The 576,716-nt window shown below is 38.9% G+C and overlaps 5 protein-coding genes across 5 annotated transcripts; all 5 read left to right on the top strand.

The window, feature by feature from the left end:
* The first annotated feature begins 31,292 nt into the window (after nucleotides 1–31,292).
* On the top strand, nucleotides 31,293–31,865 carry LOC149139985 (uncharacterized). The gene has a single exon (XM_089450868.1). The coding sequence runs from the start codon at nucleotides 31,293–31,295 to the stop codon at nucleotides 31,863–31,865; it is 573 nt and encodes a 190-aa protein (XP_089306994.1).
* Nucleotides 31,866–39,262: 7,397 nt separating this feature from the next.
* Nucleotides 39,263–40,069, top strand: LOC149139984 (uncharacterized). The gene has a single exon (XM_089450867.1). The coding sequence runs from the start codon at nucleotides 39,263–39,265 to the stop codon at nucleotides 40,067–40,069; it is 807 nt and encodes a 268-aa protein (XP_089306993.1).
* Nucleotides 40,070–40,590: 521 nt separating this feature from the next.
* LOC149139983 (uncharacterized) lies at nucleotides 40,591–41,364 on the top strand. The gene has a single exon (XM_089450866.1). It carries the CDS (start codon nucleotides 40,591–40,593, stop codon nucleotides 41,362–41,364), a length of 774 nt encoding a protein of 257 aa, XP_089306992.1.
* A 62,996-nt stretch (nucleotides 41,365–104,360) lies between these two features.
* On the top strand, nucleotides 104,361–457,581 carry LOC149139982 (protein MRG1-like). The gene is made up of 12 exons (XM_089448612.1): nucleotides 104,361–104,702; nucleotides 158,354–158,407; nucleotides 158,815–158,828; nucleotides 159,475–159,617; nucleotides 198,450–198,485; nucleotides 237,504–237,544; nucleotides 287,482–287,586; nucleotides 287,917–287,996; nucleotides 363,379–363,554; nucleotides 417,700–417,784; nucleotides 418,626–418,680; nucleotides 457,241–457,581. Exons 1-12 carry the CDS (start codon nucleotides 104,514–104,516, stop codon nucleotides 457,277–457,279), a joined length of 1,017 nt encoding a protein of 338 aa, XP_089304738.1. The 5' UTR covers nucleotides 104,361–104,513; the 3' UTR covers nucleotides 457,280–457,581.
* A 98,315-nt stretch (nucleotides 457,582–555,896) lies between these two features.
* LOC149139981 (uncharacterized) lies at nucleotides 555,897–556,442 on the top strand. Its single transcript, XM_089450865.1, has one exon. It carries the CDS (start codon nucleotides 555,897–555,899, stop codon nucleotides 556,440–556,442), a length of 546 nt encoding a protein of 181 aa, XP_089306991.1.
* Nucleotides 556,443–576,716: the final 20,274 nt, after the last annotated feature.

Genomic DNA, 576,716 nt, shown 5'->3' with positions numbered 1-576,716 from the left:
AAGGAAAAGGAATTATTAGCTTAGAACAAGATACATTTAGATGGGAAATGTATTCTATGCTTAGGTCTATTCTCTAGAGTTAGCAATTTCTCGTGGCCCAAGTTCCAACTAAATATATTTACTTTTGGAAGTTGATTTGGATACTATATTTGTGCCCAAACAACATATTTCAGGGGAGTCCCTTCCAGATACAACCGTGCGTCATAACCCTGCCTAACTAAATAACCGACACACCCATAGCCACAAGAGTCTTCATCATTTATGTGACTCAGGGCGCAACCCAAAAATTCAACAAACAGGAGTCGAGGAAGATCATGAAAATGAGATGGGATTGGGCCAATGTTCCACCCTATCCAATCACCAATTGATGACTAGAAAGGGATCTCAAATAGGGATATTTTCTAGCTCTTCCAAGCCATACTTGAAGAGGAAGTAGTGCTTGAGTGGAGGCCTACCCATAATCATATCTTCCTAGATATTGATCAGCATGGCATTTTGAGGGACCCATGTTAGGTAAGATTTGATCAGAGGTACAACTACTAATAAAATCATCCAACTTTGGGACCCATCCTTGACTGCGAAGTTATGTTCCATATACATTCTTCTTTCTTCTTAAAGATATTTGTTGAGGATAGCATGCTTCCACCATTCATATTAATTGGTTAAAAGACTCTGAAGATGTTGGAAACTAAGGTTACGATTTTTCAGTCAGTCAGATGATTGACTAATCATCAACAGTTAATCAAGTTGTCGACTAGTGAAGCATTAGACTGAGTGGTCGTCGTGTCGGTTGAATAACCAACTAGTTAACATATGAAAGTTGGAGTAATGAATTGAACAATTGAGCCAACTAGGATAGTTTATGAGATGATGAAGAATGAGTCCACTAGAACAATTGAATAGCTGATGAGACAATAAAAATTTCCTAGAAACTGTTGGAATGAATGATGCTTGTTTATGGACCAAATTTCCTGCAATTCAAGGAAGTTGGTTATATTTCGGTACTATAAAAAATGGACCCTATAGGTCAAATATATATGGACAAAAATTGAGTTGTATTGATTCATTTTCATGCATTGTGATGTTTCAATCTAATGTACTATGCTTAAGTGTTGTAATGGTGTCTTTAGACACCACCAATCATCTTGGAGTATTATTTTTCTTTTATTTATTTTCTTTTAGATTCTAATATTTTCCTCACTCCCCAACATGGTATTAGAGCAGATGATTTAATACCTAGCCTTGTTATTAGAAATCATACTAAATTGGATCTTATAGTGATTAACTATGAGTTGTTTGATTTTCCGAGTAGAATTGAGCTTGAGATAGATAAGTGTTAGGATATTCTGACACATAGGAAATAGTTAAGTACAACTTGGTCTAGTATAGAGTTAGGTATAGAGTTAGGTAAAGTGTGTTTCTTTACCGTTGTACATTTTGTAACTTACAATCCGACGGTCACGATATGTAGTGATCCGACGGTTCATTCTCTCCTCGATATTACCGACACTTGATCTGTGGCTTGACACCCGATTGGTCCATGAATTCTATTTAAAGCGCATGGAGGGTCATTTGTAGGGTAATCCGTGCATGAGAGAAGCTTATGTAAATTTTCATTCTTTGATTAATAAATTGCCTGAAGTGGCCGCGTTGGCTCAGGCCGTGGACTGTTTCCCTCTTTGAGGGTTTTAACCACGTCAAAAATACTAGTGTATTGATCTGTGATCTGGTTGTGAGCGGTGTCCTTTTGGTGTTCTTTCTGAGGAACTTACCCTGTAAATTCCTACATGGTATCAGAGCTATTTGAGGGCCGCGTCCGTTGGTGATCCAAATCTGAAGCCGGTAGAACTGCATCCGACTGCCGTTTCCTAGATCTGTTGTTTCTGACTGCTTTCGGGCCGAGAGGACTGCTCTGTTGTCTTCGGAGCATCTGTTCCAGTGAGGAACCCCTTTCGTTTCACGCGAAAAGGTTTCTGGTAGACCTAGCTGCGCCATTTTTAAGATTTGGAGGTATACAGTGTTTATTTGCAGTTTACTGTTATTTTCTCTCTGTTTATTTCGGTTTCGGTTTATTTAGCCTTTTTATTACCGGATCTATACCTTTCATTTCTGCGTATGCTCTTTTCCCTGTGACTCTGTGCGATCTGGGCAAATCAGAAACAGAAAGGAAGGATTTTTCTCCTGCGTATGCTCTTTTCCCTGCGCCTTAGGGTGATCTCGGAAAATCAGAAACATTGAGGAAAATATTTAGTTTCCGGCCAAAGCTAACTTTGAGCCGCAAGGTTCATTTTTGAAAATATTTAGTTTTTCAGCTAAAGCTAACTTCGAGCCATAAGGTTCGTTTTCTTTGCATGTCCGTGTTGGGTTTTGTGTTTTTTGTTTTGTAGGGAAAAAGAGCTTTCTCAAAGCAAACACGCAACCCAAAGCCACCCCCCCCCTCTCTCTCTCTCTCAAATTTTTTGTATAGATCAATTGGTTCAAAGCTATTTTAAGAGAGTAGAGGTCTTGGGTTCAAGTCTCCATTTTGTGGGGGCGGACTTTTTCATTTCCGCACATTCCCGCACTTCGTCGGCAACTTCAACAACTTTTTTTCAAAAAGCCATAACTTCTTCATCCGGAAGCCTTTTTCAGAGCCGTTTTTTTTAAACCAGCCTAATTTTTCGAGATCTATCCATTGGAACACTTACTTTCAGCATATTCAGCTTCAGTTTTTGTTGAAATGGAAAGTCAATACCAAGTTACCCTTGACAGCACCAACTACTTCCAATGGTTGTCCTACATTGAGGATTTACTTAGAAGTAAAGGTCTCTACAGAATAGCCACAGGCCAAGAGAAGAAACCGAAGGATGAAGATAAGGTTGCTAAATGGGAAAATAGACAAGATCAAGCACATGGTTTGATAGGGATGTCTATCTCTCCTTATCTTAGATTCCATATTGCAGAACTTGATACTCCTAATGAAGCATTGGAACAAATCACTAAAGTTTTGGGATTAAAAATGAAATTAGAGCCCATCAACTTGAAAATGAGTTGCTTACATTGGACCCTAATAATTTTTCTTGCATTGAAGATTTCTTGTCCAAGTTCAAGACCCTTAGATATCTCTTGGAAAGTGTTAAGGTTAAGAAAGAAGATAGTAACCTTATTTATTCCATCCTTACTAAGTTGGGACCAGCCTACTCTGTATTTGTTTCCACCTTCCATTCTACAAGAGAAGCCTTAATTTCTCAAGGAAAAGACTACAAGCCCCCTTCCTTTGACACTTTTTGTGATTCTTTAATAAGAGAACAAGAAAAACTCTTACACCTTGGTCTTCTTAATCTTGGAAACTCTTCCAAGAAAGCGTTAGCCGCCCAGCAGCAACCAAATTCAAAGAATCCTAAGAAGTCATATCCTAAAAAGAATGGTCCTAAACCAAACAAGGGTCCTAAGCAATTTCAGCCCCAAAATGAAAAATCATTTCAACAAAATGATAAGACAAATAAAAACAAAGGGAATAGGATTGATAGACATTGCAATTTTTGTAATCGAGATGGCCACTTAGAATCAAAATGCTTTAAAAAGATGGAAGCCTTGGAAGCAGCAATGAAGAAGCATAACATCCATTTGGGGCAATCTTCAACTTCAACTTCATCTTCAGGAATGGCACTTTCTGCATGTGGTTGTCAAGCATCTCGGTCTGGCTATGCATTAAATGTATCTTCTTCTTCTCATTCTCATGAGTGGCTCATTGATTCTGGAGCTTCTTATCACATGGCCAAAAACAAAGCCATGTTTTCTTCTTTAAATGATTGTAACACCAAAAATATATATGTTGGTGATGATAGATCTCTTAATGTTGTAGGGACTGGAACTGTTCATCTAGACAATGGTCAGTTTAATGATGTATTATGTGTTCCAACCTTATCCTGCAACCTTCTATCTGTATATCAGATAACTCATTCAGGTGAAGGTAAAATCGTTGAATTTTCACCTCATGATGTTGTAATCAAGGACTTAAGAGATCCTAAACAGATTTTGGCTACTGGCATTGCTGATGATTCTACAAGGTTGTATAAGTTTCACAACTTTGGGTCATCAACTCTTCCCTCAGTATTTGTTGCTCATAACAATGAAGTGAGAAAACCTTGGCATGAGCGATTTGGTCACTTAAACTATCGCTCCCTTCAGCATCTATGTAAAGAAAATATGGTGACAGGTCTTCCTATGGTATCTTGCAGAGATGGTATTTGTTCCGGATGTGTACTCGGAAAACATCATCGGGACAGTTTTGAAAAACGTGCCTCTTGGCACGCCTCAACCCCTTTACAGCTTGTGCATAGTGATTTATGTGGTCCACTTCCTGTTGTGTCATTCTCTGGCTGCAAGTATTTCTTAACTTTCATTGATGATTTCTCCAGACGCACTTGGGTATACTTCTTAAAACTCAAGAGTGAAGTATTTAACACTTTTTTGGCCTACAAGGCCTTTGTTGAAAAACAATCTGGACATCAAATTCTTAAGTTAAGATATGATAATGGCGAAGAATATGTTAAAAACACATTCATCAACTATTGCACTGAGAATGGAATTCAAATGCAACATACTGTTCCATATACTCCACAACAAAATGGTGTAGCTGAAAGGAAGAATCGCACCTTAAAGGAAATGGCTAATTGTATGCTACAATCTAAAGGACTTGGTCTTAGTTTTTGGGCAGAAGCAATTAACTGTGCAAATTACATAATAAATCGCACTCCTACTAAGGCTTTAAAGAATATCACTCCAGAAGAAGCATGGAGCTCAATCAAACCAGATGTAAGTCACTTTCGTGTTTTTGGAAGTGAAGCGTGGGCCCATATTCCAGATGAAAAGCATAAAGCTTTAGAACCTAAGAGTGAAAAATGTACTTTTGTTGGATATTCTGAAGATGTCAAAGGCTATAGACTTATTCCATTTAAGTCCAAAAATGTTATCATTAGAAGAGATGTAAAATTTGATGAAAATATATCGGCCTACGAGCCTAGTCCGGCGGATGTGCCACCTCTCTCTATCTCTTCTACCTTTGAAAACATTTCTTCTTCAGATGATGAAAGTGAGGATGACAATCGTCCCCCACCATCTCAGGATCCTCCTTCAGCTCCTGAGCTTCCAAAATGGGTTCGTGCCACTCGAGATGCAGCAAGTGATCTTGCCGGTGATCCTACAGATCAGCGACGCACACGTTCTCAGTTCGAGAGAGCCTCTTCTTTACTGGCTTAAGCTCCAGTAAATTATGATCCAGACACCTTTGCAGAAGCTTCAGGCCATCCAGATTGGGAAGCAGCTATGAATGAAGAATATCATTCATTGTTGGCAAATGATACATGGGATCTTGTTCCTCTACCAAAGGGACGAAAACTTGTTAGATGCAAATGGGTTTACAGAACCAAGTATGGACCAGATGGGAAAGTTGATAAACATAAAGCTCGTCTTGTTGCTAAGGGTTTTTCACAGGTTGAAGGCATTGACTACACTGAAACCTTCTCCCCTGTTTCCAAAATGAACTCTATCCGCCTTGTTCTTTCCCTTGCTGCCTCTTTCAAACGGGAAGTCCATCAGATGGATGTCAAATCTGCCTTCTTGCATGGGGACTTGCATGAAGAAATCTATATGGAACAACCCATTGGCTTCATACAAACAGACTCTAGCCTTGTATGTCGACTTAAGAAATCCCTTTATGGTCTCAAGCAAGCTCCTCGGGCTTGGTATGCCAAAATGGATAGCTTTCTTTTAGAATCTGTCTTTTCTAGGTGTCATTCTGACAATACTGTCTACACCAAGAAAGTGGGCAACTCTCTTATCATCCTTGTTCTTTATGTTGATGATCTTATCCTTACTGGTAGTGATCCAAACCTTATAAACCATGTGAAGTCTAGCCTTAAAAGGAAATTTGAAATGACAGACTTAGGACACTTACACTACTTTCTCGGTCTTCAAGTCTTGCAATCCAAGGAGGGTATTTCCCTTTCCCAGTCCAAGTATGCTTGTGATATTCTACGCCATTTTCACATGGAAGACTGTAAGCCAGCCCCTTCTCCCTTTCAGTCTGGATTCAAACTTTCAGTCACTTGTACTTCTCCTAAAGTTGATGCTACCTTATACCGTCAACTTGTAGGAAAACTTTTGTATCTAACCCATACTCGTCCTGACCTTTCCTTTGTTGTTGGCCTTGTTGCTCAGTTCATGCAAAACCCCCGTGAAAGTCATTGGAAAGCAGCTAAAAGAATACTTCGTTATGTTCGAGGTACAGTTCAGTTTGGGATTCATTACAGTGCCAAAGCATCTCCTCTATTGGTTGGTTTCACTGATTCCGATTGGGCTGGTGACCCTGATGATCGGAAGTCTACTGCTGGTTATGTGTTCACTCTTGGTTCAGGACCTATTACATGGGCTTGTAAGAAACAAGCTGCCATTTCTCTTTCATCAGCAGAAGCAGAGTATCGTGGTGTCGTAGAAGCTCGTAAGGAAGCCTTGTGGTTTCGTCAGATCCTGTCAGAATTTGGCTTTCAGCAGCAGCATCCGACTACACTTTGGTGTGATAATCAAAGTGCCATTCAGCTATGCAAAGATCCAGTTCAACATCAGCGCAGCAAACACATTGAACTTCACATGCACTTCATCAAAAAGCTCATTCACGACCATGTTCTTGAAGTGCAATATTGTTCAACAGGTGATCAAGTTGCAGACATCTTCACAAAGGCTCTCACAGAGGCGAAGTTCACTAAACTTCGATTTATGGTTGGAGTTCAGGAAGTTGTCACTAAGGGGGGATAGGCTCTAGTGCCTCCTTCCTTCTCCTATTGTGTCATATTTGTAAATCCTTCAATCCTATCCCAAGTTGTTCTTAAGGGGGGATGTTAGGATATTCCGACACATAGGAAATAGTTAAGTACAACTTGGTCTAGTATAGAGTTAGGTATAGAGTTAGGTAAAGTGTGTTTCTTTACCGTTGTACATTTTAAAACTTACAATCTGACGGTCACGATATGTAGTGATCCGACGGTTCATTCTCTCCTCGATATTACCGACACTTGATCCGTGGCTTGAAACCCGATTGGTCCATGAATTCTATTTAAAGCGCATGGAGGGTCATTTGTAGGGTAATCCGTGCATGAGAGAACCTTATGTAAATTTTCATTCTTTGATTAATAAATTGCCTGAAGTGGCCGCGTTGGCTCAGGCTGTGGACTGTTTCCCTCTTTGAGGGTTTTAACCACGTCAAAAATACTGGTGTATTGATCTGTGATCTGGTTGTGAGCGGTGTCCTTTTGGTGTTCTTTCTGAGGAACTTACCCTGTAAATTCCTACAATAAGATATATCAAAACTTTGAAGATGGTTTCGAAGATAGATTTTGTCATTCTAAATGGAAAATATTTTGTTGTTTGGGCACTAGACCTAGAAACCATTCTAAATAGAAAAAGGCTCTCGCAATATATGAAGAAGGTCATTCCAAATATGAAGGATTATTAAATGAAGTTTGTTATTAAAGGAAGAAAGGTTGATCCTATCAAGGTCCTTGCGATTGATATTGCTTGAAAAATTCATTTTTGTAGAGGGGGAATTATTGTCCTCGTGAGGTATGGAAGACACTACGATCATTGTTTGACAAAGTTGATGAAATCCAAGCCATGTAGTTAGAGAAAGAGTATATCTCTCTTTATTCCCATTCCTTTGAAAGGAATGAGGATTGTATAGCTTGAATTAAAGATCTGCAAATGAAATCAGGTATTTGTAGGAAGAAGTATCTAAAGAAGGATGGACATCTTAATGAACTAGTCTTCATAAATCTAAGAACACTTTATGCTGTATTATTTTTCTCATTTTCTACCAATTGGATATTTCTCAAGGAAGATGGGAAGGAATACACCTTTGATAACTTCTATGGTTGATTGATCAATGAATAAAAGGGATTGCTTGATGAAATAATCTTGATGGTAAAAAATAGGATCATTTACTCAGGGGAAACGACAAGTTAATGTAGAAGGAAAGTTGAAATTTACAGGAGTGTCTCAACCAAAAATCTCAAGGAACTTTTGACGAGTATAAATTGACAAAGAAGAATCAAAATAAGAAGACATTTTGTTATTGTGGGAAGGCATGACATGTGGAGAAAACCTGTTGGAAGAAGAGTAGCGAGTTGGAGTGAAAAGATTAGTTGCTTAAAGGAAATGTGTTAGCTCAAAGACTGGCTAGTCGGCGGACTAACAATTTCACCTTTTCAGTCAAAACTGTTGAAAATAGCAACAAGAAATGTTAAAAATAGCATCTAGAAATTCTAATTTAATTTGTCCTTGAATTAAATTGTAATTATATTCTCATAGCAACTTGTAATAGTTAACTAAGCTAAATTGACTTAGTTAACTTGGGAATTTCGAGTTGGAAGTATATTTGGAGTCATGTAAGTATGATCCATAAGTTTTAGGGCTCCAGATTGAGTTTATTGGAGTTGTAATTAGATAACTCAGTTCAACTGAGTTATAGTCAGTTAAACTAGTTCTAACTGTTGGAGGAACTAGTAGAGCTCTAGTAGTTAGTTGGTGCACCAGTGCATCCTCAGTGCCACACCAGCGATCTGCAGATTCACTCAAGAATAACTCATGCATGTAAGTTCAAAGGGAGACCCAGTTGAGACTAGAGTGCGGAGACAGTGTACTATCAATTGTATAATTTTTTGAGTTGTACAGATGGTGCATGAAATCAGTTGAGGACCTATGTTTGGATTGCACAGTTATGGAGTGGGAATTCCCATATTAATAGAGCCTAATTCTCTCAGGAATAGTGCAAGCAAGTAGGAGCTTGGAAGGCTAGGAATTTGGCTAAGTATTGGCCAAAGGTAGTCAGTCAGGCAGAGGATAAAAATACTTGTGCAAGTTGAGCTCAAGGTTGAGCAGAGCATATTGTATTCATCTAAGGCTTGCTTGTGAGCGCAAAGAATTAGGGGCTTGGTAGACAACAAAATTGGCTAAGTGTTGGCTAGAGTGGTTTTGTGAGGCAGAGAGTTAGATCACCCTTGTGCAGGAATTGTTCTATTATGAAAAAGCCTTGTATTTTTTTCTCAGATCTTTTGGTTAATGCAATATAGATAGTTAGGGTTTTGAGCAGTGGCTTTCCCCAGAGAAATATTGTGTTATGCGCAATCGATATTCTTCCTCTTTCTGCTTATTGTTGTAATCGATCATTTTTGGTTTCCATTGAGAAGAGTAGAGTAGATTATTGTCTTATGTTTTAGTATATCACATGAGTTGTTGAATATACAAGTAAAAATCTACATGGTATCAAAGCTAGATTTGTAGAAATTTTCTACACGGTATCGGAACCGAAGATAGTATAGAAGACGAGATTTCGAGTTTGTTGTGCAAGTGAAAATAGAATTTGCAGTTCATACCTCAGAGTCGTCAATATGGCTTTCTACGGTTTGAGACTTGAGTATGACTTGGAGGGCACCTCAAATTACATAGCTTGGAAGGACATGATGGAGGTAGTGCTAGAAGACAATGGCCTCAAAAAATTCATAGATCATGGCATTCCTAAGCCTCCAGCATCGGATGCTAAAATCTGGCTAAATGGAGAAAGTGTGTGGAAAAAGCAAGAAGAATTATCCTGGAAGGATTTCGAGACCACATTGTCTCGAGTCTCCATGGAAAGGATACTCCATACTCAATGTGGAAGGCATGACAAACCTATTTCAAAATAGTAGTGACCATAGGCATTGACACATTTGTAACAGGGTGCTGCTACACAATTTTGCACGATTTTGGCTAAGAAAGAGAACTCAACATTTTTGACTTAGGGACTTCGGAGGCAATTCGACTTAATTTGGTTGCTAGTGGAATGTGGGGGCCACCCACATGGGAATTCGAATTGGCCCATTCAAATAGCTTGGAGGGAAAGTCGAGTAGGTGGATGGAGGGGCCCACATGATGCAAGGGAGGCCCAAGGAGTTATAAGGAGGGAGCAACTCTCATTTTGGGATTCATTCATACATATTTTGACATTTGCAAACAAACACACATATGCTCACTTTGTTGTTTAGCGAATCTACTGGATGTTTAGCCACGAGTCTCTCACACGTGAGATTCAACCTCTACTTTGGGGGACCATCCATGCCCGCCCTAGGGAGGTTGTTCTACAAGATTTTTCAGGAGTTCCAAGGCAGTGATACACATCAGCAACCAACGCAAAGCAAGGAGTGCGCATTTCTAGGCATCCAGAAATCACACAGAGGGAGTTTTGGACCAGCAGGGATCACAAAGCTTTTCGGGAGGTCAGGGAGCTGAGGTAGCAGCATTGGACAGGAATTTTCACTTAAGCTTTCAGCCAGCTGAACCAACATTTCAGCAATTCGAATTGCTAAGCTGAGGGATAGCGTAGAGGCCACACAACAGATTTTCATGGTACTTGGGAGCAGCTAAGTTGGGCAAAGAGATCACCTGGGAAGTCAGGGATTGGGTAGCACAAGTGAACTCGGCATTTTAGAGGAGTTTTCAGGTGGATTTACAGGCAGTCTCTATCAAGTCAAAATTGGCAGCTAGAGCTGAGGTGAGGCTCCAAGGGGGTTGAAAATCAGAAGTCCAAACCAGCTAAAATTCCTTTTGGGTTTTTTTGGGTTTTGGCCAAGGAGTCCAAGGTTAAAAGCATATAAATTTCTAGGTAGTTTTAGTGCACCTTCTAGCCATTCGAACTTCAGTATAGCATTAGTATTCTAGGCAGCGCAGTGCATATTGGTGCAGCAGCTGGGAAGCCTTCAACTCAGCCATTTTCCCACCTGGGTTTGGTCCTGCTTGTCCTTTGAGACAAGCCCAAGTGCACCATTCCATCATCTATTGTATTTGACTCGCAAAAATATAATAAAATGGCTCAGAAGTTCTCCATTTGCAGCTTTTATATGGGTGTTTGCCGAATATTTCGTTTTTGTAATTTGTTGCATGTATTATTTGCTTGTTATCACTTTTATTCCTATTTAGGATCATTACACCTCCAAATATTTTGGAGACGGTTAGATATAGGATCAACAAACCATCAACAATTAGTCAAGTTGTCAACTAGTGGAGTAATGAACTATGCAGTCAATTAAGTGGTCGTCAGGTTAGTCGAATAATTAACTAACGAACATTTAGTGATCAAAGTAGTTGATTGAATGATGCGGTTGAATAGGATAGTTAACTAGTCAATGAAGAACGAGTTGGTTAGAACAATTGACTAGCTGAAACGGAAATCCAAATTTCTTGGAAATAGTTGGAATGGATGGTGCTTGTTTATAGCCCAAACTGCCCAAAATTCAAGGAAGTTGGTTAGATCTAGACACTCTAAATAATTGACCTTATGGGTCAATTATGTATGGATATAAATTAAATTGTATTGATCCATTATCATGCATTGTGATGTTTTAATCCCAATGTAAAGTTATTAAGTTTTGTAACACTGTCTTCAGACACCACTAATCATCTTTGAGTATTGTTTCTTATGTTTATTTTCTTTTAGATTTTTTTATATATTATTTGTTCTCGGATTCTCCTCACTACCCAAAAAACAATCTTGGCTCCCAGAGATATATTCATAAGAGTAGGGCCCTTTACACTTATATCCCATGACTCTTGGGAGTCCTATCCACATACCATTTCACCAAGTGGAACATCTTGAAATTAATTTTCCCATCTTGCCAAACAACTTTCTGAGCTCATGAGCAATGGCTAATCTGGTACTAGATAGATCTAATAATGTAGAGAATTGAAAGATATGCAAAGTAAAAAGATCAATTCTTTAAGTACCAGATGACAAGTAGGATTCAACCTTGGGCTCCCCAATGGGAGAACTTAGTTTTAATTGTGGAAATAATGGGTTACCAAGAGGGATGTGGAAATGGTTTAAGGTAGAGAGTGATGTCCAAGTACCTAAAGGAGGACCATCATCCTATATTGGGAAATTAAGGGCACATAATAGAGATGCTTGAGTGGAACAACTGACATTCCAAGAAAATAGATGACTTTTCTCCATGTTAATCAATCCCCTAAAGGCATTTACAAAATTGTGCAACACTGAGTTGAAGAGGGAAGAAACAATTACTAAGGCACCACTCATTAACAACATGTCATAAACCAATTAAGCATGATTTAAATTTGTAATTCCTCGTACGATTCGATTTCCTAGAAGATGTTTAATTCTTCTTGCAAAATCTAGTTTGACTTAAGAATTCTTCTATGATGATATATACGAGGGTGATAAAGGCATCCATGATGTGAGCCTCTTGATTGTTTAAAAAATCTCGTAGATCATCCATTAACCAAAGGGGAAATCCACAAACTATCTATACAAGTAGAAATCTAATTTATAAAAACAAAAAGGAAATTTCCCCTAACACAGTCAAAAGCATTGGCCATGTCCAACTGGCTCTCTTTGAGTGTATAACCTCTTGAACAAGAATGACATTATCCATTATTTTCCTCCTCCCAACAAAACCTTCATGATTTTTAGAGATCAACTTGGGGAAAACAGGCTTTAAATCATTTGTTATTAACTTAGAAATAATTATATAGGAGACATTGCATAAAGAAATAGGTTGAAATCTAGAAGTTGTGGAAGGATTTAACTCTTCCAGAACTAGCATAAGAAAGGAAAAGTTGATTGCTCCTCCCATGTGCAAAAAGTGATGAACATATTTTATCATTATAATCAGGTCAAATTTAATGATGTGCCAACAACTTCAGTAGAAGTGAGCAATGAAGCCATTTTGTCTCACAACCTTTTCATTTACAAAGGAGAGAATCACTTCCCTTATTTCTCCCTTTGTGATTTGTTGTATTACCCTGTCATTCCCATTAGTAGAAACCATAGTGGGAATATGTTTTAGCATAATATCACCATCCTTAGCACTAATGTCCTTTCTTTTAATAAATATTATCAAAATGGAGAGGGATGCTTCCTTAATATTGTCATAGGAATTGAGGGTTTCCTCATTTGTTGTGGTGGTGGATTTAAGATTGTTGCACCAAAGGAACATTTTGGCCTATTTGTGGAAGTATTGGGCATTATAATCCATTGCATGCAACCAAAAACTTCTGGACTTCAATCTTCATCGTTCCTCTTTTGCTCCAAGAGTCATTTGAAACTAAATAAACACCTATTTTTCCTCCTGTTAGTGTCGGTCATGATGCCCTCCATCAGTGATCAAAAAACTCTTTGCATATGCATAAGTAGGTGTCTCATCAATGTCAGTTTTGCATCCCATTAGGCATGCCATAAAACTGATGGAGGAGCTGGTCCTTGTTCCCTTCTTGGCTTTGCTGGATCAGGTCATATCAGTTAATGAGCTTGTGTCACACTTGTTTTGTTTTGTCTTGAAGTCCAAAGTCTTAGGTCTAGGGTTTCAGTCAAATGTCATTGCAAGATCATGAGTCAAAGGTCCATGAGTCCCCAGCAAGCCAAAAGGAGGTATGTAAATATGTTTCATTGATATTTTTCGCCATGTACAGCTTATTTATACCTTGGATTTAAAAACCCTGTTTTTAAACCCAAGGTCATGTCAATTTTGTAAAACAATAAGGAAATTTCAAAAATTCTTCAAAATGTCAGCAATAACCCTGGTCTCCTCGCCAGAGTCCATCAGATGGTCTACCTGCAAAAAGAACGGAGCTAAAGCACCCAAAAAGTCAAATTCATAACAAAAGAAAACTCAAAACAGTGTTAAAAGAAAGTGTCAAGGCAAAACATTAGAAAGTGGGTTTGGTAAGTAAATTTTTTCAAATTGAGCTTATAAAGAGTCAAATTCCCTATCAATACCCTCATTGTGCATCCAAAGAGCTTGCAAGAAGAAGTGATAGGGCGAAGAGGCGAAAGGAGGCAAAGTGCAGAGAAATTGAACCAGTTTCAGGTGCGCGACCCGTCAGAGGTTGTGCGCGACCCGTCAGGCGCCTCCCAGCAGCGTTAATTTGTAACGGGCGCGACCCGTCGGGCTGTGCGCGACCCGTTGGGTGCCCTGCGCGACCCGTCAGGCTGTTGACACCAAAACCGCCCCAAATTTTGTCCAATCGCCCTCTAAGTTGTAAAATCGACCGAGCATACAACTCAACATTTTTGCAGGCAAGGGCAGCAGTTTACTTTGTCTATTTTCTCCACTTTGCTCAAAAGCACCATGTCAACCACCGAGACCTATGAGCAAGGTGATGGCCAGTCTTCTTCTACAGAGGTTGAGGTACAGCGGAGGCCTCGTAGGGGGGGCAAAGGTGGTCATCATAAGGGAGAGGAGCCCACCTCATTGGTAGAATTGCAGGCCTGTCCTTTGGAAGTGAATTGCTTTCGGTATATGTCATGTTTTCAGTTTTGCGAGAGGCTTGCTCAGATCCAGCACCACAGGGAGTTGGCCCGCTTATTCGTTTTGCACCTTCATGATGGGCAGGTCACTCTGGCAGGAGTGAACTTTGTGTTGTCTCCGGAAGTGATTTCAGAGGCTATCGGGATACCAAATGTGGGTGAGGTGTGGCCCAAGCGCAAAGTGTTGGATTTTGTTCATTTTGAGCCATATGTCATGCCAGCCTTCATGAGACACTTGTCGGGGGTCTTTCCTTTCAGATTTCTCCGGAGGGAGTATGCTCCGATCTTGAAACTCATCATGCATTACTTTACATGTGAGGGCAGGTTTTCACAGGTGTACTCTTATCACATCCGCCTGTTGATGCACTTTACCCGAGTGAGGATGATGAACATCCCGGTTTTCTTCTTCCAGAATATTCAGAGGATGGTGCCCATGTTACAGAGGAAGACCCCAGCCCAGCAGTTTAGGAGTTTATGTCACTATGGTCTCATCCAGCTCATTGTTTCCCATCAGTTGAGTCAGCAGGGCATTCCATGGGAAGAGTTCATCTCCCATGAGTTCTTCACAGCGCCACCACAGCCACAGCCGGAGCCAGAGGTCATTTATGAGGAGGGAGGTCCATCTCACCAGCCCGAGATCATTGTTCCGAGACATGTTGCTTCCTCACCTCAGGTCACCTACCAGAGAGGCCACAGGGCCTTGTTTGCAGCAGCTCGACGAGTACTTTCTCCACAGCAGGTGGAAGGGGTCTCGTCATCATCTTCAGGGCAGCGAGTGTTATCTCCACACCAGGTGGAAGGGGCCTCGCATTCTTCATCAGCAGAGGCAGTGCGGGAGGGCAAGCAGCCCATGGTTGAGGATGAGAGAGTCGGTGATACACATGATGATTTCATTGACCTTGATGCCCGCTCTCCTTCTTCAGATTTTTATGAGATTATCAGACAGAGAGAGGAGGAGAACCTCGTGTTGCAGCAAAAGCTCCAAATGGCTCAATGGACCATCACTTATCTGGAGCAGCGCAACAAACAATTAGAAGAGGAAAAAGAACTTGATGAGCTATGGAGGATCCGCAGTGATCGAACTTTGAACCGTAGGAGGCCCGGTGACCCATTGCCTGCTGACCGGGAGTCTTTGCTCATTCAGGAGAATGCTCGCTTGGAGAGGCTATTGGAGAAGGCCAACCAGGACAAGAGGCTGCTAAGGAACATGAAGAATCATTATTGGGCGAGGATGCATGTTTGCAAGGCGAAGATGAAAATGTTCCAAAGAAGGTTGTCCGAGGCCCGCAAGAGGAAGAAGAAGACCAACCCACTCCGTATCTTGGCCGAGGCTTCTCTCACTCACCATGATACTCATTAGCCTCTTCCTAGCAGCTAGCACAAGAAATTTTGAAAGTTTTGAGGCATTTTTGGCATTTTTGGGACATTGACAGGTTTTGGCCTTTTAACGGGTCTCACCCCGCGCGCGACCCTACATGGGGGCAACTCAGAACGGGGAAAACTCAGCATTTTTGGAATTTTCATGCAAAGTTACACCTACCTGTGGATGGACTTCAGTTTTTATGGAGATTTGGGCCTCCAAAAGGTCAAAACACATGCAAATTTTGACTTTCTGCCCCTATTTTGAGTTGCAGAAAGCTATCTTGGGAGAATTGAGTTTTGAGGGGTCAAATCAACTCCAAATTCAACAATTCCGATGGGGTTGGAAAGTAGACTCGCAGACCTTTCCAATGAGATATCTTGCACCTGATTTGGACACCGGGAAGGCCCCCAAACAGGCCTCTCAATTTGCGCGACCCGTCAGGGAATTTTGCCTGTTTTGACCAGTTCGGCCAGAAAAACACTGTTTTCACTTGGTTTAATGTTTTGGGCATGTAAATGATGGATTTTTGTGTAATTTTCATGGCTCTATGATGTTTTTACTCTCCTTGATCACTTCTAGAAGATTCTTGAATGTAAATGGTAAAAATTTAATGCATGGATAGGTTTCCTAAGTTTTAGAGGCAAGTTGTTTTGACTGCCTATTATCTAGTGCTCAGTTTAGAATTAGTTGAAACAGCTCCTAGGAAGCTGAGCTCGACCCCTAGAGGTGGGGAAAGGAGTTAGATCATCTATATTATGCCTTCTCTTGCTCATTTTCATGGTTGGACTCTTGAGGGAGGAACTATCATTGTATTATTGACTTGTATCTCTGCAATTTTTGGCTAAGGAAGACCAGGGTTTTGCAGTCATCATTGGGATTCTTGTGGACTCATTGTGTTGATGGTGTGTCTCTTCATGTTATTGTAAGCTTTGTTATGTGATTCATTTCCTTTCTATACTGCTGCATATTAAACAAATGAAGTGATAAAGTTAGAATTCATGCTTGCCATGCTCTGCTTTCAAATTTGTTTAATTTCTATGTTTTCTACTGTCTAAAGAGAATTCAAATCCATTGTTTGCTCTCTTTAGCCTTCTTATCTCTCTTCCTGATCATCCATTTCAGCTAAAGACATCTACACAAGCTCCTACCTTGCCCCAAAGATCCCCCTGCAGAAACTGTGTCAAATCCCCGCACCCTAAATTGCAGCTCCTCAATTTGCCACCAAAAACCCCAAAAAACCCCAAATCAACCTTTTTAATCAGTTTACTAGCCTAATATCAGTGTTACTTTTGTTGGTCATCTCATCTCATTGAAAATTTGCCGAGATAGACCGGAGAGAGCCTTCTCATACCCCGTAGGGCTAGCTACGAGGTGAAATGGTTTGATGTAGCTTTGAGATTTGCCTTCTCAGCCTGAGGTGAAATTTCAAACGCTAACACCTCCAACAATGATTCCAAGGAGATCAAGGCTTGTTCAAGTTGACTTTGGAATTCCCCTAGTTATAATTTAAAGGAAAGGGTTTCCCTATCCCTAACATGATAATGCTCCTTGGCCCATGCTTTAAGGCCAATTTGGTGGCTTTGAGATTTTATTTCCATGTACAGATTAACAATCTCTTGATATGAGTGCACCATGCATTAGATATCATGCCTAAAAATAACCATCAATAACCCATTGTGGATTAAATGAAAGGAAAGGGAGTTGTAATCTGCATGTCGCTTCAGGGAAAGAGCAATAGGGTGATTGTTAGTGATACTCCAAGCTAGGATTTGAGAGAAGAAGGATAAGATCTCCTCCAAAAATATGTTATGGACCAGGAAAATATGTTATGGACCAGGAAACAGTTAAGAAAAGTAGCAATATGCTATGGCCAAAGCCTGCGATTGTCCAAGCGTACATACCCTTCACTAGTTTTATGTCAATTAGATCTAAATAAGATAAAAAAATATTCCATTCTTTTATGGAAGGGGTCTCTAATAGGGAGCCCTCCTTTCTTTTTCCAAGAGTGCAGGGTGGTTGTTATCACCTAAAAAATGATCACCTAGCCATTTCTAACTAGGTGGATCGAAATAAACTATGTAGGATTAATTTTACCATAGTAAAATCACTTTCACCATAGGAAATAGGAAATAATTCAGTAAACCATTTTTATTAAATTATTTCTATTTAAAAACAAAAAAAAAAAAAACAACTCCGTGAGAATAATTGAATAAATCATTATTTATTTAATTTTCTCTAGAAATAATTATTAAATCATTATTTGATAATTATTTCCTAACACCTTTGACTTAGTCACCTTGGAATAATTAAATAAATCACTATTTATGTATTATTCCTTATTTTTGTTTTTGTAATAATTGCTAAACCATTATTTAATAATTATCTCAAATTCACACTTTTCTTAATTCTCACAAAGTGACTAATAAATCATTTTATTTGTTAACCACTTCAACCATTTTCTAAATAAAGATATTTGACCATTTTGAATATCTTTTCTCTCTCCAAAAAATATAATAAAGTATTCCTAATAGCTAGATTTTGATTTGGTCAATAATATTTTATTATTTTCTATTTCTTATTTTAGCTCACTAATTTGTTATAAATAGGAGGTTTTTTATTCATTCTTCATCATAATCATTGTCATTGTCACCATTATCATCTCACAACATTTGAGCTTCCACTTGAGTTCCATCTTGCTTTTGGGTTTTCTGCATATTTGAGAGAGAATAACAAGATCGATGAAGTGCAAGGACATCAAATGCACCCATCCCACGAAAGGGATCTACAAACCATGTTGTAAACCTTTATCACCAGGTGTTTTAATAAAATCAAAATTAATTTAAAGTCTTTTATTGGGTAATTTCACTTTTATTTATTGTTGTTATATGTTTTGGTGTTGCGTCAAATATTTTCTTGCAGGGTTTAATCACTTTTTCTTCCATATCTAAAGCATAAAAGCATCCACATTTTGTTGTTAGGGTCACTCATCACCAACAAATTAAGTGAAGCGTTTTTTGTACACTTTTCTGAAATATTTACACTAACAATGGTGATAAAATATCTAGTGGAAATACAATTAGCGCCTATATTTGTCCCCTTCAAGTTATTGAGAGAGTTCCAACAAACTACATTTTCTTGATATGCTAATGGAATGTAGACATTGATAATATTACATATATTACTAGAGGAAGTGTGAAGAAAACTAATTGCTAACTAATGTTAGGATCTTTTTACTTGAACTAGTGAGAACAAGGATGGGGAGTAGAGGACACATGGACCCCCAGAAGCCCCTTTGGAACTCATTGCTTTTGTAGCACAACCACACCATATGGAGTTGCATGTTTGGAGCACTTCATGCCCCTCCATTTTTATCTCTTAGAGTAAGATAATTTGGGGGTTTTCCACTTTAATTAAATCTTAGACTACTATGATTTTCACATCATTGCCTAAATCCTTGCAGTTTTGTTTCATGTAAACTATTATATTTTCATTATTAATATTGTTTTTCTTAAGAAGTATTGCAGAAATAACTTCTTCAGTGGCCTCAATATAAATAATAAAATATTTTCAAAATATTGGTTTCACCAAAACATGTGTAGGCCAAATTGTGTTCTTAATGTATACAAAAGTTATTTCAATAGTATTATTCCAAAGAAATGCTTGGTTTTGTTTTAACAAATTATGCATGGGCTTAACCATTCTAGCAAAATTAGGTATGAATCTCCTCACAAAAATTATATTCCCCATGAACTATTAGATTTCTTTCTTTGAAGTTAGAGATGGAAGATTTTGAAGGGCAATATCTCATTCTAGACGAGTGTTGATGCCAGAATCAGATACAATATGTTTAAGCAATTTGCTCGCAATAACACTGAAAAATATATTTTTTAGGGTTAAGTGATGTGCATTAAATTTTCTACAATGAAGGAAAACTTGATTAAGATTATCAACCTGATATTGTCATATTCTAGAATATATAGTTAGGTCATTAAGATAAATTCGAATGATTTTACTCATAAGATCATTAAAATCTATTTGCATATCACTCCAAAGTGTAGCACCTACATGAGCTAAGTCGAAAGGCATTCGTTCATAAGCAAAGGTGCCCTAGGGAGTAGTGAAGGTTCTTATATGTTTATCACATCACTTCACACTTATTTGATTATATCTAGGAAAACTATCAAGGAGTGACAACCTATGGGATCCTACCACTTACTACAAAATTTGTTCAATGTTAGGAAGTGGAAAATTATATTTTACACTTGCCCCTTTAAGGCATCAAAATAAACACATAGTCTAATGCCTCCATTCTTTTTCCATACCAAAGTAAGGTTTTGCTACTCATTCTGAATATTTGATAGGAAATATTATATAAGCATCCAAAACTTATCAACTTCCCTCTTTATTTTTGTCTCAACTATAGGATTGATAGGTATTTGACTTTGTCTCATTGGCCTCACATCTTCTTTGATAAGTATCACATGTCAAATAACACTTGGGTCAAATCCATGTAAATATTTACAAAACCATGCAAAGACATATTGAAATTCATGGAAAAGATCCCTGAACTTTTATTTTTCTTGTTCTAAATGTTGGGATCCAATTTTCAAAACATTTGGAACCTCTGACTCCCAATATTCACAAGAATCCTCTTACTTGTTTTCCTCTTAGAATCCTCCTCGATACATTTATTTTGATTGTGTGCATCACTTGATGTGAATGATTTTTCCAAAGGAGTTAATCCTTTAAGATATCTATTATTTCCTGTAGAAATTAAAAAAAAAACAAAACAAAACAAAACAAAACAAAACAAAAAAACAAAAAAAAACCAAGGGGTTTATTCTACAGGAAAGTGCATATGTTTTCATCATCTAAAAAAACTTTCCAAGATTGAACATTATAAAGGAAATGAGGATGATATAGAGACTTGAAAGTGCAGTAAGGTCTTTTAGGGAGTAATTTCCTTGTAGGAATAGGTGCAAAAACATCAAGCCTATCTACCTTCAAATTCAACTTCTTACAAATGTGAGTATTGTTACAAGGCAATTGATTAGATATTGAATCCCAAACTAATTGGGTATACCTTTTTAGAAGTTTGTCGGATGGGGTGTAATCTTTTTTTACCAAATTAACGATAAGTTGAGAATCCCTAAATACATAAATATGATAACAATATAACTCAAAGGTGTTTTATGTTCCAAGCGTAAGAGCTTCAAATTCTATGACATTTTTAGTATAATCAAAACTCAAACCTTTACAAAAAATAGTATATTTTACCCAAAGGTAAGTAAATTACTATGTTGGTCCCATTTCCTTCAGTATAACCTGCACCATCAAAATGCATATTCTATATATCATCATCTAGGCCAATAGGGAGTGTAACAAGCTATTATCTTCTAAAAATATGAAGTATACATTGATATATTCTTTGAGATGACTTACATGTGTTTCATACACACTTACAGCATATGGTGAAATTTTCCCACCATGCAATACAATAGTATATTTTTTCACTTTCAAAAGAAACATGTGGGTCCCATTGATATACATATATTCACTAGTTAATTATGCTTGTCAATCTCTTCCCAAAATGATGGAATAATTACTTATCGACATATCTATGAATTAAATGTTGTAGGTAGTCTTGATGTCAAGATGTGCACATAATACTAATTTCTCATCTTTAATATCACCAATAGTGGTTGTTTGCTTATTGTTATATGTTAACATACATTTAGAATTTTCCTTGGTGCAAGAAAGACCTAGTTCTTCCATAATGATGTTTGACATTATAGTGGGCTTAAACCCAACATCAATTAGACAACAATGTGAGATTTTATCCATGTTTTTTTTTTCTTTTAAATAAACGAGTAGAGATTTTATATTATAAAGGAAGTATGGTTTTCGGTCCAAAACCCTCACAGAATTCATTATGTTCCATAATGACACTATTTTCGCCAGTCCAAAAAATAGAGATCCTATGTCTATGACATTTTTACCAGTTATCTAAAATAAGTGTCTACCATAATACCTATAAAAAAACTCTTAATACCAACTTATATTTGCAAAAAATTACAAAATTTCAAGACAGAACAATTATTTGGTATTTGACGTCCCTGCCTCAGCAGCTTATGCATGTTGTCTAACATCATTGTCTTCGACCCTTTGCTCCTGATCCAATGCTTTTTTGTCATTTTATTTGCTAGATCCTCAATGGTATCTAACTCTGCCAAACTATCCTTTACTCCAATGTTAATATTTCCCTCCACCTTTGCTAGTTTTATTTCCATGGCAGTTAACTCTTTTTGAAGTTCTAATTGCATTTTTTTTAAATTCCTCTGAGACAGTTCATATTTATTTTCCAATAATACTAGGTGTGCTAGCATCTCCTTTGGGATTTTTTTGGGTTTCCCAAACCCCTTGTATTCCATGATATTACTTTCATTTGTTTTTTGGAGGATTAGATTTTTTACCTCCACCTACTTTTTGTTGCTCCTGCTTCGAAATTATTATTAGCTTTAGAACCTCAGTAATTTGGAGCTGAATTCCAAGTTCTTTTATTTTGTTTTGTTTATGCTTCTCTAGTTTCCTTTTTAGAGAGTCTCACTTGCCCTTTCTTGTTACTCTCGGTTTCTTGATTGTTGTATTCATCTCCTATCTCATTTTTTTCTTCACTTTTATTGACATTGTCTTTCCATATTCTAACCCCTTAGCCTTGAATTATGTGGGTGATCCTTCATTATGCTAAATTTTTGGGGGGTTATCATCAAATTTGAGTACTAGAGGGTTTTGATTAGCCTCCTAGGTCACTTGGTCTTTTTTATCTTGATGCTTTCCTTCTTCTTTCTCCAACTCACAGATTTCTCCCTCCTCTTTTGGTTCTTCCTCTTCCTCCTTGGGGTCTTCTTCTCTCTCATTGTTATGTGGTGCTTCTTGTGAATATTCCTCTTGAGTTTGTAGGATCTCAAAATGGTTTGTAGATGATGAGGTATCATTGTTGTTGTGGTCTGGTTGGATTTTGTTTACTGTCGCCCTTTTTTTGTTTCCCCCCTTTTTCTGAGTTTGCCACTACTTTTCTAGATTTGCAAGAGTGCCTTCTCCATTCCATATTTCCCCTTCTTGCAATCTCTTGCGAAATAGCCATACTTGTGACAAACCATACACTTAAAAGGAAAATTCTCATAGTCCAATACCTAGCATTGGCTCCATTCACCTTGTGTAAGGTTGATTTCCGAAGACAATCCTTTCTCCAAATCAACCTCTACATAGATATTTGCACAAGCAAATTGATAACCCTAGGGTTCATCTTGATCAAGGTATCTACCCATCACATTTCCAATCACCCTTAGGTAATCATCGCTCCAACAAGATAACGATTGCCTTATTAGTTATACCCATACCAGCACCATAGTGGGTATGTCATCATATGGATTGCAATCTAAATACCACGTATTCAAATACATTCCTCTTACCCCAAAAACATATGACCCATTCCATAATATTACATATCTATCTTCTTTGAACTAAAACAAAAAAGGTAAAAAAATCCATTGCCATAAGCATTCAGGCCAATGTTACCTTTCATAATGGGTTTCCATGTCTTGTCTAACCACTGCTCCATAGATTCGGGAGATGGCCACATACCAATAAATATTCCTACTAAAGCTTGATTTGTGAATGTCAAGGAGGTGCAACAAAATCTAGGGGGAAGTGCCACTGAAGCTCTATTCTCTATCGTTTTAACGAAACAGGACTGGGATTCTTTCGTCTATGATTTCTTCTTAAGAGATGCTCCTCAATCTTGAAAATTCACAATGTCATCTTGAGGAGGGGGATATTACCCCTCCAAGCCGGTTGTCATATGGGCTCAACAAGAAAATCGCCAGAAGTTGCAAGGAAGCTAGGGTTTCTCCAAAGCTCAAGCTATCCAATTCCCATCAACTTGATTTTATCCATGATTTTCATAGAAACATAAAAAGGAGGATTTTTTACCATATTTACGGAATTATATACACCTAACTTTTTACGATATTATGGAATTATATCCATATCTTCTTCATATGGATCTTTAGTTAAATTGGCAATATTGGAGGTTTTGCCTTCCATGAAATTCTTAAGATGCTTTTATTGTTCTAGAATAGTGTTGGCATGCCAACCTACTCCCTTGATTTTTTTATAGAAAAATAAAGGGCCCCTCCTTGAAATTCTTACTATTTCTTCCAATTGATTGGATTTCACTAAAATGAGCTTAATGGACAGGTATTTATTGGTGGGATTATGGACTTCAAAGTATTTCAGGGACTTGCTTTTATTAGTTGCGTCATTATTACACTTTTTGCCTCTTCCAAGTTTTGGTCATGTCTTGTTGTCATGCTTCAATCATTAGTGGTTGACCTTGGACGTTTGGTTTTAAAAGTTTTCCACATGGTGGTTTGTTCACTTTTCTTGATGGATGGAATTTTATTTGATGGCTCTAACTTGTCTTTTTGATCATTTTCATTGTAAATATGTGTATATTAACTTATACTGGTGAAATATATATGTGTGTGTGTGTGTGTAATATAGTTTGTATTAAAAACATATATGTATTGTATGTTAAATAAATAAATAATAATAAGAATAATAATAAAGGAATAAAAATAACTAACAAAATGTTATTTCAATTAATTGTATATTTATTAAACAATTTACATATAATAGTATTTATCAAACAATTTAGGGTTTAGGGGTTTACTAGACAACACTAAGGATATCATCAGACAAGACTCTGCATTTTTCCTTAGAAATGAAAAGCCCCCTAAGAGCAACATTAGCAAGCTTGAATTCAATTCCCTCAAATCTTTGAATAATAACAAGGAAATTGTTATTCTCAAAGCAGACAAGGGTGGAGTCGTGGTCATCTTAGATAAGGAAGATTACCGGAGAAAAATGTTGGACCACCTTTGTAATAGTGGAAGCTACAAAAAACTCAATAAGAACCCCTTAAAGAAGATCTCTAAAAAAGTGGCTCTAGCTATAAAATCTAGTAGCATTTTTAGCTCCTTGAACCATAAACTCATTGAGAGTAACCCTATCACTCCTAGGATCTATCGTCTTCCCAAAATCCATAATTAAGGGGCTCCTCTGAGACCCGATGTCAATATTATAAGAGGGTCAACCTATCTTTTGGAAAAGTATTTAGCCCAAAAGTTGAAATCCCTTGTTGGCCTTACAGAGTCCTTTGTCAAAGACTCTTCATCATTTGTCAATAAGTTAAAAGGTATAAGGTTTTAGCCTGGCGATTTTCTTTTGAGTTTCGACGTGGTCTCCCTTTACACTAATATCCCCATCAATGAGGTCATTGAGGTCATCAAATGTATCACGGATCCTAATACTGCTAAATTGGTTGAGATTTGTCTTACGTCTACTTTCTTCAACTTTGAAGGGGAATTTTATGATCAAACGTGTGGTGTTGCCATGGGCTCGCTCCTTTCCCCTGTTGTAGCTAATATGTTGATGGAGGACTTTGAATCCAAATCTTTGTCTTCAACTCAATACAAACCAAAGCTTTGGAAGAGATTTGTGGATGACACAAGCGTCATATTGCCTCATGGTGAGGATGAGTTGGATCTCCTTCTCCATCATATTAATACTCAGTCTAGCTCCATAAAGTTTACTATGGAATGTGAAATCAATGGGAGCCTACTTTTTCTTGACATCCTTATTTCAAAGAAGAACAATGAATCATTCTCACACCAAGTCTTTCGGAAGAAAACTCACACAGAGCAATATCTTCACGCTAAGTCTCATCATTTCCCTGCTCAAAAGTTGGGTGTTCTCAACACTTTAGCCACTTGTGTGTTTAGAGTTTCTGATGAAAGTCATCTTGAAGATGAGAAAACCCATCTCCTCAAGGTTTTAAAAAATAATGGTTATAATAAGCTCCAATGTCTTAGGGATTTCCTTAAAGCTGGCAAGGGTTCCAAGATTAAAAAAGAACCCAATGATCGGTTTTATGGGGTACACCTTCCTTTTATACAAGGGACCACTGACAAGATTGCAAGGATCCTAAGAAAGCACAAGGTTCCCTCAACCTTTAGGCCCCTTAACACTATTCAAAGTTCCCTAAGATCTGTAAAAGACCCGGTGGACCCTAAGAATATGAAAGGTGTTTATGTAATCCCTTGTTCATGTGGAACACCCTATGTTGGTGAAACTAGTCGCTCAATAAATCAGAGGATTCAGGAACATGCAACAAACATCAAACATGGGAGGACCTGCTCCTTAGCATTAACAGAACATGCGAAAAAGGCAAAACACCACATCTGCAATGAAGACACCCGAGTCATTGCTAAGTTAGATCATTTCCATCATTGTAAGTTTGGGGAAGCTATAGAAATTGAAAAGAGATCAAAGCAATCTGAATAGAAACGTTGGCTGGAAAATTCGCAGTTGTTGGATCCCTACCATTCTTCTTAAGTTTATATATATATAGTTGTTTATAGTGCGACTTTTTGAAGTTTCCGGTGCCGAAATCCGTTGGAAAAAATTGAGGTGAAATCTTGATTTGTGTTATTTAAACTAGTTTTTTGACTATATATATGGATTCAGCACCATGAAAAACCCCTAGGGCACTTCTATTGTGTAGGGTTTACCCATCAATCTTGTGATTTCAATGAATTCCTGCTGGATTTTAGAGAAATTAAACCAGAAAAATCCACCAAAAAAACTTCCAAAAAGTCGCACTAAAGACAACTCCTATGTATATTCTTAATTTTTATTATTTATTTGTATTTTTATCTTGGATTAATTATTTTTCATTATTGATTTATTTATTTAATTAATTAATTAATTTATTTATTATTATTATTATTATTATTTAATTTTTTTTACCATTTATTATTTTTAAGGTTTTAGAATTTATTGTTTCGATTTTTTAAGTTTGACCATTTATTATTTCTATTTATTTTTAAATTTTTAGAATTAATTGTTTTGATTATTTAAGTTTGACCCAAATATTATTTTTATTCTATTATATTATTACATTGATTTTATTAATTGTTTTATTGTTTTGATTATTTATGTTTGGCCTAAATGTTATTTTTATTGTTACATATTCATTTCATTCAAAATTTCATTCTGATTAATTATTTTCCTTCATTCAAAATTAACAATTATTTCTCTATAATAAAATATTATTTATTTAGTCAAATCTAATCGTTTTCTTTATATGAAAATTATTATTTATTAATAATATTATTTATTTAGTCAAATCTAATCATTATATTATAACTACTAAAAAATATTCTCTATCATCTATTTAACTTGGTGCCAAGATCTTATTCTTCATCTTGTCAGTTCAATCAACTAGATGGTTGGCCACAAAACTTTCATGATGTGATTTCTACCCAATTTTTTTTATTTTTTTTTTTATTTTTTTTTTTTTTTTTTTTTTTCCAGGAAGAAAAAAGCATGATTTATATTATATTGATCCTGAATTATAAATTACATATATCATGATCCAGGGGAGAAGCTTCTGTGCAGATACTACAAAAACTCAAATAAGAAAAATAAGGCTTATGCAAAAACATTTCTAGCATCCCGCTGGGAGTTATGTTGGTTCGAAAAGCCTCGACGAATGAAATTTCTTATGATTTACGCCAAAGAAACTCTCTTATACTTGATATGAATCACAGAAGCCTCAATTTAACAAACAATTTACACATAGTAGTATTATATTAAATTAATTATATATTTATTAAACAAATTATTAAATAGACCATTTACAATTTACACATAATAGTATTTATTAAACAATTCAAACATAATAGTATTATAATAATAATATTTATTAAACAATTTACACATAATAGTATATTTATTAAATAATTTACACATAATAAATTTATCATAATAATATTTATTAAACAATTAACAACTTACTTATAATACTATTTATTAAACAATTTACATATAATTGTAAATTTATTATAATAGTATTTATTAACAATTTACACAAATAGTAAATTTATTACTAAACAATTTACATATAATAGTAAATTTATTATAATAATATTTATTAACAATTTACGCATCATAGTAAATTTATTATTTATTAAACAATTTGCATATAATAGTAAATTTATTATAATAGTATTTATTTTTAATATTATAATAATATTTATTAAACAATTTACACATAACAGTATTTATTAAATGTTTAAATTTACATATAATAATAGTATTTATTAAACAATTTATAGAGTTGATCATTGATCATTCCATAGTTGATCATTGCATAACTTTAAGGCACATCATTGAAAAAGTTTGGGAGAAAAAGGAAGAAGTCTTTTGTTGCTTTGTTGATTTCAGAAAAGTGTTTGACTCGATTCCTAGGGATAAACTTTGGCAAAGAATGGAGGAACTTGGGGTTCCTAGAGAGCAGTTGTGCATAGGCTGTATGAAGAGGTGAAAGTCAAAATCAAAACTTTAGCAGGCATTTCTGAAAGTTTTAGAAGCGATATCGGGGTCAAGCAAGGTTGCCCACTGTCTCCTACCCTTTTTGGTTTATATATCGATAAGCTTGAGGAGTGGTTAAATTCGCAAGGGGGTGATGGTATCTATTTGTGCAAGTCTGTTATAAGGCTTCTTTTGTATGCAGATGACCTTATTCTGATTGCTAAATCGGCTCTTGGTTTGCAAGAGCACTTACTATCCCTTGAGCATTTTTGTAGAAATGTGGGGATGCAAGTCAATATCAGCAAAAAGAAAGTAGTGGTCTTCTCTAAGAAAAGAAAACATAACCAACATAAGTTCTACTTTGAAGGCAACATTCTGGAAGAAGTTGCGGATTACAAATACCTCGAAATTGACTTCAACAAAAATCTAAGCTGGAATGGTTGTAGAAAGAAAAGAACTTTGGGGGTTGGAAAACATTTTATGCTTTTCAAAATAGGTGTAGAGAGGCAGAGTTATGGGACTCGAAGACCACTCAAACTCTTTTTGGGCTTCTAGTGATTCCGATGATTCTCTATGGTTGTGAATTGTGGGCTAGCAGTACCTCCGACATGCAGTGGAGACAAATTGAGAAAATTCAGAAGCGTTTGATTACAAACAAATTTAAGATTAAAAGTGCAGTTCCTTATGATATCTTGTTAAGTGAAACAAGGACTGCTCCTTTTGAAGTAATTGCTATGGTGCGAGTCATAAAGTATTTAAAAAAAATTGACCAAATGGAAGAGGGTAGATGGCCTAAGGTTGTCTTTAATGATAGATTGTGCAAGAGCAAAAAAACTTGGATGCAGCAAAATAACAAATGGTTTAGTAAATGGGGTATTTGCTTGAGCACGTGTCCCATAAACAGCGAAGAGATAAATGCTTTTGTTATGGAAAAGTTCCACAAACGTACTTGGATAAGGAGCTAGGAAGAAAGAAAAATTACTATATTGAAGTGTTTAATCCCACTCATAATCATCAACCAAAAGCATACATAGAGGCCAATATCTCTTGGAGAGCCAAAATTCTTATTACTCAATTAAGGACTAATTCTCATCAACTCCGTTGTGAAACAGGGCGCTGGAAAAGGCCAAAGGAAGTGTGGGAAGAAAGGGTATGCATTTTTTGTTCTTCTGGAAAAGTGGAAACAGAAAAACATTTCATTTTAGAATGTGAGGCCTTCAAAGACAACAGGGAAAGTTATGCAAATACGCTGGCAACTAGCTCTTGGGATAATCTATTTAACGAGGGGTTTGTCGAGAAGATGGGAGCATTTATTGTGAAGCTTCACAAAAAAAGGGCCGAATACATCAAGCAGATGAAGAAGCAATCTGTCCCATAAGCTATCTTTAGCCTCGTGGATGTTAAAATAATTTCTTTCTTTCTTCTTACATTTTTTTTCTCTATTCAAGCTTCTGTGATCCATAATGAATTAAACAAAATATTTCCATAAAAATCACATGAGAAATTTTTTTGGTGAACCCTTTTGGAACCAACAAGTGTAATTCATCATGAAAACGAGAACATTGTTTAATAAATACTATTATAATAATAAAATACTATTATTTAATAATATACCGTAAATTGCCCCCGGATCCGGGTGGCGATACGCAGCATATCGATCTTCATGCGTGAATTAATTACCCAGTACTGCCAGCTGTAGAGCAGCGTGGACTTTCGGGCTATTACCTCACGCGAGCTGCTCCTGCGCATTAAAACAGTCCTGGGTGAAGGATGGGCAATCAATGTCTGCATTGATCAGCGCATCAGGTCTCTCGTTATAATCATGCAGATCCAAGGTTTATTCTCCATGCTTGGTGTTCTGCAGTATGGTGACAGAACCTGGCCTGCGGAAGCTGCGGTTGATGGTGTCGTTTTGGCGCATTGCGGCAAGCTTGAGCCTTTAATTCCTCAGGGTAATCTCCTTCCTGCTCTGGTCTCGCATTCTCTGTTTGTGTTTAATAATTCCGTTGCTGGGTTTAAGTTCTGTCATCCGGCGGTCTTGGTTGATATCTCCAGTGGGCAAACCTCTGGCTTCTCCCAATTCGGTCCTGTTGTTTTCTTAGCCCACTCCCCCTCTGAGTTTGTCTGTCTTTATCTCACCATGGTGCGTTCTGGAAAGCGCCATCACTCTGGGGAGCGTAGGGAAACCAGTCGACACCTTCCAGTCGCTCTGGCTGTGGAAACTGCGCCTTCCCCTGTTCATGAAACTGGCCCCTCTGTTGGTTCTGCCTCGAAGCCTAAACCTAATAGTGCGATTCAAACCATGCACTTTAAGTTCTAGAGTAATTTGCATAGACCCCTGATTACTACCCACATCACCCTCATTATCTCAGAAGAGGAAAACGTGGTCTCCCCCTTAGCCTGTATAGTCCCTGACCCGTCTCCTGGCAATGAGAATTCCTCAGATGATGACAGCATGGGAAATCGGGAAAAAGGAAAAGAGGAACAGGAAGCAATGCTCATAATTCCTCCTCCTACTGTTGATCCAGCGCCTATTGATGAGAACAGGAATCCCGAAGCAGAAGAACATGTTATTGTTATCCAGGACAATAATACTAGTGGCAGTGACAGTCGGAAGAGAGAAGATGTTGTTCAGCCTGAGAAGAAGGAGAATGACCCAACCATGGAGAAGTAACGCCTCTGAGGATCATTCTTTTTTGCTTTTGTTCAGGTCTCGGGATTCTGGTCAGGCTTCTATGAAATTTTCCTACAGTTTTTGTTTAGCTCTCAGGCGGTTTCTGATGAATGTTCTCATCCTGAGATGGAAAATTTTTGATATGTTTGTCAAGGCTTGGGCCATCTTCTGGGCAACGAATGGCTATCTACATGTTCAGTGTCTGTTCTTTGTCTATTGTCTATTCTTATGCTCGGTCTGTAATGGAGTTGTTTAATGTCTGTTCTCATGCTTAGTCTGTAATGGAGCAGTGTGTTGATGACAAAGGTTGTTCAGCCTCTTCCTTATGTAAAAATATTTTGATTTACAGTTAATAGAATTAGTATTTGCACAGAAAAAAAAATTTATACCGTAAATTGCTTAATAAATATTATTATAAAAATATTTATTAAATAAAAATAAAATATTTATCAGACCAAGCAGTCCATGAACCTGGGAACCCAAGAGAAATGGAATGGATGAGCAAATTCAGCTATGAAGCAAGGATTCAAAAAACTGTAAGCACAAGAAAGAAAAAAACTGATTGGAAGTTGAGAGGAACCAAAGAGGAAATAAGAGAATGGATTCAAAATCAAAAAAGGCCTTCCCTTCAATTCGACGGGGCCTCAAAAAATAATCCGGGTCAAGCAGGCGTAGGAGGCGTCATCAAAGACCCTCAAGGGAAAACCATCGTGACATACGAGTGGGGATTGGGCTCAATGTCCAACAACAAGGCTGAGGCATATAGCCTCCTCCTGGGAACCTCCATAGTGAGGAAACTCGGCCTTCAGAACCTGCTAATAATAGGCGACTCAGCTATCATCATAGCTGCTATGGTCTCAGGAAGGGATTTCAAACAAATGGCCTTAAACAACATCAAATCCAGGATTATGGACAACATCAGAGCAATAAATGGGGCCACCCTCAAACATGTCCTAAGGAGTAGCAACACAGAAGCAGATGAGCAGGCCAACAAGGCAACTAGTAGACAGACAGGTCAAGTGAGAGAAAATGATTCAGTTTATGACAAAGCCATCCCATAACCAATCCCATCCCAACCTCTCTACTCAGAATTCGAGTCACCTCAGGCATCACTCTCCTTGAAATTTGCCCACAATCGAATCCCCTTTCCCTCTGCATTATCTCCTCGACTGCGCAAATATGTACATCTCTGATCAAATTCGCTTCCCTGCAGTGGATCACACTTCCTATCCCTGCCCCGACATGGATCTTCAATCATTCCCTACAGCCATTCACTGGCTCTGCGCATCGGACCATCACCTCCGTATCCTCACCGCTCGCTGCAAGATCCTTTCTTGGGATCACAGTCATTTCAAGAGTCGACCCTTCCAACACTGGTGCATGCACCCAAGAAACCTCCTCTCTCTTATAAATCGCAGATCGGGCCTCATCGTTTCTTCATCTATCAGTGTTGCAAGAGCTCTGGACGGCGACTTCTCCAAGCATAGGCTTTTTCTTGAAGCAGCACTCAGCCATCGGAAGCTCGGCCCTCGCTCTACGACTGTGGTAACATCAAAACTCCTTATAATTTTTTCAAAGGTTTTGCTAACTGGCGGCTTCACTGGCTGTAGCAGCGTGTCCCCTCACTTCTCCCTGCTCCACTGTCATCCTACCCCTCCCTGTACTGCTCCGCTCCCCCCCTCTCTGTGCTTTCTTCTCCCTTATATCGCCCTCCCCCCTGGAATTTGTCCTCACCCGCTTCCTCAGCTCGTCGACATCCTCCACCAGACCAGTAAAATGGCGGATCAGCAGGACCAGCAAGGGGCTCAGGCGCAGGCCACCAATCCTTTTGAAAGGATCATCACCAACACCGACTGCTCACTGTGTCAAGCACACACGTTCATGATCAACAGATTCGTCAAGCATTTCAATGAACTCAAGGAGGATTATCAAGCAGATAGCAGATCGAAAAGGAAGAAGCTAGAGAAGCAAAAAGCAGAAATAGAGGCTTTGAAGAGCAGGTGCACTCATCTTGAGGAAGCCTTAGAGCACATCAGAACTCTCACTCAAAGCATGCAGGCGGAGGCTTCAACTAGAGCCAGTGCAAGGAAGGATCCCCTCCCCGATGACTCTGTCATTCAGAAACTTCCCTAGGAACCATGGACTGTAAATTTTGTTGGCTTGGAGGCTCTTTTATTCGGCAATATAGCCGTTACCTATTTAATTTCAGTTATCGTTTATGTTGTAATGAGGAACAAGGGTCTGCGAACCCGCTTTTGATCCTCACCGCCATGATCTATCGTATCTATGTACTAGGACTCAGTGCCTGAAGTTTTTATAATATACAAGTAACCGATTCTGTTAAAATATATATATATATATATATATATATATATATATATATATATTTATTTATTTATTAAATAAAAACAACTTACCATTAATGGTATTATATTCTATATTAAGGACTAATTCTCATCAACTCCGTTGTGAAACAGGGCGCTGGAAAAGGCCAAAGGAAGTGTGGGAGGAAAGGGTATGCATTTTTTGTTCTTCCGGAAAAGTGGAAACAGAAAAACATTTCATTTTAGAATGTGAGGCCTTCAAAGACAACAGGAAAGTTATGCAGATACGCTGGCAGCTAGCTCTTGGGATAATCTATTTAACAAGGGGTTTGTCGAGAAGACGGGAGCATTTATTGTGAAGCTTCACAAAAAAAGCGCTGAATACATCAAGCAGATGAAAAAGCAATCTGTCCCATAAGCTATCTTTAGCCTCGTGGACGTTAAAATAATTTCTTTCTTTCTTTCTATATCACGCCACAAAGCCAAAACCATTGCCTTCTTTCTATATCACGCCACAAAGCCAAAACCATTGCCCTAAGTCACTGACCATCAAATCAAACACCAAGCCACGAAGGAGTACAAAATGAACCATGGGCTATACACCAAATTTGATGTAAACAATCTGCATGTATTAATTCACAAATTGTTTCTGCCTACTCGCATGTGGGATTTATCCCCAAACCTGCGAATAAAAAAATAATTAAACGAATTAAAAAATGGCAGTCGAATTTTCAGCGGATTGAGGGTGAACTTCACAGATCTAAAACATGGGTTTTTCTCCCAACATCTCTAATTAGGTTCACCTGTGAGTTTTAAGCGGATTGTTGGGGGCAATGGAGAGAAAATCCCAGTTTTTCTTGACGCCCGCATAACGCCAAAACCCCATTTTTATCAGTTTCTGATTGATTCGATCCACCATTTTCTGGATGATGAGATTGGTAGAGGTTTACAGAGGATTTTGTTTCTGATCATGAGCCTTTGGTATTGTCTAATCGACCATGAATTTCCAGAAATGCCATTAAACGTGTAGTTACCAGAATAGGGAAAATATGGTTATTTTCCATAATTTTTCTGCCTTTCAATTTATTTATTTATTCAATTTCATGATCATCAGTAACAATTTTCCTTTCTCATTGTTGCAGGTACGATATTTGACTGAATTTTTGGCAAGCAACAGAAAAACGAATTGGGACGAAGTTTCAAAAAGTGACCATTTTCCAGAATGAAACTCCAAAATATGGAACATGGGTTTTTTCGGCAACGTGCCCAATTAGTTTCCACGCGAAAATTTTCACGATCCGATGGGCCGATTAGGATATCCCCTTGGTTCTTTGGCAGCCATTTTTTGGACATGCACGACCTATTATAGAATTTCAGTTTAATTGTTTCAAAAATAAAATATTTTTATTTAATAGTTTTGGTACAGTTATAATAAAACATTTTGTTTGTTTTGTAAGTTCGTTATTGCTAACCTTGTTTGTTACGTTTAGTTTTAGATTAAAATAATTCAATGCATATTTAGTTTTAAATTAAAATAATTTTAATGCATATTTAGTTTATTTTTAATATAGTTTAATTTTGAATTTTAATTTTAATCTTTACTTTAGATTTATATTAATTTTAGGATTATATTTTAGTTTTGTAATTTGTTATTTTATTCGATGCGGATTACTTTTTAAGCTTGATTTTCGATTTTCAAAAGATCTTGTAAATATTTTTTTAGTTTAATAATATTTTGTGGTTTTAATGGTAGGTGAAAAATAAAATATTTGGATCCTAAGAAGATGAAGGAAAATCAAACCCAAAAGGAGGAAGATAATTTTTTTATCTTTGTAAAAAGATTAGTGATGTAAAATAAAAAAGGAGGCTCTTGGTCAAGCAGGGAGTGACTTTGATTCCTCTCTACATTCTTATTTTTCTTTGTAAACTTAGTTTTTCAAAGAGGAATAAGAATAGGGATGGTGTCAACAATTGATTGATAGATCAACATTTGTAATGAGATTGTGATGAGTGAACTTTGAGGACTCGCTTCAAGTTTGTATGAATTTTCTCTATAAAGAATAAAAGTCATTTTCAGATTTGCTCACTATGTTTTTTTTGTAAGTTTTATGGAAGTTTGTAACTTTGCTTCAATACTTCTTTAAAACTATATGATGAGAGCCTTGTGCAATTGCTTTGTTAAAATTTTCATTACTTTTAATCTGATCTATTTGTTGTAAGTTGATTTAGCTTATGCAGGTTTTAAAAGTGTTTTGCAATGATCATGATTAACTCTTATCCATATGCAGAAGCTTGGATGGTTTTGATATATGATTAATTCTATATTCTTATCATTCACATACATAGATAAGCTCAACCAAATAAGATCATTTTACTCCTGCTGAATAGGTCTTTCATTTTATTTTTGTGATTCGGTAGCTATTTGTTCATGGTTATTGGATCACACTTAGATTAGTCTTAGTTAAGTTTCTTTTGTATTTAGAGTTTAATCTTCCTAAAGACTCAAATGAGCCATAAACAAAACCTCCTTTCAAGGAGTGAAATCATTCTTTTTCAGTAGCACCAGTTACATCAATTTCTGGTCATCATAATCTTTTTGTATATATGTACAATTCTATAGATTAAATAATAGTTGCATTCTCATTGTATATATGGCATTGTACGCATTTAGGATAATTGTAGGATTCCCTTGTTTTTTTCCTTTTCGTGAGAGGAAGAGGCATAAGGCCAACGAAGCCTTAAAACCCATCGAGAATGACCATCCCAAACATCTGGGACTATATGAAGAGCCTTGGTCTAGGTCACTTCTCCGTTGTTGACATAGGTGTGTCAATGCCTGTGTCAACAAATAGTAGCCATCTCAAGTAATGAAACAACAACTTTAATGATAGCCATTTATTTCAATATATTATACTTTGAAAAAGATGAAGAAGAAGGAGTAGGGTTTACCTAAAGTTGTTGAGCACCCCTATCAACTTCATTACTTGAATTTGAAACATTTCGAGAATTAAATGATTCAGAAGATGACTTCTAAGAAAATTTGGTTTTTTTAGAATCACCCTTGTTTTTGTCCTAATAAGACTTGTTTCTTGTATCAACTAACATTATATCATGTTCAACTACCTAATATAAAGTGACAAATGTGGAATTTGATGTCTTTCCAAAAATATGTTGTGTATCATTCTTTCTCAGTTCAGAAGTGTTTTCATCACGGTTATCTTTGCATAAATTGCGCCATGATCTTGAAAGTATGGTTCTAGGCTGAAAATTTTGATTTTGATTTCTCGAAAAAGCTTCCATAGAGGTCTTTGTAGAGGTTGAAACGATACCCTTTATTTCAAAGCTATATGTTACTCATACATTGCACAAGCTACAAAACTATTGATGTGTTATTTAGCTTGTTTAAATCTCTATCAGGAAGACCATTTCTTGTCAATTGTTCTTCATATTCCAATGAGGTTTGCAGAGATGCACCTAAACTAGTAGCATTCTTCTCTTTTAATCTATGCCTATAGGAAGAAGGTAATGCATTATAATATTGTCTCGAGGTAGCTTGAATTTTAGGTCTAATAACCTCAAGAATTTGATTGTATAATTTAGTGAAATGTAAATTAAAGGACTTGAATGTTTTGTTTTTTGTAAGATTAAAAGGATTATATTAGTTCAAAAAGGACAAAATTACAATATAGATGTTGTCTATAGGTCTACCACTAGGATGGCTAGACCAGTAACATAGACATCAAACTTTTAAGTTTCCTTTGTTGTTCTTGATTTGTTGATCGGAATAATTAAACCATAGACATGTTGTATTCGCTCATGCATAACATGACCTTCGTGGATACACACCCGTCGTGGGGAAAATGACTTGAATGTTTCACCCTTGTTGTAAACAAGATTATTGTATTCCCTTAACAAATATGCTAGACTTTGTGGTTCTCTAAGAGTTGATTTAAACTAATAACACAATTCTTCCCAAGTTGATAAAAGTTTACGTGGTAATTCAAAAAAATTAGCAACAACTTTCCCTTCCAAATAATTAACAAACAATTTCATGCATGTATAATTATCATTTGCCCCAATATTATTACATGCATTTGAAAACACAACTAAATGTTCATTAACATAAATAGTTGCAATACCCAAAACTTTAGGGAAATGATTTTTAAACTTACGAAGGGGTTTTACCATTTGAGCTAAATTGAGAAGAGAAGGTACATGCCATGGGGTGGCATATGTATCTCTTTCAAATTGGAATAAACCATATTTTCCAATTACTTTATCAAGATTTGTTGTTGACTGAACATGATTAAAGTAGTTACACATGCTTCTAATTAGAGAAGAAGAGGAAACTTGGGAAGTAGAGATTCTACTTGAACTAGCAGAAAAAGTCATGATGACCTTTTTAGGTAGAAGAATTATTGATATACTTGTGACTTTAGTTTTTTAATTGGAATGAGATTGTTTGAGCTTTCTTTGCAAGTTTTCTAAAATTATTTTTCATCTCGCAATTTGAACCAAAGGGTCAACTTCAGGTGACTTGCCTCTCACCCTTTTTGAAGTATCAGGTTGACTAGACATAAGAAAATCTATCAATGAACATGATGATTATGAGATTTCCTTTCAAGGGCTTCTCTTCGTTCTTGAATTTCAATTTCATGAGTAATAATGTCTCAAGAAATTTCTAGTTGTTAATGAGACACAATAATTTCAAGAATAAAGTCAAATAAGTTGGATGTAATACTTTGTTGATTCATAAAGTTAAAATCCTATATCAAACTATTGTTGGTCAAGTAGAGTCATCAAAATATTAAAAAATTAAGTACAACAAAAAAGAGTTTGGGAGTATGATTACTCCACAATGTGGTTGCCAAAATAGTGTTGATGCGAGAAGTTTTCCTCTTTCTCAAAAAGACGCTTTTCAATATTGTTAGTTTAAGCGAGATAGTGGGGATCACTACCATGAGTTTATAACCCTATAATTGTACAACATATTTCAAGAATAAATCTTTGAAATCTGAAATCCCTATTTTTTCTTTGTAAAAAAATATATTTTCATAATTATATCATATCAACCAATGAAAAACCAAAGAATGGAAAAATACTTTATGAACTTGCAAATAAGAAAATCTTGAAAAAATATATTGGAAATAATTTAAAAGAATAATATCACAACAGGAGAATCCAATGCTTTAATAGGGCAAAAAATTAAGAAAGTGACTAGTAAAGAATTATATTAAAGACCAATCTAAGTTATAACATAAATATGTCCCTATAAATACCTACAAGGATCCTTAGCAGCCAGAGATGTAAACAAAATCATGCAATGGCAACTATGTGTGGAAAGAAAGAGATAGAATCACAAAATTTGTACTAGATCACATCAAATAATGTAAAATCATCATTAAACTTTGCAAAAATCAAACTAATTAGCATTAAACTAAAACAAAACTTCTCACAGTATGAGCATATTTCAAACCAAATGATTAACCTCGAATAAGACCACAAAAAATGTCTCTCAAACTTTCTTTGCCATCTTTCAAGATATCCCTACTATTAATAAGATGATTTAGTTCTATAGAAACTCAGAAAAAGAAATGAATGGGAATGATAAACTTACTTTGAAAGCTTGGACATACCTTCACATATATTTTCTTTTCTCCCTTCCATTCATGACTTCTCTTCCTCTTATCTTTGAAGAAAATAGTTGGGTAGTTCAACTACCTGTTTATTAGTTTAATTAATGTTTTGAGAGAGAGAGAGAGAGTAAATATTTTTAAGAAAAAAATCACACATGTACTAAATGATAATTAACTAAACGTAGGTGGGGTCCCACTAGACTCTCTTAGAACTTTACCAATTTATGCATTTCAACCTTGTAACTCCTGTAATCATGATCAATAATATAGATGGAAGAAATAGGATAATAAGAATAATCACTTTGGGATCGACGCGACCAAGGAGCTCTGCAACTGCGAGCCTCAGCTCCTCCACGAGATCCGCTCTTTGCGGGCTCTGAAGCCTGCGGTTCTCCCCGCTCTCAACGACTTCTCCTCCTTGCGGGCTTGCCTGTATTAGTCTTGATTTGGATCTGAGATTGTCAGTCGACTCTCTGGCTAGGGTTTAGCCGTTATTGCATGGCTTCCCTTGTGGCGGCCGGCACCAAGCCAGACCATATGGAGACACAGGTCCAAGATCCGCCCTCTGATCCTGCCGTTGATGCTTTTAATCAGCTTCTGGCCGACTTGCCTCCGAAAAAAAGAAGTGATGCCTCAAAATTTGTTAAGAAACTCGATGAAATACTTGAGATCTCTTTGCCTCCAGAGACCCCCATGCAAGTAGCTTTGTCTCTGGCGGATCGTGGACTTATTGGCCAATTCACGGGACTTTGGCCCTCTCCGAAAACTACAGAGCAATGGGTTAACAGGAATTGGGCGCCTCTAATCAGCCAAAGTGTTACCTCATACTTTCTGGGGCGAGGGTATTTTCTTTTCGAATTTACCTCCAAAGAAGACAAAGATTTGATCTTTCGAAATGGGTTGTATTTCATGGGTCCTCAGGGTCTCTACCTGAACAAATGGACCACGGATTTTGACCCGGCGATCGATGTTCCCAAGGTTGTTCCGGTATGGGTTTGTCTCCCAAATCTGCCAGTTCACTGTTGGAACTGGGACTCCTTGAAACACATTGGCAACTCCCTCGGGAAATTCATAGATCGAGCAAGCAACAAGGATCAGTACGATTGTGCTAGGATCTGTGTAGAGGTAGATCTAGAGGTGGGTCTACTAGAGGCAATAAAAATCAAAGTCGGTAGCTGGTCCCATGTCCAGATCTTGGATTATGAACAGCTACCATTCAAATGCAAGAAATGCCACGTTTATGGGCATTTTGCCAAAAACTGTCCGACCAATGCAGAGTCAGAGAAAGGGAATGAAGAGGGCTAGAATCAAGTCAAGCGAGCAAGAGCTCATCACAAGGGACAGAAACAGGGTGGACCCTCCGGCAAAGGAAATCTCCAGGCTAATGCCCAAAGGCCCCCTCCCAAAAAGGCGCAAGAAAACAAGTTTGACCCCCTAAGCCAGCCGACAGAAGACACACCAGAGGTAGAAATCCAAAAACCAGCCTCTTCAAGAAAAGGCACTCCTCCAGCTTCCCCCAAAGAAGTTGAAAACCCCAAAGGCATGGCCCTAGAGGATGAGGAAGAAGAGCAGGAAACCGATGAGTCAGAAGAAGAAGGAGAAATAGGAGAGTCCCATACCTCGGTAAGAAGATCTACAAGAGGCCGTAAAACATACAAAGAAAAAAGAGAGCAGCAGACCTACAAGGACAAGTTACAGGGCAACCAACCAACTTTGGAAAAACTGCTAGCCTCAAAGCCCAAGATGGTGAAAAATCAGCCCCAAGGCTCCAAGGGAGCCCACCAGAAACACAAATAATGAAGGTCATCTCCTGGAATTGCAGAGGTATGGGGAGCAAAGTTAAGGAAGAAGCCATAAGAAATCTAATAAGAACAGAAGCTCTAGACATACTTCTCGTTCAGGAGACCAAGCTGGAAGACAAAGTCTTCCTGCAAGCAAGAAAAAATCTGTGGCCCAAAAGTGAAGCAAGAGCAATCTCAGCCAGGGGTGCCTCGGGAGGGATTGGTACACTATGGAACTCCAATAAATATGCACTCATCTTTGAAGCAAGCAACACTCATTGGTTGCTGCTAAAAATGCAGGATCTTGACACAAATGAAATTTTCAGCCTCTTCAATGTATACTCTCCAATTAATATCCGGGAGAAAAAGGATTGTTGGGACACTATAAGACGACAGGCAGACTTGACAAATCTGGAAAATACAATCATTGCTGGAGACCTCAATCTCACTCTTCACTCCACTGAAAAAAGGGGAGGAAGTGCAGTCCGAGATCCGGCAAGAGAATGGGCGGAGGATCTTCTGCAAGATTGGGACTTGCTGGACATCAAGCCCTCATCTGGTAAGTTCTCTTGGTCTAACAAAAGAGTAGGTCCTGGACACATTGCTGCCAGGCTAGATAGATTTTTCATTCAAAGCTCTTTCCTGTTACTTGGTCTAGAACCCAGAATGCACATTCTTGCTAGCAGCGTCTCGGATCATAAGCCTGTAAAGCTAGAGCTTCTTGCCCATCTAGATCTGGGCCCTATCCCCTTTCGATTTAGTCCCCTTTGGGTAAAGGAGCCTCTTTTCATGCAAACAGTCAGAGATTGTTGGAGCTAGCCTGTCAAAGGTTCACCCTTCTTCATTTGGGAGGAAAAGCTCAGAAGAGTCAAAGGAGTCCTGAAACGCTGGGCCAAAACCCTGTCCAATCCTGCAATAGAAAGGAAAGCCATCAAAGCCACTCTTGCCACTCATCAAATCCACATGGAGAGCACTACAGTCACAGAGGAGATGATAGATCAAGAAACTCAGCTGCAACAGAGCTATCATAAGACCTGCTTAGCTGAAGAAGAATACTGGAGATTAAAGTCTTGGAATCTTTGGCTTAAAGCAGGGGACAGGAACACGGGTTTCTTCCATAAGCAAGCCCAGGCCAGGAAATGCTTTAACACTATCTCTGAGATCAAGGAAGATAATGACACGCACAAGGAATTTGTAGACATTAAGAAAGCAGCCTTCTCTCATTTCCAAAACTTGTATAGCGATGAGCAGGAGCCGCTCCAACACCAAGAGCTGCTAGACATCATCCCTGAAGCAATCTCTCCTCATATGAATAGGATTCTTGAGGCCAAAATCACTAAAGAGGAAGTTAAAAAGGCCCTCTTTGACATGGATCCGGACAAGGCCCCGGGGCCAGATGGCTTCTCCGCCAGGTTTCTTCAAGTCTGTTGGCCAATTGTTGAAAAGGACCTACTCAAAATGATACAAAAGTCTCAAAATTCTCAAAAAATAGGAGGCAGCACAAACTCCGCTTTCTTAGCTCTCATACCAAAGGAAAAAGGCGCCAACAACTTTAGCAGATTCCGCCCGATCTCATTATGCAACACTGGGTACAAATTAATCACCAAGGTCATTGCAAATAGACTGAAGCCCATCCTACCTAGAATCATCCCGGAAAATCAAGGAGGCTTCATCCAGGGAAGGCAGATCGTGGACAACTTCACTCTTGTTCAAGAGGAAATACATTCAAGTCTTCTCCGAAAGGAACAAGGTATGGTGATCAAACTCAATTTAGCAAATGCCTTTGATCGAGTAAATCATAGATTTCTTTTAAAATTCATGTGCAAATTTGGTTTTGGAGCAAACTTCATAAAATGGATCCGAGCATGTATCTCAGAGCCATGGATTGCCCCTCTTGTAAATGGAAGAGCCACTGAATTTTTCAAAGCCTCGAGAGGACTTAGGCAGGGATGCCCCCTTTCCCCTCTGCTTTTTGTCATCCAAGCCTCTGTCTTCAGCTATCTGTTAGATAAAAAGATGCAAGATCAATAAATCAATGGTTTGTGTATTGCTAGAGGGGTCAAAAGCATAAACAATGCCTTATTTGCGGATGACACCCTGCTATTAGGCAACGCCACCCTCTCCTCTGCCTCTAAATTTAAAGCTGCCCTGGATGACTTCAGTAAGGCCTCAGGCAGCGTTCTTAACAAGAATAAATGTCACATCTACAGCTGGAACACCTCGCCCAGGATTCTCTCTGCTATATCTAGATGTCTGGGCTTTGCAGTCTCTCCCTCCTGGACCTCATTCAAATACTTGGGTCTCCCTGTTTTTCATAAGAGACTCTTAATCAAAGACTGGCACCCTCAGCTTGAAAAATTCAAGTCTAGAATCCAAACCTGGGGCTACCGCTGGCTCAACGCTGCTGGCAAGTCTGTCTTTATAAAATATGTGCTCTCCAGCCTCCCACTATTCCATTTTGCTGGACTTCTCGCCCCGGTAACCATTCTAAATAAAATGGATGAGTTCATGTGCAGGTTTTTTTGGAAGGGCGGAAAACAGAATGAAAAGAAAATTCCTCTCATCAGCTGGGAAACTATTTCCAAGCCGCAGTGGGAAGGTGGACTGAATTTCAAAAATATATATCAACAGAATGTGGCTATGGCAGCAAAAACCATTTGGAGGATCATCGCGCCCAAACCTAGATGGGCCCAGCTGGATCTATGGAAAAAATATTTTAGAGGACCTCGTTTAAGCTGTCTAGAGAATGTGATCCAATTGCAGAACTCGTCTTTTCTCAAGCTGTATGCAAAAGCAGGCCCTTTAATCAAAACACACTCCTTCTGGATCCATGGAAACGGCAGAAAGATTAACATCTGGACTGACAGAATAATGAATATGGATTCTATCGAAGATAGAACATCCATCATAGAACTGCGCTCCTGGATGGACAGAGAGGGGCTGCACACACTATAGGACATATCTCTTTGGCGTGATTCGGTTTGGGCAGGTTGGAAATGTGTTGAAGTGCCGGACCAACTGCGCAGTGAATGGTCCACGCTGCTAGAACACCTTCACGGCCTGGCACCCACGCAAATGAGGAAAAAGGATGTGAAAGGATGGGGATCGACTGACAGAGGTTACACTGTCTCCACGGGTTACATTAAGCTAAACGAGAGACCTTACGTTTCCCCTGATCCATCACCTTGGCAAGGAGTCTGGCGCATTCCCTCATGGCCCAAGATCGATTTTTTTTCCTGGCAACTGTCATGGACGGATTCTAAGTATGACATTTTACAAAGGAAAGGATTTCACGGGTCATCCATATGGTCGTTGTGCAAAGAAAATTCTGAAACAGCTGCTCATTTAATCCTTGAATGCAAGTTCTCCAAGCAAATCTGGCTCTCCTTCATTCAGAAACTGAACCCCAATTTCTTGATGCCTTGTTCCACTGTGGAGTTGTTCTCCAATTGGGAAGTCAGATACCCAGGTCCACCTCCTAAAAACCAGGTAATTAAAACAGCATGGGCCATTCTTCCAAAGATTATTAGCTGGCAGATTTGGCTTGAACGCAATAGAAGAATTTTCAGAAGCACCAAACAGAACAACAAGGCTTTAAAAATCAAAATTAAATGCCAAATGAAGGAAAGCTTAACTGATATTAAAGACGATACTAATCTCAGTCAACAGGACATTGCTTGGGGTTCCCTCCTCGACTTGCAATTTCAACCAGCAGTCAGAATCGCCCTCCCTATCAAAAACTGGCAAATAAGAAAATCTGAAGATGACTTTCAAGATTGGCTCAAATCGCACTCAAGGCACTCTCTCTTCTTTGATGGGGCAGCAAAGGGAAATCCGGGCAAAGCTGGTGCAGGAGGTGTTATTGTGAATCCATATGGGGAAAAATTCCATTCCTTCGCTTGGGGGATTGGACATACAACCAGCATTCAAGTTGAGGCTCTGGCCCTCTTTCAAGGCCTCAAGCTCCTCAAAGATTTAAATATTGAAGAAGTTAATGTAATCGGTGACTCCCAAATCATTATAAATGAAATGATATCTAATTCCCCGGTGTTGGACCTCAAGCTAGCAAGACTGATATCTAGAATCAAGGGCCTTTCAGAAGCTAAACTACTTCCATGTGCTGAGATCCCTCAATAAAGAGGCGGACAATGAGGCCAATAAAGTTGTTCTCCTCTCAACAGGGATCAAACAGAAAGACGAAGAAGAATCATGGGACCCCATCCCTTAACCTAATTGCTGCCATGTTTTACTGTTTGCTCTTAAAGCAATTTGTTTGTATCTCCAAGTGGGGGGAAATTTCAGAAATCGAAAATATAGACCCTATATCAAGGAAGAAGTCTACAAGTTTTAGAGGCTTGCTCACCCACAAAAGTGAGTTGCAATAGGACACAAAAATCCACTATGTAATCAGTTTTTTGGCATTCAGGCCAAGAGGAATATAAATACCCCATATCCGTTTCTGTCAAAAAAAAAAATATAGATGGAAGAAATAAAGATAATCATATGCATCAATGTCATAAACTTTTACCACACTTATGCTCCTTGTGTGTGTGTGTGTGTGTGTGAGTTATAAAAAATAAACATTATGTGTCACTGTAACCCAAAAAATGTGCTTGAATTATTCATAGAGTAAACATCATAAAAATTAAAATATCTCAAGATGAATGTCTTTGAAAGATATCTCCCTCTAGCCTTTATTCTTTGTTTCAATTGGAGTTCTTATCGACTATGCAAATGTTGAATCAGAAAAGTTAGAAATTTGATCCTCCAAAGGCTTCTTCCCTTTCTCTTCTTGGAAAACAAGGAGGGGCTATTTGTCAGGTTTAGGAGGACAGGGGGAAAGGAAGCAACAAAAGGGATAGTATGATGAGGGGCTAGTACAAAGGGGGTATTTCTAGGACCGGTGGGTCAATGAACAATGTCAAAAGCAGGATGTATAGGGTTGTTATCCCACCCATCCTCCTGCATGGGTTGCAAAGGAGGCTCAATAATATCCATGATACTAGGATGAAACAATAATTGATTGTCATATTGAACAAAGGGAGGAGGAACCACAAGTTTTCCTCCAAGGTCAATGTGGCCAATTTGTAAAATATAGTTGAACTTTTCAGAATTGGTATTAAAGTTAATGGATAACCTCATTCTTTTGTGTTTTCCATCTTGCCAAACCACGATTGGCCTTCTACCTCTACCACTCCTATTTCCCTTATTGCCTCTGCTGAGAAAGCTCATATATGCATCCATACAAAGAATCAATATGCTAAATTATAATACTAAATGCGGTAGACATATTACTAGTTTTTTAAAATATATTAAACATGGCCCAAATCATAATATAAAATATCAAGCATTAAAGGGATATGTTAAGGGAAAAAATCATGAATAAATGAAACAACTCACATAATTTTGTTCAAATCTATATTCTCCTTGTATCTCCACACATCAACAAATACCGAACAACAATATCCAATCTATGTATTCATCTCAGATTCATCTTTCAAATAGTAGTACCAATAGTCTTTTATAACAATTTGAGTAACAAATATAATAATTTTGGAAAAAATGAAAGTGAAAGTATGAAGCAATTACTTATGATTTACTTATGATTTATTTGTAATATGAATTAGCTTTTGGTTTAGCTTTATATTACTTTACCCAAACTAAAAATAGATTTATATTTCATAAAATCTATGTTGGGGGGCACAATAGTATAGCCTTTACAAGTATTTCATGCTGGTCCAGAGTAATCAACACTATAGTAAGAAACAAATTCGAAACTATGATCCAAAACTACGCCCTGGAGTAGGCACAAGGGGCATTACAATGTTCAAAAAATGTTATTTTGTAGATCCTCCAGAAAATACCAACTAAAAACTAACACTTACAAAACATGTTTTGTGAAAAGGTTTAAGGAACTGGGATTAAGCTTAGAACCAAATCCACTTTAAGGTTTCATTTTGCTATATGGGCCCCCTCATTTGCGTGGAGGCTTGCCTTCATGTTGTTGTGCCTATGGACATGAATAAATGATTTGGAGTGAAAACTTCCTAACATATGATAGATATTTTTTACAATAGCTTAGAGTTTGATGTTAGACAAAAGAGATCCATTAATGAGGTGGCACAAAAGAATGGCAAAGTAACCAATGATAATGAGATCTTGAATGTTTATCTTCATAGCTAGAGAGCAACCTTGGAGGAGTGTGTAGGCTTCCGCTTGGTTGTTTGTGGTGATTCCTATACCCCAGGAGAAGGCGTATTCCCATTGATCCTCGGGGTGATAGATCACCCCCCTTATCGACACTTGTCACCCTTTTTGATATAACATTATATGACTCAAAAGTCTTTACACCATATTATTTCCTTTTGGAAATAAAAATGTAAAGTGATAGTATGAGGTGGAGTGTGAATTCAAAATAAGGGGTTCAATATGATTTAATTATTCACTAATATACCAAGGCCGCTACAAAGTTGGAATTTCCATATTGTTTTCCTCATAAGAAATAATATAACATGTGATGACTATGTATAACAATATAGGTTTAGAAAATATCATACCCTGACATCTTATTATTATTCATCAATATCCACACACCAATCTCACTGCTTTATTCTATCTTTTATTATGCAGTGAAGGGGTATAATGTTTACAAAAATAATAATAATAAATACCCAAATATAAACTAGTTTCAAACCCAACACATTTTTCAACTTTAGAAATCATGTATCATAGCATCAAGTTCCCTATGCTCAAGTTAGGGATTTATTTTGTCTTGATGTAGTGCTTCTCCTTCATCATAAAGAATTAGGGTTTCACATATAATTTATTTTGGCCATTAAAACTTGAGTGAGCCTAATGGAAAACAACATGTGTTTCCTCATAAGAGGTTACAATTTCGAGTCCCGAAGGGGGTAGAGTATGTACACATCCATAGACTTTAGCAGTCAAATCGTTACACAGAAGCAGGTCCCTTGTCCCACAAACAAGTGGGTCTCATACACTAATTTGGTTTCTATCTTGGCCATGACCTTAAAGAAAAAGAAACAATGATAACTTGTTGCCTTAACTGGGCTTGATTTAAAACCTAGTATAATCTCTTAAAAATTTACTATCCAACCCTTCAAAACATCGCATGTAACTTGACTTATAACACCCATATCCTAATTTAAAATAGGGTCTTTTTAACTTACAAATTCCTTTCATTCTAATTGTTATTCTTAAAAATCTTGTCCTTTGAACCTAGTATGATATATATTTCACCAAATGGAATGAATTGAGCTTAGGAAACAATATTTACATGGAGAGCAAAATATAAATTTATGCAAAAAAAACTCAGAGCACAAAAAATTGTCAACAAACTTTGATTTTGACCAAGGTTATAAACCATGTTTGAAATCAGACCATTCTTTAATGTTTTCTAACATCAATTTTGATGTAGGTGCATTAGGATGAGCACATAAAAATGATAAGTTATTAAAGTCAAACCAAGAGCCTAGCAATGTGATGGATTAATCACATGTCAAGGCTATAACATTTTAAAGTTTATTTGAGAAAAAGTTTTTGATATTCAGTTAAAATTAGTTAGGAATGTCTAATTAAAAGAAATGATTTAATAGCTAGTAGGTAGTTAGGGCTAAGGAAAATTAGTTCACATCCATGAACTCATTTCTTGGACAGTTGCTTTTAGTTTGGAAGGAGAGAGGAGGAACATTTTGTGGTGCTGAAAGTTTTGGTGTGATACTGAAGTTAATTGAACAACATTTCTTAGACCAGTGGTTTTTTGTACCAGCAAATCAAATCTGTAAGTGTGTGTGAGACAGTTATTTGCATATGTGTTTGTGAAGTTTGTGAAAAAAAATAAAAAAAAATTCAACTATTGAAGAAGAAGATCACTGAGAAGCTGGTGTTGAAGTTTCCAGACTTCAATCAGCCCTTTCAAGTGAGATGTGATGCTAGTGGGACAGCCATTGGAGCTGTACTGAGCCAAGAAGATAAGCTTGTTGCATATTTCAGCGAGAAGTTAAATGAGTCAAAACATAAATACTCTTCCTACGACAAAGAATTTTATGCGGTGGTTCAAGCTTTGAAGCATTGGAGGCATTACTTGATGCCTAACGAGTTTGTTCTATACATGGATAATTCTGCCTTACAATACATTATGCAACAACATAAGTTAAATCATAAACATGCAAAGTGGGTGGAGTTCTTCAAAATTTCACTTTTGTTTTGAAGCACATTAGTGGGAAGGCAAATAAGGTTGTCGATGCCTTGAGTAGGAGATGCTTAATCATGCAAGAAAGTCAAATACAAATTTTAGGCTTTGATTATTTGAAGGACTTATATGACATTGATGTTGATTTTAAAGAAGCTTTTGCAGCGTGTAAAAATCCAGTCAATAGGGACAACAGTCCATGGAAAGAGTTTATGTTGCAGGATGGGCTATTGTTCAAGAACAATCAGCTATGTATTCCCACTTGCTCAATGTGGGAAAATTTGGTCCAAGAAATGCATAATGGCGGGTTGGCTGGATGCTTTGGTGTTGAGAAAACACTTGGGCAGCTGAGTCACTTCTATTTTTGGCCTAAGATGAAGGCAGATGTACAAAGGTACATGAGTAAGTGCAGGGTATGTCAACATGCGAAAGGGAGAAGTCAGAATGTTGGACTATACATACCATTACCCATTCCCAACATACCTTGGGATTCGGTGCGTATGGACTTTGTTCTGGGTTTACCGAGAACTCAGCAAGGTAATGATTCAATCTTTGTAGTTGTGGATACATTTACTAAGATGGATGTTTCAAAACTAGTGATGTTACCCATGTGGTAATTTGTCTTTTGATGAGATTGTTTTGTTGCATGGTTTACCAAAAAGTATAATCTCTAACAAGGACACAAGATTCACGAACATTTATGGAGAACCTTGTGGAATAAACTTGGCCCTAAGCTAAATTTTAGCTCAGCCTATCATCCACAGTCTGATGGGCAAACAGAGGTTGTAAATAGGAGTTTGGGTAATTTGTTGAGGAGTTTAGTAGGTGACCGACCAAAGCAGTGGGATCATGTGCTAGCCCAGGTTGAGTTTGCATATAATGACTCAACAAATAGGAGCATAGGGAAAAGTCCATTTCAAATCTTGTACGACATGCATCCGAGGGGAATTGTGAGCTAAGAGACTTAGGAAATCTTGAGCATAGAATTGTTGATTGAGAGGAATTTGCAACAGCCATGAGTGAGTTTCACGAGCAAGTAAAACAAATATTACAAGATACAAGCAACAACTACAAGCAATGAGAAAATGTACACATGAAAGAGGTAAACTTTGAAGTGGGAGATATGGTCCTAACTCACCTAAGAAAGGAGAGATTTCCAAGGGGAGAATATAACAAATTGGAAATTAAGAAGATAGGACCTTGTAAGGTCCTCTACAAGTTTTCAGCGAATGCTTATGAGTTGGAGTTACCTCTAGGAATTGGCATTTCACCCATTTTTAATGTAGAAGATTTGTATCCCTACACAGTTGGTGATGTGGATCAAGCTTTTGGGAATCTTGACTAGGATGAAGGAAAGGAACAACAATGGCTGAAGCAAATGCCTATGGCAAAGAGTTTAGAGGTTGAACAGATTTTGGATACATGTGTTGCCAAGAAGACCAGAAGGAAATAATACTTGGAATAGCTTGTGAAGTGGAAAGACCGTCCGATGGAGGATTCTACTTTGGTGAATGAAGCAACACTACAGAAACCAAATCATTCTATAGAAGATCTTATGAGCAGGAGCTCATAAAATTTTCTTTCTTGGGGAGTCTGATGCAGGTGCATTAGGTCGAGCACATAAAAATGATAAGTTATTAAAGCCAGACCAAGAGCCTAGCAATGTGATGGATTGATCACATGTCAAGGCTACAACATTTTAAAGTTTATTTGTGAATTTTTTTTTGATATTCAGTTAAGATTAGTTATGATTTAATAGCTAGTAGGTAGTTAGGGCTGAGGAAAATTGGTTCACATCCATGAACTCATTTCTTGGACAGTTGATTTTAGTTTGGAAGGAGAAAGGAGGAACATTTTGTGGTGCTCGAAGTTTTGGTGTGAGATTGAAGTTAACTGAACAACATTTCTTAGACCAATGGTTTTTTGTATCAACAAATCGAATCTGTAAGTGTGTGTGAGACAGTTATTTTCATATGTGTTTGTGAGGTTTGTGAACCGTAATATTAATATCTGGAGATTTACATTGATTTGGTCTTTAAATTGTTGTGATGAACGAGGAATTCTTGCACTGTATTTTCTCTGTTATTTACATTTAAATGAGAACCTGAAGAATCATAATTCAGTTAATCTTATAATCCAATACTTTTGCATCCAATATTGTGTATTGGAAAGAGTCATTTTACATTATAGATTCGAGAATACAGTGCACTCTGTATCAAGCAAACAGAAGAAAGAAAATTCATAAAGGAAAATCGTCATCGTTTTTGCGGGTGAATTTATGGTCAAAGGAAGAAGAAATTTGAAATTTTGGCATCCAGGTTTTGTGCAGAGTAGGGTCTATTCGGTAATCACGAGCAATTTCCCCAAAAGATTATTGGTTGGGGATTTAAGTAGGGATCTTTAAATTGTGTTTTTACAGACTGCATGGTTGAACAAAACAAAACAAAACAAAACAAAACAAAAAAAAAAACAAAAACAAAAACAAAACAAAAAAACAAAAACAAAAACAAAACAAAAAACAATTTGTTCTTCCTCCTGTAACAGCATTGTAGTTTGCTGAGAGAGCTTGTAACAACACTGTAGTCTGCTGAGAGAGCCTGTAATAGCACTGTAGTTTGCTGAGAGAACCTGTAACAGGACTGTAGTTTGTTGTGATAGCAAGGATTTGTTGTTCCTCCTATAACAACATTGTAGTTTGCTGAGAGAGTCTGTAACAACACTGTAGTTTGTTGAGAGAGCCTATAACATCACTGTAGTTTGCTGCAAGAGCAAGGATTTGATGTTCCTCATGTAACAACAATGTAGTTTGTTGAGAGAGTCTGTAACAACATTGTAGTTTGCTGAGAAAGCCTGTAACAACATTATGGTTTGTAGAGATAGCATCCATCAACTTTAAGTTATAGGACCCATAATATTAGGTTTCAATATGTATAGAATTAGGGTTTCACCCAATTCTTGAACTTTTAACATAAGTCTTTTATAAAACATCAAATGTTTACATCATAAATACGACATAAAAAATTGTATTCAAATTTGGGTTTAAATTTTTCACTATATAATGTTTTAAACAGAGTTTGAATAATCCTTAAAATATTCACATTTTAAATTACAATAGACGAATACCACCCATACTCATCCATTTCACATCCATTTTGATCTTTCAACACATAGTTCTATATGAACGAGGGTTTGTATTTACTATTCAACTTTCAACTGAGGCAAACAAACTTTTGATTGAGCCAAGAGGCTCATTATACAACCAAGGGGATGTGTAAGCTTGTCCATCCATCCATGCCTCTTTAAAATAAAAATAAAAATCTATGTTCTAAATAGAAAAATAATGTTGGCTATAATTAAAAAATAATAATATGTTGTAAAGTAATTAGAAGTAAAAGAAATGTGTGAATGAGATGTTTAAATCTTATACTTTTCAAAAATATTTGAACAAGAAATTTAAATAAACTATTGAAGATCTATGTTAACTAATTTATGTCGATATCAACTTCATATATATCTAAAATATATATATATATGGTTAAAAAAATTATTTGGTCCTATATATAAGCTATTTAGCATTCAAAAATACAATTTAAACAATGAAAAGTAGCATATTGTTTTTTGCAAATCTAAAAAAAAAAAGTTTTCAAGAAATTTGATCCCTCTCGGCTCATGTTAGATCCGTACTTAAAATGGATCTATGCCGGTATACATTGAGTTGAGGGGTAAAGACTTATGGAAAATGAGAATATAAAAACATACAAAGAAAAATAAATATATTAATTTTGTTTTATCAAGAGCAAAGAGAATCCATTGTAACAACGTCAATCTTTCCAAAACACATAATTTATTTTTGGAACGAGAAAAAAAGAAGCAAGGAATCATTCATATTATGTCTATGCCCAATTTTAACATGCAATAAAAAAATAGTATTGGAGTGCAATACCATGGAAGTGGTAACCATTTAAGCGAAAAGTACCAAGGGTTGAGATTATAAGCCCTTGTAACTAACTAAGCAACTACCAGTTACAAGACAATTCCAAAATCTTCTCAAGTAGAATGTTTGAATGGCGAAGCTTTTGGGATAGCCTAGAAACAATAGAGCTTTTGTTTCGAAATACCAAATAACTAACTCCAAGACAAGCCAACTACAAAGCTGACGATACATAAATGCAAACTCATCAAAATCACTATTGACCCTAATTGTTATGCTATATTTCAAATCACGTTAACACATATAAGATTTGTCGCCTATCATCTCGGGTAAGCTTCTAACCATATAATTTATGTGATGTTAAGACCACAATATTTGTATGGCAGTGCATGATGGTATAATGTTTTATCACTTGGATCTAAACCATAGAATATCTTGAGAATATTGATTCTATCCTTTGCCAATTTCAAACCAAACATATATACCTTTTAATATTCAAACAACATTTCTTTGTGAGATGTAGACTTATGTGCCATGTTTTAGTATATACTTCATATCAGGTAATCACACTTCCTTAATGAAATCCTTGGCATTATAGCAAGGTGCATTCAAGTTACACTTGCCTTAAATCTAATAATACGTTAAAACCATATGATATTTGATTAGATACAAAAATAGATGTATGTTGTAGAAGAGCTACCATGAACTTTTGAAACATTAGAACTTGCTTATGAATACCATAGCTCATATGTCAAATAACTACGTGTTTCTTCTTTCAATATCATGTACAACTATGCATATTAAACTAAATGTGTTCAAAACATAAGGGCATTAATTAACAAATGAGAATGTATTTCAGATTAATCCCATCATCGGGATTTGACCAAATCCTGATGATGTGATTAATCTAAAAGACATTCTTATTTGCAATATGGATCACAAAAGTCTTATATCTAGCATTAATCAACATAAACATGTGATGCATCAATGGAAATAATAAACCATTATGTCATGCCTAATGTAAGTTCCATGGCGTATTAAAAAATTAATTGATTTTCCTAGGGGACACCACCTACTTTAGTTTATATTTACATAGGGATATGGGATTTGCAACACTTTGCAAGACTTAGAGAAAATAGGCGATATATTAGTCAAAAATACATCTACTATGCATGCCTTCTATACTAAGTTCGATCCCAAGTTCCTTGTAGTCATCAAGTACTTGCTCTTCTCAGCAATATAAATAAGCTTTTTTCTATTTTATTGATCAATATATTAACCACTGGCAACTAATCCAATTCTCCTTCTAACCTATCATTTTCCAAACCCGAACCAAAAAAATGGGACCCTATGAAAGTGATAGCTTTGGTGGGGGATTGACAGACTTCTTCCTTTGGATTTGGGTAATTTGGAGCATTTGTATGGTAAGACCATGCTTTAATGGGGACATTTCCAGATGTTTCCACAAACTTTCACCATCTACCACATGTTAATCAAAGATTAGATGTATTTCCATATTTTCCATATGTGTTAATGTCTCAATTTGATTTCCTTGTGGTTTCTTCTCACTAATCTTCCTATTGGAGTGGGATTGTGCTCATGAGGTGTGCTTTGAGGAGGATGGGTATTAAGGTGCTAGGAATTTTGGATTGGGGTTTAAGGGGAAGATTCTTGCCTTGAGGTGGCCCTTTTCCTTTTGGATTGTTTCCATTCTTCCCCTTGGCCTACTTATCTAGAAGTTGATTTTGCTTTAAGGGAATTCTTAACAAAGTCACCATACAAATGGAAGACTTTGAATTTGAACTTGATTTGGTTGTAATCCGTTTGTTGGACAAAACTCCAATTATTTAGGGAAAACTTGATAGCTTCTAGTAGGTGCTTCTCAAGGTCCACTTGAGCACAAATATAGGCATATACAAACATCCCATCTCATGGCCCATTGCTTGACCCAAACTAGAATTGTTGATGGTATACCATTTTATAGATTGAAATTAGGATTCCATTTATTGAGATATAAACCATGTGAACCAAGGAACACTCTTAAATAACATAACACAATCTTCCTTTTATTCAAATAAAAATGAATAAAAATCCCAATTCAGGGACCACCAATTCTTGTCTACCCAATATTTCAAGGTCTATGGAGAAGGATAAACACTTGAAAACCAACCAATCAAGCCCTAATCTGCAAGAAACATAGTCATATTTCTTAATTGAGTCACATGGACATGCATCTTTAGGATTCTTCTATCCTTTTGATGAACCTTAGGGCCAAGTATTGAAAGAATGTGATATATATGATATAATATTATTAAATATAACAATGTCGGGAGGAGGAGAGGGATGATGGCAGAAGTGTCCTCAGACACACAAATTATATTAATAAATGAAAGAAATTTATGCCAATAGTGCAAGAGCTTACCATCTCAACATTACTCTCTTATGAGATGATATAATCTTAAATAAGCTCATCATACTAATTTCATAAAATAATTTTGTTATCGAAATATTATTACATAATCATATGAGTATGACAATAACACTTTTTTAGATGTATTATCTATTCTAACAATTTTCAATCCAGAAAAGCCCAAGTACAATAATAATAAACTACATACTTTTAAGATCATAATGTTTAACATCCCCCCCCCCTCCCCAAGAAAAAAAAAATACCAAGCTCCTCTTTGAGCTTATTAATTTTGATCTTGTTAATGGGTTTTGTTAGCGCTTGGAATTCACCTAGGCTGAGATAGACAAACTCTCAAGGCCACATCAAACCATTTCACCTCGTAGCTAGCCCTACGAGGTATGAAAAGGCTCTCTCGGGTCAGATTCGATAGATCTTTCAATATGATTAGGCTGACCAATTAATAATAAAGATTTTAGGCTAGTAAATTGATAAGGGGGGTTGATTTAATGATTTTTGGGGTTTTTGGTGGCAATTGGTGGAAGTGCAATTCAGGGTGCGGGGATTGAGCACAGTTTTTGCAGGGGGATCTTTGGGGCAAGGTAGGAGTGAGCGCTGATGCCTTAATCTGAGATGGATGATCAGGGATGATAGAGGAGGAGCTAAAGAGGGCAAACAACCATTTTGAGTCCTCTCTAGACAGTAGAAAACATAAATATTGAGCAAACTAAAAAGCTGAGCATGTCAAAGCATGAATTCAAACTTTACCACTTCATCTGTCCAATTAGAAGCAAAAGAGAGATGTGGAATACATAAAAAAACTTACAAGAACATGTAGAGAACACACCATCAACACATCAATCCACAAGAATCCACAATGATGTCTGCAAAACCCTGGCCTTCCTTTTCCTTAAATTGCAGAGATAGATGTACAATATACAATGAAAGCTTTCTTCCACAAGAGTCCAACCATGAAAATGAGAAGGAGAGAGCATAATATAGACCATCTAAACCATCTAACTCCTTTCCCCACCTCTAGGGGTCGATCTCAGCTTCCTAGGAGCAGTTTGAACTAATTCTAAACTAAGAACTAGAAAATAGGCAGCCAAACAACTTGCCTCTATTACTTAGCTAACTCATCCATGCATTAATTTTTCACTTTTTACATCATGGAAGCTTCTAGAAGGGTAAAGATAGATAAAATCTATCAAAGTGCCATGAAAATAATACATTTATCCATCATCTACAAGTAAAAATGGTCAACCATAGTCAAAACAGTGTTTTTTGACAAAAAAAAGTCAATTCTGGTAAAGCTGGCTCGAATGGTCGCGCCCCCTGTTCAAATGGTCGCGCCCCTTTGTAGCTACTTTTGAGTGGGTTCCACTGATCCAAATCAGGTGCAAGATGGCTCATTGGAAAGCTTGGTCTGTCTACTTTCCATCCCAAGTGGAATTTCTAAATTTGGAGTTGTTTTGCCCCCTCAAAAACCATTTCTCCCAAGGTCACTTTCTGCAACTCAAAAAGTGGGCAGAAAGTCATTTTTTGATGTATTTTGAGCTTTTGGAGGCTCAAATCTCAAAATCAGGCTTCTCCCAAGTATTGGTAATTTTTCTCTTTGCATGCCCTTTCCAAAAATGCCAAGTTTTCAAAATTCCGAGCAGTCCTCCAAAATGGTCTCACCCGGGGTGAGACCATTCCAATGACCAAAACCTGTAAATTGCACAAAAAATTCACAAATGACAAAATTTTCTCCAAATTTCTTGAAATTTGGGCTGGGAGTCCCCAATCAAGTACCATGCTCAGTCAAAGAGGCTTTGACCAAAATTTGGAGTGGATCGGGCGTTTTCCTTCGTTTTTGTGCTTTGGCCAACCGTCCTTGGAGCACCTTTGTTCTCGCCGATATTTTTGACATTTCTCTCAAACCATGACACTTGTGTAAAAAGTGAAAGAGGCTTTTCTTCCTTGGCATGTTGTGGACAAAAACCTCTCTCAGTTTTGCAAAATTCATCTTTGATTGCTCTGGAACATCATTTGAGTGCGACTTGTCCCGATGTGTGAAGCAAGGAATTTTGTCGAAATGGAGCGAGATGAAGGGGATAGGGGGCTTCTAAATTCTTGGGGAAATTTTTGGGAGTGGGGAAGGATGTTAGGAAACAGGGGAAAGTGGAATCTCAGTGATTGAGTGAGGGGAAGGGGTCGAAAAGGGCAAAACACAGGCCAAACCTAGAAAATTGCCAGATTGTAGCTAGAAACTAGGGTTTGTGCAAAAATGAGGAATTTGGCGGATCTAAGGGATGGGAAGTGTTTGATAAGGTACTTTAAGGATAGGGGAAGGTGTATGAACATCAGGAAACAAGTTTTGCCGGTGATTTGACCATCCAAGAGAAATTGGCTTCAAAACCCTAGGAGAGGGAAATGACCTTGCCTGGGTGGAAACTGAAGCATGGACCAGGTGTAAAATGACTCATTAGACACTGATATGATAATGACAACCATATGAATGATGATAGACTCAGCTGAATAGTGACATGGACTGACATTTAGGCAAACCCTAGACCTAATGCCTAGTGACCAAATTTTGCTTGAAGACTCACTGAAATGACAAAATTTGACCTTGACACTTCAAAATCACTTTGTAAGAGCACATTTGATCACTGGAGGAAGGCTGGAAAGACTGACACTAACATTGGCTCCAATGGGGATGGTAGCTCCTTGGAGGTGCCAAGAACCTTAGACATCTGGGAGAGCAGACCAGTGCTTGCAACCATTGGGCGATGGAGTCATTATTTACACCTTTGACACAAAACTTTGACACATTTATTGAATGAAAACTTGACTGAAACTTAACTGAAGCTTGACTCAAACCGACTCGATGGCAAACTGAAATAACTTGAAAAAAACTCACTCAATAGACCAAACACAAATGACTCATGACTTGACTTAAAACAAAACTTACAAAGCTTATGAAGGGCAGCAGTCCATCAAGATTTGAAATCATGATGACAACCACCTGTGTTTCTTACAAGCCAAAATACCATCAAACTATATCAAAATGCCAATGCAACCAATCAAGCAGATGCCTTCTTGATTGATTCTTCCTATCAGATCTTCTGGTCAACATTACAAACCTATCCCTGGGCATCCAAAAACATAGCTGACCGTGATCTCCTTCATCACTGAACACTGCAATAAACACTATCACTGCTGGCTGCAACAAACTTGCTAGAGGATCGTGAAAAACATGAAGATTTGCCACTGCCACCTCCTGCTGAAAGATCAAGGTGTCCTTTGCTTCAAACTCTGATCTTCCTTCATCATGTGCTTCGATAAAAGTATGCTCATGGGCTTCAAAAAATTCTGAACAAGTGGATGAGCAGATCTCTTCTTGGAAAAACATTTCAACACATGAAACATATGAAGAATCTGAAAGGTAATCCTGTATGCTATAATCTTCGGTGGACAGACAATATGGTAGGTGATCTTCATATGATATGACAGCCGGATTCTCATTACATTTTTCAATCATAAGGAAAGAAACTTCAGCTGATTCTTGAGGTGCAAAAATGACAGTTCTATCATCTACCATAAATTCATCCAAAGGAACTGTTTCACTTACTTGAATGAAGATCTCATCTTGATTTTCATGAGCTGACTGAATTACCTCCTCATGCAGGCTTTGCATGCTGTCTTCTTCTGTGGGCAGATCTGAAATGAGCTCTTCTCTTTCACCATCTTCAGCCATATAACAAATTTTAACCTGCTGATCTATAAAGCTGCTTACAAGGTTGTCATCCTTTTCAGAAGAGGAAGAAGGTCCACCATCATCTTCTTGACCATGTGTGCACTGCAAATCTGCGTTAACTTGAGCTGGAGCAAGACCTCTCAAGAGCTGATCTATCTCCTCTTCGGACAAAGGAGATAATGCCTTTTGTTTTCTTCTGCTCAAACGGTGATTGTCTTCATTGATTTCAAGTGAAGGAGTACACAGATTTTCCTCATACTGCTGATCCATTTCATGCAATTTCTGTTGATTGTCAAGAGGCGAAATTTTTTCATTTTCCACCCTACTAAGATCTTGGTCCTGCTGCAAATTTTCATGATCGTCTCTATGGGAATCCTCTAGGTTCTCTTCATGTTGCTGAAATGGATTCTCATACAAAGCCTCCATGATCTCAACATCCATAAAATTATCATCCTCATAAAACTTCTCAAGGCTTTCAATAAAACTATAAGCATGCTTGCAACAGTCATGAACCAAATTTAATGATGGATAAGAGTCCTTATATCTTTCAATGAACATAGCATGAAAATCCTTTAAACAATAAATACAAGCAGGCGGCAAACTTTCATACCATGATTGGGCTTTACCTTCCAGAGTGGCCAAGAATATCTTCATCAAGCAATCTTCAGGAAAATCAACCTTCAACTTGCGAATATGCATGTGAAATCTAACTAGATGAAGAGCAGCATCCTTCTTACCATCATCTTTAAATATAGGCAGATTCCTTGACCAATCTACCTTCGGAATTTTATTCGGAAAACCGGGGATGTGATCTCGGCTCAAGGGAGCATATCTTCTTGCAATCAGATCCATCTTGAAAACCTCAAAGCTATTAATCCTCCTGCAGTGAAGTCGCCATGAAGTATGAAGCACGGATTGCTAGATTCTTCAGTGAAAGGAGTCGCCAAGTGAATGATTTCAGCCTTGTCAGTGTCTGATCGTTGTCCACTATCAACAATCAGATCTGAACTTGATATATGTACTGGGGTAAAATGAAAATGAAGTGGTCGTATTCACAAGCTCACGGAGATTGACTGAAGCAGCGTTTATCTACTAACGATGATGTAAAACAAGAGCGTTTTCGAAGGCTCCTGGCGTAACTTCAGGCTCCGTCTAAGACTTATGAAACAACACACTCAATGAGCAAAGATTTAGATGTTCTCCCCAGTATGGTCGCCAATATGTTAGCGCTTGGAATTCACCTAGGCTGAGATAGACAAACTCTCAAGGCCATATCAAACCATTTCACCTCGTAGCTAGCCCTACGAGGTATGAGAAGGCTCTCTCGGGTCAGATTCGATAGATCTTTCAATATGATTAGGCTGACCAATTAATAATAAAGATTTTAGGCTAGTAAATTGATAAGGGGGGTTGATTTAATGATTTTTGGGGTTTTTGGTGGCAATTGGTGGAAGTGCAATTCAGGGTGCGGGGATTGAGCACAGTTTTTGCAGGGGGATCTTTGGGGCAAGGTAGGAGTGAGCGCTGATGCCTTAATCTGAGATGGATGATCAGGGATGATAGAGGAGGAGCTAAAGAGGGCAAACAACCATTTTGAGTCCTCTCTAGACAGTAGAAAACATAAATATTGAACAAACTAAAAAGCTGAGCATGTCAAAGCATGAATTCAAACTTTACCACTTCATCTGTCCAATTAGAAGCAAAAGAGAGATGTGGAATACATAAACAAACTTACAAGAACATGTAGAGAACACACCATCAACACATCAATCCACAAGAATCCACAATGATGTCTGCAAAACCCTGGCCTTCCTTTTCCTTAAATTGCAGAGATAGATGTACAATATACAATGAAAGCTTTCTTCCACAAGAGTCCAACCATGAAAATGAGAAGGAGAGAGCATAATATAGACCATCTAGACCATCTAACTCCTTTCCCCACCTCTAGGGGTCGAGCTCAGCTTCCTAGGAGCAGTTTGAACTAATTCTAAACTAAGAACTAGAAAATAGGCAGCCAAACAACTTGCCTCTATTACTTAGCTAACTCATCCATGCATTAATTTTTCACTTTTTACATCATGGAAGCTTCTAGAAGGGTAAAGATAGATAAAATCTATCAAAGTGCCATGAAAATAATACATTTATCCATCATCTACAAGTAAAAATGGTCAACCATAGTCAAAACAGTGTTTTTTGACAAAAAAAAGTCAATTCTGGTAAAGCTGGCTCGAATGGTCGCGCCCCCTGTTCAAATGGTCGCGCCCCTTTGCAGCTACTTTTGAGTGGGTTCCACTGATCCAAATCAGGTGCAAGATGGCTCATTGGAAAGCTTGGTCTGTCTACTTTCTATCCCAAGTGGAATTTCTGAATTTGGAGTTGTTTTGCCCCCTCAAAAACCATTTCTCCCAAGGTCACTTTCTGCAACTCAAAAAGTGGGCAGAAAGTCATTTTTTTTGATGTATTTTGAGCTTTTGGAGGCTCAAATCTCAAAATCAGGCTTCTCCCAAGTATTGGTAATTTTTCTTTTTGCATGCCCTTTCCAAAAATGCCAAGTTTTCAAAATTCCGAGCAGTCCTCCAAAATGGTCTCACCCGGGGTGAGACCATTCCAATGACCAAAACCTGTAAATTGCACAAAAAATTCACAAATGACAAAATTTTCTCCAAATTTCTTGAAATTTGGGCTGGGAGTCCCCAATCAAGTACCATGCTCAGTCAAAGAGGCTTTGACCAAAATTTGGAGTGGATCGGGCGTTTTCCTTCGTTTTTGTGCTTTGGCCAACCGTCCTTGGAGCACCTTTGTTCTCGCCGGTATTTTTGACATTTCTCTCAAACCATGACACCTGTGTAAAAAGTGAAAGAGGCTTTTCTTCCTTGGAATGTTGTGGACAAAAACCTCTCTCAGTTTTGCAAAATTCATCTTTGATTGCTCTGGAACATCATTTGAGTGCGACTTGTCCCGATGTGTGAAGCAAGGAATTTTGTCGAAATGGAGCAAGATGAAGGGGATAGGGGGCTTCTAAATTCTTGGGGAAATTTTTGGGAGTGGGGAAGGATGTTAGGAAACAGGGGAAAGTGGAATCTCAGTGATTGAGTGAGGGGAAGGGGTCGAAAAGGGCAAAACACAGGCCAAACCTAGAAAATTGCCAGATTGTAGCTAGAAACTAGGGTTTGTGCAAAAATGAGGAATTTGGCGGATCTAAGGGATGGGAAGTGTTTGATAAGGTACTTTAAGGATAGGGGAAGGTGTATGAACATCAGGAAACAAGTTTTGCCGGTGATTTGACCATCCAAGAGAAATTGGCTTCAAAACCCTAGGAGAGGGAAATGACCTTGCCTGGGTGGCAACTGAAGCATGGACCAGGTGTAAAATGACTCATTAGACACTGATATGATAATGACAACCATATGAATGATGATAGACTCAGCTGAATAGTGACATGGACTGACATTTAGGCAAACCCTAGACCTAATGCCTAGTGACCAAATTTTGCTTGAAGACTCACTGAAATGACAAAATTTGACCTTGACACTTCAAAATCACTTTGTAAGAGCACATTTGATCACTGGAGGAAGCCTGGAAAGACTGACACTAACAGGTTTCATGAAGATATTTGAGATATGATCTTTGAAAGGATAATATTTTGGTTTGATGATTTCTTTTGTGTAACCACCCCTCCCACATTTACCGAGTTTCATTGGCATGCTAGGTTAAACATGAGACATAGATCTACTAAGACATGATCTGACCTCCTAGATCCAATTAAGGAAATGGGGCCAACAACTAGAACTTACCAACCACAAACTAACATCCTACAGGGTTCACAGGACACCTAGAGGCAGAACAACCACTCCCAGTGCCAAACCCTGAGCTAGATTTCCTTTTTAGTAACTTGGGCCCACAGTTGCATGAATAACAAGGCATCCATGCGGCTATAGGCCTCCAACCGCATGCATAAGCCTATAAGGGTGCGACTGTGGCCCAAAACTACTAGTTCAAAGGGTGTGGTACTGGATTCTAAGCCACCATTTCAGGCTAGCCTCCAGACCACTGCCCAAAACTCAGTGAGACTTTCCAGAATGATAAATAACATCAGGACAAATCCATTCATATAAAACTTGATCAAGGAATTGACCTAACCAGACCTAACCATAACAGTCATTTCATCAAACATATGGTGAACAATTAATCTACATGTCATGAATGCATATTTGAACATAGGGGTTTAGAACATATTTGAGTATCACCAAGAAGGTCTAATGCCCTCTCATAATAGTTGCAATAACATTTGTGAGCTCATGCATTCATTAAACATTCATCAACTAATCAAAATCTATCAAGAGCCATAAATAGAACATATTATGGAACCATGCTTATAACCAACATAATAACCATGATAGAACAACCATAAAATCGACATAAGATCAAATACAAGTATTCATAAAATACAATAGGAGAAGAGCTCTTATTATCATATGCAAAATCCAACCAAGTTAGGGACTTCCACATACCACCCGACCATAGATTCGGCTGAACCAAATATCTCTTTCAGCCAATCACCCCTACATCATATTCCAAGCATCGATGTGGGATCTCATGGATTAAAACAAGTAAAACCAAACCAGGGCTTCCAGAGGCCAAACTACCTCAACCCTCAACTAGTGATTCCACCTCACGGTCGCACATCACCAACACCAACAAGATTAGTATCTACCCAAGTTGTCCAGGACTCCAGGAACTAGTAACTCAACCTACAACCTTCTAGGGCTCTAGAGCGTTTTTCCAACCTGGCTCTAGGGATTAGTAACTCAACATACCAAGGGCCTATAATGTTTGTCCCAACCTAGGCTCCAGGACTAATAACTCAACCCAAGTTGTTCCATGGCTTCGAGAGTGTTTGTTCCAACCCACGTCCATAAGGAATTATGAGCACCAAATAGAAAACAATCAAGTGGAAAAGCCCACAACATTGTGGTTATCCAGGAAATGGAAAGGCAAGGCTAAAACCACTGTTAATCCATACAATCCCTCGTGCCAATGACAAATCATAACCAAATAATCACATACATATACCATGCATCCATAAATCAACAAGGATATCATTTATGCAACTTGTTACCTACAAGGCAATCCGGTTGTAGTTGTTGGTCCACCTGTTCCCTTGTGCTTTCTTGCTTTCCCTTGCCTTCTTTCTCCAAATCCAATGTATGTCAAAGTGCTCCAAGAATACTCTAAGTGTGCAAGAGTATGAAAAAGTGAGATAATAGAAGAGAGCTCCAAGCTAAAAGTGACAAAAGGTTGTCAACTGATCCTCAAAAGCCTTTTAATCATTGAGGCCTCTATTTTCTTCATTTTCTTTCAATTTTGCTCATATGAAAATTTCTGACCTTTCATCTCCCTTTTCTTCTATTTTTCTTTATTTCATAAATAAAATGTCAATTAATGCCACTTCGCCTTTTCCAATGCCATTGCCAATTTCCATAATCATTAATTAGTTACTAGTGATACCCCATCACTATGTTTTACCCAACATTCAGCTCGGAATATGTGTCCCATGGCCTTGGTATTATTTTTATTTAAATAAAAAGCAACCAGTGTAAAGCCCTCTCTTTTGAAATTTAACCAAAGAAATTAAAAAATTCTACAATTAACATTTTAATGCCCTAATTTAACCAACCAAAATAAAATTTAAACCATTCAATTTTCTTTTGCGAGTACTTACCTGGAACTTTCCTTTGAAGGTGTTTTTGGTTTGTTGTCCCTCCTGCTCCTACTACCAAACTGACCCTTTTCCTCCCAACCTATCTTGGATCAACCTATACGGTTCCCAGATCCATAAGACTTCAAAATTGATGTCTTTTGGCCACCATGCCCAAAACTCCAAGAACAACTAAGGCTCAATCGTCCTCTCTGTATGTGAAATTATCGGTATTCCTCCTCTTTCTGTGAAATACAAAAATAAGAATTCTTCTTCCAAAAGAATCCCCCCCTCCTCATGCTCCCCTCTGCCTCTCTATATTCACTCCTTAATGGTCACTTCTTCATTACCAGCTTAATCTGTCGCTACCTAATGAAGGGATACCCCCACTTACACCCACAGTATGCATGTAAAATGCATAATCACATTTGTCCCAGGAATTTTAACTCTCTAAGGAGTCAAAATCTTCAACCATCACTAGTTAAAGCCCCCTTAATAACTCAATGAAACCATTCATTACAATAGCCCAGTCTTTCATTTCCTTCTATCGGAACTCAATCACCCCTTATAAACCTTAATTTAAGCCTTATCCGCACTTTAGGCCTTCATAGCATTGTTGTCGCATATATATAACAAACCCCTCTTTAACCTTTGGTTAATGCAGACTTAACCATAAACTTTCTATAGGCGCTTTATTTCTATTATAACCTCTTTATCCTTTATAATGGTGGACTTATATATGAAACTTCACATATTCGCGCTTAATCCTTTATAACTCATTTACAAAGGAAATATATGCAAAACATACCTTTCCGCCTTGGTACGGCCTCTGCACAGTTCTCGAGGTTTCCCCTTTATCGTTGATCGCAATCGGGTATTGGCTCCTCCGCAGGTTTTCGTTAACACTGGCTCTATCGCATCCGATATGCAATAACGCACTACCGGATCTCAAATATTATTAATCGTGCCTCAATACTTTATCGGGTCTGCCTTTTCCATATGCCTTATCACATTTCCTCCGAACTCCACATTACACAGGAAATACACGGAACGTTGCTCCAAAGCTTAAGGCCGGAACTCAAATGGAATTGAGTCTGCCTCTATAAGCTTTCGGGTCCACGCCTTTCAACCATTTCCGAAGCGCTCCTCCTTCCTTCCGCCGATCTCCGATTAAATCAAGACCGTAGATCTGGCTTCCGATCCGATGGTTGCGATTAAATCACTATCACTATTGCCATATTTAAAAGGGTCGTTCCAACCTCATTCCAATAGCTCCGATTAAATCTTGACTGTTGATCTGGCGATCGATCCAACGGTTGAGATCCTTCCCCGTTCCAAAAGTCGCTTGATGGTCTTTCATCGTTGATCTACACTTAGTAGATCCAACGGTCCACGATGACTTCGGATAGACAACAGGCACGAAGAATAACCACCCGAAAAAGCAGTTTTCCCTCCCTCCTTCGCTGCTACGTGTCGCAATATGTATGGAATCGGGTGACTAGCCTTCAATACCACTTATGGTTTTGAGGCTGCCCGAAATACCACTTCTACTGTTTAAAACCGTTGATGCGATATCAATTCCTCTGTCTTCGCGATATGATCCTGTCCATTGATCGTAACGATCCAATGGCTCTTGTGTACTGATGCCTCGCTTCTCCGTTTGTCCCTTTTCTTATGTTTTACACTATCTCTTCAATGTTTTCTCTGTGGTTCAGGTTCTTCAAAAGGTTCTAGGTCTTCTGTTATTTCACTGTGCACTCTTCCTCCTGGGCTTAACTTCGCATGCTCCTTTGATCAATGTCACTTCAGAGCATTTATTGATCCTTCAAGTGGATTCAATGATCCATTACAATTCCTCCGAATCATTCTTCTCCTCTGCGTAGTTCTTTATAACTTTGCCTGCAACCTTTGTTACAGAACCTACGAATTCACGCATAAATCAATCATTACATACTTATTTCACACATTACACAGTTCCCAAATGAACCTCTGTATATATATAAATATGAACAAGTAATTACATGTCGAGACTCTGTCTCTCAGGCCTGCTCTTCGATATCAGTGGCCTCTCCTTTCACTCTGCCCGTAGGCTTACATTTATACCAAAAAGGTTTTGTTAAACTAATTCTGGTTCAAATCCTAGATCTACTGAACTGACTCCTAAATGTCCTCTATGTCCACTTCTAACTTCAATTAATTCCTAAGAACTCTCTCTAGTTCCTCGAATCATGAAACTACCTTTAGAGTTATAATTGACTTCTAACTCTTTTGTCATTATTAACCACTCATGTTCTCCTTAATTTGAGAGCACTTACAACATCCTCACATTATCTAATTAATCCTTATCCTACTCACTCAAAAGCCTAAATGTTACATTAATTCATCACTTAGGAATCCAACTTCCTTAAATCACATGACCCCCTATGTCTACTAAAATACAATGATTTTCTCTTGGGTTGAATGCTCCTGCATCAGACTCCCAAAGTAGAACATATTCATGATCTCCTGATCATGTGTTCTCACGTGTTGATAAAAAACCTCCAGGGTCCCAAACTTTAGTTTGTAATTGCCCAAATGTCTTGCACCTTTGTTGTTGTTGTATTTCTACTGTCTTTTGTTTCATCTTCCTTTCCTTGTCAATCAGGTTCAAGTTCTGATTGATCATCCTTCCTGTTGCTATCATTTTCCTCCATATGGACTGCTTCATCATTAACTGCCATAACTCTTCAATCTCCATCTCTAGCATATCTTTGGGTTGGTCCATATTTTGCCATTCACTGTTACCTCTTTCTCTCTGCTTCAGGTTGTTGTTGTTGTCTACTAACTCTTCAAATTGTTGTTTATTTTCTTCTACTTTTGCTCTTGCTACCATTGTAGACATTGCCTCCACCCAAACTTCCTGTATATCTTTAAGGATATCTCCCTCTGCAACATCTAATTTCTGCATTGAACTCTGACTTTCCAGCATTCTCTCCAGCAATTGAACATTTCTATTCCATGGATTAAATTCTTCCACAGAATCTTCTTCTTTCATCTTTATTTGGTTGCTCATCTGTGTCAAATTTTCTCCAGCATCTGCAACTAAACCTGCATTCACAAAACATTTGTTAAAATGAAAAACATAAGGCTTCTGTGCCTCATTTTCCTTTGGCAACAATTCAGTTTGTTGCTCTATTTTCTCCTCCTCTGTCAACATATCACTCTGCTGATTTGAATTCTCAAAAGAATTCATGAGACCGTCAATTAGCCTCTCCTCCACATCATCTGTTTCAATGATGCCTCCCTGCTTTTGTTCACAGTAGTGAGCTTCTTTTTCCTTAGCCTGCTATTGGTTAACTCTTCTTTGAAATTGTTTGATTCTTACTACCTCCCTTTCATCCTTACCCTCTTGTTCTTTAAGAACCTCCATATCATCTTTAAACAATCTATGTCCTTCCCTAATGACATTCATTGAATCATTTCTTTGGGACAACATTTATTCAGTGTTCATTGGAATAATATTGCCATCTTTCTCCTCTATGACAGTTCTAACATTCTGCTGCCTCCTCCTAGGTGGCTCTTCTGTCTCCTTCTGGTTCTAAGATCTTGCCATCTCAATCTTGATTTGAACAGATTTCAGATTCTGCTCCTTCTCTCTGACAAACTCTAAAGTTTTTTCATTCTCATGTGATGTACCTGCAATCATCTACAAATTATTAATTTTAAAATCATAAGACCTGGTGGTCTTACTCGCCTCTTCAATCATCACATTTCCTTGTTGCTCGGAATCTTCTACATGATTCAGCTCCTCAGGCTCAACTTCATCTCCTTCCTTCACAAGGAATGGTTCTTGTCTTGTAAGAGCTCCAATTATTAATTTTTCAATGAGTTCTTTCTGCTGTAACAACTCAATACTTTCTTCCTTTGAGAGGTCTTCTTCATCATACTCTGCTCTAGAGTAACTTTTATCCCCTAAAACACATTGCTCTTTATACTTCAATTCAAGAGCTCTATTCAAGTTCACTTCAGAGTATTCATCTTCTGTAAGATACTCCTCCATGCTTTCGACAACTTCACAAGATTTTCCATCCTCTCCTATGCATCCTGCAAGCACACCAAAACTATTAGGTTCAAAAACACAAGGCTTGATGGCCTTATACATCAGCTCTTCATCTTTAGTCAGCATCTCCTCATGTTGTTTTGAACTATCCCAATAGTCCATGAGATATTCACTTGATCTCCATTCTTTAGCTTCAGTGTAGTCTTCACTTTCTCCCAGAATTTCTCCCTGTTCTGGTTCACAAATGTACTCTTCCATTTCCAACTCAACTTCCTTGAGTTTTTCCCTCAGCCACTTTACTTGCTTTTGTTGTAGCCTTCTCTGCATCTCATGCCACTCCACTAGCTTCTTCCTTAATACCCAACCTTGTCTCTGGTTTTCTTCTAGCTGCATTGTTAACACATCAAGTTCTTTTCTTATCTCAGCTAACTCCTTGTCAATCTCCTCTTGACTCAGTCTCTTGCCATCTGCTTTGGCATTCTTCTTCTCATATCTTCTGTTGTGGCTTCTCTCTGAACCTCTGCTATGACTATCAGTAGTCATCTTCTTCTCCTCTTTCTTCATGAGCTCCTCACTCATCTGCAACAAGCCTCTGCAACAGCTAGTCCTCCTCGCTACAATCTTACCTCACTAAGCTCTCCTCACTTAGTCTTTTGGTAAGCATGGTTCCTTTCTCTAGAACATCCTCTTGAGCAACACCTTTGCTTCTTCTAGACTTCTGCAATCTTTCACTCTCTCTTGAGAACACTTCAGTTGTCCTCTCTCTGTCCAACCTCTTGTTGGATTCTTCAGGTTCACTGCCACTTCTCCTTCAGTGTTTTCCTTACTCTGCCTTCAAGAACACATCTGGTTCTCCTCTCACAGCTTCTCTTGCTGTCCTTTGCTGAGATGCTTCATCTGCAACCACAATCTTCAATTTCAATTTGAAACAAAACACATTATCTTACCTCCAAGATCTATGTATGATCTTATTCTCCCATTCTTCTGCACTTTGAATGGATTGTCCTCTATTTGGTCTCCAAGTCCTCTTTCCTTTAGAACTTGTACTAAGCAATCTTGCTCTCACTTTTCTTCAAGGAATCCTCTGTTCCTGTCTACTCCAAGCCTCCGCTGGAACTGATACAATCTCCCAAGAACTTCAAAAGTTCCCCTACAATCTTCTGTTGTAGCCTCTATCATTCATCAATTAATTTATGCACATTAACTTCTTCTGTGTGCAAACTCCTTTTCATAGGAAATCTTTCCCCGCTCTAATTACAATTCTGCACTGACTAGCCTTCAATACCACTTATGGTTTTGAGGCCACCCAAAATACCACTTCTATTGTTTAAAACCTTCGATGCAATATCAATTCCTCTGTCTTCTCGATATGATCATGTCCATTGATTGTAACGATCCAACAGCTCCTGTGCAGTGACGCCTCGCTTCTCCGTTTGTCCCTTTTCTCATGTTTTACGCTATCTCTTCATCGTTTTCTTTGTGGTTCAGTTTCTTCAAAAGGTTCTAGGTCTTCTGCTATTTCACTGCGCACTCTTCCTCCTAGGCTTAACTTCGCATGCTCCTTTGATCGATGTCACTTCAGAGCATTTCTTGATCCTTCAAGTGGATTCAATGATCCATTACGATTCCTCCTAAGTGTTCTTCTCCTCTGTGTAGTTCTTCAAAACTCTGCCTGCAACCTTTGTTACAGAACCTACGAATTCACGCATAAATCAATCATAACATACTTATTTTACACATTACACAGTTCCCGAATGAACCTCTCTCTCTCTCTCTCTCTCTCTCTCTCTCTCTCTCTATATATATATATATATATATATATATATATATATATGAACAACTGATTACATGTCGAGATTCTCTGTCTCTTAGGTCTGCTCTTCGATATCAGTGGCCTCTCCTTTCACTCCGCCCATAGGCTTACATTTATATCAGAAAGGTTCTGTTGAACTAATTCTGGTTCAAATCCTAGATCTACTGAACGGACTCCTAAATGTCCTCTATGTCCACTTCTAACTTCAATTAATTCCTAAGAACTCTCGGAACTCTCTCTAGTTCCTCGAATCATGAAACTACCTTTAGAGTTATAATTGACTTCTAACTCTTTTGTCATTATTAACCACTTATGTTCTCCTTAATTCGAGAGCACTTACAACATCCTCACATTATCTAATTAATCCTTATCCTACTCACTCAAAAGCATAAATGTTACATTAATTCATCACTTAGGAATCCAACTTCCTTAAAACACATGACCCCCAATGTCTACTAAAATACAATGATTTTCTCTTGGGTTGAATGCTCCTGCATCACTACCCTATACGGTGACACCTCAAATCCTTTTGTTAATGTGTTATGACACTTGCTTATGTATTGGTATGTTGACATGTGTGTTAGATTTATTTTTAGATTCAACATTTAATTATATATAAATGCCCTTGCTTATGTATTGGTATGTTGACATGTGTGTTAGATTTATCTTTAGATTCAACATTTAATTATATATAAATGCCCTTGTCTAATACTATGTATTACATGTTAGTTTAATTTGTTATTTAACATAATTTATTAATATAATTTATATTGTTATATTTTTATAATATATTTATAACCACCTGCCTAATTGAATTTAAATTTTACATATATATTTATAACCTAATTTACTTTATAGTTTAAACTTATATCATTGAGATTATTTAGAGTATTGCTTATCAACTATGATGCAATGAGCAATATGTGTGATGACAGGTAAGGGTGTAACTTCTATCTGAAGGAGTATCATGTTATTTAATATTTATAGTCAATTTAGAATGTATACTAGTGTAGGGCATATAATGCATGCATATGTAGCTACCATATACATGTCACGTACACATGCTAATATTTCGTTCCGTGTAATTCAATGGATCATTACAACCAGGGGTTGTTACATTTTGTAATGAGCATTCTAATGTAATGATATTTGGAGTCAACATGCTTTCTTTTCGCATGAAAAACAATATTTTTGGTAAGTTTAATGGCCAACTGACTGTCATTCAACAATGAAGTTATTTAAGCTTGAAGAATTCCCAGATCATATGTTACTATGACTATCTAGACAATCTCACATGTTGCTTCCCATGTGGATATATATTTTGCTTATGTTGAATAATTTACCACTGTAACCTGCTTCTCACAACTCCAATAAAATTTTTCTAATCCCATATTCATAAAATAGTTTGATGTTGATGCCCCATCATCAACATTTCTAGTCAAATATGCATTTGAATATTCAACAAGTAAAAAAATCGTGTTCTTTTTGTATAGAATTTCATAATGTTTTGTATATTGGATAAATCAAAGAACCATTTATGCTCCATTCTAGTGCTTTTCCTTTGGTTCCTACATAAATCTCGTGAGAATATTGACTAAAAATGGTAAATATGGATGAGTAGTTGTCAAATAGAAAAAGTTTCCAATCAATTACCTGTAACTTATACTATTTACCAATTCCCCCTCTTCAAAAATTCGAAAGTTTTAAGTTTTGTTCCATTAGGGTGTGAATGGAATCGGTAATTTGTCACGCCATTTTTTTTCAATAGTTCAATTGATTGCTTGCATTGACTATTTAAAATGTTATTTGAATGTTGAAATAATTCATCTATGAGATAGTAGTGAAGTAATTCTAGATCTAGCATCTTGAATCCATCCTGTAATTCTCGCTTCGCATGTAAATTATGATCATTATTATTCCCAATAATGATCAAGTCATCCACATACCTTGCTCATATCATTAGATTTTTACCCTATAGACACACATACAAAGTATCATTTGATTCACTTCGTTGAAAATGTACTTTGTCAAGATAATCATGAATTTTAGCATACCAAGCTCTAGGAGCTTGTTTCAACCAATATAATGCTTTGATTAATTTACAAACTTTATGTTCTTGTCCTTTGAGCTCAAAACCAAGAGGTTGAGTCATATATAATTCTCCCTATAAATGTCCATTTAGGAAGGCACTTTTGACACCCATCTAATGTAATTTTCATCCTTTTTAAGTCGATATAACAATTACCATTTTGATTGTGTTCCACTTCGCTATAAGTGCAAAAAATGCTTCATAGTCAATCCCTTATTACCATGCAAAATCCTTGGTTACAAGTCTCACCTTATATTTTTAAATTATTCTATAAACCCATTTACATTCAATGGACTTTACATTAAGAGGACAATCGACAAGTTTCCAAGTACCATTTTCCATGATTGATTTGTTTTCACTGATTTATTTTTTTCATGTTTTATAGCCTCTTTAGAAGGATAAATGTTCTTCTATAATGGTTGAGCTTCTTGTACCTATTTTTTTTTGTTTACAGGGATGAAAATCTTTCAAAAGTTGTTGGGACCACTTTGGCCATTGATGTTGACTAGATTGTGGATTTGAATTATCACCATTAATATCAAAACGAGGATTGATATGAACAAAAACTCTCCTTTCCTCTAAAATATATGAATTATTACTATTAAAAACTTCTAAAGTTTCATTATCAAAATAATCAAGAGAAATTTTTTATGAAGAACCATCATAGATGTCCTTTTCTAGTGAAGTCCAATTGATTTCAAAACAAGTTGGTTTATTTTGCATCTTGATTTTCTTCTTATCCACTTGTTGTTGTTTTTTTTTTTCCAAAAGAATTTCAAAACCATTTGTTTTGTTCATTGGGACGAAAATCTTTCAAAATTTATTGGGCCCACTTTGGTCGTTGATGTTGACTAAATTGTGGATGTTGACTAAAATGAGGATTAATATGATCATAAACTCTTCTTTCATCTAAAGTGTTTGAATTATTACCATTAGAATATTTTGAAGTTTCATTATCAAAATAACCTTAAGAACATTTTGATGAAGAACTAGCACAAGTGTCCTTTTCTAGTGAACTACAATCAATTTCAAGCAAATTTGGTTTATTTTGCACTTGATTTTCTCCTTATCCACTTGTTTTCCATTTTTTCTAGAAGAATTTCAATATTTGTAGCACTTTTTCTCTTTGTTTTGTCTAAGATGGTATCTTGACTTGCAATAAATTTTCCATTAAATAAAAGATGATATACCTTTTTCTCATTGAAATATTCAGTCATCATATATTTAACACTTCCTCATTCTAGATGGGTTCTATTTTCCTAAGGAACTAAAGCATAACACACAAATCCAAAGACTCGAAGATGTTTGATTCTTGGTTTGAAACCATACCATGCTTTGTACGGTGTGATGCCATCCAAAGAAATAGTGGAAGATCTGTTTCTTAAGTCAATTGTAGTATGCAATGCTTCAGTCCAACAGGAGGAACTTAAGCCTTTGAAAATTAACATTAATCCGATTATTCCTATAGTTCTCAATTATAAACCATATTGAAGCACAAGGCCACAAAGATCATATAACAGACATTAAGCAATCATGCATGTAGGCAATCTCAAGATATTCAAGTGCTAAATCTTTTTGAACAACAGGTTACTTATCTATCTAGTCATCCAAAACAATGGACTTGCCTTCCTCGAGATTGTTTTAACATTGATTTTATAGCAGTGCATGGTTGCTTCTAAATTTAGTGCATTCTATATCGGCTTTAACATAATTATTTTTGAGTAATTTCAATTTTTGTCATTAAAGATTGATGTTTCATACTGATCCGATTGGATCATTATATTGTTTGTCATCCATCTTGATGCATTTGGAGTGGAAAAAGTGGATGAATCAGCTCATGGGACCGTTTCTACCGGCGGGACCTACTTTGGCGAAACAAGGTCTGAAACCTTCTGGGAGGTTTTTGAGGCATCAAACAACATTTTTTGGGGGCAAAAAATTGTCGCTTTTGAGTAATGAATTTCTATTCTATTCTACACACAAAGACCTTTCCACGGCGCAAGAAGCATGTCAATCGGAGTCAGTATGCAAAAGTTATGCCACTCAGAAGTTGACCTTCATGTTTTAACACCTATAGTTCGGGAGGATGTCGCGTCAGCGCCCATTATTCATGGAAAGGGGAAAGCCACGTGTTTGTGATGTAAAAGACTCTAGAAGAGTCTATTTTGTAACTCTATTTAAGAGTTGATGTAGTCAAACTTAACCACTAGTAGGCTATCGGGTTGTGTTATAACTGGGCCACTAAGAGGAAGAGACATTCCATTCTTTCAAGAGGATTTTGTTCCATAGCTGAGCAAAGATAGCCAGGAGAGATAGGAGGTAGAGCACACACAAAGGATCTGTGCACTGGAGAAACCCACGGGCCACAGGCATTACTTCTTTATACCTGCAGCCATATTTCCAGACAAAGAAAGAGAGCGAAGCGACCTCACCTTCCAGCTGGGTTTTCACTCAAAAGCGTTTCCTAGATAACATATCTTGTGTCTTATGTGTGTGCGAGATTATTTTGTCATTCCCTACTTTTTTATATAATTTCAATTCGCATGCATGCACTAATTACAGTAAAACATACAAATCTAGAAATTCAATAAAACTGTAATAGTGTAAAATTTGAATATTTGAATATATTATTATCCAATTTGTTGTGATGAACTATCCAGTGGAATATCCACGACAGTTTACAAATCATTTGGTATCAAAGCAGGTTTCTTATTTGGTATCAAAGCAGGTTTCTTTGGGTATTTGTGGATATTTTCAAGGGATCCATGTCGGCAGGGTCGAAAATCATAAAACCCTAATCATGGCCGATGAATCTCTAAATGAACCTCGTGATCCTACAAAGGTGAGGTTTTCACAGCTTGAACAACAAGTCACAGATATAAACCGCAATGTAACGCTCCTCATGGTGGCCCTAAGCAATAATCTGGGGATATTTGGAGAAGACAGGGGTTCGAATGCAGAGGAAAAATTAGAAGTGGGATCAGGAGATCAAGAAGACATGGAGAACCAACCGAAGAAAGAACCTGGAAAAGATCAACCCAATTCGAGTGCCATGAATAAATCCCTGTTCAAAATGGAAGCAAAAGTCGATACCAATCCATACCATGGTGAGATAGACGCTCTGAAGTTGAACCACTAGTTGCAGCAACTGGAAGTCTATTTCAATGTCCATCATATCAAGGAAGGGCAAAAGATATCCATCATGTTGCTGAATTTAGAGGGTCATGCACTGACTTGGTGGGAGAGCCACATGGAAACCCTAAGGTTGGAGGGAGAACCTCCAGTGACTAAGTGGGAGGATTTCAAAACCCTCATTAAGTCAGAGTTTTATCCCATTGGGTATGTGGAGGACCAGTGGATCCAATGGCATTACTTCAGGAAAAAGCTAGGCCAAAGCGTGCATGAGTACACCATAGAATTGGGAAATATGGCTATAATGTTGGGTATCTCTCCAAAGAACCCAGATGCACTCCTTAAGTATTTGGGGAGTTTGCATTGCCATCTGTGTGAGCAAGTGATGTTTTTCAAGTCCAAATCAGTGGACGAGGCTTGTGTAGAGGCACAACCCTAGAGAACATAGGCTTGAAAATAACACAATCAAGTGGATCGAAGCATAAGAAGCAACATGAAGCTTCTACGGAGGGGAAGAAGAAGCAAAAAGGGGGAATAGATAAAAATATGGCAACCACATCACACCAGTGTAAATATCCTAGCAACCACTGCAACATTGATGGCCATACAGAGGAGAAGTGTTAGAAGTTGCGTCCAGAGCTAAACCCGAAGAGAAAGAAGAAAGACAATAAGAAGAAGAAACTCATTGCCACTTATTTGAGAAACCAAGTTGAAAGTAGCTCGAACATGGATGAGAAGATCATATGCACATCAGTGTAGAAGGAGGTGAATCTAAGTAGCATTCAACAACATGAAGAGAAATAAATGACCAAACTCTTCCATATAAAGATACAGGTCGAGAAGACAAAGATTGATGCTCTGTTTGACTCGGGATCGCAGGCGAATCTCATTGCAGCAGAGATGGTCAAGAACTTTGGGATGGAAGTTCATGATCATCCAAACCCATATCCACTGGGATGGGTAAATAAGGATGCAGAGTTGAAGGTAACAAAAAAATGAAAAATTAGATTTGTTATCAATGTTGAATTTATTGATGAAGTAGATCTGGATGTGGTTCCCCTTTATGTATGTGGCATCATGTTTGGGAATCCATACATGTACATGCGTGATGCAATATTCATGAGGAGAGCTAACTAGTACCGGCCCATTAAGGACAGGAAACCATTCATCATCAACGCGCACAAAGGCAAGTCAAATTTTTCACTGCTAAGTGCCAACCAAGCCAAGAAATTAATCAATTCCAACAAGAAGTATGTTTTATTGTTTTTAAGAGAAAGTCAATATGAAGAGGATTCCATAAGAGGCAAGGCATCCCTCGAGGGGTGTACTAAGAAACAAAAACAATAATTGGAGGAGTTGTTATAGGCATACAAGGATGTGTTCCGAGAGCCTAAATGGTTACCACCTAAGAGAGAAGTGAAGCACGAGATCCAACTATTGATAGACTCCCCATTGCCAAATATTAGGTTGTATAGGAAGTTTGTTATAAAAGCAAGTGAGGTGAAGAAACAGTAGCAACAACTGCTAGAACATGGTGTCATTCGATCGATTTTGTCACCATCTGTGTCACCCATCATCATTGTGCCAAAGAAGGATGGGACTTGGCGGATGTGTATAGATTATAAGGCGTTGAATAAAATAACGCTTAAGAGCAAATACCCCCTACACAGGATAAAGGATTTGCTAGATCAGTTGCAACAAGCAAAGTATTTCACCAAGCTGAACTTGAAGTCTGGATATCACCAAGCTCGAGTCAAAGAAGAAGATACATGGAAGACCGCCTTCAAAACAAGGCAAGGTTTGTATAAGTGGTTAGTTATGCCATTTGGCCTGTGTAATGCACCAACTACATTTATGAGATTAATGAATGATTTATTGTGCCCTTTTATAGATTCATTTGTTATTGTCTATTTGGATGATATACTGGTATATAGTGCTAACTGGGAGGAGAATATTTCACATTTGATGCATGTGTTGGAGACATTGAAGAAGAACCAATTGCCAGCAAATCTGAAGAAGTGTGAGTTTTTGCAGAGCCCTTGGTGTATTTGGGGTATGTGATCGATGGAGGAGAGTTGAAGATAGATCCTTCCAAGATGGAGGCCATCATGAAATTATCGATGCCTACTAATGTTTCTAAGGTCATGGGTTTCATTGGGGCAACACAATACCTGAGGAAATTCATAGCCTCGTTTTCAGCGTTAACAGCGCCACTCCATGCCATAACGACAAGTGGCAAGAGTTTCTAGTGGAGAAAATGTCAGCAGGGGGCTTTCAAGGAGTTAAAGAAGAAGATCAGTCAAGCACCAATTTTGGCATTACCAAAATTGCAGCAACCTTTCGAAGTGGAGACAGATGCGAGTGGGTATGTTATGGGAGTTGTCTTGATGCAGGCAGGAAGGCATGTATGTTACCATTCTGAAGTTTTTCATGAGGCATTTCCTAACTACCCTACCTACGATAAGGAGCTTTATACCATGGTGCAAGCTGTGAAGAAGTGGAAGCACATTCTAATGGGAAAGGAGACAGTAATCCACACAGATCACCAATCGTTACAGTACTTGCAGGCCCAGAGTAAGTTACAGCAGACCAGGAATTACAAGTGGATTACACAAACAAGTCAGTCAATATGCTTTCAAGGCCACCCACATCAAAGATTACAACTTTGGGGACTCTTATGCACATGGATCCATTCACCCATGATGCATACAAAGAGATATATTCATAAGATGAGGACTTCAAGGAGTTGTATCGACAGTTGCATAGTCAAAGTCATGTGCACGATGGTGACAACACCATTGAATACCATCTCCGGGATGGGTTATTCCACAGGCTGGATAATCTATGTGTTCCTAAATTTGAGCATTTGCAGCTGATTAGAGAGGCTCACACCTCCAAGGTTGCATGCCACTTTGGTGTAGAGAAGATCAAGGCTAACCTACAGAGGTATGTGTATTGGCCCAAGATGCAAGAAGGTAGCTAGGTTCATAATAGGACGCATGCTTTGTTGTAGCAGAAAACCTAGCAACATGAAACAAGCTCTGTATCATCCCTTACCTGTACCTACTCATCCTTGGGAAAGAATTTCCATGGACTTTGTGGGAGGTTTACAGGCAACCAAGATTGGACATGACTACTTGTTCATGGTAGTTGATGCATTCAGTAAGATGTGTGTTTTGATGCCCTATAAAAAGACCATCAACAGACAAGAAGCAACAAACTTGTTCTTTGGATAGGTCTAGGTACACTTTGGGATACCAGGGAGCATCATTTCAAATAGGGACACAAGATTTCTCAGTGCATTGTGGACTACATTGTGGGAGAAGATTGACATAAAGTTGAACAGATCTACAATATTCCATACACAGATAGATGGGCAGACAAAAGTAGTCAACACTACTTTCGAGCAGCTTCTGAGGGGATACAACCAGAAGCATCCAATGACCTGGATGAAAATCTGGTATATATACAACATTCGAGCAGCTTCTGAGGGGATACAACCAGAAGCATCCAATGACCTGGGATGAAAATCTGGTATATATACAACATTCTTATAATAGAGCAATCCACACTTCTACTAGAAAGTCCCCATTTGAGACTTGTTTTGGATATTTGCCACCTTCACCTTTGGATATTGCATATCGATAGCAAGGAGGTGTGAGGGAGGATCTTATAGTAGATGCTTTGAGGGTTGAAAAAATTATAGAGAATATCAGGCAGATCCATATATAGGTATAAGAAACATTGTAGAAGTCATAGGAGAAGCATAAGGCCAGGCATGATCAACAAAGAATAAAGAATTCATTCAAGGTGGGAGACAGAGTATGGCTATAGTTGAACAAGGAGAGGTTGTAAGGGCCTGGTAAGAAAATCAAGGCTCTAAGGTATGGTCCCTTTGAGATACTGGAAAAGGTGGGTGATAATGCATATCGACTTAGTTTACCACCATATGTGCACATTTACTCAGTTATGAATGTAGAGAATTTGAAACTCTATGAGCCTTCCATGCTAGATAGGGAAGAGGAACATGTCCTACCTTCTATGGAGGATTTGGCACCAGACGCTTAGGTAGAGTTAACATAAGATACAGTTTTGCAGAAGAGGTCTAGAACTACAAGGCAAAGTCAACATGACCTTTGACAGATTGGGTTGAAGGGACAACTTCCAAGAAAAGTTAAATGGTACACCAGAGCGAAGGTGGAGGAAAAATTCCCTCGACTCATTTAGTAAAAGATTTTTGGGACCAAAAACCTCCCAAAATGGGGAGGTGTGATCCGATTTGGATCATCATATTGTTTTTCATCCATCTCAATGCATTTGGAGTGGAAAAAGTGGAGGAATCAAGTCACAATACCGTTTTTATCGGCCGGACCTAGTTTGGCGAAACGGGGTTTGAAACCTTTTGGGGGCGTTTTGAGGCATAAAATGATTTTTTTTGAGGTAAAACTTTGATGCTTTAGTGCAACACTTTTGCGTGATATTCTACACTCAAAGATATTTCCAACAACACAACAAGCGTGTCAATCAGAGTCTATATGCAAAAGTTATGCCACTCAGAAGTTGACCTTCCTATTTTCACACATATAGTTCATGAGGATGTCACATCAGTCCCCATTATCCATGGAAAAGGGCTAGCCACTTGTTTGTGATGTAAAAGACTCTAGAAGAGTTTATTTTGTAACTCTAGTTAAGAGTTGATGTAGTCAAACTTAACCACTAGTAGGCTATCGGACTATGATCTGAATGGGAAAGTTAATTTTGTTGTGTTTAAATCCAATTCAGAATATAAACAAAGTGCTTGAGGGTTTACGAGATAAATTGCAAGTTAACCATGAGTTTTTATGTGAATTTCATGCGCAAATTAACATAAATAAAACATTGAACAACAACATGTAACAGACATAAAATCACCATAAACAGTAACACATCAGCACATGATGAAGGAGTTCACCCCTCCTAGGCTACATCTCCTAGTCCAGCTTCCAATGGCTTGGCCCTCTTTCATTATGCTCAAATTTGTGAATACATCCATTTACAGTGCTCAAATAGCTCTAAAACATGTTCCAATTGCTTCAGAAGCCTAGGAAATGTTTGTCTAGACTCTTCCTACTCCCAAATTGGTCAAAACTGTATAATTATGCTTCTCCCAAGTTTTGGAACTAACCACACCACAAATTCCCCAAACCTGGCACCTAACCCACAATTTTGCCTTTAATTTCGTTAACCGAGCACCAAATTTGTGGGAATCCAGCCAAAATTATCGGACAATCAATTTAGCCACTAAGGCCTTAATGCTAAAATTGTGGTCACGTGGGGGGGGCCATGTGCCTAGGGCTGGCCCCTAGGGTTGGCCCCCCCTCCTAACCGTGCGGAAAAAGGTTAAACATGACGCATTCACATTGAAAGTTTGGGGACCACTGGGCGGTTAGCCCCACCCGCGGCGTTCACATGAAAATGTTTGGGGACCGTCGAGTGGAGGCCTAACGGTTAGCCCCACCCGTGGCCCCATAACTCCATAAATAAAACCTTTATGCTATGTTTTAATAAGAACTAACGCAGTGGTAGGCGATATTGTTGGTTGGGCGAAGGTTTGGTGTTCGACCCCCGTCCAGCCCCCTCGGCCCCTTAACCAATTTTTGGTGGCCCCTGGGCTGCCACATGGCGACCTCTGGTTGGGCCACGTGGTAGTCTGTGGTTGGCCACCAACCCAACAACCAAAAACTGACACATAAGCGCCAATGAACCAAACATCATCTTGACACTTGGTGCCACTTAATTGGCCAAAGGACACCAGTCATATGCACAATCACCCTAACATGTATGCATGTCCAATTAGCACCACGTCAGTAGCACAAACTGCTCAATGGGCTGACTGCATATTTTTTTTTTTAATTCGCCTATTTGGAAAAGCGAACAGAACATGTTTCTGGGAGCATACGAAGTTCATTTTGTGCAAACGAGTTGCGTCGGATTCAAGACAATGAGCACTACGTGGTTGTTCAGGTTCCTCATCGATCTAACAACTTTGAATTTTGAGCAAATTTTTGAGCACCTGATCACTCCTCCCCACTGAAAGCTTTTGGACCCCAAAAGATCACTTTCAGTTGTTCAACAGATGAGGGTACAGTTCCCTCACCTTTCCAATCTCGATCCATTTGGCCTTGGAAGGATTTGTTCCTTTGAGCCCCACTCGAAGGTAGTCCACACTCCCTCGTTTTGAAGACCTTGTTCTTCTGTCAAGAATGGTGTCTTGTTGTAGTTCATCAAGGTATTCAAGAGAAAATTCGTCAATGGAAGGAATTTGAACATTCTCTCCTTGCTATTCAATCAAAGGAGGCCCATACAACCTTAAATTCTCAACATTAACAACATCATAAATTTTCATATATGAAGGCAAATCCAACCTAAAGGCATTATCACCAATCTTTTCTAGAATTCTAAATGGACCATATCGAATTGGTTTCTTCTTTTTACCTTCTCCTTGGAGCCTTTCTTTGATAATGTGAAGCCAAACTTCATCACCAACTTGGAAATTGTGATCTACACGATGCTTGTCGTGACTTATCTTGTACTTGACTTGGCTCTTTTCCAGTTGTTCTTGGACTCTTTGATGTACCAATTGGAATGAAATTTTTTGCTTTGTCTATGTCATTATGACCATCAATAGCAACATCCTTTCCAAAAATGAAATCTAAAGGAGACTTAGGCAAGTATCCCAAACATGCTTCAAATGGCGATGTTTGAGTTGAAGAGTGGTTGGTCTGATTGTAAGCATGCTAAATGTAGTGAAAATGTTCATCCCACAACTTAGGATGCTTGCTGCAATACCCACGAAGAAGATGTATCATGGTCATGTTCACCACCTCTATTTGACTATTCTTTTTCAAATTGGTGTCCATGAATCTGTTATGGAACCAGCTCAAGAAAAGATAGAAAAGATAGATCAACGCCTTAGAATTCAGCCTCTTCAAGGGGGCAACCTCCTTTACATTACATAAATGAACAATTCTTGGATGGATACAAATGACAAAACCTCCTTTCTATATATAGGAGTCTAGGGAGTCACCATATAATCCAGCCGACCTAACAATAATAATATAAAGCCACAAAAATAACAATAGAGGGATTCTATGGGGCACAAAAATAACAATATGGGGGTAATAGGGGCACAACAATATAAATAAGGGGTATAACTACAATAGTAATGGGGTAATCACTAGTATTATAGGGACCCAAGATGCCCCTCTCCTTCAAAAAAGTGTTGTCCTCAACGCTTGAGTAGTTCTGGATACTTTTGCATAAAATTCTCATCCTCCCATGTGGAATCTTCAGCGGATAAGTTCTTCCACTTGATAAGATACTCTGAAATTGATCGATTTCGTAGTTGTCGAGTTCTTATTTCTGTGACTGCTTCCGGTTCCAATATAATTTTTCCTTCCTCGTCAAGTTCTGGCAATATTGTTTGAATTGGGAGCTTGTCACCTATAACCTTCTTTAAACATGAAACATGGAAAACTGGGTGCAATCGAGAAGCTGCAGGAAGCTCCAATTTGTATGCCATAGTACCAATATTTTGCAACACCTTGTACGGACCATAATACTTTGGTGATAATTTATTATCCTTCTTAGCTTGCTTTAGGGACATTTTCTTATATGGTTGTAGCCATAGGAATACCCAATCACCTACATCAAAACTTCTTTCACTGCGATGTTGATCTGCCTGTTGTTTCATTCTATTTTGTGCCAACATGAGGTTATCCTTTAAGAGTTGGAGGACTTGTTGTTGATGTTCGATGTGATGTTCCACTGCCTGAACCTTAGAATTTTCTCTTAAATATGATGTGATGGATGGTGGTTGATACCCATAAAGTGCCATAAATGGGGTCATTTTTGTTGTTGTATGGAAGGAAGTGTTATACCACCATTTAGCCAGAGGCAACCATTTGACCCATTGTGTCTGTTTATCAGATACAAAGCAACGAAGATATCCTTCCAAACATTTGTTTACTATCTCAGTTTGCCCATCAGATTGAGGATGATAAGATGAGCTATGAGCTAACTGAGTACCAAGACAAGAAAATAATTCTGTCCAAAAATTTCCAGTGAAAATGGGATCTCTGTCACTTACAATAATCTTTGGGTTTCCATGTAGCTTTGAACTGTTTCCATAAATGTAGTAGAAACTGTACTGGCTTTAAATGGATGTGATAATGCACAAAAGTGTGCATACTTGGTAAGTCTGTCAACTACCACCATGATGACACTCTTTCCCTCAGACTTGGGTAAACCTGTGATAAAATCCATTGAAACCTCCTCCCAACGTTGGCTTGGAATGGATAAAGGTTGTAATAGACCCGGTGTCTTAATTGTTTCAACTTTATTTTGTTGGCAAACCAAACATTCCGCCACAAACTTTTGAATATCTGATTTAAGGCCATCCCAAAAAAATTCCTTCTTAACCCTGTGGTAAGTTTTTAAAAATCCAGAGTGCCCTCCTAAGGGAGAAGTGTGCAATTCCATAAGAATCTTTTGTTTTAGCTGGGAATTCTTACAGAGGTATAAGCGATCTTTGTACCATAACAAATCATTTTTCCAGCTAAATGTATCAGAAGTACTGGAATCTTGTTGTAGCTTTCGAATAAGTGCCCACACTTCTTTGTCATTCTTCCATTCCTCCCTTGCTTCGTTTATCCAATCTGGTTGGATAATAGAAATGGCACACAACAATGCTTCCACATCCTCATCCTTTCTTGAGAGTGCATCTGCCACCACATTTTGCTTCCCTTTTTTGTAGATGATTTCAAAGTCATAACCCAACATCTTTGTGACCCACTTTTGTTGCTCTTCAGAGGATAATCTTTGTTCTAAAAAGTATTTAAGGCTATCATGATCCGTTTTTACCTTGAAGTGTCTTCCCATTAGGTAGGGTCGCCATTTCTTAAGTGCATGGAGTATTGCCAACATTTCCTTCTCATAAATAGCTTTGCTTAAAAACTTTCCCTTGATTGGACGACTTTCAAAAGCAATGGGTCTTTCATCTTGCATTAGAACAACACCAATTCCATTTCCTGAAGCATCACATTCCACAATAAAGGTTTTTGTGAAGTCTGGTGTAGCTAAGACAGGTGCTTGGCACATTGCCTCTTTAAGATGTTCAAAGGCCTTTGTTGCTTCTGGAGTCCATGAAAATGAATCTTTCTTCAATAATGTTGTTAGAGGTGTTGCTATTCTCCCATAATTCTTAACAAACTTGCGATAATACCCTGTCAACCCAAGAAATCCTCGCAGATGCTTTATGGATGTGGGGATTTTCCATTCCTTAATGGCTTTAATTTTGCTAGGGTCTACCTTAACTCCTTCATGAGATACAATATGACCCAAATATTCCACCTCCTGGACTCCAAAGAAACATTTGGATCTTTTTGCATATAATTGTTTCTCCTCCAACATGATCCTTCCAAGACTTGCTGTAGATTAGTATATCATCAAAAAATACTAACACAAATTTTCTAAGGAATGGTTTGAAAATTGAATTCATCAAACCTTGAAATGTTGAAGGTGCATTGGTAAGGCCAAAAGGCATGACCAAAAATTCATAATGACCCTCATGAGTTCTAAATGTCGTTTTCGGAATGTCTTCAATCTTCATTCTGATTTGATGATATCCCGAATGAAGATCCAACTTGGTGAAGTAAATTGATCCATGCAATTCATCCAGTAATTCATCAATAACAGGAATGGGGAACTTATCTTTAATAGTGAGCTTGTTGAGCTCCCTATAATCCGAACACATGCGCCATGATCCATCCTTCTTGTGCACCAATACTACTGGAGCTGAGAAAGAACTTTGACTCGGTTGAATTATACCAGCCTCTAGCATTTCTGCAACCATACGTTCAATTTCACTTTTTTGGACATAGGGATATCTGTACGGCCTGATGTTTGGAGGAACACTTCCTGGAATCAGATGAATAGCATGATCATGATCACGCATAGGTGGGAGACCCTTGGGAGTCTCAAATACCTTGGAATGATTGTCCAGGACTTTTTGGAGATCTGGAGAAATAGATGATTCCAATGTGGAAACATCTAGCGAGCATAATTGTGCAATTACACCTCTTTGCTCCTTTTTTAGAAGCTTTGTCATACCATGAGAGCTGATTATTTTTCCTGGTTTCCCTGCAATACCCCTTAATTCAACTTCCTTTCCTTCCGTAGAAAATTTGATGAAAAGTTCTTGAAAATTAAAAGCTATTGTACCCAAGGATTGTAGCCATTGGACTCCTAGTACAACATCCGCACCTCCCATTGGAATGGAAAGCATTGGGCTAGTCAATACATATTCTCCCATGGATAGCTTGATATTATGGCACTTTCCAGAGCAATTTATTGTTCCTCCATTTGCAATCATCACTTGACACTCTGGTGCTGGATATAGGAAGCAATTCAATTCTTTTGCTACCCTACAATGAATAAAATTGTGGGTGCTTCCTGAATCAATCAACACTATTACCTTTTTCTTCTTGATTTGTCCTTCTATCTTGATGGTTTGAGGAGTGGTAATTCCTGCCAATGCATTACAAGATATGGTCGGATTTATTTGTTCTTCATCTAGGCTTTGTTCCTGAAGTATATCTTCTTCTTTTGACCTTTCTTGCTCCTTTTCTTCTTCCTCTTCACAATCTATGTAGAATAATTTCTTCTCAGCACACTTATGACCTTTAGTGTATTTGCTATCACAACTGTAACAAAGCCCTTTTGCTCTTTTTTCTTCCAATTGTTGTGGTGTCAACCTTATAGGTTGTGGAAGACTAGGGGCAACAACACTTCCGTCTTTATAGTTGTGAGTGGTATGCTTCCTGGTTGCCATAATTTTGCTTTCCATTTTTCTTGCTAACCTGAATGCCTTCTCTAATGAATCAAGTTCCCAAAGGCGAACATCATGTTGGATATTATCCTTTAAAGACCCTATGAACACATCAATCCTATGCTCCTCTGGAATATCTTTTACCCTTATGTTCAATTTTTGGAACTCCTCAATGTGCTCCATTACTGAACTCTTTTGTTTGAGACTTATCAATTGGCTAAAAAAAGTATTGCTTTTTGTATCTTCATAATGTGCTATCAATTCTTCCGTAAAAATTGCCCAAGTGATAAATTTTTTACGAGAGCAAAGCCATTGATACCATACAAACTGATTTGGTTCCAAATATACAGTTGCCATACGTACCTTTTGTGCGTTTTGCACATTATTGAGATCGAAGAATTGCTCCATCTGTAATATCCATGTAGCAGGATCCTTGCCATCAAACTTCCTCATATCGATTTTTGGAATATGGTGATTCTTCAATCCAACATTAGCGTCTATGGAATCATGATTAACATTTCTTTTGTTCTCATCATGAGTTTCCTTTACTACCTTTTCACCATTAGTGACCCTTTCTTGTAGCAACTTCTTCAATTCTTCCATGTCTGTCTTCAAATCTATCTTCAAATCTGCCATGTCTCTCTTCAAATCTGTCTTCGAATCATCCATATTAGCTTCCATGCCCTTTATCTTAGATTCCACGCCACTTATCTTAGCTTCTGTTAGCTTTTGTGAGCGTGACATTTGTTGCACTTGTTCTTGTAATTTTGATATATCATGTAGCATTTCTTCCTCTTCTTCATGAGTCATGCTAGAGCTTTCAGGTTCCTTACTAGGTGTTTGCATTTTCTTTCCTCGGGGCATCAGTTACCGTTAATAATGCTTTACTATGCCCTTTGAATTCCGTTAAACCAATCTTATACAAAAATTTAAAAAAAAACTACACACCTTTTTTCACTTTATAGAAGCCTGATATTGAATCTGATGTATCTCTGTAATTTCGGATCATCCAGTTCTAAAATTGTTGCCTGTAGTAGCCTTCTGCATCCTCTTTCCAATGCCACAAGTCTAAGCCAAATTGGATTCTCCAAGGAAGAGTTATGTGAAATCTCCCATAGTGACTTGCTTTTAGACTGGTTCAGTAGAGCGAACTTGTACGACGTGCCACGAGTCACTGTTTCAACCTTTGAATCTGAAACACACACACAAGAAACTGCAGTCTGTCCTCTTTCTGTACCTTCTTACAAAATTTCAATCCGATCCCCAGAGAGAAAGTTATGACGATTTTCCCCAGGTCACCTGTTTTGAATGTAATTCAGGAGTCTGCAAAAAGACCAACTTCCTCAGATCATATCTCCACAAATATCGCGCAAAAAACTCTGAAATTTGGACCCAAGGTTCAGCGCGATTTCTTCTCAAATGGGTTTTTTTTGCGACTTCTGAAACGTCACAGAAAAAATGTTATAGCGAAAATGCCACGATGACCTGTTTGGAGCAGCGAAACCCTAGAATCCAAAGCTCTTATACCAAATGTTATTAAACCAGCTCAAGAAAAGATAGAAAAGATAGATCAACGCCTTAGAATTCAGCCTCTTCGAGGGGGCAAAACAATTCTTGGATGGATACAAATGACAAAACCTCATTTCTATATATAGGAGTCTAGGGAGTCACAATATAATCCAGCCAACCTAACAATAATAATATAAAGCCACAAAAATAACAATAGAGGGATTCTATGGGGCACAGAAATAACAATATGGGGGTAATAGGGGCACAACAATATAAATAAGGGGTATAACTACAATAGTAATGGGGTAATCACTAGTATTATAGGGACCCAACAGAATCCCCACAAACTTGACCAAAATTTCCCAACAAAGCGAGAATCTTGATCACTAACAATGGACGTGGGCAATCCAAATGCACCCATACATTCTGAAAGAATAGCTGAGCAATTTGTTCAGCTATAATTTTCTTTTTACATGGCATCAAAATACACATTTTTCTAAACCTATCCACAACTACATAAAGATAATCATGATTCATTTTTGACATAGGAAGACCTCCAACAAAATCCATAGAAACACTCTCCCATGGATGAGAAGGTACTGGAAGTGGTGTGTACAATCCTAACTTTCTATTGCTAGGCTTACTGACAACACATAATGAACATCCTTTAATAAAATGTGACATACTTTCAAACATTCGAGGCCAATAAAAATACCTTTGTAGTTATGCCACTGTCTTACCTACACCGAAATGACCAGCAATAAGAGAAGTATGTGCCTCTCTTATGATGTTGACTCTTTCACCCTGTGGAATACAAAGCTTACCAAGATGGTACAACAAGTTATCATGCAAATGATAATCCAATTCGTCTACTTGGTTACCTTGATTCAAGTTTACATAAACATCCTGAAAGTCATTGTCTAATACATACTGCTCAATATAACTTTCATGCAAAACATAATTATGCTTGAGTAAAGTAGTTGCACTAATAATAGGCCTAGAAGGCATATCAACAACCTTGTTATAGATACCTTTCTTATACCTTATTACCAAGTGGAATTGTTGAAGAAAACCCATCCATCAGAGGTGCCTTGATTGCTGCAACTTAGATTGAGATTGCAAGTACTGCAATGGTTGATGATCAATGTGAATGATTGTTTCCTTACCCATCAATTAGTGTTTCCACTTTTTCACACTTTGCACCAATGCATACAATTCCATGTCATATGTAGGATAATTAATCACTGCACCATTGAAAGTTTCTGAATGAAAACAGATAGGCTTACCATGTTGCTTGAGGACTGCACCCATGGAATAGTCACTAGCATTAGTTTGGATCTCAAATGATTGTCTCAAGTCTGGAAGTGAAAGTACTGGGGTTGAACTGATCTTTTCCTTCAAGGCATCAAAGGCCTTTTGTTGTTTGCTCCCCATTGAAAAACCTTTTTCGCACTAGTCAATGCATGCAAAGGAGCTGTTATAGAAGAAAAGTTAGCAAAGAATTTCCTCCAATATTGGGTTGCTCCCAAAAAAATTCTTACCTCAATAATTGCCTTGGGCCTTGGCCAATTCAAAATGACATCAACCTTGGAGGGATCTATTTTCAACTCACCTCCTCCAACAATATGACCCAAGTAAACTAAAGAAGTTTTTCCAAACTCACACTTTGACATCTTTAAATACCATTTTTCTTTCTTTAAGACATCAAGTACTTTTCTCACATGCATGACATGTTCATCACGAGATTTACAGAAAATTAATATGTCATCTAAGTAGACTATAACAAACTCATCAAGAAATGGCCTCGACACATCATTGATCAAATGCATGAAGGTAGCAGGAGCATGACATAAACCAAAATGCATAACTAGCCATTCAAACAAGCCTTGTTTTGTCTTGAATGTTGTCTTCCAAATGTCTCCTTCAGCAATTCTAATTTGATGGTAGCCACTCCTTAAGTCCAACTTAGTAAAATATTTTGCATCTTTCAATTGATCAAGTAAATCATCTATTCTAGGCAGTGAGTAATGGTTCTTTACCGTAATCTTGTTGCATGGAAGTCCACGCACATGCACCATTTTCCATCCTTCTTTGGTACCAAAACAATAGGTGACCCACATGGTGAAGAACTTGTCCTGATGATCCCTTTGTCCAACAGCTCTTGAATTTGATTTTTAATTTCTGCACCTTCCATCACTGACATCGTGTACATGCCAATGTTAGGAAGAGGACAATCTTGTTGCAATTGTATTTCATGTTGGATTCCTCTCTTGGGAGGCAATCCTTTCGATTCCTAAAACATCTAATCATATTGGTTAACAACATCAACCAATTCGGATTTCAATCTTGAGTCACAATCTTGAAAAGCTTCATTATCAACATGATTCTCGGGTTTGAACATTAGAAGCACAAAATTCTTGTTAGAATTCACTAGTCTTTTCATCTACCCCGCATTTACAAGTGAAAGATTTAGTTTCTTGCTATGGGATCTTACAAGTTATTCTGCTCCATCTTTGAACAAATGGTATTTGTTTTCTTGTCTATGGAAGATATCTTTTATGTCACAGAGATATGGGTTGCCGAAAACTATACCACATATGTCTAATGGCACAACATCAAGTTCCACTTCATCTATGAAATTTACAGTAATGGCGAATTTCAGTCTACACTTTCTAGTTACTTGCAATTGTGCATTGTCACACACCCATCCTAATGGATATGGCTTATGATGTGGAATGGTTTCCAAGTTTAAACTTTTGACAGTGTTTTTAGAGATGAGATTGTCTTGAGAGCCAATATAAAAAAGAATATCAATTTTACTATGTTTTGAGATTACCCTTATGTGGAAAAGTTCTATCCTCTTCTTTTCATTTGGAGTTTCATTGTGTAAATTTGAAGTACTAGTGCTAGCAATGGAGTCCTTACCTTTTATCCCCATGGCTATGATTTTAGTTTCATCACCTGAATCAGATCCCAAATCCCGTTGAATGGTTGCAGTTGTGTTTTGCTTTCCCTTGTTGTTGAGTTTCTTTGGTTTCATCTCAGGATGAAGCTTCCAACAATCAACTTCATCGTAACCCTCCTTGGAAAAATTCTTGCATGTTAGTTTCTCTCCTTCCTTCTTAATGACTGCATTTTTCTTTCCTTTCCCTTTAAAAATATTTCCTTTGTCTCCACTTTTGAAAGGCTTCTTGCTTCCCTCTTGTGGAATGTTTTTCCCTCTTGATTCAAGATGTGTGGCCTGCACACAAACCTCATCTAAACTGGTAGGATTAAACATAAGGATAGTATGCCTCAAATAGTTGTGTAAACCCTCAATATACTTCAACAAAGTGTCATGTGACTGCAAATCTACACCTAATATCAAAGACATTCTTCTAAACTCTTGGGTGTAACTTTGCACACTTTAACCCTTTAGTTGTCTAAAATTTTGTCAGTCCATTATGGCTTTTTGCATATATGCAAGAGGTTAAAATTGTCTTTTAATTGCAGCAATAAAATCAGACCAAGAGATTGAAATCTTACCATTTTTTTTCATCTCATCTGTCTTGGATTCCCACCATATTCATGTTGTACCCTCTAGTCTCAAGGAAGCTAGCTGAATCTTTGTGTCATCATCTTGAATGTTTTGAATCATGCATTAGACCTCAAGTTGACCACCCCAATTGTCAAGATTTTATGCATTCAGTTCACCATTATACATTGGCAATTCAAATTTTACATCTAGTTTCAATAAGGGAGTTTTACCATGTCCCTTTGAGGTATGTGCATGAGTTTGAGTAAGGGTTGTAGTAGTGGAAGAGGATGAAGATGAAGGTGAATATGGTGGTGAGGATGATGGTGGAGAAGATGGTGGTTTATCACCATTCCCATTACCTCCTCCTCCTAGAGAACCCTCTCCTCTTGGAGGCCTGGAGCTTTCACCCTGCAACCTTGTATTCCTCTCTTCATAGAGGACTTTCACCATTTTTGTCATGTCAAAGAAAGCCTTCCTAAAATCCTTCTCATCCTCTGTCATGTTATCAGTTCCTCCTTCATGAGCCATGCTTACTGAAGCCTCAGGTACAATAGGAGGTGAAACTTGTGGTGGAGATTGTGGCAATTGTGCCCTCCTTCTCCTTGCTCCAATTTGAGAACCTGCACCCACAAGCTTGCCTTCTCCTCTCTTGAGCTTCAACCTTGTAAGCATTTAAACACTTGCAAAATAATTAAATCCTCCTTGCACAAGTAAACCAATAGCTCTAATACCAAACTTGATATGAATGGGAAAGTTAAGTTTGTTGTGCTTAAATCCAATTCAAAATATAAGCAAAGTGTTTGAGGATTTATGAGATAACTTTCAAGTTAACCATGAGTTTTTATGTGTTTTCATGTGAATTTCATGAGCAAAATAACATAAATAAAACACTAAACAACAACATGTAATAGACATAAACATCACCATAAACAATAACACATCAACACATGATGAAGGAGTTCACCCCTCCTGGGCTACATCTCCTAGTCCAACTTCCAATGGCTTGGTCATCCTTCATTATGCTCAAATTTGTGAATACATCCATTGATAATCTTCAAATAGCTCTAAAACCTGTCCAATGGCTTCAGAAGCCTAAAAATGCCTGTCTAGCCTCTTCCTGCTCCCAAATTGTGTTGGGTGTGGAGCCTGATTATCTTCTTTATTCAGAGGTATCGCCGCATTGGACCCCAGTTCGTAATGGGGCGACAACACCCCCCATTTATGCACCCCGCTAGGGGGGTCCAGGGGGGGCAATGACGATTCTTTAGAGCTCCCCCTTGATGGGGGATCGAGGGCAACGCCCCCAAAGCTGAAAATAGATGTAAAGTTGTCTAATAAAATGTTGTAATTTCGTAGTCAATCTGGGCCGTTCATTAGGCGAAAAGATGACGGTAGAAGTTATGTTTAATTTAGGGCCTTTTTCCCTAGAAGGAAACCCCTCGCTATATATGAGGGAATTGTATTGCAGCTATGTAGATGTGTATTCTGAGTGAGAAAGAGAGAGGTGATTGTGTGAGAGAAAAGAGGGAATTACAATGGATCTACTGTAGGTTATATCTCTTCATTTTGTTGGATAAGATAAAAGGAAGGACTGACCGTTTCTCCATGGACGTAGCCCAAATTGGGTGAACCACATATATCTGTGTCTCTCTTGTTTTATGCATTTTTTGTGTTTATATTTCTGAAATATTTTATGTGTTCCATTGCTCTGTAATATCTCATTTTCTAACAAATTGGTCAAAATTTGCATAATTTGTGCTTTTCCCAAGATTTGGCACTAACCACACCACAAATTCCCCAAAACCCGACACCTAACCCACAATTTTGCCTCTAATTCTGCTAACCGAGCGCCAAATTTGCAGGAACCCAGCCGAAATTGTCGGACCGCCAATTTAGCCACTAAGGCCTTAGTGCCAAAATTGTGGTCACATGGGGGGCCATGTGCCCAGGGTTGCCCCCCCTCCTAACCACATGACAAAAGGTTAAACACGACGTGTTCACATTGAAAGTTTGGGGACCGACGGTTTGGAGACAACTTGGCGGTTAGCCCCACCCGCGAAATTCACATGAAACTGTTTGGGGACCATTGGGCGGAGGCCTGGCGGCTAGCCCCACCCGCGACATTCACATGCAACTATTTGGGGATCGTCGGGTGGAGGCCTGGTGGTTAGCCCCACCCGCGGCCCCATAACTCCATAAATAAAACATTTATGCTATGTTTTAATAAGAACCAATCATATTGCAATGGTAGACAATATTATTTGTTGGGTGGAGGTCTGGTGTTTGACCCCTTCCTGGTCTGCTCGGACCCTTAACCAATTTTTGGTGGCCCCCAGGATACCACGTTGCGACCTCTGGTTGGGCCACGTGGCAGCCTGTGGTTGGCCACCAACCCACCAACCAGAAACTGACACATCAACGCCAATGAACCAAACAACATCCTGACACTTGGCGCCACTTGATTGGTTGAAGGACCCCAATCATATGCACAGTCACCCTGCCATGTAGGCATGCCTAGTCAACGCCATGTCAGCAGTATGGACTGCTGACTAGGCTGACTGCATATATATATATATATATATATATATATATATATATATATATATATATATATATATATATATATATATATTTTTTTTAAATTCGCTTATTTGGAAAAGCGAACAGAACATTTTCTAGGAGCATACAGAGTCCGTTTCACGCGAAATGAGTTGCGCTAGATTTAGGACAACGGGCACTACGTGATTGTTCAGGTTCCACACAGATCCGACAACTTTGAATTTTGAACAAATTTTTGAGCACCTGATCAGGTTATGTTAGAACTGGGCCATTAGGAGGAAGAGGCATTCCATTGTTTCGAGAGAATTTTTTATCTATAGATGAGAAAAGATAGACAAGAGAGATAGGAGATAGAGCACGCACAAAGGATCTGTGCACTGTAGCAACCCACGAGCCACGCACATTACTTCTTTGTACTTGCAACCATATTTCTAGAGAGAGAAAGGGAGCGAAGCGACCTCACCTTCCAGCTGGGTTTTCTCCCGAAAGGGTTTCCCAGAGAGCATATCTTGTGTCTTATGTGTGTGTGAACTTATTTTTTTGTTCTCTACTTTCTGTATAATTTCAATTCGCATGCATGAATTAATTACAGTAAAATCTATAGATCTAGAAATTAAATAAAACTATAATACTGTAAAATTTGAATTTATTATTATCAGATTTATTGTGATGAAATGTCTAGTGTAATATCCATGGTAATTTACAGATCATTTCGTATCAGAGTAGGTTTCCTTGGGTATTTGTGGATATTTGCAAGGGATCTAGGTTGATAGGGACAAAAATCATAAAACCCTGATCATGGCCGACGAATTTGTAAATGAACCTCGTGATCCTACAGAGGTGAGGTTTTTGCGACTTGAATAATAAGTCGCAGATATAAATCGCAATGTCAACCTCCTCATGGCGGCCTTAAGAAATAAGCTAGATATTTGGAGAAGATAGGATTTCGAGTGCATAGGACAAATCGAAAGGGGGGATGGAGAGATCAGGACATGGAGAACCAGCTGAAGAAAGAACCCGGAAAAGATCAACCCAGTTTGAGTGTCGTGAATCAATCCATATTCAAAATGGAAGCAAAAGTCGATATCAAGTTGTACCACGATGAGATTGACATGCTGAAGCTAAACCAGTGGTTGCAGCGACTGGAAGTTTATTTTAGCGTCCATCAGATCAAGGAAGGGCAAAAGATCTCATTCATGCTACTCAAATTAGAGGGTCATGCACTGACTTGGTGGGAGAGCCACATAGAAACCTTGAGGTTGGAGGGAGAACCTCTAATGACTAAGTGGGAGGATTTAAAAACCCTCATTAAGCCACAATTTTATCCCATTGGGTATGGGGAGGACCAATGGCATTACTTCACGCAAAAGTTGGGCCAAAGCATGCATGAGTACACCACAAAATTAAGAAAGATGGTTATAATGTTGGGTATCTCTCCAAAGAACACATATGTACTCCTCAAGTATTTGGGGGGTCTGCACCGCCATTTGCATGAGCAAGTGATGTTGTTTTTCAAGTCCAAATCAATGGACAAGGCTTGTGTACAGGTATAGTACCTGGAGAACGTAGGCCTGAAAAGAACACAATCAAGTGGATCGAAGCAAAAGGGGGAAAGATAAAAAGACAATAGCCACATCACACCAGTGCAAAGATCCTAGCAACCACTGCAACATTGATGGCCATACAAAGGTGAAGTGTTGGAAGTTTCATCCAAAGCTAAACCCGAAGAACAAGAAGAAAGATAATAAGAAGAAGAATCTCATGGCCACTGATTCGAGCTACCAAGTTGAAAGCAACTCGAACGTGGATGAGAAGATCATATGTACATCATTGCAGAAGGAGGTGAATCTGAGTAGCCTTCAGCAACAGGAAGAGAAAGAAATGACCAAACTCTTGCATATAAAGATATAGGTTAAGAAGACAAAGATTAATGCTTTGTTTGACTCAAGATCGCAGACAAATCTCATTGTAGTAGAGTTGGTCAATAAGTTGGGGCTGGAAGTTCGTGATCATCCAAACCCATATCCACTGGGATGGGTAAATAAGGAGGCAGAGCTGAAGGTAACAAAACAATGAAAAAATAGATTTGTTATCAGTGTTGATTTTATTGATGAAGTAGATCTAGATGTGGTTCCCCTTGGTGAATGTGGATTCATGTTTGGGAGTCCATACATGTACATGCGTGATGCAATATTCACGAGGAGAGCTAACCAGTACCGGCTCATTAAGGACTAAAAATCATTCATCATCAACGCGTACAAAGGCAAGTCAAAATTTTCACTGGTAAGTGCCAACCAAGCCAAGAAATTGATCAGTTCTAACAAGAAGTATGTTTTATTGTTTTAAGAGAAAGTCAGTTTGAAGAGGAGTCAATAAGTGTTAAAGCATCCCTGGAGGGGTGTACTAAGAAACAGAAACAACAATTCGAGGAGTTGTTACATACATACAAGGATGTGTTCTGAGAGCCTAAAGGGTTACCACCTAGGGGAGAAGTGGAGCACGAGATCCAACTATTTCCAGACTCCCCATTTCCAAATATTTGGTTGTACATGCAGTCTGTTATAGGAACAAGTAAGGTGAAGAAACAGTTGCAGCAGCTGCTGGAACATGGTGTCATTCGATCGAGTACATCACCATGTGGGTCACCCATCATCATTGTGGTAAAGAAGGATGGTACTTGGCAAATGTGTATAGATTACAAGGCATTGAGTAGAATCACGCTCAAGAACAAATAGCCCCTACGCAGGATAAACGATTTGCTAGATCAGTTGGAGTAAGAAAAGTATTTCACTAAGTTGGACTTGAAGTCTTGATATCACTAGGTTTGAGTCAAAGATGAAGATACATGGAAGACCGCCTTCAAAACCATACAAGGTTTGTTTGAGTGGTTAGTTATGCCATTTGGAATATGTAATGCACCAACTACATTTATGAGATTAATGAATGATGTACTCCGGCCTTTTATAGATTCATTAGTTATTGTCTATTTGGATGATATACTGGTATATGGTGCTCTCTCGGAGGAGCATATTTCACATTTGACACAGGTGTTGGAGACATTGAAGAAGCACCAGCTGCTGGAAAATCTCAAGAAATGCGAGTTTTCGCAGCAGTCCTTGGTGTATTTGGGGTATGTGATCAGTGGAGGAGAGCTGAAGATAGATCCTTCCAAGATGGATACCATCATGACATGGTCGATGCCTACTAACGTTTCTGAGGTCAAGAGTTTCATTGGGGAAAGACAGTACCTGAGGAAATTCATAGCCTCATTTTCAGCGGTAGCAACACCACTCCACGCCATAACAACAAGTGGCAAGAGTTTCTAGTGGGGAAAAGGTCAGCAAAGGGATTTCAAGGAGTTAAAGAAGAAGATCAGTCAAGCACTAGTTCTGGCATTACCAAACTTGCAGTGACCTTTCGAAGTGGAGACAGATGCGAGTGGGTATGTTATGGGAGTTGTCTTGATGCAGGGAGGAAGGCATGTATGTTACCATTCTAAAGTTTTTCATGGGGCAGTTCTTAACTACCCTACCTACGATAAGGAGCTCTATTCCATGGTGCAAGCTATGAAGAAGTGGAAGAACTATCTGATAGGAAAGGAGACACTAATCCACATAGATCACCGGCCATTATAGTACTTGCAGGCCCAAAGTAAGCTACAGGAGACCAATCATTACAAGTGGATGGGGTTTTTACAACAATTTCATTTTGTGATCAAGTATAAGAAGGAAACACAAACAAGTTGGTCAATATGCTTTCAAGTCCACCCACATCAAATATTACAACTTTGGGGACTCTTGTGCACATGGATCCATTCACCCATGACGCATACAAAGAGGTATATTCAAAAGATGAGGACTTCAAGGAGGTGTATCAACAGTTGTAGAGTCAGAGTCATGTGCATGATGGTGACAACACCATTGACTACCATCTCCAGGATGGGTTACTCTACAGGTTGGATAAGCTATGTGTTCCTAAAGGTGAGTGTTTGTAGTTGATTAAAGAGGCTCACACCTCCAAGGTTGCAGGGCACTTTGGTGTAGGGAAGACCGTGGCTAACTTGCAGAGGTATGTGTATTGGCCCAAGATGCAAGAGCAGGTAGCTAGGTTCATAAGAGGATACATGCTTTGTTGTACTAGCAATCCTAACAACACGAAACAAGGTATGTATCATCCCTTACCTGTACCTACTCGTCATTGGGAAAGAATTTCCATGGACTTTGTGGGAGGTTTTCCAACAACCAGGAAGGGACATGACTACCTGTTCATGGTAGTTGACACGTTCAGTAAGAGGTGTGTTCTGATGCGCTGTAAAAAGACCATCAATGGACAAGAAGCATCAAAATTATTCTTTGGACAGGTCTGGGTGCACTTTGGGATACCAAGGAGCATCATTTCAAACTGGGACACAAGATTTCTCGGTGCATTATGGACTACGTTGTGGGAGAATATGGACACAAAGTTTAAGAGATCTACAACATTCCATCCACAGACAGATAGGCAGACATAAGTAGTCAACAAGACTTCGGTACAGCTTTTGAAGGGATACAACCAGAAGCATCGGAAGACCTGGGATGAAAATCTGGTATAAATACAACATTCTTATAACAGAGCAGTCCACGCTCCTACAGAAAAGTCCTCATTTGAGACTTGTTTTGGATATTTGCCACCTTCACCTTTGGATATTGCATATGGGCATCAAGGAGGAGTGAGGGAAGATCTTACAGGAGATGCTTTGAGGGCTGAAATTTTTTTATAGAAGATAAGGCAGATCCATCTACAGGTACAAGAAATGTTGTAGAAGTCGCAGGAGAAGTATAAGGCCATGCATGATTAACACAAAACAAAGAAATCATTCAAGGTGGGAGACATAGTATGGCGACAATTGAATAAGGAGAGGCTGCAGGGGCTTGGTAAGAAAATCAAGGAGCTAAGATATGGTCCCTTTAAGATACTAGAAAAGGTGGGTGATATTTCCTATCGACTCAGTTTACCACCATATATGCGCATTTACTCAGTTGTGAATGTAGAGAATTTGAAACTCTATGAGCCTTCCATGCTAGATCAGGAAGAGGAACAAGTCCTAACTTCTGTGGAGGATTTGGTACTAAACGTTTAGGTAGATTTGGCATAAGATAGAATTTTGCAGAAGAGGTCCATAACTACAAGACAGAGGCAACATGACCTTTGGAAAATTGGGTTGAAGGGACAACTTCCAAGCAAAGCTAAATGGTACACTAGAGAGAAGGTGGAGGAAAAATTCTCTCACCCCATTCAGTAAAAGATTTTGGGGACCAAAATCCTCCAAAAATGGGGAGGTGTGATCCGAATTGGATCATTATATTGTTTTTCATCCATCTCGATGCATTTCGAGTGGAAAAAGTGGAGGGATCAACTCACGTGACCTAGTTTGGCGAAACATGGTCTAAAACCTTCCGGGAGCGTTTTGAGGCATCAAGCGACATTTTTTGGGGGGTAAACTTTGAAGATTTGCCGCAACAACTTTTCACGCTATTCTACACACAAATACCTTTCCAATGACGCAAGAAGCGCGTCAATGAGAAGCGGTATGCAAAAGTTATGCCCTCAGAAGTTGACCTTCTTGTTTTCACACCTATAGTTTAGGAGGATGTTGTGTCAACCCCCATTATTCATGGAAAATGATCCGGACTTATGCAAGAACTCAACAAAATACAAAAATACCCATATACACAGAGATGCAACAGAAATAAAACTTCATTTCATTAATATCAAAGAACTAAAATATGCTTACATGTAGAAACAAAAAGAAACTAATTAAGGCGATGATAACTTATCTCTGAGAAGAGATGTGGCGGCTACATGCCTCTAAACTGTGTTACAACGAGGCTCAAAGGCCTATTTATTATTGAGAGAAGACAAAAAACCATAAACATCAAAAAACCTAACCCTAGGAGATGAAGCACCAAAATTGTGGGCTGCATTTGTGTAAATTGGTACATCAACTTCTCAGGGTTGTAACTTTGGCATACGATCTCCATTTGGCTATCATAATACCTCGTTTTGAAGATATCAAAGAGGATGTCGAAAAGAAACTATTCATTAGGATTGGGACTTATCTGGTCTCTTCGTTTTCCCTAAAAACATCTTTTAGTCCCTCAAAACGACTCCAGAAGTTTAATACCTAAAAAATTGTCAAAAATAGTAAGTTGTGCTACAATTAGGGAAACTGAAAAGAAACAACGGTGGGGGTCCAAGAGGGATAGGCGGGTGGCCACCAATATTCACCTGGATCAGAAAAGGGGCTAGCCACGTGTTTGTGATGTAAAAGACTTTAGAAGAGTCTATTTTGTAACTATAGTTAAGAGTTGATGTAGTCAAAATTAACCACTAGTAGCCTATCGGGTTATGTTAAAACTCGGCCACTAGGAGGAAGAGGCATTCCATTCTTTCGAGAGGATTTTGTTCCATAACTGAGCAAAGATAGCCAGGAGAGATAGGAGGTAGAGCACACAGAGAGGATTTGTACACTGTAGCACCCCACGGGCCACAAGCATTACTTCTTTGTACCTGCAGCCATATTTCCAGACAAAGAAAGAGAGTGAAGTGACCTCACCTCCCATATGGATTTTCTCCCGAAAGGGTTTCCAAAAGAGCATATCTTGTGTCTTATGTGTGTGTGAGCTTATTTTTTTTCGTTCTCTACTTTTCTATATAATTTCTATTTGCATGCATGCAATAATTACAGTAAAATCTACTGATATAGAAATTAAATAAAATTGTAATAGTGTAAAATTTGAATATTTGAATATATTATTATCAGATCTGTTGTGACGAACTGTCTAGTGGAATATCCACGACAGTTTACGGATCACATACCTTGATACTCACTTTATGTTATCATATTTTGTTTTCTCATATTTTATGTTTCCTTGCTTTAGTTTCATGGAAATTTGTTTTGGGAATTAGTTTGCTTTTGGATTTCCTTGCATATTAACGTGATTTTCTAGGTGAATTTGTTTTGGTTTCTTAGCTTTATGAGAAATTTCCGGACTTGGCTTAGGTTTTTCTCCTTCTTAAAGTTAGTGTAATTTACATTTTCATTCATTCTTTGTGTTCAGGCATGATGATTTTTTGGCACAACTAAGTGAAGTCAACACGATCTTATAAACTATTCATTATAAAAGGAGAGGTTTAGAAACAAACAATCAAATATTTCTAATACTAATAGAATCAAATGATAAATAATATTAAGAACATTAAATAATCAATGTTTAGTTTTTAGTTTTTTAGTTTTTTTGTTTTGTTTTTGTTCACAATAAATACATGAGACATTATAGAGCCAATTCATAAAAATTTTCCAATTGTTCTCTCCTTTCTAATAGGAATGCATGATTTTCTCGAAGAGAAAATATCTAAGCAACAAAATGAAGGGTTTTGTAAATGAATATCTTACAAAACTGCGCCAACAAAAGACAAAATTTACCACACATAATGCTACGACAAAATCTTTTTATTAATAGACTTCATCTGCTATTAGGGAGTTATAGCAGGTCTGATTTGGCCATTAACCTTTAATTCATCTATCTTCAATTTATAACCCTCCTTAGCATACTTATATGCTTCTTTGTTGAAGTCTCTTAGGACATGAAAATAAGCTTTCGATGAGATATGTTCCACAATTTCCCTAATTCTTTTCATGATGTTTTCCATAGATTTCTCCTTTGGGAGGGGGGATTTGACCAAATGATGCAGGATTAAGAGATAATCTACCATAATTGTAAGTGTGTCCACCTCATGTTGTTTTGCTAACAAAAGTCCTTGGTAGAGAACATATATATTTGCTTGATTATTTGTCATATGACAAAGACCCCATGCGTGCTTGAACACTTGTCCTCCTCGAGGACATAAATTATCCCCCTCTTCATGATGTTTTCCATATATTTCTCCTTTGGGAGGGGGCTTTGACCAAATGATGCAGGATTAAGAGAGAATCTACCATAAATGTAAGTGTGTCCACTTGATGTTATTTTGCTAACAAAAGTCCTTGGCAAAGACTATATACCTTTACTTGATTATTTACCATATGACCAAGATCCCGTAAGTACTTGAACACTATATCCACACCACACCTAATTAATTACTTAATTTTTAACATAAATACAAATACAAACTAATACGAAATAAATTAAAAAACATAATAAATATTAAAATTTATAAAATAAATATTATATTACATATAATTAAGTAAAATATAAACCAACATAACCATGAAAAACAAAATTGAAATCTTTTACAAATATATAAAATACTATTATAAACATTAATAATTGTAAATAAACCTTTTGAATCTAGAATATAAAATTAGAAGTTAAAATCCATTTTAATAAATCTCAATTTATAATAAAATTAAAATGAATTAATAAATTAATAATTAAGATAGATTTAGTTTAGGATTTATTATATAAAATATAAATAAAACTTTACGAATGTATAAAAAATAAAACTACTAAAATATTTTTGTTTCTAAAACTTATAAAGTTTTCAATATGTAGAGTAAAATTTATAAAATATTGATTAAAATTAGTATTTTTTTATTTAAATATTTTATAAATTGTTTTTCTTGCTTCTCTGGTATATTATGCACACTCTATTTCTTTTTATAATTTGACAATTATGAATGATGAGATATAACTTTGAAGTTTAAGTAATAAGTATTTATTGTTTTTAAGATGGTAAGAGTATGTATAATAAAAATTGGGATTTAAATTAATTGAGTGAGTATAACAATTTTTGTTTTAATCATTCAAATTGTATTTAATTAATATGTATTTAGTTTATTTAGTTAGGTATGGATGTCTTGCATTAAAAAGTGTTTGTTCACCAATATTGGCTCTCTTTAGATTTGAAATCAACATGGTGTGTTGTTATAGCACCAGGTTTAAAATCAACTTACTTGGTGTCTTGCTATAGCACTAGGTTTAAAAGTATAAAAGTAATCCCTTAACTCAACCTCAAGCCTCCTTGATGAAAGAGGCTTGATGAAAGGTGGTTGGTCTATTGATTTTCCTAATAAAAAGATACATATGCATATAAGTATATATACTACCCATGAAAAATGTCAAAATGAACAAAAATATTCAATTTGTAAAAATATATTGACTATAATAACAAGATTATATAAATTATGAAATTAGTATCTAAATGTAAAGCTTTCACACCTTTCAAGATTAAAAAATAAGAGATTTATAGAAATAATGATACTTCCACACATTTCAAGAATTCAAAGTACGAGGTTTATGAGAATCATGATGTTAGTATGTATGACAAGCTTTGAACTTCTGATATTAATATTAAAATAAAAAGTTTTACACGTTTCCAAAATTCAAAGTAACAAAACTTCTCAATATTAATGTTCACATAACAAGTGTCAAAAAGTTACTGAAATTAAACAAGTGTCAAAATGTCATGAAAATTACAATATTATATTAAAGTAAAAATTTCAAAATATATTTTAAATTATAATATTAATATTATTGTTAACAAATATTTGTATGGGTTTTAAAATTTTAATATTAAAAATTAAAATATAAATATATATTTTATTTTTTATATAATTTACATTATTTTTTTCCAAAATTACATATAAAAAAATTAATAAAATAAAAATAAAAATATAATATTAAAATAATACAAAATTTGAAAATTCAAAATGTAAAGTACTTCCCATGATTAAAAACTTAAAGTATAAAGTACCTTCATGTTTATAAAATTTTAAATATAAAGTTGAATTAACAAATTCATATCATATGAAATTGATGATAATTTTAGATTTTCAATATTATAATATTAGTGTTAAACAACTGATTTTAAAATAATTTAAAAAAATTCAAACTATTAAGACCCTATTATAAAATTAGGGTTAAACAACTAATTTTAAAATAATTTAAAAAAATTCAAAATATAAAATTTTTGAAATAATTTAAAAAAATTCAAAATATAAAGCCCCCATTATGATGTTTACCATGAATTAACAAATTCTTACTTTATGTAATTTTAAATATTTTTAAATCTTTACTATTATAATTTTTAAATCTTGACACAGAGTCATTCTACTGCCTAATATAAATATGTCGATTTTCTAACTAAAAACCCAATATAAACTATAATAATTTTTTTAATAAAACCTGAAACATTAAAAATTATATTCAAAATAATTTTAAGAATATCTTATATACCACTTCCATTTTAAATTATTCTCAGGACACCAGATTTAAACGAGACTGTTGTGCGTCCCTTGGTTTCCCATTCAACTCCTTCGAAAAATTATATAATTTTTTTTATCAAAAACATAAAAGCTGGGGCCTCTTGGATCCGAGCGCATTGTAGCTATAAATATTTCGAGTAGAGGAAATAGTCGGCCGTCCTAATCTCAACTTGAAGGCCCATTTCCCTCCCTCCTAGTTCCTCTGAGATGGGAAGCTCAACCACCGGCGCCAAAGAGGACCAGCAACCTCCCGAAGCACCTGGAGCAGACGACCACAACAATAGTAAAGTTAAAGAGAACATGGACGACGAGGAGGCCATAAAGCAGCCGAGTTCACATTTCAAAGAGGGTGAAAAGGTTCTTGCCTACCACGGCCCCCTCATCTACGAGGCCAAGGTATTAGTTATTTCATTCCTTGAAATGCTGTCCCCAATTGCCTTTAAATTCCGTTCCTCCGACCCGCCATTATCACTTGAAAGCATTGCATGATCTTGTTCTTGGGAAGTTTTTTTTTTTCTGAAAGTGACTGTGTTTTGTTCTCAGGGTAGCATGTAAATGGGTTTTTAAATCATATTATATTATATAATATTATTACACGATATCATTTGAATTTTCACATGTACCCTTAATTTTCATCCCAGTGGTCCTCTATTACCACTGGTAAGCCTTGCATGGTTTTGCTTGTTTGGTTTTTACAAGCATGCCCTGTAATTTGCCCTTTTATGTGTGGAACATTTTTTTGGGTTTTTATGCTAGTCATGTCTTTTCATGCCTAGTATGAAAAGCAGAGCAAATGTCTCTGTTCAATGGACAACAATTACATTGTTTGTGACAGGCAGAGAAGCTGTGAGTGGAAGTATTTAACGATAAGACTGACGCGTGGAAGCGTTTTGTTTGAATGTTTGAGCATTTTGAATCCATTATTTCTGGCAATGTTAAAAAAAAACTCCGCTTCGTTAACAACTCAATGAGGTTGTAATGTAAGAGTTGAACTTGGACTTGGAATGAGGGCTTATCTTTTTCTTTTTGGCATTTATTTTTGATTTGAAGCCAGGCGAGTTTTTCAATCCGCCCACGAATTGGACTCGTAGGGCAGCGAATAACACACGAGTTACTAGTGGGAAGGTCTGACCCAGGATTACCTAGAGTCTGACCGGGCAGAGTTTAACTTGGGAGTACTCGGGCAATTGGATGATTTTTTCATCTTTGACACTAGTTTGGCATTCATTATTGAATTGATTTTCAACTATTATGTTCTGTTTGGCGTTTTCTCATTACAACTTTGTTCTGGAGGTTCAGCTCTTCGTTAAAAATCCAGTTGATACGATCATGTTGCCGTTGTTTGCTTGGGGAACAGGTGGAATAGCATTGGATTTGTCTACGCGGCTGTGGAATAGCATTGGATTTGCCTACACGGCTGTGGAATAGCATTGGATTTGCCTACACGGCTGTGGAATAGCATTGGATTTGCCTACACGGCTGTGGAATAGCATTGGATTTGCCTACACGGCTGTGGGATTCATTTGTAATATGCTTCTGGTTGCCTTGATTCTCCATTGTTTGATGACTTGAATGCTTACAGTTTGGGACCACGCTTAGCATGGATTCTGATGCCTCATGTTATGTTAGTTTGGCTCTTTCTTTTTCTTTTTGAAAATGGTAATTTTGTTACCTAGGAATTATTAAAAACATGCCAGGAAAGGAAATTTATTACGTAGGCTCACAAGAGTCAAACACCAATCATCATGAAAAAGCACAGAGGGCAATGGGACCTCATAACACAAAATGGACCTCAAGCCATCATTTTCATTAGTATATACACCTAGATCCATGTTAACCGTGGATCTATCAAGCTTCTAGAGGATTAAATCCCCTGAGGTCCAAACCTCTCCACAAGTTTTTGCATTCTAAAAAAGGTCTACAAAATGGATTCCAAGCCATCATTTTCACTATTATATACACCTAGATCTATCTTAACCTTGGATCTATGAAGCTGTGAAAAGAATCGGATCCTTCAATGGAGGGATTCGATATAGGTTGGTTGTAATTTTCAAACCTTTCCTCATTTAAAAAAGGTTGGAACTGGAGGGATTTGATATAGGCTGGTTGTAATTTTTTATTTGAGTCGACATCCTCTAATGTGACACATCTACCTAGGTTGTAGAAAGCACCTCTCTGTGCAACTATATTTGATCAATATATTGGAAAAAACATAACTTCAATGCCGCAATCCCCTTTAAAGAACCAAGCATAAGAACCAACATATTGATCATTACATTATTTACCCCTACTTCTGTAATAGAATTTGGGTTTGTGTCTTCAACTAGAATCAAATTCACTACCTATATCTTAAACAATGTCACTATTGTCAACTCTTTTAAGTTTTTGTTAGTGCTTATCATTTTGGATTTAGGCTTAAAAGATGGATTGTTGTTATGCACACTGGCCCTTTTTCTCTGCCCATCGTTTCTAGATTTGGAGTAAGATTTAAAACAAGATTCTACCAAGTGTGTTGAATTCTAGTGGTTTATGAGTTGGATTAGGACTGTTAAAATTTACATCTCATGACATGGCTTTGCACTTATTAAGATTCAGCCCAAGAGCTGAATCTGAAACCTTTTGAACCATCTATTAAAGCTTTAGATTTGCAAACACCAAAACAATCAGGAATGTTCAAGAATGTAGATATTGCATATTAAAAGATTAGCTGATTTCGACAACAACTAGATACTCCATCTAATATATCGAAGTATGCAAATTAAATCCATAAATTAAATTAGTTTAGCACCAGCCCAACCTTAAATCCACATTCATCTATATCAAGAATTGCATATCTTTCTATTACTCAGTGTTAACTCCTGTACTTGTACTTAAAGTGGTAAAGTCATAAAACACAGTGCATCCTAGGATAACTTAAGAAAATTTACCATTGTCACTGTTACCCCAAAATCTAGTAGGCCTGATGCAAAACTAAACTAGGAAAACAATGTTAAATTTTTTAGGGCTTGATTGTTCTCTGCTATAGATAATTGCATTTTCAAATCTTTCATCATTTACACATTACATTCACCCCATTACATCTTGTCATTAGCAATTATGTAGAGAGAAGAATAATCATCAACAATGCAGCGGAACAATAAAGAACAACAGAAGAAAAGCATGCACAAATAGAGACACCATGATTTAGGTCAGAGACTAGGGTGAAATCCTGCAAGGGGGAAAACAAAACTAGATTCTTCTCGTATTAGATATTCATCAAATGTTCAACTGAGATACAAATTTCATCCATGATGAGATACATGAATCACATCAAGCCTCCTAGGGCCAATCCAAGTCAGTTCACAAATTCGTTTGTAAACTAAACGATCTAGAGAGTTGTTGCCATATCAGCCATATCACTGCGAGAAAAAATATCCATGTAATAGAGATAAGTGTCATCATCGTCACAGGAGTAAGATCACTGCCCAAGGTCATTGCTATCATATGAGAGCAAGGTCACTGCCACATGAATCATATCATGATCACTGTCACATGTATCATAGAAGACCTCTATCATATGTACTGTAGAAGATCACTGTCAAATGTGCCATAGAAGATCACTGTCATGTGTATCAAGATATCTTGTCGCATGTAATATAAACAGGGCCACTGTATCTTATGTAGTATAATCAAGATCATTGTATTGCATAAACAAGTCACTACCATCATGCATTACATATGTAGGTTACTATCTCAAGTCACATGTTTCTAATGGACAGATTCATTGTGGCCATCATACATCAAGGGTTAAGTATCATCATGTTTCTCTGTTTTCAAGAGATTAAGGTCACGTGTAGGATACGAGCATGAAACCTGTCATGTACGCACTGTCATATAGGGTTATGGTCAAACATCAAGGTCATCAATGACAAAGTCATTGCATATAACCAAATCATTGTTACGTATATACATAAGGTTATTCTATCATACTGTCGACATTTCTATAGATGTAGAATGTCCAACATCACTGAGTCATATACCATTGTCTCACTGTATTGTAGATCAAAGGGGCACTGTCAATAGAGTAGAATGCGAGCTTATGCCATATACACATTACACATTATTGATGCGAGGCATACCTTAGAGTTACATGATGGACACAAAATATTCAGAACCACAATGCCATTAAACAAAGTATCTCCAACCATGATACCATTGTGCGTATATGTTGATTTTTGTCACGTGTGTTACGAACCATAGTCCATAGTATGCAATCCTTTTAGAAAATGTGTCACTGTAATTAGCGATTCCATGAACCACGCTGCTATTGCAAACGAACCATGATGCCATTGTAACTACAATTATTGTGATGTTGCAGAGTCACAATAATTTTATGCAATGCCAAATGATGATGCTAATCTTGTGTTAGTTTTTGTAGCATCGGATGGTGTTCTAGTCTCGAGACTTTGTGGAGCGGCTAAAGCATAGGGGTTCTCCAAAACCCATAAATCATATTTGGAAATTCCACCTAGAGATAACTTAATTAAATTAATTGACATCATTTAAATTATTTTTAAGTCTAACATAGGAAAACTGGTTAATTAATAATAATTAATTGAGAGAGGTGAGAATCCTCTTTGAACTCACACGAATTGAATTGGAGACGATCTTAGCCATCGATTAAGTTTTAATCTTGGCCGTTGGAGTCTCAAGTGGAGATTATAAGAAGAGGTTGATGGGTAGATGGAGAAAGACACATCACAGTGAATGAGAGCTAGCAGTGCAAGTTCCTTAGATAGTTCGAGCTAGCCAGCAGCAGAGTTTGAGCAAAAGAGAGGACGCAGGGTTGGAGAGGGGCAGAGGCAGTGATCTGGAGGATGATTTTCCAGTGCTGGAGAGGCAAGAGAGGAGGCCAAATTATTTCTCCAGGATGTTGCGCAGGGACTGTGCTGTGCCTCAAGAAGGTAGTTCGATTTAACTGGAGAGGAGGTCATTTCAGTTTCCAGAGGTCGGGAAGATTTTCCAGTAGGCAAGAGAGACACTTCCCCAGTCAGCAATAAGCAGGACAACTTGATTAGCATCAGTTCTGGGTTGAGTGTGTGGTAGGCTGCTAGAGGTGACGCAGATCTTGCCTATAGGGTTTGGACGACTTGCTTTTCAGTTGTCAGTTTGAGCCGGGATTGCTTGGAGATGAGTATAAAATCCCTCTTGCCAATGTTTCTCTCAAGTTGGATAGCCAGTTGGGCATCCAAATTTATTGTACTCAAAATTCACTGTTGCGTAATAATAAAACCCTCATATGTCGCACCGGTTTTCCCACATTGGTTTTTTCCGGGGACAATTGTCCAAAAATAATTGTGTCATTTTTATGTGTGTGTGTGCTAGCATTTCTTAGTTCTTATTTCTTGCTTCCGCAATATTTTTAATTGGTGAAGAAATTGCAGTTTGAATAATTTGTTATTTTGCCGTAAACAAAATAAACTGCATAATTAATTTTTTCAGTTAGAAGAATTATTTCTAGTTGTTGCATTTCAAGGAATTTTCACATCTTGTGATGCCAAATCCCTACAATGCCAAATGATGCATTGTCAATCCTGCAATGCCAAACAAAGTCATTGTGTATAGAGTAAGCCATTGTAAAATGTCACAATGCATAGAGCGAGCCACTAAGCGATGATACGAGCCACTGTGCAATGTTATAAGCCACTGTGCGAGTCTTATAAACAACGCGATCCATGTTTAATATTAAAACCAAACATATATACCAAATTTAAACCAAACATATATACCAAATTCAAACCAAACATATATACCATGATGATGCCTATCTTATGTTAGCTTTTGTAGCATCGGATGGTGTTCTAGTCTTGAGACTTTGTGGAGAGGCTAAAGCACAGGAATTCTCCAAAACCCAAAAATCGTTTCTGGAAATTCCACCTAGAGATAGCTCAGTTAAATTAACTGACCATCATTTAAATTTTTTCCTAAGTCTAACTTAGGAAAACCAGTTAATTAATAGTAATTAATTGAGAAATGTGAAAATTTTCTAGAAACTCACACGGATCGAATTGGAGATGATCTCAACCATCGATTAAGTTTTAATCTTGGTCGTTGGAGTTCCAACTGGAGATTATAAGAAGAGGTTGATGGGTAGATGGAGAAAGACACATCACAGTGAGTGAGAGCTAGTAGTGCAAGTTCCTTGGGCAAGTTCGAGCTGACCAACAACAGAGTTCGAGCTAGAGAGAAGACGCAGGGTTAGAGAGGGGCATAGGAAGTGATCTAGAGGAAGATTTTCCAGTTCTGGAGAGGCAAGAGAGGAGGCCGAATTATTTCTCTAGGAGGCTGCGCAAGGACTGTATAGTGCCTCAAGAAGGCAGTTCAATTTAGCTGGAGAGGAAGTTGTTTCATTTTCTAGAGGTTGGGGGGATTTTCTAGTAGGCAGGAGAGACACTTCCCCAGTCAGCAACAAGCAGGCCAACTTGATTGGATAAGCAGTTCGGCATCCAAATTTATTGTACTCAGAATTCACTGCTACATAATAATAAAATCCTCGGCTATTGCAGTGGTTTTCCCACATTGGGTTTTTCTGAGGACAACTGTCCAAAAATAATTGTGTCATTTTTATATGTGTGTGCCACCATTTCTTAGTTCTTATTTCTTGCTTCCGCAATATTTTTAATTGGTGAAGAAATTGCAGTGTGAATAATTTGTTATTTTGCCGTAAACAAAATAAACAACATAGTTAATTTTTCAGGTAGAAGAATTATTTCCAGTTGCTGTATTTCAAGGTTTTTTCACATCTTGCGATGCCAATCCCTGCAATGCCAACCGATGATGCCAATCCTGCGATGACAATCCTTGCAATGTCAAATGATGCATTGCTAATCCTGCAGTGCCAAATGAAGTCATTGTGTATAGAGTAAGCCACTGTGGAATGTCACAATGCATAGAGTGAGCCAAGAAGCAATGATACGAGCCACTGTGCAATGTTATAAGCCACTGTGCGAGTCTTATAAACAACACGATCCACAAAATATAATCAAATATAATATGCGTGTCACAAATACAAAATATAATATGCGTGTCACTGATAGTCAACAGATCAACGATATTATGCGAGTCACCGGGATGATTTGTACGAATCACAAAAGTATAATGTGTGCAACTTGGGATGATGCAAACCCTCTTTATATAGATTCTCCCTAGACCAAATGGCTATGACCTTTATTGGAGTCGACTTGAGATAATTCTTTACAAATTATTATTTGCCATATAATCATTTGACTTGGATTCATGAAGGGTTGACTTGAGGATTGCTTGTGTGCTATTAAATTAATAAGATCTCTTTTATTTAATTTAACTTTTTCTTTGGGGCTTTTGTTGGAGCAGATGTGTTTCCTTTAGGGAAATTCATCCAGAAGCTGCCCAAATTTCAACAAACAAGATATTAGCCACCACTATCACCTTAATGGCTTCTCTCTAGCTATTTAGTGGTGGATGTTGTCCCAAAGAAATCACCCAACAAGATCTTCAACAAATAAGGGCCTAAGGGTGTTATAAGGTCTAATGGTTATGGAGGAAGGTATTGGCAAGGCCTTGATGGTGTTGATTTTTCAAGTACAATGTAGACTAGTACTTATTTCTGAACATTGATAATTACTTCTGATGATTATGTCTTCTTTTAGCATTTACAACTTCTTCATCAAGCAATTATACTTTAGAAATTCAACCAATAACAATAGAAGAAAAGAAGAGATCACAATGCACAAGAACAAGACAAAATTTACCTTGGGAAAACCCACTTGGGGTAAAAACCCAACAATTCTTTCCTTAGAGAACCAATTCAACAAGAGATATCAAAGTTAAAGCTATGGACAAACTAACCAACAAGATCATCCACCAAGTGTCCAAGTTAGCCCCCTTCCTCAATCTGATTATAATCACATAGATAACAAGGAAGATTTTGGTTTCCTTCTTCACATAGATGTATCTCAAAACTTCGGCCCTCTATCACAGATGCGAACCACAGAACTTCGACCCTCTGTCACAGATGCGAATCACAGAACTTCGACCCTTCTTGCATAGATATAATCACAGTGGTTCGACCTCCTTGATCCACAGAGATTTGGTTTCTTTCACAAAATTGTTTCGGCCTCTTTGCATAGGAAAAGTTCACAGATGTTTGGTCTCCTTATTCCATTGAAGTTTGACTTCTTTACACAAAGGTATACCATAAAAAAGCTTGTCCCTTCCAACAGATATGTCACAGAAAATTCGGCCTTCCAAGAGACTTATATACCTTTGATTTGCTCCTTGACTTGCTTTGTATGTGTAGAGATATATTGCTTATGTTTAGAATGAATTGTTGTTGGAGAGGAGGATGAATGACTTCAATTTACAGCCAATTATGAGGTCGAATGGGTGCCAAAGGAGACTGAGGCAACTTGAGGAGTAGAAGGCCAACTTGGACACTTGGGGCTCCAAATAAAATTTAAATTTTACTTTTAATAAATAATTTGATTTTACAAATGAGCTTGAAGATCATGCTTTACAAGTACATCATTGATAAATATATTAATATGAAGACCGACCATAGCTACAAACTACAACACTCCCTCTTAGCTATTGAGTTATTCATAATGACTATTAAGATAATCTCATGTTGACAAATTCTCTAAGGAAAGATCAAGATTAAGATAAGCATCATCATCAATATTAGAATCACCAACATCAACATAATCACGATTCACCATCAAACAACTATAAACATAGTTTAGGTGAAACACCAGAGGGCTCATGAATGATAAACAAGTTCTCTCTAGAAAGAGATTCGAGTGGCCTCTAGGACTATTCTCCAACCAAGATCTACCAAACACAAGGAGAATATCCTTTGTCAGACCATTCTTCAAACCAAGGTCAAAGTGACACAGGGAGAATGTCTTATATTAGACCATTCTCTCACCAATGTTAAAGTGACACAAGAAGAATGTCAGTTTGCCGGACCATTCTTCAACCAGGGTCTATGTACTTGACACAGGGATAACCCCCCTAATCAGGTCAAAGTACATGACACAGGAAGAATGTCGGTGCATGATGCTATCTAATCTGTCAAACCATTATCCAACCAAGGTCATAATGACATAGGGAGAACTTCTCCAACCAAGGTCATGATGACACGGAGAGAATATCGGACCACTCTCCAACCAAGGTCATGAAGACACGGGGAGAATGTCCATTCATAATGAAGTCTCATCAACTTTCCCTCTCAATGAGAGAGGCAATCTCCACAAGCCCAAGCTTGTCCCAGAAGTACATAAACTTCCCTCTAGAAAGAGGCATCATAAGAATATCAACTATCTGCTTATCAATGGAGATGTACTGGAGCTTCACAACTCCCTTCAACACCATGTCTTGAATGAAGTGATATCTGCTTCGACCTGTCATCATGGGCATCACTAGCACTTGATAAACAATAATCCAACAAATAGCCTCAGAAGTCATATTGCTTCTCAACTTGCCAATCCAACTGCAATATACTTGACCTCTACCATACTGGGTGCAACAGATAATTGCTTCATGCTTATAACGGGGCCCAAAATGAAGCAACAAATTCTTTTTGTCTTTAGCACTCTTTGCCCAAACTAAGTCTGCAGTTGTACTTCTCATCCATGACCAACTGTACCATGTTGGTAACACATGTTGAGCAACACATCTTGGCTCAACCAAAAACTATTATGTTCCCTTCATTATGTTGAGAATTCTAGGGCATTGCAATTAGGTGATTTCTCTTGTAATGATAATTGCTTGTGAATACTTTTGTGTTTCTTTAGATTAGGTTCTTCTCTTTGCTTAGATTATTATAGTGTTCTTCATCGAACAACTACCAAAGCATAAACAATAAGGAGACAAGAGACACAGAATATAGGTGATCAGTCAGGGCCAAAGCCTCTCCAACTTGAGAGGAAAACCCAAAACAAATTTTTCTTCTTATAGAGACTTCAATTGACGAATACCAAAACAAAGACCCTTGACAACCTCTCCAAGACCAAGTCACAAGCCTTCTTGATTCAACTCCTTCCTTGAGTCAACGATGGTCAAACTTCTTCCTTCTCCCACTAGCTTGGCTGTCCTTCAAATTTTGGTCCCTTGGATCAGATCTGCGACTCTCGACCCTACTTCAGAAACCCTAGCACATGTGGTTGACTAACTTTTGTGTCTTGTTTTTCCTTCACTTGGATGGTATGAATTCCTACTACAATTCGGCTTGTAGACTTGTTTAGTTTTCCTCCTTGATTGGGCCTCTTGGACAACAGTGATATCTTCGACCTTTTCTGCAGTAGGTGGCACTTCTTTCCTTTGCACGTGTGGAGGTATTTAGCCTTAAACAAATCCAAAAACAACTCGGCTTTTTTTTCTTCTTGCTTTGTTGGATGAGATAGCTCTTCTTGTGATTTTCACTTTCTTTTTCTATTCTTCTTGTGCTTGATCAAATGAGTCTTCAAATGGAGGCTGAGTCCTCTTTATATATAGTGGAATATCACTCAAAATAAGCCGACTTTTCCTTGCACATAGGTTGACATGCTTGTCTAGAAACATCTTCATCCTTTTATAAGGCCAACATGAGTAATAGCTTGTGACAAGGTCTTGGAGGGTTATTAACACAATCAAAATTACTTTTTACAATATGTAACATGTCTTCAATACATGACATTGACTTCCTAGACTTTATGACTTGATGACCAACCCTAAAGGCTCACAATGGGAGCCTTAACTATAAAATAAAATTCCTTGAGCATGAAACCCATGACTCAAGCATTACAACATAATTTTTTTTTTTCTTCTTTTCATCAATTACATGAAATCATGATTACACATGTCATTATGAAGACCGGACCTAGTTACATTTTTCAACACATTAGATCACAAATGCTTTTCGGACGCCCAAACTAGGTGCTCCCTCTCAGACATAGACATGTCCTTCTGTGGTAGTTCAGGCTGCTCCTTCGGCCATCGTCGTCCTTCAGTGTATCAGCGATCAATGATAATCCATCATCTCGAACTCAGATGTCAACTCCCTTTGAAGTCTTCAGTGAGCTTTTCTACTCACAAGCTCAGAGGTCAACTCCCTTTGAAGTCTTCAATGAGCTTTTCTACTCACAAGCTTGAGGTAGCTCTTATGTACACTTCTTCCTCAATTATTGAGGAAAGCAGTTTCTACATCAACTTGGTGTGATCTTCAACAAAAATGATAATAGAAGTGTACCTCACATCAGGGACAAATGTCTTGTCGTGATACTCTCCCTTTTACTGGGAGAACCTTCTATTGCTAGTCCTTGTAGACACCATGATTAAGGCATACTTCAAGCTTGTTGATCTAATCACTCCTTCTGAGTTCATATCTCATCTTGTACAATAAGTCATGATTCTGGGAAAGTCCTCTTTCGTTGCTTTGCTCTTGCACTTCTTCAACCGACCTGTTAAAGCCGTGGCAACCTTTACTATGTACCTGTAATCCTCATTAGGAGGCCATGGAAGAACAATTACAACCAAGCAAAGATCTCAAAGACAAGAGACTAACTAATAGTAAAATGACAACAATAGTAATAAATTAATAATCAAACAAGAGAGATATAAGATACTTATCTAAAAAAAATATTAGCTTCCTCTTGATCTAATCCTTCGTGCAAATGACATCATTCCTTCCGTTCACAAGCTAGGGTTACATCATTCAACGAAAATATGGAACCAGGTCTAACTCTAGGGTTTTATCCACAAACCCTAGAGCTTTCTTATCAAGAATTCTAAATTTCTAGGGTTTACTAAATAGTTCTGAGAAAGGCTCTATATTTTATGTGGGGAACCCCATTAGCTCCCTCTTACTCCTAGCCTGCTTGCAGTAATTCTAGTAAAAAAAGTCCTTATCACTAGCTACTAAATCTTTTGAAGAATCATTCTTGGATTTCTTCTGATGAGGATGCTCATCATCATCATCATCATCGTTGTTGTTTCTCTTCTTATTGTTTGATGCTTCAGGACAATTATTTCTATAATGTCCAAATTTGCGACATCCAAAACATTGGACTTTTGACAAGTCTCTCTTTCCTTGTGAATTGGATCTTCTACCTGCATTTTTATTTTGAGTGCCAAACTTCTTCTTTCCATTATTCCTTCTAGATCTCGCAGCAAAAGCTTGAGATTCTCCTTCATTAAGACTATGTATCTTTGTTAATTTTAGTTAACAGTGGTATGTTCTAGCTTGTAACAATTACTTCAATGTCCTTTTAGCAACCCAATGACAATTTCCAATTTAGTTTCCAGTAGCAATCACATTAACCATTCACATTGATAGTAAATGTAGATAGAACATAAATAATAAATGTAGACGACAATCCAAGACAAGAGAACACTAGATTTGGCGAATGCCAGGGAAAAACCCTTTGATCAATTCTTCTTATTATAAAGATCAAGTGTTCAGCAGAGAGAGTACAATAAAGTCAAAATAGATGTCCAAAACAACCCTGTCAAAATATGCAATTCTGCTCTCAGTCAACAACAGTCAAATCAGCCCTAACCAATCAATGGTGCAACAACAAATAGTCCACAAAAGAGCTTGGTCAAACTTGGTCAAATGTGGTTTGATCAGCTGGTCAAGATGCTTTGAAAACAATCCCAAAATTGCTCATTAAACTCAGTTAAAGTCAAAGCCAAATTTGCTGCAGAAACCCTAGTTGCAGGTCTAAAGTCAACACAGTCAAAGTCAATAGAAATCCTCAGATTTTGTGCCAATAAATGCGGTTTGCTGAGATAGAGATCCTCCCAAAAAATCGAAGTCAAAAGGTGCCCAGAAAGTCAAAGTAAACGTTGGTCAATCCTTGGTCGAATTGCAGAAAATTTCAGAAATTTTGGCTCTAATTTTGTTGTCCTTTCTGCCACACGTGTGAAGAAATCAGCTACCCAATGAGGTGTACGAACCAATTGGAGGAGGAGAGAGAAGAATGTGTGAGTTGTGATGATGCCAAATGAGGGAGGAGGTCTCTCTTGTTTATACAAGTTGTTGGGGGGTCAAGAGACATGTCCATTGGGCTCCATGAGCCTACATGATGATGTGGCCGACCTTGACAATTTGCACATGTGTGAGCTTGACCTCAAAAACATATTTTTCCTTATCCAAATTTGATGATCTTTAGGTCGATTTTGGTCCTCTCTAAAAGAAGAATTCAATGCAATAATCATTTCCATCAAATGAGTTGTCTAAAGTGGAATTTGGCCCTAGTTGCCAATTTTAACAATCTTTCTTTTAGCTATAAGCCTAGATTCCTCTTGAGTGCAAGAGGCCCATAATTCCTGGAAGCTTGGAGTATCCTTTCTAGCACAAATGCCGTCTGCAAATGAATCTCATAACTTTGGTAGGCCATTGATTGCTGTAGTAATTATTTCAGATTCAGAAATAACTTCGCTAATGCTTTATAGCTGATCTCTTATGTGAGCAATTCTCGTGAAGTAGGAAGCCACAGGTTCATCCATTGACATTTTTGTATCACAAAGTTGATTCCTCAAAGATATCTTTTGACCAATGTTGTTGATTGAATACAAATAAACAAGAGCATCATAAACTTCCTTTGAAGTAGCCAATTCTAAATCAAATGGAATTAGATGTTCCTTAAGAGATTCGAATAGAATTCTTAAAGCTTTAACCTCTCCCTTCCTAAACTTTGCTTTCAAATCATCATCATCATCTTCATTTGGTTGAGGTACTTTCCCTTGGATATATTGCAGAAGTTCATGTTCTTCTAAGACAAGATCAATCCTCTTCTTCCATGCTTTGAAGTTAGAGGCTCCTTCAAGTTTGTTGACTTCCTTGCAAGTGGGAGCCATTTGCTTAGAAGTCTTGGACATAGAGATAAGAGACTTATTCCTTGAGAGAGAGATATATTCAACGGGATGTGATCTTCAACTTTCTTCATTCACCAAAGCTCTGATACCATGTTGATTTTTCAAGTACAATGTAGACAAGTACTTGTTTCTGAACACTAATAATTACTTATGATGATTATATGTCTTCTTTTAGCATTTACAACTTCTTCAGGTACAATGTTCAACAATTCTTTCCTTAGAGAACCAATTCAACAAGGGATATGAAAGTCAAAGCTATGGACATACTAACCAAGAAGAGCTTCCACCAAGTGTCCAAGTCAACCCTCCTCAATCTGATTATAATCACAGAGATAACAAGGAAGATTTTGGCTCCCTTATTCATAGATGCGAACCACAAAACTTCTGCCCTCTGTCATAGATGCGAACCAAAAAATTTTGACCCTCTGTCACATATATGAATCACAGAACTTTGACCCTTCTTGCATAGATATAATCACAATGGTTTGGCCTCCTTGATCCACAAAGTTTGGTCTCTTTCACAAGACTATTTTGGCCTCTTCGCACAGGAAAAAGTCACAAATTTTTGGTCTCCTTATTCCATTGAAGTTCGGCTTCTTTGCAAAAAATGTATACCATAGAAAAGCTCGACCCTTCCAAGAGATATGTCACAGAGAAAATTCAGCCTTCCAAGAGACTTCTATACCTTCGATTTGCTCCTTGACTCGCTTCGTATGTCTAGAGATATTGCTTATGTTCAAAATGAATTGTTGTTGGAGAGGAGGACAAATGACTTCAATTAATAGCCAATTATGAGGTCGAATGGGTGCTAATGGAGACAGAGTTGCCTTGAGGAGTAGAAGGCTAACTTGGACACTTGGGGCTCCAAATAAAATTTAAATTTGACTTTTAATAAATAATTTTATTTTACAAATGAGCTTGAAGATCATGCTTTACAAGTACATCAATGATAAATATATTAATATGAAGACCGACCGTAGCTATAAACTTCAACAAATGGTTGTGATAAGAGACATAAGCAATCAAGCTCACTTTCCATCAACCCTAATGGACTAGAAGAGAGCTGCTATAAACTATGGTTTTATTAATATGTATGTTTATAGCATGCAAAAGCATGTAACAACCAAGAAATATCCTCGAAGGGATAGATTCAATAAATTATCAAAGGCTATCAAGAAATAAGACAAAGAAAAGGAAACTTTTGTAGTTTTTAATGATTTAATATGCGTAAAGCAACAATAAAAGCCTGGACCTCAATATTAATTTGGAGACAAAAATGCAATCAATGCTAGATTTGGCCTTTTCAATTCATTAAATGTAATCTTTATCAATAGAATAATGACATATAGATGCAAAATTACTAGAACATGCAAATTAAAACCAAACCTAACCCTAACTACCAAGAAATTAGGAAAAGAAGTAGAAATTTAAGATGATCACCACAACTAGACTAGTGCTTTCTTTTAATTGGGCAATGGAATCAAGTAGGGCAAGCTCTATGATAGGGGGCCTTCGATGAAGAGGTTGGAACTAAATTTCTTCTCTTAGCAACCCCAACAACTTCTTTACATAGGAGATTTAAGGTTAAGGTATGCATGAACCAAGTTTCTTTGATGTATCCTTGCAAGATTTTTTTACCATAAATAATCAAGATTTCAAGAAAGTCATTGCCTTTTTTATTATGGCACAAATAGAAACCCTAATTTTAGAAATATGGCATGCAAAATGGAAGATAATAGCAATAAAGTTACACAAATTCAACAAGAATCACTTCATCATTTGCAAACTAGTCTCTTCTTGCAAAAATCTCCCTCCCAAGACAAATGACACCATTAGATGTCCATTGTGTCCAAGAGAACTAGTGCACACTCGTTAAGACAAAGAGAGGAGTGAGTGAAAATGTGATGATGCTAAATGAAAGTAACTTCCCTTTATTTATATGAGGGAAAGGAAGTCACTTTTCATATTTTTACAATAAAGCCTTAAAAGTTTGCTTAGAGCATTCAACTAAGCCTAAAAGGTCACAAGCTAACCTTAAGATAGCTTTAAAACCTAAGTCACCTGACACGGGGACACAGGACATGCAGGACACGGAAATTCGAGTGTCCGACACGGGCATGTAGACCCCCCGGAACAAGACACTTAGGACACATTATATATTATTTTATTAAAAAATATATAAATATATTAAAAATTAATACTAAATAGATATTTCTTACACAAATTTTCATTCACGATACAAATTTAGACATAGATCTGGATTCTACATTGTAAATTTAAAATTTGTAAGTTGTACATTGTAACATTATGCATACAAATACAATTTTGACATTCTTTAATGATCCAATATGAGAGACAAGAAACTGCACTTTTCTCATTAAGTCATCAAAATCAAAATGTGTTACATAGGTAGACCGTAGTAGCATGCCAATGGCAAATAGAAATAGAAAATTCAAAACAACCACAAGGTAGTAGGTAGCTCATGAGTCATCAATCATTATCATCATCAAAATCAACATCACTATCATGGTCACCAATGCTCTTCTCTGCTGCATCCTCCTCCACTATATCCAATGTAATCTTTGCATCTGCTAGTGTGGAGGATGACCCCTCAAGAGTATCACCATCATCAAAAGTGACAGGCTCTAGCACTAGGTCATTAAGATCCAAGTTGGCCAATGCCAACTCAACACTGTTGTCCAAACAAATATCATCAGGAAAGACATCCCACATCTTTGTCTTTCTCTTTAACCACTCATCCCTCTGCCTGTAAATAAGATGAAGGTTGGTGTGCACATACATCATTGTCTCTGCCCTGGACTGCTCAAGCTTGCTCTTCCTGACACTATACAAATTCCCATATGTGCAACAATTCCTCTCGCAACATGAGGATGAAGTCACCTGAGAGAGGAGCCTCATGGCTAACTGCGGTAGAGGAGGGCTTGTTGCCCCATGAGTTGCCCACCCAAAATAGGGCTTCTTAGCCCCCTTGTCACTAATCACATCATAGCTTGCAAATCGCCCAGTGCCATTGGAAAACTCTGCAAAGGCATCCTCCACCTCATCAAGGGATGTTCTATCCTGAAATATCCGCCTCAATGCATCCTTCCTCCCTTATAAATTTCACCATCCATGTGAGGAGGGAATATGCGCGAAGGTCCACCATTCAGCCACTCGTGGTTGTAGTATTTTGGGTTCAATAAGTGAGCCAAACAATGCAAAGGTGTGCAATTCTTGTCCCATCTCTTAACAAGAATATCCTGTATGGTGGTGAAGAAGGTCTCTAATGATGTCTCATACTAAGGGCACTCACCCTGTAAAATAATGGTCCTCACAGACTCAATCATGGAATCCCATCCCTCATAAACCTCTCCTAGGTTAGGTTGGTCTATATCTGCAGATCGTAGCAAAGCAATGATAGGGTCCATGATCTTAATAGTGAGGTCTACCCTCTCCCACCAAGCATCATCTAACACTGTTTCCTTGACTCTTTTTTAGGCTACGTGATCTGTCTTTTTCCAAAAAGACCAAAACTCTGAAATAACCATGGCCCCAAGATTGGTCTTGACCTCCCTCAACTGTGTTAACACGATGAATGAAGAGGCAAATCATGTATCTGCAATATTCAACAATGATAGATGTGTGTACTCTAGGACACACTCCAGGACACATTGGACATGAGAATCCCACGTTCCAAGACACGTTGGACACGAGAATTAGACACGTGTCCTAGAGAATCGTGTCCGATTCGTGGGATTCGAGACACGAGGGGGGGAGGATGAATCTGGTTTCTTAGTTTAAAACATAAGAAATACATCAAAAAATCCAATATGTGTGGGAATAAATGCTGTCCAACATGATGCCATCCTCCTAGAGTGGACATCTCCATTAAGCAAGTGAGACAATGGGTCTATGAGTGCTCGTCACTCCGGTACATCATCAAAGTGGATGGGTACATATCTAAGTAACATCTCTTCCACCATGAGGGCATCATCAATGAGGCTCACATCATCCTTTTAGGGCATGTAGGGATGATATGGCTACCTTAGGGGTAAGCATTGGCATCTAGGCATGGTGTGCTAGCCCTCGCGAATCATTTTTGTGATCTCCATCATTATCTAGGCTCTGGAACAAGGCAACGTAAATCAAATGGGATCAAGGCCATCTTGGGGGCGTCTTGGCTCCATCCGGGCACATCATCAAAGAAGCCAACCCCTTGGCTTCCTACCTCAATGTTTCAACATCTTGAGACATAGCAAGGGGCATACAACCATGTGGAGGCTTCTCAAAGCCCAAAGTTCATTTTAGGAGGGTAATGTTGGGGATACAAGGGAGGTCCAACATCTCTAAGTACTATATAATGAGAAGAGGGGGTAATTGTGGAGGCATGAGCCCCTTTCTTGGGTCTTCTTTATCCACCCATTTGGTGCACCTTTTACTTTAATGATTTATCTTTCTTTCTTGCATAGCTTAAGAAACCTAGTTTGCTTTATGCTTTTCCAATACCCCTTAAAGATGTAGTAGTTGCTCGCTCGTTGAGGTTGGGACATTTAAGAGTTCCTCGTAGATAGAGCATAAGATGCTAAGGGACTAGGTGATGGTAATGGCTAATGGTGTTATCCTAGTTCGTGATGACTGGTGTATTGCTTGCCCCCCCTGCCAACCGATTTTCTTTTGTCTTTGGCTTATGGTGTACATTACTAGAAACAAAGTCTTTATGTTCCCCATTGGCATATCTAAGAGGGCAAGTTTGTTTTAAATGGGACTACCCCCTTAAACCATGTTGAGAGCATATATGCAAATTGTTGATTTTTCAAGTGCAATAGATACAAGCAGACATTTATGAAATATTGATAATTACTTCTAATGATGTAGATATTGTTTTAACTTTTAACACTTCTAGTTTATCATTAAGCAATTACACTTAAAAAATTCAACCATAATGCACAAGGACAATAGAGATCACAATGCATAAAGACAACATAATATTTACCCTGGGAAAACCTACTTGGGGGAAAACCCAACAACCTTTTCCTTAGACAAATTCTTCAGCTCAACAAGAGATACACCTAATTCTGCTAGTCAACTATGATGGTTAAATTGACCAACCATGCTATGGTCAAACTTGCTTGAACAACCCTCTTGTCAAGTCAATATTTTTCCCAACAAATTCTGTCCTCTTTGATCTGCCTAGGCTGAATTTTTAGCCTCCTAGAATATGCCCATAAACTTGTCCCTACAACCTAGAATATGCTGCCCAGAAATTACAGCCCAGAAGTTTGACCTGCTGCCTAGAATATACCTAGAAAGCCACACGTGCGAAGTAGAGAGAGAGATATGCTTGAGATGAATTCATCCTTCTTCTTTGCTAGGATGCCCAGAATATGTCTTCTTGTGTGTGAGATCGAATGGTTCCTTGTGGAGGAGGTCGAATGCTCTATATATAGTGTTCTACTTGTCCAAATGGGTGTATCTTCACTGGGGTCGACTTGACAAGTTTGGAGCCAAAAATTTAAAATTTAAAATTCAAAATTTTCTCTTTTGATACAGACCTGAAGAACATGTCTTACATTCTCATTGTATATTTCAAGGGCTAAAATATAAATTATGAAGACCGACCATAGCTACAAAAATTCAACACTTCCCTTAGCTAGGGAGGTATTCATAATGACTATCTAGATGTTCTCATGTTGATAAATTTCTCCAAGAAAAGGTAGGTTATAACAAATCATCAATATCGACATCATCCAATTACCATAATTTGGTCAACAACTGACACATAGTAAAAGAATAGCATCAACAAGTTACCATAATCTAATCAGTACCTTTGACCTATGGTGTATCCTCGCCATAATCCTGGTCGATACTTTTTACACATGGTACATCTTTAGCATCAACTAGTCACCATGATTCTGGTCGACGTCTTTGACCCATGGTGTTGAAAAATCAAGTGCAACTAGATTAGGGTGATTTCTCTTACTTTGATAACTGCTTGTAATGTCTTTTACTTGATGTACTTTGTAGTTAACTTCTTCTTTACTTGATTATTAGTAGTGTTCTTATCCTCAAACAACCACCAAACTATGAAGATCAATGAGATAAGAGGACCCAAAATGTAGGCTGCAAGCTAGGGCCAAAACCTCTCCTCTTGAGAGGAAAATCAACAAGAATTCTTCTCTTTTTATAGAATCTTCAAATGACGAATTCCAAGACCTAAGACCCTTGAGTCAAACCTATTCTTGATGAACTTGTTTCTCACAAAGTCTACCCCAAGTCATCTTGCTTCCGAACTTCAGATTTCGGCTTCACTTTAGATTCTCGACTTCTGTTTCAGGTTTGCACTTTTCGACCCTCCTGTAATCTCTATAGCTTCGCACGTGTGATTGATTTTAGGGTAGATTTGAGACCTTCTCTCCTTCACTTGTATAGGTTTCCTTTCCTTGAGTTTTCGGCCTGCAAACTTGATTGGGATGACACCAAATTTCGTCTTCCAATGTTGACTGCAATGATTCCCTAACTCTTTGCACATGTGGGAGATGTAGCCCTAAAATAGTGCCTGAAATTCCAGTCTTTCTCCTTTTATGTTGTCCTCTTCTTCACTGACTATAAGGCTTCCTTTTTCCCCTGTGATTGAACTTATTTCTTGCTTCCATGCACTTCTTGGATACTCTCTTGATGAGGTCGAGTGCTCTTTACATATAGGCTTCTTTATGAGGCTCGAACAACCCTAATGAGCCCAACTTCACTGCTTGAAGGCCGACTTGTTTCTTATAGGCAGACTTGGTCTTGGAGGGAATCCTTTGACTCTCTTTGACTTACAAGAATTCCCTTTACATGATACAAAGTGCTCAATGTGGTCTTTCATATATCACAATGACTCAATTGACTTCTTGACCCTATGACAAACCCTAAAAGCACTCAATGGGTGCTTGACCTACAAATAAAATGACCTTGAGCATGAAACCCATGCTCAAAAATAATAATGACTTACCTATTTCAACACTCCCTCTTAACTAGGGAGGTATTCATAATACATACAAGGTACTTGGACATTCTCATACTGAAGAATTCTCATAAGAAGAGTTGGATTGGTAAGCCATCTCATAAGCTATTTATTCAGCTTATAGCAAAATGCATCTCATCATATTAACCAACATTGTCATATGGCAAGGCCTTGACTAACAACTCTATCTCTCCACTAGATTAGAGCACAATGCTGGGGAGACAATGACTAATAGACGCCATCATCATTGTCTCTGAAGGCACATACCACACCCGAATGTTCATAAGGTATGCCCTTCTAGGACCATTCCCATCTTGGATTTACACATCCTCATGGAATTTTCTCTTTGATTACTCTTACTTATTGGATGCCCTACCTCATCCTTAAAGGGTATCAGTATCAGTCTTAGATGCTTACCTAATCCTCCATTCTTTCTTCATAAAGAAGACAAGAATGATGTGTCTATCTCTCCCTCTCAACTAGGGAGGACTTACTCATTCCTACAAAGGGAATATACCCAAGCTCCCTCTTAACTAGGGACTTGTTACCAACAACAACTATTTGCTCTTTAGTGGAGATCATGGTATTATCAACTGCTTGTAGGGCTTCTCCTTTCGGCATCATGTCATGAACTTCAACTTCTTCATCATGGAGCCTTCTTCTTCTTCTAGAACTTCTTCATAGGGCATCGACTATCTTCTCCATCACTTCCCTTCAACGAAACATTTTGTTGAACCAATAGTCATGTCATCCTTTTCTTCATCAGGAAGTTATCTTCTAGTCCATGTTTGGCTATTTTTCCTTTCAAGATCTTCCATCCAATCTCATGAATACTAGTTGTAGGTGACTTTCTACAACCCTTCTTTCGGTAGGCTTGTTTCAACCCAACCAGATGCTTTCTCAAAAATCAAAATGAACATTAAATCAAAGTTACCTCTTTATGGTGGCCTTTTGTCACGACATCAACTTTTTGCAACATCAACATCTTGCACATGTATGAATCTATCTCCAAGACATACAATACCAAGGTTCTTCTTTTTCCAGCATACACGTCGTGGTCTTCATACCTTTTCCATGGAGATGTGATAGCTAATCCTTCTAGTTATCAAATGTTGATCACTTATCTTATCTTAGGTGACTATAGATACATCTTTCACAAACTCTTCTTTCACCTTTCTTTGCATATTGCTTCCTCAAGATCTTTTATACATAGTTCCTTTATCATAGGAACCATGATTTCCAACCACCTCATGTTTCTTTATGAAGTCATATTATGTTGATTTCATCTTGTCAATATATAGAAGAGTTCAACGCACATTATCTACATGCCTTCATGCATCATTCTAATGGAAGAGTTTCTTCTTGTTTCATCATGCTCATGAAATAAATCATTTTATCTATAACCATATGATGACTTTATCTATTTATTACCAAATATATACATACCTCTTCCTTCATGTGGTCATCTAGACTTCCTTTTGCAACTTCCTTTTCTTGCTTGAAAATGAAAAATGTTTCAATCAACTTGACATGTTGCACTCTTCTATCACCATATCTTCATCCTTCTAACCAATGGATCCCACACAAGGTGGAATGTAGACTATCAGCGAGACACTTGCTTCTTCTAAGTAGAGGTGAATCTTCTAACAAAGATTCCAATGGAGGATCTTGATGATCCTTATTCTGCAAATGCTTCTTCCTAATGATGATGATGTATGATGATCTATCTTTTGTCTTTGCTAGATGACTTCAATTATATAAACTGCTGCTTCGATTATCCTTTTATGCTTCTAATGAAGATGCTATGAGCTACTTCCTTTCTATCATGTACTATGACTACTTCAACCATATAGACTTCTACTTTGGCTAACCTTCCATACCTCTATGATGATGTCATCTCAATCTCTGCTGTAATGCATCCTATCATACTTGTGATGCTTTCTCTCATAACAACTATCTTCTACAAATTGAAAGAACTAAGTATATGATGTTATCATAGTCATAGCAGTGTTTTTAAAACCGGAACCATTGACCGGACCGGTCCACCTAATGCACTGGTTTACCAACCGGAACCGGTCTAACCGGGACTGGTTTGGTCTAAACGAACCGGTTTTAGAAAAATACATTAAATAATTATTTTGTAATGAAACAAAACTATTTTTAAGATTTAAAACCATGATTCCAAGCCAATAGAGACAAAATATGCAAAGTTTGCTCATTTATATACCATGTAAAGGTGAATATATCGAAATGGCATCGAGTGCAATGCATATCATCGACAAAATAGCAAAATACATAAGAAATGAGCCTCGAAATGGCCTATAAAGTCCAAAAACGATGTTGCAAGTTATGAGGCCATTGGCCTACTACAAGTCTACAGTGTACACATGATCAAACATAAAGTTCATCACCACTACTAGCCACAGGATCATCATCAGGAGCTACATAGACATCATCTGGTTCAGAGTTTGAGGATGCCTTAGCATGATCTGCAACCTCAGTAGCAATGCCACCAATAACAATAGTAGTGGACCTAATGGAAGCACGAGTTTTTCGACCTGCACGACTAGTGCCTTCCATTGGTTCTTTGCCTTTCGTTGATGCCGCTACTGATCCTAGTTCTGATGCCGCCACAAAATCTGCTTCAGCTCCCGCTAAAGCCATGTCGATATCAAAATTAGCCTCAAACACAGGATCTTCAGTCTCCTCCACCCATTCTGATGTTGGATCAATATCATCCAACACAATGGGATTTAGATCAAGTGCTTTGTTCATCAGTTGGTTCCTCCTCAGTCGAAGGTTGTATTGCACGAATGTTGAAAACGAGATCATTTAATCGTTTTTGTTCCTTAAAGGCTTGGAGAGGGCGTTTTTGGAGGGAAAGCACCCTTAATTTCCCTCTAAAACCCCTAAAATACCTTGGAAAAGCATCACTGTGGGTCCTCGGTGGGCATGGTAGGTAACCGACCGGTTTAGGACCAGTTAGGACCGGTTAGGACATGTTAGGTCAAATTTTTCGCCACACAGCCTATTAAACCCGGTTTTTTCACCGGTTCCAACCGGTGGGCCTACTAACCGGCCGGTTAGACCGGTAACCGGTTAGCTAGGCCGGTTTTTAATACTATGGGTCATAATAGAGGTCTCTCACCTCTTCCTTCTTTGTCTTCTTCTTTTCAAGTTCTATTTCTTTGGTGACATGGGCTTCATTTCTTTCCTTTCTCTTCTTGTTGTCCTTTTTGAGTTTAGGACAATTCCTTTTGAAATTCCCATATTCATTACATTCATAGCTTTAGATTTTAGACATAACAATTTTCTTTTCAAACTTTTTTTGAGGCTCAAATTTTCCAAATTTCCCTTTCTTCCTTGCCTTTGCTGCATATGCTTGTGTTTATTCATTTGATCCAACATTGTTCTTCACCTTTAATCTAGTTTCTTCAATCATGCATAATGACCACAGATCATTGAATGGAGTGGTTTCCTTCTTGACACAAAGTTGCCCAATTCATCTGGTAGTGCATTGAGCACAATGGTGGTCATCTCTCGATCATACATTACTTCTCCTAGCTCTTATAGTAGGTCTTTTATTTGAAATACCTTCATGAAATATAAAGCTACCCCTTCTTCCCTTGAGACTTTCATCTTGTATAGTTCGGTTCTTAACGATATAATTTCGCCTGCAGTGCTTACAAAGAACAATTCCACCAATTTTTCATAGATGTCATTCGATGTCTTCAACTTTGCCACATAGGGAATGAGGGAATCCTTGATTGACTCAATAAGGATTCTTTGAGCTCTTACTTCTTCTTTCATATATTTTGATAGTGCTTGAGATTGCTCTTGAGAACGTTTGGTGATAGAGCCTTTGACATATTCACTAACTTCATTTTATATCAGGATCAAATCCATTCTCATCTTCTTCCATGCAAGGTAATTCGATGACCCAACAAGTTTGTTGTTCTCCTTGCAGAAAGAAGTCATTGTAGATTGAGACATAAAATATAGAATACTTACTTGTCAATTGAAGATGATATCTTCAACTTGATGCCTTCTTGATGATGTTGGCTTCCACTACTCCTATGTTGTTTACCATTGAAGATGCCTCTTTGATGATGATTGCCTTCTTGATGAATTTCTTTCGTCAAAATGTGAGGGAGATCACTTTGATTTCTTTGTTGATGATAAGGTGCTCTTTCTTGCTTCCTTTGGTTGATGATTGTAGAATGTGTAAGCTTCCCAAGAAAATTAAGTGTAGAGTCATTTGAATGGGGGTAGGATATTTGAGATCTTCTTCCTTTCTTCAAGTGTTCATTCCTTCAAGATGATGTGTAGGCTAGTCTTTCTTGATGCTCTTTAGTTCTCCTTGATGATTGTGCTCGACCCTTGTGTATCCTTCTCCTATAGGATGATCTTCAAGTTGCCTTTCCTCGTAGTTGTTATCTTAGCTTTGATACCATGTTGAGAAATCAAGGGCAGCTATATTAGGGTGATTTCTCCTACTTTGATAATTGGTTGTGATAATCTTTTACTTGATGTACTTTGTAGTTAGCTTCTTCTTTACTTTATTATTATTAGTGTTCTTATCATCAAATGACTACCAAACTATGAAGATCAATGAGACAAGAGGACACAAAATGTTCTCTGCAAGCCAGGGCCAAAACCTCTCCTCTTGAGAGGAAAACCCACAAGAATTCTTCTCTTATAAAATCTTCAAATGACGAATTCCAAGACCTAAGAGGCTTGACAAAGACTCCTCCAAGGCCAAGTCAAACCTCTTCTTGATGAACTTTATTCTCACAAAGTCAACCCCAAGTTAACCTGCTTCAGAACTTCAGATTTCGGCTTTACTTTAGATTCTCGACTTCTGCTTCAAGTTTGCACTTTTCGACCCTCCTATAATCTTTGTATCTTCGCACGTGTGACTGATTTTAGGGCAGATTTGAGTCCTCTCCTTTGCGCCTTTAGGTTTCCTTTCTTTAAGTTTTCGGCTTGCAAACTTGATTGGGATGACACCAAATTTTGTTTTCCAAAGTTGACTACAATGATGCCCTAACTCTTCGCACATGTGGGAGATGGAGCCCTAATTTAGTGCGAAAATTTCAACTCTATTACAACGATTGGAAATTATTCTTCTAACTGTAAATTAATTAACAATTTATTTGCCCACTCAAATAATGAATAACTCACAACTGCAATTTTCACCAAATTAAATTCTACGGAAGATAAACTGGAAACTAAGAAAACACTGGCACACACACAAAATTATGACATGATTATTTTTGGACAAAAGTCCCTGGAAAAACCCAACTTGGGAAAACTGGTGCAACAATTGAGGGTTTTTATTATTAAGTAGCAGTGAGAAATTCTGAGTACAATAAATATTGCGAATCTGGTGAATCTATCCAAGAGAAATAGTGGTAAAAATTCTTTGAGCGAAATTACCCTCTCTTCAAGCAATCCCAACACTTGACTACCACTGAAAAGCTAGTCGTCCAACTAGCTGTGCACAGACCCTGCGTCACCCTAGCGCAATCCCTCAAACGCTTTGCCTAAAGCTGCCAATCTAGTTATCTTGCCTCTTGCGAACTGGGAAAATGCTTCTCTAGCCCTCTGGAAAATCTTCCCGACCTCTGGAACTGAAAATGTCTTCCCCTTCAGCTGGATTGAACTGCTCTTCTGAAGCACCTGCGCAGTCCTTGTGTTGCTTCCTAGAGAAAATCTCGACCTCTTCTCTCTCAATTCACGGAACTGGAAAAATTCCTCTGGACTCACTGTCTTTGCCCCTCTGCTTCCTTCTCCTGCTCAAACTCTTTTGGCAATTGATTCTGCTCTTTTGAGAATCAAACTGCCCAAGGAAATCAATCTATATGTGTATCAAGTGTATATTCTCCATCTACCCATTGACCTCCTCTTATAGTCTCGAGTTAGGACTCCAACGATCAAGATTAAAACTTAATCAATGGTTGGGATTATTTCCTAGTTGATCCGTGTGAGTTTCTAGATAATTCTCACCTTTCTCAATTAATACTGATTAATTAACTCCTTTTCCTAAGTTTAGACTTAGGAAATATTTAAAAAGAGGATGATAATCTAATTGCGACACTTCTAGGTGGAATTTCCAGAAACGATTTCTAGGTTATGGAGAACTCCTGTGTTTTAGCCTCTCCACAAAGTTTCGAGACTAAAACACCTTTGATGCTACAAAAACTAACACTCCCTCTTAGCAAGGAAGGTGTTCTAGTGCTGCATTGCCGCTACAACACCCTGTCTCTGTATCACCCTTTTCACGCTGCTGATGTCTAGCCACTGTGACTACCTACCACTACCCACCAACCACTACGCAACTCTGATGCTGTTGACATTGCTAAATTGTTGCCAACTCTCCATTTGTACTACAACTCCCTCTCATTTGTTGCTGTTGCAACTGCAACTGCAACGACTATAATTGAGAAGCATCCTAAACATTGAATCATTTGTGTCTTTGTTGCATTTGTCTCCTAAGTCTTGACTGCTACTAGTCTCTGCACTGTCCACTGAAGAATCTGCGTTGTTTCTAACTCTGCTACTGAGCATCCTGCCTTGCTGTCAACATTGCATTGCGCTCCTCAGCACATGACTGCAACTGTCAATTTGGATCCTAACTGCATCACTCAAAATGATCCATCATGCTACTGAATACTGTGGGACCTTGTAGCAAGGTAATGATCCACGAGGACGACACCTCAATGGACCTTGCTCGTCCTCTGCAACTTTGGGACTATAACTCCATATCGCACCACCTCACTCCTAGAGGTATAGCTGCACACATGGCAAAATCTTCCTCCAGCCTGGAGGACAACTTGTCTGTCTCTATAGACGCTGCTGCATGGTCATACTTCTCCTGCTTATCCTTCTTCCTAAAAGGGCACTGCATACCGTAGTGGCTAAGCTCACCACACCTAAAGCACTTGACCTTAGATAGGTTCCTTTTCTTCTTCTTCGCCCTTGGTCCCTAACTGGGACCCTTTGATGCTAGGGCCACATTCTCCTCCTCCTTCTCACCCTTGACACCCTTGATGTTGCTCCTGTTGATGGTGCTTTTCAGTAGAGCTCGCCTCAACTCCTCTTGCTATAGGTCTGACCACATCCTGTCCCATCTAGGCAATGCGTCTTTGCCCGAGATATTTTGGACAAACACTTACCACTCCTTTGAGACACTGTTCAGTGCCAACCGTACAAGCTCTGTTGGTTGAGGTGCCTCCCCAACGACTGCAAGTTGATCTTGGACCTCCTCAATCCTAGTGAGGAAGGAATCTATTCCTTCACCCTTCTGCATCTTGATGCTCCTGAGCTTTTCCTGCAGGAACATCTTCTGCCGCTCGAAAACGTTATGATATAGCTAGACGGGAGCATCCCACATCTCTTTGGCAATACCTTTGCCTGATATATGTGAAGCAACATGGTCTTAGACTCCATCCAGGATCAACCTCTTCTCCTTCGTCATTTCCTTCCTGGACTCCTTCAGCTGATCTGTATCCTAAGGAACTGCTACTACATTATCCACATAGGCTTTTAGGCCATATTCATCCAACAGGAAGGACATCCTAGCCTTCTAGATGACAAAGTTGGAGGCTCCCTCCAACCTATCTCGATCTCTAAGCCCAGCTGTGGCCATCTCTAAATATGGTTGAAAATCGCCCTCTTTCTCGTTGCTCAGCTGCTGAGTCTGCTACACGCACTCCCTTATGGAGTGAGAAACTCTGCTCACAGCTTTTGCGAATCTGTAACTGAAAAATCAAATTTTTAGAACTCGAAATCCCTTGAGAGAAATTTCCCTCTGTGTGTGCCTTTCTCTTCCACCCAACGCTGATTTTGCTACTGCAAATTGCTGCGAAACCCTTTTGCGACCAAATAAGGAATCTGCTCAGCGAAAATTACTACGCTGTTGCTCTTTCTGCCTGCTGGAATCATTGAATCTGGCAAGCGAAATTTTTCTGCCAACCTGCACTGAAAAAATCGATCTGCCCAAGCAACTCGCATTGCCCGGCTTAGGCTTTGCGCAACCTTCAAAAATTCGTCCTTCTGCTCCCTCAGAACATCGAATTTCTGCTTCTGCTTCGGAGCTTCCCCATTTGATAAAAAATGCTCTGATACCATGTGAAAATTTCATATCTATTGCAACATTTAGAAATTATTTTTCTAACTGTAAATTAATTAATATTTTATTTGCCCACTCAAATAACGAATAATTCATGACTGCAATTTTCACCAAATTAAATTCTATGGAAGATAAACTGGAAACTGAGAAAATACTGGCACACACACAAAATTATGACACAATTATTTTGGGACAAAAGTTCTTGGGAAAACCCAACTTGGGAAAACCAGTGCAGTAGCTGAGGGTTTTTATTATTAAGCAATAGTGAAAAATTTCGAGTATAATAAATATCGCCAATCTGGCGAATCTATCAAAGAGAAATACTGGCAAAAATTCTTTTGACGGAAATTACCCTCTCCGAGCAATCTCGACACTTGACTGCCACTGCTGCTGCTCTCTCGAGAATCAAACTGCCCAAGGAAATCAATCTTTGTGTGTATCAAGTGTATGTTCTCCGTCTACCCATTGACCTCCTCTTATAATCCTCAGTTGGGACTCCAATGACCAAGATTAAAACTTAATCAATGGCTGAGATTATTTCCTAGTCGGTCACTGTGAGTTTCTAAATAATTCTCACCTTTCTCAATTAATACCGATTAATTAATCCCTTTTCATAAGTTTAGCTTAGGAAATATTTAAAAATAGGCTAATAATCTAATTGAGACACTTCTAGGTGGAATTTCCAAAAACAATTTATGGGTTATGAAGAACCCCTGTGTTTTTTAGCCTCTGCACAAAGGTTCGAGACTAGAACACCTCCGATGTTAAAAAACTAACAAATAGTCCCTGAAATTTCGGTCTTTCTCCGTTTATGTTGTCCTCTTCTTCTTTGGCTATAAGGCTTCTTCTTTCCCTTGTGATCGAACTTATTTCTTGCTTCCATGAACTTCTTGGATACGCACTTGATGAGGCCGAGTTCTCTTTATATATAAGCTTCTTTATGAGGCTCAAACAACCCTAATGAGGCCGACTTCACTACTTGAAGGCCAACTTGTGTCTTGTCGGCCGACTTGGTATTGGAGGGAATCTTTTGACTTTTTTTGACTTATGAAAATTCTCTTTACCTGATTCAAAGTGCCCAATGGGGTCTTTCATATATGAAAATAACTCAATTGACTTCTTGACCTTATCACAAACCCTAGAAGCACTCAATGGGTGCTTGACTTATAAATAAAATGACCTTGAGCATGAAAACCATGCTACAAAAATAATAATAATAATTTTTCTTTTCTTTTTACAATACACAAGAATCAAGAGTACATTTCTTATTTATGAAGACCGAACCTAGTTACCTATTTCAACACATGGTATACTGACTAGTCCTGGTTCACCATCATCCTGGTCAATCTCTTTGACTCGTGGTGAAACCCTAGGGACACACTCAATTCATTTGAGTAATCTAGTCCCAAATCCAAAGGCCTCATTCTAGGCCATGATGCTAAAGGAGCTCACTTTACCTATCTAGAGAGTAATCTGAGCTTGATGTTGAAAGGCGCACTCAACTGAGTGATCCTGGGCCTCTAGTACCATTCTTCCTAATTTGGTCAACATACTTGACACGGGAAGAATGATTGTCCTCTATTGGACCATTCTCCCTAATCTGGTCATATTTGACACAGGGACAATGTCTCTCATCTGATGCTATCTCATCAACACTCCCTCTCATTGAGGGAAGAATTCTCAACAAGCCAAAGCTTGTCCTTGAAGTATACATACTTCGCTTTGGACAAAGGCTTTGTAAGAATATCAACGATCTGCTCATCATTACAGATGTATTGGAGCTTCACTGCTCCCTTCTGCACCATGACATGGACCAGTGGTACTTAATATTGATGTGCTTCGACCGGCCATGGAGAACTGGGTTTTCTGTAAGCTTCACATAATTTTGATTATCACAATATTCACTTTCCGACATGGACTAGTGGTACTTAATATTGATGTGCTTCGACTGGTCATGGAGAACTAGGTTTTCTGTAAGGTTCACATAATTTTGATTATCACAATATATCACTTTCCGATCCAACACCTAATCAAATAGTCCAATCGGTAACTTCCAAAGCCACACTGCTTCACAGCTCACTAAACTGGCTGCAATATACTCTGCCTTGGTAGTGCTGAGTGGAACAAATGTCTGCTTCCTGCTCATCCACAAAATCATAGTGGAGCCTATTACCCACTACCTATGGGTAGTATGTATAGGAGGAAATTTTACTCCTAGATGGCCCTCAGCCTGTAGCCAACAGCCCCTTGTAGCCACCAGATAACTTGATGTGCCATTATCTTCACCCCCTGAGCCAACCATGTGGTCTCTCGCCCACTTGTTATGATTGTATGTTTGAAGGTGGGCTTCCCGACCTCGAAGGTATGGCTTTTTAGAGGCAGCGCAAATAACTTCGGAGGGAGATCAATTTTGCTGAAGGGAAGAGAAATTTAGTTGCAGTTGGTCCGAAAATTTTCCAGGAGGCCAAGCGGGTTTCTCCTAGAGGCAGAGTCAGCCAGAACGTCATTTTTCCAACAGTTCCAGAGCTTAGTGAGTTGGTGTCTGCGCAAACACTACACAAAGGCTCATGCAGAGGTTGTACGACTAGCTAATTTTGCCAATTGTTGGAGCAGGATCAGGCGTGGTGTTGAGGTATTTGCGTCACATATATTTTGTCTAGTTTATTCTGCTGATTGAATTGCCAGTTGGGCATCCATAGATTGTACTTGAAATTTTTCACTGTTGCTTAATAATAAAACACTTAGCGGCGACACCGATTTTCCCAAGTTGGGTTTTCCCGAACACTTTTGTCCAAAAATAACTGTCATATTTTTGTGTGAGTGCGCCAATATTTTCTTAGTTTCCGGTTTATCTTCTGCAATATTTTTATTTGTGACGATTGTAGTGTGATTAATTCGTTGTTGCCATAGCAATAAACTGCTAATCTAATTAACAATTAGAAGAATTAATTCCATTTGCTAGCAAAAAATTGAGTAGTGAAATTTTCACAAGTAACCTGGTTGCTGCTAAGGCCATGCGAAGTTGCTGTGGAACTCCTTGGTTGGGAATAAGCATCTCTAAACATTGATTTCATTAGACTCCATTCTCCCAATAGGCTAGGCACTGGTCTAGTCTTAGGTGATCATTGAAAGAAAATTCTTTTTCACCTCTTCTCCTTTTCTAAGGTCTAACCCTAGTAGGTCTCCTAAGGCATCACATAAAATTCTTAATAGCCATAAAAAATGCTTGAAAATTGGTTAAGAACTTGAAAATTGGTCAAGAACTGTGCTGGGGTCTTCTTGGAAGGTCCTCCAAATTTGAGACCAATTCGACGGTGGAATCTCAAGATATTGCAAACCCTATCTCAAAGACTATTTTCTCCCCATGTTTCCTTGGGTTAGTGCCTTCATTAGGGTCATTGCTTTCGAATCTCAAGAAAGATCTAATTCCTTTGATCCTCTTCTCCACCCCAACTTGGTCAAGTCCACCAATTTGTTGATCAACCCCAAAACCTTGACGTCGTTTGGGTCCACTAGGGCTTCTTTGTGGTCCTGCAACCTTGACACACCAATTTCACAAGGATTGCTTGGAAACCCTTTTCTTCTAGGATCCTTTGTTTTAAGGCACCTCTTGTCGAGACATACTCCTCAACCCTAGGCCTAGGTATCCTCTTAGCCCTTCTCAGATAGCCATACATCTTGTTTCTAAAGCAAGTAAGCTTGTCATCTGAGCCTCTCTTGTGAATAGGCCTTGGAATCCCATCATTGATCTATCTTTTCTAGTGATTCTTTTCATATCGGGACTCCTACCATCGGTGAATGTTCGCAAAGAGCAGGGAGCTTTAGCTGAGGTGACAATGGGCTATTGCTCCATTGTTGCCACTTGACCTAGTAGTCACTCTATAGGATCCCCTCCTAGGATCCCTGCTGGTTTGAGTGATAACATTATTGGCATCGTTGCCTGGAACAAGAAACATGTGTCTTGTTCCCTTACGACATCATTGATATATCTTTGGGCGACTCCATTGGAAGAACGAAGCCCTAGTTCTTCTTTGAACTTCAAAGTTAATGCTTGTAGGGTGAAGCAAGCATCTATCGAGGTATTTTGATTTACCTTAGCAACAACATTTTCATCCCAATATGCAAAATCATGAAAAATGGCTTGTTGTGAAAAAGAGATCCCTCTTCGCTTTCCTTTCAATAAACTTAGTCATGAAGACCTTGAAAATCTACAGGAAAGCATAGACCAATGTGCTGAGCATTATGAATATTTGATAAAGCATAAGGATAGGGATTTCATGTCTAGATATTGTAAGTGGAAGAGAAATGAGATATACAATGCGCAGTGTGCCTATGAGTGGCATCTTGATCGTCTCTTTTAGCTTGCTTAACATACTTGTACCTTTGATATCCTAATTGATCTTGTCAACAAAAAATATTATAATCAACCACAAAGCCCCATAGAATGTAATCAATTGGATGATCAGGGTAATGCTGAAAGAAATTTGAATATGAGGGACCCTCATGAGGATGAGGGATATAGAGAAGGATGGGATGATCTTAAGGGAGACCATGATCCCATGGACTTTCGGATTGAAAGCTTGAGGATTGGGAATGAGCATGGCATAAATGAAAGCCCCATTGAAGTCTCTAAGGATGAATGTAATGAAGTAGGGTCTCTCATCCTAGAAAGGGCTCTTGAAGGGATGACAATCATATCTACTTGGGAGGATGGCATTTCTGATTTCATGCGCATTAATGAGGGAAAATGGGATATGGACAACTATCATTTTGACGGTGAACCTATTTATGATACTAACAACGAAATGGAAAGTGATTTTCCCTTCCTTCAGGATACTACTCACAATGATATACTTATTCACACCCCTGAGAAAGAGGATCATTGTTTTCCCATAGATGAAGAGGGTTGGTTGGAGGTAGTTGATCCCATCTATGATACCAATGATGACATTGACATAAGCCTTACTTTCCCTTGCCCTCTTCAAAATCCCGATGACATAGCTATACTATCCATTAGCCCTCACCTCGCCCTTTCTCATAAGCCCTTTCCCCTTCTTGAGCTTGATGTTGGGAAAGAACCGCTCATTGAATGTATCCCCTTTTCCCAAACATACCCTCAGGATTATGAGCACACAATCATTGCCTCTACCCCTCATGACTATCACATCAAGCAACCTGTTTGTTGTGCCCTTCCATCTCCTCAGTCCTCTTTCCCTTCCCATCATGACCTTGTGACATCTGCAACGCATAATAATGATTGTGATAGGGGGTTCTTGGATTTGATCATTCAATCTTCCATCTCGTGCTTAGAAGAAAGGCTCCGCACCTCTATATTGACTTAATTTTCCTCATCTAGGACTCCTTTCTACATTGTATGGATATCATATTTTCCCGTCTCACACCTCCATCATCATCCTTCAGATTGTTTCTATATTGGCTTTTGGATCTATTGCATGAGTAATCATATAGGCAAGCATGTTTATATTGATCTAATGATATGTTGGTTGCACTGGCTCTATGATTACACTTAGTATTTGTGCCTGAAATGTTATGCACGTTAGGGTAGGATGCATCACATGCTAATTTTTCTCATTAGAACTAACATCATGTGATATTATCATGCTAGAATAACTGCATTAGGATTAAATTGCGTTTAAAGTAGAACTTTATTTCTTGTTGATTTTATGGCCTAATATGAAGCATGGGTGATCACAAGACACCAAAAAAACACGCTGCCCCATGTGCTTGGTCTTTGATATGTGTAGGTAACAAGTCTGCAGTCCTAAGAGATTGCTGGTGTTCTCATGACCTCCCCGTTCGAGTACGTTTGTGCACTCTTCTGCGAGATAATGTTCCAGTTGGAGCCAAATGTTACCCACCACCTGTGGGTAGTATCCATAGGAGAAATTTTTTCTCCTAGATGGTTCTTAATCGGCAACCAACAACCCCTTACAACCACCAGATAGCTTGATGTGTCATTATCTCCGCCACCTGAGCCGACCATATGTTACCTCGCCTATTTGTTATGATCATATGTTTGAAGGTGGACCTTCCAACCTCGAAGGTATGGCTTTTCATTGTGTAGTTGGGTATTTTGTTTACTTATCATGGACACTTTTGGGCATGGATTAGTGGGGGGATTTGGCGGAAAGAGTGGGCTTGGTTTGTACTCTTGTCTCCTCTATCCAATTTGATGGTTAACCTTGTATCCTCGTCTTGTGGGGTCTCCTTTATTAGCTGCTAGATTTAAGGGTGGCATTACATGGGAAACCTCGAGTTTGGTTGCGTGGTCCTGCTTCCCGACACGATATACATCACTCCCTTTTGCTCATTATAGCCCCATTCACTATATTTCCCATCCAGGTCCACATTTGTCCATTGGGTCCATAAGGAGTTAGTCTCCCCCTCCCCTTGCCCACACCTTGGGTCGGGCCTAAAATGATACCCTGGAGGTTGATGCAGGTAACGAAAAAGAAAAAGCATAATTTGGCCACTCAACAGGACATGTACCATAAAATGCAAAAGATGGTTGGGACATACAAATTTAGCATGTGGGAAAAAGCCAAACATGAGCTCTAACCTTTTCATCATGGCCATCACCCTCGTTCTTAGGGCCCCTCACATTGGCCCCTTACATCATTTAGGAACCCATGATTGTCCCAACCTTTGGTGAGCGATGAACTGCCCCACCTTAAGGGGGTATTCAGTGCTATATCCTACACATCATGCTCTCGTCCCTTGGAGCCCCGAGCATTGACAAAAGAAAAAGCAATAAAAGGCAAAAGGCATATGAAGAAGGGTGGAAAAACAAAGTCCGGGGTAACTCATGTACCACAATTGCTCCCTCCTACATTCATACACCCAAGTGTGGGTTTCCCTTATTATAGCTAACCTTGCACTGTGGCATGTGGCTTGGAGCCTTCTCCTGATGCCCCATTCCGTTCCACCATTATATCACATGCCACCTACCATTTGATGGATGTACCATGAACATGTCACCCCCTTGGAGGGTGAAACCACCTAATAAGGTCCTTGGTTAGCCTTCTTCTTGAATTTGGAGACACTTGTACGTTCTAAAGCCCTCTATGGAAGGGCATGCCACCATGAAGTGTCCACTTGGTTCCATGATTTGTAAGCTTATTTACTCAATTGCACTAATGATTTGTTGTATTGGAAGGTGAGGAGACGCATTGGATCTTATACAAGATTGTAGGTGGGTCTTTGTCTTGGGCTTGGTCTCCCTATAGTATATACTGGGTCCAAGCCTTTCAGAGGGTCATATTGGCATTTGTTGGGTGAGCGCTGAGAGCCACGAGTCTCCACCATAGCTCAGAGCAGATTGCCACTTCATGGGATCCTTCAGTTCCACCTATTGCTTGTTCATGTTCTACCTTTTGGATGATGATGATGCACTTGGACCACCTTGCCCAACCGACTCCACTCTTGCACCACACACTTGGCAGCTGATCCAGGGCCCAGATGAGGATGTGTCTCACTGCGAGAGACAATGGGAGGGCCTGCACCACTCTTCTAGCCCTTATAGATGGGATATAGGCTTGTTCAATCCATTTGGAGACCATAAGGATGTTTTGTACCCCATTAGGGATACCACAAGTTGTTTGCTTGGATATTAAGGGGCCAACCCCTTGATCACTATGTTTGGAACTCATTTATTCATCTTGACACAAATTGGATTCCATTAGGCCTCTTCACTGGCCCGTCGACCTATTGTGTCTATTATTTTGCCCTCTTGGGAGGCTTATTGTTGTATTATGGAGCTATCTTGGTGGGCTTGTCACCAAGGGATGTTATTTTTGCACATTATTTTATTAGTAGGGGCATTATTAGGCAAATCGAACCCCTTAGGGAGGATATATATTAATGTGATGATCATTTCATTTGATCATCACTTGGATTTGGATCATTTGTTTCTTTTGGGAATTTTGCTAGCCTTGTTGATGGATGAATTGGTTCCTTAATGGATTATAATGTTTGGAAGAGCTTAATTCTTGTCTTGGAGCTTTGATTTTCTTGCACTTTGATGATTGGAATAATTTCGCTATACTTGTGAGTACTCTTTTTCATGTTTGATTCATACTTTGTCTCATGTAATGATCTATGTAATATTTCCGTTCATGAAGCTAGTATAACTGCCTTAATGCTAAAGCGAAGTCGCTAATCTTGTCTTTGTGAGGGACTTTTCATATGATTATTGTGAAGCATGGTGAATTATTGTCCTAGGGGTACACGATTGTTCATGATTTGCCTTAAAAAGTCATCAATTTGCAACATAAAGAAGTATAAATTTCCCTAAGTAACCTAGTTGCTGCTAAGGCCATGCGAAGTTGCTGGGGAACTATAAGCATCTCTAAAATTTGATTTCATTAGACTCCATTCTTCCAATAGGCTAGGTAGGCTAGGCACTCGTCTAGTCCTCGGTGATCATTGTGAAAATTCCTACACTAGAATCCTATTGCAGCAATTGATTTTTCATATGATTATTGTGAAGCATGGTGAATTATTGTCCTTGTGGTACATGATTGTTCATGATTTGCCTTGATAAGTCATCAGTTTGCAGCATAAAGAAGTATAAATTTCCGTAAGTAACCTAGTTGTTGTTAAGGCCATGCGAAGTCGCTGGCGAACTCCTTGGTTGGGAATAAGCATATCTAAACATTGATTTCATTTGACTCCATTCTCCCAATAGGCTAGGCACTCGTCTAGTTTTCGATGATCATTGGGAAAATTCCTACACTGGAATCCTATTGCAGCGATTGATATTTTGTCCAACAATTTGTCGAAAACTTCCTCTTTCCTTTTAGCTCAGCGGTTGCTATGCTATTCGCACTCTCTTCTGGAGTGAGAAGATTTGCTCACAACGACCGCTGATCTGCAAGGAAAAATTGAACTTCTTGAGACTAGAAGTTCCCTAAGGAAAATTTTCCCTTTGTGTGTGCTCTTCTCTCCTCCACCTGACACTGGCTCTGCTCTAGCATATTGTTGCAAAACCACTGCGTCCAGTTAGAGATCTGCTCAACGAAAAAATCTGAGCTGCCCCCTTTGCCTCTTGAATCACTCAATTTGGTAGGATCTAAGTTGCAGGAAACGTAGGGTAAGGGGGAGTTTCCATACGGAAACGAGTACGAAACGCTGAAACGTGTTTCAAGCCGTACTGCCACGTTTCACGAAACTGAAACGTGGCCAGTACGGCCTGAAACGCGTTTCAGGGCCGTACGACTCACGTTTTAGCTTTTTATTTGTTTTTTTGTTTAATTTATTTTTAGGTTATCCTAGTGACTTCTAGTTGCTTCTAGATGCCTGTCTAAAGTTATAAAAGTGAACTTTTGCCCTAGTGTTCATATGCAATTCATCAGGAAGTTTGAGGCATATGCATTTCATGGTAATGTTAAATTCTTGAAGTAAAAGTGATATTCTCCTTTATTTTTCATTTTCATCCTTTTACTTAAATTTTTAACATTACCATGAAATGACTCAAGATGTTTGAGAGTGGTTTCGCCCTCATTGGATTTCATATGGAAAAAGTAGAATTTTAGATCTCACTCAAAATCCAACAGACTTATCTGTTTTTTAGGATTTCAGGATTGGGGGGATTGCAATATTTCCATTGGATTTTATCATGTACTAGGGTATGGAACTTGTATTTAATCAAGAGAACCAAGCCCTCTATGCAGGGGAGACTCCCAATAATCAAGAACATGTAGGGTACTAGGGTATGAAACTTGTATTTAATCAAGAGCACTAAGGTCGTTCGATTATGTAGGAGGAGACTCCCAATCAAGCACGAGACAAGAAATTAAAAATTTCTCGTGGCTGATTTTGGATATTTCTATTTTCATTATGTGATCATTCATGAGTAAATGTGATGTAAATTTAGAGACTTACAGTTTATGCATTGACAATTGACAATTTTATCATAATGTAATAAATTAGAATGTATCATATATGCTTTATGATTGCACATATTTCTTAAATGTCCTAATATATATATATATATATATATATATATATATATATATATATATTCGCATTTCCCCGTTTCCAAAATTTGGGGAGGTCGCGTTTCGTATCGGTTCCCGTTTCAGAAACTCGTACCCGTTTCGTGCAACCTAGGGTAGGATCAAATTTTTCTGCCCCACTCAGAAAACCGAACCTCCACAAGTAACTCAGCCTCCTGGCAGAATGACTGTGCTGCCCTTGGGAATTGCGGCTTGCTGCCCACAATGAGTAGTGAAATTCCTTCTCTTTTCGCCTTTGAGCTCTCTCGCTGATCAACTGCGCTTTGATACCATGTGAAAATTCCTACACTGGAATCCTATTGCAACAACTAATATTATTTCTCCTAATTGTTAATTTATTTGCTACGACAACTATCCAAATAAAGACATTGCAACCTTCACAAATAAAACTGTGGAAAAATAAACGTTGGAAGAAATGCTAGCACACATAAAATATGACACAATTATTTTTGGACAAAAGTCCCCGAAAAAACCCAACTTGGGAAAACCGGTGCAGCAACTAAGGGTTTTATTATTAAGCAACAATGAGAAATTATGAGTACAACTGGATCTCGAAATTTGGCAGTCTTACAGAGAAAAAATATTGGCAAAGACCTAGTGAGGAATTTTCCTCACCCCACAAGCAAACTCCCAACAGGACTTGCCTTTAGGAATTTGGCTCTCTGATCCTCTGCGTCAGCGTCTGCGCTGCTCTGCGCAACCTGTTGGACGTTTAGCCTCTGATTGGTCTTTGATGAAGTCGTTCTGCCTTCTGCCGACTGGAAAGATGCTTCTTTGGCACTTTGGGACTCCTTCTTGGCCTCTGGAACTGAAAACATCTCTCCCTCTCAGCAAATCGATCTTGCCTCTAGCGCTGCCCCTGTGTCAACCTCTCTGCAAATGCACTCGCTAGATCTGGAATGGCTCCTTCAGCCTCACTGTCTCTGCCCCTCTCACTGCTTCGATCTCTAGCTTTCTCTCCGGCAACTAACTGCTGCTACTCTGGAAATCGATCTGCCAAGAAATCGCATTGCTGAAGTGTTATCTCCATCACCACATCGATCTCCTCTTATAATCCTTTGTTGGAGCACCAACGACCAAGATTAAATCATAATCGATGGCTAGGATCATCTCTGGATTGATCCGTGTGAGTGTCTAGATGATTCTCGCCTTGACTTAATTAATATTGATTAATTAACCATATTCCCTAAGTTTAGACTCAGGAAATATTTAAAAACTAGTTAATAATCTAATTAAGTCATTTCTAGGCATAATTTCCAGAAACGATTTCTGGGTTTTGAAGATCTCATGCATTCTAGCCTTTCCACCAAATTTCGTGGCTAGAAAACATCCGATGCTACAAAAAAGAACAATCATTGAAAGAAAATTCTTTTTTCACCTCTTTTCCTTTTCTAAGTCCTAACCCTAGTAGGTCTCCTAGGGCATCACATAAATTCTTTCTAGCCATAAAAGATCCTTGAAAATTGGGCAAGAACTGCGCTGGGGTCTTCTTGAGAGGTCCTCCAAATTTGAGACCAATCCGACGATGTAATCTCAAGATATAGCAAGCCCTATCTCAAAGATCGTTTTCTCCCTAGGGTTCCTTGGGTTAGTGCCTTCATTAGGGTCATTGCATTCAAATCTCAAGAAAGATCTAATTCCTTTGATCCTCTTCTCCACCCCAACTTGGTCAAGTCCATCGATCTGTTGATCAACCCCAAAACCTTGACCTCGTTTGAGCCCACTAGGGCTTCTTTGTGGTCCTGCAACCTTGACACTCCAATTTCACAAGGATTGCTTGGAAGCCCTATTCTTCTAGGATCCTTTGGTTTAGGGCACCTCTTGTCAAGACATACTCCTCAACCCTAGGCGCAGGTATCCTCTTAGCCCTTCTTAGAGAGCCATACATCTTGCTTCTAAAGCAAGTAAGCTTGTCATCTGAGCTTCTCTTGTGAATAGGCTTCATAATCACTTTACATCCCAGCATTGATCTATCTTTCCTAGTGATTCTTCTCATATCAGGACTTGTCCCATCGGTGAAAGGTCATAAAGAGCAGGGAGCTTTAGCTGAGGTGACAGTGGGCTATTGCTCCATTGTTGCCACTTGATCTAGTAGTCGCTCTATAGGATCCCCTCCTAGGACCCCTGCTAGTTTGAGTGGTAACATATCGCATACATGAGAATGAACTAGATCCAAGATTTACTTGGATCTATTTTCGCTGCTTGGAAAAGGCTTCTTGACATCCTTTCCAAGCGCACACTCTTTACATACTCCTTCATGTTCTATCTGCAATTTTGGAACACCTGAAACCATTTGTTTTAAAGCTATCAAAGCTCTATAGTGAAGGTGAGCATATCTTCTATGCCATAGTTGACATGGATTGATGTCATTATGCATTAATGCTTGAGCAGGTTGTTTCAAGAGTCTATATAACCTTCCTTGACGGATTCTAATTACTTTAGCAGATTCTATACTTAAGCCCTTGGGCCATACAAGATCTTTGCCATCAACAAATGCTACTCTATCTCCTTTATCTTCCAAACATGAAATAGAAACCAATTTTTTTTCAAACCTGATACATATAGTATGTTGCTAAGATGAACATTTTCACCTGATTTCAGCTCAATTGATGTTTTCCCAATGCCTTTGACTGCACAACTAGAGCTATCTGTGAGCTCTACTTTTTGAGATATTTTTCTTTCCATCAGACTTGTGAGATTGTTATGATCTCCTGTCATGTGTCTTGAGGCACCACTATCTACTAGCCACAAATCATCGCTATATTCAAAAGAACTTGTAAGAGCAAAAAAATATAAGAAATCTTTGTCACCTGAATCTTCATTCTTGGGTTTCTTTGGATGTTCATCGATGTCTGCTATGGTAGCATGTTGCTCTCCCTTTCTCTTTTTATCATTCGATCCTTTAGGACATTGATTTTTGAAATGACCATATTTGTTAAAACGATAGCACTGAACCTTCGACATATCTTTCTTTCTGTAGGAGTAGGTCTTCTACCTTCATTTCTTCTTTGGAAGCCAAACTTCTTTTTCCTCCCAGCCTTCTTGGAACGTGCAACAAATGCTTGAGAGTCACTTTCTTCAGATCTTTGAATCCTTCCTTTTGATATAAGTCTAGACTCTTCTTGAGTACATGAGATCCATAGTTCTTCAATGCTTGGAATCTCGTTCCTACCATAGATACTAGATGCAAACGAATCCAATGAGTCAGGAAAACCATTAATTGCTGTAGTCACATGTTCTTTATTGGAAATGATCTCATCAATTGCTTGAAGTTGATCTGATGTCAAACTTTGTCAATTCGACCCTCTCTGATTTCCCTTGGCTGAATTTTGGGCTCCCAGAATATACCCAGAAACTCGAGCCTACTGCCTAGAATAAGCTGCCCAGAATTTCAGCCCTGCTGCTGAGAAACTGTTGCCCAAAAGTTCGACCTATTGCCCAAAATATGCCTAGAAATCCACATGTGTGAAGTAGAGAGAGAGAAAGAGAGAGAGAGATGCCCAGAAACTCGACCCTACTGCCTAGAATAAGCTGCCCAGAATTTCAGCCCTGCTGCCAAGAAACTGTTTCCCAAAATTTCGACCTGTTGCCCCAAATATGCCTAGAAATCCACATGTGCGAAGTGGAGAGAGAGAGAGATGCTTGAGATGAATTCGTCCTTCTTTGTCCTTCTTCTTATTCACTAGGATGCCTAGAATATGTCTTTTTGTGTGTGAGATGGAATGGTGCCTTGTGGAGGAGGTCGAGTGCTCTATATATAGTGTTCTGCATGTTTGAATAGGTGTCTCTTCATTGGGGCCGACTTGATAAGTTTGGAGCCAAAAATTTAAAGAGTCAAAATTCAAAATTTTCTCTTTTGATATCGACATGAAGAACATGTCTTATATTAATTATTCAATGGCTAAACAATAAAAATGACATGAAGAACATGTCTTATATTAATTATTCAATGGCTAAACAATAAAAATGACATGAAGAACATGTCTTACATTCTCATTATATATTTCAACGGCTACAATATAAATTATGAAGATTGACCATAGCTACAAAAATTGAACAGTAAGTGACAGCATAATCTAAGAAAGGGGCGAAGTTAAAATATTTTAATAAAAGGGCCTCCCTCTTTAACCCTATTGAAGGCATAAACATGTTAAGATAAAATAAAGATTGTATTATTTTAATAAAGGGGCCACTTCTTTAGCTTGTATGATTTAAGAGGAGTGATGTCATATTCCATTACATTTGAAGAATCCTCCATTTGACTTGATCGATCCCAAGCTCATGTTGAATGGAGTTGTTTTTACCCAAGCACATTAGAATTTGTTCATGAAGATAATGTACTGCTTGGTGAGATCATCAATGATTTATCAGTTAAAATATGTCATGTGGGATCAGGTTGCTGTCCTATTTTAAGGCATTTTATCTATGTAATGTTAAGCATACAGAGCCACCATATTTAGAAGTTGAATTTGCTTTGATTGATAACAATTCCATGTCTAATTTATAGTTGCTATCATATATATGAAGCCATGGCACATTCCATTGAACAAAAGATGTAAATATGCCATCATACAAGGGTATGGGCTGCCCCCTTTCTTATATGTACAATGGTCGGGTTATCATTTGCATGTGGCATGACATATTGGATTTGTTTTTGTTAGGTTTTGAAGTTGGTGCTTTGGTGAGTGAATGTGGAATATGATGCTTTTTCTCCTTGGGCACACATATTAATATTTTGAATTTTCCACAAGAGGATTTGTTGTGGAGCCATTTTTAGAAGCCAATGGAGCTATACAAGATGCCACTGTTATTCCTCATGCGTGAATTAAAAATTGTCATTCATGGATCAATTTTCTTATGATTTGATGCGTGGACATTTTGGAGGTCAAAATCAAATGACCACAATGAGAAAGTTGTTAGCTTTTTGGCAATTTGGGAAGTTGTTACTTAAAGTAACTCATTAGTTTTTAATTGTTAAAATTTATGTGAGAACATAATATGTTGTTTTCCTTGTGGAATATGATTATTTTATTGTAACCTCTTGGAGGAAATTGTGGATCTCAGCAACTCATTTGATTGTTATTCCTCAGAGGACTAATGGATCTAGGAGAACGAATACTTGTTCATTGTAAAAGGAGATAGAGTTGAAACTTCTACGAGAGTTTGCTATTTCCATTTGTAAGGTGTGAGTTCAAAGAGCGCCGAAGCTTTGGAATAAAATTGCCCTATCTTTGTCTAAGCTTTGTGGAATGTATATACAACCTTGTTGAAACGGGGCATTATGTTTTTGGTGCAACTGCATATTATAGGTTGTTTGTTGTAGGTTTAGATGTCAAAGTTGATTTGGCCACCATGGGGGGGTAATGTGCTACATTGGAGTAGGTAAACCCTATTTGTTACATTGTTTTAAAGAGAGAGAATCTTGCCCTATAATTCCTTGAGAACAAAAGTGTAGTTTGATCTCTTAAGGTAAATAACACCCATTGATTTGTAAGTGGTGTAATACTTGAAGACCCCTCCTTTTGTAACATTTGTGGGATTTAGCTTTGCTAAATCTAGGGCCTTTAGGTCTTCATGTTGCATCCAAATTTCCCTTTAGATCTTTTGAAAAATTTCTTCCTAAGGTTACATGCATGATCTCATAACCTAACCCAAACAAAGCAAGGCACTAATCTTCTCTTTCATCCACCACCCAATTTTTTTTCAAAAGATTATGTTTGTTTTCTAAGCTTTCTCTTGCTTCCACTCTACACTGCCTTTCCAACCTAGACTAGAGTTCATCTAGTCTAATGAGAGAATGACAAGGCAATTTGTTAAGTTATGGTATGTTCTATGCTTAGAGTAGTTTACTTCTTTTTATTATTATTATCCACAGATTAGCAATCACATGTACATTAAGTAAAGTGTAGATAGAACATTAAACAATTGACAGAAAACAAGCCATGACAAGAGACACAAGATGTGGCGGCTAGCGAGGGACAAACCACAATATGGGGAAACCCTTTGATCAAATCTTCTTTTATCTTCAATAATTCAGTAGAGAGAAATAGTACATAAATCTGAATTACATCAGTAGCGAACAACCCTAGATCAGCCCTAAATTAGGGTAGACAATATCTTGCAAACCGATCGTCGGATTGGCTTGATTCCTTCACCAAAAAATGCGGCCTTTTGAGGAGAGTCAGTTCCACCTACAACGCAGTTCTGAGAGAGTCTGATGGTCAACGCTGGTCAAACTTTCGATCTGTAGTTGCAACCCTAAATTTTGCGTCCTTCCTTCCACACGTGTGAGAGAAAAGTCCCTTTCTGCGCAGTAGGAGAAGAGCCTCTTTTCTGCGCAGGAGAGAGAGAGAGATGTGATGAGAGTGTGTGTCCAAATGAGGAAAAGACCTTCTTTATTTATATACAAATGTTGATGATGAATAGTTGCGTCTGTTGGGCTTCTGAGCCTACATGAGTTGCTGGTCGGCTTGATAATTATTCCATAATCAAAATAAATTCATATCTTCATAAATACTTATCGGAATCGGATGATCTTTAGATCAATCTTACACCTCTCAACGAGAGGAATCTAATAAAAATATTATCAGCGATGAATAAGATGACCCACATGGAGTTTGGCCCTAGTTGCCAATTTTAACACTCCCTCTCAACTAGGGAGAACTTCATCAGCAATTCGTCTGTCTGTTGCTATTATTCATCCATCAAATGCACTGCCCTGTACAACTTGACCCCTGCTCTGTTCTACCTTTTGCTGATCTGCTCTACTCTGCTCTATTATGCTCTGCTTGAATTATGAAGAAGAAGAAGTGATCGAGGATGTATCATACCATCCTCCACTGACTCAAAGTTAGTCTCAGAGTGTGTACCACTGGTCCCAGACCAGTGCTCAACCGACCCGAAGTCAATGTCATAGTGGGTACAACTCCTACCATTGGTCCCAGACCAGTATCATTGATCCTAGATCAATGAAGGTCATCCTAGTATAGGGAGTATGGTAGATATAGCGATGCGTCCATCGGTACTACTATGGTCCCTATCCTCATTTCCCCGCTTATTGATCAGATGAGAGGTACTTCCCATGAGTCCCAGACTGCATGGGTAGGATGCCTCGACAGGAGAGCTAATCATCCTGTCCACAAGAGAGCGAATCATCCTGTCCAGTGGATGCCACGTAGAACTAATCATCTTGGCCCACAGGAGAGCGAATCATCTTGTTCCACAATCGCCATGGAGAACACATCATCCAAGCCTCACAGGAGAACTAATCATCCTGCTACACAATCGTCATGGAGAACACATCATCCAGACTTCACAAGAGAACTAATCATCTTGCTACATAATCGTCATGGAGAACACATCATCCAGACCTCACAGGAGAACTAATCATCCTACTACATAATCGTCATGGAGAACACATCATCCAGACCTCACAGGAGAACTAATCATCCTGTTACATAGTCGCCACAGGGTGTCACAGGGAAAGTTTTGATTCTTTTACCCTGTACATGTACACCACCAGGGGATGGTGAGTCACCCTGTGGTCATATGTCGCTCCAAGAAGTACCCCGCGCCCCCTCGGAGCTCCCAGAGCTCAATACATCATACAGGACCCTCATCAGAGGGTCTTTGAATGACACCAAGTCGTTCTCGGAAAGTCAGGAATTTGACCTTCCCTAGGGGCTTTGTCAGAATGTCAGTGACCTGTTCATCTGTACCGATATGTTGGAGCCTTATTGCTCCTCGCTGCACCATATCTCGAATATAGTGGTACCTGATATCGATATGCTTGGAGCGATCATGAAATACAGGATTCTCTGACAAACGAATCCCACTCTGGTTGTCACATAGGATCACGGTGGTATCCAATGTAAATCCAAATAGCTCACTGAAGAGCTTTCGCAACCAGACTATCTCACAGGAGGCCATGTTAGCAACAATATACTCTGCCTCGGCGGTGCTCAAAGCCACCGACTTCTGCTTCTTGCTCATTTAGGATATCGAAGCAGATCCCAAGGAGAAACAGCACTCGAAAGTGTTCTTATGATCCGCCACAGTGCTTGCCCAATCAACATCAGTGTATCCAAGTAGTCTCACATATCTGACAGTGTATCTTAACCCATATGTAATTGTGCCACGAAGATATCTTAACAGATTCTTGGCACCAATCCAATATATATGGTGAGGTTCAACCATATGTTGACTTAATGTGTTGACTGCAAAGCATATATCTGGACGGGAGTTCACTAAGAACATTAATGCTCGGACGAGTTGCCGATACTCGGTAGCATTTCGTAAAACAGATCCAGCAACACTACCGCTTAACTTCTTGAAGTCAAGCTCCATCGGGGTAGTTACAGGGTTGCAGTCTACCATACCGAATCTTTCCAATATCTTCACCACATATTTTCCTTGAGATAGGAAAATTTCCCTTGGCTTCTGCTAGACTTCAAGTCCTAGGAAATAGTGCATTAGTCCTAGGTCCTTCATTTCAAATTCAGAAGCCATCTCCCTCTTACATTTGTGAATGAGAGGGTCTGCACCTGTTAGAAAGAGGTCATCCACATACAACACTCGTATGAGAGGTTTGTCATCTTCAACCTTAAAGTAAAGGTTAGGATCAGCTTCATTCCTAGTGAATCCCAGCTTCATCAAGTAGCTATCGATCTTCTCATACCATGCTCGGGGTGCTTGCTTTAGCCCATAGAGAGCCTTCTTCAACCTGCATACATGAGATTTTCGATCATAAATCTCAAATCCTGCGGGTTGCTCCACGTAGACCTCTTCTTTGATCGAACCATGCAAGAACGCGGTCTTGACATCCATCTGATGTAGGTTCCATCCTTGTGAAGCTGCAAGGGCTATGATCAAGCAGATGGTGGTATATCTGGCAACAGGTGCAAATATCTCGTCATAGTCTATACCTTCCTTTTGGGAGAAGCCATGAGCGACAAAACGAGCCTTATACTTTTCCGTACCTCCATCTGCCGCATGCTTTATCTGGTAAAGCCATTTAGAAGTGACAATTGTCTTGTCCTGGGGTCTGGTAACTACGTCCCAAACATCATTCTTCATAATAGACTCATATTCTTTGGTCATAGCATCCTTCCATACTTGATGCTTGATGGCATCTGAGAATGATGAAGGCTCATTTTGTATGATCGTGCTCATGATGGTCAGGTATCCCTGATACCTGTTAGGTTTCTTACTTTCACGGAAGGTTCCTCGGGGTGCAGTGTGTCCTTCAGCATCATCGAGTAGCCCCCTAAGCCAAGAGGGCCTCTTCCTAGAAGAGGAAGGCTCAGGTGGATCAATAGGATCCATGGGTTCATCCACATCGGGCATTGTTACATCATCTTTTTCTTTTGGTTCCTTGGTGTCAGCTTCTTGAGAGCTCCTTAAAGTAGGAAGATTGTTCACCTTGCTGAGAGCCATATCTTCGTCAAAGGTGACATCATGACTAATCATGACTTCCCTTTGACCGGCTACATAGATTCTATAGCCCTTAGTATTTTCACCATAGCCCATGAAGATTCCTTTCTTTCCAGATGCACCCAATTTATTCATTTTCTCTTTCGGCACATGAAAATATACAGGGCTTCCAAAAATTCTAAAAGGAGATACATCAGGTTTCTTACCGGTGAACATTTCTTCAGGAGTCTTGGAACCCAATTCTTGATGAGGGCGTCGGTTTTGTACATATACGGCGGTGTTTGCAGCTTCGGCCCATAGAAACTTCGGAAGTCTTTGATCATGGAGCATGGCACGGACAACGTCCACAATCGTACGGTTTTTCCTTTCCGCCACACCATTTTGTTCAGGAGTATATGGTGTAGTAGTCTCCCTCTTTATGCTAACCTCTTTACGAAAGTCATGAAACTCATTAGATTCATATTCAGTCCCATTATCTGTCCTTAAGATCTTGATCTTTTTTCGGTTTGATTCTCGATCAAGGATTTGAAGTGTCGAAACCAAGAGAACACTTCATCCTTCTTTTAAAAGAAGTATATCCAAGTCTTTCGAGAATAGTCATCTGTAAAAGTAAGGTAATATGAATATCCTCCCAAGGAGTTCACAGGCATCATACCGGATATGTCTGAGTGAACCAACTGTAATATATCAGAGGTCTTGCTTTGGCTTGAGGGGAATGGTCCCCTTTTGAGCTTTCCTTCGGCACATCCTAGACATACACCTTCTTTCTCTACTCGGAATTCAGGCATCCCTGTCACCATTTGTCTTACATCGGGTAGAGCTTTATAATGAAGGTGGGCAAACCTTCGATGCCAAAGTTCAGACTGAAGAGATGTGTCACAAGACATGACACCTAGCGGACTTCCACCGACCTGATATAATGAATTAACTCGAAACCCAAGAGTAAAGGCATCTTTAACATTGTTTTTCCATACACGTACCTTGCTGAGATGGACACCAGGTTCTTTTTGAGGTCAGGTACATATAATACATCCTGTAAGTGGATTGTATTACCTTGATTCAATTTAAGAGAGACATTGCCTACACCTTTCACGGGATATTTCATATTATCTCCAAGGACACTTTCGAGGTTAGTTTCTTTCTCTATCAGATTATGGAGAACTTCTTTGTAACCAGTGAAGTTCCTTGAGGCACCACTGTCAATAAGCCAAATTCCCAGTGAGTCCGAAGGAGCAGAGGTAGATAGAGCAACTGGTAGATAATATTCATCCTGCTTATTGTCAACGGTGTTGGATTCATACCTGGAATTTCTAGCCTTCTTGAATGATTGTCCTCTTCCTTGATTTCCAACACTCCTTTTACCTCTGCTATTAGATTTGCCATTCCTTTGATTGCCATGAGAGTGATTTTGATCATCGTCTCGGTGTGAGTCCCTTCTATCAGGGCATTCTCTTGCATAGTGACCTGCTTTATCGCAAATGTAACATTGTCCTTTTCTTCCATCCTTACGTCCAACCTTTCTTTTTGATTTAGTCTCGGAATTATTTCTTTTCTTAGCATGAGAAGAAAAGGCAGCAGGAGGACCTTTAGGCATGGGCATTTCTTGCTCTTCTATCCTTGTTTCTTCTTGAATGCATCTTGCCATTAATTCCTTGAAACCAAGAATTACGTTATTGTTGAGAAGAGTAGTCCTGAACATGTACCATTCGGATGGTAATCCTCCAAGAGTCGTGAGTGCCATTTCCCTATCAGTAATAATCTCCTCAATAGATAGGAGATCATTCTTGATCTCGGTGATTCTTAAGAAGTATGCTTGCATACTCTCATCTTTGCCTTTTTTAATTTCCTTTAGCTTATTTCTAAGAAACAAGACTTGATTTGCATCATTAACTTTAAATAAACTCACCAGTCTATCGTAGATTTCCTTGGAGGTGTTCAGGTCGGAGATGTAGGCCACCAAGCGCTTGTCGATAGAGTCCCGGATGATCTTCTTTGTTTTGACTTCACCGGTTTTCCATTTGTTCCTGGCAACAACAGGTGCATTTGATGGAGGCTCAACAATATTGCCTCTCACATGGTCCAACACTCCTTGATCTTCTAAGGTTAGATCGAGAGACATCTTCCATCCGTGATAGTCAGACTTCTCACGAAGCTTGTCTTCAGTAGGGAAGTGTGTTGAGGACCCCATGAATTCATTTTGGATAGCCTACCAATCTTCTCTTTGTGATTGCTCTTGCTCTTGCTCTTGCTTGGGCTTTGTCTTCACCTCAGCTCTAATACCATGTTAAGTTATGGTATGTTCTATGGTTAGAGCAGTTTACTTCTTTTTATTATTATTATCCATAGATTAGCAATCACATGTACATTAAGTAAAGTGCAGATAGAACATTAAACGATCGAAAGAAAACAAGCCAAGACAAGAGACACAAGATGTGGCGGCTAGCGAGGGACAAACCCCAATATGGGGAAACCCTTTGATCAAATCTTCTTTTATCTTCAATAATTTAGCATAGAGAAATAGTACATAAATCTGATTTACATCAGCAGCAACAAACCCTAGATCAACCCTAAACTAGGGTAGACTATCTTGCAAACTGACCGTCGGATTGGCTTGTTCCTTCACCAAAAAATGCGGCCTTCTGAGGAGAGTCAGTTCCACCTACAATGCAGTTTTGAGAGAGAGTCTGATGGTCAACGCTGGTCAAACTTCCGATTTGCAGTTTCCGCCCTAAATTCTGTGTCATTCCTTCCAAACGTGTGAGAGAAGAGTCCCTTTCTGCACAGTAGGAGAAGAGCTTCTTTTCTGTGTAGGAGAGAGAGAGAGAGAGAGAGAGAGAGAGAGAGATGTGATGAGAGTGTGTGTCCAAATGAGAAAAAGACCTCCTGTATTTATATACAGATGTTGATGATGAATAGATGCCTCTGTTGGGCTTCTAAGTTCTGAGCCTACATGAGTTGCTGGTCAGCTTGATAATTATTCCATAATCAAAATAAATTCATATCTCCATAAATACTTATCGGAATCGGATGATCTTTAGACCAATCCTACACCTCTCGACGAGAGGAATGTAATAAAAATATTATCAGCCATGAATAAGATGACCCACATGGAGTTTGGCCTTAGTTGCTAATTTTAACACAATTTAGGTGATAGTGGGTAGTTTTCCTAAGATTTATTGGGGTCTTACAAGTTGTGCTTAGGGACTTTTACACCAAGCAAGGAGTTGGGAGGTAAAAATGTGACCATCCCTTATTCCTTGAGAACATATTTAGGGTTGTCTTCTTTTGTCATAGGATATGCGAAGGGGGTGCCCCTAGGAGTGTGCTTTGGACCTTTTGGGCATGCTTCCTCCCAATCTCAGAGTGTGGCCCTCTTAAGGACGCTCTCAAAGCTTGGAGTTGTGCTCCCTCCTTGCTCCGACGATGTTCCTTGTGCATTCGCTAATGGTAATGCTAAATTGTTAAAAGGGAAGTTGACATTTCCTTTATCTTTCCTTTTATCCTTTTACTTAAATTTTTAACATTATCATTAATTGTTTCAGAATGTCTGGGAGTGGTACGAACCACATCATACTTCGTACAAAGAAAGTAGAATTTCATATCCCATCCAAAATTCAGTAGACTTTACAGTTTTCAGGATTTTAGGATAGATGGGATTGTGACATTTTCGTTGGATTTTATATCATATATGAGCTAAGTCGCTTGACACGGGGATTCGGGATTCGTGGTGTTGGATTCGTACATGTTGACTCCCCTGAACAGGACACGTAGGATTCGGGATTCGTGGTGTCGGATTCGTACATGTTGACCCCCCTGAACAGGACACATAGGATTCGTTATATATTATTTTATTAATATATATATATATATATATATATATATATAGATAGATATATATATTAAAAATTAGATATTTTACAGTTAACGAAGCGTGTCACTGTTTATTTACTCAACTCTTGGAGCCCAAATTTACTGTGATTCTATTATAAAATCAATGTGATGCGAGCCACTACAGTCACCACGATGTTCATAGAATTTTATTGTAAAAGCGAGGGCTATCAAGCTTTTTAATCATAAGAGCGAACCATCGAATTTTACATCAGAACAGGATCAGATTGTTTTATTAGTGTTTCCACAAAGTATTTGCCAAGCCACCATGTAATATAGTCATGATTTGTATGGAATCACAGTGCTACAGACAGAGAGTGAACAGGCTGCAAGAGAATGCGATCATGAGCCCATAAATTTGAATCTTGGACACAAGAGATGTGTTGGTCTCAGATCTATAATCAGTCACGGAGCCCTTAAAACTTAAGTGCAGTTATGTCTCATGATGTTATCCACTATAAAATATTTTACAGTTAACGAAGCGTGTCACTGTTTATTTACAGGCTGACGTTAGTAGTCAAAAATTGTGACACGCTGGTGAAAATCGTGACACGCTTGGGATTCGACGTGTCATAATAGGATTCGTCGTGTCATGTTTTTTGGACACGATTTTTGGGCGAATCGTGTCCGACATGGCGGATTTGGATTCGTGGATCCTATATAACGAATCCGGTTATATGATGGGCATTTAATCAAGAGCACCAAGTCTACTGAATTTTGGATGGGATATGAAATTCTACTTTCTTTGTATGAAGTATGATGTGGTTGGTACCACTCCCAGACATTCTGAAACAATTAATGATAATTTTAAAAATTTAAGGTAGAGGATAAAAGGAAAGATAAAGGAAATGTCAACTTCCCTTTTAACCATTTAGCATTACCATTAGGCTCTCTATGTATGAGAGGTGATCACATACAAGTGATGAAGCTTACAGGAATTATGAAGTCTTAGTTCCCCCAGGTTGATTGTTGATCACTTCCTTCTTCCAGCCCATCCCAGTGACTGGAGGCATTAAGCAGCAGGTAGATACTCCAGTTATGGATGCTTCGTACATTAGTTCAGTGAGACAGCACATCCTCTGGTTTTGTTGAGAGAGAACCCACTTAAATGAGGCCAGAGAAATGGGAGACATTGCCCAACGCAGATGGAGCAGTTACATGCCCATTGCTAGATTCTTGTCTTAAGCCTCTATGATGCCCAATAATTGATGAATGCCATGTTGTTGTTGGTGACTATTATTGATATATTTTGATGGAGAATTAATTTGTAATTTACTGTTCCATTAATGTTTTATTCTGCTGTCCAATGATTAGTCCACCAGCTTTGATTTACATTGAGAAATTTATGGAATCTATTTTAGATTGTTTATTAATTTCTCAATGTTTGATTATTACAGGCTTTTGTTTAATGTTTTTTTTTTTCTTATTACACAGTTTGTTCTGCTTGAATAATTTATCTTTTGTCCACCAGGTTGTTGCATTTTTTTAATGTGTAAAGCATCTGGTGTCTAGTCATCAATCTTCACTTCTCTGAATTATCAAAATATTGATGATCTGGTAGTAAGGTGGAAGTTGAGGGTTCGTTATAAGATGGAGTGAAGAGGAATTTGATGACATGCTTTTTTAGATTGAAAATGATAAAGTAGTAATACCTAATAAATTTGGTTTCGTCATGCAGGTCCAGAGAGCAGAGTTTCGGAAGAAAGAATGGAAATATTATGTCCACTATTTGGTAAGTGTTGCGTAAGCACTTAACTTTTTCTATTATGGAAATTATAGATGGATTGGAAGATAAGTTTTCTAACCTTCACGGCATGGACATTACTCAGTAGCATATGCCTCTGTCTCGATATCATGTAAGCAGTACAGAAGTTTGAATTCCTGTCACATTCTGGCAACTAGTGGAAAACTTAAGAAACATATTTATTAATTCTGATACATTGGGTTGTCTCTCCTGTAGAGTACACTCGTAGGTTCTAATACATCTAGATGCCTCAATAAGTTATTATTGAAATATTTTAGGGTCGAGCAAAACTTTAGCTAATTGAATATTTGTGATTGCCATCATATTTAATTGATCCTTAACTTATAGAACTGTAACCTTTAGTTTCTGATAATTTGTGTGTGTCCCTTTTGCAGGGTTGGAGCAAAAAGTGAGTTCTCATTTGTTGGTTGTTCCATACGCCTTCAATTTTTTGACATACATTGTCATGTTCTATGTCTGCAAGAAAACTGAAATGATGCAGTATTTTAGTGTATCGTTCCATGCTCATACGGGAAAATTTTCAGTGAAAATGGGCTATCTTAATATATGTATTTATGCTTTTCTTTGATTCTTTCTGTTATGCCTTAGAAAGCTGTCTCCTGTTTGCCATAAAATTTGTGAGATGATTAATTACTGATTAACGAGGAAGAATCTATATAAATATTGATATATCTTTTGTTTTGCTTGTACTACTAAACGAGCAGAAAATACTGCTATACTGTGTAGAATCCATAACAGGTTTGAGAATGAAACTGTTGAAGGTTAATTCCTTATTGTGAAATTTGGAGGAATCTTAGTGTGACATGAGCTTATAACTTGTTGACTGGTTCTTATATGATGTGGCTATAAAATGTCGTTGATAAGTTATTCTAACTACATACGGATGAAAACCAAAATATAAGAATACTTGAAGATGGAAATGGAAGAAGTAAGATTAGGTTGGCTTATTGTTTTGTTTTTCTTTTTATTTTCACTGTTTATTGGGAGGGATTTATAGACTGATGATGATATTAGATGATTTCAATCATGGCTAGTTGGGACGAATGGGTTGGCGCAGACCGCCTTATGCAGTTCACTGACGAAAATGTTCAAAAGCAGCAGGAGCTGCTAAAAAACCAGGGTGGTGACAAGAATTTTAAGGCTCGCATAAGTCAGAGCAAGCCTAGAAGTTCTACTGGTTAGTTACTTCCCTTGCCTTCTTTACTTCTTTTGTTAAAAATTATGTCCAAATGTTTGGCCTATGTTTTATTTTATTTTATTCTGGTATCTTATAAAGCTTATACTTGCAAGTTGAACTATATCTAAAAAATAATATGCTTGCTTATTTGATAAATCGACAAAGATTCAATAATCTCTTGTTTATTAACTGAATTAAGAATGTCCTGGTTTGAGTTCTATATAAATAATACATACTTCTAGGACCCTTGGATTACTTCATACTTAGAGCATCTAGGACATTTTTAAATTTTTATGGTTTGAGTTGGCCACTTTTCTTTAAGTAATGGTTTGAGTGTTGGCCGTTTTGTAGACAATGCTTTACTTAATCATCAGATTCCTGTAGTTGCACAAGTAAGAATGCACTTTCAGTAAGAACTAAAGCTATTTTCTTCTCCTTTCTGTTGAGCATTTCAGGAGTACAAAACCAGTAGGCATGCACTTGCAGTAAGAACTAAAGTTATTTTCTTCTCCTTTCTGTTGAGCATTTCAGGAGTACAAAACCAGTAGGCACGCACTTGCAGGAAGAACTACGAACTATTTTTTCCTCCTTTCTGTTGAGAGTTTCAGGAGTACAAAGCCAAGCTTTAACATTGGTATGGGAGTTAGGTTCTTAGTTTGGTGCTTGGAAGAAATATTTAGTTAATGACCTTACTGTAAGATCAGGGATTTTGGAGTCTAGGTAAGTGCTGATAGTGGAATGTCATATTGATGTGTTTGACATATACATATTCCTTTGTTCAGACATCTATTCATGCTCATTTTACTTCTCAACTGATTTCCTCACTTGACCTCTTTGTTAGAATGCTTTGATGCTGTTACCGTTAGAAGTTCACTTGATGTACTATTACCCACCAGATAGTGGGTAACCAATAGGAGAATTTTTTTTGCTCCTTGGACAGCCAGCCAGCCAGCAGCCCTATATGATCAGTCCATAACATGATGCCAGGATCCTCCATTGCTTGCTCCGATCAGATTTCTCTCATTCCCTTCTGGCATTCCTTCTTGAAGAAAGGTGGGTCATCCATTGGCAGGTACTTTAACCATTTTGCAATCATGTGCTTTCACTTAATGTTATGGGCATACTAATATGGATCAAGGGGCAAACTAGATGATTGACCGATCTTGATTGTATTCTTGTTCCCTTACTTCACTTGGGAGGTTAGTCTTTGACTCTAGTCTAGTGGGACCTCCTTTGAGGCCTTAGGGTTTTAGGAAGGACACTACTAGGGAAGCTTTGATTGAAGTACCATGTCCATGATATTCCATATTTAGCACTTCCCATCTTTCCTTGTATTCATTTCCATTCTTTGAGCTGGTGGTCATTTATTGGTCCTTGATATTGGCACCCTTTCATCCTCATCCTTGAGTCTGGGCTAGAAAACTTTGCCTTGGAGGTTGATGTAGCCAAAATAAAGGTAAAAGCATAAGAAAGCCACACTGAAAGAAAGAGATAAAATGCAAAATATGGTTGGGAAATTTGATTGGCGCGTGGGCAAAAGCCTAACATGAGCTCTACCACCTTCATTAGCCATCACCCCAGCGACTCAAGCACATGATGCTTCATCTATAAAAGGAACTCTTGTATTGTCTCGACCCTGATGAGTGATAAACTGATCCTTAAGGGGTAACATTGAAAAATCTCATAAGCAAGCTTGGTCTTGAGCTATGCACCCAAATCAAAGCAAATCATAAAGAAGTAAAAGATGCACTAGAGGGGTAAAAAAAATAGGCCGAGTAAAGGGGTAACTCATGCCTTTACGATTGCTTCCTCCTTACTTCTATACACTTAGATCTTGGACCTCTGTTAGCTGGTGACATGGCTACGACACCTTGCCTTGAAGTCTTTCCCACTCCGCAACCACCGTTCTCACAGACAACTATGGATTGATGGGATAACTTGGGATAGGTCACTTCCCCTTGGGGGCTAGAAACACCTAATAGGGTTATCCATCTAACCATCCCTAACATAAAGAGGTAACCTATTTACAGGACTTGATTTAGTTAGGCATTTGAAGGTGAGCTTTATTTGAAGTATTATTATGCCCCTGTCATTAGGTAGGTCCACTATGACACATTTATGGTAATTGTCCCTAATGATTGGTGAATTCTTGATTTTGAGTAAGGTTTTGTTAGGTGGTATTGTCACAACAACAAAGGCCTTTGGACACATGATTATTCTCCATTTGACAACGTACCAGAGGATGTCTTAACCATTCTAGAGAGCAGATATGACATTGTTGATGCAGCGTTGTCCACCTAGAGTAGAGCGTTGGACTATTTGATGATTCCACATGGTACTTAACACTCCAAAGTATACCCATATGCTAAAATGCTGAGCCCATGAAGCTTGGTGTTGGATTTATAGATGATGTGCCCAGTGGACCCAAGACACCACCACACTGGCCTTGACACAGTTTCATGGGTGTTGCTTGTTTCAGATCTTGGATGATGATGATTATCCTTGAGATGACAAGGGAGGGATTGCACATCAATATTTTCCCCTAAAACCTGAGTAGATTGGTGCCATGTCACCCCTATTGCCCTTTAGAGGGTGATGTTGGGTATTTTGGTGATCATGTCTTTATATGGAAGCACATTGGAGGCATGCCCATGATCTTAGATGTACTTCTTGGAGTATGGAGCACTCATTTGCCCACTTGACAATTGCTTATGGCATTTAGAGCTCCTTTGGAGGATGGCATCATATTAGAGGAGGTTTTTCTTCCACACATGCAGGCATTTTTGGCATCTTTTGTTATATTTTTGAGCTAAGGTTGGTTTGTAACCTCACTCTTGTGGAACACTCTTGTGAACTGGTCATTAGGGGTTTTACTTGTCTTTTTGTAAAAATGAGAGAGTTAGGTTACATATAAATAGAGAGTTCCCCTCATTTCATTTCATCATCACACATTATTCACTCCTCTTCTAAGAGTGCGAATTAGTCTTTGTAGCTACATTGGGCAAGATGTGATTTCTTTTATAAATAAAATATATATAAAATAATACAAATAATGTAAATAACAATAAGACTGATTAATGATTAATTAACTAATAATTAGTAGTGAAGAGGCATGTCTCTAAGGACATGATTGTTTGTGAAGAGGTACCCACCTAGGGTATATAAGCAGGTCCTCACTCTCATTTGAAATCATCTCACTTGTATTCAAATATTCTTATATATATAATTTCTTGTCCTACAATGGGTGTTGTCTTCGAAGTATTCTGAAGACTATTACCGCGTATACGAACCTTGTTCGTTACATTGGTATCAGAGCATTCCTCTGAGTCTACGAACTTTGTTCATTACATTTGTATCAAAGCATTCCTATGAGTATACGAACTTTGTTCGTTACTTTGGTATCAGAGCATTCCTCTGATTATATGAACTTTGTTCGTTACATTGGTATCAGAGTTGTTCGATCCTTTGGCCACTCAACCACTGCATGGAACTAGTCTGATTCGGCCTTTGGCCATCAACCTTGCATCAACTTTATTGTCGTGAAATTGAAAGCATTTTGCAATAGAAGTTTTCGAGTTTCTCCATTCGCTGATTTCGTCAGAGGCCCTTGGCCATTTTTAAAGTATATATATATATATAAGAAGATTGAAAAAAAAAGTACATCTTAAAAAAAAATATTCAAAAAGAAACAAAAAAAAGAAAAAAAAAGTTATTAAAGAAAATCAAAAGTTAAAATAGATATATATATATATATATATATATATATATATATATATATATATATATATATATATATATATAAAAGTTAAAATAAAATTCATATATAAAAAAATAAAAAAAACTATAGAAATAAAAATAAACAACAACAAAAACAAAGAAATCACACTTACTGCTTGCCCGCTCAGTCGCCGACAACCATCGTTCGATAGACTCGACTCGGTAGTCCCAGACCGCTGTCCCTTGGATTCTCACGCCGCCACCCCGACACATCAACAACCACTGCAGCCTCCGCCAAATTCTTGTTCACTTTGCATCAAGCCAACACTTACACTGCGTCTCTCTGACAGTTTCATCATTTGCTACGACATCTAGCCTCATCCATTATCCAACGAGCTGAGCTGCACAACGATTGGTTCCACCATGGACATTCTTGCACCGTTGTCTCCACCCTACTGTCTTAACCATTCCACCAACAGTTTCCTCCAAGCCGTCTCACCTGCCGCTAGCGACCAACCACTGGTTAGATCCCATCCATTGCACCCATCACCGTCGCCGTTCCAGCCCCAACGTTCAAGCATAGTTGCCTCGTAGTCGCAGTGTACAAATTGCCATTTTACCACTTGACAGAAAATTTGAGATCGAAGTCATAAAATTTATGTATTAAGCGAAAAATCGGTCCTTGTTCAAACGGAATATTGTTCGTGAGGGGTCCTAAACGCAAAAATTAATTCCATTGCGAATGACGTGACCATTACAAACAACGATTGCTAATATTCTTGAAATTTGGATTAAGATTAACAATCAAAGTAAAAAAACCCTCAATTGATTTCGCTGAAAGAGAAGGGAACTAAAGTCTTCTCGTATATAGGCTATTAAATTTTAAATAAATAAATAAATAAAAGTCGAGGAGAATAGGCACACCAATTAAAAAAAGGGTTAGCCGAATGATTATATAAAGAAAGTTTTTATACAACATAAAGAAAAGAAATCAAAGTTAATTTTAGAAAAAAGATATTTGACATCTATTAAGGGTTTATATCAAGCTAGTTTGAATAAGGAGAAGGCCTATAAAGTCTATAAAAAAGAAGTGCTTGGCTAAAATAATATCATTGAAAAGATTAAAATTAAAAAGGAATATTTAAAAAAAAAATCAAGTCACAAAATAATTAAAAAGATATATAGAGTAAGCAAAAGTCATATATATTAGAGAAGTAGCTCTTCCATACTAAGAAAATAAATTCCTTAGTCAAAGTACCGTTGACGAAAAATTATCGACAAACAAAATGGAGTCTAATTCGAATATGATGGCGTAAGAAAAAAATGGAAAACCAACAATGAAAGATTTTTGAATTTAGACTTTTGTGATCCATATTAATTATAACAACATCTTGCTCTTATAATGAAAGATTTCCTAAAATTTCTATGATGTGTGTTAATGCACCATTTAAAATGAAAGGATCACTTGCAGGAAAAGACGTTATAATCTCTATTGATCCTACTCAAGATAATAATTATGTTAGTACTGAATGTGCTAACCAATTAGTGATCCCTGAATCAAACATAATTGAAATAATGGATTCGATGAATAATAAACAAAATAACATAAGCAATATACAACTAAACATTGAATAGAATAATTTTGTCTCACAATTCACTGGTAAAACCTTATTTTGCGAAAATAGTGATATAATTTTGGGTTCACCCTAGATGGAATCACTAGGGTCTTTTATCCTAAATACAAAAAAAAATTCCTAGTAAAAGAAAAAAATAACGCTACAAGATGTCATAGTGAAACCAAATTTAGTAACACTAGAAGACATACAAGGTATCTCAAAAGTAGTTTGTCAAGAAGGTAAAAAAATGATACAAAATATGCAAAGGGAAGTTGACAAAATCACCGCTAACAAAAATGAAGAAGTTACTCACCTTAAGGACCACAACGAGAAATTGTTGACGCAAATTAAGAAAGTTAAAAATGACAAGAAATCGTTGAAAAACAAAGTAGAGGAACTCAATACAAAAAACGTGTCAAAGTCTTTAGACGTAACTGCCCAAGTTGAAGAAAAAGGAACAATTATTGATCCAGTGAATATCACAACTCAAGAAGAAGACAAGCCGGTTGAAGAAAAAATTCTTAACTGTTGCAGTTCAGACAATGAAAATTCCAATTGAGGATTCTGTAACCAATTCAACAACATCAATATGTGGAGTAAATCAGAATATTGCCACACATATGATAAGGGAAAATCAAACCACAAAAACTCTTTATCGACATCCAAATCACAAGAGCAGACAACTTAATCAGTCTGCACATTTGTATCACTCAAAGCATAAACAACAAACTTATGTTCTGAAGAATATTGAAGTATGAACAATTCAATCTGATGATAACAATTCATTACAAATTTCTAGTGATCGGAAGATTCCATAGAAGATTAATCTAAGATGGTGAGATCCAATCTGAGTTCGACAATTTTGTTTATCACTCAGAGGATCATATTGTCTTGTATCAACAAAGTTGAAAGTTTTAAGACGAGAAGATGTTCGAAACAGGGAAAGAGATCAAGCCATTTCATCAGTGAACTTTGAGGACAAAGCTTTTTGAAGAGGTAGGCAATATATATATATATATATATATATATAAAGAGAGAGAGAGAGAGAGAGAGAGAGAGAGAGAGGAGGCATTTCTCTAAGGACATGATCGTTTGTGAAGAGGTACCTGCCTAGGGTATATAAGCAAGCCCTCATCCTCATTTGAAATCATCTCACTTGTATTCAAATATTCTTATATATATAATTACTTGTCCTACAATTGATGTTTTTTGTCTTCAAACTATTATGAAGATTATTGCTGCCTATAGGAACCTTGTTTGTTACATTGGGATCAGAGCATTCCCCTTAGTGTACGAACTTTGTTCGTTACATTTTCTATGGTGTAAATTTCTTGTGGAGATGATCTTTTGCAAGGAGATTTTTTTTGGGATTGAAAGAAGTGTTACTTTGGAGAATTTTGTAAGTTCACTGTTTTATCTTTGATATTTGCATATTTTATGTATGAAGTAGCATTTCTATTTATGCCATGACTAAATGTCAAATTTATTTTGAAATCTTGCTCCATTATTGCATGCAAATTTGTTTGGAATCCTATAAGGAAACGTTGATAGTGCATTCCTTATATTTAATTTCTCCTTTCTTCACAAACAACCTTCCTTACCTTCTTTGCCACTAATAACTCCTTGCTACCTATGGTTTAAGGGTCTTGCAATGGATCAAGGTGAAACCACTTGATGGTAGTGTTACTCTTTTTACTCGTCAATTTCACTTTAGAGTACCACATTTCTTTGGCAAATATGTTCCAACATATGATCAGATTTCATGCCTATCTTGAGATGATGTAAGAGCCTAGAGTTTTGTGATAATTTGTGCCATAATGATGATTTGTATTATGTATCATGATTAGGCAAACATGTGATCATTGTATCTATGTATTGTACTAAACAATGCTTAGAGATCTATGTAATGTGATCTCTCCATCTAGGCGGGTGCTCTAGACCTTTTGTGGTTTGTCATCGCCTATCCTCTTAGTTCCCATTTCAAGATAATATTTGCCCCTGTTGCTTGTACTAACCATCTCATGAAGATCATTTATGGCTAGGGTCGGTGCATGGGGGTCTTGGATTGGATCTATTAGGACACCTGACTTAGGGAACCCTTAGGTTTTTTCACTTTACCTTAATGTAGAAGTCTTACTTATGTATTGTAAAGGTTATGTATTTGTCTCACTATGACATAGATGATCATCTCCCTAGCACTTTGGGTACTTATGACATGTATTCAACACTTGAGAACCCTTAAAAATATTTTCATATGAAGAGACAATGCTACAAGCATTTATCACAAATCGCTAGACACTCTATGGCTATTTTTCATGCACATGGATCATTCGTGCCATGCCAGATCACATTTCATGGAGCACTCAGCCAAATCACCATTTATGGAGGCATGTGTCACCTTTGGAGGAGCCATCGACCTTGGCCATTTGAGCATCTACTTGGAACTTGTGGACCTTTTCGACCCTCATAGGCTTCTAGGAGGTGGTTAACATGATTTGGGGAGGAGATTACACATTGGAGACTTTAGTCATGACCATTGGGAGCTATTTTTCGTAAGATGTCCCCTCTTGGAGTCTTCCATATGCACATGTGTGGACTTTACCTCTCCTGTGCATAATAGTTGGACTTGTTACCGCTCAAACTAGTAAGGGTCTTAGGAGGGGATCCTACAGAGCAACTATTAGGAAATGTGGCAACAATGGAGCAATAACCCACTGTCACCTCAGCTAAAGATCCCTTCTCTTTATGTACTTTCACTGGTGGAAGGAGTCCCCGTACGAGAAGAATCACTAGAATAGATGATTCAATGATAGGATATGAAGTGATTCTTAAAGCCTATTAACAATAGAGGCTCAAATAATGGGCTTCCTTGCTGTAGAAGCAAGATAAATGGCTCTCTTAGTAGGGCTAGGGGATTACTAAAACCTAGGGTTGGAGAGTATTACTTGAAACGCGGTGCCCAAGATCAAGGAATCCTGAAGAATAGGGTTTCTGGGTGATCTTTGTGAAATTGAAGTTATAGGGTAGTGGGACCACAAAGAACCCCCAGTGGGCCTACAGAAGGTCAGGAGTTTGGATTGGAGCAACCAATAGATGACCCTGACCAAGTTACGGAGGAGAATAGGATCAAAGGAATTGAATTTCTCTTGGAATTTGAGTGCAATAATCCTAATGAAGCCATCAACCAAAGGGAACTTAGGGGAGAGAACGGTATTCAAGCTAGGGTTTTGGAATATCTTGAGATTCCACTGCGGGATCTACCTCAAATTTGGAGGACCTCTCAAGAAGACCCCAATGTAGTAGTGGACCTATTTTCACGTATTTTCAACAGTTAAAAGTGATTTTAAGACGATGCTCTAGGAAGCCTACTAGGCTGGGGCTTAGAAAGAGGAAGAGAGTGTGAGAAGAATATTCTTTTGTGATCACCTTATGACTAGACCAATGCCTAGCCAATTAGGAGAATGGAGTCAAATGAAATCATCGTTTAGATAGGTTTAATTCCAACCAAAGAGTTGCCCAACAACTTTGTATGGCCCAAACAACAACTAGGTTACAAAGGGAAATTTATACTGCAAATGATGACTTATCAAGGCAATTCATGAACATTTATGTACCTCTAGGACAATATTTTACCATACTTCAAAGGATCATATGAAAAATCTCTCACAAAATCAAGCCCAACAACTTTGCATAAGATAAAGAGAAGCTACACCAGCTTCATGAACGAAAATATTCCATTGACAATTGCATGAGAGAAAAATTACAAATAAGCATGAAAAGGTACTCACAAGAATAGCGAAATTATTCCAATAATCAAGATGCAAAGAAATCGAAGCTCCAAGACAAGAAATTAAGCTTTTCCAAACATCAAAATGGATTAGATCTCTAATTCATCCATCAAGAAGCTAGCCAAAATTCTCAAGAAGAGATCGTCCAATCCAAAAAGGTGATGAGAGAAATGAATGAGCCTCCAATGTATTTATACAATCCATGAGGGGGTTCTAATAGCCTACATGGCCTAATTAAGCCCCAAGTAATAAAATAATGTACAATAGTAACATGACTTGGTAACAAGCCCACCAAGATAGCACAATAATACAAAGATGAAGTCTCTCAAGAGAGCAAAATAGAAGATACAATGAGTCATTGGGCCATTGAGGAGGCCTAGTGGAGTCCAAAACTGTGCCATGTGAGAGAATGGGCTCTGTTACCACTCAAACTAGCAGGGGACCTAAAGGGGTTCCTAAGAGGGCAACTGCTATGTTAAGGGCAATGGTGGAGGCTTAGCCCACTGTCACCACAGCTAAGTCTCCCTGCTCTTTACGAACTTTCACCGATGGGAGAAGTCTCAGTAGTGTAGGGATCACTTGTAAAGGATATGCCAATGGATAGGTGAGAAGTGACCCTGAAAACCCTTTCCCAAGGACAAAGTAAAGAATGGAGCTTGCTTTCTCTTTAAGCAAGTGACTTGGTCCATCAGGGATAAGGGGCAAGGATTGGAGGGTTGAGGGAGAAAGCATAGGCTTATAAACAAGTTTCTTAATCCCTATAATCCTTGGGAAACTTGGATTCCCAAATGGTCCTTGACAAATAATCTTTATTGAGAAGTGGGACCACATGGGGCCAAGTGGACCCAACCCAGGTTGCGGGGATGGAATGTAACAACCAATGATGTTCCTATCCTGGACAAGGTGAGGGGAAAGGACTAAACAAGGATATTTATTACAAAAGGTTGAATTGATCCTATTGAGGTCTAGCTCGAAGGATTCCTAGGTACAATTCGATCCTAGAGCAAGGGCTTGGGATTCCCAGAGATTCCACCATTGGAATTGCCTCAAATTTGGAGGAGAGGGAGGGGACCCACCAATGCAGTAATCTATACGAGATCGAAGTTTTTCCTTGGGTCAATTCTTGGGAAATTGATGCCCTAGGTGACCTAATGGGGCTAGACTTGGGGAAAAAGGGGAAAATGGTAAAAAGAAGGTTAAAATGATCACCCTTTTTGAGGGATCAATGCTTGGTCCACTTGGGGATATGGAGTCAAGGATAATGATGAGTAAGAACTTGGTTTCTTGATCAAGGAGGCCCAAAAAGTCAACTTCATCCAATGTTGAGAGAGAAAATAAAAGTGACCTTCAAGCATTTATACTTCAAAGCAAATGATGCAAGCTTCTCGGGATAAATAAATCTATAGGACATTTCATTCAAATAACATTAGCCCATACATTAGATTAGCTAAAACATGCTCAATTCCACATTTCAATAATGCAACAGCTAGCCCTAGTTTTAGCAGTATGCGACAACAAGTTAAAATTTACTTACAACCTTATAGAGTATATCCAAATAGCATTTCGTTTGGTCAATAAAGCTCCAAGACAAGAGAAATAGACCAAATCCATACATCAAAATTAATCCATCTCCAAAAAATATCCACCAAGGAAAAAATGCGAAATTCTCTATGATTAGAGAGATCCCAAGTCAAGTGATGATACAAATGAATGTATCTAACATCAATATATAGCATCTTAAAGAGTTCGAATTAGCCTATGGGCCTACATTAGCCCCTAATGATAAAATAATGTGCAAATAAAACCCTTATTGGTGACAAGCCCACCAAATTAGCTCACAAATGTAAAAATAAGCCTCACAAGGGGCCAAATAATAATATATCCATGTTGTAGGGTCCTCTAAAGGCTCAATAATATCCTGCAGTGCCATATTGAGGAATAAATTCCTTGGAATATGAGAGACTTTGACCTGTGGTGCTCTCAGTGGGTTTGAGGGCACATCAATGACCTGATGAGTCTCCATATGAATCAGAGATGCTTGCAGATCCTTTCCAATGGTCCAAGTGGTGGAATGAAAACTGCCATGACATTGTACAAGCGCTGGGACACTTGCCAATAGTGTGGGGCTCCTATGGGGACCCGCTGGGCATAGTGTACCAAGCATATCACCATCATCCCAAAAGTGGTTCGCTAGTAATCTCTAAACATCCATGAAGATCTGTGGATTATTGTCTGCTGCTGTGGAGGTCCATGGATCTTTGTGCACACCCTACATGTGCCAATGTAGACCTCTGGGGGCTATGATCCCGTATAGGGAAACCAAACCCAAATGGAAACCACTTGTAATCCTACATAAGATCCAATGCGTCCCCTAGGCTTCCAGTACAACCAGTCATTGAAATAATCGGGTAAGAGAGCTTACAAATCATGGATAAGAGCGAGGGCGCTTTGTAATGGCATGCCCTTCCGTAGCGGGCTTTAGCATGTGCTAGTGTCTCCAAGCTCCAAAGGGGGTTAGCAAAGTACCTTATTAGGTGGTTTCAATCCTTAGAGGGGATAGTATGTCCAAGGTACAAATAAGTGAGATGGAATAGGGAATGAGAGGGACAACCCTGGGCCACATAGTGGGGCATAAGGGTAGCTAGATAAGGGGTAGCCCACACCTGGGTATGTAATGTATAAGAGGGAGCAGTCGTGTTACATGAGGTGCCCCGTCCTTGATTTTCCATCCTTCTTTATATGCCTTTTATGGATTTTATTTAATTAACTGCTCGAAGCTCAGAAGACAAGAGCATGATGTGTAAGATATAACAGTGATTACCCCCTTTAAGGCAGGGTGGTTCATTTCCCTCCAGGGGTTGGGACAATCATGGGTTTCGAATGATAAAGGAGGCTCATACAGGGCCCTATGGAACTAGGGTGATGGCCATTGATCGGGGTAGAGCTCATGTGTTGGCTTTTGCCCACGTGCTAATTATTTTTGTCCCGGCCATCTTTTGCATTTTGTGGTACAATTTTCTATTTAATGTGGCCAATTATGTTTTTTCTTCCTTTTTTAGTTGCTTCAACTTCCGTGACGTCATTCTAGGCCTGACCCTAGGTGGGGGCAAGGAGATAGGGAGGTTAGCCTTATGTGGACCCAGAATGGGAATGTGGACCCAGGTGGGAGAATGATGAATGGGTTATAATGAGTGGGAAGGGAGTAATATATGCGTGCGGGTAAAGGAGCGGGACCACGCACCCAAAGTTGGGGTTTCCCAACTAGTACCACCCTAGAACCAAATGGTCAACAAAGAAGATCCCACGAGACTAAGATTCAAAGGTAACGACCAAAAGAGATCAAGGAGACAAGAGTAGAAACTCAACCCACTCTTTCCGCCAAATCCCCCCATCAATCCATACCCAGAAGTATCCATGATAAGTAAACCCAATACTCAATTATCAAATGACAAGGCATACCTTTAGATTCGGGAGGCCCACCTTCAAACATATGATCAATACAGGTGGGTGAGGGACCACATGGATGGCGCAGGTGGCAGAGGAATGGCACAATACGCTAGTAGGAGGCATCAAGGGGCTGTCGGCTAAGGCTCATCATGGAGAATTTTTTTCTCTTGGGGATATCACCCACAAAGTGGTGGGTAATAGGGTCCAAGCATAGTGATCAAGGGGGTGGCCCCTTGATATCCAGTAAATCAATTGTGGTGTCCCCAAGTGGGTGCGGGGCACAATGACATTCTCATGGGTCTCCAAGTGGGTTGATAATGCCCATATACCATCTGTAAGGGCTAAAATGACGACATAAACCCTCCCTTTGTCTCCCGTGGAGAGACACATCCTCATATGGGCCCTAGAACATCTGTCAAGTGTGTGGTGCAAGTGTGAAGCCAACTGGGCATGGTGGTCTAGGTGCATCATCCTCATCCAAAACGATGGAACACAAGCAATCAATGAATGGTGTTGTGGGATCCATGAAGTGGTAATTTACTCTCTGCTATGGTGGAGGTCATGGCTCTCAACGCTCACCTTACAAGTGCCAATGTGACCCTCTCGAGGGGAGGGCTGGACGCCATATAGGGAGACCAAACCCCAAATGGAGACCCATCTTCAATCCTGTATAAGATCCAGTTCGTCTCCTTGCATTCAAGTACGACAAATTATTAGAGTAATTGAGTAAAAGAGCTTACAAATCATGGAATCAAGTGGACACTTCATATTGGCATGCCCTTCCATAGTGGGCTTTAACATGTACAAGTGTCTCCAAGCTCAATAAAAGGGGTTAACAAAGGACCCTATTAGGTGGTTTCAGTGTTTAAAGGGGTGACATGTCCATGGTACATCCATCAAGTGGTAGGTGGCAAGTGATATAATGATGGTACGAAGTGGGGATCCGGTGAAACCTCCAAGCCACATGCCATGGTACAAGGGTAGCTATAATGAGGGAAGCCCACACTTGGGTAGACGACTGTAGGAGGGAGCAAGTCGTGGTACATGAACTACCTCGACCTTTGTTTTTCCACCCTTCTTCATATGCCTTTTGCCTTTGTATGATTTTTCTTCATAATTGCTCAGGCTCCAGGGGATGAGAGCATGATGTGTAGGATATAGAAATAGATACCCCCTTTAAGGTGGGGAAGTTCACTTCCCACCAGGGGTTGGGACTATCATGGGTTCCTTAATGTAGAGGGGCCTCATCTAGGGCCCATAGGAACTAGGGTGATGGCCATAGATAAGGGGTAGACGTCATGTTTGGCGTTTGCCCATGTGCTAAATTTGTATGTCTCAACCATCTTTTGCATTTGGTGGTACATTTCTTGTTGAGATTGGCCAAATTATGCTTTTCCTTTTCTTTTTAGTTGCATCAACCTCCGTGGCATCGTTCCAGGCCGGACCCAAGGTGTGCACAAGGGGAGGGGAATGCTAACCCTACGTGGACTCGGATGGGAAAAGAAATGAATGAAGCTAAAATGAGCGGAGGGGAGTGTTGTATATGGTGTTGGGAAGCGAGACGACGCAACAAAAATCAAGATTTCCCATGTAGTGTCAACCCTAAAGCTAATAGCCAGTAAAGAAGATTCCACAGGACTAGGATATAAGGCTAACCACTAAATCGGGCAGAGGAGATAAGAGTACATACCTAGCCAACTCTTTCCGCCGAATTCCCCCACCAATCCATGCCCAAAAGTGTCCATGATAAGTAAGGAAAATTACTCAATTATACCAATGAAAAGTTATACCTTCGGGGTTGGAAGGCCCACCTTCAAATATACGATCATAATAGATAGGTGAGGGACCACATGGTTGGCTCAGGTGGTGGAGATAATGGCACATCGAGCTATATGGTGGTTGCAAGGGGCTGCTAGCTTCTGGTTGAGGACTTGTTACCACTCAAATTAGTAGGGGACCTATAGGGGATTCATAAAGTGCAAATGCTAGGCCAAGGGCAATAAATGGAGACTTAGGCCACTATCACCTCAACTAAGGCTCCCTTTTATTTATGGATTTTCACCGATGGGAGGAGACCCAGTATATTATGGAGTCACAGATGAAGGATAAATCAATGTATGGATATGAGTGACCCAATAATCCCTTTCCTGGAAGATCTTGAAGGGTGACGCTTGCTTGCTTTGTAAGCAAGGTACAATGTCTTCTATGGAAAGGAAGGGAGGATTTGATGGTTAGGTTTATGGGATATGACTTGTGAAGGAGTTTCCCAATCCCTAAAATCCTTGTTGAAAATGGTAACCTGAATGGTTCTTGAAAAATTGTCTTTTCAAAGGAACATGACCACATGGGACCAAGTGGACCCAGTCTAGGTTAGGAGGAAAGAGTATGGCAACCAATGATGTTTTTACCCTGGACAAGGTGGGGGAAAGGGTCAAAGAAAGAATTTTCACTTGAAGGTGTTGAATTGATCCTATAAGGTTCTAGCCTTGGGGATGCTAGGGCAAAGTTTGATCTTAGAGCTAGGGCTTGCCTTCTCACCGTCAGAATGGCTGCAAATTTTGAAGGAGGCCTTGAGGAGACACCAACGCAGGAGACCCTAGGAGATCAAACTTTTTGGAGGGATAGTTTGTCGGGAAAATGATGCCCTAGGTGACCCAACTTGGCTAGACCTAGGAAAAGGTGAAAAAGATGTGATTTTAGGTGACCACCTCTTGGTAGATTAGTGCCTTAGTCTTGGGAGAATGGAGTCTATGATGAATATGAGTGAGGGCCTTCGGTTCTTGGTTAAGGAGGCCTCAAGACTACTTCACTAGCCTCCTAGGTCAAAGAGAAGCAATCTTGCAACTTTTATACTTCAATGTGAAAAGGAGATGGCTTATCAAGGTCAATTCGTTGATAGAATTACTCCTAGGAGTTTTCGTTCACATTACATGGCCCATACATTGTGAGATGCTATAGTAGAGACAAAATTCCATAATTTAAAGCAGTAAATGCATGCAACAATTAGCCCTAAAAATAGCGAAAATCCCAGTCCAATATATATGACAAAGTAAAACAAGAATAACATTAAAAGCACGTACTTACATGTAACAAAATTTATCCAACCATCCACAATTGACAAAAGAGAAGCTCCAGTAGAAGATAGACCAATATCCACACATCAAAATTCATCCATAAAGCTCCAATTTATCCTCTAAAAAATGTGTGAAAATCTTAAGAGAGAGAAAATATCCAATCCAAAGTGATGATGAGAAATGAACTGATCTCACTTGTATTTATTCACAAATTAGGAGTTCGAATTAGCCTCCTTGGCCTACATAAGCCCCAAAAATAAAATAATGTTATAATAATTCAACTTTTAGTGACAAGCCCACCAAATTAGCTCTAAATGAAAAAGTAAGCCTCTCAAGAGATCAAATAATAATCTATGCATGTCGTAGGGCCCTCTAAGAGGCCTAATGAGGTCCATGGGCGCCACAATGAAGAATAGGACCCTCAAAAGCAGTCGACGAGGGGTTGGTCCCTTGTAATAACTTGTGGTGCTCCAAATGATATGTGGGGGCATACAAGTGTCCTCATGGGTCTCCAAACAAATTGAAGGTTCCTGTAGATCTCCTGCAAGGGCTAGGATGATGTTGTAGTTGATGCCACATCATCATGCGAGTCTTGGATCATCTGCCAAGTGTATGGTGTAGATTTGGAGCCAACTGGGCATGATGGATCAGGTGCATCCTCCTCGTCCAATAAGTCAACCACGAGCAATCTTTGAATGGCTGTGGGAATCCATGGAGTGCAATCTGTTGCTGTGGAGGCCCATGGCTCTCAACGCTCACCTTACACGTGCCAGTGTAGCCCTTTGGAGGGTTAGGACCCCGTATAGGGAGACCAAAACCCAAAATGGAAACCATTTGCAATCCTGCATAAGATCCAATGTGTCCCCTAGCCTTCCAGTACAACAAATCATTTGAAAGATCGAGTAAATGAGCTTACCTAATCATGGACCACAGGTGGGGACTTCTTAATGGCCTGCCCTTCCATATTGGGCTTTGGGATGTGCCATTGTCTCCTAAATTCCAAATGGGGCTAACCAAGTACCCTATTAGGTGGTTTCTACTTCTAAAGGGGATAATATTCAAGGTACATCCTTCAAAAGGTGGTGGCATGTGACAGATAGGTCAATGAAGTAGGGATGAGAAGGGGCAACCCTAGGTTACATGCTGGGGTGAAAGGGTAGCTAGTAAGAGGTAAGCCCACACTTGGGTTAATAATGTATAGGAAGGAGCAATCGTGGTACATGAGGTGCATCGGCCTTGATTTTTCCACCATTCTTTTATGCCTTTTGCCTTTTTATGATTTTATTTGATTCATTGCTCGAGGCTCAAGGGGTTAGAGCATGATGTATAAGATATAGTAGTGAAATCCCGCTTTTAAGGTGGGGTGGTTCATTGCCCACTAGGGGTTGGGACAATCATGGGTTCATATATGATGAAGAAAGGCTCATAGAACCTATAGGAACCAGGGTGATGGCCATGATGGTGGGGTAGAGCTCATGTATTTGCTTTTGCCCACGTGCTAAATGTTTTTGTCCTGGTCATCATTTGCATTTTGTGGTACTTTCCTTTTTGAATGTGGCCATATATGCTTTTAACTTTGTTTTTAGCTGCATCAACCTCCGGGCTTCATTCCAAGCCATGACGTAAGGTGTGGGCAAGGGGAAGGGGCGAGCTAACCTTATGTGGACCCGATGAAGGAATGTGGACCCAAGCGGGAAAAATGATGGATGGGGTAATAATGAATGGAAAGAGGGTATTATGAGCGGATAAGGGAGTGGCATCACGCAACCAAAATTAGGGTTTCTTGTGAAATATCATCCCTGGAACCATATGGTCAGTAAAAGAGATCCCACGGCACTAGAATCCATGGTAAATTCCTAAAATGGGCCTAGGGGACAGAGGCACAGACCTATCCCATTCTTTCTGCCGAATCCCCCCTTTAATCCATGCCTAAAAGTGTCCATGATTTCCAAATGACAAGGCATACCTTTAGATTCGGGAGGCCCACTTTCAAACATAAGATCATGGAAGATGGGTGAGGGACCACATGGCTGGCTCAGGTGGCGGAGAAAATGGCACAATGAGGTAGTTGGTGGCTGCCTGTTGAGGACCACCTTGGTGAAAAAAATTCTCCTAGTGATATTACCCACAAAATGGTGGGTAACATCTGGCTCCAACTGGGACGTGATCTCTCTCAAAGTGGGCGAAGTTACTCGAACGCGAGGTCATGAGAACTCCAACAATATCTTGGTTACGGTAGACCTATCACTTGCACATATAATAGATGGAAAAACACGGGGCAGCATACTTTCGCGACGTCTCATGATCACACTTGCTTATATGTTAGGCCATAAAATCAATAGAAAAAATAAAAATATGCAAATTTTAATCTAAGTGCAGCTAATCTACCATGAGAAAAATCATATGAGGTTAGTTCTAATGCGGAAAGTATCATGCAATCTATCCTACCGTAACATGGATATGATGAAGCTATTATTAAGTGTAATCATAAAGCCAGTGCAACCAACATATCATCAAGTCAATATAAATATGCCGACCTATATGATTACTTGTGTAGCAAATCCCAAACCGAATGCAAACCCAAACACATGGAGAATGTTCTAGGCAGGAGGTTTGGAAAATATGATGCCCACACATGAATGATTATGTGAAAAGACACAAGAAAAGGATGTACTGTAGTCTACGAGATCTTCTCTTGCAACCAAAATATAGAGATGTCAACGACCAAGCTCATAAACTTTTGATGGATGGAAATCTATGTTATATCACTTCCACCATTGCCCTTATTATTTATGTCATGGCTTATGGCCTTCATCGGGTTATGATTAGTAGGAAAGGGAGGCCGACGAGATGGAGAAACACAAGTAGGTTGCACATGATGATTACACTGGAGAGGGGAGACTATGGAGTGATCAAAACCCTGAGGGTGCGTCCAAGGAGGAAAAGTATAATCAATGAAGGGCTTTTCCTTGACACTATACTCGGGAGGGGGGAAGGGCTCACAGTTACTTGAGATCATATGACCAGGGGTGAGGGAATCACTTGATGAAGACCCAAGATGATGACCAATAGGAAAAAGGGAGAAAGAAGTATTGTATTCAACGGGTTTTGATTTCCCAAAATCATAATCCAAAGGCTCAAGTGATTTGGACATAGACTTACACTCAGGAGAAGTGGGAGCCTTAACAATTTCCTTAGTATCAAAGATTGGGCCTCTCCTAAAAGGAAAAATGATCACTTCCAACTACCCCTCTTTATGCAAAGGCAAATGAAGATTCTCCTTCCCAAGGTTATCAATGGGTATGTCATCATAAATAATGCCTGATGGGAAGGGAAGACCAATCTCATCCTCACCCTCGTTGTTAGTGTTGTAAATGGGAGCACAATCAAATTGAGGACCAACAATTTCCCATTTCTCCTTTTCAATGTGGAAATGATCTTCAACTTCATCTTCCAAGGGGCTAAATGAAATCATCTTTCTCAGGGTTTTCGAAGTACGATTCATCGGAAGTAATATCCTTGAGAAAGGTAAGGTTGGTCTCAATTTTACTTCCATAAACTCATCCTTCCCAACACGTGTCCTCAAATAATCATTTTCGTCATGTGGACCCAAGGAGGACTCGTCTTCTTGCTCATTACCTAGATTCTTAATGTCTTGATGATGGTCGATGAAGGCTTCCTCTTGGATGCTTAATGCGGGGTGTTCTTGAAAATGTTTAAGAAAGCCATCAACAAACTCTTCAATAGATGAGATGCTCCTAGGTTCATGATCATGTAGCCATGAGTTATGATCACCGAGAGAGCCCACGAATAATAACATAAGGACATCTTGGTGGACAACTTGTTGGAAAATCAAAGAAGTATATTAGGGTTTGATTCTCCTTTCTTGATAATTACTTGTGAGTGTGTTGGCTTCTTTTACTTCTTTATTATCTTATCTTTCTTCAAGCAATTACCATATTATGTGTGTATGAAGATCACAAAACAAGAGACACAAGATATAGGCACTATGTCACAGCAAAACCCCCTCGAGGGCAAAACCCAGTCAATATAATTCTTCCTTTCAATAGTATTCTTTGAGACTCTTCACCCTAGACCAAGACTAGACTTTCCCTGCACACCAAGTTAGCCTCCCAGATCTTCGATCCTTTCCAGCAACTTCGCCTAGGCAGCAACTTCCAAAAACAGATAGCTTTCGGCAACAACGAAACTTAGGAGACTTCGATCTCCTAATCCGGAACACGTAACAGAGAGAGAGAGAGGCACCAAAAGTTCAATTTTCTTCCTCTCCTTAGACTTCCCCAAACTCGCACTTCTTTCAGCTTCCCGGCAACAATCTTCGCACTTCTCCAGCTACTCTTGAGATATCGAACTAGCTTGATAGATGATGCTCCAAATGACTTCGACTAGCTTGTATTTATAGGCTTCTTGTGGGTCGAATTAGGGTTCGGCACTTGATCTATGTTAAGTCGACTTGGTGTGGAGGATACATAAATCATATTTGACTTAATACTAAAACTTTTTACACGATTCAAAAGCCCAAGAAGGGTCTCTTTGAATGTACAATGGCTCTATAAAGTTATAAACTCAATATTAATCCTAGGAGTCCACAATGGGGACTTTGACTAATATTATGATGACCCAATTATGAAACCCATGCTTTAATAAGTCATTGTTACAATAATAAAAAACCTTTTCTTTATTCTTTTGACATGTACATTTCATGATGACTCAATTACATTAATGAAGGCTGAACATATTTACATTTTCGAACACTCCCTCTTATCTAGGGAGGTATTCATAATGTACAAATACAATGGAAGATCTCAAACTATATGAACCATGAAGAACTTTAGGCACCACAATGCCATGGACTAGATTACTGACCAGGGCAATCTATCCATTGGTCACTCAACAATTTAGGCACCGCAATGCCACAGACTAGATTCTTGACCAGGGCAATCTATCCATGTGGGAATAAGGTGGACTCAAGCTTTCAACCCATGTAGGTACCATCATGCTTACTCGCTAACCACCAACCCAAAAATCCAAGTGTGTATCTAAAATAGAGCTCAATAACCAACACCACCTTTCCAACTTCGAGACCCAAACATCAACACAAAGTGCTGGCCAGATGTCTTCCATGTGAAAATTTCAAAATCTACACATCAGAAATCCTACTGCAATCACTGGTTTATCAACTCCTACTTGTTTTTACATTCAACAAGTTATTTAATTATTTAAACATTGATGAAAAACACTACTGCAGACTACACTGACATACAGATCATAAACTGAAATAGATATGAGACAAAAACACAAGGGACACCGTTATTTTTGGACAAACGTGCCCGGAAAAACCCAATGCGAGAAAACCGATGCAACAACTCTGAGGGTTTTCTAATATTAAGTAGTAGTTTTGAATACAACTCTGGATGCCCTCTTGGCTATCCAGTTATAGAGATAAAATATACTGACAGAAACCTAAGTGAGATTACCTCACTTCACCCGACAAAATCCCTTCGATCCGGCAACTGGACTGACTATCCCCATCTACCACTGCGCCGCTTCGCAGTAGTTGCGTGGGCCTGCGTGGAGCACTCTGAGACTCTGCGTCAGCTTTGCTTTGCCTACTCTGCCTCCTGGAGCTCTGACGTCAACCTTCTTGGCTAACCCTGTTGCTCCCCGACTGAATTCAAACTTCTGCAGGAGGGAAACTCTTTCCCCTGCGCTGGCACTACGTCAAGCAATGTGTGGGCCCTCCTGGCCTAGCGTCAACCTCCCTTGGTTTGCGCTGCCTCCTCTGGTGTATCTCTGCCTCTCTTTGCTGAGTATTCGGGGTCCCGAAGAAGATCCTCCAACTATCCCTGCCCCTCTACTACAACTCAGATCACCTGTTTGACTTTTTTAGCAAACCACGCCCCAGAAAAATCGAACTGAATGATCAATATAGTGTATCTCCAACTGACCCTCAAGCCTCGTCTTATACTTTTCTTTTTGATGAATCAACGGCCAAGATTAAGTCCCTAATCAACGACTAAGATTAAGACAGACTTGATCCTCATCACTTACAAGTTTCTCACCCATATTCTTATTAATACCCTTTAATATTTTTATTTTCCTAAGTTTAGACTTATGAACCCATTAAAAATATTAATTATTTTAATAACTCCTCATCTGGGTGGAATTTCTCCAAACGATTTCTGAGTCTTGGAGATCTCATGTGTTCTAGCCCCTCCACAAAATTTCGGAGCTAGACCACATCCAATGCTACACAAAATCAACACTCTCTCTTAGCAAGGAATGTGCTCGAGCAATACTTCTCAATAGAAGTATTACACTGATCCACTGCATCGGTCCTCTATGCTGCTGATGCTTGGCCTGCTGCCTTTCATCCACTACACTGTTGCATCCTGTACTGCTATCCATGACTCTGTCACCGTCACTGCTACATCTGTACTGCAACTCCCTCTCCAAATGCTGGATCATGCTACCCATAGCACTGCCACTGCTAACTGTTGCACTACAACTTAGTTGCTGAGAAGTAAGCAACTGAAAAGCCACCCAAAACTGACATGATGGTCAGTCTAGATACCCTGTGATGCTGAAGCTACCTTTGCTGCTAATATGTGTTGACCCTTTGCTGCTATTGCGCTGCTGCAATATGCTCTGTGCCTCTCGCACTGCTGCAACCTCCCCTGTGCTGCTTCAGACTTTGGCACTCTAGCTCTGCCATTGTTGCTCCATGACACCTCACACCAACCGACACCCGTTATTTTGCTACTATCGTTAAGGGCTCCCGTAGCTGTATGTGATCCAAGAGTTTAGGCACCTCAAGAATCCTGCTCCTGTGTAGTCCTCCAGACTACAACTTGATGTCGCCCCACCTCTTCTCCAAAGGTGCATGAGCAGTCATGGCACAATCCTCGTCATCATCCTCCTTGTCAGCTTTTGCTCGAGCAACCTTCGAGTGAGACTTCTCTTTTGTGCCCTTCTTCCGAGGGCACTGAGTGGCGAAATGTCCTAGTTCGCCACACCTAAAGCATCTGACCTTGGATATATCCTTTTTCTTCCTTTTCTGTTGCCCATGTTGTCTTGATGATGCAAGAGCTGCATCCTCCTCCTCCTCCTTGTCTCGAGCTCCTCTGTCGCTACGTCCTGCCTTGGTCAGCCTCTTGATCTCTTCCTATCGACGAGCTTCCCATATTTCCTCTCAACCGGGGAGAGAAGCTCTGCCCAAGATACTCTCAACAAATATCTCCCAGTCTTCAGTGATTGCATTCAGGGCAGTCCTGACCATGAAATCAGGATCTGGTGTAGACCCCACAGAAGTCAGTTGGTCTCGAATCCCTTGCAACCTAAGAAGGAAGGGACCGATCTCTTCTCCCTTCTGCATTTGGTACTGTCTCATTTGATTCTCGAGTAGCATCTTCCGTTGAACGGAAGTCCCCTGGTTCAAGGTGGTCAAGGTCTCCCACATCTCCCTTTGCTGTCTCCTTCTCAGCAATGTGTGGGACCACATGTTCTTTGACTTCGTCTAGAACCATGCATTTAGCCTTCGCCTGGGCCTCCTCGTACTTATATAGCGGATCAACGTCGACCGAAACAACAACTACCTTCAAGGCATAGTCCTTGATTCAATTCTTGTCTAGGACTGCCCGGATCTTGGCCTTCCAGATGACAAAATTGGATGCTCCATCCAATCTGTCTTGATCCCTCAGTCCATTGACAACCATCTTTGCTGAAACAAGTGAAGAACAAGTTCTCTTCTCCCTCTCTTACTGCTACCCTAGCAAGACACGGATCTGGATTTCTTTGGTGCTAGAAATCCTCTAAGGAACAAGTTCTTTCCAGTCTCCATCTGAGTCTTGATTTCCTTCACGGAAATCCTCCCGCCAATTGTCGAATCACTCCTCTCCAATCCTCCTTTGCCACTGCAACCTGAATCTAGATTTCTTTGGCTAGAAATCTGTTAAGGCAGTGACTCCCTCTACCTCGACTTTGTCTCCACAGACACTGTTCTGCACCAACAACAACAATGTCCCACCAGCTCCACTGGTCGAATCTTCTCAACTCCTCCAGCCACGACAACTGACTGATTTGAGCATCTCAGGCTCTGCACTGGCCCAGAGAGCTGATACAATCATTGCATGAGCTCCTCTCGGGTACTGCGTCACCCTCTACAGGCCCGAAATGTTCACGCAGGCACTGCGTCACTTCTCTGGCTGTTCCTCTGCTTCTAAAACAATGCTGTCACCCAGGACAACTGATTCTCTGTGGCAAATTCACTGGATCTCTCGGCTGATGTCTTCAGTGTCCTATGATCTGCAATGCTCTGATACCATGTGAAAATTTCTGAATCTACACATCATGAATCCTACTGCAATCACTGGTTTATCATCTCCTACTTGTTTTTACATTCAACAAGTTTTTTAATTATTTAAACATTGATGAAAAACACTACTACAGACTACACTGACTTATAGATCATAAACTGTTAAAATTGGCAACTAGGGCCAAACTCCATGTGGGTCATCTTATTCATGGCTGATAATATTTTTATTAGATTCCTCTCGTCGAGAGGTGTAGGATTTATCTAATGATCATCCGATTCCGATAAGTATTTATGGAGATATGAATTTATTTTGATTATGGAATAATTATAAAGCTGACCAACAACTCATGTAGGCTCAGAAGCCCAACAGTCGCATCTATTCAATCATCTACATTTGTATATAAATACAAGAGGTCTTTTCCTCATTTGGACACTCTCTCTCATCACACCTCTCTCTTTCTCCTGTGCAAAAAAGAGGCTCTTCTCCTACTGCGCAGAAAGGGACTCTTCTCTTACACGTGTGGAAGGAAGGACGCAGATTTAGTGCTGCAACTGCAGATCATAAGTTTGACCAGCATTGACCATCTTTCTCTCTCTCAGAACTATGCTGTAGGTGGAACTAACTCTCCTCAGAACGCTGCATTTTTTGGTGAAGGAATCAAGCCGATCCGACGGTTGGTTTGCAAGATATTGTCTGCCCTAGTTGAGGGTTGATCTAGGGTTTGCTGCTGCTCATGTAAATCAGATTTATGTATTGTTTCTCTCTGTTGAATTATTGAAGATAAAGGAAGATTTGATCAAAGGGTTTCCCCATATTGGGGTTTGTCCCTTGCTAGCTCCCACATCTTATGTTTCTTGTCTTGGCTTGTTTTCTGTCGATCATTTAATGTTCTATTTGCACTTTACTTAATGTACATGTGATTGCTAATAATAATAAAAAGAAGTAAACTGCTCTAAGCATAGAACATACCATAACTTAACATAAACTGAAATAGATATGAGACAAACACACAAGGGACACCGTTATTTTTGGACAAATGTCCCTAGAAAAACCGAATGTGGGAAAACCGGTGCAACAACTCTGAGGGTTTTCTATTATTAAGCAGTAGTGTTTTAATCCTCTGTCACATTCAACGAGGGTGCAAAGATTTTTGATTAATATATATCCTTAATAAGTATTAATTTCAATGTTGAAAAAGTCGAAGTCGGGATTAAATCGACAAGTGTCCAAAAGTTGAAAAACTCATTAAAGTCGGGAGTTTTTTGAAAAAGTCGCCAAAATTAAGAAAACACAAATATTCATTTTTTTTTTAGCATCTAGAGTATCCACAACATCAAATAAATGCATTTCCACATAAACATTTAAAGAAAGCTAAGTAATCGGATTCGTTGAAACCCCCTGGCGAATTCGAATCCTGCGAATTGGATACGATTCACTGGGAATTCGAATCCCAGAACAGGATTCGACGTGTCCGTACAGGATTCGCACGAATCCCGTACGAATCTCGTACGGGCACATCGAATCCCGATTCTGGGATTCGTATCCCAAAAAAACGACTTCTGCAAGTTAAAAAGCACATTGTTCCTTTATTCATTCACGCTATTTCTCATTTCATTTTGCATAGTTTGAGCTCTGGGCAAGGAGCTAAGGGTTTAGAGCAAGGAGCTAAGGGAGTAGAGCATTTGGCAAGGAGATTCAAGCACTAGGTAAGTGCATTTCAGCTCCATTTTTTTTGCATTTCTTATTCTATTACAACAGTTTGTATATGATTTTTTGTTTACAAATTTGTGCATGTTTTGTTCATTTTTTTTACAGTATTCATGGCTCAATCAAAGGCAGTAGTTAGGGGGCAAAGGAAAGGGAAGAATGTCTCCATTGGAGATACCCCTCCTCCCCCAATATCATCAGAGTCTGCTGCAAGTAATGTTGAGGGAAGAGGAGGAGCTAAAGACAACATTGATAAATATCGCTTGTGGAAATATGTCACAAGAGAGGATGGGACAAGCACCAAGGGGAAGGGAGGAGGCAATGTGCAATGGAGATGCAACTTTTGTCACATTGCTTTCAAAAGCACATATTTCTGTGTGAAAGGCCATTTGTTGGCTTTACCAGGTTGTGGAATTGGAGCTTGTAAGGCTGTTCCTTTCCAAAAGAGGAAAGAAATGGACAATGAATCCAATGTTGGTATGGAAAATGTGGCTGCAAAATCAAGAAAAACCAAGAATGAAGACCCCCTTCCATTTTTGAGGAAAGGCACCACCAAATTTCAATTTGAGAGTTCTACTTTTGTTGGGGGACAAGCAACAAAAAGAAGAGCAATTGCACTTGGTCCGATGGACAAGATTTTCCAAAAAGAGAGACGGGAAGAGCTTGATCTCACCATTGCCTTCTTCTTCTATCAAAACTTCTTATCATTTAATGTTGCACGCTCACCTCTAGTTATTGAGATGTGCTGAGCTCTAACTCAAGGGGCTCCATCAGGGTATGTGCCTCCTGGATCAGAGAAGTTGAGAACCACATTGTTGATGAAGGGAAAAAAAGAGGTGCAAAAAATGCTTGAGCCTATTGTAGCATCATGGCCAACATCTGGGGTTAGCATTGTTTCTGATGGATGGACAGATCTAGCACGACACCCAATCATCAACTTCATGGTGTCTTCCTTGAATGTTCTAGTTTTCTTGAAAGCAGTGGATACACTTGGAGAATACAAGGATGCACAATTTATTGGTGAGTTATTTATTAAAGTTATTGAAGATGTAGGTGTTGATTCTTGTGTGCAAATCATTACAGATAATGCACTTGTTTGCAAGGCTGCTGGCATGATTGTGGAAGCTAAATATCCACAAGTGTTTTGGACACCTTGCATTGTCCGTTCATTGAACTTAGCATTGAAATCCATTGCTTCTGATGTGCTTTGGATTGGTAACATTATTGAAAATACATGACATATCTGTAACTTTGTGCAAAATCATACAAATGCCCTCACTATCTACAAGGAGTACACCAATCTATCATTGTTGAAGATTGCTGATACATGGTTTGCCTCTTCATTCATGATGTTGAAGAGGTTGAGGGAGGTCAAGACCGTTCTTGGGTCCATGGTTATTTTTGAGTTTTGGTCTTTTTGGAGAAAGACAGATTGGGTAGCCTTTAAAAGAGTGAAGGACACAGTGCTAGATGATGCTTGGTGGGAGAGGGCAAATCTAATTATTTGGATCATGGACCCTATCATTTCTTTGCTTCGATTTGCAGATACAGACAAACGCATCCTAGGGGAGGTTTATGAAGGATGGGATTCCATGATTGAGTCTGTGAGGAGCATTATTCTATAGAGTGAGTGCCCTGAGTATGAGACATCACCAGAGGCCTTCTGTGATACTATACAGGATATTCTTGTCAGCAAATGGGACAAGAATTGTACACCTTTACATTGTTTGGCTCACTCATTGAACCCAAAATACTACAGTCATGAGTGGTTGAATGGTGGACCTTCTCGCAAATTCCCTCCTCACATGGATGGTGAAATCTCACAGGGGAGGAAAGATGCATTCAGGCGGGTTTTTCAGGATAGAGCATTGCTTGATGAGGTGGAGGATGCCTTTGCAGAGTTTTCCACTTGCACTGGTCGATTTGCAGGATATGATGTGATTAGAGATAGGGGGGCTAAGAAGCCCTATTCTTGGTGGGCAAATCATGGGGCAACAAGCCCTCCTCCTCAATAGTTAGCCATGAAGCTCCTCCCTTAGGTGACTTCATCCTATTATTGAATTGAGACTTCTGTGATCCATATCAATTTGTAGAGGAATCTTTGGCGAAAATCACATAGAAAAACTTTTGTCGACGCGTTTCGAACCAGCCAGTGTGGTTCATTGTCAGGACAAGTTGAATGAGCAGATCTCATTAAGCACAATAAATAGATAGGGCAGAGAATCCAGCCTTAACGGCTAACAACCAACAACTAGAATTGACTGGAAAATGGCTAGCTTGACTTTGATACAGGGTCAAAGAATAAAAATAAAATTTTAATTTATTTTATTATATTAATTAATTAAATGCGATTTTTTTTTTTTGTTTATTGATATTATATTAGAATTAAAATGTAAGGGACAATGTTAGAATTAATATATAAATCATTGTAAATATATTAATGAATGTGAATGAAATAAATTAAAAATTATGTAAAATGACTCAATTACAAAAATATTAATTAGTTATAAATATCAAAAAGGAAAAAAAGCTAATTATATATATTAAAATAAAAAGTTAATTATATATATTAAATATATATATATATATATATATTCGTCAAGGAGTTAAAAAGAAATTATAAAATAGATTAACATTAAATAAATTTTATGAAAAATAAAAATAAAAATAAACTTAATAGACAAAGTGCTCACTTCAAAAATAAAACAAAAAATGGAGTAATGGTTAACTTCTCTTTATTATAAGAATTATTATAATATTAAAAATAGTATATTAGATTTAAAAAAGGTTAATTAAAAATAAAATAATAGACAAAGAGTTTACATCAAAAAAAAAAAAAAACTAATGGTTTTAAATTAATTAATTAATATTAGTAAATTTTAATTAAAAAGACATAGAAAAAACTAATGGTTTTAAATTAATTATTTAATATTGGTAAAATTTAAATAAATATACATAAAGTTAAAGTTAAAGTAAAAGAAATAATAATACTAATAATAATAAATAGAAAAAATAATAACAAAAATTCAGGGAGGGAAAGGAGATGACTAGGAGGAGAGGGCAGGGACCCAGCAACTACTAATCTTCCAGCCATCCTCTCTATTAAGATTGTACGACCTTTTTTCAATCTCCAGGGCTTCCCTAAATTTCCGGTGATGGAATTGGGACACTCTAGCGATCACACTAGCCTCCTCGATGCAGACATGATGATTGGTTTTCTCCACATGTTCTGCTAATGCGGAAGATTTAGTTCTCATATGCTTAAGGTCCGCTGCGTGCTCACTAATAATAATATTGATATGTTTAATAATAATGATGGTATTTATAATATTTCAAATAATAACGGTAATAAAATTTACAATAATATTAATTTTGGTAAGAATAAAAATAATGCTAATTGTGATAATAATATTAAAGATATTGGCTATAATAATAATAATCATGACTATATTGATGGTATTATTAATAATGATATTAATAAGACTTATCTCTAAGGAATTTAGACTTCTGTGATCCATAACATTGTTTAGATAATAGGGATTTATTACCATTCACTTGTATTTAAAAAATATAGATTATTTAATATATATTATGAGATATAATGACCATTATAATTAAAATACTAATATTGTACTATGGATTCTTTCAATATTTGAAATAATAATTAACAATTGAATTCCTTTATTTACCTATTTTAGCTATTTCTAGAAATATTAATTAACTAATTTAGTGGTTTGACCAGGATCTTTAGGTCGAAATTAGCCGTTAGCATTATAGCTGTTGGAGTCTCTGCACACTCTATTTAATCAAGCATAAGCCGGATTGGTTCTTCAACTTGTTTTGACGATGAACCACACTGGTTGGTTCGAAACGCGTCGACAAAAGATTGGTTATGTGATTTTGCCGAAGATTATCTAAACAAGACTTATCTCTTCGTTGATAAGGTAGATAATAACACGATTAACAATTCTAATATTGATAATAATAATATTAACACGGTGAATAATAATGGGATGATTAGGTTGAGAATGAATAATAATAATAAGTTAACTAAGCTTGACTTTCATAGGAACATTAACCCTAAATTGAGGAAGAGCCATTCAAATGGTGTTATTCCTCACCCTTCATCTTCTAATAATAATAAGGTGGTTAATTTATTGAGCTTTTCTTTTCCTCCTTCTGTTTTTAGTGTTTTAAGCAAAGGTCTAAACTTTGCCTTGGCCCCCAAGAAGATCCCTGTGGATGATATTATATGTGACATAGAATTTGGGTTTACCTGATAGTATTAAGAATACTATTAGGCAGGATTGTGCTGTTATCCTTAGAAAGGCTAAGCCTCCCAGGAGCAACCTGAGTAAGGATGAATTTGAAGCCTTTATATCGTTAAATCAGAACAAAGATATTGTTGTTCTCAAAGCTGTCAAAGGTGGGGCTGCTGTCATTCTTAATAAGGCAGACTACCACAATAAAATGCTTGATCATCTTCATAATAGCGGTAGTTATAAGAAGCTTCCCAAAAACCCGTTAAAAAGGATCTCCAGGAATGTGGCCCTTGCCATTAGATCTTGTAACTCAGTGAGTCCTCTTCAGCATAAACTCATTGAGAGCAATCCTATCACGCCTAGAATCTATGGGCTCCCTAAAATCCACAAGGAAGGAGCTCCCCTTAGGCCCATCGTCAACACTATTGGAGGTCCCACCTATCTTCTTGCTAAGTTTCTTGCTTTAAAGCTTAAGCCCTTAGTTGGTCATACATCGTCCTTCGTCAAGGACTCGGCTTCCTTTATTGAGGAGCTCAAGGACATCAAGTTAGACTCTGGTGACATCCTAGTCAGTTTTGACGTTGTTTCCCTATACACTTGCATCCCTATAAACGAGGCCATGGATGTGATCTACCGTCTAACTGATCCTGATACTGCTCGGTTAGTAGAGATCTGCCTCACCTCTACCTTTTTCAGTTTTGAAGGTGAGTTCTTTGAGCAAACTTGTGGGGTTGCCATGGGCTCACCCCTCTCCCCTATTGTTGCTAATCTTTTTATGGAGGATTTTGAATCTAAGGCTCTAAACTCTGCTCGTCTCCTTCCTAAGCTCTGGAAAAGGTTTGTAGATGACACCAATGTCATTTGGCCTCACGGCCAGGAGGAGTTAGATCTCTTCTTCGATCATCTTAATAGTCAATCCTCAGCTATTAAGTTCACTAAGGAACAAGAAGTTGATGGTTGCCTCCCTTTCCTTGATATTCTTATCTCGAAGAATGAGGATGGTTCCCTCTCCCACCGAGTGTTTCGCAAGAAAACTCATACGGAGCAGTATCTTCATGCTAGTTCCCACCATTTCCCGGCCCAGAAGTTGGGGGTTCTCAACACCCTTGCAACTCGTGCCCTAAGGATCTCTGATAAAAAGAGCTTAGAGGAGGAGAAATCCCATCTCCTTAGGGTCTTTGTCGAGAATGGTTACAACAGACACTTGGGACAAAAGGCTTTCCTCAGAGCAGCTAAGAATTTGTTAACCAGAAGGGGGCCTAAAGAGCGGATTCCTGGTGTCCTCCTTCCATTTGTTCAGGGGACCACGGATAAGATTGCAAGGGTTCTTAAAAGGCATAATATCCCCGCAACGTTTAGACCTCTGAACACCATTCGTAAATCCCTTAGATCGGTGAAGGATCCCATCGACCCCAAGGACATGAAAGGAGTTTATATTATTCCTTGTTCTTGTGGTATCCCCTATATTGGTGAGACTGGTCGCTCCATTAATCAAAGGATTAGTGAGCACGCAGCGGACCTTAAGCATATGAGAACTAAATCTTCCGCATTAGCAGAACATGTGGAGAAAACCAATCATCATGTCTGCATCGAGGAGGCTAGTGTGATCACTAGAGTGTCCCAATTCCATCACCGGAAATTCAGGGAAGCCCTGGAGATTGAAAAAAGGCCGTACAATCTTAATAGAGAGGATGGCTGGAAGATTAGTAGTTGCTGGGTCCCTGCCCTCTCCTCCTAGTCATCTCCTTTCCCTCCCTGAATTTTTGTTATTATTTTTTCTATTTATTATTATTAGTATTATTATTTCTTTTACTTTAACTTTAACTTTATGTATATTTATTTAAATTTTACCAATATTAAATAATTAATTTAAAACCATTAGTTTTTTTTTTTTTTTTTTTAACTTTATGTCTATTTAATTAAAATTTACTAATATTAATTAATTAATTTAAAACCATTAGTTTTTTTTATTATTATTTTTTGATGTAAACTCTTTGTCTATTATTTTATTTTTAATTAATCTTTTTTAAATCTAATATACTATTTTTAATATTATAATAATTCTTATAATAAAGAGAAGTTAACCATTACTCCATTTTTGGTTTTATTTTTGAAGTGAACGCTTTGTCTATTAAGTTTATTTTTATTTTTATTTTTCATAAAATTTATTTAATGTTAATCTATTTTATAATTTCTTTTTAACTCCTTGACGAATATATATATATTTTAATATATATAATTAACTTTTTATTTTAATATATATAATTAGCTTTTTTTCCTTTTTGATATTTATAACTAATTAATATTTTTGTAATTGAGTCATTTTACATAATTTTTAATTTATTTCATTCACATTCATTAATATATTTACAATGATTTATATATTAATTCTAACATTGTCCCTTACATTTTAATTCTAATATAATATCAATAACCAAAAAAAAAATCGTATTTAATTAATTAATATAATAAAATGAATTAAAATTTTATTTTTATTCTTTGACCTTGTATCAAAGTCAAGCTAGTCGTTTTCCAGTCAATTCTAGCTGTTGGTTGTTAGCTGTTAAGGCTGGATTCTCTACCCTATCTATTTATTGTGCTTAATGAGATCTGCTCATTCAACTTGTCCTGACGATGAACCACACTGGCTGGTTCGAAACGCGTCGACACAAGTTTTTCTATGTGATTTTCGCCGAAGATTCCTCTACAAATTGACTTCATCCTCTTGTTGCGAGAGGAATTGGAGCACATATGGGAATTTGTATAGTGTGAAGAAGAGCAGGCTTGAGCAGTCCAGGGCAGAGACAATGGTGTATGTGCACACCAACCTTCGTCTTATTTACAGGCAGAGGGAAGAGTGGTTGAGGGGAAAGACAAAGATGTGGGATGTCTTTCCTGATGATATGGGTATGGAAAACAGTGTTGAGTTGGCATTGGCCAACATGGATCTCAATGATCTAGTGCTAGAGCTTGTTAGATTTGATGACTTAGAGGGGTCATCCTCCACACCAACAGATGCGGAGGCGACTATGGATACAGGGGAGTAGGAGGATGCAGAGGAGAGCAGTGGTGACCATGATGATGAGGACGTTGATGCTAATTCTGATGATGACTCTGAGGATTGATGACTACCTATTGCCTTGAGGCTTGTATACCTGTACTTGTTTTATATTTTCTATTTCTATTTGCCATTGGCATTGCACCAGCACTACCTATGTAACACATTTTGATTTGATGACTTAATGAGAAAACTACAATTGTTAGTGTCTTTATCTTACTATCTTGTAGTTGTAAGTTGTCTTTCATTTATGAATTATGAATCATGATTTATGTGACCACTGACATGTATTTGAATTTTGTATGTACTATGCATGCTATAGATGAAGATCTATGTTTGAAGTCAATGAATTTGTATCATTAATTAAAATTTGTTTAACAAATATCTAATTCTTAATATATATATATATGTATATATATATATATATATATATATATATATATATTTAATAAAATAATATATAACGAATCCTACGTGTCCTGTTCCGGGGGGTCAACGTGTCCGAATCCGACACTCGAATCCCCGAATCCTACGAATCCCGAATCCCCGTGTTAGGTGTGTTAGTGTCGGTCATGATGCCCTCCATCAGTGATAAAAAAACTCTTTGCATGTGCATAGGTAGGTGTCTCATCAGTATCAGTTTTGCATCCCGTTAGGCATGCCATAAAACTGATGGAGGAGTTGGTCCTTGTTCCCTTCTTGCCTTTGCTGGATCAGGACATATCATTTAATGAGCTTGTGTTACACTTGTTTTATTTTTGTCTTGAAGTCCCAAGTCTTAGGTCTAGGGTTTTGGTCAAAAATCAATGCAAGGTCATGAGTCAGAGGTCTAATAGTCCCCAGCAAGCTGGAAGGAGGTATGTAAATATGTTCCATTGATATTTTTCATCAGGTACAACTCATTTATACCTTGGATTTAAAAACCCTGTTTTTAAACCCAAGGTCATGTGAAATTTGCAAAAAATAAGGAAAATTTTCAAAATTCTTCAAAATGCCGGCAATAACCCTGGTCTCCTCGCCAGAGTCCATCAGATGGTCAACCTGCAAAAAGAACGGAGTTAAAGCACTCAAAAGATCAAATTTAGGACAAAGTGAACTCAAAACAGTGTTAAAAGTGAATGTCAAAACAAAAACATTAGAAAGTGGGTTTGGTAAGTTAATTTTTTCAAATTGGGCCTATAAAGAGTAAATTTCCCTCTAAACAGCCTCATTATGCATTTGAGAGCTTGCAAAAACGAGTGAGAGGTCAAAAGAGGCGATTTGCAGAAAGTTGGAGTCATTCTCAGGGGCGCGACCAGTTGGGTAGGGCGCGACCACTCAGCGACCCCTCTGCAGTGTATTTTTCTAAAGGGCGCGACCACTCAGGCAGGGCGTGACCACTCAGAGCAGGGGCGCGACCACTCAAGCTGTCTTCTACAGAACCACTCCAAATCGACTAAATCGCCCTCTTGCTTGCTCAACTGATCGAGGTAGGGTCTTCTAGTGCGTTTGAATGCTTGAAACATGAAATGATGGGCTTGCATATATATGTTTATCACCAAGAAATGTAAGGAGAAATGGATTTGGGGTGATTGCTTGTTCATGTAGGCATTATGCTAGGGTTGATGTTTTTTCAAGGCTTTAAATCCCTATTTATTCCCTCCTTGTTTCCTATTAAATTCACAAATGTCATAATATGTTTATATCTTATTTCATTTGCAATAAATACTAAATCTCTCATCCCAAAATTCCTAAAACCCTATCCCTCCCCCAAATCCCTTTACAAAACCCTAATACCCTCCACACGGCAAGGAAAATAAATGAACAACAGCAAGGATAAAAAATGTTATGTAAAAAGAGAAAAGAGCAATAATATGGCAAAATGACCAAATAAAAAAAAGATGTTGCTGTGCATAGTCATTGGAAAATAGAAGACACACTGCTGTTGCATATCCATAGCAAAAACAAGAAAAATGCAGCTGTGTATATGTATAAAATGGACATATTGCTGTAAATATTGTTTGCAAAAGAATATTGTTGTGTCTCCCCAAAACTAAGCCCTGTTTTCCTCTCTACCCCTTCCCTAAAATCCTGTTCAATTAAGATCCCTTTTCCCTTATGACAAGATGTAAAAGAAGCCTTGTTCCCCTATGACTAAATGTACATAAAATCCTTTGAAAAACACTGTTTACCTTATGATGTACATTGAAAAAACAAAAAACTCAAAGGAGCAAGCTATCTATGCTATCCTATACTCCTGTTGCAAATGCATGTCCTTTCCCTTGATGACTATCATACGTATTTTCCCTAATAAAGTATTTCTTTGCAAATGATTTCCTAATGATGGAAGATGAGATGATATGTTTGACATTTTGTGAATTATCCCTTAAAAATCCCTGTTTTTACATATTTTCCCATTCCTTATTAAGAATCCCTCCCCTAACATTTCCCTTATGATTTTTTCCCCTTGAAATCAGCATACTTCTCAGCATTTTTGCAGGCAAGGGCAGCAGTTTATTCTATCTATTTGCTTCACTTTGCTCAAAAGCACCATGTCAACCACTGAAACCTATGAGCAAGGTGATGACCGGTCTTCTTCCACAGAGATCGAGGTACAGCAGAGGCCTCGTAAGGGTGGCAAAGGTGGTCATCATAGGAGAGAGGAACCCACCTCTTTGGCAGAATTGCAGGCCTGTCCTATGGCAGTGAATTGTTTCCGTTATATGTCATGTTTTCAGTTCTGTGAGAGGCTTGCCCAGTTTCAGCACCAAAGGAAGTTGTCCGAGGCCCGCAGGAGGAAGAAGAAGACCAACCCGCTCCGTATCTTGGCTGAGGCCTCTCTCACTCACCATGATACTCATTAGCCTCCTCCTAGCAGCAAACCCAAGAAATTTTGAGAGTTTTGAGGCATTTTTGGCATTTTTGAGAATTTTACAGGTTTTGGCCATTTGACTGGTCTCACCCCGCGCGCGACCAGTCATGGGGGCAACTCAGAACGGGGAAAACTCTACATTTTTGGAATTGTCATGCAAAAATACACTTGCCTATGGATGGGTTTCAGATTTTATGGAGATTTGGGCTTCCAAAAGCTCAAAATACATGCAAATTTTGACTTTCTGCCCCTTTTTGAGTTGCAGAAAGCTGCCTTGGGAGAAATGACTTTTGAGGGGTCAAATCAACTCCAAATTCAGAAATTCCGGTGGGGTTGGAAAGTAGACTCACAGACCTTTCCAACGAGCTATCTTGCACCTGATTTGGACACCGGGAAGGCCCTCAAACAGAGCTGTCAATGCGCGCGACCAGTCAAAGTGAGGGGCGCGACCACTCAGGGAAATTTCACTGTTTTGACCAGTTCGGCCAGCAAAACACTGTTTTTACTTTGGTTGACTTTTGAGGCATGTAAATGATGGATTTTTGTGTAATTTTCATAGCACTTGGACACATTTACTCTCCTTTGACACTTCTAGAAGATTTTTTGATGTAAATGGTAAATATTTAATGCATGGATAGGTTCCCTAAGTTTTAGAGGCAAGTTGTTTTGACCAGTGTTGAAAATATCGGTATCGGCAAAATATCGGCGAGGGTCTAGAAAATATCTTATCGGCAATATCGGTGAAAATATCGGCAAAATATCGGCAAATATCGGCAAGCATAAAAAATAATTTTTTCAAATTTTTAAATATAGCTGATATTTTCAAAATATCGCGATATTTTGCCGATATTTTCCGATATTTGCCGATATTTTGAAAATATCGCGATATTTTCAAAACAGAAAATATCGCGATATTTTCTCGGCGATATATCGTTTTGTCGAAAATATCGCGATATTTCCGAATATCGCCGATATATCGCCGATATTATCAACAGTGGTTTTGACTGCCTATTATCTAGTGCTCAGTTTAGAATTAGTTGAAACAGCTCCTAGAAGCTGAGCTCGACCCCTAGAGGTGGGGAAAGGAGTTAGATCATCTATATTATGCCTTCTCTTGCTCATTTGCATGGTTGGACCCTTGAGGGAGAAGCTCCTATTGTATATTTTACTTGTATCTCTGCAATTTGAGGAAAGGGAAGACCAGGGTTTTGCAGACATCATTGGGATTCTTGTGGACTCTTGTGTTGATGGTGTGTTCTCTTATTGTAATTGTAAGTGTGTTTATGTGTTCCATCTCTTTCTTTACTGCAGCTTATTAAACAAATGAAGTGATAAAGTTTGAATTCATGTTTGCTATGCTCAGCTTTCAAATTTGTTTAATGTTTATGTTTTCCACTGTCTAGAGAGGATTCAAAGTCATTGTTTGCCCTCTTTAGCTTCTCTTTTTTCTTCCTTGATTATCCATCTCAACTAAAGGCATCAGCACAAACTCCTACCTTGCCCCAAAGACTCATCTGCAAAAATTGAGCTCAATCCCCGCACCCTGAATTGCACTCCCTCCAATTGCCACCAAAAACCCCAAAAAACTTTAAATCAACCCTCCTTATCAGTTTACTAGCCTAATATCAGTGTTTCCTAATTGGGTCAGCTCATCTTATTGAAAGATCTACTGAGATTGACCGGAGAGAGCCTTCTCATACCCCGTAGGGCTAGCTACGAGGTGAAATGGTTTGATGTTGCCTTGAAGGTTTACCTTCCTCAGCCTAGGGTGAAATCTCAAGCGCTAACAAGGTGACTTGGAAAGAAAACTAATATATAATATGTATATGAAGTCTAGTGCTACATCACATATCAAAATAGTGAATCAACTCCTGAATCTTCAGTCTTGTTTGAGTCTCAACTCTCAAGATGGCCGACTTTTTTGGTCGACTCCCGATAAAATTGGGATTAATTCGATTAAATTGTGATTTTTTCGGCAGTGAAAAAGTCTGCAAAAAGTCGGCCGATTTAATCGTTTTGCTGAAAAAATCGGGTTTTTGGGATTTAATCCTGACTTTTTCCACACTTTAAAGAATTTAAAATAGTTATGTTGTTAAATTGAATAGTTAGTTGATTTTGTCATAAAAAAATAATGTAAATAGCTTTAAGAATAATCAATAGCTTCAACTATGACCAAACAGTTGAAGCTATATGGAAATCACTATTTGCGGATCTATATTCTATGCATGCATTATTTTCACTTGATTTAAAAGAAATTGATAGTGATCTGTGCATAAACCTTAACAAATCATGCACAAAATAAAAAGACTCAGTTATTGACACAAAATTGATTGTCCAGATTGATGGCCAAATAACTTTTTGCCATTTCAAATTCTAGCTTATCATATTGTAAATTGAATAACACATGATACTCGAGTAATGATTTTTTGCTACAGAAGGAGCTGCCCGAGTATCTTTATATGTTCGACTATAACGATGTAATTATATTTTGATTAATGTAATGGGCATATACAATATCAAAATAGTTATGATGAGTTTATGGAGGATTATGTACCTGAATTTAAAAAATATCAAAACAATGCAAAAATCATTGTTGCAGAGGTTCCTTTATTCATCTTATATCACCTTAATTGTAAAAAAATTATAATGATTAGTGCATAAGCATTAGGAAATGTAGAATCATATACAAAATATAAGGACCAAGTTATTGACAGTTGACACATCATTGATTGTCCAGATTTATGACCATAAAACTTGGTAGTATTTTAAAGTATAGCTGATTCTATTCTAAATGGAATGTTAGGTGTGTTTACAGAAGATGCCCCAGAGTAATGTTATTTTGTATATGGTGTCCTGTTTGAGTACCTTTGTTTTTATTTACTATTGCTGCATTGCATCATGTCTAGCAATGTTCTTCATTTATTTTGTAGTGCAATAGTGATAACTAACCTTTTATCCTGCTTTTGATCATGGCAGATGTGAAAGTGGAAAAAGAGGATGTTAAGAATTATGGTGAGAAATATTGACATTCATTATCACGTTACACTTGTTTCCTTTTTCCCTAATAGTACATTGTTTGAGTTTCCTTTTAAAGGGCTTGATTCTTTAGTGTGACATCTTTACATATTGTGTGTTGATTACACTTCTCTAATCATACGTTGGATACCTACATGGAAGCTTGTTCTCAAAATTTTCCATTTTCCAATTTCTCTTACATTGTTGTGTTGGCTTATTTGGATTTAAATGAAACTAGTTGAACTGTTGGTAACTGTCTAGAGGATAAATGCAAGGTGATGCATTTTATCTATTTCATTCTCATTCTTGAAGAGCCATTCTTGTAAACTTCAATCGTAATGGTTGATAAGGATGAGCCATTTCAAGCTATTTGATTGTGAAGCATTAAGTGATCTCTAGAGCAAACGATCATATTGTAGTTGTAGCTTAAATGATGCAGTAAATTATAAAGAATGCCTTACTTGTTAGGACAAAGTTGGCAAATGTAGACCCTAATAGGATATGTTGGATGGATATTAATTTAGCTTTGCTTAATGTGCATAATAAGATCAACAAGTATGTTGAAATATAGTCCAACCATTGAAAAGGGTAGACTCATTGCACTGAGGGGCACTTTCTACAGTGCAGTATAGAAGATATTGTGACATCCGTCTGTCTATAATGCTTGTGACAAAAAAAAGGGTATTTTCACATTTGTTTAAGTTTAATAGAACAGAAAAGAAAATATTAATAATAGTAAATAATTATCTCCTGCTCAGTTATCTACATAAACCTGTTGTAGATCCCTCTTCACACTAAATCTATCAAGCACCATTGAAGGATCAAATCTAGCTAGGGGGAAACCTTTTTTCACTATTTTTTCACTATCAGAAAGGTCTGTGTCTTTGTTGGATTTGATCTCCCTTGGTGCTTGATAGGTTCAGAATTAAGATGGCTCTATTGGTTGCTATAACAATAATGTATAATTAAAAGTAATCTTGCTATGCTTAAAATGTGTGTGCACATTATTGTGTATTGGTGTGGGTGCATCTTTTGTTAAGCTTGGGTTTGTGGAGGTTGTGGATGCAACATATTGGATAAATGAAAAAGGAAAAAATAAGGAACACAGACAACCAACATTCATAGAGTGTATGTTGATTAGAAAAGATATTGAAGATAGAATAACAAGACTTGATACTAGATTTTATTACTTTTTAAATATTCAAGATCAATTGACAAAATCCAAAGTAAAATTTTTACAATAGCATATGCCACATATAAATAAATGTTAGAAGTACTTTACTAGAACATTAAATATTCTGTAATAAAAGTTTAAACATAATGCCAATAATTAATTCAAATTCTCTTCTTCAATCGTCTTCCTATCTTCGGTATTTTTTGTTCTTTTTCTATTGTGTGCTGGTGCTTTTATTTGGTTGTGGTTAGTTTAGGTAATATAGTTTATCGTTGGATTTGGATTAGAGTCAATTTTAATTTTGTTTTGTTTTGTTGACTTTTATTTTATTTTATTTTTTCCCATGATTAGGTTGTTTATTTTTTGGTTGGAGATTTTTGAGTTATTTGGAATGTGTTTGGGTATATGGATGCATGTGGAGATATTGAAAATCGGCACCTCAAAACAATTTCAGAAATTTCACCTATCTACTTCGTTACCTCCCAAACCCTCACTTATATCTGTAGAAGTCCCAAGCACAAAGTAAAAACCCAAGGGTCACTTAGAGGGGCTACCCACTATCACCTCAACAATTAGGTAATATAATTTATCTGAGATTTGGATTAGAGTCGCTTCTAACTCTTTTTGTTTTGTTGACTTTTATTTATTTATTTTTTTCCATTATTATGTTGTTTGTTTCTTTTTTGTAGATCATAGAGTTGTTTGGGTATGGATGCATGTGGAAATTTTGAAAATGTGCATTTAAAATCTTGCTTGGAAATTTCACTCCATCTGCATTGTTGTCTCCCAAACCCTGACTTACATGTGTAAAATTCCCAGGCACAAAGTAAAAACCCGCAAGGCAACTTAGAGGGCTACCCATTGTCACCTCAACAACTTCTTCTCTCACTTTAAGTTGACTCTTCTCCAACACAAAGGGGGTATTATTAAGTAGGATTGCTAAGGCCATGACAAGGAGTTTCAAGGAAATATGAAGAGATAGCTTAGCAAAACATTGTTTTTGTAGCATAGAAAATAAATGGGGTGATGGGAAGATAAAGAGATCATTGGAAACCATTGGAAACAAAATACTTTGGGGTTATTTGAATTTTCCACATTCACTTGAGTCAAATGCGAAAAGCCTCAAGTGAAGACCAATAGTCATGAGAAGTCCAAGTGACCTCTTGGAAGATGAAAACCAAGGGTCACACATAATGTATTTATATGTACTTTTTGTGAATAATATGGCATCTCACACTTATCTTAATTTGTTGACTAGTTTCGTGAGTGAGTTTAACATGGTATCGAAGCAGGTTTTTGTGTCATTCTTGCTCAAAAGCGTCCGCACTATTGTAAGTTTGCCAGTTTGTATATCTGTCTAACATTTATTGTCTCTATTGATTCCCTATGCTATCTTCAGAGCCAATTTCAACTGCCAAGTGCAAAAATCGAATCGAATTCTGGCAAGTGGACATCATTTTCTTCTTCCCTTATGTGCCAAATTCGAATTTTATGATAGAATGACAAGTGTATATGGGTGGTAACCCATGTGGGGACGATTTCCTACAAAAATCTCCACCAAATATTCTCCTAAATCCTCTCAAATGTGCTTTAACTTCACAAATTCGAATTTCCAAGTAAGCAACTTTCTCTTTTAATGCTAGAAATTCGATTTTATTTGGGCACATGTCCTTTCCTTGATTTTAGGAGTCCACGTCACCTTGAGACTTCACTTTGGCTCCCCCATATTTTTCCACCTCATTTCCACAACATTTAGCATGTGTGGATATATATTTTTCTCCATTTATTTAATTTCTGGCTTAATTAGTTGCTAAATTTCCCACTAAACCTAGGAAAAGTGGGTTTTGAGGGTTCAAAACACATTTTTAACCCATCAATGTGTTTCATAGTAGAAAGTTGAGGGTGAGGTGCAAATTTCATTAGTCATACCCCATACAACTTCTCTAGACATCACTTATTACATTACAAATACAATTGTTAAGTTATGGTATGTTCTATGCTTAGAGCAATTTACTTATCCTTCTTATTATTATCCACAGATTAGCAATCACATGTACATTAAGTAAAGTGTACATAGAACATTAAACGATCGATAGAAAACAAGCCAAGACAAGAGACACAAGATGTGGTGGCTAGCCAGGGACAAATCCCAATATGGGGAAACCCTTTGATCAAATCTTCTTTTATCTTGAACCCTTTGATCAAATCTTCTTTTATCTTGAATAATTCAGCAGAGAGAAATAGTACAAAAATCTGATTTACATCAACAGTAGCAAACCCTAGATCATCCCTAAACTAGGGCAGTGAATATCTTGCAAACTGACTGTCGGATTGCCTTGATTCTTTCACCAAAAAATGTGGCCTTCCAAAGAGAGTCAGGTTCACCTACAACGCAATCCAGAGAGAGAGAATGATGGTCAATGCTGGTCAAACTTCCGATCTACAGTTGCAGCCCTAAAATTTGCTTCCTTCTGTCCACACGTGTGAAGAAGAGTCTTTTCTGCGCAGGAGAGAGAAGAAACTCTTTTCTGCGCAGGAGAGAGAGAGATGTGATGAGAGTGAAGTGTGCAAATGAGGAGAATACTCCTTGTATTTATATGCAAAACGTTGGGGTTAAATAGATGCAACTGTTGGGCTTTTGAGCCTACATAAATTGCTGGCCGACTTTGACAATTAGTCCATAATCAAAATAAATTCATATCTCCATAAATACTTATCGGAATCGGATGATCTTTAGATCAATCCTACACCTCTCGACGAGAGGAATCTAATAAAAATATCATCATCCGTGAATAAGATGACCCACATGAAGTTTGGCCCTAGTTGCCAATTTTAACACTCCCTCTCAACTAGGGAGAACTTCATGTGCAATCTGTCGGACCATCAGTACTGTCTGTCTATCAAATGCACTGACCTATATGGCTTGACCCTTCTTGCTCTGCTCTGCTCTGCTTTGCTTGAATTATGAAGAAGAAATGATCGAGGATGTATCATACCATCCTCCACAGATCCGAAGTCAGTGTCAGAGTGTGTACCACTCTCACTGGTCCCAGACCATTCTCATTGATCCCATATCAATGAAGGTCATCCTAGCATAGGGAGTACGGTAAATACAACGATGCGTCCATCGGTACTACTATGGTCCCTATCCCCATTTCCTTGCTCATTGATAAGATGAGAGGTACTTCCCATCAGTCCCATACTACATGGGTAGGATGCCTCGACAGTAGAATTAATCATCCTGTCCACAGGAGAGCGAATCATTCTGTCCCACAAGAGAGCGAATCATCCTATTCACAGGAGAGTGAACCATCTTGTCCCACAAGAGAGCGAATCATCTTGTCCACAGGTGAGAGCGAATCATCTTGTCCACAATTGCCATGGAGAACACATCATCCAGGCCCACAGGAAAACTAATCATCCTGTTCCATAGTCGCCACGGGGTGTCACAGGGGAAGGTTGAACCTTTTACCCTGTACCAAGTGGACCAACAGGGGATGGTGAGTCACCCTGTGGTCATATGTCGCTCCAAGAAGTACCTCGCACCCCCCCTAGAGCTCCTAGAGCTTAGTACATAATACTTGACCCTCATCAGAGGATCTCTGAACGACACCAAGTCATTCTAGGAAAGTCAGGAATTTGACCTTTCCTAGGGGCTTTGTCAGAATGTTGGCGACTTGTTGATCTGTACCGATATATTGGAGCCTTATTGCTCCTCGCTGCACCATATCTCGAATACAATGGTCCTTGATATCGATATGCTTGAAGAGATCATGAAATATGGGATTTTCAGGTAAACGGATCCCGCTCTGGTTGTCACATAGAATGACGGTGGTATCCATTGTAAATCCAAATAGCTCACTAAAGAGCTTTCGCAACCACACTGCCTCATAGGAGGCCATGCTAGTAGTAATATACTCTGCCTCAGCGTTGCTCAAAGCCACCGACTTCTGCTTCCTGCTCATCCAGGATATCGAAGCAGATCCCAAGGAGAAACAACGCCCGGAAGTGCTCTTACGGTCCACCACACTGCCTGCCCAATCAGTGGTCTCACATCTCCGACAGTGTATCTTAACCCATAAGTAATTGTGCCACGAAGATATCTCAACAGATTATTGGCACCAATCCAATGTATGTTGTGAGGTTCAACCATATGTTGACTCAATATGTTGACTGCAAAGCATATGTTTGGACGGGAGTTCACTAAGAACATTAATGCTCCGACGAGTTGATGATATTTAGTGGCATTTCGTAAAACAGGTCCAGCAGCACTACCGCTTAACTTTTCGAAGTCAAGCTCCATCGAGGTAGTTACGGGCTTGCAGTCCACCATACAAAATCTTTCCAATATCTTGATCACATGTTTTCCTTGAGATAGGAAAATTTACCCTGGCTTCTGCCAAACTTCGAGTCCTAGGAAATAGTGCATCAGTCCTAGGTCCTTCATTTAAAATTCGAAAGCCAACTCCCTCTTACGTTTGTGAATGAGAGGGTCTGCACATGTTAGAAAGAGGTCGTCAACATACAACACAAGTATGAGAGGTTTGTCATCTTCAACCTTGAAGTAAAGGTTGGGATCGACTTCACTTCTAGTGAATCCCAGCTTCATCAAGTAGCTATCGATCCTCTCATACCATGCTCGGGGTGCTTGTTTCAGCCCATAAAGGGCCTTCTTCAATCTGCACACATGAGATTTTCGATCATAAATCTCAAATCCTTTAGGTTGTTCCACGTAGACCTCTTCTTTGATTGAACCATGCAAGAACGCGGTCTTAACATCCATCTGATGTAGTTTCCGTCCTTGTGAAGCCGCAAGGGATATGATCGAGCGGATGGTGGTATATCTGGAAACAGGTGCAAATATCTTGTCATAGTCTATACCTTCCTGCTGGGAGAAGCCACGAGCGACAAAATGAGCCTTATACTTTTCCGTACTTCCATCAGCTGCATGCTTTATCTTGTAAAGCCATTTAGAAGTGACAATTGTCTTGTCCAGGGGTCTGGGAACCACTTCCCAGACATCATTCTTCATAATAGACTCATATTCTTCGGTCATAGCATCCTTCCATACTTGATGCTTGACAGCATCTGAGAATGATGAATACTCATTTTGAATGATCATGCTCATGATGGTCAGGTATCCCTGATACCTGTTTGGTTTCTTACTTTCAGGGAAGGTTCCTCAGGGTGCAACATGTCCTTCAACATCATCAAGTGTCCCCCTAAGCCATGAAGGCCTCTTCTTAGAAGAAGAAGGCTCAGGTGGAGGAGAACCAATAGGATCCATGGGTTCTTCCACATTGGGCATTGTTTCACCATCTTTTTCTTTCGGTTCCCTGATGTTAGCTTCTTGAGAGCTCCTTACAGTAGGAAGATTGTTCACCTTGCTGAGAGCCATATCTTCGTCAAAGGTGACATCATGACTAATCACGACTTCCCTTTGATCGGCTACATAGATTCTATAGCCCTTAGTATTTTCACTATAGCCCACAAAGATTCCTTTCTTTCCAGATGACCCAATTTGTTCCTTTTCTCTTTCGGCACATGAAAATATACAGGGCTTCCAGAAATTCTAAAATGAGATACGTCGGGTTTCTTATCGGCGAACATTTCCTCAGGAGTCTTGGAACCCAATGCTTGATGGGGGCATTGGTTTTGTACATATATGGCGGTGTTTGTAGCTTCGACCCATAGAAACTTCAGAAGTCTTTGATCATTGAGCATAGCACGGATAGCTTCCACAATCGTACGGTTCTTCCTTTCCGCCACACCATTTCGTTCAGGAGTGTACGGTGTAGTAGTCTCCCTCTTAATGCCAGCCTCTTTAAGTCGTGAAACTCATTAGATTCATGTTCAGTCCCATTATCAGTCCTTAAGATCTTGATCTTCTTTTTAGTTTGATTCTCGATCAAGGGTTTGAAGTCTCAAAACCAGGAGAACACTTCATCCTTCTTTTTCAAAAAGTATATCCAAGTCTTGCGAGAATAGTCATCTGTAAAAGTGAGGTAATATGAATATCCTCCCAAGGAGTTCACAGGCATCATACCACATATGTCTGAGTGAACTAACTGCAATATATCGGAGGTCTTGCTTTGGCTTCAGGGGAATGGTCCCCTTTTTAGCTTTCCTTCAACACATCCGGGACATACACCTTCCTTCTCTAATCTAAACTTGGGCATCCCGGTCACCATTTTTCTTACTTCAGGTAGAGCTTTATAATGAAGGTGAGCAAACCTCCAATGCCATAGTTCAGATTGAAGAGATGTGTCACAAGACATGACACCTAGCGAACTTCCTCCGACTTGATATAATGAATCAACTCGAAACCCAAGAGTGAAGGCATTTTTAATATTGTTTTTCCATGCACGTACCTTGCCATCGCTGAAATCCACCTTGTAGCTTTTGTCTTCCATTGCCGAAATGGACACCAGGTTCTTTTTGAGATCAGGTACATATAATACATCCTGTAGGTGGATTGTATTACCTTGATTTAATTTAAGAGAGACATTGCCTACACCTTTTAGGAGATATTTCATATTATCTCCAAAGACAATTTCCAGGTTGGTTTCTTTCTCTATCAGATTATGGAGAACTTCTTTGTAACTAGTGAAGTGTCTTGAGGCACTACTATCAATAAGCCAATTTCCCAGCGAGTCTGGAGTAGCAGAGGTAGATAGAGCAGCTACTAGATAATATTCATCCTGCTTATTGCCAATAGTGTTAAATTCATACCTGGAATTTTTTGCGTTCTTGAATGGTTGTCCTCTTACTTGATTTCCAACACTCCTTTTACCTCGGCCATTTGACCAACCATTTCTTTGTTTGCCTTGAGAGGGATTTTGATCATCATCCTGGTGTGAGTTCCTTTTATCAGGACACTCCCTTGCATAATGACCTGGTTTATTGCAATGATAACATCGTCCTTTTCCACCCTTTGGTCCAGTCTTCCTTTTGGAATGGTTTCTTCTTTTTGCATGAGAAGAAAAGGCAGTGGGATGACCTTTAAGTGCGGGCATTTCTTGTTCTTCTATCCTTGCTTCTTGTTGAATGCATCTTGCCATTAATTCCTCAAATCCAGGAATTACATCATTGTTGAGGAGAGTAGTCCTGAATACATACCATTCATATGGTAGTCCTCCAAGAGTTTTGAGTGCCATTTCCTTGTCAAGAATTACTTCTCCAATAGATAGGAGATCGTTCTTGATCTCGGTGATTCTTAAGAAATATGCTTGCATATTTTTATATTTGCCCTTCTTAATTTCCTTAAGCTTATTTCTAAGAAACAGAACTTGATTTGCATCATTAACTTTAAATAAACTTACCAGTCTATCATCATCCATGAATAAGATGACCCACATGAAGTTTGGCTCTAGTTGCCAATTTTAACAACAATTTTATTAGCAATTTCCGCAGTGCGGAAAATCTAAAAAATTTAAAAATGAGTACCTAGACCTAACCAAATTCCACGAAATTTTTTGTGTGATCTAGTATGGTAATATACATCGACTCTAGACACTAAGATCTGTTAGGGGTTCAACCTTTAAACAGTCACCCCAGCTTTGGGGTAAAAAGTGAGTGAAAAAACCTAGAAAATTATCCGCCTTTGAAAAAGAAGGGATAATTAACCAGATAAAAATAAGCACTCTAAGGTGTACTTGTTTGCTGATCGAATCCTAACATCCTAGGCCTGTTACAGACTCAAAACTCATCATTACCAGTATCACTTATTACAGTTCCCCGCAGGGTGTGGAATCTTGGTACAAGAAAGATGATGAGAAAATAGAAGTAGAGTTAAAAAACTCTGTTGACTGATGATATATGATGCTACAAGTGTCCTCTGGATCATCCTTGGGTGCAGAGTCTTCATATAATCATCAGGTGTCATTCTAGTGGTCAACACTACCTTAGCCTACCCTTCTTTTTATAAGTTCGAGTTATAACTAAATCAAAAACCCTAATCTCCCAAGGGATTGATAGTTGATATTAAATCTCAACTTCACTTGGAGTCAGTGGTTGTGATTTATTTAATTCACTAATGCAAATGATCTTTGCATTTGACTAGATTAAATTCACTTTTCTCTTAAAAGGAAATTACTTTAATAAGTAAAGTAATTACTAAGATTAACAAGTAATTCAGCGACTTCCACACGCCTTGATACTTAGGCCTGTGCAGAAGTATCTTCTCGAGCTACAAACATCAACAGGGTCAAGGTCATTCAACGAGAAAGCTCAAAACCATTAGAACAATATACTCAATATGAGTTCAACATCACTTGTGGGAATTGAACCTGGGTGGGGAGGATAGCAATCATTCCTCTCAACCTCTCGACATAAACCCAATTAACTCATCCAATGTCACTTCATTCTTTTAATTAATTTTTAACATTGTCATTAATTGTTTTCGGATGTTTGAGAGTGGTTCCAACGTCATTGAAATCCAATAGACTTGACAGTTTTTAGGATTTGAGGATTGCGGGATTGCAACAATTCCATTGGAGTTTGTCATGTATGAGGGCATGGAACTAACATTTAATCAAAAGAACAAAGTCCTCTATGTACCTCGATGTTGGTGGCATTGATTGTGGAACTCCTCTGTCATGACCCTGTTACTGCTCAATTTAACTGTGTGGGTAAGGATCAACTCCGACTGCTACATGGTAAGCACTATTAGGAGTATGCCAATGTCACCTCATCATATTCCAGTCGCTTTAGGCAAACTCCCTCTAAAATCCATGGATGGTATCCCTATACACATCAACTCTGATCCGATCAGTGATATACCAACCAATTAATAATGCATACCATGAATGGAAAAATTCTCAATATGGTAGAAGAATGAGGTTGAAACACTACAAATTGAGTATAATAACCTCTAACCACAATAGAATGCTAAATAGAGCTATTATGCCTCTTCTATGTAGCTGTAAGAAGACAAAAGACTTGCTGTTCAAACCAGTACTTCAATTTTTCTGGAAGGTGCAACAGGCCAACAAGCATAGGGCCACTTTAGGGGCCTGAAGCTAATCTTTAGAGACCCTGAAACTCATGGAACTTTTTCAAAGATGTTAGTACTATCAAATAGCTTTCCAATGAGCTCAAGGACACTGATTTTTGACAACCAGTCTGAAAAATATTTAATCTGCAATAAGACTACCAAAAAATGAGCCCACAACTGTGAGGGCTGAAAATTGACTTGACCAGAAATAATAATCAGACCTGCAAATCTTTTTGGAAAGCTAATATATGATCTAATAGAAATAATTAGTCAATGAAAAGCTTGTTTAGATCAGTTTAAATGAATACAAAAAATTTAACTTAGAATTTCATGTATCCCAAGGAAAGAGTTTGCCTCAAACACTTCCATTTGCTATAGATTATTCCAAGGCCTGTAATTAGCCTCAAAACTTTTAGAAAGATGATTAGTACAACAATACAACTTAAGTTGCAGGAGTTTCCGAAATGGGTAAGAGTTTCTGAAATGGGTACGGGTACGAAATGCGACCCCCCTGAAATTTTGGAAACGGGGAAACACCATATATATATATATATATATATTAGGAAATTTAAGAAATATGTGCAATCATAAAGCATACACGATACATTATAATTTATTACATTATGATTAAATTATATATATATATATATATATATATATATATATATATTAGGACATTTAAGAAATATGTGCAATCATAAAGCATACATGATACATTATAATTTATTACATTATGATTAAATTGTCCAATGTCAATGCATAAACTATAAGTCTCTAAATTTACATCACATTTACTCATGAATGATCACATAATGAAATAGCAATATCTAAAATCAACTTTTATTATATATATGAAGCTGCAAGTACAGTAAAGACAATGAGGCTGCAAGTACTATAAAGACTAAAGACTAATAGTCTTCAAGCTTCATCCTCATCATCATAATCCTCGTCAAAATTAGAAGCAGAAGCATGCTGAATAGTGGATGGTGGAGCTAAAGAAGATGATTGGCCAATTCCACTTCTAGGCTCCCGGTCCTCAATATTCAAGGCAGCAAGAGAGAGCTTCAAATCGGGACTTTTTGGATCCACATTCCATTCTTTAGAAGGACCACTGCTATATTCTGGACCCCTACGAGATGCAAGGCAAAGGTTGGTATTGTTTACAAAAAATACCATAATAAATATGAAAGAGTCAATAGTTATAAAAAGTACTAGAAACTAGAAAAGGCAAGTAAATCTATTATCTATTGCTTCACCCTCTTGCCACGAGAAATTTCTAATTTCTTGTCTTGTGCTTGATTGGGAGTCTCCCCCTGCATAGTCAAATGACCTTGGTGCTCTTGATTAAATACAAGTCCATACCCTAGTACCCTAGGTGCTCTTGATTATTGGGAGTCTCCCCCGCATAGAGGGCTGGGTGCTTTTGATTAAATACAAGTTCCATACCCTAGTACATGACAAAATCCAGTGGAAACATTGCGATCCCCCCAAGCTTGTAATTCTGAAAAGGTGATAAGTTTGCTGGATTTTGAGTGAGATCTCAAATTCTACTTTATCCATATGAAATCCAATGAGGTCGAAACCACTCTCAAACATCCCGAGTCATTTCATGGTAATGTTAAAAATTTAAGTAAAAGTGAAATTCTCTTTTATCTTTCATTTTCATCCTTTTATTTTAAGAGTTTAACATTACCATGAACTGCATATCAACACTAGGGCCATAGGCTTTGAACATTAGGCTGCCCCGCTTAAAAAATTGTTTCCAATCTTCAGTAGCTCCCTCTATTAATCTTGAATTGGCAGGGAGCGAAAAAAACGAAAAAAAGTCACTTTATCGCTGAAACGTGGTCGTATGACTTGGAAACACATTTTAGGCTGTACTGGGCCACGTTTTAGCCTCATGAAACGTGCCAATACGAGCTGAAACACATTTCCAGGCTGTACCAAACACGTTTCAACATTTCCGTATCGTTTCTGGCTAGAAACGCCCTCTGACCCAATGTTTCCTGCAACATAGAATACAACGCAAATTGATGGAGGATGTACAACCTTACGTCTTAGGGCTTTCTTAAATCACAAATTTTGTGGTGATTTTATTAATGATATAACCAATAAATACAATGTAAGCCATAATTTAGTGAATAAATTCACTATTAAATATTTTTTTGGACTTCTTATAGAATATAATTTTCAGTTTTTGGAATATTTTTTTTTTAGGGCAACAACCTACTATGAGTCACTAGACCAGGTCCACAAGTGAAGCACTTCTCTACCAAGAGAGTGCAAATGTCACTAGGTGGTTGGGGAGCATCTCTCAAGTAGAGCACTCTTAAAGCTATCTCTACATGCAAGCGCTCCCCACCACAATGTTCTAGACTCTCTAATGTAAGCTTTAAACCTTTGTTAGTGATGCAATGGATATGGATTCTTAAGCAAAATAAAACGTAAACAATGGCGCACACTATACATAGAGATTTATCCTTGAAACTCTTAATTAGGAAAACCAACCTAACTAAGCACTGCATCTCTATTGTCTCCTTGTATTAACATAATTATTTAGAATACAATATTTAGGTATTTCAGAACATCTGAAACCATAATCCATTTGCTTGGATTAGATTACAAACCTAAATTTTTAACTGGGATTAGATTACAATGGGATGAAAGCCATTTGTCGAGAAAGCATGAAACAAACTGAAATCACACCGAATTTTCTTTTCTGTTGGGTGTTGACTTGAACATCATAGGCTAACGCCCCCCATACTCTTGAATATTGGTTTCTGCGTGGCACAAATAATGCTTCATGTGGGAGTGCACAACGTGCATGCTACAAGTAATTACTTGTGGATGGGTGCACAATGGATATGCAGCAACTTGTTATGATAGAATCTAACATCCACAAAGTGTAATGTCCCAATCACTAAGGTGTTAGTCTTGTGTAACTCAAGAGCGCCACTCACTATCACCTCAGTAGCCCTTTCTCTCTCTTTTGGTTGTTTCTTCTCTAACTCAAGTGGGGTTTTCCTAATTATAAGATTGCTAAGGCTATGGAGTGAATCCTCTAGGTCACGATTGAAGAGTAATTCTTAACAAAACATATGGTTGGAGTGAATCCTATAGGTGATGATTGAAGAGTAATTCTTAACAAAACATATGGTTCTACTATATGTGGAAGAATGAATGGTGTGAGAACAAAAAGATGATGGAAAACCGAAAGACTAGTGCCTACCAAATCTTGGGCAAAATGGAATAAAAAAGGCTGGATCTAAGCGAGTTAATGCATGATGTGTAAGGCAACAAGGGATTCCATGCAGGTCACAAATTAGCCTTAGCTTATTGAAAACTATTGCAGAAAATTAACCTTGGAAAGCTATGGATGGCATTATTGAGCAATTGTCTTGAAGGCGATGTAGTGTTACTCTAGCAAAAACTAGGTTATCAGATGCAAGTTTAACAAAACAACAACAGATAAGAGGGATCAAATCCTCACAATACACTCTCCAAATTACATATGCATCATAAGAAGACCTTTGGAACATGCTACGAATGTTTCCCTTAATAACTATGAACATGTGGAAGAATTGCAAACATAAAATGGTCTCATATAGAGTAGAATCAATAATTCCAATCTTCCGTTCAACTTGCGAAAATGAATTTTTGCATCGACAATAGAAGGGAAAAATTTCTTGTTTGTATGAAAGCTTTCATGATTTTGTAGAGAGAGGTGATGGATATTGGTGTTTGACTAGTCAACAAAGGGATTGGTGCAAAAATGGTGCAAATGTTCAAACTATAGAAGATGCCCCTGTTTCTGACATGTCTGAAGGAAACCTCATTTAAGAAAAATAAAATTCACATATGGGGTTAACCCCTTGTCTCAACAAAAAGATATTCATTGGCAACAATAATGTTAATATTGCTTACTATATTGTAGCTTTGTGTTCCCATTCGAAATTGACTTCGAGGAGAAACAAGCGCTATGCCATATCTAATAACCAAGATACACAATGTGGAGAAGGCTCTTGGCCGAGGTTAGCATTGTTGTAGGCCAAATTAGATTTGAATACATGAGGTCTGCCCATAAGGCTAACATCATGCATGTTTCAATGATAGGCATGTTAGGTAAAGGTTTTCTACATGTATGATCATGATGCATGTATCTCCAACTTGGTGGCAATAATTTGCATTTGTTTGAGCCCTTAATTTTTTTTTTTGGAAATTGTAGGAGCCAAACCATGACTTGAGTAATTAAATTTATTTCTCCGAACATATCTTGAAGTGGTATTGAGGCAAAGGATCAATCACTTGCAGAGCATCGAAATAGAAAGAGGATGCGCCCAATTTTTGATGAATTAAATGCTTATTTGGTAGATTAGGTTATGGAAATTCTTATGATCATGTGGAAACTCTTTGCCCATGATCTAGAATGCAAAACTGACATAATTAAAAATGATGATTTGGATCTTCCTCGTCCTGAGAGACATGACATGATTTCAACATGGAGCACATCAAAGAATCACTTGGATGGGAGCCTTATCGATGGAAAGTTGTATGAAAATGCTTGGTGTGCTATTGATCCCATGGTTTCTTTTTCAAGCCACTTGGAGATGGATTCAGTTTCTTTGTCGTGGTTTGAATTTTTGGGAGATTCAACCTAGAGAGTTGGTGGGAAGATGGCAAGGAAAAAATATTGCAGTCATGCCATGCCTGGAACCTTGTCAAGGCGATGTACGCTTAGCAAGGATGGAATCAAAGAAGTGGCTCTGTCAGCCTAGTTAATGAAATGCTAGGTTCTCAACATACAAAGTTTTGAAAGAGAAGTACATAAGAAATGAAGACTATGCAGATCAACGATCATTTTTTTGAATCATTTGAGTGTAATGGAAGTTTTAGGCGTAGATGGGCGGAACCATATTACGAAATGTGAAATACTATGGTGCTTTGCAATGTGAAAAGGATTTAGCTTGCCTTCAAAGGACATATATTTCTTCAAGCAATAGCTCTGTAGTTTTGTCATGCTTGTCTATCTTTGAGAATTTGGTTGAGCAGGAATATGTTAGTGCATCAGGGCTTCTAAGTGTGAGATATAAAAGAAGAGCAGAAAATGATTTTAGCTTTGATGACCATAAATGTTTACATGTTTCAAACAATACACATTACAAGATATAATATATGTATACTAATGTCGGATGAATGACCACAAAAGTAATTAGTGGGATTGAGAAGTACAAACAATATGATACAATGTAGGAAATATGCCTCATTGAAATTATGGTAGCAGATTGTATCTTTTCTTTGTTCCCTATTTCGATTGGCACCTTAAATCTGCAACAACAAGGGTTGGAAAAAATATATGTGCTCTTAGATGATGGCAAAAGAAAGTTTTTAGGGCTGATAGAAGGATCTTGTAGTAGATATTTTCGAGAGGAAATGGAAGACTATTGCTTTACATGCACTTAGATAAGAGATACAATCAGTGAAGCACACTTTCCACCCACCCCAATGGACTAGAAGAGGGTTGTCATAAAATAGGGTTTTTATGATATGCAGGTTTACAACATGCAAAGCCATATAATAGCCATGAAATAGCCTCTAAGGGATAGACTTAATAAGTTTTCAAAGGCTATCAAGAGGTGAGCTAGGGAAAAGGAAACCTTTCTAGCTTTTAATGTTTAATATGCATAAAATAACAATAGAAGCCTAGACATCAAACCTAATTTGGGGAAAAAAGCAATTATTGCTGGATTTTGCCTTTTCAATTATTAAATGCAATTTTTATAAATAGAATAATGACATATAGATGCAAAATAATCTTGACATGCAAAACGAAACCAATTCCTAACCCTAGCTATAGAGAAATTAGGAAAAGAAGTAAAAATTTAGTATGATCACCACAACTAGAATAATGTCTTCTCTCAGTTGGGCAATGCGATCAAGTAGGGAAAAGTTTATGATAAAGGGCCTTGGATGAAGAGGGTGGAAGATTGAAATTCTTCTCTTCAAAACCCTAGAGACTTTTTATATGGGAGATTTGAGGTCAAAGGATGCATGCACCAAGTTCCTTCGATTAATTCTTGAAAGACAAATTTTACATACCATAAAAGTGTTGATTTTGGGTAGCATTAGATGTGCTCTAGCTCTGAAATTTTGTGGAGGGGCTAGAACACATGAGATCTCCAAGACGCAGAAATCGTTTGGTGAAATTCCACCCGGATTGTATTTTATTAAAATAATTAATATTTTTAATGGGGTTCCTAGGTCTAAACTTAGGAAAATAAAAATATTAATGGGTATTAATAAAAATATGGGTGAGAAGCTTCTAAGAGACGAGGATCAAGTTTAATTTAATCTTAGCCATTGATTAGAGATTAGATCACGACCGTTGATTCATCAACAGGAAAAGTATATGAGGGTTGAGGGTGAGTTGGAGATACACCAAGTTGATTAGTCAGTTCGATTTTTCTGGGGCGTGGTTTGCTGAGAAAATCGAGCGAGTAATTTGAGTTGAAGTGAGAGGGGCAGAAGCAGAGATTTGGATCGAAGAGGAAGTTCCAAGCCGAAGAGTACGTAGCAAAGAGGTAGCTTGAGCATCAAGGAGGCAGCGTAGAGGCCTACGCAGCCTAGGAGGGGCTCACACAGAGCTGACGTAGTCCAGAGGGGCTCTTATAGTGGTAGTGCAGAGTATTCGTCAGTAGTCCGAGATTTTGATGGAGAAGCGAGGTTCTAAGCCGAGAGAGCTGAACAACAATCTTCATCCAACAAATCGATCCAGTAGAAGAGGAGACACAACTCCCTAGAGGCAAGACATTGGCCCACGTAGTGATTGCGTAGGGATTTCACAATATTTGTCGAGAGGGTGTCAGATCACTCATTGGATCAGCTGTGACTTGGGGAGCGAGGTGAACCCTCGAATGTATTTCTTGTTGCTGTGATTTCTCTGTAAGGTTAGTCGGTGTGAGAGGCAACCTGCTGTACTCAGATTCTGCTTGCTTAATAATACAAACCCTCTATCTGCTGCACCTGTTTTCCCACATTGGGTTTTTCCGGGGACGTGTTGTCCAAAAATAATGGTGTCCCTTGTCAGTGTAGTCTGCAGTAGTGTTTTCATCACTGTTTATGAAATTAAATAACTTGTTGAATGATATAACAAGTAGGAGATGCTAAACCAGTTACTACAGTAGGATTTCTGTTTGTAAGATTAAGAAATTTTCACAAAAAGAATCAATATTTCAAGAAAGATGCACTTTTTATATTGCACAATAAAAAGCCTAATTTTTGAAATATAGCATGCAAAATGGAAGAGAATGGAAATAAACTTACATAATTCCAACAAGAATCACTTCATTAATCCCAAACAAGTCTCTTCGTACAAAAATCTCCCTCCCAAGACAATTCACTCCATTGAATGTCCATTGCGTCGAAGAAAAGTACAAGAGAATCAATGCAAACTCCATTTTAGAGAGAAGAGTGAATGGAAATGTGATGATAGATGAAAGTGACTATCCTTTATTTATATGAGGGCAACCAATTTATCTTTCATAATTTTACAACAAAAGCCTAAAAGGTTTGCTTGGAGCAATCAACAAAGCTTGAAGGTCATGAGCCTATGCTAAGATAGTTTTAAAACATAAGAAATACATCATAACACTTCTGTAGGTGTGGGAATAAATGGTTTCCAACACGACATCATCCACCTAGAATGGACATCTCCATGAAGCAAGTGAGAAAGTGGGTTCAAGGTACATCATCAAAGTGCATGGGTACATTTTGAAGTAACATCTACTTCACCATGGTGTCATCATCAAGGAGGCTCACGTCACCCTTCTACGACATGTATTTGGCAATCTCAAGGGCAAACGTTGGCATCTAGGCATGATGTCCTAGCCCTCCCAAATCATCTCAGTGATCTTCATCATCATTTGGGCTTTGCAACAAGGCAACATCTATCAAATAGGGTGAAGGCTAGCTTGGGGGTATCCTTGGTCCATCTAGGCACATCATTAGACAAGCCAATGCCTTGGCTCCCTGGCTTAATGTTTTAGGATCTGGAGGTGTAGCAATGGGTATACATACATGTGAAGGCTTCGCAAATCCCAACGTTCATCTCACGACGACATTGTTGGGGTTGCAAGGTTATATAAGCTCTTAAGACTAGGCAATATCTCCTTTGAATGGTGTTGGCGAGGTGTCAAGCCATCCTTCAAGGGATTTTTGCTGTATGTGTAATGGACCACCTGAAACATACTCTCAAGATCAAATGAGATCAACATCATTGGAAATAAAAACCATTAAAGTATCATAGTGGACCATATTCAATGTTATGGGCACAAAAAATGGTTCACACAAAACTTGCCTTCCAATGTCTTTCTATCTTAGGATGTGTAAGCAAGTTACCGCACTTGCGTTAGGGATGGTTATGCGATTAGCCCAATTAGGTTCTTCCAACCCCCAAGGGGAAGGACATTTCATAGGTAGAACCATGAATCCATAGGTGCACGTGATAAAGGTTATCTTGGAATGGGAAATAGTTCAAGGGAGATGGCCATAAGATAAGATACTTTTATTAGTGTCCTCGGGTGACCACAAGAGTAGGCCAATGGGACTAAAAGATGTTAGTTTTTGTAGCGTTGGATGGTGTTCTAGTTTCGAGACTTTGTGGAGAGGCTAAAACACATGAGTACTCCATAATCTATAAATCGTTTATGAAAATTCACCTAGAGATGTTTCAATTAAATTAATTAGCTAACATTTAATTTTTCCTAAGTTTAACTTAGGAAAAATGGTTAATTAATAGTAATTAATCGAGAAAGGTGTGAATTCTATACAGGCTCACACAGATCGACTTAGAGATGATCTCGACCATTGATTAAGATTTAATTTTGGCCGTTGGAGTCTTAACTAGAGATTATAAGGTGTCGATGAGTATATGGAGAACAAATTTTGCAAACTCTCAGTGATCTAGACAGTTCAAGAGATCGAGTGGCAAGCCTTAGAGGGGCAAAGACAGTGATCCGAAGGAGGATTTCTAGTTCCAGAGAGGCAAAAAGTGAGTGACTGAAGTATTCCATGACGCAGCTAGCCCAGATTAGCTGCAAGGGTTGCGTGGATTTTTCTGATGTTGTGGATTAGGGCTGCATGAGTTTTCCCAGAACAACTGCGAATACCGCATGGGTTTTTCCAGCACAACTGTCCGGATCGAAGCAGAATCGTGCTGCACAGGGGTTGATGACTAGTTTACAGAGGCCAGAGTTTGCTTGTGTAGGGAGAGAACTTTCTCTTCAAATATTTTCTGTCAGATCTTGCTATTTGGATAACTAGCAGGGCTTCCAAAGATTGTACTCAAAATTCACTGTTGCATAATAAAATAAACCCTCAGTCACTGCACCGGTTTTCCCAAGTTGGGTTTTTCCAGGGACTTTTGTCCAAAAATAATTGTGTGACTTTTGTGTGTGTGTAAGTATTTCTTAGTTCCTATTTTTCTTCCGTCGTATTTATTTTTAAGCGTGAAGAAATTGTAGTGTGAGTTATTCAATATTTTGCTGTAAACAAAATAAATTTCATAATGAATTTATAGTTAGAAGAATAATTTCCAATTGCTGCATTTCAAGGTAATTTGCATGTGGTACCAAAGTTTATTTAACAGACAGGAGGCTCAGAGATAGAAAGGGTAAATTCACATCTCAGAGGGAGCTACAGGATGAATTTTTTGGACGATCGCGCGGGTTAACTTAGAACAACTGCAAGAGACGCGCACGATATTTTTGTACTGCCATGAGGATCGTGCTAGTTTAGACTGAACAACCATGCAAATACGGAATAGCCGCAAGTGCAGCGCTGGTTGGAGCAGCGACAACTCAAATTTTCATAGAGAAGATTCTTGTTTGGGCACAAAGGGTTTGCAACAATTTGCTAGAGCAGATTCAGTGTCGGGTGGAAGTGAAAGTGCACACACATAGGGAGATTTTCATTCCAGATTCAGAGATGGCCACAAATGGGCTTAAAGGTTAGGATAGGTTGGAGGGAGCTTCCAATTATGTCATTTGGAAGGTTAGGATGTCCTTCTTGCAAGATGAATTTGGCCTGAAGACCTATGCAGAGGATGTTGTGGTAGTATGAATGATGCAGGAAAGAGATGGCAAAGGCAAAGCAAATGATCTTGGATGGAGTCCGGGACTATATAGTTTCACATATATCGATCAAGAATACGACCAAGTAGATGTGGGATGCTCTCGCTTAACTATATCAGAATCCTTTTAGGCAGCAGAAGATGTTCTTGCAAGAGAAGATGAGAAAAATCAGGATGCAAAAGGGTGAAGACATAGATCCCTTCCTCACTAGAAGTAAGGAAATCCTGGATCCCCATGGAGTCGTGGGGGCAACGCCTCAACCTATAGAGCTTGTGCATTTGGCCCTAAACAGTGTCTTAGAGGAGTGGCAAGTCTCTGGCCAAAGCATCTTGGGACGAGACACATTACATAGGAGGGATAGGATATGGTCAAACTTGCAACAGGAAGAGATGAGGTGAGCTCTAGTAAGAGCTCCATCATCAGAAGCAGCAGTAAGGGTTCGAAGGGTGAGAAGGAGGAGGAGAATGTGGCCCTTGCATCAAAGGGTCCCAATTAGGGACAAGGGGAGAAGAAAAAGAAGGACCTATCTAAGGTCAAGTGCTTAAGTTGTGGTGAGTTTGGCCACTATAGTACCCAGTATCCTCTCAGAAAGAAGGACAAGCAGGACCAGCCGACAACATTTGCAGAGATAGACAAGTTGTCCTCTAGGTTGGAGGAAGATTTTGTTGAAATTTGGTACCGGAGGACAGGTGGTTCCCTTAGGCTTTGATCTTTGGCCTAAGGAAAAGTGTCCAAAAGAATTTAATTTTTCTCCTAAAGTAACTTTATAATTTTTTATAAAGTTAAATCTAATTTAAAAGTGACTTTAAGTGATAAAGTTACTAAGTCTAATTTTAAAGTAAATGAAAAATTAGAAAGGAAAAGTGACTTTGGAAATAAATGACTAAGTGGGTCTTTATTAAAGTGGGGTGAATTAAAAAATAGAAAGTGAGATTTAAATGAGCATTTAATCTCAGCCATTGATCTAAATCTATTTCAGCCATTGGATTTAGGGATCACCCAAAAGTCACTTAGGGTTGGGTTAAGGGAGGAAAATGAGGAAAATATCATTCATTCTTTCATGAGCAGATTGAGAGAAGGAGAGCAAGAGAGCAAGGGAGATTTCTGGACAGCTCAAAGCGGAGTTTCAGTAGCTGAAAGCGGTGTTACAGCAAAACGGAGTACCAACGAAGCTGAAAGCGGTGTAACAACAAAGCTGAAAGCGGTGTAACAGCAAAGCTGAAAGCGGAGTAACAGCAAAGCTGAAAGCGGTGTAACAGCAAATCTGAAAGCGTAGTAACAGCAAAGTTGAAAGCGGTGTAACAGCAAAGCTGAAAGCGGAGTAACAGCAAAGCTGAAAGCGGTGTAACAGCAAAGCTGAAAGCGGAGTAACAGCAAAGCTGAAAGCGGAGTAACAACAAAGCTGAAAGCGGAGTAATAGCAAAGTTGAAAGCGGTGTAACAGCAACAGCCGCGGTGTAACAGCAACAGCCGCTGTGTAACAGCAACAGCTGCGGAGTATCAGCAGCGGTGTATCAGCAAGGCTGAGATAAGTTGTAAAAGTCTGTTTGCTGAATTTTTGCTGAACATTTCTCCTATTGTAAAAAGGCATTTTCCAGAAATAAAGAAGAGCTCTCAAACTGGTTTTCCCCAAGAGTTGTAGGGGGTTTTTCCAGGGTCAAGTTGACCAAAAATCTCAGTGTTTAAATGTGTTTTAATGGCTGTTTATTACTGCTGATTTTTATTTCTGCAATTTCCAGCATTCTGTAAAATTTCCAGAATTTGTGTTTTCAGCAATATTTATTTTTTCCAGCTTGTTGAATGTATGGTTATGGGAAAGGGCATTTAACTATATGGGAGAAATAAGGAGAAACTGAAAACCGGGTTGGGAAATGAGAAATTTCTACATGGTATCAGAACTTGAGTGCTGAAGGGCAGTTTGGGACAGCAAAAGAAAAAAATTACAGTTGCTGATTTTTCACTCAGAAAATTCCAGCAAGCTGATTTTTTTATAAACAACAGTTTTATCTTTACCACAACAGTGCTATTTTTCAGTTTTAGGACAACAAGATGTCATTGGGATTGAGGGTGGAGGATAGGTTGGATGGGCATACAAATTACAGCGTTTGGAAGGAGAGAATGCAGAGTATCTTTGAGGAGGCAGAAGTCTGGGATATCATGGTGCATACCACACAGAACCCTGTTGTTGTGCCTACTGATGCTACTCAGTTGGCTGCTTATAATAAAAAGAACAACAAGGGTAAGAGGTTGATTCTAGACGGAATCAAAGACCATTGCATTCCTCATGTGAGAGGAAAGAGCAATGCCCATGAGATGTGGACAGCATTGTCCAATCTCTACCAGAGTACCAATGAGAACCGGAAGATGGTCCTGAAGGAGAAGCTGAAGAACATTAAGATGGGTAATGATAGTGCAGCTGGATATCTCACAAAGATTACCAATGTGAAAGATGAGTTGGCAGCGATTGGAGAGGCCATTCCACCCACTGAGTTGGTGCGGATTGCAGTGAATGGCCTCCCCCGTTCATGGTTGAACTTTGCTGATGGGGTGTGTGCACGTGAGACCCTTCCCACATGGGAGAGGTTTTGGGATGATTGCATTCAGACAGAGATCAGGAAAGGACAGCTTGGGGCAGCCAAGCCAGTTGAGCAGGATGAGGACGTAACACTGGTGGCAGGAGGCAAGAAAGGCAAAGGGAAGAAGCAGGCTTCCACAAGCGGTGGTGGGGGCAAAGGCAAAGGTAAAGGTAAACAGGGGAACACACAGAACGACTATTCCAAGGTGAAGTGTTGGAATTGTCAGAAGATGGGACACTATGCAGTTGTGTGTCCAGAGAAGAAGAAGAAGAAGGGGAAGAACCAGGACGTGGCAGCTTCAGCAGAGATTGAGGACTTTGCAGGTCATTTTGACCGGGAGTTTGCGTTCACTACATGTGAGTCCTCTAGTGCAGGATCACCTGCCACACAGGTTCAGAGGGAGCATGGTTTTCCCTCGACTAGTGGAGCATCTTCAGGTATCTGGTATGTGGACAGTGGGGCTTCACGTCATATGACAGGAGTCCGTGAGTACTTCTCAGAGCTTTCAGAGAGTGGCATTGATATTGAGGTAGTACTGGGTGATGACAGAGTTGTTAGAGCAGTCGGGGTGGGGACAGTGACATTTCAGAGGGAGTCCAAACCTCCCTTGAAGGTGTCAGAGGTTCTTTATGTGCCAGGGATGAGGAAGAACCTCATATCCGTCTCAGCTTTGGAGGACAGAGGATATGAGGTACTGTTCAGGGAAGGACAGATGTTGATGTATCCCAGGGGCACTCCAGCTGATTCATCTAGAGTGATAGGTGTACGCCATGCAAAGGTGTACAAGTTTGCATTCCAGCCCCTTTTGGCATTGAGCAGTAGTACCGACAGCAGAGTTAGCAATTCTGAGCTGTGTGAGATTTGGCACTGCAGGATGGGACATATGTATCATGGAGCCTTGAGGACATTGCGGGAGATCACTACAGGTGTGCCAGATTTCAGTACTGATCACTTTGATACTTGCAGAGGTTGTGCGATGGGCAAGTTTGCCAAATCCCCTTTTCCCAGCAGTGACAGCAGAGCGACTGGGATACTTGATTTGATTCATTCAGATGTGAGCGGTCGGATGTCTCATGTTTCCTTGAGTGGATATGAGTACTATGTTGTATTCATTGATGATCACTCCAGGAGGACCTGGATTTATTTTTTGAAGACCAAGAGTGAGGTCTTCAAGCGGTTTCAGGAGTTTAGAGCTCTTGTACAGACACAGATAGTTCGGAAGATCAAGTCCCTGAGGTCGGACAATGGAGGAGAGTACACCCTTGGAGAGTTTGTTGACTATTGTGCGGAGGCAGGCATTAGGAGGGAGTTCACTGTTCCTTACAACACCCAGCAGAACGGGGTTGCGGAGAGGAAGAACAGATCCATCATAGGGGCTGCCAAAGCCATGTTACATGATCAGGGGTTGCCATTGTTCTTGTGGGTAGAGGCCTGCAACACAGCTGTTTACTTGCAGAACAGGAGTCCGCATCGTGCCTTGGGGCACATGACTCCGGAGGAGGCTTTCTCTGGGAAGAATCCTGATCTTGGTCATCTTCATATCTTTGGATGCATTGCATACTCCTATATACCCAAGGAGAAGAGGACCAAACTAGAGCCCACCGCAAGAAGGGTATCTTTGTGGGCTACAGTGAGACCTCAAAGGCCTTTCAGATTTACATTCCTGCACAGAGGAGAGTTGTTGTCAGACGGGATGTGAAGTTCGAGGAGGACAGGGCCTTTAGGAGGTCACGGGAGTTAGAGTATCTGGATCAGCCAGACCCTCAGCAGCAGTTGAGTCAGTCACAGGGATCCAGTGGGCAGGGATCAGGAGGATCCGGAGGTACATCTATGAGGATGTCAGGTCCATCAGTGAGCAGTGGCTCGCCGAGCCAGAGGGGTGGTGCTCCGGGCAGCATGCAGAGCAGTTCACAGAGCAGTTCACTAGGGAGTCCACTGATGGACAGTTCACACGGTACCTCAGCTTCTACAGGTTCAGGTGCAGGCAAGAGGACAGCAGACAGACAGTCAGGAGTTCAGGCTACTGATGGTGATGAGGAGGAGGAGTTTCATTCTCCTATGGGAGAAGCATGCTCAGGGAAGAGGAAGCCCAAGTGGCTTCAGGACACCTTGAGAGATGCCACATCTGTTGCTGAGCCGAAGAGGCCGGTCAGAGAGAGTAGACCACCTGAGAGGTTTTGTAGTTATATGGCGATGGTTACCAGCATCCTTGACTCTGAGCCTTCTAGCTATGAGGAGGTAGCTAGCCAGCAGGTCTGGAGAGAGGCCATGCAGGAGGAGTATTCTTCTATGATGAAGAATGATGTTTGGGAGGTGGTGCCGAGGCCTGAGGGCAAATCCGTGGTTACTTCCAGATGGCTTTACAAGGTAAAGCATGCTGTAGATGGCAGCATTGAGAAATTCAAAGCAAGGTTTGTGGCTAGAGGGTTCTCCCAAGTAGAGGGAGTTGATTATGAGGAGACCTTCGCTCCCGTGGCTCGATATACTTCGATACGCTCCATTATATCGATAGCAGCAGAGATGGGTTGGAAGATCCACCAGATGGATGTGAAGACCGCATTTCTCAATGGCTTCATACAGGAGGAGGTGTACATTGAGCAGCCACAGGGCTTTGAGGTGCATGGGAAGGAGTCCCATGTGTGTAGACTGAAGAAGGCCCTTTATGGCTTGAAGCAAGCTCCCAGAGCTTGGTACTCCAGGATAGATACATATTTGCAAGGGATGGGTTTCACAAAGAGTGAGGCAGATCCGAACCTTTACTTTATTGTGATTGGTGAGGAGCCTCTCATTCTGGTGCTGTATGTGGATGACTTGGTCATTACAGGTGTAGAGAGACTCATAGAGCACTGCAAGAGAGATCTTGCGGCGGAGTTTGAGATGAAGGACATCGGCTTGATGCATTACTTTTTGGGTTTGGAGGTGTGGCAGGAGGAGGGGCATTTCTTCCTGGGGCAAGGGAAGTATATTGTGGACATCCTTAGCAGATTCCACATGGAGGATTGTAGACCCATGTCGACACCGATGATCACCAACTGGAAGAAGCTTCATGCTTCAGATTCCGAGTTGGTGGATCCCACATTGTACAGGCAGCTGATTGGTTCCTTGATGTATTTGGTCAACACTAGACCAGATATCTGTTTTGCAGTCAACACGATGAGTCAGTTTATGTGTGAGCCTAGGAAGGTTCACTGGGTGGCTGCAAAACACATTTTGCGGTACTTGCAAGGGACAGTGGATTATGTTCTGGACTACAGGCAGGGAGATGGAGTGAGATTGGCAGGATACACTGATTCTGATTGGGCAGGTTGTGCTTCTGATAGGAAGAGCACTTCAGGGTGCTGTTTTGGGTTGGGTTCAGCAATAGTGTCATGGTTCAGTCGGAAGCAGCAGTCAGTAGCACTGAGTTCAGCGGAAGCAGAGTATATGGCAGCCAGTCTAGCTAGTTGTGAGGCCATCTGGCTTCGCAAGATGTTGTTTGGCTTATTTGGTCAGCCGTTGAGACCTTCAGTGATTTACTGTGATAATCAGAGTTGCATTAAACTCACGGAGAATCCAGTATTTCATGACAGGTCAAAGCATATCGGGATCAGATATCATTTCATCAGAGACTATGTTCAGAAGGGAGCTGTGAAGCTTGAGTATATTTCCACTGATGAGCAGGTTGCAGATATTCTTACCAAAGCCTTACCACGGGGCAAGCATGTCTACTTCAGAGACAAGATGGGTGTGGTGAGGAACACCTTCCTCGGTAAGAGGGAGTGTTGAAATTTGGTACCGGAGGACAGGTGGTTCCCTTAGGCTTTGATCTTTGGCCTAAGGAAAAGTGTCCAAAAGAATTTAATTTTTCTCCTAAAGTAACTTTATAATTTTTTATAAAGTTAAATCTAATTTAAAAGTGACTTTAAGTGATAAAGTTACTAAGTCTAATTTTAAAGTGACTTTTATAAAGTAAATGAAAAATTAGAAAGGAAAAGTGACTTTGGAAATAAATGACTAAGTGGGTCTTTATTAAAGTGGGGTGAATTAAAAAATAGAAAGTGAGATTTAAATGAGCATTTAATCTCAGCCATTGATCTAAATCTATTTCAGCCATTGGATTTAGGGATCACCCAAAAGTCACTTAGGGTTGGGTTAAGGGAGGAAAAGGAGGAAAAGATCATTCATTCTTTCATGAGCAGATTGAGAGAAGGAGAGCAAGAGAGCAAGGGAGATTTCTGGACAGCTGAAAGTGGAGTTTCAGCAGCTGAAAGCGGTGTTACAGCAAAGCGGAGTACCAGCAAAGCTGAAAGCGGTGTAACAACAAAGCTGAAAGCGGTGTAACAGCAAAGCTGAAAGCGGAGTAATAGCAAAGCTGAAAGCGGTGTAACAGCAAAGTTGAAAGCGGAGTAACAGCAAAGCTGAAAGCGGTGTAATAGCAAAGCTGAAAGCGGAGTAACAGCAAAGCTGAAAGCGGTGTAACAGCAAAGCTGAAAGCGGTGTAACAGCAAAGCTGAAAGCGGAGTAACAGCAAAGCTGAAAGCGGTGTAACAGCAACAGCCGTGGTGTAACAACAACAGCAGCGGTGTAACAACAACAGCAGCGGTGTAACAACAACAGCTGCGGAGTATCAGCAGCGGTGTATCAGCAAGGCTGAGATAAGTTGTAAAAGTCTGTTTGCTGAATTTTTGCTGAACATTTCTCCTATTTTAAAAAGGCATTTTCCAGAAATAAAGAAGAGCTCTCAAACTGGTTTTCCCCAAGAGTTGTAGGGGGTTTTTCCAGGGTCAAGTTGACCAAAAATCTCAGTGTTTAAATGTGTTTTAATGGCTGTTTATTACTGCTGATTTTTATTTCTGCAATTTCCAGCATTCTGTAAAATTTCCAGAATTTGTGTTTTCAGCAATATTTATTATTTCCAGCTTGTTGAATGTATGGTTATGGGAAAGGGCATTTAACTATATGGGAGAAATAAGGAGAAATTGAAAACCGGGGTGGGAAATGAGAAATTTCTATAGAGTTCACCATGTTTACAACTATACCTCCAGGAGAGAGGTGTGGCGTGTTGTTACTCAGATTGTACAGGCATCGCGACAATGGCTCAAGGCAGGGGCTGTCACTCTGATCCCAGCCCACTCCGTTCTAGTTGTCTCCCAACAACAGGCTATGGGGTTAGTCCCTATGGAAATGAGATGATGGAAAGCAAGTTGGGAACCAACTTGCCCGGGAGACATAGTTGAGTGGCCTAACTACTTGGTGAAAATTGAGCAAGATTAAGGATTCAATTAGATTTTGAGTTGAGAGTAGTGCCTTATGGAGTCAAAAGTTCTTACCTATTTTGAATTATGACCAAGTAACCAGATGGTCAACTGCTTCTTATCTGATTGACTAACCTATGTGAGATGCAACTTCTATGACCTAAGTGTGATGCAAGGATCCTCGTTAATTTTAGCTTATATACCTAATCTAGATGGAACCTTTCCCTTAACTATTTTGAGAAACAATCTTCAAAGTAGGTTGTGAGATGGAAGCCCCAACTTGAAGCAAGCAAATGCTTGATTAACGATACCTCCTCCTGCGTTCCAACCACCCAGTGCCTTCGACACTACAGAGATTGTGGCTTTGACGACTGCAAGGTCACTATGTTAACCACTAAGAAGGGTTGAATCCCTCAATCTAGATGAGAGAGGGTTGTCCTAAGAGTCTATCAACCAAGCTTATGCTTGGAGGTAAGCTTTTAATGCAAGACTAGCCTTAGAATGATTATGCAATGATGATGAGTGAGTTTCTTAGTTTTAAATTGTTTATATGATTTAAGTACTTAAATGTTGATTAATTTATGGCAAGAGTACTTAACAACGTATTTAAAGACAATCTTAAATAAGAACAATTGCTCAATGATACACGTGCCAATAATAAACAAGAGATCCTCTAGATGTTCAACCAAGCTTATGCTTGGAGGTAAGCTTTTAATGCAAGGCTAGCCTTAGAATGATTATGCAATGATGATGAGTGAGTTTCTTAGTTTTAAATTGTTTATATGATTTAAGTACTTAATGTTGATTAATTTATGGCAAGAGTACTTGACAACGTATTTAAAGACAATCTTAAATAAGAACAATTGCTCAATGATACACGTGCCAGTAATAAACAAGAGATCCTCTAGATATTTAACCCATAGTTTTAAAAACCGGCGGAAAAAACTGGTAACCGGCCTAACCGACCGGTTGGAGGCCTGGCCGGTCCGAACCGGCCCTTCTAACCCGGTTTCCTCCCTCAAACACAGGTTCTTCAGTCTCCTCCACCCATTCTGATGTTGGATCAATATCGTCCAACACAATGGGATCTAGATCAGGAGTTTTTCTTATCATTTGGAGCTCTAATTGCATTTATTGTTTACCCCCAAACCATGAAATCCTGAAACCATTAAGTCTGCTGAATTTTGAGTGAAATCTAAAATTCTAGTTTCTCCATATGAAATCCAATGAGGTCAAAACCACTCTCAAACATCCTGAGTCATTTCATGGTAATGTTAAAAATTTAAGTAAAAGGATGAAAATGAAAATTATAGGAAATGTCACTTTTACTTTAAGAATTTAACATTACCATTAATTGCCAACATTGTTAGGGTTGAAACACCCTTAGTCCCCCCCCAAAACCCCTCAAACACAGTCAAAAACATGTTTTTTTAACTTTATGGTGGTTGTGCCTAAAACCGGCCGGTTTAGGACAAAACCGGCCGGTTTGTAACAAACCGGCCGGTTTTCACCGGTTAGGGCCAAAAATCGGGCAAATGAAGGGTCTGACCGGGTTTTTAGGCCGGTTCGGACCGGCCAGCTAGCTAACCGGCCGGTTTGACCGGTTACCGGTTTTTCTGAGCGGTTTTTAAAACTATGCTTGGAAGGGCTAGATCTGGGCCCGAGAAGGCTGAAACTCAAAGCCCCAACTTCATAAAATTTTTATTTTTTCATATTTGCAAATCCGCTCAATTTCTTAAATGGCTGGCCCTGCAAAGTTTTTTTAGAGACTAGATCTTACCCCCAAGGGCCTAGATCTAGCTCTATTCCGACTTTCTCCACTTGATCTCTCCTACACAAATAGATTTACAAATACACAAAACCCCAAATATATACAAAATCTAAAAACCCCAAAACCCCAAAACCCCAATTAGCAAAGATTATTTACAAAATTTACAAATATACAAGGGTTTTAAAATAAATTTTGACAAATATTTTTTTTTGATAAATGGCTAACAATACTTTGGAAAATTAATGCACATTGTAGCCTTAACGAAGTTAAATCAATCACATAAATATTTGGAGTCCAAATAAAATCGGTTCATGCCCATAGTTTGTGAACATGGAGACCAAGGACTGCGGAACCTGCAAACAGTATATCTTTTTCTCAAGAAAATTTGTGAGACATATGGCGAATCAAATCATCTAAGATAAACCCAGAATCTCTCAATAGAATGACTTTATCCCCATCTAATGAAAAACAAATTTTAAAATTTATAAGCACAATTTAAGAAAGCCTGTACCCAACACATACCACAAATCAATGAACACTAAACACCATGAACTGCACCCCAAAGTCTTTATTACGATTCAAATAAATGTTCCCAGTAGGATTGTAGTGTTACATCAATTTTTCTACAACTATTTCTTAGCCAAACATTAGATATCCAATGTCTTTTACATACAAATGACTCTCTATATATAGATAAATCCTCCAAGTGGAAAAATAAAGGCTAGTTGGCTTGATCCTCGTCAAAATAAGCTTGGCCGTTGATAAATCCTTGATGATGTTTTAATCTTAGTCGTTGAAAATATTTAGAGGGATTTTCAAATTTCTCATTAAATCCCTTTTTTATTATCTCAAAATTAATTATTTTGAGCTAATTTCGTGAAAAATTTGACTGAATTAACCGCCAAGGTTTAGGGGTCCAAATTTTTTTGAAATTTTCAATATTCCATTGGTGGGGATACTTCCAAAAATTAGTTCTTTTGATACCCACGAATTTTTTCTGCTAGCAGATTTCGGCTGATCTAATAGTAGAACTGGCTAACCCCAGCTATCTCTGCGCTGGACTTGCGTAGGCCTTACGTCAGCCTTACAGGCTCTGTGTCAGCTTTTCCATTCTTTTTTGCCTTTGGAACTTCTGCATCAACCTCTCCTGGCTGTTCCGACAGCTCCCCGATAGTTCCAACTTTCTGCGTGAGGGTAGCTTCCGCTTTTGCGCTGGCCCTTGTAGCTCTGCGTTAGGCCTGCATGGGCCCAACGTCAATGCTTCTAGATGTTGTGCTGCTTCCATTAGTATCTCCCCGCCTCTTTGTCTAGTATTCCCAAACTGTCCCTACTCCTCTGCTGTGAAATGATCACTCAGTTCAAATTCTCAACTTCCTAGCCCTAGAAATCGAACTCTAGATTAATTCATTCTCTGCGTGTGTGTTTCTAAATGAACCCCAAGCCTCCTCCTTATACTTTTCTCGTTGAGACTTCAACAATCGAGATTAAGTCTCTAATCAACGACTAAGATTAAAACTTGACTTGATCCACTTTGTAGAACATTCTCACCCATATTTTCATTAATACCCATTAATACTTTAATTCGCCTAAATTTAGACTTAGGACCTCATTAAAAATATTAATTATTTTAATAAAATACAATCCGGGTGAATTTCACCAAACTATTCCTGGGTTCTTTAGAACTCATGTGCCTTAGCCTCTCCAAAAATTTTCATGGCTAGAGCACATCCGATGCTACCAAAAACTAACACTCCCTCTTAGCGAGGAAAGTGGTCTAACAACAATGTCCCACTGAATGTTGCTCTGTTTCTGAAGCATCTCCTTTCCGCATTGTTGCTGCCACCAACACTGTGCTGCTGTTGCTACTGTACTGCTGCCCATGACACTTCCACTGCCACTGCTACATTTGTACTACAGCTCCCTTTGCATCGGCGGCTAACAGTGCCATTGCTAGCTCTGTACTGCGTCATTTTCCAATTGATGCTGCTTAGCAATGGAAAAGCATCGGAAATTTATGAACTAACCGTGTTTAGTATAATATCATGTGAATGTTGGAATCTGACTGCTACTAGTCTCTGACCCTTTGAATCTTCTGCGCTGTTGTTGACTTCTACACTGTGCCAACTGCACTGTTTCCAACCTTGCTATGCGTTGATTAGTCTCTGGTCTCAACTACTGCATCTGTCTCTCCAATCAACCTACTGCATCATCTGACACTAAGGCCATCTTGCTACTGCTGAACCTCGGGCTCCCGTAGCAAGGAATTGATCCAAGAGGTAGATTCCTCAATGATCCTACCCACATGTAGTCCTCTCGACTACATCTTAATATCACCCCATTTCCCTCCTAGAGATGCGTGGGCACTCATGGCAAACTCATCTTCGTCAATTTTTGCTAGAGCAGCCTTAGGATCATGTTTCTCATCCTTATCCTTTTGCTTCAAAGGACACTGTGCTGCAGAGTGGCCAATCTTGCCACATCTGAAACATTTCACCTTTGAAATGTCCTTACGCTTATGCTTGTGTTGTTCTCAGAAAATGCGAGTTCGTGTCTCTTCTTTTGCGGCGACCCTGACTCGGTATATATAGTGGTTATATCTCCATTTTTGAGCCAACTTGACCAAGTGAATCGTTGTGTCTTTTATATGAGCCGACATGACATTTATGTATATATTTGAGACCGACATGATGTTCTCTTCATCGTTTTGCTTGCAGTCTTTTTCTTTGGAGGATGGTGCTTGTCTTCGAGGGCTACTTGACACTAGGTTGACACATATTCATGCTCAAGAAGATTTCTTTAACATGACTTTGATTCTTTGACTTTCCTAGACTTATGAATGAGCAAGAAACTCATTCGAATAATTTACAAAAATGATATTTCTTTTCCTTGACAAGTGCAAAGATGAAAATGGCATTTAGAAAAATACCGAACCTAGTTACACTTTTCTTCAACGTCGGAGAGATCTAACTCCATGGAGGAAATAAACTAGGAAAAAAATGACCTCAAGGTGGAACTGTACGTATGCCTGGATAATAGGCTGTGGAACTGTACATTTGCATTGTATAATGCGTCTAAGAAGCAAGGTTTGGATTCTCTCTGCCTGAGCCTAATTCGTCTGTACCAAAATTAGCCCCCAAATCTCGGAGCCATAAAAAACTGTAAGTCTAATAATCAAGTCAATGAGGTGGAGTTTGGATGAGATGTCTTGAAACTGACTCTAGAAGCACTGTCTGTCACTGCGGGCAAGAGAGCCATATCCTTTGAGTTAAGGTTGGAGGGCCTATCTCATGCCAAGATGAGGTTCCGTGAATTGCACTCCCAGGTAAATATAAGATATGGTGATCTCAATCTCTTCTACCCGAAAATAAAAATGCAAGTTTGTAAGTGAGCTATTTGATGTGTTGAAGATCATAACCTTGGTTTTACCTAGGTTTACATTCAATTATAGCGATTGTACCAGCTAAAGGAGGACCAATATCTCTAAGTACTATGACGAGAAGAGGGAGCAATTGTGGAGGCATGAGTTGATGCTTTTGTAGGCCTAGTTTTTCCACTCCTTTGCTGTCCCTTTTAATTTAATTATTTATCCTTTTTTTTGTCATAGTTTAGGAGACCCTACTTGTCTCATTCTTTTCCATTATCCCTTAAAGATGTAGAAGTTTATTCCTCATCAAGGTTATGTCATTCATGGGATCCTTTATTTAGGTATAGCATGTATTGCTAAGGAACTAGATGATGGCTAATGAGGGGGGTTATAGCTCATGCTAGGTTTTTTCCCATGTTTGAACTATGCCCTAGTTATATTTTGCATTTTTATTTTGTTTATTTGTGGCTTCATACCTCTTAGGGAAAATTTTTGGCCCTTGACTCAGAGATGAGGATATAGGGTGCCAGCCCTATTGACAAATGACAATCAACCCAAAGAATTGATGTGGATAGTAAGGGAAACATAGAATGTCGAGTATGGATTACCTTGGACACAGTACTTCAATCAATGCCTCCTATTAGTGCCCCTCCTGAATGGAGGACCTCCAAGGAGGTCGCATTGGACTAGGGGCAAAGGATAACCTCTCGAGGGAAACATGGGAACAAGGGTACAATTGAGAGTGGTCAATCATCCAGCGTGGCACATGATCCATATTAGCATGCCTCAAAACATTAAATGAAAGCACATGATTACAAAAATGGCTTATGTGCCTTCTTTGAAAAAGGATGCCTGATGGGAGAGAGGAGTGACCAAAACCTAGGTGGAGAACTTTGATGTAAAGCTATGTGTGGGCCATCATAGGGTTGTTGGTTGGCTTCCTGACAAGTGGGGAGAAAACTTTTTTGTTATTGGTTACCCACTCTTGGTGGTTAATAGGCCAATTGTGCTAGCCTTGTTTTCATAGTGATTTTCAACTGATAACCAATTGAATTTGCTGGTTAGTGGGATCATGTTGTATGTTGATGGTAAATACATATTTGATTGAGCATGCAAATGGTGAATTTGGCAGATGATCAAATTTTCCTGCAACTACAGAAGGCAACATATTGATTGCTATGTTGAGGGGAATACGTCAGCATGGTGGAATACCTTTGATTGAAATACTCATTTATATGCTCTAGATTGTAATGAATATAACCTTATGTAGTTTTCATGCACATTTGCAAGAGTTCTATATCCATCGATGGTTGATCAAAGCTTTCAAAAACATTTGGTCCTCCACATTTTAGACATCACTATTGTTGTTGTGTAAGGATTTTGAACAATTTTATGCTGGATAGTTAGAGCTTTCTCTTTTGGAGGCAAATCATTCAAAACAAATACGACTTGTTGGGATTGCTCATACCTCATATCCTCAGCATGACTTGTTAGCTCATTGGAGAGAGAGCTATAGTCTAGGCATGCTTTTGGCCCATGTAAGCATATTTACCATCGGTCTAAAATTTTGAGTAAATATAAACATGTTCTACCCATTTTGTATTAGTCATCGATAGAGAGAGGGAAATGGCGAATTGGATATTCTAATTTGGAAAGGTGAAGAGGGTTCAACATACTTCAGACGAGTGGTTTGGGTTATGAGATTTTTTTTCCTCGACATGTACCATCCATCCTAGTTGGGAACATGGTTGTGTGTAGGGAGCAAACATTACGACTAAAATTTGTATGGGCAGAGGAGGAGGTGGAACTTGGGTTTGACTATGAGTATTATGTGTTGTTGGAAAACATTGGCTCGACATTGTCAATACATCAGATGGAGGTGATAAAGGGTTATTAGAAGAAGATTGGCCAACTCTAAGTGATGCCATTTTTGCATTTATTCTGGATTTTTTTACTTTTAACCTCATTGAGGGCTTCTATGGCAAGTTGGCTCAACGTTTAATATCGTCATCAATAGCATTGCAAATTACAATTTAACAGATTGAAATTTTGGCAAGCTAGTATTTGAATCTATGTATGCCCCATGAAAAGAAAGGCGTCAAGCTTCACATTGAACCTTTTGTTGATCCCAACATAGTAAATCCAATCCAAGTCCTTCTCCCTTGATGTTTTTATTATATAAGAAATTTGTGGGAATGAAGGGTCTTTGTTGTTTAGGAGGGATAGTTGACGAAAAAGGCTAACGATAAGATGAATTAGGGGAAAGTTGATTGTCAAATGCCTGAAAGACCAACAATATTAAAATTTTTAAAAATTGGTCAAAAATGGGTTTTGTATAGTATTGCAGGAACTGCCTCCCCCCTACACACACGAACTTGGAACTACGCACTGTGCAGAACCATGATCGAAGCATGCCTAGAACCGCACCTCCAAAAAAATAATTGCGCTTTGAGCTCAATTTCCAATTCCTACAAAATCAAAAGCGCCACATGCGAAATTGTTCTCCCATGTGGGAATGTGTGCTCCTGTCATACTTCCTGGACACTCCTTAGGTGCTCCTCGGATGCTCCCTAGATGCTTCCTAGATGCTCCCTAATGGTAATCTTAAATTCTTAGAGTAAAAGTGACGGCGTCCTTTATGCTTTGACTTAAATTTTGAAATTACCATTAATTGACTCAGAATGTTTGAGAGTGGTTTCGACCTCATTGGATTTCATATGGTGAATGTAGAATTTTAGATACCACCCAAAACCCAACAGGCTTAACAACTTTAAGGATTTCAAGATCAATGTAATTGCAACATTTCATTAGATTCTATCATGTTTGAAGGTATGTGATTGGCATTTAACCAAGAGCTCCAAGCCATATATGTACGCCATTGTTGGTGGTGTTGATTGTTGAACTGCTTTGTCATCGCCTTAAGAAAAATGTACCCTTCACTCAAATCAAAATCATTGATCAGGCATGTTAAGCTTTTTCTACCGTATTTTAAGGCTTGGATTAGGCAGTTTGATCAAAATTGGGCAGTGTTGATTGATGTCCATAAGGAGGTAGAGACAAAGGTTTGACAAGTGGAGAATGACAGGGGATACTAGTGATGAGGATCTTGATATAAGTGATGGTGGAAAATTATTTGTCAAGGAGTGGTGGAATATCCATGGTGATGCTACTCCACAACTACACAACTACACAACTACAACATTTGGCAACATGGGTGCTTTCCCAGTTGGTGAACACTTCTTATGCAGAGAGGTGTTTAGAAACTAGCTCAATTTATTGTTTTGGACCTTTTGATCTTCATATTTTGGTGTGTAGATGGCGTATTTTGTAAACATAACTATTTGGTCCTGTTATTGTTGACAATTGTTGGGTAACTTGTTTTGTTCCATATGTTAATGGTCGACTTTCTATTATATGATTTAAGAATTTGCATGTTTGTTTGTAATTGATAGAATCTATATTTTAGATGGTTGATGGTTGAATAATCAATCATTAATGTACTATGGATGCCATTTCTATCTTGATTTATGTATAAATATGCATGCTTTTATATGTTCTGCAACTAGTTTGGTATTCTGGATGTGTTTAAAAAAAATAATTTTTGTATATATATATATATGACACTTCCAATTATTTGCTTTTGAAAAACGCACCTGCTTCGTCATTGCTTTGTGCAACATTGGTTTTGTAGCCCTATTTGGCAAGTCTAACAAGGCTAAATTGAGTTTGTATCGCTATTAATCACGAGTCAAATCATGTTGATCTTGTCAAACTTAGTCAACGTTGAGTTCGATCCTTCTAATCGCAATTTGAGTCGAACTTGTGATCCTGGTAATACCATGACATCTCAAGTGAGTAGTTGCAATAATGAGTTGCATTCTTTCTATTAAAGAGAGTACTTTGGCTTAGTAGCAAGTTTATGTGCCTTAATTATTGGCAAATATGTGTGAAATTGTGGGTAAAGTGTAAAATATAATTGTGAAATTTCCTTAATTGCAACAACTAAAATTTAATCTTCTACCTACTAGAGATTATTTGTCTTTAGAATTTAACTATGGCAATTAACAGTGAAATCACCATTGCAATCTTCACAAAAAAATAACAGGAACTAAGAAATAATGCATGCAGACAAATAATTGAGACCAGTATTTTTGGACAAATTGTCCCTGGAAAAACCTTGAGGGGAAAACTAGTTTTGTAGATGAGGGTCTTATTATTATTCTTCAACAAAAATGAGAATTACATTCTGCTTGCCTCTCACTGGCAAAGCTTTGACAAATATTTTCTCCATTGGAAAAATCGATCTGGAAACACAAGCTTCCCTTATGCAAAACCACACGGCCTCTTGCCTACAACTCACATCTCTTGCCTGCAACTCGCACTAGCAAATCTAGAAATGCGTACAACACTCTTTGGAACTCACACTGCCTCTGGAAATTATTTCCGGTGATGATCTCTTCCTCCTGCAACTCGACTGAGTAACTCGCACCTCCTCTGGTACCTGTCTCCAACAACTGGAAATTGAATTGCTGCCCAACTATGCGCATTGGCTAATTCACACTGGCTAGTATGACCTCACTGCAGAATAATTCAACCTTCCTTCCTCTCTTTGGAAACTAGAAATCACTGAGAAAAATTCCTCTAGAAATCTTCTCGTTTGAATTCTCTTTACCAGTGTCTCCCTTGCTCAAACTATGTCATTGCTAACTCTGCAACTGGGTGATTCAAATTTCGAACTTTTGATGTATCTCCAACTCACCCATCGATTTGCTCTTATAATATCTCTTTGATGAATCAATGACCACGATCTAATCACAATCAATCGCTAAGCTCATTTTGACCCCATCAAGTGACTTTTCCAAAAGTGTCTAGAGCAAAATCGAAATTGATTTACCTCATTAATTTGATTTAATTAATCAGTTTTCCTTAGTTAAAATATTTAATAATTGGCTAATTAATCTAATTAAGACATTTTCTTTAGAAATATTTTTTGGGTCTTGGAGATAATTATCCTCCTGTGTTCCTTAACCTCTTAGACACCATAGAGACTAGAATACCTATTCGAGCTACCAAAAACTAACAATAATTGTTATATATGCTAGTCTAATGAGCCTCCCTCTAGTCAAGACCATTCCTCTCCTGTTTAAGGCAACTTCTATTTAATGTCACAATTTTTTAGTAGTTGTAATATTGCACAAATCACTTAATACGTGTGTTGTGGTGTTGACACTTAAATACACCATTTGAGCTAATAATTACAATGTCTATCATTGTTGTCTCTCAATGCATGGTTAATATTTAATATATCATTGCATCTTTTATATTGGTGTAGAATGAAAGAAGGGATCAAATTATAACATTGGAGGAGATGATATATTAATAAAGGGGTGACTACAACTTTTGTGATAGTATGTGGAAGTTTGGACAAGGAATCATACATGACCAACACGAAACAAAACTCCTTGATTCAAGTAGAATGGTTTCATATTGAATTTTGTAATTGATAATCATTTTGTTTTGTCGATTTAATTGATATATAGATCACTAATTTGCTTGTAATGGATGACATATTTACTTTTGCATTCTTTTTTAGAAAGGAAGGTTGTTTTAAATAAGGAGAGACTTTAATTATGTTAAAAGCTTATTTATTTGGGTTTCAATAAGTCGAGTCATATATATAATACAATACTAAGTTCTTATATATTGTTACATGTTTATTGGAATGCTTTGTTTTGTGTAATTTTCTTTCATATTTTGTTTTATTTTGTTATTCAGTGGCTAGGGGCAAGAAGCGGAAAGGTGATTATGGAGTTGAGGTATGCTTGTCCTATATTAGTTTTTATCAACATTTTACCTAAGATGATGGAAATTTAAAGCTATAATTGCCTCCTTTTTCTTGGATGTTAAATTAAATTAAATAAATATATATATTAATTCTGCTCATGGGAAAGATTGGCCAAAGAGACTAATAATGTACAACAAGGATAAGGGCATTGACAATGTTACATCTCAATCACTACCCTATGTGGAAAAGTGCTAATCACAACATGTGATTCTAGAGGAACAATAGGGAAGCTACTTGTTACGCTTGTTGCCTACACCTACCAGTTAGATAGAAAAGCCCTTAACCCCACAAGGTGTGGTTGGTGGCAAGAATTAAGAGAAGGGGTTGTCACCTATTCCCAACTCTCTCTGTTTAAGCTATCTCTTACGTTAGCTAAGGGGGGTGGTCCCTAATGAAATGTTATATGATATGAATCTCGAGGAGAAAGGTTAATTTAGATTACTTGTCTAAAAATAACGTGTTTCCAAGAATTAAACAAGCATATGAATAAATGAGCAAATTTTGATGATATATTCAAAGTATAGACCAGTGCCTTCAAGTAAATAACAATATCTTGCTAAAAAATGAAATCAAGATACAATGATAGACAATCTTGCAAAATCAAATGTTAGACCAAGGTAAGAATAAAAACATCAATTGCAACTATAAAGGAGATAGTACTTGAAAGTAAATGCCCAAATGACAAGATAATGACATCAATTACTCATGAGCTTAAATGATAATCAAAGCAACAACATATGAGATAACTTTGAAATAGAATTGCACCGATGAAAGAATTTCCAAGTACAAGAAAGTTAAATGTTGGAAATGTAAAAGAATTTATAGTACTTGCATAATAAATGCCTCTTGAAATAAAGTGATATAGACAAGACTCAAGTAAATCCAAGATAACATGAGAAGATGTGATGTAGATGCTCTGTTGGTTTATTTTATTAGTTGCATTCAAAAGGAAAGTTTCAATTGAACTTGTATCCCTAGACCTCACCCACACCTGAAAAGTTGGATCTGACAGTGAGGAGTCGATAGAGGTGGAGGGTACCTAAAGTCTATACAACCAACTTAAGTTGGAGGTAAATTTTAGTGATGCTCGGTGTATGTAAGATTTCCCAAAGTATCTTTGCAAAATAAAACTTTAACTTTAGAGATTAGCTTGACATAAAATAAATGGTTGCTTTGGAGAGTGAAATTTCCCAAATACACAATGCATAAATAATCAAGATATGAAAATGTTGCACAATAATGAGGCATAAATGAACTTTAGACAATTACGAAGTTAAATGTATGAAGTTAAAGAGATACTTGCATAAAAATAAATTGCTATGAAATGGAATGCCCCTTGTGACTTGTAGCAATCAATGTAAATGGTGCAAGCGAATTGTAGTGAACTTTGGGAAAGGGAATGTGATGTGTAGTTATGTTAATTTCCAACTTAAAGCATGCATAAGATGTGAGCAAAAATGGAAATGTCAAAACTAACAATCAATCTACCTACAAGCTCTCTCACTAAATGGAGAGATAGGATGCCAATGGGTAGAACCCACGCTCCCAGAAAAAAACAAAATTTATTATTATTATTATGGTCCACTATGAGGTTAATGCTTCTTTGAGAGCCACCCAAGGAATTGCTGGAAGTACAATATGAGGTTTTGAAACCACAAGGAAATTCCTTCAAGTATGGAGCCTCAAGAGAGATGAAGATGGTGCTACAATTAGGAAATACAAGCTCCCAAAGTGATACACGACCTAGCCTTTTTCGCAAGCCCTCCCAATACCCACGACCTCCTTGAAAATGGAACTTGAAGATTGAGAGAACCTACAATAAAAATGTTAGGGCTACAAAACTAAAACCAAAGTCAGTGTGAAAAAGAGCATGCAAAATGAGTGATAATGCTACAATATAATATACAAAAACTAAATCAAGTGATGGGAAAAGACCCCATCGCTTGTCTAGTTTATAACAAGCTCTTGATTATCTAGATAAGAAATGAAAACACAAGAGTTTATGAGATAAATTTGATTGAAATATAGACCTATGCACAAACTATGTCAAAAGGGACTCTGCAAAACAAAACAGTTTCAAAAGATAAACTTATGAAATTCAAATAACGATAGGAGTTCCTTGAGAGCTATGCCAAGAGTGGGTTGGTCTCTTGAAGACTTCCCCTCACACTTGCTAATCGATCCAAAGATGTTATCTACAAAACTTAACATGCACATTAGCTTATATGGATTTAAACAATACACAATGGAAAAAAATCTCTATAATTTGTATGAAAATAGATAGAGCTGCCTAGCCTAGAGCATTACAAAAAAACAACTGTAAATGTAAGATAATTGTACATTCACAACTCTATAAAGCGTATGAGAAAATGGAACAAAATAAAGCATAAGTAGAGAAGTATACCGTCATTGAACCAAACACAACCTCCGAGAGAGAAACACCCATGAATGAACCCCAAAGTCTTTTTTATTCATATAAAGCACAAGTGTACATAGAAGCAAAGCTTCCCCATGTTGAAAATTCAGTAGGGAAATACGTAGGTTAATCCTCTTAATTTGATAATTGTTTGTGTTACCTTTTTACTTATTAGCTTTGTTCCTTATTATTACAGTGTGCGATACATCAAACAACTACCAAAACAATAAGAGCAATGACACAATATATAGGTTGCAAGCCAGGGCCAAAACCCCTCCTCTTGAGGGGAAAACCTGTAAATCTCTTCTCTTCTTATAGATTCTTCAATTGACGAATACCATGACATAGTGACTTACACAAATACCCTCCAAAGATCAAGATCAACTTGACCTCCTGCCGTAGTGACTTTGACCTCCCACTGTAGATCCGATATTCTAGCTTAGGACAACTGCTGCAATTGTTGTTGCTTCTTTTGGAGACTTCGATCTCCCTTGAATAGCTTTCTTTTCCCTTCACTTGCCTTTCCTTGAGTCTTAGGGCTAATGAGACAGCCTAAGAGACCTTTGCTTGCCTTTCCTTCTCTTCTTCATCCAAGATCGAACCAAAACATAGTCCCAGTGCAGAAACCCTAACTTCGACCTTTTGAAGAGAGAGAGATCTAGCCCAAGAACTTCGACTTCTTCGATTTCCTCTTCTTCGTACCATCTTCTTTGACTTCTTTTCTTCCTCTTCTTCACATAGAATGAGATGAGTGAATGTGTCTAATTGACGATGAGTTCCTCTCTTTGTATATAGGCTCTTCCAAGGGGTAGACCTGGCTCTTCATGTAGGCTGACTTGACAGCTCCTTAGGTCGACTTGATCTTGGAGGCATTTCGACACGTTAAATGCAATTTTTTTTTCTTTACAAGATACAATGTGCCCATAGGGTTTTAAAAATATGACAATGACTCTTTAACTTAGGACAAACCCTTGAAGCACTCAATGGGTGCTTGACCTATAAAATAAAAGAACTTGAGCATGAAACCCATGCTTTAATAATAATTTCTTTTCATTTTTTTATTTGGAAAAATATATTTCATACTTGTGAAGACCGAACCTAGTTACACATTCTTCAACACCCCAAGCACAATATCTCATTGCAAAATATACAAAATGAGAGCCAACGCCTCATTTAAATAGGAAAAATGGAGAAGATCTCAAAGTGAGAACTAATGACAAGTGGAGAAAGTGATCATCCCAATGCAAAAACAAATTTGTACAAATGGCATAAGAACTGTCCAAGTGTAGAGAGTGCTGGAGATCACTGTTGTAGACTACTATAGGTGGCATGTGACAAATCTGTTTATTCCCTGTTTTGGCCAGCGTACATCTAGTTCCCATGTGTAGATAATCACAAGTGAGAGGGGAGCAAATTGTCATCGAATCCTCCACAATGAAACTCATGTATGTGACACCTATAACAAGTGCCAACGCTGCTCCAACAAACTGCTGTGTACCTCTGCGTGAAATCTGCCGCTTATTTGTGCCTGTAAGCCGTGGAAGAGTTGTGTACAGGTGTGAAGTAAAGTGGAGTGTTGGTGGAAACCAATCTCCACAAAAGTCTCAACAAAATCCTTAATTAAATCTTTGATACCTGGGTTGATTTCGTTGTTGGCAGTGTTGACCATTTATTTTTCTGCGTGGAGTTTCCCTTTAGCATGTGTGTGGAGCTCTTTTAATTGGCATTCGCATATTTGTTTTCCTTTTGGTGACTTATGCGTATACCATGAAGTGGGTCCCCTCCACGCTTTTAACTTTAGACTTTAATAATACCCACATTAACTTGAAATAAATCAAAGTTTCCTCAAACATTTTATTGCCTCATGAACTCATTGTTCGACCATTTCACTTGCCACTTGAAACTTTGACTTTGACTTGAGTCTTACCTTCTCAATTGGGCCCCACATGGCTTGAAACATCATCTTTGACCTCCCTATGAACTTCCATGTCACCCTTTGACTCTTTTTTGAATTTGGAAAAAATAATTAATATTTTTCAATTAATATTTTTTTTTGAATTTTTTCTCATTTTTGCCACTAACATTAGGAAAATCATCTTTTGAGGGACTATAAGTCGTTTTTTGACCTCAAAGTGGGTTGAGGATAATGTTGGGCCTCCGAGGATGAATTTCGAGTAGCCACACATCCTAGACATTTCCGAAGACCACTTATTTACATCATTACATAGAAATTAATTAAAAAATCCCATTTTGCGGGAAATTTTTAATTATTAAAAAATCCTATTTAGACCTAGTCAAATTCTACGAAATTTCAAGGATGGCCTAACATGGTAATATACTTTCACTCTAGACACTAAGAGCGTTAGGGGCTCAACCTTCAAGGAGTCACCCCGACTTTGGGGTATGCGATGAGTGACAAAACCTAGAAAATTATTTGCCGCTTAAAAGCAGGAATAATTAACCAGGTAAAAAAACACGGCAAGGTGTACTCTCTTGCTGATAGAGTCCCAACACCCTAGGCCTGTTACATGGCTTTATTCATCATGCTAGTGACATTTATACAATATCCTTGTAGGGCTGCGGAATTTGAGGACCGAAGAAGAAAATGAGAAGAAGAAGAAGAGTTGAAAAACTCGGGTGATATGATGATCTCTGATGGTACATGCAGCGTTTGGTACATCCTTGGGCATGGAGTCTTCAAAAAAATCTATAGGTGCCACTCCAATGGTCAACACTACCCACTTTCACCTTGGTATTTGTGCTCCCCACTTCAGACTAAGGAAAACTATCCTAGCCTGGGGGAGTCCCTATGGTCAATCTAAGTAATTTTAGATTGATGTTGGAAGATTTTTGCTTAAATTGATTACTTTGTGTTCAACCAAGTCAAATCAATTCACTCCTTTTAGAAATGTGAGAATTATGAAGGCATGGTGTGATGAATTATTAGATTAATCATATCAACCTTCAAAGTCATTACCAACATAAAACTTTCAAATTGGAGCTTAAATCTTCACACAAATGGACTTCCCCATTAAAGCCATATGGCAGTGCTCTATCCCCAAAATTTCACTTCAAAGAATTATAAATCATTCTAGCATTCATAATAATGATCATATTGTGCGACTTGAACTAGTAGTGATATCAAACTGATTCAAATGTGTTGAAATTCTATGGCAAGTGCAGTGGAATACAATTTTATGCTTTGATAATTACTTCCTAGTGCTTTACAACTTTTATTTCTAATGCCACTGATATCATTGAATAATTACACATAATTTATCAATTGTAAATACAATGAAAATAATAAAAATCATAGGACATCCATGCACAATAGACACACAATTTTTACCTTGTGAAACCCAACCTTGGGAGAAACCCCAACAATCTTTTCTTGAATAGAAATTGTCTTTCAACAAGGTTTACAAATAAAAAATTTGTCTAAAAATCCATGCCAATAATACAAGTCCAATACCAGTCAAATCTGGTTAAATTGTTGTTTAGTTTACGTTGGTCAAACCAATAAAAAATCAGAAGTCAATGCTGGGCAACAACCTAGTCAAACTAGTTTGTGATAAAATTTGGGCTTGCAATCGAACCTGGCTCGATGGTAAACTCTCGACCGTGCAACCAACTCATAGTCAAAGAGTCAACTCTTGGTCAAAGACTCAACTCTTGGTCAAACAACCGTGGTCAAACTTGGCCTAGTCAATGATTTGGTCAAACTTGGCCTGGTTAACAATCTAGTCAAACTTGATGTTCTTCCTCCCACGTGTGGCCATCAAACAGAATATAATAGAATGATGAAGAGAGATGAAAGATGATTTGTAGCAACATATTTTTCCTTGGCCGAAGTTCTCCTCCACTAAAAAAGATTTAATGAGCTTGCTATGTTGATAGTTTGCCTCTTTGTTGCACTTCTATTTATATAGAGCTCTAATGTTGAGTGGATACCCATAAAGAGACACCTCATCACAAGAAACCCCCTCACTTATGGAACCTACATCACAACTCATCATTAGACTAGAATTGTATGCCCCATTGTTGGGTGGAAAACCTCAATCAACAAACAATTCAAAACCTGCTCTATAAAAAATAGATCACTCCATCTTGGAGCAAGCAATCTGAGCATCATGGGCCAATCTTTCCTATTCAAATTGCCATGGCCCCATGGGAGAAAGATTGCTGTTGGGCCATTTATCCCTAGCCAAATCAGCATGGCCCCATGGGTGAATATATCATTCTCCCTTAGACAAATTAATATGATCCCATGGGAGAATGTTTGCCCAATGCTGCAAAAGTATCAATACTCCCTCTCTCCAAGAGAGACATTTTGCATTGCGCCAAGGTTGTCTCTGAAGTATACAAGCTCCCCCTTAGATAGAGGGTTGGTGAGAATGTCCGCAATCTGCTTGTCTGTGGATACGTTTTGGAGGTTCATTGCTCCCTTCTACACCATGTCTTAGATGAAGTGATATTTGATCTCAACGTGCTTTGAGCTGTCATGAGATACTAGATTCTTCGAAAGCTTCACACAACTTTGATTATCACAATATATCAAGGTTGTCTCTAGCACTTGATCAAATAACCCTGCAAGCAGCTTCCAAAGGCCACACTGCTTCCCCACTTGCGACACTATTTGCGATATAGTCCGCTTCTACTGTATTGAGTGCGACATAAGTTTGCTTCCTACTAATCTAGGATATCATAGCTGATCCCAAGCTGAAGCAGCAACCCAAGGTGCTCTTTCTGTCCACTGCACTCTCAGCTTAATCAGAATTAGTATATCCCTGTAGCCTCACTTCACCACCTGAGACATATCTCAAACCATATCCAACTGTACAATGCAGGTACCTCAACACATGCTTCGTTGCAACCAAATGTACATGCCTCGTCTCAACCATAAACTGGCTCGAGGTGTTCACTGCAAAGCGAATATCAGGGCTAGTGTTAACTAGATACATCAAGGATCAAATCAATTGCCTGTACATAGTGGGATTCAACAAATATGAATCTGAAGCGTAATCACCCAACTTCTTTAGATTTGTCACCATAGATGTAGCCATGTAGCGTAATCTTCTTAGGACCTGAATTGTGTACTTCCCTTGTTCAAGGATGATCTTCCCAGGTCTCTACCACACCTCCTGTCCCAAGAAATAATGCATCAAGCCAAGATCCTTCATCTCGAACTTCGAAGCCAACTCCATCTTGCTCTCGATAATGAGCCTCGTTGCCCCAGTAAGGAATAGATCATCGACATACTACATTGAGATCAAAGGATCACCATCAACAACCATGAAGTAAAGGTCAGGATCCACATCACTCTTGGTGAAGACCAAACTCATCAAGTATCCATCAATCTTAGAATACCATGTCTTGGGTGCCTGCTTGAGTTCGTACAAATCCTTCTTCAATTTGTAGACATGGGACTCCTTCCCATGTATCACTGAGCCTTGAGGTTGCTCTATTTACGCTTCCATTTGGTGCAACCTCCAACCCATAACTGAAGCAAGAGAAACAATAGTCCTCATAGAAGTGTGCTTGGCCACTGGAGCAAACTTCTCTTCATAGTCCACTCTCGCTTTCTAGGAGAATCCTCCCACCACAAACCTCACTTTGTACTTCTTGATGCTACCATCTATTGCATGCTTAATATTATAGATCCACTTGGATGTAAATACTGACTTCCCCTCTGGTCTTGAAATTATCTCCCACACATCATTCTTCATGATGGAATGGTAGTCCTCCATCATGGCATCCTTCCAAACCTATTGACCTGGTGCCAACTTGTAATTGGCAGGTTTAGAATCAATGATGCCATATAACTCGAGAACCTTTGCGGTCATCTGCTCTCCTTGAAAGTACGTTTGGGAGCTGCACGCCTCTTTGCATCTTGCAAAGTGTCACAAAGCCATGACGGTCTCTCATCCTTGCAACATGTCTAGGTAGGTCCATTGGCTCTACTAGATCTACTGACTCTCCTGATACTTTGAAGGATGAACCACTGGACTAGAGGGAACTCTACTCGCATCCTTCAGAGCCTCGTGCTCCTTACTATCAATCTCCATATGAGACTCTCTAGATTTCTTGAAGGTACTCTCATCAAGAGTAACCTCATTCTGACATTGTCCTGGAATGTAAATCTTGTAAGCCTTCGAAGTCATGGTGTATCCCACAAAAGTACCCATTTTCCCAGGAGTTTCTAACTTCTTCATCTTCTCCTTGGGCACATAAATTGATACAGGACAACCAAAGATGCTCAAAATGATTGACCTCTGGCTTCACCACAGTGAATGCCTCGTCATGAGTCTTGTCATCCAGTATCTTGTGAGGACTCCTATTTTGAGCATAAACTGCCATGCTGGGTGCCTCTGCCCATAAGAACGTGGGTAAATCCTGATCATGAATCATCACCTTAACAACCTCCACAATGGACGTGTTCTTCCTTTTAGCAAGCCCATTTTGTTGAGGGTTGTAAGGAACTATCAACTGCCTCATGATCCCTCCCTCCTTGCAAATCACTGAAGTCCTTGGAAGTATACTCTCCTCCATTATCTGACCTCAAAAACCTTGATCTTCTTCGCTGTCAATTTCTCTACCCAGTCCCTGAACTCTTTGATCTTGCTAAAGACCCGATCCTTGGTCTTCGTCAAGTTGATCCATGTTTTCTGGGAGAAATCATCAATGAATGTCACATAGTACAAGAAACCAACCAAAGAGGATACTACCATCAGTCAGCATAGATTTGAATTTATTAGATCCAAGATCTCCTTGGACCTACTATCACTGCTTGGAAAAGATCTCTTGGCATTCTTGTCAAGTACACAACCCCTACAAACACCCTCATGCTCCGCTCGGAGCTCTGGAAGACCTATAACTATCCTCCTTAGTGCTGGCAAAGCCCTGTAATGCAAGTAAAAAAATATTCTGTGCCATAACTCACATAAGCTGATACCATCATGGACCAATGCCTGGGCTGGATATCCTAACAATCTATATAGTACTCCCTCTCGAACAACACTCTTGCTGAGTCTATGCTTGAGCTCTTAGGCCATACATGACCCGGACCATCTACAAATGCAACTATATAACCTCTATCCACCAACATTGAGTAGGTTCTTTAATCCTAGTATACACAGTACATCTCTCATATGTAGAGAATCTCCAGGCTATGGCTGAAACGATGCCATCCGAACTCCTTTCACTTTATACTTGGCATTATCTCCAAGTTGCACCTGTAATGATGAACCCTTCTCTGTCAAATCCATGAGAGAATCTCGTGAACTTAGCATGACTGTCGACCAACCAAATATCACCACTATCTGTAATAGTGCCTGTAAGAGCAGAGACACAGAAAAATTATTTTTGAAGTTGATCTGCAATCTCATCAAGCTTAGATTCCTTAGTCTTCTTCTGTGGTAGATGCTCATCGTCATCGACATTGGTTGTTGATGCATGTCGTTTTCCCTTCCTTTTCTTCTGAGAACACTGGGAGGCATAGTGACCAAATGTATTACATTTGAAGCACGTCATCTTTGAAAGATCCTTTTTCTTTTGATCTTGAACTGGAGCTGATCCTCCACCTGTATTTTTCTTATCAACTTTTCTTCTTCCTTTTCCTTTCCTTGCATGAGTTGCAAGGCTTTAGTTTGTTCATCTTGAGGTCTTTGCAAGCTTTTCTTGGACAACAATATGGCCTCCTCTTGGACAATGGTATGTCCAATGGCTCTAAGTTGATCTCTCAACTGGTAGACTCTGATGAGGTAAGTGACAAATGAATCTGATTTGGACAACATGATACTACAAAGCTTATGCTTCAAGGCCACTTTCCTGCTAGTGTTCTTACTCTTGAACAATCCCACCAAGGCATCATACATCTATGTGGAAGTCTTTGGAGCTTATGCCTCAAGGCCAATTTCCTGCTAGTGTTCTTACTCTCAAACAATCTCACCAAGGCATCATACATCTATTTGGTAGTCTTCAACTCAGTGACGTCTGAAATCAAATGTTCCTTTATGGGATATATCAAGACCTTCTTAGCCTTTGCTTCATTGTTCTCATGCTTCGCTTTCTTTTCAGCATCTACTGGTTCTGAGATATTTTCCTTCACTTAATTCTGAATATCATCCAAGACAAGGAGTATCATGGTCTTCCAAGGTCTAAAATTTGTGGCACTATCCAACTTGTCTTCTACTATGATACTTGGCACCATCTTGACAAGAGATCTAAAATCTCTATAAGCTTTTGAATACTGAAATCTGAGGCTGAAATCAGTGGCTGATATTCAACAAAGCTGAAATTCTATGGCAAATGTAGTAGAATACAGTTTTGTGCTCAGATAATTATTCCTAATGATTTTCAACTAGTGTTTCTTATGCTGCTGATATTATTGAATAATTACACATAGAAAATCTCAACTGTAAATGTAGTGGAAACAATAAAGATCATAGAAAGACAACCATGCACAATAGATCGTTTTTACCTTGGGAAACCCAACCTTAGAAAACCCAACAATATTTTCTCGAGGAGAAATTGTCTTTCAACAAGGTTTACAATCGGAAATTTGTCCAATAATCTATGCCAATAATACAAGTCCAATACTAGTCAAACCTGGTGAAACTGCTATTTAGTCAATGTATAATATCCCAAAACAAAATATTTTGCTGAAATCCAACTCAAGCAAAATTACTCGATAAAAATTACCATTTATTTAACAGAACATTGCCATGTAGGAATATAATAAATAGAATATGACAAATTAACAAGAAGATGAACAAGAACAATCTTTAAATTTTATTATAATAGAAAATTAGGGTTTACATGCTGATACAACAAAATAACTGAGATGGAAAACTGGCCTCAAGAATTTGCTTCAATGATGTGCTGACCCTCCAAACGGAACTGAAATACCACTGTTAAGCTCTCCTGTGAATTCTGGATGAATTCACGAAGGGGAGATGGGTACTCGCCCAATCTCATTGAATCACCTGAGGGTTTCTGTCCTAGGGCTACCGAAGTAGAGAACTAAGTTCTCAAACCTCTCACACAAGACAATGCTGAAATCCAAGATGTGCTTTAATGGCCTCCTCCCCTTTTTATTATTATGTTAACCCTTGAGCACATTTCCCTCAGTTAAAATATCTTTTTAATGTGGGAAAATGGTAAATCAGCCACGATTTTTCCTCAGGCCACTGAAAATCCCCACTAACCATCCCATCATGTAGATCTTCTCGTTCTGGTTCCAACAAGCTATTACACGAAGGTGTTTCCCATGAAGTATTCCTCTCGGAATGGCACCTTAAGTACAATTAATTGAGATAGGCACAATAATAACCCCTTTTACGAGAAGTATTAGAATGCAATGGAACGAGAGGTGAGCTATGCAGAATCAATCCTGATGATGGAAGATGGCAAGTGAACTCGTCCAGACCCCATAAAACATCTCCAAAAGCCCTTGGGCTCATTGATGAAGTAAACCTACACATGTGACCTGTCTGCCTCCAACCCTGAATGTCTATCCTAACAATGCCATAAGGAACGCCATAAAAAGGAACATCACAAATCCTCCCGCTCCAAGATTGCTTGCCCTTAAGCAATCCAAATCTGTGGACTAGTCTGGTGGCCCAATGCCCGAATCCCATACAAAACACTGGATGAATCTATGCCTCCGTGTCAACCCACCATAAACAGACCCCTCAATACTTGGATCCCAGGCCAATCTCTTATTGAGCCTGTCATCAACAAATCCTCCTGGATCCCAATGCCACCAAGAACAAGCATTAATGCTTCATGGCTCCTGCTGTGCTATAGCTTTGACTATGAATGCTGCTCCATTAACTGCGTACCAACTCATGCTCTCTCTCCAGTCGAACCCCTGGCATCGGCCAAGGTCAGTCCCACTACGTAGATGCAGACCTGAGGGGCTAGAAATTTGTTGGCCTACCTACCAGGGCCAATTGGAGCATGTAGTACTCGTGATGTCTACGGTTCCCTATTGCCCTATGCTCCCAATTGAGAATATCGTGCCACCAACAGGATACCAACTCATGATCTCCCGCCAATCCATCCCATGGGAAGGATCGAATGCATGTGCAATTGTATATGGTACAAGTCCACTGTGCTACACCATGCTCAACTCATACAACTCTACCCAACCAATTAACCAAATATTTCTAGGAATCCCTGCCTCTCTCCCTATAAGTGGGTAACCCATGCTGCACGCCTTGTCTATGTACCCTTGGAGAGGGTTGTTGCCTAGAAGTACTGCAACTTTGCTAGTTGCCACTGTATCTACCTACAGCTCGTCAGTGGGTAGACCCAAAGATGGAGGCACCACTGTCTCCAAAAGGGCCTCCCTCATCTAATTGGAAACTCCATGCTCCCCCAGTCTACTCGTCACCTGCAAAACTGTCCTATTAGGTCCCAATGCCTCCTGATGATCCATGTCTGCAAATACTACCTCCCTAGTCACTGTCTGTACATCTTGCCTGCTCCTCATCAATGGTTGACCCCAAGGATGTCTGCTCATCCCCTGTCATGGGCTCAAGGTGAGCCACTAACTGACTCTACAAAGATGGCCCATCATGTGCACTGTGCTCCACTATGTGTTGCGCATGTTGAATGGGACCAAGCTGTTGCTCATCAATCTCCTCTACCAAACATGGATGCATCTCTGAGCTGTTGTCAACAACTCCCCATGACAGCTCGTGCTCGTCAGAGGTGTCCTTGTAAGAACCCATGGACTTACCTATATAAGAAGAATCCCCATCTTGAAAGTCAGAAGGAATCTCCTCGTGATATACCCCAGTCGCCTCCTCGGTGTTACCCATGCATGAATGGTTAGGTCCCCATGGTCCTTTTAGATGAAGCAAAGAGGCTTCCTCCTCAGCTCATTCTTGCTGCATGATCCACCAAACCTGAGCAGCTCCTCCCTAGTCAACTGTCTTCTGAACAACCCAATGTTCTGCTCAACCAACCTTTCGGCTAGTTCATAAGCAGCAGGTGAGACTAATTGTTCTCTCCTCCAAATGGTCAACAATCTAGTCCGCAACTCCCTGCAAATGGCATCACAACCTCCCATACATGAAGACAAAATGGACTGCATATGTGTTATGACCGCGTCAGGATGATGTTTCCTAATGCTGAAGAAGCATTGGAACATTTGGAGAATCAAGTCATCACACTCCAAATCAAACATGATGTCATAAGATCTAACCAGGGCCATGACTTTTAGAATCTCAAGCTTTTTCCCAAATGTAGGACCCTCACTGTTATCCAAGTCCTGAAAGGTCTCTACTATCAGTCTGAAGACTCTCCTCATTATGTCATCACTGTAAGGAGGTATAGGTGTGGTTAACATCATGATACTACTAAGACAAGAGGCAACTAGAAGTGTGACCCCTTTACAAGGGTACTCCAAGAACTTGTTTTGTATTAGGGCAAACATAACTGGTTTTAGGGCCCAAATTAGTTTCTTCCCCTCTAATTGGTGTACTTTGGAAAGGAGTGCATCTAGTTCTTCTAGTTTGAAAAGAGCTTTCACTGTGACCTTCATGTGTTTCAAATCTGTCCCAAGTTTAAAGATTTTGTGTCCCAACTCATGTTCTTTCTGTGGTTGCTATTGCTGTAGCGTAGAAAGCATCCCCTTGGAAAGGGATCTATTGATTATTGCAGCTAGTTTGCTAAAAGCCTTTCTGAAAGTCTCATCCATGTTTAGCTTAAGAATTACAAGTGCATCAAGCTGTTTTATGCATGACTTTGACTGACAAACTTCCCAACACAACCCAACACTTCACATAAATGACATTTATACACTCAATACATGTTCAGTCACACATTAAACCAAGCAGTGAAATCTCTCTCTCTCTCTCTCTCTCTATATATATATATATATATTGGAATGTGGTAGATAGTGGAATTTGATACAAGAAAATTAGGAGCTCCGTTGAGACATTGTCTCCTCTACTAGCAGTGACGGATATCAGTGGTCCAATATATTTGTATGTAATCTCAGCCTCAATTTATACTGTAGCCACGAGTTTCAAGACAACTCCAGCCAACAATGATTTTGTTCTCCTTTGAAATCCGGTGACAATATTTGGGTAATAAATATAGATCACACCGCCATATGAATCTCAGCTCTGTTTAGCTGATAGATGATGCCCAAAGAATATAAGAAACTTGACTTGACTTGAGAAGTTGAACACAGAGGAACCACAAGTGGATAATATGCTGAATAAACACTTCAAAACAACCTTCTGTATGCCTTTAACTCTACCTCTCTGAGTTTTATATAGGTTTCCAGTGAGAAATTTTGTCAAACAGATTGTAGGAACACTGCTGTTGGTGAAGTTTATTGTATTTATTTTAGAGGAGCAGTCAATATAACAAGTAATCACCCAGAAAATGCTTCCAACCAACGATATTTCATTCACATAATATTCAGAATTCATAGAGACCAATCCAAGAAAATATGAGACAAAACAATGGGACTTCAGATCTAGCTGATATATAGAAACAATAATCACAGTATAGATATATGAAGAACCTGGTACTTTCTGATGCAAGATATTTCTGAGTGTGGAGGTTTTCCTTCATGTAGCTCCAGCGGTGGCTTTGGACCCAGATGAACATAGGTTTTAGTGACCACCACTTTAGCAATCAAGTCTGGTCTCATAAGCATCAATTTCTTTTTAAACTCAGCTTATTTACCAGTCCCTTCTTTCCTTTAGCAACATGTTCAGCCACACCCAGTGAGGAACCCAGTGAGGAACCCGGTCTGCAACTTAGAATATGTATATGGCTCTGTGTAATGACAATCTCAACCAGCAATAAAGGGTAATTCGGCCCCAAGCTTATGTCCAACGCCTGAGAAAAATTTCGGTGCCATTGACAAAGAAGTCTGGAGCTTGACTTTTGGTATTTTACAGTCACTGTAAAATTCTCCTTTCTCTGGAACAAACTCGTCCAACACAGGGAAATGCACTCAGAACTGGAACATGGGACCTCTGGAATTTCTAAAGCAAATCGGTCTTTTGATTAACAATCGGACTTGGCAATGCTGGTGAATAAAAATGACAGGTCCTTCGGTCTTGGAAAAATTCATCGACCCTGTCAACTTCCCTCAAATCTCATCCCACCTAAAAAGAAATACTCGGCCTTGAGATTTAGTTTGCTCACAGACTTTACTAATACGTCCTTCAAAAGAATTTTTGGATTCCCACAGTCCCTCACATAATGTTCGAACAAGCTGAATATTGAATTCTCCCCCCACAATTGTTATTGGCCTTTATAAAATAATTCGACCTCAATTAATTTATGAGCTCATCCTCTGCAAATTGACAATATTGGCCCCCACACAGGGTATAAGTCTCATCCTTCTGAATTGGAAGGAAAGAATAGTAAAGGGTCTGGACTGGATTTGGAACTGCAAAGTCGATCAGTAGCACTGAGATACTGTTCTCTCATTGAGAAAGAAATCAAGATAAATCCTTCAGCAAATTCGGCTTTTGTGACACATCAGCTAGCAGTCTTGATCGAATTGGAGCCTTGCCAGAATCTTCTGCGACTAATGAAACACCGAATACATTTCTCACGGCCCTTTTAATAATTCGGCTTGGATAAAAATTGCACGTGCTCCTTCAATAAATAACATTGGGCTTGAAATATTGACCTTGGCATTCACATAATAAAAGAGTCGGCCCTTTTAATAATCGCTTTTAACAGCACTTTACCTTGCCAAAATTTGCTCAAGCCTTTTTTTCTAATAATAATTTGGACAGCTGTTTTAATAATTTCAAAATGAAATTTGACTAACTAGGCCTTGAGAAAATTATGATCTTCACTCTAAAATTTGTTGCATAAGTATTATGGCGACATTTGCACAGGTCATTTTGTTGCTTGGTTCTTAAAGATGCGACAATTTGGTAAATGTATAAATTAAAATGTTCTTCAGCAACAATCTGGCTCCTCCGACAAAGATATATCTTTTGCAATAGAATTAGCTTCCAACAAATATAATTTAGCACTTTCAAAATAAAACCCTTGACCTTCTTCCAAATGTGAAAATTTCACCTCTGAAATCCTATTGCAGCAATTGGAATTAATTCTTTTAATTGTTAATAATTAACAATTTATTTGCTACGACAAATATCGAATAAAGCACACTGCAACCTTCACAAATAAAATTGTGGAAAATAATAGCGCTGGAAACTGAGAAATATTCTAGCACAGACGCATAAAACTAAGACAATTATTTTTGGACAAATGTCCCCGGAAAAACCGAACTTCGGAAAACCGGTGCCGCAGTTGAGGGTTTTAATTATTATGCAGCAATGAAATAATATGAGTACAATTTGGATGCCGAAAAATGGCTATACTGAAGAGAAAATACTAGCAAAAAATTCGAGGGAAATTTCGTCCAGTTGCTCCCGTTGAACAACGAAATTTTCTTCCTTCGACTCTGAACCTTCCGTCTCTCAAAATAACTCTGATACCATGTGAAAATTTCACCACTGAAATACTATTGCACCAACTAGAATTAATTCTTATAATTGTTAATTAATTAACAATTTATTTGCTATGACAAATATCGAATAAATCACATTGCAACCTTCACAAATAAAACTGCCTAAAATAATAACACTAGAAATTGAGAAATATTCTAGTGCACATAAAAATTGACAAAATTATTTTTGGACAAATGTCTCTGGAAAAACCCAACTTGGGGATACTAGTGTAGCGGTACGAGGGTTTATTTTTTTATGCAACAACAAAATTTCTGAGTACAAGGAAATGTCGCCAAATTGGCGAATCTGCGCAAGAGAAATACTGGCAAAATTATCTAAGGGATAATTACCCTCGCTCCAGGCAATCTTGCAACAAACTGAGCCTCAGAATTGGCTCTAGAACACATCTGCGTCAACCTTTTGTGCAGATCCCACACGTGCTGCCCAAAAACTGCCTCTTATGTGACATCTAACCTGGTTTTGCCACTGGAAGTGATTCTTTTGGCTGCCTGGAAATTTTCCAGGCCACTGAAAGCTGAATCGACCCCTGCTCTGGCTAAATCAAATTGGATTTCTTGAGGCTCTGCACAATCGTTGCAGAGTGTCATGGAGCTGAAATTCGACCTCCTCTTCTGACTCTTCCAGGTCTAGAATCCTCCTTTGGAAATCTACTCCTCTACCCCTCTGACACTTGCTACTCACTACCTCGATCTCCACTGGTGAATCACTTGCCACTAGGAAATTGAACTGTCTGAGCAACTGAGTATCTCCTACTATGTGTTCTCCATGTACCCATCGACCTCCTCTTATAATCTCCAGTTGGGACTCCAACGACCAAGATTAAAACATAATCAATGGTTGAGGTCATTTCTTGATCGGTCCATGTGAGTTTCTAGATTATTCTCACCTTTCTTAATTAATACTGATAAATTAACCAGATTTCCTAAGTTTAGATTTGGGAAATATTAAAAAATAGGCTAATAATCTAATTGAGACACTTCTAGGTGGAATTTCCAGAAATGATTTCTGGGTTATGGAGAATTCCCATGTTTTAGCCTCTCGACAAAGTTTCGAGTCTAGAACACCTTTGATGCTACAAGAACTAAAACTCCCTGTTAGCGAGGAAGGTGTTCTAATTCTGTACTACTGTTACAAATCCCTACCTTTGTGTCACCCTCTGTCACGCTACCGATGTCTGGCTATTGTGACTTCCTGCCACTGCCTACCAATCACTTCGCAACTTTGATGCTGCATCCATGTTATTGCTGACACTGCCATACTGCTGCCAACTCTGCATCTGCACTGCAACTCCCTCTCATCTATTGTTACTGCAACTGCAACAACTAGAACTGAGAAGCATCCAAAATAAATGGTCCCTGCTACTGAAACAGGTTCTCCACCATACTCGTCTATTCTCTGAGATAAACGAACTTAGCTCTTTCTAGTGTTGATTTTTGTAGCATCAGATGTGTTCTAGACATGAAATTTGGTGGAGAGGCTAGAATACATGTATTTTCCAAAACCCAGAAATCGTTTCTGAAAATTCCACCTAGAGACGACTTAATTAAAATAATTAATCTTTTTTTTAATGGTGCCTAAGTCTAAACTTAGGAAAACTGATTAATTAAGTCATGGTGAGAATCTTAGCCATCAATTATGTTTTAATGTTGGCCGTTGAAGCCTCAATGAGAGATTATAAGAAGAAATTTGATGGGGGTTTGAGAACACACTTGGAGCCACCATAAATTCGATTTTGCTGGGAAATCGATTTCTAGAGTAGCCGCTGTGAGTTGCTGGAAGTGATTCAATGAAGTCGAAGCAGTGAGAGAGAGGTAGGGATAATAAGGCCGGAAGAAAGTTTCTCCAGTTCGGTGAGTGCATAACAGAGAGGCATTGAGTTCGATAGAGAGGTAGCGCTAAGCTTCAGAGGGAGATCCGTATTTTGTTGAGGAGAAGTTGAAATTCAGTGGCAGAAGCTAGAGTGGGAGCCAGGAGGCCAGGAGGATCGATTTTCCAGGGAACAACTGATCAGTTAGCAAGAAAGACGCTGGTCGCTGGTCTGGCGTGACGCAAATCTGCGTAGGCTGACGTAGAGACATCGCGAAGCTAGCAATGGGAAACTCATCTTGAGCCAAGGTTAGTGTCGGATCACCGATGAGGGTGAGATTTTGCTCACTAGATCTCCAGCCAGTTATTTTTCTGTATGGAAAGCTAGATTTGAGCTTACATAAATTTGTACTCAAATTTACTACTGCATAATAATAAACCCTCGACTGCTGCACCGGTTTTCCCAAGTTAGGTTTTTCCAGGGACATTATAACGGTGTATTATTGTATGTGTGCATCTATTCTTCTAGTGTTTTTATTTCTTCTGCAGTATTTATTTTGTGAAGGCTGTAGTGTATTAGTCTCGATATTTGCCGTAGGAAACTGCAAATAATTTGTTTAGTTAATTTAACAAATAGAAGAAATTTAATCAGTTGCTGCTGTAGGATTCAGGGTTTCCGAATTTTTACACCTCGAGCTTTCGTGAGTATATCTACAACCTACTCATTTGTGGGAAAATACCATAGCTTGGCCGCTGCACGCTGCACACAACCTCTGATGAAATGACACTAAATATCTATGTATTTTGACCTATCATGAAACACTGGATTCTCAGAGAGCTTGATGCAACTTTGATTATCACAGTAAACACTGGTAGCCTCCATATTCTGCCTGAACAAGCTTACTAGTAGCTTCCGAAGCCATTTAGCTTCGCACATAGCTGTGCTCATGCCATATACTCTGCTTCTGCAAAGCTCAGTGCTAATGACTTCCGCTTCCTGCTAAACCAAGAAACAATTATTGATCCAATGTTGAAGCAGTACCCAGAGGCACTTTTTTTGTCCATTGAACTGCCTGCCCAATCTGCATTTGTGAATCCACATAGCCTGGTATCATCCCCTTGGGTATATTTCAACCCATACTTGATCGTGCCACACACATACCTCAAAATGTGCCTTGTTGTTGTCCAATCTACCCTCTTCGGTTCCACTATAAGCTGACTGATGGTATTGACTGCGAAGCAAATATTTGGCCTAGTGTTGACAAGATACATGAGAGAACCAATGAGTTGTCTATACAAGGTGGGGTCAACATCCTTGCCATCGGATGCATCTATCTTCTTCCAGTTGGTGATCATGGATGTAGGTATGGGTCTACAATCTTGGATTGTGAATCTATTTAGAATATCTGTAGCATATCTTCTTTGTCCAAGGAGGATTTCCCTGTCCTTTTGCCACACTTCCAATCCTATGAAATATTGCATCAACCCCAAATCTTTCATATCAAACTCTGCTGCGAGGTTCCTCTTGTAGTGCTTTATGACCCCTGATGACCCTGTCAGGAAGAGATCATCCACATACAATACTAAGATGAGTGGCTCACTCTCTACCATCAGATAATAAGAGAGCCTGTTTGAGCCCGTATAGAGCTTTCTTCAATCTGCACACATGAGTGCGCCACTCATGAGTTTTGTAGCCCTTTGGTTGTTCTATGTACACTTCTTCCTCTATCACCCCGTTCAAGAATGCTGTCTTGACATCCATCTAGTGAATTTGCCACCTCGTTTGAGCTGCTAGGGATATAACTGACCATATAGAAGTGTATATGGAAACTGGGATGAAGATCTCCTCATAAGCTATCCCTTCTTTCTGTGCATACTCCTTTGCCACAAACCTAGCCTTATACTTCTCCACACTGTCGTCTGCAGTGTACTTGATCTTTTTGATCCAATGAGAACCTACAATTGACCTATCCTTAGGTCTCGGTACTACCTCCCAAACATCATTCGTCATGATAGAGCTATATTCCTCTACCATGGCATCTACCCGCACCTGATGTTGTGCGACTTCTTGAAAGTTGGAAGGTTTTGCAACTTTAGCCACCAATGCTTTGTACCTGTTATGCTGTCTGTGCTATCTCTTGTTCGTCCTAAGAGCTCCAATAAACTCCTTTGCATCTCTCAATGTTTGACGAACCTATATGCTAGCTCAACCACTAATGGTGGGAGGTTCAACCAAATCCTCTTCCTGCCCTTGTTGCTTCCTCTGCTATGAACTTACTAGATCTTCTGCACTTGAGGAAATACTGGTAGTAGTTACTGTACTAGATCCCTGTGACTGTCATACAGGCGGTCCTATTGGCTGCCCCTGTTGCTGGACCAATGAAGCTTCTAGTGGCTGATTCTGATCTCCAGCAAACATCTCACGAGATCTCTTGAAAGCTCGATCCTCCATGAACTTTACGTCTCGTCTCACCACAATCTTCCTATTTCTAGTAATGTAGATCCTGTATGCCTTTGAGGTTTCATTATACCCAACGAGAAACCCCTTCTTTGTATTCTGGTCTAATTTGGTGCACTTCTCATCAGACACATGACAATAAGTAATGCTTTCAAAGATCCTGAAGTGACTAACTTCTGGCTTCTTCCCGGTGAAGACTCCTTTTGGCATTTTCTTCTCCAATGCCCTGTGAGTAGTTTTGTTTCGAATATACACTGTTGTGTTACATGCCTCTTCCCACAGAAACTTGGGGAAATCTTGGTCATATAACATTGCTTTTGCAACCCCAACTATAGTTTTGTTTTTCTGCTCTGCTACCCCATTCTGTTGTGGATTATATGGAGCGATCCCCTATCTTCTGATGCATTTCTTTGCACAAAAATCTATGATGTCTTTATCCATATACTCTCCACCGTTATTTGAGCAAAGCACCTTAATCTTCTTCCCTGTCGCATTCTCCACAAGTGCCTTAAACTTCCTGAAATGATCAAAGACCTGATCCTTGGTGTTTAGGAAGTAGATCCAAGTTTTCCTGCAAGGGTCATCAATAAAGGTGACAAAATATTCGACCCCACTGAGATCTCTAGTGGACATCAAGCCACGAATATCTGACTGTATAAGTCCTAACATGCCATCTGGCCTATTGTCACTTCTTGGGAATGTCGCCTTGGCATATTTCCCAAGCGCGCATCCTCTGCATACATCATCGTGTTTCGTGCCTGTCACTTCTTGGGAATGTTGCCTTGGCATATTTCTCAAGCGCGCATCCTCTGCATACATCATCGTGTTTCGTGCCAAGTTCTGGAACCCTTCTTATTGTTTCTCTGAGGATCTTGAGTGCTCCATGATGTAAGTGTCCCATTCTCCCATGCCATAGCTCATTTAGTTCCTTTCCACTACTACTATCACTGCCTACCAGTGCCATTGGAGAATTGAGTTGCAACTTGTATAGCTTGTTACTTTGAACTCCAACCTATCACACCCTCTTCCAGCTTGGGTGTTTGACAAACAACGTCTTCCCTAGAAAGTGGACATCATATCCCTTATCTTGTAGCTGGGAGACTGAAATTAGGTTCATACCTAATCCTGGCACAACTAGTACATCTATAGCGCTGGTACTTGCTCCTGACTTCCTCTGAAAATCGATGGTGCCTCTCCCTACTCAAGTACACATCGTTTTGTTTGTCATCGTAATATGGAAATCCATATACTCATTGTAGTTAGAGAAATATTCTCTAACCCTTGTCATGTGCGCTAAAGCTCCACTGTCTATATACCAAATACCCTGTGATGCTGATTCTGATAAGCAAGCAAATTTGTCCTTCTATCTGGAAGACAACTCTAAAGCTCCTTGAATATCATTTCGATCCATTGTCATATTGAAGAATTTTGGGTATACTCTAGTGTGCTTATTTCTCTTCCTTTTGGTATTGAATCTGCTCTAGGAACTTGCTGCAAACCCTCTGTGTCTAGATAAGAATTCTGCTTTGTGAAAATATTGAGCTGCTGCTCCCTCTGCCTATTGGAATTGCTTCCCTGGACAGTTCAAATTTTTCTGCGAATTGCAACTTGAGAAAAGTTGGACCCTTGCTCAACAATTTGTATTGCTTGGCTAGGCACAGCACAACCCCTGAAAATTTCGTGCAGTTGCTCCCTCTGAACAACGAAATTTTCTTCCTTCGATTTTGAACCTTCTATCTCTCAAAATAACTCTGATACCATGTGAAAATTTCACTACCAAAATCCTAGGAAACCGGATTCGTCCTAAACCCTCTGCGTGTCCCGAATCTGTTGAATCGAACACGATTCGGTGGGACACATGTCCTCTGATCGTGTCCTGATAGTGTTCAGTCGTGTCTAGGGAACAAGTCGATTATGTCCCGATTCTGTGACATGTGTCCCTTGATTTGATGTCCCATAAAGGCCGTTTTTGGGTCATTTTTCCCTCACTTTTCTTTGTCTTTCTTGCTGTGGGTGTGTGGGAGCGAATAGAAAAGGGTTAGCGAGCATTTTGAAGACGATTCCTCTTATTTACAGATGGAGGGATGTGTGGTTGAAGGGAGAGACAAAGATGTGGGATGTCTTTCATGATGATATGGGTGTGGACAACAGTGTTGAGTTGGCATTGGCCAACTTGGATATTAATGAGCCAGCGCTAGAACCTGTCACTTTTGATGATGGCGATAATGTTGAGGGGTCATGCTCCACACCAGCAGATGCAGAGATGACATTGGATACAGAGGAGGATGCAGTAGAGGAGAGCAATGGTGACCATGATGTTGATTTTGATGATGATGATTGATGACTCATGAGCTACCCACTTCCTTGAGGCTTGTAGTTGTTTTGTATTTGCTATTTCTATTTTCCATTGGCATTGCTACTATGGTCTACCTATGTAACACATTTTGATTTTGATGACTTATTGAGAAATCTGTAGTTTCTGGTCTTTCTCCTATTGGATCATTGATGAATCTGTCACAATTGTATTTGTATGCATAATGTTACTTTGTAAAACTTGCATCTAGATGAAGATCTATGTTTGAATCAATGAATTTGTATCATGAATGAGAATTTGTGTAAGAAATATCTAATTTTTAATATATATATATATATATATGTATATATAATGTGTCCTGTTTCCGGGGGTCAACGTGCCCGTGCCAGACATTCGAATCCACGTGTCTTGCGTGTCTCGTGTCCCCGTGTCAGGGGACTTAGTTGAAATCCTATTGCAATAACTAGAATTAATTCTTCTAATTGTTAATTAATTAGCAATTTATTTGCTATGACAAGTATCGAATAAATCACACTGCAACCTTCACAAATAAAACTTCGGAAAATAATAGCGCTGGAAGTTGAGAAATATTCTAGCACACACATAAAAATTGGCAAATTTTTTTGGACAAATGTCCCCGGAAATACAGGAAAAATTATCTGAGGGATAATTACCCTCATTCCAAGCAATCCCACAATAAAATGAGCCTTAGAATTGGCTCTGGAACAATTCTGCGTCAGCCTTCTACACAGACTCTGCACAGATCCCACATGTGCTGCCCAAAAATTGCCTTTGATGTGACGTCTAACTTGTTGCTGCCACTGGAAGTGATTCTTTCGACATCTTGGAAATTTTCCCCGCCACTGGAAGTTGAATTGACGCTTCTGTGGCTAACTCGGATTTTCTTGAGCAACTGAGTATCTGCGATTGTGTGTTATCCATCTACCCATTGACCTCCTCTTATAATCTCCAGTTGGGAGTCTAATGGCCAAGATTAAAACATAATTATTGGTTGAGGTCTTTTTTGGATTGGTCCATGTGAGTTTCTAGATTATTCTCGCATTTCTCAATTAATACTGATTAATTAACCAAATTTCCCAAGTTTTGACTTAAGAAATATTAAAAAATAGGCTAATAATTTAATTGAGACACTCCTAGGTGGCATTTCTAGAAACGATTATGGGGAATGGAGAACTCTTGTGTTTTAGCCTCTCCATAAAGTTTCGAGATTAGAACACAAAAACTAACACCGAAGTTGATCTGCGATAATACCCTCAAGCTAGTAGGAAACAAGCTCTGATACCACTGCAATATCTCAAAACGATATATTTTGTGGAAATCTGACTCAACCAAAATTACTCCATAAAAATTACCATTTATTTAACAAAACATTGCCATGTAGGAATATAACCAATAGAATACGACAAATTAACATCAAGATGGAGAGGAACAATCTTCAATGTTGATACAAAAAAATAGTTGAGATGGAAAACTGGCCTTAAGAATTTGCTCCATTGCTATGCTCGCCCTTCAAATTGAATTGAAATACCACTGCTTAGCTCTTCTATGAATTTTGGATGAATTCACCAAGGGGAGATGGGTACTTGCCCAATCTCACTGAATCACTTAAGGGTTTCCGTCCTGGGGCTACTGAAGTAGAGAACTAGGTTCTCAAACCTTTCACACAAGACAATGCTCAAAACCAAAATGTCCTCTAATGGCCTCCTCCTCTTTTTGTAGATTTGATGGACCCCTCTAGAAGCTCCTATTTTATTATTATTTTAATCCTTGAGCAAATTTCCCTTAATTAAAATATCCCATCTTGTAGATCTTCTCATTCCGGTTCCAACGAGCCATTACACTAAGGTGTTCCGTCAAGTATTCCTCTCGAAATGCCACCTTAAGGGTAAGTAATTAATTGAGTTAGGCACAATAATAACATCGTTGTATAGGAAGTATCAGAATGCAATGGAACGAGAAGCAAGCTGTGCGAAATCAATCATGATGATGGAAGATAGCAAGTGAATGCCTCTAGACCCCATAAAACATCTCCAAAATCCATGGGCTCTTTGATGAAGTAAACTGTAACAACCAAAAGTTGTATACACAACAAAAATCTTTAAAATACTTGAAGGATGTAAATGTCCATTGTAGGACATGTCACTGTATGTTGAATATTGTATAAGAATTGATATGAAATGATTACAAATGCGAATGAGGGCTTGCTTATATGCCCTAGGCGGGTGTCCTTTCATGAATGGTCATGTATCTAAGACATGCCTCTTCATTACTAATTAACTAACCATTAGTTAATTAACTATTATTTATTATTATTATATTATTATTTATATTTATTATTTTTATATGAATTATATTCATCAGATTGCCTCTCTTTTCAAAAAATTTTGTCCTCAAAGCTTACTGGGAATATCTTCTTGTCTCTGAACTTTCATCTTCGTTGATACAAGATGATATGATGCTCTGAGTGATAGACAAAATTGTCATACTGAGAACGGATCGAACCATCCTAGACTAATCTTCTGTGGAATCTTTTGATCTCTGGAAATTTGTGATGAATAATTATCATAGGACTGGATTCTGCAAACTTCAGTATTTCTGGGAACATAAATTTTTCGTTTATGTTATGAGTGATACTGGTGCGCAAATTTATTGGAAAGTCTGCTCTTGTGATTCAGATGTCGATAAATAGTTCTTTTGGTTGGACTTTCCCTTATCATGTTAGTGGTTGTTTCTTGATTTCCTTCAGGGATTGTTGTTGTTGAGTTGTCCACTGGATCATCATTTGGAATGCCCATCGTTAAAACTGTAACTTCTACATGTGTCTTCATTTCAGTAGGTTTATCCTTTGCTTGAGTTACAATTTTGATTGGATCGATATTTGTTTCTTTATCTTCAACTTGGATTGAAACGACTGGAGGCTTCGATACTACTTCTTGAAATTGTTCTAACTTGTCATTTGGTGATTTCTTGTCACTTTTAAGCTTCTTTATTTGCGTAAGTAAGGCTTGGTTATGATTCCTTAGACGTGAAAGTTTGCCATTTTCTGAATCGTTGACTTTGTCCTTAGTATCTTTGTCTTTATCTTTGAAATTTTTGATTTTCTTTAATAATTTTTGATTAAGGGTTTTTAGGCACAAATTTCTTCCTCTTGTTCTGATAAGCACTTGAATTCCTTCTTTGTAGCCTTAGCTTTCTTGACTTGTTTGAGTAGTTTTTCATTGTGATTTCCGAGGCGCGAAATTTCTTTGTCTTCACTGGAGATGCCTTCTTCAAGCTCCTTTTGTTTTTTTTATCGGATCTCTTGGAACACCAATTTCAAAGTCTCCTTAAGGTTCTGTGATGATAGAGTTATTGATTTTGACTTTATGGTCATGTCTTGGAATGTGATCATGTTCTTCTTATAAGGGAACATCATTTTTTTTTTCAATGTTTAAAAAAGCGAACCCAATTCTTTAAACCAAGGTACACCGAAAATTATGTCAATCTCTTCTCTAAGCATAGTTGCTACACCAAATTGAGATACATACTCATATTCATCAATTATTACTTGCAAGTTTTCAATTTTTTATTTGACATCTAAATAAGAGGCTTCTTTATTCTCGATTATATCTAATTTTGAGATTAATAATTGATTTGCTAAATTAACATTAATGTAATTTTCGTGATGATTCTCGCTGCTGATAATGATATTAATATATTTTCCTTGGATATTCCCTTTTAATGTACATAATCCATAACATGGGATCATGTCACGTTTACAAGATAATCTTCCTTCCGTCATTTTTGAGTTTTTCCCCTTTTTTTTGTGTTGGACTTGTTATTTTAATTGACCTTCTCTTTTCCTTTTTTTTTGAATCTTATAAATACCCTTGGAATTATATTAAATTATACCTTTTTTTCTTCCTTTTAAATGAGCTAGCTACAATAGTTAGCCCTTTAATATCTCTATTTTTCGACCTAAAAATGATTTTTTTTGTTTGTTTGTTTGTTTGTTAAATGTTGATAATATGTCATATAAATTCTAGGATTTTTTATTCAAAATTGATTTATTATTCAGTTTTGACGAATGGATATTGTGAATAGTTGGCACCTTTTAGATTTGCTAATTTTAATTTCTTGAAGGTGTTATTGGCAACATACAACGTACGAATATGGTGACATACAAGCTCAAACACGATGAGTGTTTTTATAAATAGGGAAATGGCAATTGATTTATGTGTCGTACGGTGGCGGCAGAAAGCAGGGAACAATAGCAGGTATTGACGACAGCTAGTATGGTTTGTATGATGATGGTGAAAACTATATTTGTAGCAGACTATACAATTAGTTGTTTGGATGACAGGTTGGGCAGAGTCGTGTGTTTTGTGGCTGGGCAGCGAATGGCGTTTTGGCGGAGGCAATAGCGGTTGTGACAGCAAATGCGACTCAGAGTGGCAATTGGTCATGGCAACGAGGACAATAGTGGCGCCTACAGGTGATGGTGTTTTCACTGTCGGGCAACGACAACATGTTTGATTCCGGGTTGCGGTGTGGAGGTCGATAGTTGGATGGCCGTCAGAATGTTCGCCAACGAAGAGCACGGCGAAGCCAACAAGGAGTCATGGCAGCTGGGAGTTGTGCAGTGCGTGTGGCGGTGGCTAATGACCATCAGGTTGTATATATGGCTGCAGAAGGTAGGTGAGTTGTTTTTCCAGTGTTGACTGCAGCAGTGATGAGGGAATTGTCAAGCTTGTCCGACTAGCCAGTAAGTGTTTTTTAAATATATATATATATATATATATTTTAAATAATTGTTTTTATATAATTTTTTTCTTTTTATCTTTACTGCTTTTTTTTGAATGAATTTTTTTTCTTTTTTTTTGTATTTTTAAACTTTTTATTTCTTCTAAATATATATATTTATTCATTTAGTTTTTTTTTTGGAAATGGCCAAGGGCCTAATGGCAAGATGGAGAATCTCTAATGCTTGGTAGCAAAACGCTTCAAATTGTGGGGACAACAAAGATGGCAGATACTTAATGGCCAAAGGCCGAGATCATACGTATTTTTTGTGCAGTAGTGAAGCAACTAGAGGATCGAACAACTCTGATACCAATGTAACGACCAAAGGTCGTATACGCAGCGAAATTTTTAAAATGCTTCAACGACGTAAATGTCCATTGTAAGACATGTAACTGTATATTGAATATTGTATAAGAATTGATATGAGATGATTACAAATGAGAATGAGGGTCTGCTTATATACCCTAGGCAGGTGCCCTTTCATGGATGGTCATGTCTCCAAGACACGCCTCTTCATTACTAACTAACTAAGCATTAGTTAATTAACTATTATATTATTATTATTTTTATATGAATTATATTCATAACATCTACATCTGTGACTTGTCTGCCTCCAACCTTGAATGCCCATCCTAACCATGCCATAAGGAATACCAAAAAAGGAACATCACACAACGCTAGACAAACTAGCCAAAATTAAGAAGTGAACAGTAGTCAATGGCCTGGTCAATAAAATTTGGCCTTGTGGTCAACTCTCCTCCCTGTGGTCTATGAAAATTTTATCTATCACAACAATTGGAAATTATTTTCCTAATTGTTAATTTATTTAACAATTTATTTGCACTTTTCTACGACAAATACGAAATAATTCACATTGTGATTTTCACAAATAAAACCGCGGAAAATAATAGTGTTGGACACTGAGAAAATCTAGCACACAAACATGACACCCTTTTTCTTGGACAAATGTCCTTGTAAAAACCCAACTTGGGAAAACCGATGCAACAATTGAGGGTTTTTATTATTAAGCAGCATTGAAATTTTGAGTACAATCTGGATGCACAAATTGACAATCCACTACAGGAGATTCTGGCGACAAAAATTAGTGAGACAAATTTCTTCTCACCCGATTTTGATCCAACTCTGTAACTGGCTTTGAATGGGCTCCACGAAACCGTTGTGTCAGCATTTGCATCAAACTTGCGCAGGCAGTAGAATGCTCTGCCTGGAACTGCGATTGATCAAACCTTTTGTCCAATCCAGCGTCTCAGAATGACTCCCTAACACCTTTCGGAAATCTTCTCTGCCTCCAGCAATTGAACCGACCATCTGTTTGGCAAAATCGAACTCTGCCTTTAAAGCTTTTGCGTTGCCTCACTGAGGAAACTTGACCCTTTTGTAGCTGACTCTATGGATTTGGAAAGACTTTCCTCTGGACTCTTTGTCCCTGCCCCTTGCTGTCTTTGCTTCAATCTCTGGCTCTCCGGCAACTGCTGCTGCTCTTTGAAAATCGATCTACCAAGGAAATCAAACTGCTCAAGTGTCTCACAAGTGTCTCTAGGTGTCTTCTGCAAGTGCCCATCGACTTCTTCTTACAATCTCCTGTTGGAGCACCAACGACCAAGATTAAAACTTAATCAATGGCTAGGATCATATCGGAGTCGATTTGTGTGAGTTTCTAGAGGATTCACACCTTGACTTAATTAATTCTGATTAATTAACCATATTCCCTAAGTTAGACTTAAGAAATATTCAAAAATCGGTTAATAATCTAATTAAGCCATCTCTAGGTGGAATTTCCAGAAACAATTTTTGGGTTTTGGAGATCTTATGTATTCTAGCCTCTCCACCAAATTTCTTGGCTAGAACACATCCGATGCTATAAACATTAACACTCCCTCTTATCGAGTTCTGTGTGCTAGTGCTACACACCCTACCACAACACTGTGTCTCTATATCATCACCTATCGCGTTGCTGATGTCTCGCTGTACTGCCCACCAACCACTGCATAATTCTGACGCTGCATTCGTGCTACTGTTGACCCTGCTATATTGCTGGCAACATTGCATTTGCACTGCAACTCCCTCTCATCTGTTGTTGCTGCAACTACAACTACTGTAACTGAGAAGCATCCCAAATACCGAATCAACTGTTTTCAGTATGATGCATGTGTATCCGGAGTCCTAATTGCTACTAGCCTCTGGATTGTCACTAAAGAATCTGCGCTACTGTTGACTCTGCATTGTGCCACTCTGCACCGCGCTCCCCAACACTTGACTGCTACTAGTTTACAACTGTCACTCTAGTATCCTGACTGCATCAACTATCACTGATCCATCCTGATGATGATGAGGATTCTTTCACTTCGGTGGGAGAAGTATGCTCAGGGAAGAGGAAGCCGAAGTGGCTTCAAGATACCTTGCGCGAGGCCACATTAGTTGCTGGGCCCAAGAAACAGGTTAGAGAGAGTAAACCACCTGAGCGGTTCTGTAGTTACATGGCATTGGTAACAAGCATTGTTGACTCCGAGCCTTCTAGTTATGAGGAGGCAGCCAACCGGCAAGTCTGGAGAGAGGCCATGATGGAGGAGTATTCTTCTATTATGAAGAACGATGTTTGGGAGGTAGTGCCGAGGCTTGAAGCTAAATCAGTTGTTACTTCCAGATGGCTCTACAAGATAAATCATGCTGCAGATGGCAGCGTCGAGAAGTTCAAGGCTCGATTTGTGGCAAGAGGGTTCTCATAGGTAGAGGGAGTTGACTATAAGGAGACCTTCGCTACCGTAGCTTGGTATACATCTATTTGCTCCATTATATCGTTTGCAGCAGAGATGGGTTGGAAGATCTACCAGACGGATGTGAAGATCACATTTCTCAATGGCTTCATTCAAGAGGAGGTTTATATTGAGCAACCGCAGGGCTTTGAGGTGCAAGGGAAGGAGTCACATGTATGCAAATTGAAAAAGGCACTCTATGGCTTGAAGCAAGCTCCTAGAGCTTGGTACTCGAGGATTGGTACATACTTGCAGCAGTTGGGTTTCACAAAGAGTGAGGTTGATCCAAACCTATACTTCATTGTGGTGGGTGAGGAGCCTCTCATTTTGGTGTTGTATGTTGATGACTTGATCATCACTGGTACAAAAAGACTCATTGAGGGCTGCAAGAGAGAGCTTGCTTCAGAGTTTTAGATGAAGGATATCGGCTTGATGCATTATTTTCTGGGATTGGAGGTGTGGTAGGAGTAGGGGCATTTCTTCCTGGGACAAGCGAAGTACATTGTGGATATTCTTAGTAGATTTCACATGGAGGATTGCAAACCCATGTCTACACCTATGATCACTAACTAGAAGAAGCTTCACGCTTCTGATTCTGAGTTGATGGATCCTACTCTATACAAACATCTGATTGGTAAATTGATGTATTTGGTCAACACTCAACCAGATATTTGTTTTGCAGTTAACACTATGAGTCAGTTCATGTGTGAGCCCAGGAGAGTGCACTGGGTGGTTGCAAAATACATTCTTCGTTACTTGCAGGGGACTGTGGATTTTGGTTTGGATTATAGACAAGGTGATGGAGTGAGACTGGTAGGGTACACGGATTCAGATTGGGCAGGTTGTGCTTCAGATAGGAAGAGTACTTTCGGGCGCTATTTTGGGTTGGGTTCGACAGTTGTTTCGTGGATCAGCTGGAAACAACTGTCAATTGTGTTGAAATTTGGTACCGGAGGACAGGTGGTTCCCTTAGGCTTTGATCTTTGGCCTAGGGAAAAGTGTCCAAAAGAATTTAATTTTTCTCCTAAAGTGACTTTATAATTTTATAAAGTTAAATCTAATTTAAAAGTGACTTTAAGTGATAAAGTTACTAAGTCTAATTTTAAAGTAAATGAAAAATTAGAAAGGAAAAGTGACTTTGGAAATAAATGACTAAGTGGGTCTTTATTAAAGTGGGGTGAATTAAAAAATAGAAAGTGAGATTTAAATGAGCATTTAATCTCAGCCATTGATCTAAATCTATTTCAGCCATTGGATTTAGAGATCACCCAAAAGTCACTTGGATCACCCAAAAGTCACTTGGAGTTATATTAAAGGAGGAAAAGGAGGAAAAGGTCATTCATTCTTTCATGAGCAGATTGGGAGAAAGAGAGCAAGAGAGATTTCTGAGCAGGGAGGAGAAGGAGACAGCAGCTTGGCACACATTCCAAGGCAGCAGTTGAACAGATTTGTACAGCTGATTCAGCACATAGTGAAAGGCAGATTTTTGCACAAAAATCGATGAGCAGTTTGCTGATTTTTCTGCACACAAAATGGAGGCCGTACAACATTTATTGCTGTCCTGTTTGCTGTAATTTCCAGATTGCTGTGAGGCACGGGAAAGGAGATAAGTTGTAAATTTGCTTGCTGATTTTTTGCTGAATAATTCTCACTGTAAAAAGGCAATTTTCAGAAATAAAGAAGAGCTCTCAAACTGGTTTTCCCCAAGAGTTGTAGGGGGTTTTTCCAGGGTCAAGTTGACCAAAAATATCAGTGTTTTAATGGCTGTTTTTGATTGCTGATTTTTAATTCTGCAATTTCCAGCATTCTGAAAAATTTCCAGAATTTGTGTTTTCAGCAATATTTATTTTTTTCAGTCCGTTAAATGTATGGTTATGGGAATGGGCATTTAACTACATGGGAGAAATAAGGAGAAACTGAAAACCGGGGTGGGAAAACATAAATTTTTACATGGTATCGGAGCTTGAGTGCTGAAGGGCAGTTTGGGACAGCAAAAGGAAAAATTACAGTTGCTGATTTTTCACTCAGAAAATTCCAGCAAGCTGATTTTTTCATAAACAACAGTTTTATCTTTACTACAACAGTGCTATTCTTTCAGTTTTAGGACAACAGGATGTCATTGGGATTGAGGGTGGAGGATAGGTTGGATGGGCATATAAATTACAGCGTTTGGAAGGAGAGAATGCAGAGTATCTTTGAGGAGGCAGAAGTCTGGGATATCATGGTGCATACCGCACATAACCCTGTTGTTGTGCCCACTGATGTTACTCAGTTGGCTGAGTATAAAAAGAAGAACAATAAGGGTAAGAGGCTGATTCTAGACGGAATCAAAGACCATTGCATTCCTCATGTGAGAGGAAAGAGCAATGCCCATGAGATGTGGACAACATTGTCCAATCTCTACCAGAGTACCAATGAGAACCGGAAGATGGTCCTGAAGGAGAAGCTGAAAAACATTAAGATGGGTAATGATAGTGCAGCTGGATATCTCACAAAGATTACTAATGTGAGAGATGAGTTGGCAGCGATTGGAGAGGCCATTCCACCCACTGAGTTGGTGCGGATTGCAGTGAATGGCCTCCCCCGTTCATGGTTGAACTTTGCTGATGGGGTTTGTGCACGTGAGACCCTTCCCACATGGGAGAGGTTTTGGGATGATTGTATTCAGACAGAGATCAGGAAAGGTCAGCTTGGGGCAGCCAAGCCAGTTGAGCAGGATGAGGATGTAGCACTGGTGGCAGGAGGCAAGAAAGGCAAAGGGAAGAAGCAGGTTTCCACAAACAGTGGTGGGGGCAAAGACAAAGGTAAAGGTAAACAGGGGAACACACAGAAGGACTATTCCAAGGTGAAGTGTTGGAATTGTCAAAAGATGGGACACTATGCAGTTGTGTGTCCGGAGAAGAAGAAGAAGAAGGGAAAGAACCAGGATGTGGCAGGTTTAGCAGAGATTGAGGACTTTGCAGGTCGGTTTGACCGGGAGTTTGCGTTCACTACATGTGAGTGCTCTAGTGCAGGATCACCTGCCACACAGGTTCAGAGGGAGCATGCTTTTCCCTCGATTAGCGGAGCATCTTCAGGTATCTGGTATGTGGACAGTGGGGCTTCACGTCATATGACAGGAGTCTGTGAGTACTTCTCAGAGCTTTCAGAGACTGGCACTGATATTGAGGTAGTACTCGGTGATGACAGAGTTGTTAGAGCAGTCGGGGTGGGGACAATGACATTTCAGAGGGAGTCCAAACCTCCCTTGAAGGTGTCAGAGGTTCTTTATGTGCCAGGGATGAGGAAGAACCTCATATCCGTCTCAGCTTTGGAGGACAGAGGATATGAGGTACTGTTCAGGGGAGGACAGGTGTTGATGTATCCCAGGGGCACTCTAGCTGATTCAGCTAGAGTGATAGGTGTACGCCATGCAAAGGTGTACAAGTTTGCATTTCAACCCCTTTTGGCATTGAGCAGTAGTACCGACAGTAGAGCTAGCAGTTCTGAGCTGTGTGAGATTTGGCACCGCAGGATGGGACACATGTATCATGGAGCCTTGAGGACATTGCGGGAGATCACTACAGGTGTGCCAGATTTCAGTACTGATCACTTTGATACTTGCAGAGGTTGTGCGATGGGCAAGTTTGCCAAATCGCCTTTTCCCAGCAGTGACAACAGAGCAACGAGGATACTTGATTTGATTCATTCCGATGTGAGCGGTCGGATGTCTCATGTTTCCTTGAGTGGATATGAGTACTATGTTTTATTCATTGATGATCACTCCAGGAGGACCTGGATTTATTTTTTGAAGACCAAGAATGAGGTCTTCAAGCGGTTTCAGGAGTTCAGAGCTCTTGTGGAGACTCAGACAGGTCGAAAGATCAAGTCCTTGAGGTCGGACAATGGAGGAGAGTACACCCTTGGAGAGTTTGTTGACTATTGTGCGGAGGCAGGCATTAGGAGGGAGTTCACTGTTCCTTACAACCCCCAGCAGAACGGGGTTGCAGAGAGGAAGAACAGATCCATCATAGGGGATGACAAAGCCATGTTACATGATCAGGGGTTGCCATTGTTCTTGTGGGCAGAGGCCTGCAACACAGCTGTTTACTTGCAGAACAGGAGTCCGCATCGTGCCTTGGGGCACATGACTCCGGAGGAGGCTTTCTCTGGGAAGAAGCCTGATCTTGGTCATCTTCATATCTTTGGATGCATTACATACTCCTATATACCCAAGGAGAAGAGGACCAAACTAGAGCCCACCGCAGAGAAGGGTATCTTTGTGGGCTACAGTGAGACCTCAAAGGCCTTTCGGATTTACATTCCTGCACAGAGGTTAGTCGTTGTCAGACGGGATGTGAAGTTCGAGGAGGACAGGGCCTTTAGGAGGTCACGGGAGTTAGAGTATCTGGATCAGCCAGACCCTCAGCAGCAGTTGAGTCAGTCACAGGGATCCAGTGGGCAGGGATCAGAAGGATCAAGAGGTATATCTATGAGGATGTCAGGTCCGTCAGTGAGCAGTGGCTCGCCGAACCAGAGGGGTGGTGCTCCGGGCAGCATGCAGAGCAGTTCACTAGGGAGTCCACTGATGGACAGTTCACACGGTACCTCAGCTTCTACAGGTTCAGGTGCAGGCAGGAGGACAGCAGACAGACAGTCAGGAGTTCAGGCTACTGATGATGATGAGGAGGAGGAGTTTCATTCTCCTATGGGAGAAGCATGCTCAGGGAAGAGGAAGCCCAAGTGGCTTCAGGACACCTTGAGAGATGCCACATCTGTTGCTGAGCCAAAGAGGCCGGTCAGAGAGAGTAGACCACCTGAGAGGTTTTGTAGCTATATGGCGATGGTTACCAGCATCCTTGACTCTGAGCCTTCTAGCTATGAGGAGGCAGCTAGCCAGCAGGTCTGGAGAGAGGCCATGCAGGAGGAGTATTCTTCTATCATGAAGAATGATGTTTGGGAGGTGGTGCCGAGGCCTGAGGGCAAATCCGTGGTTACTTCCAGATGGCTTTACAAGGTAAAGCATGCTGCAGATGGCAGCATTGAGAAATTCAAAGCGAGGTTTGTGGCTAGAGGTTTCTCCCAGGTAGAGGGAGTTGATTATGAGGAGACCTTCGCTCCCGTGGCTCGATATACTTCGATCCGCTCCATTATATCGATAGCAACAGAGATGGGTTGGAAGATCCACCAGATGGATGTGAAGACCGCATTTCTCAATGGCTTCATACAGGAGGAGGTGTACATTGAGCAGCCACAGGGCTTTGAGGTGCATGGGAAGGAGTCCCATGTGTGCAGATTGAAGAAGGCCCTTTATGGCCTGAAGCAAGCTCCCAGAGCTTGGTACTCCAGGATAGATGCATACTTGCAGGGGATGGGTTTCACAAAGAGTGAGGCAGATCCGAACCTTTACTTGATTGTGATTGGTGAGGAGCCTCTCATTCTGGTGCTGTATGTGGATGACTTGATCATTACAGGTGCAGAGAGACTCATAGAGCACTGTAAGAGAGATCTTGCGGTGGAGTTTGAGATGAAGGACATCGGCTTGATGCATTACTTTTTGGGTTTGGAGGTGTGGCAGGAGGAGGGGCATTTCTTCCTGGGGCAGGGGAAGTATATTGTGGACATCCTTAGCAGATTCCACATGGAGGATTGTAGACCCATGTCGACACCGATGATCACCAACTGGAAGAAGCTTCATGCTTCGGTATTCGAGTTGGTGGATCCCACATTGTACATGCAGCTGATTGGTTCCTTGATGTATTTGGTCAACACTAGACCAGATATTTGTTTTGCAGTCAACACGATGAGTCAGTTTATGTGTGAGCCTAGGAAGGTTCACTGGGTGGCTGCAAAACACATTTTGCGGTACTTGCAGGGGACAGTGGATTATGTTCTGGACTACAGGCAGGGAGATGGAGTGAGATTGGCAGGGTACATTGATTCTGATTGGGCAGGTTGTGCTTCTGATAGGAAGAGCATTTCAGGGTGTTGTTTTGGGTTGGGTTCAGCAGTAGTGTCATGGTTCAGCCGGAAGAAGCAGTCAGTAGCACTGAGTTCAGCAGATGCAGAGTACATGGCAGCCAGTCTAGCTAGTTGTGAGGCTATCTGGCTTCGCAAGATGTTGTTTGGCTTATTTGGTCAGCCGTTGAGACCTTCAGTGATTTACTGTGATAATAAGAGTTGCATTAAACTCACGGAGAATCCAGTATTTCATGACAGGTCAAAGCATATCGGGATCAGATATCATTTCATCAGAGACTATGTTTAGAAGGGAGCTGTGAAGCTTGAGTATATTTCCACTGATGAGCAGGTTGCAGATATCCTTACCAAAGCCTTACCACGGGGCAAGCATGTCTACTTCAGAGACAAGATGGGTGTGGTGAGGAACACCTTCCTTGGTAAGAGGGAGTGTTGAAATTTGGTACCGGAGGACAGGTGGTTCCCTTAGGCTTTGATCTTTGGCCTAGGGAAAAGTGTCCAAAAGAATTTAATTTTTCTCCTAAAGTGACTTTATAATTTTATAAAGTTAAATCTAATTTAAAAGTGACTTTAAGTGATAAAGTTACTAAGTCTAATTTTAAAGTAAATGAAAAATTAGAAAGGAAAAGTGACTTTGGAAATAAATGACTAAGTGGGTCTTTATTAAAGTGGGGTGAATTAAAAAATAGAAAGTGAGATTTAAATGAGCATTTAATCTCAGCCATTGATCTAAATCTATTTCAGCCATTGGATTTAGAGATCACCCAAAAGTCACTTGGATCATCCAAAAGTCACTTGGAGTTATATTAAAGGAGGAAAAGGAGGAAAAGGTCATTCATTCTTTCATGAGCAGATTGGGAGAAGGAGAGCAAGAGAGCAAGAGAGATTTCTGAGCAGGGAGGAGAAGGAGACAACAGCTTGGCACACATTCCAAGGCAGCAGTTGAGCAGATTTGTACAGCTGATTCAGCACATAGTGAAAGGCAGATTTTTGCAGAAAAATCGAGGAGCAGTTTGCTGATTTTTCTGCACACAAAACGGAGGCCGTACAACATTTATTGCTGTCCTGTTTGCTGTGAGGCACGGGAAAGGAGATAAGTTGTAAATTTGCTTGCTGATTTTTTGCTGAATAATTCTCACTGTAAAAAGACAATTTTCAGAAATAAAGAAGAGCTCTCAAACTGGTTTTCCCCAAGAGTTGCAGGGGGGTTTTCCAGGGTCAAGTTGACCAAAAATATCAGTGTTTTAATGTGTTTTAATGGTTGTTTTTGATTGCTGATTTTTAATTCTGCAATTTCCAGCATTCTGAAAAATTTCCAGAATTTGTGTTTTCAGCAATATTTATTTTTTTCAGTCTGTTAAATGTATGGTTATGGGAATGGGCATTTAACTACATGGGAGAAATAAGGAGAAACTGAAAACCGGGGTGGGAAAACAGAAATTTTTACAAGTTGCATTGAGTTTAGCTGAGGCAGAGTATATGGCTGCTAGTTTGCCTAGTTGTGAGGCCATATGACTTCGCAAGATGTTGTTTGGTCTATTTGGTTAGGCATTGAGACCTTCAGTAATTTACTGTGATAATCAGAGTTGCATAAAACTCACGGAGAATCCAGTTTTTCATGACATGTCAAAGCATATTGAGATCAAGTATCACTTCATTAGAGACTATGTGCAAAAGGGAGCTGTCAAGCTTGAGTACATTTCCACAAATGAGGATCTAGCGGACATTTTCACCAAAGCCTTAGCACGGGGCAAGCATGTCTACTTCAGAGACAAGATGGGAGTGGTGAGGAACACTTTCCTCGGTAAGAGGGAGTGTTAAAATTTGGGTACCAGAGGACAAGTGACTTTAAAGTGGTAAAGTCAATTTAATTTAAAAGTGACTTTATAAGTGGTAAAGGTACATTCTAATTTAAAAGTGACTTTATTAAAGTCAATGAAGAATTAAAAAGTGGAAAAGTGACTATAGAAATAAAAGGCTAAGTGGGTCTTTATTGGTGAGTTAAAAAAAGTAGAAAGTGAGAATTAAATGCACATTTATTCTCATCCCTAGATCTAAATGAATCTCAACGATTAGATCTCAGGGTAACCCAAAAGGTCATTTAGAGAGTAAAAGGAGAAGAGAAGAAAAATAAAAGATCAATTCATTTCTTCATGAGCATTTGAAAGAAAGAGAAGAGAGAGCAAGGAGAAAATTTATGAGAAGTGAAGGAGAGCAGCAAGAAGGCATTTAAGCAAATTTAGGCAGCAACATTTATTGGCATCCGAAGGAAAAATCGTAGAGCAAGAGAAAGGCACAAAAATCGAGGAAGAGGGACAACAGCAAGGGCATGGATTTTGAGGCAGGTTTTGGGCACGATTTTCGAGGCAACTACACCATTAAAATCTATACGGTCTGTACAACAAGTTTTGGTCATGATTTTCGAGGCAGGTTGTACAACATTTAATGCTGTTTTATCACTAGATTTTTGTTTTTGTTTTGGAAGTTTGCTGATTGGCACGATTTTCGATGTGGAGTTCAAGCACGAAAATCGAGATAAGTTGTACTTTGTGGTTCCTGGAAGCTTTACTGTATATTTCAGTTTTTCTGTAAAAGCATTTTCAGAAATAAAGAAGAGCTCTCAAATTGGTTTTCCCCAATAGTTGTATGGGGGTTTTTCCGGAGTCACATTGACCAAAAATCATTGTGTTATTTTCTGTATGTCGTTGTCATAATTTTGCTGTGTTTTATTTCTGCAATTTTAGCAGTTGTGAAATCTCTAAATTTGTGTTTTAAGGAAATATTGTCATTTCCAGATTTTAGAATATTTATCATGCGTGGATTTAAAACTAAATGCATGGAGTGATAAGGAAAACTGATAACAGGAGTGGGGATTGAAATTCTTCAAAATCCTGGTTGATCCAACCACGGAATGAACTGCTCCTGTCTACCTCTACGCAACCTCTGCACAGTGACTGCGTCAGCCCAACTTCACACCCTCTGGGGACAATCTCACCCTTTCAGCTGATCGATTTGCTACCCAGGAACTTCGATTTGTACCTCCTCGTCTCAAACTTCCAACTTCTGCAATCGATTCCTTCAACAAATTTAAGGATTCCCTCTTGGCTTTTGTGCTGCCTCTGCGTGGCTCGTCGTCCGCCTCCCTCTCTCTGCGATGCCTCTGCTAGATCTCACTCTCTCTCTCTCTTCTCTGCTGAGTATTATCCAACCGAGAAAGATTTCCCTTTGGATACTATCCCTGACCCTCACTGGAAAAGATCACTATCGAAAATCTTTGCAATTGTGGCTGTGCTTCAGAAAATAGAACTTTTGATCTCTCCTCTGTGTGTTCTCCAAGTGCCCCTCAAGCCTCTTCTTATATCTTTCTGTTGGACAACCAACGACCTAGATTAACTTCTAATCAATGGCTTAGATCATTTTGGCTTGATCCTCATCTTCTTGTAGAAGTTTCACCCATAGTTAGATGAATGCCCTTGAATTATTTTAATTTCCTAAGTAAGGACTTAGGGTCCCATAAAAAATAATTAATTATTTTAATAAAATTGTCTCTGGGTGGAATTTTCCAAAAGGATTTTTGGGTATTGGAGAATGCATGTGTCTAAGCCTTCCTACAAATTTTGAGATTTACAACACATCCGATGCTACCAGAAATCAACAGTTCCCATAGAGCAACTATAGGTCAAGTGGCAACAATGGAGCAATAGTCCACTGTCACCTTAGCTAAAGCTCCTTGCTCTTTACAAACTTTCACCGATGAGAGGAGTCTTGGTAATAGGGAAACCACTCGGAGAAATATATTAATGGTGTAAAGGTAGTGCTTCCAAAAGCCTATTCAAAGGAGAGACTCTAATGATACGGATGGCTTGCTTTAGAAGCAAGCTGGATGACTCTTCAAGAAGCACTAGAAGGAGACCTGGACCTAGGGTTGGGGAGTATTTCTTGAAAAAAAGTGCCCGAGACGATATAATCTTAGAAGAATAGGGTTTCTAAGTAATCCTTGTGAAATTAGAGTAACAAGGTTGCGGGACCACAAGGAAACCCTAGTGGACCCAAAGGAGGTCATGGGTTTGGGATGAAACTTCAAGTAGAGGAGCTTGACCAAGTGAGGGAGGAGAAGAAGGATCAAGAGATTGGATTTTATGCGAGACTTTAATACAACAATCCTTGATAAAGTGTTAAAATTGGCAACTAGGGCCAAACTCCATGTGAGTCATCTTATTTATGGCAGCTAATATTTTTATTGGATCCCTCTCATCGAGAGGTGTAGGCTTGATCTAAAGATCATCCGATTCTGATGAGTATTCATGGAGTTATGAATTTATTTGTGTTATAAGACAAATTGTCAAGTCGGCCAGCAACTTGAGGAGGCTTAGAAGTCCAATAGACATGTCTATTCATTATCTACGCTTTAGTATAAATAGAAGAGGATTTGAAGTCATTTGGATACACTCTTCACGTGATATCCTCTCCACGTCTTGGGTTTTTGGACAAGGAGAGAAACTAAAGAATACACTGGCCTAGTATGGTGATGCCCTAATCCAATGCAGTCATAAAGACTTATTAACATGCAGTCAATAAAGGCTCTATACGCCATTATGAAGATCCATATACGCAGGTCATGAAGACTTTATCCGCAGGAAATGGAGACATATTAGGTGTAGTCATCTATGAATTGAGCTAAGGTCCATACACAGTCATGGAGACTTCTCATACACTGTTCATGGTGAAACGTTCATGGAAACCTGATACGCTGTACAAGGTGAAACCCTATATGCTGTTCATGGAAACCTGATATGCTGTTCATGGAAACCTGATATGCTGTTCATGGTGAAACCCTATACGTTGTTCATGGAAACCTGATACGCTGTTCATGGGAAACCCTATACGCTATACGCTGTTCATGGTGAGACCTTATGCGCTGTTCTTGAAGACATTTATACACAAGGCTCCTTACATGCAGTTCATAAAGACATTCATACGCAGTCATGGCAACATCCTATATGCTGTTCATGAGACACCTCATACGTTGTTCATGTAACACCTTATACACTGTTCTTGAAGACATCTATACGCAGGGCATAGAGATATTTATACGCAGTCATGAAGACTCATTCATGGAGACAGTTATATGCAGTCAATGGAGACGCTATATGAAGCCATGGAAACATTTATATGCAGGTCATGGAGACACCTTATACACAGTCATGGAGACACCTTATACACAGTCATGGAGACATCCATACGTTGTCATGGAGACATAACTGTCTCAGGCATACTTGTGAAGATAAGAGTCTTGAAGTGACACTCTTTGTGTCAGCCTACTCTCTAAATGCAGTCATGGTCCCAAGGACTCCAGTGATCCCACAGAAATGCACTTTCATGACCTCGGCATAGTGATCTCAGTCATAATAAAGAATGACAAGAATATTATGATGTTACATAATCTACAACAGGTGCAGTTGCAAGGCTTGAAGAATATGTAGAGACCACCTCTGTGACAATCTCAGTAAGGAGCAACATGATGATGAATAGGGTTGCATGATGATAGAAGATGCAGTATAATGAGCAGCATGATGATGAGAGCAGATGAGAGCAGCTCAGTCATCAAGGTTCAATACTGTGTTGGTATAGCATGGTGCTACACGGTAAGGTGCAACAAATGGACACTACGATAGGAGAAGAAGTCACCTTGGAGAATTAGTTGAAGCAACATGTCTTCAACTGATCTCATGTAGATATCAAAAGTAAAAATGTTGACTTCTATTGTAAATGTACTATCTCTCTCTCTTTCTCTGCTGAACTTTGAAGAACATAAAAGAAGAATTGATCAAGGGTTTCCCCACATTGGGGTTTGTCCTTGGCTAGCGCCACATCTTGTGTCCTCTTGTCCTGGCTTGTCTTCTGTGATTTATGTTTATGTTCTATCTGCAATTTACTTTAATGCTAATGTGATTGCTAATCAGGAAAAGATATTGTGCTAACTGAGAAAATTGAAATAAATTGCTCTAGCATAGAACATACCTAAAATTAACATAAAGCCACTAACCAAAGGAAACCTCAGGAAAATCGTTTGCGAGCTAGCACTTGCCAAAAGTTGAGATTTGACCATCGTAATAGCTTCAAATCTAGAGGACCTCTCAAGGACATACCAACTCAACTCTAGACCAAATTTCATGAATTTTGGATGGCACAATGGATTTCTTTTAATGCCCTAGGAAGCCTACTAGGGTTAGGGCTTGGAAAAAAGAAAAGGTTGTGAGAAAAATCTTCGTTTTAGTGATCACTTAAGACTAGACCAGTGCCTAGCCTGTTGGGAGAATGGAGTCAATGAGATTCAATGTTTAGAGATCCTTATACTCGATCAAGGAGTTCTCCAACAACTTTGCATGGCCCTAGAGGCAACAACTAGGTTACTAGGAAAATTTATTCTTTGATGCCGCAATTGATGACTTATCAAGGTAATTATGAACAATCACATACCCCTAGGATATTTATTCACTATACTTTTCATAAAACATATGAAAGAGTGCTCACAAAGACAATATTAACAAATTCGCATTTCATTACTGCAACTTCACCAGCGTCATGAGCAAAATTTATTCATACATTATACAAGTGGCAAAATGAGAAATATACCATGACAAATACACTTACAAGTATAGTGAAAATCTTCCAATCATCAATAGACAAAAGTCGAAGCTCCAAGATAAAAGCCAAGCTCTTCCAAACATCGAAATGCATCAAGATTCCAATTCGTCCATCAATAAAGCTTGCGAAATTCTCAAGAAGAGATAGAAGTCCAAATTCAAGTGATGCTCAAATGAAATGATGATCACATCAATATATATCCTCCCTAAGGGGTTCGATTTGCCTAATAAGGCCTAATAATTCCCCAACTAATAAAATAATGTGCAAAAATAACATTCCTTGGTGACAAGCCCAACAAGGTAGCTCCATAATATTAAAAAAAAGCCTCCCAACATGGCAAAATAATTGATAAAATAGGTCGAAGGGCCATTGAGGAGGCCTAGTGGAGTCCACTATGTGCCAAGATGAATGAATGATCTCCAAACATAGTGATAAAGGGGGTAGCCTCTTGATATCCAAGCAAATGACCTGTGGTGACCCCAAGAGGCTGTGGGGGTGCAAAACATCCTCATGGGTCTCCAAATTGATCAAACAAACCGACATCCCATTTCTAAGGGCTAGAAGGACGATGCAAGCGCTCCCATTGTCTCTCATGGTGAGACACATCCTTATTTGGGCCCTGGATCAATTGCCAAGTGTGTGGTACAAGAGTGGAGCCAACTGGGCTAGGTGGTCCAGGTGCATTATCATCGTCCAATAGGTGGAACAAGAACAAGCGATAAGTGGAATTGAAGGATTAAATGAAGTGGAAATTTGCTCTTTGCTATGGTGGAGACCCGTGGCTCTAGACGCTCACCCTACAAATGCCAATATGACCCTCTGGAGGGCTTAGACCCCATATTGGGAGACTAAACCCCAAATGAAGATCCACCTGCAATCCTGTATAAGATCCAATGCGTCCCCTCACCTTCTAGTGAAACAAAACATTAGTGTAATTAGGGGAATGCTCTAAGCCACATGTTGTAGTACAAGGGGTAGCTAAAATAAGGGAAGCCCACAGTTGGGTATATGAATATAGGAGGGAGCAATCGTGGTAAATGAGTTACCCTGACCATTGTTTTTCCACCTTCATATGCCATTTTTCTTATATAGATTTTTCTTTTGTAATTGTTTGGGGCTCCAGGGGATGAGAGCATGATATGTAAGATATTGCAGCAAATACCCACTTAAGGTGGGGCAATTCATCGCCCACCAGGGGTTGTGCCAATGATGGGTTCCTTAATGATGTAAGGGGCCAATATGAGGGGCCCTAGGAACCAAGGTGATGATAGGGGTAGAGCTCTTGTTTGGCTTTTGCCTACGTGGTAAATTTGTATGCCCTGACCATCTTTTGCATTTTATGGTACATTTCTAGTTGAGAGTGGCCAAATTATGCATTTTCTTTTCTTTTAGTTGCACCGACCTCCAGGGCATCGTTTCAAGCCCGACCCAAAGTGTGGGCAAGGGGAAGGGGAGGCTAACTCCTCATGGACCCAATGGACAAATGTGGGCCCAGATGGGAAATATGGTGAATGGGGTTGTAATGAGTGGAGGGGAGTGATGTATATGGTGTTGGGAGGCAGGACCATGCAACCAAAATCGGGGTTTCCCATGTAGTGCCACCCCTAAAGCTAGTAGCCAATAAAGGAGACCCCATGGGACTAGGATACAAGGCTAACTATCAAATTGGAGAGAGGAGACAAGAGTACAAACCAAGCCCACTCTTTCCATCGAGTCCCCTGACTAATCCATGCCCAAAAGTTTCCATGATAAGTAAACAAAATACCCAACTACACAATGAAAAGCCATACCTTTGGGGTTGGAAGGCCCACCTTGAAACATACGATCGTAATAGATTGGTGGGGGAGCATATGGCTAGCTCAGGTATGAGAGATAGTGGCACATCGAGCTATCTGGTGGCTACAAGGGGCTGCCTGTTGAGGACCATCTAGGAGATTTTTTTTTTCGTATGGATACTACCCATGGGTGGTGGGTAATACCCTCAATAGTTTGCACTTTGCCACACATTATTCATGAGACGATTCACATGGACCAGCTTACCCCACCCAACTTAGAACTGTACATGTGGTTTGGCAATTGATCCGAGAGCTAGATGAGATTTGTCTCACTGTTTGAGACATGTGAGGGCTAGCACCATCTTTGAAGCCCTCAATGTTGGAGCAAAATTAGGCTATTCTATCACCAAGAGATCCATGAGACTGATTTTGTGACTCGAACACAAAGCTGACATCCATAGGATGATTTGTGTGGAGATTTAGGGGCTAACCCCTAGATCATGATTTTTGGAGCCTTCTACACTTACTTTGGCACTGGAGAAGCCCAATGCATGACCTAGAAGGGCATATGCATACATGATGTGAGCATTTTGACCTCTTTGTGGGTTAACTGTTATGTTTACGCATTGGCTACTACGCCGACACAATGTTGCACGAAGCGGGAGCGAAGCGGAAGCGTTTTTTGGAAGCGGGGACGCCGAAGCGTCATTTTCCAAAAATCTAGGAAGCGAAGCGTCCGCGGAAGCGTCTGCTATATATATATACATATTTTATATTTTTTTGCATTTATACTCAAAACAAACATCCCAAATACCAAATTAATTGTAGAAGACATGAAAACATGCATATTTTTGCATAAATCAAGATAGATATAACATCCATTGTACATTAATGATCTAGAATCTAGATTCTTCTCCTCTTGTCTAGCCTTTGCCTCTACCTCGATTGTCTAGGGATATTAGTCAACATTGCCCAATTTTGATCAAACTACTTAATTCAAGACTTAAAATATGGTAGAAAAAGCTTAACATGTTTGATCGATGATTTTGACTTGATTGAAAGGTAATTTTTTGCTAAGGGCGTGCCGCGTGACAAAGGAGTTCAACAATTAACACCACCAACACCAGGGTACATATAGGGCTTGGTGCTCTTGATTAAATGCTAATCGCATACCTTCATTCTTGATATAATCTAATGAAATGCCACAATCCCATTGATCCCGAATACCTGAAAACTGTTAAGTCTGCTGAATTTTGAATAGGATATGAAATTCTATTTTCTCCATATGAAGTCCAATGAGGCTGGAACCACTCTCAAACATCCTGAGTCATTTCATGGTAATGTTAAAAATTTAAGTAAAAGGATGAAAATGAAAAATAAAGGAGAATGTCACTTTTACTTTAAGAATTTAACATTACCATGAGGGAGCATCTGCTATATTTATATTTTTTTTGCCTTCATTCGTCACCCTAACCCAAGGTGGACCCACCCCCAACAAGCAAACTCACCTAAAATTTAAAAAAAAATTGAAAAAAAACGATTTTCTAAACGCTTTTCCGGAAGCTTTTCTGGAAGCGTACGGAAGCGTCTGGGAAGTGTACGGAAGCGTCTGGGAAGCGTACGCTTCCTCCTCCGAAGCGCCACGCTTCCGACGCCCGAAGCGCGCTTCGGTGCTTCGGAAGCGGCGCTTCCGTACAACGCTTCCAAATTTCCAGGAAGCGGCTAAAAAAGCCGAAGCGGCGCTTCCGGCCAAGCTTCCTAGGCGCTTCCGTACGGGACGCGCTTCGGGGCTTGGAACCGGGGGGGGGGGGGGGGGGGGCGCTTCGTGCAACACTGCGCCGACATGTGACCTAGAGTGAATTTTGACATTACTTTATGACTTAGGATGGGAATTTTGATGTTTGGAAGCTATTTTGTATGGTCTTTGGAGCTATTTGTTTGGTGAATGGATGGACTTACTACATTTTTTCTTGCAAGTGACTTCTGTTGAAGATTATTATTTTGAATTGTCTAATGTGTGGAATTGCTTCTTCTAGATTATGCTTGTTTATGCCTTAATTTGTTGAAAATATATTTTCGAGGCTATCTAGTTGAGAATTTCATTTGTTACTCATTGTATAACATGTAATGAATGTTCATAGTGAAAGAATTCTTATAACTCTCCATCAATATCCATTTTCCTTAGAAGTGGGTAATTGTTGGAAATTGATACCCAGGGCATCAATTTTCAACCTCCTTGGAAACAAATTTAGCCTATGTAATGCATCCTTGACTCCATATGCCCAAAGGACAAGGCACTTCTCCAAGTCCTTGGTGATCATTCTCACATCTCATCCGTAAATTCTTGTCTTAAAATTTCAGACCTTTTAAGGCTAGGGCGGCAAAACTATGACTTAGAGCGAAATTCTAGGGGAGAGGTCTTGTGGAGGCTTGAGAGCCTAAACATCAAGTGGAGGGTCTTGGCTGCTTGAGCTGCAAATTTGGTGGGCATCCACTTAAGTTTCCTCCATAAAATCTCTTGCCCTCGGTGTTGCCCTAAGAGGGAAACCTTGGCTTTCTCTTCGTCAACTTGAGGGCTTCCTTGAAGTTTGTATGAATTTTGTGCTTTTTTGAAGTATATCTTTAGAAGCCTTTTCTCTCCATTGCCTTAACCTTAGGAACTCCAATACTCATGCAAAATCAAGAAAGCCTAGGTTGTCTACATTTTCTTCCTAGGTCCTCTCATAGAAAGCACATTGCTTCTTAGTGAAGCCTTATACCTGAAATTCGAGTTTTTCTTAAGAGATTCTAGCTTATCACCTTATACCCTAACCTTAAAACACCTTTCATAGGTGATCCTATGCTATTGGGATTCCTCCCATCAGTGAAAATTTGTAAGGAGTAGGGCCTTGGCTGTGGTGACAATGGGCCATTCCCCCATTGTTAGCACTTAGTATAGCTTTTTGTCTTGTCGGGTTTCCCTCTCCAAGCCCTGCTAGATTTTGTGGTAACTTTTTTGGTGCCATTGCTGGGGAATAATATTCAAACGACATCATAGATTCTCTTTTGGTGACTCCTAAATCTCATCCTCATATCTCCCCTAGTAGTTCGTCTGATGATACCATAGCTTTAAGAAAGAAAATAACTACTCGTAAGACAACTATTTAGGATACCGCATCTCCATTAGTTCAAAAGAGTCTTGTGGTTATAACTCTATTTATGGATACATCTACCTCTAGCACCATGGATAAACCTTGGCTCATTGTTGCATTCAAACCATTGAGTTTGAGTAAATTCCCTGATGCTTGCCTTCCATTGCCTGATAAATATGTAGTGAGGCTACCCAAATTCAATGGAACTAATGCAATAAGAATTGAAAAACATATGCATGAGTTCTATTGGCTTGTAGGTGCTAGGTTGATCCAAGAAGAAGATGTGGTTACGATGCTATTTGCCTTGATCTTAGAAAGAAATGCTAGGGATTGGTACCTTTGCTCCATGGTAGTCTTACAGACTGGGATAAATTTCGTCGAGCTTTTGACAAGAGATGGGCCACTATCAAGGAAGGTATTATGCTTCTAGACAACTTCCAGCAGGCCAAGAAAATCAACAACGAAAATTTTAGAGAATTCACACAACGGTTTGATAATCTACTCAAGGAGGTTCTAAAAACACTGGTTCATTGCCCATTGTTCATTTTCAGTTTTAACGTTTGAGTGTTGACTCATGATAATGATGACTTCAGATCGAGGATTTGACTCGCCACTCCTTACTATTTTTGATTTTGAATATGTTCAATTTAGTATTCCCGTCTTTTGACTTAAGTATCTGTGATTTTGCTTAGTACTAATCAGATTCTAGAATAATGAATGATGAATTTAAACTTTTGTAGATTCTAAAATGATGAGTGGTGAATTTAAATTGATTATACTTTTATTATTTCTGTCATTGGAGCTTTTATGATGCATGAGTCAATGTATTCCGTTATTGGATTTGAAATATATATATATATATATAGAGGCACATAAATACCCCGACGTCCCCCATCCCCAACTCTGCCCCCTCCCCCCTGCCCCCCAATTTCCCTAAAATTCGGGGGTGCTCGCACTCCTCCCCCTATGTGTCTCCCCTTTCCCATGTCTCGCGGTCCCAGAAACTTGGTGGAACATTGTCACATAGCACAAAGTATGTAAGTTATGATGGCATATGTTGAAACATGCATGCAGCATGATGTTGAGGAATGGATGAGAGATAAATCATTCGCTGAGAACATCTCCTCCCTCACTCCAGTCCTAATAGAAAGTGAGAAAATATAGTATACAATATAAGAATAAAATTTCTAGAATTTATCCTGATTTTTTATTTTGATTTTATTAATTTTCATATTCAGTCTTCTCTGCTAAAAAATTTGGTCATAGTTTCATGATTCCGCCTTTTGTTGTCTCTTTTTAGGAGAAGGATGGAGAATCTCCTGAAAAAGTTGTGAAGATTCAGTTGCCAACAACTTTGAAAAAGCAGCTTGTTGATGATTGTGAATTTGTAACACAGCTGGGCAAGGTGAATGAAGTGAACAATGCTTTAAAAGTTTGATTCCAATTTAGTACTTACGAGATGAGTCTTTGAGTTGGACAGATGATTTATCCATTTTCGGTGTCATTTCTGTGTTGTGCACCATTGTATGCTAGCATTACGTAATGCCTTGGGTATATAAGGTTTTATCCATTTTCTGTGTTGGTTTTCTGTTGTGCACTATTGTAAACTAGAATTGCATAATTTTCTTTTAGGTAGGCTTTCTTTCTTGTTTATATATAGGGTTTTAGGTATTTTAGTTCATATCTTTATTCAGCTTTGATGGTGTACATTTCATCTATGCTGGTTTGATTGCAGTTGGTTAAGCTCCCACGTAATCCGACTGTGGATGACATTTTAAAAAAGTATCTTGAGCACAAGGCTAAGAAGGAAGGCGCGTAAGTGTTTCTCATCTGTATATTTCTTGTTAGAATTTTCGTTATGTGTGACCGTTGATCTATAAGAATTTTGATTGCTTTCTTAATATCTTTCTTGGGTAGTCTTTGTTATCAAAGATCTCCATATGAGATTAATGTGGCATAAGTTTGATCTTTATTAATATGCTCTTCTGAAAAAATTAAGTAAACACTACTGGAATTCTGTTCAAATGCTGTTACATTCTTTGAATAAGCATAAGAGGCCAACAATTCTTGAACTTTGTATCCTGTCACGTCATATAGTTGTAGCCGTAAAATAATTAGAAAGGTATAACTCTGAAGATTTGAAAAACCTGGATTGAAAAGAACAGTGAAGGACAAGTCCAATACAGGGGAAGCTTCCGTAGTCGCACCTAGGGTTTCTAATGCATGGCATGTTACGTGTAAGGTCATCTATGTTACTACTCAAATTGTCACTGCTTTATTACATATATGAGTAAATAATTATTTCTTACTCAAGGTGTATTTCCAAACTTAAGATAATCTCTTTTAGGGACGTTTTAGAGAGTTCGTACAGATATAAAATTTAATTGCTGTAGTTGACTTGTATAAAATATCAATAAAATTACAGCAATGAACAAGTTATAAGAGCAGTATGTTTCAGTCACTTCAACAGATTGCAAACAAGTAATGTTTAAGGCTAAAGTAAGAAATAAACATATATTCAATGTAGCTTGCGAAGTCTGAAGTTTCAAGAGCATACAACAGCCAATTATATCGTCATTCCCGTGAAAATTCCCAGACCTAAGTAACTAAAATCATTATGATGTCATTTAACCAAGTAATTGTTGAATTTTATTGATGAATAATAATGTTTAACAGCATTCTAGTATGAATCATAGGTTGAATTAGATGATGGACCGCATTTGGTTGTATTCTTGTTCCCATGCTTCATGTTGGTGGCTATCCTTTGCCCATAGTCTAGTGTGACCTTCCTTGATGCCCTTTCTTTCCACTGTCTAGGGGGGGCACAAATAAGAGTCACTGTCTGTGAAAATTCCTGAATCTAACACATCAGAAACCCCTACTGCAATTACTGATTTACAATCTCCTATTTGTTCTTTACATTAACAAGTTATCTAATTGCATAAAGATTGAAAATTCCCAGACCTAAGTAACTAAAATCCTTATGATGTCATTTAACCAAGTAATTGTTGAATTTTATTGATGAAAAATAATGTTTAAGGGCATTCTAGTATGAATCATAAGTTGAATTGGATGATGGACCGCTTTTGGTTGTATTCTTGTTCCCATGCTTCATGTTGGTGGCCATCCTTTGCGCATAGTCTAGTGTGACCTTCCTTGATGCCCTTTCTTTCCATTGTCCAGGGGGGGCACAAATAAGAGTCACTGTCTGTGAAAATTCGTGAATCTAACACATCAGAAACCCTTACTGCAATTACTGGTTTACAATCTCCTACTTGTTCTTTACATTAACAATTTATCTAATTGCATAAAGATCAAAGTAAACGCTATTGCAACCTTCACAATATACAGATCATGCACTGAAATAAACTGAGACAATAACACAAGGGACACCGTTATTTTTGGACAATCGTCCCCAGAAAAACCCAATTTGAGAAAACCAGTGCAACATATAGAGGGTTTGTATTATTAAGCAGATTTCATGAATACAACTAGGGTGCTAGAAACAAATATTTCAGCAAATCAGCAACCGGATGATCAAACCCCACAACAACTCGAACTGTTCCCTACGCTGGATAGCGAAAGTTGCTCCAAGCACTTTTCAGGAATTGTGTCACTCCTCCAAGAGCTACGTCACCCTATCTCGGCCTAGAACCTGTTGATTTGCTGCCAGTTTGCCCCACGAAATCTCCCCAGCACTGCCTCTGAAGCCCTCTACGGCTTCTGTGTTCTGTGTCAGCCTCTACGGCTTCTGCGTCAGCCTCTACGGCTTCTGCGTCAGCCTCTACGGACCTCTGCATCATCTACGTCAGCTCCTACGGCCTTTGTGTTAGCCCTTCTAGGGCCTGCGCTATCTCTTGCGACACTGCGCTGCCTATCTGCTATGTATTCTTTGGCCTCCTTCCAAACTACCCCTCACTGCAATTGATCACTTGCTCGATTTCCTCAGCAAACCTCGCCCCCAAAAAATCGAACTAATTGATCTCTCTTGGTGTATCTTCAACTGACCCTCAAGCCTCCTCTTATACTTTTCCTGTTGACGATTCAACGACCGAGATTAAGTCCCTAATCAACAACTAAGATTAGAACTGGCTTGATCCTCGTCACTTTGAACTTTCTCACTGATTTTATATTAATAAACATTAATATGTTTATTTTCCTAAGTTTAGACTTAGGGACCCATTAAAAATATTAATTACTTTAATATCTCTTCATTCAGACGGAATTTCACCAAACGATTTTTGGGTCCTGGACATCTCATGTGCCTTAGCCTCTCCATCAAATTTCATGGCTAGAGCACATCCGATGCTACCAAAAATCAACACTGTCTAGGGGGGCATAAATAAGAGGCACTAATTGATATTGTGTGTCCATGATAATTGCTACTTAACACTTTCTGTTTGTCTCTTATATCCATGCCTTGTCATCTGGTTGATTGCTATTTATCATTGTTATTGGTTCTCTATTTTCCTCAGTGTTGAATACTTGCTTGAAATTTTTTCCCTTAGAGATTGACGCAGCAGGAAAAAAGAAAGGGCATGAACCATAATAATAAAACGCAAAAGATTGGCTCGGATATAATAAAATATGTGGACAAAAGCCTAGCTTGACTTCTACCCCCTTATTAGTCCGTCCTTAGTTCCTGGCTAATGCATGAACTATTAAAATGAAAGGAAATATGAATATCCCAACCCCGATGAACAATAAACCACTTCATGTTTGATAGGTCATTGATGCATAAATGAAAGCTTGTAATCCAAGCTATGCAAGGATAAGCAAGTCTATGAAGAAAAAGATGCAAAGGAGAAGTGGTCAAAATAGGTTGATGAAAGGGGTAACTTAGGTCCCATGATTGTACCCTCTTCACATCATGACACTCAAGGATCATGGAATTTCATAGCTAGTACAAAGATTGTGCTATATTCCATGAAGTAAACTCCTACCAGATTAGTGAACAGTTGCACCCTACTGATTGATGGGTTGGCCTAGGAACACTTGCTCTCCTTAGTGTTGGAAACACCTAATAGAGCCTTTTGATAACCCTGCCGTATCTAAGCATGGTGATGTTGAGATTTGTAGCTTGGGAGGTGTTGTGGCCACAACCACCACCCTATCAAAACTTGCCTTGGCAACAATTTTGAATGGGTCCCCGAGAAGTTTTCACAAATGGTCTAAGCCCCTTAATAAATCCCTCGCATACAACCTCATTTAAGCCCTTCATTCCTACGCTCATAGAGATTTATTTAAGTCACAAAACTCTCTATCGCTTCATTTTCCCATCATAATTCATTACAACGGAAATTCTTTGCAAAACACACATAAACCCTTTTCAGGCCTATCGCAATCAACACAACGCATTTATGGCTTTTGGACCCGACAGGTTTTATTAACCCAAATGCATATATTTTGTGTATGGAGCCCCATCACAAATCGTTATCGGCCAAGCCCCAAAACCATATATATAAGGGGCACGTATGTCTTCCAGACCCGACGGCCATATTAACCACGATATATATTCTATCGATTCTACCCTCCCAATCACATATCGCAATCGGCAAGGCCCGGGGCCTACATATAAGGCATACCATTATACCCCGGACCTGTCAATTATTATGAAGTGGAGCGTATAACATTTCAAGTCAAGCCTTATCGCCAAACATGGTTTTCCCCATATATTCCTTTGTTTTTCGAAAAACATTGAAGTCTTGGTTTTCAAAGGCAAGCCTATTGTTACGGATCTGCCGACAGTATTAACGCATATATATATATGTTTTCGGGTCCGGGGCCATATCGCATATCGGTGAAGGCAGGGCCTTACACACAATGCGCGCGGCTATATGGCAGACCTGCCGAGCCTATCAAATATGGTATATATATTTTCGGGTTTGAAGCCCCATCGCATATCACAATCGGTGGAGCCCCAGGCTTGTGCATATTGCAATATGTGATATGCCAGACCTGACGATATTTATAAGCCCTGATATATAAAATTTGAGGTCTGGCCTGAGTGATCGGGGCAAGATTTTCTTTGTTTTCCTGTGTTTTTCAAAATTCTCAATATAACAAAGGGAGCGGGTTTTTGGTGCAAAAGGTGGGCCTGTGGAGTCCCGATAGTGTAATCACACATCGGGGAAGTGGAAGGCATGGCTATTGCGACCCACGGAGGGGCCGATACCCGATTGCAATTAAAAGAAGCCCTCGAAAACCATGCCAAGCCTATGGATTGAGCGGGAAATTGTGTGTTGCCTGTGTTTTATGCGTAAATCCTTTTCACACCTGTTCCCGTAGTTTTATAAAAGTTAATGGAGGCAATGTTTATGTTTTGTTGAACATTTCTGTTATATTGTTCACAATCATGAAGCTAATGATAGCTATCTCTGCAGGCGAGAAGTAAAGGACGCAGGAGTGGATTCGAAGAGTCATGTATGCAGAAGCGTTGTGTTTGAAGGTCCGGCCTTAGGCGTTTCAGGTCGGAATCCCACGCGTTGCCTATACAGTCTGAAAGCAAAGTTGTCCCGGTTTTCCATCATGGAAAGGCGACACACAATCACCCCTTTTATCAACATCTGTTCACTTCCTCAGGAAATGAAGCGCTCCAGCAGATATGCTTTCTATGTGTCAGCGGTTTCACTAACAATCCTATCTCTGTATACTCGGCTTGTATATCGAAAACAGTGGAGGGAGATGAGGAGGCAGGGAAGACCAAGAGTCACAGGCTTTTGCATAAGTATTACCCCCGAAGATGAAAAGGGGCTTTTTGTTTGGATAAGAACAATTTGGCTTTATTGTGAATAAGGAAGATTGTTTCGGTCGAAGAAGGAGCCTGTAGTTTCTTTATTTTGCCTTTGCTTTTATGTGTTTTGAAGCAGGATGTTGCCGCTGGCATAAATATAAATGTGATTTGTGTTTGTGCATATTGATGGCATACTGTTCATGATTAGTCTTTTTTATTTGAATATGATTCAATCTCATGGTTAACTTATGAGCGATCTCTGATTCAAAACCGTATTAAACACGAGTTGCTAGTTTATTTGTATCAAAAGGAATGTGTATTCCTGTATGAGTAATCTGATTGCAATCAAGCTCTAATATAACCTTGTTCATCTATGACTCAGTAATTGATTCTTTTGGACTTGGAATTTCTTCATGGTGTTTAATCTCTTTTGTTATGCTCCTGCAGGATAGATTAGGATAGTTAGGATATAGACTAGAGTAGTTAGAAGAAGTGCAGATAGGATTTAATACATAGCGGTTAGGTGTTTTATTTTGTTGATTTAATTGAAGTCTTCTTCTTAGAAGCAATCCTTCAACACCTATTACAGTTCACGGGGTCCCTTAAAACCCGTTGGAACTAGCCATTCCAAACAAAAGTAGGCCTAATTGGGGCTTGCGATTGGGTTAGTTCCCCTTGTTGACATAGCAAACATTCGCTATGTCAACAAATTAGTGCTAGAAGGAGGGCCTGAATCGCCTTCCACAACTTTTCAACGTTTCATCCATAAGTGCCACGCATGGATTCAAGAAGATTAATACATGGATTGTGAAGGTCGAAAAGACCCCTCTTCTCATTCGGAAAAGCCTCATTTCGAAGAAGAGACACTGTGGGAGTATCTTGTCACTCAGGAACAACCGGTCAAAAGACTTACTCGGGCTTATGCTCGTTCCCTATCACAACTCCCAATCTTTCAGTCATTACCTCTGATAGCAAAAACAAAGCCAAGGGTCTATCACATAAACAAAGAGACATCTGCAGCCCCTTCTCTTGAAGATATTGTGCTTGATTACTTACAGAGCATCAACTCTCCTTGGGAAGAAATTCCTGAGGATTCCCCTTCTGAAAGCAATCCCTGGCCTGATTTGGAAAATCCTAATGGAGAAAACCTCCACCAACACATCCCTATCCTTGATATGGCTAATATTCCTCAACCGGGTGGAAACCAACCCCCACCTCCTCCGGGAGCACTGCCTCCCTCGCTTGCTCAGGATGCTGTGGCCATACCTGGGCAGCAACATCCCTTACCTGAGAGTGCAGAAAAGCTATTGCCTAAATTCGACCCTGAGTGGGGAGACACCGCTGAAAACCATATCAATTCTTTCTTCTTGGCTGTGCGCATGCTGGTGGTATCTGATGAAGATATAGTCTGTCGCCTATTCCCCTTTACCTTGACTGGTGCAGCTTCCACATGGTATTTTAGCTTGAGGACCGGATCTATCACCTCGTGGGCTGCCCTTCAACAGTTCTTTTTAGACAAGTATGGCGATGACAAAACTCCTGTTGCCTTACTCCTGGAACTATCCCATTTGAAAATGGAAACCAAAGAAAAGGTTAAGGATTTCAATATCCGGTTCAACACCTTGTTCCACAGAATCCCGACCACCGCCAGACCTACAAAAGAGGTGCTCATGGAATTCTACATCACTGCTCTCCCTGTCGCTACTGCGATGTGGGTCAAAAGGAGTAACGCGCGGACCTTGCAAGGTGCTATCGATGAAGCAGTAAAGGTCAAGAATGAAATGCTCAGTCTCACAGCATGCCACACTACAACTGGAGAAAAGAAAGCCTCTCAAGCATCCAAGAAGAATAATGGGAGTGATGATAAAGGGGATGAAACCAAAGACAAGGATACCACGGATGTGGAAGGTTTGCATCGAATCGTTAAAAAACTAACAAACACAGTCATTGATATGAAAAGGAATCACAGAGAGAGTACTAGTGGTAGTGGAGGAGACTATAACAACAGAAAGCCCTTCAAGCCTTTCTATCGTAAGAAAACAGAGGGCGGTCATGGTCAACTGGCACTCCCTCCTCCACCCAATGAAGGGAATTTAAACACAGAAAAGCTGGCTCTTATCAGATCACTCCTCAACCAAGAAGAACCTATAGTGGAGCTAGAGCCAGAACAAGAAGATGAGAAAGAATACCGAGTAGAAGAACCCTTGGAAGAAGAATCTCAAATCAACGTACTGTGGGATTTCTATACAAATGAGAGCGATGATGACCAAGGAGACAGTATGGCAGAAATCCACGCACGAAGCAAAGGGCCACTTGTAGGTGTGATGAAGCCTGTAGATTAGACCAAGAAAGATGTCCGCCCTGTGGAAGCACCTGCTCCAAGGTTCTTGTTGAGAAGAGTAGCCCTGGTGGTCAATCCAAGAATACTCCTGTTGCAAACCATCCAGAGAAAGAAAATGTATCTCCCATTGCAACAAAGGCTACTCAAGATGGTAAACTCCCACCTAAGAATGGCAAAACAAGTATGTTTACTTTGCCCTATCTTGTTTATAACATTGATTATAATATTGTGGATGATCTTAAGAAATCTAGGGCTAATATCACATACTTTGATTTGCTGAAATTAACACAACAAAGAGATTTGCTCTTGAAAGCTATGAATGAGAGAAATTCCAAAACTCCCACCATCCCAAGCAGCCAAACCAAGAAGTCAGTGTCCAGACCTGTCAACATCTCCATTGTAGCCCAAATCCCATCAGCTTTGGAAGCCACACTGTCCAAAATGAATCGAAAACCCCAAGATGTTAGTGCAGCCATGATAGGGAGAAAATCAAAATCCATGACCCCACCTTTCCTTATCACATTTGAAATCCTCAACATGAATGTGCACAGTTGCCTGGTAGATTTTGGTGCCTCGTCCACTGTGATGCCTTATGCTGTTGCTAAAATACTACATGCAATACCTGAGAAAACTGGGAGCTGAATTATGCAATTAGACAGGACAAATGTGAAAGTAATTAGAGAATTGAAAGATGTGTTGATTTGGATGGCTGCGAAACCAAAATACAGATAAGTCATTGATATAGTGGTAGTCGACATACCCGAGGCCTATGGAATGCTGCTTAGTAGGGATTGGTCAGCGAAACTCAATGGATACTTCTCAACTGATTGGTCCCACTTCTTGCTGCCTTAGAAGGGAAAAGGTGATATGCTGAGAGTTGATCGTGAAAGGTACATGAAGTATGTTGTAATAGAACTAAATGGTCCCAATGAACCTGTAATGTTTACAAACTCCATCCTTGGGAACTATAGTTTCAATGTTTTTGCTACAGAAACCTGTTTTGGAGAATTTCATGCAGAAACAGTTGAAGAAACTTTGACACACACAATTGGAAATTCCCTCCCATAATCTAACTAATGAGCTATCTTGTATTATAGTAGATGGTAGGACTAATTTCTTAGATAGTAGTTCAATTGATGTAACATTAGATGCTATATTCTGGACACTCTATTTTGATGGCTGTAACTGTCTTGAAGGTGCAGGTGCTGGAAGTACTCTCATTGACCTGCAAGGGAACCAAGATTTGATGGCCAGTCTGTTGGAGTTTGAATGCACCAACAACACAAAAGAATATGAAGGCTTGCTGCAAGGCCTGAAGAAAGCCATTGATATGAATGTAAAAAATCTTAAAGTTTTTGGTGACTCACAGATAATCGTAGATCAGGTAAGGAAAAGGATACATTGCAATTCACCACACCTGGTAAGGTACCAACATGAGGTATGGGACTTAATTGACAGTTTTGATTCTTTTAATATCATGTACATACCTCGAGGGCAAAACCAAGATGCTGATTTGATGGCTAATATGGCTGATAAACTTTTGCCTGATTTTAGATTGAAGAAAAATAAATGTTCTATTGAATTGATTTTCTTACCATTCGTGCCTGATAACATCTCGAATTAGCAGGTGTTCGAAGATGATGAGCAAATTCTTGAGTTATTACACTGTGAGAAGACATTAAAAAATGCAGTCATTGACGATAAGGAGCATGACAGGCTTATGAATGAGAGGGAAGATGAGGAAAAGGATCAGCCCAATGTGATTCCAAAATCGGTTGTTAAGATGGAACACTTGTATGACTTGCATGATAAATTCAAGCAACCGACTAACTACAAAACGCATAGCTCGTCCATGAAGTATGAAACGGTCAACCTTGGGACCAAAGAAGACCCAAAAAATGTCAATCTGGGCCTTGGGTGCTCTCCACAAGAAAAGGCTGCATTTGTCAAGCTATTTAAAGACTATAAGGACGTCTTTGCGTGGACATATGAAGACCTAAAGACCTTTGATACCAGTGTTATGCAGCATGTGATCCCTTTGGAAAAGGAGGCTAGGCCCTACCAACAAAAGCTGCGTAAGATGCATCCAAGCCTAGAACCATTGGTGAAGAAAGAACTGAACAAGATGCTGGATGCTAAAATCATCTTCCCGGTCAGACACACCCGCTGGGTAGCCAATCTTGTGCCAGTGAGAAAGAAAAATGGAGACATCAAGCTGTGTATTGATTTCAGAAACTTGAACAAAGCATCTCAAAAGGATAACTATCCTATCCCTTCTATGGAACACATCCTTCAGTGCGTTTCTGGGTCTGAAATGTTGTCCCTATTAGATGGGTTTTCAGGATATAATCAAGTACTGGTATCTCATGGGGATCAGCTTAAGACAACCTTCAACACCAAATGGGGCACCTATGCATATCGTAAAATGCCTTTTGGGCTCATTAACGTGGGTGCCACATTCCAGAGAGCTATGGACATAGCTTTTCGAGGGTTGATGAACAGATCAGTAGTGGTTTACATGGATGACATCACTGTGTATTCATATCACAGAAGGGATCATATTTATCACTTGAGACAGATTTTCGAAAGATGCCGAAGGTATGGAATTTCATTGAATCTCAAGAAGAGCATCTTTGCAGTCATAGAGGGGAAACTACTGGGTCATATCCTCTCTAAAGAAGGGATTGTTATTGATCCTGAAAGAATAGAGACCATCATGAGAATACAACCCCCTGCCAATAAAAAAGCCATGCAGTCTTTCTTCGGGAGGATTAATTTCGTTAGAAAATTTGTCTCAGGCTTCGCAGAAATAGTACGCCCCTTGCAGCTGATGATGAAGAAAGATGTTGTGTATAAATGGAGTGATGAAGCCAAGGAAGCGTTTCGGCGAATCAAGGAAGCCATTGCTGAAGCTCCTGCATTGGTTAGCCCCGATTTTAGCAAGGAGTTCTTCTTGTACACTTTTGCCTTTGATGTTTCATATGCTGCAATACTCACTCAGAGAAACAACAAAGGCAACGAAGTCCCCATTTCCTACATGATTTCAAATCTCCAAGGAGCAGAACTGAACTACCCAGACGTGGAGAAACAAGGCTATGCAGTTTTCAAGGCTGTAAAACATTTCTGCCCTTATTTACTAAAGGCCAAGACCAAAGTCATTGTTCCCCATCCTGTTGTAAGAGCCCTCTTCGTGCAGAAAGAAATGGGTGAACAAAGAGGGAATTGGATAACCGCCCTTCAAGAGTTTGACCTGGAGATAAAGTCGGCACAGATAGTTTGAGGGCAGGGACTTTGCAGGCTAGCGGTAGAAGCCTTGGTGGACAAAAAAGGGGCATCCGAAGAATCAGGAACGCTGAGCATGCAATATGCACAAATGGAACTCAGGGAGGAGCCCTTATGGAGTAACGAAGCGCTGATGTATGAGCGAGAAGCATCGGAAGCCTTTTTGGACCCTGAGTCATGGTACCATGACATATGCTTCTATCTAGTGCGGGGATCGTGTCCTGAACACATGGATGCATCACAAAGGAGAGCACTTAGATTGAAATCCAATTTGTATCATTTGGCCAACAACGTCTTATACAGAAAAAATCATGATGGAATTTGGTTGAGGTGTTTGGAGAAGGATGATGCCAACCATGTATTGAAAGAAATGCACAACGGCCCAGCAAGGTGGTCACTATGGCGGAGAGACCACTGCTCACAAAATATTAAGAGCCAGATATTATTGGCCCACAATGTTCAGAGACTCGCATGCCTATGCTCGCAAGTGCAAGGTGTGCCAAACCGCCGCAGGACGAGAAAGAAAGCCTGCTGTTCCCCTCAGGCCTGTTATGATTTATCGACCGTTCCAGCAATGGGGCCTAGACGTCATAGGCGAGATCACTCCAAACTCTTCACAGCAGCATAAGTATATACTCACAACGACTGATTACTTCACCAGATGGACCGAAGCCATCCTGCTTCAGAAGGTGAACGAAGATGAGGTAATATCATTCATTGAGAAATTCATTATCAACAGGTATGGCATCCCTGACGCCCTCATTTTTGATAACACTTCTTACTTTTCATCTCTGAAACTGACTGAGTTTGCTATTGATAAATCAATCCACATAAAGTATGCAACAAACTATTACCCCCAGGGAAACGGAGTTGCAGAGTCTTCAAATAAAAACCTTATCTGCATAATCTGCAAGTCAGTCGCTGACAACTAGAGGAACTGGCACAACGCCCTAACGAATGCCCTTTGGGCCAATAGGGTCACCCCTAAAGTGGCCTTAGGAAACTCCCCATACTTCCTCATCTATGGACAGGAAGCCATCTTGCCTCCAAACGTTACCCTTCCCTCCTTACAACTCTCCCAAGCTTCAAGAGGAACCCCTTCAGCCTTGCTTCAAGAAAGGATCAACCAACTGATGAGGCTGGAGGAATTAAGAGACAAAGCTAGAATTAAATTCAAAAATCACCAAATGATTGTAAAAAAATGGTTTGATCATCATCTGGTAGGAGATAAAGATTTCCAAGTAGGGGAGCTAGTCTTGAAATGGGACAAGCTGAGTGAGCCAAAGGGTAAACACACAAAATTCCAACACCTATGGCTGGGCCCATTCCAAGTTGTTGAAAAAATTGGTCAAGGGACTTACAGGTTGAAAACATTATAGGGAGAGACTGAAAAGCTTCCTGTTAATAGCCAGCATCTGAAGAGATACTTCCAGTGGCCACCACATGATGGTTACCTCTTGAGTAGGTTAGAGTTCATTTCATTTTGCTGTTAGTTTAGTTGTATTTCAGCGTTTTCCTTTTGTTTTCTGCGAAGTCTATTTTTTTGCTGTTTTGAATCACAATTCTTTTCAGCTAGCTGATTTTGGTCCTCCAGTCTCGTTCTACCTTTCAGATTTGCCCTCATTGACCACTTTTGGCCTTTGCCTTCCTCATTAACCCGCTGATGATTCTGTTGTTCCTAAATCCCTCATTTCCTTGCAAATCAAATAAACTTTCTATCAGCCCATGAGCACTTGAAAATCAGCTGTGGAATTCAAACCAAAACCCTCATTGGCATCTGTTGGGAACTATGTGAGATCTGTTGATAACTTGGATATCTGGAGCATGTAGGGGCATCTTTATCAAAAAAAAATGTGTAACTACAGCTAGACTGGCATGGAGGAACGTTGCATCTTAAGTAATCGTACTCAGACCTAGCCCATACTTGCCTATAAGGTTTACAGTCATTCTCCAGTGGTCCCATACACCACACTAAATTGTCCAATACCTGTAAATTACAAGTAAACCTCTTTTCATGGGCTACGCTCACTGTCATATACCCTGTGGCAAATCCAATTGTTCTCTAGTCCTTGTGCCTGAAACTAGAAGGACTTATTTAAAAGAAAATGAAATGTCAAGTCCTTGTGCCAATCTGGAAGGACAGGTTGTTTGGGAAGCCAGTTAGAGTAAGGACTATTGATGGGCTCAGAGTACCGGTTGATACAACATGCCCAACCTTGCTTAAGCATTTTAAAAATATGGCATGATCCATGACTGCGCCCCACTCAATCATATGAAAATATAGCACTAAAATTCTCTTATAAAGTGCAAATAAACATATCTACATCAAGTTTGATGAACAATAAAGAGTTGAGGTACACACCTAAACGGGTATTGACGGACCAGTGATGGCCCCAAAAAGATTTTTGAAAGTAGGAAACAGGTAAAAGAAGGTTAATAAATCCCATAACATTGCCATTGGAGAATGCCTGTTAAAATCCTATCAGTAAGTAGAAGCTATTTGTCTCTATCCCACCTGAAGCAACTGATGTTGAAGTGGAACCCATGCTTGTCCATTTGTATAGTTTGCATTTCAAGTTTATCTTAACACCCTGATGTTTTATTGATTTGAGGATTATTTGGAAACATAGATAATTGGTTCGCCCAACAGTTCGCCATTTGTTGTGGCCACAACCACCACCCTATCAAAACTTGCCTTGGCAACAATTTTGGATGGGTCCCCCAGAAGTTTTCACAAATGGTTTAAGCCCCTTAATAAATCCCTCGCATACAACCTTGTTTAAGCCCTTCATTCTTATGCTCATCGGGATTTATTTAACTCACAAAACCCTCTATCGCTTCATTTTCCCATCATAATTCCTTACAATGGAAATGCTTCGCAAAATACGCATAAACCCTTTTCGGGCCTATCGCAATCAACACAATGCATTTATGGCTTCAGGACCCAACAAGTTTTATTAACCCATATGCATATATTTTGGGTTCGGAGCCCCATCGCAAATTGCTATCGACCAAGCCCCAAAACCATATATATAAGGGTTGTGTATGTCTTCCGGACCCAAAGGCCATATTAACCACATTATATATTCTATCGGGGCCGCCCTCCTAATCGCATATCGCAATCGGCAGGGCCTGGGGCCGATACATAAGGCATACCGTTATACCCTGGACTCGCCGATTATTATGAACTGGAGCATATAACATTTCATGTTCGGCCTTGTGGCCGAACATGGTTTTCCCCATATATTCCTTTGTTTTTCAAAAAACATTGAAGTCTCGGTTTTCAAAGGCAAGCTTGTTGTTATGGACCTGTCGACGATATTAATGCATATATATATATGTTTTCGGGTCCGGGGCCATATCGCATAATAATGCGCACGGCTATATGGCGGCCGGACATGGTTTTCCCCATATATTCCTTTGTTTTTCAAAAAACATTGAAGTCTTGGTTTTCAAAGGCAAGCTTGTTGTTATGGACCTGTCGACGATATGCATGACGATATTAATGCATATATATATGTTTTCGGGTCCAGGGCCATATCGCATAATAATGCGCACGGCTATATGGCGGACCCGCCGAGCCTATCAAATATGGTATATATATTTTCGGGTCCGAAGCCCCGTCACATATCGCAATCGGTGGAGCCCCAGGCTTGTGCATATTGCGATATGCGATATGCCAGACCCAACGATATTTATAAGCCTCGATATATAAAATTTGAGGTCCGGCCTGAGTGATCGGGGCGGGATTTTCTTTGTTTTCCCGTGTTTTTCAAAATTCTCGATATAACAAAGGGAGCGGGTTTTTAGTGCAAAAGGCGGGCCTGTGGAGTCCCGATAGTGTAATCGCACATCGGGGAAGTGGAAGGCATGGGTACTGCGACCCACGGAGGGGCCGATACCTGATTGCAATTAAAAGAAGCCCTCGAAAATCATGCCAAGCCTATGGATTGAGCGGGAAATTGTGTGTTGCCTGTGTTTTATGCATAAATCCTTTTCACACCTGTTCCTGTAGTTTTATAAAAGTTAATGGAGGCAACGTTTATGTTCTTTGTGAATATTTCTCTTATATTGTTCACAATCATGAAGATAATGATAGCTATCTCTGCAGGTAAGAAGTAAAGGATGCAGGAGTGGATTCGAAGAGCCATGTATGGGTACTGCGACCCACGGAGGGGCCGATACCCAATTGCAATTAAAAGAAGCCCTCGAAAACCGTGCCAGGCCTATGGATTGAGCGGGAAATTGTGTGTTGCCTGTGTTTTATGTGTAAATCCTTTTCACACCTGTTCCCGTAGTTTTATAAAAGTTAATGGAGGCAACGTTTATGTTCTGTGTGAATATTTCTGTTATATTGTTCACAATCATGAAGCTAATGATAGTTATCTCTGCAGGTGAGAAGTAAAGGACGCAGGAGTGGATTCGAAGAGCCATGTATGCAGAAGCGTTGTGTTGGAAGGTCCGGCCTCAAGCGTTCTGGGTCGGAACCCCACGCGTTTCCTGTACATTCCGAAAGCAAAGCTATCCCAGTTTTCATCATGAGAAGGCGACACACAGTCACCCCTTTTACCAACATCTATTCATTTCCTCAGGAAATGAATCGCTCCAGCAAATATGCTTTCTACGTGTCAGTGGTTACGTTGACGATCCTATCTCTGTACACTCGATTTGTATATCGAAAACAGTGGGGAAGATGAAGAGGCAGGGAAGACCTAGAGTCCAGGGCTTTTGCATAAATATTACCTCCGAAGAGGAGAAGGGGATTTTTGTTTGGATAAGAACAATTTGGCTTTATTGTGAATAAGGAAGACTATTTCGGTCGAAGAAGGAGCCTATAGTTTCTGATTATTTTGCCTCTACTTTTATGTGTTTTGAAGCAGGATGTTGCTGTTGGCATAAATATAAATGTGATTTGTGTTTGTGCATATTGATGGCATACTGTTCATGATTAGTCTTGTTTATTTGAATATGATTCAATCTCATGGTTAACTTATGAGCGATCTCTGATTCAAAACCGTATTAAACACTAGTTTCTAGTTTATTTGTATCGAAAGGAATGTGTATTCCTGTATGAGTAATCTGATTGCAATCAAGCTCTAATACAACCTTGTTCATCTATGAACTCAGTAATTGATTCTTTTGGACTTGGAATTTCTTCATGGTGTTTAATTTCTTTTGTTATGCTCCTGCAGGATAGATTAGGATATTTAGGATATATACTAGAGTAGTTAGAAGAAGTGTAGATAGGATTTAATACATAGCGGTTAGCTATTTTATTTTGTTGATTTAATTGAAGTCTTCTTCTTAGAAGCAATCCTTCAACACCTATTACAGTTCACGAGGTCCCTTAAAACCCATTGGAACTAGCCATTCCAAACGAAAGTAGGCCTAATTGGGGCTTGCTTATCAGGTTAGTTCCCCTTGGTGGTATAGCGGAAAATCGCCATGTCAACAAATTGGCACTATGTCAACAGGAGGTACTCCAAACGCAAGGGTAGAGGGTTTTGGAGGAGTGGGCTTCACAAAAATGGTATGTGGGCTGAGAACCCAAAGTTGGGGTTTTGTACCCAAAGGTGTGGGACTTGTTGAGCACTATCCATGCCCAAGGATATGTTAGAGCATTCTTGCACTTACAGAGTTCTAAATTTCATTAGGGCTTCTAATCCCCTTTCCTTCTCTTTTTCTTCAATCAAACCTTAGATTCCGCAACCCTATGGGGATACTGTATAAATGTCACTAGCATGATGAATACAACCATGTAACACGCCTAGTGTTGGGACTCGATCCGCAAACGAGTACACCTTGGAGTGTTTTTTTTACTTGGTTAATTATTCCCGCTTTTTAGTGGCGAATAATTTTCTTGATTTTTTCACTCACCGCATACCCTAAAGTTGGGGGACGGATTGAATGTTGAGCCCCTAAGGCATCTTAGTGTCTAGAGTCAATGTATATTAGAATGCTAGGTCATTTATGAAATTTTGTGGAATTTGACTAGGTCTAAGTAGGATTTTTTAATAGTTAAAAATTTCCTGCAAAGCGATTTTTTATAATTAATTTCTATGCAATGATGTAAATAAGTGGCCTTAGGAAATTTCTAGGGCGTGTGACTACTCGAAATTCATTTTCAGAGGCCCAACATTATCGTAGGACCCATTTTGAGGGTCAAAAAATGACTTACAGCCCCTCAAAAGCCACTTTTTCTAATGTTAGTGGCCAAAATGAGAAAAAAAATGAATAATTGGAAACCAAAGTCAAAATAAGTCATATTTTGACATGGGAATCAAGTGGAGAAGTAAATGGTGATGTGGCAGCCATTTCGGGCCCACCATATGAAACACAACTTATCTACAAAGTCAACGGCAGTCAAAATGGCATCATTTCAAGTTCATGAAATACACTGTATGGCCAAAAGTAAGTCTGGTTTAATTTTAACAAAAAAATTAAAGCGCAAAATATAAGTGGATCGGGGTAGACCCCACCTTACTCCTTGTCTGCGCATAAGTTGGGTGATTTTCACATGCCAAATTTAAAGAGACATGCTGGCCCAGTCAGAACTCCATGCAGCAAGGGAGAATCAACACATGGTTTTAATTCATTTGGTGAGATTTGATTTAAGGGAATTGTGGAGTATGTCTCCACCAATCTATACTTCACCATCCACTTGTACGCAACAATTACTTTCAGCCTTTATGCACAATGGATCACAGGGAAATACGCTGCCCAGCTAGCAGAGATACGAATAGCAGACAGTCAACTGATTTGAGGTGATAGTCAACATGGTTAATGGGCAAGGTTATGCAGGAGTTTGTCTCCTACGTGCTCCAGTTAGGTTTACACCTGTCCACAACAAAGAAAACACACTTGCTCAAGGATACACGCTGCCCTGGTTTGAGATCCATGCCTTGACACCTACAACAATCACAAGATATGCATTGAACAATCAAGGAGTAGAGACTGCCACTTACAGCAGTCATATCAACCACTTGTTTGATCACTTCTACGTTGGGATATGCTGCATGATGCCACTTGTTTCTCACATTTTGAATTGGGATTTGCTCCCAGTCTTCTAATAAATTGAGCCATTGAGCTCCTATTTTGTATCTTTACAACAAGCTATTGGGCTTACGAAGACTCTACTGGATTTTGTATTCACTTTTATATAATAAAAAAGACTTTGGGCTACTATTGTGTTGGTCTTCTCCTTCCATTGCTGGAGGTTATGTTATTTCAATTGTTGTGCTTTACATTCTATATGTATGTTGGATTATGTTAGTTATCATTTTGCCATTTCTTTGGATTAACATATGCAAGGTATGTTTTATAGTTTTTGGCTTAGAGAAATACTCTACGAGGAGGAGCACTAGAAATTTTTTGGTGAAATCTCTAGCCGCCTCCTCCATTGTATAATCTAAATGCTTTATGATTGCTAACATCTGTTTTCAAGTGTGTAGAGATCTTTAGATTTGGTTGAAGGATTTATTTGGGTGTGGGGATAACTCTCAGATGGACAAACTCACTCCCATGATCAAGAATATAAGGACCCAATCGGTTTGCCTCAAGGGTCTCATCAAATGAAGTTGAATAGGGGGAGCTTCCTTTCCTCTAGCCAACTAAGATCACATAAAATTAAACTCAATATATTTCTTGATCAATATCTTGTGCTATCAAGGATTTTAGTTGCTATTTAGAGCATGATTATGGCTAGACAGGTATGGAAGTTTACTTGCATGTCTTGATCTAGTTTTTGTACACTAATTGTAGATTATTATTTCCCTTCTTGCATGCCTTTTTCCATTCATTTTTGGATCTGTTTTACAGCCTCCTTGAGCAGATTTGTAGACCCCTTTTGGTGGCAGATTTGAAGGAGAAGCCAATTGAAATTACTAGCACATCCTTTACAGGACCTTTAACATTCATTTGGTAACCTTTTGACAAGGCCGTGGGCTTCTTTGGGGGCAGATTTTGAACAAGATCTTAAGCTGATATCAAGGCTGCCTCATTCCTTGACAGGGCCATGGGCTTTAAGGGGCACCTTTGGTAGCCTTTTGACAAGGCCGTGGGCTTCTTCGGGGGCAGATTTTGAACAAGATCTTAAGCTGATATCAAGGCTGCCTCATTCCTTGACAGGGCCATGGGCTTTAAGGGGCACCTTCTCTCTTCTCCAAGCATAATCTTCCACATTCTTCAAGGCTGATTTTATTGCTGCAAAATAGTCTATATATTTTTTAGATTTAAGGAGCCCTTTTTTGTAACTCAAGTGCCAAGTTTTTTCCTTCTTAAGGAGGAGGAGACATTGTTCTTGTAAGTGGTTACTTTGTAAATTCTCCTTTTGCTTCATAGGCAACCTTTGAAAATGTTTCTCTCTTTATAATATCACTCTAATAAAATAATCTTTTTGCTTGAGGGAGCTTGGGAGGCTCTCCCATGGTATCCCTTCTCCCCATTTAGAGGGAGGATCTTTGCTTGTGGGTAGACTAATCTCTTAGTTTAGTTACTCTAATTTCCTTTGCCAATCTCATTCATGCATGATTAGTTTCCTAACATAACACTCACATCCTTTTTTCAAATTAGCATACATTTGAGATTGGTTTATGTTTGCCATTTCCATTTCTTAAATACTTCTATTGGGAAATCTAATACAACACATGCAAATATTCTTTTGATGCAAGCAAATATTTTATGCTTATTTGGCAAGCTTAAATTAGTTTAAGTTATCCATCTACTTTGGTTTCACAAGTCTCTTGAGGATATTGCTTTATCATTGCCAATTTATATTATGTGGCATCATTATTGTTGGGCCTTTCTTATGTCACTCCTTTGAAGCAATTTGACATTGATTTCTTTTGCTTGCAAAGCAATATTTGGACAAACTAGAAGGAGCCTCGAACTATAGGGCATGGAAAAAGTGAATATACCTCATTCTCGAAAAGAACAATGTCTTGGATCTCGTTAAAGGAAAAGTCAAGAAGCCTACTGATGAATCAACTGATGTAGAGAAAGCAAAGTTTATAGAAATCGATATCGTGGCTATGAACCTAATAGTGGATGGAGTTAAGGATAACCTAACTCCATACATATCCAGCGTAAATTCCGCTCAAGAAATATATGATGCTTGCTCGAACTTGTTCACAATCAAAAACATTGGCCAAATAGCAAGCCTCAAGAATGAACTAAGAACTGTTAAGATGACAAATGATGATACCGTTTCATCATATCTCATAAAGATATTTAGAATCAGAGATGAACTCGAAGCTATAGATGAAGTTGTCCCATCAAAGGAGCTCGTAATTATTGCCCTTCTAGGACTACCAAAATCTTGGAGTGCCTTTGCATTAGAACTTAACAGTTGAAGGGATATTCCAACATTTGAACAATTTTGGAATGCATGCAGTCAAGAAGAAGCCAAAATATCATTAGTAAACAAGGAGGAGGATGAAGAAGAAAACACCTCAAATGCCTATTCCGCTCATCAAACGAAGGGAACTTTCAGGAAGTCCAAAGGACCAACGAAGAAAATGGACCTATCCAAAGTCGATTGTTACAATTGCCACAAGATTGGTCATTACAAGAGTCATTGTCTTGAGAATCCAAGAAATAATAAGAGAGATAGAGATCAAGCAAATGTCGCAGATGAAGGTCCTCCAAAGAAGAACAAGATGGAAGAATCCAAAGTCAAAGACTTATTTGCTAGAGACTCTTAGGGACTCTATCCCTTACATATCTTTCTATTCTAAGCTTTGCATTGTTTTTCTTTATGTTTTGAAATCTAGAACTTGTAAGTCTAACATTTCTTGTTAGAACATGTTTTTATAAGTGGTAGGTTTCCCTCAAGATTGAATTAAGGGGGAGCCTCCACCAATTTACCAAAAGATAAGTATTTTGTTCTTTGTTTCATCTTTTCATGTTTGGTTTCCTCCTCACATCAAGACTTGTTTGAATTATATGCCAATAACCTTTTATATTTTCCGTGTTAGGAAAGCTTGCTGAATACTCAAGGGTTATGGAGGAGACTTCAAAGGATAGACTTGAAGCATGAACGAAGTTCCGCCCTTCAAGAATTGATGTCAAACAAGGTTTGTTAAGAAACAACTAGAGGTATGTCTTAAACTATAAGTTTTGTTATAAAGTTCTCTTCATGCAAATGTATGGTCATTCTCACTTTTAAATTTGCTTTACATTACTAACGTCATTATGCCTAGGGTTTTGAATCGCAAGAGATTCTTGTTAGGGTGATTAATCATTGGATTAAATCTACTCTCATTACATTATAATTCTTATGGATCCCTAGAAGGTTCTCTATAAAACCCTAACCTAAGGGTGTGTCAATATTGATTATGAAACCCTAGTCTACTTAGGGTTGATGATGAAGTCTAGAAATCCTATTTTCTTGATCTTTAGAATTTTGGTATTGTTATAATATAAGTGCTAGTTCTTTAGGGTTTTTTGTTAATGTACTATAATACTAGACCTTTAGGGTTTGGTAAATTAGGGTTTATGAGAAAAACCCGTGATGTTGTAAGATTCTTGGGATAAAACCTTGAGTGTGTTTGGTTGAAACCCTAGTCTTGTCAAAATTTGTTAACTTTAATATATTAATGTATGTGTCTTAGGATTACCTAATAGATAGTATTGTGATTCGTTAGTGCATGATTATAAAATCCTAGATATGTATATTTGTTAACCTATTTGTCGTTGCTCATGTTTTACTCCATGAAGTCTAGAGTTTGTACCTATGCCTAGTAAAGATTGATAATCTAGGATTTGATGATATTATTAATATGTTTTAGTTTTGATATCTAGGGTTTGCAGCAAGACCTAATAGACTCTAACATGCATACTAGAATTGTTATTTAATATCTAAAGGCTTTATCACAAAGGTGGAATCTAGGGTTTGCAAGAGTAAGAGTCTGTTATCTTGATTGAGTTGCTTTAAGTCTTAATAATATGATCTAGTGTTTATGACAATAATCCTAGAAAAGGTTGAAGTATGTTTCTCTTGCTGATTATGAGCCTAAGCAGGTTTAGGTATATGATGTCTAAAGTTTGAATGTTTTAATGCATCATTTATAATAACTTGATTTTTGGTATAGTTAAATTCATTTTTTGGTTGTACTTGCTATTGAAGGTTTTGTAGGTACACAATATTCAAGATAATGAAGACATCCATGTGAGCATGATGAAGGAAGCTATAAGAATGATGATGATCAAGATGACCTTGATACCATAAGGAGGAATGGATCCATGAAAGAGTCTCCTATGTTATAAGGAAGTAGTTGACCTCTCTATGTTGAGAAGGAGCATGGTTAGAAGAAGAGAATACATCTCCCTAGTTGAGAGGAGAACATATTTTGATAGTCATGATGGATACCTTATAGAAGAAATCAGAGAATGAATGACAATGTCTTGGTGCTACTGAAGAAATGAACAACTTCCGACTAATTGCATATGAATAACTTGATACAAGTGGCATCAGGATGATTGTGGACCCTAAAGGTTTGTGCCTAGTTATATATGTATTTGAAAGTTTATTACTAATTGGGGTTGTGTTTGTATAGATAAATCTCTCCATAAGAAGGATGAACACTCTAGAAGCATGCTTTGAGAAATAAATATATCTAGTTTATTAGGGAGAGTTGAAGCATCTAATGGCGGATGCTTGGGAGGACGTCTGGCCGACCTATGTGTGTTTGATGTCTAGATCCCGAAGAGGGAGAGTGGTGTTGGTCTTGGAGCTTTGACCTTGGATACACACCTGGATCCCTGGGTTGATTGTTAGTTAGTAAGCTTGATGGTACCCAGACTGGCTGAAAGCTTTAGTCCATCTTAGTCCCACCTGGATAGATTACCCCGTTAGGAATCTAGTCCGTAACACTGAGTGTGCTGAACTCTTCATATTTCATTTTGGAGATCTTCCATGTACCTCTTTAGATATAGGTAACTAGGAAGACCTCCCTAGTTTGGATGGAGTGTTGAAGAATGTAACTAACATTGGTCTTCATAATTGTACTTGAGACATAATGAGATATATTTATCAAATGAAAGGAAAATAAATTTTATTATTAAATAAATTGGCTTATTAAAGGAAGGGTTTCATGCTTGGGTCAATTTTTTTTAGGTCAAGGTCTCCATTGAAGACCTCTAGGGTTTATGTCAAGTGTCCTTGTATATGTCATATTGTAAGAAACTCTTCTTGGGAATTATTTGTCAGGAAATAAATTTATTATAATGTAAGTTAGGTCAATTAGGCCTCCTCCAGGAAGTCGGCCTCAAACTGGACAGGTCGGCCTAAACTGGGAAGCAGAATCACTATATAAAGGCAACAACTCGACTTCATTTGTCACTCACTCACAACAAGCTTGAATTGCAGTTGTTGGGAGTAGTAAAAGAGTGAAATTCAAGAAGGAAGAAAAAAAAGGCTAATGAAGGAGAATGAGGTTGTTATTTTGCTAACGAAGTCAAATTTCTCTCTCTCTCTTGTCTCACACGTGTGAAGGAACTGAAGCTGCAAGAGGCCGAAATTGCAGTCTTGAAGCTGGGCCGAAATTTTGATGCAATATCAATGCAACATTGTAATAGTGTTGATGTAGTGTTGTTGCAGTTGATCTTTGAAGGTTTGAAGAACATTTTGAGAGTTGACTTGGTGGAGGAGGAAGGTTTGTTGGTCTAGGGTCTTGGTCTATCTCATCTTGAATTACATAAGGAAGAGTTCTTGATTGGGTTTTCCCCTATATAGGGGTTTTGCCCTAGCTGTGTGCCTGCATCTAGTGTCCTTGATATTCTTGTTTTGGTTTTGGTAATTGCTTGATGAACTAAGGTAAAAGAACATAAGAAAGATTATAATAATAATTCAAAGAAATGACAAGTAATTATCAACAAGAGAAAATCTTTTAGCCTTTCCGATTTTCTAACAGGTATGACTGAGTTGCATTGTGGATGATTTGTTGCTGTTTTCAACGACATTGATTTTTTGGTTAGGGTTATTGTCTGCTGTAGAAAAATGATAGATTTGACATCTGCCTTTCCGAGTTTCTAGCAGGTATGACTGAGTTGGATTGTGGATGATTTGCCAATGTTTTCACCAGCGTTGACTTTTTGGTTAGGGCTATTGACTGTTGTAGAAAAATTACAGATTTGACAGGGCTGCTTTGACTCTCATTTGGAAAGTCAATTTTGGCTTTATTGTACTCTTTCTCTCTCTCTCTCTTTGCTGAACATTTGATATAATAAGAAGATGAATTGATCAAGGATTTTCCCCATCTTGGGTTTTTTCCTTGGCATTCGCCAAATCTGGTGTTCTCTTGTCTTGGCTTGTCTTTTTCTTTGGTTATTTATTTTCTATCTACAATTTTTTGTTTGTTTGTTTGTTAAGCTTGGCAGTACTCTCTCATTTTCGATTTTACATGTCCATTATTCACACCGCAACGGGGGAGGGTGGTACAAGATTCGAACCCAAGATCTCCGCTTCAGTGAGACCTCATTCCACGACCATCGCCACTTGAGCCACCCCACGCGGACTATGTTCTATCTACAATTATTGTCAATGTGATTTATGGTTAATGTGATTGCTACTGGGATACTAAATTGGAAATTGTCATTGGGTTGCTAAAAGAACATTTAAGTAATTGTGCTAAGCATAGAACATACCATTTTTAACTAAAATTAACATGGTATCAGAGCCCAGGTGAAGAGAAAGCCTAAGCACAAGAGAGAAAACCAATCACAAAGAGATCAGTTGGACAAAACAAGTCTCCATGGCATCTACATCTTACTTCAATACTGAGGACAAGCTCAATGAAAAATCTGCATATCATGCATGGAAGATGAGTTTTGACTTGACTTTGGAAGAGCATGATGCAATGGACTATGTGCAAGGAAAAGTGATGGAGCCTCCTCCAAATGCACTAACAGCTGCTAAGATAAAGTATTGAAAAGGTGAGGTCAAAGCTAAGAAAATTATCGTTGACTCCATTCAAAAGCATTTGGTTACTTATATTTCTGATTTGGAAACATCTAAGGAGATGTATGATAAGCTTGTTGGGATGTTCAAAGTAAATAATGCAAATCAAATCCTCTTTCTCAAAAACAAGTTGAAGGACATCAAGATGAATAAAGGGGAGTGTATCCAATCCTACTTCATGAGAATAACTCATATCAAGAATGATCTAATGTCTATTGGAGAAGTTATTGCTGACAGGGAGCTCACTCTCATTGCACTTGGAGGTCTTACAAGACCTTGTCATGTATTTGTCACCACTATTCTCAGCAATGATAGGATACCTGGTTTTGATGAGTTATTGGCTAGATGCACTCAAGAGGAGACTAGGATGATGGAGAGAGACAAGCCCTCAAATGGAAATGACCTACTGTCTTCTTTGTTCATGCAAAAAGGAAGAATAATGTTGGTCCAAGGAGCCAAGGTCAAGGGTTCAAGAAGGGAATCAAGGAAGGAAGTAAACGAAGTTGCTACAATTGCAACAGGTTTGGCCACTATTCTAGAGAGTCTCCTCACAAGAAGATTACTTCGAAGGGATGATGACAGGTTCAACAACAATGGAAAGAGGAATGCTCCTACTACTCGAAATGGAAATGGTCGACCTCCGAGGACAAGAAATGCCAGGTATGATGAAAGTAATGCTGTAGGAAAACAAGATGTGTTTTATCTTATTTCCACTCTATCTACTGTCTCTCCTTTGGATACGTTGGATCATTGGTTGATTGATAGTGGAGCCTCAAGGCACTTCATTGGATCAATGTTGTAGGAAGCGTTCCCCCCTCGGTTCCAAGGCCCGAAGCGCGTCCCATGCGGATGCGTCCAGGAAACGTCCCCGGAAGTGCGCTTGGAAAATTCGGAAGCGCGCTTCCTGGAAATTTCGAAAGCTTTCCTCCGAAGCGCGCTTTGTACGACGCTTCAGAGGGCGAAGCGTACGCTTCCCATATGCTTCCGTACGATTCCGAAAAAGCACCGCGCTGTTTAGAAAATCAATTTTTTTTTTTTTTTTTTTTTTCAATTTTAGGTGAGTTTGCTTGTTGGGGGTGGGTCCACCTTGGGTTAGCGTGAGGAATGAAAGCAAAAAAAATATAAATATAGCAGATGCTCCCTCATGGTAATGTTAAACTCTTAAAGTAAAAGTGACATTCTCCTTTATTTTTCATTTTCATCCTTTTACTTAAATTTTTAACATTACCATGAAATGACTCAGGATGTTTGAGAGTGGTTCCAACCTCATTGGACTTCATATGGAGAAAATAGAATTTCATATCCTATTCAAAATTCAGCAGACTTAACAGTTTTGAGGAATTCAGGATCAATGGGATTGTGGCATTTCATTAGATTATATCAAATATGAAGGTATGCGATTAGCATTTAATCAAGAGTACCAAGCCTTATATGTACCCTAGTGTTGGTGGTGTTAATTGTTGAACTCCTTTGTCACGCAACACGCCCTTTGCAAAAAACTACCTTTCAATCAAGTCAAAATCATCGATCAAGCATGTTAAGCTTTTTCTACCATATTTTAAGTCTTGATCAAAATTGGGCAATGTTGACTAATATCCCTAGACAATCGAGGTAGAGGCAAAGGCTAGACAAGAGGAGAAGAATCTAGATTCTAGATGGTTGGTGCATCTAAATGGTTGATGCTCGAGTAATTGATCATTAATGTACAATGGATGTTATATCTATCTTGATTTATGCAAAAATATTCATGTTTTCATGTCTTCTACAACTAATTTGGTATTTGGGATGTTTGTTTTGAGTATAAATGCAAAATAATTATATATATCTATATATATATATATATATATATATATAGATAGATAGTAGACGCTTCGCTTCTTAGATTTTTGGAAAATGACGCTTCCCAAAAACGTCCCTGCTTCGTCCCTGCTTCGTGCAACATTGCATTGGATACAAGGAGGCCCTCTCAAATTTGGTGTAAAAGAAGACTAATTTAGAAATCATACTTGGAGATAATGCCACCGACCCCGTGAATGGAATAGGTATTGTCACTCTTCACTTGAATCAAGGTCAAACAATTCATCTACAAGAAGTATTGTATGTGCCCAATTTGAAGAAGAATTTGGTGTCTATTTTTGCGATGGAAGATAAAGGCTTCAAGGTAGCATTCGTTGATGGAAAGGTCTGTATTTGGCAAAGAAACCCTAAAGATGCAACTCTTGGATTTAATGTTGATGGTCTCTATCAAGTCGGAGGAAGTCCTTTGGGAGCTTTGGCAAGTGATGCTTCACTTCAATATGAGCTATGGAAACAACTGGGAATTATTTTTCTAATTGTTAATTTATTTAACAATTTATCTACTCTTTTCTACGACAAATATAAAATAACTCACACTGTGATTTTCACAAATAAATACTGTGGAAGAGAAATAACGCTGGAAACTGAGAAAATCTAGCACACACATAAAAATGACACCGTTATTTTCGGACAAATGTCCCTAGAAAAACCCAACTTGGGAAAACTGGTGCATCAACTGAGGATTTTATTATTATGTAGCAGTGAGAAATTTTGGGCACAATTTTGATGCCAAATTTGGCAATCCTATAGAGAAAAAACATTGGCAAGATTCTAGTGAGGAATTTTCCTCACCCCATAGGCAAATCCGGGCTCTGATTGCAGCTCCAAGTGAGCCGTCCAAATTGCCTCTGTGCAGGCTTGCATCACCCTAGTGCAGTCTCTTCCTATGGACATCTTGAATCAGCTGCTCTTGTAGTTGTCCTATCTGCCACTGGCTGTGAACCTGTCTCTCCGTCTTCTGAACCCTTTACCGGCCTCTGGAACTAAAACTCGACTTCTCTCTAGCAAAATCGAACTGATTGCAGCTCCAAGTGAGCCGTCCAAATTGCCTGTGCACAGGCTTGCATCACCCTAGCGCAGTCTCTTCTCATGAACATCCTGAATCAACTGTTCCTGTAGTTGTCCCCTCTGCCACTGGCTGTGAAACTGTCTCTCTGGCTTTCTGAACCCTTTATCGGCCTCTGGAACTAAAACTCGACTTCTCTCTAGCAAAATCGAACTGCCCTCTGGAGGATTATGCGCAACCCCTACGTCAACCTCATTGTGGTTCTTCTGGCTCTCTGCAAATGCACTCGCTGTATCTGGAAAATTTCCTCCAACCTCACTATCCATGTCTCTCACTGTCTCTACTTCTCCTTGAAGCTCGAACTCTCCAGCAACTGCTGCTATTCTGTAAAATCAAATTCTCCAAGTGTCTCTGGTGTTTCTGGCGTGTTCTCCAAGCGCCCATTGACTTCTTCTTATAATCTTTTATTGGAGCACCAACGACCAAGATAAAAAATTAATCAATGGCTAGGATCATATTAGAGTCGATTAGTGTGAGTTTCTAAATGATTCACACCTTCACTTAATTAATTCTGATTAATTAGCCATATTCCCTAAGTTTAAACTTAGGAAATATGTAAAAATCGGCTAATACTCTAATTAAACCATCTCTAGGTGGAATTTCCAGAAACAATTTCTGAGTTTTGGAGATCTCATGTATTCTAGCATCTCCACCAAATTTCGTGGCTAGGACACATTTGATGCTACAAAAACTAACACTCCCTCTTAGTGAGGACTGTGTTCTAATACTGCACACTCTGTCTCTGTATCATCTCTTGTCACGCTGCTGATGTCTCGCTGTTGCTTCTCACCAACCACTGCGCATCTGTGCTACTGCTAAACTTGTTGTACTACTGCTAACTTTGTATCTGCACTGCAATTCCTCTCATTTGTTGCTGCTGCAATTACAACTACCGCAACTGAGAAGTATCCAGAAGACTGAACCAATTGTGTTTAGTATGATGCATCTGTCTCTTGTGTCCTGACTGCTACTAGCCTCTGCACTGCCATTGAAGAATCTACGCTGTTGCTGACTCTACACTGTGCTACTCTGCACTGCATCCCGAACACCTGACTGGTACTAGTCTGCAACTGTTACTCTGGAATCCTGACTGCATCAACTGTCATAGAGCCATCCTGCTACTGAATGTTGTGGGCCCTCGTAGCCTGGTGATGATCCATGAGGTGGAATTCGCAAGGACACTGCCCATCTTTGTAGCTCTCTGGCATACAACACCAAATCACCCCACCTCACTCCCGGAGGTATATTTGTGAACATAGCAAACTCTTCCTCTAGCCTAGAGGAAAGCTTGTCTATTTCCTCGGATGCTGCTTGCTAGTCTTACATCGCCTGCTTGCCTTTCTTCTTGAGAGGACATTGGGTACTGTAGTAGCCAATCTCGCCACACTTGAAGCACTTGACCTTTGATAGGTCCTTCTTCTATTTTTGCTCCCCTTGCCCATGACTGGGACCCTTCGATGCTAGGGCCGTGTTCTCCTCCGCACTATTCGGTCCCTTGCTGCTGCTGCAATTGATGGTACACTTTAATAGAGCCCTCCTCAAATCCAACTACTGAAAATCGGCCCACATCCTGTCCCACCCAAGCAAAGTGTCTTTGCCTAATATGCTTTGGACAAACATTTGCTAGTACTCTGAGAGACTGCTTAGTGCCAATTGTACAAACTTTGTGGGTTGGGGTGCGTCCCCAACAGTTTCTAGTTGATCTCAAACCTTTTGAATCCTCGTGAGGAAGGGATGTATGCCTTCACCCTTTTGCATTCTAATGCTTTTGAGCTTCTCATGGAGAAACATCTTTCGCTGCTTGGAAGAATTCTGGTATAGCATAGAGAGAGCTATTGCATTTCCTTGACAATATTTTTGCTAGAAATATGCGAGACTATATAATCTCGGACTCCATCCAAAATCATCCGCTTCGCCTTCACCATTTCCTTTTCTGTACTCCTTGAGCTAATCTTTGTCCTAGGAAACTGACACCACATTATCTGTGTAGGCTTTCAGGCCATATTCATCTAGAAGGAAGCACATCCTAGCCTTGCAGATGACATAGTTGGAACCTCCATACAATCTATCTTAATCTCTAAGCCCAGCTGTGGCCATCTTGAAAGCTATCGAAAACCCCCTTTCCTTCTTCACCATTTCCTTTTCTCTACTCCTTGAGCTAATCTTTGTCCTAGGAAACTGACACCACATTATCTGTGTAGGCTTTCAGGCCATATTCATCTAGAAGGAAGCACATCCTAGCCTTGCAGATGACATAGTTGGAACCTCCATACAATCTATCTTAATCTCTAAGCTCAGCTGTGGCCATCTTGAAAAGCTATCGAAAACCCTCTTTCCTTCTGCTTGGTTGTTGCTCTGCTACTTGCACTCCCTTCTGGAATCCGTGGATCTGCTAGCTGCTATTGCATCTGCTTGGAAACATCGAACTTTTTAGACTCGAAGTTCCCTAAATTTTTTTTTCCCTCTGTTGTGTGCGCTTTTCTCTTCCAGCCGACAGTGATTTTGCTGTTGCAAAACCCTCTACATCCAACCAGAAATATTCTTGATGAAAAATATGAGCTGCAATCGCTCCCTTTGACTATTCGAATCACTAACCCGGGTAAATTGACTTTTCTGCAGCCCTGCAACTGAAAATTGAATTTCTGCCCTAGCAATTTGGCCTGCATGTCTGGGTACTATGTTGCCTCTGATAACTTTGACTTGTTGCTCCGACTGAACAATGAAATTCTCACCTCCGCTTCTGAGCTTCGCGGTCGATCACTCACGCTCTTATACCCTGTAAGAATTTCATCCATCACAACAACTGGAAATTATTTTTCTAATTGTTAATTTATTTAACAATTTATCTGTTGTTTGCTAAGACAAATATCAAATAACTCACACTGTGATTTTCAAAAATAAATATTGCAAAAGAGAAATAGTGTTGGAAACTCAAAAAGTCTAGCGCACATAAAAATGACGCTGTTATTTTGGGAAAAATGTCCTCAGAATAACCCAACTTGGGAAAGTCGGTGCAATAGTTGAAGGTTTTATTATTATGCAGCAGTGAGAAATTCCGAGTACAATTTGGATGCCAAATCTAGCAATCCTACAAAGAAAAAATTCGGGCTCTGACTGCAGTTCCAAATGATCCATCCAAACTGCCTCTGCGTAATCCTGCGTCACCCTAGCGTAGTCTCTTTCCACGCACAACCTTAATCAACTGCGCTTTTAGCCATCCTGTCTGCCATTGTCTGAGAAACTGTCTCTCCGACTTTCTGGAAACCTTTCTTGACCTCTGGATCGAAAAATCAGCTTCTCTCCAGAAAAATCGAACTGCCCTCTAGAGGCTTATACATAGCCCCTGTGTCACCCTCACTGTGGTTCTTTTGCCTCTATGCAAATGCACTCTCTAGATCTAGAAAACTTCCTCTAGCCTCATTGTCCCTACCTCTCACTATCTCGACTTCCTCCTAAAGATCGAGCTCTCGGGCAACTGTCTGTTGCTACTCTGGAAAATCGAATTTTGCAAGTGTCTTTGGTGTTTATGGTGTGTTCTCCAAGTGCCCATCAACTTTTTCTTATAATCCTTTGTCGGAGCACTAACGACCAAGACTAAAACTTAATCAATGGTTAGGATCATATCAGAGTTGATCCGTGTGAGTTTCTAGATGATTCACACCTTGACTTAATTAATTTTGGCTAACTGGACATATTCCCTAAGTTTAGACTTAGGAAATATTTAAAAATCGGCTAATAATCCAATTAAGCCATCTCTATGTGGAATTTCTAGAAATGATTTATGGGTTTTGGAGATCTCATGTTTTCTAGCCACTCCGCCAAATTTCTTGGCTGGAACACATCCGATGCTACAAAAACTAACAAGGAAGATGGTCATAGGTATGTCCGAATTCAACATGAATCATGAAGGTGTTTGTTAGGGTTGTGCAGTTGGGAAACTTACAAAGAGACCATTCCCTTCTAGTGAAAGGAAGACAATCGATATTCTTCAACTGGTCCATTCTGACCTGTCTGGTATATTGCTCGTAACATCGTTGGGAGGATACTTACATTATGCAATCTTTGTGGATGACTACTCTCATAAAACATGGATCTATTTCTTCAAGAGGAAGGATGAAGTGTTTAAATGGTTTCGTTCCTTCAAAGCTTTGGTGGAAAATAAAACAGGGAAGAAGATCAAGATATTGAGGACCGACAATGGAGCTGAATATGAATCAAATGAATTTAATGACTTTTGCGGAGAGGCTGGCATTAAGAGGGAGACAACTGTCCCATACACTCCTGAGTAGAACGGCATTGCTGAAAGGAAGAATCAAACAATAATGGAAGCCACGTGGGCCATGCTCCATGATCAAGGCCTACCAAAGTTCTTATGGGGAGAAGCCGACAACACTGCTGTATATGTTCAGTATAGGGGCCCGTATCAAGCATTGGATTTCAAGACACCTGAGAAAGTCTTCACTAGTAAGAAACTTGATGTTTCTCATTTTAGAATATTTGGTTGTTCGATATATCTTCATGTGCCTAAAGAGAAGAGGAATAAGCTAGAAGCTTTTGGGAAGAAAGGTATATTTGTTGGCAATTCAAGGGCATAGAGAATGTATGTGCCTAGTGAAAGAGATTTGGAAATGAGCCGTGATGTTACCTTTGATGAAGATACCACCCTTGGGAAAGATAGATATCTCCCTATCCCAAGGGAGGACAATGATGATGTTGTGGAAAAACAGGATGAACTTTCAACAGATTAGCTTATGCATAATAATGATGGTCCGATGGATCCTATTGATCCACTCTTGGTGGTTTGTCTACCTCAAGGAAAAGACCTCTATGGCTCAAAGATACTCTCGAAGATGTCGAAAGACATATTGCTCCAAGAGGGACATTTTGTGAAAGTAAGAAGCCGACAAGTATCAAGGGTACTTGGTTGCTATGAGTACTATTGTTCAAGTTGAACCATGCACGTTCGAAGAAGTCGTAAAGCATCAAGTTTGGAATGATGCGATGAATGAGGAGTATGAGTCAATCATGAAGAATGATATCTGTTGATTCGGGGTAGCATCAGATGTGCTCTAGGCCTCAAATTTTGCAGGGAGGCTTGGGCACATGCATTCTAATGAACCCAAAAAGCGTTTTGGGAAATTCCACCTAGATACAATTTTATTAAAATAATTAATAATTTGTAATGAGACCCTATGTCTAAACTTAGGAAATTAAAAATATTAGTGGTTATTAATATAATTGTGGGTGTAACTTTTAAAAGAAGACGAGGATCAAGCTAAAATGATCGTAGCCATTGATTAGCCGTTGAATGTCAACGAGAAGATTATTTAAGGGAGCTTGTGGGTCATTTGAAAAACGCATCGAGAGATCAAGAGATCGAATTTCTGAAGTGAGAAGTTCTCAGAAGGAAAGTTCTGATCGAGGAGATTTCTTGCAATTGAGGGGCAGAGATAACATCCTGAGAGAGATTTTCTTAGGCAAAGACTCATCAATAGAGAGAGGCAGAGAGTGATCCAACAACTCTCACGTATAGGTTGACGTAGGGTCACGAAGGGCCACGTAGAGGCAACACAGAGGTTGAGAGAGAGTTTGAAATTTTTCTGGGCAGAGTCAGTTTCCGAAGCCGGGGTGTGAGACCAGGAGGCTGAGAGTAATGATTACGGGGAGTAATTCGGTCAACTGGCTGTGTGACGCAGTGTCTAGAGGGCTTGACGTAGGGATTGTGTGAGGACTGTGCAGAGGCATATAATGGTTGCTAGAGGTGCCTCATCCAGTGTCCAGATCAACCGAGATTTTTCTCAGTGATTGTGTGAGGTAATCTCACAAATCTTTTTGATAGTATTTCTCTCTCTGTAACTGAATAATCCTTGAGGTATTCAGAGATGCATTCAGAATTTGCTACTGCTTAATACTAATAAACCCCTAGAGCTGTTGCACTGCTTTTCTCGCATTTGGGTTTTTCTGGGGACATTTGTCCAAAAATAACGGTGTCATTGTGTTGTATTTTCTTTCTTGCTCAGTCTCTTGTTTCCACATATAATTTAATTAACTGAAGGCTGCAATAGTATTTACTTCGATATTTATCGTAGCACAGTAAATAACTTGTATGACTTAACAAGTAGGGAAAGGAACATTGGTTTGCTGCAGTAGGAATTTTGGTTGATGAATTTTCACAATGTCTAGGATGTGGTGCCTAGACCCAAGGACAAGTCTATGATCACTTCTAAATGGCTTTACAATGGGAGTGCTAAAAAATGTAAGGGAAAGTGTGTTGCTCGAGGCTTTTCTCAAAAGGAAGGAGTGGACTATGACAAGATATTTGCACTAGTGGCGCGATATACCACTATCCGATGTATCACTGCTCTGCTGCCAAACATGGATGGAGCCTACATCAAATAGATGTCAATACTATTTTCTTGCATGGCTCGCTTAAGGAGGAAGTCTACTTGGAACAACCTCAGGGGTTTGAAGTACAAGATGAAAGGGCACATGTATGCAGGTTGAAGAAAAATCTCTATGGGTTGAAGAAGGCCCCTAGGGCTAGGTATGAGAGGATTGACAATTATCTCGTGAGGCTTGGATTTACAAAGATCTATTCTGATCCTAACCTATACTTCAAGGTTGAAAATTACATGCCTCTTATTTTGGTCCTTTATGTTGATGATCTGTTTTTCGTTGGTGTGGACCCTCTCATTTATCAATGCAAAAGGGAGTTGACTTCTAAGTTCGAGATGAAGGATCTAGCACTGATGCGTTACTTTTTGGGCCTGGAGGTTTGGCAAAAGCCAGGGAGATTTTCCTTTCTCAAGGAAAATACATTGTGAAGCTGCTAGAGAGATGTGGGATGGTGGATTGCAAGTCTGTGTCTACTCCGATGGAACTCAACTTCAAGAAGCTATGTGGAAGTGTTGCTGGGCCCGAATTGGCAAACCCTTCTGAGTATCGACAACATGTGGGGGCTCTGATGTTCTTGGTAAACTCCTGTCCAGACATATGCTTCGCTGTAAATACTTTGAGTCAATTTATGGTTGAACCTCATCACATACATTGGATTGCTGCTAAGAATCTCTTGAGGTATGTCTGTGGCACAATCTACCTTGGGCTGAGCTACACTATCAGGAATTTGAGGCTACATGGATATTTTGATGCTGACTGGGCTGGCAGTGTGGTGGATAGAAAAAGCACGTCAAGATGCTGCGTCTCATCAGGGTCTGCTTCAATTTCATGGATGAGCAGGAAGCAAAAGTCGGTTGCTTTAAGAGCCGTCGAGGCCTAATATACTACTGCCAGTATGGCCCGTTGTGAAGCTATCTAGTTAAGGAAGCTCTTCGGTGAGCTATTTGAGCATGTGCTGGATACCATCGTGATATATTGTGACAACCAAAGTGGGATTTGCCTGTCAAAGAATCCCGTGTTCCACGACTGCTCCAAGCATGTTGACATCAGGTACCACTTTATTTAGGATATGGTACAACGGTGAGTAATAAGACTCCATCACATTAGGACTGATGAGCAGCTTGTTGACATCCTCATGAAGCCCTTGTGGAAGGTCAAATTCTTAGCCTTCTGAGAGAGACTTGTAGTCGTTAAAGGACCCTCCCATGAGGGTCCCGCTTGAGTTGAACATTGAGCTCTGGGAGCTCTTGGGGGTTTGGGGTACTTATTGGAGCTATGAGTGACCATAGGGTGAGTGGTTCATCTTCCTCTGTGATTCCCCATGATGGTTGACATGTGTGTACGGTGAGTGGTTCATCTTCCCCTACAATTGATGATATATGTGTGAAAATTCCTTTAACCCAGGAATCCCTACTGCAACAAGTGATAATATTTCTCCTACATTTACCTGAACAAGTTATTTGCAGCTTCCTATGACAAACGGCAAAATACATATACTGCAGCCTACACCAATTAAATAATATGCTGAAACAAGAAACTGAACAAGAGAAAGATACAACACAAATGACATGGTTGTTTTTGGACAAACGTCACCGGAAAAACCCAATGCGGGAAAACCAGTGTAGCAGAGCTGAGGGTTTGTAATATTAAGCTGAAGTTATTTTTGAATACAGTCTCTGGATGCCTTGCTGGCAATCCAGTACAGAGAAAACCACTCGATAGAAGAAAGTAGTGAGATTACCTCACTTTACACTACAACTCCCGACTGATCCGACAGCTGAACCAACGAGTTCCCCAGCTACTTCTGCGTCGATTCATTTTGCCTTCTGGAGCTGATTCTAGCCCTCCCAACTCAGAAACATGAGCCTTTTAAGCAAATTCTGACTTCTGCGTAGGAGGCTCTGCGCTGCTCTGCATGGTCCTTGCGTGAACCCTTCCTTGCTCTTTGTCACTCTCTCTGCCTTTTTACTAAGTATTCTTGGCTCCGGAGAAGATCCTCCAGCCAAAACTCCCTCTGCCCCTCTCTGCGTGATCACTACAAATCACTGCGCTGCCTCTCACTTCAGCGATTCGATCTGATTGATCAGTTCTCTGTGTATCTTCCAACTCACCCTCAATCCTCCTTAAATAATCTCCTCATTGACATTCAATGACCCAGATTAGTAGCCAATCAATGGCTAAGATCATTTCTGCTTGATCCTCATCTTCTTTTAGAAGTTACACCCATAGTTAGATTAATACCCATTAATTATTTTAACTTCCTAAGTTTAGACTTAGGGTCCCATTAAAAATAATTAACTATTTTAATAAAACTGTCTTTGGGTGGAATTTCCGAAAACGCTTTCTGGGTTGTTTGGAATACATGTGTGTAAGCCTCCTTGCAAAATTTGAGACTTGAGCACATTCGATGCTACGAGAAATCAACTCTCCGTTTTAGCGAGGAATGTGCTCTAGCAATGCCTCCCACTGAAGCATCACCTTGACTTCATAACATCATCCTTTGCGTTGCTCATGTTTGACATGCTGTCCACCAATTACTACGCTGCTGCTGCAAATGTATTGCTGTTGAGCTTGCCACTGTCAACACTGCATCTGTACTACAACTTCCTCTGAATTTCTACATCCGTGTTGCTACTGGCACTGCCACTGCGAATTGCCCCTACACTAGAAACTGTTGCTGTTACTGCATCAACAACGGAAAAGAATCCCAAACTACTAAACAAGTGTTCAACATAGATGAATCTCGATGCTGAAGATCTGACTGCTGCTAGTCTCTGCCTATGTTGCGGGGGAGCGACTTGGGAGCGGGTTGGGAGCGCGCTCCCTAAAATTTTTTTCGCTCCCTGCCTTTTCGGGAGTGTTTTGCCTTTTTGGCAATTTTTTTTTTTTTTAGTAATGTTCGAAATGATTTTTTTTTGAAAGAAACAAATAATTTTTGAGTGGGGCAGCTTAATGATGAAGTTTAGGCACTAGTATGGATATGCTATTCATGGTAATGTTAAATTCTTAAAGTAAAAGTGACATTTTCCTTAATCTTCATTTTCATCCTTTTACTTAAATTTTTAACATTACCATGAAATGACTCAGGATGTTTGAGAGTGGTTTCGGCCTCATTGGATTTCATATGGAGAAAGTAAAATTTTAGATTTCATTCAAAATCCAGCAAACTTATCAGTTTTTTCAGGATTTTAGGATTGGGGGACTGCAATGTTTCCATTGAATTTTGTCATGTATTAGGGTATGGAACTTGTATTTAATCAAGAGCACCAATCCCTCTATGTACCTTGATGTTAGTGACATTGGTTGTCGAACTCCTCTATCATGACCCTCCTAAAAATGTACGCATCACTCAAACAAAATCTTGACTTGACATGCTATGCTTTTTCTATCTTATGTTAATGCTTAGAGGGTGATATTAATGACAAAGATCCCTATACAGATACAGAGGTAATGACAAAGATACCTCTGGATATTAATGCTTAGAGGGTGATATTAATGACAAAGATCTTGGTTTTCCAACAAGACAAAAAATTAGACATTTCTCGTGGTGGCAAAAGGCTCAAGCATAAGAAATAGTTAATAGATTTAGTTCTCTTTTCTAGGTTTTAGTCGCCTTTATAACTATTGACTCTTTCATATTTATTATGATATTTTTTTAAACAATATATGACAATTTAAGTTTGAAGTTGGCAATTATAACTCATTAGTAATGAATTATGAATATGATGCTTCATGAAAGCTGAAAGTTGTTTCATTTCATTTCATTTTATAACATTTCATTTCATGTTAGATATTATTTGTTGTAATGGTTACACTTAGCTTACAAGTACAACTTTGGTGATCAATGATGATAAATGTTATATATTGAATTTTGAAAGCTTGAAACTTTAAGATTGATGAATCATGAGACTCAATATGTTGAATGTTACTATGTTACTAACTTGTGGACGTGGTTGATGAAGATTATAATTTCTAGATGATTGTTGTTATATGGTTCAATCTATGTTTATTTTTGTTTTTTTATATCTAATTCATTATTCTACATGTTTTTGTTGACATATATGTATCAAAATATAAAAAATATAAAAAATATATATATTATATAAAAAACGCTCCGGGATTTGCTCCCAAACCGGGAGCTTTTGAAAATGTCGCTCCCACTCCCGTTTTCGCTCCTGCTCCCCGCTTTCGCTCCCGCTCCCAAGTAACATTGGTCTCTGCGCTGACTCTTTGAATCCTCTGTGCTGTTGCTGAGCTTTGCTTTGTGCCATCTGCACTATTGTCAACTCTGCTCTGCGCTGCTCAGTCTCTGGTACTCCTGCACTCCTTTGCACCAACAGACATTGATCCATCTCGCCACTTCTATAGCTCCTTCAAACTACAACTCCAAATCAGCCCCACCTCCCTCTTGCAAGTGTCTCGACTGTCATGGCGAACTCCTTCTCCTCGATCTTCGTGGGTGCAACCTTCAGATCGTGCTTCTCATCTTTGTCCTTCTTCTTGAGAGGACATTGTGTTGCGTAGTCACCCTTTTCACCACACTTGAAGCATTTGATCTTTGAGACGCCCTTCTTCTGCTTCCGCTACTGCTGTTGCCCCTTGGATGCAAGGGCTGCATTCTCATCCTCTTCCTTGGGCTTTGACCCACTGTTGCTGCTTTCGTCAAGCTTACACTGGACTAGGTCTCTCCTCATCTCCTCTTGCTTAAGAGTTGCCCATATCTCATCCAAATTTGGCAAAGTCGCCCTGCCCAGGATACTCTAGACAAACACTTACCACTCATCTAAGGTTGAATTGAGGGCCGATCTAACCAACTCAGACCCTTGAGGCGTAGACCCCACAGCTACTAACTCGTCCCGGGTCTCCTGAAGCTTTGTGAAGAACGAATCTATGCGCTCCCCCTTCTGCATTTGTGCAGATTTCAGTTTCTACTCTAAGTACATCGTTCACTGCTTGGAAGATCCTTGATATAGCGTTGCCAGGGCATCCCACATCTCCTTAGCAGTCCCTCTTCTAGCGATGTGATAGACTACATGATCCTTTACTCCATCTAGGATCATCCTCTCAACCTTCACCATTGCCGCTCGGTACTTGTTCAACGGATCTTCATCTGTAGGCACAACGACCACTCTGTTGACATAGGTCTTGAGAGAATGCTCATCTAGAAGGAATGACATTCTTGCCTTCCAGATGACGTAGTTGGATGCCCCATCCAACTTGTTTTGATCTCTCAACCCACTGGTTGCCATCTCTGCCACGAAAATTTCGAACTGCTCCTCTCTTCTTCTAACTGCTGCTGCTCAACCAATAAGAAAATAGACTTCTTGGCGAGAAGTCTAATGAGGAAAAAATCTCTCATTGTGCTTCTCTCTTCTCTCTTCTCACGTCTTTCTACCCAACAAAACGACTTGTAGAAAAACTGCGTCCCACCAGCTCTTCCTCATGCTGAGGCTCAGCGCTGCTTCCTCTGCCACGACAAAATTTTGATCTGGAAGCCCTTCTTCTTTGTCGACTCAATCAGTGAGAGACTGCCTCGAAAACTTTGCCCTCTTGGCTTGGACTGCGCAAACCCCTCTGGGGATTCGGACTGCTGCCTCCTGCAACTATTTCGATCTCCTTTTCTACTCAGCGTTGGGTTTTTTGGCACTGTTCTTCTTGCTTTACCTGCACTGCTCTGATAAGATGTGAAAATTCCCTAAACTCGGGAATTCCTACTGCAGCAACTAATGATATTTCTCCTACTTGTTAGATTTACATGAACAAGTTATTTGCAGTGTCCTACGACAAACATCGAAATACATACACTGCAACCCACACAAATCAAATAATATGCCGAAACAAGAAACTGAATAAGAGAAAGATACAACACAAATGACACGGTTGTTTTCGACAAATGTTCCCAGAAAAACCTAATGCGGGAAATCCAATGCAGTAGATCTGAGGGTTTTTATTATTAAGCTGAAGTTGTTTCTAAATACAATCTTTGGATGCCTCGCTGGCAATCTAGTACAGAGAATATCACTCGGCCAAAGAAATTAGTGAGATTACCTCATTCTACATTGCAAGTCTCGGTTGATCCGACAACTGAACCAACGAGTTCGCCAACTACTTCTGCGTTGGCCCAGTGTGGGCCTACGTTAGTCTCCAAGGCACTGTGTCACCTATGTTGGGAATCGATTTGCCTTCTGGAGCTGATTGTAGCCCGTTCGACTCAGAAACGTCAGCCTCGCCAACAAATTCAGAGTTTTGCGTAGGAGGCTCTGTGCTGCTCTATGTGGGCCCTTCCTGGATCTGCGTCACCCTCTCTAGCCTTTGTGCTACCTCCTCTGTGTGTCTCTTTGCCTCTCTGCTGAGTATTCTTGGCTTTGGGAAGATCGTCTAGCCAAAACTCTCTTTGCCCCTCTCTGCATGATCACTACAAATCATTGTGCTGCCTCTAGCTTCAACAATTCGATCTCACTTATCAACTCTCTGTGTATCTTCCAAATGAAACTCAAGCCTTCTCAAATAATCTCGTCGTTGACATTCAATGACCTAGATTAGAAGCTAATCAATGGCTAAGATCATTTCTGCTTGATCCTTGTCTTCTTTTGAAGTTACATCCACAGTTAGATTAATACTCATTAATTATTTTAATAAAACTGTCTCTGGGTGGAATTTCCCAAAACGCTTTCTGGGTTCTTTGGAATACATATGCCAAGCCTCCGTGCAAAATTTGAGACTTAGAGCACATCTAATGCTACTAGAAATCAACAATATGCATAGTATGGGTGGTTCACCTTCTACTTTGGCATATGAGCAGGATGAGTGGTTCACCTTCTCCTTCGGATGCCCCAGCATATATCCTACCCATGTAGTCCGAGACTCATGAGAAGTACCTCTCATGGGGCCAATGAGTTGGGAAAAGTGGATAGGGACCATAGCATTGCAAATGGGCGCATCGTGTACTGCCGTACTCCCTATCTCTAGGATGCATGGTGTTCAACAATTTGATTTGGGATCAAATCTAATTGGGGTTCTACCCCTTGATTGATTTTTTTCAGTGGAGAGTGGTAAGGTCTTGTAACTCACTCTTGGTCAATTCTTCTTCGTTGTTACATCAATGTTCAACAGAGTAGAAACGAGATGCATATGACAACATGTCATGATGACGGATGGATTGACAGGTTGAATTCTCCCTAGTTGAGAGGGAGTGTTAAAATTGGCAACTAGGGCCAAATTCCACTTTGGACAACTCATTTGATGGATATGATTATTGCATTGAACTCCTCTTTTCGAGAGGACCAAAATTGACCTAAAGATCATCAAATTTGGATAAGTAAAAATGTGTTTTATAATTTATGCCCTCACATGTGCAAATTATCAAGGTCGGCCACATCATCATGTAGGCTCTGAAAGCCCAATAGACGTGTCACTTCACCCTCAACGACTTGTATAAATAAGAGAGACCTCAAACCTCATTTGGCATCATCTCATCTCACACATTCTTATCTCTACTCATTTGATTCGTTTGTACAACTATTGGGCCGCCGAATTCTTCTCACATGTGTGGCGAGAAAAGAGGACGAATTAGAAAGCCAAATTGCAAGACTGTTGCAGAGTTTGAGCAGTGTTGACCAAGGGGTATTTGACCATGTTTGACGTCCATTTTTGTGTCAAAATTTCTGTTTTGGGGAGCTGCATCTATTAACATAGAAACCAAGGTATTTTGAGCAGTTTGACCTGCGTTGACCGCATGGTTGGTCGTAGGGTTGACCACATGATTTGACCAAGTTTGACCATTGGTTTCATGATTATTTTGGGCTGACTCTGAGCACCTAAGGAGGTCAAGTTTCACTGGGTATGACCGAGCTGCATTGTGGATGATTTGTTGCTATTTTGACCAACGTTGACTTTTTGGTTAGGGCTATTGATTGCTGTATGAAAGTTACAGATTTGACAAGACTGCTTTGACTATCATTTGGCAAGTCAATTTTGACTTTATTGTACTGTCTCTCAACTGCACATTTGATATAATAATAAGAAGAATTGATCAAAGGCCTTTCGCCATCTTGGGGGTTTTCCCCGGCATTCACCAAATCTGGTGTTCTCTTGTGTTGGCTTGTCTTCTGCTTTTCGTTATTCATGTTCTATCTACAGTTACTGTTAATGTGATTTTTATTGGGATACTAAATTGGAATTTGTCATTCAGCTGTTAAAAGAACATTGAAGTAATTGTGCTAAGCATAAAACATACCATTAACAATTTGACTCTTTTAGATGGAAGATGACTCTTAAAGAAGAAAGAGGCAACTTCAAGCACCATGAGATGCCTTGTAGAAATGGAGATATGAATTTTTGAATGTTTTGTGTGGGATTTGTTAGCGGTCAAACTAGTAAGGGTCCTAGGAGGAGGTCCCTATAGAGCAACTACCAGGTCAAGTTTCAACAATGGAGCAATAGCCCACTGTCACCTCCGCAATAGCTCCCTGCTCTTTACGGACTTTCACTGATGGGAGGAGTCCCGATATGAGAAGAATTACTAAAAGAGATAGATCAATGATAGGATGCAAAGTGATTCGAAAGCCTATTCACAAGAGAGGCTCAGATGACAAGCTTACTTGCTTTAGAAGCAAGATGTATGGCTCTCGAAGAAGGGCTAAGAGGATACCTTGATATAGGATTGAGAGGTATTTCTTGATATGAGGTGCCCTAAGCCAAATAATCCTAGAAAGATAGGTTTCTAAACAATCCTTGTGAAATTGGAGTTGCAAGGTTCCAGGAGCATAAAGAAGCCCTAGTGGGGCTAAACAAGGTCAAGGGTTTTTGGTTTGAACAACAAACTAATGGACTTGACCAGGTTAGGGAGGAGAAGAGGCTTAAAGGAATTAGATTTTTCTTGAAATTTGAATGCAATGATCCTAATGAAGGCACTAACCCAAGGAATCCTAGGGAGAAAAAAGGTCTTTGAGCTAGGGCTTGCAATATCTTAGAGATTCCAGCTTCAGAATAACCTCAAATTGGGGGGACCTCTCAAGAAGTCCCTAACACAATTCTTGAATGATTTTCAAGGATTTGTGATGGCTAGAAACAATTTCGTGTGATTCCCTAGAAGACCTACTAGGGTTAGGCCTTAGAAAAGGAGAAGAGGTGAAAAATAACTTTCTCTCTATGATCACTTTGGACTAGACTAGTGTCTAGCCTATTTGGAGAATGGAGTCTAATGAAATCAATGCTTAGAGATGCTTATTCCCAACCAAGTAGTTCCCCACCAATTTCGTATGGCCTTAGAAGCAACAACGAGATTACTTAAGGAGATTTATACTTCTTGATGTTGCAATTAATGACTTATCATGGCAAATCATGAACAATCATATACCCCTAGGACAATAATTCACCATACTTCACAATAATCATATGAAAAATCCATCAGAAAGACAAGATTATCATCTTCGCACTAGCATTGGGGTAGCTACACCGGCTTGATGAACAAAAATATTTCACAGATCATTAAACGAGACGAAGCACAAGTGCAAGAAAATCAAAGCTCCTAGACAAAAATTAAGTTCTTCCAAACATCAAAATGCATTAAGAAACCAATTCTTCCATAAAAATGCTATAATGAAATTCCCAGAAGAAACAAATGATCCCAGTCCTAGTGATGATCAAATGGAATGATCATCACATCAATATATATCCTCCCGAAGGGGTTCGATTTGCCTAATTAGGCCTAATAATGCCCCAACTAATAAAATAATGTGCAAAAATAACATAACTTGGTGACAAGCCCACCAAGATAGCTCCATAATACAACAATAAGCCTCTCAAGAGGGAAAAATGATATACAAAATAGGTTGAAGGGCCATTGAAGAGGCCTAGTGGAGTCCAATGTGTGCCAAGATGAATGAATGAGCTCCAATCATAGTGATAAAGGGGGTGGCCCCTTGATATCCAAGCAAATGACCTGTGGTGCCCCAAGTGGTTGTGGGGGCACAATAACATCCTCATGGGTCTCCAAATGAATCAAATGAGCCTGTATCCCATCTATAATGGTTGGAGGAATGATGCAAGCCCTCCCATTGTCTCCCATGGTGAGACACATCCTCATCTGGGCCCTAGATCAACTGCCAAGTATATGGTGTAAGAATGTAGCTGGCTGGGCAAGGTGGTCCAGGTGCATCATCATCGTTGAATAAAGGGAACACGAGCAAGCAATTGAAGATGCTAAAGGCTCCCATGAAGTGGCAATCTGCGTTCTGCTATGGTGGAAGCCCATGACTCTCAAGGCTCACCTTACAAGTGCTAATATGACCCTCTGTAGGGCTTGGACCCCATATAGGGAGACCAAACCCCAGATGAAGACTCACCTACAATCTTGTAAAAAATCCATTTTGTCTCCTCACCTTCCAGTAAAACTAATCATTAGTGCAATTGAGTAAATGAGCTTACAAATCATTGAACCAAGTGGACACTTCATGGTGGCATGCCCTTCCATAATGGGCTTCTGAATGTACAAGTGTCTCGAAATTCAAGAAGAAGGTTAACCAATGACCCTATTAGGTGGTTTATGCCTTTAAGGCGTTGACATATCTATGGTGCATCCATCAAATGGTAGGTGGTATTTGAAATAATGATGGAACAGAGTGGGGCAACGGGGAGGCTTCAAGCCACATGACACAATACAAGGGTAGCTAAGATAAGGGAAGCCCACACTTGGGTATATGAGTGTAGGAGGGAGAAATCATGGTACATGAGTTACCCCGACCATTTTTTTTTCCACCCTTCTTCATATTCCTTTTGCTTTTTATAGATTTTATTTTGTAACTTCTCGGGGTTCCAGGGGATAAGAGCATGATGTGTAGGATATAGCAGTGAATACCCCCTTAAAGTGGGGCAGTTCATCGCACACCAGGGGTTGGGACAATCATGGTTTCCTAAATGATGAAAGGGGCCAATGTGACAAGCCCTAGAAACTAGGGTGATGGCCATGATGAAAAGGGGAGAGCTCATGTTTGGCTTTTTCCCACGTGGTAAATTGGTATGTCCCGACCATCTTTTGGATGTTATGGTACATTTGTTGTTGAGTGTGGCCAAATTATGCTTTTTCTTTTCTTTTAGCTGAATCAACCTTCGGGGCATTGTTCCAGGCCCAACCCAAAGTGTGGACAAGGGGAAGGGGAGGCTAAATCCTTCTGGACCTAATGGACAAATGTGGACCTAGATGGGAAATATGATGAACATGGTTATAATGAGTGGAGGAGAGATGTGGTGTCAGGAGACAGGACCACGCTACCAAGATTAGGGTTTCCCATGTAATGCCACCCCTAAAGCTAGTAGCCAATAAAGGAGATCCCACGAGTCTAGGATATAAGGTTCACCATCAAATTGGACAGAGGAGACAAGAGTACAAACCAAATTTGCTCTTTCCACCAAATCCACCCAATAATTAATGCCCAAAAGTGTGCTTGATAAGTAAACAAAAGTACCCAACTACACAATGAAAAGCCATACCATCGGGGTTGGAAGGCTCACTTTTAAACATCCGATCATAACAAATGAGTGAGGGACCATATCGCTGGCTCAGGTGGCAAAGATAGTGGCACATCGAGCTAACTGGTGGCTGCAAGGGGTTGCTGGTTGCTAGTTGAGGACCATCTAGGAGAAATATTTTTTCTTATGGATACTACCCACAGGTGGTGGTTAACAGGTTTGCGCAACAAATTTCAAGCCGACTTTGACTTCGTGATGCCCCAAAGGGCTAATTGTTTCCACCCTGGAGAAAGGTATATATAGGAGTGAGGAGGAGCCTCATTCCTCACTTGTCAAACCATCCTTTCTCTCATATGACGTCTGAAAGTGGAGGCCGAAATCCTCAAGGAGCTATAGTCCTAGATGCCTGAATGAAGGAGGGAATATGCTGAAGTTTAGGACCTATTTTCATAACTATTTGGGCTATGTTTTGGGCAGGGAAAAGCGACGAGGAAAGTAGGGTCTCTAGGAGACTAGGTCGATTTTGTTTGGGGCTGTTTTGGGCATAAAAATCAGAGGTAGGTTCTCTGTTGCAGGCCGAGGTCTTTTGTTGTGAGTGCAGGTGGGAAGAAGGCGTATTTAGGGAGGTTGAGTAGCCTACTAGGCTCCCTAAACAAGGCCCCAATCATCTCCAGTAAGAGCACAACAAGAGGAGGCTTGTACATGGGAAATTTTGTGTCTTATGCAGGGAAGGTATGTCCTAACTAGGGCTGAGTTCCACATGAAGGTACAACTCAAATTCCAAGGTGTTTTGGTGAGCAAAGGGTGCTGTCTTCAAAGAGGGAAGGTGCAGGATTGGGGTCCTAGAAGAGGATAGATAGAAGGTCATCCTAAGGTTGTAAGGAGGGCAGGAAGTGGATGGTCTTAGTAGCCCTAGATTAGTTGGCAAGATGGGATTTGGCACCTGTAAGAAGGGTGAAGACTTGTAAGCTTAGGACTAATTTTAAAGGACAAAGGAAGGAAGTCTAGGGATCAAATTACATCAACCCAAGTTCATTGTTGGAGAAGTACATTTGATATTGATAGATGGAAACCCTCCATGCCCTAAGTGTGTCTTCATCGAGCAACGCAGGAAGGCACAAGTGGGAAGAAGTCCCTAAGAGTTGTGTCCTTGAAGGAGTAAGGAGCAACGAGTGGGAAAGAAGTCCCAAAGGAGTTGAGGAGGAGCAATGGGTAGTTGAGAGTTGTTCACAATTGGAGTTGTGAACAACCCGACATGAGTCTCGATGTGTTGATGCATTGAAGGACTAACAATCAACTAGAGAGTAGTTGGAGTCGTGTTCAGTGACCTAATGGAGCTAGTTCATTGATTGAGGTAGGTTGGAGTTGTTGTGGATCTGAGCTGAAGGACTGGGCAAATGTGTTGAGGGTATGTGGATTGAAAGGGTTGTGTGTGGCCACCATTAGCAAGTAGGTTAGGTTGTATATTGTTCAAGGTAGATTGGTTGTCAAAGGACCGACACCAAACCCTTGTTGTATGTACTTGTATCAGTGGATGTATGAGGGCCATTATCCCTAGTATGGGAGCTCTACATAGTTGTATTATAGTTTTTTAATATAACGAAGTTGGACAGTTAAAAATTGTAAAAAGTTGTCTATAATTGTGCACGTGTTGATTTAGTGCATTTTTATATTCTGCTGTGGAAAGTAGTTTGTTGTCATACTTGGATTGGTAGCGTCAAAGGTTCTAAGATTTTAGCCTAGACTGTAGAATCGTGCAAAAATAGCATGGTATTAGAGCTACTTTGAAGGGTCAATGAATCAGAGTGTGTGCACAATGAAGTAGCTTAGAGGCAACAGAGATTTTCTAGATCATGGAGTAGAGGATTCTATTGAAGACGTGGAGATGTGGTCTTCACTGACTTGGCACTGTGATTGGTTGGGAGTTCTGGTGGATTGGTGGCGAGCCTGGTGAACAACAGCTTATTGTAGGGAAAATTGCCAATTATGGACTTCATATGATTTGCCATGGATCGTTGCGACAAATCGATTATTGTTTTAGCATGGACGAGATTGGTTTGATCGAGATTTCTGCATGTAATGGATAGGACGTTGTTAGGCTAGTTTCTTCACTGGATCATGATGTTCCATATCCGAGATTAGAGGGATGTGCGTGGGTTGTATTTGATCTAGGAGGATGAGTGCTTGCAGGACTAGGTTGCGGTGTGATGATGGTCTGTGTTCAACCCATAGTATTCAAAACCGGAACCGGTGACCAGACTGATCCGCCTAATAAACCAGGTTTCAAACTGGAATTAGTCAAATCGAGACTGGTTAGATCTCAATGAACAAGTTTTTAAAAAAATACATGAAATAATTAATTTTTAAGTAAAAATATTTTTAGAGACTTAAAACCATGATTCCAAACCAATAGAGACAAAATATGCAAATTTTTGCTCATCTATATACCATGTAAAGGTGAATATATCAAAATCACACAGAGTGCAATACAAATTATTGACAAAATGCATGAGAAATGAGGCTCTAAATGGCGTATAAAGTCCAAAAACAATGCTACAAGCTATGGGGCCATTGGTCTACTACAAGACTACAAGTACATATTAGTGATCAACATCATCATTCCTCATCATGATCAAACTCATCACCACTACTAGACACAAGATTATCAACAACAGCTACATAAACATCATTTGGATTAGACTTTGAGGATGCCTCAACCTCATCTGCAACCTCAGTAGTAGCACCATTAACAATAGAAGTGGACATAATGGAAGCGCGAGTTGTTCGAGTTGCACGACTAGTGCCTTCCATTGGTTGTTTGCCTTGGCTTGATGCGGCTACTAGTTCTGGTTTTGATGGCACTTCCAAATCTGTGTTGGGATCAACCCGCCTTAACGCCATGTCAATATCAAAATCAACATCAAACTCAGGATCTTCAGTCTCCTCCACCCATTTTGATGTTGGCTCAATATCGTCCAACACAATGGGATCTAGATCAAATCTTTTGTTAATCATTTGGTTGCACCTTAGTCGAAGGTTGTATTATATGAAGACAAGATCATTTAATCGTTTTTCTTCCAAATGGTTTCTCTTCTTTGAGTATGTGCTAAAAAGCAGACCAATTGCACTCACAGCGTGAAGGATTGCAAGTTTGGCTGAGGACTCGCACTACAAACTTTTGCAATTGAGGACATTGTCTGCCAAATGTCTCCCACCAATGTGCTGCAAAGAAAAAGACATTAATTAGTAAATTAGTTCATTTCATTACTTATTTACAAGTATTTATGGACAGTTTGAAATCCTAGAGCTGAGCTTTATAATGATACTTTCGGTTAAAAAAATACCCAGTTGCATGTATAGGATGATGGAGTTGATTGTTCCATCTGTTATCAATGATCTCCCAAAAACGCCCATATTTAGCTAATTTATCCTGGTAAACTGCCCATATCTGCTCCATTGCCTGATCCATAGCCTCATAGATGTAGCCCATGGCCAATTCTTCCCCATCCATCATCCGTTTGCACCTTAACAAGGGACTCGGTAATTTTCACAAGCTCTGCAGACCTTCTCCAAAACGAATTCTCAAAAACTTTCTTTTTGGTGTCATTGCCATCTTGTCTATGAGCTCACCGAGATGAAGTCCAATCATTAGAAGAAAACATTTTTTGCAAGTTTTTTTGTTGAGAAATGAGACATTGCAACGTAAGGAAGTGATTTGCAAATCTCGTAATTACAGGCTTAACAAGCTCTTTGCCCCCAGTCATTTTCCTCATTAGGCTCAATACCCATCAATGGTTGTAGATGTATTTTGTAATGCACTTGGCATGCTCTACAATGTTTTTTACCCAATCCACTTTGCCTATGTCCTCAAGCGTGAGGTCTATGGAATGTGCAACACATGGAGTCGAAAATATGGTCTTATATTTGGAGTCTAGCATCTTTCCAGCAAAGAACATCATTTGAGGCATTATTTGTGATGACTTGCACAACATTCTACTCCCTCAATTGCTGAATAATGTCATCCAAAAGCTAAATTAGAAGGTTTGGATCCTTCACCTTATTAGATACATCAACTGATCTCAAAAACATGGTTCCTTAAGGACAAGAAAAAAGGAAATTAATGATAATGTGGTTCTTTCCATCGGTCCATCCATCTGACATGATGGAACAACTTGTTTTGAGCCATGACTCTCTATACTCATCCAAATACTCATCAATGGAAGAAATCTCTTTTTGCAAAAGAACTCCCCTCAAGTCATGCACAGTAGGGCCTTTGAAGCCCTTTCCTGCAGCTATAATAGAGTCCTATATAGCTTGGTAATAAGGTGAGTGACAACATTAAATGGGATATCTACATCATACGACCATCTATCAATGTATTGGAAAGAAGATTCTTTGCATTACTTTTTCTAATGGTCATCCAAAGTCGGTTGACGTTGAGTTAGACTTGGTTGGGAGGAAGTGGGATTAACAGAGGCAGTGGTCGTAGAGGTTGAGAAATAACTCTGGATGTTCGTCCTCTTTGTTCCTTTAGACTATTGGCCTTGATGATAAGACCCAAGAGCAAGAGGAACATAGTGAAAGGGGTCATTGGTGGAAGGGATAGAAGAGGAGTCTTGAATTTGAAAATCATGATACCCACCCTTTTTCATGACTTGTAAAATTTCCTCTTCCTTGCAATTTTTTCTTGGATAGCTTTCTCCCTAGCCTTATTCTCCCCAAACTTCTCAAACTTGGCAAGGTATTCTACCCTAATAGGACCTATCACTTCCTTTGGTGCATAACATGGCTTTACTTGGCCTCTTATCCTTGCCAAGTGTTGTTTCAAACTGAGAATAGATTTACTGCAAAATTTGCATATAATTATTCCATTAATCACATCACCATGAGCCCATGCAGTGCCCTTGGCTTTTGGAGGCATGGTGGCTAGAAATATTTTAAATTTGCAAAGAAATTAGCCAATTAAAAAAATGCAACTAAGAAAAATAGAAAACTTGAGATAAATTTGGGGAAAAAATGGGGCATATTTAACCTACAAAATTTGATAGCATAGAACTAGAAATTTGATAGCAATGTATAGCATAAAACACATAAAAATAAATAAATACATCGACAACAGTGACATATGGTTTTTTTTCAAGTGAAAATCCTTACCTGGAAATGCAAACTAGCTTCCTTAGCCTCCTCTTGAAGGTGCCAACTCCACTAAGAGCTCCAAAATATCTCCAAAATAGCTCCAAGTCCAAGTCCAAGCCTCCAAGATGACTACTCCAACAAAAAATCAAGACTCTTCAAGCTCTCAATGAAACTCACAAAAATTCCAAATGAGATGTGTGAGGCAAATTAGAGGGAAGACCTCCTTTTATTGGCTTGGAGGGGCTATTTTTGGAGAGAAACTACCCTTCGTTTCGGTCAAAACCACCTCATAAGCCTCCAAGAATGCGCCTGGTTGGTCCTCGACCGATGTGGCAGTGAACCAATGATTTTTTACGAAACTGACCGATTTATGGGAAAACTAACCAGTTCCATCATAGACTGGCTGGTTTAGGCCCAGTTTGTCTAAAAAATGGGCGAATGAGGGGGTCTAACCGAGATTTTTGAGCGGTTAGGTGGGTTTAGCCAATGAATCGACCTGCCTGACCGGTTTCTGGTTTAGACCGACTGATTTTTATTGTTATGGTTGGACTGCAACACGAGATTAGTAGCATGTTGAGCTAGTGGAGATTGTGTAGACTCAGAGGAAGTCTAACTTCAGAGCGAGCAACCCAATTGAAGTGTTGAGGTCTTGAAGTTCAGATGGGATGAGGCAGAGGACGTACCAAGGTAACAGGGTTTAATCTACAGTGTATGCTGAAGTGATGGAAGCCAGATGGGCTAGTGTCGTTGGTGATGGTGAAGGAGACTTCCTAGTGTTGGAAGTACCTCCCTCGCTAAGAGGAAGTGTTTAGATTTGTAGCTTTGGAGGTACTCCAAACCCAATGCTAGAGGTTTTTGGAGGAATGGGCTTCACAAAAATGGTTTGTGGGCTTAGAACCCAAAGTTGGGGTTTTGTACCCAAATGCGTGGGGCCAAAACCATGAGAAGTTTTATTGGTTTGACACTTGGAGATGGAAGAGGAATCTTAGAGAAGAAAGAGGCAACTTCAAGCACCATGATATGCCTTGTAGAAATGGAGATATGAATTTTTGAATGTTTTGTGTGGGCTTGAGCAACAAATTTCAAGTTGGCTTTGAGTTAGTGATGCTCCCAAGGGCTAATTGTTGCCACGCTAGAGAAAGGTGTATATAGGAGCGAGGAGGAGCCTCATTCCTCACCAATCATAACATCCTTTCTCTCATTTGAAGTTTGAAATTGGAGGCCAAATCCTGAAGGAGTCGCAACCCTAGATGCTTGAACGAAGGAGGGAATAGGACGAAGTTTATGGCCTATTTTCATGATTGTTTGGGCTACGTTTTGGGCAAGGAAAGGCAATGAGGAAAGGAGGGTTTGTGGGAGACTAGGCTGAGTCTGTTTGGGGCTGTTTTGGGCATAAAAATCAAAGTTAGGTTCTTTGTTGTAGGATGAGGTCTGTTGTTGTGAGTGCAGGTGGGAAGAAGGCCTGTTTAGGGAGACTGCGTAGCCTACTAGGCTCCCTAAACATGGTCCAAAAAGAGCGCAACAATAGGATGTCTGGACATGGGAAGAATTTGTGTATTATGCATGGAAAGTATGCCCTGACTAGGGTCGAGTTCCATAGGAAGGTACAACTCAGATTCCAAGGTGTTTTGGTGAGCAAAAGGTGTCATCTGCAAGGAGGGAAGGTGCAGGATTGGGTTCCTAGGAGAGGATAGATGGAAGGTCATCGTAAGGTTGTAAGGAGGGCAACAAGTAGATGGTCTTAGTAGCCTTAGATTAGTTGGCAAGAGGGACTTTGGCATTTGTAAGAAGGGTGTAGACTTGTAAGCTCAGGACTAATTTTTAAAGGACAAAGCAAGGAGGTCAAGGGAGAAAATTACATCATCCCAAGTTCATTGTTGGAGAAGGACATTTGATAGTGATAGGTGGTAACCTTCGATGCCCTAAGTGTATCTTCATCAGACAACACAGGAAGGCACAAGTGGGAAGAAGTCCCAAAGGAGCCGAGGAGGAGTAGTGGGCAGTTGAGGGTTGCTCACGAACAGAGTATTGAACAACTCGACATAAGTCTAGATGTGATGATGCGTTGAAGGACTAACGATCAACTAGAGAGCAGTTAGAGTCATGTTCGGTGAGTCTAGTGGAGCTAGTTCATTGATAGAGGCAAGTTGAAGTTGTCGCAGATCGGAGCCGAAGGACTAGGCAAATGTGTTCAGGGTACGTGGGTTGAAAGGGCTATGTGTGGCCACCATCAGCAAGTAGGTCAGGTTCATGTTGTTCAAGGTAGATTGGTTGTTGAAGGATCAGTACCAAAAGCTAGTTGTATGTACTTGTATCAGTGGATGTATGAGGGCTATTGTCCCTCGTACGAGAGCTCTAGACAAGTGTATTATAGCTTGTTAATATAACGAAGTTGGGTAGTTAAAAATTGTAAAAAGTTGTCTATATTTGTGCATGTGTTGATTTAGTGCATTTATATATACTTGGATTGGTGGCGTCAGTGATTCTAAGATTCTAACCTAGACTCTAGTATCGTGGAAAAAAAACAGGTAACTTGTTTACAAATCTTACACTAGGAAGAGATTTGTAGATGATGCTTGTGTGAAGTACTTCGTTGCCGTTTGCATTAGATACGACCTACTATGATATTTTTATGGCTATTATAACTATGATGGTGATCTCACTTAATTACGAAATTAGTTTTTTGATGCATACTAAGTACTGCTGCCATCACTTGAGGGACTGTGTGAGTCTTGTCTAGCATTTCAGAGAGGACGACCAACTCCATTTGATTATTGTTCTAGACACTAGAGCTAGAACATTGATCACATTTTGAGGATTGTTGACGTTGGGATATATCCATCATTGATGATGACCTCCTCTCCCTCGAAAGCATGAAATTCTATGCATTTGAGCTAGGATGTTATCAAGAGAGTTGATGTACCGTAGTGATGACAAGACATCCCCAACTTGAGATTGTACCTTCTTGATGGATGTTCCCCTATTTCATAGCTGATTTGATGATGATGATCACTTGAGATCCCTCTCGCGACGATGGTACACTTCTTTAGACGATGATGTCATGTCCTTGCCTTGTGATGTTCACTTCATGTGGCTTGGAGTGGTGATGTAGGCTTGGTTGATGATGATGTATTGTTGAGGAGGGTTTTGATTGATGATTGGACACCTTGTTGATGAGGAGATGGGCTATTGAGTTAGAAGCACCTTTTTGACCCATCCATTGCATATTTTGGAGACATGCTCTTTTAGAGGATGATGTCACCCTTGGAGGGATTTTACTCACATGTGTGGGTTAAAAGGAGGTTTAATTTTATGTTTTAACATTGAGATAGTTATCTTTGAGGTCAGCCTGTGACTTACTTAACTTGTAATCACATATTTTATTATTTTTAGTGCTTTTAGTCAATTATTGGATGAAATCGAGTTGGTTGTCCTCATATAAATAGAGGGAAGTCCATTTAGAGTATAATCATTGAAACAAAACCACTCATTTATTAGAGAGTGCACACTAGTAGTCTCTTTTTCTCTTGGGTGCAATGGAGCATTGTTGTAGCAAATTGTCTTGGGGAGCATATTGTGATTAGAAAGATTTTTCTCTTGGATGGTAGGTGTGATTCTATGGTGATTTTGTGCCAATTTATTGAAGTATCTTCCATTTTGTAATTGATGTAGAATTAGGATTTCATTGAAATTTTCACAATATTTGTTGAATCTTTTATGGCTCATGTCATATTGCAAAATTATCACCTAGTTCAAATTAAGGAACCTTGGTATAGCTTTCTTGATTCTTAATCTCCAAGCGATTGAAAGTTGCTTGGGTTTTGATGAAGATAAACCTTTTTGTAGCCCTTTTTCTCTCATAAGTCATTCTGATTGTTCCTCTTTTATAGAGATCACCCGTCAATTCTGTTAGCCCAGGAATGAGAAAGGCACTAGTTCATTAGTGTGTCAATCCTATAAAATTTAAAACCGTAATTGTTTTATTTTTTTTGTTTTCTATGGTAAATTAGTGTTATGTTACAACAATTTTGCGTTAAAGAACATAAAAACACCTTGGGCATTATAGTCCTAGGTGTTGAAAAATGTGTAAGTAGGTTTAAATGTAATTTTGATTCTTGTATATTGTAAATTGAAAAAAAATTATTATTATTGTTTTTGAAGCATGGGTTTCATGCTCAAGGTCTTTTATTTTATAGGTCAAGCATACATTAAGTGCTTCTAGGGTTTGTCCTAGGTTAAGAAGTCAAAAGAGTCATTGTCATAAGTTGAAGACCCCATCGGGCACATTGTAACTTGTAAAGAAAATTAACTTTATCATTAAAAGTGTCAAAATACACTTAAAGACCAAGTGGGCCTAGCCATTGGGAAGTCGACCTATTTTGAGGAGCCGCATCGACGTTGAGAAGCCTATATAAAGGAAGGAACTCGACCTCCTTGAGATACATTCATCACTCTCTCATTCAAGCGAAGAAGGAAGAAGAAGAAGGCAACAAAGAAGGAAGAGGACAATGGAGACTTGTCTTTGGGCTATTTTTCTCTCACATGTGCGAAGGAAGGCTAGGGTTTATGCAACTATTCTATGGTTCTCTTCTACATGTTCGATCTTGAAGAAGGAAGGAAAATAAGGTCAGGCAAAGGTTACAATAAGTCATCCTCAAGCTCTAGAAAGAAGAGAAAGTCAAGCGAAGGTCTGAGAAAGTCTCGGAAGCCTAGAATAAGCTGACATGTGTGGCAGCAACAATTGCAGGAAGGCCGAAAATTTCAGATGTGCAGTGGAGGCCGAAATTCTGTCGCTGGGGGTCGAAGTTGTGCCACTGAAAGGTATTTGACTGGGTTTGACTTGGTCAAGGAAAGCACATCCTCTTGAAAGGTTGGACTTGGTCTTGAAGGGTATTGGTCTTGGTTTAGAGGTCTTGGAATTCATCAATTGAAGAATCTATAAGAAGAGAAGACATTTGCGGGTTTTCCTCTCAAGTGGAGAGGTTTTTGCCTTGACTTGCAACCAAGATTTTGTGTTCATGTTCTTGTTTTGGTTGCTATTTGATGATACACAAACATTATATTAAGTAAAGAAGCTAATAAGTAAGAAAAGGAAAAAGACATCACAAACAATTATCAAAGATAAGAGGAGTCATTCTAAACATTGCCCTATAGGTTTCTCAACATGGTATCAGAGCTAAGGTTGGCAAAGGACATTATGAAGATTTCTAGTACATTGAAGAAAGTTCTAAAGAAGTGTTCAAAGGTCTGAAGTCAACTCAAGAAAGGCATGAAAGAAGTATGGAATCTCCTATTAGAAAGTGTAACTAGGTTCGGAATTTACAAATGTAATTTTGATCTTTGTACATGTCAAGAAAATAAATATTATTTTCTGTGAATTAAAAGAATGAGTTTCTTGCTCATTTCTTAGGAAAGTCAAAGAGTCAATGTCATGCTCTTCTTGAGCTTATATGTAATGTAAATAAGTCAACCTAGTGTCTAGATCAAAGCCCTCCAAGATCAGCACCATCCTCTTGAAGGGCACAAGCAAAATGAATTAACTAGCATAGTCATGTCGGCTCAATAAGAAGTCACAACCGTTCACACTGTCACGTCGGCTCAAATGCTCAGGTTGACCACTATAAATATGCGGCTAGGGTTTATGCAAAAGTAGAGAACAAAACACACATTCCTCTAAAGTTTCAGATGGTAGCTACAAGTCAAGGATCCGCATTACAGGAGTGAGGATCCTCTGCAATCTTCGGAAGGGTATGCTCTCTGTGATCCGCACTACAGGAAGATAATTCAGATGGGTAAATACAGTGATAGCATTTCTGTGTCTCATCCGCCTCACGATCACAGTCTTGGCATACTAAACGAAGTCATGATACATACAAATCACTGTCTTTGTCTCAAGATGAAGGCATGGTTTCAGTTTTGAAGGCATGGCCTTGGTACACAGCGTGCATACTCTTTATGAATAGTCAAGGCGTAGGTGTGATGACAAGGATCTCAGTGATCCCACAGAGTTACACTCTGTCTCATATTCTGAACGCAGTCATAATCTCGACAGAGTGATTTCATGAAGATATAATTATGAAGTCATCATTATAATGAAAGATTTCAATGCAACTTCAGTATAAAGATTTCGTTGGTACAGCTATGATCTCCATAATAGTATAGTAATAATCTAAGTGAAGGTACAATGATGATTTCAATAAGTATACAGTGATCATATCAGTGAATGCACAGTCATGATCTCGATGAGAGAAGCAACTATGAAGATCTCAATGATGACTTTGGTGAAGTAGCAATGATGATGATCACAACAATGACACACAAGAGGATTGGTGTTTTGATCTTGGAGTGGCATAGTAGGTCAAGGGTTATGGTCTTGGTGTTTGTCAATTGGAATCTCTATAAGAAGAATTATGTGTGGGTTTTCGTCTCCAAAAGGGAGAGGTTTTAGCCCTGGTAGAAAGCCAAACATCTTGTGTTCTTGTCTCTTTGTTTTGATAGCAGTTTGATGAAGCAATCACACACACTAATAATAAGAAGAAGATCAAACTAAGATAAATTCTAAGAGCACTTCAAATTGTTATCAAGTCTAGAAGAATCACATTAATCCCATTTGCCCTAGATTCTTCAACTTGGTTTTAGAGCTATGCTTGCAGTCTAAGGAAGGGCAGAAAAGAGACATACAAAGATATGTTTTCGAGGACATCAAAGCAAGTTGGAAGGTTTGAAGGAGCAAGTCTACAACAGTACATGGAATATCAACTTCAGCGATTACAGTCATGCACTCAACTCATGTTCAGTTTGATGGAATATATCAGTACCACTCCTGGGATCCTCACTTCTTGATCACTGAACCTTCTCTATGAGATAAATTACAGTCTTGGACTATATGATCCAAGGAGTGCCTCTCACAATCCATATTATACAACTGTCTCAATATAGTCACTGCAAGAAGGCAGTTTCGTTGATAAGACAATCTCTCTATACAGTGCCTCTATAAACAAAGACATCACTGTCTCGATACAGTGTCATAACAAAATACTTGTCACAATCTCGGATCTTAAACATCATGATGCTTAGATCAAAACATAAGCCTCTCTATATCACTATCATGGTTTGGATAACTCTTGATGTAGGTGTTTGCTGATGCACTCCAATGAATATTGAAAAAGTCCACTTGTGGGATAGCAATATCACTAGCATGTCAACAATGTGCTCAAATACCTTAAAGATGAATTGGGAGTCAAGATGATCCCAAGATCATAAAGCAGTCTCGGTATTGTCAGGATCACAAATAGCATGATGCTAGAAGGTTTCTGAAGAAGTTTTGGTAAAAGGATACTAGTTGTTCATAATGGGAAGTTCAAGCAAAAGAAGCATCAAGGTGAAGATCTCCTCTTCACATGCCAAGTAAGTATCTTTCTTGTTTTTGGTTTAATAACTTTGTTTTGCAAGAAAATAGAAATACTGAAGGATAGCCATAGTCCTCATGAAAAAGGTCCTTGCATAAAATAAGGAGGATTGTTGTAATCCTCATAGAAAAGAGAAATCATTGATGTCTATGGAAATGTCTCTAAAGGTCAAACAATATTTGAATGTATCAAGAGACTCATAGGAATCATATGAAATCACTCAAAGATCCTCACATGCTAAAGAGGAGACAAAAGGAGAGATATATGAAATCTTAGAAGATATATTCTCTGAAACTATAGTAAAGAAGGTCACAACACTTAGACCTACACAAAAGCTTGGTCCTCAAGCAAAGAAAGACAGAATAAGTATAGCTATAGACTCAATGCTATAGAAAGATTTTGGAAGCTCATATCACTGAAAGATGGAGGAAGCTGAAGAAAAGGACCAAGGAAAGATGGAGTAACAAATCTCTCCTATGAGTAAGATAGTATTCCTCACAAAAAGGGTCCCATCATAAGCTCCTAAATCTTGTGCTATAAGATATCACAATGATAATAAGATGCATCATGGCATCATTGAAGCATTAGAAACAAGACCTTGTAACATCACCATGGGACTCATGAAAGACAAAATCCATTGCAGTCAAACATAGCTCTTGGTAATTTCATTGAACATTGAAGGAAAGAAAGATGTCATCCAGGACAAGTGTCATCATACATTAAGGCAAAAAGGAAACATCTCCCAGATAGGGATATGCAAGATCCTCAAGATTCTTTGAAGGAATCCTCATCAGAGGGTTCACTAATCTAGAGGGGGAGCAAGTGTTTCATCAGGAACTCCAACCTATGGAATTCATGGTATAATGATGTGATAACATGAAGCAGATCAAGGGATTGAAGATCCCTTCAATCAAGGAAGCTGCTAGAAGAAGCCTCGATGACCTAAAGGTAAAATGAGTTGTGCATGCTTGTGTTTAATATTATAATATCATGTCGTATGGTTGCAGGTAACATGGATCATTACTCTTGAGAAGCATGATCAAGAGAAAAAGAATCTCCTCCTCTAAAAGGATGCAGGAAGGCATAAAGTCACACTAAGATGAAGTCAACATAATATGTCCTCATATGAAGTATGAGGTGGTTGACTATAGTTAAGAAACTCTAATTGAAAGCTTCTAGAATGGAATAAGTAAGGAAGGAAGAGATCGTGAGATATGCAACCATGATGAAGGCAATCAACATCCAATAGACCAAGAAGATTTGATTAGGAAATCTCCCGGAAGGATATGAAGGCTCTGATGAAAGTCTGAAAAAGAAGGACACCCTTGACAATGGATAACTTTGGGAGATGTGTCAACATGTATGCAGGATGTTGATACCCACAAGAAGATGTCAAGATGAAGAGTCATCCCGTAAGTATTTGATTTAATGTTATGCTTTGATTTCATGAATAATATCTGGATGAGTTCATGCAGGGCTACTGGAACAAGAGTTGTAAGTACAAGTACAACTAGCATTCATTTGGTGGATGGAAATCCTTGAAAGAAACAATGATGACAAAGTAGCCATATGACAAAGGTTCCAGATATGTATCAAGAAGGCCACTTTCCATGAAGAAAGGAATGACATGACGAACCAAGAAGGAAAGTGATGGATGGCCTATGCCCTACAAGAAAGAAGCTCAACTGAATTTTATGACATTAAGGAAAGAAGTTGGTCAAGTAGTTGAAGGACCCAAGAAGAAGAAGTTGCTGATGAAAAGGAGAATCCCTTGGTGAGAGGGAGCTCTGACAAGTCCCTGATCAAGAGGAAGTTTGAATTAAGATCACCCCTGATTACAAAGGAGTTCCAATTGTGTTTTTCCATGTCATGTGTCATGCACTGGACTAGGACTAACAACCATAAGTCTAGATGAAGGCCATGAATGGAAATGTAGACACATGGTAGACACAACATTCTTGTCTTCACTTGGGAAGAAAGAATGGGAGGATTAGGTAATCTTCTGGCATCCGATTCTCTTTGAGGATGTGTAGGGCATCCAAGGCAAGAGTAGGCAAGAGGACTGATATTCTTTGAGGGCTGGGAACCTAAGATAAGAATAGTTCTAGAAGGTCATACTCAGTGAACACCCGAGTAGGTATGTACCTTGAGAGACAATGGTGAAGGTGTCTATAAATCATTGGTCTCGCCAGCATTGTAGCTCATGGTCTCATGGAGAGATGGAGCTGTTAGTCAAGGCCTTGCACTATGACAATGTTGATTGATATGATGCTATACAGATGGATTACCAATCCGTTTGTTCTTTTGAGAAATTCTTCAGTTTGAGAATAACCAAGTACCATTGTAAATACCTCCCTAGTTGAGAGGGAGTGTTGAAGAGAGAGTAACTACGTTTGGAATTTACAAATGTAATTTTGATCTTTGTACTTGTCAAGAAAAGAAATATTATTTTTTGTGAATTAAAAGAATGAGTTTCTTGCCCATTTCTTAGGAAAGTCAAAGAGTCAATGTCGTGCTCTTCTTGAGCTTATATGTAATGTAAACAAGTCAACCTAGTGTCTAGATCAAAGCCCTCCAAGATCAGCACCATCCCCTTGAAGAAGGCAACAAGCAAAATGAATTAACTAGCATAGTCATGTTGGCTGAATAAGACGTCACAATCATTCACACTGTCATGTCGGATCAAATGCTCAGGCTGACCACTATAAATATGCGGCTAGGATTAATGCAAAAGTAGAGAACAAAACAGACATTCCTTTGAACTTTCCAGTGGTAGCTACAAGTCAAGGATCAGTATTACAGGAGTGAGGATCCTTTGCAATCTTCAGAAGGGTATGCTCTCTGTGATCCACACTACAGGAGGATAATTCGGATGGTTAAATATAGTGATAACGTTTTTTTGTCTCAGCCACCTCATGATCACAGTCTTGGCAACGAAATCATGATACATACAAATCACATTGTTTGTCTCAAGATGAAGGTATGGTCTCAGTTTTGAAGGCATGGTCTTGGTACACACCCTGTATACTCTTTAGGAATAGTCAAGGCGTAAGTGTGATGACAAGGATCTCAGTGATCCCACATAGTTACACTCTGTCTCATATTTCGAACATAGTCATAATCTTGGCAGAGTGATTTCATGAAGATATAATTATGAAGTCATCATTATAATGAAAGATTTCGGTGCAACTTTAGTATAAAGATTTCGTTGGTACAACTATGATCTCCATAATAGTACAATAATAATCTAAGTGAAGGTACAATGATGATTTCAAGAAGTATACAATGATCATATCAATGAATGCACAATAATGATCTCGATGATAGAAGCAACTATGAAGATCTCAATGATGACCTCGGTGAAGCAACAATGATGATGATCACAACAATGACACATAAGAGGATTGGTGTCTTGATCTTGGAGTGGCATAGTAGGTCAAGGGTTATGGTCTTGGTGTTCGTCAATTGGAATCTCTATTAGAAGAATTACGTGCGGGTTTTCCTCTCCCAGAGGGAGAGGTTTTGGCCTTGGTAGAAAGCCAAACATCTTGTGTTCTTGTCTCTTTGTTTTGATAGCAGTTTGATGAAGCAATCACACACACTAATAATAAGAAGAAGATCAAACTAAGATAAATTCTAAAAGCACTTCAAATTGTTGTCAAGTCTAGAAGAATCACATTAATCCAATTTTGCGGAGATTCTTCAACAAGAAGAACATGACCAAGACAGAGGACGAAGGACTCTTCTCGGCACTCACTCGCACATTTCAAGATGAGATCATTTGGGTGATTGATAATGGAGCATCAAGAGGCAAGACACATGATCGGCCAGCACAGGAAACTAAGAGCATTGTCAAAAGGAAAGTCTTCTTACTCTGTAGAACTTGGAGATAATAAGAGCTATCCCGTGAGAGGAATCAGATCAACCTCGATAGTGTTGGAGAATGGATGCAATATTCATTTCAACAACATCCTATTTGTTCCATGTTTGCATAAGAACTTGCTTTCGATTTCAAGTCTAGAAGATAAGGGTGATAGAGTGGCTTTCATTGATGGAAAAGTTGTAGTATCGGGTAAAAACTCAAGTATTGAAAATGCTAGAGTGATTGGGATTCATGAAGGAAGACTTTACAGGTTGCTATCTCCTCTTTCTCAAGCTTTGGTTCACATTGCAATCAGCCCATGCGAACATGGGCATAGAAGATTCAATCATCTCCATTTCAAAATCCTACCAACTCTAAATTCAATAATAGATGGAATCCCGAACTAAAAGAAGATCACGAAGGAGTATGCAAGGGATGTGCATTGGGTAAGAACACCAAGAGACCATTTGGAAGCAGTGCTTCGCGGTCAAAAGAAATCTTGGACCTTATTCATTCTCATGTCTGTGGTCCTATGACTCCAGAATCCCTTGGAGGTCATATATACTATGTCACATTCATGAAAAACTTGGGTTTACTTAATGAAATCCAAGGATGAAGTTTCTACCAAATTTGAAGAATTGAAAGCTGAAGTACGGAACCTTACAGAAAGGAGAATCAAGATTTTGAGATATGATAATGGAGGAGTCTAGGATTAATAGTAGTCCCATATAATCCTGAACAAAATGGAGTTACAGAACGAAAGAATCAATCCATTGAGGCAAGTGTAAACGCAATGATGCATGATCAAGATTTACCGAAATTTTTGTGGGGTGAAGATAAGATAAGATAAGATGAGATAATTTTATTAATGTACAACAAGTGACCATAATAGGTCAACGGGATTGTTGGTTACAATGATTACATCATGCCAAGCCAGTGGACCAAATGGTCCCCTTTAACATTTCTATTTAAAGAGCAGAAAATTCATCTATAATCTAAGTAAATGTAAATGTAGAAGCTAGAAGCTCTCGACTTCGGAACAAAGCTCTACGATGAAGCAGAGAAGGAGAAGGAGAAAAAAGGAGTCTCCTGTCCAGTTCCTACTCCTAACATCCGAGGTCGAAAGAAGAAAACTGAGAGAAGCTTGTCAAAGTTTGCTGTCCTGTGCGCATACCGATCTGTTGCTGCTGTCGCCTGGAGGTTCTAGGGCGCCTCTCAGGGGTGGATCCAATCCTGGAGCGCTAGTGCGGTCTGGTGGGTCGACCCCCTCGGGACTGCATCGATCTAGTCTCAGTCTCTGTGGGTCGGTGAATGGTTCTTTTGGCGCCCCGTGTTGATGGTAGCGCCCTAAAGAAGTCCGTGATCTTCTGTGTGGTGTTCGATCTGGTGGGGTGCTGAAGAAAATGGTCCCGAAATCTGAAGGCCTCTTGGAGATAAAGTGCAAGGCATCTCGGATCAACATATCTGAGGAAGCTGGACAAAGTCTGAGAAGACCTAAAGAGGCAATGGAAACGACCTCGAATCTCATAGCAAGCAAGGCATCTGAAGATGAAGTGTGTCTCTGTCTCTATCTCCTGTAAGTGGTAGAGCTGGCAAATCTTATCTGCCCTATCGATGTGGTGATCTGTCTCCACGGAGTCTGTGAGACCCAACTTTGAGCTGCCTGAGGGGGATTCTAAGGGCATGTATCCAATGCTGGAACATGTATTAGGGTTTGATGATGAGCCCATCCCTGATCTCCAGGCAATGCTTTGCGTAGAAGGCCATTTTTTGATGCAACCCATTGGGAGGATTGGTCCATGTAGTCTAAATGTATCGTTTGTAAATATCCTCCTTAATGATTTTATTCAGTGCTTATGGATTGGGAAGGAGGTGGCCTGGAGAACTCAGAGAGTACTGAAGGGGAGGAAGATGGTCAATCTGGATTCCTGAAGCCTCCAGAAGCTCTATTACACTGGTGTACCAACATTTAGATCGACCTGGCTGCATACGGGCGATGTTCTCCGAGGAGCAATATGCTAGATATGGGTATCTATCTCGACCCTTCCTTGCATCTGCCAAGCCTCGGAGCCTGTGCAGGAGCGACACTAACCTGAATATCACCTCTAGGCGGAAAGGTTGAGCCCCGAACTCTGCTAGAATGATGTGCTGAGGAACTGTCTGCTTGCACCTAATGAAACAACGCAAAAGGACGGTCTGGACCCGCTCTACTGAAGCCCAATCTGAGTCTAGGAGGGAGGGACCCCAAATCTTTGAGCTGTAAAGTACTGTGGGGCGAATCAAAGTGTTCATGATGCTCATTTTGGATGAGATGTCTTGGAAATGGTGCCGGAAACACTGCCTCTCCAGAAGGGCTAGGGAGCCATACCCTTTGTTGACCTGAGGCTGAAGGGTTGGCCGCAGGCTGAAGCGAGGCCTTGAAAATTGAACTCCCAAATATGTATAGGTGTTGACAATATCGATCTCTTCTCCTTTAAATAAGAAGTGGAAGTTCGAGGTTTTCTTGACTCCATTGAAGATAATCACTTTGGTTTTACCCAAGTTCATAGTTAGATGCCTCCGGTCACAAAAAGCTGCGAGAGCATCCAGCTGTCTCTGAAGGCCTTCTTGGGAGGAGGTAATAAGGGCAATATCGTCTGCAAAGAGGAGGATGGAAATCAGGACCTGGTGAAGAAGACACCCATTTGTCTCTTGGATATGCTCATGGAGGAAGGACTCAAGCTTATCGGTATAGATCCCGAATAAAGTAGGAGAAAGGGGGCATCCTTGCTAGACTCCAATGGTGCTTTGGATGAAATCCGACATTCCTCCGACTGTGCAGAGACGGCCAAAGACGACCTCATAGAGGCACATGATAGCTGTTAGGAGAGTCGAGGAGATGCCAATCACAATTGTATACATACAAAATCGAAGTCCCCACAGGTCACTAGATAACAAGACTCCCGAGGAAGTGTTCACTGGGAAAAAAACCAACCGTAGATCATCTCCGAATTTTTGGTTGTCCTAACTATATTCATATACTTGAGGACAAAAGGAAGAAGCTAGATCCGTGAGGCATGAAAGGAACTTTTGTGGGCTACAATAATTCTTCTAAGGCCTAGAGGATCTACATAAAAGAAGGACACTGAATAAAATTCAGTCGAGATGTGATATTTGACGAAAATATTGCATTCAAGAAATCAAAGGATCTACCTATGGACTTTGATGATGAAGAAATTCTGGTATTCAAAGAAGAAGTTACTAGGGAAGAAGAAGAGCTAAACCATGAAGATGAAGGTCCCTGAACCTATACAACCTGTGGCTATCCTCGAATCTAGAAAAATAACTAACTTGTTGAAGTCTACACTTCTAGATGCAGAAGGTCATGGAGCAGCTGAAGGTACATTAAGGGAAAGAAAGAAGCCCAAACGATATTATGGGTATGCAACCTACATGACAAAACTAGTAGAGGCAAATCCATCCACTTTTGAAGAAGCTGCCAATCACCAAGAATGGAAGGATGCCATGAATGAAGAATATCAATCTATAATGAAGAATGGAGTTTGGGAGATCGTACCTAGGCTTGAAGACAAATCTGTGGTAACTTCCAAGTGGCTGTACAAGATTAAACATGCAACATATGGAAGTATTGATAAATAAAACTGAAGATTTGTGGCTAGGGGCTCCCCTCAATAGGAAGGCGTCAACTGTGAAGAGACATTTGCTCCAACAACAAGGTATACAACTATTCATTTGTTGGTCTCTTTGGCAGCATCAATGGGATGGAACATCCACCAAATGGATGTCAAGACTGCATTCCTGAATGGCACAATTAGTGAAGAAGTCTATATAGAACAACCCTCGGTATTTGAAGTTAAAGATAGAAAGACATATGTTTGCAGATTAAAGAAGGTAGTATATGGCCTCAAGTAAGCACCAAGGGCATGGTATGCTAGGATGGATGCATACCTACAAAGATTAGGCTTCACAAAGAGTTTTGTTGATCTGAACGTTTATATTAATGTTTAAGAAGGGAGAGCCGATAATCATTCTTATGTATGTGGATGATCTTTTCTTGACTAGTGTGGAAGGTCGAATTGAAGAATGTAAGAAGCAATTAGCAACACAATTTGACATGAAGGATCTAGGGTTGATGCACTACTATTCGGGATTTGAAGTTTGGCAAGGACCTAATGAGATCTATCTAGGTCAAGGGAAGTATGTGATCAAGATGTTGAAGGTTTGACATGATGGATTGCAAACAAATGACAACCCCGATGATCACAAACTTGAAAAGGCTAAGGAGTTCTGAATTGATCTCTGTGGATCCTTCTAGGTATAGACAATTGATTGGCTCACTAATATACTTGGTGAATACTCGACCAAATATATGATTTGCAATAAATGTTCTCAGTCAATTCCAAGTGGATTCGAAGCATGATCACTGGATAGTAGCAAAACATATATTGAGATATCTGCAAGGAACTATCCACTATTGCTTGAAATATGATGGGAGGAATGATGTCCACACGAATGGATATACAGATTTCGACTGGGGAGGCAGTGTGTAAGATGGAAGGAGCACTACAGGAGGGTGCTTTAGTTTGGGATCCTCATGATCTCATGGATGAGCAGAAAGCAAGAAACAATTGCTTTGAGCACTGCTGAGGCTGAGTATATTGCAACCTATGAAGTAAGCAGAGAAGTGGTCTGGTTGAGGAAGTTGCTATCCGACCTATTTAAAGGACCAATGGACCCTACAACGATAAATTGTGATAACACTAGATGTATACGATTGCCTGAAGACCCAATGTTTCATGGAAAGACGAAGCATATCAACAACAAGTATCACTACATTCAGAAGCTAGTACAAGATGGTGTGCTATAACTACAATATATCTCCACCGATGAGAAGGTTGCTGACATCTTGACAAAATCTCTTCCTAATAAGAAGCTTGTATGTTTGAGAGACAATCTTGGTTTAGTTGATGTATCTTCCCTGGTTGAGAGGGAGAGATAGGCACATCATTCTTGTCTTCACTTGGGAAGACAAAATGGAGGATTGGGTAAGCACTTGGCATCCGATACTCTTTGTGGATGAGGTAGGGCATCCAAGATAAGAGTAGTCGTGGACCGATATTCTTTGAGGACTAGCTATCTAACATAAGAATAGTCCAAGGAAGGTCATACTCTGTGAACACTCGGGTGGGGTATGTACGTTGAGAAACAATGATGATGGTGTCAATAAATCATTGGTCTCGCCAACATTGTGCTCTGATCTTGTGGAGAGATAGAGCTTTTAGTCAAGGCTTTGGTATATGACATTGCTGGTCGATATGATGCTATACAGATGGGTTACCAATCCTACTCTTGTTATGATATCTCTTCAGATTGAGAATATTCATGTACCTTTTCTGAATACCTGTTAAGTTATGGTATGTTCTATGCTTATAACAGTTTACTTCTTTTTCTTATTATATTCCACCGATTAGCAATCACATGTACATAAAGTAAAGTGCAGATAGAACATTAAACGATTGACAGAAAACAAGCCAAGACAAGAGACACAAGATGTGGCGGCTAGCTAGGGACAAACCCCACAATATGTGGGGAAACCCTTTGATCAAATCTTCTTTTATCTTCAATAATTCAGCAGAGAGAAATAGTACAATAAATCTGATTCATATCAGCAGTAGCAAACCCTAGATCAGTAGCATCAGCATTAGCGGCTTCATTATCAAACTAGGGCAGACCATATCTCACAAACCGACAGTCGGATTGACTTCATTCCACCACCAAAAGTTTCGGCTCCCAGAGGAGGTTCAGATGAACCTACAACGCAGTTCAGATGAGGAGATCTTCTAGGCCACGCAAGTCAATCTTTACTTCTGCAGTTGCAGCTTCAGTTTCAGCAGTTTCCGGCTTCAAACTAGGGCAGTCGATATCTTGCAAACCGTTCGTCGGATTGACTTCATTCCACCACCAAAAGTTGCGGCTTTCAAAGGAGGTTCAGATGAACCTACAACGCAGTTCCAAAGAGGAGATCTTCTAGGCCACGCAAGTCAATCTTTACTTCTGCAGTTGCAGCTTCAGTTTCAGTTTCAGCAGTTTCCGGCTTCAAACTAGGGCAGTCGATATCTTGCAAACCGTTCGTCGGATTGACTTCATTCCACCACCAAAAGTTGCGGCTTTCAAAGGAGGTTCAGATGAACCTACAGCGCAGTTCCAAAGAGGAGATCTTCTAGGCCACGCAAGTCAATCTTTACTTCTGCAGTTGCAGCTTCAAATTCATCAGCTTTCGGCTTCACATGTGTGAGAGAGAGAGACCCATTTCAGCGCAGTAGAGAAGAGACTCATATCTGTGCAGTAGAGAGAGAGAGATGTGATGAGATGAGTGAGTCCAAATGAGGAAAAGTCCTCTTATATTTATACACAACGTTGGTGGGTGAATAGATGCGACTGTTGGGCTTCTGAGCCTACATGAGTTGTAGGTCGGCTTGATATTAATTCCATAATCAAAATAAATTCATATCTTCATGAATACTTATCGGAATTGGATGATCTTTATATCAATCCTACACCTCTCGACGAGAGGAATCTAATAAAAATATTATTAGCCATGAATAAGATGACCCACATGAAGTTTTGCTCTGGTTGCCAATTTTAACAATACCTCCCTAGTTAAGAGGGAGTGTTGAAAAATGTGTAACTAGGTTTGGAATTCATAAATATGAAATGTACTTTTGATTCTTGTATATTGTAAAATGAAAGAGAATGATTATTATTATTTTTGGAGCCTGGGTTTCATGCTCAAGGTCTTTTATTTTATAGGTCAAGCACTCATTGAGTGCTTCTAGGGTTATTCTTAGGTCAAGAAGCCAAAAGATTCAATGTCATAAGTTGAAGACCCCATCGGGCACATTTTAACTTGTAAAAAAAATTATTTTTGTCATTAAAAGTGTCTAAATACCCTTCAAGACCAAGTCAACCTCATAGTTGAGAAGTCGGCCTATCTTGAGGAGCCATGTCCACGTTGAGAAGCCTATATAAAGGAGGGAACTCGACCTCCTTGAGATTGTTATTTTTAGGTATCGCAGAAGACAAGCCAAGACAAGAGGACACAAGATGTTGCGCTAGCCAGGACAAACCCCACAATGTGTGGGGAAACCCTTGATCAATTCTTCTTTTATGTTCTTCAAAGTTCAACAGAGAAAGAGAGAGAGAGAGAGAGATAGTACATTTACAACAGAAGTCAACACTTTGACTTATTAAGATCTAGCGTAGATCATTTCGTATAACGATGAGATCAGTTGAAGACATTCTGCTTCAACTGATTCTCCAAGGTGACTCCTTCGCCTATCATCATACTGCATCTCATCCATTTGTTGCACCTTACCGTGTAGCACCATCATGCTGCATCATGCATCATCATGCTACTCATGATCTCATACATCACACTGCTGCCCATGCACATTAAATCATACATCATGCTGCTCATAATGCTGCCCATCATGTTATCTTTCTGTTGCTACATTATGGAGTTCGTATACATATCAGCCTTAGCTACTTGCTATGGCTTGCAGCCTAGCAAAGCAGCTAGGCTATAGTTCCACACAATACTCCATGCAGTCCCATTATTTCTGTATAGGATTTGCTTAGGGATATGACTGTCTATATGACTGTATTCCTTACATAACGTATAGATATGACTATAGCATATTCCTTACATTACAACGTGTTCTTGCCTTGACAACATTCCATCATGTGACTGCGTTCCATGTATACTGCCTTCATTACTTGTGAGCCTTGATTGCGTTCATATGTACAGTCTTCATTATTGAGTACCTTGACTACGTTCATATGTACAACCTTCATTACCTTGACTACATTCATATGTACAGTCTTCAATACATGAGTACGTTCATATATACAACCTTCATTACGTTGACTGCGTTCATATGTACATTCTTCAATACATGACTGCGTTCATATGTAAAACCTTCATTACTTGACAACGTTCATATGTGCTGCGTTTGACTGTGTTCATTACTGCGTTTAGGGACAATGGTGCTCCCTTTTACTGCCATAAATAAGCTGACCCACATGGAGTTTGGCCCTAGTTGCAAATTTAATAGAGATACATTCATCACCCTCTCATTCAAGCGAAGAAGGAAGAAGAAGAAGGCAACAAAGAAGGAAGAGGACGATACAGACTTGTCTTTGAGCTATTTTTCTCTCACACGTGCAAAGGAAGGCTAGGGTTTCTGCCACTATTCTAAGGTTTTCTTTTGTAGGTTCAAGCGAAGGTCACAATAAGTCATCCTCAAGCTCCGAAGGAAGAGAAAGCTAAGCGAAGGTTTGAGGAAGTCTCAGAAGGCTAGAAGAAGCTCACACATGTGACAACAACAACTGCAAGAGGGCCAAAAATTTCAGATGTGCAGTGGAGGTCGAAATTCTACAGCTTGGGGTCGAAGTTGTGCTACTGTAAGAGATTTGACAGAGTTTGACTTGGTCAAGGAAAGCACATCCTTTGGAAACTTTGGACTTGGTCTTGGAGGGTATTGCTCTTGGTTTAGAGGTCTTGGAATTCGTCAATTGAAGAATCTATAAGAAGAGGAGATTTTGCGGGTTTTCCTCTCAAGTGGAGAGGTTTTGGCCCTGGCTTGTAGCCTATATTTTTGTGTTCTTGTTCTTCTTGTTTTGGTAGTTGTTTGATGATACACAAACATAATATTAAGTAAAGAAGCTAGTAAGTAAGAAAATGAAAAAGACGTCACAAGAAGTTATCAAAGATAGAGAAATCATTCTAGTCATTGCCCTATAGATTTCTCAACACTAGGCTTCAATTTTGCATATACTAAATTGGAAAAGCAAAAATTATCATTTTTATGCATTTTTAGGGCTGACATCTATGGTTAGTTGTTTTGTGTGTTTTGAGCGATTGAAAAATTGCTGCAACCTATTTCCCAGTTTGCTTATTTAACAACCTTTGTTTATTTCTTGCTTATGATCAATTTTAGGCTATTTTATTTTCACAAACTTTGTATTGTATATATTATGCTACTTGTAGGCCCTAATTATAATAGCATCTGGTATTATAAAGGTAGCATGTGCTTTAGGAACCTATTGAGCCTCTTCAGGACTAATTAAGCCCTCTAGATTTAGCCATAGGGTCCTTTGAGCTTGTTACCTTGGAATTATATCTTAACATTATCTCAACATTAGATTTAGCCCTACTTTATAAAACATTATCCTTAGGTGTTTTATTTAGTGGAACCCTTAGAGGGTATTTAAATTGGGAATAGTTGGGTTATCTAATCTCTAAAGATCTGTCGGTGAATCTTCCCTTGTTAGGATAACATCCAACCACAGAACAACAGGGGAGGAGTCGCTATGGTGACAGTGGTGACTAATCCTATTATTTCCCTTAATCTTGTGTGCATAGTGAGGCTTTGCACTAAGGTGCTAGATTTTGCAGTAACAATGTCTCTTCAATACACAGGAATTTTCTTACCTTATCCATTTGGGAAGGAGTATTGATTAATTCTATGAGAGGAAAAGGAGTTGTAAGCTTAGACATGACATTTGCCACATCAATGTTTAACTGCATATCATCATTCGATGTTGATGGAGGAGTAGGATCAATATTCAAAGGCAAAGGACATTTAGCCCAACTCTTTCTTTGAGTCTCAGGTTGTGAAATACAGTAGATTGTTATAGCCTCGAACTAAGTTCTGGAGATTTTTTTGAAGTTTCTTCTTGTGTTAAATACTCACTTGAGAAGACAACTCCATAACATGGGAATTTTAAATGAGAGATGGTGGCATTCAAATTTACTATTAGAGTAAATAAATCATGTTCATATATGTAAGGGGTTTCTTGGTAGGGAACGAAAAATCTTTTGTGATTTCTTGGAACACTGAAGACACATTGCAAGATGATGTTTATGGCCTAAATCTACAGCCTGGAATTGCAGGTTTAACAGATGAGTGCCCCTCTTTAAGAGCATTTGAGTTGACCTCCCCTGTTGGAAAGAAAAATTAATGTCTTGGTTTGGCGGTAATTGTTGGTGATATAGACTTTCCCTTAACTTTTAACTTAATAGTGGGAATGGACATATATTTCATTTTGTCTCAAGTGAATCAAGGTGCTGATCTAAGTCACAGGACACATCCCTCAGGGTCACATGTCTCATATTTCACATGTCGAAAATGAAATATGACCTAAAACATATTGAAAATTGTTTTTATTGTGTCCTCCAATTGCGACATGTGTTTTTGTCATGGTGAAAATGTGCCCTAACGCTTTTGCTCCTTCGGACATGTGTCCCACGAAAAGTGACTCATAAAGCCTGCACATGGTTCATTTTTTTGGTTTTTTCGATCATTTTTCGCCGTCAAAGCTCGCTAGAGTCGTTTTTGTGTTGGAACTTGGTCATTGTTTGCTTGTTGGAGTCGTTGTTGTGTTGTGTTGGAAGTTCCTTCAGCGATTCCCAACTGTCAACTTCACATCGACTTGGGTCCTGGATAATAGCGTTCATGGTTTGGAGCTCGTGGTTTGGGGTTGAAATTTCTTCTTTTTGAGCGTGCGGGGGCCAGGTCAATATTTTTTTGTATTCCATATGACCATACCTATATAATTTTTATCAATGTATTCAATTGCCTTTTTAGGTGTCAGTTGCAATTCACAATTTTTAAGTTTTGAAATAGCTTTCTTCATGGTCTCTATAGCTCGATTCATTTGCTTGTTCTCTAAATATCCATCCATAAACATTTCCCATGTTTTGAAATTTTGTTTTTCTCCTTTTTGTAAAACATGTTCAAGGAAGACTCTGCGGTCTACCTTTTCAATCATTTCTTTTGTGATATAGGCATCAATTAGTACATTGGGCACTCTGATATCATAACTTAGGCCATCGAATTCCCACCCTTCAAAACATTTTTCGACTCTCGGCATATCTCCAAGTTTGACCAATGAAGAAAGTGTGCATATATAGCCATTGTATTGTTTTCATTGCAAATTTCAATGGCTACAGAGACTTGACTTAAATATATAGGGCTCTACCTAGTTGAGTTTGTCTTGCGATTGCCCACATTTTCCAGGATGTGCAACTTGAGTAAGTTAGATTCATATACTAGTCAACAAGAGAGCTAGAACTGCTGAGAAAGAAAATATCAGTGTTTGATGTCATATGTGCAATACGCAGAATGCCCCTATTGAGATCCTTGATTTGGTTCTCAATCTGTGTAATGAGTCAATAACATGAAGATTCAAGAATGAACATTGAATTGCGAGCAATGAACATCATTGATGTAGAAAATTACTAAACTAATAGTATATTCCAATAAATTAATATGTATCAGGAACTATATTTCAGTATATATATATATATATATATATATATAACGTGTCCTTCATGTCCTGTTTCTGGGGTCGCTATGTCCCGTGTCGAATATGCGTATTTACGTGTCCTGTGTCTCGTGTCATGTGACTTAGGTGCTGATATATTGAGGTGAGAGTTAGATTTAGAGGCGAGGAAGGCACTGTTAAGGCTGGGTACAGGCTGTATGCCTAAAAGAGAATGGATTCTGGCAATGGGTGTGGAATTTGATTGTGGCATATCATTGTGTGAACCTTTGGCTTTTCTATTATGTTTTTGCAGATAGTTCTAAATCATACTGTCCTGAAGATAGGGTTATGCCAATAGAGTGAACAAATCTAAAGATGTTTATAAATAGTTGAGGTTGTCATTCATCAGAGAATGGATTTCAGGCTTTTGTTTATAGCAATCAAATAAAAATACCTGATAGTTGCTTATGAAGCAGGCTTCTTATTGGTTAAGATCTAAGTCACAGGACACGTCCTCCAAGGTCTCGTGTCCCGTATTTAACGTGCCAGACACAAAAAACGCCCTAAAATGTGCCGAAAACGTTTTTGAACGTGTCTTGGAAAACATAAAACGTACTTTGTCGTTTTCTTCGTGTCCTATTAATGGAAAACGAGTTTTCTGGGACTAAAAAACATTGCCCTAACGTTTTTGCTCCAGTTGAATACGTACTACACGAAATCAATGGCTTTAAAGCCCATGTAATTATTTTTTCGGGGTTCTTTTGCTATTTTCCTCCGATGCCGTCGCTCTCCGTCGCTGTATAATCGTCGTGTGGAGCCGAGTCATCTCCTTGGAGCTGTTTGGTCGCTGGAAAGTTTGGCAACTTGGCAGCATGTGTGAGGTTCAGGTAAGTCGTAGACCATATGGCATAGACGCAGTTAAAACTTAAGCGGCAAGCCCGTTAAAAATGCGTTTGATTCGTAACAATGACTAGCTAAGGGCCTGAGGCTATAATAAAATAAGATGTCCATTGTCACCGTTCTCTACACCCAGGATTTTCCCTCTTCTTTCATATCTAGCAAACCAGTTCTAGTTAAACAATATATATACAGTTGAGGGAAACTGTATATCTGGTTCTGCCAGAAAATGTGGCTTCCCAAAGGGTTCTCCACAAGGCAGGCTTTGCTCGATAAGGTGTCCTCAGAAATTATGTAAACATAAAAGGAAACATCCGAGATTGCATACTGTATGGCTATGTATCACCTGCATGATCTACACTATTTCTCTCTCTATTTAAAATACCTTAACTATTATGGTGTCTCAATAGTAAATACCATTCTGTGTGCGGCTTACGTTGTCGAATTCTGGGGCTGGTATACAAATATAAATAAGTCTACTCAGACACACTGTCATCTAATGAAATGTTACGATAATATAATAATGATTATGTCAGATGATTTTCAACCCACTAGATTTTCATTTGAGCTATTAATTTTCTTTGGTTTTTGAAATCAAATTTGTTTTGGTTATGATTATATCAAAAGAGCTAGCATGCAGTGTACCAAGCATATCACATTCTAATTTCTAAATTCTGATTCTATTTATTTTTTTTAAATGAACTATGAACTTTGAAGTAATTATATTTTAATTTGATTAGATGAGCTGCAGTCTGCAATCTAATATGGATCAAAATATATATATATATATATATATATATATATAAAACGTGTCCCTCGTGTCCTGTTTCCAGGTCACTGCGTTTCGTATTGAATACTGGTATTTACGTGTCCTCGTGTCATGTGACTTAGGTTAAGATGAATCTTTCTATAGCTGACAGTTCTGAATGGTCACCTCTGGCAAGTCACAAGTGTGATGTGTTCATGCTAATAGCTCTATGTTTAGTCTGTTGATCATGTTTGAACAATAGTGCATCATCCTGGAATGGTTGGTATTCTCTTGTATGCTGTATTTGACTTCACATTTATTGATATTTAACGTGTCTCAGATATTTCTATTGCCATATGTATGTTTATCAATTTTTTTTTCAAATATCCTTTGAGACATGCCTGGTCTAGACTCTATAGTACCTCTTCTCTTATATTCTGAAATGAAAAATGAATTTACTCAGGATTTAATCATGGATTCTGATCAGGGGTGTTTGCTTTTTAAGGTTTCATGTTTGTTGTTGAGTATCCGTCTTAATGTTCATGAACCAACATGTTAATGCTGATGTAATAACATCCTATAGTTTGTCCTTGGTATGGTTGTATGAACAATGCTATTTAATTGTGATGAGGTGGACTGAAAATAAAACATCAAATGGTGCTTTAAATTTTGTGGAATATATTTGAATTTACTGTGATGTTTATTTCTGTCTATAGGGTAGGTGACCCTGTTGTGGAAATATTAAATGGTCTCCGCAGCTACTTCGACAAGGCTTTGCCTGCGATGCTCTTGTATAAGCAGGAACGACAACAATATAGTGAGGCTGTTCCTGAGAGAAACAATGTAGCTCCATCAACAGTGTATGGGGCTGAGCACTTCCTTCGTCTTTTTGGTATGTTCTCATTTTCATTTATGGTTTTATTTTTTCATGTGAGATGCATATCTCGACATGCCTTTAATGTGCCACTTTACTTTCAAGCTATCTTTATTGTGAGCCTATTTTATTTTTTTGAACCTAGTCTTACTTAGCATATCATTTTCACACTGTTGTTATGCATCAATTAACAATGAAATATATTCACTCAAAAATATCTTCACTATTCTCCTGAGTTATGAGATTTAGAATGGGATGGTAGGAACAATGAAAGGAAGTGGAAACAAATCTATTTTCCAACTACCTGTACACATATATATACACAAAGATATGGGAGCTTGCCTCTGTCTGTGAGGTGCCTCTGCCTATTGATACACACCAATAGGTTGGACCTAGAATGGTGATCAATGTTTGTTCTTCTCTTGCTCTGTTTATTTTGACAGGCTGGACATGATATCAGGTGTAAACTCCTCAGGATGAGATATAAACAAGATTTTATGATATTTCTTAGAAATTAATTATTATCTATTGTGGGCATTAACTATTTCTAAGATCCTTATTATCTCAAGCAATATATGCTAATAATTTGAAGATATATTTTTGCTGGCAATGTCCAATTATGTAACAAAAATAGTTTACAAGTATGGAGACATGGTTGACACAACTCACACTATTTGAGACTTAATTTTCTTGTTTTCTTATGAGATATCTCTGGTTGATTTTCTTCTATTGTGTGCTTATATTCATTGTCAGAGTTTGTTCAATAATCATGTTTGTATCATCACTCTGGGTTTGTTCTCATGAGTTACATGTTGAATTTGATCACTACATCCCACAGATGGATAGTATATGTCAGCTTCCTCATGTATAGTAGGTGAGTACAGGGGATTACTCTTCTTCATGTGTTTCTTTTAGTTGGATCTAAGGGAGATATCGTTGTTTATGCCATGATTCAGGAAGGACCCTTTTTAACCTTTTTTTAGCTGTTCGGACTAGAGATGTGAGGGTATAGAATCTACATATCTAAGAGGTAATCACTCACAGGCGATGTACTGTATGGGAATTATCTAGGTCTAGTTCCACTAGTTTGATTACTTTTCATCTGGCCTATCTTAGCAACTGGAAGTGTTAAGCACCTTGGTGACTTCCAACCATGGATATAGAGGAAATTGGTAAGGTTTGATTTTTAACACTTCTGTTTTGTTGGGGAATGACTTACTTATCCAAGTTCATAGAGATGTACCTGCTACAATCTTGCTTTGACATGAGACTGTGTCTGCAATCAAATGTCCATTACTAAATTTCTCTTTCCAAGCCTGTAATGTCAGGAGAGCTTCCATTGATAGCACATGAGCTTTCCCTGGAATTTTTGATTGGGGTCCTTTTAGTGTCAATCATTGCCTAGAGTACATTATCAGATTTGAGTTAGTACGTTCAATGTGATTGATGATGATGAAGATAGCTCTTGTTCACATTTACTTTTGGTGTAGAGTAGTGGTTGCCTTCATCTCTCCTTTTGCATAATTTTGTAACTATATTTAGTTCATCTCAAGGTTTACTTGTTGGGTTTACTTTTGATTGGAGTAGAGAAGTAAGGGTTCTACTTGTCTAAGTGCTAAGACTAGCAGAAGAACCCATAAGACTGCCACCTCTTGCATAATATTAATTTATTTATCTATTTCCTCAAGTTAGACTTAGGGAAAATTAAAATTTCTTAAGTTATGATTTAATCACAACCATTGATCACGATTTAATCTCATCCGTTGAGAGGGAGATTAGAGTTGAGATTGAAATTATAAGAGGAGATAGAGCGAGTTAGTGGAAAGTCAGTTGAGCACAAGCAATGTGTCTCAGATCAACGAAGGAAGAGTCAAGGGTTTCAGTAGATCGCAGTGATACAGGATCAGAGAAGAAATCGAGTGAGGGCCGAGCTCTTACAGCCCCAGCGCAGTCATACCATTCACATGTGTGTGCAGGTGAGAGCATTTACGCTTACATGTGTGTGCAGGGGAGAGCATTTGCGCTCACATGTGTGCATAGTTTAGCTGATCTGCACAGGGATGATGCAGATATAGTATGCATGCAAGGGTATCAGTTCATCTTGGAGGATTGATCTGTAATGTCCTTGTTTTCTTGAGCTTCTTGAGCACAAAGTCATCTTTTGCGCATGTCTGACTTTCTCCTTTAGGCTAGTGAGAGGGGAAAATTGCTAAGGAGTTTTGCTAAATCCTCTTTGATATTATTATTATTTTAAATAAAAGGGACAAATTATTATTAATAAAAGGGGCAAATATATTATTGAATAAAAAGGGGGTCAAAGTCACTTAGAACATAAGTGACTTAATCAATTAAATAATTAAAAAGGGAGATATCTAGAAGGTTGTAGCAGGTCTGGAAAAAGCTTATAAAAGGAGGGAGGAAATCATTTCAGATTATTCTATCTTTTGATTTCTCATTATGAATTGTGTTAGCTCAGGTGAGTTTCGTCTCAAGGGTTTGAAGCGAAATCCTCACACTAGTTTCGGTGGATTTCATTGCCACCCTAGCTAGCTTCATCCAATTTCGGTGGACAAATTATTGCCACCCTAGTTGGATATTTCAAGAGATTACATAATGATCAGTTATAACTAGTCTCTATCTGAAGAAATTCAAAGCGTTGGAATTATTGTTCCAGTGTGCTTGTTGTTGATTTTACAAGAGTCTTCTTTACCGATAATTTCTTTTGATGATTTAATTGATCTTTTTGCACATTCTTAAAGTTGATTTCATCATTAAGCAAATTATATAAAAGACATCAACAATACAATAACAGTAGGACCATGAAGAAGCAACCAAGCAAAGAATATAAGATATTACTCTAGGACAACTCGCAATGGGGAAAAACCTATCCAACCTTTTCCTTAGAGAATCAACGCAAGAAGAGATACATCAAGGTCAACTAACTAGCAAGATGACCTACCATGAAGGACCAAGTTAAGCGCTCCACAATTCTGTAAGCGCTCCACAATTCTGTCCACAAAGATCTCTGCAGCAAGGTCTCCAAAAGAGCCAAGAACGTCCTGCAACTCTGCCTCAGAATGCACACTATACCATAGAGATATGCCACAGAAATAGGCCTCCAAGAGGACTGAAATTTGTCCTCTGTTTCAGCCTCAGATTTTGCCACAAAACATTGTATCATACCTCAGAATATGAGCCTTAGACTTCGCATGGTTTGACAGAACCTTCACACTGTTCCACAAAAGATTACCTCAGAAAACTCGCACAAGATTCAACCTTCTTTTATTGCTAGAGCGAGGAAGTATTCTCCTTCCGATTTTCATCCTTATGTTCCTTAGAGCGAGGAAGTATTCTCCTTCCGATAAGGTTCGTGATTGAGGTGTGCCTTTGGAGGAGAGCGAATAGGCTCATTTCATAGTGTTTCATAAATGCGAAATGGTGTTTCTCATGGGCAGGTTTACTTGACACTTGGAGGGTTGACTTGGTCACTTGTGGTGTCAAATACAAATTCAAAATTTCATTTTTCATGCCCTTGACATGTTGAAATATGTCACTGGGTTAGGTCTTCATAATGACATATGTAATCATGATTTTATGTATTTGATATTAAAGAGAAAAGAAATTTGTTATTGTTATTCTTGATACATGGGTTTCATGCTCAATGTTATTTGATTTATATGTCAAGCACCCTCTGTGTGCTTCTAGGGCTTGTCATTGAGTCAACAAGTAAATTGAGTCATTGTAATGTATGGAAGACCATCGTAGGCTTATTTTTTTCAAGTCAAGAAAATTTATTTGAGTCAAAATTAGAGTCAAAGACCCTCTAAGACCTTGTCATCGTGCAAGCAACAAGTCGACCTATTAAACAATGAAGTCAACTTCTCAGGGATGGCATGTCTGCTTAATAGGGCTCTCTGGAAGCCTATATATAAGAGGGAAGTCAACCACATTTGGACACATCTAAGAAACTCATAGAAGTTCGGTCAAGAGAAGATACGTAGATCTAGAACCATCGAAGAAGAAGAAGATTCTAAGGAAGGTAGAATTTGAGTTTTTGAACCGTCTTTGGGCTAAAGTTTTCACAAGTGCAAAGAGTAAATTAGGGCATCCATACAATTACAACAAGATCGAATTGCAGTTACTACAAGAAGTCAAGTTTTGGGGTAATATCACTCTAGTATACCAATCAAAGTATTGAAGAAGCAACTACTACCCAAGTGAAGGATAAAAGAGAGCATTTCTACCATATTCCTTTCATACGTGCAAGTTTAGGGTTTTTGCAGCAGGGGCTGAGAATTGTAGGTCGAAGTTGCAGTCCAAGGTTGTAGGTTTGAATTCTAGGTCGAAGGAGAAATTGTAGCTGTTATGAAGAATTATGTCTGGGATGTGGTCCCTATACCCAAGGACAAATCCGTTGTCACCTCAAAATGGCTTTTCAAGATCAAGCATGGATTTGATAGAAGTGCTGAAAATTTCAAGGCCAGATTCGTTGCTCGAGGCTTCTGTCAAAAGGAAGGTGTAGATTATGATGAGATATTTGCACCGGTTGCCCGCTACACCACCATCCGTTCAATTTTAGCCCTTGCTGCCTCGCAAGGATGGAATCTTCACTAGATGGATGTCAAGACTGCCTTCTTGCATGGTTACTCAAGGAGGAAGTTTATGTAGAACAACTTGAGGGGTTCGAAGTTCAAGATCGTCAAACACATATCTGCAGGCTGAAGAAAGCCCTCTATGGGTTGAAGCAAGCACCCCGTGCTTGGTATGAGAGGATCAATAGCTATCTAATGAAACTGGGTTTTACAGGAAGTGAAGCTGATCCAAAGCTTTACTTTAAGGTTGAGAATGATAGACCTCTCATCTTGATACTCTATGTCGATGATCTCTTTCTGATAGGTGCAAACCCTCTAATTCATTAATTTAAGTGGGAGTTGGCTTCCGAATTCGAGATGAAGGACCTAGGATTGATGCATTACTTCTTAGAGTTGGATGTTTGGCAAAATCCAGGCGAGATTTTCCTTTTTCAAGGAAAGTATATTGTGAAGATACTTGGAAGATTTGGGACGGTGGATTGCAAGTCCGTGATTACTCTGATGGAACTTAACTTTAGGAAGTTATGCGGAAGTGTTGCCGGGCTTGAGTTGGGAAATCCTTCTGAGTATCGTCAACTCGTGGGGGCCCTGATGTTCTTGGTGAACTCCCATCCAGAAAGATGTTTTGTAATGAATACATTGAGCCAGTTTATGGTTGAGCCTCATCACATACATTGGATTGCTGCCAAGAATCTCTTGAGATATCTTCGGGGCACAATCACTTATGGTTTGAGATACACTACCAAGAATATGAGTCTTAATGGTTACTCTGATGCAAACTGGGATGGCAGTGTGGTGGATCGTAAAAGCACATCTGGATGTTGCTTCTCTCTATGTTCTACTTTGATATCATGGATGAGAAGGAAACAAAAGTCGGTTGCCTTGAGCACCGCTGAGGCTGAATACATTGCTTCTAGTTTGGGCTCTTCTCACGCTGTTTGGTTGAGGAAGCTCTTTAATGAGATGTTTGGACATGTTCTAGATACCACTGTGATCTTCTGCGACAACTAGAGTGGGGTTCGTCTTTCGAAGAATTATGTATTTCATAACCGCTCCAAGCATATTGATATTAGGTACCACTTTATCCGGGATATGGTACAACGGGGAGCAATAAGGCTCCAACACATTGGGACTGATGATCAGGTCGCTGATATTCTTACGAAGCCCTTGGGGAAGGTCAAATTCTTAACCTTACGTGAACAACTTGGAGTCGTGGAGAGACTCTCTTATGAGGGTCCTGTATGGGATGGATGTTGAGCTTTAGGAGCTCCGGTGGGCTTGGGTTAGTTTTTGGAGCGATTAACGACCATAGGGTGAGTAGTTCACCTTGCCCTATTGGTGCGCGATGTACAGGTTGAGTGGTTCACTTTCCCTTGTGATACCCCATGGTGGCATATGCATAGGATGAGTGGTTCACCTTCTCCTATGGCATATGAGCAGGATGAGTGGTTCACCTTCTCTTGTTGGCACATCCTACCCATGCAGTCGGAGACTCATGGGAAGTACCTCTCGTCTTGCGAATGAGTAGGGAAATGAGGATAGGGACTCTAGTACTATCGATGGACGCATCGTGTACTACCGTATTCCTTATGTTAGGATGTTGATATTGATTTGGGATCAATGGAAACTGACTTTGGTCGGTTAAGAGTGGTATGACACACTCTCTATTATTGGAGATTGACTTCGGGTCAGTGGAGAATGGTATGATACATTCTTCATCATTTCTTCTTTCTTCATAGTTTAGTAGAGCAAAGCAGAGACAATGATGGTACAGATTGTTAGACAATTTGGCATGTGAAGTTCTCCCTAGTTGAGATGGAGTGTTAAATTTGGCGACTAGGGCCAAACTTCACATTGGACAACTCATATGAGGCAGCTCATATTTTTCTTGGATTCTTCTCTTCGAGAGGTGTAGGATTGATCGAAATATCATCCCATTCTTACATGTACAAATGAAGTTATGAATTTATTTTGATTATGGACAAATTATCAAGGTCGGCTAGCCATCAAATTAGCCTCGTCCAGCCTTCAACGTTGCATATAAATACAAGGAGACTCCTCATTTTGGCATCACTCTCATCCATCTTTCTCTCTCATATCTTGATTGGGTACGGATTTCTGGGCACCTCTCTCTCTCCACACGTGCGAAGGGAAGACTGGTTTTTGTAGCTGTCGCATTGACCATATTTGACTGAAATTTCAGGAGGTTGACTTTGACCAACATTGACCAATGTTGACCCTATTTGACTACAGTTTTGTGTGGGAGACTTTTGTCTGGGCAGGCCGCAATTTTGGGCACAAAACCGAGGCTGTTTGACCCCAGCGCTGACTGCCCTAATTCCGGTTGTTGTGTTGACTTTTATTGACCAGGTTTGAGTGGTCATTTTAGGACTGTTTTGGGCTGCATCATCTTGCTATTGGAGGCCGAGTTGACCAAGATTGACCATGCTGTTTTGGAGATCTATTTCAGCCCTATTGACCAGCGTTGACTTTCTGGTTAGGGCTTTCTGTTTCTGTTGTTTTAACTGATCAGATTGGGCAAGTAAATATTGTAAATTGTACTCTCTCTGCTGAAATTTTGAAGAATTATAAGAAGAATTGATCAAGGATTTCTCCCTGGCTGGTGCCATATCTTGTGTCCTCTTGTGTTGGCTTGTCTTCTACTGTTATTGTTTATGTTCTATCCGCATTTTACTATCATGATGACGTGATTGCTGAACTGGATATTGATATTGGGCTGATAAAAATTGAAGTAAAATTTCTCTAAGCATAGAACATACCATTGTTATCCTAAAATTAACACAATCCCACCAAACTAGCTCATAAACAAAATAATAAGCCTCCCAAGAGGTTGAATAATCAATGATGCATGTCGAGGGGCTCTCTAAGAAGCCTGATGAACTCCATAAGTTCCAAAATGATGAGTTGGACTTCCAAAGTAATGGACAAGGGGTTGGCCCCTTGTCCTCCACAAAATAAACCTATGTTGCTCCCAATGGCTGTGAGGGCATGCAAGTGACTTCATGGGCCTCCAAGTAAGTCGAGGATGCATGTAGACCATTTTTAAGGGATCAGATAATGTTGCAATTGATGCCACATCAGCATACAAGTCTTGTGTCATCTGCCAAGTGCATGGTACACCTGTGGGGCAGACCGGGCAAAGATGAACCAGGTACATCTTACTCGTCCAATAGGTGAATCTCGAGCAATCTCTGAACATCTCTAGGGGTACATGGAGTGCTATCCACTGCTGTGGAGGCCCATGGCTCTTAACACACACCCTATATGTGCGAATGTAGCCCTCTGGAGGGTTAGGACCTTGTATAGGGGGACCAAACGCAAGATGGAGACCACTTTGAATCCTGCATAAGATTCAATGCGCCCCTTGGCCTTCCAATACAACAAGTCATCGAGGAAATTGAGTAAAAGAGGTTACAAACCATGGACCACAAGTGGGGACTTCCTAATGGCCTGCCCTGTGATAATGGGGCTTTGGCAGGTTCTAATGTCTCCAAGTTCCAAATGGGGCTAACCAAGTATCATATTAAGTGGTTTGTACTTCTAAATGGATGATATGTCCAAGGTACATTGTTCAAAAGGTGGTGGCATGAGGTAGAGGGATGAATGGAGTAGGGAATGAAAAGGGGCAGCCTTGGGCCACATGCTGGGGTACAAAGTTAGCTAGTAAAGGGGAAGCCCACACTTGAGTATATAATGTATAGGATGGAGCAACTGTGGTACATGAGGTGCCCCGACCTTGATTTTTCCAGCCTTTTCTAATTACCTTTTTCCTTTTTATGATTTTTCTTTAATTCACTGCTCGGGGCTCACGGGGTAAGAGCATGATGTGTGAGATATAGCAGGGGATATCCCCTTTTAAGGTAGGGTGGTTCATTGACCACCAAGGATTGGGACACTCATGGGTTCCTTTATGATGAAGGAGGCTCATTCAGCTTCTAGGAACGAGGGTGATGGCCATGATGTTGGGGTAGAGCTCATGTATGAGCTTTTTCCTACTTGCTAAATGTGTTTGTCTCGACCATCTTTTGCATTTTGTGGGACATTTTCTTGTTGAATGTGGCCAATTATGCTTTTACTTTTATTTTTAGCTGCATCAGCCTCTGGGGCATCATTCTAGGCCCGACCCAAGGTGTGCGCAAGGGGAAGGGGGGAGCTAGCCCCATGTGGACCCAGTGGAGGAATGTGGACCCAGGTGGGAGAAATGATGATCGAGGTTATAATGAGTGGAAAGGGGGCGATATATGTGGATGAGAAAGCCGTACCACGCAACCAAAATCGTGGTTTCCCATGAAATACCATCCCTAAGCCAAAAGGTCACTGAAAGAGATCCTGCGGGACTAGAATCCAAGGTTAATATCCAAAAGGGGTTTAGGGAAGAAGAGTGTTGACCTAGCCCATTCTTTCCGCCGAATCTCCCCATTAGTCCATGCCTAAAAGTGTCCATGATAAGCAAACTACAATACTCAATTACCAAATGACAAGGCATACCTTTAGGTTCGGGTGGCCCAACTTCAAACATACGATCATGGCAGATGGGTGAGGGACCACATGGCTCGTTCAGAAGGCGGAGAAATGGCACAATGAGCTATTTGGTGGCTACAAGGGTCTTTTGGCTGAGGACCATCTTCTAGAAATTTTTTCTCCTAGGGATATCACCCACAAAATGGTGGGTAACATCTGGTTCCATGTAAGACCCAGACTATGCAGATTTTAACCAGACAGGAATCAATATTTAAAATATACGTTGCAGAAGAATACTTGGAATCAATTGCAAGTGTTTTAGACTGTGGTTGTTCCCGCTGTTGTAGTTACCAAACTAGCCTTTACCTCCCAACCTATCTGGGTCCTACCTGTATGGTCTCTAGATCTAGAAGACAAATCGTTTGGCCCCTGTGCCTGAAATTCCGAGAACAATCAAGCTCAATCTCTGTAATTGTTTTAGAAATTCCCGTCTCTTCCCCAAAATCTCCTCTAGTTTCGCAAAATTCTCTCTAACTCCCAAAAAATGAATCCTGTTATGGCCTCCTCCTTTCCTTTATAGCCTCAACTCTATCGCCTCTCTACCTCCTCGCTGTCGGCTTCCTTCCTCCACTGTTTCCCTTTTCTTCTTTCTGTCAACTCCCTTCCAATTTTCTCGACCCTTCTTTTCCTTTTGGATAGAGGCGGTGGTCCATTTATATAACTAAGTTACTTTCCATTGAAATTGGTTATTTTACCTTTAATAAATATGCTCGCCGACTATTTTATTTAGGGAATTACATTTATTCAAATATCTATGTCATTTATCCTTTTGATATATTTATTATTATTATATATGTATTTTTGTAAAGTAAAATATATAATTGTTTTAGTTAGTATATAAAACAAATAATATATATTTTAATTATTTCTTATTTCTTATTTTTTTATTTTATACAATCCTTTGTATTTATTGATATGTATACCAGTGATGCGAAACTTGCGATAAAATCGTGATTTTATTGTTTTATCGTGATTTTTTTAAAATGTCAATAAAATTGGCCGATTTGTACGCGGTTTTTTCGGAAAAAATCGGGATTTTTTGAAATTATTGCGATAACAACGATATTATTGCGATTCGATTTGTTTTTATCTGCGGGCCGACAGACAGCGGGTTATAAACACCAAAAAACGTTTTTTTTTTAATTCATTTGATCAGACAGTGGCAACGGTGGATTGGGAGTGACCTTGGAGAAAAATTTTGGTCGATTGGGCACTGATTGGAGGAGAAAACAACTCAAAACCCTTGGTGGATTGAGAGCTGAGGAGGAGAGGATCAATTTTCTTCGGCAAACCGGTATGGGCACCAAATTTATGTGTTTTGTTATGGTTTTTTTGTTTTTGGTTGGGTTTGGATAATCCATTGGTTTATCAAATATTTTTGAGTTGATTTGATGGCGTTTTTGTTTGTTAACTTGTCAAAAATTCAATGTGTTTTGTCATGTTACTCATGTATGTAATTTTTTTTTAATTTTTGTAACTTGCAATCTTTATTTTGCCTTAGGTTCACCATTCAACATCAAAGTTCAAACTTCATCTTACAAATTTAAAACTCAAGAGTCAAAATTTCAACCAAGTTACAAACATGCCAAGGAAATTGTACCCTCTGTTGGAATTTGGTGACCCTGATGGAGGGTTTGATAGAATAAACTTTTCTTGCAAGTTGTGTGGGCAACATATGTCAGGGGGGTTTATAGATTGAAGTATCACCTTGGACAAATCTCTGGATTTGATGTAGGGACTTACTCAAATACAAATTCGGAAATCATCCGAAGAGCCATGAGATCATTGGAAAATTTAGAGCACAATAGACAGGCGAAAGCAGAAATGAAGAAGCAACTAGCAAAGATGTTGTTAGGCTTAGGTGAACAAGTGGCACTGGTTCTACTTCAACATCAATATCTACAACCAACTCGGTAGCTGCCTCATCATTTTTTGTTCCTAGAACCACTCTTGGTTCACAACAATCTATCACTTCAATGCTTAAAAAAACTGAGAAAAAACAAGCTGACAAGTTGTTGGCCAAATTGTTCCTTTGGAGTGATATTCCTTTCAGCGTTGCAAGGAATAATCCATTTTTCCAGCTTGTTGTTGATGCTATTGCAACTGTTGGCCTTGGGTACAAAATCTCTTCTTATGATGACTTTGGAGGTCGGATTCTTCAAAATGAAAAGGTTGACTGCACCAAAAGATTGGAGGAGTTTAGGGCATCATGGGCATAAACAGGATGCACTGTGATGTTAGATGGTTAGACAGACCAAAAGGGGAGATCCCTTATAAACTTCTTGGTTAGTTGTCCCAAGGGGACAATGTTTATGAAATCTATTGTTGCATTTTCACATATCAAAGATGCAAAAACTTTGTGATTTGCTGGATGTGTTTATTTTGGAGGTGGGTGCAGAGCATGTTGTCCAAGTCACAACGGACAATGTTGCAAATTATGTTGCTACTGGCATGATGCTTATGGAGAGGCATCCTACTTTATTTTGGACACCTTGTGCTGCAGATTGTATTGATTTGATGTTGGAGGACATAGGGGAAATTTCCTTTGTCAAAGATATTGTTGAGTCATCAAAAAGCATTACAAAATTTATATATAATCATACATCTGTGCTTAGTTTGATGAGAAAATTCACCAACAAGAAAGAGTTGGTGCGCCCTGCCATTACACAGTTTGCCACCAGTTTCATATCTCTTCAATCCCTCTTGAATTCTATGTGGGATGTGAAGAGAATGTTTCTTTCAGAGGAGTGGCGTGCTTTGACATTGAGCCCCAAACCAGAGGGAGAGGCCATATGCAGATTAGTTTCATATCAGGAAGACTTCTGGGCACGAGTGTAGGAGGTTTGCACCATTATTGAATCTTTGGTAAAGGTTTTTTGACTTGTTGATGGTGAGAGCAATGGGCTATTTGTATGAGACCATGGACAGGGCCAAAGAATCCATTCGGGCCTACTATGATGATAAGGGAGATTGAGGGGTTTCAGAGACAACTCCTCCTATGGGAAGTGATTGATGAACGATGGAACAACACACTCCAGCATCCCATTCATGCTGCAGGGATCTACTTGAACCCCGTATTTTCTTACCCATGTGGGTTCATATTTGATGCTGAGATCATGGATGGATTCTTAACCTGTGTTAAGAGGATGATGCGATCTCCAGCAGAATGTACATAAATCTCCAAAGAAATTCAGACATACAAGATGGCAGGTATTTTTAGTTTGTTTCAAATTTCATTGTCTCTTCAAGTTCATAACTTCATACTTTGCTTCAACTTTGAAGTTTCATTTTTTTTTATGTTTATTTAAAATTTTATTTGTAATTTTGTTGTAGATGCATGGTGGAGAATGTATGGTGCCAGGGTAGCCCTTCTGCAAAAGCTTGCCATTCGAATCCTCAGCGAAACATGTAGCTCCTCAGGATGTGAGCGCAACTAGAGTGTATTTCAAAAAATACACAACAAGAAGCGCATCCGATTAAACTTAAAGTTAAAACTTGAAATATTGCAAATTTCCAAATAATTTTTTGAATTCATTAAATAATATCTTTATAATATTCAAGATCTTTGTACAGGTTGGAGTCCCAACGACTTAATGACATGGTCTACATCTTCTACAATCTTTGATTGTGGGTAAGGCAACTTGAGAGGATATCTGATATGGAGGCCATTTCATTGGATGGGATTGACACCATTGCTGCATGGAGGGTTGAGGCCAAGAGACCTCTCATGGAGTCTGCCGATGATTGGTTAGAGAAGGAGGTAGTGGAGGGGGAGGGGGAGGGGGAGGAGGAGGCAGAGTAACAGGAGGAGGAGGTGACACCACCTACCCGGGCTACCCTTGCCACCAGTAGAGGACGTGGTCTACCTCCTATAGCTCCTAGTTCTTTAGGTTCTAGAGCACATCAGAGTCCACTGCCAACTCCACAAGAATCTACATCTAGAAGGAAAGGGAAAGCTATTGCATTTTCTCGCAAGAGGGGCAGAAGAAATAAGTAGTATTAGACTTTAGTTATTTGGTTCATTTTATTGTATATGACATTATGACTCATGATATGAGATACATTATTATATTTTTTGTTGATATTTTGAGGCTAAGTTGGGACTCAGGAGTCAGGACTTACTATTTAGGACATGATGCACCATTATGTGTGATGTAGCACTAGAAATGATATTACACATCTTATATATTAGTTCTCTTATCATATTTATGTGTCAATGTATTTATTTTATGTTGTAGATGCTTTAGATATTAAAAGAATTGGAAAAAAATGAATATTTTTGTATTTTATGATTTTTTCCCGATTTTTACCGATTTTTTTTTTTTTGCTTTCTGATTTTTTCCCCTCGCCAATAATATCCCGATAACGATAACTGCAACATTGATGTATACTACTTGAATAGAGCTTTGATTAGTGTCATTTATAGCGTTGGAACTTGGTATACTTAATAAGTACCCTACTCTACATATTCATTACATTCTAGTGAATTAGGCATTTACCTAGTACTTCAACAATTAATTCGTTACCCTGTACTTAGACATGTTCAATATTAATTAGTACATATACTAGTGCAGTACATACATTGCATGCATATGTAGTTATCATATGCATGCCTCGTATGCATTCTAATATTCACATTCTGTTGCTAATTGTAGGTGGGTCATTACACTCCAACTGGGATGTGATCTCTCGAAGAAGTGGACGAAGCTACTCGAACTGGAGGTCACGAGAACTCCAACAATTTCTTGGTTACTGTAGACCGTAGACCTGTTACCTGCACATATCAGTGATTGAACCCATGGGGCAACAAGTTTTTCACGATGTCTTATGATCACCCATGCTTAGTGTTAGGTCGTAAAATCAACAGAAAAATAAAATATGCAAATTTTAATTTAAGAGCATCCAATCTACCATGATAAATATGATATGAGGTTAGTTCAAATGCAAAATCAACATGCGATGCATCCTACTCTGACATGGATAACATCCAATGTCAAGTGCTAGGTATAATCATAGACCCAATGAAACCAACATGTCAATTGATCAATACAAGAATGCATGCTTCCATGATTATTTTTGCAGCGGACTTGACAATACAAATGGGAATAATGATATGAGGGGTTGCGAGGGAGGGAGGTGGGAAAACAAGAGACCCATATGCCATAGAAAGGAACCCTGGAAGAAGTAAAAGACACCATTCGAGAGGATTGGATTTGATCCTCCAACTGGTAGATTGAAATGTCAATGACCAAGTATATGAATCTTTGATGAAGAACTATCTCGGGCCTATCATCCTTAGGGTAAGGAGTGAAAGACTCAGACATATTTAGGATGATACTATTTTGGTCATTGGGAAAACAAGAAGTGGACTCATCATTATATTTGGGGAAAACCGTGATTCATGGTTCTTCATAGGGGAAAGAAACTCTTGATCAAGACTAGGGGAATGGACATCATCACAAACATCTATTTCCAAGGCAGGGGAGGAACGCTCAAACATGATGAAAAACCCTTTATCGGTGGCATGGCCTAGGGAAGTATCTTCCTCAATTACTTCTATATTAGAGTCATCAGAATTGCCCACAATCTTGGAAGGCTCTTCTTTGATTAAATCATCTTGGAACATCAAGAAGAGACCTTTCCAACCACTAGGAAGGGCTTCATAAGGATCAACATTGTTATCCAGAAGGGGCGAAGCATTTTCTTTTTTCTTGAGATCATTCTTATGGATTTGAGAAACCATGGGGTCTTCATTTCTATAATCATACCCAATTCCCCAATCAACAACCCAAAAGTCACTCATAAATTCTTCATTTATTTGACTATCATGATCTTCCTTAGAATCCTCCCTTTCTCGACTATATATTTTGTGTTGGTTAGGATGCGGTCATTCTCTTCTCTAGACAGAGTGGACTTTTGCTCCTTAATTCGTTGCCGAAGAATGATCTCCAAGGTATTTACTACATGATTTTGATAAAATGCCTCAATAAGAAGGTCATCGGTAGGACTCTGTTTATATTCACTTTTCATGTTATGGATCCTTTCCGATTGCTCACAATAGTGGGAGAAAATCTCTTGGGAGTTATATGTGGCTATCAGTTTCCTGGAAGACTTTTCATATTCCATCATCCATTCTTACAATGTTTGAAGGTTCTCAGAGTTGAGATCTTCCTCATTATCCTTAGCGGTCATGCTTTCCAATTCATGAGGGCCTGCTTTGGCACCATCGTTAAAGTATGCATCAACAAGATGCTCTTCCTAAAGCATAAAACCATATTCATTTACTTTCTCCTTTCGAAGGGCTACGTACAACATTTGTCATATATGTTCATGAGATTGGAAACCCGAACATTCATGTAACAAGAAGTGCATAGTCAAGATTGGAAGAGAGAATGCTTTTAGGTTCACATGACTCAAGCCAATCAATACGTGGGGCAATGGTTTGGACAAATAATTCCATTTGGTCACAAGGTTTAGTTATATTTTTCTTTGAATGGTACCTTATGAACCTTACGATGTGATTGGCTGCAAAATGTGGATCCCAATCGAACATTGGCATATTCTTTATGCATTCTGATGAGGGATACTGCGGGATACCTCTCACTTTTATGGCAGGAATATACGTGGTCAACATGTTGTTGGGTCCTGAATGAGATGGGAGTTGCCAGGGTGAATGAAATTGCCTTGACAAATGCTTGCTTCATTCTACAAGCATTGACTTTAGAGATCAATGAAGAACTAGGGCTTCGTTCTTCTATTGGAGTCACCAATAATGATATGTCAATATGTTGTATGGGGAACAAAACACACATTTCGTGTCCTTGGCACGACGCCAATATGTTACCGCACAAACTAGCAGGGGGCTAGAAAGGACTTCTTAAGGGACAACTAGTAGATCAAGGGTAACAATGGAGACTTAGACTACTGTCACCTCAGCTAAGACTCCTTATTCTTTATGGACTTTGACCGATAGGAGGAGACTTGATATGGGGAAAGTCACTTGTGAAGGATGAATCAAGAAACAGATATGAAGTGACCTTAATGATCCTTTTCCTAGAACGGGGTTAAGAATGGAGCTTTCTTGCTCTTCAAACAATGTACAAAGTTTTCTAGGAGGAGGTGAGGATTTAAGGGCTAGGTTTAATAAATGTGTCATGCAAAGGAGTTTCCCAATCCCTAAAATCCTTATTAAACTTGGTTTCCCAAGTGGTTCTTGAAGAATTAACGTTTCGAAGGTATGGGACAACACGGGACCAAGTGGACACAACCTAGATTAAGGGGAGGGAGTTTAACAACCAATGATGATCTTAACCTAGACAAGGAAGGGGAAAGGATCAAACAAAGTTTTCACTTAGAGGTGTCAAATTGATCCTATTAGGTACTAACCTAGGGAACACCAGGGCAAAGTTTGATTTCAGAGCTAAGTCTCTTGATCTCTCATAATCCCACCATTATAATTTCTTCAAATTTCGGGTAGACCTTGAGGACACACTAGCGTAGTAGAGGCTAGGAGATTGAACTTTTTCTATGGCTACTTTGTTCGGAAAGTGACGCCCTAGGTGACCCAACTTGGCTAGACCTAGGAAAGTGGAGAAAAAGGTAAAGAAAAGGTTAAGGTGATCACCTTATGGTGGACCAGTGCCTAATTCCTTTTGGGGTATGGGGTCAGGAAGAATTACGAGGAAAGATCTTGTTTCTAGCCCAAGGATGCTTTAAGGGGAACTTCGTCCAATGTTAGGGCAGAAAAAGAAAGTGACCTTAAAGAGTTTATATTTCGCTTGCAGATGAAGATGGCTTATCAAGATAACTTTGATCTCTAGGACAATTCGTTCAACAAACATGGCCCATACATAGAGATATGCTATATAGAAACATAATTCTACAATGTAGCAGTAAATGCATGCATCAATTAGACCTAAAATAACGAAAATCCCATGATCAATGTATGTGACAAAGTAAAATAAAATAGCATCAAAGTTGTGCTTACATGTAAGAGAATATATCCAACCATCGATACATTTGCCAATAAAGATGCTCCAAGATAAGAAAATCCAATCCAACATCAAAATTCATCCATGCTCGAATTTTGTCCTCCAAGAGAGAGAATGTTCCAATCTAAGTGATGATACAAATGAATTCATGTTTCCCCTATTTATACACTCATTAGGAGTTCCAGTTAGCTAATTTGAGCCTACAGTATCCCATCAACTACAATAATGCGCAAATAACTATCTATTGGTGATAATTCCATTAAACTAGCTCATAAATAAAATAATAAGCCTTCCAAGCGGTCGGATAATCAATGATGCATGTTGTGGGGCTCTCTAAGAAGCCTGATGAAGTCCATAAGTGCCAAAATGATGAGTTGGACTCCAAAAGTAATGGACAAGGGGTTGGCCTTTTGTTCTCCACATAATAAACTTGTGGTGCTCCCAATGGCTGTGAGGGCAGACAAGTGATCTCATTGGTCTCCAAGTAAGACGAAGATGCCTGTAGACAATCTGTGAGGGCTCAAATGATGGTGTAAGTGATGCCACATCAACATACAAGTCCTGGGTCATCTGCCAAGTGCATGGTACAACTGTGGGGCAGGCTGTACAAAGGTGAACCAAGTGCATCTTCCTCATCCAATAGGTGAATCTTGAGCAATCTCTAAACATCTCTGGGGATCGATGGAGTGTTTTCTACTGTTGTGGAGGCCCATGGCTCCCAACGTACACCCTATATGTGCTAATGTAGCCCTCTGGAGGGTTAGAACCCCGTATAAGGAGACCAAACCCAAGATGGAGACCACTTGCAATCCTGCATAAGATTCAATGTGTCCCCTAGCCTTCCAGTGCAATATGTCATCAAGGAAATCGAGTAAAAGAGCTTACAAACCATAGACCACAAGTGGGGACTTCATAATGGCCTGCCCTTCCATAATGTGGGCTTTGGCAGGTGCTAATGTCTCCAAGCTCGAAATGGGGTTAACCAGGTATCATATTCGGTGGTTTCTACTTTTAAATGGGATAATATGTCCAAGGTACATTCTTCGAAAGGTGGTGGCATGAGGTAGAGTGATGAATGTAGTAGGGGATGAAAAGGGGTAGCCCTGGGCCACATGTTGGGGTACAAGGGTAGCTAGTAAAGGGAAAACCCACACTTGAGTATATAATGTATAGGAGGGAGCAATCGTGGTATATGAGGTGCAACTCTTCTTTATATGCCTTCTGCCTTTTTATGATCTTTCTTTAATTCACTGCTCGGGGCTCAAGGGGTAAGAACATGACATTTGAGATATAGGAGCGGAAACCCACTTTTAAGGTAGGGCGGTTCATCACCCACCATGGATTGGCACAATCATGGATTCCTATATGATGAAGGAGACCAATTGAGCCTGTAGGAACGAGGGTGATAACAATGATGATGGGATAGAGCTCATGTATAGGATTTTTCCCACGTGCTAAATGTGTTTGTCTCGACCATCTTTTACATGTTGTGGTACATTTTCTTGTTGAATGTGGCCAATTATGCTTTTACTTTTCTTTTTAGCTGCATTAACCTCTAAGGCATCATTCTCGGCCCGACCCAAAGTGTGCACAAGGGGAAGGGAGAGCTAGCTCCATGTGGGTCCAGGTGCGAGAAATGTTGAATGGGGTTATAATGAGTGGAAAGGGTGCAATTTATGTGGATGAGAGAGTCGTACCATGCAACCAAAATCGCGGTTTCCCATGAAATACCATCCCTAAGCCAAATGGTTAGTAAAAGAGATCCCACAGAACTAGAATCCAAGGTTAATATCCTAAAGGGGTCTAGGGGACAAGAGTGTTGACCTAGCTCATTCTTTCTACTGAATTCCCCCATTAGTCCATGCCCAAAAGTGTCAATGATAAGCAAACTACAATACTCAATTACCAAATGACAAGGCATACCTTTAGGTTTGGGAGGCCCACCTTGAAACGTTCGATCATGACAGATGGGTGAGGGACCACATGGCTGGCTTAGGTGGCAGAGAAATGGCATAATGAGCTACTTGGTGGCTGCAAGGGGTTGTTGGCTAAGGACTATCTTCTAGAAAAAATTTCTCCTAGGGATATCACGCACAAAATGGTGGGTAACATCTGGCCTCAACTGGGATGTGATCTCTCGAAGAAGTGGGCGAAGCTACTTGAATGGTAGGTCATGAGTATAGGCTCTAGTGCCTCCTTCCTTCTCCTATTGTGTCATATTTGTAAATCCTTCAATCCTATCCCAAGTTGTTCTTAAGGGGGGATGTTAGGATATTCCGACACATAGGATATAGTTAAGTTCAACTTGGTCTAGTATAGAGTTAGGTTAGAGTTAGGTAAAGTGTGTTTCTTTACCGTTGTACATTTTGTAACTTACAATCCGACGGTCACGATATGTAGTGATCCGACGGTTCACTCTCACCTCGGTATTACCGACACTTGATCCGTGGCTTGACACCCGATTGGTCCATTAGTTCTATTTAAAGCGCATGGAGGGTCATTGTTCGGGTAATCCGTGCATGAGAGAAGCTTATGTAAATTTTCATTCTTTGATTAATAAATTGCCTGTAGTACCCACGTTGGGACATGCCGTGGACTGTTTCCCTCCTTGCACTTTGAGGGTTTTAACCACGTCAAAAATACTGGTGTATTGATTTGAGATCTAGTTGTGAGCGGTGTCCTTTTGGTGTTCTTTCTGAGGAACTTACCCTGTAAATTCCTACATGGTATTAGAGCTATTTGAGGGCCGCGTCCGTTGGTGATCCAAATCTGAAGCCGGTAGAACTGCATGCGGCTGTCGTTTCCTAGATCTGCTGTTTCTGACTGCTTTCGGGCCGAGAGGACTGCTCTGTTGCGTTTGGAGCATCTGTTCCAGTGAGGAACCCCTTTCGTTTCACGCGAAAAGGTTTCCGGTAGCCCTAGCAGCGTCATTTTTCAGATCGGGAGGTATACAATGTTTTTTTTTGCAGTTTACTGTTATTTTCTCTCTGCTTATTTCGGTCTCAGTTTATTTAGCCTTTTTTTTTAACCGGATCTATACCTTTCATTTTTGCGTATGCTCTTTACCCTGCGACTCTGTGCGATCTGGGCAAATCAGAAACAGAAAGGAAGGATTTTTCTCATGCGTATGCTCTTTTCCCTGCACCTTAGTGTGATCTCGGAAAATCAGAAACATTGAGAACAATATTTAGTTTTTCGGCTAAAGCTAACTTTGAGATTTTTTTTAAAAATTTCTAGTTTTTTGGCTAAAGCTAACTTCGAGCCGCAAGGTTCGTTTTTCTTTGCATATTTGTGTTGGGTTTTGTGTTTTGTGTTTTGTAGGGAAAAAGAGCTTTCTCAAGGCAAGCACGCATACCAAGGCCCCCCCCCCCTCTCTCTCTCTCTCTCTCTCAAATTTTTTGTATAGATCAATTGGTTCAAAGCTATTTTAAGAGAGTAGAGGTCTTGGGTTCAAGTCTCCATTTTGTGGGGGCGGATTTTTTTCATTCCCGCACATTCGCGCACTTTGCCGGCAACGTCAACAATTTTTTTCAAAAAGCCATAACTTCTTCATCCGGAAGCCTTTTTCAGAGCTGTTTTTTTTAAAACCGCCTAGTTTTTCGAGATTTATCCATTGGAACACTTACTTTCAGCATCTTCAGCTTCAGTTTTTTTTTTAAAAAAATGGAAAGTCCATGCCAAGTCATTCTTGACAGCACTAACTACTTCCAATGGGTAGCCTATATGGAAGATTTACTTAGAAGTAAAGGTCTTTTCAGAATAGCCACAGACCAAGAGAAGAAATCAAAAGATGAAGACAAGGTTGCAAAATGGGAAAATAGACAAGATCAAGCACGTGGTTTGATAGGGATGTCTATTTCTCCTGATCTTAGATTCCACATTGCAGACCTTGAGACTCCTCATGAAGCATTAGAAAAACTCGCTAAAGTTTTTGGGATTAAAAATGAAATTAGAGCCCATCAACTTGAAAATGAGCTGCTTACTTTGGATCCTAATAATTTTTCTTGCATTGAAGATTTCTTGTCCAAATTCAAGACCCTTAGATATCTCTTGGAAGGTGTTAAAGTTAAGAAAGAAGATGGTAACCTTATTTATTCCATCCTTACTAAGTTGGGACCAGCCTACTCTGTATTTGTTTCCACTTTCCATTCTACAAGGGAAGCTTTCATTTGTCAAGGAAAAGACTACAAGGCCCCTTCCTTTGACTCCTTTTGTGATTCCTTAATAAGAGAACAAGAAAAACTCTTACACCTTGGTCTTCTTAATCTTGGAAACTCTTCCACGAAAGCGTTAGCCGCCCAGCAACAACCAAATTCAAAGAATCCTAAGAAGTCATATCCTCAAAAGAATGGTCCTAAACCATCTCAGCCTCAAAATGAAAGATCATTTCAGCAAAATGATAAGACCAATAAAAACAAATGGAAGAAGAATGATAGACATTGTAACTTTTGTAATCGAGATGGCCACTTAGAATCTAAATGCTTTAAGAAGATGGAAGCCTTGGAAGCCGCAATGAAGAAACATAACATCCATGTGGAGCCTACTTCAACTTCAACTTCCGGAATGGGACTGGAACTGTTCATCTAGACAATGGTCAGTTTAATGATGTATTATGTGTTCCAACTTTATCCTGCAACCTTCTATCTGTCTATCAGATAACTCATTCAGGTGAAGGTAAAATTGTTGAATTTTCACCTCATAATGTTGTAATCAAGGATCTAAAAGATCCTAAACAGATTCTAGCTACTGGTCTTGCTGATGATTCCAAAAGGTTGTATAAGTTTCACAACTTTGGGTCATCAAATCTTCCCTCAGTATTTATTGCTCATAATGATGAAGTGAGCAAACTTTGGCATGAGCGATTTGGTCACTTAAACTATCGCTCCCTTCAGCATCTATGTAAAGAAAATATGGTGACAGGTCTTCCTATGGTATCTTGCAGAGATGGTGTTTGTTCTGGATATGTACTCGGAAAACATCATCGGGACAGTTTTGACAAACGTGCCTCTTGGCACGCCTCAGCCCCTTTACAGCTTGTGCACAGTGATTTATGTGGTCCTCTTCCTGTTGCTTCATTCTCTGGCTGCAAGTACTTCTTAACTTTCATTGATGACAAATGATACATGGGATCTTGTTCCTTTACCAAAGGGACGCAAACTTGTTAGATGTAAATGGGTTTACAGAACCAAGTATGGACCAGATGGGAAAGTTGATAAACATAAAGCTCGTCTCGTTGCTAAGGGCTTTTCACAGGTTGAAGGCATTGACTACACTGAAACCTTCCCCCCTGTTGCCAAAATGAACTCTATCCGCCTTGTTCTTTCCCTTGCTGCCTCTTTAAAATGGGAAGTCCATCAGATGGATGTTAAATCTGCCTTCTTGCATGGGGACTTGCAGGAAGAAATCTATATGGAACAACCCATTGGCTTCATACAAACAGACTCCAGCCTTGTTTGTCGACTTAAGAAATCCCTTTATGGCCTCAAGCAAGCTCCTCGGGCTTGGTATGCCAAAATGGATAGCTTTCTTTTAGAATCTGGCTTTTCTAGGTGTCATTCTGACAATACTGTCTACACCAAGAAAGTGGGCAACTCTCTTATCATCCTTGTTCTTTATGTTGATGATCTTATTCTTACTGGTAGTGATCCCAACCTTATAAACCATGTGAAGTCCAGCCTTAAAAAGAAATTTGAAATGACAGACTTAGGACACTTACACTATTTTCTCGGTCTTCAAGTCTTGCAATCCCAGGAGGGTATTTTCCTTTCCCAGTCCAAGTATGCTTGTGATATTCTTCGTCATTTTCACATGGAAGACTGTAAGCCAGCCCCTTCTCCCTTTCAGTCTGGAGTCAAACTTTCAGTCTCTTGTACTTCTCCTGAAGTTGATGCTACCTTATACCGTCAACTTGTCGGAAAACTCTTGTATTTAACCCATACTCGTCCTGATCTTTCCTTTGCTGTTGGCCTTGTTGCTCGTTTTATGCAAAACCCCCGTGAAAGTCATTGGAAAGCAACTAAAAGAATACTTCGTTATGTTCGAGGTACAGTACAGTTTGGGATTCATTACAGTGCCAAAGCAGCTCCTCTGTTAGTTGGTTTCACTGATTCTGATTGGGCTGGTGACCCTGATGATCGGAAGTCTACTGCCGGTTATGTCTTCACTCTTGGTTCAGGACCTATTACATGGGCTTGTAAGAAACAGGCTGCCATTTCTCTTTCGTCAGCAGAAGCAGAGTATCGTGGTGCCGTGGAAGCTAGTAAGGAAGCCTTGTGGCTTCGTCAGAACCTATCAGAGTTTGGCTTTGAGCAGCAGCATCCAACCACACTTTGGTGTGATAATCAAAGTGCCATTCAGCTATGCAAAGATCCAGTCCAGCATCAGCGCAGCAAACACATTGAACTACACATGCACTTCATCAGAAAGCTCATTCATGACCATGTTCTTGAAGTGCAATATTGTCCAACAGATGATCAGGTTGCAGACATCTTCACAAAGGCTCTCATAGAGGCGAAGTTCACTAAACTTCGATATATGCTTGGAGTTCAGGAAGTTGTCACTAAGGGGGGATAGGCTCTAGTGCCTCCTTCCTTCTCCTATTGTGTCATATTTGTAAATCCTTCAATCCTATCCCAAGTTGTTCTTAAGGGGGGATGTTAGGATATTCCGACACATAGGATATAGTTAAGTTCAACTTGGTCTAGTATAGAGTTAGGTTAGAGTTAGGTAAAGTGTTTTTCTTTACCGTTGTACATTTTGTAACTTACAATCCGACGGTTCACTCTCACCTCGGTATTACCGACACTTGATCCGTGGCTTGACACCCGATTGGTCCATGAGTTCTATTTAAAGCGCATGGAGGGTCATTGTTCGGGTAATCCGTGCATGAGAGAAGCTTATGTAAATTTTCATTCTTTGATTAATAAATTGCCTGTAGTACCCACGTTGGGACAGGCCGTGGACTGTTTCCCTCCTTGCACTTTGAGGGTTTTAACCACGTCAAAAATACTGGTGTATTGATTTGAGATCTGGTTGTGAGCGGTGTCCTTTTGGTGTTCTTTCTGAGGAACTTACCCTGTAAATTCCTACAATGAGAACTCCAACAATCTCTTGGTTACCACATACCTGTTACCTGCACATATCAACGATTGAACCCATGGGGTAGCGTATTTTTCACGGTGTCTTATGATCACCCATGCTTAGTGTTAGGCCGTAAAATTAACAAAAAATAAAGTATGCAAATTTTAATTGAAGTGCATCCAATCTACCATGAGAAATATGATATGAGGTTAGTTCTAATGCAAAATCAACATGCTATGCATCCTACTCTATCATTCATAACATATAATGTCAAGTGCTAGGTATAATCATAGACCCCATGAAATCAACATGTCAATTAATCAATGCAAGAATGCATGCTTCCATGATTATTTTTGTAGCGGAATTGACAATACAAATGGGTATGAGGGATTGCGGGGGAAGGAGGTGGGAAAATAGGAGACCCATATGTGATAGAAAGGAACCCTAGAAGAAGGAAAAGACACCATTCGAGAGGTTTGGATTTGATCCTCCAACCAGGAGACGGAAATGTCAATGACCAAGTATATGAATCTTTGATGCAGAGTTGCGGGGGAGTGCCCCACCTCGAACCCGTTCCCAACCCACGCTCCGGGCAGGAGCGGCTTGGGAGTGCGCTCCCGATAAAAAAATTTGCACTCTCTCCCAAAATAGGGAGCGACTTCGGGAGCATCGCCCCTGTCGCTCCCAGAGCGAAAATTAAAGCCCGGGAGTGATCGCTCCCAATCGCTCCCGGGCTTTTAATTTTCGCTCTGGGAGCAACGCACGGGCCGCTAAGAGCGAAAAAGGCGAAAAAATTGCGGATGCCAAAAAAAATTTAATTTAATTAATTTTTTTGTTTTATAACGGCTTGGGGGGCATTTTGTATTTCATTGTGATTTGAATGAATTGAGGAGAGCCAAGGAGATTGTGCAAAGGAGCGAGGAGGAGCGAGGAGTGAGCACCGAGGAGCAAGGAGCAAGCCTACAAGGAGGTTAGTAACTTATTAATTTAGTACTTTAGGCTTTAGTTACTTAGTAATTTAGTTTACTTTAGTTAGTAATTTATTAAATGTATAAATTATTTAGTAAATGAATCATGAATCTAAATAAATTAATTTAATAAATAGTTAAACTAAATACTAAATGGTAAAACTAAATACATTTTTAATTTTCTCAAGGCTCATTCTCATTCCCATTAAATTTTGCAGATTCAAAGGCCTACAAATATCAAACATCATGGACTTGGTTATATTTCTTGGCATTTTCTTCTTCTTGGTCCCTTTTCTGGTTATTATGGTGTTGGAGAGTAGGAAACGGAGGGACCAAAATGAAGAGGGGGATGAAGAAGCTGGAGAAAGTGGATTTGATGAAAACCCCGGTGAGGAGGAGCTGGAGGAGGGTGAACATGACTCTCAAAAAACTAAACAAGACCAAACCCCATTTTGGAAATATGTTAACAGGCCTGAGCCAGGGAGAGGGGGTGGAACCACTAAATTTCATTGCCCCCATTGCAATAATAATTATACAGGTTCATACATCTGTGCTAGAAAACACCTTTGAGGGAAAAGGCCATGGGATGGAGATAAACAAATAGGAATCAAAACTTGTGTAGCTATGTCAGCAACAGATAGAGCCAAATACATAAGGGAAGAGGAGGAAGCCCAATACAAATCTAAAAAATCAAGGGGTTTCTTTGAACCAAGCTCACAATCACAAGCACAAAGAACTCCTTCAGCATCCTCTCAAGGTAGTGGATATGGAGGCATAGGGTCACCAGCTTTAAGGCGTAGAACCATATCAGATTTCCTTGATGAGGGGTGTAGGAATGATGTGGATTCAAAAGTTTACAGGTTTTTCTATGCACGTGGAATACCATTCAATGTTCTTCTCTCACCTTATTGGCACAAAATGGTTTCTGCCATAAATGATGCCCCTAAAGGATACAAGAGCCCTGGGTATGACAAGGCAAGAACCATTGGACTTGATCATGAAAAAGCAAAAATATCACATTCTTTGAATAGAATGACAAGATCTTGGACTGAACATGGGGTGTCCATTGTATCTGATGGATGGACAAATGTAAAAGGCAAGCCATTGATAAGTGTTCTTGTTGTGTCTGTTAGTGGTGCCATCTTTCTAAATGCATATGATTACTCAGACAAGTTCAATACCACCATCAACATTGCAGAAGCATTACTTGAAACAATTGACCGTATTGGGCTGGACAATGTCATCCAAGTCATCATTGATAATGCTCCTAATTGTAAGGCAGCAGGAGCAATTATTAAGGATAAATACCCCAACATATTTTGGTCTGGCTGTTTGATTCACACATTGAACCTTTTGATGCATGATGTTGTTAAGAACAAAAATGAACAATACAAATGGATTGGTGATTTGTACAAGAAAGGAAAACACATGATAAAATTTATTACAAATCATAGAAATACCCATGGCCTTTTCCGCAATCACTTAAGATTGGAGTTGTTGAAGACTGTGAAGACTTGATTTGGTAGCTATTACCTCACCTTCAAGCGCCTTTTGAAGGTAAGAGAGTCAATGGCTAGCATGGTATCAAGTCCACACTAGCAGGGATTAAAGGAAAGGGCTACAAATGTAGCTGACATGCGAGGTTTTGAATTGGTGGAGGAGGCCACTCTTGATGGTATGTTTTGGTCAAGTGTGAGGCAAGTATTGGATTTCACTAAGCCCATTTATCACATGATTCGGTTTGCAGATACAAATAAACTAGTGATTGGCGAGGTGTATGAGTAGATGGATACCATGTTGGGGCAAATAAAAGATATTGTTCATAACAAAGATCCCGACTTATACAAACTGATTCACGATTGTGTGTGTGTACGGTGGAATAAACTTAATATTCCACTACATTGCTTGGCGTATATCCTTGCGCCAAAATACTACTCTACATCTTGGTTGGGCCAAACTGCACCAGGGGGTGGGATTAGGACCAAACCCCATTTAGATGCAGAGGTAACTAGAGGATATTTGGATGCATTAGAAAAGTTGATACCTGATAGGGAGGAATGTGTAGCTGTGCACCTTGAAATAGGCAGATACTTCAGTGGCACTGGTTTGGTTGGTACCTTCCATGCAATGGAAGATAGAGAGATTTGATTCTCTCACATGGTGGGAAACGTATGGCGGCTACGGACTTTTGCCAAAATTGGCAAAAAAAGTTCTATCACAGGTTGTAAATACTTCTTCTGCAGAGAGGTGTTGGAGCACCTACAACTTCATACATAATGTGAAAAGAAACAAACTCAATGAAAACCGGGCAGAAAGATTGGTTTATGTGCACTACAACTTGAGGTTGTTGAGTCATTATTGTGATCGGGTTTATGAGGATCCCACATATAAAATTTGGGACAACCACCCAGAGGATGACAATTTGGAGGATGGCACTATACATCTTGAAGAACTGGAAGAGGAACTTATAAGGGATGAAGATGAAGCAGCTGCAATAGCCATGTCACCTCCACCATCCAGTAGTAGTGCTCGAGTTCCGGGTCTTGTTCCTTTGCTGTCGCCACCTCCATCTACACCCTCACGTGGAGGGCATGTGCCTTCTAGTTCTGGTCATCGGTCTATGCGAGAGACTCCTAGAAGACCACCACGACCTTCTCATACAACAGACTCTCGTGGCAAGGGCCACATGTAGATTTACAGTTTACTTGTCTTTTCTAGTTTCTATTAGTTTTCATAACTGTTGAGTCTTGAGTCCTTGACTCTTGACTCTTGACTCTTTCATATCATAATGATATTTTTTGTAAACAATATATGAAAGACTCAAGTTGTTTCATTTCATTTCATTATTCATAATTCATTTTATAACATTTCATTTCATGTTAACAGTTAGAACTTAGAAGTATCTAAGATATTATTTCTTGTAATGGTTAAACTTAGCTTACAAGTACAACTTTAGTGATCAATGATGATAAATGTTATATATTGAATTTTCAATGTTGAAAGCTTGAAGTTGAAACTTTAAGATTGAATTTGATGAATCATGATTCACGAGACTCAAGAGTCAATATGTTGCAGTTGTAATATGTATGTTACTAACTTATGGACATGGTTGATGAAGATTATAACTTCTAGAATCTAGATGATTGATGTGATATGGTTCAATGATCAGTCAATGTTTTTTTTATGTTTTTTATATCTAATTCATCATTCTACATGTTTTTGTTGACATATATGTATCAAAAATTGAAAAATATAAAAAATATGTATATTTTTAAAAAATCGCTCTGGGATTCGCTCCCAAACCGAGAGCTTTTGAAAATGTCGTTCTCGCTCCCCGCTTTCGCTCGCGTTCCCAAGTAACACTGCTTTGATGAAGAACTATCTTTGGCCTATCATTTTTAGGGTAAAAAGGAGTGAAAGACTTGGACATATTTAGGATGATACTATTTTGGTCATTGTGTAAACAAGAAGTGGACTCAGCATTGTATTTGGGGAAAAACCATGATTCCTGGCTCTTCATAGGGGAAAGCAGCTCCTCATCAAGACTAGGGGATTGAACATCATCACAAACATCTATTTCCAGGGCAGGGGAGGAATGCTCAAACATGATGAAAAACCCTTTATCAGTGGCATGGCCTATGGAAGTATCTTCCTCAATTTCTTCTATATTAGAGTCAGCAAAATTTTCCACAATCTTGGAAGGCTCTTCTTTGATTAAATCATCTTGGAACATAAAGAAGAGACCTTTCCAACCACTAGGAAGGGCTTTCTTTTTCCTTGATATCATTCTTATCGACTTGAGAAACCATTGGGTCTTCATTTCTATAATCATACCGAAATCTCGTATCAACAACCCAAAAGTTTGTCATAAATTCTTCATTTATTTGACTATGATGATCTTCCTCAGAATCCTCCCATTCTTGACTATATATTTGGTGTTGGTTAGGATGGCATTCATTCTGTTCTTTAGACAAAGAGGACTTTTCCTCCTTCATTCGTTCTCGAAGAATGATCTCCAAGGTATTTGCTACATGATTTTGATAAAATGCCTCAAGAAGAAGGTCATTGGTAGGACTCTCTTTATATTCACTCTACGTGTTATGGAGCCTTTTCGATTGTTCACAATCATGGGAGAAAATCTCTTGGGAGCTATATGTGGCTATCAATTTCCCGCAAGACTTTTCATATTCCATTATCCATTCTTGCAATGTCTGAAGGCTCTCGGATTTGTGATCTTCCTCATTATCCTTAGAGGACATGCTTTCCAATTCATGAGGCTCTCCTTTAGCACCATCCTTAAAGTATGCATCAATAAGACACTCTTCCTTAAGCGTAAAACCACATTCAATAAGTTTCTCCTCTCGAAGGGCCACGTCCAACATTTGGCATATATGTTCATGAGATTGGAAACCCAAACATTCATGTAACAAGAAGTGTGTAGTCAACATGGGAAGAGAAAGAATGCTTTTAGGTTCACATGTCTCAAGCCAATCAATATTTGGGGCAATGGATAGGACAAATAATTCCATTTGGTCACAAGGTTGAGTTATATTTTGCTTTGGAAGGTACCTTTTGAACCTTACGATGTGATTGGTTGCGGAATGTGGGTCCCCATTGAACATTGGCATATTCTTCATGCATTCCGATGAGGGATTCTGCGGGATCCCTATCACTTTTATGGCGGGAATATATGTGTTCAACATGTTGCTGTGTCCTTAATGACATGGGAGTCGCCAGGGTGAATGAAATTGCCTTAACAAATGCTTGCTTTCACTCTACAAGCATTGACTTTAGAGATTAATGAAGAATTGGGGCTTCGTTTTTCCAATTGACTTGCCAATAATGATATGTCGTATGGAGAACAAAACACACGTTTCATGTCCCCGGTAACGACGCCAAAATCTGACTGCTCAAACTAGCTGGGGGCCAAAAAGGGACTCTTTAAGGGACAACTACTAGATCAAGGGAAACAATGGAGACTTAGCCCACTGTCACTTGTGCTAAGACTCCCTACTCTTTACGGACTTTCACCAATGGGAGGAGACTCGATATGTAGAAAGTCACTTGTGAAGGATGAATGAAGAAACAGATATGAAGTGACCTTAATGATCTTGTTCCTAGAAGGGGGTTAAGAATGAAGCTTGCTTACTCTTCAAGCAAGGTACAAAGCCTTCTAGGAGAAGGAGGTGAGGTTTTAAGGGCTAGCTTTAAGAAACGTTTCATGCAAAGGATTTTCCCAATCCCTAAAACTTGGTTTTCGAGGTGGTTCTTAAGGAATTAACTTTTCGAAGGTATGGGACCATGTGGACCCATCCATGGGATACTATGTCCAAGGTACATTCTTCAAAAGGTGATGGCATTGGATAGAGGGATGAATGGAGTAGGGAATGAAAAGGAGCAACCCTGGGCCACATGAAAGGGTACAAGGATAGCTAGTAAAGGGGAAGCTCACACATGAGTATAAAATGTATAGGAGGGAGCAATTGTGGTATATGAGGTGCCTCGACCTTGATCTTCCCACCCTTCTTTATATGCTTTTTGCCTTTTTATGATTTTTCTTTAATTCACTGCACAGGGCTCAAGGGGTAAGAGCATGATGTGTGAGATATAGCAATGTATACCCGCTTTTTGAAGTAGGGCGGTTCATTGCCCATCAAGGATTGGGATAATCATGTGTTCCTATATGATGAAGGAGACTCATTGAGCTTGTAGGAACCAGGGTGATGGCCATGATGATGGGGTAGAGCTCATGTATGGGTTTTTTCCCACGTGCTAAATATGTTTGTCTCGACCATATTTTGCATTTTGTGGTATATGTTCCTGTTGAATATGGCCAATTATGCTTTCACTTTGCTTTTTAGTAGCATAAATCATTGGGGTCTCATTCTATTCCCAACCCAAGGTGTGCGCAAGGGGAAGGGGGGAGCTAGCCCCATGTGGACCCAGTTGGGAGAAATGATGAATGCAGTTATAATGAGTGGAGAGGGGGCAATATATGTGGGTGAGGGAGCAGGACCACACAACCAAAATCGAGGTTTCCCATGAAATACCATCCCTAAGCCAAATGGTTAGTAAAAGAGATCCCGCAGAACTAGAATCCAAGATTAATATCCAAAAGGGGTCTAGGGGACAAGAGTACAGACCTAGCCCATTCTTTCCGTCGAAACCCCCCATTAGTCCATGCCCAAAATTGTCCATGATAAGCAAACTACAATACTCAATTATCAAATTACGAGGCATACCTTTAGGCTCAGCCTTCAGGAGGCCCACCTTCAAACATATGATCATGACAGATGGGTGAGTGAGCACATGGCTGGCTCAGGTGGCACAACAAGCTAGTTGGTGGCTGCAAGGGGCTGCCAGCTGAGGAGCATCTTCTAGACAAATTTTCTCCTAGGGATATCACCCACAAAATGGTGGGTAATAGAACCGATATTCCTTGAGGACTGGGAATCCAAGATAAGAATAGTTCTGGAAGGACATACCCAGTGAACACCTGGGTGGGGTATGCTCCTTGATAGACAATGATGAAGGTGTCTATAAATCATTAGTCTCGCCAGCATTGTTCTGATCTTGTGGAGAGATAGATTTGTTAGTCGAGGCCTTGCTATGTGACAATGCTGGATGATATGATGCTATACAGATGAGTTACCAATCCGACTCTTCTTATGAGAAATCTTCAGATTGAGAATTTCTAAGTACCTTGTATGTATTATGAATATCTCCCTAGCTAAGAGGGAGTGATGAAATATTAAACTAGGTTCGGTCTTCACAATGACATATGTAATTATGATTTTATGTATTTAATGAAAAGATAAAAATAAATTTATTATTGTTACACGCTCAAGAGAAGTTATTTTATAGGTCAAGCACCCATTTAGTGCTTCTAGGTTTGTCATAAAGTCATTGAGTCATTCTCATGTATTGAAGACCCATTTGGGCATATATTGTAAAATATTTTTTTTGAGCTAAAAGACCCTCCAAGACCTTGCCATAACACAAAGATCAAGTAGGCCTGTATGAAGATACAAGATGACTTGAAGGTGCTGGTTGTTGCCCAAATTATATAGGCACCGCGACAATGCTTAGGACGAGGGCTGTCACTCTGATCCCTGTCCACTTCGTTCTAGTTGTCTCCTAATAATAGGCTATGGGGGGTAGTCCTATGGAATGAGGTAAAGGAAAACAAGTTGGAAATCAACTTATCTAGGACACATGGATGAGTGGCCTAGCCACTTGGTTGAATTTAAGCAAGATTATTAGTTAGATTAGATTTTGAAGTATGAGACCAGTGCCTTAATGGACTCATAAATTTTTGCTTATAGTAAATCAGAACCAAATGACCGGATGGGCATTTGCCATAGTTTTAAAACTCCGACTCCGACTCCAACTCAGCCAAGGGTCGACTCCGACTCTGACTCCGACTTGGTATCGACTCGGTCGGCTCGATTTCAATGACTCTGTCGTTGTAAAAAATACATTAAATATTTATTTTTTATAAAAACACATAATTTTAAAGATTTTCATTCATGTTTCCAAACACACAGCATTAGAATATAGATAGAACACAACATATGATCAAAGTAGGCTCATGAATATATCCATTATATCAAAATGGCACCCAATGCATTGTCCAATACATAACGATGATGATATAGAGATCAAAACAAAAACACATAACCAAGGAGGCTATAAATGGCCTCTACAACAAACGTTTGTGACCAGTACTACTGGCTACTGCTAGAGTTGCCAACATCATCTGGCTCAGTGTTACTTGGGAGCAGGAGCGAAAGTGGGGAGCGAGAGCGAAAATGGGAGCGGGAGCGACATTTTCAGAAGCTCCTAGTTTGGGAGCAAATCCTAGAGGAGTTCGACAACCAATGTCACTAACATCAAGGTACATAGAGGGATTGGTGCTCTTGATTAAATATGAGTTCCATACCCTAATACATGACAACATTCAATGGAAACATTGAAATCCTCCAATCCTGAAATCCTGAAAAACTGATAAGTTTGCTGGATTTTGAATGAAATCTAAAATTCTACTTTCTCCATATGAAATCCAATGAGGTCGAAACCACTCTCAAACGTCCTGAGTCATTTCATGGTAATGTTAGAAATTTAAGTAAAAGATGAAAATGAAGATTAAGGAGAATGTCACTTTTACTTTAAGAATTTAATATTACCATGAAATTTGAATAGCATATCAATAGTAGAGAGCATTTGAGTGTGTTAAATAGGGTTTGGGAGGGGGAAATGGACCCCAAATAACATTTAACTAATTCATAAAACACATTAGAGTCCAAACCAATTAGCAAACACCTTAAAAAATCATTAAAAAATTGTTAAATCGCTGTTTTACTGGGGTTACAGGCTGCTGTTTGTGACTCGGCCGAGTTGGCCGAGTCAGCCATGACTCGGCCGAGTCAGGCAAACGAGTCGTTTCTTCTACCGAGTCACTCCTGAGGGCAACAAAACAGATCAACTTGGTCGTTTCGGTTTCGAAACAGCCGAATTTTAAAACTATGGCATCTGCTGCTTTGAGATGATTGACTAACCTATATGATATGCAAATCCTAGGACCTATGTGAGATACAATGATTTTGGTAAATTTTAGTTATATGCTTGGTCTAAGTGTAACCATCCCTTAACTATTTTGAAGCTGGGCTCCAAGGTAGGTTGTGAAAAGGAGGCCAACATGGAACAGGCTGGCTCCTGATTAACGATACCTTCTGTTGCGCCTCTGTCACGTAATGCCTCCGGTGCTACAGAGACTGTGGCTCTGACGAATGCAACGTCACTTTGTTAACCACAGAAGAGTCTCCAAGCCCCTCGAGTTAGGTGAGAAGGGTTGCCCTATATTTCTATCAACCTAGCTTATGCCAGGAGGTAAATTGTTAATGCTCTCTAGACTTAGTATGCTTGATGCAAGATGATGAGTGAAATTATCTTGGGTTAAGACTGTTTATGTTACTTACGTACTTATCGTGAATTTGTCCTAAAGCAAGGGTACTTAACAATATTAACATACAATCTTAAGCAAGATAGATGATGAAAGATACAAGTGCAATCTTGAACTATCGGTCAATCCACAACATGCTTAAGTAAATCAACTCATCCAATTACCAATCAAGATGCCAATCATAGTTACTAAAGATGTAAAACAAGATTATATGTGATTTTATTACTCAATGCCAATATTCCCAAGAGACTTAAGTGCTTTAAGTGGGTGTGAAGTATGAAATTCTTATAACATATAAACTCACAAAACACAAACAATATTAAGCACTTTCACAATATAAATGCTAGGAACAAGTAACCAAACATAAAGAAGATACCTAGGTACTTTTATTTTGCTATGATCCTTTTATGAGCAACAAATGACTATTATGAGAGAGGTAAACAAGTTATGACAACAGTAAATAAATGCCAATCCAATAATGCCTATGCTTGCCAAAATACGCCCAATTGCCTAGTAACTTGATTAACTGAAAAATTAGATATGTTAGCTTTCTTAAAATGTATTCTTCAGTAAATTTTCAGATCTAAGATATTATTCACAACAGTAAATAACCACAGATTAGCAGGCTAATGATCCCAAAAATAGATGACCATTATGCCAAAAAATAGCAAAAATGCATTGAAACTTGAAAATTTCAATTTTTTAGGGCTTTTAGATAGTATGACTCAGCGAATTTCAGAACTGATATGTTTATTACAGCACTAAACAGATGATAGATCAACAAGCCAACAATACTAAGGACAATGCCCAAAATGCCCAAAATTAGTCAAATTTTGCCAGAAACTAAAAATTTAAGATTTTTGACCCTTATCAAGCGTATGCTTAAGAAATTTTCAGATCTGAAATTTTCAGTTATGGAGTAAATTCCAGTGAAGCTTAAAAGCTAGATCTAGGCTAGATCTAAAGTGACCAAGTGGTCAGTATTCATAAAAATGAAATTTTTGCAAATCTAAACAATTTTGACCATGTAGCATATGATTTTAACGCTTAATTCCTATTGGTTTAATTGCTGTAATAAAGCAAAAGTAAAACTAGGGTTTAGAGATCAAACCTTAGGCCCAAAGCCTTGAAGATCCCTTGGTTAAAATTTGTTGAAACTTTGGGATCAAGTAGCCACTTGAAAAATAGAATTTTTGAGCTTCAAAACTTGCAGAACGACCAAATATTCAATCCAAAACTTTAGATCTAGGGTTTTAAGGCAGATTAGGGCAAAACAGTGCATGAAAAGGCAACGCTAGGCCAAGGATAGCCAACGTTTGGGGATAAAGGGGTTTAGATTATAGATCGGGGGCTAAGGAGGATAGAGAAGGCCGATAAGGGTTAACACTTGGGCTCAGGGGCTAGACACTGGTAGAGGAGGAGGCTGCAAGGAGGGTGCTGAGGGTTTCATGGGTTGGACGCTGGCAGAGGAGGAGGCTGCAAGGAGGACGCTGAGGGTTTTAGGGGCTAAAAGCGCATGAGAAGCCCTCTAGGGCTATCGTCTATCCTTGCAGAGGGAGGTCGAGGCTAAAAAAGGGCACAACTAGGGTGAAAATGGGCTTGAACCATTTGCGTAGGGAGAAGATGAGGTGGTCGAGGCCTCTAGGTCTCATGAGTTGCCTTAGAGAGGCCAAAAAAAGCTGACCCAGGAGGAGAAAGGGCTGATGTTGGGGCCTGGGAGGCTGACACTAGCCTTGGAGGGGCCGGATCTAGTCCTTAGAGGTCTAAAATATAAAACCCTCGTCTCAATTTTTTTCTTCTTTTTCAGATTTGAATTTTGCCATGAAGTTTTCAGTGATTAGCCCTACAAAATTGTCGAGAGATTAGATCTTACCATCAAGGGCCTAGATCTAGCTCTTCCTCACTTGATCGCTTGATCCAACCTGCAAAAAATGAAAATAAAACACCAAAAACCCAAATATATACAAAATACTAAAAATCCCCAAAACCCGAGTTAGAATTTTTTTTTTTACAGGTTAGATCTAGAAAATTATTTACAAGATTTATAAATATACAAGGGTTTTGAAAATTTTAAATTTTTCAGAAAATTATCTTTTATGTAGTTTTTTTCCTTTGAAGAATGACTAGAAATGATTTAGAAAATTTATGTTCACTATAGCCTTAGCGAAGATTTAATCCACCATATTAAAACTAAGGATCCAAGCAAAATTATCCTTGCTCACAGTTTGTGAACTTGGAGACGAAGGATTGCGTACCTTCAAACACTATGTATTATCTCAAAATAATCACATCATAGGAAGCCTGTAGTTAATAAATATCACATATCAATGAAAAAGAACACCTCGAGTTGCACCCCAAAGTCTTTTATTATAGCAGAAAAAATAGTTCCCAGTGGGACAATAGTTTACAAAAATGCTTCAACAACAATATTCTAGCTAGAGATCAAGATGATTAGAGACTCAACTGAGTCTCTAATTTATAGATAAATCCTCCAAATGGAAAAATAACTGCTAGTTTCTTTGATCCTTGTCAAAATAATCTTGGTTGTTGATAAATATTATATGATCTTTTAATCTTAGCCCTTGATTTTTATTTTTTATTTTTGAGGAATTTTCGAATTTATCATTTAATTCCATTTTAATTAGCTCAAAATTAATTATTTTGAGCTAATTTCCTAAATTTTTTTGACTTTGACTTAACCACCAGGGTTCAAGGGTCTAAATTTTCTTGAAATATACAATATTCCCTTGGTGGAGGACCTTTAAAAAATGATTTTTTAAGACCCACAAATTTTTCCATTTGGGGAATTTATTTTCCCAAGACAATTTAAATTTGACTCTAATTAATTAATTTCCTGGCTTTAGATTTAGTTTTATTTTGCCAGGAAAATTAATTAATTCACACATAAGGGGATTTAATATTTTTCTGACACTCTAATACAAAAGGTTTTACATTTAAAAGATTCAAAGAGGGAATACACATTTGGCTTAAACCCTGAATACACATAACCCATTTGCGACACAATATGGTCTAGTAAACCAAGTGATTTGTAATAAAATAATTAAGCGAATTAGCTTAAATTATTCCCAAACCACTTTTACATTAAACTCGACTAATAACACTAGGACTGACTTAATAATTCAACAGTAAATTTCACCCTAGCTTTGGGGTTTAAGTTGGAGGGAAAAAACTCTAGGATGAAATTCACCATCAAAATTATACGCTTACCTAGGATGTTTCAAGGATTTGCTAAGATCATTTACATTACATAACTTGCAGAATGGGATAACCATGACACATGGACTGCTGATATGTGATCTGATTGTGTTGAAAAAATTGGTACTTCTGCTTCCTTGGAACTTTGACAATTTGAGTGCAACATCTGGCTCCATATGGGGACATGTTGCTTGCAAGAAGTAACGTGAGAATCCCAGAATCCTGTATTTGAGGAAACATAAGTCCATCAAATAGATATCCATTCAACATCGAAATCATCATGCATATATAGAAAATATTGTTGGAATAGAAAAATCTAAAGTCATAAATGCGTGAAATAAAACTATCTAACGACATGAAATAAAAGGGAGTAGGGTTAGAGATACTATACAAAACGATGCCTTCTGGCATCAAATGTCATCGTTGAGGAACAATCTCAGGCATCTGTTCGTTGACTGGTAGATCACTAGGTATCTTTTCAGATGTCCCTTGCTGAAGTTTGACCCTCTTAGATCAGTGTGACTGCTCATCACTGCTTTGGATATCTCTGTCTATCTCAAATCTTCTTCTTTTTCTGCTTGGCAAGGGGATGGGTAGTTGGAAAAGTGACATAACTTTGATTCAAAAGGAGGATGCTCCTGTCGTAGATTCTATTCACCATTTGGGACTTCTACTTGGTACCTTCTTTTTACTTCTCTGTACAACCTAACCATGCCACTTGCTACTGCTGGAATAGTGGCATAAGATAAATCCATCTGAATGGACCCACCTAAATCAGCTGCAATTTCCTCGAGAGAAGCATTCCCCACACATTTGGCGCATCAATGATTGGGATATCCATGCTGATGATTCTATATGGGTAATCAACCAATGAGACCTGTAGATCTTTAACAACACCAAGGACTTCAATTTTCCTAGAATCCATTGAACAAACATTTTGATATGGTTTGGAAATTCTTAAGTTTAATTGTTCCATGACCTTCTCGGTCATAACATTTGTAGATGCACCAAAATCCAACATGCAATTGCGAAGTAATCTGCCGTTTATGTCCAAAGTAAGAAAGAATGGTTTATGATCCTCATTCGTCATATAGCAGTTGATATCTTTTAATTTAATCTCTTCGTCTTTAGAGTTATCTTAATCTCTTCGTCTTTAGAGTTATCAATATTGCCCTGCTGGGCCATACCCAAAGCCTTAAAAAAAGATGCTCATTGAGATAGAATCTTTAAAAGTTCAAGTACTGGGACATGTTGAAGGAAATGTAACTAGGTTCGGTCTTCATAAATGTACTTTTGATATTCGTATTTATTCAAGAAAAGAAATATTATTTTTATAATATATGTCGATGAGTTTCTTGCTCATTGAAATAGGTCTAGCACAAATTAAAGTGCTATAGGTGAGTCAAATGGTCAAAAGAAAATGATTGAAGACCTTAAGGGCATGTTACTCCTTGTATATGTTTATATAAGAGTCAAAGAATAACCCTCCAAGCAATGTCAAGCCTCCTCCAAAGCAAAGACACCTCCAAAGCAACAATCTGAGCAATATATGTCAAGTCAGCCTAAAGGAGGGACAATCCTCTATATATATAGGCTGTCCACTCCCTCTCAACGTCAAGCTATCATCTCTAAAATTAGCGAAGGTAGGAAGCTAAGTAAGGGGTAATAAGAAGACAAGAAAAGGGTCTCCAAGGCAGCGAAAAAAGAAGGAAGCAAACTGAGGTGTTAAAGGGCCAATTACAACCACATGTGCGAAGAAAGAAGAGATGTCTCTGTGGCTATAACAACAGTAACCTACAATCAACCATATCTGATTGATTAGGGTTGAAACAAGGCCTACAAGGCCTCTTACTCAAGCGTGGAAGAAGGCTATACAAGCGAAGGGAGAAGGAGAAGTTTGACATGGTTTTTGTGAGTAGATTCCCTCACATTTGCGAGGAACTAGGGCTGCATTATTGCTGCTCCAAGTATGCAATATTTGTGAAAGAGAAGAAGGCTCGGTTGGGAGACAACAAGGTCATCTCCTTAACTTAGAAAGGCTCCATCACAAGCAAAGGAAGAAAAGGTCAAGGAACATTCTAGAGTATACAATAGAAGGTCTCTACTGTTGTTGGAAGAAGTGTTGAATGAAGGAAGACAAAGCGCTGGAAGGAGGAGGACGAAGTGCTGCAGGAAGAAGTAATCTTGAAAGGGCCTAACTTGTGCTTGGAGGATATTCTTGTCAAGGGTCTAGGGTTTGGCATTGATCAATAAGAAGTTTAAATAAGAGAAACTTACTAAAGGGTTTTCCTCTCAAGAGAAGAGAGGTTTTGGCCCTAGCAAAGAGCCAACATCTTGTGTTCTTGTTCTTATGTTTTTGGTACAGTTTGATGAAGTACACACACTTGCATTAATAATAAGAAGAAGAAGATTAAGCCAACAAGAAAAAGTAAAAAACTCCACAAATTGTTATCAAGTAACGAAGAATCACACTACACCTAATTGCCCTAGATTCTTCAACAGGACATAAATCTTAATGCTATTTATCCATGCGGCTCAATCCACATTTAAACCAGATTTGTATCTTTCGGCGGGAACTTGGTTATTTTGACTTCGACTTTTACCTTCCTTAGATATGTATAGCGCTTATTCTTTGCAAGTTCTACAACTTGTTCCTGAGTTGGTTTCTCACCATATGCCTGAGTAATGGGGTCCTTTTCTTCATCAAAGGTGTTTATTGCGAAGGCTGAAGAAATCATATTGGTGCATCAACTTTCATTAGACTCACCTTGACTTGTATTATTATTTTGTTGATTTCTACTTTCCTCTAAGATCCTTCTAGCAAAGGCACATGTACTTTCTTCATGAAAATTGTCACAAGGTCTGCAGAAGGGAATAGACTCATCAACCATGTTGGCAGACTCAAGTGGTGTAGGAGGCCTTTGATCGTTTGAGGAATTCCTTCTTGGCCATTGATTGTTGTTGTTACCCTCCTTATTATTATTGTTGCAGGAGGCACGCTCTGCATTTGTATCCTGGTATTCCTTTCCATCTGTATTAGTTGATTATGCATGTCACTTATTTGCTTGGCATGCTTAATTTCCATTTCTTTAACTAATCAGGTTAATTCCTTTACCATTTCTGACTCTTCTTTGACATTCGCTGGACTTACTTCATAACCAATGATTTCTGATTTTCTTGAAGCCTTTTTATCTTTTTCTAATTCTTCAACCATGTTTTGGGCAGCAACGAAAATAACAAGGTGAGCACGTCTTATCTCATACTACACTTCTACATGATAAGCCTCAAGGTATGTTTGTAACACTCTCTTATCAGGAGGCGTACAATCCTGAGTCATATCCTTTAACAATTTGTTGAACCTCTGGTTAAATTCTACCACCGTTTCATTTTCCTTCTTCTTAATGGTATTGAATTCCTTTAGCAAGTATTTTCCTTCCCTCCTATCCCAATATTTGTCTCTGAATGCATTGAGGAGGGTTCCTAGAGAGTCAAGGGAATCATTGGCCTTGTCGTGGAACCAGTCAAGTGCACTACTTTCCAATGATAAGACAAAGAGTTTCATCCTGATGTCTTCATGATTATAATCTGTAGAATGAGCATATTCTATGGAGGAACACATTAAACTTCTCTATATGCTCTTCGACATTGATAGCATTATTTCCTTAAAAAATTGGCAATCTGTTCATAGTTGATTCATTTGGCAGATCATGTGGATACCCCTGGATGTTGGTGAAGTTGCAAGGCCCATAGAAGTCACCCATGATATCTTGATTTGGAGGATTGATGAAAAGAAGATGGAGGTCAAGGAGAGATTCCAGTTTGAAAAAATTCAAACGATCTCTAGAATGTAACTTGTTTAACCGAGCTCTTAGACCTTTTAAGGATCGGGAGCAGGGTTAACTAGGCTACTAGGAGTCCTTCTAGAGTACGTTCTAGTGAATGGACGAATAAGTGGAGTCACTACCCAAAAAGGAAACTGACCTAAATGTCCAAGTTCTAATGGTGTGAATCAATGTTACTTGGGAGCGGGAGTGACATTTTCAAAAACTCCCGGTTTGGGAGCGAAGCCCGGAGCGATTTTTTTTAAATATATATATATATATATATTTTTTTTTTTTATATATTTTAATTTTTGATACATATATGTCAACAAAACATGTAGAATGATGAATTAGATATAAAAAGCATAAAAAAACATAGATTGATCATTGAACCATATCACATCAATCATCTAGAAGTTATAATCTTCATCAACCATGTCCACAAGTTAGTAACATACATATTACTACTGCAACATATTGAGTCTCGTGAATCATGATTCATCAAATTCAATCTTAAAGTTTCAACTTCAAGCTTTCAAAATTGAAAATTCAATATATAACATTTATCATCATTGATCACCAAAGTTGTACTTGTAAGCTAAGTTTAACCATTACAAGAAATAATATCTTAGATATTTCTAAGTTCTAAGTTCTAACTGTTAACATGAAATGAAATGTTATAAAATGAAACATGAATAATGAAATGAAATGAAACAACTTTAGTCTTTCACGAAGCATCGTATTCATAATTCACAATCATTACCAATGAGTTATAATTGCCAACTTCAAACTTCAAATTTTCATTGTCACAGTCATATATTGTTTACAAAAAAATATCATTATGCTATGAAAGAGTCAAGAGTCAAGGACTCAAGACTCATCAGTTATGAAAACTAATAGAAACTAGAAAAGACAAGTAAACTATAAATCTACATGTGGCCCTTGCCATGAGAGTCTCCAGGAGTATAAGCAGGTCGTGGTGGTCTTCTAGGAGTCTCCTGCACAGACTGACGACCAGGACTATAAGGCACATGCCCTCCACGTGAGGGTGTAGATGGAGGTGGCGATAGCAAAGGAACAAGACTCAGAACTCGAGTAGTGCTACTGGATGGTGGAGGTGGCATGGCTGCTGCAGTTGCTTCATCTTCATCTCTTATAAGTTCCTCTTTTAGTTCTTCAAGATGTATAGTGCCATCCTCAAAATTGTCTTCCTTTGGGTGGTTGTCCCAAATTTTATGTGGGATCCTCATAAGCCCGATCAGAGTAATGACTCAACAACCTCAAGTTGTAGTGCACAAAAGCCAAGATTTCTGCCCCGTTTTCATTGAGTCTGTTTCTTTTCACATTATGTATGAAGTTGTAGGTGCTCCAACACCTCTCTGCAGAAGAAGTATTTACAACCTGTGATAGAACTTTTTTGGCCAATTTTGGCAAAAGTCCCTGGCAGCCATATGTTACCCACCATGTGAGAGAATCAAATCTGTCTCTGTCTTCCATTGCATGGAAGTTACCAAACAAACCAGTGCCACTGAAGTATTTTCTTATTTCAAGGCACACAGCTGCATATTCCTCCCTATCAGGTATCAACTTTTCTAGTGCTTGCAAATATCCACTAGTTACCTCTGCATCTAAATGGGGTTTGGTCATAATCCCACCCCCTGGTGCAGGTTGGCCCAACCAAGATGTAGATTAGTATTTTGTCATAAGGATATACGCCAAGCAATGTAGTGGAAGATTAAGTTTATTCTACCGTACACACACAATCGTGAATCAGTTTGTACAAGTCGGGATCTCTGTTATGAACAATATCTTTTATTTGCCCCAACATGGTATCCACCTGCTCATACACCTCGCCAATCACTGGTTTATTTGTATTTGCAAACTGAATCATGTGATAAATGGGCTTGGTGAAATCCAATACTTGCCTCACACTTGTCCAACACTGACCATCAAGAGCGGCCTCCTCCACCAGTTCAAAACCTCCCCTGTCAGCGGAATTTGTAGTCCTTTCCTTTAATACCTGCCAATGTGGACTTGATACCATGCTAGCCAATGACTCTCTTACCTTCAAAAGGCGCCTGAAGGTGAGGTAATAGCTACCAAATCTGGTCTTCGCAATCTTCAACAACTCCAATCTTGAGTGACTGTGGAAAAGGCCATGGGTATTGCTACGATTTGTAATAAATTTTATCATTTGTTTGCCTTTCTTGTACAAATCACCAATCCATTTGTATTGTGTATTTTTTTTCTTGACAACATCATTCATCAGAAGGTTCAATGTGTGAACCAAACATCCAGACCAAAATATGTTGGGGTATTTATCCTCAATAATTGCTCCCGTTTCCTTACAATTAGGAGCATTATCAGTGATGACTTGGATGACATTGTATGGCCCAATACAGTCAATTGTTTCAAGTAATGCTTCTGCAATGTTGATGGCGGTATTGAACTTGTCTGAGTAATCATATGCAGTTAGAAAGATGGCACCACTAATAGACACAGCAAGAACACTTATCAATGGCTTGCCTTTTACATTTGTCCATCCATTAGATACAATGGAAACCCCATGGTCAGTCTAATAACTTGTCATTCTATTCAAAGAATGTGATATTTTTGCTTTTTCATGATCAAGTCCAACAGTTCTTGCCTTGTCATGCCCAGGGCTCTTGTATCCTTTAGGGGCATCATTTATGGCAGAAACCATTTCGTGCCAATAAGGTGAGCGAAGAACATTGAATGGAATCGCACATGCATAGAGAAACCTGTAAACCATTGAATCCACATCATTCCTACACCCCTCATCAAGGAAATCTGATATGGTTCTACGCCTGAAAGCTGGTGACCCTGTGCCTCCATATCCACTGCCTTGGGAGGATGTTGAAGGAGTTCTTTGTGCTTTTGATTGTGAGCTTGGTTCAAAGAAACCCTTTGATTTTTTATATTTGTATTGGGCTTCCTCCTCTTCCCTTATGTATTTGGCTCTATCTGCTGCTGACACAACTGCACAAGTTTTGATTCCCATTTGTTTATCTCCATCCCATGGCCTTTTCCCGCAGAGGTTTTTTTTGGCATGGGTATATGAACCTGTGTAATTATTGTTGCAATGGGGGCAATGAAATTTAGTGGTTCCACCTCCTTTCCCTGCTTCAGGCCTGTTAACATATTTCCACAATGGGGTTTGGTCTTGTTTAGTTTTTTGAGAGTCATGTTCACTCTCCTCCAGCTCCTCCTCATCGGGGTTTTCATCAAATCCACTCTCTCCAGCTTCTTCATCCCCCTCTTCAATTTGGCCCCTCCGTTTTCAACTCTCTAGCACCATAATAGCCAGAAAAGGGACCAAGAAGAGGAAAATGCTAGGAAATATAGCCAGGTCCATGATGTTTGATATTTTTAGGCTTTTGAATTTGCAAAATTTAATGGGAATGGGAATGGGAATATGAATGAGAAAATTAATTTAATTAATTTAGATTAATTAATTTCATTTTATTTAAATTCATGATTTTTTTACTAAATAAATTAAACTAAACTAAATTAAACTAAATAAACTAACTAAACTATACTAAATTACTACTTAACTAAGGTTTAAAATACTAAATTACTAAGTTACTAACGTAACTAACCTCTTTGCAAGTTGCTCCTCGGCGCTTGCTCCTCGCTTATCCTCGCTCCTTTGCTCTCCAGCTTCTCTTCAACTCATTCAAGTGACAATGAATTTTTTTTTGCCCCCAAGTCGTTTTAAAACTAATATTTTTATTTTTTTTTAATTTTTAATTTTTTTTTTAATTTTTTAATTTATTTGTTAAGTGATTTTTTTCACGTCCGCGAATTTTTTTCGCGTGAATCCCTCCTGGAGCGAAAGTTAAACGCTCGGGAGCAATCGCTCCCTGATCGCTCCTGAGCTGTATTTTTCGCTCCGGGAGCGACGCTCCCGATTTTGGCAGGGAGCATAAATTTTTTTATCGGGAGTGCGCTCCTGACCCGCTCCCGTCCGGAGCGCGGATTGATAGCGGGTTCGAAGGGGGGGGAGTGCTCCCCTGCAACTTTGGTGTGAATGAACAGGATGAGAAGATTAGTGAGAGGATGGAAGATAAAGTGATGAAGATATGAAGAATGATGGAATTTAAAGCGCCAAAAAATGTGGCATTGGAGGGATAAATGGAAACATGGAGTATGATTAGAAGATTATGAGAAATTGTCGTAATCCTTGGCAACAAGACAAACTTGTCCCTTACAGCAACGACAAAAAATGTTGTCGCCCAGATTGTATAGGCACTGCGACAACGCTCAGGACTGTGGTTGTCACTCCGATCCTCACCCACTCTGTTCTAGTTGTCTCCCAACAATAGGCTATGGGGGGTAGTCCCTATGGAGTGAGGTGAAGGAAATCAACTTGTTTGGGAGACACGGATGAGTGGCCTAGCCACTTGGTTGAATTTAAGCAAGATTATTAGTTAGATTAGATTTTGAAGTATGAGACCAGTGCCTTAACGGAGTCACAAATTCTTGCTTATTAAAGTAAGTTGGAACCAAATGACCAGATGGACACATGCTTCTTTGAGATGATTGACTAACCTATATGATATGCAAATCCTAGGACCTATGTGAGATGTAGAGATCTTGGTAAATTTTAGTTATATGCCGTGTCTAAGTGTAACCTTCCCTTAACTATTTTGACGCTGGGCTCCAAGTTAGGTTGTGGGAAGGAAGCTAACAGGAAGCAGTCTAGGGCCTGATTAACGGTACTTTCTGTTGTGTTTCTATCGCCCGATTCCTCCGGCGCTGCAAAGATTGTGGCTTTGACAACTGGAAGGTCACCGTGTTAACCACCGAAGAGTTTCCAAGCCCCTCAAGCTAGATGAGAATGGTTGCCTTATACTTCTATCAACCTAGATTATTCTAGGAGGTAAATTATTAAAGCACTCTAGAATTAGTATGCTTGATGCAAGATGATGAGTGAAATTATCTTGGGTTAAGATTGTTTATGTTAAGTACTTATCGTGAATTTATCTTAAGGCAAAAATACTTAACAATATTAAGATACAATCTTAAGCAAGATAGATGTTGAAAGATACAAGTGCAATCTTCATCTATAGGTCAATCCACAACATGCTTAAGTAAATCAACTTATCCACTTATCAATCAAGATGCCAATCATAGTTACCAAAGATGTAAAACAAGATTATACGTGATTTTATTACTCAATGCCAATATTCCCAAGAGACTTAAGTGCTTTAAGTGGGTGTGAAGTATGAAATTCTTGTAACATATAAACTCAGAAAAGACAAACAATATTAGCCACTTTCACAATATAAATGCTAGGATCAGGGGACCAAACATAAGGCTATGAAGATACCTAGGTACTTTTATTTTCTTATGATCATTTTATGAGCAACAAGTGACTATTATGAGAGAAGTAAACAAGTTATGACAACAGTAAGTAAATGCCAATCCAACAATGCCTATGCTTGCCAAAATATGCCCAATTGCCAAGTAACTTGATTAACTGAAAAATTAGATATGTTAGCCTTCTTAAGATGTATTCTTTAGTAAATTTTCATATCTGAGATATTAATTACAACAGTAAATTACCACAGATCAATAGGCCAATGATACCAAAATAGATGACCAATATGCCAAAAAATAGCAAAAATGCACTGAAACTTGAAAAATTCAATTTTTAAGGCTTTTAGATAGTATGGCTCAACAAATTTCAGAACTGATATGTTTATTACAGCAGTAAACAAATGACAGATCAACAAGCTAACATTGCTAAGGACAATGCCCAAAATGCCCAAAATTAGTAAAATTTTGCCGCAAACTGAAAATTCAAGATTTTTAACCCTTATCAAGTGTATGCTTTAGAAATTTTCGCATCTAATATTTTCAGTTGTGCAGTTAATTGCAGCAAAGCTAAGCTTAATTGCTAGATCTAGGCTAGATCTAAAGCGCCCAAGTGGTCAGAATTCATAAAAATGAAAATTTTGCAATTCTAAACAATTTTCACAATGTAGCATATGAGTTTAGGGCTTAATTCTTATTGATTTAATTGATGTAATAAAGTAAAAGAAAAACTAGGGTTTAAAGATCAAACCCTACGCCCAAAGCCTTGAAGATCCCTTGGTCAAAATTTGTTGAAACTTTGGGATCAAGTAATTGCATGAAAAATAGAATTTTTGAGCTTCAAACTCCGCAAAACCACGAAGTATTCACTCCAAAACTTTAGATAGGGTTTTATGGCAGATTAGGACAAAAGAGGCCAAGAAGAGGTAGCACTAGGACAGGGAAGGCCAACGTTTCGGGATAAAGGGGTTCAGATGATACATCAGTGGTTGAGGAGGAGAGAGAAGGCCCAAAAGGGTGAATGCTTGGGCTTAGGGGTTGGACGCTCGCAGAGGAGGAGGTTCCAAGGAGGACGCTGATGGGTTTCAGGGGCTAAAAGCCCACGACAAGCCCAATAGGGCTATTGTCTAGCCTTCTAAAGGGAGGCAGAGGCCAAAAAGGGCCACGACTGGCCCAAAAATGGGCTTAAACCCTATTCGTAGGGAGAAGAAGAGGAGGCCGAGGCCTTTTGGCCTCACGACCTGGCTTAGAGAGGCCAAAAAAGGCTAATGCAGGAGGAGAAAGAGTTGATGCTGGGGCCTGGGAGGCTGATGCTATTCTTTGAGGGGTCAGGCTGATGCTGTTCTTTGAGGGGTCGGATCTGGTCCTGGGGGCTGAAAAATAAAACCCTTGTGTCGAAAATTTTCCCTTCTTCAGATCTGAATTTGTCGTGAATTTTTCAGTGATTAGCCCTACAAAATTGTCTACAGACTAGATCTTACCCACAAGGGCCTAGATCTAACTCTTGCTTCACTTGATCCCTTGATCCAATCTGCAAAAAATAAAATTAAAACACCCAAACCCTAAATATATACAAAATACTAAAAATTCCCAGAACCCAAGCTAGAAAATATAATTTACAAGTTAGATCTAGAAAATTATTTACAAGATTTACAAATATACAAGGGTTTTGAAAATTTTAAATTTTTTGAGAAAATTAATTTTTATGGAGTGTTTTTCCTTTGAAGAATGACTAGAAATGCATCAAAAAATTTATTCTCACTATAGCCTTAGCGAAGATTTAATCCACCATATAAAAATTAAGGATCTAAGCAAAATGATCCTTGCTCACAGTCTGTGAATTTGGAGACCAAGGTTTGAGTACATGCAAAGACTGTATTATCTCAAACTAATGACAAAGCACAACATAAGAAGCCCGTAGTCAATACATACCACAATCATCAAACAAGAACACCTCGAGTTGAACCCCAAAGTCTTTTATTATAGCAGAAAAAATAGTTCCTAGCGGAACAATAGTTTACAAAAATTCTTCAACACCAATATTCTAGCCAAAGATCAAGATGATTAGAGAGTCAACTCACTCTCTATTTTTATAGATATATCTTCCAAATGGAAAAATAACAGCTAGTTTCTTTGATCCTTGTCAAAATAATCTTGGCCGACACTTCAAGATCTTTTAATCTTAGCCCTTGATTTTCTTATTTTTGAGGAATTTTCGAATTTATCATTTAATTCCATTTTAATTAGCTCAAATTAATTATTTTGAGCTAATTTCTTAAAAAGTTTGACTTTGACTTAACCACCAAGGTCCAAGGGTCCAAATTTTCTTGAAATATACAATAATCCTTTGGTGGAAGACCTTTAAATATTGACTCTTTTAAGCCCCACGATTTTTTTCCTTTAGTGAATTTATTTTCCTAAGACAATTTAAATTTGACGCTAATTAATTTTCTTGCTGAGGATTTAATTTTATTTTTCCAGAAAAATTAATTAATTTACATGAGGGGATTTAATATTTTTCTGTCCCTCTAATACATAAGATTTTACATTTACAAGACTCAAAGAGGGAATACACATTTGGCTTAGACCCTCAAGACACATAACTGATCCGTGACACAATATGATCTAGTAAACCATGTGATTTGTAATAAAATAATTAAGCCAATTAGCTTAAATTATTCTCAAACCACTTTTACATCAGATTCAACTAAAATTCGACAATAAATTTCACCCTAGCTTTTGGGTTTAAATTGGAGGGAAAAAACTCTTCTGATTAGCCGAGTTTAGAAACACAGATAATCAAGGAGGTTAAAATACCTCCTAGGATGAAATTCATCATCAAAATTATAGGCTTACCTAGGTTGTTTCAAGGTTTTGCTAAAACCATTTACATTACATAACTTGCAGAATGGGATAACCATGACACATGGATTGTTGATATGTGATCCGATTGCGTTGAAAAAATTGGTAGTTCCACTTCCCCGGAACTTTGATAATTTGAGTGCAACAGGGGCAATTCGATCCATTGAGAAGCCTATATAAAGAAGACTTTGACATCATTTGGAAGACACACTTCACACACACAAGTTCGATCACATGGAAGAGAAAAAGTACGAAGAAGAAGAATATGAAGGAAGAAGAAGAAGTCGAGTTTTTGGGATTGTTTTTGGGCTACTTCTCTCCACATGTGCGAAGGAATTAGGGTTCATGTTGTTGCTGTAAAACTGAGTTGCAGAAGTGAAGTTAGGTCATCAAGAAGAGCTCTTTTGGAAGTTGAATTCTCTAGGAGAGAGAATCTACGCAAGCGAAGGAAAAAGGGGCAGAAATACACCATTATTTTTCTCATGTGCTAGGGTTAGGGTTTATACAGAATAAACTGTTGGGCGGGTCGAAGTTGTAGAAGAAATTACTAGACAAGTCGAAGTTGCAGAAAAAACTATTGGGCAGGTCGAAGCTGCTGGAGGTCAAATTTGTAAAAGTTGCTAGAAGCAAGCTTTGACTTGGTCTTGGTCAAGGGTCAAAGGTCTTGGAATTTGTCAATTGAAGGTCTATAAGAAGAGAAAAATTCTTGTGGGTTTTCCTCTCAGTTTGAGAGGATTTGGCCCTGGCTGATTGACTATATCTTGTTTCCTTTGTTTATTGTTCTTCATGGTTTGGTAGTTGTTTAATGAAGAGAGTACTAATAATAATCAAACGAATGAAGAAAACTAATCAAGTTAAATAAAAATACATCACAAGTAATTATCCAGTTAAGAGAAATCATCTACTCTAGCTTCCCTTAGATTTCTCAACAACAGGTAACTTCCGTAGTAGAAAGAATATTGCGTACAATTTTATCTTGGTGACTTCAAGACCAAGAGAAGCATAATGGAAACCTGAGCATAAGTCAAAGTATCAAGAAACAAAGTCTAATTAACTATGTAATTGAGCATAGCCCTAACATCATGGACTTTGGGGATTGTATCGCAACCTTAGATCATAGATGCTCATGCATAAGGGAATAATGAATCAAAATAGCATATGAAATGGTTAAACTTAATTGACTAGGAGGGTCGTTGTAGTGAGAAGAGAAAATTAAATAGCTAGAAGAAAGGGGAAGATGATGGCCAAACTAATTTTATTGACATCAAAACCTGAGAACCCATTACAAGGGGGAAATAAATCCCATGATCTAACCCTTTTCTTTGTCTCTGAAAACTAATTAAATATATATCTCTTTCTTTAAGTGATATGGTTTCTTTGACCAAGAATAGTCATGCATTCACGTTGTGACTGAACCTCGAATTGAATTGGAAATGAATTAATCTCTCATGCAAGGTGTAGTAACCTCTAGATGTAAGTGGATAAGGCTGCACACAAGATGCACTTAACTACATTTGGATGGATAAGGTTGAGTTCAAAATAGACTACATGTATCCACTTCCAAGTTCAACTAGTGTGCCCTTCTTCTGGATAAGATAAAGTTCATTGCCATTAAAGTGATTTCTTTGACCAAGAATAGTCATGCATCTACTTTCTGACTTAACCTGAAATGAATTGGAACTGAAGTAGTCTCTCATGCAAGGTGTAATGACCTCTAGATGTAAGTTGATAAGGCTGCAAACAAGGCGCACTTAATTACATTTGGATCGATAAGGTTGAGATCGAAATAGACTACATGTATTTACTTGAAGTAGTGCACCCTCCTTGTGGATAAGATAAATTTCATTGCCATTAATAACCTCCACTTGATTGTTTGGGATAAGACGAAATCTTTTCCAAGGATATCTAGGGTGAGAGATATTATCAACCTTATTAGTTATTTGTCTATATCAACCCCAAGGCACATGTCAATAGCATCATGCTCATCAAATTATAATTATGGAAATGATGTTTTTTGGACAATCTGAAACATGACATCATTTCTACAATCAATCATCACCCTGTAAGTACCATGTCACTGCCTAAAAATAGACATGCTAAGAATAGCAGTGAGCCCTTGTAACAAATAGGAACCTCAAAATGCTGATTGAGCCTCCTGAAAAACAGGAAGCTTCTCTTAAAAACGGAACTTTAGAATGCCAAAATGACATCATGGCAATCATATGTCTAAAAATGGACATTGCTAAAAATAGTACTATCACATATTGCCGAAAACGGACTCCTCGTATTTGTGCTTCCAAGGATTGATAATATGTTGTTTGTTTTGCCATGCAAGCCCTGTAGCCCCAGCTGGTAAAAATTGACTTATCACGAAATTAGATGCTTGGCACATGCAAACTGATGATAACCTCTGTATGCATCTGCGGAAACTTCAGAGAGCCCTGCATGCACCAGAATCATCACTGAAACACTGAATATAGCATGCCTTTCTTTTATGCATGTGGTTTAGAATAGTAAAACTAGAAAGCACCCTACATGCAAACACACTGCATCCCCAGATTGCACTGCTGAGTGAACTGATGAACTCTCCATGGGACTCACACTGTTGCCAAATGATGGATATCAAGGAGAATCTCAAGGTTGGCACCAACATTACACATGTTGTAATTACAGGTGCTAACAGGACCAAAGAAACTGGAAAAGACATGTTCAGCTGACACTTCCTTCTGACAAATTACAAACAGTGCAATTTCTATCTCACCAGCTATTTGCAAGGAGGCTACCTGTAGCTGCTTGGCTCTGATGATCAGCCAGTGAGCCAAAAACATAGAACTCAAATGGCACTATAGTTTGCAAATTGAATGTCACGTTTTAGCTTGACATCCATCTTTGTCTTGAACCGTGTCTTCCCTGTTTAACATATTTATTATTGGAAAAATGGTTGGACAGATCCGGCTTGGTTTTTCATGTCATAGTTCCTGAATGAATGACCATTCTTTCAGTGCCAGCCCTTATCGTATGATAATTATTATTTTGTTCTCTGCAAATGAAATACTTTTCTGTGACATACTTAAAGCATAGGTATATAAGATCATCATGTAAAGGAGGAGGGATGTATAATAAAAATGTTGTATTCATATGAGATATTAAAATTTCTCATAGGCATTCTGGTGGACTGTCATCAACTAAGATCCATTTGTTCAGTATTCTCTGAATCCTGACCTAAATGTTATCCTTCTTATAGGAAAGAGGATGTTGCTTAATCCTAATACTAGAATGATTCTAAATGGTATTGTGTTTTGATTTGGGGTAACATCGGATGTTCTCTAGCCACGAAATTTGGTGGAGAGGTTAGGGCACATGAGATCTCCAATACCCAAAAAGGGTTTGTGCAGATTCTAAACAGTTAGGAAGATACTAAAATAATTAATGTTTGTAATGGAGTCCCTAAGTCTAAACTTAGGGAAATTAAAATATTAATTTGGATTAATATAAAACTTTGTTGGAATGGTCCAAAAAACATGGATGAAGCCAGATCTAATCTTAGCCGTCGATTAGGGACTTAATCTCGGCTATTGATTTGTCAACGATAAAAGTAAGAGGAGGCTTGAGGTTCACTTGGAGAAAACACCAGAGTGATCATTCATTCTATTCTCTAGAGCGGGGTTTGCTAAGAGAGATAGAATCAGTGATCAGTTGCAGTGAGGGGCAGTGAGTACAAGGTAGAGAGGCAGGGACAGTGTCGAGAGACCAGCGCAGAAGCAGAGAGAGGCAAACACAGAGCCAGAGGAAACCACGTAGAGGCAGCAGAGACTGTGCAGAGCCAGAAGGGCCCGCGTCATCCACGCAAAGGCTGTAGGAGTGATGCAGAGAGCCAGAGAGGCTGCGCAGAGCCTCAGTAGGCTGAGGCAGAGGGTTTCAGGCTGACGCAGAGGCCAACAGGGTTGACGCTGAGCTTCAGATTGCATTGGAGAGGGATTTCGTGGAGAAGGCTTTCCGAATACCTGTTTCCGAAGAGAGGTATTGCTGCCAGATTTTTTTATCTTTGTCAGGTTAGCCAGTTTGGCACCCAGTGTACTCAAAAAAGCGTTGCTTAATAATAAAACCCTCAGATAGCTGCACTGGTTTTCCCCCGTTGGGTTTTCTGGGGACATTAGTCCAAAAATAACGGTGTCATTTGTGTGCTTGTTTCTGTTTCCTTCAGTTGATGATCTGTAATGTGTTGAGCATGCACTTGTATTTATTTTCAGTGTTTACATGGTAAGTAACTTGTTAATTAATAGAACAAGTAGGTAGGAATAAATCAGTAAAGTGCATGGAGGGTTTCTAACTGTTAGACTTAGAAACTTCAACATTGTGGAAGATCTAGCACACATTACCATATTCTTTTGTTCATGCAAGTAGAATTGAATACCACAACATAAATGTTCATCACAAAAATACCAAGAGTACATAAGTAAATTCGGTGACATTTTCAAATGCAAGTATGTTGCAATGTCACACATGCTTTGTAAAATTGAACTGATTGCCACAAAGTGTAATGTATGTATTCGAAATAAATTGACTAGGTGCTTGGGAGCTTTAGTGTTGTATCATTATTCATATCACAATATACCCTTTGAGCATAATAAATCTTTGTATTCAATCCTCAGCGTAAAAACCAACATATAGTGAGCTCCAGATTTGTTTGAAGTAGGAAATTCTTTTATGTTTTCATTAATTGTGTTTTCATTATACATTAATAGTCCTTAGTCTGAGACTAACTGTTAACTGATTTATGGGCTTGCAGTGAAATTGCCTGAGCTACTAGTCTATGTGAACATGGAAGAGGAAGCCCTGACACAGTTACAAGAAAAATTACTTGATTTTCTCAAGTACGCACTTTTAAATCCTGATACGCTTTTTTTTCAGAAAAAAGGATTTTTTCTCACTTTCCCAGAGCCTCAGCATGGTACATTTTTTAAAGTTTTTTCAGAATGAATTAATTTACCACCTGAAATCTAATAGTATTTTAATTTTCTTTTCTGAAGCATGGTTGAAACTACTGTGTCGCAATGATTGTCTCTGTAAATATGTAACGAAGAGTCTGGAAAGAAAATGATCAACATAGAGGAAAATATTGTTAAACATTAAAAAAGTGCAAAAAGAGTTTTTTTTTTGGCTTTTTTGAAAATTTTAAACATATAAAGCAAACCCCTCCCTCTAGTCCTTTTGTGGGAGAAGGTAACAGTGAGTGACCCCTTTGTTTTCAATCCATTGCTCTGTGTCTTCAAAATGAGTAAACAATCCAGAGAAGAAATAAAAAAACATCCCTTGACTTGGCTGGTATTTTCCATCTCATGATATTTTGCTGATATATCACCAATTATTCTAAATTTAAAAAAAATTGGTATCTTTTTACCAGCAATAGTATTGCTATGCAGATTGAATCGCAGTATATTATGATGTTGGCAAGATGACACTGATATTTGCAACACTGAAATTACTCACAATAGTATTTAGTAATGGCATTTCATCAAAACATTCTTGTTGACCATTTTTGTTATCGCTGCACATTATTCATAGAAAAACATGTACATGGATTGAGCAGAAAATCATGCCCACCTCTACTGGTGTTGCCCAGCTATGCTTTGGACTAATTTTTTCCAGCTGGAAATGTTGAAATAAACTTGGCTAATTTTACAGTGAACATGCCTCCTGAGTGTTGCTTTTCAGGGCAACTACCTTAGAGATGCACACTTTGGGGTGTGATGATCACTGCTTTGCTGAGGTACTTGCTCATCTTATCAGATTCAGTTATGTTTTCTTCAGTACATTCCATTATACACCTGTCCTTTTCAGATTGATCCTATAGTGGTATATCAACTGCTCAGCCCTATATACTTCATCTCTAGCAGATAATATGCCATGATGACTTTGTTCAGCTTGCATGATTCCATGTGTTGTTTTTGGCATAGAAGTGGTGGTGATAATTTCTGACTTGTTTGTGTATATGTTAGACATTAGATATGAATTTTTAACAGTTCTATCTGGATGAAGATATTACTTTTTCTTTTTTTTTTTTACCTCAGATAACCGTGTGGGCAAATAGTTGTGCTTGGATAAGTGTGTCCTAGCATAGGCCAATAGGTACTGTTGTCGCAAAATCTAGCAGGCCTAGTGCAAACCCCCACTAGGCAGTGTTGCCTCAAAATCTAGCAGGTCTTGTGACGGGAGCTCTCAAGGAAAGAGCTAGATCAAGTGAAAACACTATGAGGTGTGGCCCACTATGACAACATCCACTATCTCCTGCTCTTTAGTGGATTTTCACAAGGGAGGCTTCCCTATGTAGGTCACCTAATGGATATGGCAATTTTAAGCCTTGGAGGTGAGAATGATAACTTTAGGATAGGTACTCAACTTAAAGACATGGCTCAAACTAGCTCAAACAAGGCAAAACGTACTCTCAAAAGGCCTATCTAGGGCCCAAGTGACCTAGGGTTCATGAATAGGCAAGGTTAACATGCTTACCTAGGTGCACAAGGCCAAGAAAAGGCTTGAATAGATAAATACGTTAAATGCTAGTAACAACTAACAACAAGCCTTCAACAAGCCCCAAGTTGAAGGCTAGGGTTAGATTAGGGTTGATCTAGGGTAAGAATTGCTTAGGGCAAATGACATCAGCCCTAAAATGGAAGAATTAGCCACGAGACAAGGATGATTTTGAGGTAATATCTTGCCAACCACGTGTTGAATCCTTCCACAAGCCAAGTCATGCACCATGGTTGAATTTTAAGCCTAATCCTAGACTAGCGATTTTCCCTAAGAGGTAGAAAATAAAAAATTGGAGAGAAATTAAGTTTATGGGTGATTTATGATGTGATCAACAATTTGGAATGGCCAATGCTTGACCTTGGGTGATGGAGTCTAATGGGAGATCTACTTAGGAGAAAAGTAAACCCCGAATGGAGTAAGGGAATATGAAAACCCTAGTTTCATATCCTAGCTAACATTTTAAGAGGGAATAAAATCATTGAGGAGAGCTTAACATGAAAGATCAGTCAAGGGATTGTCACACAAAATACTAAAAGGGTAATGCACACAATACCATTGCCAAGATTTCATAGAAATTTTTTCTGTAAAAACTAGCACTTAGAAACCCTAACAATATCCATTCCATGGATAGTCTTAAAGATATTTAAATACAAAGAATATTTTCAAAAAAAATGCATGAACCAATACTTTATTGTTCCAAAATGACATCTCCAAAGCAAGAGAATAGCTCCATAATTAAAAACTCCAACAAAAGATCACATCTCCACATGGTACAAGACAAATTTCAGCTAGGCCAAAATCTCTAAGAAGGTCAAATTGTTCCACAAGTAATGATGAAAATGAAAATGATGTGACCTCTATTTATATGAGGTCTACCTCAAGTAATTTTAGTCTAATGAAGCCCTACAAGAAGCTTGACATAAGATAAATTTGGGTTAAAATCCAACCCACTAGCTAAATGACCAATTAGACCATAAATGCCAACACATGTGAGCCTTAGCATCTCATAATGTTGACCTCATGGTTTTAGGGCTCCAAATACCATGCCAAGGTGGGATGAGGTGTCCAAAGGTGTCAAAGTGCCTGAAGCATCTAAGATTTGAGGGAATGCCCTCAAGTCAACCTAATATCTTTATGTGGGATCGCAAGTGCAGCTGCGGTGCCATCATGTGGTCTCCATGGGTCTCCAATTGTCCAAATAAGGCCTCCTCTCTCCAACATTAGGGATTCTCTAGGTGCAACAAGCCCTCCCTAGTCTCTCAATAGGAGACTATCATCATCTGGGCTACGAATTAGGTCCCACCCATCAGGTTGTGTTAAGGCTAGCCTGGGGGCACATTGGGTCTAGTGTTGCCATCATGAAAAATCCCCCGTGCTAGGTCAAAGTAGACCAATGTCTTGGGTCTTGAGGGTGCTCGGGGACATGTAACATCTGCTTAAGTCATCAAGAGGCTCAACTCTCTCAATGTTTCATCTGCTAAGCCATCTATCTCTTTGAAAGGCTTGGGTACCTATGGAGTGGGTTCCCTCAAGGCCTTGGCTACTGCAGACCACTTGACAAAAACATCATGAACTATGTGAAATTTTCTGGCTACCTAGAAGGTGTTATTAACCTAGTTAATTATTTACTATTACTTGTTCACGACAAATTAATTCTTTTGCTGGAAGTAATGAATAACAACATGAACAACGCCATTCACAAAATAAAAATTACAACAAAAAATGTGAGAAACCAATCACACTATGAACTCATATCTTTGGACAAATGTCCTTGGAAAAACCCTTATGTGGTGAAATCCAGTTTTCAGATATGAGGGCTTATATTAATATCTTTTGGAAAAAGATTGCCATTGAGAAATTACCACTGCTTGCCTGACACTTGCAAAGCTCTGACAATATTTTTATCTTCACTTTCGAACAAATCGAAATGGAAAACTTCACTATCTCCCTTTGTAGATCAACTTGACCCTTTCGGGCAATTCTCACCACCCTTCGGAACTCGCACTGGTAGCTTCCAACAATTTTCACTAGCAATTTGACAGTGTTTGGAAATTTACACTACCCTTCTTGGCAATTTGCACTGCCACTAGAAAGTCGAACTTGTTGAAATTTTGTAGCTATGGTCGGTCCTCATAATTATTGTTTTTGGTCATTGATGTACTTTGTAAAGCATGTTCTTCATGCTATGGCTAGAAGAAAAATATTTGACATGTTCTTCTTGTTGGTTTTCAAAAAGAAGAAAAAAATGACTTTTTGAAAATAAGTTTTTGGCTCCAAAATAAGCCACATCAGCCTCCTCCTAGTCAATTCGATGCAACTTCTAGAGATACCCATTCCCCCTCTCAAGAAACTATATATAGACATGATTTTGTCCTCCTCCAAGCCAAGAAATTCAATTTGTTTGAGCTTAGCAAAGGAAGAATCTGAGGAAGTATGTAAGGAAGAAGATGAAGGCAACAAAGAAGGTCGAATCTATCTTTGTAGATGAAGGATGAATCTCAGTGATAACACTCTGTGGAGAAGGCCGAAATTCTAAGGAAGAAATATCTGTGGAAGCATCTTTGTTGAAGGTCGAATATGTAGCCCTATTTCAAGACCAAATCCCTATGATGGTAGCAAACGGAATCTCTGTGGAAGCACTATGTAGAAGAACGAATATCTGCGTTGAAGAGGCCGAAGTTATGCTCTATCAGAAGCCGATTAGATCAAAGTTATTGAGTAGCGAATTGACTTGACTAGGAGGGTGATGGACCAATTTTGACCTAGCTATTTTGTTGGTATGTTTCAGCGTGTATTTCACTAATGTATCTCTGTTGAATTTGATGACTTCCCTAAGGAAAAGGTTGCTGGGGTTTTCCCCCATGTGGGTTTTCCCAGGGTAAATACTTGTGTTATTGCATGGCTGTCTCTTTATGATCTTTATGGTATTTTTGTTTTACTTTTGAGCTCCTCTATGTAATTGCTTTATGTTGAAAAGATCATAAGAAAAAGATTAACATAATGGAAGTCATAAGATGTAATTATTAGTTTGGAGGATACCCTAAAAATCAACATGGCATCAGAGATATGGTGAAAGAACAACCGTGAAAAAGAATTCATTCTTGTTATGTCTTTAGCCCTAGAAGCCCTAGATCTTATCTCAAAAGGAAACCAAGTTTTGCTTCTACCCTAAAACAAGAATAAAAGATCCTACCTCTGTTAATTGTTGATTTGGGGTAGCATCGGATGTGCTCTACCCACGAAATTTTGTGGAGAGGCTAAGGCACATGAGATCTCCAATTCTCAGAAAGGGTTTGGGCAGATTCTAAATAGTTTGGGAGATATTAAAATAATTAATATTTTTAATGGAGTCCCAGTCTAAACTTAGGGAAAATAAAATATTAATGTGAATTAATATAAAACTGTGTTAGAATGGTACAAAAGTCATGGATCAAGCCAAATCTAATCTTAGCCATTGATTAGGGACTTAATCTCGGTCGTTGATTTGTCAACGAGAAAAGTATAAGAGGAGGCTTGAGGGTCACTTGGAGAACACACCAAAAGATCAAGATTTCGACTTTCTGGGACTGGGTTTGCTGAGAAAGTTGAGAGAGTGATTTGGAGTTGCAGTTGAGGGGCAGTGAATACAAAAGCAGAGAGGCAAAGATAGTTTCGAGAGGATTAGTGGAACAACCGATAAAGTTGACGCAGAGGGCAGAAGTTGGAATTGTCGGGGAAGCTGATGCAGAGGGTAGAATCCAGAACTGTCGGGAACAACCGGAACTGTCGGAACTACTGGAAAAGCTGACGCAGAGGGCAGAAGCTGGAACTGCTGGGAAAGTTGACGCAGAGGGTAGAAGTTGGAACTGCCGAGAACAGCTGGAACTGCCGCGAATTGTCGGAATTGTCGGGAAAGCTAATGCAGAGGGCAGAAGCTGGAACTGCCGGGAAGAGTTGGAACTGCCAGAAGTGCCGGGAACGTTGACGCAGAGGGCAAAAGAGGCAAACACAGTCCCTAGAGGCTAACACTAGGGTTTTTCATGGGGCAGATTGGAGCTGAGGAGTTGCCAGAGTGTTTATCCAGGGCTTTAGCCAGAGCATCTGTCTCCGAAGGAGAGGTACCACTGCCGAGATTTTTCTCTGTTGGGTGAGTCGGATTTGGCACCTAGATTGTATTTTGAAACTTCTTAATAAATCAAACCCTCAGACAGCTACACCGGTTTTCCCGCATTGGGTTTTTCTGGGGACGTTAGTCCAAAAATAACGGTGTGATTTGTGTGCTTGTTTCTGTTTCCTTAAGTTGATGATTTGTAATGTGTTGAGCATGTAATTGTGTTTATTTTCAGTATTTACATGGTAAATAACTTGTTAATTAATCAGAACAAGTAGGAAGGAATAAATTAGAAAGTACATTTTGGGTTTCTAACTGTTGGACTTAGAAACTTAAACATGGTATCAGAGCGTGGTTCTAGATCACAGGAGAACTGAGGACGTCAGCCGAGCAGAGCAACAACAGAAGAAAACCGCTGTCTCGAGTGACAGAAGCTGTTCCTAGCATCAAAACAACAAGGGGTGACGCAGTGCCTGTGTCATCAAGTTCGGGCCAAGAAGAGGTTGCACAGAGGCGGAGGGAGGCAAAGACAGGCTCACGCAGAGCCACGCAGAGGCTAGGAGGGCCGACACAGTTGGCTTGGGGAGCTATTTTGCCAGTGCTGGGACTGTGGAGAGCTTAGGAGCTCTCATCTTCAGGTTGCTGGGGTTTAGGAGGTTGTGGATAAGTTGCAGAGTGGAGCTGGTGGGGTACTGTTGTCAGAACAATACCTAACAAGGCAAGGCCAAGGGGAGGGAGTTGCTGCTGAGGCGGATTTCTAGCGAAATAATCCAGATCAGTGGTGTAGTTGCATAGACGATCAGAGAGGGGCAACTTGACGATTGGCAAAAGGATTTCCAGGAGGGACTCCCTTTGCAACTCGACTGAGCCTCTCCTAGGCAACTCACACTTCTCCTAGATACTCGCACTGCTTGATTGGAAATGCTGACTACTGCTCAAAAATTCGACAAACACTAGGAACCCATCGCTGCAAGTCGTTCTGCCTCTAGCACTGCTCTAGGCCCACTCGCTCTGCCTTCAATTGATATATTCGACCCTGTCTCACTAAAACAAACTCGTCTGCCACTCACATTGTCAAATTGGCTACTCACACTAGTTGATTTGGCTTCCTCTACAGATAATTTCGGCCTCCTCTTCCTGTCATTGATACACTGGAAAATTTGAGGAAATCTCCTCTAGATTCCTGCTCCCATATCTCTTATGAGACTCTGTTGCTCGATGTCTACGTAGCTTCAACTATGCCCTTGCTGAATCATTGCAATTAGTTATGTCTAACTGCTCAACTCTCTTTAATGTCTTCTCCAAACCCCAATGAATTGATCTTATAATATTTTATTGGGCAACCAATGGCCATGATCACATCTCAATCGATGACTATGATCATGTTGACTCCATCAACTCACTTTTCCGTAAGTCTCTAGAGTTAAAGGCCTCATGGCTGAATCTCAGATGACCTAACATATGTTTTCTTAAGAACATTCTGAGTCAATTTATGGTAGAGCATCTAAACGCACATTGGGTTGCTGCCAAGCATGTGTTGAGATACTTACATGGGACTATTAATCTTGGATTGAGATATATTACCGGAGATTTGAGACCTCATGGACATATTAGTGTTGACTGGGCCGAAAATGTTGTTGACTGGAAGAGCACATCAGGGTGCTGTTTTAGGCTGGGGTTTGCCATGATATCTTAGATAAGTAGGAAACAAAAGTCTATTTCTCTTAGCATGGCTAAGGCTGAATATATTACTGCTTGCAGTGTTACTTGGGAGCGGGAGCGGGAGCGGGAGCGGAAGCGGGAGCGGGAGCGACCATTTTCAGAAGCCCCGGTTTGGGAGCGAATCCCGGAGTGATTTTTTAAAAATATATATATTTTTTATATTTTTTAATTTTTGATACATATATGTCAACAAAAACATGTAGAATGATGAAATAGACATAAAAAACATAAAAAAACATAAATTGATCATTGAACCATATCACATCAATCATCTAGAAATTATAATCGTCATCAACCTTAGTAAAATAATAAATTAAAATAACATTCAATTCAATAACATTTATCATCATTGATCACCAAAGTAACAAGTTGTACTTGTAAGCCAAGTTTAACCATTACAAGAAGTAATATCGAAGATATTTCTAAGTCCTAACTTCTAACTGTTAACATGATATGAAATGTTAAAAATTTATAAAATGAAACATGAATAATGAGATGAAATGAAACAACTTTAGTCTTTCACAAAGCATCATATTCATAATTCACAATCATTACCAATGAGTTATAATTGCCAAGGCCCAACTTCAAACTTCAAATTTTCATTGTCACAGTGATATAATGTTTACAAAAAATATCATAATGTCATAATGATATGAAAGAGTCAAGAGTCAAGAGTCAAGGACTCAAAACTCAACACTGAACAGTTATGAAAACTAAAGTGACAAGTCTAATAGAAACTAAAAAAGACAAGTAAACTGTAAATCTACAAGTGGCCCTTGCCACGAGAGTCTCCAGGAGTATAAGTAGGTCTTGGCGGTCTTCTAGGAGTCTCCCGCCCAGACCGACGACCAGAACTAGAGCCTCCACGTGAGGGTGTCGATGGAGGTGGCGACAGCAATGGAACAAGACTCGGGCCCCGAGAACTGCTACTGGATGGTGGAGGTGGAGGTGGCATGGCTGCTGCAGCTGCTTCAGCTTCATCCCGTACAAGCTCATCTTCTAGTTCTTCCATATGTACAATGCCATCCTCCAAATTGTCGTCCTCAGGGTGATTGTCCCAAATTTTATATGTGGGATCTTCATTAGCCCGATCACAGTAATGGCTCAACAACCTCAAATTGTAGTGCACATAAACCAAGCTTTCTGCTCGGTTTTCGTTGAGCCTGTTTCTTTTCACATTATGTATATAACTGTAGGTGCTCCAACACCTCTCTGCAGAAGAAGAATTTACAACCTGTGCAAGAACTTTCAATGCCAATTTTCGCAAAAGTCCGTCGCCGCCATATGTTTCCCACCATGTGAGAGAATCAAATTTATCTTTGTCGTCCATTGCATGGAAGTTACCATACAAACCACTGCCAGTGAAGTATCTGCCTATTTCAAGGCGCACAGCTGCACATTCCTCCCTGTCAGGCACCAACTTTTCTAATGCATCCAGATATCCTTTAGTTACCTCTCGATCTAAATGGGGTTTGGTCCTAACACCACCCCCTGCTGCAGGTTTGCCCAACCAAGAATCTGAGTAGTATTTTGGCGTAAGGATATACGCCAAGCAATGTAGTGGAAGGTTAAGCCTTTTCCACCGTTCACACACACAATCGTGAATCAGATTGTACAAGTCGGGATCTCTGTTATTAACAATGTCTTTTATTTCCCCCAACATGGTATCCATTTGCTCATACACCTCGCCAATCACTGGTTTGTCTGTATCTGCAAACCGAATCATGTTATAAATTGGCTTGGTGAAATCCAATACCTGTCTCACAGTTGTCCAAAACTGCCCATCAAGAGCGGCCTCCTCCACCGTTTCAAAACCTGCAATGTCAGCTACATTTGTAGCCCTTTCCTTTAACACCTGCCAATTTGGACTTGATACCATGCTAGCTAAACCCTCTCTTACCTTCAAAAGGCGCCTGAAGGTGAGGTAATAGCTACCAAATCTAGTCCTCGCAATCTTCAGCAACTCCAATCTCGAGTGACTGCGGAAAAGGCCATGGGTATTGCTATGATTTGTAATAAATTTTATCATTTTTTTTCCTCTCTTGTACAAATCACCAATCCATTGGTATTGTTCATTTTTGTTTTTGACAATATCATGCAACAGAAGGTTCAATGTGTGAACCAAACATCCAGACCAAAATATGTTCGGGTATCTATCCTCAATAATTGCTCCCGCTGCCTTACAATTAGGAGCATTATCAGTGATGACTTGGATGACATTGTATGGGCCAATACGCTCAATTGTTTCAAGCAATGCTTCTGCAATGTTGATAGCGGTCTTGAACTTGTCTGAGTAATCATGTGCAGCTAGAAAAATGGGACCACTTCGGGACACAGCAAGAACACTTATCAATGGTTTGCCTTTTACATTTGTCCATCCATCAGATACAATGGACACCCCATTGTCAGTCCAAGAACTTGTCATTTTATTCAAAGAATGTGATATTTTTGCTTTTTCATGATCAAGGCCAACTGTTCTTGCCTTGTCATACCCAGGGCTCTTGTATCCTTTAGGGGCATCATTTATGGCAGAAACCATTTCGTGCCAATAAGGTGAGCGTAGAACATTGAATGGTATCCCATTTGCATAGAGGAACCCGTAAATTTTTGAATCCACATCATTCCTACAACCCTCATCAAGGAAATCTGATATGGTTCTACGGCGTAAAGATGATGACCCTGAGCCTCCATGTCCATATCCACTGCCTTGGGAGGATGCTGAAGGAGTTCTTTGTGAGCTTTCAAAGAAACCCCTTGATCTTTTTGCTTTGTATTGGGCGTCCTCCTCTTCCTTTATGTATTTGGCTCTATCTGCTGTTGACACCGCGTCGCAAGTTCTGATTCCTATTTGTTTCTCTCCATCCCATGCCCTTTTCCCGCAAAGGTGTCTTCTCAAACGGGTGTATGAGCCTGTGAAATCATTGTTGCAATGGGGGCAATGAAATTTAGTGGTTCCACCCCCTCTCCCTGTTTCAGGCCTCTGAACATATTTCCACAATGGAGTTTGGTCTTGTTTAGTTTTTTGACCCTCATGTTCACCCTCCACATCCTCCTCACTGGGGTTTTCACCTATTTGACTTCCTCCGGCTTCTTCATCCACCTCTTCAGTTTCAGGCCCCCTCCGTTTCCTACTCTCCACCACCATAATAACCAGAAAAGGGACCAGGAAGAGGAAAATGCCAATAAAAATCCCCAGGTCCATCGTGTTTGATGTTTGTAGGGTTTGAGTCTTGAATCTGCAAATTAATTTAGTTTATTGGGATTAATTCATTTAATTTATTAATTTAATTTAAATTAATGATCTTTAAACTCAAACAGGTAAATTAAACTAAACAAACTAACTACCTAACCAACTAAACTAACTAAATGATTAAGTTACTTACCTCTGCAAGCTTGCTCCTCGCTCCTTGGCACTTGCTCCTCGCTCCTCAGCTCTGGCTCCTTGCTCCTCAGCTCTTGCTCCTTGCTCCTTTGCTCTCAAACTCAAGCTCAATCTCATTGAAATGATTTTGTTTTGGCCCATTGGGCTTATAAACCCAAAAAAATTAGTTAAATTTTTTGTTTTTTTCGGGTCCGCGGAATTTTTTTCCGCCGAACCGCTCCCGGTTCACTAAAATTCGCTCCCGGAGCGTTTTTTAATGCCCGGGAGCGATCAGGGAGCGATCGCTCCCCGATCGCTCCCGGGCATTAAAAAGCGCTCCGGGAGCGCGGGAGCGATCGCTCCCTCACAGACCAGGGAGCGCAAATTTTTTTACGGGAGCGCGCTCCCGAAAATCGCTCCCGTCCGGGAGCGATTTGGGGAGCGCGCTCCCGACCCGCTCCCCCGCCCGAAGCGCGCTTCGGGAGCGGGTTCGAAGGGGGGGGGGGGCGCTCCCCCGCATCACTGACTGCTTGCATGGCTAGTTGTGAGGCAGTATGGTTGAGAAAGCTCTTTGGAGAGCTGTTTGAGTAGGTACTGTAGGACATATTCAGAGACAACCTAGATGGAGTTGTCTCCTACCTAATAGGAGATGATATAAAGCAGATCTAGTGATCATCATTTACATTGATAAGTTGGGTTTGGTTGCTGATGAAAGTAATCAAGGATATAGGTGGTGTTCGAGAGGATGCATTTCTTCTTTTGCAAATGACATTGACATATGATTAATGGTCTGTTGTGTAGGATCAAGAGGGAGCTGATAGCTTCCTACAATCCTCATTGAAGATAACTTACTTTCAAGGCTCATGTTATTTATTTGTGACATTGCTCATGTTTAGATTTAGCATTTTTGGACTATTGTTTATTCTTCTTGCATGAATTTTTGAATGCTTCTTTTACTAATTTCTTGGAGAAGGATGTGATCCATCTTGAGGATCATCAAGATGTAGAGGATTGCAGGAAGAGTTAGCTTTGAGAAGGAATTGGTGTTGGAAAATGAAGGAGCCACTCTCATATCTGGAAAAGATAGACAATCTTGCCTTATCATCAGGTACACTTTTGTTATGTTTATTTATTTTGCTATTATTGCTCGTGCTCTTTTTCTAGGATCAACATGTACATCTGATGAATGTGAGGACAAAGTCCTCTATATCGAGATTGAGAAGAATGTTGTGTCATCCCATGATTATAGTGGAACTTGATAAATGGACAAGAGCTCATACCTTTAAGGAAGGATCTCGTCTCCTAGGTTAATGACTATGGCTGAAGAGGCTTCCTATTCATAAGTAGTAGATTGTCAGGTTGAACGCAACAACAATAAGATGATGAAAACAATATGTCCTTCATGCAAGGATCATTCTAGATGATAAGATGCAACAGTGACAGATGCCTCCATGATATTAAGTTCATTATTGAATAGGAAGATACTCTCTGAAGGAGAGGACTATGATAAGATCCTAGCACTTGTTGCCTGATGCACTATTATCAAATATACATGAAGTTGGCTTGCTCCATGATGTATTTAAGGAAGAAGCATACTTAGAGCCACCTCAGGGCTTTGAGGCACATAAGATAATTCTCATGAAGAAAGTCCCATATGGACTCAAGTTAGTTGCCTGGACCTGGCATGCTTGGGTTGATGGACATCTGATACAAAAGGTATGTATTTGATATTTGGTTTTGTAAGCTAATAATTCATTCTCTGACACGATCAAATCACGTCATTGAGAGGGAGTTGACTTCTGAGCCCTGATGATCAATTACTTGAGATTAAAATGTGTAATAGAGAGATGATGAAGAATTCCTTGTCAAGAGAAGTATATTGTCAAGATTTGGCATGATGATCTAGACTGAAGCAGTTGAGAGAAACTCCTCTTCACATTCAGATTTGATGTATTCCATGATGAGTTGGCAGTCAAATGAATACTTGCTTTGCAACATGAGCCAAATAGAGCCTATATGTATTGGGATAGCTACATGAAATGGTTAATCATGGATTGAGATACATTTTCAGATTTCATGAATACATAAATGTTGAATGAGGATGAAAAATGTTGTTGACAAGAAAAGCACATCTGGGTGGTGTTGTATCTTGGGGTCTGCAATGATTTCTTGGATGAGTTGAAATAGAACTCTATTACCTCGAGTATAATAGAGGCAAGGTACATTACTGCTGACATGCGTAGCTGTGAGACAGTGTGGTTGAGAAAGCTCCTTGGAAAGCTGCTTGAGCATGCGTTGGGCACGACTATGATATGTTGCGATATTAAGTGGGATTTGACTTTCTGAGAATCTTGTGCTTCATGACCAGTCCAAGCATTTTGAGATTATATATCACTATATCCAAGATATGGTGTAGAGGGAGCAGTGAGGCTTCAACATTGATTTGTCGTGGAATTGAAGTAGTGAGGCTTCCGTAGATGAGCAGATGGTAGACATTCTTACCAAGCCTTTGCCAAAAGGGAAGTTCTTGGTCTTCAAAGAGAAACTTGTACTAGTGGATGTGACCATCTCGGGAAAGGGTCACAACTGATTGAGAACACTGAGCTATGCTCTTCCCCCCTATTTGAGCTCTCGGGTAGAGGAATTGAGCCGGAGAGCTCTTGGGGTTGAGGGAACTCGTGGACAATAGGTATCTCCCCTATTGTCATTGTAGGGTTGTGTCTGATCCTTACTAGAAATGGTAAGTGTGTATCTCCCCCTACCAAGTATACCCCAGTATGCATCCTACCCAAAAGATGGGCTTGTAGGGATTGCCACCCATCTGGCTAATGGGTGTGGAGACTTGGGTGTGTTTGATCCTTACCTCTTGTGGTAAGTGTGTGTCTCACCCAGGTGCCTTCGGCATGTTTGATCCTTGCCTCTGATGGTAAGTGTGTATCTCCACAAGGTAGTGGATGCAGGTGTTGTACTACTTGATTCTTGAGGGTCAAGGTGAGAAGATCAACTGACAATAGGATAGAGTGTGATCCTTACCTCTCATGGTAGTGGTATCTTGCCCAAGGTTACTTGGGAGCAGGAGCAGGAGCGAAAGCGGGAAGCAGGAGCGGGAGCGGGAGCAACATTTTTGTTAAAATTGGCAACTAGGCCAAACTCCATGTGGGTAATCTTATTTATGGTAGCTGATATTTTTCATGGATCCCTCTCGTCGAGAGGTGTAGGATTGATCTAAAGATCACCCGATTCCGATAAGTATTCATGGAGTTATGAATTTATTTGTGTCATAAGACAATTCGTCGAAGTCGGCTAGCAACCAAATGAACCCCACATGTGCTCAACATTTTAGTATAAAAAGAGGTGACTTGATGGTCATTTCTACACACACTTTTATCTTGATTTATCTCCACTTGTCTTGGGTTTTAGTGGAAGAGAAATCTAGGAGTGGAAGCCCTAGAGGTTGGAGGAAAAGAAGGCAACTCTAACATTATGAGGAGGATAGCCCTAGTATCTACTCTCAAGTGAGAAGTCCTAGGATGCAGTCAAGTGAGAAGCTCTAGGGTGCTGTCAAGTGAGAAGCCCTAACGTAGTCAAGTTTATGGGCCGCAGTGAGGGTTTGCTGTAGGTGATAGAGTGGTAAGTAAGGGTTCTTCCAAGTGTGTATTATTGGGTAGATTAGGTCGAGGAACAGCTGTGTGGACAACGGAGTCTTAGCCAAAATATAAGGGGTCAAAGGAACAACATGAAGGCTGCTCTAGACAATGTGAAGGGGCTATAGAGATAGTGTGGCCTTAGCCACAGTATGGACCAGAAGGACAACATGGAGGCTGCCCTAAACAACATGAAGGGGCTGTAGGGAGAGCGTGGCCTTAACCGCAGTCTTTAGAAGGTTGGTTTGCTGATTTGTATGGAGGGTAAGGGCAGTAGGATGATGCCCTAACCAGTGATCGAATTCTGTCCATGAACAACAGTACAGAGGTGTTGGATACTGCCACATAGGAGCTGCAATGTTTCTAACAAATAGGACAATGGGGCAACAACATGTTGGGAAGGCAACTTTGATGGGACAACCTAATGACATAGGATAGCTATGAAAATTGTGCAGTAGTGGCACAAGTGGGACAACTGCTAACTAGTGCAGCAAAGTAAATAGGATAACAAGGTACATAGTGCTGTATATACTATAGATGCATGGGAAAGCAAGGTACATAGTGTTGTATAGATACATGGGACAACTGTGACATGGCAACAAAGGCACATGGGACAACAAGAAGCATGGACAGTAGCAAGCATGGTAAAGCATGGACAACATGGCAAGCATGGACAACATGGATAGCATGGCAAGCATGGTGCTGCAAGTGTTAGGATATTCCGACACATAGGATATAGTTAAGTTCAACTTGGTCTAGTATAGAGTTAGGTTAGAGTTAGGTAAAGTGTGTTTCTTTACCGTTGTACATTTTGTAACTTACAATCCGACGGTCACGATATGTAGTGATCCGACGGTTCACTCTCACCTCGGTATTACTGACACTTGATCCGTGGCTTGACACCCGATTGGTCCATGAGTTCTATTTAAAGCGCATGGAGGGTCATTGTTCGGGTAATCCGTGCATGAGAGAAGCTTATGTAAATTTTCATTCTTTGATTAATAAATTGCCTGTAGTACCCACGTTGGGACAGGCCGTGGACTGTTTCTCTCCTTGCACTTTGAGGGTTTTAACCACGTCAAAAATACTGGTGTATTGATTTGAGATCTGGTTGTGAGCAGTGTCCTTTTGGTGTTCTTTCTGAGGAACTTACCCTGTAAATTCCTACAGCAAGCACATGAGACATTATGTATGACAACATGGTTATGACACATGGGACAACAGTGCAGCATAAGGTGCAACAGTATGATGTGTACAACATGGTCATAAGGTCCAACATTGTGATGATGGGTGCAGCATGATGACGAGATGCAACACAATGATAGGTGAAAGAGTCACCTTGAAGAATCAGTTGAAGTGCCATGTCTTCAACTGATCTCATTTATCATCTTCTTAGAGATGATCTATGCTCTTATCTAGATAAGTCAAAGTGTTGACTTCTGTTGTAAATGTACTATCTCTGTCTCTCTCTATGTTGAACTATTGAAGAACATATAAGAAGAATTGATCAAGGGTTTCCCCATATTGGGGTTTGTCCTTGGCTAGTGCCACATCTTGTGTCCTCTTGTCTTGGCTTGTCTTCTGCGATCTATGTTTATGTTCTATCTGTAATTTACTTTAATGCTAATGTGATTGCTAATCTGGAAAAGATATTGAGCTAACTGTGAAAATTGAAATAAATTGCTCTAAGCATAGAACATACCTAAAATTAACATGGTATCAGAGCTGAGGTGAAGACAAATCCCAAGAAAGAGTAAAAGAGCAACCATTGAAGACAGTTGGGAAAGGACAAAATGATCAATGGATTCCTCATCCCTCTTCTAATTCACCAAGGGTGAAGTCGAAGCAGAGAATATTATCAGAATGGTGCAACGAAAGTTTCTGATGGCCTACAGATCACTTCAATGGGAAGTCTGAATCTAAGGGTGGAAGGAAAGGCAGATGCCTTGTTTGTAATAAGTTTTGTCATTATGCGAAGGAGTGTCCGAGGCAGGGACACATCACTTGATGATGATAATAATCATTCCAGGGACATCTTCAATGATCGGAGGAATGATAGGTAATGCAGGTCATCAAGGAAATATTCAACTGTTCAAAGAAAGCAAGGAACCCCAGGTATGAAGAATCAAATGTTGTTTCTAATAAGATAAAGAAGCGTTATCTTATATTGGCACTCTCCTTCAGACTCTTTGGGAATTTGGCTTATTGATTGTAGTGCTTCAAGGCACTTCATCGGATAGAAGGGTGCTCTCTCTAATTTGGTAGAGATGGAAACAATCGTGGGATTATACTTGTAATCGATGCCACCTATCCCGAAAAGAGTGTAGGGAATGGTACCCCTCAATTGAATGTGGGTAACTCGATTCATTTACAAGAATCTCTTTTATGTACCTAATCGCAAGAAGTACCTGGTGTCCATTTCGACAATGGAAGTCAAAGGTTTCAGGGTGGCATTCATCGATGGAAAGGTATGTGTTTGAAAATAAAATTTTGAAAGATGCTTTTACTCATGGGTTCAGGGTTGGTAATTTGTATCAAGTTGCAGGATGGTTCATTGGGGATCATGTCAATTGACATATCTCATCTATAACACTGGAGGTCTACTTATTATAGGAACCTAACCGATGTGAGTCAGATGGTGACTGGGATGCCTGAATTCAAAAAGAGCATGAAGGTACATGTCTGAGTTGTACCGAAGGAAAATCTTACAAGGGGACCATTCCCGTCATGTAGCAAGTCCATAGGTTTGGAACAACCCGAGGGGTTTGAGATTCATGATTGGGAATCTCATGTATGCAAATGGAAGAAAGCCCTCTATGGCTTGAATCAAATCACCCCGGTCTTAGTATGAGAGGATTGATAAGTTGTCTGATGAAGCTGAGATTCACTAGGAGTGAAGGCGATCCAAACCATTGCTCGAATGTTGTGGATGATAGACCTCTCATACCAACACCTTCTGAGGACGACCTATTTCTGACAGGTGCAGACCGTCTCATTTGCATAAGTAAGAGGGAGTTGGATTCCAGATGTGGAATGGTAAACTGCAAGCCCGCGACTACCTCGAGGATCTTAAGATTCAGAAGTTATATGGTAGTGATGCTGGACCAGATTTGGGAAATGCCTCTGAGTTTCATAAACTCATTCGCTTTGATGTTCTTGGTGAACTTCCGTCCGGATATATGTTTTGTAGTTATCATGGTGAGCTCATAAATGGTTGAGCCTCACTAGATTGGTGCCAAGGATCTTCTAAGATATCTTCGGGGCACAATCACTCATAGATTGAGATACAGTGCTGGAAATATGACACTGCATGTTTATTCGAATGCTAACTGGGCAGGCAGTGTGGAGGATCGCAAGAGCTCTTTTGAGTGTTGCTTCTCTTTGGGTTCTGCTCCAATATCCTGGATGATTAGGAAGCAGAAGTCGGTTGCTATAAGCACCGCTGAGATCAATTGGTTCAAAGCTATTTTAAGAGAGTAGAGGTCTTGGGTTCAAGTCTCCATTTTGTGGGGGCGGATTTTTTCATTCCCGCACATTCGCGCACTTTGCCGGCAATTTCAACAATTTTTTTTTCAAAAAGCCATAACTTCTTCATCCGGAAGCCTTTTTCAGACCCGTTTTTTTTAAAACCGCCTATTTTTTCGAGATCTATTTCTCCTGATCTTAGATTCCACATTGCAGACCTTGAGACTCCTCATGAAGCATTAGAAAAACTCGCTAAAGTTTTTGGGATTAAAAATGAAATTAGAGCCCATCAACTTGAAAATGAGCTGCTTACTTTGGATCCTAATAATTTTTCTTGCATTGAAGATTTCTTGTCCAAATTCAAGAACCTTAGATATCTCTTGGAAGGTGTTAAAGTTAATAAAGAAGATGGTAACCTTATTTATTCCATCCTTACTAAGTTGGGACCAGCCTACTCTGTATTTGTTTCCACTTTCCATTCTACAAGGGAAGCTTTCATTTGTCAAGGAAAAGACTACAAGGTCCCTTCCTTTGACTCCTTTTGTGATTCCTTAATAAGAGAACAAGAAAAACTCTCACACCTTGGTCTTCTTAATCTTGGAAACTCTTCCACGAAAGCGTTGGCCGCCCAGCAGCAACCAAATTCAAAGAATCCTAAGAAGTCATATCCTCAAAAGAATGGTCCTAAACCATCTCAGCCTCAAAATGAAAGATCATTTCAGCAAAATGATAAGACCAATAAAAACAAATGGAAGAAGACTGATAGACATTGTAACTTTTGTAATCGAGATGGCCACTTAGAATCTAAATGCTTTAAGAAGATGGAAGCCTTGGAAGCCGCAATGAAGAAACATAATATCCATGTGGAGCCTACTTCAACTTCAACTTCCGGAATGGGACTGGAACTGTTCATCTAGACAATGGTCAGTTTAATGATGTATTATGTGTTCCAACTTTATCCTGCAACCTTCTATCTGTCTATCAGATAACTCATTCAGGTGAAGGTAAAATTGTTGAATTTTCACCTCATGATGTTGTAATCAAGGATCTAAAAGATCCTAAATAGATTCTAGCTACTGGTCTTGCTAATGATTCCAAAAGGTTGTATAAGTTTCACAACTTTGGGTCATCAAATCTTCCCTCAGTATTTATTGCTCATAATGATGAAGTGAGCAAACTTTGGCATGAGCGATTTGGTCACTTAAACTATCGCTCCCTTCAGCATCTATGTAAAGAAAATATGGTGACAGGTCTTCCTATGGTATCTTGCAGAGATGGTGTTTGTTCCGGATGTGTACTCGGAAAACATCATCAGGACAGTTTTGACAAACGTGCCTCTTGGCACGCCTCAGCCCCTTTACAGCTTGTGCACAGTGATTTATGTGGTCCTCTTCCTGTTGCTTCATTCTCTGGCTGCAAGTACTTCTTAACTTTCATTGATGATTTCTCCAGACGCACTTGGGTATACTTCTTAAAACTCAAGAGCGAAGTATTTAACACCTTTTTGGCCTTCAAAGCCTTTGTTGAAAAACAATCTGGACATCAAATTCTTAAGATAAGAACTGATAATGGTGGAGAATATGTTAAAAACACATTCATCAACTTTTGCACCGAAAATGGAATTCAAATGCAACATACTGTTCCGTACACTCCACAACAAAATGGTGTAGCTGAAAGGAAAAATCGCACCTTAAAGGAAATGGCTAATTGTATGCTGCAATCTAAAGGACTCAGTCTTAGTTTTTGGGCCGAAGCAATTAATTGTGCAAATTATATAATCAATCGCACTCCTACTAAGGTTCTAGAGAATATCACTCCAGAAGAAGCTTGGAGTTCCATTAAACCAGATGTAAGTCAAGTGCTAGTGAAGTATCTACCTAATTCAAGACACAATCTAGCACACTCCTTGTCAGGGACCAACTTGTCTAATGCTGTCATATACCCATTTTGTACCTTTGGATCTTTATGGGGTTTGGCCCTAACCCCACCCCCAAGTGTAGGTTTTCCCAACCAAGATGGAGAGTAGTATTTTGGCATATGGATATACGCCCAATCATGTAGTGGAACATTAAGTTTATCCCATTGTGCACACACAAAATTGTGAATAATTTCATACCTGTTGGGATCTTTTTGATGAACAAGATCTTTTATTTACCCCAACATGTTATCGTTTGCTCATACACCTCCCCAATCACTTGTGCATCTGTATCTACAAAATGAATCATGTTATAAATGGCTTGGTCTATTGCAAAACTTCCCTCACAGTGCCCAAAACAAAACATCAAGAGCGGTCTCCACCTCTTCAAAATGTTTCCTATCAACTGCGGTTGGAGCCCTATCCTTTAATACCTACTAGTGTTTACATGATACCATGCTAGCCAATGACTCTTACCTTCAAAAGGCGCCTGAAGGTGAGGTAATGGCTAGCAAATCTAGTCTTCGCAATCTACAACAACTCCAAACTTGAGTGACTGCGGAAAATCCCATGGGTATCGCCGTGACTGGTAATAAATTTTATCATTCTCTTGCCTCTCTTGTACAAATCACCAATCCATTTGTATTGAGGGTGTTTTTTCTTAATACTATCATGCATCAAAAGGTTCATTGTGTGAACCAAACACCCAAACCAAAATATGTTGGGGTATCTCTCCTCAATAACTGCTCCCATTGCCTTACAATTAGAAGCATTATCAATGATGACTTGTATGACATTGTATGGCCCAATTTTTTCAATTGTTTGAAGTAATGGTTCTACAATGTTGATGGTTGTCTTAAACTTTTCTGAGTAATCATATGTTGAAAGGAAGATTGCACCACTGGTAGACAGAGCAAGATCAATTATCAATGACATGCTTTTTGTTGAAATATGTAACTAGGTTCGGCCTTGATAATGACATATGGAATCATGAATTTATGTATTTGATGTAAAGAGAAAATAAATTTATTATTTTTTTTTCTTGAGGCATGGGTTTCATGTTCAAGGGAAATTTATTTTTAAGTCAAACACCCATTGAGTGCTTTTAGGGCTTTCCATTTAGTTTACAAGTCAATTGAGTCATTGTCATGTATTGAAGACCTATTTGGGCATGTTACATATTCTAAAGAAAATTTATTTGAGTCAAAGTAGAGTCAAAAGACCCTCCAAGACCTCATCATGGTGAAAAATTCAAAACGACCTACATGAAGGGACAAGTCGGCATAAAGATAGAAATTCATATGCATCAAAAGCCTATATATAAGAAGGAATTCGACCTCATTTGGACACACTCTCAAGTAAGTTCGATCTCCTCAAGATAGACGCTGGAAAAGGACGAAAAGGAAGAGAGAAATCAAAGTTTTTGGCCTCTCTCTCTCATGTTAGGGTTTCTACAAATAGTTGGGCAAGTCGAAGTGCTGAAAGTTACTAGGCAAGTCGAAGTGTTGGATAGTTGTTGGGGTCGAAGTTGTAGAAGAAACTGTTGGGTTGAAGTTCCAGAAGAAATTGTTGGATCAAAGTTCTAGAAGAATTTGTTGAAGAAGTTGGGGTCAAAATTGCTATGAAGAAAGCTCATCAAGAAGAAAGGTTGACTTGGTCTTAGAGGGGTCTTTGAATTCGTCAATTGAAGTTATATAGGAAGAGAATAATTGTGGTGGGTTTTCCTCTCAAACAGAGAGGTTTTGGCCCTGTCTGATCACCTATATCTTGTGTCCTCTTGTCTTATTGTTCTTTGTGGTTTGGTAGCTATTTGATGATAAGAACACACTAATAATCAAGTTGAAGAAGAAACTAATCATGATAAGTAAAAGGATATCACAAGTAATTATCAAGAAAGAGAAATCACCTAACTTGCTTCCCACTAGATTTCTCAACATGGTATCATAACTAAGGTGACTACATCAAGGAAAGGCGACTGAAGAAGGACCAACAAAAGGAGTGTCAAGAAAGGTCAAGGCATAAAAAAGGACATCATATCATCAAGAAGGGATAAGGGCCAAACAAAGGAGCATCAAGTAGGACTATCCATCTCACAGATCATCACATCTCAAAGAAAAGAAGACCTCAAAACCCTAGCTCATTCGAAGAAGGGTTCTACACTTGAAGCATTCTTGAGAAGCTCACATCATCATCACAAAGAAAAGATCTCAAGGACCCTTCCTCCACTCAGAAGATCTACACATTGAAGCATCATGAAGCGGCCCATTACATTATTACTAAGTACTTGTGGTCCCTTACATGATACGGGTTAACCACCTTAGTTATTACTATGGCCCATCCCATTATTACATTATTTCCTTGGGTACCTCCCTTTGTACTCCATATTATCGCCCTAGTTATACTACACCCTTCCTCCACTCAAAAGATCTACACATTGAAGCATCATGAAGTCCCTATATCCAAGGGAAGCAAGAAAAAGCACTACCGTCATCATCAAGGAATCAAGGTGATCTCCCTCTTCTTGAGTCAAGGATCACTATCAAAGCATACTTGAAGGAAGACATCTTCTATTATCAACATCACCAAGAAAGGCATCAAGTTGAAGATTTCATCATCTAAGAGTATCTTCACTTGACAATCAAGTATCGTTATATCTATGTTTGAATCTATTAAAATGACTTCATTTTGCAAGGAGAGCAACAAATTGGTTGGGTCATCAAACTTCCTTGCATGGAAAAGAGGAAAAATTTGATCCTCGTAGAGAATGAAGTTATTGGTGATATAAATGGTAAGGTTTCTAAGCTATCACAAGAAGAAACTCAAGCACTGACAAAGTATATGAAGGGGGAAATAAGGGCTCAAATGATCCTTATAGAATCCATCAAGAAAATCCTCTCATACCTTATGTATCAAAGTTGGAGTCATGAAAAGAAATCTATGAGAGGTTAGTAGAATTATTCTCCGTAAGCATCGCTGGAGAAGTCATATCTTTGAGAATTGAGCTATATAAGATGAAGGTATAAAAGGAAGAAGGAATAGCCTCGTATCTTATGAGGGTGTCAAAAATACGAGACCAACTGTAGGAGTTGGGGAAAATAATGTCTGATAAAAAAATGACCACAGTGGTGCATAATGCAGTACTAGAAGAATGGGGCAACTTCGTATCAAGCATCTATGGAAAGAAGGAAGCCACCCCATTCAGTGAACTTTGGTCATTGTGTAAAATTGAAGAAACTAGATTGAAGGAAAAAAGCGATGCGGGATCAAACGAGCAAGTTTAAGCATTTGCTGGCATGGCTAGGAAGAAAGGAAAATTTGGAAGTTTGGTCCTTAGAAAAAGAAAAAGATCAATATGTCAAAGATCCAATCCTATGGTTGTCAGGAATACGGGCACTGCAAGCGAAATTGTCCTAAACTCAAAAAGGACAACAAGAAAAGGAAATAAAGAATTGAAGCCCATATCACCGAAGCAGAAGAACCCGTTGAGAAGAAATCCAAAGGGATAGATCTTCACTATTAAGGTCTCTATAGCAAGGAGATGTAGGAGGTGAAAACACCTCTACTATGGTGAAAGATAACTATCACAATAGAAAGCATTATAAGAATGATAGGATGCATCATATTAGAAGATGGCATACAAGAGATCGTGACATCATTATAGAATCTTGTAAAGGATAGCTGAAGTAGAAGTCCACATGGTTGTAGCAGTCATCATAGAAAGGAAGTAGCTCTTGGTAACCTCATTGAAAGCATAAGTAGTACTTTTGGGTAGAAGAAAGTCATATGGCATAGAGTTCATCATGCATCATCATCAGTAGGAAGGAGCATTTTGCAGGATGAGGATAATCAAGATCCTCTGTTGGAATTTTCATAGAAGGTTCACCTCTCTTGGAAGAAGCAAGTGTCTCTCTTATCATTTCAGCTTGTATGGAATCCATTGTTTAGAAGGATGATGGTATCGTGACAAAGGAATGCAACATGTCAAAATGGATGAAGAACTTTCAAGCAAGGAAGGGAAGTTGCTGAAGGAAGTCTAGATGACCATAAGGAGAAAAGAGGTATGCATATGTTTGATAGATTAAGTCATGTCATCATATAGTTGCAGACAACATGGACAAATGCTCTACCTCATGAGCATGCTCAAAGAAAAGGGATCTTTTCCCTTGGAAAGATGCATGAAGGCATGGTTCACATATTGACAAGCTGAAATCAACATAATATGCCCTCATATGGAATATGAGGTAGTCGACAAAGATGAAGGAACTATGGATGGACGTTCCTGGGAAGCAATATGTGAAGAAAGAAAGAAGAGATCGTAAAAGATGCAACTATAGTCACAAGAAATCAACATCCGAAGAATTGGCTAGGAGTCAGGACATCTACATATAGAAGGATGTTTATATTGCAAGAAGTAGATGTGATGATGAAAGGCCATCACAAAAGGTAACTTTGATTTGATGTTCATTTTTTATTTTTGAACAACATCTGAATGGGCTGATACAGGGCTACTGAAAGAGAGTTGTAGATGTCACCTACAACTAGCGCTCATGTGATTGGATGAAAGATCTTGATAGATAACATGACTTGGAAAAGGTAGCGGTATGAAGAAAAGCTAGATGTGGACTAGAAGATCACTTTTCGATAAATACAAGGATGACATGACTAATATGGTTCTTGAAGGAAAGTGATGGATGACCGATGCCCTACGAAGAAAAGCCTAGAAGATGAAGGCTCCATAATGATATAGATGAAATTCATGACATTGAAAAGGAGGAGCTCTACAAGCAACTGAAGGTACAATGATCTCCACCAAAGAGCAGAAAGTTGTTGGAAACAAGTCCCTAGTTAAGAGGGAGCTTGGACAAGTCCCTAGATAAGAGGGAGCTTGGGTACATTCCTTTTATAGGAATGGGTATATCTTCCCTAGTTGAGAGGGAGAGATAGACACATCATTCTTGTCTTCATATTGTGAAGAAAGGATGGAGGATTGGGTAAGCATCTGACATTCGACATTATTTGAGGATGAGGTAGGGCATCCAAGATAAGAGTAGTCGAAGATGATCGATATTTTTTGAGAATTAGGAATCCAAGATAAGAATAGTCCTGGAAGGACATAACTTGTGAACACACAAGTGGGGTATGTTTCTTGAGAAACAATGATGATGGTGTCTATCAGTCATTGGTCTTGCCAGCATTATGCTCTGATCTTGTGGAGGGATAGAGTTGTTAGTCAAGGCCTTGCTATGTGACAATGCTAGTTGATATGGTGCAATGAGATGGCTTACCAATCTGACTCTTCTTATGAGAATTCTTCATATTGAGAATGTCCAAGTACCTTGTATGGATTATGAATAACTCTCTAGTTAAGAGGGAGTGTTGAAATATGTTACTAGGTTTAGTCTTCATAATGACATATGTAATCATGATTTTATGTATTTGATGTAAAGAGAAAATAAATTTATCACTGTTGTTCTTGAGGCATGGGTTTCATGGTCAAGGGAAATTTATTTTTAGGTCAAGCACCCATTGAGTTCTTCTAGGGCTTGTCATTTAGTCTACAAGTCAATTGAATGGAGTCATTGCCATCTATTGAAGACCCATTTGGGCATGTTACATATAAAAAAAATATTAGAATCATAGTAGAGTCAAAAGACCCTCCAATACGTCGTCATAGTGGAAAGATCAAGTCGACCTACATGAAGGGACAAGTCGTTGTACCCCTCAAAAGCCTATATATAAGAAGGAACTCGACCTCATTTGGACACCCTCTCAAGTAAGTTCGATCTCCTCAAGATAAAAGATGGAAAATAATGAAAAAGAAGAGAAAAGTCGAAGTTTTGGGTCTCTCTCTCTCTCTCTCTCGTGTTAGGGTTTTTACAAGTTGTTGGTCAAGTCGAAGTGTTAAAAGTTACTGGGAAAGTCCAAATGTTGAAAGTTAGTAGGCAAGTCGAAGTGCTGAAAGCTATTAGGCAAGTCAAAGTGCTGGATAGTTGTTGGGGTCGAATTTGCAAAAGAAACTGCTGGGTAGAAATTGTTGAGTCGAAGTTCCAAAAGAAACTGTTGGGTCGAATTTCCAAAAGGAACTGTTGGGCCGAAGTTGCATAAGAAACTACTAGGGTCGAAGTTGCTGTGGTTGAAATTGTTGGAAAGAAAGCTCATCAAGAAGAAAGGTTGACTTGGTCTTGGAGGGGTCTTTGTCAAGGGTCATAGGTCTTGGAATTTGTAAGTGGAAGTTCTATAAGAAGAGAAGAATTCTAGTGGGTTTTCCTCTCAAATGGAGAGGTTTTGGCACTGGCTGATCGTCTATATCTTGCGTCCACTTGTCTTATTGTTCTTTATGGTTTTGTAGTTGTTTGATGATAAGAACACAATAATAATCAAGTTGAAGAAAGAACTAATCAAGATAAATAAAATGATATCACAAGCAGTTATCAAGAAAGAAAAATCACCTAACTTGCTGCCCCTAGATTTCTCAACACCTTTTACATTTGTCCAAACATTAGATACAATGGATACCCCATGGTGATTCCAAGAATTTGTCATTTTATTTTTCATGATCAAGTCCCATGGTTCTAGCCTTGTCATTCCTAGGGCTCTTGTATCCTTTGAGGGCATTTTAATAGCAGAGACAATTTCATGCCAATAAGGTGAGTGAAGAACATTGAATGGTGTCCCACATGAATAGAGAAACCAATAAAATTTTGCATTCGCATCATTCCTACACCCTTCGTAAAGGAAATTCGATATGGTTCTAAGCCTTAAAGGGATGTTTTTCTATGCCTCTATATCCACTACCATGGGAGGATGCTAATGGAGTTCTTAGTCTATGTGATTTGTGGGCTACTGGTGTCATGTTTAAAGTCACCCTTTGATCTTTTAGATTTGTATTGGGCTTCCTCCTCTTCCCTTATGTATTTGGCTCTTTGATGTTGTGACACATTTCCACAAGTTTGATTCGTATTTGTTTATTTCCATCCCATGGAATTTTCCCACAGAGTTCCTTTCTAGCACGGGTGTATGAACACGTGTAAGTGTTTTTGCAATGGAGGCATGTAAATTTAGTGGTTCCACCCCGTTCCTCCATGCGGGCCTAGAAACATATTTTCACAATGGGTTTTGGCCTGGTTTGGTTTTTGTGCCCTTATCATCTCCACTCTCATTATCCTCCTCCTCCTCCTCACCAAGGTACTCCTCTCTGGCATTTTCAAATCCTCCACTACCCACTTCATCGTCTTCATCACTCATTCTTCTATTCCCCAACACCATCATAGCAAGAAAAGGGACCAACATCAAGAGAATGCCAAGACATATAGCCATGATGTTTGAAGTTTTAAACTTTGGTGGAGTTATCGATTCTTGCCTCCAATAAAATGGAGGAATGGGAATGAGAAAGAGAGAAGAGAACATTTTCATTTAACAATGAACATATAAAAAACACAAATGCTAGATTAGAGTCTAGGTCTTACCTCTTTGGCCTTCAATCCCAAGCTCCAATTTCCCTTGCAAGCTCCTCAAGCTCCCAAGCAACCCTCTCAATCTTCCTCAATGCAAGATCGAATTCCAAAAGCCCTCTCTTGTTCTCACAATATGCAAATGGTGAATTGTGGGAGGGTAGAAGGTCTTTAATTTCTTTTGGCCCCTCCCTTCCCTCAAAAAACTTGCTGCATGGTCGTGCCTTTTTCAACCACGGGGAGAAAATTTGTTTAGGTGGGAGTAGTCAGGAGTGATTGCCCCTCGATTGCTCCCGCTTAAAAAAAATGGGAGCGGTTAGGGAGCGACCAACTCCTCGTTCACTCCCGAAAAAATATGGAACAATTTTTTTTTGAAGGAAGTGTGCTCCCGATGTGGCTCCCGAGCAGAACGCGCTTCGACAGTGGATTCGGGGGGGGTTTCCTTCGCAACTTTGACCCTACCTATTGTCGATCGGATATGTAGGCTGGCAGATTAATCTCCCCTATTGTCTGTGGATATAGGGTGGAAGCCGAAGCTCCCTTATGATGAATAGAGACATCATTGTTTAGTTGATGATCGAAGGAGAGACAAGTTGAGACGTGATGTGATGAGATGGATGTCTTGTTGATGCAGCTGAGATGAAGGTCATGCAACTTGACCTAGAGACCAGCAGGGTTTGGAGGATCTAATCGATCTCCCCTACCATCGGTTGTGGATTGTTCTTCTTCAATGAGACGAGATGAGATGAGACATGATAAGACATCTAAAATGAGATTTATGATGCAGATGGAAATTCCTTGCTAGCTGAGAGGGAGTGTTGAAATTTGGGCAACTATGAGACGAATTTCCCCATAGAAATCCAAAGACCTCAAGAGTAGCCCATCTCGCCCCAAAGAAAGAATTCAAAGTGGTTAAAGGAAATATTATTGTTTGATGTGGAAAAGTCTAGTTGGGCAAATAATTATTAAAGCAATCATTAAAGGTAAATATATTTAAATATCATTTTGAACAAAGTTTGAATTTATAAGTATTTCCCGCCAAATTCTAAAGTTGGCTTGAAGGCATCTATTTTGGTCCATTTTAATGTATATAAATATTGATCGATCCTCGTCTCAAAGCATAATTTAGATCTCTCAATGGCGAAAGGTTTGAGGCTATATTTATGAAATAGTGCGAATGTCAGTGGCTCGTTCTTATAATGGTTCGTATGATTAAACTATAAGGATCACACATATGACTGTGGCACGATATATTTTATGGCATCACTTTTGTTCCACGACTCAGATCCTTCTTCTCTGTGGCACGTAACAACCATCTGTTGTTCACTACAATAGTGGCTCGGTGATTCATATCATCATAGATGCATTGCTCATGTATTCGCAGTGGCATCGAAGCATCGAATTGTATTGGCATTGAATTAAATTACAGTGGCTCATTCCACTGGTATCACATTTTTGTGGCATACGATATGTCACTATGGCTCGTATTAAAGTCTTGTGACTTGCATTGTTTCCTTGGCTTGATATGTTACAGTGGATCACATTATTTACTTGGCTCGCTACATTACAGTGGATTGCATTGTTCCTTGGCTTGCTTGTATTTCTTCATGGCTTGATCTAGCATCTTTGTGGCACACTATTGATACAGTGACATAGTGGCTCGATGGCTCCTCATGGTGGCTCGTATATCCTCACAAAGACATATCTTTGTGGCTCGCACTCTACAAGGGTTGCAGAGGTTAATTATGGCTCACATTATCTTATCTATGAGACTCGTTTTTTTGTTGCTCGTTTATCTAGTTCTGTGGCACTCATCTATCTTAGCAACTCTCAATATGTGACTCACACTTTGCTTACCTTTGGCATATGGACAGTAACATGTATGACAATCAAGATAGGTTATGACACTAAGGTATTGATAAAGTAACCTTTGATATGGCGAGAATAACCTTGATGGAAATACCCTTATTAATAGAGAGTGATCAATATGACAGTGACCTTACTCTTATATGTTGGTAGTGACCCTTGCTCTTATATGACTACAATGACTTGGATATTTGATAGTGATTTACTTGACAGTGACAGTGACCATGTTACATAACAGAGATCTTGATGTATGACCTTGCTCTTATATGATGACAATGACTTGGAGATTTGACAATGATTTACTTGACGGTGACAATGAACATGTTACATAAGAGGGATCTTGATGTATGACCTTGACAGTGACAGTGACCTTGCTTACGATACATGGTGACAGTGACATGATGGATGATGCATAACAGTGATCTTGCTATGACAATGTTCATGACAGTCGCTTTGATGATACCATACTCTTGATGACAGTGATAACATGATGGATGAAAAATGTGACAATGACTCTTATGGAAAATGTGATATTGTATGTGACAATGATATGATAGCATGTCACTTGGACTTGTTTCGTTCAGTGCACAAATGAAGTTGTGAACTGACTTGGGTTGGGTCTTGGAGGCCTCGTGTGATTGATGCATCTCATTCTTAATGTACTTTGTATCTTAGTGGAACATTTGATGAATATCTAATAGAAGAATGTTAAATTATGGTATGTTCTATGCTTAGAGCAGTTTACTTATTTTTCTTCTTATTAGCAACAGATTAGCAATCACATATGCATTAAGTAAAGTGCAGATAGAACATTAAATGATCAACAGAAAACAAGCCAAGACAAGAGACATAAGATGTGGCGGCTAGCCAGGGAAAAACCCCAATGCGGGGAAACCCTTTGATCGAATCTTCTTTTATCTTCAATAGTTCAGTAAAGAGAAATAGTACAAAATCTGAATTCTGTAATTTTATATCAGCGGCAACAAACCCTAGATCAACAAAGTCAAACTTGGTCAAAGTAGCTGAAATTGACCTCTAAAATACTTGGTTAATTTCCAGTCAACTTTTCCTCGAACAACCTGAAGAAACAACCCTTGAACAACCCCAAAAGGTCAGTCAATTTGCAGATTTCTGAAGTCAACTTGCAGCCCTAAACCATTGTTTTACAACCAGGCCGGCTCAACTCGGAAACGGCCGAGTCAAACCGAGCCGGTAAAAAAATGTGTGACCAGGCCAGCAAACCGGCTCGGTTGACCGAGTCATTGATGACCAGGCCGAGTCATCCAATGACTCGGCCTAGTCATCAATGACTCGGTCAACCAGGCCGAGTCCGTATTGACCAGGCCTAGTCATTGGAAAACGGCTGGGCAGCGTAAAAAATAAATTTTATTCACTTTTTTTTTGGATTTGTGCTGTGAAATTAATCTGTTTGGATGTCTGTAATTTTATTATGAAGTACACAATGCATAAAGTATGCCATGAACCATGGTATGAAGCAATAATGGGAAAATGATAATTATAAATTTTACGAGCCATGTCTGAGAAATGTCAAATCTGAAGTTGATATTTTCGAAATATATCAGGACTGAGGGCCAGCTGAATGCCCTTCTCCTGCTCAGAATATCGGATCTGAAAATGAGTTATTTCAACTCAAAATGATCTCGGAAACTTAACAAAAATGCTGCCCTAGCAATGAAAAACTTGGTTGTGAAGAAACCAACGCTGAAAATATGCTTAAAGTGTTCTATAGCTGTGCTTTCTGGTGAAAAATCAGGTCTGAAAGTGTGCTCTAGCTGCCATAGAAGTGACAAGATGAAGCTTGATTCTTTGAAAATCAGATCATAAAGTTTTGCCTTAACAACTAGCTGGTGAAAACAGCCTGAGAAGTGCAAATTTGTGCCCTAGCTCCCCAAATTAGTTCAACAAAAATCACAAAATGTGCCTGAGATGCTATTGCTGTTGAAAATCTGCAGTATTTAGTTTACCCTAAAAATAGTAGAGGTATGTTGTAGTTGTGTCCTAGCTGCTTGTTGGAGTTTGGTCTCACCAATCAAAAATCCCTTCACAAAAACAGAAAAAGCGCTGAAATGGACAACTTTGGCATTCTACTGGAGAGTGTCCAGTTGACAGTGGTCTGTGGGTCAGACCACATATGTCTTGACTTGACCTGGTTTTTAGGTCATTTGTGTCTGAGTGCCAACTGTGGTTTGAATTTTTGAATGACTTTAATCATTACATAGAGGATCAATGGTAAATCTCTAGATACCAAGTTTGTGACCTTCCGTGGAAGAGATGGAAGGTTTAGGTATTTCACCTCTTGGAAATTGAAGCTCCATGAGCCTACTTTGATCATATGTTGTCTTCCATCTATATTATAATGCTATGTGTTTGGAAACATGAATGAAAATCTTTAAAATTATGTTTTTTTATAAAAAAAATAAATATTTAATGTATTTTTTACAACGACCGAGTCATTGAAATCGACTAGGCCGAGTCATTACCGATTCGGAGTCGGAGTTGGAGTCGATCCTCGGCCGAGTCGGAGTTCTGGTCGGAGTCGTAAAACACTGCCCTAAACTAAGGCAGTCAACACTGGTCAAAACCAGAGGTCAGATCACCTCGATTTTTGTGCCAAAAATTGCAGCCTGCCTAGGAGAGGCAACCACACTCAATCCGCACTTCTGGAAGGTCGACACTTGGTCAACGAGATGACCTGCTCCTTAGCATCCTTTCTGTGTCGTCCTTGCCCTAGGATGTCTTCCTTTCAGCTACACGTGTGAGAGAAAGAGAGAGAGGCTCCTTTTATGCATAGGAGATAGAGAGAAGATGAGTGAATTGAATTGTCCCAGAGTTGCGGGGGAGCGCTCCCCCCCCTTCGAACCCGTTCCTAATCCACGTTCTGGGCGGGAGCGGGTCGAGAGGAAGTTGGGAGCATGCTCCCGATAAAAAAATTTACGCTCCCTATCAAAATCGCCAGTGAGTTCGGGAGCGTCGCTCCCGGAGCGAAAATTACAGCTCGGGAGTGATTAGGGAGCGATCGCTCCCGAGCGTTTAATTTTTGCTTTGAGAGCGATGCGCACGACGCCGGGAGCGATTCGCGCGAAAAAAAATCTGCGGACGCGAAAAAAATTTCATTTAAAAAAAAATTAGTTTTAAAACGACTTGGGGGCAAAACAAAAAATTCATTGTCACTTGAATGAGTTGAGGAGAAGCTGGAGAGCGAAAGAGATTGAGCAAAGGAGCGAGGAGAAGCGAGGAGCAAGCACCGAGGAGCAACCTGCAAAGAGGTTAGTTACGTTAGTAACTTAGTAATTTAGTATTTTAAACCTTAGTTAGGTAGTAATTTAGTATAGTTTAGTTAGTTTAATTAGTTTAATTTATTTAGTAAAAAAATCATGAATCTAAATAAAATTAATAAATTAAATTAATTAATCTAAATTAATTAAATTAATTTTCTCATTCATATTCCCATTCCCATTCCCATTAAATTTTGCAGATTCAAAAGCCTACAAATATCAAATATCATGGACCTGGCTATATTTCTTGGCATTTTCCTCTTCTTGGTCCCTTATTTGGTTATTATGGTGCCGGAGAGTAGGAAACAGAGGGGCCAAATTGAAGAGAGGGATGGAGAAGCTGGAGAAAGTGGATTTGATGAAAACCCTGATGAGGAGGAGCTGGAGGAGGGTGAACATGACTCTCAAAAAACTAAACAAAACCAAACCCCATTGTGGAAATATGTTAACAGGCCTGAAGCAGGGAAAGGGGGTGGAACCACTAAATTTCATTGCCCACATTGCAACAATAATTACACAGGTTCATACACCCGTGCCAAAAAACACCTCTGCAGGAAAAGGCCATGGGATGGAGATAAACAAATAGGAATCAAAACTTGTGCAGCTGTGTCAGCAACAGATAGAGCCAAATACATAAGGGAAGAGGAGGAAGCCCAATACAAATCTAGAAATCAAGGGGTTTCTTTGAACCAACCTCACAATCACAAGCATAAAGAACTCCTTCAGCATCCTCCCAAGGCAGTGGATATGGAGGCATAGGGTCACCAGCGTTAAGGCGTAGAACTATATCAGATTTCCTTGATGAGGGGTGTAGGAAAGATGTGGCTTCAAAGGTTTACAAGTTTCTCTATGCATGTGGGATACCATTCAATGTTCTTCACTCACCTTATTGGCACGAAATGGTTTCTGCCATAAATGATGCCCCTAAAGGATACAAGAGCCCTGGGTATGACAAGGCAAGAACTGTTGGACTTGATCATGAAAAGGCAAAAATATCACATTCTTTGAATAGAATGACAAGTTCTTGGACTGACCATGGGGTGTCCATTGTATCTGATGGATGGACAAATGTAAAAGGCAAGCCATTGATAAGTGTTTTTGCTGTGTCTGTTAGTGGTGCCAGCTTTCTAACTGCATATGATTACTCAAACAAGTTCAAGACCGCCATGAACATTGCAGAAGCATTACTTGAAACAATTGACCGTATTAGGCCATACAATGTCATCCAAGTCATCACTGATAATGCTCCTAATTGTAAGGCAGCGAGAGCAATTATTGAGGATAAATACCCCAACATATTTTGGTTTGGATGTTTGGTTCACACATTGAACCTTCTGATGCATGATGTTGTGAAGAACAAAAATGCACAATACAAATGGATTGGTGATTTGTACAAGAAAGGAAAACAAATGATAAAATTTATTACAAATCATAGCAATACCCATGGCTTTTTCCACAGTCACTCAAGATTGCAGTTGTTGAAGATTGCGAAGACCAGATTTGGTAGCTATTACCTCACCTTCAGGCGCCTGTTGAAGGTAAGAGAGTCATTGGCTAGCATGGTATCAAGTCCACATTGGCAGGTATTAAAGGAAAGGTCTACAAATGCAGTTGACAGGCGAGGTTTTGAACTGGTGGAGGAGGCCACTCTTGATGGTCAGCTTTGGACAAGTGTGAGGCAAGTATTGGATTTCACCAAGCCCATTTATCACATGATTCGGTTTGCAGATACAGATAAACCAGTGATTGGCGAGGTGTATGAGCAAATGGATAACATGTTGGGGCAAATAAAAGATACTGTTCATAACAGAGATCTCGACTTTTGCAAACTGATTCACGATTGTGTGTGTGTACAGTGGAATAAACTTAGTCTTCCACTACATTGCTTGGCGTATATCCTTATGCCAAAATACTACTCTACATCTTAGTTGTGCCAACCTGCACTAGGGGGTGGGATTAGGACCAAACCCCATTTAGATGCAGAGGTAACTAGTGGATATTTGCAAGCATTAGAAAAGTTGATACCGTACAGGGAGGAATGTGCAGCTGTGTGCCTTGAAATAGGCAAATACTTCAGTGGCACTGGTTTGTTTGGTAACTTCCATGCAATGGAAGACTGAGACAGATTTGATTCTCTCACATGGTGGGAAACATATGGCAGCCAGGGACTTTTGCCAAAATTGGAAAAAAAGTTCTTTCACAGGTTGTAAATACTTCTTCTGCAGAGAGGTGTTGGAGCACCTACAGCTTCATACATAATGTAAAAAGAAAGAGACTCAATGAAAACCGGGCAAAAAGCTTGGTTTATGTGCACTACAACTTGAGGTTGTTGAGTCATTACTATGATCGGGCTTATGAGGATCCCACATATAAAATTTGGGACAACCACCCAGAGGAAGACAATTTGGAGGATGGCACTATACATCTTGAAGAACTGGAAGAGGAACTTCTAAGGGATGAAGATGAAGCAGCTACAACAGCCATGCCACCTCCACCATCCAATAGCAGTGCTCGAGTTCCGAGTCTTGTTCCTTTGCTGTCTCCACCTCCATCTACACCCTCACGTGGAGGGCATGTGCCTTCTAGTTCTGGTCGTCAGTCTGTGTGGGAGACCACCACGACCTACTTATACTCTTGGATACTCGTGGCAAGGGCCACATGTAGATTTACAGTTTACTTGTCTCTTCTAGTTTCTATTAGTTTTCATAACTGTTGAGTCTTGAGTCCTTGACTCTTGACTCTTGACTCTTTCATATCATAATGATATTTTTTTGTAAACAATATATGACTGTGACTATGAAAATTTGAAGTTTGAAGTTGGCAATTATAACTCATTGGTAATGATTGTGAATTATGAATATGATGCTTCGTGAAAGACTAAAGTTGTTTCATTTCATTTCATTATTCATGTTTCATTTTATAACATTTCATTTCATGTTAACAATTAGAACTTAGAACTTAGAAATATCTAAGATATTATTTCTTGTAATGGTTAAACTTAGCTTACAAGTACAACTTTGGTGATCAATGATGATAAATGTTATATATTGAATTTTCAATTTTGAAAGCTTGAAGTTGAAACTTTAAGATTGAATTTGATGAATCATGATTCACGAGACTCAATATGTTGCAGTTGTAATATGTATGTTACTAACTTGTGGACATGGTTGATGAAGATTATAACTTCTAGATGATTGATGTGATATGGTTCAATGATCAATCTATGTTTTTTTATGTTTTTTTATATCTAATTCATCATTCTACGTGTTTTTGTTGACATATATGTATCAAAAATTAAAAAATATAAAATATATATATATATTTTTTTAAAAATCGCTCCGGGATTTTCTCCCAAACCAGGAGCTTTTGAAAATGTCGCTCCCGCTCCTTGCTTTCGCTCCCGCTCCCAAGTAACATTGAATTGTCCAAATGAGGAGAATGCTCCTTGTATTTATATGCAAACGTTGAGGTTGAGTAGACATGACTGTTGGGCTTCTGAGCCTACATAAGTTTGCTGTCCGACCTTGACAATTTGTCCATAATCAAAATAAATTCATATCTCCATAAATACTTATCGAAATCGGATGATCTTTAGATCAATCCTACACCTCTCGATGAGAGGAATTTAGGAAAAATATCAGAAGCCATAAATAAGGTTATCCACATGGAGTTTGGCCCTAGTTGCCAATTTTAACAAAGAAGAATCTGGTTGGGTTTTCCCCCTTGTGGGGTTTTGCCCTGGTCTCTGACCTAAATCCTTGTGTCTTTATTGTGTATGATTTTCTTCTATTATTCTTTACTGTTTCGTTGCATTGTTGATGTTATTGTTCTCTTTACATAATTGCTAATGATGAAATGATATTATGGGGTGAATGTTATATCAACATGTTGAAAAGGTTTGAAAATACAATTATCTACAGCAGAGAACACAATCTAACACTAAAATTAACATTAAGTATGGGTCTCCATGCAAGCTCTCCAAGTGTGTCCATGCCATCTAGGGCTCAACGCCCTCCTTCAAAATTCGAAGTGTTTCTCCTCCAAAGTAAGGCATCCTCACAAGCAAGCAAGCAGCCTCCATGTGACCAGCCTGCACAAGGTCACCAAGCTATGTAAAGGTTTTAAATGAACCAAGGAATAAAGCCACATAAACATCCATACAAGGTTTAGCAACACAAGGACAAGGCACCTCCAACTTGTGCATGCCCATCGCAAAACAACCAAGGAATCATCCATACACCATCCATGCCACACATTAAGGTATAAATACGAAGGTATAAAGACGTGGAGGATTAGGTGCTACAACATTGATATGGTGTTAATGCATTATAATATGTTTTGCTAAAATTTTCTTGTCATAACCTAAAGCTACAACATTGATATGGTGTTAATGCATTATAATATGTTTTGCTAAAATTTTCTTGTCATAACCTAAAGTGAGGTTATATCTCTATTCCATTTTGCTGTCTGTTTAATTTTTTATTAAATTTTTTTGACTAGACATCTAGATTCTAACGTATCCCGTGTTCTAAGGTAACCTTGGCATTGGAAATTTCATTAGACATTGATGGCATCATTACCATCTAGATTATCTAACTTGGTCAACGAGGCAAACTAGAAAGAAATTGACATGATTATTATTATTTTTTTTTGACTAGACATCTAACCTACCCCGTGTTCTAAGGGTTACCTCGGCATTGAAAATTTCATCAGACATTGATGGGATCATTGACATCTGGATTATCTAACTTAGACAACAAGGAAAACTAGAAAGAAATTGTCATGATTATTATAATACAACGCATGCCTACTCAATCAAATTCTATGTAAGTTGGCCAAGTCATGCAGTGTTTGCAGAGTGAACACGGACACACCATTACGTAAAGCTATATGGGTAATTTGCAATGCCATGATTATTATAATACAACGCATGCCTCCTCGATTAAATTCTAAGTAAGATGAAGTGATGCAGTGTTTGCATAGTGAACACGGACACACCATTACGTAAAGCTATATGGGTAATTTGCAAACCTTCTAGTAGAGAACTTCAATGCGTAAAGGTATGCAATCTTTAATTGCCCCTTAAAAGAAGCCTAGACTGATTTATTCCATAGGGCTCTTTTTTATTTTATTTTAGAGCACATACACAATATTCTGGACGTATACATATGAAAAGAATAATAGTGTCTCATCATTAATGATGATGAGACAAATATACAAGGCTAGGTTGAGGTAAGTTGATCAAATACGCACTAGTGCAATCCTTTACATCATGTATATACAATTTATATCACTATATATAGTTTATGTTGGTTTACTCTCTTAACTTGTATCCTAACATTTAACATCTTGTTGCTAACATGTTGCTAATCTATAAGGTGATAAATACACACTTGTGCAATCCTTTACATCATGTACATACAATTTATATCACTATATATAGTTTATGTTGGTTTACTCTCTTAACTTGTATCCTAACATTTAATATCTTGTTGCTAACATGTTGCTAACCTATAAGGTGATAATACACGCTTGTGCAATCCTTTACATCATGTATATACAATTTATATCACTATATATAGTTTATGTTGGTTTACTCTCTTAACATGTATCCTAACATTTAATATCTTATACACGCTTGTGCAATCCTTTACATCATGTATATACAATTTATATCACTATATATAGTTTATGTTGGTTTACTCTCTTAACATGTATCCTAACATTTAATATCTTGTTGCTAACATGTTGCTAACCTATAAGGTAATTACATTATAGAGACATTAATACATGATTTGAGCTTATGGTTTGTTCCTCCATTATTTCTAGTCAAGCAAGATATCCATTTCTTTCCTTTCTTTCCATCACACATTAATAGAAACATTTTTTTACAAGTGATTTCCAATATAAGAAACCATTATTCATGCTGCCATCTAGGTGTGTCGTTACTCTACATAACCATTTACACTAATCATCCTCTCTTTAGTTCCTTTTTGTTTAGAAACTTGCATTTCAAGCTCCAAGAAAGGTTCTTGACCATCAATTTGAAGGTCATTAATGGTTTAACTTCTGTCCAATAGGTTATTTAGGTAACTAGCCAAGATCCTTGTTGGTTCCCTAGGAAAGCAATCTAATTACTTGGAAGAACTTAGGTAACTAGCCAAGATCCTCGTTGGTTCCCGGGGAAAGCAACCTAATCACTTGGAAGGACACTACATTATGGATCCTCGTTGGTTCCCGGGGAAAGCAATCTAATCACTTGGAAGGACACTACATTATGGTATAGTGCATTTGCATCAATGTAATCTTTGTATGTTGAGTTTCTCAATACCTATTATCATGTACAATTGTCCCCTTTTGGAAGGGAATGAAGGAAAAACTTAATTATGTGGTAGAATGCAATAGATGTTAGAGAAATCAAGGAGATAATACAACATGCCCTCTATTATTGCAATAGATAATAGAGGGCCTATGGTAAAATGCAATAGATAATACAATAGATAATAGAGAAATGGAGATAAGACAAAAATTCAATAGATAAAAGGGAAATGGAGATAAGACAACATGCCCTGTATTATTGCAACTCTAATTAAAAGTGCAAAGAAATTTCCATGGATTGTATCTAATTATTTGTTTAATCACCAATGAGGCATGATAACATGTATCAAGTATATGCTTTTTATCTTATCTTATAGTGTGTGCTTTGATAAACAATATTTGTTGAGTTACAGTTTAATTGATTGGTTTGGAAAAAACTTTATATTAAGCTCATGGTATAACACTCTTTTAACATCAGTTCATACAATTCTATTTATCAAATATATGTTTTTATATTCTCTTAAAGTGTGAGCTTTGACAAATTATATTTGTTGGGTTGCAATTTAATTTATTGGGTTGGAATTTTTTTTATATGCAAGCTCACGGTATAACACTCTCGGCCAATATTTTGAGGAGTTTATTTCAAATGTTTTGTGTTAAATGTGCAGGTTTTTACAGAAAAATCAAAGCAACTTTTTCCTTTCTAACTACGATGGGCCAAAAGTCCCCCCGGAAGTGGAGACAAGAGACTAGATAGGGTCTTGACTTGTTTTCATATGTGATTGACTTTTCAAAAGGTTTGATTTTTGGTGAGCTGGTCAACAATGCTATATGTAGAATTTGTAAATCAAGGTTGGCTTTTGTTGAGTGGTAAAACAATGTGATCATATATGTAGAATTTGTATATCAAGGTTGGCCATTGTTGAGTGGTAAAGCAATGTGATCATATCGTATCACGTTTTTGAGCATAAATCTTTTTATTTATTAATTAAACTGGTTTAAAGATTAATCCTAAAAAAATATATCTTTGCATCCACTAGTTAATTTTACATAAAAAAAATTATACATGCTTCAAATGTCTTCTTCGTTGTAAAAAAGTAGGCATAGAGATACATTCCTATATGGAGCTATTAAATGTGGGTTTGACTATCTTGATAAAACCAAAGGCATTACAAAGACATGGATTTTGAAAATAATGCATCAAAACATTTAGGGTACAATATATCTATATATAGATTATGGTTAGCACAACCACATTGGTAAATGTGGTTGATATATGTCCATAGACGTTAAACCATTTCCTCATAAACATATTTACTTTTAGGCTTTCACTGGCAGCTCCTATGTTGTGGTTTAGTTAATAACATATGCCCAATAACATGTAAATGTTATGAACAGATTTGAACGTTTAGTCATAGTCCTTTTTCATAGTATTTTTGAATATATATATATATATATATATATATATATATATATATATATATATATATATATATATATATATGTTAAACTTTTTTGGCACATTTTCATTTTTCAATAAGCTATTGACAATCTTTAACTATTTCTGTCATTGTCTTGATGCCCTTCAAAGAGAGTAAAGGAATTTTCACACAGGGTAGCACCTCCCTTAATAATTTGATTCCAATTGATGAGTTGATCTAACCAGTGGAAGAATGGAAGACAATGGAGTACTTCAACTTAACAAGTGGCCAAAGAAATAATATTTAAATTTAATTTATTATTTTTTGATATGAAATTGAATAACTTTTGATTTCATCCATTAGATGGTGTATAAGATGAAGAATATTCCCTTTACACGAAATCTTGTTTATTCATTTAATAAAAATTCAAAATTCTCCAAGTCCAATTCCAATATAGACCACGCCTATTAGCGTAAATATGAAGGATTTGTGTAGAAATTCCCTCACAAAACAATAATAATGGTTAAGGAATTTAGACTTCTGTGATCCATAACATTGTTTAGATATCTTCGGCAAAATCACATAACCAATCTTTTGTCGACGTGTTTCGAACCAATCAGTGTGGTTCATCGTCAGGACAAGTTGAAGAACTGATCTGGCTTAGCGAGAATAAATAGAGTGTGCAGAAATTCCAACAGCTAAATCCTAACGGCTAATTTTGACCAGGTCAAACCACTAAATTAGTTAGTTAATATTTCTCGAAGAAAGCTAAATTAGGTAAATCAAGGAAATTCAATTGTTAATTTAAAAATAAGTATATTATTATTATTATCCCAAATATTAAGAGAAATTAATATTATAATTATAATGGTCATAATATATATTAATTAATCTATAATCAATTATTATTCCAATATAAATTACAAGTAAAGATAATCCATTACTAATATTTTTAGAATTTAGTTATCCTAGGTAATACTTAGAAGTTTCACCCCTTTCCTAGAGGTTTCCAAAGCTTAACCATGTGAATATATAGTCTTAGGGTTGTTATGAAGTATAAACTTAAGAACAATAATAATGGAGTATATTTCAACTCTTGATAACCTTATTCCACCAAGGAATTCAAAAGATAACATACCATTGTGTTCTAAAAAGTTTCAATCCTCTTTGACAATCTTATCATGCATATGACATATTTGAAAACATGTACGATAGTTATAAATCTACACTTCTATTTTTTCAGTTATATTGTTAAATCATTTCAAATTCATTTATATTCTTCAATTACAATGTCAAATCATCTAGACATAGAGCTAGAAATTACAAACTACAAGCATATATATGGTTAAAAATCAAAGGTGCAATAAGACAAGTATTGTACATTTGGAAACTTCAAAAACACTCAAGATTTTCAAAACCATAGTGCATTCCTCTAGCTCTCCAAAAGCCTATGTGGGGACTAAGAGAACCTTAGCTCACACAGGAAGATATAGGAAACATGCATTACTCGAGCATATCCTCCAAGGCAATGTGTCTCCTCTTCTTTACTTCAGCAAGTGCAACCTAGGGCTTCATTTCAAAACCTTAATTTACAAATCTCAAAAGGATAAACCCCTAGAAATAATCTTCAAGATGCTTCGACATGCTGAGAATTAAAGCACAAGCAAGCACAAGAAGAAAACGTGACAAAAATGGATTCAAGCCACTCTGAACTCATTTGTATTCATTTCAAGACATCAATATATTTAGTACATTTGCTAGACTACTTTTAATTCTTGATCTCATTGAAAACTCATTAGTGCATAATAATAACACCTCATCGCAATATAAGAATAATAACCTATAAGAGGGTGGTTTTAGACATTGTGATTGTTTAAGAACCCACAATCTAACATTTTCCGCACCCAATCACAAGTTTGAATAGCTATACTATCAAGGCAACATGAACTAATTTGCATCATCTTTAGTTTTATATCAAAATCTTTTGTATGGAGCTTTGATGAAGACATTTCAAAAAAATTGTCAATATGAATGTTGAATGGTTCATTTAAAATTAACTTTGTAAGATAGTAGACATTTTGGAAGTGAATAATTGTCATGTTTAACATTCTCCATGAAATTTGTGAACAAGTAGGATCATTTAAGTTATCTTGATTGAATTTTGATTGTGATAGGACTTCAAAATGTGAAGCCTAGCTATCATCATTGATATTTGCCATTCCTCTCTTTTAGGTGTACGGTGAGAAATTTGTTGAAGGGTTTTAGATGGAACGTTTGGATTCTCCAATAAATCTTTTAGCATTGTATTTATTCGTTTTGTTGGGTGGCCACTAACCATTTTCATTAATATTTGTGGTGGTTTTGGTTGACCACTAACTGTTTTTTTGTTGAATAATGCAGTGGTTTTAGTTGACCACTAACTATTTTAAGAATATAATCCTTCTCCGAAGGTGGAGAATACTATATGGTTTTACACTCCCCCTTTTGAGATGTAGAGAGTATCATCTTTGACTTGTGGTTGAATTTAAAAACCATGTAGAATTGACTTCACTTCGAGTTATCAAGAACATAGAAATATTAGCATGCATATGAGACATGCATATGATAGTTACATATGCATGTATTGTAAATGAACTAACTAATAAATCTATAATGTTCTAAATTAAATTATTAAACTTTAAAAATGGAAAGTGCTAACTATAAAAAAGAACTATAAGTGAACTAACCATATAAGTTCTAAATTAAATATTAAAAGGGTAGAATTTAATAAATATTAAACTATTATTAATTTCTTTAATAAAAGGAATGTTACCTAACTTCGTTAATGTTCACATTAAAGGAGATATTAAATGATGAATGTCAATGAATAAAACTATGACCTCCTGTTACCTAACTTCGTTAATGTTCACATTAAAGGAGATATTAAATGATGAATGTCAATGAATAAAACTATGACCTCCTCTTTAGAGATTGTGAGGAGCCACATGACTAATAGAAGGCAAGAAACCATGCATCATTGTCGAAGCGGTGAGGGTTGAAATGCAATGATGTTTGGAATGTAGGAAGAACGAAGGAGGCATAATAGGGGAATGGAGAGAGCACAGAGAAGGGCTTTTATTCTCGTAATTGTGGGAGAATCGAGATTGTAGAGAGAAATAGAGTATTGAACAATTATTTTGGGGATTTTGGGCATGGGGGTTAGAAGACCTCAAATACGAAGTCTTTTGGATCTGGGAGCGGATAAATTGATTCCCAGATAGGATGGGAGGAAAAGTTGGTTTGGTAGCCAGAGCGGGAGCAACAACAAAACCCTTTCAAATTGATTTCTAGGTATTTTTTTGCATTTAATTTTCAAATTTACTGTCTGGTTAAATGATAAGTTTAGGCACAATTCTGGGTTCTGGCTAATTTGTTAGAATGAGTGTTACATTTTAGTAGTGTGTGTTACATTTTGGTATTAGAGGTAGTTACAAACTCTGTGACCTTACTAGGGCTGTTAAGATCATAATACATGCGAGACCCACATTATATTTTTATTATTATTTAACAGGTATGTAAATCGTGTTTAGGGCCAGTGGAATCACTTGGACACCGAGTGAATCCAGAGCGATAAATAATTTATTACGCAGTGACCAACTTGCCTCATTAAATCGAGGTCGAGAGTGATACCCAATAATAAGCCCAGAGGTGTTGGTAGGGTTTGTTCCAGGGTGTTTGTGACGGTGACTCATATATGATACAATGGCAGGTCACTTTTTTTTGTCAGATTCCACTGTGAATGCTTTTTATCTATGAAATGGATCCGACATTCATATATATTTGGTAAATCTTGAAACATCTGCCTTTTGAAGTTATAGAGAAGAAATAGAGCCAACCATCATTGTTTGCCATGTTGCATGTCGCAAATCACTTTGTCGAATTATTTAGCCATATAGATAAATTAAATCAGGAAACTATATTATAGTTGGGCTGGTTGAATTCATTCATCCCAATTGCCTTAATTTTGTATTTTTTATTTTTCTTAGTGTTTTCCATCGTACATTGAATAATATCCTCCTTAATTTCTAACTATGAAAATAAGTGCATCTGATAACCTGCTTACATAAAATCCTAGGATGCTCATTCTACCATGGCGTATCGCCGGTCTAAACGTAGGTTGCTTGAGCCAAAAAGAAAATTTGATTGATAACCATCTTCCCAATGTATTGATTAAAGATGGGCTCATTTGTTTGCTAGCATTGAATAAATAGAAAATGTGTATGTGCTTACAGGGAACTAGAAAACATTTATATTACAAGTCTTCGATAGGATCAATATTTTTTCTACTCTATCTTCTATAATGGCACATTTAGAAACTTATGTTTTAGTCATTCAAAATTTTATTTTACTTGAAATGTTTGTTTAAATGTCAAAATAATTTATTATTAGATTTTGTTTAAACGTTTAAATAATTTATTGTTAGATGTCGTCAATTTGGTTCTTCAGTAATGGGACATTTAAAAAAAAAAATATTTACTTCATTTCAAATTTTATTTGTATAAATTACAACATAATATTAATTTTATTTATTTAATTAATTATATTAATATTAATTTTATTTATTTAATTAATTATATTAATATTAATTAGACCTTTATTATTTTTTGTTCTCACCAACTACCTCTTCACCAATCGCTTTTCTTCAACCATGAGGGTTGAGATCATGGCTTTTAAATATTGCATGGTGACTTGGCTTAGTGTGAACATGTTGTTACAATTTGGTGGCAAGATGTTTAACAATAGTGCTTTAGCCTAATGCTTTGTCTTGCACATTTGTAATGTTTGGTAATTACAAATCGTGAAAATGGAGATAATTAGAGGAATTCAGGAAATAATTTGAATGAAGCAATCATATTAAATGAAAGAACCTCCACTTTCACCCAATTACGACTAGATTTGTTAGCACTTGTACCTTGCAAGAGGGATAATGAATTGCGGGGTTTTTTCTAAACAGGACTCCTGTGACACTTTTGTTATGGGTTTCATCATAGAAAGCAGGTCAGGTGTTATTTTATGTCATATGCTAAACTTATTATACCTAGCCTAGTTGTAGTTATAAGGCGGAGTAGAACAAAGGCCAAGCCACATATTTTCTTCTTATACTTGTCTTCACTTGACAACCACATGCATAATCCCTCACTATCGTTCAGTCACACTTGGCCCAGTATTGACCCTTATGCTCATGTATATAGTGTGAGTTACCAAATATTTTCATTTCCATTTGTATATAATAAAAAAATGATATACCTAGATTGTTGGAATTGTTTTGTCATAAAATAATTAGAATATGAGATGCCTATAAAAGATTAGGTTGTAGATTTAATATTATTAAGATGAATATTGAAATCAAGACCATCGAAAAAAATTGTGTTCCATTTTTTTTTTGTAATAAATGATACATATATTAATGTTAGTCCAACAATATGAAAATATTTTGGAATTATATATATATATATATATATATATAAATTACAATGTGACATTTCCAAAGTTCTCTTGAATCGACAAAGTTATCCTATATAAATTTATAATATAAAATTATGTATTTGTAAACTTTTAAGTCCATGCTCTAAAATTAGATACCCTTAAAATTATACGGAAAGTAACAAATAATTAGATATCCTTAAAATTATACAGAAAGTAACTGATTTAGTCGTACATCTCAAAACATTGCTTTGATAAATATATTTAATATATAAATATTCTTTTAATTTATTTTTTTTTGTTTTCGCCATTACAGTTTTTATTATTAAATAAATTCTAAAAGTTATCGTATATAAATTTATAATATAAAATTTTGTATTTGTAAACTTTTAAGTCCATGCTCTAAAATTAGATATCCTTAAAATTATATGGAAACTAACTCATTTAATAGCACATCTCAGAATACTGCTTTGATAAATATATTTAATATATAAATATTCTTTTAATTTTTTTTTTAGATTTTCACATTACAAGTGTTTATTATTAAATAGATTCTAAAAGTGGATTTAATGGTTAATCATTGTCCTTTTAGGTGGTAAAGAAATACGAATGGTTAAGGGAATAATATGTTTATTTGATAAAAAAATTAAGATGGTAAAGAAATATGCGTGTTGAAGAAGAAAAAGAACCTCTTTATTTCAATTTTTTTTTTAGGTAGAAAGAAACATGATTAGTGAGTATGGAATTTTCTTCTCTAAAATATTTTAGGTGGTACAGAAACATAAAAAATGAAGGAAGGAATTTGTTCTAATTTTATAGCATGGTATTTAGTATAAGGTTCATATTTATAAGTTTCAAGTAATATAAAATTCATATGATGAAGTGTATACATTATCAATAATTAATGTGTTCTGTGAGATTAATTAAAAACATGGTTACTATAAATATCTTGTTTAAAAAAGAAGAGGAGAATGACTTAATATCACATCTTCATCTTAAGTATCTATCTATACCTTTTTATATCTTATCCATAATATTTCTTAGTCTATATCTATATTTGTTAGGTTACTAAGAGCATTAATCATGTCATTAATGAAAATAATTAAAATTAATAACCCTACCATGGGCATAATAGGGTTAGAAAATGCTATACAAATTTAACGAAGCAATACTATGATGTAGGAGGATTTATGTAAACATTATTATGCATTAGAATAAATCATCATGCCTTAGGACAAGGAGATAGTGATACCACCCTCCTTGACCTCAGTATCAGTAAGGCATGCCTGCACATAATATTAGCAAAAAAAACTATACCCGTATGTGACCATGAATTTACAAAATTGTATTTATTAAATCTAACCTATACCTCATATATTCATAATCTTATTATGTGACTAGGAAAAGTTGCATTAGTAAAGACGTATGAACGATGACGCCATCGAGTAGCATCATCATCGATATCACCACCTTTGTCATCATCACCATCGCCATCGCCACCACCAATACCATCATCAGTATCAACCGCTTCAGCACCAGAATTAACTATTATAATGCGTTCATTGGAAGCCATCTTGGAAACATTGAAAGGGTCGCCGATAGCTAATATCAAGGAAGAGAAACCTCACCTTGAGGAAAGAAACCCAGATGAGCCCAAGGGTTTTGATTATAGACAACTGAAGGAAGATATTTCTAGGAAGCTGCAAAAGATTAAACTCCCATAATTTACATGAGGGTGAGTTGGAGAACATGCTAAAGCATGGCTAGAAGCAATGACAAGGTGTTTCGCACTAAGAAAATATTCTTCTACCTCTAGAACAAAGATCACTATATTTCATCTTAGAGAAAATGCGTCGGTTTGGTGGGGAAATCTAGAAAAACAACTACATCTTACATCAGACAACATTCCTTGGGAATTATTTCGAGGAAAGATTTTGTGCAAAGTACTTTCCACCCTATTCTCAAGAGAAACGAGTCAAAACTTTCCACACATTAATCCAAGGTAATTAAACAGTGGAAGAATATGAGATAAGATATATGGATCTTGTGAAATATGTTCCTTATCTAGATATCGACGAATGCCAAACTGAGAATTTTGTATATGGGTTAAATCCTCAAATCAGGGCTATGGTAGAATGTAGAAGCCGCCATCAGTAGCAGAGACAATCGACTATGCCCAATATGCAAAGGAGCATTTAGGGATCAAAAGGGATGCCAGACTGATAGGACTCACACAACCTAGATTTCCAGGAAGACTCCCTGGAACTTCTTCAAGGGAAGTAGTTCGAGACCGCCTCCTTATGGTAATAGATTTACCCCAAGAGGAGTAGGAGCAAAAGCTCCCATGAAAATTAATACTATACCTATTGAATCGTCAAAACACAAGTCAGTAGAAATCTTAAGGAACTACTAAAAGAGGAAGAAACACGAGAGAAAGTAGCACAAGAGGACATAACTCCTTTTCTCGAAATTCACAATTTGACTCAAGGGGATCATACCAGGTTAATTGTTGGGGATGTGAAAGATCACATTTTCAACGTGACTGTTTAGAAGCCTCGTTAAGTGTAATGCATAGAGTAAGAAAAGAGCCATCATCAAATACCCAAGGTAACCATAGAATCCATGCTATATTCAACAACAACCAGGCATGACATCAGTCCAATGTAGTGGAATCCTCAGGTAGACTATTACAGGAAAATAATTCTCTGCATAAATGATGAAGGAGAGACGATCCAAATCCATGGTATTAAGAGGAAGGTATCTTTATGCTTCATCTTAGCAATACAAATGAAGCGTTGCTTAAGGAAAGGATTTCACGCAGTTCATGACGTAAACAAGGAGAAAGGGCTATCCTTAGAGCAATATCCAGTGTTATATAAATTTATGGATGCTTTTCCAAAGGAACTACCAAGATTACCACCTGAAAGGGCACTTGATCTTACAATAGAATTGAAACCTAGTACAAAACCAATCTATAAAATACCCTACAAAATGATGACTCCTGAACTTCAAGAGTTACAAATCCAACTGAAGGATCTATTGGAAATATGACACATCTGAGCTAGTACTTCGCCTTGGGGTGCACCTATAATTTTTGTCAAGAAAAAGGATGGTTCCTTGTGGCTATGAATAGACTATCGAGCCTTAAATCGAGCTATAGTAAAGAATAGGTATCCGATGGTCCAAATTGATGACCTCTTCGACCAAATGAAAGGAACTTCTGTCTTTTCAAAAATCGATCTATGATCCAGTTATCATCAACTAAGAATTAAGGAAAGTGATATCTCTACGACTACATTCTGAATGCGCTTTGGGCATTATGAGTTGATAGTGGTACCACTTGGGTTGACCAATGCAGTAGAATTATTCATGAACCTTATGAATATTGTTTTCTGCAAATATCTCAACCAATTTGTACAAGTCTTCTTATATGATATTCTCATCTACTCCAAAAATGAGAATGAGCATGAAGAACATTTGTAAATAGTACTAGCTTGGCTCAAGGAACACCAATTATATGGAAAGTTATCCAAGTGTTCCTCCTTTGAGAATAAGATTCATTACTTAGGTCATATTATATTTGGTGAAGGGATCTCAGTTGATCCTGAGAAAGTAAAAACAATCATGGAATTGCCAATACTAAAGAATGCACATGAAGTGCGAAGTTTTATGGGTTTCGTTGAATATTATCGAAGGTTTGTAGACGGGTTTTCAAAAATTGCAAAGCCTATCAGAACCCTCCAGTGTAAAGGAGTTAATTACGAGTGGACCGAAGAATGTCACAGAGCATTCTCTGAACTTAGAAAAGATTTTTGACCAGTGCACCAATGTTGCGAGTCCCTGATATGGACAAAGATTTTATTGTATGTACTGATGCATCCAATCAAGGATTAGGTGCAGTGTTAATACAAGATAGAGGCGTAATAACAGATGCCCCAGGAAGTTAAATCCTCATGAAGAACTCTATGACACACACGATTTAGAGTTAGATGTTGTAGTGCTAGCTTTAAAGATATGGAGACGCTACCTGATAGGGAGAAGCTTTATTCTCAAAGGCGACCATCAAAGTCTACAATATTTGTTTTCCCAAAGGGACTTGAATGATAGACAAAGACGATGGAGTGAATTCTTAAGTGAGTATGAAATTGGAACTTCATACATTAAAGGGAAGGAGAATGTTGTGGCAGATGCTTTGAGTAGAAGACCAAGGATCTTTTCCCTCATAACTATCAAGGTAGAATTGATGAAACAAGCACTAGAACATCTCGTGAAAGAGGGTATTTAAAAATGAGATTTGGGCTTGATAATAAAAATCCAAAAGAACCTAATTTTGAGGGATATGAACTAGAAGATGATGGACTTTTGTGATTCCATGGAATGATGTACATTCATGATAGTAGGGATCTCTGAAACACCATCCTTGAGGAAGCCCATAGAGCATTGTATTGTGCATACCCTGGCGTCAAAAAAATGTATGTTGATACAAATAAACTCTTCTTTTGGGTAGGCATGAAATGCGATATTGTCCAATTCGTTGCAAAATGTCTCAAATGTCAACAAGTGAAGGCTGACCATTGTCATTAAACATGTCTCCTACAACCTCATGACATTCCTATGACCAAAGGGTTGATAATTTCTATGGATTTTATCTCCAGGCTACCTCTTACTCCATAAAGGCATAATGCCATTCTAGTTGTGGAGGATAAATTAATGAAAAACACCCATTTTATTCCTGTAAGAGATACCTACGAAGTTACTGATGTAGCTCGGGTATTTATAAATGAAATTATCATATTTCATAGAGTACCTAAGAGGATCATATTAGATAGAGATTCATGATTTATTTCAAGATTTTGGACTTGTATGCAGTTAGCCTTAAGAAATCAACTAAATTTAAGTACAACTTATCATCTTGAGACTCATGGACAAATAGAAAGGGTAAATCAAGTACTAGAAGATATGTTGAGGATGTATTTTATGGACCAGAAAACACATTCGGAAAAGTACTTGCCATTAGTTGAATTTTGATACAATAATAATTATCATAGTTCAATAAGGATGCCTCTATTTGAAGCATTGTATGACAAACCTTGTAGAACATTGTTAAGTTGGGATAGGTTAGAAGACCGAGTAATAATGGGACCAAAATTAATTCAAGAGATGGAAGAATATGTAAAACGAATTAGATAACGATTAAAGGAGGCACAAGATAGACAACAATTTTATGTTGATACTCACAAGACAGATAAGAATTATGAAGTAGGGGATCAAGTTTTCATCCGCACCAGACCTAACAAGGTTGTCACCCCAATTTATTAGAACATTTAAAGTTCTGGAAAATGTTAGACTTGTCGCCTATCATCTTGCACTGCCACCCCACTTGCATAAAGTTTATAATGTTTCTCATGTATATGTACGAAGACATTATATAGATTAAAAATCGCATAACCTTCAATGGAAGGAATTGTAGGTATTGAACGAGGTAACCATATCGATCGAACCATTACGTAGACTGGAACATAGGGTTCAACAGCTAAAGAGTCACCTAGTAGACCAAGTTAAGGTCTAGTGGGACAAGTATAACCCTGGATCGGCTACTTGGGAAGATACATGAACCATATGTCAAAGTTACCCCAACTTGTGTTGATTTTGAAAAACTTAGAACCTTATTTTGTATATAACTACTTTATTTTAGTTAAATACTTAATACTACCATTTTGAACTAGCACATGTAAAAATGAGAGAGGAGTCCCTTTCTGCGCAGTGGGAGAAGAGCCTCTTTTCTGCGTAGGAGAGAGAGAGAGATGTGATGAGATGTGTGTCTCCAAACGAGGAAAAGACCTCCTGTATTTATATACATATGTTGATGATGAATAGATGCGTCTGTTGGGCTTCTGAGCCTACATGAGTTGTTGGTCGGCTTGATAATTATTCCATATTCAAAATAAATTCATATCTCCATAAATACTTATCGGAATCGGATGATATTTAGATCAATCCTACACCTCTCGACGAGAGGAATCTAGGAAAAATATTATCAGCCATGAATAAGGTGACCCACATGGAGTTTGGTCCTAGTTGCCAATTTTAACACTCCCTCTCAGCTAGGGAGAACTTCATCAGCAATTCATCTGTCTGTTGCTACTATTCATCCATCAAATGCACTGCCCTGTACAGCTTGACCCCCGCTCTACTTTGCTCTATTTTGCCTTGTGCTAATCTGCTCTGCTCTGCTCTGTTCTACTCTGCTCAAATTATGAAGAAGAAGAAATTATCGAGGATGTATCATACCATCCTCCACTGATTCAAAGTCAGTCTCAGAGTGTGTACCACTGGTCCCAGACCAATCCTTAACTGACCCGAAGTCAATGTCATAGTGGGTACAACTCCTACCACTGGTCCCAGACTAGTATCATTGATCCCAGATCAATGAAGGTCATCCTAGCATAGGGAGTATGGTAGATACATCGATGCGTCCATCGATACTACTATGGTCCCTATCCTCATTTCCTTGCTCATTGATCAGATGAGAGGTACTTCCCATGAGTCCCAGACTACATGGGTAGGATGCCTCGACAGGAGAACTAATCATCCTGGCCCACAGGAGAGCGAATCATCCTGTTCCACAATTGCCATGGAGAACACATCATCCAGGCCTCACATGAGAACTAATCATCTCGCTACACAATCGTCATGGAGAATACATTATCCAGAACTCACAGGAGAACTGATCATCCTATTACATAATTGCCATGGGGTGTCATAGGGAAAGTTTTGATTCTTTTACCCTATACACATACACCATCAGGGGATGGTGAGTCACCCTGTGGTCATATGTCGCTCCAAGAAGTACCCTGAGCCCCCCCGGAGCTCCATACATCATATAGGACCCTCATCCACTTCGGCCATTGTTACATCATCTTTTTCCTTTGGTTCCCTAGTGTCAGCTGCTTGAGAACTCCTTAAAGTAGGAAGATTGTTCACCTTGCTGAGAGCCATATCTTCATCAAAGGTGACATTATGATTAATCATGACTTCCCTTTGACTAGCTACATAGATTCTATAGCCCTTAGTATTTTCACCATAGCCCACGAAGATTCCTTTCTTTCCAGATGCACCGAATTTATTCCTTTTAGCTTTCGGCACATGGAAATATACAGGGCTTCCAAAAATTCTAAAATGAGATACGTCAAGTTTCTTACCGGTGAAAATTTCTTCAGGAGTCTTGGAACCCAATGCTTGATGAGGGCATTAGTTTTTTACATATACGATGATGTTTGCAGCTTCGGCCCATAGAAACTTCGAAAGTCTTTGATCATGGAGCATGGAATAGACAACTTCCACAATCATACGCTTCTTCCTTTCCGCCACGCCATTTTGTTCAGGAGTATATGGTGTAGTAGTCTCCCTCTTAATGCCAGCCTCTTTACAAAAGTCATGAAACTTGTTAGATTCATATTCAGTCCCATTATCAGTCCTTAAGATCTTGATCTTCTTTTCGGTTTGATTCTTGATCAACGCTTTGAAGTGTCGAAACCAAGAGAACACTTCATCCTTCTTTTTCAAGAACTATATACAAGTCCTTCGAGAATAGTCATCTATAAAAGTAAGGTAATATGAATATCCTCCCAAGGAGTTCACAGGCATCATACCAGATATGTCTGAGTGAACCAACTGTAATATATCAGAGGTCTTGCTTTGGCTTGAGGGGAATGGTACCCTTTTGAGCTTTCCTTTGGCACATCCTGAACATACACCTCTTTCTCTAATCGGAATTCGACCATCCTTATCACCATTTGTCTTACATCGGGTAGAGATTTATAATGAAGGTGAGAAAACCTCCGATACCAAAGTTCGGACTAAAGAGATGTGTCACAAGACATGACACTTAGCGGACTTCCACTGACCTGATATAATGAATCAACTCGAAACCCAAGAGTAAAGGCATCTTTAACATTGTTTTTCCATACGCGTACCTTGCCATCACTGAAGGTCACCTTGTAGCCTTTGTCTTCCATTGCTGAGATGGACACCATGTTCTTTTTTAGGTCAAGTACATATAAGACATCTTGTAAGTGGATTGTATTACCTTGATTCAATTTAAGAGAGACATTGCCTACACCTTTCATGGGATATTTCATACTATCTCCAAGGAAAATTTGCAGGTTAGTTTCTTTCTCTATCAGATTATGGAGAACTTCTTTGTAACCAGTGAAGTGCCTTGAGGCACCACTATCAATAAGCCAATTTCCTAGTGAGTTCGGAGGAGCAGAGGTAGATAGAGCAGCTGGTAGATAATATTCATCCTGTTTATTGTCAAAAGTGTTAGATTCATACCTGGAATTTCTAGCCTTCTTGAATGGTTGTCCTCTTCCTTGATTTCCAACATTCCTTTTACCTCTACTATTAGATTTTCCATTCCATTGATTGCCATGAGAGGGATTTTGATCGTTGTCTTGGTGAGAGTTCCTTATATCAGGGCATTCCCTTGCATAGTGACCTGCTGTATCGCAAATGTAACATCGTCCTTTTCTTCCACCCTTAGGTCCAGCCTTTCTATTTGATTTAGTCCCAGAATTATTTATTTTCTTAGCATGAGAAGGAAAGGCATCAGGAGGACCTTTAGGCATGGGCATTTCTTGCTCTTCTATAATTGTTTCTTCTTGAATGCATCTTGCCATTAAATCCTCGAAACCAGCAATTACGTTATTGTTGAGAAGAGTAGTCCTAAACACGTACCATTCGGATGGTAATCCTCCAAGGGTTGAGAGTGCCATTTCCCTATCAGTAATAATTTCTCCAATAGATAGGATATCGTTCTTGATCTCGATGATTCTTAAGAAATATGCTTGCATGCTCTCATCTCTGCCCTTCTTAATTTCCTTTAGCTTATTTTTAAGAAACAAGAATTGATTTGCATCATTAACTTTAAATAAACTCACCAGTAGATTTCCTTGGAGGTGTTCAGGTCAGAGATGTAGGCCACCAAGCACTTTTCGATAGAGTCCTGGATGATCTTCTTTGTTTTGACTTCACCGGTTTTCTATTTGTTCCTGGCAGCAGTAGGTGCATTTGATGGAGGTTCAACAATATTGCCTCTCACATGGTCCAACACTCCTTGATCTTCTAAGGTTAGATCGAGAGACATCTTCCATCCGTGATAGTTAGACTTCTCACGGAGCTTGTCTTCGGCAGGGAAGAGTGTTGAGGACCCCATAGTTATTTTTAGGATAACCTTGCCAATCTTCTCTTCGGTGCTTGCTCTTGCTCTTGCTCGGGCTTTGTCTTCACCTCAGCTTTGATACCATGTTAAGTTATGGTATGTTCTATTCTTAGAGCAGTTTACTTCTTTTTATTATTATTATCCATAGATTAGCAATCACATGTACATTAAGTAAAGTGCAGATAGAACACTAAATGATCGACAAAAATCATGCCAAGACAAGAGACACAAGATGTTGCAGCTAGCAAGGGACAAACCCCAATATGGGGAAACCCTTTGATCAAATCTTCTTTTATCTTCAATAATTCAATAGAGAGAAATAGTACATAAATCTAATTTACATCAGCAACAACAAACCCTAGATTAGCCCTAAACTAGGGCAGACAATATCTTGCAAACCGACTATCGGATCGGCTTGATTCCTTCACCAAAAAATGTGGTCATTTGAGGAGAGTTAGTTCCACCTACAACACAATTTTGAGAGAGAGTTTTATGGTCAACGTCGGTCAAACTTTCGATCTATAGTTGCAGCCCTAAATTCTGCATCCTTCCTTCCACACGTGTGAGAGAGGAGTCCCTTTCTGCACAGTAGGAGAAGAGCCTCTTTTTTGCGCAGGAGAGAGAGAGAGAGAGATGTGATGAGATGTGTGTGTCCAAATGAGGAAAAGACCTCCTTTATTTATATACAAATTTTGATGATGAATAGATGCATCTGTTGGGCTTCTGAGCCTACATGAGTTGTTGGCCGGCTTGATAATTATTCCATAATCAAAATAAATTCATATCTCCATAAATACTTATCGGAATCGGAAGATCTTTAGATCAATCCTACACCTCTCGACGAGAGGAATCTAGGAAAAATATTATCAGCCATGAATAAGGTGACCCACATGGAGTTTGGTCCTAGTTTCCAATTTTAACAGTTCCCTGTCGCTTTTGGTCTTAATAGTTTTGCAAAACACTGTTGCCAACTCATCCATCCCTTCTTACATTGTTTATTAAACCAACAGAGCGAATCGTGCCCTGTGAAACAACCATGAAAGTGTATTGGGGATCAGGCAGTTCGGGAAATTTAAACTAAACATGATTCATAAAGTTGCAATCGCCGATATCCTTTGGCCCCTTATGCCTTAGCCTTGGGGAGTTAGGTGAAAAATGCATGGTAGAAACCTGGGGACTCAAGGCCTAAGCCTTCTGGAGCTAAAAGTCCTTTAGTTGGGACGGGGGCTGATTCTTTGGTATATCGCATTGTAACCAGTCCCAATGCATAATACATAGGACCAACCTACATATGCACCTGGGCCCCTTTTGCAATATCGACGCTCAAAGATCAGGAATCTCTAATCCTTGCCTCTGATTGTACCCTCCCAATTCTTGCGACTGCGATATGTGACGTGGTTTGGCCCATGTGGAAATAGGATAAGGGAGGGCCAACGAGAAGGCTTTAACACATAAAAAACCTTTAGCAACTTATCTACCCAACCTTTGGTTTGAAACATAAAGTGCACATAATCATGCGACCCACTTTATGCCACATGTCTGCCTCGCTTCGGGCCCACGATATCGGGTGTTTCCCCGATATGCACCTTTATAGAACGTCGATTACGTGCTACTCCATGGTTGTGATTACCAATATGCAATTCCCCCCTGTGTCGTAGCCCTTTGTTCTTTGGCTCATTCTGACCACATGCCAGTCCCTATATTAGAGCTCCTTAATTGGAGGATCGTGATCAAAGGCTTCACTACAGAGTGGTGCGTTGTTTCGTTGATCATCGATGGCTGATTGATGTTGTCATCACTGCCATGTGTCACTTCCTGATTGATGACACGTTTCACCCGAATATGCCCCCATAGGTCCCTGAAAATTCCAGATCAGCATGCCACATGTCCTCCATATTGCCACGTCATGATGACATTAGTGCCATGTGGCTTTATCGGGACCAATAGTGCTCTGCCACGTGGCCCCCTGGAGGAGAGAGAAAGGGCCCGCATGCCCTTGGTTTTTCACTACCATCCTTTGTAAAATTGTTTTCGGCCCTCCCGATGCTTTACCACTCACATATCGCAAATCAAGATATCGTAACTTTTTGGAGTTGTAACCCTGTCAGCACGTCGATTCGTCGATCGCTGATGTGTGATGCCCTAGACCCACTGATCGTCGATATGCCTGGACCCTGAATCCTCTCATCGCTGGTATGTGATATCGGTGATCACTTATCACTGATATGTTGATATCTCTTGACTGCCAGGACCTCCGATCTGCAATTTGCGATATCAGTGATCGATTGATTGCTGATCTCACTGCCGTCCCCTACTTCTGTTGGAAACTCCGATTGAAATTTACGATGAGCCTTACCCTTGGTCTTTTTCTCTTCTTTTTTTTTCTGGCTTTCAAAGGGTAGCTTCAATCTACTCTAAATTTTGATCCAGAAGTCCATTTTTGGACTTCCATGTACCGTTGGAAAGATTATTTCAAGCACTATCCAGTGGAGAGGGTTTGATTTTTCTTTGAGAGCTTCCATGGCTTGGAAGATGGCTACCAACTTCTCATTTCTTTTGTCCTCCTTTTAAAATTGGAACTCTGTTTTCATAAAGTGACAACTTTGGCTGCACATAGGGACAGTTCCTTGATAGAAAGGTGCTGAGAACCTGCATACTGTGAACTTCTCTTTTTTGGGCATCGAGTCTTTTTAAACAAGTGAGAATTTTGTGAAAATGGAACTTTAAACAAAAAATTGGAAATTTCATATGATAATTACAACACACACCAATATTTACAATGAGTGCAAGACAACACTTTTTAATTCTGAAAATAGAGTTTGAGGAACTGACCATTTACTAGTAGCTCCAACAATTCACCTTCCAGATTTTCGAGTAGGTACATATTATTTCCTTTTTCTTTTGAAATTTTGAAAGGGTCGAACCAAAGGGAATCAAAATTTCCATGTTTACCTTTTTCTTCCTGTCGGATGTCCCATCGAAGAACTAAATTTGCCGGTTGAAGAGGTCGATCCTTGACCTTTTTGTCAAACAGGGATTTCATCTTTTGTTGGTAATTTTCCAATTTAACCCCCACATGTTCCTTGTTTTCATGGAGCTCAACCAGTTGGTTTATCCTTTGTGTCAAAGCACTTGGTTCCTCCTCAACTTCTTGTAGTAACTTCGCCACTGGCATTGCTAATTGGATTGGGAAGACTGCAGCCTTACCATACACTAGCTTGAAAGGCGATTTTCCAGTGGAACATTTAGGAGTCACTCGGTTAGCCTAGAGTGCAAACTTCAATTGGGTGTCCCAATTCCTCTGATTCTTGGTGATGGTCTTCTTCATCACTCTCACCACAGTTTTATTTGAGGACTCATCTAGGCCATTTCCTTGAGCATAGGAGGTAGTGGATTGCCCTATGATGATATTGAATTTCTGACAGAAGCTATTGAATTTTTTTGATTTGAAGACCTGGGAATTTTCAGTGATGATTGTGATATGGAAACCAAAACGCGATAATATGTTCTCCTCGATAAAATTAATTACCACTAATTCTGTAGCGTTTTTGGCTGGGATGGCCTCTACCCACTTGGTGAAATAATTCGTGGCTGTTAATATCCACTTATGATGACCACTAGAAGGTGGGTTTATCTCTCCTATGAAGTTCAGTCCTCATTGTCGGAAGGCTTCATCCACATGCACTAGGATCTTGGGAAGAGGGGAAAATTTTTGTCTCACAGCAAAGCCTTGGCACTTCTGACATGACTTGACTTGTAAATGCACATTTCGAAATAGTGTAGACTAGTAGAATCCCACTTTGAGGATTTTGTGAGCTGTGGTCTTCCAGCTGTAATGACCTCCACAAACTCCCCCATGAAATTCTTCAATCACTTTATGAGTTTTGCCTTCTACCAAGAATGACAACAAAAATCTCACTAGGTATTTCCAGTAGAGTTGGCCATTGGATATGATATACTTTTGAGCTTGCAGTCTCAACATCCTGTATTTGGATTTGTCCAGCCCTAGTGGGCACCTCAGGAATAAGAGATAATGGATGATATTCTTATACCAGGGTGACCCCTCATATTTAGCATAGATATTTTTCTCTGTTGTTTTAATCCCATTCTGCTGAACTTCTATTATGTCTTCCTTTGTTATCAGGTTTATTCCCAAAGCTTGGCAGCTAGATTAAGATAAAATCTTATCCAACCCTTGGCCTTTTATGAGCTTAGTGGGCTTTATGTATAAATCATATTTGTGTATCTTTGATATCCACCTACCCCTTTTTCCTTCACTATCTCCTTACACAAGTATGTCCTTGACCGCTTTCGTTGGGACAAATGCTGTGATTTCTGACTATAGCACATACACTCGAAATGCCTTCAAAGCTTTGACTAGTGCATATGCTTGTTTCTCCAAGATGTTATATTTCAGCTCAACATCCCTCAGGACTTGGTTGAAGAAGGCAATGGGATGCTCATAACCATCTTTATTTTTCTATAGCAAAACTACAACAATAGTATGCGGAGAAGCAAAAGAAAATATATAGAAAGGCATTGAGTAGTTAGGGATGACTAGTACCGGTGCTTCAGTGAAAGCTTCTTTAATTATAGTAAAAGAATATCGAGAGGTAGGGCTCCATTTGACTTCATTTTCCTTTTTAAGCATATCTGTAATACCCTTCACTATTTCAGCATAGTTGGGTATGAACCTTCTCAAGAAATTGATTCTCCCCAAAAAGACTTGGACCTCTTTCTTATTTATGGGTAGAGGAATGTGACTGATAGCTTTGACTCACTTAGGATCAATTTTCACTCCCTCTTGCACTACTATGTGTCCTAGTAGCTTCCCTTCACTCAGGGAAAACTGAGATTTCTTGGGATTCAAAGATAGTCCATACCTCCTGCATTTCTAAAAGGTGAGCTTCAAGTGGAGGATGTGCTCTTCATCGGTCTTAGAGAAGATTGTGATATCATCCAAATATACCACTACAAACTTGTCTTGCTCCCCTACAAAATCTATATCCATAGCTCTTTGAAAAGTGGCCCCTGCATTCACAAGACCGAAAGGCATGCGAGCATACATGAAAGTTCCCCAAGGGGTGGTGAAAGCAATCTTCTTCTGATCATTAGGGTGAACTGCCACTTGGTTGTAACCAGAGAACCCATCCATCATGGACATTCTAACTGATCCCACCACCTTCTGCAATATATAATCCATCTTGGGTAGTGGGTAATTGTCTTTCAAAGATGCCTTGTTAAGGTTATGAAAATCTACACATAACCTTATTTCTCCATTCTTTTTTCGGACTAGGACTAGGTTGGCCACCCATTCTGAGTACCTTAAAGGCACTATGATTTTAGCCTATAGAAGTTTCCTCACTTATTTTTCAATAGAGGGGAGTAAGAGTGGATTAATCTGCCTAAGCTTATGCTTGCATGGTTTTATTCCACTCTTTAAAGGTATCTTATGATGTATGATGTTAGTATCAAATGATTTTAAATCCTCATAAGACCAAGAAAAAACATCCTTATAGATTTTGAAGAGATTTAAATACCTTTGTTTGTATTGTGAGGGGATTCCCTTTGATAGCCTGACCATCTGGGGTTCATCTTCTGAGCTGATATTGCAATCTTCTACTTTCTCATCCATCTCTGGAGCCATTTCTTTGGAGGCTACATCATTCTGGTTAAATAATCTTTCCAATGGAACTAGCCCACGAGGAATAGTATTCCCTTCCAGTTGTAGAATTTTCTATCTAGCCACCATGTTTTCCCATGAAGTTGGTTCTTGATTTGCCTCTTTTTCCTCTTCTTGATCAATAGTTGAGCTAGTGAACTCCCCAACTACTTCTATAAATCATTTGATCTACTCATCGTCCTCAAATACTTGCCAATTCTTGACATTATCAGGTATATAGGGTTTGTGCCTGACTTCCACCTCGTACTTGAGAAGTGGATTTTGAGGAGATTTGAAATTTCTTTCTGCTATAGCAAGGGAATCAACCATTCTATTTTCTTCTCTGGGAATAAATTGGATATTAAAGGCCAGGAGTAAGTTATCAATTAAATCCCATGCTTCATTCTAGTAAGTCCTCAATCTGGGGTGTTTAGCCTGGCATTGATTTCGTATCTTCTTTACAATCAGCTTGGAGTTCCCATGCATAGTTAAGCATTCAATATTCATATTACTCGTTGTTTGTAGCCCAAGGAGAAATGCATCATAATTTTCCACGTTGTTGGTTGTCTCAAACTCCAGCTTGAATGAGAGGGGTATCAAGCTGCCCTCAAGACTTACCAACAATACTCCTGCTCCATATCCCTTTTTTGAATTCGCTCCATCAAAGTATAATTTCCATACTTTGCTTTTATCTGTGTCCTGGTCATCTAACTGCATCATTAGATGCACATGTGTTTCTTCTAAGATGGTCTCATCTTCTTCTAGGAACAAGAAGGAGAGGTCACTTTCTTTTCCACACACAGGAGATTTCCTAGAACCTTTGGTTAGGGTCACAATTTTTACAAATCTGGACTCTTTGTCAAGAAAAAGGATGGTTCCTTGTGGCTATGAATAGACTATCGAGCCTTAAATCGAGCTATAGTAAAGAATAGGTATCCGATGGTCCAAATTGATGACCTCTTCGACCAAATGAAAGGAACTTCTGTCTTTTCAAAAATCGATCTATGATCCAGTTATCATCAACTAAGAATTAAGGAAAGTGATATCTCTACGACTACATTCTGAATGCGCTTTGGGCATTATGAGTTGATAGTGGTACCACTTGGGTTGACCAATGCAGTAGAATTATTCATGAACCTTATGAATATTGTTTTCTGCAAATATCTCAACCAATTTGTACAAGTCTTCTTATATGATATTCTCATCTACTCCAAAAATGAGAATGAGCATGAAGAACATTTGTAAATAGTACTAGCTTGGCTCAAGGAACACCAATTATATGGAAAGTTATCCAAGTGTTCCTCCTTTGAGAATAAGATTCATTACTTAGGTCATATTATATTTGGTGAAGGGATCTCAGTTGATCCTGAGAAAGTAAAAACAATCATGGAATTGCCAATACTAAAGAATGCACATGAAGTGCGAAGTTTTATGGGTTTCGTTGAATATTATCGAAGGTTTGTAGACGGGTTTTCAAAAATTGCAAAGCCTATCAGAACCCTCCAGTGTAAAGGAGTTAATTACGAGTGGACCGAAGAATGTCACAGAGCATTCTCTGAACTTAGAAAAGATTTTTGACCAGTGCACCAATGTTGCGAGTCCCTGATATGGACAAAGATTTTATTGTATGTACTGATGCATCCAATCAAGGATTAGGTGCAGTGTTAATACAAGATAGAGGCGTAATAACAGATGCCCCAGGAAGTTAAATCCTCATGAAGAACTCTATGACACACACGATTTAGAGTTAGATGTTGTAGTGCTAGCTTTAAAGATATGGAGACGCTACCTGATAGGGAGAAGCTTTATTCTCAAAGGCGACCATCAAAGTCTACAATATTTGTTTTCCCAAAGGGACTTGAATGATAGACAAAGACGATGGAGTGAATTCTTAAGTGAGTATGAAATTGGAACTTCATACATTAAAGGGAAGGAGAATGTTGTGGCAGATGCTTTGAGTAGAAGACCAAGGATCTTTTCCCTCATAACTATCAAGGTAGAATTGATGAAACAAGCACTAGAACATCTCGTGAAAGAGGGTATTTAAAAATGAGATTTGGGCTTGATAATAAAAATCCAAAAGAACCTAATTTTGAGGGATATGAACTAGAAGATGATGGACTTTTGTGATTCCATGGAATGATGTACATTCATGATAGTAGGGATCTCTGAAACACCATCCTTGAGGAAGCCCATAGAGCATTGTATTGTGCATACCCTGGCGTCAAAAAAATGTATGTTGATACAAATAAACTCTTCTTTTGGGTAGGCATGAAATGCGATATTGTCCAATTCGTTGCAAAATGTCTCAAATGTCAACAAGTGAAGGCTGACCATTGTCATTAAACATGTCTCCTACAACCTCATGACATTCCTATGACCAAAGGGTTGATAATTTCTATGGATTTTATCTCCAGGCTACCTCTTACTCCATAAAGGCATAATGCCATTCTAGTTGTGGAGGATAAATTAATGAAAAACACCCATTTTATTCCTGTAAGAGATACCTACGAAGTTACTGATGTAGCTCGGGTATTTATAAATGAAATTATCATATTTCATAGAGTACCTAAGAGGATCATATTAGATAGAGATTCATGATTTATTTCAAGATTTTGGACTTGTATGCAGTTAGCCTTAAGAAATCAACTAAATTTAAGTACAACTTATCATCTTGAGACTCATGGACAAATAGAAAGGGTAAATCAAGTACTAGAAGATATGTTGAGGATGTATTTTATGGACCAGAAAACACATTCGGAAAAGTACTTGCCATTAGTTGAATTTTGATACAATAATAATTATCATAGTTCAATAAGGATGCCTCTATTTGAAGCATTGTATGACAAACCTTGTAGAACATTGTTAAGTTGGGATAGGTTAGAAGACCGAGTAATAATGGGACCAAAATTAATTCAAGAGATGGAAGAATATGTAAAACGAATTAGATAACGATTAAAGGAGGCACAAGATAGACAACAATTTTATGTTGATACTCACAAGACAGATAAGAATTATGAAGTAGGGGATCAAGTTTTCATCCGCACCAGACCTAACAAGGTTGTCACCCCAATTTATTAGAACATTTAAAGTTCTGGAAAATGTTAGACTTGTCGCCTATCATCTTGCACTGCCACCCCACTTGCATAAAGTTTATAATGTTTCTCATGTATATGTACGAAGACATTATATAGATTAAAAATCGCATAACCTTCAATGGAAGGAATTGTAGGTATTGAACGAGGTAACCATATCGATCGAACCATTACGTAGACTGGAACATAGGGTTCAACAGCTAAAGAGTCACCTAGTAGACCAAGTTAAGGTCTAGTGGGACAAGTATAACCCTGGATCGGCTACTTGGGAAGATACATGAACCATATGTCAAAGTTACCCCAACTTGTGTTGATTTTGAAAAACTTAGAACCTTATTTTGTATATAACTACTTTATTTTAGTTAAATACTTAATACTACCATTTTGAACTAGCACATGTAAAAATGAGAGAGGAGTCCCTTTCTGCGCAGTGGGAGAAGAGCCTCTTTTCTGCGTAGGAGAGAGAGAGAGATGTGATGAGATGTGTGTCTCCAAACGAGGAAAAGACCTCCTGTATTTATATACATATGTTGATGATGAATAGATGCGTCTGTTGGGCTTCTGAGCCTACATGAGTTGTTGGTCGGCTTGATAATTATTCCATATTCAAAATAAATTCATATCTCCATAAATACTTATCGGAATCGGATGATATTTAGATCAATCCTACACCTCTCGACGAGAGGAATCTAGGAAAAATATTATCAGCCATGAATAAGGTGACCCACATGGAGTTTGGTCCTAGTTGCCAATTTTAACACTCCCTCTCAGCTAGGGAGAACTTCATCAGCAATTCATCTGTCTGTTGCTACTATTCATCCATCAAATGCACTGCCCTGTACAGCTTGACCCCCGCTCTACTTTGCTCTATTTTGCCTTGTGCTAATCTGCTCTGCTCTGCTCTGTTCTACTCTGCTCAAATTATGAAGAAGAAGAAATTATCGAGGATGTATCATACCATCCTCCACTGATTCAAAGTCAGTCTCAGAGTGTGTACCACTGGTCCCAGACCAATCCTTAACTGACCCGAAGTCAATGTCATAGTGGGTACAACTCCTACCACTGGTCCCAGACTAGTATCATTGATCCCAGATCAATGAAGGTCATCCTAGCATAGGGAGTATGGTAGATACATCGATGCGTCCATCGATACTACTATGGTCCCTATCCTCATTTCCTTGCTCATTGATCAGATGAGAGGTACTTCCCATGAGTCCCAGACTACATGGGTAGGATGCCTCGACAGGAGAACTAATCATCCTGGCCCACAGGAGAGCGAATCATCCTGTTCCACAATTGCCATGGAGAACACATCATCCAGGCCTCACATGAGAACTAATCATCTCGCTACACAATCGTCATGGAGAATACATTATCCAGAACTCACAGGAGAACTGATCATCCTATTACATAATTGCCATGGGGTGTCATAGGGAAAGTTTTGATTCTTTTACCCTATACACATACACCATCAGGGGATGGTGAGTCACCCTGTGGTCATATGTCGCTCCAAGAAGTACCCTGAGCCCCCCCGGAGCTCCATACATCATATAGGACCCTCATCCACTTCGGCCATTGTTACATCATCTTTTTCCTTTGGTTCCCTAGTGTCAGCTGCTTGAGAACTCCTTAAAGTAGGAAGATTGTTCACCTTGCTGAGAGCCATATCTTCATCAAAGGTGACATTATGATTAATCATGACTTCCCTTTGACTAGCTACATAGATTCTATAGCCCTTAGTATTTTCACCATAGCCCACGAAGATTCCTTTCTTTCCAGATGCACCGAATTTATTCCTTTTAGCTTTCGGCACATGGAAATATACAGGGCTTCCAAAAATTCTAAAATGAGATACGTCAAGTTTCTTACCGGTGAAAATTTCTTCAGGAGTCTTGGAACCCAATGCTTGATGAGGGCATTAGTTTTTTACATATACGATGATGTTTGCAGCTTCGGCCCATAGAAACTTCGAAAGTCTTTGATCATGGAGCATGGAATAGACAACTTCCACAATCATACGCTTCTTCCTTTCCGCCACGCCATTTTGTTCAGGAGTATATGGTGTAGTAGTCTCCCTCTTAATGCCAGCCTCTTTACAAAAGTCATGAAACTTGTTAGATTCATATTCAGTCCCATTATCAGTCCTTAAGATCTTGATCTTCTTTTCGGTTTGATTCTTGATCAACGCTTTGAAGTGTCGAAACCAAGAGAACACTTCATCCTTCTTTTTCAAGAACTATATACAAGTCCTTCGAGAATAGTCATCTATAAAAGTAAGGTAATATGAATATCCTCCCAAGGAGTTCACAGGCATCATACCAGATATGTCTGAGTGAACCAACTGTAATATATCAGAGGTCTTGCTTTGGCTTGAGGGGAATGGTACCCTTTTGAGCTTTCCTTTGGCACATCCTGAACATACACCTCTTTCTCTAATCGGAATTCGACCATCCTTATCACCATTTGTCTTACATCGGGTAGAGATTTATAATGAAGGTGAGAAAACCTCCGATACCAAAGTTCGGACTAAAGAGATGTGTCACAAGACATGACACTTAGCGGACTTCCACTGACCTGATATAATGAATCAACTCGAAACCCAAGAGTAAAGGCATCTTTAACATTGTTTTTCCATACGCGTACCTTGCCATCACTGAAGGTCACCTTGTAGCCTTTGTCTTCCATTGCTGAGATGGACACCATGTTCTTTTTTAGGTCAAGTACATATAAGACATCTTGTAAGTGGATTGTATTACCTTGATTCAATTTAAGAGAGACATTGCCTACACCTTTCATGGGATATTTCATACTATCTCCAAGGAAAATTTGCAGGTTAGTTTCTTTCTCTATCAGATTATGGAGAACTTCTTTGTAACCAGTGAAGTGCCTTGAGGCACCACTATCAATAAGCCAATTTCCTAGTGAGTTCGGAGGAGCAGAGGTAGATAGAGCAGCTGGTAGATAATATTCATCCTGTTTATTGTCAAAAGTGTTAGATTCATACCTGGAATTTCTAGCCTTCTTGAATGGTTGTCCTCTTCCTTGATTTCCAACATTCCTTTTACCTCTACTATTAGATTTTCCATTCCATTGATTGCCATGAGAGGGATTTTGATCGTTGTCTTGGTGAGAGTTCCTTATATCAGGGCATTCCCTTGCATAGTGACCTGCTGTATCGCAAATGTAACATCGTCCTTTTCTTCCACCCTTAGGTCCAGCCTTTCTATTTGATTTAGTCCCAGAATTATTTATTTTCTTAGCATGAGAAGGAAAGGCATCAGGAGGACCTTTAGGCATGGGCATTTCTTGCTCTTCTATAATTGTTTCTTCTTGAATGCATCTTGCCATTAAATCCTCGAAACCAGCAATTACGTTATTGTTGAGAAGAGTAGTCCTAAACACGTACCATTCGGATGGTAATCCTCCAAGGGTTGAGAGTGCCATTTCCCTATCAGTAATAATTTCTCCAATAGATAGGATATCGTTCTTGATCTCGATGATTCTTAAGAAATATGCTTGCATGCTCTCATCTCTGCCCTTCTTAATTTCCTTTAGCTTATTTTTAAGAAACAAGAATTGATTTGCATCATTAACTTTAAATAAACTCACCAGTAGATTTCCTTGGAGGTGTTCAGGTCAGAGATGTAGGCCACCAAGCACTTTTCGATAGAGTCCTGGATGATCTTCTTTGTTTTGACTTCACCGGTTTTCTATTTGTTCCTGGCAGCAGTAGGTGCATTTGATGGAGGTTCAACAATATTGCCTCTCACATGGTCCAACACTCCTTGATCTTCTAAGGTTAGATCGAGAGACATCTTCCATCCGTGATAGTTAGACTTCTCACGGAGCTTGTCTTCGGCAGGGAAGAGTGTTGAGGACCCCATAGTTATTTTTAGGATAACCTTGCCAATCTTCTCTTCGGTGCTTGCTCTTGCTCTTGCTCGGGCTTTGTCTTCACCTCAGCTTTGATACCATGTTAAGTTATGGTATGTTCTATTCTTAGAGCAGTTTACTTCTTTTTATTATTATTATCCATAGATTAGCAATCACATGTACATTAAGTAAAGTGCAGATAGAACACTAAATGATCGACAAAAATCATGCCAAGACAAGAGACACAAGATGTTGCAGCTAGCAAGGGACAAACCCCAATATGGGGAAACCCTTTGATCAAATCTTCTTTTATCTTCAATAATTCAATAGAGAGAAATAGTACATAAATCTAATTTACATCAGCAACAACAAACCCTAGATTAGCCCTAAACTAGGGCAGACAATATCTTGCAAACCGACTATCGGATCGGCTTGATTCCTTCACCAAAAAATGTGGTCATTTGAGGAGAGTTAGTTCCACCTACAACACAATTTTGAGAGAGAGTTTTATGGTCAACGTCGGTCAAACTTTCGATCTATAGTTGCAGCCCTAAATTCTGCATCCTTCCTTCCACACGTGTGAGAGAGGAGTCCCTTTCTGCACAGTAGGAGAAGAGCCTCTTTTTTGCGCAGGAGAGAGAGAGAGAGAGATGTGATGAGATGTGTGTGTCCAAATGAGGAAAAGACCTCCTTTATTTATATACAAATTTTGATGATGAATAGATGCATCTGTTGGGCTTCTGAGCCTACATGAGTTGTTGGCCGGCTTGATAATTATTCCATAATCAAAATAAATTCATATCTCCATAAATACTTATCGGAATCGGAAGATCTTTAGATCAATCCTACACCTCTCGACGAGAGGAATCTAGGAAAAATATTATCAGCCATGAATAAGGTGACCCACATGGAGTTTGGTCCTAGTTTCCAATTTTAACAGTTCCCTGTCGCTTTTGGTCTTAATAGTTTTGCAAAACACTGTTGCCAACTCATCCATCCCTTCTTACATTCTTTATTAAACCAACAGAACCAATCGTGCCCTGTGAAACAATCATGCAAGTGTATTGGGGATCAGGCAGTTCGGGAACTTTAAACTAAACATGATTCATAAAGTTGCAATCGCCGATATCCTTTGGCCCCTTATGCCTTAGCCTTGGGGACTTAGGTGAAAAATGCATGGTAGAAACCTGGGGACTCAAGGCCTAAGCCTTCTGGAGCTAAAAGTCCTTTAGCTGGGACGGGGGCTGATTCTTTGATATATCGCATTGTAACCGGTCCCAATGCATAATACATAGGACCAAACTACATATGCACCTGGGCCCCTTTTGCAATATCGACGCTCAAAGATCAGGAATCTCTAATCCTTGCCTCTGGTTGCACCCTCCCAATTCTTGCGATTGCGATATGTGACGTGGTTTGGCCCATGTGGAAAGAGGATAAGGGAGGGCCAACGCGAAGGCTTTAACACATAAAAAACCTTTAGCAACTTCTCCACCCAACCGTTGGTTTGAAACATAAAGTGCACATAATCATGCGACCCACCTTATGCCACCTGTCTGCCTCGCTTCGGGCCCACGATATCGGGTGTTTCCCCGATATGCACCTTTATAGAACGTCGATTACATGCTACTCCATGGTTGTGATTACCGATATGCAATTCCCCCCTGTGTCTTAGCCCTTGGTTCTTTGACTCATTCTGACCACATGCCAGTCCCTATATTAGAGCTCCTTAATTGGAGGATCGTGATCAAAGGCTTCACTACAGAGTGGTGCGTTGTTTCGTTGATCATCGATGGCTGATTAATGTTGTCATCACTGCCATGTGTCACTTCCTGATTGATGACACGTTTCACCCGAATATGCCCCAATAGGTCCCTAAAAATTCCAGATTAGCATGCCACATGTCCTCTATATTGCCACGTCATGATGACATTAGTGCTATGTGGATTTATCGGGACCAATAGTGCTCTGCCACGTGGCCCCCTGGAGGAGAGAGAAAGGGCGCGCATGCCCTTGGTTTTTCACTACCATCCTTTGTAAAGTTGTTTTCGGCCCTCTCGATGCTTTACCACTCACATATCGCAAATCAAGATATCGTAACTTTTTGGAGTTGTAACCCTGTCAACACGTCGATTCATCGATCGCTGATGTGTGATGCCCTAGACCCACTGATCGTCGATATTCCTGGACCCTGAATCCTCTCATCGCTGGTATGTGATATCGGTGATCACTTATCACTGATATGTTGATATCTCTTGACTGCCATGACCTCCGATCTGCAATTTGCTATATCAGTGATCGATTGATTGCTGATCTCACTGCCGTCCCCTACTTCTGTTGGAAACTCCGATTGAAATTTACGATGAGCCTTACCCTTGGTCTTTTTCTCTTCTTTTTTTTTCTGGCTTTCAAAGGGTAGCTTCAATCTACTCTAAATTTTGATCCAGAAGTCCATTTTTGGACTTCCATGTACCGTTGGAAAGATTATTTCAAGCACTATCCAGTGGAGAGGGTTTGATTTTTCTTTGAGAGCTTCTATGGCTTGGAAGATGGCTACAAACTTCTCATTTCTTTTGTCCTCCTTTTAAAACTGGAACTCTGTTTTCATAAAGTGACAACTTTGGCTGCACATAGGGACAGTTCCTTGATAGCAAGGTGCTGAGAACCTGCATACTGTGAACTTCTCTTTTTTGGGCATGGAGTCTTTTTAAACAAGTGAAAATTTTGTGAAAATGGAACTTTAAACAAAAAACTGGAAATTTCATATGATAATTACAACACACACCAATATTTACAATGAGTGCAAGACAATACCTTTTAATTCTGGAAATAGAGTTTGAGGAACTGACCATTTACTAGTAGCTCCAACAATTCACCTTCCAGATTTTGGAGAAGGTACATATTATTTCCTTTTTCTTTTGAAATTTTGAAGGGGTCGAACCAAAGGGAATCAAAATTTCCATGATTACCTTTTTCTTCCTGTCGGATGTCCCATCGAAGAACTAAATTTGCCGGTTGAAGAGGTCGATCCTTGACCTTTTTGTCAAACAGGGATTTCATCTTTTGTTGGTAATTTTCCAATTTAACCCCCACATGTTCCTTGTTTTCATGGAGCTCAACCAGTTGGTTTATCCTTTGTGTCAAAGCACTTGGTTCCTCCTCAACTTCTTGTAGTAACTTCGCCACTGGCATTGCTAATTAGATTGGGAAGACTGCAGCCTTACCATACACTAGCTTGAAAGGCGATTTTCCAATGGAACATTTAGGAGTCACTCGGTTAGCCTAGAGTGCAAACTTCAATTGGGTGTCCCAATTCCTCTGATTCTTGGTGATGGTCTTCTTCATCACTCTCACCACAGTTTTATTTGAGGACTCATCTAGGCCATTTCCTTGAGCATAGGAGGTAGTGGATTGCCCTATGATGATATTGAATTTCTGACAGAAGCTATTGAATTTTTTTGATTTGAAGACCTGGGAATTTTCAGTGATGATTGTGATATGGAAACCAAAACGCGATAATATGTTCTCCTCGATAAAATTAATTACCACTAATTCTGTAGCGTTTTTGGCTGGGATGGCCTCTACCCACTTGGTGAAATAATTCGTGGATGTTAATATCCACTTATGCTGGCCACTGGAAGGTGGGTTTATCTCTCCTATGAAGTTCAGTCCTCATTGTCGGAAGGCTTCATCCACATGCACTAGGATCTTGGGAAGAGGGGAAAATTTTTGTCTCTCAGCAAAGACTTGGCACTTCTGACATGACTTGACTTGTAAATGCACATTTCCAAATAGTGTAGGCTAGTAGAATCCCACTTTGAGGATTTTGTGAGCTGTGGTCTTCCAGCTGTAATGACCTCCACAAACTCCCCCATGAAATTCTTCAATCACTTTATGAGTTTTGCCTTCTACCAAGAATAACAACAAAAATCCCACTAGGTCTTTCCAGTAGAGTTGACCATTGGATATGATATACTTTTGAGCTTGCAGTCTCAACATCCTGTATTTGGATTTGTCCAGCCCTAGTGGGCACCTCAGGAATAAGAGATAATGGATGATATTCTTATACCAGGGTGATCCCTCATATTTAGCATAGATATTTTTCTCTGTTGTTTTAATCCCATTCTGCTGAACTTCTATTCTGTCTTCCTTTGTTATCAGGTTTATTCCCAAAGCTTGGCAGTTAGATTATGATAAAATCTTAGCCAACCCTTGGCCTTTTATGAGCTTAGTGGGCTTTATGTATAAATCATATTTGTGTATCTTTGATATCCACCTACCCCTTTTTCCTTCACTATCTCCTTACACAAGTATGTCCTTGACCGCTTTCGTTGGGACAAATGCTGTGATTTCTGACTATTGCACATACACTCGAAATGCCTTCAAAGCTTTGACTAGTGCATATGCTTGTTTCTCCAAGATGTTATGTTTCAGCTCAACATCCCTCAGGACTTGGTTGAAGAAGGCAATGGGATGCTTATAACCATCTTTATTTTTCTATAACAAAACTACAACAATAGTATGCGGAGAATCAAAAGAAAATATATAGAATGGCATTGAGTAGTTAGGGATGACTAGTACCGGTGCTTCAGTGACAGCTTCTTTAATTATAGTAAAAGAATATCGAGAGGTAGGGCTCCATTTGACTTCAATTTCCTTGTTAAGAATATCTGTAATACCCTTCACTATTTCAGCATAGTTGGGTATGAACCTTCTCAAGAAATTGATTCTCCCCAAAAAAACTTGGACCTCTTTCTTATCTATGGGTAGAGGAATGTGACTAATAACTTTGACTCACTTAGGATCACTTTTCACTCCCTCTTGCACTACTATGTGTCCTAGTAGCTTCCCTTCACTCAGGGAAAACTGAGATTTCTTGGAATTCAAAGATAGTCCTTACCTCCTGCATTTCTATAAGGTAAGCTTCAAGTGGAGGATGTGCTCTTCATCGGTCTTAGAGAAGATTGTGATATCATCCAAATATACCACTACAAACTTGTCTTGCTCCCCTACAAAATCTATATCCATAGCTCTTTGAAAAGTGGCCCCTGCATTCACAAGACCGAAAGGCATGCGAGCATACATGAAAGTTCCCCAAGGGGTGGTGAAAGCAATCTTCTTATGATCATTAGGGTGAAATGCCACTTGGTTGTAACTAGAGAACCCATCCATCATGGACATTCTAACTGATCCCACCACCTTCTGCAATATATAATCCATCTTGGGTAGTGGGTAATTGTCTTTCAAAGATGCCTTGTTAAGGTTATGAAAATCTACACATAACCTTATTTCTCCATTCTTTTTTCGGACTAGGACTAGGTTGGCCACCCATTCTGAGTACCTTAAAGGCACTATGATTTTAGCCTATAGAAGTTTCCTCACTTATTTTTCAATAGAGGGGAGTAAGAGTGGATTAATCTGCCTAAGCTTCTGCTTGCATGGTTTTATTCCACTCTTTAAAGGTATCTTATGATGTATGATGTTAGTATCAAATGATTTTAAATCCTCATAAGACCAAGAAAAAACATCCTTATAGATTTTGAAGAGATTTAAATACCTTTGTTTGTATTGTGAGGGAATTCCCTTTGATAGCCTGACCATCTGGGGTTCATCTTCTGAGCTGATATTGCAATCTTCTACTTTCTCATCCATCTCTGGAGCCATTTCTTTGGAGGCTACATCATTCTGGTTAAATAATCTTTCCAATGGAACTAACCCACGAGGAATAGTATTCCCTTCCAGTTGTAGAATTTTCTATCTAGCCACCATGTTTTCCCATGAAGTTGGTTCTTGATTTGCCTCTTTTTCCTCTTCTTGATCAATAGTTGAGCTATTGGACTCCCCAAATACTTCTATAAATCATTTGATCCACTCATCGTCCTCAAATACTTGCCAATTCTTGACATTATCAGGTATATAGGGTTTGTGCCTGACTTCCACCTCGTACTTGAGAAGTGGATTTTGAGGAGATTTGAAATTTCTTTCTGCTATAGCAAGGGAATCAACCATTCTATTTTCTTCTCTGGGAATAAATTGGATATTAAAGGCCAGGAATAAGTTATCAATTAAATCCCATACTTCATTCTAGTAAGTCCTCAATCTGGGGTGTTTAGCCTGGCATTGATTTCGGATCTTCTTTACAATCAGCTTGGAGTTTCCATGCATAGTTAAGCATTCAATATTCATATTCCTCGTTGTTTGTAGCCCAAGGAGAAATGCTTCATACTTTTCCACGTTGTTGGTTGCCTCAAACTCCAGCTTGAATGAGAGGGGTATCAAGCTGCCCTCAAGACTTACCAACAATACTCCTGCTCCATTTCCCTCTTTTGAATTCGCTCCATCAAAGTATAATTTCCATACTTTGTTTTTATCTGTGTCCTGGTCATCTAACTGCATCATTAGATGTACTTGTGTTTCTTCTAAGATGGTCTCATCTTCTTCTAGGAACAAGAAGGAGAGGTCACTTTCTTTTCCATACACAGGAGAATTCCTAGAACCTTTAGTTAGGGTCACAATTTTTACAAATCTGGACTCTTTGTACAACCTCCTTTCTTCACCTCCAAAAGTGGGAATAGTGGCATAAGTTAGATCTAATTTGATAGAGCCCCCCACCTTGGAACCCCAAGACCTAGATAGGAGCATGCTGAATCTAGGGGGAATATCTGCCACTACTATGTCCATCGCTATGCTCTTCACAGGGATCTGAGCCAAGTTTACCACCGGATATTTTATCATTCCCAAGCATTTGACCCTCTTGGAGTCAAAGGAGTATAGGTCCTTGTAGGGTATGGTGATCTGCAAGCCAAGTTGTTCCATCACGGCTAAGGGCATGAGGTTATGCGAGGCTCCAGAGTCCAACATATAGTTGTGAAATAAGAGGTCATGAATTACTAGGGTCACATAGAAGGGTGCAGTGGAGAGATCAAGTTCTTTGACATGAGGCCAAAAGACAACCAATGGTCTCTCTTCTTTAAGGCTTAAACAATCATGGATCAGTATTGCGGTGGATGGAAGCATGAACTAGGAGACTTGAGCTTTATAAGTGGGTTGTTTTAGAAGTTCAATTAGGGGAACATGGATCTTTACCTTCTCAAGTTCCTTCTGAAGATTGAATGCATACTGGTCCTTTTCTATGCCTTTGAGCTCTATCCCTTTTTCTTTATCACCGATAGTTTTTATCAAAATGGGTGCCTTCTCTTCTGTGTTTTCCTTTGAGCTATTGCATTCCTTAGTCAAGGATACTTTTACTTTGGATATGTCAGGGTTAAACTTCCCTTGTCCTTTATTTAACACAGGGGGAACATTTTTGGGAGCAGTTTCCTCTTGCTATTCAGGTTCCCTCGACCTATTTTTTGAATATCTGAGGTCATAATTTTGATGTAGCTATTCTTGCATGAAATCCACAATTTTATTACAATAATCCCCTATGTCTTCCTCATGTACTACTGCTTCTCTATCATGGCGCATCTCATGGTGAGCCATGTTTTCCTATTCCTCTTCAGAGAAGGAGGAATACAAATTTCCTTGCATCTCATGTGTATCTGGTGATTGATCATCTAGATAATCTTCTATATATAGAGGAGGATGGATTTGATCGAGTTGATATTTTCTTTGCCTTTGAAGTATCTACAATGGTGGCCTTCTCTAATGTGGATTATAACCTCAGTTGTTACCTTGAGTATTCCATTTCAGGAGAATCTTGTTCTCAAGCTCAAGCTTCACCACCTTATGAGATAAAATCTTAATGAGTTTATCCATTTATTCCCACTTTAGATATGGTAATTCTTTAGCTTGACCAGAGGAGGAAGTTTCTTCTTTCCCCTTTTTCTTCTTAGTAGGTTCATTCTTTCCTCTTGACTTCCCCGCTGAGCTGAAATTTGCTTCCACCTCAAGAGCATCAACTTGGAGTTGATCCAAAGTACGAGACTTCCTCTCCCTTAGGGTAAAGACAAATTTAGACTCAAAGGCTCCCACAAATACTACACAAGCAACAATTTGAGGAGGATTTATCTCAGCAGGAAATTTATTATATTACTTATTGAACCTTTTTATGTAAAATATCCTCTTCTGGCTTCTTCCTTATAGCATTGAACTCTACGAGGACTTAATCATTATCTCTCTTTTCACCCTACTTTTGTGTGAAATAGTTTTTGAGTTCTTCCCAAGTGTTGATGGATGCATTGGGTAGGGCTTTAAACCACTTTCTGGCTTCTCCATCAAGGGATTGCACAAGGAGTCTCAGGAACACATCCAATGGTTCTGCATTTAGATTCTCAGCAAAAGCATAGAAGGTTTCAATGTGTCTTTATGCAGTGTTTTCGTCTTCCCCATTGAACCTAGGTAAAATATTTAGGTAGTCCCGAGGCATAACACTTAGGGGTCAAGGTAAAACAAGAGGGGAATATTTATTCAGTAAGAAGCCCAAAACAACCATCTGGATTAATGGGGGAGGATTAATATTTACAGGAGGAACTTGGGCCAAAACCACAGTGGTTGGAGTAACTAGGTTGAGAGTAGTGTGATTGAGTGTATAGTGGATATTGCTATTATTGAGGATATATTTACCTTTTTCAATCTCAGGAGGAGGAGGAAATGAAACGAAAGGAGTCGTAACTGAGATTTCTTTCTCTTCGATCTCTGATTTGGGGGCATGATTCTCTAGCTCATCTTCTGCAGGGTATATAAGGACCTTAGGAGTAAAATATGAGTAGTGGATGGTAGCGTGTTGGGAGATGGAGGAGTAAGCTTCAAAGAACAATGAGACAGTAGCACAGGTAGTAGGAGTTTTCTCCTTCCAGACTCTCCTGAAAATGAAGGAGTTTTCTACTGAGAGGTATTTAAGCGAGTGTTAGGCTTTCTAAAAGCCAGGATGATAAATGATAATGAGATTTGTGGAGTCACCAAGGTGATGAGGATGCAATCAGAATGTGTTTGCTCACCTACACAAAGAGTGCTTAACTTATCATAGCCCAAAGGAAAAATCCTTCAATACCTTCCCTAGAAATGATGCCAAAAGATATTGTCGCTTCCAGAGACAACCTCAGATTGCTTACAAGACCAGTGCCTGGTAACATCTAGATTTTATGTGTCTTATATGATCTTCAGGAAACCAGAGACATCATATACATTTTATACACATATGTAAATACAAATATACAATAAACAACATGGGTTGGTTCCTTCATCCAAGGACATAAGCCATGTATTTCTGGTATCCTTTCACATATACAACTCATAAGAATATAGGTATAAACTAGTGGAGGCTGAGTAATTCGAGGACCTATAGTTTAATAAGATTTTGCAAAGTAATGAAAGAAGAGAAGGAGATAGACTAACTCATCACATAGAGCTCAAGACATCAAAAATTCTACACTTGTCTAAGTTAGAGATAGACATAATGAATGAAAGAGGATTGGATGTTGTGATTCATGGAGTGCACTTTTAAAGATATAATCTCAAAGATACATACAAACATTTGCATTAACAAATCAATACAAATGAATTTGTAAGAACATATGAAATATTTCTGGTAGCTACAATTACATGAAATCAGAGAGGAAATGTCAAAATAATGGAATTTAACATAGAGGTAACATAATGTAGTACTTGAAGGTTGAAATCGCCACTATTTCATTTATATCTTGAAAGATGCAAATCTTGAAGTCATAGAGCTTCAAAAATAACATGTAGTTTTTCTTTAGAATCCACAACCTCTTCTAAGAGTTTCTTCCTCCCTTTTATAAGGAGATGGAGAACGTGAAAATCAAAAAATATCTCAGGCTAGAACTTCCAACAACCTTCATGACTAGTTGTCCCAGTGTGTTGGCTCTGTCACCTCCAATTATTACAATCGAAAGATACTTTTCTTGGAAATAAAACAGAATAACAATATCAATAAAAAAAAATAAAACAAAATTAACAAGTGAACTGAAATGATGGTCCTGTAGAAAATATCTCCACGCCACTCTCTTTGCTGGCCTCTGGTTCAATTGAGTTTCTGCTACATCATGCCTCATGCTCTCTCGGCTAGTTCCCCGTTGCTTTTGGTCTTACCAGTTTTGCTTCTTCTCTCACAGGAAGAAGGAGATATCACCCATGATGGTCACAATGGATTTTGAACACTATTGCCAACTCATCCGTCCCTTCTTCAATTCTTTATTAAACCAATGGAACCAATCATGCCCTATGAAACAATCATGCAAGTGTATCACGGATCGGGCAATTCAGGAACTTTAAATTGAATAGGATTCATAAAGTTGCGATCGTCGATCTCCTTTGGCCCCATATGCCTTAGCCCCAGGGAATTAGGTGAAAAATGCATGGTAGAAACTTGGGGACTCAAGGCCTAAGCCTTCTAGAGCTAAAAGTCATTTAGCTGGGACGGGGGTTAATTCTTTGATATATCACATTGTAACTGGTCCCAACGCATAATACGTAGGACCAAACTATATATGCGCTTGGCCCCCCTTTGCAATATCGGTGCTCAGAGATCGAGAATATATAATCCTTGCCTCTAGTTTCACCCTCCCAATCCTTGCGATTGCGATATGCGACGTGGCTTGGCCCACGTGGAAATAGGATAAGGGAGGGCCAGCGCGAAGGCTTTATCACATAAAAAACTTTAGCAACTTCTCCACCCAACTGTTGGTCTGAAACATAAATCACACATAATCGTGCGACTCGCCTTATGCCACATGTACGCCTCGCTTCGGGCCCACTATATCGAGTGTTTCCACGATATGCACCTTTATAGAATGTCGATTACATGTTGCTTCATGGTTGCAATCGCCGTCCTACTTCTTAGCCCTTGGTTCTTTTACTCATTTTGACCGTGTTCCAGTCCCTGTATTGGAGCCCCTCATTGGAGGATTGTGATCAGAGGATTCAATATGGGGTGGTACGTTGTTTCATCGATGGCTGATGGCTGATCGATGACATCATCATTGCCATGTGTCACTTCCTGATTGGTGACATGTGTCACTTGGATATGCCCCCATAAGTCCTTGAAAATGCCAGATCAACATGCCACGTGTCATCTATACTGCCACGTCATGATGATGTTAGTGCCATGTGGTTGTATCAGGACCAATAGTGCTCTACCACGTGGCCACCCGGAGGAGAGAGAAAGGGCCTACTTGCCCTTGGTTTTTCGCTGCCATCCTTTCTTAAAAAAATTTCGGCCTTCCCAATGCTTTACCACTCACATATTGCAAATTGTGATATCACAACTTTTTGGAGTTGTAAACTTGTTGGTGCATTGATTCCTCGATCACCGATGTGAGATTCCCTGGACTCGCCGACCACCGATATGCCTGGACCCTGAAACCCCCGATCGCCAGTATGCGATATTGGCGATCGCTGATCGCTGATATGCCAATATGTCGATAAGTCTTGACTGCCAGGACCTCTAATCTACGATTTGAGACATCGATGATCACTTGATCATTGATCTCACTACCCTCCCCTACTACTACTAGAAACTTTGATTGTGATTTGCGATGAGCCTTACCCTTGGTCTTTTTCTCTTTGTTTTCTGACTTTCCAAGGGTATCTTCAATCTTCTCTAACTTTTGATACAGAAGTCCATTTTTGGACTTCCATGTACTGTTGGAAAGCTTATTCCGAGCACTATCTAGTGGCAAGGGTATTATTTTTCTTTGAGAGCTTTTGTGGCTTAGAATATGGCTTCAAACGTCTTGTTTCTTTTGTCCTCTTTGTACAACCGAAACTTTGTCAGAAGGTGACAACATGTGGAATGCACATAAACTATTATTTAAATACTTTTTGTTTTGAATATATTGATGCATTTGTTATAATCTATGGATGCGTGTTTACATCACAGATATCAATGTTACCAAACTGACTACGTGATTAAAAAACCCCTGGAACAATTGAGGCTTAACGAGATTCCATGATAGGATGTTGACCCTAGTCGCACCAGGAGGGGTGGAGGTATTACCCACCGTTTATCCTCCAAAACCTCGAGTCATGGGAGGATTGTACGAATCACGCTCCCCTAGACGTGTGATGATGACTGCCAGATGCCTACTGAGAGATTAGGTCAATATAAGATGTTGTCACTCTTGAGGGTTATGAATGTTTAGATCATATAACTGACGATGTGGCATATTCAAATAGAGGGCGGATAGGATGGGAGCAGAAGATATTATGAAGGATAGGATGATTCTAGAATAGCTTGGGAGCTCGAATGAGGTAGGGCCTGACTATTAAAAATTATAAACCTACAAATGTTCAAAATACAAATTTTAAAATGTCCTCACATTAAATAATTATTCAATCACGAGACATAATCCTTATATAATTACACTAACTGCTAAAATAATTACTAATATACTATATAAACCTTAACTTCGGGACGAAGTTTTTTTGAAGGAGGGATGTATGAAATGATCCACTTTGAGTTATCAGGAACATAGAAATATTAACATGCATATGACACATGCATACGATAGCTACATACACATGTATCACATGCACCGCATTAGTATGCATATTAACTAATTACAGAAAATGTCCAAGTATAAGGTAAATAATTAATTATCGAACTGGTAAGTAAATACCAACATACTTGTGGAGTACTTGTTATACCACCATCTTAATATGACTAGTACATTATTCAAAATATATAATTACAAGAGATTTTATTAACTAAAAGAAGAGTATATATTGTATATTCTATATCAAATGAAATGAAATAACTATATAAATCTACAATCTTCTAAATTAAATTATTCAACTTTAAAAAGGGAATGTACTAATTATATAAATTAACTAACCATATAATTTCTAAATTAAATATTAAAAGATAGAATTTAATAAAATATTAAACTATTATTATTATTTTTAATAAAAGAAAAGTTACTTAACTTCATTAAGATTCAAATTAAAGGAGATATTAAATGATGAGTGTCAATGAATATGACCTCCTCTTTAGAGATTGTGAGGATCCATGTAACTGACAGAAGGCAAGAAACCATGCCTCATTGTTGAAGCAGTAAAGGTTGAAAGGCAGTGATGTCTGGAATATAGGTAGAATGGAGGAGGCATAAAAGGGGGAGAGGGAGAGCACACATGAGGGTTTTTATTCTCGCAAATGTGGGAGAAGCCAAGACTGTAGAGATAAATAGAGTGTATTGAGCAATTATTCTAGAGGATTTGGGCACCCCCCCCAGAAGACCTCAAATACAAAGTCTTCTGAATCTGGGAGTGGATAAATTGTTTCCCAGATAGGCTAGGAGGAAAAGTTGGTTTGGTAGTGAGAGCGGGAGCAACAACATAACCCCATTCAAAGTGATTTATAGGTATTTTTTTGCATTTAATTTTCAAATTTATTGTTTGGTTAAATGATAAATTTAGGCAAAATTTTAGGTTCTAGTTAATTTGTTAGAGTGAGTGTCTCCAATCATAATGAAGTTTTTAGCTTCCTTTTTCTCTAAACATTTTTTTAGGATTTGTCTTCCCACAATGAGATAAGGACAAAGATCAAAACACTTACTCTCCATGCGACCAACTCAATGAAAATATTGGCATTTATTATGAAGATTATTAACCACAAAAAATATACACTCACAAATTGAAATAGTTTGGAGTATTTTGGGATATGAAAGGTGTCTCCTTTATTATATCCTAAGCTATGTCATTGTTTGTTAAATAAAAATTATTCCCAAGGTCTAATGATCATCTCTAAAGGATATCTTATTCATGATGTTCTCTTGCATTTTGAGTTCACATTTGTTGTTGATATTCCATGCCGCTTTTTGTGATTCATCTTTAACAAGAGTTTCCTTCATTAGTCCATTGTATGATTCCATGTCATGACTAGTTAAGGAGTCATCATACATCTTGTGTTGACTTTGTATCCATTATTAACTCATGTGTATCACAAATAGCATCAATTATTTGCATTAAGTATTTTGTGTCACAAATTCCATTAACCTATTGGATAAGCTCATCTATATCACATGATTCATTAGCCATTTTTATTAGATCCTCTATGTCACAAATTGTATCAAAATTTTGTATGAGATAATTAGGTGCATGTCACATCACCCATGTCATCAAATTGTTTCTTCTTATAAACTAATTTCATATCATGTTCTTCAATTAATTGATTCTTGGTATTAATTTGATTCTAAAGATCAATAAACCAATTATGCAATTCATGTTTGTAGTCTTGTAATTTCTTGATTTCTTGAGAGATTTCATAAATGATTTCCTTATTTATCCATTTGTTATTTTTCATTGGTCATGTTTAGCTGTACTCCCTTGCATTTGTTTGCACTTGTTTCTTTTTTATCATGCTAGCTTGATTGTTGTTACGCTTAGGGTGTCTTGTACTATTATGAATACACCCCAACTTGTGATTTTTACAATGCTTTAATTTTGATGACTCTTTTGACTTCCTTATTCGAATTTCAAGTAGGTCTTGAGATAAATTTCAGAATTAATGTCTGAATTGAAAAATACTCTATTACTTGAAACTTCTAAATTGTCCATGTGCTAGTACCAAAAACATTTAGAAACTCAAAAACTTCTTGGAAACCCCCAAATGCCCATGGGGGGCATGGGACTTGTAGGAAGTTTAAACAACTCTAATATATGGAAAATGAGAAACTAACTTCATTCATCTCTAAATATAGCTACAAATTAACCTAGTGGAGGTTGTTTTGGGTTGTTTTATATCCATTCTATTTACTTCTCAAACTCTAGCAGTTCTTGCTTAAGCTTGCAATTAACATTATGTTGTTTGTATGTATGTGGATTGAAAAGTACTCAGGATTGGACTCAGTAAATGAATTTTCCAAGATCACAAGATTAAACAAACTTCATCTGCAACATTAAATGATAGATATGTGCTCCCCAAATATTTATAGAGGGTTTACATCACCATAATATTTTAGGACTTAATTGGTAGAACCTATGTTTTGATTTGTGATTTATGTATAAGGCCATTGCCACATTGTAGATTTTCCTTCATTAGAAAATATTCCAGGAGTGTTTCTTGTTGTGTCAAAATCTAGCAGGGCTTGTAAAGGGGTACCCTACAAGGAAAGCACTAGACTAAGGGACAACAACGAGGTGTGGCCCACTATCACCACCCCTTGTAATTTATTGACTTTCACGAATGGGAGGCTTCTCGTTAAAGAGGAAACCTATGAAATATATGATAGGTTCAAGGAAGAAGGTGAAAAATGACTTATAAAGGATGACTCTTCTTAGGTACAAGGCCCGATCAAACTAGGAATGGCAGGTCACATCCTATAGTAAGGCCAAAATGAGGCATAATTGACCTATATTTTGAGGTATAGGAAACCAAAAGGGATGCCCTAGGGTTAATAGGCCAAGAAAATGTTTCCAACAATGAATTAGCAAACAAATGTTGTAAGAAACCTTCAAAATGTTGTCGAGTTGAAGCCTTGCAAAACTACAATTTACCTAGGGAAAATCTACATAGAGCAAGAGAATTAGTACTTAAAATGGATAGATTAGCCACTAAGGGTGGTTGATTTTGAGGCAAACATGTCTTCCCTTAGTGTTGAATCTTTCCACAAGCTTAAATTCTCCTTCTAGGTCAATTCACACCAAGTCGTATCTTGGTTGCTTGTCCTTAAGAGGGTTGAAATTAGGAAAGAGAGTGAAATCTATTTTTGGGGTGAAATTGTGTGATCATCAAATAAACAAGGTCAGCACCTATTTCTTAGGAGGATGGAGCCTATGGGTGTGATATATAGGAAAAACGTTGCAAAGGAATGATGATATTTTGATTCCCTAACATAATATCCTAACTATTATCTTTGTAAGGGATCAAAGTCACTTGGGAGAGCTATTGCAAAGGTTCAACAACAGGATTACCATTAGCATTTTATCCATGAGTAATGCATACAATGATGATATATGGATTTTATATAATTGATATTCAACAATAAATTGTACAATAGAAAACCATATATAATCAATGTTTTTCATACATTAGACATAAGATCAAAAATTTATGAAGTATAAGGTTCACTTACATGACAACATGAATATATAATTGTTTATTGATCCAAGATAACTTCTCCAATTTTGAGAAAAAAAACTCCAATAGACAATAATTCTCCATAGAATCACATGTCTCCAACAAACAAGGTGACTGAATTTATGTCATAGGTGACGATGATACAAATGAATGATCATGTATTTGTATGAATACAAGTGATAATTAGCCTAAAATTCCCTAGAAAACAAGTTTACTCACAACATAAACTTGGGTTACAAGCCAACCCACTAGATTTAACATAATATGCCCTAATTAGGCAACACGTGTGAGCTGCTAGCTCTCTAGGGCTGATGTCATGCAAGGAATGAGATCCAAATGGCATGTCCAAGTGAATGAGGTGTCCAAGATGATGTACAAGCATGTAAAAATCAAGATTTGAGGGTTCACCCTTAAATGAACCTCATTTCCTCTTGTGGGGTCCCAATATCCATCAGGTGCACCACAAAGGGGTCTCCATGGGTCTCCAATTTCTCAAAGTGGCCTCCTTTGCTCCAATGTTGAGGGATTCTAAGATTCAACTAGCCCTCCCCAATATTTGAAGGTGAGACCATCCTCATCTAGGCTCTGAATCAACTTCCATTCATCAATTAGTGTCAAGTTCGACCTAGGGGCATGCCGGGTTTAGGTGTGTCATCCTGAAGAATCATCAAATATGGTACAAAGTGATCAAATGTCCTAGGTGTAGGAGTTGTCTTGGAATGAGTAATTTTATGATGCTTCTAGGTGGCACAAGAGTCTCAACACTTCAATCTTTTGTGCCAATATACTTCTTTAGGGACCTAGGTATCTATGGAGAAGGTTCCTAAGACCTGGGTTGTTGAACTACCTAACAATGACAATAGATATTCTAGTGTAAGAAACTAGTCATTATGTGAAAAGATCATTATTGAATCTAGGTAAACTAAAATTGAATGTCATGGGCTATTTAATACTTCAAGTGAGGATCCCCTTCCAAAATCATGACCTTGAACTTGCAATGGTGTTTCCTCCCTAGGTAGGAGTGGATAAACATAAACCCTATTAGGTGCTTCCATCCCCTAACAGGAAGTAACATTTCCTTAGTCCACCCTTCAATCGATAGGTGTTAGTGAGTAATAATGATGGTCATAGGGGGAAAAGTGATGCAGGAGCATCTAGCTCAACAATTTCATTGATTCTAGTTAACTTAGGGGGTCTTTTGTTTTCAAGGAAGTTGGTTTCCTGAATATTAAATTAATGTAATTATTAAGGTTTTGTGTAATTTTAATGAGATATATTTAGAATAGGGATTAATTAAGTATTGTGAGGCATATTTGTAAATGTTCTCGAATGTTGGAGAACATGAGAGATTTAGGCTAGCTAAGATTCCATAGGGATTGAGAGATTTTGAAATCAATTGTAAATCTTAGATTAGGAATTAGTTCATGATTCTGTGGATTATAGAGGATCCTTAGAGATAAAGAAGAGATTTTACGATTTTGTTGAGAAGGTTATGGATCTAAACCAGGAATTGGTTATAGAATCCTTTTGTATAAATGTAAGCCTAAAAGGAATAGAAGAGGGTTAGCTAGCTAGAAGTTAGAGAGTGAGTTAGTTAGATAGGGTTGATTGTAAGCCTATGGGACGGAAAGGAAAAGACCACTGATAGTGAAGATCAGGCTAGAAAGGAATCCTTTTGTAATTATTTGTTTATTAATTTAGATAACTCGATTTCTAAGTTTTTATGGTGTGAATGGAGTAATTGATTGAATTGTGTGTAAATTAGAAGTAATTTTGCATAACATAGGTTTGGAGGTGTGCAAAACTAGAGACGAAATGCATGGAAGTGTGTTACAAGTTTATACACAGACAATATTGGAGAAACCTTAATGTTACAGTGAAGGTATATTGTAAGGGTTCTTAAAACCTAAGGAGTTACATAGCAGAAGCGTAAAGGTGCGAAGGAATGAAGAACGAAGCTAACGATCAGAATCAGAACATTTGAAGACTGGAAGGCGAGAACAAATACGCAGGCAGAAACCCGAAAAAATGGACTATTACATAGTAAGAAACAAAAGAATGTAGTAGCGAAGCACAATAGTTGGATCAATCAGATCAACGGACGAGAGTGATGGAGATAAATGACCAGGAATAAGTCGTGTAGAATAAAGTTAAGAAGATGGATGGCGGAGATTAAAACCACATGCAGAATGGTGGAGCAGTCTATGGAAACAGTAAGTGGTATCTCATGCACCCTCAAAGCAGTAAACGATATTTCTATGAGTTCATGCGATTAGCCTTAGCGGGTGACATGTAGCACACGAAGGAAAGAGAAAACCACTTTTCTTGCGTGCTCTCGGGCTAATATCGGTCGTGCATGTAATCCGCGTGAGATTACACGATGACCGTTGGATTGAGGTCGGAGAAATAAATGGTAGAGATATAATGCGCTAAAGAGTCAGTCTGAAGAAGTGAGCGGACGGCGCGATAACTGTCGGATTTGCAGGAATGAGATCGACGGTGGGGATTTAACATGTTGAGGTCGAGCATTGGTATATGTGCTAAGGTTGTGGAATGGCAGAAAGGTAAGGGTTAAGTTGGTTTATGGAAAATTTCTATTATAGGAGAGTTATAATAGAAATAAGCGGAATTAAGGTTTTATGGATTAAGTTTGAGTTTTAACCAAAGTCTAAGGACCAGGGCAATAAGAATTAACCAAAGGTTATGAAGGGTTTCGCTCAAAGGTTTATTAAAGTTTAAACTTGGGATAGTTAAATAAAACGTTTCGGTTTAAGCATTTAATTAAGGAGCCTTAAACCTTGATTTGTGAAGGTTTTACTAAGGCAAGAATTTTAGAATTCCTGGGACATGTATATGACATGAAATTGAATTTGCATAATGTGGGTATTTTCGGCTTAGGCTGGCGCCATTTGGTATCAGAGCTGAACAAGGAGATCCTGTGTGTAAAAGCTCTTTGAGAAACTTAGAACAAAGTTATGTTTTGAAGGTGTGTATACAGGTGAATGGTGATGAAAGCAGGCAAGAGGAGATCATATTTTAAAACTGACAAACAGTAGGTACATAGAGATAAAGTGTAGCAGAATATTGGAAGAATTTGTAGATGTAAAGAAACAGAGAACAATCCATTCAAGTGTAGGTGAATGGTAGAACAAGATCATGCAGATATCTTGAAGGTGAGATGATATGTTCTTGTTTTAATTTGGTTTGAATATTGGAGAGTTTGTGGTCTTTATATTGTCACACTGGTATTGGCATAAGAAGGTGAGAAGATTGCAACAACCTAGAGCAAGGAGTGCTCAATTGGTTCCAGAGGAGAGAACCAGAGAGATGCCGAAAGACTGAGCTCAGAGGAGAGAAGCTTAGTGTGGCATGTGTTGCAAGAAGGAGACTTGTTACTGCAGAGGTATTGTTGCAACTCACAGGAAGATCATAAAGGAAATTCCATAGAGGATGTGGGTAGAATTGCTAAGGGATGAAGGAAGCTTGTAAGAGTTTTTGAATGAAAGTAGAATGTGGCAGAACCTTGAAGAATTCTAACAAAGGTTGGATAAAGAGGCCACTTGTGTTCTTAAAAGGTGCAGATGAGTTGAAGCCTAGAAGGAGCAGAGAGAAATGCTCGAGAGGTTCCAGAGAATAGAGAACCAAGTGCTTGCCAAAAGAACAAGTACAAAGGAAAGCTTGGTGAGGTAAGTGGCAACAGGGAGGACTTGCTGTTGCAAAGGCTTTAGTGCAGCTCATAGTAAGTGATTGAGGAACTCATGAAGACAGAGAAGGGGATGACTACTAATAGTCATAACAAAGGTAACAAAGGTTCTGAGGAAGACCACAACAGAAGAAAAGTGAAGAAAGAGGATGCCAAGGCAAATGGAAAGAGGATGAGTCAAGAGGAGTGTGATAAGGAGATTGCAGAGTTAAAAGAACAACTCAGTGTATTAAGGATGATACTAGAGGAAAACCAAAGACAAGGTTGGTTCTTGAGGAAAAATGTAGTGAAGTGGCATAAGTTACAGAGAAGGCTACAACAGAGGCAAGTGAAGTGGTTGGTGGAAAAACTCAGAGAAGCTGAGTTGGAAATGGAAGTTTCTATTTGTGAAACATAACAGGGGGGAGTTCTGGGTGAAGATGAAGAATGGAGATCAGTGAACTATTGGGATAGTTCAAAGCAGCATGAGGAATGTGGACAAAGGTAGAAAAAGAGGCTATAAAACCTTGTATTTTTTAATCTAATAGTTTTGGTGTGTTTGTAGGTTCTGCAGAGGATTGCCAGTCTTATGAAGCTATCAGAAAAATTGATAAAAGTCACCATAGTTCAGAGGAGAACTTGGATCAGCATACTGATGTGCTGATAGAGGATGAAGAATACTTCTTAGAAGATAAGTATTCTAGAGCAGATTATGATGGAGAATTCCTCTTGAATGAGGAAAATATTGAATTGTTGCAACAAAAGAAAATTATTGATGAATTGATATTTGGAGCTGTTACAAAACAAGGAAAATTCCTTGTGGAAGAAGGAGATGAAGTTCAGCCTAAAGAGCTGAAATGTGAAACATTAGTTGAGGTTGCTGAGCCTTACATTTTTCAAACTGATAATTGTTGTATGATTATAGGGATTATAAGTGTTGAAGGAGGACAGTTCTCAAATACTGTTACATGGCATGGAGTTGATGAAGTATTGATTTTTTAAAATGTAAGGAGAGAACATGAACTTATTTCTGTGAAGATGAATGAGACAAAATTGTCTATGGAAGACAATCTGATTGAATCATTGAGCAATAGTGACCATGTAAAGGATGAAGCTAGAAATGAAGAGCATTGTGATAAAACACCTGCTAAACGTAAAGAGGAAATTGAATTGCTGGAAAAGTTGCTAGGAGGAAATGGCAATAGAAAATAAATTACAACAATACTTGACAATAGCAGAGAGTCTCTAAATGACATGGAGACAAAATAGTGTTTTAATTCATAAATCAATAGTTTGTTTGCAGGAACAGTGAATTGAATGAATTGGTGTGATGCTGTGATCGAAGAAATTGTATAGAGATTATTTGGAGATGAGATGGAAGTTCAGAAGCAACAAGAGGGTAAGTATGTAAGGGTGGTAGTAAGGATCCAACAACTCCAAAGTGAAGGTAACCAACAGAATATTAAAGGCAAACTTGAAGAAACTACTATGTTAGTTGAAAATATAGTAAAGGATCATCATTCCATCATGATGATAGGCACAGTGGAGATAACCAGGGAAGATGTTGAGGCAGTCAATAAAGAAGAAGGACTAAACTCTCATCAAAGGATCAGTGAATGGGAGAAAGAATTGGAGCTACTGGAGAAATGGCTGAAAGCACCAGTAGGGAAGAAAGAACCCGATGAAGATTGCAAAGGATATGTAAGAGAGGAAGAGAAAAAAGTCCAGCAAAGAAATGAGTTGGACATAGAAATTGAATTGATGAGAAAAGTGTCTCAAAGGGAGAAGACAACAACAAGAAAGCAAAGCAACAACAAGAAAAAGATAACAACAGACTGTGAGAGCATAGCTAGTGGGGCAATGCAACATAAAGTGTGGAGACCTAGAGAACAACAACAAACAACAACAACAACCAAAGACAAACTACAGAACAAAGTATGGGATCCAGGAGGACAAAGATTGGAAGCACATGATTATTTTAACCTTGGGATTCTGATGTAGGAGCATATAACTAAGCAATTTCATTGTATTCTAGTTAACTTTGGGGGTCTTGTGTTTTCAAGGAAGTTGGTTTCCTGAATATTAAATTAATGTAATTATTAAGGTTTTGAGTAATTTTAATGAGACATATTTAGAATAGGGATTAATTAAGTATTGTGAGGCATATTTGTAAATGTTCTCGAATGTTGGAGAACATGAGAGATTTAGGCTAGTTAAGATTCCATAGGGATTGAGAGATTTGGAAATCAGTTGTAAATATTAGATTAGGAATTAGTTCATGATTTTGTGGATTATAGAGGATCCTTAGAGATAAAGAAGAGATTTTAGGATTTTGTTGAGAAGGTTATGGATCTAAACTAGGAATTGGTTATAGAATCCTTTTGTATAAATGTAAGCCTAAAAGGCATAGAAGAGGGTTAGCTAGCTAGGAGTTAGAGAGTGAGTTAGTTAGATAGGGTTGATTGTAAGCCTACAGGAAGGAAAGGAAAAGACCATTGATAGTGAAGATCAGGCCAGAAAGGAATCATTTTGTAATTATTTTTTTATTAATATAGATAAATCGATTTATGAGTTTGTGTGGTGTGAATGGAGTAATTGAATGAATTGTGTGTGAATTAGAAGTAATTATGCATAACATAGGTTTGCAGGTGTGCAGAACCAGAGATGAAGTGTAGAGAAGTGTGTTACGAGTTTATACACAGACAATATTGGAGAAACCTTAATGTTACAGTGAAGGTATACTGTAAGGTTCTTAAAACCTAAGGAGTTACGCAACAGAAGCGTAAAGGTGCGAAGGAATGAAGAATGAAGCTGAAGATCGGAATCAGAACAGTTGAAGACCGGAAGGCGAGAACAAATACACAGGCAAAAACCTGAACAAATGGACTATTACACAGTAAGAAACAAAATAATGTAGTAGCGAAGCATAGTCGTTGGATCAATCAGATCAATGAATGAGAGTGATGGAGATAGATGGCCAGGATTAAGTCGCGTAGAATAAAGTTAAGAAGATGGATGGTGGAGATTAAAACCACGTGTAGAATAGTGGAGCAGTCTACGGAAATAGTAAGTGGTATCTCGCGTGCCCTGAAAGCGTAAAAGATATTTCTATGAGTTCACGCGATTAGTGTTAGCAAGTGACACGTATCACACGGAGGAAAGAGAAAACCACTTTTCTTGCGTGCTCTCGGGCTAATATTTTTCGTGCATGTAATCCATGCAAGATTACGCAATCACTGTTGGATTGAGGTTGGAGAAATAAACGGTGGAGATCTAATGCGCTAAAGATTAAGTCTGAAGAAGTGAGTGGATGACATGATAATCGTCAGATCTGCAGGAATGAGATCGAAGACAGGGATTTAATGCGTTGAGGTTGAGCATCGGTATATGTGCTAAGGTTGTAGAATAACGGAAATGTAAGGGTTAAGTTGGTTTATGGAATATTTCTATTATAGGAGAGTTATAATAGAAATAAGTGGAATTAAGGTTTTATGGATTAAGTTTGAGTTTTAACTAAAGTCTAAGGACCAGGGTATGGTTGATACCAAAGTTAAAGGGGTATGGTTAATATGCGCGGGTAATAAGAATTAACCAAAGGTTATGAAGGGTTCCGCTCAAAGGTTTATTAAAGTTTAAACTTGGGATAGTTAAATAAAATGTTTCCGCTTAAGCATTTAATTAAGGAGACTTAAACTTTGATTTTTGAAGGTTTTACTAAGGCAAGAATTTTAGAATTCCTGGGACATGTATATGACATGCAATTGAATTTTCATAATGTGGGTATTGTTGGCTTAGGCTAGTGTCAAAAAGACTTCATCGCCAAGTGCCACGGTCAAAGGGACGAATTGATGGGAGTGTCCACATGTTGAGTGTATAGATGTCAGGAGGGAGAATTTGTGTATGTATGAGATACCAACTTGGCCTTTATTTTTCCACCCCTTTTGTGGGAATTTTACTTACTGATTTTTCTTTGTATTCTTGCTCATAGCTCAAGGGTTAGAGCTTGCTTCAAATGTTTTGGAAGTTGTATTACCCCTCAATGACGAGTCAATTCATTTCTCATTGGGGTTGGGACATGTAAGTGCTCCTTGTTTTGATGTAATGGAGTAACAAGTACTCAGGAATCAGGTGATGACTATAATGAGTGAGGAAAATCTCATGCTAGGTTTTTTCCCACATGCTAATTGGTATGTCCTTAGCCTTTTGTTTTTCTTTTTGATTTTCCTTTATTTAATTTTATTGTGGCCATGATATGCTCTTTTTGTCTTTTCCCTGCATCACCTCATAGGTAAATTTTCTAGGCCCTACCAAAGTATGTGGACATATGGGTGCTAATTCCCAAAGAAATCATGACAAGTTGAACCCAAAAAAGAGGTGAGATAAAGGCTTATAATGTGAGATGGAAAATGTTAAGTATGTTATAAGGATATATGCAACTATGATATGTCAATTAAGGCTTCCCAAGTAGTGCCCCTCCTATACCCATTGGGCTATTAAGGTTGGTCTCATTGGATTAGGATATAAAATTAACCCCTGATTAAAGGTGAGAGAACATGATCATGGTCAAATCCCATAATTATTCCATATCACCTCATAATCCATATCAAATGCCCCAAAACAAACAAGTATAAGCGCCTGATTGTAAAATGACCAAAAGTACCAGTTGAGTGAAGGGCCAACTTCATCCATGTGCTCATGCCAAATGGGTGACAAGTAGATGGTTGATGTAAGTGGAAAAGATATTTTGAGAGTTAAATTGCAATTAATCTATTTATTATTATCTTATCTTTTAGATTATTTGTCCCAACAAATTAATCCATAGAAAATACTGAACAAAACACAACTGCAAATTTCACCAATTAAATAAACCATAGGAACTGAGAAAACATCACACATAAATGGACACAAATATTTTTTGGACAAATTGTCCCTAGAAAAACCCCAAGGTGGGGAAAAACAGTTCTATAGGTGAGGGTTTTATTAATCTTCATATAACTTGTAATTGAGATAATACACAAGCGACTAGTCGTAAATTAGCAAAGCACCGAAAAATTATTTCTTTCATTTCCGCAAGCAACTTCGACCTCCTAAAAATTATTCAGCCCCTCTAAGTCAATTCAAACCTCCTATATGGCCCATAATTGACCCACGCATGTGGCTTGGAGAATAAATCTACCTCCACTAACAACACATACTACCTAGAAAAATAATTTGACCTCCATTGGAAAGTCGGTCTCTTTGGTAATCTGAAATTTTCTCTTGAAAATCAGTCGCTTTGTCAAATTCACTCTTCCTCCTAAAACTAGGCATCTCTTTGGAAAATTAGTCTCTCTTTGTCAATTCACACCACCTAGGGAAACTCAACCTTTGTAGAATAATTTGATCTTCCTATGTTACTGAGAAACTGGAAATCACTGTGAAGAAATTCTCTCTCGAAAATCAATCTCAATCACTTCTGAACCATCTTCTGGTGTCTTCCCACACTATCATTGTGCCCTTGCTCACTTGAATTGTTTCTCCAAGAGCCCCATCAATTTCCTCTTATAATTTCTCATTGAAGAACCAACGACCACCATCTAATTACTATTTATGGTTAAGATAATCTTGACCCCATCAAGTCAATTTTCTAAAAGTCACTAGAGAGAAAACATCTTGTCTTGGTTAATACTGATTAATTAACCCATTTTTGTAAGTTAGACTTAGGAAATAATTAAAACTAGTTAATTAAATCCAATTAATACATTTTCCCTTTATAAAATAAACTAGAGTTGGAGATAATTAATTCTCTTGTGTTCATAGCCTCATTGACACCATTTTAGACTAGAACACCTATCTGAGCTACAAAAACTAACACACCCTCTTAGCGAGGAAGGTATTATGCACAACACCCAACTTATCTTTGAAGAATATGAATCTCATCTTCCCTAAGGCCTTTGTTAGAATTTCTGCTACCCACTGATCTATAGGTGTATAGTGTAGCTGAAATGTTCCGCACTGTACACAATCCTTGATGAAATTGTTAGTTTTTCATAGGGCTATATTATTCTTTGCTTTGAAAATTGCATTTCATTATTTCCATATTAAATTCACCCCATAACATCATAACATTACTCAGATTTACATCATTATTCAACAATGTATGTAACTATATAGAAAGAAAAATATCATCATTAATGCAACATAACATAAAGGAATAATAGAAGAAAAGCATTCACACATAGAGACACCAAGACTGGTTGGAGACTAGGGAAAACCCACTAGAGGGAAACCCCTTTCAAATTCTTCTTCTTATTAGATTTTTATTGAATGATTCAGCAAAAGAGAGTGCAATGATCCATATCTTCATCCATACAACTATCCAGCAAAATCAACTAAACAATATCCATGAGATGAACCCAACAATGCTAATAATCGAAAACCTTGATTTAGAAGCATGTGATCAATTATCACTATCTACGGTGAACTGTTGAACATTGTGGTCAACTAATGAAAACTTTGGTCAACTAAAAAATGAAACCCTAGGTCCCAACCACACAGAGAGAGTGTAGTGCGTATGGTTGAAACCATTCAACCACATGTATAGGCTTGCATGCCTATAGTTGTGACCGAAAAACTTTTTGTGTCATACCTGCGGTTGGAAACCAAAACCCTAGCAAACATGTTGTTGAATAATGTAACTAGGTTCGATCTTCATAATTGTATTTAAGTCATAATGAAATGTATTTATCAAAATAAAGAAAAAGGAAATTATTATTATTGTTGTTATGACTTATTAAGCAGGGGTTTCATGCTTTGGTCATCATGTTTTAGGTCAAAGTCCCCATTGAGGACTTTAGGTTTTGTCTTGAGTCATTAGAGTCATTGTCCATTTAAAGATACCCTTCTTGTGCTTTTGAATCATATAAGAGAATCAATATTGAGTAAAATAAGTCATTTTTCACCTCCACACCAAGTCGGCCCTTACTTGATCAAGTTGGCCTACATGAGGGTAATTCGAACTGCAAAAAAGGTTATATATACAACGTAGTTTGATTCATTTGGTGCATCTATATCACAAGTTTGATATAGAACAAGAAGAAGCAAAAAAAGTAAGGTGCTCTAGAAGGAGAAAAATTGTTGGAAGGTCGAAGTTTATCGGTTGTCTCTCTCTCACACGTGTGGATTTACTAGGTTATTTACTGGGTCAAAATTCTGCTGCTAGGAAGGTCAAAGTTTTGGATTTGCTGGGTCGAAATTATCCTGCTGCAAAGGTCGAAGTTTTGGATTTGCTGGGTCGAAATTATGTTGTTGGGAAGGTCGAAGTTCTGCTGCTGGGTCAAAATTCTCTTGGGTCGAAGTTTTGTTGTTGGGGAAGTCGAAAGTCTGTTGTTGGTAGATCGAAGTGCTAGGTCAAATTTGTTGCTGGAAGACTATCATCTGTAGAAAAAAGGAAGGGTTGACTTGGTAATTGGAGGAAATTTGTGTCTAGGTCAAGGAGTCTTCGATCATCTCATGAAACTATTAAAGGAAGAGTTGTTGACTATGTTTTCCCATAGATAGGGATTTTCCCCTGGTTGTCCACCTACATCTGGTGTCTTTGATCTTCGTGTTATGGTTTTGGTAATTGCTTTATGTAATAAGATAAAAGAAGAATTAAAGAAATTTAATAAGAACATAAGAATGTCACAAGTAATTATCAACTTCAATAAAATCTTTCTTCATTTCTATTTTTCTAACATGGTATCAGAGCTAAGGTGAAGAGGAAGGAAAAAAGAAGCTTGAAGATCTATTAAAAGGAGTATAAGTAGTTTTAAAAAGTTTGAATAAAGGGTAATCAAAGAAAAGGATCATATAAGAAGTCAAGTTTATCATCTTCAAGAACAATGTCTAACTCAATGAAGGGAGAAAACAAATTAGAAGGAGCATCCACTTATAGGGCATGGAAAAAGAGGATAGATCTCATCCTTGAGAATAATAGTCTTGGATTTGGTGAAAGGAAAAGTAAATAAGCCTATAAATGAGTCAAGTGATGTAGAAAAAGAAAAGTTAAGAGAAAATGATATATTGGTCATGGCACTAATGGTGGATGGAATAAAGGATAACCTATCCCATATATATTTAACATAGACTATGCTCAAGAGATGTGTGAGGCATTATCCAATTTATTCACAATCAAGAATCTTGATCAAATAGTAAGTCTTAAGAATGAACTAATAACTATAAAGATGAAAAAGGAAGAAATCGTGGCATCCTTCTTTGTAAGAATATGTAGAATCAGACATGAACTCTAGGAAATCGATGAGATAGTACCTGAAAAAGGATCTTGTAATCACTGCACTTCTAGGATTACCTTCATATTGGAGTGCCTTTTCATCAGGTCTCAACAGTTGGAGAGAAACTCCTACATTCAAACAATGATGGAATGCATGCAGTCAAGGAAAATTCAGAATTAAATTAGTGAGAAACAAAGAGAATGAAGAGGAGAAAGTTTCAAATGCATATTCTGCTCATCACAAGAACAAAGGATCCTTCAAGAAGTATAAAAGGCCTAGAAGGAAGGTAGACCTATCCAAAATCGAATGCTACAATTGTCACAAGATGGGTCATTATAGAAGCGATTGTCCAGAGAATTTTAGGAATAGTAAGATAAATAGGGATCAATCAAATGTTTCCGAAGAAGGACCTCCAAATAAGAACAAAACCAAAGAATAAAAAATAGAGGAATTATACTACTAAGTTCCTCTACTTAAGTTTTCAAATTGTTTTTTATTGTGACTTCTAGTACTTATAGTATTAACATGATTTTGAAAAACATTATTGAATTGTTTTGTTAAAGTTAATGGTATCCCTTGAGACTGGATTAAGAGGGAGCCCTCATCATTTTTCCAAAGATAATTATCTTACTCCATGTAATATCTTTTATATTTGGTTTTCCTTTTTTTTTTTTTTATCTAGATGTGTTTATACTAGATGCTAATAACATTTCTTTTTATATTTTCCTTGTTTAGGAAAAACTTGCTGATATGCTCAAGGGCTATGGAGAAGATCTCACAAGACAAAGCATTAGAATTGATGTCCTATAAGGTTTGTATAGAAAACAATTCAAAGTCATGTTTTAAAACATAAGATTTGTTCTCTTTGTGATATAGGTATATTCATTCATTCAAATAAATATGCTTTACATTACTAACAAGTGTTATGTCTAGGACTTCTGAATCTTAATGATTCTTGTCTAGGAGATTAATCATTAGATTGAATCTACCCTCATTAAAATCATCATGTTTTTGTAACCCTATAAGGTTCTCTATAAAACCCTAACCTAAGGGTATGTCGATACTAATGTGAAATCCTTAATCTACTTAGGGTTACTGATGAAATATAGAAAATACTATTCTTTTAATGTTTGGGGTTTTGATGGTAATGTCATGTTTGGAGTTTTATTATTATTATGGAAACCCTATTCCTTTAAGGTTAATGGTAATGTATTCATAGACCTTGAGGTTTTGGTAATTTAGGGTTTATAAGAAAGAACTTTATTTTTGCTAAGATGATGTCTTAGGAATGAAACCCTAGGTGTGTGTTTGTCCATTTGATCAAAACCATAGCCTAATCAATATTGTTATATGTATGAATTTAAAATGTATTGATATTTGTGTCTTGGGATTACCTAATGGATATTGATATGCTTGTTCATGATTATAAAATTCTAGATATATGTGCTAACCAAATTGTTGATGCTTATAGTGTGCGAAGTCTAAGGTTTGTAACTAAGGCCTAGTAGAAGTTTGATATTCTAGAATATGGTGATATCGTTTCCATTATGATTATAAAATCTAGGAGAAGTTGGTTATATCGTTGAAACCTTAGATTGTGTTCCACTTGGTTTTATTTGTTGTCATCTAAGACAAAGTGTCTCAAATATGGAATCTAGGGTGTGGTAGTGTTTTTGTGGCAATGGTGTACCAAAAAGTACTTACTAGTTGATTATTTCCTGTAAAGGATCACAGGCATAATTGATTCTGTTAGTGGACAAACTTAAATAAACATAACATTGTAAGTAGTGGAAACAATGCATACATAAACATAAACTAAACAAAGAGGTAAATACACAAACAATGCTCAAATGGAGCAAACAAATCAATAAGGTGATGGAAAAATATCCCTTTATTGACTCTTGGTAGTAGAGGTTGAATACAATAGATGAATATTAGGCCATTGAAGATAATTCTTTGAGCTATGGTGCTAAAAATTCCTTAGCAAGGGGGTTTATTTTCCTCAATCTCTTTGAAAGTTCCTCCTTTTTCTCAAAGAATTATGAAGACTCTCCAATGGTGGATTCTTCATCTCTCACGAAGATGATGGATTTATTAGAAGAAATATGGCCAACATGCTAGTGATCTTCCCTTCTTTGGCTTCAACAATGAAATGGTGGTTTGCTTAGATAGCAATTTGGCCAACGTAACAATGTCTCATATTTTGGTTCCCCCATGGCCGTTTATATAGAATTTTTGAATCCATCTCCCCCCTCTTGGTTCATGCACGATAATGAAACATGAGTAGGACAAGATGATTCCATTGAGGGTTTCATATACTCAAGGCGAATCAAATTCGGCTGTACTGGACTAGGTATGTTAGAGAATCAACCCCAAGGGTGTAGAGTGGTCCCGGATCGCTGAGTTGTCCTTTTTTGCAATCACATGACTTTTGAAGGATATTCCATGCATGCATGTTTAATGAAGAAATAGAAGCACAACCTTAATTGTTTTTGTTTTATAAAATTTGGACCTTAGGAGAACCTTGATTTTTAAAAATTCATAATGTATTTAGTTGGAAAATGTTCACTTGTGCATTCTGTTGGACACCTTTTGGTGCCTTATGGATTGTACTAACAGGTGTATGATTTTCTGGTGTTAACAGTTTCCCCCTGATGTATGAGGTTAGGAGGGACCATATATTTGAAATACATCACATTTTATTTTCTAATGGAGAGTCAGATCAACTTTTCAATAGAGAGGATAATCTGTTGTGGAGATGAGTAGAGAAAAACCCCTTGACTGACTATAAATGGTAACCATGATATGGTGAAAAAATATAATAAAAATGTGTCTATACGAGGTGGTCATGTCGCATGCTCATTATGATGACTAATCGTAACTGATTAAAATTAGAGAAGGATTGGTTTTGTCCAGTCAACGTTGTGGTAGTTGATGTGTTGATAGCTGATGATGATAACTGCTTATTCCCTCAAGGGCGATTCCTGATCAAATAAACTTAATATGGTTCCCCTATGCATGCCAGAGGTGAAATACTGTTGACTGGGGTGTTCTGGTATGCATAGGTATTTGACTTCAGATACCTCCCACATATTATGGTGTAAGCATTGTTGGATGCAATGCTTATTGATGCAAGGGTCTTCGGCTAAATGAAAGAACTAAAATGCTAACTAAGTACGAAACCACCTTGAAATGAAAGTTTGTGTTGGTGTCAAATGTCAATGGGACCAAGGAAAATTTTAAGAACCACCCTAAATTTATATGTATAATAAATGGGCGAATCCCCATGATACATAGGAAAAATGGGAGGCGATTTTATCAATAATATAAATGTATATATAATTTTTTTGGCGAATCTCTCACCAGATTATATTATCTTATAAAGTCATGGAAAATATTTCACTGAATTATAAAATCTTGTGAGATCTTGGCAAATATTTCATTGAATAATAAAACATTGTGAAGTCTTGGCGAATTTTTTGTTAAAGTATGAAACCATATATGATAATAGGAAAACATATTCATTAAACTGTAATATACTAACATACATGTTTGGAAAAGAGAAACATAATTTTCTCTTTCTACAAACAATGTTTCAAGTTTCTTTGGTCGTGTTTGTCAAGGTTCTTACTTTAAACTCATTCATATCCTTCTGTTAGTTTTGATAATATTCCACAACAAAGTTCTTGTAGGTGTTGATCTTGACCACTAGTTCTGTCAAAGTAGGAGAGATTAATCTTTTCTCTACCACTTTTGTTAAGCTACCACTTTTGTCAAGCTATCAAATTTATTTCTTAATCCATAGACTCCAACTGCGAGAACAAAAAAAACACATCACATTTGTTTACCCCAAAACGCCAACAAGTAGCAAGCCCCAACTATATAATATAAGAAAGTAGTAGGTATCCCCAAGGCCTGAAGGATATCTAATGGAAAGAAGTGACCATTTTCAGAAGCCTTTCAATCAATATATAAATATATAAATGTAGATTTATTATTATTTTAATTGGAAATCTTTAATTAAATAATAAAATTTAATTATGTCTGTCCCAATCTAAATTGCTTATTAGCATAATTCACTACCTTCACACGTCTTCCATTTTTTAACATCTTTGTAACATGTGGATTAATTTCCTTTTTGGTGCACAATCTCCGCCTTTTAGAACAATATGGTGCAGTGGCCCAACCCCTACAAATCATTACCACAAACTAAGAATAAAAGAGAAGATGAAAGGTTGTACAAACCAACATATTTTTCAAACAAGTAATCCAACATTAGTACCTTAACTTTTTCATGAAGATATCATATTGAAAACGTTTGAAAAATGGTGGGAAATCTGGGTAGCGACTATCTCTCTTCTGTAAGGGTGATGCAGAAAGAGTGATAAGATTTCACTGTTTTGATTTTATTTTTTAAATCAGAAAACCAATATTAATGGAGATATTGATATTTTTTACTAAGTTTTGTGAAGTGGCTAAATGTAGCTTTAACCATTCACCTTAAGATGTTTTTTACAACATAATTTCCTAAGTCTATTTAATATCTTCATTATCATAAAAACCAACCTATATACATCTTAACTCCACATCAACCACTCTCAGAGGGATGCAATCTATTTATCCCTCTCAGGGCTTGGTAGACCGGAATTAAGATGGATCTAAGCTGATAGAATTTCCCCTTTAAATAGTATATGCTCACATGAATACCATTGTATTACCATGGGTTATCATAAACTTGGAGCTTAAAAACTACTATTAGTAATTTATAAAAATTAATAAAATTAATAATTGATTTTTATTTTAACCAAGTTAAAATGTTTAAGTGACATTAAATTACAAGATCCATTTTTACTCTCAATCTACCAAGCCTCGAGAGGGATCAAATATTTTTTCACTCTATGTTAGTTTGCATATCACGATATTTGATCCCTCTCCCCAAATAGTACATCCAGAGTGAAGATGGATCTATGTTGGTTTAATTCCTCCGGTTACATTGCATGTGAATACCATGGGTCAATACCATGTGCCATATTTATTTTATTAATACTAACATTAGGGTTAATGTTTTTTTGCATGGTATTAATAAAAATTTGGCCCATAGGTTTCACCTATCTTTATTTTTATTAATAATAATATTAGGTTAAATAATGTTTTTTTGCATGGTATTAATAATAATTTGGCCCATAGCCCTTACCTAAATATAACGCATTTTTTTGAGTGTTCGTAAATATAAGATGACTTATGGAGTAAATATAAAAAAATGTTTTATTTATTTACCATACCTCTTGTTTATTTATATTTTATTAATTTACCATGCCTCTTTTATAAATATGGTATTTGACCCATAGGATTCCCCCCAATAAAACCTCTTTTTTGAGCCTTCTTAAATAGAAAGAGGGTTATGGACTAAATATAAAAAGAGGTTTTATTTATTTACCATACCTCTAGTTTATTTATATTTTTATTTATTTACCATGCATTTGGAGTAAGTATAAAAAGAGGTTTTATTTATTTACCATACTTCCACTTTATTTATATTTTTATTTATTTACACCCTTGCGTGTTCTTAAATATAAAGTGATTTATGGAGAAAATATAAAAAAATGTTTTATCTATTTACCATACCTCTTTTATAAATATGGTATTTGGGGCATAGGATTCACTTAAATAAAACCTTTTCTTGAGCCTTCTTAAATAGAAAGAGGTTTATGGACTAAATATAAAAATAGGTTTTATTTATTTACCATACCTCTAGTTTATTTATATTTTTATTTATTTACCATACCTTTGGAGTAAGTATAAAAAGAGGTTTTATTTATTTACCATACCTCTAGTTTATTTATATTTTTATTTATTTACCATACCTTTGGAGTAAGTATAAAAAGAGGTTTTATTTATTTACCATACCTCCACTTTATTTATATTTTTATTTATTGGGACCAAATACCACATCCCAAACCAGAAAATGGGCGATTGCAAACGAATTTAACATTGCAAAGCAGAAAATGGGCGTTTGTAATGGAATATAACCTTAGATCTAATACTTTTGTGATCCTCAAGACAAGGTGAGAAATCAATAGATCCGAGGGAATAAATAATAAAGATGCATCATTGCCCAAAGTTAGCCGTTGAAAATTAGCCGTTAGGTAATTTGTTACATTGTTTAATGAATTAGTTAGAAATGAACTGATATGTAATAAATAAATGTTTATTTTCGATATTATAAATTAATAATATTAAATTTAGTTAGAAAATAGCTGTTATGTAATAAATAGATATTTCATTTCAATATTATAATTAGATTATTAATATTTATTTTAAAATTATCTAGAAATAATTAGTTTCAAATATTATAATAATAATTGATTTTTCTAATATAGTTTGTTAGGTTTTGACTCATAATATTAGAAACTAGCTGTTATAAGTAATTAAATATTTTATTTCAGAATCATAAGTTAAATGTTTAATAGTAGTGTCATCTAAAAATAATTAGTTTGAATAAGGTAATTTGTTAGGGTTTGACCTATCCAAGATTGGGTTAGAGACTAACTTATAATTTAATATTATTAATTCATATAGTAATATTATAGAAGGACTATAATTTGTTGGAGGAAAACTAAAGATATTCAATCATATCAATAATATATTGATGGTGTTTATTATTTTTATTAATTTAGAGATTAATAATATCATTCTAATATTTTAATTCATTAATAATATTATTGTTTTTTTATAATAATCAAATATAATAGTATTAAATTATTATTTTATTATTAATTTCTATAAAAGTAAAAAGACTAAAATTGGCTGGCAGAAAACTAATCTTAAAAAAAAAGGAAATTAAAGGAAAATTAATACAGAAGGGGGAAAAGCATGAAGGCTAGAAGGGAGGTCCTACAAGAATGGAAAGGGAAAGGAGAGGAAAGGGAAGAAGAGTCACGAGGAGAGAGTTGGAATCCAAATTTTACTCAATTTCTAGTCATCATCTCTATTGAGGTTTTTGGAATGCCTCTCTATTTCAATCACTTCTCTGAGTTTCCTGTGGTGGAAATAATCAACCCTAGCATTAACTTTGGATTCTTTAATGCAAACATAGTGTTTGAATTTCACAAAATGTTCAGTAAGGGCTGATGTGCGAGAGCGATTGTGTCTAATGTCAACTGCATGTTCACCGATTCTCTGCTTAATAGACCTACCCGTCTCTCCAATGTAGGGAATACCAAAGGAGCAGGGAATAAGGTAAACCCCTTTCATTTCTTTAGGGTCGATAGGGTCCTTAACAGATCTAAGGGAACTTTTCATAGTTTATAACCTCCCAAACCAGGCGAATCAGGTCCAATGAGTCTTTTCTTAGTTTATCCACCCCTTTTTTTGGGCTAAAATGAAAAAAATATTTATTTTTAAAATAAAAGTTGGGCTAAATATATGAAATGGGTGTTTTATAAAAATTTCGCCCCTCTAAAATGAAAAGCCCCTTAAATTTCACCCTTGGGCTAAAATTCACCCCTAAAATTTACCATGTAGGGGACCGATGACATCAGTGGGAAATAATGGTTCCCATTGTACCACCCGAGGATATCTCTTCAAGGGGGGAGTATCGAAGGTACTGCCCCTATCCTGGAACACAAATCTTGGAGTCAACAGGAGAGGATCATTAACTTCCCAACATGTTGAGTTGAGGAATCGATATGAGATATAAACAGAATGTAATAACTTGGATCAGATAAGGCACGATAGCGAGAGTTGACGATATAAGAGGATATTGACAAGTAGCCCAAGTCTGGAGGTGTTTGTGCAAATGGCAACAGGAAAAGCATGTGTACTGATGGTGATAACCCTGGAGTCGGTAGGATTTCTAGTGTGGGTGTAAGTATGTTCTGACAAGGGAGAAAATGGAAAGTGATTGCTGGTGAGGTGCATGCTCTGACCAGGTGTGACTAAAAACTACCGCCTTGAATAACAAAAATGTGGGTGGGAGTCTTTTTCCTAAAAAATCTTTGTACACTTTCCAAAAGAATATGAAGGTGGTTTGGATGTACATCCATGGAGATGGGTGCCCCAAAATGATGGTAACTTGTATGGAGATGTGGCGTTTTTTGTTGAGAGTGGGGGCCCCATTGGTTGGTCTCCATGTTGGGTTAGTGAGGCAGATGAAGTGACACAGATGGGCTATGAAATATGGGTGAATGATAGGCAAAATTTAGGATACGAAGTTGTATCCATATAGATCCATCATAAAGTACCAGCGATGGCTCGGGAGATGGGGTGCATGTGTAATGAGTGTAGAATAACAAGGCTGAACTACAAGGCATGTAAGTCAGATGGTTGTTCGGCCGGAGTGAGTGGTCATGACTCCTATTAGTGACGAGGGGTCTATAAAGATGAAGTGATCCATGAGTGCGGGGAGGGGGGAGGGAGTTCTATTGACTGACACAATTGTTTATCATATACAAAGGCGAGGTGGTGATAAACATGGTCAAGATGAGGGACGTTATGGTGCATTTTGGATAAATGATGTCAGGATATGCAAATATTAAGAGGAAGCTTGTCATGCTAAATGAAGAATGATACTTGCTCAGTTATTTTCTTGTCGGGGTGTTGGTCAAGGTGGATTGTGTGAAATGTAGGGGAAACTTTAGTGTTATGAGAGGTTTTGGTATAGTTTCCACATACTGGTCTAGAACTAATCAAGTAGATTGTATGGGAGGTGGTACTACTCATAGTATGGGATGTTGATGCCTCAATGAAATCACGAGACAAGATATCCTGTGGCAGTATCCATCTCTGGGTCGTGGTATTGGTGTGATGTGGCTTCCTTGTATGGGTTAGTTTTAGCGCTGCTCTTGCTGCAAGAAACTGTGGAAGACATTGGCAATTCCTTATGTGGTGGAATTGAGAGAAGAAGCAACAATAAAAACGTGTGATTTTCTCTTAGTTGGAGAGATGCTTGTATGGGATTTGGGCCACTAAGTAGAATATGTCATTGAAATTACTCAGTTCATGACATTCATTTATAAAATGGTTAGGTTTATCACATAGGGTGCATGTGATGGATGCTTTTCTTTTCCAGGTGGTTTTATATCGTTTTTGGACCAATCTGGATTGATGGTGGTGATGGGAGGTATGATGACGGGGGGCCTACTTTATTGTTGGATGTTGTTTCTCCTCAAACACACATAAGACATCTAGGGGTCCTTCTTCCCCGAGTGGGGGAATGGGTTATGTGGAATCAGTATCTGAGTCTGGTAGATAAGAGTTTTTGTTCATGAATCAACGTACAACACTCAATGATTTATGGAATCTGGGAAGGTCGAAGCACCTTCTCTTACGATGGTTTCCAACATAGATAATGCATGTATGGCATTGGTGCTAGGTTTTCTTCTTTAAGCAACCTGGGTGACTAGGTGGTTTTGGTAAAGTTTCCATAGTTCTTGGTAGAGGTTTACCAGATGGGTAGGGTCATCACATCGAGAACATGGTAATGCAGAGGAGGGGGTTGGTTGTTCATGCTGGTTTCGTGCGTTGCGGGAAGGTTTTTTAGACCATGAAACTGGTTCTTCTTGAATGTAGAAGATGTTCTTACATCCATCATTCATTTGAGGTTGGGTTGGTGCTATCGGCTCATTAATGTTGGTTTGAATGAGTGTGGTTAATGTCTCTTAGTATCGAGGGGAATCAGGACAGTGATGAGTGTAGTGCCCATGTTTTTCGCATATAACACATGCATTGTTGGTGCGTAATTCTTTATTACGTAAAGGCACAACTTTTTATCCTTTTGGTCAAGTTGAGTTTACCGATGTTTTAGAGCCATGCATGAGGGTTTTTAACTCATCTAACTCAGTGCATATGTGGGTTGTGTACCCAAATTCTTCACATAACACACAAGGTTATAGGGCCCTAGAGGAGTTTGAGGGTTCTTCTATTTTACCATTTTGTTTAGCCTTTTTACTGACCCTGGTAGGTGTTGGTGTAAGAAAGTTTTGAGTAGGGACGGTTTCTTGAGATGGAGGTACATGGATACTACCTACTGGAATGTGTCTTAGATCAGTCGATATGGTCATTGGGACCAGATACCAGACCAGTATTGTGAGGGCCATATTTTGTAATGTAAGGGTTTACATGACTTGGTGTGAGACAAAGCCGGGTGGGGGGCACAAAAGGGGGGTTTTCGTAATAGTATGAGGTATGGTCATGGAATCCATAGTTACATAATGAGCTATGTCTGGAATTGGTTCTATATTTTGGGTGGTTTTTGATGAGGTCATCATGCACACCGGTGCTCTGGTGTTGGGGAAATTTTTTTGTAGCACCGGAGGGTCTCCTAGGAATGTCCCTAGGAGTGTTGATGGCTTAAAATAGCCTAGGTTGAGCTCAGTGTAAGTATTGATCAACTCGTGGGAGGACGAGACTAAGGGTAGCACACCATTAGGTGTGAGTAAGACTTCCTTCTCGTAGTATGTGAGTTGATGGAAAATAATGATTTTTCCTTCATGGGGGACATCATTATTCTGAAAACCGATGAGGCAACTGCGAGCATCTCGTACATATAGCTTCAACCTAGTAGGATGTTGTAATCCAACTAGGTGTCTAGTACTTTGATGTTTATTAACCTAGTTTTTTCAGCCAACTTAACTGACATGCTAAGGTATAGACCAATGGGAGCAGAAGGGAACCTGTCATATGATCTAAGTGTAATTTGAGAGGGCTTGAGTTCGAGGGATCCCAGTTTTTGCCACATGGATTTTGACATGATACATGTGGAAGACCCTTCGTTGATGATGCAATGATGAATGTTAATTTTTTGGACTAAGACTGGGATTTGGAAAGCAATGATTGATGGTAGCCATGGATTAGCTTTATCCAATTCAAAGACTATTAAGCGAGAATTAGATGGGTCGATGCACCTAGAGTAGAAAGTAAGGATTTCCATTAGGTTGGGCATGTCTGAATGACTTCTAATGCTGAAATAGATGATGGTGATTGTGCTAAGTCGTTGACTTTGTTGTAGCTATGAGCAACTTTCGGTTTGTGTCCTGTGTACCATAGAGGTCCTTTGACCATTTTAGGCATAGATTCTATTGAAGGTCTAGGGATGGTCAACGACCCTGTAGGTATTGTTGTAGCCGAGGTCGATGGATTGGACTCTGAGGGAGCTTCATAAATTTGGTTCTGAGTTTCCAGGAGGATATCCTCTCCTCTCATGAAAATATCATGGTTAGGATTGTTATGGGGGTTCCCTCTAAATGGATGAGGGTGGGGAGTTTGTTTTTGTGTGTTAACTACTCCCTAATGGGGGAAGGGGTCCTGCATTACTACAGTTTGTTGACCTCCTTGTCCCCTACTGTCTTGTATCCTTTTTAAGTCAGGAAGTTGAGGATAGTGGTGGTTATAATGACTGTATTCCCCATAGATAGCACATGAATGGTTAGTCTATAGAATTGTGCTTTTGCCTCGTTTTTGTGGGTTATTGTTGGTCGTTCCCTAGTTTTGATTCCAGTAGGGGTTTCCCCTTCCTAGTACCCGTGGGGGTTGTTATTGGTTCCTACCCCCCTATTTAGGTTCTCCCTTTGACTTAATTTTTGGTTTTTTATTAGAAAAAATTGAAGGATTAGTTGAATTCAATTATTCCTCCGACTATTGTTATGAAGCGAGAGAAGGATACACTAGATTCACCCTTGCATTGTTTTTCATTGGTGGTTTATTCTATTGTTGTGTTGGGAAAGGAGAATACTGGTTTCCTTGTCCCTGGTTAATGTATGGATTCTGGGAAAAGGATATCCTGTTTGTATTCCTAGAGGGGTATTGGTTTCCATGTGGGGTAGGATATGAGCCTCCATGAGGGGGCTGATATTGGTTAACCCTATTGATCGTATTCTATAGAGATGTGGGTTAACCATGATAATACCATGTATGTTGCAATGGTGGTGTGTTTTGTGTAGCATTGAATTCTTGGCCATTGAACAATTATCCATGGTATTAGTAGTTATGTTGTGTTTATTTTGGGATATGGACCCAATTAATCCATCAGCAACATGAGATGCACCTGGGATCTCGTTATAAGTTTGCAGGTGTGGGGGGTCTGGGATCACATGATAAATATACCTAGGCAGGGTATAGATCAACTCTAGTTGTTGGGATTTAATAATGGCTTCTTCCTCGGTCTTCGGGGATGAATTTTCCACGTCCTTACATATTTCATATGTGAGGGATCTCAGGAACAAGTCCAACGAGACTTTATCTTCAAACTGGGTTTTACAAAGGCTACAACATTTTTTCCATTCATGGATATGATCCGAGATGTGGGTAGCAGGTGTTCTTTTGAAGTGGGTGAGGAGTTCCAGACCCGAATCATGGCAGACTGGGAGCTGGAAGAAGGTGAGGAAAGTTGTCTCTAATGAGATAAATTTTCCGTGTGACGCAGTAGGATGGTCAACATATCATTTCATTGTAGGTCTAGTTAGGGTGCATTGAAATAGTTATAATCTAATAGTATTGTCGGCAATACTATTAGACGAACACCACAGGTGAAAATTCCTGACATGGTTCCGTGGGTATTCACCCTGTTTTCCTTCAAACTTTGGAATATCCAAAGGGAGCTTGGTGGGCATATCCGACCAATTTTGGCCATGGGTGATTGGGTCATTGGTTAGCTTTCTTAAATCCGGTAGGTTTAGTGAAGCTAAGAACAGGATTTGTGCATTTCCTACCATTGAAAAATGATTCTAGACATCTATATGAAAAGGAGTCCTCTGTGGGGAAGTCTCAGGAGAACTATCTTGATGGGTGTCTCAGGGACTGTCCAGAGGTGTGGTGTGTGCACTCCCAAAGGGGGTAGCATGTGGGGACCCTTCTAGAGTGGTGAAGGGTGTATTGTTTTGGGGAGGGGTTCTGAGAAAAGATGCTCCAATAAAGGAAGATCCAATAATGGTGGTTGTGTGACATGCTCTACGCCTAAAGGGAGGGAGTCCTGGCACACCTCATGGTAATGAGGGGAGGTTTAAAAAACATCTAGATTGATAGGGAGACATGGGGTCCCCTATGGTGTCATTTTGAGTGTGCGCTACTTTGTGTATGGTGAGGGAAGGAGATAAGTATCAATGAAATATGATCACATACATAAAACAAAGAAAAAATATAAATGGTTTATTTTCCTTTAATAATTAAACTATATGATCAAGAAAAGAAGAAAAGGGTTTTTTTTTGTTGTGTATGATAAAAAATCCTATGTAGACTTAATAATTCTTTGCACTCTCAAAGTAATTGGGCCTTGAGAATATATCCTCTAATGGGTCCTGGGGAAACGTCCCGAAAGAAATGGGGATGCCTTCGAGGAGAAAAAGAATCAACCGAGGTAATGGTAATGAGGCTCAAGTGTTGCTTGCATGGTCACCTATAGGGAAAGGATGCCCTAGATTTTGGCCACTAAAGTACCTTCATCCCACGTGAGCATTTGAGTATTTAGCTTCTTGGTAGTCAATTACCAGTACTGAGCACTAGATGGGTCAGGTAACCCTAAAGAGTATTGCATGTACTGGACCTAAGCCAAACCCCCTCTAAATCAGGTCTCTACCATGCTCAGTTATTCTTTTCTGTGGGATGATTGAAGGATTTTAAGCTCCCTAAAAAGTCAACAACTATGTTTCAAAGGTGTAACATGACCATGGTGGCTTATGGGATGCCTACCCCCAATGGTTCTAACTTGGACTATAAATTTTTAGTGGCCCCTGTGGGGAAACTTAGTTGGTTCAAGTTATGGTTGTTTTTAAGGAGTCTTAATTCACTTATGGAGTGTTTTTGTAAGACAAAATATACTAAGTACTCAAAGGTCCAAAAATTAGATGCCCTTGGGTACAAAGTATATGGAAGCTTAGTGTGTGATGCAAGTGAGCATAGAAAGTGTGATAAGATGCGGATATGAGATGATCCTTTACATTATCCTTCTAATTAAGCTAAGTGTTGATTGTTCCTTGCATGGAAAAAGAAATATATTGTGGATTATGGGCCACTTACTCTTTTCCTATTAAAATATGTGGAGTTTAACAAGGTATATGGAAATTCAAATGCTTTCGAGAAAGTTTTCATGTGCAAGCCTAAGTTCGTCTAAGAGACGCAAGGGAAGCAAATATTACTTACTTTCTCTAATAACATTTGCTCCTAGTCCCAAAAAATGATGAATGAAATTCTTTGGTTAGTAGCAAGATTTGTGGATGATGGGCCACTTACTTCTTTACTAATTAAGCTATGTGATTTGAAAAAAAATTAAGCAAAATAGTTTGAAAAACATATGTGGAATTTGGCCACTTAATTTTCTCCCTAATTAATATTATGTGTGTATTTGCAAATGAAAAATGAAAACTACTCTAATTTATTCACCAATTGAGGTTAACAAAGAAACCAGGGGTATTAAACATAAAATATAGAATGCAAAGGTGAAGGCAATTCACTAAAGGCTGCTAATCACCTGAGAAAAAAAGAAAAATACAAGGCTCTTTTTTTCTTTCTGTTGGCCACACGGGTTTAGCTTACAAAAATGCACACCTGCATCTGTCAGAGGGAAAGAAACGCGGGTGAGAAAGAACAGGAAAATTTTCACTTTTGCGGGCTCAAAACAAGTCCTTGGGGTCTGTGAAAATTCTAGAGAGGTGTTGAGTGCCTTGTAGGATGGTTATGTAGAGAGGAGATCTTAGAAAAACAATCTTTAGATTAATGAAAAAAACAACTGTATGGTTGCCATTCTTGTGGTAGTTTTTTATGGCAATGGTGTACCAAAAGGAATTTCTTTAGCAGTTTATTGTTCCCTACAAAGGATCACACGCATAATTGGTTCTGTTAGTGGACAAACTTAAATAAACATAACATTGTAAGTAGTGGAAACAATGCATACATAAACATAAACTAAAAAAAGAGGTAAATACACAAAAAATGCTCAAATGGAGAAAACAAATAAATAAGATCATGGAAAAATATCCCTTTATTGATTGTTGGTAGTAGAGAATACAATAGACGAATCGCAGACACTTGAAAATAATTCCTTGAGCTATGGCACTAAAAAAATCCTTAGCAAGGGGGTTTCTTTTCCTCAATCTCTTTGAAAGTTTCTCCTCTTAATCAAAGAAGTATGAAGACTCTCCAATGGTGGATTCCTCTTCTCTCACTAAGATGATGGATTGCTTAGAAGAAATATGGCCAACATGCTAGTGCTATTCCCTTCTTTGGATTCAACAATGCAATGGTGGTTTGCTTAGATAGAAATTTGGCCACCATAACAATGTCTCATATTTTGGTTCTCCCATGACCTGTTTATATAGAATTTTTGAATCCATATTCACCCTCTTCGTTCATGCATGATAATGACACATGAGTAGGACAAGATGATTCCATTGAGGGTTGCATATCTTCAAGGTGACTCGAATTCGGTTGCACTAGACTGAGGTCATGTCAGACCCCAAGTGTGTAGAGTGGTCCCGGTTCGCTGAGTCATCCTTTTCTGCAACTGCGCAACTTTCAAAGGATATTCCGCACGCACACGTTTATAAAATAAATAGATGCATGACCTTAATTGTTTTTTCTTTATAAACTTTGGACCTTCAGAGAACTTTTATTTTTTAAACTTCATGATGTATTAAGTTGGAAAAGGTTTGCTTGTGCATTCTACTGGACACCTTTTAGTGCCTTCTGGATTATACTAACATGTGCATAATTTTTTGGTGTTAACATAGGGTTTTGTATTAAATCTAGTAGAAGTCTAAAATATGAATTCGAAAGTTGTTAGATGCATTGTAAGTGTACTTGTTTGAATTGCTTCTAGGGTTTGCAATTTATTATAGTAGAGTATGTCATATCTATGGAAGAATGATTAAGACCCTAGATATAATAAGATTGATATCTTGATTGAGTTGCTGATGTGATCTAGGATTTGTGACAAAAACCCGAGCTAGAGATTGAAGTATGGAAGTATGTGTTTCTTGCTGATTATGAACATAACTAAGTTTATGTATTTGATGCATAACGCTTCCATTATTGTATGATTATGATATATTTAACTTCATGCTTCTATATATGTATTTGGTTTTACTTGCTATTTTAATTTGTGAAGGTACGTAATATTCAAAATGATAAAGATATTCGTAAGTAAATTTGATTTGATTGATAAGCATCATGAAGGAAGTTATATGAATGATGATGATCAAGATAAGAAGGATGAAAGCCATGAAATATTCTCCGATGCCATAGAAATAAGTTGATCTCCCTATGTTAAGAGGGAGCCTGGATAAAGGAAAGAGTATAAATCCCACGTTGAGAGGGAGGGAATATTATAGTCATGACAAATACCTTGAAGAAGAAATTGGAGAATGAATGTTGAAGTGCTACTAAAAGAAGGAAAATAGGATTCGGTTGTAGAATATGCTGTTGCATGTGAAGTAGGACAGTGAAGCTATATGATTGAGGATTCTTCTGTCAAGATGTGATTGGAAAGCCTGTAAGTCCTATTGTTATAAATTGTGAAGAAGTATATAGATGTCTATAAACCCCAAAGGTTTGTGTTTACTTATATATTTGAAAATTTTGTTACTGATTGGGATTGTGATTATTGAGGTAAATCTCTTGAAGTTTTGGAAGCATGCTAGACGTTAATGGTCTGTTTGATTAGGATATATTTAATGTTTTAATGCATTATGTGTGCATGGGAGGAAATCTGGTCTAATATCTGGTGGAATTATATGTTGATGTCTAGTTCCTAAAGTAGGGAGGGTGGTGTTGGTCATAGAGCTCTAACCTTGCATTACGCACCTAGTTCCCTGGGTTGCTTGTTAGCAAGTAAGACTAATGGTAATTAGAGAGGCTAAAATATTTAGTCCATCTTAGTCCCACCCGAATAGATTTCCTTGGTTAGAAATCTAGTCTGTAGCACCATACGTGCCTAAAGTCTTCATGGTTCATGTGTTTTAAGATCTTCCATGTACTTGTATATATGAATACCTTCCTAGTTAAGAGGGAGTGTTGAAGAATGTAACTGGGTTGGTCTTCATAATTATATTTGAGTTATAATGAAATGTATTTATCAAAAGAAAGAAAAAGAAATTTATTATTATTATTGTTATGACTTATTAAAGCATGGGTTTCATGCTTGGGTCATCATGTTTTAGGAAAAATTCCCCATTGAGGACTTCTAGGTTTTGTCTTGAGTCATGAGAGTTATTGTCCATTTAAAGAGACCATTCTTGGGCTTTTGAATCATGTAAAAATAATTAATATTAAGTAAAATAAGCCATTTGTCACTTCCACACCAAGTCGACCCTTTCTTCATCAAGTCGGCCTACATGAGGGTAATTTGAACCACAGAAAAGGGTATATATACATTACAGTTTGATTCATTTGGTGCATCTATCTTGTAAGTTCGATATACAATAATAAGTAGCAGAAAAAGTGTGAAGTTGCAGAAGAAGGAGAAGAATTATTGGAAGGTCAAAGTTTTTGGGTTGTCTCTCTCTCACATGTGGATTTACTCTATCGAAAGTCTGCTGCTAGGAAGGTCAAAGTTCTAGATTTGCTGGGTCAAAATTCTATTGGGTCAATTTTTTGTTGCTGGTGAATTCAAAAGTTTGCTGCTGCTAGATAGAAGTGTTGGGTCGAAGTTATTACTGCAAGACTATCATCTGCAGAAGAAAGGAAGGGTTGAATTTGTGGTTGGAGGAAGTATTTTTCTAGGTCACAGAGTCTTGGATAATCTCATGAAACTATTAAAGGAAGGGTTGTAGACTGGGTTTTCCCCTAGATAGGGGATTTTCCCTAGCTATCCGCCTACATCTAGTGTCTTTGATCTTCGTGTTATGTTTTTGGTAATTGATTGATGAACTAAGATAAAATAATAACTCAAGAAATTTAATAAGAACATAATAATATCACAAATAATGATCAACTTAAAGAAAATATTTCTGCCTTTCTAATTTTCTAACACATATGAGCTTCAGACCTTGCAATCTTAGACTTGTACAAGAGAATTTTACATGAACCATCTCAAACATGTGCAAGCCAAACAAAAGAAAGAAGAATAGAAGAATGTCTCATAATGATTTCCAAATGAGGTTGAGGTCACTTGTATATATATCCTTTCAAGGGTGTCCAATTTTCTTTAGGGCTGACCTAATCAAATATGCACAAGCAGGCTTCAATTAAAAAAGAAGCTTTCCCTTAACCAAATTGAGCACTTAAATAGACAAAATTAGTCCTCTCGAAAAGAGGAACCTTGTCCCATGGTTGGAATTTGTCACTGAGCTACCAAATTAAAACTCCCTCTCAGCTATGGATAAATTCCAACTGCAACATGTAATCATCGCAATAATCTTGTCATCAAATCATATCCAATCTCAAGTAAAATGCTACCACTGCTCCTCTACTCCCCTCTGCTTATCTCTTGATTGTCTCTGCTCACATGATGAACATTATTGAATCTAAAAGAAGAAGAATTTGATATCGAAGTGGATCCTGAGATACCACTCTCTATCAACTAGGAGAGCACATCTCAACCTAGAATCACTACCAATGGGGAGCCCAATGCTACCACCTGGGAAACATCAAAGAGATTTTCATCAAGAAGCACTGCTCAACCTGGAACCACATCGAGGAGAAAATATTAACCCAAAATCTCATGGGGGAGAAAAACATCTTCAACCCCAAATTGAGAAGTAGGTGATATAGGGGAGCACATCTCAACCCATCCTATTGCCCACTGATCTTCCTGGAAATGACCATCAAGATGTTAGTTTTTGTAGCATTGGATGTGTCCTAGTCACGAAAATTGGTCGAGAGGCTAGAATGCATGAGATATCCATAACTCGGAAATTGTTTTTGGAAATTCCACCTAGAGATGAATTAATTAGATTATTAACATATTTTTTAATGTTTCCTAAGTCTAAACTTAGGAAAAATGGTTAATCGATAAGAATTAATTAAATTCAAGGTGATAATTCTCTAGAAAATCACATGGGTCGACTCTGATACGATATTGGCCCTTGATTAAGTTTGAATCTTGGCTGTTTGTGCTCCAATAGAAGGTTATAAGAAGTCGATGGAAACTTGGAGAACACACTTGAGCAATTCAATTTCCTTGGTAGATCAATTTTGAGAGAGCAACAGAGTTGCTGGAGAGCCAAAGATTGAAGCAGTAGTGGGGGCAGGGACAATGAGGCTGGAGGAAGTTTTCCATATCCAACAAGTGCATATGCAAAAAGACAAATATTTTTCTAGGATGTTGCAGAGAGCCTCAAGAAGGCAGCTCAATTTACTGAAGCGGGATGACATTTTGAATTCTGGAGGCTAGACAGAGGTTCTAGAGTGTCAAAGAGATGTTTTCCCAGCCAACCACAGGAAGTACAACTATATTGGTAGTCAATTTAGGAAGCATGTGTGCTTTGTATCTCTAGTGTGACGTAGAGCTAGCCCAGGCCTAGTTGGACGACTTGCTTTTAAGAGGTAGTACAGTGATGGAATTGCCTGGAGTGAGGGTAATTTCCCTCTAGATATTTTGGAAGTATATTCTCTAAAGGATAGCCATATTTCGGAATCCAGATTATTGTACTAAAAATTTATCATTGCTACATAATAATAAAACCCTCAGAGTTTTCACCGGTTTTCCCAAGTTAGGGTTTTCCGAGGACATTTGTCCAAAAATAACTGTGTAAATTTTATGTGCATGTGCTAGATTTTTTAAATGTCAAGACTATTTTCTTCTGTTGTTTATTTGTGAAAATCACAGTGTGAATTATTTGATATTTGTCATAGAAGACAACAAATAAATTAAAAATTAGAAAAATAATTTCTATTTTTTTTGATAGATGAAATTTTCACATGGTATCAAAGCATGAGTGATTAGTCAGGAAGCTCAAAAGTGGAGAAGGGAATTTCGCTGTTCAGAAAAAGCAGCAAGACGAAATTCTGAGAGGTTGTGCAATACCTACACAAATAGGCTGAACTTTTGGGGTAAGGGTTTGATTTTCAATTGCCAGTTGGCAAAAAAGTTGAGTTGCCCAAATTAGTGATTCTAACAGTCAGAGGGAGAAATGATGACTGGGATTTTCATTGAGCATATTCCTTGGTTGAATGCAAAAGGTTTTGTAGTAGTTTAGAGCAGAAGAATATATGTGGGGTGGAAGAGAAATTTCACACATAGAGGGAAATTTCTCTCAGAGGGTTTCTAGCCAAGAAATCTGTTTTTCCTAGTTGTAGGTGGAAGTAGCAGATAAAAGAACTGTGCGTTCCAGGAGGTAATATGAGTACCAGAGAAAAAATATAGAAAAGGCAGAGGTAGTTTCCATATCAAATCAGAGATGGCCACAACAGGGCTGAGAGACCAAGATAGATTGGAGGGAGCCTCCAACTGTTTCATTTGGAAGGCAAGGATGTTATTCCTTCTAGATGAATATGGTTTGAAGGCCTATGCAAAGAGGGTGGTAGCAGTACCTTAGGATGCCAATCAACTCAAGGAGTACATAACGGAAATGGAAAAGGCCAAGAGGATGATTTTGGATGGTGTATGAGATCATCTAGTCTCACATGTGGCAGATAAAGAGATGACCAAGGAGATGTGGGATGCCTTGTGTGAACTATTTTAGATTTCTTCCAAGCAATGAAAGATGTACCTCTAGGAGAAGATGAGGAGTACCATGATGCAGAAGGGAGAGAGCATATATTCCTTTCTCACCTAGATTCAGGAAGTCCAAGATCAACTGGCAGTTGTTGGGTTAGCATCTCAACCCACATAGCTTATACGATTGGCACTGAATAATGTCTTAGAGGATTGGCAGGTATTTGTCCAAAGTATCTTAGGAAGAGATACCTTGCCAAGGTGAGAAAACATGTGGTCTAATTTGTAAGAGGAGGAATTGAGGCGGGCTCTGTTAAAGAGCACCATTAGTGGAATCATCAGCAAGGGCGTGAAGAGTGAGGAGGAGAATGTGGCCCTAGCATTTGAGGGTGCTAGTTAGGCACAGGGGGATCAAAAGAAGAAGGACTTGTCAAAGGTTAAGTGATTCATGTGTGGTGAGTTTGGTCACTATAGCATGTAGTGTCCTCTTAGAAAGAAGGAGAAGTAGGAATAGTTTGTAGCCTCCTTGAGAATAGACAAGATTTCCTCCAAGATAGAGGAATAGTTTTCTATGTTTGTATATATACCTCGAAGAGTGAGGTGGGGTGATTTGGTGTTGTAGCCCTAGAGAGCTACAGAGATGGGCAGGGTCCTTAAGGAGTCCTCTTCATTGATCATCACTTGACTATGGGAGCCCATAGTATTATGTAGTAGGATGGATCAATGAATGTTGATGCAGTTAGAACCAGAGTGACAGTTGCAGACTAGTAGCAGTCAAATACTAAAGAGTGTAGTGCAGAGTTGGTATCAGTGCAGAGTGGCACATTGCAGAGTCAACAACAACGTAGATTCTTCAGTGACAATGTAAAGTCTAGTAGCATTCAGGACTCGAGAGATAGATGTGTCACACTGAACACAGTTGATTCAGTATGAGAGGGAGTTGCAATGTAGATATAGAATTGGCAACAATACGACAATGTCAACAACAACATAGATGCAACATCAGAATTGTGCAATGGTTGGTGGGTAGTGACAGGCAATCATAGTGGCTAGACATCAACACTGTGACAAATGATGGTACAGAGACAAAGTTTGGAGCTCTAGAACATAGTCCTTGCTAAGAGGGAGTGTTAGTTTTGTAGCATCAGATGTGTTCTAGTCACGAAACTTGATGGAGAGGCTAGAATACATGAGATCTCCATAACCAAAAAATATTTTCTGGAAATTCCCCCTAGATATGACTTAGATTATTAACCTATTTTTTAATGTTTCCTAACTCTGAAATTACGAAAATGGTTAATTAATCAAAATCAATTAATTCAAGGTGAGAACTCTCTAGAAACTCACATGGATCGACTCTGATATGATCTTGGTCCTTGATTAAGTTTTAATCTTGGTCGTTGGTGGTCCAACAAAATATTATAAGAAGAAGTCGATGGGAACTTGGAGAACAAACTTGAGTAGTTTGATTTCCTTAGAAGATCGATTTCCGGAGAGGAATAGAATTATCAGGGAGCTAGAGATCGAAGTAGAGACAGTGAGGGGTAGGGACATTGAGGCTAGATGAATTTTTGTAGATCTAGCAAGTGCATTTATAGAGAGGTTGATATTTCTCTAGGAGGCTGCACAAAGGCAGTGCAGAGCCTCAAGAAGGTAGTTTGATTTAATGAAGAAGGATGACGTTTTCAGTTCCAGAGGCCAAACAAATGTTCCAAAGTGCCGAAGATATGTTTTCCTAGCCAACAACAAGAAGGATGGTTAGATTAGTATTTGATTCAGGAAGCACATGTGCTTGGAAAATTCAGTGTGACACAGAGCTAACGTAAACCCAGTTGGACGACTTTCATTCTAGAGGCAGTCCAGTGCCGCAATTTCCTAGAGTGAGGGTAATTTCCCTTTAGGATATTTTTTCCAGTATTTTCTCTACATGATAGCTAGATTTCGACATCTAGATTATTGTACTCAAAATTTCTCAATGATGCATAATAAGAAAACCCTCAGTTACTACACTGGTTTTCCCAAGTTGGGTTTTTCGGGGACATTTGTCCAAAAATAACTATGTAAATTTTATGTGTGTGCGCTAAATTTTCTTAGTTTCCAACACAATTTTCTTCTGCAATTTATTTATGAAAATCAGAGTGTGAATTATTTGATATTTGTCCTGCAAATCGATCACTTTGTCAAATTCACTCTTCCTCCTAAAATTAGGCATCTCTTTGGCAAATTAATCTCTATTTGCCAATTTGCACCACCTAGAGAAACTGGGCCTCTGCAGAAATATTTGATCTCCCTCTCTTACTGAGAAACTGGAAATCACTATGAAGAAATTATCTCTAGAAAATCCATCTCAATCATTGTTGAACCATCTACTAGTGTCTTCCCACACTATCACTGCACCCTTGCTTGAATTATTTCTCCAAGAGCCCCTTCAATTTCCTCTTAATTTGTTATTGACGAACCAACGACCATGATCTAATCACAACTTATGGTTAAGATAATATTGATCCCATCAAGTCACTTTTCTAGAAGTCACTAGAGAGAAATCGTCTTGTCCTGGTTAACACTGATTAATTAAACCATTTCTATAAGTTAGACTTAGAAAAATAATTAAACTAGTTAATTAAATCCAATTAAGACATTTTCCCTTTATAAAATAAACTAGTGTTGGAGATGGTTAATCCTCTTGTATTCTTAGCCTCATTGACACCATTTTAGACTAGAATGCCTGTCTGAGCTAAACAAACTAACACACCCTCTTAGCGAGGAAGGTGTTATGCACAACACCTAACTTATCTATGAAGAATATGAATCTCATCTTCCCCAAGGTCTTTATCAGAATGTCTGCTACCTATTGATCTATAGGTGTATACTGTAGCTGAAATGTTCAACACTATACACAATACCTGATGAAATAATGTTAGTTTTTCTTAGGGATACATTATTCTTTGCTTTGATAATTGCATTTCATTATTTCCATATTAAATTCACCCCACAACATCATAACATTATTTAGATTTACATCATTATTCAAAAATGTATGCAACTATATAAAAATAAAAATATCATCATTAATGCAGCAGAACATAAATGAATAATAGAAGATACTCATTCACACATAGAGAGACCAGGATTGTTCGAAGACCAAGGAAAAACCCAATACAGGGAACACCATTTCAAATTATTCTTCTTCTTAGATTACTAATGAATGATTCATGAAAAGAAAGGCCAATGATCCATACCTTCATCCATACAACTATACATCAAAATCAACTAAACAATATCCATGAGATGAACCCAACAATGCTAATAATCAAAAACCTTGATTTAGAAGCATGCGATCAACTGTCACTGTCTGCGGTGAACTGTTGAACACTATGGTCAACTAATGAAAACTTTGGTTAGCTGAAAAATGATACCCTAGGTCCCAACCACATGGAGAGAGTGTAGTGCATATGGACAAAACCCTTCAATAGCACACATAGGCTTGCATGCCTACAGTTGTGATCGAAAAACTTCTTGTGTCATACTTGCAGTCGGAAACCAAAACCCTAGCACACATGTTGTTGAAGAATGTAACTAGGTTCAGTCTTCATAATTGTAGTTGAGTCATAATGAAATTTATTTATTAAAAGAAATAAAAAGAAATTTGTTATTATTATTGTTATGACTTATTAAAGCATGTATTTCATGCTTGGATCATCATGTTTTAGGTCAAAGTCCCCATTGAGGACTTTGGGTTTTGTCTTGAGAAATTAGAGTCATTGTACATTTAAATATACCCTTATTGGGCTTTTGAATAATGTAAGAGAATTAATATTCAGTAAAATAAGTCATTTTTCACCTCCACACCAAGTCGGACTAATGAGGGTAATTCGAACCACAAAAACGGTTATATATATATAGTGCAGTTTGATTCATTTGGTGCATCTATCTCACAAGTTTGATATAAAACAAGAAGCATAAGAAAAAGTACGAAGTTGTAGAAGGAGAATAATTATTGGAAGGTAGAAGTTTATGGGTTGTCTCTCTCTCACACGTGTGGATTTAATTGGCTATTTACTAGGTCGAAATTCTGTTGCTAGGAAGGTCAAAGTTCTGGATTTTCTAGGTCGAAATTCTGCTGCTGGGAAGGTCGAATTTCTGGATTTGCTGGGTCCAAATTATGCTGCTGGGAGGGTCAAAGTTCTGTTGCTAGGGAAGTCAAAAGTCTATTGCTGCTAGATTGAAGTGCTAGGTCGAACTTGTTCCTAGAAGACTATCATCTGCAAAAGAAAGGAAGGGATGACTTGGTAATTGGAGGAAGTTTGTGTCTAGGTCAAGGAGTCTTCGATCATCTCGTGAAACTATTAAAGGAAGAGTTATTAACTAGGTTTTCCCCTAGATAGGGATTTTTCCCTGGCTGCCCACTTACATATGGTGTCTTTGATCTTTGTGATATGGTTTTGGTAATTGCTTGATGAACTAAGATAAAACAACAAGTCAAGAAAGTTAATAGGAACATAAGAATATCACAAGTAATTATCAGCTTGAAGAAAATATTTCTACCTTTATGATTTCCTAACATGGCATCAAAGCTAAGGTGGAGAAGAAGGGAAAAGGAAGCTTGAAGATCTATTAAAAGGAGAATAAGGAGTTTTAAAAAAGTTTCAATAAAGGATCATTAAGGAAAATGATCATACATAAATCAAGACTATCATCTTCAAGACCAATGTTTAACTCAATGAAGGGATAAAACAAATTAGAAGGAGCATCCACTTACAGGGCATGGAAAAATAAAATAGATCTCATCCTCGACAATAATAAAGTCTTAGATTTAGTCAAAGGAAAAGTAAAGAAGCCTACAAATGAGTCAAGTGATGCAGAAAAGGAAAAGTTTAGAGAAACATATATATTAGCCATGACATTAATGGTGGATGGAATAAAGGATTACCTATCCCATATATATCCAACATAGATTATTCTCAAGAGATGTATGAGGCATTATCCAAATTATTCACTATCAAGAACCTTGATCAAATAGAAAGTCTTAAGAATGAAGTAAGAACTATAAACATGACAAAGGAAGAAATTTTGGCATCCTTCTTTGTAATAATAGCTATAATCAAATATTAAATCTGGGAAATCGATGAGATAGTACCTAAAAAGGAGCTTGTAATCACTGTACTTCTAGGATTACCATCATCTTGGAGTGCCTTTGCATCAGGTCTCAACAGTTTGAAGAGAACTCCAACATTCAGACAATTATGGAATGCATGCAGTTAAGAAGAATTCAGAATTTCATTAGTGAGAAACAAATAGAATGAAGAGGAGAAAGTTTCAAATGCCTATTCTTCTCATCACAAGAATAAAGGAACCTTCAAGAAGTGTAAAATGCCTAGAAGCAAGGTAAACCTATCCAAAATCGAATGCTACAATTGTCACACGATGGGTTATTATAGAAGCGGTTGTCTTGAGAATTTGAGGAATAGCAAGAAAAATAGGGATCAAGAAAATGTTGTCAAAGAAGGATCTCCAAAGAAGAACAAAACTGAAGAATTGAAAATAATTGACTTATACTACTAAGTTCCTCTACTCTAAGTTTTTGAATTGTTTTTTATTTTGATTTCTAATACTTATAGGTTTAACGTTGCTTTGGAAAAACATTATTGAATTGTTTTGGTAAAGTTAAAGGTATCCCTTGAGATTGGATTAAGAGGGAGTCCTCACCATTTTTCCAAAGATAATTATATTACTCCTTGTATTATTATTATTATTATTTATCTAGATGTGTTTATACTAGATGCTAATAGCATTTCGTTTTATATTTTCCTTGTTTAGGAAAAACTTGTTGATATGCTCAAGGGATATGGAGAAGATCTCACAAGAAAAAGCATTGGAATTGACGTCTTATAAGGTTTGTCTAGAAAAAAACTCGAAGTCATTTTTTAAACCATAAGATTTGTTCTCTTTGTGATATAGGTATATTCATTCATTCAAATAAATATGCTTTACATTACTAACAAGTGTTATGTCTAGGAATTTTGAATCTTAATGATTATTTTCTAGGAGATTAATCATTAGATTGAATCTACCCTCATTAAAATCATCATGTTTTTGTAACCCTATAAGGTTCTCTAAACAACCCTAACCTAAGGGTATGTCGATACTAATATGAAATCCTTAATCTACTTAGGGTTACTAATGAAATATAGAAAATACTGTTCTTTTAATGTATGGGGTTTTGATGGTAATGTCATGTTTGGATTTTTATTATTATTATGGAAACCATATTCCTTTAAGGTTAATGGTAATGTATTCCTAGACCTTGAGTTTTTGGTAAGTTAGGGTTTATAAGAAAGACCTTTATTTTAGCTAAGATGATGTCCTAGGAATGAAACCCTAGGTGTATGTTTGTCCATCTGATCAAAACCCTAGCCTAATCAAGATTTTTATATGTCCAACTTTAAAATGTATTGATATATGTGTCTTTGGATTACCTAATGGATATTGATATGCTTGTTCATGATTATGAAATCCTCGATATATGTGATAACCAAATTATTGATGATTATAGTGTGTGAAGTCTACGGTTTGTAACTAAGCCCTAGTAGAAGTTTGGTATTCTAGGATATGGTGATATTGTTTCCATTATGATGATAAAATCTAGGAGAAGTTGCTTATATCATTGAAACCCTAGATTTTGTTGTGCTTGGTTTAATTTGTTGACATCTAAGACTGAGTGTTTCAAAGATGGAATCTAGGGTTTGTATTAAATCCTAGTAGAAGTCTAACATATGAATTCTAAAGTTCTTAGATGAATTGAAAGTGTACTTGTTTGAATTCCTTCTATGGTTTGCAATATATTATAGTAGAGTATGTCATATCTCTGGAATAAATATTAAGGCCCTAGATATAATAAGACCGATATCTTGATTGAGTTACTGATGTGATCTAGGGTTTGTGACAAAAACCCTTGCTTGAGATTGAAGTATGGAAGTATGTGTTTGATGCCTAATGATTCCATTATTGTATGATTTTGATATAGTTAACGTCATGCTTCTATATACGTATTTTGTTTTACTTGCTAATTTAAGTTGTGCAGGTACATAATCTTCAAAATGTTGAAGATATTCATAAGTAAAGTTGATTTGATTGATAAGAATCATGAAGGAAGTTATATGAATGATGACGATCAAGATAAGAAGGATGAAAGCCATGAAATATTATCCGATGTCATAAAAAGAAGTTGATCTCCCTAAGTTAAGAGGGAGCCTGGATAAAGGAAAGAGTATAACTCCCAATTTGAGAGGGAGGGCATAATATAGTCATGATAGATACCTTGAAGAAGAAATTGGAGAAGGAAATATTGAGGTTCTACTGAAAGAAGGAAAACATGATTCGGTTGTAGAATATCTCGTTGCATGTGAAGTAGGAAAGTGAAGCTATATGATTGAGTAATATTCTTTCAAGATGTATTTGGAAAGCCTATAAGTCCTATTGTGATAAAATTTGAATAAAAATCTAGATGTCTGTAAACCCCAAAGGTTTTTGTTATGTATTGTTGGGATGGGGACCCCTAGGTCTAATTTTTTCTAAGTTTTGAGTAAAATTTTGTAATATTGTAAAGTCTTTGCAATTTGAGGAGCAGAGCATGTAGAACGTTAAGAGTCAAACAGGATTTTAGGAAGGTCAAAGCCCCTTATTTTGTAAAGGGATGGGTTTTTTTGATGATACAATGAACTTCGCCCATGGTTCATGGACCATGGTAATGTAATGTAAAAGATATTAAAGGGAGTCATCTAGGAGTCATTAGGAGTCAGACTAAGCTTATGGATAGTTGATAAGTAAGATTTTGAATCTGTAAGTATGTATTCTGGTGAAGGGGAAGGTTCCTGCAGCTGAGTGCACGGAGACCTTGGTAAGTCTGCAACTGAGTGCGCAAGCCCCTGCAGTTATGTGCGTAGGGTTAGAAGATGTGTATGTATTGAAGATATGAAGTAATAAAGCAAATTTGAAGAAAATATGTGCCTCACTTTTATATTTATGTGTTCTGTGTTTTATGCTCACTTATGATTCAATTCTTTGTCATATTTTTTTAATTACATCATGAAGGTTCATATCTACTTTGGTATATTAACTTATGCATGTTAGAACACTTAGAAAAAGTTCATAGATATAATTAAGTAGAAATCGCTTTAAGTCTGTGATTCAGAATATAAGGGTTCACGAAGGCTGGATCGGGCCCTAATTTAAGGAAACACATTGTTGCTACATCACATATCCCTATGGATGCAGAAACCTACTTCTAGCATCCCCCAACACTGCCTCGGGTGAGATTGCAGTCTGCGTTAAGTGGACTGTTGTCGAAAGGGCCGATAGTGTAGGGTTTTGTTGGTTAGCACAACTAACTCTGAACCTGGGTCCAAGCCCCCTCAAGCCAAAAAATGGTTCTATTGCTAGGACTAGGATCTATCTGAGGGATGTGTGATGTGGCATTCGTCATAAATTGAGAATTGGATAGATCGGAAGTTGCATGAGTTTGCAGCTCATGAAAATTGAAATCTGCACTGGTCCAAAGAAAGGTGGTTACATAGATATCTCTACACAAAAGAGCACATAATTTTCTTTTCATTGTTCCCTTGCGAATTACATGAGTGGTTGTCTAATTTAGCAGACAATAAACCTACTTGGAAACACGACGATCCTATTTTGTGGACTCTTGGACTGATCAAGCGCCTTGAAGAGTATGATTATAAGGTTGCAAGGGTTGTTGACTATTTTGGATCAATAATATTTTGGGCAGTTTCATCACTGAAATTGCAATTGACACCTCTGTATCTTATAGTGAAGCTGAATGCTGATTCTTTAAGGGTCAGAGAGTTAAGTACCTAAGATCACTAAAGACTTGGAATAAAATGTTGTTGTGAAAAAAGGGTGTTATGCCTTTGAATTGATGTTTGAAATAGGTCAGACTAGATCTACAAGAAGTGGAAAAATATTTAGAGCTGATTGGGATAAATACACTGAAGGCACATACAGTCCATTGTTAGGTGAATCAGACAATGAATAAGAAAGGACCAGCCCTAACACACCTGGAGGTGCATAATAGATAGAAGGTCAGGGCACTTCTGGGATTCCACATCTATCCACCCCATCTCCACCTTCATCCCCACCTCATACATCTATGCCTCCACCTCCACCTCCACCTTCATTCTTTAGTATGGAAAATGCATTGACAATGTCTGTATTCAAGGGTCAGGGATCAGAGGACCTTGATCAGTTTTGGTTCGTAGCTGAAGCTATGTGGGAGGCACAACAAATCAATGATAATGACATGAATAAATCGTAACTGGTTACAATGCTACAGGATAGAGTGCTTCCATGGTATATCAAGTATAGTACAACCAACCCAAATGCTACGTTGGCTGAGACAAAGACTGCGCTAAACGCAGAATTTAGAAATCCGAAATCAGAAGCTCAGTGTGTTACTGAAATAAAGGAGATCAAGTAGACAACTAATGAGTCTACGTGGGATATGGATCATAGGTTTAATTTCTTACTGAGACAAGATAATATTTAGATTTCAGATGAACAAAATAAGGAATGGTACATAGCTTCGCTATTGCCACACCTAATATTTCCCTTGTCTCAATAGAATATCAGATTTTAGGCCGAAGAATTAGAGATTGCGATGAAGCTGGAGGCTTCGTTGATCTAGGATATGAATATAGGAGTCAAACAGATCCAATCATTGTTGGCAAGCTTGCATATGGAATTGCAGGATCTAAAGAAGGGAAAGGAGGTTCAGCTAGGAATACACCCTGAAGTTTGGTGCACAAAGTTTTTGGGCATGGAATCCCCCCAAACCATGTTTTGGGGCTTAAAGCCCAAGTTTTGACCCGATATTGTTGTAAAGACTCCATGAAGTGCGGGCGCGGAGCATGAAATGTATGATAGAGTCACAGGGTTATCCACCCTAGTTTTATAATGTAATGTCGGCCTACCCATGGTCCGTTGACCATGAGATTGTATAAATAGAGCGAGGCTCTAAGTGTAAGGAGCGAAGTAGAGGAAGTAGTAGAGAAAAAAGGAAAAATTCTGAGTGACTAACTGTGTCTTTGGGTCATAGGGTAGGAGAAGGCTCTGCACCTAAGTGTGCAGAGGCCTAGTAGTCCGTAGCTAAGTGCGTGGACCCCTGCAACTGAGTGCACAGGATGGAGTCAAGTCTGTAACCAAGGAAGAAATTAATAAAGATAAGTTTTGCTACCAATTTGTGTATCTGTTCTTGGGTTAATGCATGTTTGATATAAATTGCAATTATACTATTTATTTACTTTGCGCACCTATATGAATGGTTTATATTGTTAAGCATAACTTAAAGCATGCAAGTAGGCTAAGTTAATCAACTAATAGTGGAATATCAGTGAAGTCTTGGGTAATAATGCAGAAGCGCAACATTCAGCCCTTGAATAGGTATGCGCAAAGGCGGCATCTTAGGTTGCGAGGTACGGGAAAGTGTGCGTAGCGATGTGCACCTAGGGTTGAACCACGGACCACTTAAACTCATCAGACATCTCTAGGGTGTGGAAACCTGGTTCTAGTACCCTCCCATACTACTTCGGGTGAGACCTCAATCCGCGCTCCATGGATTGTTGCTGAAAGGGCCAGTAGTACTAGGATTTGTTTGGCTAACTTAACTCTGAACCTGCGTCAGGCCCCAATAAGCCAACAAATGGTTCCGTTGCTGGGAATGGGATTTGCATAAGAGATGTCTGATGTCATGTCACTGAAATCTGATAAAAGAAGAAATTGAAGAGTGGTTGGATAGAAAGATTCACGAGTTCGCAGCACAGGAAAATAGGAATCCGTGACTATCAAAGGAAGAGTGGTTAGAGGACTACTTATATACGGAAATCCACAAAATTTTCTTTGCATCCTTCCCCTCTGAGTTGTATGAGTGGATTTTGAAGCTAGCAGATATTCAGGGAAGGTGTAGGATCGACAAACCTATTGTGTGGACTTCAGAGTTGGTGTGGAGACTGGAAGCATCGGAAGATAATATTGCGCACGTTGTGGACCATTGGCTTGATCAAATTATAGGAGGGTTTATCACTGAGTTTGCGGTAGATACTTCAGTCAGCTACAGCGAGGTGGAATGATGCTTCCTCAAAGGACCGCGAGGTAAGTACGTTAAATCTTTGAACACTTGGATTAAGATGCTACTGTGTGAAAAGTGGGTTATGCGAATAAATTGATGTTTGGGGCTACACGAAGTGGGAGGATCTACAAAAATGAAGGTAGAAAAGAATTAGAGACTAGTCCCTTGATTTCACCTCCACGGGAGAGCGAGGAGGAGCTCGCGAAAGTTTCACCAAGAAGTGCGATCAGTGTGATAAGACAGTGAATTCTGTGCATACCACCCCACCTACACCACCACCAGTTTCACCATCTTCACCTCCATCTTCACCCACACCACCTCCGCCACCACCACAATTCAATATGGCGAGCGCAATAAAATTGACGATGTTCAAAGGAGTAGGGAATGAAGATCCAAACCAATTTTGGATCGTGGTAAAGGCTGTATGGGAAGCACAAGGAGTAACGGATGACAATATAAAGAAGGCAACACTGGTGAGCGCATTGTAGGATCACATACTGACGTGGTACATTAAGCATTCCAATGACAATCCAAACACAGGGATCGTGGATATTCGAGCTGCGCTAAACAGGGAATTTAGCAGGCCAAAATCAAAGACACAGTTAATTATTGGATTTAAGGAAATTGCGATGCTTCCAGGCGAGACCCCCTGGGAGCTAGATCAAAGACTGAAGGGTATGATTCGTGAAGCCAACATGACCTTGATAGATGGAAAACACTGCACATGGTTTGTAGCGTCGCTAACATTTCATCTAAGGAACGCGCTGTCACAATAGAAGCTGTCAACTCAGGCCGAGGCCTTGGAGATCGCAATGAGACTACATGAGATCCCGATACAAGATCCAAACCTAGGAGTCCAACAAATCCATGCGTAGTTGAAAAACTTGTGTCTTGAGATGCAGAGTTTGAAGCAAGACAAGACAACTCACCCAGAAGTGCGCGAGGAGGTATGGTGCATAAAGTGCAAAGGCCAGGGACATGACAAGGACCATTGTCCAGTCTTTGCGAACTACTTGGTGGGAGGAGGGCCAATGCCATTAAGACTAGAGGCATAAGCAGGACCAAGCGTAGCGCCTACATTATGGTGCGCAATTTTTCAGATAGGAGGGAAGCATGCTACAGATAACTGCCATATATTACAGAAGTATACGCAGACCTCCTAGCAGTTCTTCTATAATTTTTGCAGATCAATAGGCCATGATGAGTGCACATGTAGAAGTTATGAACTGATGATGGATTAGAATCATATCTATAGAGTTCAGATCGAAAAGGGAGCCCTCGATCAAAATGCAGGGATGGCGCGCACTGGATTTTAGGGGCACGAACGAGGTCGAGGTGGAATGGGGCCAGGAAGGGGTCACAGAAAGCTAATCTGTTACAATTGCAGAGGGCCAGGGAATTGTGCCCACGATTGTAAAAATATGACGAGAGCATCATGTTTATATTGTACTCAATTTGATCATGAGACAGTGGACTGCCCCACACTGATAGTGAGGTTGTGCGATAAAGGAACACTCCAACCTCCCCCAACTTAGAACTTGTAAATGATGAGGTCTGAGCTGTGCGAGGAGGACTCGAATGTAAACATCATGCTCCGAAGCGGTATCACGACAGTAGATGACAAGGGAAAGTAGCCTGAAGAGAGTGCCTGGGTTCACAAAGCTCCAACAAAGGGAACAAAGTTCGATTTGGATTGCGCGAAGGAGACATTCATGGAAGCTAAGAAGAGCTTCACAGAGGCCTCCACTTCAGGTAGTAAAGAAAAACTAGAACCGGAGATGGACCTATCCATGGTCACTACCTTTCTAAATACATGCATGACGCTGTTGTGCGACAACAAAGAGGTGAATGGGCTGCAAGAACTCATCACTAGATGTGTTGGACCAGGAGAACCACGCATAGTCCGGAAGCTCAGAAAGCACACAACGCGAATAGGAAGGGAGATGATATTGACTGCGCAAATTGGGAAATATGAAATGGATCAAGTGATTTTGGATCTAGGATCGGACGCGAACGTCCTACCAAAGCAGACATGGGTGCACATGGGCAGGCCCACATTGCAATGGTATCCTATTCAATTACGAATGGTGAACCAACAAAAGATCCTACCGATGGGAAGATTGCAGGGAATAATGGTAGATATCGAAGGTACATGCGCGATTGTAGATTTCAAAGTGATAGAGATTGTTGATGACAATCCATATCCCACATTACTGGGAATAGATTGGGCCACTAACTTGAATGGATTGATAAATCTAAAGAAGTGAAAGATGATTTTTGAGAAAAATTCACTCCGCGTAGTGGTGCCTTTAGACCTTGCGGAAGGATCGCGCTACATAGATTTGGTGCACGACTGCGACAGCGACGACAATCTAGAATGTATCTACAAGATAACCATGTGGGAGCAGGACTGGGTGAATCCAACAACGGATGGCAGGATTTCATGGGAGTGTGAAAGCTCCTGCACCTCAGATTCGGATGAGGAAATAGAACGATGGTAGAACCGGTTACACGAGGTAACCACCCTAAAATGTAACATGATGACAAGATCGTTGCACTGCATGGCAATAGAGGTAAGAGATCTGCCTATGTATGCCAGGTTGAGAAAAGTGGATGAGTTCCTAAACAAATTTGAAAAATAAGTACCGGAATAGCAGCGTTTCGATGCTCTGAAATGGGCGCTGCATGCTATGCTCGGAAGGTGGTGGGGTATGCACCAGCTAAACTTTGAGGACTGGTGCGAATGCAGAAGGATGATGCTCATGTGGTTTGGAAAGCCTCAGATGTGAATGAAAGCTAGGTATGATGGATGAAACATCCTGCACGCCCACCTCTCCAAATGGGTACATGCGTATGGTACGCAACCTGCACGAAAGCACAATGTCCTCGCAATAGGAAACAAGACCAACAAGCAAGAGCGGGCAATACGATGCGCGAAAAACAAAGTATGATAAGACCAAGCGTGCCTATAATTATCCACATGGAAGCCTTTGACAAAGTGTGTGAAATACTGAATTCGGTCCACCATGTGAGATGCACTGGCTGGGACCTGTGCGTACCATCGATTCTATGGGCTTAGAGGACCATGTGCAAAACCCTGACTGTGTGGGTACTTCTGAAGCTGAAATATGAAGCATAGGTTGTAATCTCTATGGAGCATGCAAAGCCTAGACCACGCATAGTACCACCCATAGATATGATGGTTCACGAAGCCTGGAAAGGAGGGATCACACAGCCTCAAGAAACAAAACACATGAGACTTGAGGAAGAAATCCAATAGGGAAACCTTAGACTCTGTGAACTTGAAAGAGAAAGGGTGTATTTAAGGAAGAAAATCACTTTGATGGACGCAGAGGTCAAGAAGCTAGAGGATGAGATAAAGGAAGAGTTTCTCGCCGAAAAAACTAGGATGATAAGGCAAGGTGCACACGATCATACTGACAAGTTTGAGAACTATCGTTGTGAATTGGTTAGTCTGATGCCTTGGCTTGGACCGCATATTGCTAAGCATAGTGACCAGGGTAGCGCATTGCAAATGGTGAAGTGTGCGATGTCGACCACAACAATAGAAGGTGGGGATTCTCCAAGAACCGTGATGGAGGACAGGATGGAGCCCCCCACGGGTGGTGTGACCACCTGACTAGCCAGGGGAAGGACAGTCTTAGCGCTCCAGGAAGTTGGAAGGGGGCGTGGGACTATAAACTATTATGCCTGGGAGCTACGTGATATTGTAGATGCGCATAGAAACAGAGAGTCACAAGGTCTACGACCACACATGGAGGGCTGCATTGCCACGCGAGTTGGCCAGAAGGTGACTATTGAAGTCACTATTCATGATGGGATGCTCGACTTGAGGCCAAACGGAGTGGGCGATAGACATTTAAGACATAAACTATGGGAAAGATTTGGGAAAATCTTTCGCCAAGAAAGCATTAATGAACCAGAATTGGGGGGAATGGTCGAATTCGAATTTAAAAAGAGCTATAAAACACAAATTCAAAGCGCGCATCTTATCTTGGATCAACAAGGCCTTCACTATCATGGCAAACATCGAAGGAAATCTCGCATACGTACAAGGGATGCACACATTAATGCAAAGAAGCACTCTGGACACAGAGGTCTTAGAATAGTGGATGCAGGAGATCTAGCAAACAACAACTCAATGTGCTACTGGCCTCAGCATAATTCGAGAACAGTTGGAGGGACTCCATGCAAATATCGCCATGCCGACAAAGTGACTCGAGGGCGAGTCATGATGTTTGTGTTTGGGCCTGTTGGGCATGGAATCCCCCCCAAGGCATGTTTTGGGGCTCAAAGCCCAAGTTTTGACCCGATATTGTTGTAAATACTCCGCGAAGTGCAGGTGCGAAGCACGAAATGTACGATAGAGTCATAGGGTTGTCTGCCCTAGTTTTGTAATGTAATGTTGGCCTACCCATGGTCCGCGGACCATGGGATTGTATAAATAGAGCGAGGCTCTAAGTGTAAGGAGTGAAGTAGAGGAAGTAGTAGAGAGAAAAGGAAAGAGTTTGAGTGACTAAGTGTGTCTTTGGGTCATAGAGTAGGAGAAGGCTCTGCAGCTGAGTGTGTAGAGGCCTAGTAGTCCGCAGCTGAGTGCATGGACCCCTACAGTTGAGTGCGCAGGGCGAAGTTGAGTCTGTAACCGAGGAAGAAATTAATAAAGAGAAGTTTTGTTACCAATTTGTGTATCTGTTCTTGGGTTAATGCATGTTTGATATAAATTGAAAATATACTGTTTATTTACTCCGCGCACCTGTATGAATGGTTTATATTGTTAAGTATAACTTAAAGCATGAAAGTAGGCTAAGTTAATCAACTAACATTGGAATATCAGTGAAGTCTTGGGTAATAATGCAGAAGCGCAGTGTTCAGCCCTTGAGTAGGGTTTCGCAAAGGTAGCATCTCAGGTTGCGAGGTACGGAAAGTGTGTGTATCGACGTGCGCGCAGGGTCGAACTGCGGACCACTTGAACTCATCAGACATCTCTAGGGTGTGAAAACCTGGTTCTAGCACCCTCCCATACTACTTTGGGTGAGACCTCAGTCCACGCTCTGCAGACTATTGCCTAAAGGGCCAGTAGTACCGGGATTTGTTTGGCTAACTTAACTCTGAACCTGGGTTAGGCCCCAATAAGCCAACAAAAGTCCAATGATATAAGACACTATAAGGATTAGTTCCCTGTGTATAGGGATTAGATAGCTGCTGGAGGTCCCAACCTGCTAAAACCGAAGTCTCCTACTGGATAAAGTCTTAGTTCAATCATTTTGTGTAGTATCTGCCAAGTACCAGGAGAGCATACGACAGACAATTGTTATATATTGTAAAATTTTGTGCACTCACCAAAGCAACTCTTATGCAAATTTTGCAAAGCGGTTGGCCATGATGAAAGAGATTTCCGAAGCTATGACTTGATGATAGACATGACCCTAATATATAAGATGTAGGCTAAAACGCATGTGTAGAATGACCAAGTCTCACCTACGGCTCGCGGAGGATTCCAATGACAGGGAAGAGGACGAGGAGGAGGCACTGGAAGACGTTAGGGCCAAATCATTTTATACAACTATGGAGAACAAAGACATTTTGCGTGCCACTGTCAAAATCCAACTCATCCTTATTGTCAATAATGTAAGCAAATTGATCATGTTAGAGAAGAGTGTCATTATTAATAGGAAAGATGCAGGAAAAGAAGAACCAACAGGCAATGCAGAATATTCATATGATGTGATATGAATTGCGCGAAGGCAATCCTAGTGTCAATATAGTAACACAAAGTGGTATATCCATTGGTGAAGACAATGTAGAAGGTAAATCAGATACATGGGTTTGCAGGTTTGGTGAAAAGAATGTTGGATTTTACTTACATAGAGAAAAGGAGACATTTATGGAGGCAAGATTTTTTTTTATGGATCTAGGTGCTTCTATGTCTAAAACTTAGAAACCAATAGTCTCGCGAAGAGAGAAATATGAGGAAAGGATTGCGAAGGAGAACTCTAATCCCACAATGCTGAAATTGTTTCTACAGACATGCATGAAGATGTTGAGGGACTAGAAGGCAGTTGAAGGACTTCAAGAATTGATAGATAACTACGCTAGTAAGAACAAGCCGCTCCCAGAACATCGCGTAGTAAATAAGGTGAACCGAAGCAAGAAGAGGACTGGTAGGGAAATGCAATTGATAACACAAATTGGTGATTTTGACATGGACCAGATAATTCTAGACTTGGGATCTGACGCTAATGTATTGCCAAAACAGACTTGGGAACGTATGGGGAAACCTAAGTTGCAGTGGTAGCCAATCTAGTTGCACATAGAAAACTAACAAAAGGTAATTATGATGGGTCACCTACATGGAGTGGCTATAGATATTGAAGGAGCCAGCGTGTTCATAGAGTTTGAAGTTATCAAAATAGTAGATGACACTAATCCATACCCAACATTTCTTGAGATTGATTGGGATTTTGACATGAATGCTATTATTAATTTGAAGAAGCAAAGCATGGTATTTGAAAAGAATGGCCTTAGAGTGGTTGTGCCATTGGATCCAGCTAAAGGTTCATGGTACACAGAACCAATCCGTGATGACTATTATGATGAAGAAATTTATCACATATATAAGTTCACAGTGCGAGACGAAAAATGGATTAATCCCACTGCAGATGGACTTACTAGTTGGGAGAAGGATAGTTCGTGCCAATTAGGCTTAGATGAAGAATTAGAAAACTGGCAGAATCAGTGGCATGAGGTCTCTACACTACGTTGCAATAGGCTCAATTTTTTTTTTGCATTGTATATCACATGAGGTACGTAAATTACCTTATTATGATGGGCTAGACGATGTCAATACTTTTTTTGACCATTTTGAAAGAGACGTAGTAGAGGAGCACAAATTCCAGGCTCTAGATTTGGCTTTAAGAGCTACGCCTATAAGATGGTGGGGAACCCACAAGGATAATATTGTTGATTGGAAGGAATATCATAGGCCGATGAGATTAAGGTTTGGATCCGCAACAATGTGGCTTAGTGAAAAGTACACACGTAAGGATGACCTGCAACATCTAGCTTGATGGACTAAGGCTTGGGGTGAGGTACCTCAACCAGAATGGGTAAATATCTTTATTCATACCTTATACATTATATAGATGAACTGGTATTTGGAGATGGAGCTGTGACATGGGATTGTTGATTGGGATGAAATGAAGGAGAGTTTTATGCTTACATTCATTTTTGAAAATGGATTCAAATGCGTTGATGGTGCCTTTCAGACGATTAAGGAAACAATCTTTTGAATGCCAATAGAACCTATCACTTGGATGTAGCCTGACTGGAGCACATAGCTACAACATGAACTGGAATGCTACAATGTTACTATAGAAGAAGGTGATGAGGATCCAAAAAATATCAACATTATTGAGTCGAAAGGACTGCACGAAGTTGCAGTACCTAATGCAAAGATCCCTGATATATCACAGCCGATAAAAATAAAACAAGTAAATATTGGCTTAGAATCATAACTAAAGTTCACGCATACTAGTGACTATTGGGATGAAGACATGGTAGGCAAGGTTGCGAAGTTACTGCACAAATATCAAGACTTATTTCCAACAAATTTCTCTAAATTGAAGGGCATAGTAGGTGATTTGGGTATGATGAAGATCAGTTTAAATCCATATGCGAAGCCGATTAAGTAACGTCCATATCAACTGAACCCCAAGTACACAGAAAACGTATGAGAAGAGTTGGATAAGATGCTCACGATAGGTATAATTGAGCCAGTGGAAGAGTCAGAATGGGTCAGTCTGATGGTAGTCTAGGAAAAGAAAACAAAGAGTGATATAAAGATCTTCGTAGATCTACAGAAGTTAAATGATGCATGTGTGCATGACCCCTTTCCTATGCCTTTTACAGATGAAGTTCTATAAAACGTTGGTGGACAAGAGGCTTATTCATTCACAGATGGATTTTTGAGATATCACCAAATTAAGATTGCGCTAGAGGATAGGAGAAAGACTAACTTCGCTATGGAATGGGGGTCATTCCAATATACAGTTATGCCTTTCAGACTGAAAAATTCCCTTGCAATATTTTCAAGGGTGGTAGTCGCAACATTCAAGGAATTTATTCACAAGTTTCTAGAGGTCTACTTTGACGATTGGATAATATTTGGGTTGGTTAAGAAACATGTTTCTAGTTTGCACCTAATGTTGGATACGTGCAGGAAGTATCAGATTTCCTTGAATTTGAAGAAATTTATTTTCTATGTACCTTATGGAATACTGTTGGGACATGTCATATGCAAGCATAGATTGATGGTAGATCCTACCAATATTGTTGTAATTATCAATTTGGATCCACACATGAATGTAAAACAACTACACGCAACTTTGGGTCATACAGGGTATTACAAGAAGTTTATAAAGGCATACACGTAGATCACTGTGCCAATGGAGAAGCTATTTAAGAATGATGCTACATTTTGCTAGGATGATGACCTCGAGAAGAGATTGGAAGTTCTTAAGGAGCAGATGGTTACTGCGCCAATCCTTGTATTCCCAGATTGGAAGAAAGAGTTTCATGTGCATGTGGATGCATCTTGTATAGAATTGGGAGTTGTTTTAACTCAACCAGGTGAAGGAGATATTGATCATACATTTTCCTTTGCAAGTAGGAAACTATCTAAGGCAGAGAAAAACTATTCAATCATAGAATAAGAAGGATTAGCCATGGTCTACAGACTACAAATATTCAGGCATTATCTGCTAGGCGTGTACTTTAAAATATATACAGATCATTCAACATTGAAGTACCTAGTCAATAAGCCTGTGTTGGGAGGGAAGATCTGTAGATGGTTGCTTCTTGTTGGATAGGTAAATCCCCTCTGCGGACAGAGGCGATCCCACTAGCCTAAAACAGAACTAGCCACAATCAATTCACGCTGCCACGCAAGTTCCTAGTTGTACATTAAAGGTGAATTAAGAAGACCAACCTGGAATCCAACGCTATAGTCAAAGCAGAGTTGGTATTCCCGCTCCCTCGCTCCGGCAGGCCACAATCCTTGCGATCCTTGCAAACGGACACCTGCACATGCAAAGGGAGAAACAAAGACAAGCATAAAATCCACCAAGGCACAACTATATTTCAGTCAGAAAGGAAATAAATCAAACATCACTATAATAGACAATGAGATTGGAACCATAACAGTAGTCGTTCATTAATAAATAATAGACAGGAAAAGTTACAACCAAGGTTCTGACGTTGAACCTCTCCTCTAGCTGGGCGAGCAACTATATGTGTCTTGCAATGTACCTCCTCTCCGGCAGCATAACCTTTCTATGCTTCACTATCACTCACGACAAGTATAATCACAACTAGCATTCCTCCAAAAACTAGCTTGTCTAATGCATGAGGACAGATATTTATAGATGGAGAAGGGAGAAAGATTCGATGAACCAGGACACCCATTGTGGATTGGCATTATCTCTGAAAAGCCACTGTGGATAGATGTCAAGGATAGATGATGACTCTCGACCTCTATCAGATGGATTTTACCCTCAAAAGACTTCGTGATCTGAAGGGAAAAAACAGATGGGCGTGCGTTTAGCAAAAATCATTACCAAACTGGGCTGGTGCGGGTGTTGTTCTATGACAGAGCGCCAATGGTCGCGCCCTCTTTTGAGGATCTCAGTGATTGGCGCGGGTAAGATACTTGTGCACCTGCGCCAATGGAAAAAGAGTACTTTTCAGGGAGAATTTGCAGAAGGTGTCTTCAGGGAACATGAAGTACATACTCAGGGGAACATAATGCAAGTGTTTTTGGATTATGTCACTGCTCACAGGTCCCGGAATGCGTCCTCCAATGTATGGAAACGGGGCGATAGAGACGGTGACCAATGGTGACAAATTACTGTGTAACACTTCTCTTCCAGGAGTATGATTTTGAATTGATAGTTAATTCAGGAAGGTTAATTGTTGGACCTGATCACCTCTGTAGGATCGATAACGGCGAAGCACCCACTAATATCGATGATGGGTTACTTGACATACAACTCTTTGCTGTCAGAGTTTCTGATGAACATTTTACGTACATTATTTATTTTTTGTCTATTGGCACAATTCCTGAAGGCTACACAACACATCAAAATAAGGAACTAGTGCTAAGGGTTGCAAATTTTTTAGTCATTGCAGGACACTTATATAAGATGGGATCGGATGAAGTTTTGTGCCGATATGTACTTGAGTATGAACGAAACAGTATTCTAGTTGAAGCACATGATGGTGTTGTAGGAGGACACTATGCAAGCAAGGCAACTACGTAGAAGATTTTGTGAGAAGGATTATGGTGGCCTACAGTACATAAATATACTAAGGAGTACTGTAGTGTGTTTGATGTGTGTCAAAGGACTAAAGACCATCACGAAGAGATGAATTTCCTTTAAATCCACAAGTCACACTGCAAGCATTCAATAAATGGGAAATTGAATTTGTTGGACCAATTAATCCACCATGGAAGAAGACGATGCATGTTATATTATCCCTACAATAGTCTACTTGATCAGATGGGATGAGGGACAAACTGTGAAGGACTACAGCGCAAAAAATACTACGAATTTTATTTTTGAATACATTTTGTCACGGTTTTGATGCCAAAAGATCTTGATGAGTGACCATGGTTCGCATTTCTTGAATGAAACAATTAAGGCGTTAACAAAATATTTCCAAATGCACCATCAGAAGAGTACATTGTATCATCCCCCAATGAATGGCACTGTCGAAGCTTTTAAAAAAATATTTGAGAATGCCTTAATGAAGGTCTGCAATGTTAATAGGAATGAATGGTATGTGCATATACCAACCATTTTATGGGAATATAGGATGACTTGTAAGAAATTAACAGGGAAAACAACATTTAAACTGGTATATGGACAACAAGCAGTGATGCCAATGGAATATATAGTGCCCATCTTAAGGATCGTAGTAGTAACTGAGATGGTCGATCATGACTGCATGGAGGAACACTTAGCGCAACTGCTTGCACTGGAGGAGGATCAATGTTTGGTTGGTTTTCATCGGCAGGTGCAGAAAGCTAGGAAAATGGTGTGGCATGATCGCCATATTAAGCAATGCACTTTTGAAAATGGCGATTTGGTCCTGATGTATGACAGTAAGTTCACAAAGTTCCCAGGGAATTTTCAGATGCATTGGTTGGGACCCTATGTAATCAAGGATATTTCAGATGGTGGCGCGGTTGATCTCGCGAAGCTGAATGGGGAGTTTTTTCCTGGAAGAATTAATGGAAACAGATTGAAGGTATACATATACGATCTCGTTCCTGCAAGGTTGCGACTATATGACAACATGAAAGTCTTAGTGCTTCAGGTAGCTAAAAAAAAGCATAGGACTATAAACTACTCTACCTAGGAATGGTTCTGTCAAAGAAGGAGGGTTACACAATGTTTTGGGAGATGGCGCAGGTGGAGAAAGTTGCAAAAATATAGATGTGCCATAAGGGCAAGTCGAGTGTAGCCTGCCCAGAATATGACCATTGGAAAAAATACAGTTGATTTGACTGCGATTTTTCCATTAAAGGGAGCAGGGTAAGTGCATTTAAGGAGCATATATATGAAAATATGCCGCCAAATTCACATTTATGAGGAAGATCTGGAGGCATTCAAGACATTCAAATTTGAATTTGGCTATAAATATGGCCTCCCGCTCTACATTCAGACACTTTGCCTATTGAAGAACTCTTGTGAGCATTTGCACCCAAGTCTGAGATGAGAGAAGTGTTGCATGTATGGTGAGGATTGGTAGGATATATATTTGGCATTCTTGGCACAAGGATTAATAGGCATCATGACAACTACTCCTCCTACACACACCACATCTCCCAGATCGTTGAGGCTGTAGAAATTTTGAATAATTTAACATATATTCAACAGAGATTATCCTGATCATGTACTATTTACATACACAATACATAAGCTCCTCTACGTTGATCATCAATATAGCAGCATCAATGACAATAAAACATCAAGAGCATTCACACATTAACACAGTATGTAACCCGGGGAAAGCATCTCGCTAAAAACCCCACACTATCTGTATATTAATGATTGAGACCATGTAACATTACAAAGTACAATGCTTATCACAAGCAATCCAGTACCAGCTCCACCTGTTACACACAATACAGCTAAGATCTGATCTCCAAATCTATTCCACTGCTTGCCTGCCTCCACTGCTCAATACCTGCTCAAGAATGAATGAGAATGGTCTACCAAACTCGTATTTCACCTCCAAAGAATCACTCACAATGTGTAAGACGTGAGCAGAAGCTACAAATTGGGCAAATACATGAGCAAACTCATTGGCATACTCAATCCCTTGATTGCGCAAGATCTGATGCACAACTATAGTCACAACTGATAGCAATTTGATTCTCTAACACCTATCCCTGCTGAACTGAACATGCACTGACATGCAACTGAGTTAACTGATGTATTCTATAGTTGTATTATGAGTTAATAATTAGTTTAACAACTCATCATTAGTCTATTTGCAGTTAGACTAACTACAACTAGTTTAACCAAGTCAAACTGAACACAACTCCATCAACTCCACAATCAACTCCACCAAACTCAACTGATTGAGTTCTAACTGAAGTCATGCATGCAACAACTCAACTGACACATAAGAAAAGCATACTTCCTTCTGACAGTTGCATGGGCCACATCTATAGCTCAAACTGAAGTGCTCCAAGAGAATAAGATCAAGTTTATAGTCCAAATATTATTATGAGACAATAATATTTGACTTTTCTATTTTTGACAGCCAGTCTAAAAATAGACTTTGATCACCCACACTGTGGTCACCCACACTTTGGTCACCCACATTGTGATCACTCACACTTTGGTCACCCACATTGTGATAAAAAATAGAACTTGCGCCATAATTTACCTGCGGGCCCACTTAGTGAAGGCAACTCTTTTCACTAAGCTCCATCATCTTGTTGCAATCTCAACACTCCCTCTCGACAAGATATGGATTATCAGCAACCCCTATCCTACTTCGGTGGTACTCGAATTTGCTCCTGGTGAGAGCCTTTGTCAGAATATCAGCATCCTGATCCTCCGTTGGAATGTATGAAAGCAACATGATCCTCCGTTGCACACAATCTTTGATATGATGGTACCTGATGTCAATATACTTAGATCTATCATGAAATACAGGATTAGCCGAGAGTTTAATGCAACTCTGGTTATCACAGTAAATCACAGTAGGATCCAAATGAGAACTGAACAAACCAACCAGGATCTTCCTCATCCATATAGCCTCACATGCAGCCAAACTTGCTGCCATATACTCGGCCTCCGCTGAACTGAGTGCCACGGATCTCTGCTTCCTGCTGTACCAAGAAACTGTTGTCGATCCAATACTGAAGACCCCTCCTGATGTGCTCTTTCTGTCTGTTGGGCTCCCTACCCAATTTGCATCCGTGAAGCCACATAGCTTCACCTCATCCTCCTGTCTGTACCACAAACCATATCCCGATGTGCCTCTCAAGTAGCGCAATACATGCTTGCCCGCCTTCCAGAAGAGCTTGGTAGGCTTAACCATAGCTTGTGAAAGTTGGTTAACTGCATAGCATATATCAGGTCGTGTATTGACCAAATACATCAGCGACCCCACCAACTGTCGATAAACAGTGGCATCGACTTCTTCTCCTGAAGTGGCATCCTCCTTCCTCCAACCTCCAGGAAGAGGAGTATCAACAGGCTTGCAGCCATTCATGTTGAACTTCTCCAGTATCTCCCGAGCATACTTGCCCTGAGAAACAAATAGTCCACCACTGCACTGCCATATTTCCAATCCTAGTAAATAGTGAAGGAGGCCCAAGTCCTTCATCTCAAACTCTGTAGCAAGATCCTTCTTGCATGACAATATCAACAGCGCATCATCCATTAGAATCAAATCATCAACATACAGTACAATGATAAGCAACTTACCCTCCACCACAATTTGGTATAAGTTAGGATCCGCCTCGCTCTTGGAGAATCCAAGTCTTGTGAAATAGCTGTCTATCCGTGTGTACCAAGCACGTGGTGCTTGCTTCAACCCATACAATGCTCTGTTGAGCCTGCACACATGCGACTCGCTGTTGAAGACCTCAAAGCCTTCGGGCTGCTCAATGTACACCTCCTCCTCAATGACTCCATTGAGGAACACAGTCTTCACATCCATCTGATGAATGTGCCATCCCATCTGCGCTGAGAGAGCAAGAATCGTCCGTATGGAATAATACCTTGCGACAGGTGCAAAGGTCTCCTCATAATCGATCCCCTCTATCTGTGAAAAGCCTCAGGCAACAAATCTTGCCTTGTACTTCTCCACACTCCCGTCAGCTGCCTGCTTAACCTTGTAGATCCATCTCGAACCCACCACTGATTTCCCTTCCGGTCTAGGAACAATCTCCCATGCACTGTTTCTGACAATAGAATCATACTCTTCCACCATGGCGTCTACCCATGCGGGATCCTCCATAGCTTCCTCGAAAGAGGATGGCTCAGTCACAACACACTTGCTCATCAGAGCCATGTATCTAGTGTACCGATCAGGTGACCGTCTCTGCCTGTGTTGGGCTGTAGGTGGTCCTACAACTTTCTCTGCATCTTGAGCCAGTCGCTCAGCTTCTGTCAAGCGCTTTCGCCCTCTGATGGTTGGTGCTGCATGAATGGTCTCTTCCACTCCATGAACCTCGTCCTGTGGCTGATCCACATCCTGAAGCTCATCCTTAGGAACTAATAGCTCGTCATCTGCATGCAAGTGTAGCTCCCTCTCAAGCGAACACTTCATGGCTTTCTCCTCCTAAAATTTTATATCCCGTCGCACAAAAGTTTTACCACTGTCTATCAAATACACACGATAGTTGTGGGGCGTATCAGTGTACCCCACAAATATCCCAACCTCTGCGGTCGGCTCCAACTTCTTCCTTGCATCCTTCGTCACATGCATGTAAACGTTAGCACCAAAAATCCTCAAATGAGAAAGATCAGGCTTCTTACTAGAATAAGTCTCCTCAGGTGTACTCATGCCAAGTATCCTATGAGGACAACGGTTCTGCACATAAACTACTGTATTGCATGCTTCCGCCCACAAGTGAAGGGGTAGGCCCTGATCATGCAACATTTCCCGTGCAGCACCCACAATCGTTCTGTTCTTCCGCTCAGCTACCCCGTTCTGTTGTGGGTTATGGGGAGCTATGATCTCTCTATGAATTCCTTCTGCCTTGCAGAAATCCTTGAACTCGTTCGAGATGTATTCACCACCATTATCGCTCCTAAGAGCCTTCACCTTCGTCCCCGACTCCTTCTCGACCAGTGCTTTGAATTCACAGAACTTTGAATATGTCTCGCTCTTCTTCTGCATGAAGAAGATCCAACACTTACGAGAAAAATCATCAACAAAAATCACATAATACCTGTGTTTTGCTATCGAAGCAACTGAGAAAGGTCCACACACGTCTGTATGAATTCTCTCAAGGATCGTCGTGGTGCGACTATCCTTCTCGTGAAAGGTGGCTTTCACAAACTGCCCCAAAGTACACCCCTTGCATTGATCTGACTGCGCAAGTGTGCCTTTAGGAAGCCCTGTAGTGATCTGCTGCAGTATCTTCAAGGCTCCATGGTGAAGGTGACCCAATCTCCTGTGCCACAACTCGCCATCATCCCGTCTCACTAATCCTTCTGCCTTGCCCGCCATTACTGCGCATCCATCTACATGCAACTGATAAAGGTTCCTCACTCGAACCCCTATCTTCCGGGTCTCACCAGTTGTCTTGCTGCGCAGGAAAGCCTTTCCCTCGCTGAAAACAACATCATACCCCTTGTCTTCTAACATCGCCACTGAGATGAGATTCTTTGTCAATCCTGGAACATGCATGACTTCCTCCAATATGAAGGGTTTACTAGACTCCCTCTCAAAGGAAATGGTATCAATACTGGTCGCACTGTATCTACCATCATCGCCCATCTCGATGTGAACTCCAAGATCTTTGTCCTCCAGATCATAGAACAAATCTCTATCTCCCGTCATGTGAAAAGATGCACCACTGTCCAAGAACCACACTGATCCCATCACACTTGAAACCAAGCATGCGATCAATGAAAAATCAAGCTCAAACTGTGAGGCTAGAGCTTCTCCTGCTAAAGATCCAGCATCCTGCTTGTTCTTCTTCTTCTGCAGACAATTAGTGGCATAGTTTCCGTGCTGGTGACAGTGAAAACACTTCACCTTGGACATATCCTGCTTCTTGCCTTTCGCACCAGACTGAGAAGCTTTCTTGCTCTTCCCTTTCTTTTCTTTGGCAGCTAAAGCACAATTCTCTTCATCAGATACCTTTGATGAAGATCCATTCTTATTGTTACTGAGTTTATCCTTGAGTGCCAGGTCGCTCTTGCTTTGGAATAACATTCACAATCCGTTGAAAGACATTTCAACAACACCGCTGCAAATTCGAATTCCTCCAGCTCCAACTCAACTGCCTCGGATCTAAGATTCGTGAGAACACAATATTTCTCGTACAGAGATTGACTGTATGGGCATTCACGGGATATCTCACCTTCCAAAGGAAGGATGAATCTAGAGGTTACCTGGCCCAATTACAGACTCTGCCTGAAGAAATAGAATGTAACACTTCCTGAATAGTAGATCTGATGATCAATACTCGCTTGATATCCTGTAAAAAACTCTTCTACAAATCAAGCAGCTCTGATACCATGTAGAAATTTTGAATAATTTAACACATATTCAACAGAGATTATCCTGATCATGTACTATTGCAGAATACATACACAATACATAAGCTCCTCTACGGTGATCATCAATATAGCAGCATCAATAACAATAAAACATCAAGAGCATTCACACATTAACAGAGTATGTAACCCGGGGAAAGCATCTCGCTAAAAACCCCACACTATCTGTATATTAATGATTGAGACCATGTAACATTACAAAGTACAATGCTTATCACAAGCAATCCAGTACCAGCTCCACCTGTTACACACAATACAACTAAGATCTAATCTCCAAATCTATTCCATTGCTTGCCTGTCTCCATTGCTCAATACCTGCTCAAGAATGAATGAGAATGGTCTACCAAACTCATATTTCACCTCCAAAGAATCACTCACAATGTGTAAGACGTGAGCAAAAGCTACAAACTGGGCAAATACATGAGCAAACTCATTGGCATACTCAATCCCTTGATTGTGCAAGATCTGATGCACAACTATAGTCAGAACTGATAGCAATCTGATTCTCTAACACCTGTCCCTGCTGAACTGAACATGCACTGACATGCAACTGAGTTAACTGATGTATTCTATAGTTGTATTATGAGTTAATAATTAGTTTAACAACTCATCATTAGTCTATTTGCAGTTAGACTAACTACAACTAGTTTAACCAAGTCAAACTGAACACAACTCCATCAACTCCACAATCAACTCCACCAAACTCAACTGATTGAGTTCTAACTGAAGTCATGCATGCAACAATTCAACTAACACATAATAAAAGCGTACTTCCTTCTGACAGTTGCATGGGCCACATCTGTAGCTCAAACTGAAGTGCTCCAAGAGAATAAGATCAAGTTTATAGTCCAAATATTATTATGAGACAATAATATTTGACTTTTCTATTTTTGACAGCCAGTCTAAAAATAGACTTTGATCACCCACACTGTGGTCACCCACACTTTGGTCACCCACATTGTGATCACTCACACTTTGGTCACCCACATTGTGATCACTCACACTGTGATCAAAAATAGAACTTGCGCCATAATTTTCCTGCGGGCCCACTTAGTGAAGGCGACTCTTTTCACTAAGCTCCATCATCTTGTTGCAATCTCAATAGAGGCTAAAGCCCACAACTACAGGAGTGACAACAACGTTGGAAGAACCAGTAGAAGTAGCAACAATGAAGAAGTAGAAGAAACCATAGAAGCCACTTGTTAGACAGTCGCCTAGGAAGATGACTGTTGAGTAGAGGAGCAAGGGGAAGTTGGACAAAGAAAAAAAGAAGCAACCAATGGAACAGATCGACTTAGACGAGGAAGAGCTTGGGGCAGGAATTGAGGATATAAATTTCCAAGAAGTTGAACCCATTTTGTGGTTATCTCCATATATTCCACCAAGGAAGTCAACTGCTAAGGTGACCAAGGACCCTGATGCAGTGAAATTTTCCATTTGTACACCTTTGTTACCTGAGGATGTGCCCTTTGAAGGAGTGTTGCTAGCACAGGTACTGCAACTTCTCATGGAGGATTGGGATTTGGTGGACATGGCCAAATTCCCTTATTTTGAGCCCTATAAATACTTGAAGATGGTATATTATGAGGAGGTCATGTCACATGCGTAGAACCAATGACATGGGCGACGGGGATTCAACACGCTGGGTTATTGAACATGTTGAGTGTGCCTTATTTTGGGTGCAACAACATCAACACCATATGTGTGCACCAGTTGCTAACTTTGGCACATGATGAAGCTTTATGGTTGGGGGAGAGGATCCCAATTGAAACTATGTTGATAAGAAGGATCACCGCGCTGCCATGTGCAGGAGGAAACCAAGTGAAGAAGGATTTTCATGTTGTTAAGAAGTCGCGAGGCTATGTTGTTAGCTTGATTTATGATCAGGTTGTTACATTTTCTGCATCCATTTTGGTCAGTAAAATTATGAGGAAGTGTAGGGCAGACAAAGTGCCAACCCCAGTCATTCAGTTGGCTACGCAGTGTGCTCAAGGGGTACATTTTAATTGGGTTGACTATCTCTGCCAAGAGTTTCTGGATGATTGTCACGAGGCCTAGGAAGAAGGGAAACCATTACACTATGCATGGTTATTGCTATTAATTACTTTAAAAACCTGGAGAATCCTCGACGAATCACAGTTCCCTAATGTAGATCCAGAATTGTGTGAAGCTGCAAGGCACACTTCACTGTGGGTATCAAAGGATCCAAATCAAGTGGTTGAAAATAAACAATTTTGGGTGTTGTTTGAGATGGATCTACGCATCATGGTCACCCAAAAGCCACGATTATCACCGGTGTTATTTTCTCAATATCATGGATTTGTGAACTTTAAAGAAGATTTCCATAATGTACATATACAAGTGAAGAAAGATGATTAGCCCCAAGGGTTAGCTCAGTTGGTCAAAAACTGTGCCTTGCCATCAAGAGGTCATAGGGTCGAATCTTCCTGAAGCCCTTGGGGTTAGGTCTTGCCAGTAGGCCGAGGGTCGATTACCCTAGAATTTTCCGTGGACGTAGTGACCACTCCCTGACTAGGGTGTTCATGAACCACACTAAAAAAAAAGTGAAGAAAGATGAAAAGGGAATATGTTATGAGTTTCCCTATTTGGTCATAGAGCAAGACATTATTCTGTAGTCTTTAAATGGTCAAGTGTGTGTTTGGACCTGAGCAAGGAAGCCGAAGGAGATCAGGTAGGGACTAGCAAAACCAAAGTACACTGATGGAAGAATCCAATAAGGTACCTCAAAAGGTCACTGTGGACCTTGGGAGGAATATCATGCAGGAGCCAGAGTGCGTAGACGAAGAGGAGCCAGACACAGAGGAACCAGATTAGGGTGGAGTAGACCCTTTGAAGGAGACAAAAGATATTGAATCTCATTTCATAATAAATAAGAAGAAGAAATTTTCCACTGGAGGTGCACGCAAGAAGTAGAAGTATGAAAAGACTTCTAGAATTGAGTCGATGGTCCTCACTGAGGGGGACATCGATGAGATTGGGGACACTATGCACTCCATCACTGAGGAGATGTGGGGACACTTTGAGGATTAGTACAATTCAGTACCGTCACAGGTCCAACAAGGCGTCAAAGAGCTCAAAGTGCAAGAGAGCATGGTTCAAGCGAGTGTGGTTCAGGCAAGTGAAAATCAAGTGAGCGTGGAAACAACAAGTGCAACACCAAAATTACCTTCAACATTGGTGGTCACCACAGAGATCTACACAGTGCCTGTTCGAGGAGGGTCTTTGCGCTTTCCTATCGCCCTAGATCAGGCCATAATGCCATATGGAAGGAACTCAAAGTTGAACTTATTGGTGCTTCCCATTCGGGCAATACATGAACTCCACCAGGGAGTATCTGATGAATTGAAAATATGAGAAGAGCGGGCGCTCTTTGTAATTAATAACATCAAGAACCATAATGATCCGTTAGTTGTGGAAGCTGCCAAGGATATGTAGGATAGAGACACAACCACTATGTGCCGGAAGGAGCTGGAGGACGCCATCACTCAAACTTGCATTGAGTTGCTAGAACTCCTCATACAGACTGAAGCAAATTCTGAAGAGAAGCTCCAAAAGTTGGTAGCTACAGTGAAGGAGTCGAAAGCGAAGGTTGAATGAGTCAAATTTGAAATGCAGATGCAGGTCGCAGAGTTGCAAATGTAGGTCACAGACTTGCAAATGAAGCTACAACCAACAACAACTCTAGAAGTTTGAGAGCAACATGAGTCTGCTATTAAGGCTGATATGGAAATCTTAGAAGCTGCAATTTAGAACTGCAACTAGATTTTTGAAAACACCATGGAGATGTGGGCTATGCTGCAGTAGGAGCTACATGTACAAAATATTGAAGCAGACATCCGGGACAAACAACTACAGTTTGATGAAATTAGAGCAAAAACTTGGACCTTAGCACATGTGAAACAGTTCGCCAGACTCCAGGAAGGGAAGGCCCTTCAAGTTTATATAGAGAAGCTGTGAAGAAAAGGCTCAATCATCTCAGCAAGAACATAGCCTTGGGCTAACGAAGCTAGTAAACTCTTTGAGTCTGTCAAGAATAAACTAAAAGGAATGCAATAGATGTATAGAACAATTGGATTGGTATTAGAGGGGCCAACTAATGAGAATTTGGTGGAGGAGGTTCAACAGGCTACCACACAATGCACAACAAAGCTTCAAGCATTGAAGGAAGAGTTCAGTAGCCTTAAAGCACGTATCGAGGACGTACCAACCAAGTGACTTGGGAAAAGTCACATATTTTTGTTGGGGGATTGTTGGGATGGGGACCCCCAGGTCCAATTTTGTCTAAGTTTTGAGTAAAATTTTGTAATATTGTAAAGTCTCCACAATTTTAGGAGTGGAGCATGCAGAACATTAAGAGTCAAAGGGGATTTTAGGAAGGTCAAATCCCCTTATTTTGTAAAGGGATGGGTTGTTTTGATGATATAATGAACTCCGCCCATGGTTCATGGACCATGGTAATGCAAAATAAAATATACAAAAGGGAGTCATCTAGGAGTCATTAGGAGTTATTCTAAGCTTATGTATAATTGATAAGTAAGATTTTGAATCTGTAAGTCTGTATTCTGGCGAAGGGGAAAGCTCCTACAACTAAGTGCATGGAGACCTTGGTAAGTCCGCAACTAAGTGCATGGGCCCTTGCAATTGTGTGCACAGGGTCATAAGATATGTATGTATTGAATATCTAAAGTAATAAAGCAAATTTGAAGCAAATTTGTGTGTCCCTTGTATATTTATGTGTTATGTGTTTTATGCTTAGTTATGATTTATTTCTCTGTCATATTATTTTAATTACATCACGAAGGTTCATATCGACTTTGGTATATTAACTTATGTATGTTAGAACACTTAGGCGAAGTTCATAGATCTAATTAAGTAGAAATCACTTTAAGTCTGTGATTCAGAAGATAAGGGTTCGTGAAGGCCAGATTGGGCCCTAATTTAAAGAAATGCCTCACTTCTACATCACATAGATTTTTGGATATGGAAACCTAGTTATAACATCCCCCAATACTACCTCAGGTGAGACTGCAGTCTGCGATAAGAAGACTGTTGCCGAAAAGGCCAGTAGTGTAGGGTTTTGTTGGTTAGTGCAGCTAACTCTAAACTTGGGTCCAAGCCCCCTCAAGCCAACATGTATTTGAAAAGGTTGTTACTAATTCGGGTTGTTGAAACCCATAATTTCTACTCTTTTACAACTATTTTTCACTCTGTTCCTCCCCTTTTGACCTTCATAACTACAATTTGGGTATCAATTTACAAGGTTGACAACACAGTAGGTACATAATCATCTTCTAATTCATAAATATGATTTTTATTTATTATTTAACATGATATCTACTTGAGCTACTGAATTACAAAAATTCTGCAGCTGATGTATGTTTCTGCAGCTAAGTCCAAGGTTCGATAGGTTGCAGAGCTTCAGCCGAGAAATAGGGCATATGGTTAGTTGGAAATTAGTTGGGACAACAATTTGTTCCCATTTGTAAAAGTTGTATCGATAAAGAAGGAACTCTAGAAACTCAATCAAAGGATAAGTCAACCACTGTAAAAGGCAAATCAAGTGAGAGAGATGCAAATTGTTTGCCTCATGATTTGCTTCGTTGATAGAAAATCATGAGCATATCACGATATCTTATCTTTTATAGTTAATTATAGCTAATGTCGATTAGCATAAGTGTAATGCTCTGAAATATTTATTGCGTATGGGTTTTCTAAATATGCCTCTTGGCATCGTTGAGAAAGACTTGAATTTTATTTGTAAAAGCTCTATTTTGTTATAGTTCCATTTCCTTACGGTGTGATCTCTAAGGAGCCTAGGTATTGCAACAAGAATGCTGCAAATCCCAGGGCTACCAACTTTACTTATCAACCCGAGGTTCATACAAACTTGAAGGTGATAGTGCTATATGCACAAGTAAAAGTGAAGGTCCTGCCTGTTGTCACTACTCATCTGGAAAGAGACCCCAGGGGTTCCAAGACAGACTTCTATAGGGTCAGAAGAAGCTGAATTATTTGATGGAAGAAGAGAGAATCTATTCTAAGAGAGAGCTAATCTACTGCAGTAATGAAGAAAACAACATGTAATGCTAAACCACACCATAACCTAACTAACCATCTAAACAAATATGCTAAATAGAATTCTAAATCAACACTAACTTAATGCTACTATCTAAGTTGCAAAGGTAAAGAGCATTAAACTATACTAAGGTGTAAGCAAAGGAACTAAACTAAATCTGTTTTCAAGAGGAAGAGCAATTAGAGATCGAAATTGGTGAAAGGAGGATGTAAGGACACAATAGTGCATAGGGACCGTTGGATTGATCAACAAACGGAGGATGGATGATAGAGATATTATCGTGGGGGCTTAAGTGAATAGATGGATGAACAAGGTTATTGAATAGGATAAACGACAGAGATATTATCGCGGGTGATTTAGGGAATAGGTGAACGAATAGGTAACGAAGTAGATGAATGATGAAGGTATTATTGCGAGGATTTAAGTGAATGGATGGATGAATAGGGTAACAAAGAAGATGAACGACATAGATCTTATCGCGAGGAGTTAAGTGAATGGATGGACGAACAAAATTAATCAGCAGATGAACGGCGAAGATCTTATCATGAAAGAAACATGCGGAAATGATGGAGTGGGTTTTCGGAGGCAGTAAGCAGTTTCTCGCGCGCCCTCAAAGCTGTAAGCTGTATTTTGAAATTTCACATGATTAGCCTAACTGGGTGACACGTAGCATGGGAAAACCACTTTTCACGCATGCTCTCAGGCAGATAACAATTGTGCAAGAATCCGTGTGAGATTGCACGATAGCCGTAAGATCAGGCTAGACAGATCGACGGTGGAGATCGGGACGCATAAATTACTGAGGTGCGTGAAAGATCGATGGTGGAGATTAGAGCACATAAAGTAGGTGGAAGACTTCACGCGCATTGGTCGTTGGGTAAACTAGTGGATCGGACAGTGAGGAAACGATGCATGAAGAACATGCTGAAGGAGGTTTCAAATGAAAACGACAAAAAAACCAGTGAGGGTGAGGTTCAACCGAGAGTGAGGGAAAATGATGATAATGAAATGAAACAAGAAACTGCATCAAACAACAAAATCCAAAGCTCACGTGAGAACTAAAAACCTATGTTTTTAGGGTTGCCAAATGGTCTCTTCCTCAAGTCATGGTCCCAGAGGGAGGAGGTGAGGCCGAGACACCTGCAGACAACCTTATGGTGATCGTTTTCTCCTAGCAAGCCAGTAATGGGAATGTAGTTAATTAAGCAAATGAATAGAAAACCAGGAAGCTATGCTATACTGCTGTAATGGAAATGCAACTACTTAAGCAAATGAACAGAAAATCAGGAAGCTACTTAAGCAAATAAACAGAACCATAAATATATGCTAGCATACATGTACAATAAAGAGGAGCTTTGGCTGCTTGGGTTGGGCCCTAACCCAAGAGCTTCAGCCCTCTGAGTTAACTCAGTGCTAGCTCAAAACATAACTTATCTTTATTATAAAAACCATGGATTACATAATAAACTGTCACAAGTCTTTTAGCTCAGAAATAAAGTAGAGTTTTACAATAAGAATCCGAATCCTATTGAGGTCCTAAGCCTCTCTCTTATACATACGAAGTCTCCAATGACTTCCTTCCCATTAGGGAGGCTTGGCTCCCCACTCAAGATAAACTGGTTTCTATCACTTTCACTTGCTCGACTGTCTTTTGGTCCTCATGATTTGGCTATTTGCACTCCGAGTTGATGGAGGAATATTCGAATGGAGGGGTAGTAAATGAGGAGGATTTTCCTCCTATAATTCCTCTCCCTTGTCCCATTCAAGTTCTGACCAAGGTATTTGCCACAAATCCTTACTTTTATCGTTTATTCCTGCATTTTCCCTTGCTTTTATCCTTTATTCTTGCATTACATGCACATTAGACTACAAAGAAAAATATCCAACTCTAACTCATCTCATAAACAAAATATAACCAAAAGTATCAAATAAGTTGTGAGAATAATTGGTTTGACTAAGCTAGGAGGTGAATTATGGCCAATTAAGGCCCATATAATTACCCAACGATGAGGCTCATCATCACCCCCTACTGAAAGTGTTGCTCATCCTCTAAGCAACTTAGTCAATGTCCATGTCCTTCATGGATCTGGTAGCCTCTCTGACATCCCATGCTTCTGTTGTGGTCTCTTCTTCTTGTTTATAGAAGCCTGTTTTCCTTTCTACTTCTTCCCACTACCTCTTTTCCTCTTCTTCTTTTCCCCCTTCTAGCATCCCTAGGAGTAGCGGTGGATTGAATTTTATGCCTATCCAATTGACCTTGAACCTTTGCATTGATTTCTTATACATAGGTGTCCTTTTGAGTGACTCTCTCAACCTTTGAGGGGAGCGATATTCTCTGATCTTCAAGCTGTGTGGCAGTGTTTTCCATATCCTTTAGCAGTCATGTATAATATCATCTCTTAGCAGCCTAAACATATCCTCAAAATGTGAAATTACTTTCTCTTGGGCAACAAGATATCTAGGTGCTAGCTGAGGATCATTAGATTACGGGTGCTAATTAGGGCCATGGGACTTGATTGTTCAGCTCTGATGAAAAGAGGTTCATTTTGCTCTTTGGCCAATATTCTTTTCATCTCTGCAACCCTTGAATTCTCATGGTTCATCAATGATGCTAAAGCCATTAATTGTAGATCTCCTAGCTTTGCAATAGGATCCCAAATATTCATGTCTGTGAGGGCCATGTTGTGCAAGTAGAACTCAACCATTTTGGCCCTAACCTCTAGTGCACTTTGGTCACAAAGATCAATAAACTACCTGCAGTCCTGAAATGGCATGGTGCCCCTTTGTGCTAGTGTTTTAATTTGAAATTGTAGCCATTGTTCTCTGAGGTAAAGAGCATAGGATTTAGCTAGCATCCTACACTGATGGCCTCCAAGGAGAGGCTGGCCATACATGCTAGTTGGTTTTCCTTTTCCTGCATCTGTCCTCTTAGGGGCCTCTGGAGACACCCTAGCTGACTCCTCCTTGTGTTTTTCCCCTTCTGTTTCAATGTCTTATTCCTCTCTGATAGAAGGGCTAACATCATAGATGAGAGTTTTGATGTCATCCTTTGCTGGTAAGTCTTTAAAGACTGACCATTTTATAGGGATCCTAAGGTTTTGTAGCGCATCCTCAATGAGGATTCTGATCAAACCATGGTTAGCCAACTGCTAGAATTCCCTTCCTTTACTTTGTTGTTGGAGTCTATGAGTGATTGCATCAAGAAATAGGGTATGTTGAGTCTTTGGTGAACTGGTGTTTCTACCCCAAATCTTAGTTCTTCAAGCATCTTAAAATGGTAGCCATAAACAACACTGTATCTACCCTCATAGGAGAGATATTTGATGAGTTGGTAGGTTACCTCACTCCATGGGTATGGAAAACTTTCCCTCCTTACTCTGTTTTTATCCTCTGTGGGTTCTTCACCTTCTAAAAGAATTTCCTTTTTGCCACCTGACTGTCTACTTTGTCTTCTTTTCTCCATGCAATTCCTAGGGGAACTGTGGTGACCCTACTGATGAACTCTAGGGTAATATATATAGTGAGCCCTCTAACTATAATAGTGGCATGGATTATTCTGTGTGGAGTGAGGGAATGAGAAAATTCTTAAGAAAACAAAGTTTCTTGTGTATGTAATCCACTAGATTTTTAGAGGACTTCTAGTTAATTTGCTTGTAAATGGGGATGGATTTTTAGATCCTACCTCTTTAGAATGGTGGTAGTGGACAATTCATTTGATATTCCCTCTTGAACCCCTCTCTACCTATCCTATAGCTTGCCTCTATGTATCCTGTAGACTGTTCTTGTAGGAATTCTCTTGCAGAACAATGGATCCTTGCTTCCAGTGGGTGGCCAGAGTTATGAGAGCTACTTGAGTGAGGGAGTTTCAAGGAGGTGGAATGCATGAATGCATGCAAACATTGTTTTGTTTCCCTTTATACCACCTCATCATTCCCACTCCCTGTAATTAGCTCCCACAATGGTTAAATCCATAGTTAACCATTTCTTGTCCTACTCCTCTGTTCTTTGAGTTGAATATAGCCATGTGTGAGAGGACACCTTGATTTGTATGTAATGACTGAACGAAGGTGGCCAAGTTAATTGGCCACCTTTTCACTTACAAACCAACTACCTTGTAACCTTTACAACTTTTGATCAAATGATGCATATGAGTGAGTGAGTAGGATACTTACCTGTGGTCTCGATGCCATGTTGTAGTTTGTCAAGGATCAGAGGTGTTGCATTGTTCATTTGATGCATGGTCATTCTTCTTCCTCCTCTTCTATCTGCTGACGGTGTCTGTGACTGTAGATCTGATGCTGCTACTGCTATGTAGCTTCTAGATTACCACTTGGCAATGTTTGGTGTCTCCCTTAGAATTTATTGATCATGTTGTTGGATGGTGTTGTGAGGATGCTATAATGAATGGAAAGAGGGAGTAGGAGTGTGTGTGAGTGCAGGGATGATGGTAATGAATGAGTTGAGGGGTTAGATCATGTCTAGAATGAATTTTGGGGACCTAACCAACCTACCATTCAGGGGATCCTATAGGAATACAAGGGATCCAATAGAAAACACAATATTTACCTTAAATTGAAGCAATGAAGTAAAGAACAATGGAATTGATGGAGGGATGCATGGTAAGGAGTGGAGGAGATGAATATATGTGAGGCAGGATTCCCTTTGGATCTTATCTTTTCTCCTTGATTGTCTTTCTCACCCACCTGTAAATAACAATTATGTCTTTTTTTTTTTTTTTTTTATTATTATATATATGTTTTTGAAAAACACCTAGGCTGCCCCAGAGAGGTTTTCACCCTAGATATCTGCCCTGGGCGCCTCAAGGAAGGTTTTCACCCATGGATCTTCTTACTCATTTTTTCTCATCTTTGGGCTGCCTTATGAGGTTTTCAACCCAAAGATGGGACTCAGGCGCCTCATGGAGGTTTTCACCTGAGTCCTTATTTTTTTCTCTTTTCAGTGCCCTGATGAGGGAGGAGCTGGAACTTGCTCCACCATAATCACTGTCTTATTGATATTGTCAATGAAATCTTGTTTTGATAAAGGCCTCTTGTACATTTTCAATTGGTGTCCATTAACAAGCAATGGAATGGCTTCTTCATCTATAGTTTTTATTTGCACTGAACCATTATCATGGCATCTTTCCACCACATAAGGTCCGATCTGTTTTTGCTTAGGTTTCCCTTGAAGTCTTTATACCTAGAATCATATAACAATGCCTAGTCTCCCTCTTTAAATTGCTTCTCCTTGATATGTTTGTCATGCCAGATCTTCCTCTGAAGCTGAGCTATCTCTATATGTAGGAGGGCCTTCATTCTAAATTCATCCAAGCCATTTAAATGAAACAATATTTCTTTCTATGCATGACTGAGATCCAAATCTAGTTGGGCTGCAATCCTCAATGTGTTATATTCAAACTTAATGGACAACAAAGCCTTTTTCCCATAGACCAGCTCATAGAGTGTAAATCCAGTGGTGGTCTTCCATGTTGTATTATAGGCCCTGGTGGCCTCAACTAGTCTCTCTGCCCAATCCTTCCTGTTGCTGCTCACTACCTTGGTTAAGATGTTCTCCAGTGCCCTGTTGGTCACCTCCACTTGCCCATTAGCTTGTGGATGATAAGGAGTGGAGGTCTTATGTTTGAGTTTGTGATGGCTGAGCAGTTCTTCAATCATGCTGGAGGTAAACTGGTTGCCTTGGTCTATGACTAGCTCTCTAGGGTACCTAAATTTGTAGAATACATTATCCCTTAGGAAGTCATCAACCTTCTCTTCTATTGCTGCCTTAATCACATTGTTTTTAGCCCACTTAGTCAAAAAATCAATGCACGCAATAATGTACTACTTTTGCTTTGAAGGAGGGTTGATAGGCCCAATGAATTCCATGCCCCACTTGTCAAATGGCTCGAAATTCACTTGAGGTTGTATGGGAATTTCATCTCTTAGAGTAGGATTTCCCATCCTTTGGCATCGATCACACTAACTAATGTACTTTTTCACACCCTGATGAAGAGTAGGCCAATAATAGCCTGCTTGTAACACTTTGAATGTTGTCCTCCTTGCTACAAAATGACCTCCACAAGGCCCATCATGACAGGTCAGAAGGATGTCAAAAACTTCCTCTTCCATTACATACCTTCTTAAGATTTGATCTAGGCCAAGTTTGAACAGATTTCCCCCAATCCAGGTGAAGGGGGAACTTTTTCTGACTATCTTGCTCTTTTCTTTGGAGGGCAAGTTTGGCGGGAACTGTGCTGATACCAAATAGTTTGCTATATCAACAAACCATGGGGAGAGAACTGAAATAGAAAACAAATTCCTATCTAGTAATTGGTCATCCACCATTCCTTCTTCACCTGTAGGCTGATTCATCCTAGATAGAAAGTCTGCAACAACATTTTCGTTACCAGGCTTATCAACAATAGTTAGATCAAACTGCTGTAATAAAAGCAACCATCTTATAATTCTAGTATTCACATTTGGTTTGTTCATTAAATATTTGATTGCAGCATGATCAGTATGCACAAATGTTTGATAGCCTATAATGTAATGCCTAAATTTTTTAATGAATGCACAATAGCCAGGAGTTCCTTTTCGGTTGTAGTGTATTTTAGCTTAGCCTTTGATAGGTTCTTACTGATAAAATAGATGGCATAGGGAAATATCTCCTCTTCATGACCTAAGGCTACTCCTATGGATTTTTGTGAGGCATCAACATGAATATGAAAAGGGAGGGCCCATTTTGGGCCTCTAAGGATTGGTGCAGTGGTTAACTTACCCTTTAGAATGTCTAAGGCCTCTTAGCAGCTCTTTGACCATATAAACTTAGAATCTTTTGTCAACAACCCAAACAAAGGAGAGGCCAACTTTTTGAAGTCCTTTATGAACCTTTGGTAGTATCCAACTAGCCCTAAGAAACTCTTGACATCTCTCTGCTTTTGTGGAGGTAGGACCCTTTGGATGATTGCTATTTTGTTTGTGTCCACCTATAGTCCTTGCTGAGATATTGAATGACCTAGCACAATCCCTTCAGTCATTAAGAACTCACATTTTTCTGGACTAAGAGACAGGTTCATCTCAATGCATTTGTGTAATACTTTGCCTAGGTTAGTCATGGCTTCTTGAAAATCACAGCCATAAGGTGTAAAGTCATCCATTTAGATTTCCACAGCATCATGTACTAATTCAGCAAAAATACTCAAGACTGCTCTCTGGAAAGTGGCAGGAGCATTGCATAGGCCAAAAGGAAGGACCCTATAGGCAAAAGTACCCCAAGGATAGGTGGATGTGGTCTTATCCTGATCTTCTGGGCATATTTATATTTGGTTGTACCCATTGAATCCATCTAGGAAGGAAAAATTTTTTTGCCTTGCCAGACCATCTAGCACTTGGTCAATGAAGGGTAGGGGGAAATGATCTTTCTTTGTGGCTTTTTTCAACTCCCTATAATCAACACAAATCCTCCACTTACCATTTATCTTAGAACTAACACTAAAGGAGAGACCCACTCACTATCTGAGATAGGGTAAATGAATCCTGCATCTAACAGTTTTTGCAGTTCTTCTTTGACTATGTCTTTAAGAGTTGGATTCATCCTCCTTGGTGGTTGCCTAACTAGCTTTCAACCTTCTTTGATGCATATGTGGTGAGTACACACTGAGGGGTGTACTCCCTTCATTTCCTTATAAATCCAAGCGAAGGCTTCTAGGTTTTCTCTCAACATGTTGCATAGCTTTTCCTCTTCTAAAGAAAAAAGAGATGGATTAATTTTCAAAGTTTTCTCTGGGGAAAATTACATGGTTTTGACATCGAGTGGGTTGGAATTGGCCAAGCATAAGTCAATTGGATGATTGTTCTAGGTTTCCCTTACTTCTTCTTCTAATGGTAGTGAACTAGGAGTTGGACTTTGGAGTAGGTGTTCAATTAAGTCATCCTCATCTTGTTGTCCTCCTCCTATGGTTGCTTCCAAAACATAAAGTTGGGCAGAATAAACCTCATCTTCTTCCTCCTCCTCCAACCATAAAGGTAAATCATGATCTAGGGTAGGTTGAGCAGGAGGGTATAGGACTAACTGTTTGGACATATGCCCATTCTTGATGGTCATATTCCTAGCTCTGCAACTAATGTAAGCATCATCTGTGGCTAAGCATGGCCTCCCAAGGATGAGAGGGTAACCAGTAAGCTTAGCCTTAGGCTAGAGAACTAGGAAATCTGCAGGGTACTCCTAGGAGTCAATGGAGACCATCACATCCTCCACAATTCCCTCAGGGGTGACTGTGGAATAGTCTGCAAGTTGCAAAACTATTGTGGTCTTCCTCAATGACCCTTGGAGGTTGAACTTGAGCATGGTTTTCTTGTTCATCACATTAATGGCAGCCCCAAGATCAATCAAAGTGTGTGGGACAATGGTGCCATTGATGTGCACATCTACTACAAGGATTCTAGGGTCCAAATATTTTGGACATATTACCTGCCCCAGCATTAAGTAAGACAACTGCCCAATGACATTAATGGTAGGGGCATCCCTTTTTCTTCTTCCTGGATGCTTGAAGAACTTCTCCTTAATCAACTTATTGTAAATGGGTACATCCTTGATTGTTTGGAGAAAGGGGATCTCTACACATAGATTTTTCAATTCTCCCAGAAGTTCATTTTCTTCTGGGGTAGGCTAGAGTGGTTGGGCTAATCTCTTAGGAAAGGGTGGATTTACTTTAAGGTTTCTTTCCTCTCTTTCTTCCTCAACCTCCCTATGTGGAGAGGGAGGTTGGTTATTAGGGAGAAT

The sequence above is a fragment of the Pinus tabuliformis genome, chromosome X (genome assembly GCF_031772625.1).
Source record: "Pinus tabuliformis cultivar Carrire ecotype Pingquan chromosome X, CPIR1, whole genome shotgun sequence".
Lineage (NCBI taxonomy): Eukaryota > Viridiplantae > Streptophyta > Pinopsida > Pinales > Pinaceae > Pinus > Pinus tabuliformis.
Note: the sequence above shows the minus strand (reverse complement) of the source record. Positions and strands in the feature narration are given on the sequence as shown.

Coding starts and splice junctions, on each gene's coding strand:
- LOC149139984 (XM_089450867.1), top strand. CDS start 39,263: ATGGCTTCCCTTGTGGCGGCCGGCACCAAGCCAGACCATATGGAGACA.
- LOC149139982 (XM_089448612.1), top strand. CDS start 104,514: ATGGGAAGCTCAACCACCGGCGCCAAAGAGGACCAGCAACCTCCCGAA. Junction 159,618..198,449: donor CAAGCCTAGAAGTTCTACTG/GTTAGTTACTTC, acceptor TGATCATGGCAG/ATGTGAAAGTGGAAAAAGAG. Junction 417,785..418,625: donor AAATTACTTGATTTTCTCAA/GTACGCACTTTT, acceptor GTTGCTTTTCAG/GGCAACTACCTTAGAGATGC.
- LOC149139983 (XM_089450866.1), top strand. CDS start 40,591: ATGGGGAGCAAAGTTAAGGAAGAAGCCATAAGAAATCTAATAAGAACA.
- LOC149139981 (XM_089450865.1), top strand. CDS start 555,897: ATGACTTGTAAGAAATTAACAGGGAAAACAACATTTAAACTGGTATAT.
- LOC149139985 (XM_089450868.1), top strand. CDS start 31,293: ATGGAATGGATGAGCAAATTCAGCTATGAAGCAAGGATTCAAAAAACT.